At 45.7% G+C, this 438881-nt stretch overlaps 2 protein-coding genes and 1 long non-coding RNA gene across 6 annotated transcripts; 2 read left to right on the plus strand and 1 right to left on the minus strand.

Moving 5' to 3' along the window:
- Positions 1-20660: 20660 nt before the first annotated feature.
- On the minus strand, positions 20661-60610 carry vrk3 (VRK serine/threonine kinase 3). 4 transcript variants are annotated; one of them, XM_085991346.1, is made up of 14 exons: positions 60422-60610; positions 58033-58175; positions 56924-57067; positions 56050-56199; positions 54132-54181; positions 53936-54002; positions 51129-51213; positions 44844-44946; positions 44668-44760; positions 43404-43536; positions 41298-41418; positions 32549-32607; positions 24199-24368; positions 20661-20893 (listed from the first exon to the last, which is right to left on the minus strand). In XM_085991346.1, the coding sequence occupies exons 2-13, from the start codon at positions 58172-58174 to the stop codon at positions 24217-24219; spliced, it is 1299 nt and encodes a 432-aa protein (XP_085847472.1). In that variant the 5' UTR covers position 58175; positions 60422-60610; the 3' UTR covers positions 20661-20893; positions 24199-24216. The 4 variants fall into 4 exon arrangements, with proteins under 4 accessions (XP_085847472.1, XP_085847471.1, XP_085847469.1 ...); XM_085991345.1 differs by having other exon boundaries at positions 60426-60609; XM_085991343.1 differs by lacking the exon at positions 60422-60610 and adding an exon at positions 60163-60282.
- A 17933-nt stretch (positions 60611-78543) lies between these two features.
- Positions 78544-424403, plus strand: LOC147116426 (dynein axonemal heavy chain 5-like). The gene is made up of 70 exons (XM_085992043.1): positions 78544-78741; positions 80849-80983; positions 84992-85076; positions 96377-96537; positions 144266-144484; positions 146352-146483; positions 147569-147745; positions 148696-148809; positions 148930-149037; positions 150048-150170; positions 159816-160031; positions 160413-160520; positions 162241-162326; positions 162831-163169; positions 164183-164285; positions 182868-183074; positions 183717-183888; positions 185203-185348; positions 192268-192391; positions 193695-193925; positions 196173-196360; positions 197745-197847; positions 200629-200756; positions 202610-202784; positions 207048-207283; positions 208996-209214; positions 211604-211666; positions 212626-212864; positions 221535-221775; positions 225217-225264; positions 226751-226950; positions 234804-234957; positions 236230-236393; positions 237712-237868; positions 240498-240727; positions 253012-253190; positions 263028-263203; positions 277434-277541; positions 277806-277959; positions 280738-280884; positions 283797-284038; positions 284462-284638; positions 286296-286500; positions 289899-290041; positions 297634-297768; positions 300226-300348; positions 303631-303844; positions 304183-304406; positions 306092-306290; positions 307201-307373; positions 316486-316616; positions 317416-317569; positions 322645-322912; positions 323060-323236; positions 331108-331231; positions 332511-332625; positions 334179-334355; positions 335535-335735; positions 337349-337528; positions 338150-338287; positions 339759-339894; positions 347157-347473; positions 348836-348991; positions 349850-350032; positions 368256-369065; positions 387810-387962; positions 400214-400459; positions 400999-401218; positions 420851-421056; positions 424161-424403. Exons 1-70 carry the CDS (start codon positions 78544-78546, stop codon positions 424401-424403), a joined length of 12663 nt encoding a protein of 4220 aa, XP_085848169.1.
- LOC147116427 (uncharacterized) lies at positions 363148-365501 on the plus strand. The gene is made up of 3 exons (XR_015078809.1): positions 363148-363368; positions 364049-364514; positions 365426-365501. It is a non-coding gene; the product is annotated as an uncharacterized LOC147116427 (long non-coding RNA).
- Positions 424404-438881: the final 14478 nt, after the last annotated feature.

Consider the following 438881-nt stretch of genomic DNA (forward strand, 5'->3'; position numbering starts at 1 on the left):
ATATATACAAATTATGTAAAACAGTTCACAGGTTCAGTCTCTCTGGAGGTCTCCTGACTCTGTCCGGATAACGCCTCGGTGGTGTAGTAGTTTTTGGCGGGGTAGTAGGTTCTTCCGGCAAGGCCGATTCAGCTTGAAGGACAGTGTCAGGATCATCTGATTCCAGTATTACCAGATCGGAGGTAGGTGCTCTGGGTATCTCTGTTTCTACATTAGCCGTGTAAGGTTGTGGAGTAGGTTGGCTCTTTGTGGATGACCCTATGATCTGGTCAACATGGCGCCTTATTATGCTGTCACCAATGTCCACTGTATACAGCAGCGGCCCTAGCCTTTTTACAATAGTTCCCGGCTGCCATTTCTCGGTACGGTAGTCCCGGGCCAAAACTTGTTGACCTGTCTGAAAAGATCTAGTTGGCCTTTCATTCATGCCCTGGAATTGCCGGTTCTCTACGTCCCTTCTGACGTTTGGCTTAATCAAATCCAGCCGGCATCTTAGTCTTCTATTGAAAAACATCATGGCGGGAGTTTGATTTGTGACCGCATGTGTTGCATTCCTGTACGCCAACAAGAAGCTATCTACCTTATGTTGTAAGTTGATGTTCTCATCAAGAAGGCCATAAAGGCCATGGGTAAAGGTCTGGACAAACCTTTCAGCTAAGCCATTGGTGGCGGGATGGTATGGGGCTGACGTGTAGTGCTTGACCCCATTGCTTTTTAAAAACTTCCTGACTTCTTCGGACACAAATTGTGGTCCATTATCAGAACAGACCTGTTCCGGCAGCCCATTCCTGGCAAACATGGTCCTTAATACTGTGATGGTTTTTTCCGTGGTGGTGGAGGACATCTTTATTACCTCCGGCCACTTGGAGTGTGCATCCACCGCTATTAGAAACATTGAGTCCATAAATGGACCAACAAAGTCAATGTGTACCCTTTGCCAAGGAGATGAGGGCCACTCCCATGGATGCAGAGGAGCTTGTGGTGGCGCGTTTTGGACCTTCTGGCATCCTAGACAACTCTTGGTTATTTCCTCGATGTCTCCATCAATACCTGGCCACCACACAAACGCTCTTGCTAGGTTCTTCATTTTCACTCCACCCAGATGCCCCTCGTGAAGTTCCTTTAGCACCTTATGCTGAAGTTTGGGTGGGATCACCACTCTCGATCCACACATCAAGGTTCCTTGGCACACTGACAGCTGTTCTTTCCGTTGCGAAAATGCTGGCAGTGTTGGTTCGCCATGTGCTGGCCATCCCTCCACTGTTAGATCGTAGACCCGTGAGAGAGTCGGGTCATTTCTTGTTTCATTCTCGATCATCGAATTGGTTACTGGTAGACATTCTACTATGGATGAGTGGAACATTTCTACCGGGTCCATTGTAGCCGCCTCTTCTACTACCGGCAACGGTAGGCGCGATAACCCATCAGCATTTCCATGCTGTTTGGAGCTTTTGTATTCAATGTCATATTGGTGTGCCCCAAGTAACACGGACCACCTCTGTAACCTTTGCGCTGTCATAGTGGAAACGGCCTTGTTAGGGTTGAATATGGACACCAACGGCTGGTGGTCTGTCAGTAATGTGAACTTCTTGCCCTGCAGGTAATGATTGAATTTCTTTACTCCCCACACAAGGCTGAGGGCCTCCCTGTCTATTTGAGCGTAATTTCGCTCCGCGGAGGTCAACGATCGGGACGCAAATGCGACTGGCCTTTCCGAGCCATTTGGTAACTTGTGTGAAAGTACTGCTCCAATTCCATAAGGGGAAAGCATCACAAGCTAGACGAAGAGGTAACGTTGGGTTGAAATGAGCCAACACTTCCTCAGAGGTAATCAACGCCTTGCTTCTGCGAAAGGCCTTTTTACAGTCCTCGCTCCACTTCCATGGCACTTCTTTCCATAACAGAGCATTCAGCGGATGTAGCACCGTGGATAAATTTGGCAGAAACTTGTGATAATAATTAATCAACCCCAGAAACGATCTCAACTGTGAAACGTTTTCCGGAGCGGAGGCCTACACGACAGCTTCTATCTTGTCAGGCGACTTGTGCAGCCCCTCTTGGTCAATGACATGACCGCAGTACGAGATCCGTTTCTGGAAGAACTCACATTTCTGGCGATTAACTCGAAGGCCATATTCCTTCAACCTAGTGAGCACCAGTTTCAAATTTGTGAGGTGTTCCTCCTCGTCTTCTCCCGTAATCAGGATATCGTCCAAGTAACACTGCGTGCTTGGAACACCTTGTAAGACCTGCTCCATTGCCCTCTGCCAAATTGCTGGAGCCGAAGCTACTCCAAAAACCAGTCTATTATAATGATACAAGCCTCTGTGCGTGTTGATTGTGAGATACTGGCGCGACTCTTCCTCGACTTCCATTTGTAAGTATGCCTGTGCCAGGTCTATCTTGGTGAAGTGTTGCCCGCCAGACAATGAAGCAAAGATATCCTCAATCCGCGGAAGTGGGTATTGTACCGTGTGAAGCACCAGATTAACTGTGATCTTGAAATCTCCGCAGATGCGGACCTTCCCCAGTCCCCCTGGCTTGTTACTTGATGAAGACTTCATGACGGGAACAATGGGCGTGGCCCACTCACTCCAGTCCACCTTAGACAGTACCCCTGAACGTTCAAGCTCTTCCAGTTCTGCCTCCACAGCAGGTCGTATCGCGTAAGGTACCGATCTGACTTTGAAAAATTTTGGGCTTGCATGTTCTGCAATCTTGATTTTTGCTTTAATGCCTCTCAGCGTTCCCAGTCCTTGCTGGAATACCTCTTTAGCTTCGTCCAATATTCTGGACAACCGTTCAGGTTTGACCTCTTCCTTCCCGGAATCTACCGTCATTATGTTTAGTGAATGCCAGTCTATCTTTATTTTCCTGATCCACTCCCGTCCCAGAAGTGGTGGACCTCCCTCGGGCAGCACATACAAGTCCATCCTTTGGTGATCTTTGTCTTTGTATCTCACCTTGACTTCTATCTTTCCGATGGGGTATACTTTGTGCCCCGTGTATGTCTGCAATACTATCTCCGCATCCCGTAGGGGAATATGTTTGAATAACTTTTTGTAATCATGCTTATTCATGACCGTCACCGCCGATCCGGTGTCCACTTCCATCTTCACTTGGACTTTTGCAATCTGTAGTGTGATCCAGATAGTTTGTCGGTCAGCTTCTTTACTCACATTATGAATCCTCAGACTACCCAGTGCCTTGCTGTTGGAGTCTGAGTCCGAATTCTGTTCATCTGGACTCTTCCCAGTCACCTCATGTACCTTTCTGTACTTCTTCTGCGGTGACTTATTATTGTTTCTCTTCTTTCCTGACCGGCATACCTTAGCTATGTGGCCAAGCTTGCCACATTTCCTACAGTCTTGGTTTTTAACCCAGCATTGGTTCTGGTCATGTGTTGTCTTCCCACAACGAGAACATTTCGTTGTACCCGAAGTCATTTGATCCACACTGAGTACCGCTGTCTTCCGCTGCATTTCCGCCGTGCCTCTCGCTGCGGCTTCGTGCGATGCTGCAATAAGGACAGCCTTATCAAGTGTAAGATCGTTCTCTTCCTTTGACAATCCACACACGAACTTGTCTCGCAATGCCTCTGTCAGATTTCCTCTAAACTGGCAGTATTTCGCTAGTCTACGCAGCTCGACCAAGTACTCCGCGTTGCTTTCCTCTTTTCGTTGCGTTCTCCCGTAAAATTTAGATCGTTCCGCTAACATCAGCGGTGCGGGGTTCAAATGATCCTTCAGAACAGCAACAATATTAGCGAAGGTCTGATCCGCCGGTTTAGCTGGTGATAGAAGATGCTTCAATAACCCGTATGTCTTCGCGCCCATCGAGTTTAGCAAGGTTATAGCTTTATCATCATCTTCTATTTTATTGGCCTCACAATATATCTCGATACGTTCTACGTACGTGGCCCAATCTTCCACCTCGGCATCGAAGTTGTTGATGTTACCATGCGTAGGCATCTGCACTATCTCTCACTATCTTTCTGCGAAACAACAGGATTTCTCTTTAACTTTTTAACTTTTTCTTTTTTTTTCCAAAATGGCGGGTTCCCGCGCTTGTCTTCTTCCCCGCCTACTGGCAAAATGGCGGTTTCCCGTGCTTGTCTTCTTCCCCCCTACTGGCAAAATGGCAGTTTCCCGCTCCTGACTTCTTCCTCTGGTGGGAGGGGTAAGCTTTGCCCTCGGGCGACGACCGCTGGTTTACGGGGTTTGTAGCCTGTGCGCCGGCTTCAGTTTATTCTGAAGCGCGCGCTAGAAAAGCCGATCGCGTTCCTTGTCCCCCCCCCCTTCTTCTTTTCGGCAGGGGCAACCGGCGCTGGGGACAACCAGTTGGCGTCGGACAGATCCAGCTCCTGGTCCTTCACGGCAGCTGCTGCAAGCCGCTGGCCGGAACCTCGCTCGGTCTCTCTCTCGGGCTCTGTCTCTCCCGCTCGCGCGGCTCTCGCTCGCGCTCTCTCTCGGGCTCTGTCTCTCCCGCTCGCGCGGCTCTCCCTCAGCGGCTTTAAACGCCTCTCCCAGACCTCCCGCAGTCCGGTCCTTTCCTCCCCGGCTGCGGCTGATTCTTCGCGGGTTATTTAGTTATTTATTTATTTATTGCCTCCGCGCGTTATGATCCCGGTCGCAGCGCCTCGCGGCCTCGGTATTTGTCCGGCCTTTTTCGCCGTCGCGGTCTAGTCGTCTCACAACGCTCCCCAGCCCGCTTGTACCGCGGCTTCTGCTCCACGCTGCCCCAGTCTCAGCGCTTCTGGGCCCGACTTCTGTCCGGCTCCTTTCCCCCTCGACCGTGGTCGAGTGCACCGCCCTTATCCTCCGTTTATTTGTTTCTATTTTCCCTTTACTCACAGTCACCGTGGCCGACTTGCTTCTCGTGCTAATCGGCTCACTCCCCACCGTGGCAGAAGGGACAATCAGTGCCTGTTGCTGATGGAAGGCGTCTTGTTTGAAGTCTTCCTTCCTTCTTGCTCTGCAGCCTTGAGTTTTCTCTCAGCAAAACGACGAGGGTGGTTGCCTCTTCTCGACGCTTCGTTAACTGCTTCGGACGTATTGCTGCACGCAGGGTAAGATCGAACTCGTCGCCACTGTAAAGTCTGTGGGTTGTATAGCGAAGTAATACACAGACTACAAGAGTAACTTTAACAGGACTTTACTATTCGAAGGTCAGGGCGAATCTGCCCCATAAATTCTGACATAGCACTTATATACTGGTGTGGTCACTGTCGGTATTACAGTATACAGCAGCCAAGATAAAGTAGTGCCACACCTAAAATAGTTCTCTTAAAGGTGAACGGTTACATACGATAGTTCTCTTAAAGGTAGAACAGTTACATACACTACAACAGGAGTATGAAATCCATAGAGAATGTACAGGGTAGATTTACTAGGATGATACCAGACATGAGATTCTGTAGTTATCAGAAGAGTTTTCAGATACTGGGACTATTTCCACTGGAGCAGGGAAGGCTAATAAGAAATTTAATACAGGTTTTTAAAATTATGAATTGTTTTGGTAAAGTAAATAAGGAAAGATTATGGCCTAGATATTAACATGGTCCGGGAGTGTGGGCGCCGAGCTTCGGAGGGGAAAATGGGTATCCCACAGGAGTTTTAACTCTACAGCATGCGTCTTTTGTTCGACAGGTTCCTTGCCCGGAAGTCAGCCTGATTGACAGGCTTGGCTTCCAGTCGGACGCGGAGGACTCCAGAGCAGGCCCGACTGATCCACGACCCCAGGGGGTGTCTGATCCTGAGGGGAAGGGCCCGATCCCCGACGTCTTTGTATGGGGGGGTGGTGTCTGTTGTGGGGGGAGCTTGGGGGGCCGGACTTCTCCTGGCCCACAAGCAGTGCTGTAAAGGCGCTTACCTTCTCCCCGAAGCTATCCTCGTCTCCCTTCAGCAAAGCAGGTTAAATCAGAGGCTGGCAGCTTCATTAAAATATTGAAATTGCTAACCCGCCGGTTTGGCTGCCCGCCCCTTGTCCCACCTCCGTTAAACCTGGAAGTGGGCAGGGTGGAGCCGAATTAGGGTCGGGTTTGAGATTTTTAAAAATGTTGACATCTGACCTGACCCCAACCCACCCGTTTTTGGGTGTTAAAATTCACCCCTATGTCCATTGGCTGGGGAGTCAGTGACAAGGGGTGATCAATTTAACATTGTCACTTAGAGAGTGAGGAGAGGGGTTAGGAGAAATTTCTATACACAGGATTATTGGCTTTCTATACAGAGTTTTGTCACGTGATGTAGTTTAGGCAGAAATTATTGCACCTTTAAGGGAAGAGTAGATAAACATTTGTAGCAGATAAAGATACAGGGTTTCAGGGAGGCAGCAGGGCAGTGAGATTAGTTTTGGATTACTCTATCAAAGAGGCAACATAGATTCAAATGACCAAATGGCTTCCTTCTGTGCCGTAAACATCTAAGGGAGGGCTGTTGTTATTCTCATTTTCTAACATAAAAGATAACACACAGACGTGAGGTTGTTCATGTAGAATATCACACAGCATGGAGCAATTAACAAGGCAGTAGTGTATTTTGGGGTTCAGATTGGGGTGATAAACCATGAGATTAAAGCTTGAGTGTTTTATCAGTCTGATCTGAACTCTACGGGGGCGATTTTGCCAGCCCTGGGGAGGCGGGACTGCCGGGAAAATGGCAGAATCTGGGGACGGGTACCCATCCCGCCCCCAACCCACCTCCGTACCCTCTTCCCAGGAGGCGAGTACCCGACCCACGCCGTGTCCTATCTCCTCGAGGCGGGAAGGGGATTAGTGCCAATTAACTGCCTGCTAACAGGTAGTTAACAGGCAGTTTTTTTTGAGAATCCCTATTTTCAGCCCTGAAGTGTGGGCTTCCCGACGGCGCTGAACCTCACCAGGGTCAGCGAGGCGGGCCGTCTGTCTGCGGGGGTCAGAGGGGCCAAGATGTCCGGTGTGCAGGTAAGTGTGTGAGGTGTGTGTAAAGTGTTTTAATAAGTTTTTCTTGCCTGTACCTTTACTTCTTCCTGCAGGCTTCCTCCCTTCAGGTCTCAGAGTCCCTCAGCTCACCGGCACAGAAAGCAGAATGGCCGCTGAACTGTCAAAAGCTGCAACCTTCTGCTTTCTGCTCAGGAGAGCTCTCTAACTGAGTCTGAGTGGAAGGACTCAACTTAGAGGACAGATTGTCAGTGTTTGACAGCTTCACAAAGCCGTCAAATGCTGACATTTCATCTGTCAAAAGCTCTCACAGCGTCGGCGGGAATCTCGAGCGGCAGAGCGGGGCTATAAAAGGCCCCAGAGACCAGGTAAGGCCTCGCAGCGTCGGTGGGAAACTCGAGCGGCAGAGCGGGGCTATAAAAGGCCCCAGAGACCAGGTAAGGCCTCACAGCGTCGGCGGGAAACTCGAGCGGCAGAGCGGGGCTATAAAAGGCCCCAGAGACCAGGTAAGGCCTCACAGCGTCGGCGGGAATCTCGAGCGGCAGAGCGGGGCTATAAAAGGCCCCAGCGACCAGGTAAGGCCTCACAGCATCGGCGGGAATCTCGAGCGGCAGAGCGGGGCTATAAAAGGCCCCAGAGACCAGGTAAGGCCTCACAGCGTCGGCGGGAAACTCGAGCGGCAGAGCGGGGCTATAAAAAGGCTCCAGAGACCCAGGTAAGGCCTCAGAGCGTCGGCGGGAAACTCGAGCGGCAGAGCGGGGCTATAAAAAGGCTCCAGAGACCCAGGTAAGGCCTCAGAGCGTCGGCAGGAAACTCGAGCGGCAGAGCGGGGCTATAAAAGGCCCCAGAGACCAGGTAAGGCCGACCAGTCTCCGAACTCGGAACTCGGAGGGAAGGAGAGAGGTAAAAACGAATCCAAGTGTGACGTCACCAGAAAGCGGGTAAGTGATTGGTTGGTAAGTATCTCTTTTTTAAGCTTAAACTCTGTGGTTTATAGTTTCTAAGGTGCGATATTCATCATCTAGAATCGGGGCAGAGGGTATTTTAAAATAATAATAAATTTAATTAATTACATAGAATGGGAGATCAGGTGATGTGTTGCTGCTGCAGTATGTGGGAGCTGGTGGACACCATTGATGCTCACGGTGATCACATTTGCAGTAAGTGTTGGCTGCTCGAGGAATTCCGGCTCCGTGTTGAAGAGCTGGAGTCCGAACTTTAAACACTGAGACACATCAGGGAGGGGGAGAGTTACCTGGACTCTGTGTATCAGGAGGTAGTTACACCAATTAGATTAATTAATTCAGATGTAGTCCGTGGCCAGGGTCAGGATGGTGTGACTAGAAGTGAGGCAGGTACGGCGATCCAGGAGGTAGTGTTGGAGGAGCCGCAGCCCTTGCTCTTGTCCAACAGGTTTGAGGCTCTTACTCCCTGTGAGGATGGGAACAGGGACTGCGGGGAGGATGAGCAACCTGGCCACAGCACCGTGGAGCGGGGGGCCATTCAAGTGGGGGGAGTTAAAACAAATGTTGTAGTGGTAGGGGATAGTATCGTTAGGGGGATAGATAGAGTTCTTTGCAGCCGAGAGCGAGAGTCCCGAAGGCTGTGTTGCCTGCCCGGTGCCAGGGTTAAGGACATCTCCTCTGGGCTGGAGAGAAACTTGGAGTGGGAGGGGGAGGATCCAGTTGTCGTGGTCCATGTTGGTACCAACGACATAGATAGGACAAGGAAGGAGGTTCTGCCGAGGGAGTTTGAGCAGCTAGGGGCCAAATTAAAAAGCAGAACCACAAGGGTAATAATCTCTGGATTACTACCTGAGCCACATGCAAATTTGGCTAGGGTAAATAAAATTAGAGAGTTAAATGCATGGCTCAAAGACTGGTGTGGGAGAAATGGGTTTTGCTTCCTGGGACACTGGCATCAGTACTGGGACAGGAGAGAGCTGTTCCATTGGGACGGACTTCACTTGGCCAGTGCTGGGACTAGAATCCTGGCGAATCGAATAACTAGGGCTGTAGAGAGGGCTTTAAACTAATTAGTGGGGGGGAGGTTTTAAGAGACCGAAAAATAAAAATGACAGCGGAGAAGGCAATAGAGCAAGGTAGCAGTGGGGGAATTAAAAACCAGAGCGTGTCAGGAAGGGACAGAATGTATAATGATAAAGGTAAAGTAGTAAAAGGGGTAAAAGCAGGAATAAATTGTCAGAAAACATATTTGAAAGTTCTTTATCTGAATGCACGCAGCATTCGTAAAAAAATTGACGAGTTGACGGTGCAAATAACTACACATGGGTATGATCTGGTGGCCATTACGGAAACATGGCTGCAAGATAATCATGACTGGGAACTAAACATACAAGGGTATTTGACAATTAGGAAGGACAGACAGGAAGGAAAGGGAGGTGGGGTTGCTATGTTAATCAAGGATGGAATCACTGCAATAGTCAAATGATATTGGGTCAAAGGATCAGGATAGTGAAACAGTTTGGGTGGAGATAAGGAATAATAAGGGGAAAAAGTCACTAGTGGGCGGAGTCTATAGGCCTCCTAACAGTTGCAACTCTGTTGGTCGGAGTATAAATCAGGAAATAGTTGGGGCTTGTAATAAGGGAACAGCTATAATCATGGGGGATTTTAACTTTCATACTGACTGAACTAATCAAATTGGGCATGGCAGCATTGAGGAAGAGTTCATAGAGTGTATTAGGGATGGGTTCCTTGAGCAGTATGTAACTGAACCAACCAGGGGGCAGGCAATCTTCGATCTGGTCCTGTGTAATGAGACAGGATTAATAAAAAATGTCCTAGTAAAGGATCCCCTTGGAATGAGTGACCATAATATGGTTGAATTCCAAATTCAGTTTGAGGGTGAGAGAGTTGGATCTCAAACCAGCGTACTAAGCTTAAATAAAGGCGACTATGAAGGTATGAGAGTAGAATTGACTAAAGTGGACTGGGAAAACAGATTAAAGTGTAAGACGGTACAAGAGCAGTGGTCTACATTCAAGGAGATATTTCACAACTTTCAAGAAAAATATATTCCACTGAGGAAAAAGGGGCATAAAAGAAAAGACAGCCATCCGTCGCTAAGTAAAGTAATAAAGGATAGTATCCGACTGAAAACAAGGGCATATAAAGTAGCCAAATCTAGTGGGAGGATAGAAGATTGGGAAACATTTAAAAGCCAGCAAAATAAATATATTCCACTGAGGAAAAAGGGGAGTAAAAGAAAAGACAGCCATCCGTGGCTTAGTAAAGTAATAAAGGATAGTATTCGACTGAAAACAAGGGCATATAAATTAGCCAAATCTAGTGGGAGGATAGAAGATTGGGAAGCATTTAAAAGCCAGCAAACAACAACTAAAAGATTAATTAAGAAAGGGAAGATAGATTATGAAAGTAAACTAGCAAAAAATATAAAAACAGATAGCAAGAGTTTCTACAGCTATATAAAAAGAAAAAGGGTGGCTAAAGTGAACGTTGGTCCCTTAGAGGATGGGACCGGGAAACTAGTGGTGGGGAACATGGAGATGGCAAAGACGCTGAACAAATATTTTGTATCAGTCTTTACAGTAGAGGACACTAAAAATATCCCAACACTGGACAAACAGGGGGCAATGGGGGGGGGGGCGGAGGAGCTAAACACGATTAAAATCACTAAGGAGATGGTACTCAGTAAAATAATGGGACTTAAGGCGGATAAATCCCCCGGACCTGATGGCCTACATCCTAGGGTTTTGAGAGAAGTGGCGGTAGGGATTGTGGATGCATTGATGATCATTTTCCAGAACTCCCTGGACTCAGGAAAGGTCCCGGCAGATTGGAAAACTGCTAATGTAACACCCTTATTTAAGAAGGGAAGTAGACAAAAAGCTGGAAACTATAGACCAGTTAGCCTAACATCTGTGGTTAGCAAAATGTTGGAGTCCATTATTAAGGAAACAGTAACAGAGCATTTGGATAAACATAATTTAATAGGACAGAGTCAGCATGGTTTTACGAAGGGGAAGGCATGTTTGACAAATTTGCTCGAATTCTTTGAGGATGTAACATACAGGGTGGATAAAGGGGAACCAGTGGATGTAGTATATTTGGACTTCCAAAAGGCATTTGACAAGGTTCCACACAAAAGATTACTGATCAAGATAAAAAATCACGGGATTGGGGGTAATATACTGGCATGGGTGGAAGATTGGCTGTCTAACAGGAAACAAAGAGTTGGGATAAATGGTTCGTCCTCGGGCTGGCAATCAGTAACTAGTGGTGTTCCGCAGGGGTCAGTGCTGGGACCCCAACTCTTTACAATCTATATTAACGATTTGGTGGAAGGGACCGAGTGCAACATATCCAAGTTTGCCGACGATACAAAGATGGGAGGGAAAGCAGTGAGTGAGGAGGACATAAAAAACCTGCAAAAGGACATAGACAGGCTAAGTGAGTGGGCAGAGATTTGGCAGATGCAATATAATGTTGGAAAGTGTGAGGTTATGCACTTTGGCAGAAAAAATCAAAGAGCAAGTTATTATCTAAATGGAGCGAAACTGCAAAGTGCTACAGTACAAAGGGATCTGGGGGTCCTGGTGCATGAAACCCAAAAAGTTAGTATGCAGGTGCAGCAGGTGATCAGGAAGGCCAATGGAATCTTGGCTTTTATTGCAAGGGGGATGGAGTATAAAAACAGGGAGGTCTTGCTGCAGTTATACAGGGTATTGGTGAGGCCACACCTGGAATACTGCGTGCAGTTTTGGTTTCCATATTTAAGAAAAGATATACTTGCTCTCGAGGCGGTTCAGAGAAGGTTCACTCGGTTGATTCCAGAGATGAGGGGGTTGACGTATGAGGAAAGGTTGAGTAGGTTGGGACTCTACTCATTGGAGTTCAGAAGAATGAGAGGCGATCTTATCGAAACATATAAGATTGTGAGGGGGCTTGATCGGGTAGATGCGGGGAGGATGTTTCCACTGATGGGTGAGACTAGAACTAGGGGGCATAATCTTAGAATAAGGGGCCGCCCTTTCAAAACTGAGATGAGGAGAAACTTCTTCACTCAGAGGGTAGTAAGTCTATGGAATTTGCTACCCCAGAGAGCTGTGGAAGCTGCAACATTAAATAAATTTAAAATGGAGATAGACATTTTCCTAGCAGATAAGGGAATTAGGGGTTACGGGGAGAGGGCAGGGAAGTGGACGTGAGTCTAGATTCAGATCAGCCATGATCCTATTGAATGGTGGCGCAGGCCCGACGGGCCATATGGCCTACTCCTGCTCCTATTTCTTATGTTCTTATGAAACGTCACTCGCTGACGTCACCTGCAACCGGCTTTCCCTTAATTGGCCTGCTAAGCCCACTGGGCGGGCTTAACAAGATCAATCAAGGGAAAATAGTGTGGGTTGGCCACAAGTCAATGGAGGCAGGTCTAAAACCCAACAAGTGGGAGTCTCCAAAAGCTCCCCATTGAGAAAATCCAGTCCTACATGTTCATGCCTTGAAGCACATCTGTGCTATTCTTTATAAGTAGACAATTGGAGTTTATGAAGCTGGCTTTAATCAGTTTTTAGCAGGATTTTTGGGAACCTGTCATTCCTTGTTACGCCAGGCAAAGAGCAGCAAGCACCCATGATTGAATCACTGTGGCAGCCATCAGGAACGTTGAGTGTTACACAGATATTGTTGCAGGGAAATAGCATATTGCTGTACATAACCTAAATCAGTCATACACTAAGGGGTCCAGATAAAGAAATTCATGAACAGTATCCGAATCCCTTGATGTGCTAGTACATCGAGACAGATGCCTAAATGGTGGCTATTCTTTTCTTTCGTTCCCTCTCTCAAAATTCAGAGGTAATGGAGGCAAGGAGCAAGTTCACAAATGTCTCAAATAACTGAAGTGAAACACATTCAGAAGAATCAAGTGTTTCAGACAGAACTTAGGACACTGACTGACCCAAACTGCATTGGAATGCTTTTATTTCACTGTATGATACGAGTAAATAAAGTCCTTTGTACATATTGTGGATGTAATTGATTGAGAGATAAAAACAGAAAATGATGGAAAGACTCAGCACGTCAGGCAGCATCTGTGGAGAGAGAAACAGAGTTCATGTTTCAGGTCGATGACCTTTTGTCAGAACAGGTAATCAAGTTATCAGTTCTGACTATATAAATGCAAGTTGTTGTTGTAAAGATAGAAAAGTGACTTCTGGGAAAATAAACAACCCTGTGCAAATATAAGCATTAACGTAGTACATGCAGTACTTTGTTTTTCTAAAAATAAGCATTTCCTGCTAGTACTGATCTTTCATTGTAAATTAAGCCAGAAGTTGCAAACATTTGCTGCCATTGTGAGACAAAAGAAACAAATAAAAGTGCTCTCTGTATCTCAGAGTGCACATAGTGCCACGTAGCACCAAGATCAGTACAGTGGAAAGGGTTTTATCCTGAAAGACTACAGTGGGTTCTCAAGACGGTATTGTATTTAAGGGCAGTGTAGCGAACTGGAACCCATGGTTGGATAGAGATTTGTACTACAATCCTCCATCTGCTAAGTTCCTGGTCTTAGTAATGTTGTCATTTGAAGGCACAAAGCCAATGCCCAGGGTCTTCTTGACAGACAGGGAGGAGAGATTGAATGGTCACTCTAAGTCACTCTCACACATCTCCTGGTGGATAGTTTTCAGAGTGCTATTTGGCAGTGGCCTCCGAGAAGGTCAATTTATTGCTCTTTTAGCAAAACAGACCCAAGAAAGGGAAAGAGGAGAAAATACTTTTAAGAGGAAGACTCACTCTCAATGTCATTTTATTTTGTACGTACAGCTTATCAGTGGAGAATCTGCTTTTTAGAATTTAAATATCCCATTGGGCAATTACATTTAAAAAATATATTTTTCAATCTTGTGGTCATCAAAGTGAAGGATGATATTGCTGGGAAATTGGAACACTTCCCATTTTAGGCATCCAGTGTCACCATCAGGCACTCCCAGGTGCAGCACAGCCAGATCCACAGTAAAGCTCCCTCCACTCTGCTTATTGTTTGCAGTCTTGGGAAAAGAACTTCCATTGGCATATTAACCACTTTTCATCTAGATGCCCTCTAAAGTTTTGTTCAGATCTGGCAAAAGAATTGACAGTGAGACCACCACATTGCAACAGGTAGGGACAATTTATTAAGTATAAAAGCTTAATAGAGGCAGTAATTAACAGGTCTAGACAGGCTTTACTTCCCGTTTCGGTCTTGGACAATGGAGCACGCCAACTTGGCTTTGGTTACGTCTACGTCACTGCGTCCTCTCTTGCTTGTAGTTCTGTCTTCTCCGCTGTAACAATCAGTGTTCGGCTTGTCCTTGTTATACAGTCCTGAGTGCATAATCTGCTCGTGCACCAGCCCTTCTGGCCAAGTGATTGGCTCTTCGAGCGCATGATCTGTCCATGATTGGTCCCTGTCGGTTTAGTCCTGGCCCCCGCCTAGTGGCAGACGCAGAATCTCTCCATGTGATGTTTTTGCGTACACAAGTTAATTTCATTAATCACACACACGAGTTAATCACTTTAATTACACAAGCACATTTTAGCAGTTACAGACCAGGTCAAACCAAGGCACGCATAGGTGGTTCCAGGTATGTATACGGTTTGAGGTCAAGGGTTCGCTCAGAGCCTAAACTCCAGCATTAAAATCGCACATGTACATGATTTACCCACTGAAATTGAATACTAACATAATTTTCTTACAGCACCTTTTCCTAAACTTGTAGTGAATGCACTTTGCTCTAAAAACTCAACATCACAAATAACTTTTTTTCAAATCCTTTCTGTGGAAAAATGGTCAAAAAAATTCAAAATGTGCTCTTGTGAAAGTGAGAAGTAGTATTCAAGATATCATTCACAATTATCATATAAGTAACTTTACATAAACACAGATGGCATCTCATCTTAGTTGTTACCAGAGTAGTGCTAAAGAATGTGCTGGCGACTGTTCATGTGGTCAAAGACTTTTCTCCAGAGGGAGGTTTGCAATGTTGATCTTTCTGTGGCCCACTACAGATTCTAGGAAAGTCTTAAGATACAAAGGAAATGTATGTTTCCTCCTCTTATACTGTTGGCCAGTATTATGGAAAAAATACTCCACTCACTCAGGGTGATAGTGATACCAATTCCCAACAATAATGTGATATGATGGATTGGACACGTGCAACAAAACATTGCTAATGTGTTTGAAGTAAGGATACGTTGAAATACAAGGTTGTTGAGATAAGAACAAAATAAATTTGTGCTTCGGCTTTCTATTAAAGTCATTACTGGTCAACCAATATTGGAAAGGGCTATATTTGTTTTCTTTTTAAAAATCTTTTTCACTCCCAATTTCTCTGCTATTTTTCTCCCTCTCTCTTTTCCTCTTCTGGAATCACTGACTCCCTGATGGTTTACTGTTTAATTGATGTTAAGACAGTGAGTTTTGGTGAGTTATTCAGCAACTGGAGGCATCACAGCCAAGCCCAATATGTCTTTACCTGGGTACACAGACACACACTTCCAGCAGGGGACCACTGGGTAATAATCAAAGCCACAGGATGTTGAGGAGAATTGTAACACCACTAATTACTGCCCAGGCTAAGATCAGTGAATGTAGCATAGCTGGGGCGGGGCGGGGGGAGTGGGGTGATGTGGTGGGGAATAGGGGGTTCAAACTTTCTTGATCTGCATAGCTAATCTATTCAAAGTATAAACTTGATGAGCCATCAGGTGAGTGCAAAAGGGCTACTGACAAAGTATGAGTTAAATGATCCAGCCTAGATGTTGCATTATGGCAAACCAAACATAGTTTAAACCAGTTTGACTAATCCAGTAATGATTCAGCACACATTTTAAATAGCTTGGTCCATATTTCCTTTGAAGCATCTCTGGAAGGATGGAAACACTACAGCAATTGTTCTGGTTTGCAGTTTTTATCAAGCTTAATTCTTATGTTAATATAACATACAAACCAGTTGCCTTCGACTGACAGGGACAGGTCACTGATTTTGATGTATCACCAGGTCAGTGAATAGGGGAATTTACAACCCCATAAAGATAAATGGGCTTCAGCAGTGACTTCGTAATGACCTAACGTTTCAGCACCATAACTTGATATGACTTTCACTTAAACTTTGCTAAATGCGATCACTTTACCAATCAGATTGACAACCTTCTCTTAGTGACAGCATACAAAGATGAGGAATTAGCTGATTAACATACACGTCTAAATGACAGACAGATTGAATAACACAGGTTTTGTTTACTAAACTCTTACTAAAATAATTACATATCGACATATGGCAATCAGGAAACAGGTTTTGGCTATTTAATAGTTGGTCCATTAGATTGGCAAATCTTTTACTGGAATGCATTTTGCTCCTTTTAAATAGTCCCTGTGCCTAGATTGCCACCTCTAGGAATAATAATTGCTGCATCAGATATATGGTGTTGTGTTTCAATTTACCTGTCAGTGGATGGCAATACCAGGTGATGGAAGAATATAAAAACATGACAATTTTCAGCCTCACCATTGTTCCAAATTAATATTTTGCTCAAAATTTCTATCATCATCTGTCTCTTATAGATCTCTGTGCCAGACCGTGCAGGTAGCCCACCTGCTTCCAGCCACTGGCAATGTCAGTCAACCCAGCTGGAAAGAAGTGCATGAGGGCACCATAAGCTTAATTAATGGCCCCCCCTCCTACCTGTGGGAAGAACCTGGATGGTATTTGTTATGTCCCACAATGACATACCAAGTTTGTGAACTTTCCATGTAGAGAATCATGGCCATCAACATGAGTTGCCACCTCACGGAGGAGTGTATTGGTGCACTAATGTGTTGTGCCAGCACATCAACTGGAAGTACAAAGCTGATTTGCTTGTTTTTTTTTTCTTGCCAATTTTCTTCCCACTCCCTCCTGTACTGAAAACAGTGACTTCTTCTGGACTATGGTATATCCAAGTTAGTCAGCCTGTGCTACCTCACTCAAGTGACTATTCTTCATAAAACCATAGCATTTTGCAGCACAGGAGGAGACAATTTGGGCCATTGTGTCTGTGCTGATTCTTTGCTAGATCAATCCGACCTCCTTGATCTTTCTCTCCATGGCCCTGTAGTGAAGTATGTTTTCCAGTCCTGCACAGTCCTCTATGTTCCCAATGACATTGGACATGGGGTGGGGAGAGAGTGGTAGCCATTGAGTATGTCTGGTGATTGATCATGGGTAAAGTCTTTTTGAGCTGTTTGGTTGCCTTATTGAAATTGGCCAGTTTTTGTATCCCCATAGTTTTTAGTTGTGATTGTAGAGGGTGGGGCAGGAGAGTGGAGTGTCTAGTGAATGGTGTGACCATTCATGGTCCTACTGGTCTTTTTGTATGTCTGTATCTATCCAAATGAGAGAAATGAAAGAGGTAACTAAACACAAAATTAAAAATATGTCTTTGTACCAGTTCTATCAGCTCTTCTGTGTAGCATAATTATTTTATCCTTTTCTATGCTGAATATTTCTTCTTTAAAGATTTTGTTGATATAAAATATTTATTCACTGGTCACAGTTACTTTGGAAGAATTTTTCAGGTTTTTCTCTGGTTCTTTTGAGAGCTGATCAATCACATTGACTTGTGTGTGTGTGTGTGGGTCTGTGGGCTACCCAGACAGACAAACCTCGATTTTAATTGTCAGCAGAAGTGAGGGCTTACGTTCCAATAAAAATCATTCACATGAAATTGAACAAGATGTTGTTTTAAACCACCAAGATTAAAAACTTACTAGACGTCCCACAACCCCCCAAAAAATCTTTATGTAATCATATTTGAAAACTTCATATCTAATTTGAGAATCTTTTATAAAAAAAAAAAAAAAATCGGCTTACCAGAATGTTGTGATAAAAGGATTGATGGGGCTGCTCATTCACAACCTCAATACAATCAGTGGCACAATCTGCTTTAAATAGCAGAATATGGATTATCTTTCAATTTATATTATGGTGGGAAAGGATGTAGCTTAGCCCTATACACACGATAAAGATGGAGAGCTCAGTCCGAATAATGCAAACAGCATCCAAAGATAACATTCAAGGATATCAATCCCACGCAGCGTGCAAACCACAGAAACCCAGACAAGATCTAAGACAATTTGTTAAAGATGTAATACTATGTCAGCAAAATTTTCTCTGAAATGTTGGAAATTTACCTTATTTTTAGTCCTTTTATTCAATCGTACATGAAATATTATCACATAGTATTTCAGTGCAATACAATCAAGACTTAGCAACATAAGTCTCGACAATTAGATGAAATAATTTTATACCTAAAATGAACAGACCCAAGTTAAGGTTCCAAATGAAGAGCATGAGTGACATTGAAAAGATGTTATCAATGGACAGTTTTAATACATTATCAAGGTAGGCATTGAGGGAAGTCTTTTAGTTCTACAAATTTACTGGCAGTTTTGCATCCAGCCTTCATTATTTTTTTCTGTTGCAATAAATCTCTAGCTAGCTGGTTAGTGAGAGATAAGAGCGACTTCACCCAATGTCTATGGATGATTCATCTTCAAATGAATTTAATTGCATTCCATTGAACCATGAGCAGTGCTGCCTTCAAAATGATCATTGTATTTACATTTCTGTTTTAAATCATTTAAGGTCTAGTCCTTTAAAATGGCTTCACTGGATGTCGATAAATAATGAATGTGTTGCGTGTCTCAACAAGGAGCAATTAAATAGTTTGACGATTTAAAAAAAAACTCAACTTGCGCATTGTAATGCAAGTTCTTATTTGTAAAGCAACCAAGGTTGCATTGGGTTGGGAATTTGTGGTTGCTGGTTGTGCGAGGTCTGCTTGTGATGTTTTTTTTTACAGTGATACATGTAAGGATGTTAGCATCTGGCCTGGCGCATGAATCCATTCAGCACTTCAATAGCACGCGGAAGAGATAGCATGGGCTCTGCACCCCTCGAGTATTAGTGTTCTTGTGTCATCAGGAAGCATCTGTGTTGGGTGGCCTTGCATAGCTTGCACGGGTCTACAGACCTTTGCTACAAAGGCTTAATGTAAAAGTTTACTGAATTTTTAAAAAGTGTTATGATTCAACTTGTAAAATAACTTGCTATTCAGCTTGACTGTCATGTATTTATGAATTACAGCTTAAATGTATTGCATGCCTTGTAGTTTTCAACAAATCACCACACAGAACAAGCTAGTGGGCACTGCTTTTGTTGCGAGCTTCAGTGGGCGAAGAATTATAGAGTTTAAATAAGGAAAAGACACTTCCAAAGTCAGTAATATACCCATCTTCATCCATTGTTATCCTTCACCCTGCATTCTTACATCAGCTCTTGTAATGGGACTATCTTTTCAACATTGAAAACAGACTAAACTGCATTCAACGAGGCATCAAGCCCATCTTGTCAATAGGTTGCCCATGTCCCCCTCAGGATTTGTCTGGTGCAATCCATAGTATAGGATCCTTATATCCACTAAGTAGAACATCCATGTTACTTCACTTTTTTCTTCTGCTGCAGTATTGTCCCTTTATGCCTCCGTTGAAGATAATGACTCAAACTGGGGTACATCCAGCTAACTGGTACGTATCCCAAAGAGCAATTATTCACCTGCAAGACTGGCTCGCCTGTGGTAGGTGGCTATTTAAGCAGGGAAACCATCACAATTGAATTCCATTCTGTATACATGCACACAAACCTCCAGCAGTATGAGTCAGAGCCTGATTTTGTTTTCCTTTCCGTAATCCAGGCTGTACTCAGACATTTTGTGTAGGATTCTAAGTGGCAGTAGACAGAAGAAACCTCATCCCAGCAACGTGTGTTCGACTCAAACTCAGCTCCCAAAAGGTGAAGAGAGAGTACCGCCAGTGATGCTGAAGTCATTTGTAATTCCACTTGTAACCTACTGCTACCGCAACTGACACTCCCAACATAGAGGATTGAACGTCGAGCATCCTTCTCTACGCGAGTCACTACAGCACCCACAGCACAGTCAGTCACTGAGCTATCCCACAAGCCATCCTTCTACTTCAAGGAGATAGAGATGACCAAAAGGAAAGCATAATATCCCACAAAAAAGGCCCAGTCTTTAAAATGAACTATTAATGTGGCCCAACAATAGCTCTATCCTAATGCCAAATCAGAAGAGACTGCACAATTCATTAAACTGCTTTGTAGAGGTCTCCTGAACATTGATGAAATTCTGAAAACAATCTCAGGATACCAAACCCTCTTTCTATTCACAATATGTGAATTGTACTAGCCACATTTTTCATTTCTTATGGGAGGCTACTTTCAATGCTAAGGCTCAGTGTAATTATGGTCTCATCAATCCTTCCTCGCCTAGATAATGGTCTCCAGGAGCCGGTCTCTTCTGCTCCTCCAGGTTTCTTAAGTGTGGGCTGCACTGATGTGTATAAAGTCTGTATCAGATGCATTGAGAAGGTAGATAGAACATCTTCTGCAATCTGCTTTTGTACCAGGCCAGAAGTTAAAGATTGCTGTACATATCAGAAAACTGCTGCAGAAGCAAATTTAGTTCATACAAGAGACCAAACACTGCTATTTATATTGTTTATTTATGGACAAATGTATCACGCAGTTATGGGGTGGGGTGGGGCAGGGGAAAGATGATTAGTTGACCATTAGGGGACAATTAGTGCAATGGTCAAGATAGAACAATACACTGCAGATAAGAAACTGCATAAAAATCCCAGCTATAAAAAAATCTCTTCACCAAATTGACTCAATTTTATTTAAAAACACCAAATGTAAATCTTGAAACATGAACAACGCACACATGAATTTTCCTACAAAAAAATGCATTAGTGGAACTGTTGCTAAAGGGCTATAAAAAAGCATGATTTAAAAAAATAGTACAGTGCATCTTATAAGGCATATGCTCCAACATTGCCCTCAACAGGATATGCTGGCTTCACAGCTGGTTATTGATATTTTCAAATCTGTGGAGAAAAAAAATTAAAAATGATCATCGCTATTGCACACTACAATAGTCTGCTACTTTGAAAACCTCTCTAATGTAGCAGCCAGCTCATGGTTTTTGGTGACATGGGAGAAAGTAAGCCTGTGTTTCTGCTCCAGTTATCTCGTTGGGCCAAAGGCTGGATTTCTGTAAATATACTGGATTCAGTGGCAGTCCTGGCTTCGTCATGGTTGGCTATTGGCACCATTTTAGTATCAAAATACATTTTCTAAATACCAAGCAATGGACTCCCTCCGACAATAACTCAGCCAAGATCAGAGAGCTTGGAAGAGCCAGGATTTCCTAGTTTGGTCCAGCAATTACTGTACAGACCCGGAGCTATCCCAACATTGCCGATCCAGATCACTTCGAAAATCATAGAATTACAAAGAAATTATAACATGCAAACAGACAGTTTTGCCCAACCAATCCATGTTGGTGTTTATCCTCAACTGCAGTCCTAATCCCAGGTGCCTGTTCTGTTCCCTTTATCCCTCTTTCCTTCAACCACTTATCTAACCTATTCTTCAATGTTGACAGTCTCTGCTTCAATCACTAACTGTGGTAGTGCATTCCAAACCCTCGATAAAAACATTTCCCCTGCTCGGTGTTCTAAATCTCTTGCATTTAATCCCATCTCAATGTCTCTTGTTCTAGACCCCTCAATCACTGGAAATGGTCTGCTCCTACCTACTCTTGCTCACCTCTTCATAATTTTAAACACCTCTGTCTAATCACCTCTCAATCTCCTCTGTTCTAACAAAAGCAGCCCCAATTTTCCAAGTGTTTTTTTAATCCATATTTCTTCATAGCAGGCAGCATCCTGGTGAATCTACTGCCATAACATCCTTCCTATAGTGTGGAGCCCAGACTGCACACAATGCTCCAATTGTGGTCTTACTAAAGGTCTTGTATAACTTCACCATAACATCTTCACTTTTATATTTTAAAGCTCTTGCCATAAAATCCAGTATTCCATTATCTTATGGAGGCATCCACTTGAGGAGCTGCTTTGAATGTCTTGTGAACCTGAACCCCAAACTCTGCTGCTCTCCCACCTTACCCCAAATTATTGCATCTTGGTTAAAAAAATAAAAGTACCATCTCACATTTACTGGCAGTGAATTCCATCTAGCACTTTTTCACCCATTCCACCATCTTATCAATATCCCCATGTAGCTTCCTTTGGTCAATTATTTACATCATCTATTTTAGTATTATCTGCAAATTTGGACATGACTCCCTCTAGCCGGATATCCAAAACAAATCCCTGTAAGACACTGCTACCCGCATCCAATCACTGAGAAACTGCCTTTAACTCCAACTCTCTTCACCCTTCTAACCAATTTTAAATCCAATTTGGTACCCTGCTTTCCTATTCCATTAATCTTGTGTTCTACCTTTTCAAAGGCTCAAGCTTCTTCAAAAGTTGCTTTGATACTACAACTTGCATTTATATAGCGCCTTTAATATAGAAAAATTTCTCAAGGCATTTCAGGGAGGCACAAGAAAATAAAATGGATGCCAAATGAAAGATTAGGATGGGTGACTGAAAACTTGGTCGAAGAGGCAGGTTGTTTTAAGGAATCTTGAAGGAGAGGGAGGCGGGGGGAGGCAGATGCTGCAATGCTGCAGAGCTGGAGGTGTTAGAGAGGGAGGGTAGAGCGAGGCCATAATCAATCACAGGAGGAGAATTTTAATTTTGAAGTATTGGGGAAACTAGAAGCCAAATCCATAACAGTGAAGTCAGAGGTGATGGGCGAGCAGGACCTGATGTGGGATAGGTTATGGGCAGCAGAGTTTTGGATGAGCTAAAGTCTACGGACGATGGAGGGGCAGTCAAGAAAGCATTGGAATAAATGGAGTTGGAAGGTGACAAATGGATGAGGATTTCTGCAGCAGATAGGCCGAGGTGGAGATGGGCAATGTTAGAGGTGGAAGTAGGCAATATTTGTGTGGTTGGAAGCTCAGTTCCTGGTTGAATAGGTTGCTGGAGGCATGAAGGCATGAATAGTCTGGTTTAGCTTGAGTCACTGGCTAGGGAGTGGGATGGAGTTGCTGGAGAGGATGTGGAGTTTGCACTGGGGGCCTAAGACTTTGGTCTTAATTTTTAGCTGGATTAAATTGCAGCTCAAAGACTGAGAATGACAAGACACACACAGTGGGTAGCCATGGGCTTGTTCAAGTGAGGTGGGGGGGGGGGCACGGCATTCAAAGCTGGGATGACAGCAGGAGAGAAGGAAAGCTGAGGAATAGCTATGGGTTGGGGGGAAATAGCCGAGAGGTGAGGGATGAAAGATGGTGAGGGGAAGAGGAAGAAAAAAAGACAAAGGAAAGAAAGGAACAGGCCAACAAAAAAAAGGGCGACAGGCTTAGCAGTCAAAATGCACTTTGCCACTCCCAAGACTCTACATTTAAAAAATCCCCCATTGACCCTGGCTAAAACATATTTACTATCTGGTTTTGCAAGATTCAAACCAAAATAATACCTAGTAATCAGAATTCAGGTTTTTAGTAATGTCAGATGCACTTGTGAAATTGACTATGAACTAATCTTGTGGTACTGCATCTTAAGTCATGGAGATGTTGGATATTTGCTTAGTTTGTCTTTAAGTTGAAAAACAACATGGAAGTGTGTTTTTTTAAATAAATAAACTGACTACAAAAGTGGGGAAGAAAGACTCTAGGCAGGGCTAAAATAGGGGAAGAGAAATCCAATAAAAAATATCATCCCGGAGATAAACCGGTTGAGCAGAAAAGCAAACTAAATGTTTTTGGTAGTTTGTTTGGGGAGGGGGGGAAAGAGGAGAGAAAACAGACCAATCACCATTTAAATAACCAAATATCACCCAGCAGAATGTAAACCTTCATCTGCACATTTACCTCAGGTATGTTTAATCAGGTCAAGAAAATGAATGGACTGTAATGACAAGTTAGTTAGTGGGAAAGACAAAGCACGTTAAGATGCAGTTTTAAAAATGGCACATCAGGTGAAGTGCTCAGCAACTGTGTTCAATGCCAGAGCAGTTTCCTGTATGAAATTCAGATGCAGCAGGAAGATAAAAATTGAGGAGGGAAAGGATGGACTATGCAAAGAGAGACCAGAACAGAGGTTGACACCAGAAACAATTGAACCCCTGGCCACAACATTCTTCCTTTATCCCTCTTTTTGAGCAGGCAGAGACTCAAGTAGGGGTACAGTTCCAGAAGTGTCAGCAACCCTCTGGGTACCTCAGACAGTTTGAATCTGGGGAGCATCACCGTCAAGCTGGAAACTGTCCTTACCTAGACATCCGCACACATTTACTTAGTGGTTATTGTAAGATCCATAGGGCCATCGGCCGACGCTCCCAACCTTTGAATACCGTCTTTCAGTTGTTTTCGTAGTTCTTCATAATCTGGTTCCTCATCATATTGTAGTGACACTACTTGTTGCAGGTATTTCTTCAGTTCATCTACAAGTTAACAATATTGATCTTTCAAATAAATAAGAGGTGGAGGGAATACAACACTGCACAAAAATATTTTATTCCTTCAGAAACACACATTTCACATTTTAAGCTTCAAAAGTTTGGTCACATTTATACCACACAGCAACTTTTATTAAAAAATAGTATTAAAACGTATTGCTACCAATCTACACTGAACTGGATTTCCTGCCGACTACACAGATATGAGTACTATAGCAGAAATAGAGCTTGGTGCTTAAATAGGTTTCATTTAAAGCAAAGTACTAAAGTAGATTATGAAATGGAGGAATAAAATCTTGGCAGTGGTGCAAGTTTGGAGAGCATTGAAGGTTGGAAGAAGTCAAAGTATTGAGCTAAAAAGTAACATTGGAGGCAAAGTCATAGAGCAAAAGGGGAAAAAAACTTGAGAGTTCTGGAGAATTGGAACAACATAATCAGTAACAGATAGACACTCAGATTTGTTGGGGTAGGTGAAATACGTAAGTGGGCAGAACAATTGCAGATGAAATTTAACAAGTGTAAATTACTGCACATTGTAAGGAAGAAAAAAAAAATCAGCAATACAAATACTTTATAAATGGCACTGAAATAGTCACAAATGAAGTTGGAGAGATTCGGGAGTCTATTCGATGCTTAACATTCCAACCCAACCAATGCAGAGCAGTAATCAACAAAACCAATATAATGATGAACTTCACAGACAAAACAGTAGAACAGAAGTTAGAAGAAATCACGATCAAATTGTACACTGCTCTAGTCAGACCATCCCTTAGAACATAAACAGGAGCAGGAGTCGGCTCATCGGCCCCTCGAGCCTGCTCCGCCATTCAATAAGATCACGGCTGATCCAATCTTGGCCTCAACGCCACTTTCCCGCTCTCTCCCCATACCCCTCGACTCCCTTGTAGTTCAAGTGTGTGTCAATCTCTGCTTTGAATATATTCAATGACTCTCTGGAGTAGAGAATTCCAAAGATTTACGACCCTCAGAAAAAATTCCTCCTCATCTCCGTCTTAAATGGGTGACCCCTTATTCTGAAACTATGCCCCCTAGTTCTAGATACCCGCTCTAGGGGAAACATCCTCAGCATCCACCGTCAATCCCCTTCAGAATCTTATATGTTTCATTAAGATCACCTCTCATTCTTCTAAACTCCAGAGTATAGGCCCAACCTGCTCAACCTTCTGTCATACGTCAACCCCTTCATCTCAGGAATCAACCCAGTGAACCTTCTCTGCACTGCCTCCAATGCAAGTATATCCTTCCTTAAACATGGAGACCAAAACTGTACGCAGTACTCCAGGTGCGGTCTCACCAATGCCTTGTAAAGTTGCATCAAAATGTCCCTACTTTTATACTCCAGACTCCTTGCAATAAAGGTCAACATTCCATTAGCCTTTCTAATTGTTTGCTGTACCTGCATGCTAACTTTTTGTGTTTCATGTACTAGGACCCCCAGATCCCTTTGTACCACAGCATTTTGTAGTCTCACTCCATTTAAATAATAATTTACTTTTTCATTCTTTCTTCCAAAGTGGATAACCTCACATTTTCCCACATTATACTCCATCTGCCAAATTTTTGCCCACTCACTTAGCCTATCTATATCCCTTTGCAGACTGTGCCCTCCTCACAACTTGCTAACCTATCTTTGTATCATCAGCAAATTTGGCTACAGTACACTCAGTCCCTTCGTCCAAGTCATTAATATAGATTGTAAACAGTTGAGGCCCCAGCACTGATCCCTGTGGCATGGCTTTGTCAGGGGGAGATCATGTCTAACCAATTTGATTGAATTTTGAGGGGGGTGACTAGGTGTGTGGATGAAGGTAGTGCAGTTGATGTAATCTACATGGACTTCAGTAAGGCTTTTGACAAAGTCCCACATGGGAGACTGGTCAAGAAGGTAAGAGCCCATGGGATCCAGGGCAATTTGGCACATTGGATCCAAAATTGGCTTAGTGGCAGGAGGCAGAGGGTGGTGGTCAAAGGTTGTTTTTGTGACTGGAAGCCTGTGTCCAGTGGTGTACCGCAGGAATTGGTGCTGGGTCCTTTGCTGTTTGTAGTGTACATTAATGATTGAGATATGAATGTAGGAGGTATGATCAGCACGTTCGCAGATGACACAAAAATTGGTGGAGTGGTAAATAGCGAGGAGGGAAGCCTCAGGCTACAGGACGATATAGACGGTTTGGTCAGATGGGCAGAACAGTAGCAAATGGAATTTAACCTTGAAAAGTGAGAGGTGATGCATTTTGGGAGGACAAACAAGGCAAGGGAATATACAAAGAATGGTAGGACCCTAGGAAGGGCAGAGGTTCAGAAGCACCTTGGTGTGCATGTACATAGATCCCTGAAGGCAGCAGGACAGGTAGATAAGGTGGTTAAGGCGGCATATGGCATACTTATATTCTATGCCTCGGCTAATGAAGGCAAGAGCAGGGAGGTTATGATGGAGCTGTACAAAACGTTAGTTAGGCCACAGCTGGAATACTGTGTGCAGTTCTGGTCGCCACACTATAGGAAGGATGTGATTGCATTGGAGAGGGTGCAGAGGAAATTCACCAGGATGTTACCTGGGCTGGAGCGTTTCAGCTATGAAGAGAGACTGGACAGGCTGGGGTTGTTTTCCTTAGAGCAGAGAAGGCGGAGGGGGGACCTGATTGAGGTGTACAAAATTATGAGGGGCATAGATAGGGTAGACAGAAAGGAAATTTTCCCCTTAGTAGAGAAGTCAATAACCAGGGGGCATAGTTTCAAGGTAAGGGGCAGGAGGTTTAGAGGGGAATTGAGGAAAAACTTTTTCACCCAGAGGGTGGTTGGAATCTGGAACTCACTGCCTGAAAGGGTGGTAGAGGCAGGAACCCTCACAACATTCAAGAAGCATTTAGATGAGCACTTGAAACGCCATAGCATACAAGGCTATGGATCAAGTGCTGGAAAATGGGATTAGAATAGATAGGGCTTGATGGCCGGTGCAGACATGTTGGGCCAAAGGGCCTCTTTCTGTGCTGTATAACTTTATGACCCCACTAGTTACTGATTGCCAACTGGAAAATGACCCATTTATCCCGACTCTCTGTTTTCTGTTAGTTAGCCAATCCCCTATCCATGCCAATATATTACCCCCAACCCCATGCACTCTTATCTTGTGCAGTAACCTTATCGAATGCCTTCTGGAAATCCAAATACAGTACATCTACTGGTTCCCCTTTATCCACCCTGTTTGTTACATTCTCGAAGAACTCTATAGCAGATTTGTAAAACACTATTTCCCCTTTCATAAAACCATGTTGACTCTGCTTGATTGTCTTATGATTTTCTAAATGTGCTGCTATTACCTCCTTAATAATGGATTCCAGCATTTTCCCCAATGACAGATGTTAGGCTAACTGGCCTATAGTTTCCCGTTTTCTGTCTCCCTCCTTTCTTTAATAGTGGCGTTACATTTGCGGTTTTCCAATCTGCTGGGACCTCTCCAGAATCCAGGGAATTTTGGTAGATTACAACCAATGCATCTACTATCGCTGCAGCCACTTCTTTTAAGACCCTAGGATGCAGGCCATCAGGTCCAGGGGACTTGTTGGTCTTTAGCCCCTTGAGAACGGTCTCCAGTTCTTGTCACCAAGACATATGGGAGACATTCAAGCATAGGATGCAGTGCAAAGAAGAGTCACAAGACTGATTCCTAGTGTTAAAGGTCTGTGTTATAGTGATAGACTGGGTAGACTTTAGCTTTTCAGCCTTGATTTGGAGACTTCGGAGAGGTAATCTTATGGAGGTAGGCAAGATAGTGAATGATATGGAAAATTACTTTAAAATGAAATTACCTTTACTCGTTTGAACCTGTGACCCCTTGCTTTACTTTCACAAATTTAGGACCAATACCAGGAAGTCGTCTTCACACAGATAATCAATACATGGAACACAGAACTGGATAGAACAGGAGGTGAAAACCCTAGAATCATGTACAAACCAACTGGATGCCGCAAAGAAGTGAGTTTAAAGTCATTCAAGGTGGACAAACCAAAATGGGCCAAATGGCCTTCGTCGTCTGTAATCATCTTGTGATTGTGTGGGCAGGGAGGAAAATGTCCATATGGGAAAGCTCAGGAGGTACTGTTGATACTACCTTAAATCTGCATCCATCATAGTTACGCGACCCCCGAGCGGCAGGAATGACGTATGAGGAGAGATTGTGTCGATTGGGCTTATACTCACTGGAGTTTAGAAGATTGAGAGGGGATCTTATCGAAACCTATAAAATTCTGTCAGGCCTGGACAGACTAGATGCAGGAAGGATGTTTCTGATGGCCGGGGAGTCCAGAACCAGGGGTCATAGTCTAAGGATAAGGGGTAAGCCATTTAGGACTGAAATGAGGAGGAATTTCTTCACCCAGAGAGTGGTGAACCTGTGGAATTCTCTGCCACAGAGGGCGGTGGAGGCCAGTTCATTAAGTATATTCAAGAAAGAATTGGATATATTTCTTAAGGCTAAAGGGATCAAGGGATATGGGGAGAAGGCAGGGACCGGGTACTGAATTTGGATGATCAGCCATGATCTCATTGAATGGCGGAGCAGGCTCGAAGGGCCGAATGGCCTACTCCTGCTCCTATCTTCTATGTATCTATGTATCATCAGTCTGAATGGAAAGATGATGCTACAGCATCTATACAACTTAGTGTGAGGTTATGCACTTTGGCAGGAAAAATCATAGAGCAAGTTATTATCTTAATGGCAAGAAACTGGAAAGTACTGTAGTACAAAGGGATCTGGGGGTCCTGGTGCACGAAACTCAAAGTTAGTATGCAGGTGCAGCAAGTGATCAAGAAGGCCAATGGAATGTTGGCTTTTATTGCTAGGGGGATAGAATATAAAAACAGGGAGGTATTGCTGCAGTTGTACAAGGTATTGGTGAGACCGCACCTGGAATACTGCATACAGTTTTGGTGTCCATACTTAAGAAAAGACATACTTGCTCTCGAGTCAGTGCAAAGAAGGTTCACTCGGTTAATCCTGGGGATGAGGGGATGGACATATGAGGAGAGGTTGAGTAGATTGGGACTCTACTCATTGGAGTTCAGAAGAATGAGAGGCGATCTTATTGAAACGTATAAGATTGTGAAGGGGCTTGATCGGGTGGATGCGGTGAGGATGTTCCCAATGATGGGTGAAACTAGAACTAGGGGGCATAATCTTAGAATAAAGGGGCTGCTCTTTCAAAACTGAGATGAGGAGAAACTTCTTCACTCAGAGGGTGGTAGGTTTGTGGAATTTGCTGCCCCAGAAAGCTGTGGAAGCTACATCATTAAATAAATCTAAAACAGAAATAGATAGTTTCCTAGAAGTAAAGGGAATTAAGGGTTACGGGGAGCAGGCAGGAAATTGGACATGAGTCTAGGTTCGGAATGGTCATGGCCCTGTGGGTAGTGGAGTGGGCCCAGGGGCCGTGTAGCCTGGTTCTGCTCCTACTGTGTTCTAATTCTGTGTTAGATTTCAGGAGATGGTTTTATTCCTGTTCCTGGCTGGGGTGGAGATCGCCTTTACAGAAGGTAAGTACTGTAGAAAATATAGGGACAGAGTGATCTCCTGGACGAGTTTCGATCGCCTAGATGGGTCGGAGAGGAATTTCCCAGATTTTTTTCTCCCAAATTGGCCATTGGGTCTTTTATCTGGTTTTTCGCCTCTCCCAGGAGATCACATGGGTTGGAGAGTGATAGAAGATTTGAGGTTAGGATCAGATCAGCCATGATCTTATTGAATGGTGGAGCAGGCTCGAGGGGCCGATTGGCCTACTCCTGCTCCTATTTCTTATGTTCTTAAACAGTGCAATACAGTGCTGAACCATCCTTTCTAATGCAGACTGGCTGGAGTCACAAATTCACCACTTCTAGGGAGGAGAGCGTCTTTCACCGAGTGCACTTTGTTCAAACCTCAATACAATATAGGACAACCCATAATGAAGTGACGTTTATTGCAATTAGTGGAATTATTAATAGCAGCTCTAGTAAAATTCTATATATTTTGGTTACAGGATGCCTTTAGTTAATTATAGTTCCAGCGGGGAGATGTAAAATCCTCAGGTTACAATTATTGTATAATTCTTAATTCAAATTAACAAGAGTTATTTTCGTGGGGTGGGGTAACTGCATTTTAGACCTGGATATTATTTGTTGACTGCCTGAATCAATCCTGCAATGCTAGAATAGGTTTAAGATGGGGTGAAATGCAATCTACCTTCCTTAAGCAGGCAATTTGTAGTCAATATTTTGTTTTAAAAGAACTATTCTATTATTTAAGTGTAAAGCCCCACTGATTAATTTTGTAACAGAGTGTTTGAAAAACAAATCAGATACAAGAACTCCTTATGCACTTAGGATTCAAGCTCTTATTCCCTAACCGTCTCCTGAAAGAGGGAATAAACAATATGTCAGATGGGCACATATTTTTGGTTTTTCCATTTTATGAAGATCCAGATCTCAGCTGTGCTGCTGAGGGTGGAGTTAACAAAGCAAACAAACAATCAACAGCAGTGAATAGAGTGCTTTATTAAAATTAGATAAATCTCTGTATAGATGGCCTTAAGGGTTAGTACTACTTTGAAGATAAAGCCCTTAACTGAGCATTCATGATAAAGATTCTTTCCATATCCAATTAAATGAGATTTAATTTCAAGTTCCAATAAATATTCAAGGACATGGCTATTGTGGGGCCATCTTCTGGTCTGACCTACACAAGTTACTGCACTCCAAAAAGGTAATTCATTGTGTGAAGCACGGAAATGTTTTGGTATGGTAGTGTGGCACTATATAAACAGAAGTATTCTTTTTACCATGGGGCAAAGTAAATTCAGCTTTTTAAATGGTTAAATTATCTAGAGAAGGTAATACTTGTGTTTCCGTTGTATGAAGTATAAACCAGCCTATGTGGATAAAAGGCTTCCTCGACAGCTCAGTGAGTTTATTCAGTGAATCATTGAGCAATGCAGACCAGGAATGTCCTAGGTTTGATTCCCTGGTTTGTGCTGAGTTAGCTCTCAGTAGGACACTGTAATTGACCTCAGTACTCCTGGGCTGGAAGTACATATATGGGGAGACTGGATCAGGTCAGAATCCAGCTTAGCTATGATGCCTGGCAGAACACTCAGTCAAGGCTCAAACATGACTACAAACACTCAGCCATGGGCACCTGTGGGATTATACCCCAGGAGTAAACAACTTCAGGAAAGATGCAAGAAACTTGAGAAAAAACATAAATCCACAGATTACATTCTGTCTGTGCCACAACATTAACACCAATATTGCAGTGGATGGAAATGTAGACGGAGAGACAAGATTTTACAAATCCCGAATTCTGAACTAGGCAAGTAGATTGGGCAGGGGGTGTAAAAAGAGGGAAGATGAAAGAGAAACAAAGCTTTTCAGAGACCTCTCCTACTGTTGTGATTGAATCAATCACAAGATGATGAAAAAGGGTAGCGCACATAGATTTGTCCTCCATGTTTTCTCTGACAATTTACATGCCTCTTTGTAACTTCCACAGCAATATGACAAAGACTGGGAGAATGCCATCTGCAGGACTGTACATCTGAACAAGTCACAGCTCATTGGTAATATACCACATTACGGTATCAGCTTCACCAGGTCGTTTTATTAAATGTAACTGGATCATTTTACTCAATGAGGAAATGTACATGGACAAATAAAGCTTGCACTAGCGTTTCCTCAAACTGCACCATAATCCGCACAGCCAACATGCATGTACAAGGTGTCCAAATAACTGAAAATCAAGGTGATAATTTTTAAGTCTGAAATTTGACAGGCTTTTGCAACATTTTATTTAAACATTACTGATAATTAGTCATTTTCATGCTTTCAATTTTATTTACCCCTAGTTTTAAAAATAGTGACCAGTTTTCTGCTTGGCCACAATTTTCCCCCTATTAATTTTAGTGGGCAGGAAAATGGCAGGTTGAGGAGTATACAAGCAGAAAACACTGGCCAGAACCTGCATTGCACTTTGAACATTCCTACTCCATGAAGACTCTCCTTTAAGAAATGATGACAACTCATGACACCAGGTGGTTTCATTTGCTTGGATCAGACAACAGACGGAACTAAATAATAAACCGGACTCAAAAATTCCTTACTTAAACTGATCTTACCTGGGAATTTTCTTTTCCCAAAGCAATACTTGAGGAGACCTGGTAGGTCAGCCTTGTATCTAGTACAAAACATAGAAAACTAGCAAGTCAGTTAAAAAATGGCTTCATTTTTAGAGAAAAAAATGACATCCATATTATGAATCTTAATGTCTGCAAGTACCTCAGGTTTATCACGTCAAATGTCACACATATTTCCGACACAAGTATGGAGAGGCAAAGATCATTTGCAATGTGGAGGAACAAAACTCTCCAAGAACCTCTAATATCAAAGACACAGCATCTGCAGGTTTTTAATTGACCTTCCCACAATACCAGCGTTCTGATCGACAGCCTGATTTACAATTAACCTTTGAAAAAACTCACTCAATGTTTATCAGTTGCGCTTTGTAGCCTTAAAAGGGACACATTCCTACACTTAAACAGCAAAATAATAGATTGTTCTATTATAATGTTCCGGTCCTTCTCAAACAGCACTTCCTCTGACTTACTATGAGCATCACAAGAGATTTGTTGGTTTTGACAAAATATTTTTTTAAAGTCACATTAAAATGCAGTCACACAACCAGAAACCCTTTCAAAAGTACAAACTAACAAATTGTATGTTTGTAGTCATCGGTGGTATAGTGTAGCCTCAACTGATTCCCTTTAATAAAACAGATACTAGGGTGGGAGACGGGAAATCTTCCTTCATGCAAAGAACATGTCCTGTTCATCATTTATATAGCTCAAAAGATAAAAAGAGACAAGTCAAAGTCCTAGATTGCCTCTCCAGCTCTTTCCCTTGCAGATCCTCTATTATCCTTACCTGCTGCCAACTCTTGTATTCCTGAGCATTCTTGCCCATTGCTATTTCTTCTGCCTGGTCACAAACTGTGACCATCCCTTGCTGCTCACTCAGCGTGTGTGTGCCCCAGAGGTTTGTGTTATTGTTTGCGTCCCGCCCTGCCTCTGCCCCACACACCACCTCTCTGCAGCTTCTACTCCTCACAAAAGGTCATGTGCTAGTAGTTACAAATTGTTAACATCCTCTTTCCTTTACTTAAAAAAAAAACAGAACAAGGCAATCTGGATAATGTAAAAAGGTGTTGGTGATTAGCTCAAAAGGTTACAGCCAAAATGATAGCCCGGAGTTTGTGGTCAGCGGCGAAGCAAAGGCGTTCGCCGCTGGCCCCGAAGTTAGTCGCCCACAGAGATGGCGCGATCTCTGTGGTGAGAAGTTTGTCTTTTTCGACGTTCAAGTGATTTCAGTGCTCTGTAGTGGGAATTTCCTGGTGTGATGCTACGGTTACGTCAACCAGCTGTCCAAGCAGCCAATCAATCACACTGCAGAATTTTCAGACAGGGAACCAGGAAATGAGAAACTGATTTTATGCAGACTGTTTAAAAATGTTACAGACAGCAAAACAAAGATTGGGGGTCTCACATGGGAATAAGCTAGAACCTGAAATATCATTTAAAAAAAAATTATAAAAAAGTTTGTTTAAGTTTCTTATAAATTGTAATTTTATCATAATGGGGAAGTTTGACACTCCACAAAATTAAAATTAGTTTCCCATAACGTTCGTTTAGCAGTCAATACACTGTTAAAACCTCAGTTATGCTTAATCCAACAAGCCTTAACATTTAATCAGGTATTTAACAACGATATTACCATGGAAAAGCCCAACTTTGTCAGTTTCACTTACTGCCGGCTATGGGGTTGGGAGGACCACAGCGCAGCCAGTGTAGCAGCAGTGAATGAGTGACCACAACTTCAGGATTTGTGTGTTTAGAAGTGCTACATCCGGAGGTTGCAGTCAGTTTCAAAGGGGTAATAATAGCGAATTCCGGCCCAATATATCTGTTAAATTATCAAATGACTAAACATGAATTAAATCAAAAGCACTTTGATTCAGATGGTAACAACCAATAAGGAACAAGCTTCTGCTATCAAAATCATTTTTCCCCCCACTAATGTTAACAATCCTGAAATAGCAAGTAGCAGAAGCTGACCAAACTGCTTGAAGAACTGTGTGAACTTGGTTTGCGCGATCATGATTTTTCAGTTACTGGAAAATACACCCATGTAGGTAACATTTATAGAACACAGAAGAAAATCATTAAAATAAAAAATTCAGATTAAAACACTTACTAGTACTCAGATGTCTGTATAGTGTTGCAAATCCCTTGAAAACATTTTCGTGCAGAGGGCTACAACTGCATGAGGAGCCTGAGGCTCAACTTGGAGGACTTGCCTCAAGCTTCAATTAATGAGTTGGGCTTCGTTGACCATTGATAACGCAACTCCTACAGATTGTTAGTAGTCCAAATCAAAGAGAGAAAGCATTCTTTAACTTTGGCTGCAGAATTTTTTAAAATTCATTTGTGGGATGTGGGCGTTGCTGGCAAGGCGTCGAGCGGCGAACCTGCGGGAGACACGGTGGCGAGGCTATGAAGAGCGGCAGAGACCAGGTAGGCTTACTAATCTCCAATCTCCGAACTCAGAGGGAGGGAAGTAAAAAGTAATCGAAGTGTGACGTCACCATAAAGCAGGTAAGCGATTGGTTGGTGAGTATTTCTCTCTTTTTAAACTTTAACTCTGTGGTTTATAGTTTTTAAGGTCTCTGTGGTGTAACGGGGACTGTTGGAAAACCAGGGCCCTTAAATATACCATTTAACTGTAGTGTAATTGGTGGGATTGATTTGATTTAATTTAATTCCAATTAATTAAAGGGTAAGTCATGGCAGGAGAGCCCAGCCCCGTGGTATGCTCCTCCTGCACTATGTGGGAACTCAGGGACACTTCCTGTGTCCCTGACAACTGTGTGCAGGAAGTGTGTCCAGCTGCAGCTACTGGTAGACCGCATTGCGGCGCTGGAGCTTCGACTGGATACATACTGGACCATTCGCGATGCTGAGGACGTTGTGGATATCACGTTTAAGCAGTTGGTCACACCGCAGGCAAAGGTTGGACAGGCAGAAAGGGAAGGGGTGACCAACAGACAGAGTAGAAGGTGCAGGCAGGTAGTGCAGGGGTCCCCTGTGGACGTCCCCCTCTCAAACAGATATACCACTTTGAATACTGTTGGGGGGGATGGCTGATCAGAGGAAGGCAGCAGCAGCCAACTTCCTGGCACCAGGGGTGGCTCTGCTGCACAGGACGGGAGGAAAAAAAAGAGGGGTAGAGCTATAGTAATAGGGGATTCTATTGTAAGGGGACTAGATAGGCGTTTCTGCGGCCGCAAACGAGACTCCAGGATGGTGTGTTGCCTCCCTGGTGCAAGGGTCGAGGATGTCTCAGAGCGGCTGCAGAACATTTTGGAAGGGGAGGGTGAACAGCCAGTTGTCGTGGTGCATATAGGTACCAACGATATAGGTAAAAAACGGGATGAGGTCCTAAAAGCTGAATATAGGGAGTTAGGAGGTAAATTAAAAAATAGGACCTCAAAAAGGTAGTAATCTCAGGATTGCTACCAGTGCCACGTGCTAGTCAGATTAGAAATAGAAGGATATTTCAGATGAATATGTGGCTGAAGGAATGGTGCAAGGGGGAGGGATTCAAATTCCTGGGACATTGGAACCGGTTCTGGGGGAGGTGGGACCAGTTCAAACCGGATGGTTTGCAGCTGGGCAGGGCCGGGACCGATGTCATAGGGAGAGTGTTTGCTAGTGCTCTGGGGGAGGGTTTAAACTAAAATGGCAAGGGGTTGGGAACCTGAGCAGGGAGACAGAGGAAAGGGAAACAAGGATAAAAGCAAAAGATAGGAAGAAGAAAAACAAAAGCGGCAGTCAGAGAAATCAAGGGTTTAAATCAAACATGGCCACAGTAAATAATAATTCTAATAGGTCTAAGAGCATTAAAAAAACAAGCCTGAAGGCTTTGTGCCTTAATGCGAGGAGCATTCGTAATAAGGTGGATGAATTAGCTGCGCAAATAGAAGTAAATGAATATGATTTGATTGGGATTACGGAAGCATGGCTCCAGGGTGGCCAAGGCTGGGAACTCAACATCCAGGGGTATTCAATATTCAGGAAAGATAGGCAAAAAGGAAAGGGAGGTGGGGTAGCATTGCTGGTTAAAGAAGGGATTAACACAATTGTAAGGAAGGATATTAGCTCTGATGATGTGGAATCTGTATGGGTAGAACTGAGAAATACCAAGGGGCAGAAAATGTTAGTGGGAGTGGTATATAGACCTCCAAACAGTAATGCGGAGGTTGGGGATGGCATTAAAAGGGAAATTAGAGAAGCGTGCAATAAGGGCACAGCAGTCATCATGGGTGACTTTAGTCTACATATAGATTGGGCTAACCAAATTAGTAACAATACTGTGGAGGAGGAATTCCTGGAGTGTTTACGGGATGGTTTCCTGGACCAATATGTCGAGGAACCAACCAGGGATCAGGCCATCTTAGACTGGGTATTATGTAACGAGAAAGAATTAATTAGCAATCTTGTTGTGCGAGGCCCCTTGGGTCGGAGTGATCATAATATGATCGAATTCTTCATTAAGATGGAGAATGAAGTAGTTGACTCAGAGACTAGGGTCCTGAATTTAAATAAAGGAAACTATGATGGTCTGAAGTGTGAGTTGGGTAGGATTGATTGGGGAATGTCACTCAAAGGGTTGACGGTGGATAGGCAATGGCAAACATTCAAAGACCGAATGGATGAGCTACAGAATTTGTTCATCCCAGTTTGGCATAAAAATAAAACAAAAAAGGTGACTCAACCGTTGCTAACAAGGGAAATTAGGGATAGCATAAGATCCAAGGAGAGGACATATAAATTGGCCAAAAAAAGCAGTAAACCTGAGGATTGGGAGCAGTTTAGGATTCAACAAAGGGATTAATTAAGAAGGGGAAAATTGAATACGAGAGTAAGCTTGCAGGGAACATAAAAACTGACTGTAAAAGCTTTTATACATATGTGAAGAGAAAAAGATTGGTGAAGTCAAGCGTAGGTCCTTTGCAGTCAGAATCAGGGGAATTTATAATGGGGAACAAAGAAATGGCAGACCAATTAAAGACATATTTTGGTTCTGTCTTCACAAAGGAGGACACAAATAACCTCCCAGAGATGTCAGGGAACATAGGGTCTGATGAAAGGGAGGAACTGAAAGAAAATCAGTATTTGTAGGGAAATGGTGTTAGGGAAATTGATGGGATTGAAGGTCAATAAATCCCCAGGGCCTGATAATCTACATCCTAGGGTACTTAAGGAAGTGGCCCTAGAAATAGTAGATGCATTGCTGATCATCTTCCAACATTCGATGGAATCTGGAACAGTATCCATGGATTGGAGGGTAGCTAATGTTACCCCACTATTCAAAAAAGGTGGTAGAGAGAAAACGGGGAATTACAGACCGGTAAGCCTGACATCGTTAGTGGGGAAAATGCTAGAGTCCATTATAAAAGATGTAATAGCAGAGCACTTGGAAAACAGTGACAGGATCGGACAAAGTCAACATGGATTTACAAAAGGTAAATCGTGCTTGACTAATCCACTGGAATTTTTTGAGGATGTAACTGGTAAAATAGATAAGGGAGAACCAGTGGATGTGGTGTATTTGGACTTTCAGAAGGCTTTCGATAAGATCCCACATAAGAGATTAGCGTGTAAAGTTAAGGCACGTGGGATTGGGGGCAAGGTATTGACTTGGATAGAGAACTGGTTGGCAGACAGAAAACAAAGAGTTGGAATAAACGGGTCTTTTTCCGAGTGGCAGGCAGTGACTAGTGGGGTACCGCAGGGATCGGTCCTTGGACCCCAGCTATTCACAATATATATTAATGATCTAGACGAGGGAACTAGATGTAATAACTCCAAATTTGCAGACGACACAGAGCTGGGTGGGCGTGTGTGCTGTGAGGAGGATGCCGAGAAACTCCAGGATGATTTGGACAGGTTGGGTTATTGGGCAGAAGCATGGCAGATGCAATATAACGTGGATAAATGTGAGGTTATCCACTTTGGTGTCAAAAACAGGAAGGCAGATTATTATCTGAATGGCAATAGATTGGGAGAAGGGGAAGTGCAACGAGACCTGGGTGTCCTTGTGCACCAGTCGCTGAAGGTAAGCATGCAGGTGCAGCAGGCGGTTAAGAAGGCAAATGGTATGTTGGCCTTCGTAGCGAGAGGATGCGAGTACAGGAACAAGGATGTCTTGCTGCAGTTGTACAGGGCCTTGGTGAGACCACATCTTGAGTATTGTGTGCAGTTCTGGTCGCCTTATCTGAGGAAGGATGTTCTTGCCATGGAAGGAGTTCAGCGAAGATTCACCAGGCTGATACCTGGGATGGCAGGAATGACGTATCAGGAGAGATTGGGTCGATTGGGCTTATACTTGCTGGAGTTTAGAAGAATGAGAGGGGATCTCATTGAAACTTATAAAATTCTGACAGGACTGGACAGACTAATGCAGGAAGGATGTTCCTGATGGTCGGGGAGTCCAGAACCAGGGGTCACAGTCTAAGGATAAGGGGTAGGCAGTCGAGGCCAATTCATTAAATATATTCAAGAAGGAGTTGGATATATTTCCTAAGGCTAAAGGGATCAAGGGGTATGGGGAGAAAGCAGGGACCAAGTACTGAATTTGGATGATCAGCCATGATCGCATTGAATGGCAGAGCAGGCTCGAGGGGCCGAATGGCCTACTCCTATCTTCTATGTTTATTGTCCATCCCTAATTGCCCTTGAGAAGGTGGTGGTGAGCCACCTTCTTGAAACGCTGCAGTCTGTGGTGAAGGTACTCCCACAGTGCTGTTAGGGAGGGAGTTCCAGGATTTTGACCCAGCGACGATGAAAGGTCGGCGATATACTTCTAAGTCAGGATGGTGTGTGACTTAGGAGGTGGTGGTGCTCCCATGCACCTGCTGCCTTTGTCCTTCTAGGTGGAAGAGGTCACTGGTTTGGGAGGTGCTGCCGAAGAAGCCTTGGTGAGTTGCTGCAGTGCATCTTGTAGATGGTACACACTGCAGTCACGGTACGCCGCTGGTGGAGGGAGTTAATGTTTAAGGTGGTGGATGGCGTGCCAATCAAGCGGGCTGCTTTGTCCTGGATGGTGTTGAGCTCGAGTGTTGTTGGAGCTGCACTCAGCCAGGCAAGTGGAGAGTATTCCATCACATTCCTTACTTCTGTCTTGTAGATGGTGGAAAGGCTTTGGGGAGTCAGGAGGTGAGACACTTGCTGCAGAATACCCAGCCTCTGACCTGCTCTTGTTGCCACAGTATTTATTTGGCTGGTCCAGTTAAGTTTCTGGTCAATGGTGACCCCCAGGATGTTGATGGTGGGGGATTCGGCGATGGTAATGCCGTGGACTGTCAAAGGGAGGTGGTTAGACTCTCACTTGTTGGAGATAGTTATTGCCTGGCACTTCTGTGGCGGGAATGTTACCTGCCACTTATCAGCCTAAGCCTGAACGTCGTCCAGGTCTTGTTACATGTGGGCATTAAGAATATCATTAAGGCTGCCTCTCTGGAGTCTAATGCACAGAATATTTTGGCTCTGGGTAAGCACATCATAGCAGGATTTTTTTTTAATTTTTTTTTATAATTGAAATGATTGACAGCAGGACTAATTAGAGATTACTCTTTACAAGCCCTGCTACCATCCTCCTCCCTAATCAGCAATAGAGGACCACTGCCAGTTAGGAAAACTAATTTTAGGAGCAGTGACTGAATTCCCCCCCCCAACCACATAAAAACACCAAAAATAATGTTAAAACATTTTGAACTTTATCAGAGCTAACGAACAAGAAAACTATGTAACTAACTATATCCAGGGAGTTGCCTTATGTTACCTCTTGCAACAGTGCAATTCTCAAGTCACTTTAAGGAATGGCACAGAGAATCTGCTAGTATAACTTTAATCCATTTAAAAATGATTTTCTTCTTGCTGTTAGGTTCCTCACATGCTGCAGAGATAGTCAGGTGATCTGCTGCTCCAGCCTTAGCAACACTTGGCCCTTGAAATTAAATTGTGGACTAACCAGCACAAGCACTTCTCATGTTCATCTGGAATTCCAGTCTCTGCTATTTTAGTGGAGGCAGCCACCAGTTTGTTTTTTTAAACTGGTTAACACCCCTGCTAAAATAGCAGAGAGGAATTTCAGATCAACATATGTTAAGCTTTTGTATTTATTCCAGTGTAAGTTCAAGGCCTCTGTAACAAAATGTTGGGGGGGGGGGGGGGGGGGGGGGGGGGGAGGGAGGCGGCGCCGCGTGATGGAGCACAATAGAACGGACAGCAGCCAAAGTAACCTCTGCAGTCCCTCAGAACTAATTATTTTCAAATGTTAACTTTCCAACCCTAATTTCTCATCAAGTGTGGCATGTTATGCGCCATTTCACTTAACAGGATCCCGCTAAAACCATTCCAGGGCAATGTCTTTATATACAATAAAAATAAAACGGGAGAATCAATTTAGCCCTCCTGCACAAACCATGTCACACTGTCATTTATGATAGCAACATCAAATTAAAGTCACATGTTCAACTCCCTGCATCCTAAACACTACCAGAGAATCCAGCGAGTTTTGATTGACCTGAAAAGCCTAGATTCAAAAGATTTGAATACACTCCTACTGACCACTTAGATATTTCACCATGCAATCCAAATTTGTAAACCACCCACTGTGGTTCCTTCCCCAAATACTGCAATTTAAAATTTCTGTGGTACATTTTATGCTCAAGTACAACTGAGGACCAACTTTAAATTGTATGTATGCAACAGACATACTGTGTTTTATTATGTAAACAAAAAGACTTACTTCTGTTTTACTTCCATGACAGAATGGGGGAAGTCAACACTAGCAGACCACGGCAGGGTACCACACAATGCCTTCAACATACAGTAACCCAGCATTTCAAGATCACTGCGTCTGGAAGGCCCTATAATACATAGGTAATTTGTTCATTTCCTGTATCACTCCATGAACCATGAGCAAAGAGAATACATAGAATAACAGAATCTGGAGTGATTTGAGACCAACAAAGAAGGACTCAGTCGAGTAATAATCTCCAACTATCAAATTTGTACGACACATCACGCACCTGAACCCAAAGATGTGTTAATGCCTTGGTTTACACTGCACAGTGTCTGCATATACAGAAAAGGCCTTTTTCCATTTGTGATTTTTCCCCTCCCTGCATTACGCAAGACCAGGTTAGCTTATGAACTATAACAAACTAAGTTCTACCTATATTAAATCCATAATTAGCCCTTTATGTTAGGGCAACAGAACATAGAGTGCACAGGTTCAGAACTGACCAGTTATATACATAACACAAATGTTTGATGCAGGAACACTCTTCCCAAGCACCACTCCCCACTGCTACAGGCCAACTATTTACTTTGCATTGCGTATAGATCGGTTTTCCCATCAATAGAGAAAAAGATTTACAGAACATCGCATTAGTGATTTTAAGGCTGGTTTACTACAATCCACTGCTGTGAAGATATTATACAATAAAATAGTGGGAAAAAAAAGTTAGTTATTTTCTTTGGGCAAGACAAGAATATAAAATTTAGCAAAAACCATGTTCAAATTCTGACCTTTGCTTCAGAGTTTCCTCCTGCCCCCTCATTTCTCTGCTCCCGACAGGAACAACTCATGCTACAGGATGATTTCATGTGTCTGAATGGCTCTGACAACTTGCCGAACTGACTGTAATTCATGGCTGAACTGGACAGTAGGTGCTGGCAAACAATTCAATCATAGCGGCCAACACAATTAAATCTGATCCTGAACTTCACCTGGAAACCCACACACCTACTTTCCTGCAGGTGTATCTGGGACAGTGACTAGGAATAAGAACAGTGGGTACAATCGCCCCATCCCTAATCCCAGAAAACAATTGAGATGTTTTGCTATGTTATTATTTATCAAGATAACCAAATGGGTCCCTTTTGCACAGGAGGTTCTTGGGAATCGAGATTTAGGAGTCTTTTACAAAAAACATATTGGGCAACAACACCGAAGCTACTGTTTACTCTGTGGTTCATGCAATCTTCAATGGCCCAGAAATTTGGGTCGGGGGCTTCCCGCGGGTGCAAGCCCCCGACCTGCACTTACCTTGCGCGCCGGCAGTTGAGCTGTAGGGCCCCGTGGAATTCCGATCCGGGGCCTGGCCCAGCTGCCGGCGCGCAGTACTTGCGTATCCCAGGGGCGCAGTTAGTTTGATGCATCCCCTGGGATCACGTGGGCCATGGGTATCCAATCGGAGGAGGGAAAAGCCCATTCATAAGATTGACAGGAAGACCTGTCAAAACTTATAAATACTACGGCCCCAAAATAGCAGTAAACCTTCAAATAAATTTTTAAAAACACACTTTTAAAAAAAACTATAAATTACATTAAGTAACTATTTTAAACAATAATTTAAATTTTTGAAAAAAAATAATTTTAATAAACTTACCTTGCTTTAAAGTATTTAAAAATAATAAACCTGTGGAAAAAATGTTTTAATTTTAATTAATTGACCACTTACCTTGTAAAAAGCAGGCCTTACGCCTGCTTTTTACATTTCTAAATCCTGCAGGCTTACGATCCCGGGAAAACCTGCAAAAAAATCCTAAGTTCGATGCGCACGCGCAGCCTCTCCCGCGCACGCGTTCGACCTCTGAACCTCTTCGTTCAGGGGATCGGAAGTGCCGGTTTCCCGCGCATGCGCAGGGCATGCAGAAAACCGGCACTTCCATTCGGCCTACGGGTGAGTACCCCGTGCGTACTCACCCGTGGAGACCCGAATTTCTGGGCCAATATTTATTAGAGCAAGCAGGATCGCAGTTCTAGTTGAAAGACTGCCTGAACAACAGGCAATACAGAAATTAATACAGGACACACACAAATAGTTAACTACATACAAGGTCTTACCAGCTCCTTTGTGTACATCGACGCTGATCAACTCCACAGTACCCTCATGTGGGGTTCTGCTGCCTTCTTTGTATTCAACATGCTTACCATCAGGGCAGTACCTGAATGCAAAGTAGTAACCTACCAAGTATACCTGAAAAGAAAATTCATGATCATTTCTGCTGTAGTAGATCCAGATGTTACATAACTAAATGTTGTTTAAAATACTTGTCAAATAAAACATTAAGGGCAGATTCAAACTCAGATCACTGACTGCAGAAAAGCTACGTGTCACACAAGCGCAGTGAAATGCCTGGCTTCACCAAATTAAGAAATAACAATATACTTGTGACTGTACTAAAGCAGCTAGATGTTGTAATATCTCAAATCAATGAAAAAACTATTAAAAATATTTATTTAATTTGTGACATTTTATTAAAAAATGTGGGGACTATTCTGGTAATTGTATGATGGTGATTTTCACCCAACTTGGAATTTGTACAAAATTGCAGCCATTAGTTGGTTTCTTGCCAATTTTCTCTCCAACTCTCCTCTCCTGAAGGAATGGATTTCTCTGCTGGAGTACAGATCCACAAATCACCTTCCAATATTTGAGTACGTTCTGGAACTTAGCCCCATCAAGTGGGTGTTTATTTTGAGTCTTTATGTAGCTCATCCACAAGGTCAAACCCAGCAAATTGTCAGTCGAGGGAAGGGGGAGTGCAGTTGGAAGCGCCTCACATTAACACCAAGCATTGGCAGTCACATAGAGGATAGAATTGTTGAACCGATTCAGATGTTGCAGAGCTGGTTGGTATTAGTTACTCCTGATTACCGAAGTAATCATTTGACATGAGTTTGTTGGTTTATTCAGCATGTATTTAAAATATGGTACAGCATACAATAAACAACGTTAATGTAGCGTATAAAAGGGTTAGTGTTTACATATTGACTAATATTTAAGTTCCAAAAAAGTATTACAGTAGTTGTATTGCCAGTCTAGAGACACACACACACACACACACACACACACACACAATTAGCAAGTTTTCCCAGCTCTAACCCAGGCCTGCTGATACAATTTGCAGTGGCTGAGATCGGTTAGCTCAGCACAGCCTGAAGATCAAACCTGAGACTTTCCGGCTTTGTATTGCTCAGCTACTCATTGCTAAAGACCCATCGGAGAAGCCAGCCATTACTTTTCTATAGGATGACGCAAGAAAGCCAGGTGCTAAGCTTGCCTTTTCTTAAGGTCACTTGCTCTGTATGGAGAAATATTTCCTACCTGTTCTAGATCATTTGGATTCACATATATATTTTCTGCCTTGATGTCGGCGTGTACATATTCATTCTTATGAATGTACTCAAGCACATCAATCTGATGAAGACATGAAATTTGTATTAGTTAAAAAGTACAGCACTGAACCTAAACAAGGAGTATATATTTTTAGAAACACTCACCATTCTATAAGATAGCTGAAGTACTGCTTTCTCAGACAAGGGCTTCTTATTTTTCTCAAGAATTGAATGCAGACAGTTACCCAAGTTTGGGAATACTAGAAACCTATAAAAATCCATGCCAAACAGTTTAAATTAACATGCGGGTGACAAGTCCAATAAAACAAAAACAGTAAGATGTTTAAGATGTCTTACACAAATATTTTTGAAACTATCATACAAAGTTAGTGAAAGACAATGTAAATCAATCTACATTTGAGGAGAGTTGCCACAAAACTGGTTAACTATTTGTACAAACTAATTTTGAAGGAACAACTGCTGATCTCCAAACTTTTTGTATTTCCTCACCCTCCATGATATGGCAATGTGTTAGACTTCATATGCCTTGCAGAAGTTATTACTGTACACATTCATTCGTATGAATGTACTCAAGCACATCAATTGAGAGTGTTTCTAAAAATATATACTTCTCGTTTGGGTTCAGTGCTCTATTTTTTAACTAATATAAACTTCATGTCATCATCAGATTGATGTGTTTGAGTACATTCATACGAATGAATATGTACAGCAATATTCGGCCAAACCTCCTGGCCCAGCATATCCCTCACTCTACCATTACCATCAAGCCAGGGGACCAACCCTGCTTCAATAAGGAATGTAGAAGAGCATGCCAGGAGCAGCTCCAAGTGTATCTAAAAATGAGGTGCCAACCTAGGGAAGTTGCAACACAGGACTACATGCATACTAAAAAGCGGAAGCAGCATGCTATAGACAGGGCTAAGCGATCCCACAATTAACGGATCAGATCAAAGCTCTCCAGTCTTGCCACATCTAGTCGTGAATGGTGGTGGACCATTAAACAACTAACTGGAGGAGGAGGCTCCATGAATATCCCCACCCTCAATGATGGTGGCGCCCAGCATGTGAATGCAAAAGACAAGGCTGAAGCGTTTGCAACCATCTTCAGCCAGAAGTGCAGAGTGGATGATCCATATCGGCCTACTCCCGAGGTCCCCACCATCACAGAAGCCAGTCTTCAGCCAATTCGATTCACTCCACGTGCCATCAAGAAATGGCTGAGCACACTGGATACAGCAAAGACTGTGGGCCTCGACAATATCCAAGCTATTGTGCTGAAGACTTGTGCTCCAGAACTAGCCACATCTCTAGCCAAGCCATTCCAGTACAGCTATAACACTGGCATCTATCTGACAATGTGGAAAACTGCCCAGCTATGTCCTGTCCACAAGAAGCAGGACAAATCCAACCCATCCAATTACCGCCCCATCAGTCTATTCTCAATCATCAGCAAAGTGATGGAAGGTGCCATCAACAGTGCTATCAAGTGGCACTTACTCACCAATAACCTGCGCACTGATGCCCAGTTTGGGTTCCGCCAAGACCACTCGGCTCCCGACCTCATCACAGCTTTGGTCCAAACATGGACAAAGGAGCTGAATTCCAGAGGTGAGGTGAGAGTGACTGTCCTTGACATCAAGGCAGCATTTGACCGAGTGTGGCATCAAGGAGCCCTAGTAAAACTGAAGTCAATGGGAATCAGGGGGAGGGGGGGAAAACGCTCCACTGGCTGGAGTCATGCCTAGCACAAAGGATGATGATTGTGGTGGTTGAAGGTCAATCATCACAGCCTCAGGACATCGCTGCAGGAGTTCCTCAGGGCACTGTCCTGCGCCCAACCATCTTCAGCTGCTTCATCATAACACAAGGTCAGAAATGGGGATGTTCGCTGACGACTGCACAGTGTACAGCGCCATTCGCAATTCCTCAGATAATGAAGCAGTCCATGCCCGCATGCAACAAGACCTGGACGACATTCAGGCTTGGGTTGATAAGTGGTAGATAACATTCGCGCCAGGCAATGACTATCTCCAACAAGCAAGAGTCTAACCACCTCCCCATGACATTCAATGGCATTACCAATCGCTGAATTCCCCAACATCCTGGAGGTCACCATTGACTAGAAACTTAACTGGACCAGCCATATAAATACTGTGGCAACAAGAGCAGGTCAGAGGCTGGGTATTCTGCGGCGAGTGCCTCACCTCCTGACTCCCCAAAGCCTTTCCACCATCTACATGGCACAAGCAAGGAGTGTGATGGAATACTCTCCACTTGCCTGGATGAGTGCAGCTCCAACACTCAAAGCTCGACACCATACAGGACAAAGCAGCCCACTTGATTGGCACCCCATCCACCACCTTAAACATTCACTCCCTCCACCACCGGCGTACCGTGGCTGCAGTGTGTACCGTCTACAAGATGCACTGCAGCAACTCACCAAGGCTTCTTCGGCAGGACCTCCCAAACCCGCGACCTCTTCCACCTAGAAGGACAAGGGCAGCAGGCGCATGGGAACACCACCACCTCCAAGTTCCCCTTCAAGTCACACACCATCCTGACTTGGAAGTATATCGCCGATCCTTCATCGTCGCTGGGTCATAATCCTGGAACTCCCTCCCTAACAGCACTGTGGGAGTACCTTCACCACACGGACTGCAGCGGTTCAATAAGGCAGCTCACCATCACCTTCTCAAGGGCAATTAGGAATGGGCAATAAATGCTGGTCTTGCCAGCAACGCCCACATCCCATAAACGAATAAAAAAAAAGTTAACACATTGCCATATCTTGGAGATTTAAGAAAAAAGATCAAGTTTGGAAATTAGCAGTTGTTGTTCCTTCAAAATGAGTTTGTACAAATAGTTAAAAGGTTTTGTGGCAACTTTCCTCAAATGTAGATTTATTTACATTGTGATAGCCGCTTCATGTAAAACAGGGCATCTAATAAAACAGTATTCTCAAACTGGGGTCCGCGAAATATGAGAGTGGGACCCGTTGCTCCGACAGCACGGCTCGGGCGGGTGCTGTCGGCTGATATTTTCATTTCTTTCACCCGCTCGAGCGGCACAGCCGAGAGATCGCACACCAGGGAGTTCGATGTCAGGCCCGGGGGCCTGGTGCACTCGCACAGCAAGACACTGGTAAATGATTGCCAGGCAGGTACTGGGGCCAAGGCAGCTCTGGAAACTGACATGTAACTGGATTAGCAGGGCCTTTGACTGACTGAGAATCCCAAGAGAGGAGACGAGAAGCCCCAGAGACACCGGCAATGGATTCGCAGGGCTGGGTCTGGGGGAGGGTAGAAAGGAGCGGTCACATCTGCCTTGTCCAAGGGCCTGGAATGACGATCAAGTTGAATTTCGTTCACCGAGTACAGCAGCTGGGCCTGTGATTGGATTTGGACTAAAGCCGCACTCCCAGTTACCGGCAGTGTCTTGATGGCAGAAATATCGCACACCAGGCGGCGTGTCTGCAATATTCCAGTGCAGTCAGACAGGTAAACAGCAGAGGGGGACGAAAAAAACCCTGAAACACTCAGCAGCTGTGCAGTGAGTAGGTGGGTGGTGGAGGGTTACATCCAAAACAGTGCCAGGAGGCACCAAGCCTAATCCCACTCCAGGTGTCATGCAGTGAAGTATTCAACAGGCATGTTGCTGAACCTGTAGGGTTACTTTTCAGCTGAAGGGAAGATAAAAGTTTTCACATCAATGTGCAAAATTTCATGCAAGTCCCTTTAACAGGACATGGATGAACTTTACATTCAGAAATTTAATGTGCAAGGAGTTTATAGTATTATAATTTAGATGGGGGATGGTGTCCGTGATTACTAAAAAAGGGGTCCTTCAAACAAAAAGATTTGAGAACCACTGTAAAAAAACACCACAAATAAAGTTACTCCTGCTTTAGCACAACATACACAAGCATTCCTTTAACTATTTTCTCTCCTGCCCCAGACTCTCCCACTACACCTTGCAAGAGAACAGGCTAGAGAACTGCTTGTAAGTACCTGCCAACACAATGTTGTTTCGATAGCTACTGACTTTCCTTAAAACCCACCTCTTGGACCAAGGGACGATAGCAAAATACTGCAGATGTTGGAAATCCGAAATAACAGAAAATGCTGGAAAAACTCAGCAAGTCAGGCAACATCCGTGGAGAGAAATTTGAGTTGACCCTTCTTCAAAACTGGAGAGAAAAGGAACTAGATCGAAGGCAAGGTTTTGGTAACCTCTCCTAATATCTCCTTCTTTAGCTCAGCGTCCATTATTTGATCAACATCACGAAAACAGATTATCTGGTCATTATCACATTGCTGTTTGTGGGAGCTTGCTGTGTGCAAATTGGCTGCTGCGTCTCCCACATTACAACAGTTACTACACTTCAAAAATTACTTCATTGGCTGTAAAACGCGTTGGGACATCCGGTGGTCATGAAAGGCGTTATATAAATGCAAGTCTTTCTTCTTTTCTTCTGTGAAGCACTTTGGGATTTTTTTCTACATTAAAGGCCCTATGTAATTGCATGTTGTTGTTGAAAGGTACATTTCATAAAGACTGGTAAATGGAGATGAAGTACAGATCAGTCATGATCTAATGGAGTGACGGAACAGCCTCGAGGGGTCAAATGGCCTATTCCTGCTCCTATGTAACAGCACCCCAGGTGACTGGGTCTTTCTTCTTCCAGAAGTGGTGCCTAGCTTTTGTTCAGCAACACCCCACAGTAACCTGGTTAAAATATTGCACTGTGTGTGGGGAAGAAACGAAAATTGCAGGGGAGAACCTGCATCCCTTGTTCTCTTCATCTCAGGTGATAATATAAAACAAAAATTTGAATTTATACCGGTGTATGGATTCACAGGCAGCAGTAGGTATCCTCAGCATCTCACCCAAGTCACCATTCTTTATAATTAAGCCTAGAAAAGCTATGTCAGCTGGCTATTCAACTGGGGAAGGGGGAAAAATAGAAGGTAAACAGTTCAGTTGATCAGTCCTACCTCCAACTTTTGACATATGGGAATCACTGATTAGTTATCTGAATAGAAACCCTGGCAGCTTGCCTTCGCTCTCTTCCCCCTCTTAGCCCAGTACCCATACCACTGCCCTTGCCAAGATCAGATTACCCAGCATAGAGTATGGATTGAACCTTACTGGCCTGTACCTGTTGCATTCATCTCTATCGCTGAAATTATATGACCTATTAGTCTCAGACAGGTAGCTGTACAGTGCCAAGTACAGCGAGCAATAAGCACAGAGCTCATCTCCTGGCTAGTACATTTTTAAATGTCTTGAGAGCACAGGCAGGGAGCACCCACTTCATAACGTTAAAAAGACTCTGCAATAGGTGCCCAGGAGGTCCAACAGAGTGCTTTAAAATTTGGTTTAACATTACACTGAAGTTATACTCCACAGCATGCTAAGCACAAGCAGCGAGAGGTGGCCACATGTGACCTTTTAAATCTGTTTGAGTCAGACCAGGATCAGAAACTGCAGTTATACTGCCACATTTGTTACAATGTACACCCAATATTTTTTTCAATGCAAACAATAGCAATATAATTGCACCCTAAAATCCATTAAACCCAGCTTGCATAGGCACCAGCTTAACTAAGCTAACTGGCCACATTCTCTTCAGCCACAACCAACAAGTCCAATCCCCTTATGTGCCTCCCTTAATATTAAATCCACATGGCCCTATGATGGGAGTACTGTGAGAACAGACTCTGCTCTTTGCCTAGTTCAAGGTAAACTTCAAGACCTTTGACTTTGCTCCCTGTCCCTAAATGGTTGTAATCACTCAGTAAGTTTTTAAATTGTACTCCTGTATTGATTTAAACAAAAGCAAAATACTGCAGATGCTGGAAATCCTGTATTAATTTTGTTTGCTGTTACTGGGTTAAGCGCTATATTTTTCAAGTTTTACGGCAAGGTTATAAAATTAGCTAGTTTTCTGTAAATTAAGAGAGTCTCATCACCAGCAATCTAACAGTTGCAAAAGATTAAGATTCACATTCTGTCCCAACTGCATCAAAGTTGACTTCATTTTTGTTGAACAGGAAGTACTGAAGGCATCACCAGGGTATTGACCTGAACAGGGTGAAGCAGCTGAATTAACATACTGTGCACAGTTAATGAAGCATTCACGAGTTGATGACTGTGTCTCCAATAATTCAGCTCTCAAGTCAAGCTCAGTAATTCCTCTAAACCAATAGATCTGATGAGGCCATTACCACATTATTAAACTATAAAAACAAAATTAAAAAATGAACAGAAACAGAAGAAAATAAAGAGGATGCTAATCACAATTCTTTATAACTACCAGTTTCAGTTGAAAAAAGTTTTGTTAGTTAGACTGGTTCTTTGAGGTCATCAGTTAAAAGGAAAACAAGTTAGTCATGCTTTTCTTACTGCACCACACATTAGTGCACTAACCTGTAAGTATTTTCATGGGATCCAAAGCCAACACATGTTGGAATTCCTAGAAATGCCATCATACGAGACTTCATCCATTTCTCAACTGACAAAATAAAAAATCGAACACATCAGTAATACTAACTGGTTAAAAAAACACCACTGTGGAGAAAGCATACTCAGATCATTTACAACGTATTCCACTATATTGTGTCAGCTATCAACATGCCTCTAGAAATTATAGAAAATACAACAGAAGAAATTTCTTCAAAAGCAAAATACTGCAGATGCTGGAAATCTGAAATAAACACAGAAAATTCTGGAAATACTCAGCAGGTCAGGCAGCATCTGTGGAGAAACAGCACTGATGTTTCAGGTCAATGACCTTTCGGCAGAACTGGAAAAAGTTAGAGATGTAACAGATTTTAAGCAAGTACAGGGGCAGGGAAAGGGGGGAGGGGAGGAAAGAACAAAAGGAAACATCTGTGATAGGGTGGAAGGCAGGAGAGAGTAAATGAGAAAAGTATGATAGTACAAAGCAAAAGGAGATGGTAATGGGACAAGTAAAGAAACAGAAGATGAGTCTAGAAGAGGTGTAAATGGGAATGGCAGAATCATCAACAGCTGCCATGTGAAAAAATAGGGGCAGAGGTTATGGTCTGAAATTGTTGAACTCGATGTAGAGTCCAGAAGGCTGTAAAGTGACTAATCGAAAGATGAGGTGCTGTTCCTCGAGCTTTGTTGGAACAGTGAAGAGGCCAAAGACAGAGAGGTCAAATTGGGAGTGGAGCGGAGCGGAGAATTAAAGTGACAGGCGGCTGGAAGCTCGGGGTCATGCTTGCGGACTGAACGAGGTGTTCCGCAAAGCGGTCACCCAATCTGCGTTTGGTCTCCCCAATGTAGAGGAGACCACATCGTGAGCAGCGAATACAGTATACTAAATTGCAAAAAGTACAAGGAAATCGCTGTTTCACCTGGAAGGAGTGTTTGAGACCCTGGAAGGAAGGAGGTAAAAGAGGTGTTGCATCTCCTGTGCTTGCACGGGAAGGTGCCGTGAGAAGGGGCGGGGGTGATTGAGGAGTGGACTAGGGTGCCGCGGCCTTGGTTACTTTAAAAATGTGTAGGTTGCTTGAACTGCTGATGTTCTAAAGATGACATTAAGCATCTACCAGGCAGATGGTTTAAAAAGATTCACAAATTTTTAACAAAACATTACGCACAATTATTTTAAAGTCAACAACTGAACTGCACAACTGTGTAAAATACTGTGCTGTGTTTAGTTCACTTTCATAGTGTGAAAAATTCCCATGCAAGCTTTCCTGACTAATCCATTTCACCAAAAATGAACTCTGCACCAATTTTGAAGTTCTGGCAACTAGAACTGTAGACCAACATATGTCTTATACCAGGTAACGATGGGACAGCTCTGTTTGGCATAATTTATTACACTTCAACATTGGGAATTCCACGTGGGGGGAAAACTACACCCCATAACTGTAATAAACTGATCACGTATTCTGTACATTCCTGTCCAGTTGAAAACCTTTACAACTGCAACAGTTCTTGTTTTGTAATTAACAAACAGACTGCATGAAACTGATCCTGCTGGTTATTGACATTACAGAAAGACTATGGTCCAAAATTTGCAGTCGGAGGCTTCCCGCGGACGGATGCCGCCGACCTGCAAAAAATCTACGAATTCCCCTGGTGGTCCGGGATGTTCGTAGATTCGCGCTCCTGGGCCTCTCCAGGTACCCGTGGGTAGAGGCCCACGTATCCCAGGGGTACAGGCTGTTCGCAAGCATCCCTGGGAATCACGTGAGCCGGCCCAACCAATGAAAGAAGGGAAATCCCCATTCATACTTATGGGGATTTCGTATATACAGAACTCCCATAAGTATGAATGGGGATCACTTAAAAAATACACGAACACATGAAATAAATAAAATACCATTACATATTTAAAATTAATTAAAATGCTATGTAAAGATTTTAAACAAAAATGTAATTGTATGATTATTTTTTTTTTTTTTTTAATAAATGTTTTAACCGCAGTAAAAATAAACTTATCTTATTGGACAGGGTTTTTAATGTATATAAATGAGTGATAAAATTTTATTTTTCTATTAAAAAAAAACTCTTCCGCCTGGTAAAAGCAGGCCTTACATCTGCTTTTACCAGGTGTAAGAATTTCAAGGTCATTCACTGAACAGAAGCTCCACCCGCGGAGGCCCTTTTCCCAGGGATGCGGATGACCTGATTGCAAGTTCCAGGTTTTCACGCATGCACTTTGCATGCCTAAACCCAGAACTTGCGCGGCCCTTACAGGCGGGTACACACCCGTAGGGGCCGCAAATTACGGCCCATAGTTGCCGCAAATTACGGCCCATAGTTAACTTGGCCCATAAGTAAAGTACCCAAAGACTCAGGTTCAAAATGAACAAACATCTAGATTAGATGTTTTTTTTTTCTTCTCGTAAGTATTGGATACATAGAACAGACTCCTAACAAGCAGTTTGTTTAGTGTGAATGAGATTGAAAATTAAAAGATACAGACTGAGGTGATCAAATATCCTACAGAACTAAACAATGATTTTTGAGCTAGTGGAGCCAGGCAAGGGTATATAAATCTTTAGAGGGTCAGGAGATGGGAGGATGGATAAATAGTCTGGAGTTTTGCTCAATTACTGTTGGGGGTAGGTGAGATCTGGGACCAGTTAAGGGATTAATAGATCCATTCTTTTTGATCTTCATATAATTGATTACTAATTTTAGACTTTAGCAAACAGATTTTTCTTTACTTGACATTCACCTTAAATACTGTTTACCTTTATTTTGCTTTGCAGCCCGCTGGAGAAAATTTTGCTCATTGAAAATTCTACCATCCTTTGCATCCTGAAAACATATTTACATGCACAGTACCATCAGTATACAGGAATGTCAATCATATTACAAATGTTAGCGCTGGAAGCTCAAGCAGATTACAAATGTTAGCTCTGGAAGCTCAAGCAGATTACAACTTACCACTTTAACAATGTATTTGCATTGCTGTGAGGGACCAGCCGCTTGTTGTGCTGAAACAGTAAAACACTGTGATTAATCAAAACAATAATTACTTTTGGCTGTAGCAATAACTCGGTCCTTCAATCCAATCAGCAGAATAATGAAACTCCAACAACTTGCATTTCTATAGCCCCTTTAATGTAGTAAACCATCCCAAGGCACTGCACAGGAGCGTTAGCAGTCAAAATCTGACACCGAGCTAAAAGCGGCGAGATTAGGTCAGATGATCAAAAGCTTGGTCATAAGAGGTAGGTTTAAAGGAGCGTCTTAAAGGAGGACAGAGAGGTAGAGAGGGAATTCCAGAGCTTAGGGCTTACACGGCCGCCAATGGAGGGGTGAAGGAAATCGGGGATGCACAAGAGGCCAGAATTGGAGGAATGCAGAGTTTTCGGAGGGTTGTAAGCAATGTTCCCTCTAAGCTGCGCAGTAATGGGAAAGGTCCCGCGCAGGCTGCTCACCGGCTTTGCCATTGTAAATACCGTGCATGCGCAGAAATTTAAAGGGACCGTACACTAAAAGAAACAGGCTGCGCAGAACAAAGCACAGCTTACAGGGAACATTGGTTGTCAGGCCGAAGGAGATTAGAGAGATAGGGAGGGGTGAGGCCATGGAGGGATTTGAACAAAAAGTTGAGAAATTTAAATTTGAGGCACATCTGGAGTGGGAGCCAATGTAGGTCAGCGTGCACAGGGGTGATGGGCAATGTTCCCTCTAATTTTTGGGGGCACTGCGCAGCCCCTTGAAGGACTTGGTGCGAGTCAGGATACGGGCAGCAGAGCTTTGGATGAACTGAAGTTTATGGAGGGTGGAAGATGCAAGACTGGCCGAGAAAGCACTGGAATAGTTGAGGTTGGAGGTAAAAAAAAGCTTGTATGAGGGTTTCAGCACCAGATGGGCTAAGGCAGCGATGGGCAATATTACGGAGGTGGAAGTAGGCGGGCTTGGTGATGGAGAGATTATGGGATCAGAAGCTGAGCTCGGTCAAATGGGACACCTATATTGCGAACAGTCTGGTTCAGCCTTGGACAGTGGCCAGGGAGGGGGACGGAGATTGTGGCAGAGGCTGAAGACAATGGCTTTGGTCTGCCAAATATTTAATTGGAGGAAATTTCTGCTCATCCACCATGCAACAAGTGTGTTTGAGTGGTGGCTAAGTTGAAAGCTCACTTGCAATTTTAATTTGTGTGTTTTGGATAGATCAAAATTTCTACAACTGCAGAGTTTAAAAAAAGGCATAAGGTCTCCCACTGACTGGTAATTGGTCAGTGACATTTACAATACATATTTATTGAGTAAGCTCATCCAAGTCAAAAGGTCACTCTTGCCAAATGATGTTCAAATGTTACATGCTTGCTATTCTTCCTTTTGGGCATATTTAACATTTGCTGTTACTTCAGGCAGACTTATACAGCTTTAGAAAAAAAAATTAGTATAATACTAGATCATACCTGAATTTGAATTACAAATTAGATGCACTTTGTTCAGTTTCTGATTTATTTGATAGACCATGAAATGAACATTTACTCAGACACTGCAAAAAGACAACCTACAGTAATAGGTGTGCAAGTAACCATGATTTTAGTATTAAATGCCAGAAAAGCCCTGGAAATATCCTTGCACATTTGACAAGAACCTTAGAGAGATCTTTAACCGAGAAATAGAACACCTACATAAAAAAATATATTTTAATTAGGAGTTATATATTTTCCAAATTAAATCGATGAGTTTCAAAAATTGAAAGTACTTGACTTCGATGCCACAAGCATTTCAACATGCAATGAATTAAAACTGCAAAATGCTTACAGTGATTGCTATCTAGAATAAATGCCAATTATTCTAGCTAAATATATCTTAATCTACAAATATGTGGTGAAGGTACCTGAATAGAGCAATCCAGATTCAGTGTCATTCTGAGAGAGAAGCTCGACAAGTTTCCATTTTTTACTGTTCTGATCAGTCAGGATTTCATTCTCTGGAATTGGTTCCAATGGATTACTTTTCTGGCGTTTTCCTTTGGGATTTCTCAAACCTAAGAAAGGAACAAAACTCTAAGTCCAGTGCAGTTTATTTTAACTGATGTTTATGAACTCGAAATAGGTCAGTCCAATCTCAGAGCAGTATTTTCCTTTTGAAAAAAAAAAGTACTTAATGGCACCATGCAGATGCATTTCAGGAAATCTCAACTGTTTCCCAAATACAGGTGTAGAAAAAACCCCTCCAAAGTTGCTGTCCCACAATACAATTTGAAAAAAAAAAGTTTATTAAATGTTTGTTAAAAACTTCACAGCTCGACTTAAAAATCTAACAAAATGCATCAGACCCACCATAAATCAAGTCTTTGGAAATCATTTTGCGAAGTATTCCATGCATGCAATTTCTCTGTGATTTATTATAAATTAATTTCCCAATTATCCTACAGCCATGTTAAAAACCACAATGATATTCTTCTATGAAGGACATTCAACACAGCAGAAACCCAACCAGCCACACAAAATAAAATTAACTTTTAAAAAGCTGACTTATGTTAAACGGGTTGCGACACCAACATGCCTTGTTCTGTCATTGGTTCGAAGCCTTCCCTACTCGCGTAAGGCTGGTATGGAAAACAGCTTCAAGCAAATAAAGTTTGCAGTTTAACCAGAGTTAATCAAATAGTTTTTAAAACTCAAGTGTTCTATACTGAATCAGGCTGCAGTCAGCCACTTTATCTGATACCATGGAAGTGAGGAAATCAAATGGTTGTGAGAACTTACCGGGTGAAACTTTTGTGGGGGAACTTTGAAAGCTCGTTTCAGTTTCTCGTTTTCTCTTGGGGGAAGCTATCTCCCTTTTGGGGTAGATTATTTTCACAGGGGTATGTTTTGTTTTTGGTGCCTCTGCACTGGGCACAGTCTGAGCTGAAATGACAATGCAAGCAATAAAGACTGGACCACAGTGTAGCAAAGTAAGTGACCTTTAACACTGCTACTTTAGAACTTCTGCAGCCAAGCAGCTCAAGTAGTTGAGTGCTCAAACTTTCAATCACAACATAGTTTAACTTGTAGGACTGCTTGCCACTGAAACTTGATCACTCAAGATAAACAAGCTTGTTGTGGCTTAGCTGTGTCTCTAGACGATGTTTCAGGAGACAGTAAAAAAATATTTATTTTTGCAGGTGGCGGGGGGCGGCGGGAGAGGGGGGAAAAGTGGGGACATTGTCATCCAACTGTCCTTAATTGACCAACAACCAACCAGCGCAAGGTCACGGAAGGGGGTCAAATATGGAACCTTGGGACAATATGGAACAATTGAGGTGACCGTGAGGGGAATGGGAGGAGCCATTGCAGGTGCACTGGAGAGGTTGGAATGGAACCACAGAGGTGAAGCAGTTGTGAACCTTAAGCAAGAAAGGGTGTGTTACAGTTGGGTCTATAAATGGGGGGGGGGGGGGGGGGGGGGGGGGGGCGGGGGGATGGAGAAGGACGAAGTGGTCAATTATGCCAAAGGCTGCATTTAAGTCAAGAAGAGGTAGTTAGAGAGGATGGAGGATCTGAGGGTAGGCTTTTAAAAAACAATGCCAGAGAATAGTGCATTGGGGCTGTGTCAAGTCAAAATAAGCAGAATGGACAGCAATTGTAGAGAATTTCACACCTTAGCCCATTCCAGCTAAGACAAGTGGGAAATCTTAAAAAACTGCAGAGAAATGTACATTTAAAGTTATATTTGTTTTCCTTCAGATGGTAAACAGTGAAATCAACACTGGTGGAGAGGCAACTGAGCCACAGGTTAAAACTCAGAGTCCTATTGATCTCAATTAATTATCCTCTTTGACTTTAAATGGACCAGCAATGAGAGGCTGAGGAGAAATCAGTAAAACACAAACCTGGAGATGCTGTGGACTGGGCAGTAACAGGCTGCACTTCCTCCACAGTCTCTTCTTTAGGTATCTTGAAACCACAAGATGGGCAAAAGTTGAAAGCAGCTTCTATCTTCTGGCCACAGTCTGGGCAGAATTTAAAGATCATTCTGAAAAATTAAAAGGCACAGAAGATTAGACTCATTACCTAGACAGAATTATCTGAAACAGCAAGATACAATAGAAAGTACATGGCAATAAGCATCACTAAAAGAACAAGGGGAGGATGTTATCAGAATGTCTTTAAATTTAAAAAATGTGGCAAGGTGCTAAGACATGAAATGCATTACCAGAAACAGAATCCATAATAGCTTTTAAAAGGGAGGTAGATAAATATCCTTTTAAAATATATTTCACAAGGATATGGGAACAGGGCAGGGGAATGGAACAGAATAGCTTGATCTTTCAGAGAGCCAGCACAGGCACAATGGACCAAATGACCAACTGTTAGTAAAATTCTGCACTTCTAGGCCGAGGTTATAACGTTGTTTCTTTCCAAACTTCTGTGCATTGCCCTCATCTTCATTTTGATTTCACTCAATTTCTTAGTTATCAAAGTCTTAATCCTTCACCCCAACACATGGTTTCACTTTGATTCTGACATTAATACTGATACTTACTTCAAAATCATAATGCTGTTCAAGATCCTGGTTCATTATAATCAGACTCAACCCTTGCAAGTTATGCAATACTAATAAGCAGATAATGGCAACATCCTATTCTGCTAGTAAATTTTGAACAAAACTGAAAGTACTGGGACATTCTAAAAGTAGTACTAGTTAGGAATGTGAATTTTGCAATAATATAGACAATGGCCTCAGTCCTGTACCTATATGCTAAGGATGAATTCAACACAGTCAAACAATTCACGACCAACGCCAACATTACAAACGGTGCTCCGCCACAGAAGATACACACATCACACTCAGGTGAGTTCAACCCTTCAGACGTCTCCCTTCATCTCCCAACCTATGGCTCTGGTTTTACCCCATTTATACTGTTCCTAGCTGCACTGCTCCATAGACATCTGCATTCCATAACCCTTTACCCACTTTCGGTACCAGTCACTATCAAAATATTCCCAGGCCTGCTAAATATGTTTGCGTTAGCAAGGCGTAAAGTCTCCAGTTGTTGTGATAAAGCAAATCTAAAACGTAAACATGTGTCCGTTGGCCTAAGAGAATACTGTATTAACCTCTTGTACAGTTACACTGACAGTCCTATTTATAGTCTTTCAATTTTAGGATTTTTAAACTACAGAAATAATCTAAAAATGGAATATAGTATATACAGTAGAAGTATACAAGTAATTATTTTGTGCAAAATAGATTTAACTATTTCTCATCTTAATCTGTAACACTACAAATGCCTACAGGACTTAATATGAAGAGGAGCTAACAGTACAATTGGCCATCTATACCATCAATAACAAAATATTCCAAACCAGTTTGCAGAATGGAGCACAAAGGAGTTTGGAATTAACTGGAGGAGTTTTGATGACGCTTTTGAAGGTGGGAAAAGATGTACCAAATCAGAGAGCTTTAGGAAGAGAATTAAGGATTTTAGGGCTGAAGGTTCTGCTACTGATAGTGGAGCTTGTGAGGGAGCAATGGATGAAAAAACACACAATAGGCTAGAATTGGAAGAAGAGGGTGCAAGCTGAGATGTAGAATTTGTAAAGGTTGGAGAGGTAGGATTACATGAGACCTTGGAAGAATTTGTAAATAAAAATAAAGAATTGCTTTTATATAGTGCCTTTCACAACCTCAGGACATCCCAAAGTGCTTTGCTGCCAATGAAATACTTTTGAAGTGTAGTCATTGTTGTAATGCAGGACGTATGAGAATTTTGAATTCAATGTGTTGTCAGAAAATGAAAATGAGCTGAACATTTTTGGACAATTTCAACTCATTAAATATGTACAGTTATTACATTTTGGGGTTTCTTGCTTTTCTTTCTGTAAAATACTAGGACCCTGAACTTAAATCCACAATAAAACATGAATGAAACTTAGGCATAGGTTCAGTCAGTGCTTCTTCCCATAAACTAAAAAAAAGATTAGTCAAATTTATCTTCACAAAAAAACTTCATATTTACTTGTGGAGGAGGGTTTGCTGAACAAAGATAAACTGGATCATTTTAGTGACATTACTCCTGGATTCCTGTGGAGTTGTAAATTAGATGGCGTAATGTGTTAAACTGATGGGATGGAGTTCAGTGTAATCAATCCAGCTCTAGGCTGCGCCAGTGACTGGGCCGCAGCGACATGGCGCACCAGTTTATCGGCCAGCGGACCCGGTGCTTTCCGCCAACCGGGCCTGAGCCTGCAAGGGAAGGCAGTAACCGGGCCACGCACCTACCTGAACCCGCACTCTTCCTCGCTTGCGCTCAGCTCACAGACTTTCCAGGTGGGTGCCCGAAACCTGCAAGGAAGCGGTGGCTGGCGCCGAGTCCACCGCTGGGGGGAGGAGGTGCCGCCTGCGCGCGGCCGCAGCCGCTTCTCGCGCTCCAGGCTGACGGCGACGCGCGAACCAGGCACAGACCCCGCGCACTGCCGGAACATCCCAGCCGGATAGTGGGTGCGCGCGCCTCTATTTAATTAAAACTAGAAGGATGTCATCAAAAAAACCTAACAAATGTGCCTCTTTTTAGAAAAAGAAAGACTTGCCTTTGCATAGCGCCTTTCACGACCACCGGACGTCTCAAAGCGCTTTACAGTCAATGAAATACTTTTGAAGTGTAGTCACTGTTGTAATGTGGGAAACGGGGCAGCCAAATTGCACACAGGAAGGTCCCACAAACAGCAATGTGATAATGACCAGATAGTCTGTTTTTGTTATGTTGGTTGAGGGATAAATATTGGCCAGGACACTCGGGATAACTCCCGTGCTCTTCTTCAAAATAGTGCCGTGGGATCTTTTACGTCTCATCCAAAAGATGGCACCTCAGACAGTGCAGCGCTCCCTCAGCACTGTACTGTAGTGTCAGCCTAGCTTTATGTGCTCAAGTCCCTGGAGTGGCACTTGAACCCGCAACCTTCTGACTCAGAGGCAAGTGTGCTATCAACTGAGCCACAGCTGACACTAGAAGGGCACAACCTGTCGAGAAAAAAAAACTTTAAACAAAGGAAACTTATCAAATTAAATAATAAGATCGCCACCCGTGCCCTCCAGGCCCTGCGGTGCCCACCGGCCGCGGAAGACCACAAGCGGACACCGCAACTGCGACATGGGCAAGACTGCGGAAGAGAGGCAGGCAACCAGAGCGACCCCCTGGCAAGCGTGTGTGCGAGACCGTCTCTGGGGTGCTGCAAATTTACATACTTTAAATCACAGCAAGTTCAGCAAATAATTAAATCTGCAACATTTGATGGCAGGATAATATGGTGCCGTGTGTAGGCTTATGTATTGCACCCACACCCACATTTCCCTATCATTACCATCTCCTTTCCCACTAGGGTTGCCAATCCTTCAGCATTGTCTTGGAGTCTATCAAGACTTAAATATTAATATATACTGAACGCTGTTGTGAACAACTGAGGAGAAAAATTATTGGGGCATTAAAAACATTGTTTCTTTATTCATTTTCTTTGAACACTTTTGCTTATTAATTGTAAAAATATTGGAGATGGGGGAAAAAGCCTGTTCAACTGGCAGGGTGGTTGGAAGAGACAGGTCATGCGCCAAAACCTCCAGTAATAGGTCCAACCAGAGTTGGCAACCCTACTTTCTACATAGTCTCAATGTTTTCTTTTCAGTAGAATCCTATTATTTTGATTGCCATATATTAGGAAATTTTGAATGATTAGAAACTAGTTACATAAGAACATAAGAAATAGGAGCAGGAATAGGCCACTTGGCCCCTCGAGCCAGCTCCGCCATTCAATAAGATCATGGCCGATCTTGGACTCAAAGCCACTTCCCACCCGCTCCCCATAACCCTTCACTACCTTATCTTGCAAAAATTTGTCTATCTCCACCTTAAATGTATTTAATGACCCAGCCTCCACAGCTCTCTGGGGCAGAGAATTCCATAGATTTACGACCCTCTAAGAGAAGAAATTCCTCCTCATCTCAGTTCTAAAAGGGCGACCCTTTATTCTAAAACTGTGCCCCCGCGTTCTAGATTTCCCCATGAGGGGAAACATCCTCTCTGCATCTACCTTGTCGTACCCCCTCAGTATCATATGTTTCAATAAGATCACCTCTCATTCTTCTAAATTCCAATAAGTATAGGCCCAGCCTGCTCAACCTTTCCTCATAAGTCAACCCCCTCATCTCTGGAATTAACCTAGTGAATCGTCTCTGAACTGCCTCCAATGCAAGTATATCCTTCCTTAAATAAGGAGACCAAAACTGTATGCAGTACTCAAGGTGTGGTCTCACCAATAACCTGTACAGTTGTAGCAGGACTTCCCTGCTTTTATACTCCAACCCCTTTGAAATAAAGGCCAACATTCCATTTGCCTTTTTGATTACTTGCTGTACCTGCATGCTAACTTTTTGTGTTTCATGCACAAGGACCCCCAGGTCCCTCTGAACTGTAGCATTTTGTAATCTCTCTCCATTTAAATAATAATTTGCTTTTTTATTTTTCCTGCCAAAATGTATAACCTCGCACTTTCCCACATTATACTCCATCTGCCAAATGTTTGCCCACTCACTTAGCCTATCTATATCCCTTTGCAGGTTCTTTGAGTCCTCTACACAACTTGCTTTCCCACCCATCTTTGTATCATCTGCAAACTTGGCTACATTACACTCGGTCCCTTCATCCAAGTCATTAATGTAGATTGTAAATAGTTGAGGCCCCAGTACCAATCCTTGTGGCACCCACTAGTTACCGTTTGCCAGCTGGAAAATGACCCATTTATCCCGACTCTCTGCTTCTGTTAGTTAGCCAATTCCCTATCCATGCTAATATATTACCCCCAATTCTGTGAGCTCTTATCTTATGCAGTAACCTTTTATGTGGCACCTTATTGAATGCCTCCTGGAAATCCAGTTGATGCTGACAACCTGAATGCGGTGACTTGGGTTCCCTGCCAAGATGCCACTGGTTTTGAGCAGTGTTTTTTTTTGCTCAGGTAAAAGTTGTGTCATTTGTACAAGTCTTTGTTTGTACAGATTTCCTATCACAACAGTAGTCTGTGGTTGAGTAATTAGTAGTACAATTTTATTTTAATGTCATTAAAAGATTGAAAAATCGTTTAAAACTAAAGTTTTATCCACAATTGTTTAACGAGACACAGGTCACATCAATCACCTTCTGACTCGACTATTCCAATATTTCCCTGGTCGATATCCTATCCTCCACTTTTCATAAAATTTCAGCTCATCCAAAGCTCTGCTGCCTGTATCCTATCCTGCACCAAGTCCCACTCATCCATCATCCCTGTCGTTGCTGACCTACATTGGCTCCTGGTCTCCAATATATCAAATTTAAAATAGTAAAGGGGGAAGTTCCACTTTTAAGGACGTGGTGCAGGTTTAGTTGAGGAAAAGATTATATATTGCTTGATATGGAACCTAGCACTTTCCCACTACTGCTATCTCCAGGGGCCCTCTCTTCTTCTTCTCCTTCTTAGGCAGTCCCTCGGAACTGAGGATGACTTGCTTCCACATTAAAAATGAGTTCGCAGGTGACTGATGAGTCCAATGCGGGACCTACAGTCTCTGTCACAGGTGGGGCAGACGGTGGTTGAAGAGGTGGGTGGGTGGGGTGCTTGGGTTGACTTTCGTTCCTTCCGCTGTTTGCGCTTGGCTTCCACTTGCTCCCAGCGAAGAGACTCGAGGTGTTCGGTGCCTTCCCGGATGCTTCTCCTCCACTTTGTGCGGTCTTGGGCCAGGGATTCCCAGGTGTCGGTGGGAATGTTGCACTTTTTCAAGGAGGTTTTGAGGGTGTCCTTGAAGCATTTCCTCTGCCCACCTGGGGCTCTCTTGCCGTACCGGAGCTCCGAGTAGAGCGCTTGTTTTGGGAGTCTCGTATCGGGCATGCGGACAATGTGACCCGTCCATCGGAGCTGATCGAGCGTGGTCAAAGCTTCGATGCTGGGGATGTTGGCCTGAGCGAGAACACTGACGTTGGTGCACCTATCCTGCCAATGGATTTGCAGGATCTTGCGGAGGCAGCATTGGTGGTACCTCTTCAGTGCTTTGAGGTGCCTGCTGTACATGGTCCATGTCTCTGAGGCATACAGCAGGGCGGGTATCACTGCTGCTCTGTAGACCATGAGCTTAGTGCTGGGTTTGAGGTCCTGGTCTTCAAACACTCTCTTCCTCAGGTGACCGAAGGCTGCACTGGCACACTGAAGGCGGTGTTGGGACCCTCTGACCTAGTGCTAACAGACACCAGTACATCCCCCCCACATTGGTCGACCACAACATTCCCCACCTTTATTGTGCTGCCAAACCCTGAACCCCCTCGCACCACCACTGTCAGACCCTTGGAATTGCTCCTTAAACCAAATGCATATTTCATCCTCCAGACATACCAAAACCACATTTCACCTCTGCAAGAGTACCTTACCTCAGAACCAACCCTCAATGCTGCCAAAGCCCAACATCCCCCATAACTGCTTCTAAATCCTACAACTCTTCCATACCCCATCCCAATACTGCTAGAGCCCACACGTCTACCTCCAGTCTGCTACATCATGCATCCTGGGCTGTAAAAACAGTAAGAGATAAATAACATAGTAATCAAGGTTTCATGGAAAGGCATGGGATTCGAATCCTAAAATACTGGTAATAAAAATGGAATTTGTTTTATTCAGTCACTGCAAGTCATTTGCCCTGACAATAATATATTGTATATTTCATAGAATCTTAGAATGTTGCAATACAGAAACATTCGGCCCTTCAGATTTGCACTAGTGTTTTTCTCCGCACAAGTCAGCCGCTACAAATTTGCATCTGCCGTAGATAACTGCTCAAGTTCAGTGGCATTAAGCAGTCTCAGTTATGGGAATTGTCTCAGACTGCCCTATATCTACAGTAGTGCAACCCAGGGATGTAACAATAGCACCTCCTTGTGACCTGCAGTGAATATTCATGTCTTATGTATGTTTCATGAGTTCCAATCTCTATGCAGGAAGACCAAGCACACACAGTGATATGAAGCTCAATACAAATGATTAAGCTGTTTTATTTCACAATACAAGAACATATGGCGCAACAGTTATGATCGGATTCACTTATTTCAATCAATAAAATAGTACAATATAATGAACATGCTACACTTACCCACATCAGTAGGTCATCTTACTTGATTTAAACAGAAGAATTCCTCTGTATTCTGGCCTTCAGCCCAGGGCAGTACCTCCTCTCCCTGCAGTCTTCTATCTTTATTTCAGTCAACCTTACCCCAGTGACAGCTTTTTGTTAAAGCTCACTACTCACCCACCCAAGAGCAGGATATACCAGCCGAGCTTGATAATCTCCCCCGATGAGATCAAATGAATAGAGTTATCACAGCAGCAATTAGTGTGAACAAACCCGAGAATGTTAAATTATCTTTTATTGTCTCCAGCATGTCTCCAGAATTCCACATTCTAACCAGCATCTATGTTAAAGTTTACAGTTTATGTTATGAACGACAGGCGGCAGTAAGTACACTTAACAAAGTAGAAAATTATTACTCCAGTGCCTCTCCAGATCTAACTCTGGTGGTCTGCCTTTGACTGTGCAGGTTTGATTCACCCACCAGCGAATTTCATGGAAAGGAAAAACGAGTGTCACATGGATGGTATAGAAATAGCTAAAGATGAAATGGAAAAGTATTTGTGGATGATAGTAGATTTTAAATTAAATAGAGCAAGGCGCTGTAAGTTAAAACCAGTCAAAAGACAATTTAGGACAGATGTCAGGAGAAACTTCTTCACACACAGATTAATCAACATTTGGAATGATCTTCTAGGTAAGGTAGTGGAGGCAAAAACCTTAGATTCATTCAAGAGACAATTTGGTGATGCTCTACCTCTCCACCACCCCTCTTGACCCCTCCACTGCCTCTGTGTTGTTAGACTGCTTGTTTGATATGTAGTCTTGGATGGGCTGTAATTTCCTCCAGCTAAATGTTGGTAAGATTAAAGACATCGTGTTCAGCTCTGGCCACGAACTCTGTACCCTCTCTATTGATTCCATACCCTTCCCTGGACACTGTCTCGAGCAGAACCAGATGGTTGCAACCTTGGTATCCTATTTGACCCTGAGCTGAGTTTCCAATTCCATATCCTCTCCTTTACAAAGATTGTCTACTACCACCTCCGTAACATCACCCGTCTTCACCCCTACCTCAGCCCATTTGCTGCTGAAACCCTCATCCATGCGTTTGTCACTTCCAGACTCGACTATTCCAATACTCTCCTGGTCAGTCTCCCATTCTCCACCTTCTGTAAACTTCAGCTCATCCAAACTTTGCTGCCTATATCCTAACCAGCACCAAGTCCCCCTCACCCATCACCCCTGTCCTTGCTGTCCTACATTATCTCCCGGTCCACCAATGCCTCAGATTTAAAATTCTTACCCTTGTGTTTAAACCCCTTTATGGCCTCTCCACTCCCTACCTCCATGACATCCTCCAGCCCTGCATCCCCGCAGCCCCCGCTGAATTCTCTGTTCAAGTGATTCTAGTCCCTTGTGCATCCCCCTGTATTTGTCCCACTATTGATGCCCCATGCCCTGGAATTACCTCCCTAAACCTCTACACCTCCCTCTTCTCCTTTAAGATTCTCCTTAAAACTCATCTCACCCCTTTTTTATTTGGCATCTATTTTTTTACATAAGCCTCAGAAGCCCGTTGGGATTTTTGGTTCTACATTAAAGCCGCTATGTAAATGTTGTTGCGATGGGAGCGAATGTATGTTTTATACATCTGGATATCTGTAGCTATCCTGTGACGAAATAGTTTAAAAGGTTCTCAGGCAGCTGGCGTATTTTGAGACTTTGCATGAATTCCGTCCGGCCAATTTCACTCACAATTTGTACGATACAGTTTGCATTGAGACAAAGCAAAGCGCTTTACTTTGCATCAACACAAACCGTGCACAGCTATCTTGTAAATATATTCTGATTATTCTTGGCTCGTAAAATAGATGTAAAGTTTTATATAATAATGAAAATAATCAGCAGAATGTTTGACCAGCCAGACGGGAGTTGGTTAAAGCTGCTGCAATCCGTGGAATCGTAGAAACCTAGCTTTCTGCACCTCTGAGAAATCTGTTAATAAATGATGTAGTATCATGTGCTTTTCCTGCTGCTACTTTCACAGACCTATCAAGTCTCATTAATTTTGCATTCTATGAAAATGTACCCTATTTTGATGTAACTCACAGTTCTTTATGGGTTTGCAATTTATCGCACTCTTTTTGATCAGAGGTAGTAGTCCTAACAGACTTATAGAACAAGCTTATAGAAGATTTTTTAAAAACCCACAAACTGTAGCCGTTTGAGGGCTTACTGTCAGAATTCAGTGCCAGCTGCACAGATGACTGTGTTACCATGCACCACATGACTGGCTTTTATTTGCATTGAATGACTTTGAAAGGGTAGACTCGAGAGCCGATCTTCCAACCTCACAAAAATTTTATGAGGGCGAAGACTCAGCCAAGTGCTGAAGGTACAAGTAGCCAAAGTTACTGGGAATGCGGAGCCTGCCTTAGGCCAACATGTGCTGTTTGATACAAAATATACCGGTAACCTAAGTAATGAGATAATTGTGTATCTTATGTGTAATAAAAAAGGCAAATAGTTGTTCTGAAATGCGGATGAGTCGACAGAAAAGGCACCAGGACTGTGCTGATGTCAGCCACTGTGAACTTGTTCTGAGTTGTCCTCCAACTGCCCAGAATTGCAAGGACCTGTGATTCCGACCTGAAGCAGTGTGCTTTCCATTCCCTGCCCACCTGATGGAAACAAAGGAGAAGCAGGTAATAATTGGGAAAATAAAAACTGGAGGTAAAGATCGGCATATGGGAAGAATAGAGAGAAACTGGAGGAGTAGAGGAAATTGGGGTGCACCAGGGAAAATAGTTGGGAGGAACTAGGAGAAATTGGATAACTAGGAAAAGAACGGGGAAACGAGAAAAAAATTACAAGAGGAAAAAGAGCATAACAGGATGCAATGAAGGAAAAAAAACTGAAGAAACCAAGGAATACAAAAGAACAGGAACCAAGAAAAGGAGAATTATGCAAGAATTGCGCAAAAAATAAAATAGAAAACACCCCAAATGTACATGGACTGTGTATTATAATAGCTGCACATAAAATATATACTTAAGGTGTTTCAGAAACAAATTACTAACTTATCAGTATCTATGAAGAAAAAATGTGTGGCAGCCCAAGATGACAGGCATCCTGATTTTTAACATGCTGGTTTGGTAGTCAGAATGAGAATTAACAGCTGGATCCGTTTCCTGATTTTAGAAATTGAGAAACTTGTCATTTTGTGGCAAATGCCTTTCAGTGAGGGAACATGTCTATCATTATATAAAATTTGAAGCAACAGTGGGTTGGAAATGTATTTGGTCTGTTTACCTTAAAATCCAGTGTGCAAGTCATATCTTCGGGCAGGCTTTTTTTAATCATCTGCAAGTTAAGAAGGGAATAGGATGGTTCAATTTACATGGTAATTTGCACTTGGCGTCAAAGTCCCAGGTATCACTTTTACAATTGTGACCTAACGTAAAAGCAGCTGTGCCTTTCCAAAAAGTGGTAAAGTCTGAATTGAACTTTTAAGACATTTAGAAAGGATATATGGAATAATTCTGGATGTGTTAAAAGCATTTTTGGGTGCCACGGTTTTTAGAAATCATCAGGATTTCAGGTAAAAAGATTGAACTTTAACCTCCATTTAAGAAGTGTGAATGTTACAGTGTGGGGGTTTTACTGGTAGTCTCAGTGCCTGACACAGCTTGGTCTGAAAGCTCCCTTGCTGTGTTCACTGCAGAAGAAACTGTGCACTGCAGTCCATGCCGTATATGATGCAGTTCCAACTTTTGCTATGCAGTTTTACTTAAACCTAATGATATTTTAGCAGCAGCCAGGATTGGTGATATGAGTGTCTCATTGTTAAAAGAAAGAAAGAAAGACTTGCATTTATATAGCACCTTTCACAACCACCGGACGTCCCGAAGCGCTTTACAGCTAATGAAGTACTTTTTGAAGTGTAGTCACTGTTGTAATGTAGGAAACGCGGCAGCCAATTTGCGCACAGCAAGGTCCATCAAACAGCAATGTGATAATGACCAGATAATCTGCGTTAGTGATGTTGGTTGAGGGATAAATATTGGCCAGGACACAGGGAATAACTCCCCTGCTCTTCTTCGAAATACAGTAGTGCCATGGGATCTTTTATGTCCACCTGAGAGGGCAGACGGGGCCTCGGTTTAACGTCTCATCTGAAAGACGTAAATGACATTTAAAGTAGAGCTAGGGTGTTCAGGGGTGATGTCAGGAAGCACTTCTTCACAAAGGGTAGTGGAAATCAGGAACTCTCTCCCACGAAAAGCTGTTGAGGCTAGGTCAATGAAAATTTCAAAACTGAGATGGATAGATTTTTGTTAGGTAAGGGTATTAAGGGATATGGAACCAAGGTGGGTAAATGGAGTTAAGATACAGATCGGCCATGATCTAATTGAATGGCGGAACAGGCTCGAGGGGCTGAATGGCCTACTCCTGTTCCTATGTTTATGCCTATGTTTAACAAGCCCAGCAGTTGAGTGGTTGCAGCATATTATTACTAAGTTACATTGACACTTCATTTTCTAAAAAATTGACAATGATTAGTCCTCACAGCACCGCGGACAAATGATCTCACCCAGACATGACTGGGGTACCAGTGTCACAGACAGAGCAACTCATTTCTCAGCAGGTCCTTGTTGATTTATCGTGTAAAAGTGATCAATTTTTTGAATCCTGCCACATGATCAAATGAAAAGCCAGCTTTTGAAGCTAATGTTTCCAATGTGAGTTAATTAATGTCAGTAAAATTCCTGGTCTCCTGTAGGTGTTGACCCATGCTGGAGTCCTCCAGTACCTCGCCCAATTGGCCATTCTTCACAAGTCAGCCTATACTGTAGGTGTTGGCTAGTGATGCAGTTTGGTGTGGGGGGTGCAGCAATCAATGCCCAACCCAATCCTGACTTCACAAAATGCCTAATGTGACAAATATGAAAAATTTTGTATACAGTGGATTATTTATTGGATTCTTCATTGCTGGTCACAGTAAACACAAGGTGAACATTAAGTACTGTTAGTTGATTCAGCACGTTGCAGAGAATACACCAGATAGTCTGATAGACTGTAGGCCATTTTGTAGACAATATATGGAATATATGGAACAAAATATGGTTTAATACTAAGTCTGTTGAGTTCAGAGTTCGTGTTATCCTGTCCAGCAACGTCCCTGATAGCTGTATGGGTAAGTGTGGATGCCCTACAATTACAGATCTTGAGCTTCAAAGGGTGCTTGAGATTATTACCGTGACCAGCAAATATTCTTGATATTTGGAAGACTGAGAGTGGCTGGCCATCTAAATATAGTTTTGAGAAATACAGTTTTTAATGTCCTTTTGTTCTGGGAATTTGGAACTACATCTTAGTATGCATTGCAGCAAGATAGCAGTCAGTCTGAGACTGTTAGGGGTAAAAGGCTAATCAGAGACTATGGTAACAAGCCACATACGGAGTAATGGGTTAAGTTCCAAGGGTTAGTTTTATGTTGAAGGTATGTGAAGGAGAAGAGGCATAGTTGTTTCTGGCATTTTGAGGAGAAAAGCAAAGTTTGTAATGTAGAGATACTGTTTGTACAGGAAACTCTCGTTTAAACGACACCTAAATATCCGGAATTCTCTAATAACCGGCAAAATTTTCACTCCGAAAACAACACCTCAATAACCGGAAATGTTGCTGAGTCCGAGTCTCCCATGGTGGCCGAGTTAGTCAGTAGGGGTAGTTTTCCAAACTGCCACTACTCGGCTTCTTGGCACTGTCGGAAGTCCAAACACCTCAATACCCCTGTAACAGAAGTCTGACTCTCCCACGCTGTATACAGTCGTTTACTGTATAAGTTTTGTTTTACTGTTAAGTAATTAAAGAGTTATGGATTACCCTCAACTGGCAGTACTGTACTTAATCAAACATCTTCCACCATCCATTTAACACAACATTCTGTAGGTGAATACCCAATTACTGTATACTGCACATTTCTTGATTTTTTAATTTTTGTTTATTAAAAATAGCCTTGGTAGATAACCCTCCCCGTCATCCAGAATTTTTAATCAACCGGCACCATCCCAGTCCCGTTGGTGCCGGATACCAAAGAGTTTCCTGTACTTACTACTGTTCATTTACCTGCTTAACGTTCAATGCATTTTTCTAATGGTTTATAGCCTAAGCTACGATCTGATAGAATGTTCATTTTTCTACCTAATGAAGTTAGGAAGATCATGTAGTGTCTGATGTTATATTCAATAAGACAGAACACTGTGATAAGGGTCCTTTGTTTAATCCCTGGATCTTGCTACGTTTACCCATATATTGGGCAGATAAAGGCACAGTCTGGTCCCGAGGGTATGCAAGGTCTGCTTATTGGAGTGGCCAGTGATGTTGAACCCAAGGAAAATATTTAGGGTAAACCCCCAAGGTAAAACCACACATAAACAAATTCCAGCAAATGCCACTGGATAACAGGCAGAAGGAAAAACCTGGCTGATTTGTGTCCCCCTCCTTAAACTAGATTCCAAGTTAATTTGTATATTTTTAAAATATGGATGTAAAATGTGGTTGGTTGGGTTGCATTTTTACACAGAGAGGCAACACAATGCTGTACTGAGTCTCTATTCATCATCATTGTGTTCCAGTAATTACTATGCTACAGTAATTCTGATGATACAATTAGATTTGATGTTCGGTGCCATTGGTTTCATTAAGTGTATACACTCTGCAGAGGACCTCAAGGCAGCTTTCTAATTAAATGGTGATATAAAGATAAGATTCATTTCATGATCTCAAGAGGAGATGATTAAAATGATCTATTTTTTATGTTCCCCATCGCACATGGGTGTCCTTTGTGAAGTTTATATTGTTCAGATGAGGTATCAGTTCAGCAGTAGCTATTATTAAGTCTGGCGTAGCTTAGAAACAAGGATAATTGCCTTGATAATACTAAATGTCAAGTGAAATACTAAACCTGCAACACAATAAAGATGCTTCAATTGACACAGACCTTCAACAACCTTGAGTCTGTCTCCATGATCTGTGGCGGTGTCATTTTATTCATTGGCATGGGTGTGTGTATATGGGTGTGTGTATATGAGTGTGTATGTGTTTTGTAGTAACTCAGTAACCACACTACCTATTTTCTAGTTGTGTTGGGTCCCTGCTCTTTGACCATAATTTCTGCCAATGATTGGAGATTCACACTATTCATTAACTATGCACAAGTAACATCTTTATTCTGCTATAAAAAAAACTTGAAATCATTTCAAAAGAATTTGGGAAGGGAGATTATTTAATATTCTATTTGAAATACTTGTAGCTCTCCTGATGGCTCAATGAGTTTATTAATTGAGTATCTGAGCGATACCGAAATCTCAGGTTCAGTTCCCATTCTGTGCTGATTTCAGTAGTGCGACAGGTGCACGACAATAGGCCTTAGCACTCATAGATTAGTGAGAGGAAAATCAGTCATGATCGACCCGTGTGGAAGCACATGTGTGTGGATATATAGAAAGGGAACAATCAGGCTCAGAAATTATGCTTACTGTGGTTTAATAGTTTGATAACCCCCTCTGCCCTCTCCCGCCCCCTACAACTGTCATGGCTCACCAGTAAATAATAGTGACTAGAAAATGCTGGAACAACACAACGGGCTGGATTTTGATACTGGAGGCGTATAGGAGGCGGCACTACAACTTTTGGGGTTGTAGTCCCGCCTCCATCGAGTTGCGGGCAACCCACTCGATTTTCACTTGATCGACCTTGTTGAGCCCGTCCAGCGGGCTCAGCAGGCCAATTAAGGGCCACCTGGCAACAGGTGACATCACAGATTGACATTTCATCTGTCAAGAGCTTTTGACAGATGAAATATCAGCGTTTGACAGCTCTTTGAAGCTGTCAAACACTGACAATCTGTACTCCAAGTTAATTCCTTCCTCTCAGGCTGATTTAGAGATCTCTCCAGAACAGAAAGCAGAAGGCTGCAGATTTTGACAGCTTGCGGCCATTCTGCTTTCTGTGCCAGTGAGATGAGGGACTCCCGAGACCTGTAGGAAGGAAGGCTGTAAAGGTAAGTAAAGGTAAGTAAAACTTCTTTCAACACTTTACACACACCAAACACACTTACCTCTGCACTCATGCACTCATCACTCACCTGAACACCGGACATCTCGAACCCACCAAGCCCTTCAGCCCGACGGTCCACCTTGCTAACTTGGCGTGGTTTGGCGCCGTCGGGAATCCCACACTTCAGGGATAAAAATAGGTGTTGTGTCGGTACCTTTCTACCTAGACACAATTTAGGACTCAGAACTCAGAGATTCAAACATGAAGTGCTTTATTGGAAGGAAAGGAAGTTCTGGCAAGTTCCGAACAAAGAGAGCGAAACTTAACCGAGAGAATACCCAACCATTTATCTCCTGTGACAGCGCCACCACAGGTGAGAGGAGAACACACAATAGAACACACAATACATAACATTTCCTCCCCTCTTAAATGGAAGGTCCGCATTATTCCTCAGTAGGTAAGTTACTTTCAATACACTCAACTAACCTAGGGTAGAGGTAGACTGCCTCAAACCCTGACTTTACCCTGGGGTTTATTCTGCCCCAGTCTTGTGGGTAAGTCACTAAGCCTACAGATCCAAGCGTCTTGGAGGCCGCCGCTCTCTGACAGGATACCGGCGGTCATCGCTGGCTTCCACAGCAGTAGGCATTGACACAGGCCTGGATGGAGAGGGTGCCTGTGTCAGTTGAAAGTCAGGAGTTTGCACAGGTGGAACAGTCTCTTTGACTTCCTGTGTTGGAGAAGAACACTGTGGCAAAGGATGCTGGTTTGCGGTATCATTCGGAAACAGTTCAGGCCAACCAGCCGTTGGAGCCTCTGTGGCTGTCTCTGCTCCTAGCAACAGTTGATCTGTGTGTCTTCTCCAGACGATGTCCTCAGCAGTCTCAACCGTGTAAGACACAGGGCCCGTCTGCGCGATCACCGTAGCAGGAACCCATTTCGGTCCAGTGTTGTAGTTTCGAGCTCGGACGTGCTCTCCCGGATGAAACCGTCTCTCCTTGGCTCTTTTCTCTCTCTTTTCAACTTGAGCTTGTTGTTGACGATGGACAACCTGCTCTGCTCTTGGAGGTTTGAGTAAGTCAAAACTTGTCCGCAACTGCCTCTTCATCATGAGCGAAGCGGGGGAAGTTTTGGTTGTGGCATGCGGCTCGTTCCTGTAGGACAACAGGAAGCTGTTCAGACGTTGGTGGATTGAGCCCTGACCTTGTGATGCCTTCAAGGCGTGCTTCAAAGTTTGCACGAACCTTTCTGCCTGGCCGTTAGTAGAGGGATGATAGGGCGCAGACCTGATGTGTTGGACACCATTCACATGCAGGAAGGTTGCAAACTCCTGTGATACAAATTGTGGACCATTGTCACTTACGAGTTGTTCCGGTGAGCCATAACGGCTGAACATCTCACCAAGTTTCTCAATTGTTTTCTCTGCCGTGGTAGACCTCATCACAGCGACCTCTGGCCACTTGCTACGAGCGTCCACAACCACCATAAACATCTTCCCTTCGAAAGGACCGGCGAAGTCCACATGTACTCGCTGCCACACTTCTGCAGGCCAATCCCAGGGGTGTAGGGTTGCCAGCTGTGGAACATTCCGGACCCTTTGACATGGGGAACATGTTTTGGCTTTCTCCTCAATATTCCCATCGAGACCTGGCCACCACAAGTAGCTTCTTGCCATTTCCTTCATCCGAACCATCCCACTGTGGCCTGTATGAAGTTGTTGCAGTATAGGTTCCCTCAGAGGTGGCGGAATGATGACACGGCGTCCCCAAAGAAGACAACCTGCCTGGACGGAGAGCTCATTTCTTTTTGAAACGTAAGGTTTCAAACTAGGAGAATCTCCTATCGCTCTCCCTCGAATGACATCGTCCATTACCTCAGACAGGACTGGATCGTTGTGGGTGTACCTTCGCACCTGAACTGCAGTGACAGGTGCTCCCTCCACTTGTCTAAAGTAGAAGATGTCTATCTGACGAGGCTCTGGGGGAGTAACAGGCAAGGGTAGCCTCGAGAGACCGTCTGCGTTGCCGTGCAAGTCTGATTTGCGATATTTGATCTCGTATGTGTGTCCTGACAACAGTAAAGCCCACCTTTGCATCCTGCTTGCAGCGAGAGATGGAATTCCGGTGTGGGGCCCGAAGATTGAAGTCAATGGACGGTGGTCTGTCAGGAGTGTGAACCTTCTCCCAAACAGGTACTGATGAAATTTTCGAATTCCAAAAACGATTCCCAAGGCCTCGCGCTCAATCTGCGCATAGTTACTCTCGGCCTTGTTCAAGGTGCGTGATGCGAAGGCGATAGGTTTCTCTTCACCCGAAGGCATGATGTGGGATATGACTGCTCCCACACCATATGGTGATGCATCACATGCTAGCTGCACGGGTAGCTTTGGGTCGAAGTGTGTCAGGACCTCCGATTTCAGCAATGCTTTCTTTGCTTGGGCGAAAGCTTCGTTGCACAGTTCAGTCCATTTCCATGTTTTGCCTTGTCATAGCAACTGATGTAACGGCTTCAGCAATGTTGCTAAGTCTGGAATAAACTTCCCATAGTAGTTAAGTAGCCCCAGAAATGAACGTAACTGGCTCACATTCTGGGGTGCTGGGGCCTCCACGATCGCCTTGACCTTTGGCGGCGCCTTATGCAGGCCAGTAGCGTCAATCACATGCCCCAGGTACTCAACTGAAGACTGAAAGAATTCACATTTGTCTTTACGAACTCTGAGTCCGTACTCTTTCAGTTGTTGTAGTGTCGCATCCAAGTTCAGAAGATGATCCTCCTCATTTGTCCCAGTGACAAGGATGTCGTCCAGGTAGCACTGGACTCCTGGCAGTCCACTCAAAATCTGATCCATTGCCCTTTGGAATAGAGCAGGGGCTGACGTAATTCCAAACGGAAGGCGGCAGTACCTGTATAGCCCCTTGTGTGTCACAATTGTCAGCAGCTCCTTTGATTTGTCATCGACATGCATTTGTAGATAAGCCTGGCATAAGTCTATTTTGCTGAACTTTTGCCCTCCGGCCAGGCCCGTAAAAAGATCATCAATGAGGGGAAGAGGGTACTGTTCCACAGACAGCACCGGGTTAATAGTCACTTTAAAATCCCCGCAGATTCGAACAGATCCATCCTTTTTCAGGACAGGAACAATGGGTGTGGCCCATTTGCTCACGCTCACAGGCTCCAGGACTCCATTCTCGACTAAGGCCTCCAAGTTAGCCTCAACTTTTGGCCTAATTGCATAGGGTACAGGTCGGGCTTTGTGAAACTTCGGCTTGCTGTCAGGTTTAATGTCCAGTCTCACGCTGATCTTTTTCATGCTCCCAAGTTCCCCATTGAAGAGTTCTGCATGTTTGTTTAACACTGCAGTCAGACCTGACTCCCCTTATGACATCATGCGGACTGCAGGCCAGTCCAGCGTGATTTTCTCTAGCCACGCACGTCCCAGTAGCAATGGGTAATTTCCCTTTACCACATATAGTGGCAGTTTTGCAGTCTGTCCGTTCAATTTAACTGTCACCTCAATGACGCCTCTCATGGCCACAGGTTCGCCGGTATACGTCTTTAGCACAATGTTTGTTGGCTGAAGGGTAAGATGCTTTAGCATTTTGTTGCAGACAGTGTCTGAAACAAGGGACACAGCCGCGCCTGTGTCCACCTCCATCCGCACTGATTGTCCCTCCACCAGTGGTGACACCCAGTAGCCATTTGAACCACCTGCAACCGTCAGTATATGTACCTCTTCCTCCTCAGAGGTGTCGCTCCCCTCTGTTTTGCTTGTTCCATCATACTGCACTGAATGAACACTCTTTTTCCTCTCTTGTCCAAGTACAGACATTTTGCTTCCATGCTTCCCAGCTCTGTCTGTTCTTTTTTCACCTCTATAGGCGCGTTCAATGTGACCCTTTTTGCCACAATTTCGGCATTCCAGCTCTGTACACCAGCAGTCATTAGTGTGATGGCCCGTTTTCCCACAACGGTAACATGTGCCGTTCCGCGCACCTTTAGGCTCAGACGACACCTTGTGAACTCTCCCTGTTGAACTCAACTGGTGAGCCTCCTTTTCCGCCATCTCCATGGAGACACTAACTTCAATGGCCTTTTCAAGAGTAAGGTTGTCCTCAGTCAGAAGGCGCTTCAGTGTGGCTGCATTTTGCAGACCACACACAAGTCTGTCTCTAATGGTGTCATTCAGCACCTCCTTGAACTGGCAGTGTTCCGACAACCTTTTTAAAGCAGCAATAAGCATCGTCACTGATTCCCCCTCCCCTTGATTCCGTTTGTGAAATCTAAATCTCTCAGCAATAACCAGAGGTTTTGGTGAAAAATGTGCTCCAAGAATTTCCACTAGTTGCTTATATGTTTTAGTTCCTGGCTTATCTGGCTGCACGAGGCTGCGAAGTAAATTGAAAGTCTTCGGCCCGATTACACTCAAAAAGGTAGGCACGACCTTTTCATTTGCCACCGCATTCGCCAATACAAAATAATCAAAACGTTCCGTATATGCGCTCCATTGCTCCACATTTTCATCAAAATCACCGATGTTTCCTGATATAGTAGCCATCTCACGTTTCAAATTAAACTTTCTGTTTACTCACTGCACCCATAACGTACGCAGATTCATCCGCTCCTCGTTGCCACTTGTTGTGTCGGTACTTTTCTACCTAGACACAATTTCGGACTCAGAACTCAGAGATTCAAACATGAAGTGCTGTATTGGAAGGAAAGGAAGTTCTGGCAAGTTCTGAACAAAGAGAGTGAAACTTAACCGAGAGAATACCCAACCATTTATCTCCTGTGACAGCGCCACCACAGGTGGGAGGAGAACACACAATAGAACATACAATACATAACAATAGGGATTAGGCTAAAAACTGCCTGTTAAATACCTGTTAACAGGCAGTTAATTGGCACTAATCCCCTTCCCGCCTCGGGGAGGCGGCTCCCAGCACAGGTCGGGTGTCCGCCTCCTTTGAAACTGGCATGGAGGCGGGTTGGGGGTGGGATCGATTCGTGCCCCCCGATTTCGCGATTTAAAACCCCCACACGCCTCCAATCCCACCTCCACGGCCCAATGAAAATCCTGCCCAACGGGTCTGTCAGTGTCTGTAAAGAGAAAAGAAAGGTTCATGTTTTAGGTGTGACCCTATGTCAGAACTGAAAACTGAAAGCTAAGCAAACATTTTCGTTGGGTTGGAAAAAAATGCAGGATGAAAGAGATGTGAAAATCGCAATGAAGGGAGGAACGGATTGGTGCTTGATGGAAAATACTGCAACAATGAGCCAACACCTTCAGGGGAGGAGAGGAGGGAAGGGGACACAAATCAGTAGAGAAAAGAAAGATGCAGCTTTAAAAGGCACTCGGCTAATCTATGTAGGTCTCAATAATTCTTTGGCAAAGGTGAGAAGGTACTAGAACAGTATGTGATAGTATTTCAGCTTTCAAGCTGTTTTGTGGACTGATAAGAGCTTCCAATTTATTGGGCATTCTATTTACTGACACGTTTGAAAAATGTTCCCTTGGCTTTATGGCTGTAATTGGAAACCATTTTACAATGCTGTACGGTTATCACTCTTTATTTATTGGTGTATTATGTTCTAACATATTGGGGGTAATTTTGACTTTGGATGATAATGTATAACAGTCCCTATCGAATCAGCCGCCTGTTAAACATCTTTCCTAATTTTCAGTTTCATTGAAGTCAGTGAAAATCAGCAGAGATGCATAAAGAGCGAGTGAATCGAATCACCCTTTTTGTACTATTGCCCAAAGTCAAAATTACCCTTACTGTGACTTCTGTAAAGTTTCCCAATTCTAGTGTGGTTAGAAATTTTCCCTACTGGGAAATACATTGCTGTTGAATTAATAATGTATTTGGGCTAGAAGATTATTTGGCATTGATAGTAGCTGGAAAAAAGTGATATTTTTTTAACTCTTTCAGGACTGCTTTAACATTTAAGCATCAAAATTAAAAATATTCCCAGATTTATAAACTTAGAGATTATTATCAAGGTATCTACAGGGATTGAATGCAGGATAGATCAATGGGACGAACATCCTCTATTTGGGTGTAGTTGAAATGAACTTGGGCAGTCTCAACCCAGGACTGAGATACATATGCATGGCCCAGAAATTCCGTTCGCAGGCCTCCCGCGGGCAGAGGGCTGCGATTTGGAAAAATCTGCGCCTGGACCGGAGGGCTCCCGGGAGGCGCAGAGTTCCATTGCTGTGCCTCTTCAAACTGCCGGTGTGCAGGACACGCGTATCCCAGGGGCGCAGGTAGTTTGCAGCGTCCCTGGGATCACGTGGGCCATGGGGAGCCAATCGGAGCAGGGAATCTCCATTCATAGATTTGACAAGAAAGACCTGTCAAATCTATGAATAGAGATCAGCCCCAAAACATAAGTAAAACTTCAAATAAAAAAAAAATCACATTTTTTAAATGACTATAAATTACATAAATTAACTATTTTAAACAAAAATTTAAATTTTTGAAAAAAATAATTAAAGTTTTTAACGGGGCTAAAAATAAACTTACCTTTCTTTAAAGTATTTTAAAATGATAAATCAATGGGAATTTTTATTTTATTTTTTACTTTCTTCAACTCTTAGCCTGGTAAAAGCAGGCCTTGCACCTGCTTTTACAGGCGTAAGAATTGTAAGTGTTTTCTGTGGGCGCCCAAAAAACGGAACTATCCACCCGCAGAGGCCCTGCTCCAGGGCAGCCGGAGGATCTGTCAAGAGCTTTCTTGACAGATCGGAAATGCCGGTTTCCAGCGCATGCGCAGTGCATGCCTGAAACCAGCATTTCCAATGTCCCTACAGGGTGGGTACACAACGCGTACTCACCCGTAGGCATCGGAATTTCTGCCTCATGGAGTTAAATTAGGGAAAAAATTGTGCTGAATTTCAAGAGGTAGAAAAGCCATGGCGCCACTAAGTGGCCCTAAAATCAAGTAGGCTGCAGTAATGGTATTAACAACTGGAGGACTTGGCACAGTCACAGTTGCCATCAGCGACTTTATTTTTGACACTGCCACAGTTCATAGTAAGAGGAAAGTGAAATCAAAACTTGTGTCTGGTGACTAACATTTGGAAACCCACCAAAAATGTTGATTCTGTTTAAGTTGGCCTTTTTGCAGCTGTGACATTTACAGTGGCAATCAGGAGTTACAACATGTGGTAAACCAGCTCCTATTTGTTACTGTACATGGATTAAATGACACAAGCTTGGAAATCACTATCTGAGTGCACTACAAAATTTAGAGTGTGGCGAATAAAAAATTGGTATAGGTGGTACAGCAGCCGGCAGCCCTCTGAAGTTAGTGTTGTAATGTAGAAATCCTATAATTTGGACCAGCACCATCCCTGCTGTGCCTAGGGGGAAAATTTTCCATCACTCGCGCTGCCACATTTACCTTGATGAGAGTGGTTACAAAAGAAATGAAACTGCTCCATATTGTAAGAAAAATCTCTCTACCTTGCATTGTTTTACACTGTATTGCAGCACAAACTAAGAGAAGAACGTGAAGCTAAACGGACGCAGTTAGACAGCAGGCATGAATACGTTTTTAATATTGTGGCCACCTGTGTCCCTCTGGAAAGGTCCGACATTGAAGATGCCATACTGGAAGGGACTCAAGTAAGCAAACCCTTTTTTGTGCATAAATCCTATTTAGATGAATTTAGCAGTTAGATCACAAAATTATGTAACGCGAGGGATTGCAGGATAGATGGTATTTCCAGCATTTTCTGTCTTCTCAGAGGCCTTCCTTTACCATCCGAGGCCTTGCAAGCATCCAGCAGCACTCCCTGCACACTTAAAAAAACTTTTAACATGTATTGCACCAAGCCACTACTTCAATAACATTTTTAAAAATCCAGTCCAAAAGCTTAAATGTAAACTTATCTGAAAGATGTGTGTGTCCCTTTAAGAAGTGCTGACAGCATCTCTGTCAGTCTGCTGAAGGCTCGCTTTTCAGAGCGAGCTTAGGACCCAGCGCTGAACTCAGTGCAGAGGTCGAAGTTGGCAGAGGTGACGTTAAGTCGGCATTGCATGCCGACTGATGTCACCCTCTCTTCATTTACATCTCCAGGGCCAGCTCTGCTATCGGCAGCACTAAGGCCCTCACCAAAATGGCAGCTGCCGAGTCCTGCGCCAGAGAAGGGTGCCAGAGTGGCGGCCACCATTTTCCGCCAGGATACTGGTGCAAATGAGTGGTGGTAAGTAGCCCAGTTTCTAGGTCAATGTATTTTACAGCAAACAAACTTTATTTACTCAGCTAACAGAGTCTGTTTAAACAGCGCACTGCAGCAAACAGTCTACAGAGTCTATTTAAAAAGAGTCTCTGGGAACTACAGCAAATAGAGCATGACCGAAACTGCAGCAACATCTCCCGATAAAAGTAGAGTGATTTCTCCAGCAAAATGCAATGAGTGGAGGATAATTACATACAAATTATGTGCATAAAATCAATCGCATTCACTTAGAACAGTGTGGTCTCCAGGTATGATTGATGGGGGAATTACCCAATCATCTCCCTTCTGGCCAAGAATAGTGGTGTCACTATATGCAGCGTATTTTTATTATGTTTTCTATGCCTATTAGACTGTTAAATATCTTTGGGTTGCAATGTTCACACAAGACAATTAATAATTGTAAAGTTGTTATTGCAGATTTATTAAGATATTAAGGTATCTTTCAGAACTACCCTTTTAGTTGTGAGATATGGATTTAAATGCAGCTCAGACTAATGGATAGAAGACTTGGGCCAGGTAATGTGGTCCTAATGCAGCAGTAAGGTTAAGGTTAGGGTTAGCGTTGCACCTCACAGAATAATGGAATGGCCTTGCCTGCACTCCACCAAGCTGAACTCGCCCAATAATGTGAGTTTAGCTGATTTAAAATATTTGTGCGGTGCTCCTGCTGCCTAGTGCTTGGCAGGAATGTTGGGCATCAGCATCTATGGATGAGGTTCTTGCGCCCCTTTAAATGCTGCCATTTAAAAAAAAATCATGGGGTACAAAGGCCCCTTGGAAAAAGTGGCTGCAGAAGGCCAGGAAAATGAAGGGACATAAGCATTTTCAAGAAGAGGGCCTCTCAGGAGAATTTTCTGAATGATTACTTTCGGCCTCCCCTTCAGTTGCCATTGTTCACGGGCAGTGAGCGTCTGGAGTGCTGCTCAGGTGCATTATGGGGAGGACCCTTCATTCAATTACTTGTGGTTCTAAAGACCCTTGTACACATTAGGTGTGCAGGTTCTTAGTGCACAAAGTGCTTCCAGTCCACACCAGGCACAGATTAGGCCTCAGGCCTCCATGTCAGAGGATACGTGGCCTTGGCATCAGATGCCCCTATTCTCTCATCTGGCTGAAATGAGTCTGGATTAGTCTGACCATAGTTACTAGTGGGCATGAATCCACAATTAAGACTGGTTTAGCTCTAAAACTGTCAGCCTTATTCTGAGGGGCCAAAAGGATGGTTTAGGAAATGGAAATGTTAGACTAGTAATGGGGTGCTCTTCAAAAGGAGGATGTGCCAACTTTCACGAAGTTACCGCGAGAGACGTGATTTCTAAGTAAAATTAAGCCTCACTCATGGTCTTGCAATAGAATTCTCAAATTTCAGGATTTTTTTCTCCTGGCGTGATTTGCAAGAAGCATCCGGTCTGGCGCCCCTCACTCTCTCTGCCACCACAAATGAATGGGAGTGGGTAACTGGGAGTCTCTCTCCTCACCATGTCCCCCACCGCCTCTCACTCCACCGGGGAATTAAAACAAATGAATAAAATTAAGCCGCGGGAGGGAAGGCGCGCAGCTGAACGAAGAGCCGCTTATACTCCACAATCAAACATGGCGTCCATTTCTCCACCCACTTGCACGTCGTTGCCGTCCTGGTACCATAACGCCTCGACTGATGTCTGTGCCGACCAATCAGCGATGGTCGCCCAAAAGGAGGTGGGACCAGCTCCACTGAGCTTTGTTTCAATTCCTTCCCCCGCTCCAACTTTGCAATTTTTAAAGGGGCAATGCAATGCGCGTTATTGTAGCTGCAGGTTGCATAAGATCTTTTTTGTTGCTTTATCTAATAAACCAATAAGGAGACATTGGGGTCTTCCCATCGAACAAAAGTGTCCCCTTTTTTAGAGGGACACAACTAATAAAGAACTACACTAAAAAACAAAAGGAAACTTATAAAACCACTGTCATCGTAACCTTAAACTGAGATGTGGTGATAAGAGGTAGGATTTTTAAAAAGCTTTTTGTAAAGCATTTTCAGATGCAATAATATAGTTTTTGTAAAGATCTCTGACCTGTTAGAAATTAAATAAGCCACTAATGAGGCTCATAAGCCAACTGTTAATCTACATTGGTTTGAAAAAAATAGCAACTCATGATGTATATACCAAATCTCTTGATTTTTAAGAGTTTGTCTCTTGATCTATGAGACGGTGGGGTTGGCATTACTGAAGCTGTATGGTTGACGTGGCATAGAGGGAATTCTACTCTACATTTAACCCAAGTTATACATGACCGAGGAGCATTTGATGGTTACACTGGGTGAAAAAAGCATAAATGTTCCGTTTGTGCATATGTTCTAAAAATACTCTTTGTATGAGAATACTCAACTTAGGAATTTTAATGCTGATGATGTGAAGATGGTGACTGTTATCAGCAACAACTTTCACTATATAGTGCCTTTGACATAGGTAATGTCCCAAGATTCTTTAGAGGGGGGAGAAAAAAATAGATGAAAGGAATGGATGCTTAGCCAATGTGGGAGAGTTAGGAGAGGTGACAGAAAGCTTGGTTATAAAGGTGGGTTTTAAGACATTTTAAAGGTTGAAGTGGTGAGGCAGTGAGGTTTAAAATGTGAGTTCCAGAGAGCGGCTGAGGCAGTGGAAGAAACTGCTGTCAATGTGGGAGCGAAGAGAAGAGGGATGCACAGAAGGCCCGAGCTCTTTGTTCTTGGTACTGGAGGGGAGTGTGAAGAGGTTTGATGAGGCGATTTTTCATGGACAAAAGGCGCTTGGGGGAATGGCAGGGGTGGAAGGCCATGAGTGATTTGATGGGAATTAGGGCGTCAAAGATGAAGCAAGGTAGAATTGAACAGATCAACAGTCTGAGATGGCTTGATGGGTGGCGGGCCATAGGAAAGAGAGTTTGAAAGTGAATTGGTGAGGGAGTGACACTGACAAGACCTTCCTGTTTATTGTAGTATTTTGGTGACTTGGTATAAAGATCCTAATGTAAAAAAAGTTGCTGGTTTATAGTGAATGAAAATAAATTTGTGGATGTCGCAAGTGCATTGGAGCCCTTGTACTGTGGTAGTGAGCGTGTGTGTGGTGGTGGGGCGTGGGGGGGGTGGGTGTGGGCGCGGGGGTGTGTGGGCGGAGCACGCGGGGGTGTGTGGGCGGGGCGCGGGGGGGCAGAGGGTGGGGCGGGGCGCCGCGGGGTTCACTACATTCCAGTTGGTGTTTCTTCACAGAGATAGTAAGAAGCAACTAAGATGCACCCACATGTGACCAGGGGCAGATCATTTGATTCTTAGCTGGGGATGATGCGAGAGATCCAAGAGAGGAGAAGAGCAGAAAATGTGATTAATCACAAAAAAATTCTTGATTCTAAAATAAATATTTTTCTTTTTCAGCTGGAACAAATTGATAATTTTTTCATTGTAGATGGCAGACAAAGCCTCCTGTTCTTCTATCAGGAAGTAGAGCTTCCAGAAGCAGGTTATACTTTACATAATGTGCTATTGCTTGCAGTCTTTAATTCAAACTTATGTTCTACACATTACCAAAATAACTGATCAGTAATAGTATGCATTATAATAAATTGCTGCTTTATTTTAAAAGCAGATCAAACATTATTCCCAGTTCATAGTTTCTTATTATTAATATTGAGAAGAAATACATAGAAGTTACAATACGGAAACAGGCCTTGCGACCCAACCAGTCCGTTTCGGTATTTACCCTCCATGTGAGCATATAGTCCCAATCACATTTACCCAACCTGTTCCCATATCCCTTTATCCTCTTTGCCTTCATCTATCTGTGCAACTTCATCTTGAATCATTTATCCTGGAAGTGAATTCCAAAGCCTCACAGCACTCTATGTAAAGTTGTTTCTCTTGCTGTCTGTTCTAAATCTCTTACATTTAATCTGATTTAATTTATGGCCCCTCATTCTAGACCCCTCAACTACTCAAAACAAGCTGCTTCTATCTACCTTGTTTCATGCTTTCATAATTTTAAATATTTATATGATATTGCCCCATAACCTACATTATTCAAATGACAATAGCTTCAATTTTTCAAGTCCTTCCTCGTAATTGTCTTTCCTCATACCAGGCGGCATCTTAGTGAACCTGTGTTGTACCCTCTCCATTACCTCAGCATCCTTCCTGCAGTGTGCAGCCCAATACTGCACACAGAATAATCTATCTATCATATCCCATAGGGGGAATATGGACATGCCCATAATCTATATAAGCAGATGGTAGTGGGCCTTCTCCTTGAACTGCTGCAGTCTGTGTCTCAGTCTTTGTAGAGGTTTGATACAACTGAGTGACTTGCTAGGCCAGTTCAAACGGCAATTAAGAGTCATCTACATTGGTGTGGGACTGGAGTCACATGTAGGCCAGCCTTGGTATGTAAGGGGTTTTCCTTGAGAGATTTCCCTGAGGTTTCTCTCTCTAGAGGCCTCTCTCTCTTGCACAGTAGAACCTTGAGTGGTTCGACCTACTCGCCCCTTAGATGCTATACTCTGGACTTAGGTGCAGGACCTACAATGTAGAGAAAACTCTTGTAGACCAAGTTTGATGAAACAAAATGAAATTTTATTGCATAAGGAAAAATATCAAATCAAATGCAAGCAGATAAGGGAGTACATGGGAGGGAAAAAAAAACACACAAACAAATCATAACGACACAGTACTAACTAAAGCAAATACAGGCATCTTATACTCTACAAAGATCATCATGAAATAGGGAAACACACGGAACATCGAGGGACAACAACTCATGTTAATTGTACCCTTAAAATCCACCCCCTTATTAAACCTATCTAGATCTGATTGTGAAGGGCCAGAAACATGCTCACCAATCCCACTAGGAAGTGCACGGTGTTGTGTCTGTGTATAATAAGACACAGACTGCAGGAGAAACGGTACAACAGGTGTTTACTCAACGTGGCTCATAGTGGAACTGACTGTACAGATTACTACTCAGTGCTATATACAGGTGTGGTCACTGCCGGTACTACAGTACACATGAGCTGTAAAAAGTAGTTCCCCCCTTAAAGGTATATACATTACAATTCCTCCCCTTTTAGATTAACAGTACCATAACACTCATTTAACAATTAAATATCAAACTAATTACAATTAACACTTTTAACATGCAACATTAGCTGAAAATAGTCTATTTATATATTCAGTCTTTGGGGAGGCTTCCTGATCCTTTCTGGATAGCGCCTTTCCCGAGTGTCTTGCTCTTGGTGCGAAGGCAATTCTGGCCCCCTGTCGTCGGTTGGTTCATCAGCTTCCGATGCTACTGTTTCTGGGGTAGATGCGACCTGTACGTCGGGTTCATCACCAGGTACGTATGGGCGAGGCATGGGGTTGACTTGTTCCTGTGACTCTAGGATCTGGTCAGCATGGCGTCTCACGATGCTCTCCCCAATGTCCACTGTGTACATTAGTGGGCCCTGCCGTGTGCATATCGTTCCTGGCTGCCATTTTTCTGTTCGGTAGTCGCGGGCCAAGACTGGTTGCCCTACATTGAAGCTCCTTGTTGGCTTCTCATGGATGTGCTGGAATTGCTTACTCTCAACATCTCTTCGTACGTTTGGTCTGAGCAAATCCAGGCGAGATCTTAACCTTCGGTTAAAGAACATCATGGCTGGGGCCTGGTTGGTGACTGCATGTGTCGCATTCCGGTAGGCGAACAGGAAATTGTCCACCTTGTGCTGCAGCGGAATGTTGTCATTGTACATAGCCTTTATTGCCTTCTTAAAGGTTTGTACGAACCTCTCAGCCAATCCATTTGTGGCTGGATGATACGGGGCGGATGTGTAATGCCTTACCCCATTCTTTTTCAAGAACCTCCGGAACTCTTCGGACACAAACTGTGGTCCGTTGTCGGAGCAAATCTGTTCTGGCAAGCCATTCCTGGCAAAAATGGTCCGTAGGACTGCAATAGTTTTCTCTGTGGTGGTGCAGGACATTTTGATGACCTCAGGCCATTTCGAGTGCGCATCCATGGCTCTTAAAAACATTGAGTCCATGAATGGACCAGCAAAATCAATATGCACCCGTTGCCATGGAGATGAGGGCCGCTCCCATGGGTGTAGAGGGGCCTGTGGTGGTGCATTTTGGACTTTCTGGCATCCTGAGCAGCTCTTGGTCAGGTCCTCGATTTGTTTATCGATTCCCGGCCACCACACATAAGCCCTGGCTAGGCTTTTCATTTTTACCCCTCCCAGATGACCCTCATGAAGCTCATTGAGCACTCTATCCCTTAACTTGGGTGGAATTACCACTCGGGATCCACACATCAAGGTCCCCCGGCACACTGACAGCTGTTCTCTCCTTGTCGAGAATGCTGGCAACAGTGAGTCGCCATGTGCTGGCCATCCCTTCACCGTCAAATCATATACCCGAGACAGTGTCGGGTCATTTCGGGTTTCCTTTTTGATACAAGTGTTAGCTACCGGTAGGTATTCAACTATAGTCGAATGGAATATTTCGACAGGATCCACTGCTGGTGCTTCCTCTGCAGTAGGCAGTGGCAGGCGTGATAGCCCATCAGCATTTCCATGCTGTTTCGTGCCCTTATATTCAATCTCATAGTGGTGCGCCCCTAGAAAAAGTGACCATCTTTGTAGTCGTTGCGCAGTCATCACCGGAACGCCCTTCTTCGGATTAAAAATGGAGACAAGAGGCTGGTGATCAGTCAGCAAGGTGAATTTCTGCCCGTGCAGATAGTGATTGAACTTTTTCACTCCCCACACTAGGCTGAGGGCCTCCCTGTCAATCTGGGCGTAGTTACGCTCGGCTGAGGTTAGTGATCGTGACGCAAAGGCTATTGGCCTCTCTGAGCCGTCCGAGAATTTGTGCGACAGCACCGCTCCAATGCCATAAGGTGACGCATCACATGCCAACCGAATTGGTAATGCTGGGTCGTAATGGGCCAATACCTCTTTCGACGTGATTAGTGTTTTGCTCTTCTGGAAAGCACGTCTACATTCGTCACTCCACTTCCATGGCACCCCAGTTTGCAGTAGGGTGTTCAGTGGGTGTAGTATTGTAGACAAATTTGGCAAGAACTTATGGTAGCAGTTTACCAGCCTGAGGAACGACCTCAGTTGTGACACATTTTCCGGTGCTGGAGCCTTGACTACTGCCTCAATCTTCTCTGGGGACTTATGTAACCCCTCTTTATCGATAACGTGGCCACAATACGAGATCTGTTTTCTAGAAAACTCGCATTTGGGGCGGTTAGCTCGGAGCCCATATTCCTGCAATCTAGTGAGCACCTGCTCCAGGTTGGCAAGGTGATCACTGTCATTTTCGCCCGTGACCAGGATGTCGTCCAAATAACACTGGGTCCCTGGGATCCCTTGCAGGACTTGTTCCATTGCCCTCTGCCAAATAGCCGGAGCTGATGCTACCCCGAATACCAGCCGGTTGTATTGGTAGAGACCTTTATGGGTGTTGATTGTGAGGTATTTTTTTGATGCTTCTTCTACCTCCATTTGCAGATATGCCTGGGCCAGATCAATCTTAGTGAAGCGTTTCCCTCCAGATAGCGAGGCGAAAATATCTTCAATCCGTGGAAGTGGATATTGTACGGTGTGAAGGACCGGGTTCACTGTAACCTTAAAGTCCCCACAGATGCGAACCTTCCTTGGTTCCCCAGGCGTGCTGCTCAACGACTTTTTCATTGCAGGGACGATGGGTGTAGTCCACTCGCTCCAGTCTACCTTGGACAGTACACCTGAATGTTCCAGACTCTCCAGCTCTGCTTCGACAGCTGGGCGGATCACATAAGGTACTGGTCTGGCCTTAAAAAACGTTGGACTTGCGTTTTCTTCAATTTTAATCGTCGCTGTCATGCCTTTTAGTGTTCCGAGTCCTTGCTGGAACACTTCTTTCGCGTCAGTTAGGATCTTTGACAGTCGCCCAGGTGTGACGTCGTCATCCTTTTTGTCAGCCACAGTCAGTGCCTGTATGGAATGCCAATGCAGTTGTATTTTCCGGATCCATTCACGTCCCAGTAATGGTGGTCCTCCATCTTGCAATACATACAGGTCTAGTTTTGGTGTTTCCTTACCGTTATATATAACGGTTGTGATAAAAATGATAACTTCCGGGAAGTTATGTCATCACTTCCTGTGAACTATGAACTATGAACTATGAACTGTGTACATACCTCACTTCCTGTCATATGTCACTTCCTGTTGGACTGGTATAAATACTGGTCTGTTCAGTATTGTAAGAGGCTTCTACCAGAGGCATGGTAAAGACCTCTCTTGTGTATATAGTGTGTTTATAAGTTACTTAAAGCTTACTTTAAAGTTACTTGATGGTAAGTCTCCTTTTTCTTACATCAACGGTCACCCTTATTTTTCCTTTGGGGTAGACTTTTTGCCCCGTGTACGTCTTCAAAATAATTTTTGTGTCTCTCAAGGGTATGTGTGAGAATAGCCGCTCGTAGTCCCATCGGTTTATGACTGTTAGGGCTGATCCTGTGTCCAATTCCATCTTTACCTGGACTCCTGCTATCTTGAGAGTGACCCAAATGGTTCGGTGATCCTCCGTTGTGATCACATTATGTAGTTTCAGACAACTCAGTTCCCTGATTTCGGAGTCGTTATCACTCTTTTGTTCGTCTGAACTATTCTCCGTCATCTTATGTACCTTCTTATACTTTCCTTTGGTAGGTTTCTTATTGCTGGTTTTCTTTCCCGACCTGCAGACTCGTGCTATGTGTCCTACTTTTCCACACTGTCTGCGCACTTTGTCTTTGAACCAGCAATCATTCTGGTCGTGTGTTGTTCTGCCGCAGCGATAGCACTTCTCTGTTCCATATGACATTTCGTTTGTGCCATATTCTTGCGGTCTCTGTTGTATCTCTGCAGCGCCCCGTGCTGCTGCTTCATATGATACCGCAATGCTGAAAGCCTTTTTCAGCGTAAGGTCCTTTTCAGATAAAAGCCGTTTCTGGGTTCCTTCACTTTGAAGCCCACACACAAACTTGTCCCTTAAGGTATCTGCCAGTCCCGCTCCAAACTGGCAGTGTTTCGATAGTTTGCGCAGTTCTGTTAAATAATCAGCATTGCTTTCCTCCTTATGCTATCAGCAGCGGTGTGGGGTTTAAATGTCCCTGTAGCATCGTTACTATGTCTTCAAAACTCTTTTCCATTGGCTTCGTTGGGGTTACTAGATTTCGTAATAAACCATACGTCTTTGCACCCATTAAATTTAACAATACCGACGCTTTCTTGTCATCTGACACCTCATTTGCCTTGCAGTACACCTCTATTCGTTCGACATATGTAGTCCAATCTTCGACTTCATTGTCAAATGCGGTGATACTGCCACTCTTCGGCATTTTGGGTGTGGTTTAAAATGGCGTCTCCCAATGGCTTAAAATGGCGTCTCCCGCGCTTTCCTTCCTCCCCCGCTGCTGCCAACGCTGCTCCCGGCGGTCCTCGTGGCAATGGCGGCGCCTCGCGGGTTTCTGCGCGTCTCTCTCTCTCTCTCTTCGACGCTGCTCCGCCCCTGAACACCGGCTGCGCCCTGTGCGCTCTGCCCTCTCTCCCTCTCCCCCGTCGACGCTGCTCGGCCCTTTGCTGTGCCGCTCGGTCGGGCTCTAGCCCGCCGCTGTCTGGGAAGGGTCTGCACACTACCTGTTGCCAGCCTGTTTCGCTGGGCCACCTCGACTGGAAAGCCAAGCCTGGCTCTCGACAGCCTCCCCCGCAATTCTCGAGTCTCTGCTGGATGACTGGGCGGTTGCCCGTGGTCGACGCCCGAGTCTCTGGCCTTGACCTCCAATCCACTGATCTCCAGGAACGAATCCCCGGGAGGTGATGCAGAGTTGCAGGTAGGTTCGAACTTGCCTTGTCGCCAGTGTTGTGTCTGTGTATAATAAGACACAGACTGCAGGAGAAATGGTACAACAGGTGTTTACTCAACGTGGCTCACAGTGGAACTGACTGTACAGATTACTACTCAGTGCTTTATACAAGTGTGGTCACTGCCGGTACTACAGTATACATGAGCTGTAAAAAGTAGTTCCCCCCTTAAAGGTATATATATTACACACGGTTTTGAAATCGAGTCTGTGTTTGGTCCTTTCAGGCGTTTCGTCTCCACGTGGATCGTGAAGCCCCTGCGAGCTGCGCCAGACCTCTCTCCTGAGGTGGGGGTCGGGGGCGGCTGGACACTGGTGGGCCTGGATGTCGGCGGGGTCGAGGATCGTCGGCTCGACCCTGGTTAGAGGAGCCTTGGGCTGGCTCCCATCACTTCTTCAGTTTCCTTTTCTCTCTTCTCCCGAGCCGGGGTGGCTGGAAGGTTTCTTCTCTTGGGACCTTTATTTTTTGTCTCTTCTCCCAAGTTGGGTCGGTGGCCTCTCGTTCTGGCAACGGCCCGGGGATGGTCGATGATCTCCCGATGTGTTTCCCCAGGGCGGGATGCCGGCTTCGAGACGGCCTTCTCGATGTTGGCTTTCTTCTTCCTCCTGCGAGTGCCTGCTTCTTCTTCTGAGTGTGTCTTCTGTCTGAGCTCAAGCTGCAAGCTTGCCCACTCTAGCTTGCCCCAACTGCCGAAAAGTCTTCCAGATATACTTTTCTTCCAGAAGCTTCCATCTCCCGCCCAAAATCAGGGTAGTCTTTGTTTTAATTTTGGCGGGCTGGGAGCACAGCGGGGTAGTTATCAAATTTTAAAATGTCTTAAACAGCTGGTAAAGGCCCATCTCTGGTCTGGAATTACCTTCGTTGTTTTTAATGTCCTGCTGATCTCGTTATCTAGTCCTGGGTGCTGTTCTCATGAATATGAAATTGTCCCCTTTTGTCTGGGTCAAAATTTTGATGGCCTCTGTCTCCAGGCCGATCTTGACTGGATCTGCATCTAATCCATATGCATACGTGTGGGTCTGGTTTCGTTCTCTCAGAAACGGCTTCCAGAACTTGCTGTAGGTTGAATCCACAAAGCTGTCTGAGGTTGCGCAGGAACCATTTTAAAGTGTCCCAATAAGCTGGTCACATGGTATGGTGGCCATTTTGTATGCCCCTTTTTCTGGGCTTCTTTTAAAACAGTCTTTAAAATCATGGGCCTAGAAATTCAGTTGTTTGCGCCAGCCGCTAGCGCCTTAGGAGGAGGAGATGTTGGGCGCTAGGCGGCTAGCGGCCGGGCGCAGCGCGATCTGCGCCTCTCCCCAACTTCAGTAAAGATTTAGCGGCGACGCAAAGCCTTTGCGCGCGCTCAGCTGCACGCGCAGATCCTGACGTCATTTCATCGTGCAACGCCCTTTGTTCGCCCCAACCTGGAAATTCAGTGGCGCCGCCCTATTGTGCGCCTGGCGCCGCTAGCGACTGGTAGAGGGGAACGGTTCTCAGTCGATGCGGGGCGTGGGGGCGCAAATTAAAGGGCACTCCTCCTGCAGTAGAAAAGGCAGCCTTTTTGCAACACTCCTTCTTTGTGAGAGACGGATCTTTGCAGAGAGACAAAGGTAGAGAGCTTTCTGGTTTGGCTCAACACTTGCACAGGTACTTGTGGCTTCAGGCCACAGCTTTGCACTTGCCTTTAACTTCAGAGCCATAGCATTGATTGGAAACATATAATGGGGGCTGCAATGGGTGCAAACGTTGGCCTTCTCCATAGTCCTGGGCGTTGTACAGATGAAGCAGCAGTGGTCGGGCCTTGCTTCAGGGCTGCAGTGTGCAGGGCGTGGCAGGCAAACAAATCCACCCTCCCCCTTTAAGAGCTCACCGGCGCCAGAGTGTCTGCCATCAATCAGCAACTCGCCGCACCTGCGCTGCGCCCGCCCTCGGGGGTATCGCCCCAGGCCGCCGGCTTAGCGCCTAATGATAGTCGTGCATCGCCTGTTTTAGCGCAGCAGCAACCTCTTGGGGCGATGCGACTGAATATCGGCGAAGGTGGCGCGAACATGCGCCGAGCGCAAACTTTAGCGGCCGCCCGACTGTAGCGCCCCAAACGTGGCTATACTGAATTTCTAGGCCATGGCCTCTTCTGCCATTTGACCCTTATTAATACAAAGTCCAATTTTGCGAATCCTACAGGTAAGGCTTCAGCAGAAGCCCTCAGAACTTTCCATTTTTCTGTAGGTTTCCTTCCCTAAAGGACATTATTGAACCAGTTGGGCATTTACGACAATCTGCCAGCTTCAAGGTCATTTTTTACTGATGCCACTTTTTAATTTCTAGAGTTTTAAAAAACGGAATTAAAATTCTTTAACTGCCATAGCTTGAACTGACACTCTGGATTATTAGTCCTGGCCTCTGGTTACTAGCCCAATAACATTACCACCATAAGAACATAAGAAATAGGAGCAGGAGTAGGCCATTTGGCCCTTTGAGCCTGCTCCGCCATTCAGTAAGTTCATGGCTGATCTTCTACCTCAACTCCACTTTCCTGCATTCTCCCCTTATCCCTTGATTCCCTTAATATTCAAAAATCTATCGCTCTCTGTCTTGAATATACTCATGACTGAGCCTCCACAGTCCTCTGGGGTAGAGAATTCCAAAGATTCACCACCCTCTGAGTGAAGAAATTTCTCCTCATCTCAGTCCTAAATGGCCGACCACTTATTCTGAGACTGTGACCCTTGGTTCTAGATACCCCAGCCAGGGACAACATCCTTCCTGCATCTACCCTGTCAAGCCCTGTAAGAATTTTGTATGTTTCAATCAGATCACCTCTCATTCTTCTAAACTCTAGAGAATATAGGCCCAGTCTACTCAATCTGTCCTCATAGGACAATCCCCCCATCCCAGCAACCAGTCTGGTGAACCTTCGTTGCACTCCCTCTATGGCAAGTATATCCTTCCTTAGGTAAGGAGACCAAAACTGTACACATTACTCCAGGTGTGGTCTCACCAAAGCCCTATATAATTGCAGTAAGACGTCTTTACTCTTATACTCAAATCCTCTTGTAATAAAGGCCAACTTACCATTTGCTTTCCTAATTGCTTGCTGTACCTGCATGTTAACTTTCAGTGATTTGTGTACAAGGACATCCAGGTCCCTCTGAACACCAACATTTCCCAGTCTCTCACCAGTTAAAAAATACTCTGCTTTTCTATTTTTCCTACCAAAGTGGATAACTTCAAATTTCTCCACATTGTATTCCATTTGCCATGTTCTTGACCATTCACTTAGCCTGTCTATATCCCCTTGAAGCACCAGAAGGGAACTTGTGGGTGGTGGAAGTGAATGCTTGTTTTTCACTTATTGAAGATGGACAGCTTTGCCTTAGTAACTAATGACAACAGCTGAGTCTCTTACTATCCTTCTCACTGTTTACTACATTTCTGACTTTCATGTCATCTGCAAACTTTGAAATTATGCCCTGTATATCCAAGTTGTGGTCATTAATATATATCAAAAGGAGCAGTGGGCCTAATACCAACCCCTGGGGACACCACTGTATACTTCCCTCCTTTATGAAAAACAACCGCTCACCATTACTCTCTGCTTTCTGTCCCATAGCCAATTACGTATCCATGCAGCCACTGCCTTTTTAATCCCATGGGCTTCAATTTTGCTAAAAAGTCTATTATGTGGTACTTTATCAAACGTCTTTTGAAAGTTCATATACACAACATCAACTGCACTACCCTCTTCAACCCTCTCCGTTACCTCATCAAATAACTCAATCAAGTTAGTCAAACACCATTTGCCTTTAACAAACCTGTGCTGACTTTCATGAACTCATATTTTTCCAAGTGCCAATTAATTTTGTCCCAGATTATTGTCTCTGAAAATTTCCCCACCACTGACATTAGGCTAACTGACCTGTGGTTGCTGGGTTTATCCTCCCCTCTTTTTTGAGCCGGGTTATAATATTTGCAATCCTCCAGTGCTCTGGCACCACTCCCATATCTACGGAGGATTGGAAGATTGTGGCCAGAGCCTCCGTAATTTCCACCCTTACTTCCCTCAGCAACCTGGGATGCATCCCATCCGGACAGGGTGACGTTTCTGCTTTGAGGATTGCCAACCTTTTAAGTACCTCTATCTATTTTTATTCTATCTAACATCGCTGCTACCTCCTCCTTTACTGTGACATTGGCAGCATCCTCTTCTTAAGTGAAGAGAGATGTAAAGTACTCATTTAGTATTTCAGCCATGCCCTCTGCCTCCCCAAAAAGATCTCCTTTTATGGTCCCTAATTGGCCCCACCCTTTCTTTGACTACCTTTTTACTATTTATATGTTTATCTTTTATGTTACCTGGTAATCTATTCTCACACACTCTCATTGCCCCTCTTATTTCCTTATTCAGTTCTCCTCTGTACTTTTAGTATTCAGCTCTGATTCTCTACTGAACTATGAACCTAACATTTATCAAAAGCCTCCTTGCAGACATTTTCCAACTGTACAGCAGCCAAAATCAGAAGAATTACTCTACATTCCTTTTACACAGCTCCTAATGGCCAGTTAAAGTTACAGTGGTAGAGGCCTGGGAACTGGTGAATATTGCATGTTATAGTGAGAAAGCTAAAGAGATGGAGGAAAATAACCTTTGAGGGGTGGGAAGAACTAAACAAAACCTACTGGCTTCTGAATGATTAACTGATCCTTAAGTCAAATTATTGGTGTATCGAAGATCATTTGCAATTGCATTAAACTTTGTCTATGTTGAATGATTGCTATGTGTAACACAATATCTGTATAATATGGTCAAATAACAATGAAGTACTGGGCCTCTGTTATGAATAGCAAACTAATTTTAGGGAAGGTTTGTGGCACATAGTGTTTTCAACCATTATTTCCTTTTATGATCTAGTTGCTCTTGGGCCAAGTGGATTCATGCCAGAATCTTCGAGTGGTGGTAAAATGCTAAAGCTGTTTCTTACTGATGGGAAGCAAGCTGCTTTGACTGGAATTTGTATTGCCTTGCTTCGAGGTAACGCCCGCAGAGCCATCACGTACGAAAACATATACAGGGTAAATTTTTAAAAATTCCTTCTCGGGATGTGGTTGTTTCAGGATTTTGACCCAGCGATGGTGATATATCTTCAAGTCAGGATGGTGTGTGACTTGGAGGTGATGGCGTTCCCATGCACATGCTCCCTTGTCCTTTTATGTGGTGGAAGCTGCGGGTTTGGAAGGTGCTGCTGAAGAAGCCTTGGGAGGTTGCTACAGCGTATTCTGTAAATAGTACACTGCAGCTATGGTGCGCCAGTGGTGGAGTGGGTGGATGTTTAGGCTAATGGATGAAGTGCCGATCAAGAGGATTGCTTTGGCTTGGAAGGTGTCGAGCTTCATGAGTGTTGTTGGAGCTGCACTCATTCAGACCAGTGGAGAGTGTTCCAATGCACTCCTGATTTGTGCCTTGTAAGTAGTGGAGAGGCTTTGGGGAGTCAGGAGGTGAGCCACATGCTGCAGAATACCCAGCCTCTGACTTGCTCTGGTAACCACGGCATTTCTGTGGCTGGTCCAGTTGAATTTTTGGTCAATGGTGACCTTCAGGATATTGATGGTGGGGGACTTGGTAATGCCATTGAATGTCAAGAGGAGATAGTTAGGCTCTTTCTTGTTGGAGATGGTCATTGTCTGGCACTTGTTTGGCCCAAATGTCACTTGCCACCTATCAACTCAAGACAGATGTTGCCCAGGTCTTGCTGCATGTGGACACAGATTGCTTCATTATCTGAACACTGCAGTCAACAGTGAACAGCCCCACTTCTGACCTTATGATGGAGGGAAGGTTATTGATGAAGCAGCTGAAGATGGTTGGGCCTAGGACACTGCTCTGAGGAACCCCTGTAGCCATGTCCTGGGGCTGAGATGATTGGCCTCCAACAACCACAACCATCTTCCTTTGTGCCAGGTATGACTCCAACCACTGGAGAGTTTCTCCCCTGATCCCATTGAGTTCAGTTTTACTGGGGTGCCTTGGGGCCACACACAGCCGAACGCTGCCTTGATGTCCGCCCCACCTCTTAAAAATAAAAATCTAGTTGTACTACATATATACAATGACTAATTAATTCTTCAGAGTTCTGTTTGAAGCCGACTTGTGGAAACTCATGAATTAAAGTGGCGCCTCGTGAAAAGTCTAAACGCGCTATCTGCTGGGAGGCCAGTATATTGCTGAAATAAAATTTAATGAGAGTCAGGGAGTGCTGGAGGTGGGAATCCCACTGGACCAATCATTGTGCATTAATTTGGATTTTAGTGACACTCTGAAAATGAGTGTAGGTAATTAAAAAAAAACCTTAAGAAAGATAAGTACATAAGAGAATGCTCTCAAATATAATTTTTGTGATTCTTCCCTGGAGTATTGCTATATAGAGGTGAAATTGCTACCAGTACTATTTGTAGCAAACACATTCGCTCACTCATATAAAATTCCTCTCTCTGTATTTTAATGCATTCATTTATTTTAAATGGGCTAAAGAATACATTTAAATATTGCACAGAGGATTTTTGTTCAAATGTGCCAATGACCCGGAAATTCCTCAGAGCTGCTCCCACACTGCCGTTGTTTCTTCGCCGGAAGTGTGGTGGAAACTCTATCTGCTCGCGTAAACGAGGTTTCTCCTGCACTTCTGGCGAAGTAACGCCAGCGGAGCGGGAGCAGCTCTGAGGAATTTCCTGGTAGGTGCTGTTCCGATTCATACCGCTGAGAGTAGTTTTAACTCTGGTGTTACCTGTAGGGGGTGGCGCGTGGGCCCAGTCAGTTATGCCTCTTGTAGTGTATGTAACTGTTCTACCTTTAAGAGAATTATTGTATGTAACCGTCCACCTTTAAGAGAACTATTTTAGGTGTGGCACGACTTTATCCTGGCTGCTGTATACTGTAATACCGATGGTGACCACACCGGTATACAAGTGCTGTGGCAGAATTTATTGGGCAGATTCGCCCTGACCTTCGAATAGTAAAGTCCTGTTTAAGTTACTCTTGTAGTCTGTGTATTACTTCGCTATACAACCCACAGACTTTACAGTGGCGACGAGTTCGATCTTACCCTGCGGCAACAATACTTCTGAAGAAGTAAACGAGCGTCGAAAAGAGGCACCCGCCCTCGTCGTTTTGCTGAGAGAAAACTCGAGTCTGCAGACCAAGAAAGGAGGAAGATTCAAACACGAAGTCTTCCATCAGCAACAGGCACGGATTGTCCCTTCTGCCACGGTGGTGAGTGAGCCGATCAACACGAGAAGCAAGTCGGCCACGGTGACTGTGAGTAAAGGGAAAATAGAAACAAATAAACGGAGGATAAGGGCGGTGCACTCAACCACGGTCGAGGGGGAAAGGAGCCGGACAGAAGTCGGGCCCAGAGGCGCTGAGACTGGGGCAGCGTGGAGCAGAAGCCGCGGTACAAGTTGGCTGGGGAGCGTCGTGAGACGACTAGACCGCGACGGCGAAAAAGGCCGGACAAATACCGCGACCACGAGGCGCTGCAACCGGATCGTAAGGCGCGGGAAGAGATAAAAATAAATAAACCGCGGAGAACGCAGCCGCAGCCGGGGAGGAAGCACCGGACTGCGAGAGGCTGGGAGGAGCGATTGGGTGAAAAAGGTCGGACAGTGACCGAGGCCACGAAGTGCTGCGACCGGGATCGTAAGGCGCGGGAAGAGATAAAATAAATAAATCACGGAGAACTCAGCCGCAGCCGGGGAGGGAAGCACCGGACTGCGAGAGGGCTGGGAGGCGCGATTGAGAGCCGCGCGAGCGGGAGAGACAGAGCCCGAGCGAGAGCCGCGCAAACGGGAGAGACAGAGCCCGAGAGAGAGCGAGCGAGAGAGACAGAGCCCGAGGAAGACTGAGCGAGATCCAGCCCAGCGGCTGAAACTGTTCGCCGTCAACGGGTTGTACCCAGCACCGGAGAGACAGAGCCCGAGCAAGGGAGACTGAGCGAGATCCAGCCAGCGGCTGAGACTGTTCGCCGTCAACGGGTTGTGCCCAGAGCCGGTTGCCCAGCCGAGAGAAGGGAACGCGCTGAAGCCGAAGCGCAGGCTGCGAACCCCGAAAGCCAGCGGCCGTTGCCCGAGGGAAAAGCTTACCCCTCCTGCCAGGGGAAGAAAAGCGGGAACCGCCATTTTGAAAGGGGCGGGGAAAGAAGATAAGCGCGGGGAAACCGCCATCTTGGATAAAAAATTAAAAAAAAGTTAAAGAAATATTTCGTTGTTGTTTATCAGGGAGGTGAAGATGCCTAAGCGTGGTAACATCAACGATTTCGATTCCGAGGTAGAAGATTGGGCCACGTATGTAGAACGCATTGAGATATATTGTGAGACCAATAAAATAGAGGATGATGATAAAGCTATAACCTTGCTAAACTCGATGGGGGCGAAGACATACGGGCTATTGAAGCATCTTCTAGCACCAGTTAAACCGGCGGATCAAACCTTCGATAATATTGTTGCTGTTCTGAAGGATCACTTGAACCCCACGCCGCTGATGTTGGCGGAACGATTCAAATTTTATGTGAGAACGCAACGGAAAGAGGAAAGCAACGCGGAATACTTGGTCGAACTGCGTAGGCTAGCGAAATACTGCCAGTTTGGAGGAAATCTGACAGAGGCATTGCGAGACAAGTTCGTGTGCGGGTTGTCGAAGGAAGGAACGCAAAAGCGACTGCTCGAAGAGAACGACCTTACACTGGATAGGGCTGTCCTTATTGCAGCATCACACGAAGCCGCAGCGAAAGGAACTGCAGAAATGCAGCTGAAGGCAGCGGTCCTCAGTGTGGATCAAATTACTTCGGGTGCAACGAAATGTTATCGTTGTGGGAAGACAACACACGACCAGAACCAATGCTGGTTTAAAAACCAGGACTGTAGGAAATGTGGCAAACTGGGTCACATAGCCAAAGTATGCCGGTCAGGGAAGAAGACCAACAACCAAAAAAAAAAGCTATCACAGGAAAAGTACAACAAAGTACACAAGGTGGTTGAGAAGAGTTCAGATGAACAGAATTCGGATTCAGACCCAAGCGGCCAGGAACTGGGTAGTCTGAGAATTCATAATGTGAGTAAGGAAGCTGACCTACAAACTATCTGGGTCATGCTAAAAATAGCCGGAGTCCAAGTGAGAATGGAATTGGACACTGGATCAGCCCTATCAGTCATAAATCGAAGGGATTACAACCGGCTATTCTCACATATACCCTTGAGAGATACCAAGTTCGTATTGCAGACATACACGGGGCATAAAGTATACCCCATGGGAAAGATAAGAGTCAAGGTGAGAGACAGGGGCAAAGAACACCCCGGAATGGACTTATACGTACTACCTGAGGGAGGACCACCACTTCTAGGACGGGAGTGGATCAAGAAAATAGACATGGAATGGCACTACCTCAAAGCAATAACGAGTGAGGACTCGGGGCAGACAATCAGCTCAGACTCTGAAACGGATGACGATAAGACCAGCCCAAGCATGAAAGACAAGTCTAAAATGAACTTGCTGACTAAGGTTGGTAGAACGAATGTGGGCATAAAGGCTTATGCTCCAGAGGAGAACAAAGCTTCAGAACAGAATTCCTCTGAACAACAACAACATAGCTTGACAGAGAATTCTGAGTCTGTTCAAGTTACAGACATATATATTACTGAGGAACATCGAGCTCGAACGCAGACTTATTTCAGATTACGACAGCAATTAGAACAATTGAATTGCCGTCTCGAGCAAGAGATGAAAGCAATGAAAAAGTCCTATGATACCGAATGGGAGAATCTGGAAAGACAACAGAAGCAGCTGGGGAAGAAAAGGGAGCAGGAGCACACAAACCGTCTGCACGAGGAGGCCAAACGAATCAAAGCTGATTCGGCTTCTGAAGGGGCGTGCTCCAATCCGGTGGAACAAGATGTGCCGCAACTGAAGGCGCTGGTTAGCAGGTTGCAGGCAGAAAAAGCTGAGTTGGTCGACATGACTTCCGAGCTCCTACTGAAGTTGGGTGCAGCATCACCGGACGATTCATTTGTGGAAATTCGAATGATGGGGGCTGCGGATGATGGCGAAGTAGAAGCAGCAAAGGAGCCCCAGGACAAGGTTCTAAACAGCCCTGCAGCTAATGGAAAAGGGATGAGGACAGAAGAGTTAACAGTCAGCCAACTCCTCCAGGGCAAGGTTATAAACAGCCCTGTAGTTAATGGAAAAGGGATGATGGCAGAAGAGTTAACAGTCAGCCAACTCATTCATATGCTGAGGGATAAAACTCTAAAATGGGAAAAACTTAAATACGAGCCTCAATCTTCAAAGGGAAGGGAGCTCTCAAAAGTCATTGGAAGAGCTGAGGTGGCAACTCAGACTGAGAAGTCTGCAGCAGAACAGCCCTTGGATGCCAAAAGTACGCTGACGCACGGCAATGTAGAACAACAGAATACTGAAACAGCTACTTCAGTAGAGGGATTGAATAGTCCGATCAATCAATCTCCGAATGAAGTTGAAGTATTGAAATCACAAATGAGGTCATTAGTAAAAGACTTGCAGGAAGCCCAGAAAAAGCGGGATGAATCTGAACGCATGATGAAGTCTCTTCAGGACAGATGTCGGGATTTGGAACAAAAGTCGGCTAACGTCCAGCTGGGTAAGGAGGAAATAGAAGACCCTCTCGCTGGCCTAGCTCAGGACGACACTGAATATTACCATGATCTGTTGAGTGACACTGAATATTACGAGGACCTGGTCTGCCCAGCTTGTGCTGAGAACTCCCAAAGTGCCGAAATCAGGATGAATCACTTAAATTCTAAGGAACATAGGGAGATGGTGGCATTACAGCTGGCAGCTGACAATGGAGCCCCGAGAGTCTCCAAGAAGCAAAAAAGGAAAAGACGAAGCAGAAGATGATAACCATCTGAACCATTATTACCTCTACCCGATCACACACGTGGTCCCCTGAACGGGGCCAAATCAGTTGGAAAGTAGGAAAATTTCCCAAGGCAATCCAACTGTTTTTTGTTTGTTTTAAAAAAGTCAGCAATGCTGGTTCAGAAGTGATGGAAATAAAGCTGTTAAGTCTAGGGAAGGACTATGGGATGAGTCCCTCTAGCAAGGTGACCCGACTACACCACGGAGGCGTGGTCCGGACCGAGTCAAGAAGATCAGAGACTGAATCTGTGAACTGTTTCCCGCAGAGACTGAATCTGTGAACTGTTTCCGCAGAGACTACCTCTGTGAACTGTTGTAACATAAAGTTGGATATGTTATGATGTTATGTTAATGGGGAATAAGTATGTTGTAAGCTAAAAAGGGAGGATTGTAGTGTATGTAACTGTTCTACCTTTAAGAGAACTATTGTATGTAACCGTCCACCTTTAAGAGAACTATTTTAGGTGTGGCACTACTTTATCCTGGCTGCTGTATACTGTAATACCGACGGTGACCACACCGGTATATAAGTGCTGTGGCAGAATTTATTGGGCAGATTCGCCCTGACCTTCGAATAGTAAAGTCCTGTTTAAGTTACTCTTGTAGTCTGTGTATTACTTCGCTATACAACCCACAGACTTTACACCTCTGACTACCCGTGAGTGGTTCGAATCGCTCCCACGCCCCTGAGATTCTCGACACCGGACTTAGGTACAGGTAGCGATACAGAAAAGACTCGAGTAGACAGGTGGTTTGGATGTAAGCAAAGCTCAAGATTTTATTAAACAGAAAAATTAACACAGTCTTATGAGAAGTTACCAGTATATAAAATTACAGGCAAATACAAATAACTATATACTTATATACAGGGAATGGGGAACACATGGCACATCGAGGGAAAACAACTATCTTAACAATCCCCTTATCCTTATCCCACCCCCTATACCTAACTAGATTAAGCTATGAGGGGCCAGAATTTATACTCACCAATCAAAAGGGTTTGCTGAACTCAAAACAGCGGTGGGGTTCGGGGTTCGCTCTTGGTGCTTTCTGGAGCCTGCCGTCGTCACGTGGTCTCCGGGTGCTGCAAGGGCGTTCTCCAGGTTCGAGTACCCCAAAGTTAAAGTCTCTGTTTGGGTACTTTACCTTGCAGGGATGATTCCTCTTCTTCGGCCGACAGTTTGAGTTTGTATGAAGATAGTCGCAGGTTGGCTGAGGCTGAAGGCCCGATGATTCGAAGCCTACCCTGAGTTCGTCTCCTCAGTTGGTCTTCCTCAGTTGGTCTTCCTCAGTTGGTCTTCCTCAGTTGGTCTTCCTCCTCCCCTCATCGCGTCCCGCCTCACCTGGCCTGAATTGTCCATGTCCGCCCGATGCAGTGCCTGGGCGATTTCCAGATGGAGTGGGAAAAGGCACGGGCAAAGGCCAGGGGGTAAGCACGGGACGGGGAAAGAGTGACAGCCACGAGGGTGAGGGACAGAAGAGCCGAGCAGAGAGTGAGAGAGAGAGCGAGATTGCTACCCGGGGCCTTCAATTATACTCTTTTCGAAAACCCTTATCTGTGCGCCAAATCAGGTTAGTTCTTTGTCTTAATCTTGGCGGGCTATTTTAAATAACGGTAGCAATCTATACTAACTGTTTCTAGATGGCTGGTAATCGCATCTACCGGCCCGATAATTGACTTGTTTTGTTATGAATGTTCCTTGATGGGCCTGTCCAGCCTCGACGGCTTCCTTAATCTGTTGCCGATTATATATGTAAACTGCTTGATGGCCTTAACTATAGGCCTAACTGGGTTTAAATTTGTCTCCAATTCGATCTAATACATAATTCAAAGCCCTGTCTGGTTTCAAAATACAAAGGCCTAAAAATTCGGTATAGCCGCGTTTGGGGTGCTAGTCCTGGCGATGCACAAAGTTTAGCGCCAGGTGCAATTTAATGCCACCTAACACGATATTGGGTTGCAGCACCCCTAAAGGTGATTGCGGCGCAAAATCAGGTGCTGCATGCTATTCTTAAGGCGCTAACCCGGCGGCGCAACCCAATTTCGCGGCGGCGGGGCGCAGCGAAGGTGCTGTCAATAATCACTTTCCCTGAGACACACTGGCGCCGGCCAGCTCTTAAAGGGGAGGTCAATTGGCATCACCAGACACACTCACTGCCTTGTAGGCCTTCAAAGTGGTGGGAGCCTACCTGTGGCGCACCAGCCTAGCAAGACATGGAAAGGGTGAGGCAGAGGGCGGAACGTCTCACTGATGGGGCATTGGGTGCTTTGGTTGGCGCAGTGGAATCAAGGCCAAGGAAGATGGTCGGAATGTGATTTATGTTTTGGACAGTCTCCCGGGTGTGAGAGTCAGTTATGTGTCAGTGTATTAGTTTTGCTTTCTGTTGCCATAGCTTTCTCATATTTGAAGGAACCACATTTTGTGTAATGAAACACTTTCTTCATTTACAATGGCCATGCCTGCTATTTACATGCATCTTGCCCTTCACAGGCTTGGGGGTATCAGACCGGTTCCATTCCTGTTCTTGGAATGGCAGCAAGCATTCCGTGACAGGGGCCTAGAAGCTACTTCTGATCAGCCTCTGACGCGCAGCCTGAGAAGAGCCGCTCGCGTAGAAGTTCAGGCCAGCAGGCATCTTCTCAGCCACCGACAGAGATGTCCTGCACCTTATCTGAGGCTGCAGATCTGGCAGAAGCAACTGGCACAGCTCAGTCACCACCTCCTTTCTAAATCGCAGCCTTCTGACACACTGCTCCTCCGACATGTTCATGTAGGAAAACTGCTGTCGGAAAACCCTGCCAGCGTAAGGTCTGCTGTGGCGACGTCTGTTGGCCCTCCTCCGCCTGGCCATGCCCGCCCCCCTCTCCCAGCATCTCAGTGCCCTTTCCAGATGATTCAGCAGCAGGACGTTCCCCTCCAATGCAGCCCCCATAATAAGTGCCCACAGTAAGGTTCCCCGTTGTCAAGGCTCACCAACAGCAAGGTGATGGTCAGAAGGCTGAATATCGTCTGCCTGCGCTGGCTCAGTGGTCAAATGGCTCTCAGTGTGCAGCTCAGCAACTCTTTGTAGCTCTCGAGGAAGTTGTGCTCCAAAAATGGCTGCTGCTTTTAAGCCACACCAGTCCCCTTTAAATAACGCTCCTCCAGCCCGAGAGCGACTTGGTAAGGTTCCAGGTAAGCTGTCGCTATTAGCGCCAGGCGCTACGGAGGGGGGCGCCACCGAATTTCCGGTCCGGGGCGCCCAAAAGGCGTTGCACACTCAAATGATGTCATAATCAGCCTGCGCCCGTGAGCGGGCGCTAAGCGCCGGCGCTAAATGCATGCTCAATATGGGGCGAGGCACTAGGCGCCCTGCGCCCGCCCGGAAATTGGCTAGCGCCCCACTTCCCGGCCTCTTTAGGCGTTAATCGGTGGCGCAACCTGTAGTGTATGTGCCTTTAAGAGCCCCATGTGTACTGTAATGCCGGTAATGGCCACTCGGGCTATATAAGCCTGTATATTGTGTTGTATCAGTTAGTTCCCCTCCAGACTTTGTTTAGTAAACACCTATGAAACCAACTCCTGTCTTCAGTGTCTCTATCAACACACAGACACAACAGTGGCGACGAATTGGAAATGGACTTACCTGCAATTCGGCAGCACCTCAAGGACATCGATTCCTCTGGCGTCCAAAGTTGAAGAAAAATCAAGAAAAAGAAAAAGCTGTGGTTTCACCAGCTAGCCAAGCTGGTGGCAGGTACTGCAATAATCCTTCCTGGGCGTCGGGCTGGGGCTCCAGCGGCTGGCTCTACAGCTGGGCCAAGCAGCGAAAGCGGAGGCAAGCAGTAACAGACGGGGAGGGAGCACTCGGAGCCCTGCCGCTGCAAGCAGGTCGGCGTTCAGACCTAGAGAGAGAGTCCAGCGGGAACGAGTCTCCAACTGTAAATAAATAAATAAAAAGAACGGAAACCGCGGGAAACAGAGTTGTCATCGGCAGCAGCGGCGGGGAAGCGCGGGAAGTGCCATATCTTTTCTGCAGAAAAGAAAGAAAAGCGCGGGAAGCGCCATTTTATTTCTAGGATGCCTAAGTCTGGCAATATTGATGCTTTTGATAACGAGATAGAGGATTGGACCACATATGTGGAAAGAGTGGAGGTATATTGCACCGCAAATGGAATACAAGATGAAAAAAAAGCTTCAGTACTGCTAAATCTAATGGGTGCAAAGACATACGGGCTGTTACAAAATTGTTGATACCCTACAGGAGCACTTAAACCCAACACCGCTGCTGATAGCGGAACGATTCAAATTCTTCAAGAGAAATCAACACAAGAATGAAAGTAACGCTGATTACCTCACCGAATTAAGAAAGCTATCAAAACACTGCCAATTCGGGGCAGGTCTAGCAGATTATCTTCGAGACAAATTCGTCTGCGCTCTCTTAAGTGAAGGAACACAGAAAAGGCTACTTTCTGAAAAGATTTAACACTGGACAAGGCTTTCAGTATGGCTGTATCATACGATGCAGCCGCAAGAGGAGCTGCAGAGATACAACAAAAGACACAGGACTTCGGCACCCATGAAATGACACAGGGTTTCGAGAGATGTTATCGCTGCGGCAGATCCACCCATGACCAGAGGGACTGCTGGTTCAAGGACAAAGCATGCAGGCAATGCGGAAAGATTGGACACATTCCACGGGTATGCCGATCTGGACAAAAAAAATCCACAGACAGGAGAAAAAAAATCAATAAAGAAAAGTACAGAAAGGTACAAATGATGACAGACAGTAGCTCCAAAGATTAGAAGAGCGATAGCGACTCCGAAAACAAGAGACTAAGCTGTCTCAAATTACATAATGTAATTGCCAAAGATGATTACCAGACCATTTGGGTTACCCTCATGATAGCAGGGTCCCCAGTTAAAATGGAACGAGATACAGGATCAGCTCTGACCGTCATAAATCGACGGGATTACGAGCGGCTATTTCCGCATATACCTTTAAAAGACACATCCATTATCTTGAAAAGATATACGGGGCAGAAAGTATACCCCAAAGGAAAAATAAGGGGCAAGGAAATACAAAAGTTGTATTTATACATTCTACAAGATGGTGGTCCACCGCTGTTGGGCCGTGAATGGATCAGGAAAATACGTTTAGACTGGCACTCCATTCAGGCACTGATGGTGACCAGTAAGAAAAAAAACGATGATGACGTCATACCTGAATGATTAAAAGACATCTTGGCCAACGCCAAAGAAGTGTTTCAAGAGAAACTAGGAACCTTGAAAGGCATCACCGCCTCAATAAAAGTGGAAGATGCAGCAATTCCCAAGTTTTTTAAGGCAAGACCGGTGCCATACGCAATTCGTCCAGCAGTCGAGGCAGAGCTGAAGAATTTGGAAAAGGCAGGCGTATTATCCAAAATAGATTGGAGCGAGTGGGCAACACCCATCGTTCCAGTCATAAAGAAAGCATTGAATAATGATAAATCTGAAGAACAGAGAAAAATTCTCATCTGTGGAGACTTCAAGGTGACTGTAAACCCGGTCCTTCACACGGTACAGTATCCTCTTCCGAGGACAGAAGATATTTTCGCCTCACTATCCGGAGGGAAACGTTTCACCAAAATTGACTTGGCACAGGCATATCTACAGATGGAGGTTGAAGAGGCCTCTAAAAAATATCTCACGATAAATACACACAAAGGTCTGTACCAGTACAATCGACTGGTTTTCGGAGCAGCATTCGCTCCAGCTATCTGGCAAAGAGCTATGGAGCAAGTCCTCCAAGGGATTCCGGGGACTCAATGCTACCGAGACGACATCCTTGTAACAGGAGAAAATGACAACGAGCACCTTGCCAATTTGGAGCAGGTGCTCACTAGGCTGAGAGAACGGGGCCTACGAGCAAATCGCCCCAAGTGCGAATTTTTCCAAAATCAAATATCATATTGTGGCCACATAATTAATAAGGAAGGGTTGCATAAGTCACCTGAAAAAATTGAAGCGGTCATAAAAGCCCCAGCACCTGAAAATGTTTCACAATTAAGGTCGTTCCTGGGATTAATAAATTACTATCATAAATTTTTACTGAACTTATCAACTCTTCTACACCCTCTTAATGAACTGCTACAAACAGGAGTAATTTGGAAATGGAGCGAAGACTGTAAACGTGCCTTCCATAAATGCAAAGACTTAATCATGTCCAAAGAAGTTTTGGCTCATTACAACCCATCACTGCCAATCAGACTGGTGTGCGATGCATCCCCTTACGGCGTAGGAGCAGTATTATCGCATAAATTCCCTGATGGCTCGGAACGGCCGATAGCTTTTGCGTCACGCTCATTGAACTCAGCTGAGCGTAACTATGCCCAAATCGACAGGGAAGCACTCAGCCTGGTATGGGGAGTGAAGAAATTCAACCATTACCTACACGGACAAAAATTTACCTTGTTGACTTACCATCAACCCCTCATCTCCATATTCAACCCTAAAAAGGGTGTTCCCATTATGACAGCGCAAAGGCTACAGAGGTGGTCCCTTTTTCTAGGGGCACACCAATACAACATAGAATACAAAGGATCAAAACAGCATGGGAATGCTGACAGGTTATCGTGCCTACCGTTGCCAACGGTAGAAGAAGCACCTACCGTAGACCCAGTGGAGATTTTCCACTCTACCATAGTCGAATGTCTACCAGTAACAAATTCTGCCATTGAAAGGGAAACTAGAAATGACCCGACTCTCTCATGAGTCTACGATTTAACAGTGAAGGGATGGCCAGCACATGGCGAACCACTGTTGCCAGCATTCTCGCAAAGAAGAGAAATGCTGTCAGTGTGCCGAGGAACCTTGATGTGTGGATCCAGAGTGGTGATTCCACCCAAACTCCAGGATAAAGTTCTAAAGGAGCTTCACGAGGGGCATCTGGGTGGAGTGAAAATGAAGAACCTAGCCAGGGCGTTTGTATGGTGGCCAGGTATCGATGGAGACATCGAAGAAATGACCAAGAGCTGCCTAGGATGCCAGAAGGTCCAAAACGCTCCACTCCAAGCCCCTCTACATCCATGGGAGTGGCCCTCATCTCCCTGGCAAAGTGTACCCATCGACTTTGCTGGTCCATTTATGGACTCAATGTTCTTAATCGCGGTTGATGCACACTCCAAGTGGCCGGAGGTAATAAAGATGTCCTCCACCAGCACGGAAAAAACCATCACAGTATTAAGGACCATATTTGCCAGGAATGGGCTGCCGGAACAGATCTGTTCTGATAATGGACCGCAATTTGTGTCCGAAGAATTCAAGAAGTTCTTAAAAAACAATGGGGTTAAGCACTACACGTCCGCCCCATACCATCCCGCCACCAATGGATTGGCTGAAAGGTTTGTCCAGACCTTCAAGAAGGCCATAAAGGCCATGGGTAATGAAGACATAAAACTTCAGCACAAGGTGGATAACTTCTTGTTCGCATACAGGATTGCAACACATATGGTTACAAACCAAACTCCCGCCATGTTCTTCAATAGAAGCCTAAGATGCCGGCTGGATTTGATCAAGCCCAACATCAGAAGGGACGTGGAGAACCGGCAATTTCAAGGCATGAATGAAAGGCCAACTAGAACCTTCCAGATAGGTCAACAAGTTTTGGCCCGGGACTACCATACCGAGAAATGGCAGCCTGGAACTATCTGCACACGACTAGGACCGCTGATGTATACCGTGGACATCGGAGAAAGCATAACAAGGCACCATGCTGACCAAATCATAGTCATCCGAAAAGGGACAACCTACACCACAACTCTATACGCCTAACGATGAAGTAGAGATACCCATATCTACCTCCGATCCGTTGATACTGGAACCCGATGAACCCGACACTGGCATTCAAGCTGAATCAGCCTTGCCAAAAGAACCTACTACACCACCAGAAACTACTACACCACCGAGGCGTTATCCGGACCAAGTCAGGAAGCCTCCAGAGAGACTGACTTATAATTAATTAACTGCAGCAATGTGTAGATTATTTTTCTTGTAACATGTAATTAATAATTACTTAAAATATTATGTACTGGTTGGCTAAAAGGGGAGGAATTGTAGTGTATGTGCCTTTAAGAGCCCCATGTGTACTGTAATGCCGGTAATGGCCACTCGGGCTATATAAGCCTGTATATTGTGTTGTATCAGTTAGTTCCCCTCCAGGCTTTGTTTAGTAAACACCTATGAAACCAACTCCTGTCTTCGGTGTCTCTATCAACACACAGACACAACACAACCAACCAAATTTCTCCCCCAATGTCTCTCTTCACAGAAACTGCAGCTTTGGTTTCGATTTCTCCACAAGCTGCCTGCGTTGCAGAGTCCAAGTTTTAAAATCTCACAGGCTTTCTGCCATGAGGCACGGACGCCATCTTGGGTACCCCTTTTGATTTAAAATGTCCACGCAGGGTCCCGTTTATTAATAACAACCTTTGGGGAAATGTAGAAATTTTGCAAATCTTACACTCCCCCCTGTGATACTAAAACTTGCTTGAAGTATCATACTTTTAAGGTGAGCCAAATTTTTTTCTGACCCTCCATAGCGAACCTTACCCTGTAATTACCTATCTAATATACCCACGACACATGCATTTCCCATTCCGCGAAAATGTAGTGTACATAAGCATACATAGGATAAAATTACAGACTTTACACACATCCAAGCATGGAGGGGGTCCAACACCCCTGCACCACTTGGTACACATAGCTTTATTAAACCGCGTCGCAAAAAAAAAATAAAAACCTTTATAAAAAATAACAAACACAAAGAAACAACAATCCTTTAATCAAAATACAGGGAAAAAGACTTAAATCGGCGTATCTCCCTCCACCTTTACATAATGTTCCTTCCAGATCCTCTGGTTTCAGAATTCTGACCACCGACCTTTTCCCTTACCCTGAATACAAACTAAATACAACACTATCCCTAACTGACAAACCACGAGAATGTGGGAAGCCAGTCTGATCCACGAAGGGACCTCTATGTTATTGAAAATGTTCCACCAGGGTGGAGTCACTATATCCAATATCTTAGTCCCTATCTCTACTGTTTTCTGTTCGAGAGTGTAAAAGTGTTTCTGCGAAACTATAACGGCTTTGAGTATTTTGGTAAGGTGTTCAGGGAGAGGGGGAATTTCGTAACCAAAGTGCGCTACGTACTTTTGCAAATTCGTAAAATTCTCCTTCACAGTGAGGTGAACAATGGAGGGTTCAGGAATGGGGACAATTCGCTCCTGGGCCACTTGAACTTCTGCCTCGGGTTTAAAACAGAAACTGCTGTCACTAACCGGACACCAACTATGCTGTCCATGCTGGTAGTGGGACGCGCCGGTGGTGACACAATATGTCCCATCTCCTATATATGCTACCTACAGGGGAACATGGCCTTGTGCCATTGCCTCCATGGTACAATTTGTAGGCTTCGCGTCAGCAGCTCTGAACCCACACTGCGGTTTCAAATAGGCATTCAAGTGCTGGGGACACAGGATTATGTGTGCTCCCCGGCTCCGGCACCCTGAGAGGTCAGTACCTGTCATAGCGTGCTCCCACTTAATGATGTAAGGCGGAACCACTGTGAAACGAATGTGTGCACCCCCTTGAATGACTCCAATGTTCTCCACCCTGTATACCGGCGCGGGTCGGGCTGTCCTACCCATGACCGGCATCCTAACTACCACTCCCATGATTGTGCGGTTGGACCACCCACAATCCATGGGGACTGGATAGGCTTTGGAGGCTAGCCGGAGTTGGCATGGGCTCAATGCATTCCCCTTCCCCTTCCCCTCCCCCCTCGGCCTTCCCCACCCGCCTCCCCCCATGACCTTCCCCTCCCCCTCCCCCCACTGTCTTCCCCTCCCCCCTGCCCCCACGGCCTTCCCCAACCCCCTCCCCCCACTGCCTTCCCCTCCGCCCACGGCCTTCCCCTCCCCCTGCCCCCACGGCCTTCCACAAGCCCCTCCCCCCTCGGCATTCCCTCCCCCCCTCCCCCCACTGCCTTCCCCTCCCCCTCCCCCCACGGCCTTCCCCTCCCCCCTCCCCCCTCGGCCTTCCCCTTCCCCCTCTGCCTTCCCCTCCCCCCACTGCCTTCCCCTCCCCCCCCACGGCCTTCCCCTCCCCCCTCCCCCCACGGCCTTCCCCTCCCCCCTCGGCCTTCCCCTTCCCCCTCTGCCTTCCCCTCCCCCCACTGCCTTCCCCTCCCACCACCCCCCACTGCCTTCCCCTCCCCCTCCCCCCACTGCCTTCCCCTCCCCCACTGCCTTCCCCTCCCTCCTCCCCCTACAACATTCCCCTCCCCCTGCGAGGTTCTTGTTGCTAATCCAGGAGGGGACCAAACCCTGTTTTAAATCCTCCAGATTACTGCAGCCCTCGCCCAGTAACCACGCCCCGTGTAACACGCACACCTCATTCTGCGCAGCCTGGTCAGAAGCATTTCTGTCCTCCCTTATGAGAGCGTTTACCGTCTTTGCATGCTTTTCCAACTCGGCTATGATCTCCTTTAAATGGACCATCATGGCTTGGTCCTCATGCAACTCCGAGCCCACTACCTTGTTCTCATCCAGTAATATCCTTTTTAACTGTGTTTTTAAACCGTTTATCTCGGTCTGCAGCTCTATGTTATCCAAGCTGTTGATGACAGAGGACCCAGTATTAAACGCAATAAAAACATCATTCCATAATCCCCTTCTTTGTCTCCCTGCATTACCCAAAAATTCTCAGTGTGTGGTGTACAGCTCGGTCTTGTCCACGTGGGCAAAATCGAACTCGTAAAATTTCTTGAACATGTCCTTTAATAGGGCCTGGTATAGCTGCTCTGTTTCTTTGGGGCACCACTCTGGTAAGTGTACCTCGGTGAGATTTAAAATCACGGAGGCTACCGCGTAGTGTACCCCCTGGTACAGCATCTGATTGGTGGGGACTAGTACCAACCCGTTCCCTGGTCCCTTGGTGGCGGTGGGGCAACCGTCCCTGGATAACCTCGCCGCCTGCACCGTGGGCAGGGGCTTACGGGGGCAGGTTACCAGCTCAGTGGCGTTGACTGGGATCGGGGCGAATGGGACTGCGCACGCCTTCAGGCTGGTATCCCACCTCATCCCATCCCTGGCGTCTTGCCACTGCCAGTGGAAAATAATGGATATGCCTGCGGGGCAGACCTTCTCTGACCCCCACATACAGATATAAATCCCTTGATCCGGTTCCCACCACTTGTCCCAACACACGCTTAGTCCTCCATGAGTCCCGGTAATCGCCCGATGGGTGTTGTTTCCCAACCGTTCCCACTCGACTTCAGGGTTCCTCATGTCCTTGCTCAACTTTCTGAGCCACCACCACCTATCCAGTGGAATGTGTCCTTTACACGTCAAACATATTTGTTTTCCAACGGTGATGCTGACCCTTGTGGTAACGACTCGCACCCTGGGGCACAGGAGGGAGGCTTCCCCGTACGTGAATCCGGTTTGGCTGGAGTACTGAGATGAATTGGACCCCAGCCATCCTGGCCACCTTCCCTCGTGGAAGTAAATGGTGGTCTCCTCCGCATCCCGTTCACCGCTCCCATCGATTGCCATGAGCGCACTGTCTCCCGAACACCCGTAGATGTGGGAGTCTTGGACGTCACCCTGTCTTTCTATGCTCATCCCCATCAGGGCGAATAGGATCACGATCCCTTCCATCCTGAAAGTCTTTCTGCAAAAAGATGTAAAAACATGCAGCCAGGTCCCCAAGAGATTCTGTGGCTTGGTGAAGCATGGTCGGGTCCTGCGACCTCGACCCAAATTGTACTGGCCGCGCTAGACGTGCTCCTATCTAGTTATCCAGCAAGTTAAACATTCTATTCAAAATAATTCTTCTGAAGCCGTTTGCTGTTTTGAAGCTTTTACTTGAACATATTTGTGAAACTGTAAACAAAGACAAAGTATGTTTTGTACATAAACTGAGTACTACACATTCGATATTACACAAGATATAAACATATTTACAACAGTAGAATAGACTAATTGTATAACTAACTAACATTTGAACTAACTTCTGTAACTATTAAATATTAACCTTTTACAAACATAGTATTATCAAAATATTACTCGGACAACATTGCTATTATGCTAAGAACTAAAGATACTCACAGATATTGCGTTTGGCCTAACATATGAAGTCAGATTACACTGGATTGAAAATCCCTCATGGAATTCTCCATTACTTAAGTCAGGTTCTTCCTGGGAAAACTGCTTCCTGGGGTCAACAGGAAGAAAGGTAAGAAGGTCAAATGACCTCTCACAGGAAGAAAGGAACAAAGGTCAAATGACCTCACACAGGAAGAAAGGAACAGATGACCTTTCCAGCTTACAAACTGTTAACACAATAACCGCCACCAGAGGGTGCTATTGCATGTAAAAATATCCAGGATGTCACAATGTCCATCGGTCTAGAACACTCCCCTTCTGGGGTCATTAACGACTCCACATAGTCCGAACTCTACTTGTCACTGGAGTCCTCTGGCGACAAAGAAGAACCACCTCGGAGACGGTCCGTTGGTGTCGATGATAGGATGCAGCTTCATTAGACTGCTGTGAGGGGGTAGGTTGCATTCTGCTATGCACAGTTCCAACCTGGGTATGGTGAGGTCTGGCTGGGGCGCCAACTTGCCTCTATCAAAGACGAAGCCGATTTTGCTTTGTCCTTCTTGAGTGGTGACCTTCAGATAAGCCACACTTGCAATGGCCTTAGCGGATGCGTCTGCAAAGACACAAAGCTCTTTGAATTGGGCATTTAAGGGAGAGAAAGACGAATAGCAGCGAGGTATTCGGATCTCCTGTAAGTCTTGGAGTGAGTCTCTCCATCTGTCCCACTCTGCTTCCATCTCTTCAGGGAGAGGTGAATCCCACTCTTCAGCGCATATGGAGAGTTCCCTGAGGAGCAGCCTGCCTTGTATGGTGACAGGGGCTAAGAAGCCGAGAGGGTCGTATAGGCTGTTGACTGTAGAGAGCACTCCTCTACGTGTGAAGGGTTTCTTGGCGTCTAGGACTTGGAACGTGAACGTGTCTGTTGCTATGTTCCACGACACCCCTAGGCTACGCTGTAGGGGGAGGTCATCAGTGAAGAGGTCTAGGTCTTTGACGTCCTTAGCACGATCTTCAGGGGGGAATGCCTCCATCACTGCTGGTCTGTTAGAGGCTATCTTATGCAGCCTGAGGTTGGATAGTGCAAGTAGTTCCTGGGCTCGTCCGAGGGTACTGATGGCCTCTGCTTCGGTCGGGAATGACTTCAGTGCGTCGTCGACATAGAACTCTTGTTCGATGAACCCTCTCACATCACTGCCAAAGTCGTCGTCTTCTTCCTTGGCAGCTCTCCTTAGTCCGTATATGGCGACAGCAGGGGATGGGCTATTCCCAACATCCAAACTTAAGTTAAGTAATTACACTTTACTTAAACTAAAACTTAAACTCAAACTATATACATCCGCCTCCCGCCTCCGAGCAGCCAGGCTAATCCCTGGTCAGACTGCGGCTTGCCGCTACCCCCGGCGTGACCGCACCGTCCTTCACTGTTGGTCCCTCGCAGCCCATGGCTGCTGGCTGAGGACCTCTGTCCTTGGACCTCTCCCTGACTCGAGGGGCGGCCCTTGGTAACTGGAAGGCTGGTGACCATGGCTTTCTTGGCTGGGGCGTCCGTGGGGACCTTCTAGGGGCCTTGGCGGGTGGGGCTTTCTTGGCCGGTGGGCCTTTAACCCGAACCGCTGCTCCCTCAGGCTTGACCTCTCCCGAACCTGGGCTAGGGGCAGGTAACTTTTCGCAGCCTGCTGCTGCAAGCTGAGAGTCTCAGCCCCCAGGTCCCATGGCTGGGTCCGGGGCGGGGTTTTCGACCTCAGGTCCCTCCCTCTCTACACCTGGGTTAGGGGCGGGGTTTTCGCCCTCAGGTCCCTCCCCCTCGTCTGGATCCCAGAAGAGAGGGGGAGTGTCCTGTAGTGTATGTGCTTTAAGTCAGAGCTACTTTTTACAGCTCCTGTATATTGTAGTACCGGCAGTAACCACACCGGTATATAAGCTGTGCGCATGCCTCTGCACTCCAGTCTAGAGATGACCCTCCTCCAGTAAAGACCTGTTGTTTGTTTATGTACAGCATCTGTGTAATTCTTTATCCACTGAACCACGGATCTAACAGTGGCGACTGTAAAGTCTGTGGGTTGTATAGCGAAGTAATACACAGACTACAAGAGTAACTTTAACAGGACTTTACTATTCGAAGGTCAGGGCGAATCTGCCCAATAAATCCTGACACCGCACTTATATACCGGTGTGGTCACCGTTGGTATTACAGTATACAGCAGCCAAGGCAAAGTAGTGCCACACATAAAATAGTTCTCTTAAAGGTGGACGGTTACATACAGTAGTTCTCTTAAAGGTAGAATAGTTACATACACTACAATCCTCCCTTTTTAGCTTACAACATACTTATTCCCCATTAACATAACATCATAGCATACATACAACTTTATGCAAAACAGTTCACAGATTCAGTCTCTCTGGAGGTTTCCTGACTCTATCCGGATAACGCCTCAGTGGTGTAGTAGTTTTCGGCGGGGTAGTAGGTTCTTCTGGTAGGGTCGAGTCGGCTTGAAGGACAGTGTCAGGTTCATCTGATTCCAGTATCACCAGATCGGAGGTAGGTGTTCTGGGTATCTCTGCTTCAACATTAGCAGTGTAAGGTTGTGGAGTAGGTTGGCTCTTTGTGGATGACCCTATGATCTGGTCAACATGGCGCCTTATTATGCTGTCACCAATGTCCACAGTATACAGCAGCGGCCCTAGCCTTTTTACAATAGTTCCAGGCTGCCATTTCTCGGTACGGTAGTCCCGGGCCAAAACTTGTTGACCTATCTGAAAAGATCTAGTTGGCCTTTCATTCATGCCCTGGAATTGCCGGTTCTCTACGTCCCTTCTGACGTTTGGCTTAATCAAATCCAGCCGGCATCTCAGTCTTCTATTGAAAAACATCATGGCGGGAGTTTGATTTGTGACCGCATGTGTTGCATTCCTGTACGCCAACAAGAAGTTATCTACTTTATGTTGTAAGTTGATGTTTTCATTACCCATGGCCTTTATGGCCTTCTTGAAGGTCTGGACAAACCTTTCAGCTAAGCCATTGGTGGCGGGATGGTATGGGGCTGACGTGTAGTGCTTGACCCCATTGCTTTTTAAGAATTTCCTGAATTTTTCGGACACAAATTGCGGTCCATTATCAGAACAGACCTGTTCTGGCAGCCCATTCCTGGCAAACATGGTCCTTAATACTGTGATGGTTTTTTCCGTGGTGGTGGAGGACATCTTTATTACCTCCGGCCACTTGGAGTGTGCATCCACCGCTATTAGAAACATTGAGTCCATAAATGGACCAGCAAAGTCGATGTGTACCCTTTGCCAAGGAGATGAGGGCCACTCCCATGGATGCAGAGGAGCTTGTGGTGGCGCGTTTTGGACCTTCTGGCATCCTAGACAGCTCTTGGTTATTTCTTCAATGTCTCCATCAATACCTGGCCACCACACAAACGCTCTTGCTAGGTTCTTCATTTTCACTCCACCCAGATGCCCCTCGTGAAGCTCCTTTAGCACCTTATGCTGAAGTTTGGGTGGAATCACCACTCTCGATCCACACATCAAGGTTCCTCGGCACACTGACAGCTGTTCTTTTCTTTGCGAAAATGCTGGCAGCGTTGGTTCGCCATGTGCTGGCCATCCCTCCACTGTTAAATCGTAGACTCGTGAGAGAGTCGGGTCATTCCTTGTTTCATTCTCGATCATCGAATTTGTCACTGGTAGACATTCTACTATGGACGAGTGGAACATCTCTACCGGGTCCACTGCAGCCGCCTCTTCAACTACCGGCAACGGTAGGCGCGATAACCCATCAGCATTTCCATGCTGTTTGGAGCTTTTGTATTCGATGTCATATTGGTGTGCCCCAAGTAACACGGACCACCTCTGTAACCTTTGCGCTGTCATAGTGGAAACGGCCTTGTTCGGGTTGAATATGGACACCAACGGCTGGTGGTCTGTCAGTAATGTGAACTTCTTGCCCTGCAGGTAATGATTGAATTTCTTTACTCCCCACACAAGGCTGAGGGCCTCCCTATCTATCTGGGCGTAATTTCGCTCAGCGGAGGTCAATGATCGGGACGCAAATGCGACTGGCCTTTCCGAGCCATTTGGGAACCTGTGTGAAAGTACTGCTCCAATTCCATAAGGGGAAGCATCACAAGCTAGCCGAAGAGGTAACGTTGGGTTGAAATGAGCCAACACTTCCTCAGAGGTAATCAATGCCTTGCTTCTGCGAAAGGCCTTTTTACAGTCCTTGCTCCACTTCCATGGCACTTCTTTCCGCAACAGAGTATTCAGCGGATGCAACACCGTGGATAAATTTGGCAGAAACTTGTGATAATAATTAATCAACCCCAGAAACGATCTCAACTGTGATACGTTTTCCGGAGTGGGGGCCTTCACGACAGCTTCTATTTTGTCAGGCGACTTGTGTAGCCCCTCTTGGTCAATGACATGACCGCAGTACGAGATCTGTTTCTGGAAGAACTCACATTTCTGGCGATTAATTCAAAGGCCATATTCCTTCAACCTGCTGAGCACCCGTTTCAAATTTGTGAGGTGTTCCTCTTCATCTTCTCCCGTAATCAGGATATCGTCCAAGTAACACTGCGTGCTTGGAATACCTTGTAAGACCTGCTCCATTGCCCTCTGCCAAATTGCTGGAGCCGAAGCTACTCCAAAAACCAGTCTATTATAACGATACAAGCCTCTGTGCGTGTTGATTGTGAGATACTGGCGCGACTCTTCCTCGACTTCCATTTGTAAGTATGCTTGTGCCAGGTCTATCTTGGTGAAGTGTTGCCTGCCAGACAATGAAGCAAAGATATCCTCAATCCGCGGAAGCGGGTATTGTACCGCGTGAAGCACCGGATTAACTGTGATCTTGAAGTCTCCGCAGATGCGGACCTTTCCCAGTCCCCCTGGCTTGTTACGTGATGAAGACTTCATGACGGGAACAATGGGCGTGGCCCACTCACTCCTGTCCACCTTAGACAGTACCCCTGAACGTTCAAGCTCTTCCAGTTCTGCCTCCACAGCAGGTCGTATCGCGTAAGGTACTGATCTGGCTTTGAAAAAGTTTGGGCTTGCATGTTCTGTAATCTTGATTTTTGCTTTAATTCCTCTCAGTGTTCCCAGTCCTTGCTGGAATACCTCTTTAGCTTCGTCCAATATTCTGGACAACCGTTCAGGTTTGACCTCTTCCTTTCCGGAATCTACCGTCATTGTGTTTAGCGAATGCCAGTCTATCTTTATTTTCCTGATCCATTCCCGTCCCAGAAGTGGTGGACCTCCCTCGGGCAGCACATACATGTCCATCCTTTGGTGATCTTTGTCCTTGTATCTCACCTTGACTTCTATCTTTCCGATGGGGTATACTTTGTGCCCCGTGTATGTCTGCAATACCATCTCCGTATCCCGTAGGGGAATATGTTTGAATAACTTTTTGTAATCATGCTCATTCATGACCGTCAGCGCCGATCCGGTGTCCACTTCCATCTTCACTTGGACTTTTGCAATCTGTAGTGTGATCCAGATAGTTTGTCGGTCAGCTTCTTTACTCACATTGTGAATCCTCAGACTACCCAGTTCCTTGCTGTTGAAGTCTGCGTCTGAATTCTGTTTATCTGGACTCTTCCCAGTCACCTCATGTACCTTTCTGTACTTCTTCTGCGGTGACTTATTATTGCTGGTCATCTTTCCTGCCCGGCATACCTTAGCTATGTGGCCACGCTTGCCACATTTCCTACATTCCTGGTTTTTAACCCAGCATTGGTTCTGGTCGTGTGTTGTCTTCCCACAACGATAACATTTCGTTGTACTCGAAGTCATTTGATCCACTCTGAGTACCGCTGTCTTCCGCTGCATTTCCGCCGTGCCTCTCGTTGCGGCTTCGTGCGATGCTGCAATAAGGACAGCCTTATCAAGTGTAAGATCGTTCTCTTCGAGCAGTCGTTTTTGTGTTCCTTCCTTCGACATTCCGCACACGAACTTGTCTCTCAGTGCCTCTGGCAGATTTACCCCAAACTGGCAGTATCTTGCTAGCCTCCGCAGTTCAACCAGGTACTCCGCGTTGCTTTCCTCTTTTCGTTGCATTCTCACGTAAAATTTAGATCGTTCCGCTAACATCAGCGGTGCGGGGTTAAAATGATCCTTCAGGACAGCAACAATATTAGCGAAAGACTTATCTGCCGGTTTAGCTGGTGATAGAAGATGCTTCAATAACCCGTATGTTCTCGCACCCATTAAGTTTAGTAAGGTTAGAGCTTTTTCATAATTTGCTAACTTATTGGCCGTACAATATATCTCGATGCGCTCTACATACGTGGGCCAATCTTCCACCTCGGCATCGAACCCGTTGATGTTACTACGCTTAGGCATCTTCACCTCTTCCTGAGAAACAACAACAATATTCTTTAACTTTTTCTTTTTTCTTTTTCCAAGATGGCGGTTTCCCGCGCTTGTCTTCTTTCCCTGCCCAATTTCAAAATGGCGGTTCCCGCTTCTGTCTTCTTCCCCGCCTACTGGCGGCTTCCCGCGTTTCTTCCCCTGGCGGGAGGGGTAAGCTTTCCCTCGGGCGACGGCCGCTGGCTTTCGCGGTTCGCAGCCTGTGCGTCGGCTTCAGCACGTTCCCTTCTCTCGGCAGGGCAACCGGCGCTGGGTACAACCCGTTGGCGGCGAACAGTTTCAGCCGCTGGGCTGGTTCTCGCTCGGCCTTCCTTGATCGGGCTCTGTCTCTCCCGCTCGCTCGGGCTCCCAATCGCACCTCCCAGCCCTCTCACAGTCCGTTGCTTCCCTCCCCGGCTGCGGCTGAGTTCTCCGCAGTTTATTTATTTTATCTGTTCCCGCGCCCTACGATCCCGGTCGCCGCTTTTCGTGGCCCCGGTCGCTGCCGGCCTTTTTCGCCGGTCGCGGTCTAGCTGTCTCACGACGCCGTTGCGTCTCCCAGCCCGCTTGTACCGCGGCTTCCGTGCTCCACGCTGCCCCCGTCTCAGCGCCTCTGGGCCCGACTTCTGTCCGGCTCCTTTCCCCCCCGAACGTGGTCGAGCTCACCGCCCTTCTCCTTCGTTGATTTTATTTATTTTCCCTTTACTCACAGTCACCATGGCCGACTTGCTTCTCGTGCTGCTCGGCTCAAGCACCACCGTGGCAGAAGGGACAATCCGTGCAAAAAAATAGTCGAGTCCAGGAACACAGGCGTCGACCACGAGCAACCGCCCAGCAGCCAGGCAGAGATTCAACTTCACTGGGGAGGCTGTGGAGAGCCGGGCTTGGTTCCCCAGCCACAACGAGCAGTAAGAGACCGACGACAGGTCCTGAGCAGACCCTTCCCGAGCAGCGACGGCTGGAGCCGACCGACGGCAGAGAGAGAGATCCGGGCAGCGTCGACAGGGTAAGAAAGAGGGTGAAGAGAGCAGGGCGCAGCCGGGGATTGATCACCGAGCGGCGTCGAGGAAAAATACTGTAAACCGGAGAGAGAGAGGGTAAGAAACAGCCGGGTTCTAGACTGAGCGGCGTCGGCAAATATCAAGAGAAGAACGCGCAGAGCACAGCCAGGGATCACGGGCTGATCAGGGTCCACGGGGCGAAGCAAGGGGAGACGCCATTGAGCTGCGGAGAAGCAGGGAGAGCACGGGAGGCGCCATTGAGCCGCGGAGAAGAAGGAAGAGCGCGGGAGACGCCATTTTGTGAAGCCGCAGCGGAGAAGACGGGCGAGCGCGGGAAGGAAGGAAAGCACGGGAGATGCCATTTTGTGCCAGCGGAGAAGAAGGGGAAGCGCGGGAGGCACCATTGGGGATAGTTAACGCACAACCAAGGATGCCAAAGAGTGGCAGTATCTCAACGTTCGACAATGAAGTCGAAGATTGGGCGACATATGTGGAACGTATTGAGGTGTACTGCAGGGTGAATGAAGTGCCAGATGCTAATAAAGCACTGGTTCTGTTAAATTCCACGGGTGCAAAAACTTATGGGTTACTGCGAAATCTAATAACCCCAGAGAAGCCGGTAAACAAGGATTTTGGAAGCATAGTAGAAATCCTACAGGACCACTTAAGCCCCACACTGCTGCTGATAGCAGAACGATTTAAGTTCCATAAAAGGAACCAACACAAAGATGAAAGCAATGCTGAGTACCTAACGGAACTGCGCAAGCTATCGAAATACTGCCAGTTTGGAGCGGGACTAGCAGACATGTTAAGGGACAAGTCTGTGTGTGGGCTACAAAGTGAAGGAACCCAGAAACGGCTTCTATCAGAAAAGGACCTTACGCTGGACAAAGCTTTCAGTATGGCAGTATCACACGAAGCAGCCGCAAGGGGCGCTGCAGAGATACAACGGAGACCGCAAGAACACGGCACCAACGAAATGACCTATGGAACAGGGAAGTGCTATCGCTGCGGCAGAACAACACATGACCAGAAAGATTGTTGGTTCAAGGACCAAGTGTGCAGACAGTGTGGGAAAGCAGGACACATAGCAAGAGTCTGCAGGTCTGGGAAGAAAACCAACAGTAAGAAATCTCCACAGGAGAAGTACAAAAAGGTACACCAGGTGATGGACAGTGGTTCAGACGAACAGAAAAGTGACACAGACTCCGGAAGCAAGGAGCTGGGTTGTCTGAAACTACATAATGTAACCGAAATAGAGGATCACCAGACTATCTGGGTTACACTCAAGATAGACGGAGTCCAAGTGGAAATGGAATTGGACACAGGGTCAGCTCTAACAGTCATAAATCAAAGAGACTACAAGCGGCTATTTTCACACATACCCTTGAAAGCTACAGAGATTGTCTTGAAGACGTATACGGGGCAAAAAGTCTACCCCAAAGGAAAAATAAGGGTGAAAGTGACATATAAAGGTCAGGAAATACCTAAAATGGATATATATGTATTGCCAAATGGAGGACCACCACTGCTAGGACGTGAGTGGATCCGGAAGATACATTTAGATTGGCATTCCATACAGGCACTGAAGGTGGAGGCCAAAAAGGATGACGACGTCACACCTGGACGACTGTCAAAAATGCTAACTGATGCAAAAGAAGTGTTCCAGGAGGGACAAGGAACACTAAAAGGATTAACAGCAAGAATTAAAATAGAGGATAATGCAAGCCCAAAGTTTCTGAAGGCCAGACCAGTGCCTTATGCGATCAGACCAGCAGTTGAAGCAGAGCTGGAAGGGTTGGAATGTTCAGGAGTACTGTCCAAAGTGGACTGGAGCGAGTGGGCTACACCCATTGTCCCTGTAATGAAGAGGTCGTTGATTAATACGCCTGGGGAACCAAAGAAGATCCGCATCTGTGGGGATTTTAAGGTGACAGTGAACCCAGTCCTTCACACGGTGCAATATCCGCTTCCACGAATTGAGGATATTTTCGCCTCGCTATCTGGTGGTAAACGCTTCACCAAAATTGATCTAGCCCAGGCGTACTTGCAGATGGAGGTAGAAGAAGCTTCGAAACATTACCTTACGATCAACACCCATAAAGGTCTCTATCAATACAACCGGCTGGTGTTTGGAGTGGCCTCGGCACCGGCTATCTGGCAAAGGGCGATGGATCAGGTCCTGCAAGGGATTCCAGGGACCCAGTGTTATTTGGACGACATCTTGGTCATGGGCGAAAATGACGGTGATCACCTCGCTAACTTGGAGAAGGTGCTCGCCAGATTAAAGGAATATGGGCTACGAACTAATCACCACAAGTGCGAGTTTTTCCAGAAACAGATCTCGTATTGCGGCCACGTCATCGATGAAGAGGGGTTACATAAGTCCCCTGACAAGATTGAGGCAGTAGTCAAGGCTCCAGCACCGGAAAATGTGTCACAACTGAGGTCGTTCCTCGGGCTGGTAAACTATTACCACAAGTTCTTACCAAATTTGTCTACGGTACTACACCCGCTGAACACCCTACTGCAAACAGGGGTACCATGGAAGTGGGATGACGAACGTAGACGAGCTTTCCAGAAGTGTAAAGAATTGATCACATCAAAAGAGGTGTTGGCCCATTTCAACCCAGCACTACCAATTCGTTTGGCATGTGATGCATCACCCTACGGCATTGGAGCGGTGCTGTCGCACAAATTCCCAGACGGGTTAGAGAGGCCAGTGGCCTTTGCGTCTCGGTCACTAACCTCAGCCGAGCGCAACTACGTCCAGATTGACAGGGAGGCCCTCAGCCTAGTATGGGGAGTAAAAAAATTCAACCATTATCTGCATGGGCAGAAGTTCACCTTGCTGACTGACCACCAACCACTTGTCTCCATCTTTAATCCTAAGAAGGGCGTGCCAGTAATGACTGCACAGCGGTTACAAAGATGGTCCCTGTTTCTAGGGGCAAATCAATATGAAATAGAATATAAAGGCAGGAAGCAGCATGGGAACGCTGATGGGCTATCGCGCCTGCCACTGCCTACTGTGGAGGAAGCACCAGCAGTGGACCCTATCGAGATATTTTATTCGTCGATAATTGAACGATTGCCAGTAACAAACGCGGATATAGAGAAGGAGACCCGCAATGATCCGACGCTGTCACGGGTATATGAATTGACGGTGAGGGGATGGCCAACACATGGTGACTCACTGTTGCCAGCATTTTCATCCAGAAGAGAACAGCTGTCAGTATGCCAGGGGACAGTGATGTGTGGATCCAGAGTGGTGATTCCACCCAAGTTAAGGGAGAGAGTGCTAAAGGAGCTACATGAAGGTCATCTGGGGGGAGTGAAAATGAAAAGCCTTGCTAGGGCTTATGTGTGGTGGCTGGGAATCGATCAACAAATCGAAGACCTAACTAAGAGCTGCTTAGGATGCCAGAAGGTCCAAAATGCACCACCACATGCCCCTCTACACCCATGGGAGCGGCCCTCCTCTCCATGGCAACGGGTGCACATTGATTTCGCTGGTCCATTCATGGACTCAATGGCCTAGAAATTCAGTTGGGCGCGCCAGCCGTTAGCGCCTTAGGGGGAGTAGATCTCGAGCGCTAGGCGCTTATCGCCCGGGCGCAGCACGATCTGCGCCTCTCCCCAACTTCAGGAGACATTTAGCGCCGGCGCAAAGTCTTAGCGCACGCCCTGCTGCGCGCGCAGATCATGACGTCATTTAATAGTGCAACGCCCTTTGTGCGCCCCAAACCGGAACTTCACTCGCGCCGGCCCATTGTGCGCCGGGCGTCCCGAGCGACTGTGAAGTGGAACGGTACACAGGCCAGCCGGGCCGGGGGGAGCGCTAATTAAAGGGCACTTACCCAGCAGTATAAAGGCCAGCCATTTTGCAGCATTCACTCTTGTGCAACGGTTTTTTGGACAGAGACCAAGGAGGAGAGTTTACTGCTTTGGACCAACACTTGGACAGGTATTTTTGGCTCAGGCCAGAGCTTACCAATTATCTTTGCCTTCATTCAGAGCTCAGTGTTTGCCAGCATATAATGGGGGCTGCATTGGGTGGCAACGCTGAATTTCAGCCTTATGCCAGAAGGGCTTACAGACGCCGTGAGAGAGTGGCAGCCCTGGCTAGACGCAGAGGGGGCAACAGGCATCGCCAACTGAGGCCTTACCCACGCAGGGTATACCGCCCGCAGACCTCCTATCTGACCATGTCTGCCGCGATGTGTGTTAGGAGGCTGCGATTCCGAAGGGAGGTGGTTGCAGACATCTGCCGGCTGCTTCAGAGAGATCTGCAGCCACAGCTGATGCGCAGGACGTCTCTGTCGGTGGCAGTGAAGGTGACGGTGGCTCTCAACTTCTATGCCTCCGGCTCCTTCCAATCCGCTACTGGGGACATCGCTAACATCTCTCAGTTCGCCGTGCAGTGCTGCATCTGCCAGGTGACCGAAGCCCTTTTCAGAAGGAGACATCAATTCATCTCCTTCCCCATGACCCTGGACAAGCAGCAGCAGCGTGCAGTGGGGTTTGCAAGAATAGCGGGCTTCCCCATGGTGCAGGGCGCCATTGACTGCACGCATGTGGCTTTGCGGGCACCTCTTGAGCATGCCGAGGAGTACCGCAACCGGAAGGGCTACCATTCCCTCAATGTACAGCTGGTGTGTGACCACAGGCAGCGCATCCTAGCTGTCAATGCCCGCTTTCCAGGCAGCAGCCACGATGCCTTTATCTTGCGACAGACAACTGTGGCTGACATGTTCCAGGCACAGCCTCCCCCAAGAGGATGGCTTATCGGGGACAAAGGCTATCCTTTGTGTACCTGGCTCATGACCCCGCTCCGCGCGCCCACGACCCCTGCTGAAGAGGCATACAACGAGAGCCATCAAGCGACGAGGAACCTCATAGAACAAACAATCGGCGTGCTCAGGCAACGGTTCCGCTGTCTCGACCGCTCCGGGGGAGCCCTCCAGTATTCGCAGGATCGAGTCTCCCAATTCGTCATCGTTTGCTGCATGCTGCACAACCTGGCTATCCGCAGGACTCAGGCACTGCCACCTCACGTTGGACCACCACCTCAGGAGGAGGAGCAGGAGGAGCATGAGGACGACGAGGACGAGGAGTACCAGCCCAGGAGGGACGCACAAGGTCCAAGGGCTGCCCGTCGTCGGCTTATTGAACGTCACTTCTAGACCCCCTGTCAGGGAATGGCTTGTGCCAATGATAGAACATGATTGCAGCCGCTCCGCAAGCCCTCAGCCGGTTAAGGCAACAAACACTTCAAAGATCAAACATGGACAATGTGAATAAATAAAATGCTTTATTGTACAAACTCTGGGCCCTTCCCACATGAAAACCAGAAACAGATGAAACCCCCAAAAAACACTCAAACACATTACTCGCTCCCACAACCTGGGGAGGATTAACAAAATAGGGCAACTAAAATGGCCGTCATTCTCGGCCTTCGTCCAAAACAAACATCACATCATCGGCCTTCAAAAAACAAACATCCAATTCTCGGCCTCAAGAAACAAACACAAATGGCCACACATTCGACTATTTGGCCCGCTATGGCGATGCCTTGGCCATCTTTGGGTGGCCCCTGCCCGCCCTGCTGCTCCACCTCAAAGTAAGGCCATTGGCTGCTGCAAGGCTGGGGGCAGGCTCCTGAGGGGCACATGTCGTGACGGCAGATGCCCTTGGGGGTCGGCCTAGTCGAGGTCTGGCCGTCGAGCGGCCGGCTGTTGATTGCTGCAGCTGTGGCTGGCCAGCATCAGTCGCTGCAGCAGCTCCTGGCAGCTCCACTGGGGGAGTGGCAGTGGCGGCTGGAGGAATGGCGGCAAGCTGGCGGATGGCAGGCGCTCGCTGGTCGCCTGAGACACTGGCACTCGCCCGGGCCAGCACTGCAGCATTCGCACCAATCTGCCGAGGGATAGACCGATGTGCTACTGCAGCGCGCCGGGTGCCCTGGCGATGCCTGGCTGACACCGCGAGTGCGGCAGTAGTGAGTGCCCGTGTTGACCTGTTCATTGACCGCAGCAGAGCAGCCAGTGACTGGACGGCACCACTAATCACCTGGCCAGTCGCTGACAGATCTGCCCGGTATTCCGCCCGACTGGTGGCCTCTAAGGGCCCGAACTCGGCCACACTCCGAGAGAGCGAATCGATGGACTCAGGCAACCGTGCCACTGCCGCCATGAGCTCCGTGTGCCGGCGCTCCGATTCCGCGGACAAGTCTTCGAGGCGCTCCATCTCCTCGGCGAAGAGCATCTCCTGACTGGAGGCCGGACTCTCCCTCTGGGGAGAAGGCCGCCGAGCTGGCCGACCCTTCCTCCGTTGCTGGAGGCCGCTGGGCCCAGCAATTGGACTCCCCTCCGACGCATCCCCCCTCTGGGGAGAAGGCCGCCGAGCTTCCACCCCCCCTCCCGCCTTTCTGCAGCACGCAGGTCCCAGGAGCTCCCCTCCCCTTCGACACTTCCGCCACGCTGCCCTCCAGGGAAGACGTGTCCCCTACATTGGCCTGGGTGGCCGCGGCTGAGGGTTCCCCTGATGGGCCGCCTTCCTCTTGCTCCTCCTCCTGCTCCTCCTCGGAGGGTCTGTCACTGGCAAGTTGAGGGACCTCCTCTTGACCATCTGAAAGCAGGAAGGCACAAGAGTAGCTTTAGAGTGAGGAGAGGGCGTCAGTGCGGGATGCATGAGTGGTGGCATTCAGCGCATTGGTCGGACAGTGGCAAAGGATGTAGATCTGATGCGCAAGTGGGACGAGAGAGGTGCAAAAGGTGATGTCCTTACCATTGCTGCCCAGAACAGGGTCGGCATCTCCACATGCAACGGGCCCAATCACCCGGCCACCCATGAGGTGCTCCACGCGATGTTGCAGGTCGGTGAGTGGCTGGATATGGGGTCGTCCTCCCCCGGTCGCAGTCCGGCTCTTGCGATTATTCGCCAGCTTGGCCTGCAAGAGAAAGGACGGCCTCTAAGTACAGTGTGTCGCCGTGATCTTGTGTGCACTGCCTCCCATGGTGGAATAGCCTGGCCAGTGTGTCGCCATGATCTGGTGTGCAATGCCTCCCATGGTGGAATAGCCTGGCCAGTGTGTCGCCATGATCTGGTGTGCAATGCCTCCCATGGTGGAATAGCTTGGCCAGTGTGTTAAGTGCAGAATGTGCAATTGATGCTCATGCCTGTCCCATAGCTGCTGGATGAAGGCTGGCCATTAGAGCTTTCAGGTCCCTTTGCCCATAATGTGAGGTGCACATGCAAGGATGAGGAGGTCATTGGAAAGGCTACTCACCCTGACAATGCGTGTGAGGTCATTTAACTTTTTGCGGCATTGGGCACCGGTCCTGGGGACGTCGCTGTTGGCTGACAGCTTGCTGGCGACATGCCTCCAGGCTCTCCTGTAGACGCGGACCGTCGCCTTCTTGCCATTGTCCGGGTACAAAACATGGCGCCTCTTCTCCACAGCAGCAAGCAGCACACTCAGATCACGCTCTGAGAAGCACTGCGCATGTTCACGGGCCTTCTCCATGTCTTCAGGCGCTATTTGGGTCCAGCAGCAGTGTTCAGGCCTAGCTGGAGGGCTCCACTATCCAGGGCGTGGCAGCAGACACAGTCGACCCTTCCCCCTTAAGAGCTGGCCGGCGCCAGGGTGTCTGCTGTCAGTCACGAGATGGCCGCACCTGCGCTGCGCCCGGCCTCGGCGCTATCGATCACCACCTCCGGCTTAGTGCCCAAAGAGAGGCGTCCAGCAGCAGTTTTAGCGCTCGCCCGAACTAGTAGGGCGAAGCTAATGAATATCGGAGAAGTGGCCTAGATTTGGCGGCGGCCGCAAACTTTAGCGGACGCCCCACTTTAGCGCCCCAAAAGTGGCGTCAATGAATTTCTAGGCCAATGTTCTTAATAGCAGTGGATGCTCATTCAAAGTGGCCTGAGGTGATAAAGATGTCTTCAACCACTACAGAGAAAACGATTGCAGTCCTACGGACCATATTTGCCAGAAATGGTTTGCCAGAGCAGATCTGCTCTGATAATGGACCACAGTTCGTGTCCAACGAGTTCCAAAAATTCATGAAAAGGAATGGGGTAAGGCATTACACATCCGCCCCATATCATCCAGCCACCAATGGATTGGCTGAGAGGTTCGTACAAACCTTTAAGAAGGCGATAAAGGCCATGTGCGACGAGGAAATTCCACTACAGCATAAGATGGACAATTTCTTATTAGCCTACCGAAACGCGACACATGCAGTTACCAACCAGACCCCGGCCATGATGTTCTTTAACAGAAGGTTGAGATCTCGTTGGGATTTGCTCAGACCAAATGTGCGAAGAAATGTTGAGGACAAACAATTCCAGCACATCAACGAGAAGCCGACAAGGAGCTTCAATGTAGGGCAACCAGTCTTGGCCCATGACTATCGAACAGAGAAGTGGCAGCCCGGAACGATATGTACAAGGCAGGGGCCATTAATGTACACAGTGGATGTCAGGGAGAACATTGTGAGATGCCACATCGATCAGATCTTAGCGTCACAGGAAGGCGTCAACCCCATGTCTCGAGTACCTGGGGATGAACCCGACATACCGGTAGCATCTACTACAGAAATAGTAACAGTGGATCCCGATGAACTACCCGATGAAAAGGGGTCAGAATCGCCCCTGCACCAAGAACAAGAACCTCCGGAAAGGCGCTATCCCGAAAGGGTCAGGAAGCCGCCCCAAAGACTGAATCTATAAATGGACTTTTTGTTATTGAATGTACATGTAAAAATGTAATTGTTATTTGAATATTAAGGGGGTATTATTAATCTAAAAAGGGAGGAATTGTAGTGTATGTGCTTTAAGTCAGAACTACTTTTTACAGCTCCTGTATATTGTAGTACCGGCAGTAACCACACCGTTATATAAGCTGTGCGCATGCCTCTGTACTCCAGCCTAGAGATGACCCTCCTCCAGTAAAGACCTGTTGTTTGTTTATGTACAGCATCCGTGTAATGCTTTATCCACTGAACCACGGATCTAACATGTCCCAATCGATGGGCAGGATGGTCCCTCCCTTCAAGCAAGCCACAGCGCCTGCCTGTGCAGTCTGTGGACTCGCTCCTGCTGCAGGCTGAGGATCTTTATCCTCAGACCTTTCCCCAACTGGCTGCTTTCCCCTTTCAGGTGTAAACAGCTTACACTGGTTGATATGGAACCATTTTGTATGCCGGGGCATCTTCACGGCGTATAACATGGGGCTGGCTTTATCTACAATACTGTAGGGCCCTATGTACAATGGCTCCAAACTACCTATTCGGGCATAATTTCTGACCATAACCTGATCTCCTATCTTCCACTCATGGTGCTTTCTCGGTTCGAGCAGTAATCGATTACTCCGATGCTGCCTTCCCATGTTCCCAGCCGCCTGCTCATGGACCTGCTTCAGGTGCTCAAAGAGGTTTCGGGCAAACTTGTCCCGGTTTACCTCTCTGAGCTGACCCTCCGTGAGCACCGGCTCTAGTACATGGGTGGGGGTCTGCATAACCCTGCCAGTCATTAGCTCGTATGGGGAATACACCGTGCTTTTAGACCAGCTGGCCCGGACCCCCATCAAAACCAACGGTAGGACTTCGGCCCATTTACGGGGCGAGTCGACCATTTCCTTTCTTAACCTTTCTTTCAGTGTCCGATTCATACGTTCTACAATCCCGGATGACTGAGAGTTGTGGGCCACGTGCCATTTCTCCTCAATGCCTAGCAGCATCAGGGTGTGGCTCCCTTGGTCGGACTCCACAAACTGTGGTAGTCCCCACCTCGAGCAACTTCTACGCTCGCTTCGACAGGGACAACAAGGAGCCGGCTACCAAAGCCTTGCCACCCCCGGAAGACCAGGTGCTCACTCTGTCGACCTCCGACGTAAGGGGCGCTTTACGCAGAGTGAACACACGAAAGGCTACTGGACCGGATAGCATCCCTGGACGGGTACTCAAGGAATGTGCTGATCAGCTGGCTGATGTCTTCACCACCACCTTCAACCTGTCATTGGCCCAGGCAGTAGTCCCTACATGCTTCAAGACCGCCACCATCATTCCTGTGCCTAAACAAGCGGCTGTGACGTGTCTGAACGACTATCGACCTGTCGCACTCACACCCATCATAATGAAGTGTTTCGAGAGACTGGTCTTAGCCCACATCAAAGCCAGTGTTCCTGCCTCCCTTGACCAACACCAGTTTGCCTATCGGGCAAACAGATCAACGGAGGATGCAATCACTACTGCTCTACACTCGGCACTGAATCACCTAGATGGTAAGGAGACCTACATCAGAATGTTGTTTATAGACTACAGCTCAGCATTCAACACTATCGTCCCCAACAAGCTGGCCACCAAACTCCAAACTCTTGGCCTGAACACTTCCCTCTGCAACTGGACCCTGGACTTCCTAACAAACAGACCCCAGTCTGTCAAATTAGGCAACCACACCTCCCCCCCCGACCCTGAACACGGGGGCCCCACAAGGATGTGTGCTGAGCCCCCTCCTCTACTCCCTCTTCACCCACGACTGTGTGGCTGTTAATGGTTCCAACACCATCATCAAGTTTGCAGATGACACCACAGTAGTAGGCCAGATCACCAACAACGATGAGTCAGCCTACAGGGAGGAGGTCCAGCATCTTGTGAAGTGGTGCGCCGACAACAACCTGGCCCTTAACACCAAGAAAACAAAGGAAATAATCGTGGACTTCAGGAAGTCCAAAGGCGGAAGTCACACCCCCATTCACATCAATGGGGCGGAGGTGGAAAGGGTGGCCAGCTTTAAGTTCCTCGGAGTCCACATCACGGAAGACCTCTCCTGGTCCCTCAACACCTCCTCTCTGGTGAAGAAGGCCCAGCAGCGCCTATATTTCTTGAGGAGGCTGAAGGGATGTAATCTGTCACCCCTGATCCTCTCTAACTTCTACCGCTGCACTATAGAGAGCATCCTGACAAACTGTATCACGGTATGGTACGGCGGCTGTAGCTCCCATGACCGGAAAGCCCTGCAGCGGGTAGTCAAAACTGCCCAACGCATTACCGGCACCCGGCTACCGACCATAGAACATATATATCAGAAACGCTGCCTACGGAGGGCACGGACCATCATCAAAGACCCTACCCACCCCAGCCACAGTCTGTTCACCCTCCTACCATCTGGAAGACGCTACAGATGCATTCGCACCCGTACGACCAGATTTAGGAACAGCTTCTTTCCCAGGGCTGTCATCCTACTGAACTCCACAAATAAACACTAAAGCCTGCACATCTGCCGATGCACTTTATTATGGTCATATTTATGCTAATGTATATGTACAAATGTATGTTGAAATGTTTAAGTGTCCGAATCCAAATTGTACACTCTCGGGAGCCGCAAGCCTACATTTCGTTGTACTGCACTTGTGCACTAACAATGACAATAAAAGTTGATTTGATTTGACTTCCCAGACCAGGATCCTGGCAGTACCCAGAGCTGTGGCAGTTCTGCAGGGAAAGGCCTCTACCCACTTGGTAAACACGTCCACCAGGACTAGGCAGTACTTATTGCCTCCCTGGGCGGTGGGTAGGGGCCCGATGTAGCCGACTTTTATCGACTGCCATGGTCCCTCTACCCCCCTGACGTGTCCCATAGGGACCTTCCTTTTGTGGGGGTCAGGGTTGTTTGCAACGCACACAAGACAGCCTGCACAGAACTCGCGGACATTGTCCCTGAGTCCCGGCCACCATCCCGCCTGTTCCACCCGTTGCCAGGTGGTCTCAGGCCCGGGGTGTCCCGCTCCTGGACCCTCATGGGCCAGTTGAAGGAATTCCCTCCGGTGCTGCTGCGGCACAACCCACTGTTCCCCCCGGAACAGCATGCCCTCTTTAACGGAGAGGGTCGCTGTGCCGTATGGACCTTCTACTCCCTTTCCCTCAGCTACAGCGCTGAGGACTGCTTTGAGGATGGGGTCTTTGGCTTGGACCGTCTTAAGGTCCGGGGCTAACGCTACCCCTACACTCCCTTGGGTCCCGTCCCTGCCTCTGACCGCCGCCTTGGGTCTGGACCTAAATGGGTCCCAGAAAGTGCCTGTGGGGGCACCCTCCTTGGCGAGCAAGTCAGCCTGCTGGTTGCCTTGGCCGCGGGATTCTGTGGAGGAATAGGCCTTCACCTTGTGGATGAAAACCTCCCCTTTCTCCCCCACTGCTGCCAGGATCTTTTCCAGCAGGGGCTTTACTGTGAGGGGTCTCCCGTCAGCGGAGGTGTATCCGCGGCAGGACCAGATGGCCAGGTACTCCGTACACGAATTGCACGTAAACATGCTGTCCGAGCAAACCGTGTAGGGGGTGGGGAAGATTTCGGGGTGTATAACAACGTACACCACCGCGGACAGTTCAGCCTGCTGGGCGCTCATGGTGCTGGGGAGCTTAATCGCGGGCAATGTTTGCCGTTGGGTCATAAACTCCACACCCCGTGAGACGCTCGCCAGCAGATACCGTGCTGGAACCATCTACATAGATTTCATGGCCTGTGGGATGTATCCCGGCCCGTAAATCTATGTTTACTTCCCAAACCCATTCAATGGAACACCGATGGGCTGTTCCAGGATATACCATGTTGGCTGCGAGCTTTGGCTCACAGAGACCCTTCACCTTCAGATCCATCTGTGAGAGGAGCAAGGTCCAGCGGGTAATGCGGGCACTGCTCACTGTTCCAATCTTGATCCTCCTGTCCAGAAGCTTCTGGGTGGGTGTGTGATGGGTGAGGAGGGTGATGGGAGAGGTGCCTGTGACGATCAATGATCTTTTCACAGCCCAATGTGTGGCCAAAAGATGCCGCTCACAATTGGAATAGCTCCTTTCCACATCTGTGAGTATCCTGGAGGAGTAGACCACCGGCCGCAGCCGGCCGTGCCGCTCTTGGAGCAGCACAGCACTCAGGCTTTCCCCGCTGGCTGCTACCTCCAGGAAAAACTCTTTCCCCCCATCTATGGCCCCTAAAGCTGGCGCGGTCTGTAAGTCCTTCTTGAGCCTGACAAATGCTGCCTGGCAACCCTCATCCCAAAGCCACTCCACTCCTGATGTGCCAAATAACTGCCCGAATCCGTGAAGTTAAAGTTTAAGATTGAAGGCTTTTATTAAGTAAGAATCATGGCAGAGTTAACAGTTCATCATCGACCGAGCCCTTGGTAGAACATACCAGAAGAGGGGCGGGGCCAGGGAGGAGCATTAGTGGTTCCCCCCGGTGGAACATTCCAGACATTACAAGTACAAGTACAAATATCAGAACACAGAGTTATTTCATCACATTCACCCCCTGCTATAGATTCAGTCTGTCAGGAGGTCTGATAATCCTCTGGGAACGACGTAACTCTTGCTGAGGCTCCTCCCGGAGTACTAACTCCGGTTCTTTCGAATTCCCAGAACCATCAGTATTTTCCACACTGAGGGTTTGTGTCTCTGAAGGTCCAATACCACGATTGAAAACTCTACTCTCAGAGTCGAACTCTTTTCGAGCTCCAGCAGGTGCAAGATCTTTAACAGAGACCGTATCCTCTCGCCCATCCGGATATTGAATATACGCATACTGGGGATTAGCATGGAGGAGTTGTACTTCCTCCACCAGTGGATCAGTCTTGTGGCCTCTCACATGTCTGCGCCACAACACAGGGCCCGTGGTCGTCAACCATGTGGGTAACGATACTCCATTAGTAGCTTTTCTTGGAAAACTAAACATCCTTTCATGAGGGGTGGCATTCGTCGCTGTACACAAAAGAGACCTTATGGAATGCAGCACGTCTGGCAGGACATCCTGCCAGCGAGAGGTCGGCAGGCCTCGTGACTTCAGAGACAGTACAATAGCCTTCCAAACTGTCGCATTTTCTTTCTCGACCTGCCCAATACCACGAGGGTTATAGCTGGTAGTTCTACTTGTTGCAATCCCCTTCGATAGCAAAAACTGTCGTAATTCTTCGCTCATAAAGGAAGAACCCCTATCACTATGTATATAGTTAGGCATGCCGAACAAGGAAAACAGTTGGCAGAGGCATTTAATTACAACAGCACTAGTCACATCCGGACAGGGGATAACAAAAGGGAACCGAGAGTACTCGTCTATAATATTAAGAAAATAGACATTATGGTCGCTCGATGGAAGGGGACCTTTAAAATCGAGACTCAAACGCTCAAATGGTCGAGTTGCTTTAATAAGATGAGCTGGCTCGGACGGCTTATCGAAGCGGGGTTTGCATTCAGCACAAACATGACAGGTTCTGGTCATTGTCCAGACCTCCTCAATAGAGTAGGGTAGATTGTGGGACTTAATGAAGTGGTTCATTCTGGTAACCCCAGGGTGGCAGAGTGCGTCGTGGAGACTTTGAAGCTTATCTGTACCTAGACTAGCACGTACTCCTCGTGACAAAGCATCCGATGGCTCATTAAATACTCCAGGCCTGTACTGAATATCATAGTCATATGTTGACAGTTCTATTCGCCATCTTAAAATCTTATCATTTCTGATCTTGCCTCTCTGCTTAGTGTTGAACATAAAGGCCACGGATCGCTGGTCATTAATGAGCGTAAAACATTGGCCAGCGAGATAATTTCTCCAATACCTGACTGCTTCGATAATCGCCTGTGCCTCCTTTTCCACTGAAGAATGTCGAACTTCTGGTCCTTGCAATGTACGAGAGAAGAAAGCTACTGGTCTACCAGCTTGGTTAAGAGTTGCTGCCAACGCAAAATCAGAAGCATCACTTTCCACTTGAAAAGGGATCTTCTCATCCACGGCACATACCACTGCCTTCTCAATGTCCCGTTTGATATTAAGGAAAGCCTCCTGAGCTTCCGCCGATAGCGGAAAAGACGTCGACTTAATAAGAGGTCGGACTTTATCTGAGTAGCTAGCCACCCACTGGGCATAGTACAAGAAGAATCCCAGACACCTTCTTAAGGCTTTTACAGTGTGAGGTAAAGGTAATTCCTTAAGTGGGCGTAATCTTTCAGGGTCTGGCCCGATTACCCCATTCTCCACAACGCAACCAAGAATACACAAACGTGTAGTATTGAAGGTACACTTGTTTTCGTTGTAGGTCAGGTTTAACCTCTTTGCAGTCTCTAGGAACTTCGCGAGATTTTGATCATGCTCCCGTTGGTCACGCCCACAGATGGTAACATTGTCCAGGTACGGGAATGTTGCTTCCAACGCGTATTCATCCACCATACGATCCATCTCCCATTGGAAGACGGATACCCCATTCGTCACTCCAAAGGGCACCCGAAGGAATTGGTACAGGCGCCCATTAGCTTCGAAGGCTGTATAAGGTCGGTCTTCTATTTTGATGGGGAGTTGATGGTAGGCAGACTTTAAATCAATGGTGGAGAACACGCGGTACTGAGCTATCTGGTTCACCATCTCAGAAATACGAGGCAAAGGATAGGCGTCTAATTGGGTATACAAGTTTATAGTCTGGCTATAATCGACCACAAGTCTTTTCTTCTCATTAGTTTTAACCACCACCACCTGGGCACGCCACGGGCTACCACTGTGTTCGATGATTCCCTCCCGTTGAAGCCTTTCCACTTCCTCTTTTATAAATGTTTTATCTTCTGAACTATACCATCGACTCTTAGTCGCTATAGGTCTACAATTAGGAGCAAGGTTCGCAAACAAAGAAGGCGGACTTACGTTTAAAGTAGAAAGGCCGCAGACTGTGAGTGGAGGCTGAGATCCACCATACTTAAGGGTAACGTTCTCACGCTGACACTGGAAGTCCAAGCCTAATATTAAGTTCACACACAACTGAGGTATTATGAGGAGTTTAAAGTCCTTATACTCCGTATCCTTAACAGTCAATGTGACTTTACAATATCCAGTTACCTCCGAAGTAAGGGATTTGGACGCCATCACAATTTCACTTCGAGTAGGATACACCTTCAATGAACAGGAGTTAACAAGGTTGGGGTGTATAAAACTTTCAGTACTGCCACAGTCTATCAAACACCCAGTAGGACGACCATTAATCTTGATGTCCATCATAGATTTTGACAAGGAACACGGTATGGTCTGGTCAACCGTAGCCGAGGCTAGAGTAAAATGATAGGCGGCAGCAGAGAAGACCTCGGGTACAGGATTACCCTTACACACTTTACTAAAATGTCCCCGTTTCTTACATTTAAAACAGGTAGACTCTCTGGCTGGGCAACTTTGCCTGGGGTGTTTAGATTGGCCAGAAAAATAACACTTAGACCCATGGGGCACAGCCGCAACAATAGGATTAAGTGGGGGCTCCATTGGTGTTATGGATGCTTCCATACTCGGAACACACGAGGCTGAGAGAGATGCATGGGCTGATGCATACACTTCTGAATTCTTCTGGGCTACATCTAACGATCGAGCAGCAGCGACGACCGTTTTTAAAACTAACGAGTCGTTCTCGAGGAGTCTCTGTCTAATATAATTAGATCGGAGGCCAGATATGAAAGAATCGCGGATGGCTTCTTCCTGATACACTATGGCAGAGACAGCCTTGTAGTTGCAACCTTTAGCCAAAGCCTTAAGGTCCTGCAGGAAATCGTCCAGAGATTCCTCGGGTAATTGCCTGCGAGTAGACAGGAGATACCTGGCGTATACTTCGTTAACCGACTTAAGGTACTGGGCTTTAAGAGCTGCGAGGGCCTCTTCATATGTAGTAATATCTTCAATTATAGAGTAAGTCTGATGACTTACCAAGTTGGTTAGAAGACCCAACTTGTTAACCGTCGAATCGAACGATGCGATGAAGTGTTCAAAACATCGCAGCCAATGCGTAAATTTCTTCGACGCGTCTGCCAAATGCGGATCGATATCCAGACGCTCTGGTTTCAAAAATCGATCCATCTTCCAAAAGTTGTTACTGAATAAAATTGATGTGCCAAATAACTGCCCGAATCCGTGAAGTTAAAGTTTAAGACTGAAGGCTTTTATTAAGTAAGAATCATGGCAGAGTTAACAGAGTTCATCATCGACCGAGCCCTTGGTAGAACATACCAGAAGAGGGGCGGGGCCAGGGAGAAGCATTAGTGGTTCCCCCCCGGTGGAACATTCCAGACATTACAAGTACAAGTACAAATATCAGAACACAGAGTTATTTCATCACAACTCCCTTGTGTAGGAGTCGGAGCAGAGGGGCTGCGGTGGCTGCATAGTCCTCAATAAAGTCTCCACAGTACCCGGTTAGCCCTAGAAATGACCTCACACCCGTTACTGTGTTAGGGACTGGTAGTTCTTGTATCGCCTCCCTCCTAGCCTTTTCTATGGCCCTTTCTCGAGCGCGCACGGTCAGACCGAGGAATTTCACCTCCTGCTGGCCGATCTGCGCTTTCCTGGGATTTACTTTGAAACCCTTCTGCCCTAGCAGCTCCAGCAGTTCGGCCAATAGCGGGCCATGCTCCTCTTTCGAATCAGTGAAAAGGAGCAGGTCATCCACATATTGAACCAACTGTCTGGGCTGGCTAAAATCCTTCAAACTGTCGGCCATGCACTGATGGAAAATGCTGGGGCTGTTGTGGAAGCCCTGTGGCAAACAGTTCAACGTGTACTGTTGCCCTTTAAACGTAAAGGCAAACTTGTACTGATCCTCCCTCCTTACAGGGATGGACCAAAACCTATTTGAAATATCCAGCACCGTGAAAGTGGTCGCGGATGCTGGAATACTCCCGATGAGGTCGGCAACTGCTGCTACTGTAGGTGCGCAGGCTAGGATGTTACTGTTGAGCACCCGATAGTCCACCGTGGCCCTCCAGGAATTGTCCGGCTTTCTGACCGACCATAACGGAGAATTCACGTGGTAGCTATCGGTCTCAGAACTCCCTGCTACACTAACGAGGACATGGCTGCTTCCATGTCCGGCTCTGCTTCCCTGGGGAAGTTATACTGTTTCTGTGGTCGGGCCATGGGATCCCCATCTACGCTGACCTCAAACCCTGTGACCCTCCCGCAGTCGTGCTTGTGAGTGGCAAATGTGGCCAGGTGGGCCTGCACAAATGCCTGGAACTCTGGCGGGGTGTTGCTGACCATGAGCCCGAGGTTATAATCCTCTTTGGGCTTCATGGTGCAGAGAGTCCCCTTCCCTTCCTTTCCCGGGATTACTACGACTTCTCCGTTCTTTACTTGCCCCCCAAAGGCAGTGATTCCTCAAATCCACTAGGATCCCGTGACTCACGATAAAGTCGGCCCCCAGGACCCCTCTTCCACCCTCCACGTCCCATTTCATCAGGACACACATCCACTTGGAGCGGAGCAGTCCTATCTGAATGGCGAGCGGGATGGAAAACGAGCCGGCCTATTCCCTACCCGTGAACCCCGACAGACTGTATGGGACCCCGCTGGAGAGAGGTGAGGTGGTGGGGTTAGCTGAGTAGATCACGGTGCGCGATGCTCCCGTGTCCAACAGATAGGTCCTCGTCACCTTCTCCACCTCCATCTCCAAAAGGGGTCTTTTCTACTCATCATATCGGAGAGAACACAGATACACAGGCTGCGCTGGCTCTAGTCACGGCTGTGGGTTGGATGGGGCTGACGGGGTGAGAGCACCGGTGGTGGCTGCTACTCTCCCCTGGCCAGTCAGTAAGGACCTCATGGCGTCCAAAAGTGACTCGACCTCTGCGGAAGGGGTCCCTACCCCCGCCTTTTGGGCTGGGGCTGTGGGATGCTTTCCCTTGTTATCCTTCCAAGGGTTTTTGCACTCCTTCCGCCAGTGACCATCCTTCCCACACCCGTAACAATTGGTCTTAGTGTTGGGGGGGTTACTCCCTTCCTGGTGCCACTCTTTCCTACCCGGTCCGGGTTTTATCTCATGCACCTTCCCTTGGGTGGGTGTGCATCAGCTCCCCTACCGTTTTTGTAAGCCAGATTGAGCTGCCTAATTACCGTGAGTTCTGTGGTCTGGGGATCTTTGGAGTTGAACCAGGCTTCTGCCTTGGCCCGGACCTGTGGCAAGCTGTTCGCCACCAGACAGCGGAGCCAATGCGTCAGGGAATCCCCGTTCAGGAACGCCTGGCCCGGCGTCCCCGGGCAAGCCTTCTGTTACATCGGCCACAGCCGGTTCGCAAAAGCCTGCGGGGTTTCCCCAGGGAGCTGGATCGTCCGCTCCACGTGGGAGAAAGGACTTACTTCATCCATCCCCATGGCCTCCAGAACTGCATCTCTAAGCTCCTCGTACCTGCTGTGCCCCCTTTTACACTCGTCAGAGAGGGATTGGAGGAGACTACTCTCCAGGGAGAATAGCAGCATCTTGGCCTTCTCAGCGTCATCGCAGTCGTTGACGCTGGTGGTCTGCTCTATTTCCCTGAAGTGGATCGAGGGGTCTCCCTTTGTGGAAAGCTTCGGGATATGGTTGACCATAACCCTGAGCTGTTGGGTGTTAAAGGGTAACACGAACTGGTTTTGGAGGGGTCCCTCATTGTCGCCATTGGCGAGTGGGCCGAACCTCCGATGCCGCGCTGGGCACATCGGTCCCGGCTCCGACCTCTCAGGTGGGGTTTGCTCTACCTCCGCCTCCACCTCTGGCTCCACTTTGGGTTCCACCCCTGGTTCCACCCCCCCTTGCTGCCAAATCTCGCTGAAACTTGGCGCTACGGGTGGTGGCCGTGAGGTCTCCTCTCTCTCAACCGGGTCATCCCTAAGCACTACCGGTGACGTTGGAGCTGTCCTCCCCTCATTCCCCAGAAAATCTGCCTGGCCTGCCTTTGGGCTTATGAGGCATACCATGCCTTTTGCCTTCCGGAGGGCCCATCTCAGATTTTCTAACCTCTCTCTACAGGGGCTGTGGTCTGCCTCCTCAAACCCCTGTTCACTCGCTAGCTTGTAAGTGGCTTTTACCTCCTGCACTTTCTCTTCCTGTTCCCTAATCTGCCTTGCCAAGCGGGCGTTTTTCTCCCGCAACCTTAACTCATTCCCCTTGGCCTCGGTGACTTGGCACCGTAGGTATTCCAACTGGGCCTTGTGTTCTCCCACTAAATGCACTCTCTCTTGATTCAAAGCCTGTAAAGCTACTAATAATTTCTCCCCTGCAAGAGCCTTATCCTGGATCTCCAGGGCTGACTCCCTTAACTCGACTGCCTGTGCTGCAACGAGCCTGTCCAAAAGCTGGACCTGCTTTTTAAAGCACATCAGCCAAACTGCCTTCTCTAAGGACTTATTGTGTTCTTTTCCCTCTGTCCGCTTAGCTGCTGCATCTATCGGACGCCCAGCCTTTAACAGAGTGGTGATCCACTTCTTAGTGATATTCACCTTGCTAAACACATAATCAGAAATCCTTTCCTCCATCATGGTTTGCTCGTCCGAACCATTGTCTACTGTATTGCAACCCTGTTGCCGGTGTCCTGCCGCGGTCGCCATTATATAGCGGGTGGCGCATGGGCCCAGTCAATTATGTGTCTGACTACCTGTGAGCGGTTCGAATCGCTTCCACGCCCCTGAGATTCTCGACACGGACTTAGGTACAGGTAGCGATACGGAAAAGACTCGAGTAGACAGGTGGTTTGGATGTAAGCAAAACTCAAGATTTTATTGAACAGTAAAATTAACACAGTCTTATGAGAAGTTACCAGTATATAAAACTACAGGCAAATACAAATAACTATACTTATATAGGGAATGGGGAACACATGGCACATCGAGGGAAAACAACTATCTTAACAATCTCCTTATCCTTATCCCACCCCCTATACCTAACTAGATTAAGCTATGAGGGGCCAGAATTTATGCTCACCAATCAAAAGGGTTTGCTGAACTCAAAACAGTGGTGGGGTTCGGGTTTGCTCTTGGTGCTCTCTGGAGCCTGCCGTCATCACGTGGTCTCCGGGTGCTGCAAGGGTGTTGTCCAGGTTCGAGTACCCCAGAGTTAAAGTCTCTGTTTGGGTACTTTACCTTGCAGGGATGATTCCTCTTCTTCGGCCGACAGTTTGAGTTTGTATGAAGATAGTCGCAGGTTGGCTGAGGCTGAAGGCCCGATGATTCGAAGCCTACCCTCAGTTCGTCTCCTCAGTTGGTCTTCCTCAGTTGGTCTTCCTCAGTTGGTCTTCCTCAGTTGGTCTTCCTCCTCCCCTCGTCGTGTCCTGTGTACGCTCGATGCAGTGCCTGAGCGATTTCCAGATGGAGTGGGAAAAGGCACAGGCAAAGGCCAGGTGGTAAGAGCGGGACGGGGAAAGAGCAACAGTCACGAGGGCGAGGGGCAGAAGAGCCGAGCAGAGAGAGAGAGAGAGAGAGCGAGAGAGAGAGAGAGAGCGAGATTGCTACCTGGGGCCTTCAATTATACTCTTTTCGAAAACCCTTATCTGTGTGCCAAATCAGGTTAGTTCTTTGTCTTAATCTTGGCAGGCTATTTTAAATAATGGTAGCAATCTATACTAACTGTTTCTAGATGGCCGGTAATCGCATCTACCGGCCCGATAATTGACTTGTTTTGTTATGAATGTTCCTTGATGGGCCTGTCCAGCCTCGATGGCTTCCTTAATCTGTTGCTGATTATATATGTAAACTGCTTGATGGCTTTAACTATAGGCATAACTGGGTTTAGATTTGTCTCCAATTCGATCTAATACATAATTCAAAGCCCTGTCTGGTTTCAAAATACAAAGTCTCTCTTCACAGAAACTGCAGCTCTGGTTTTGATTTCTCCACAAGCTGCCTGCATTGCAGAGTCCAAGTTTTAAAATCTCACAGGCTTTCTGCCACGAGGCACGGACACCATCTTGGGTACCCTTTTTGATTTAAAATGTCCATGCAGGGTCCCGTTTATTAATCACAACCTTTGGGGAAATGTAGACATTTTGCAAATCTTACATACCTAATGCTGTTTGTGACTCAAAACACAAGGCTCCAATTCTCTGTAATACCGCTGTAAGTTGTTTTAGTTTTATCCTTTTACTTTGTAATTTTAAAGTTGATCACCTGTAGCCTTGTCCAGGGACAATGAAAAAAGTAAGACTTGTCGCTCTCTTTCTTTCTGTAGCTATCTTCCTGCTTTTCTCCCACTCTCTAATTCTGTCTCCTTCTTTGTCTTTCTGTTTGTATTCCACTCTATCTGTCTCTCTCCTTCTTTCCTCCGTATGGCTCGCACAGATGTTCACTGTCCTCCCTGTCTCCAGCTCTTTTAGTTGTTCTATCACTGTCTCTTCTTTCCCTGTCGCAAAGAACAACTTTGATTTATATAATGCCTTTAATGTAGTAATACATCCCAAGCCTCTCTTTCCTTCCATTCTCTCTTTATGCCTCATGGAAGGCTAACTGAACAGTGGTACATCTTTGCTTAAGAGGTACAAAATGCAGGTTTTTTTTGTATAAATTGCAGATTTGTTTTCTTTTAGGTACAATGTATTCTCTATTTTCTAGGAAGTAAGTTTCAGTGTTTTGGATGCTGGAAGGGTTGGGTTGTTAAAATCTATTGAACAACTGCTGGGTGATGCATTTATACCAGTGCTGAAGAATATGAACCAAGGATGGGGACTGCTGAACAAGCCTGAATCTATGACGGTTAGACAGGGATTTCTCAATTCTCTCGATGGGTTTGTCAGCGCCCTCTCTGCAGCACAACACAACCTGGCCAAAGAGGTGAGAACTCTAACCAGCACTAAAATTTCTGTCCACTGCTATGGCTTTAGAGCAGCAATTAATACTAGCAATGAAATGTGCCACTTTACAAGTTTGCATAAGCATTTGCCATTATAAATGGCCACAGAGGAAACGAGAGAGGAGGAGAGATGGGGTCAGGGGAGGGAGAGAGGGGAGATGGGAAGAGAAGAGAGGTTGAGGGAACAGGAAGGGAAGATGCGCATGCTGGGAGAGAGAAGGATGGTGGTCGGAGGTGGATACAGAGGGGAGAAGGAGGGGGGTGAGGTTAGGAGAAATTTCTTTACATACAGGGTTGATGGACCATGGAATACTTTGCCACAGGGAATGGTTGAGATAGAGATCATTGCCTATATAAAGAAAAAAGTGGATAAATATCTGAAGGAACTGAAGATACACAGCTGTGGGGAGAGAATGTGGCAGTGGGCTCTAGCAAAGAGTGGTACAGACATGATGGGCTGAATGGCCACCTTCTGTGTTGTAATTGCCTATGGTCTTCTCCACTCAGCTTTACTTGTCAGCTGTGGCTCAGTTGGTAGCACACTCGCCTCTGAGTTAGAAGGTTGTGGGTTCAAGTCCCACTCCAGGGACTTGAGCACATAAAGCTAGGCTGATACTCCAGTGTCAATGCTGAGGGAGCGTTGCACTGTCGGAGGTGCTGTCTTTCAGATGAGATGTTAAACCGAGGCCCCGTCTGCTCTCTCAGGTGGACGTAAAAGATCCCTTGGCACTATTTCGAAGAAGAGCAGGGGAGTTATCCCCAGTGTCCTGGCCAATATTTATCTCTCAACCAACATAACAAAAACAGATTATCTGGTCATTATCTCATTACTGTTTGTGGGACCTTGCTGTGCGCAATTTGGCTGCCGCGTTTCCCACATTACAACAGGGACTACACGTCAAAACGTACTTCATTGGCTGTAAAACGCTTTGCGACATCCAGTGGTCATGAAAGGTGCTATATAAATGCAAGTCTTTCTGGGGGAGAAATTGAGTTGCGCCCCCTTTGGGGAGCTAACTTAGCCGGGGCGCTACTTTTAGTGCCCCGAAAATTTTAGCGCTCCCGCGGCCGAAATTGAGTGGTAGCGTCCCAAGAGGGAAGTGGGGTGCTACTGGAAGTGCCCCGCCTCCCTCTTGGGGCGCTGCGAGGAAATATAGCGGAGCTGCGGCACGTCGCACTGCGGGATTGCAGGCCTTCCTCCCCTTCTTAAAGGGGAGGGGCCTTGTGAAGCACGACCCGGGGCCCAGCTGGGCCACCAGGGATTGGAGTGCCGGCAAAAGAGCACAGCACTCAAGGGAAGTGCCGGGCTCATGGAGCGCAGCCAGCACTCCGTGGGGGGGCGGGTCAGGGGGCCGGTGACGGCAGCGGAGGCAGGTGCTGGCAGGCAGCCTGGCACCTCGCCTTTAAATAGCACCGCCCCGGCCGTAGGTAGGCCCCCCTTTACCCCGTTGGACATAGCGTCCGGCGGTATGTCAGGGGGCGCTACCAAAGATTGCGGCCAGGGTGCGAGCGGGGCGCTGTGCAAGGTGATGACATCATCGCCGGCAGTGCAGCGCTGCAGGACGCTAATGGTTACCGCCGCCGCTAACCTCCCGCTGAAATTTGCGGGAGGCGTTGGCGGCGCCGTGCCCGGGCGCTAGTTGCTTTGTGCCCCATTAGCGCCCTCTTAGGGCACTAATGGGAGGCGCCAAGCAACCGAATTTTCCCCCTTTCTTTTACCTGGGTAATAAACAATTATGTCTCACTGGATTGTGCTGAGTGCCCTCTATTTAGTGATGGTTTTTCTGGAATTCCTGCTAATTTCATAGACAACTCAGAGGGACACTTACTTTGTTTTGCTGTTTTCAGGTTCGATTAGAGCAATGTGTTTCAGAAGAGTTGAGGAATTTGAAAGGCCCGTCAGATTTGGGTACGGCTTCTCCAGAAATGTTGAAACAAGCTGAAGAAAGCCTGAAAATTTGGATCAAGCAAATTGAGCAGGTTGGGAATGGCAATTTTTAACATTTGGGCAGATTTCAGCTCTTTATACACAGGCATAATTGAGGATAATTTGTACCAATTTGCAACCAGCAGACTTCGTATTACAGATATGTTCTCCATTAGAGCCACCTGGTGGTAACAAGAATGCACAACATTATTCAGTGCCAGTATATCTCTGGCAGTCCTGATACATTTTGATATTTAAGGGGGAATTTTAACTTTGGGCAGGAAGCCAGCGGGACATGTGGGCTGCCCGCCCGGGAACTACAGTGGGAGGCCCGATGCATTTTAATTGTCAAGGCTCAGTAACATCCTGCAAGCCAGCTGCCCACCTTTAATGGGCATTCAGGTGCAGCTCGCCGACTTTGGGCCTATGATGTTTGGGCAGCCTGGAGGCAGACACGCCGGCACTCAGGTAAGTCATGGTGGGGGCGGCGGTGCTGGAAGGTTTCACGGGTGGAAAAGTGAGGGAACCCGAGGTGGCAACGGCCTAAACTTTCTTTTTGGGGCCGCCAGACCCATACCTGAGTCAGGTTGAGTCTCAGCTGCCCAAGAAAACTGCGGCCTTAAAATAACTGTGGGGTGGAAAACAAGCGGTAAGTGTAGCGCTTGGATTTTAACTCTCATTCTGCGTGGTATCTGTCAGCCAGAGGGAATTACAATTCCCCCTTTAGTGTCTGCTCCTGGCAATTCAACGTTGCCTAATTTCAGTTATTGAATAATTTGATCTTAAATTGCACTGAACCCCTCCCCCCCTGGATTTATTCCAGTTGCTTAATTTAAATTGTTGCTTAATTCGATTTTTTTTGTAACATAAAAATAACTTTGAATTGACAGAAATAGACTGTATTTTAACTTGCTTTTTCCTCCCTTCTTTACAGTTTATTCATCTTCATCAGTAAAGATGGGTATGATCAACTGCAGTTTATATCTGATTAAAATATTAACCAGTTGATAGCAGTTTATACAATCTTGACCTGGTTCAGGGTGAAACCAAGTACAGGGCTTAAACCTTAAAACGCCTTTTTGTGTGGCTGGTTTGAAAGTGCCAACAGTCTCTGATGCTAATAATCTCTTCATCTCAGGTACTGACTGAAAGTGAACAGGTGCGGAAGGAGGCTGATGACATTGGACCACGAGCAGAGCTGGAACACTGGAAGCACCGCCTGACCAGATTCAATTACCTGACTCAGGAGATCCAGCGAGCAGATGTTAAAATCGTTCTTGGAATTGTCACAGCTGCTAAGTCAAAGCTGTTGAAGGTCTAAAGGAAAACATTTGCTCATAGAAGCTTTTAGCTCCTATACAATTATTACATTTTTTTTTAACATATTTAAATTCCATGTTGAATTCGCCTTTCAAATTACATAATCTTAAGACTCCCTTTGTGAACTTGAAATTGTGCTGTGCGTGTATTGGCCTGTGAAAGCCTAATGTGATTGTTTGAATTTCCTCGCCTGGAACTTCTGGGAAGGGATCTACTGATCACCACCTTAACTTCAGTGGAAGATTGGCGGATCCAGCCGTTTATGCCGTTTCTCCAGGGTTTCTGCTGATCTTCCGTCAAAGTTATGGTGGGAGATTGGGAGAAGTCCTTTGGAAATTTTACCTCCATTGCTTATTTCAATGGAGGCATTGCTTAAAAGAATTTTCACAGTAATTTGTCAAAATGGATACATCATTTGTTTTTTTTTGTTTTCTCATCATGAAATAGCTGTCCTTATGCTGGTCATTTGCAGCATTTTGTGTTTCTTTTGGAAGAAAGTAAGAGTTTGAGTTTTTTGTAGAATGATTGTAGTGCTTAAACCTCAAACAATTAACGCAATTATTGTCATTGTGTTTTCGTGACAAAACTGACAGATGCAACTAATGTTTTTACCGAAACAGTACACTCCGGGAAATTCCTTGGAAGCTGCTGCCACTCTGTCAGCGTTTCTTCACCGGGAGTGGGTCGTAATCCCGTTTACATGCGGAGTAACACCGGCTGAGCAGGCGCAGCTAGCTCCGAGGAATTTCCCGACCATAATCAGATGTCACTCGGTTGTAGAGTAAAAGACTTACAAAACTGCTGTTGTTCACTTTGACACATATTTGACTTTTAATATATGCAGTACATACAACAAAGATGAGACCATCCCTTGAATTAAATTGTGCTTTTTACACAACAATGTGGGTGAATTATTTTGGAAAGCATTCTAATTCCTTATTGCAGACCTGGAGGGAGTTGGATAAACGGATTACAGATGTATCTAATGAAGCCAAAGATAATGTGAAATACCTCTACACCCTAGAGCGATTTTGTGACCCTCTCTATAACAGTGATCCTGTGAGTCTCTATTTTTACTTTGCGAATGGTGTTCCGAAAGCATTATTAAGTAGCTGATCACACGTGAAATATTGAATGTCAATTCAGAGATTAATACGTGCCATTCCCCCTTCGCTCCAGATTGGAATGCTGGATGCTATCCCGGGACTGCTGAATGCTATCAGGATGATACATACAATTTCCACATATTACAACACATCTGAAAAGATGACTTCTCTGTTTACCAAGGTAAGGTTATTTCCTGCGAGTATTTGCTGGAGATTTCTACAATAATACCACTAGAATTGTCATGGTTACAAATAATACAGCCTCAATTCTTTTGTACCTGAGTTTACTCACTTTACAAGAGCACAGTGACGTGTACCCTGAAATAGGTTTTTAATCCAACACTGGGAACAATCCAGCAAAATGCAGCAGTTAGTATCTGAAAAAAGAAAAGAAAGGTTCATGTTTCGGGTGGCGATCCTTCGGCAGAACTGGAAACATGTTAAGGAAGGCTCGGCACCAGAAACGTTAACCTGTCTTTCGCCTGGCAGCAGGGTGAATGGCTATAATGCAACTGAAGAAACCGATCTAACAAAAAGCCTGCTTTCAATAAGAATTGCATGTGGAATTATAGAACCATACAGCACAGAAGGAGGCCGATCGGCCCATCGTGCTTGTGCCGGCTCTTTGAAAGAGCTATCCAATTAGTCCAACTCCCCTGCTTTTTCCCCATAGCCCTGCAAATGTTTCCTTTTTCAGGTATTTATCCAATTTTCCTTTGAAAGTTATTATTAAATCTGCTTCCACCACCCTTTCAGGCAGTACATTACAGATCATAACAACTTGCTGCCTAAAAAAAAAAATTCTCCTCATCACCCCTCTGGTTCTTTTGCCAATGATCTTAAGTCTGTGTCCTCTGGTTACCGACCCTCCTCCCAGTGGAAACAATTTCTCCTTATTTATTCTATCAAAACCCCTCATAATTTTGAACAGCTCGTTAAATCTCCCGTTAGCCTTCTGTGGAAAAGAGTTTTTGGCAGAAAATACACAATTTAATGATTTCAGCAGTGAAGACATTGATTTATATAATTTGTAAAAGAGCAAATATTGTCTTGTGCTGTATGGAGTTTTACTTGATTACATTTGGAGATGAAGGGACGTGCATGTCAGGAGATGGGCCTTTCTTTTGTAAATTTAAAGATTGATTCAAAATTAGATTTGGACTAATGACTATTAAAATATTACTTTTTCAGGTCACAAACCAGATGATAACTGCATGCAAGGCATACATTACCGATCATGGGACTGTTACTATCTGGGATTTGCCTCCAGGCACAGTAGTTAGCAAGCTGACAGCCTGTATTAGGCTTAATCAGGTAATTTATAGGTATGTAGGAAAAATGTATTTGTTGTTTTGTCTCAGTCACACAATGCTGGGTTCTTCTTCAGCCTCACTTGCTGCACCTGGGGAAAGTGTGTATTTCTCCTCTAATTGTTTAATTGTTGGTTGTCTATGTGAAAATGGAGAGCCTAAGTCAACAATGGGGAAAAGTCATTTGGTTTTATTTCACACACTGTGTGAATGTCCTTGTTCCCATGGACTGACTACTGCATTTAGCTCTTTTGCCCAATGAGGTAAGTTTGTGGAAATATTTTCTTGAGTCTGCACCCAGGTGTGTTGGATCACCCGAGGGCAGCAAGTGTTGGAAAATCAGGTGGATTGGAGCATGCGCCTGTAACAGGAAACTGCCCAGTTTCTCTTCCATCAATTTAAAATTTCTAATCACAATGTCATGACTTAAAAAAGATAAATTTTTAACATTTTGAGAAACAGGATGTTTTTAAATGGTGAACTTCTAATGTGGGCTTATTATCAAATCGATTTTCCAAAGCAGTTAAATAATACAAAGCTGATTATTTAGACAAAGGAGCCGTTTTACAGCCAGTTGTGGAGTCAAAGAAGGGAATTCAGATTTATTATTCTGGACACCAATATGTCTGAAGAGCTTTGACATCTCCTGGCCCCTGACTACTATGGGCAAAACCATCTTTTCCCATTGATTTTGATTTTCAGGGCTAGAAATTCGGTATCACCCCAGTTGGGGCGCTAAATTAAAAAAAGTTGGAGGATTAGCGCCAGCGCTAATATTTCTGACCTCCCGCTAAATTGGTTGTTAGTGCTCCAAGAGAGAACTGGAGTGCTAAATCAAGTGCAAATCACCTCATTTAGGGCTCTACACACAGAGAGCGGGGCACTACCCGCAGATCAATAACCAATTTCAGGTGCACTCCAATCGGGACTCATCATTCACACTGGCTCCTTCCAGTTCTTAAAGGGGAGGTTCAATCATTCTGCACAACCTCATTCTCAACATTGCTGGCTCTGAAGGCAACCTCCAAGCAACTCAACAGCTACACCTCTTATCCTCATGGCTGACCCCAGTCCCAGGGAGAGAGCTCGCCGTTTCAGCGACCAGGTTTTGGAGGCATTGGTCGTGGCAGTTGAAAGAAGGAGGGCAGTGCTCTTCCCAGCCACTGGCAGGAGGCCATTGCCCCAGGTCTTCAGGGCAATGTGGAGCGAAGTGGCCCAGGACGTCTCGGCCAGCAGTGTGGTCCTCAGGAGCCTCACACAGTGCCGTAAAAAATACAACAACCTCACTCAGGTGGTCAGGGTGAGTACATGCTTCAACAAGTCCTACATACCAGCATCTGAACCTCAGTCTGTGCACACTGCACAAACCACCACACCCCCACCACTCAACCACTAAGCATCTCCACCTACTCAAACTCACATCCACATCTCACGCCTTGCCTACAATCACAGCTATTCAATTATGGCAGGCACATCTCCCAAACACATAGCTGCACACTCACTCACACACTTTCCTTTCTCTTGCAGGCCAAGCTGGCCCACAATAGGAGGGAGGAGCAACGAACGGGCGTGGGTAATGCAGACAACCAACAGTTTACAGACCTGGAGGAACAAGTGTTGAGAGTCATTGGGTGCCAGGTGGTGGGCGTCGACCCCCTTGGAGGCAACAACGGTTCATCCCCTCTCCTTCTCTCATCCCACTTGCCCCTCAGACCACAAGCCTTTCCCACTTTCCAGCTCATTATACTGTCTGCATTCCTTGCTCCCTTCCTGCCCCCCTGTCCTCACCTTAATGCAACTCTTGTGCCTTTATGCTTTCAGGTAATCAACAACCAGATGAACAGCCTATCCCTGAGCCTCCTAGTAAGAGTGAGACGGGAGAAGAGGAGGAGGAAGAAAGCACCGTGTCACTGCATGTCTCACCCGCAGGCACCATCTCAGATACTGGCACTATGCGATCTTTAGAGGCAAGTTTAGTAGAGGGGTCTGCGCTGGGTGATGCAGCAAGGCCAGGGGGAAAGGGTAGCTCGGGAGCCAGTTCCCCGGAGGGCGAGTTCGCGTGCGAGTTCTGCTGCACAGGAATCAGACGAGGACCTCAATGGGGAGGCGTTCACAAGAAGGGTGATGGGCATGCACACGGAGATCATAGGTGCAATGGCGAGAGTGCCTGAGAGCCTGTCAGCAATGGTAAGGAGCGTGGAGGAGCCTGCTTCCAACATTGCACAGAGCTCTGCGCACACCGTGAAGCCCATCCTTGGCAGTCTGCAAGGATGGTGGACTCCTTGAGAGACCGTGGGGACCCAGACCTCATGCCATGTGTTATGGGTGATGTGGCAGCATCCATTGCAGCACAGGTGGAAGCCACGCAATGTTTTAGTGCTGTAATGCAGTCAATGGTTGCTGCCATCGAGTCTCCGACTGCTCTCATGCAGTCTCAGCTTGATGTCATGCAAGCTCTGACTGCTACCATCATCGTTGGGTCCACCACAGTCCACCGGGTATCTCATGGTGTCGCCGCAGGTCAGCAATCTGTGCTTCAACAGATTGGTAGGGATGCTGAGGTGCTGCCCTGGGGAAGTGGCAGTGGGTTGGTCGAGCAGGAACCCGCTGTCCTCTCTCAGGATGACAGCATTCCTGCTCCCACCACTGCCACTCCACCATTGCCCTTGTCGCTGCCTGTCATCCAGCCAGCCCAGACTGCCGCCGCCCAGCTTGAGGTGGTGCAGTGTACAACCGGGCCTTCCAGGCTCAGAGATGCTGAAGGGTGTGCTGCAAGGTCATCTGTAGTCTCTGGCACCGACACTCAGCAGCCTTCCACCAGCCCTGCTGCAGCCAATGGGGACAGACTACGTAGGAGCAGTAGATTAGGAAAAGGCACTGTAAAGAGGGGAAGTAAGGGTTTGCACAAGGATGATTAGTTAACGCTGTTATTGTATATATGTGTTGACTGAATGTTGATAAATTTATTAATGGAATTTTGCAGAATTTGTGCTGTCTCTCATTTCAGCTTTGCGCTGTGACATGGCAAGCGAAATGGATGGAATGATGGGGATGTGGTTAGCAACCGATATGTGGGGTAGAATTTATTGGAACCGCAGTCTGATGAGGCGGTCATTGACCGCCCTTCCAGAAGGCCAGTTGAGTGCCTGCCTCCTCCCTCGCTGCTGTTCCTCCTCCTCGTCCTCCTCTTCCTCTTCCTGAGGTGGTGTCACTATGCCTGGGCCCTCATGATGGCCAAGTTGTGCAGCATGCAGAACACCACGATGAAAAGGGACACCCACTCAGCCAAGTACAGGAGGGCTCCTCCTGAGCGGTCAAGCAGCGGAACCATTGCTTGAGCACCCCGATGGTCTGCTCGATGATGTTCCTGGTGGTAGCATGGCTCTCATTGTATGTGTGCTGAGCAGCAGTGTTGGGTTTGCAGAGGGGAGTCATGAGCCAGGTGGAGAGCCAGGTCTCCGATCAGCCAGCTGCGAGCTTGACGTGGTGGCTGGAAGAGTGCTGGCACACCGGTCTGGTGCAGGATGAAAGTATCGTGGCTGCTGCCAGGATAGCGGGCATTGACATTGAGGATTGCATACCAACTACACATTAAGCGAGTGGTATCCTTTGCGGTTACGGAATACCTCAGGATTGTTACGGAGTGCCTGCAAAGCCACATGGTTGCAGTCAATGGCGCCCTGCACCATGGGGAAGCCCGCTATCCTGGCAAAGCCACATGCATGCTCATCCTGCTTCTCTCTGGTCATGGGAAGGAAATTTAGTCCCTTCTCCTTCTGTAGAGAGCCTGTGTCCGATTGCATCACGCCTCCTCTTCCTGCTGTTATTCACGCCAGGCGCTAAGGCAGGGGGCACCAGTCAATTTTGCATCTGGGCCGTTAATAGGGCATTCCACACGCGTTGATGTCATGATCTGGCAGCCGCTAATGGCAGCGCTAAATCCCGGGTGAATGTCGTGTGCGGCATTGGATTCGCTGCGCCTCGCTGCAAACCCATTAGTGCCCTGTTAATGCCCCCCCAGGCGCTAACAGGAGGCGCTAACATGCCAATTTCTCCCCCCCAATTTTTAGGACAATTTTTCGAGAATGTTTGACATAATGTTGAATTTTGAATAGTGTTCTTTTTCTATATTTATAAACTTTGAGTTGCATTGTGCTCTGGTACACATATGAATGCCTCCCTCTTTAGCCATTCCCAAGACACAAGAGATACATTCCACGATGCTGATGTACCATCCTGGAGGCAAACTGAAACAGAGCTGTTTCAGCAGGCTCCACTTAGTCTGCAGTAAGGCAACTTGAAATAAATAAATAGAAAATAAGAAAGAACTTGAATTTATATAGCAACTTTCACAACCTCAGGATGTCCCAAAGTGCTTTGCAATTTTAATGTAGGGTAAGATGGCAGCCAATTTGCACACAGCAAGGTCCTACAAACAGCAATGAGATAAATGACCAAATTGATGTGCCATCAATAACTCAAAGACAAGAAGTTAAAGGATTCAACTGAAGGCTTTTAATCGCTAAGAACATTGCACGCCATTCCACATCGGATTCATCTGGCAGAATGACTCATACAGCTCTTGAGACCTTTATATGACAAAAGACAGGGGCGGAGCCAATACACACAATAGGGGAAAAGGGGGGCGGTACACACAATACAATGCAGGTAAAACACAGGGGCTGATGAAGACATATATTTAATCACTTTCACCCCTTCTACAGATTTAGTCTGTCCGGGGGTGTGATAGTCCTTCCTGAACGTCGCAACAGTACCTCGGGTTCCGACCGGGAGTCCGTGGTGCCCTCCTGGGCATACCCATGTGCTGGGGGTGTTGCAGGTACTTCTGGAGGTGGTGAGGATACCTCTGGGGATGGTGGAGGTTCTTCTGGGGGTGGTGAGGATGGGTCGTCGTCGCTTCCTGCCGAGGCGAGGTCCTTTATGGACATGGTGTCCTCACGCCCGTCGGCGTGCTTGACGTACACGTACTGTGGGTTTGCGTGGAGTAGGTGTACTGCCTCCACGAGGGGATCCGTTTTGTGGCCCCTCACATGCTTCCGTAATAGGACTGTCCCTGGGGTGGAGAGCCACGAGGGTAGGGATACTCCTGAGGTTGATTTGCGGGGAAAAACAAACATCTTCTCGTGAGGAGTGGCGTTAGTAGCAGTACACAGTAGCGACCTTATCGAGTGGAGTATGTCTGGGAGGACCTCTTGCCAGCGGGAGGTAGGGAGGCCTTTAGACCTTAGTGCTAAGGTGACCGCCTTCCACACCGTCGCGTTCTCCCTCTCCACTTGCCCATTACCCCGGGGGTTATAACTAGTGGTCCGACTCGTGGCTATCCCCCTCGACAGCAGGTATTGGCGCAGTTCGTCGCTCATGAACGACGCCCCCCTGTCAGTGTGGATGTAGTTCGGCATGCCGAACGTGCAAAACAGGCTGCCGAGGCACTTGATGACCATGGCACTGGTCATGTCTGGGCAGGGGTAGGCGAATGGGAAGCGGGAGTACTCGTCCACAATGTTGAGAAAGTACACATTGCGGTCGGTGGAGGGGCGTGGTCCCTTGAAATCTAAGCTCAGGCGCTCGAATGGCCGTGTAGCTTTGATCAGGTGGGCTCGGTCGGGCCTGTAAAAACGGGGCTTGCATTCCGCACAGGTGCGGCAGTCCCTGGTCATAGACCGGACCTCCTCGATGGAATAGGGCAGGTTACGGGATTTTATAAAGTGAAATAGCCGGGTGACCCCCGGGTGGCAGAGGCCATTGTGGAGGCCCTGTAGCCTGTCCCCCTGGATGCTGGCACACATCCCTCGTGATAGGGCGTCGGGGGATTCGTTGAGGGCCCCCGGCCTATATATTATGTCGTACTCAAACGTGGAGAGTTCGATCCGCCACCTGAGAATTTTGTCATTCTTGATCTTCCCCCTCTGTTTGTTGTTAAACATGAAGGCTACCGACCGCTGGTCGGTAAGCAGGGTGAAGCGTTTGCCGGCTAGGTAGTGCCTCCAGTGCCGCACTGCCTCCACTATGGCCTGGGCCTCCTTCTCTACCGAGGAGTGCCTGATCTCGGGCCCTTGGAGGGTTCTTGAGAAAAAGGCTACGGGCCACCCATCCTGGTTGAGGGTGGCTGCTAAAGCGAAGTCGGACGCATCGCTTTCGACCTGGAAAGGGATGTTTTCGTCCACTGCCCGCAGCGCGGCCTTCTCAATGTCATGTTTAATGCTGTTGAAGGCGGCGTGGGCCTCGGTCGTGAGCGGGAAGGACGTTGATTTCAGGAGGGGACGGGCCTTGTCGGAATAATTGGGGACCCATTGGGCGTAATAGGAGAAAAACCCCAGGCACCTTTTCAGGGCCTTGGGAGTGTTTGGTAGGGGTAGCTCCCGTAGGGGGCGCAATCAGTCGGGGTCCGGACCGATTTCCCCGTTTTCCACCACGCAGCCCAGGATACAGAGGCGCGTGGTGCTAAAGACACACTTATCCTCATTGTAGGTGAGATTGAGTCTGAGGGCGGTTTTCAGAAATCTCGCGAGGTTCGAGTCGTGGTCTTGCTGGTCGTGGCCGCAGATGGTGACGTTGTCTAGGTATGGATAGGTGGCTGTTAACTGGTTCTCATCGAACATGCGGTCCATCTCCCGCTGGAAGACCGAGACCCCATTCGTTACCCCAAAGGGGACTCTGAGGAAGTGGTAGAGGCGTCCGTTCGCCTCGAAGGCGGTGTTTGGACGGTCCTCCGGCCTAATGGGGAGCTGGTGGTATGCCGATTTTAGGTCGATGGTGGAAAACACCCGGTATTGCGCAATTTGGTTAACCATATCCGCTATGCGGGGCAGAGGGTAGGCATCTAGCTGGGTGTATAGATTAACCGTCTGGCTATAATCTATCACCATCCGCTTCTTTTCGCTACCCTTAACTACTACTACCTGGGCGCGCCACGGGCTGGTACTGCATTCGATGATACCCTCCCGCTTGAGTCTTTCTACTTCAGACGCAATGAACCGTCTGTCCTCCCAGCTGTACCGCCTACTCTTGGTCGCTATGGGTCGACAGTTGGGTGCGAGGTTGGTGAACAGAGAGGGCGGCTTGACCTTCAGGGTAGCCAGACCGCACACTGTGAGGGGCGGCTGGGACCCACCGTAGGTAAGCGTGGTGGCACTGGAAGTCCAGACCCAAGATCACGCTCACACAGAGATCTGGCATTATCAACAGTTTAAAATCTCTGTAATCAGTGCCTTTTACCGACAACATAACCGCGCAGAAATCTGTAATTTTTGAGGTATGAGTCTTATCAGCCATGGTGATTTTGCCTTGTGTAGGGACTATCGTTAGTGAAAGTCGTTTTACCAGGCTAGGATGAATAAAGCTTTCGGTGCTCCCGCAGTCAATCAAGCATTTAACCTTGTTCCCGTTTACCTCTATGTCCATCATCGATCTAGACAACGGATGCGGCCTGGATTGATCCACTGTGATTGAGGCCACCAGTGGGTCCTGGGGGTCCGTGTAGTCGGGACAAGATGGTGGACTCCATGAGGGTGGACAAGATGGCGTCCAAGATGGCCGCCCCCACGGTGCGCACGCGGCGGTGGCGGAGTTGGAGGCGGGGTTCCCTCTGCAGACTTTACTGAAATGTCCTTTCTTCCCGCATTTAAAACAGGTGGTGCCCTTCGCTGGGCACAAATGCCTGGAGTGTTTGTCCTGGCTGCAGAAGTAGCATTTCGGGCCCGATGCATCGCGGCAGTAGTGGGGCTCCTGGGTGGAGGCTGGGGCTCTGACGGTGCTGGGCTGGCCTGAGACCTGGGAGGTGAAGATGGCTTCCAAGATGGCGGCCCCCACGGCGTGCACGAGGCGGAGTGGGCCGCGTGGCCTGAGGAACAGGATTCAGAGTTCCTCTGGGCCATATCCAGCGATCGTGCTATGCCCATAGCCTGTTTTAAGTCCAGTCCCTCCTTTTCAAACAGTTTCTGCCGAATGTAATTTGAACTGAGGCCCGCAATAAAGGAGTCTCGGATCAGCTCCTCCGTGTACACGGTGGCAGACACGGCCTTACAGTTACAGTCTCTGCCCAGTACTTTTAGGCTTAGCATGAAGTCCTCTAGTGACTCACCATGCCGCTGCGTGCGAGTAGTCAGAAGATGCCTGGCGTACACCTCGTTTATTGGCCGCACGTAGTGGGCCTTCAGAATGGTGCAGGCATCCTCGTAGCTGGTGGCATCTCGGATGAGAGGGGAGACCCGATGACTCACCCGGTTTCGCAGGATTCCCAGTTTCACGTCTCCGGTGGCGGTCGCGGCTGCTATGGCGGTGGCTGAGGTTTCGATGAAAAATTCGAAGCATTGGAACCAGTGTCCGAACTGTGTGGCTGCGTCTGTGGCATGGGGGTCCAGATCCAAGCGCTCTGGTTTCAGGAGTCGATCCATCTTGGTGTTTTAGCGATTAAAATTGATGTGCCATCAATAACTCAAAGACAAGAAGTTAAAGGATTCAACTGAAGGCTTTTAATCGCTAAGAACATTGCACGCCATTCCACATCGGATTCATCTGGCAGAATGACTCATACAGCTCTTGAGACCTTTATATGACAAAAGACAGGGGCGGAGCCAATACACACAATAGGCGAAAAGGGGGCGGTACACACAATACAATGCAGGTAAAACACAAGGGCTGATGAAGACATATATTTCTTCACACAAATAATCTGTTTTAATGATGCTGGTTGAAGGATAAATGTTGGCCAAGACACTGGGAGAACTCGCTTGCTCTTCTTTGAATAGTGTCATGGGATTTTATTATGACCATCTAAGAGGACAGACGGGACATTGGTTTAATGTCTCACCAAAAGATGGCACCTCCGACAGTGCAGCTCGTCCTCAGTACTGCACTGATATGTCATCCTTGATTACGTGCTCAAATCTCTGCAGTGGACTTGGACCCATAACCTTCTGACTCAGAGGTGAGAGTGCTACCACTGAGCCACGGCTGAAATACTTTGGTTTCTCATACAGTACATTCTAAGTTACTGTCAGGCACACTATTTTGGTACAGAAACCACACATTGCTGAAACTGATAAGAATATGTGATGGTTTGAAGCCTAAGGTATAACTTATTTCTCCCTCTCTTCTATTCTGTGGCCAAGAAGTTGTTCGAGGACCTATACCTATGCTGTGCTTGAGCTGGTGGCTGGGAGCAGCATGGATGTCATTTTGAACAATTTTGTCATTGCTCTGAGGAATGTTTTTTCCTGTGTTTCAACCTTTCCTTAATGCCACGAACTTGCTGTGTGGATGAACATGCAGCCTATCAATGCATGGCGTATGCCTGGTTCATCAATACAGTCCACTGCACATAGTTCTCAACCTGCATTGTGGTGGAAGGGTGAAATCCAGGCCAGTTCTTGGGGCTAGAGCACAAATTTCAGTATTACTGGGAAATGGCTGCTTTTCCTGTTCTGGGAATCTTTGCATGTCATTGCTACTCTGACGCTCATCAGTGGCATTGCTTAATGTCAGCATGTCTCAATTAAAACAGGCTAGTTGAGAGGTGAAGCACCTGGGTATAGTCACTCTAGAGTTTCATTGAAAGTGGATTCCACTGTGTAACTATAAAGCTTGGGATGTTAATATAAACTGACTGTCCTTTTTCTTACAATATTAGGAATATCAGTCTTGTTACAGTGTTACCAAGCAAAAGATGAAGGAGAATCAGAAGGAAAAACCCTTTGAATTTAGTGAAATATACATCTTTGGGAAGTTTGATACATTTGAGAGACGACTTAAAAAGATTATTAAGATGCTTGAGAATATTAATATATATTCCAGCCTAGAGGATTCCACTATTGAAGGGTCTGAACAGATGGCAAGCAAATTCCAGGTCAGAAATATAATTCTTTGTGTCAAACACAAAGGAATTTTTATTTTACCTCAGTTACAATTCATCTGGGTTTATACATCAATGCCTAATTTATCACCGCATCGTGACATAATTACAATTCAAATATTTCTGAAGAGAAATGGGAAGTGGTGCTCACCATTATGTATATATTTGGAATTCCCACCAGTACATTGTGGGAACCTTTGATGTTGCTGTGTTTTCTGAATTAGATGAGGGGCAGCCTCTGTAACACTTGATACGTTTTGCACCTTATTGTAAGAAAATATGCTGGGAGTAAGTTGGAATCACTAGATTTATGTTCTACTTGAGGATAGATATTTTTGATAGTCCGGTTCACTTTTTGTCTTCCTTATGTTGCAGGTTATTGTATCTGGAATGAAAAAGCAAGATTACAATATCCTGGACCACAAAAAGACTGTTTTTGATGTGGATTATAAGAATTTTACTGCACAGATCAGTGACTTGCATGTTTGTATTCATTTAAAGATCTGAATTTGCATCATCCTGTTGTGAAAGTGTCCTTGCACGTTACAGAACATTGCAATTTAAAATTAAGCAGAAAGTGATTAGCATTGCAAACATTGAGCAATTTGTCAGTGGTCAAAACAGTTGGTGTCGCAGCATTTTCCTATTAAAAATAGTAATATGTAACATCGCTTAATATAGCTTTCAATTATATGTAGCAGTACTGGTGATCAAATCAAAACAATTATTTGGAGACCTGTTTGTCAATGTAAGAACTATGGGAATTGTTTAAACAGTTCCTGCATTTATTAACACAGATTAAGCAGTTAGAGCTTTTGATTTCCTCTGAAGCTATGGATTTCAATCCACCCTCAGAATTGGTAACTCATCAAGTTTCTGTTGGAAAATTTGACCTCAACCATAATTGTGGCATTGAGATGGCTGGGCTGAAAGCATGGAAATTGGGATTATACAAACAACAGATGGGAGAGATTACAAGGCAGTAATCTGATGAAGAGGTTTCAAAGATGTCATAAACTGTCATCTGAGATTATCACTTCAGAGTGATTTTTTTTTTGTACATTTGATTTCTTTTTGAGGTGGAGAAGAACACTTTCCATTCCAGCATTTGCACTTGAACAGTCAGCTGATGAATAAAGCTCCTTACACTCTTCCATAATGACCAGCCTTAACGCCAGCTTCTGAAGAGCAGGCCTTCCTGCATCTGTGTGACATTCCTATTTCCACATCTCCGAGTGAGATTTCCAAATGGCGGGCAGTTTTGGATAATTTTTCTGCTGTGGGTTTTCACCCAGTAGCAAGTGGGTTGAGGTGACCAAAACTTAGTTAACCACAGAGGAGAGACATTCCTGGGTCTGTGCCTGGGTGCACTGGATCACCTGGGCATAGCAACTACCAGAAAATTGGGTTGGTGAAATGCACTCCTGTAAAGGAACCCACCCAGTTTCCCTCCATTAATGTAAATGGAGAAGTGAGTGGATTCTTTTACAGGTGTGTGCTACGACAAGCCTGATTTTCCAGTATTAGCTGCACCCTTGTGATTCAGTGCACCTGGCCGCAGACCTAGGACCATCTCTCCTGGGGACTTTACAACCATCAGAGAGAGAAGACTTGGATCCCATCAATCGGCACCGATCTGAATCTGGTTCCCAGAAATGAAATGATGGTGTGATTACCTCATGCATCTTCGTATTGATTTACAAAACAAATTCTGTGACATTCATACAATGGTTTCAATCTCACAATACTGCTGACGCTAACTCTTTGTACAGACACCAAGTGGCCAGTTGATGCATATTGATGTGTGATCATTTACATGTTCCGTTTTGGGGTTTTTAATCGAGATAGTTTTCTTGGGTTCAACATCTCAGATCACTCCTCTAGATGGGCTCTCTCACCCTACAACCCGGAATGTGCTTTTAGTCGCTCAAAAATCTAGGTAATTTCAGCATGTCTAGGGATTGAACAGAAAACCCATGCGGTCAGTCCCCAGAATCAGCTACCATCAGGGAGAGCTGAGTAGGTGGTGAGATAAATGTAACAGAGTGGCATTGGTTGAAAGTTGGGATCAGGTTGTTTGTTGCCTCTTGCCTGGGAAAGTAAATGAGATGGGAAGATAGGTGCCTAAAAGAAATAAAACAAAAATACAAAGTAAAAAAAGTGAGTGTATATTACATCTACATTTTAAAATTTAATTTGGCAGGCTGAAATCAAACAGTTCATGGACACCACTTTTGACAGCATCTCAAGCACTCAGAAGGCCTTGTCACTTTTGGTGAAGTTTGAGAAGTAAGTCCGAATGTGTTGGTACACATGTACAGGTGGCTTTGAAGAATCTGCACCCTTCCATGTTTCTTTATAAGAGCTGTAGGCACCACTTTTGGCTCAATAAAGACTTTCTGAACTGAAAGTACTGCAGGAATTTGCTTTCAACACTTTCCAGCCTCAGGATCCATATCATCAAGAATTTCACAATCATTGATTTAGAAGTGGTGTTGCACTAAGTCCATGCTGGTACAGTCTGGTGTCTTGATTCCAAAATTGTAACCCTCTCACTCTGTGGCACTTTGCTCCAGTGGGCACTAGCATAGCCTCTCTTGCTTATAGCTTTTTTTCAGACAAAATTCTTTGCATGTTGTATCTAGCAAACATTAGAATCTGCAGTGACTATTACACTGGAATTTGAGCCATAACCAACTTATAGAAAAGGCTGTGCTTTAATTGAACCCATTCAGTTACAATATAGTGATACGTTTTATCCAAAAATGTAACTATCACTGATGTGTCTTTCAGGCTTGGAATACCAGATCTAAGAGTCGATAAACAATTTCAGAAAATTCTCCACAGCTACAGTAATGATATCGACCTGGTGTCCGAAATTTACATAAAACAAAAGACTGACCCTCCAATACCACGCGACTTTCCTCCAGTGGCTGGAAAAATCATTTGGGCTCGGCAGCTCTTCAGACGTATCCAGGAGCCCATGTTGCTGTTTGAGCAGAGGCCCGGTGTCCTTCAGAGCGAGGATGCAAAGAGGATCATCCGCAGCTACAACAAAGTAGCCAGAGTTTTGTTGGAGTACGAAGTGCTTTATCACAGAGCCTGGAATCAACAGGTAGACTCTTGTAACATGTACTGAATGCAGTCTCCTTGGCCATGCATATCCTCTTCAGACTTGCATATAAAGCATTTGCTTACAGTCTTACATATTGAATGATTACAAATCACACACATGAGAGCATTAAAACAACTTTGGGCTGCTTGGCAGTGTGTATACAACCATATTTGCTGCATTAACCATGCAATATTCCAGAAATATTTTCAGGTTTCTGGCTACTTTGAGATCATTTGTTAATTCTTCATAATATGGTCCACCTGGTTACACTAGATAATAATATTCAAGAGAGATATTATTACGTCTTAGCCATCAGATTGAGACTTATTTCGTAAGCCACTGCTCCGGGCAATTTAGATGCAGATTCATTACTCTTTGTGCAGAGCTTCGCGTAGTTGGAACATTTCGTGGCAATTTAGCCATGGAGGTCAGAGTTCACATTCATTTTAGTGGCCAGAAAACTGTGTGGGCCACACATTCAGCACGTTGGGATCTGTGCCAGAATTCCTGATATGCACTCCATTTGCGTGACGCTTTGGATCAGGAACACTAAATCGTAATATTCACCTCTTGGAGAACATCAGAGAATCTTACAACGCAGAAGGAGGCCATTCGGCCCATTGTGCCTGCCCATACCCCTTGATACCCTTACCTAACAAAAACCTATCGATCCCAGTCTTGATAGCTCCAATTGTCCCAGCATCCACAAGGTTTTTGGGGAGAGAGTTCCAGATTTCGACTACCCTTTGTGTGAAAAAGTGCTTCCTGATTTCCCTCCTAAATAGCCTGGCTCTAATTTTAACATCATATCCATTCATTTTTAATTACCCCACCAGAGGAAATAGTTTCTCTATATCTATCTGTTTAACATTTTAAACACCTCGATCAGATCACCTCTGAATCTTCTATACTCAAGGGTGAATCTTCGTAATCATTGTATTAGTATTGTGTGTAAACATTGCTGAAATGGTGGCCAGCCGCCCTTTGCCCACACTCCTAAAAGTGCTGTCCTTTTTATTTGCTTTGCTAGCATTGAGTTTTTGATCCTAAATGTGCCATTAGGGAAAATCATTGGGCAAGGCAACCTAGATTTATCTCCCCATCTTCTACAAGCAGCAATGCAAACTCCTGGGGTGAATTTTTCGGGGGGTCAGCGGGCACGTTCGGTGGCGGGTCAGGTGGAAAAAATAAATTTTTGACAGCGGGTTGGGACCTTGCTATTTACCTGCCACCATGCGTCTTTCCCAGATGTCGGGTCTGTCAGTGCTGAACAGAACCGACACACAGTGGCGAGGGAGGCAGTTCAGGTCATTATGACATTGTTAACAGCCCATTAAGAAGTATTTTGAGCTCACCTTTACATTTTACATTGCCCACGGAGTCCACACTGCTCGGGGACCATGTCAGGTAAGCAGGTCGGGAGTTGTATGATCATGGAATCATCTCATTACTTGACAGCTGCAAATGTGCTATAAAAGCTCCCATCTCACAGCTGTTCACTTTCCAAGCTCAGAAGCTGTTGCTTACTGCATTTGGAAGACAGACTGAGCTTTATGCAGGTTGCAAGTATTTGGAGCAAACTCTGTATCCAGTGTCACCTCATTGGAACAACCTCTCTCACCATTGACAGATTGCTTCTGTCATCTCAAATTCACCTGCTATCTATTACATCAGCATCGGTGCCCTTGAAACTATTTCACCTTGGTCCTCAGAATTCCACCATGATCAGCCCCAACACCAGCAGCACCAGGCACACCAGCAGCACCAACAACACCACCAACCTTCTCCGCAATCAACTGATGCTGCACAGGACAGAGGGCATCAGCACCCAACCACATTGTTGGCCGGGATGCCAGGGATGGCCTCACCATGACCAAATTTATTTCACTTGATGTTGTACACCCTGGCTGCCACATGATGCGACAAGTTGGCACCACCCCACATCAACACCATAAAACATCCCTACAATGCCCAAGCCATTCCTTTCACACTCATCACCATTGCGGGGGTACCGTTATGTCTCACCATTCACTGCAACTCACTTCCAAAGATGCACACAGATCTGTCCAAGAGCGCAAAGTGTTGAAAATAAAGGTTTCAATGTTTGACAGTACATTAACAGAAACTTTACATGAACATTGCATAAAACATCCAAGTGCCTACCCTTGTGTGTTGTTAGTTGGTATGATTGGACAAGGATGAGGGTGAGTGTGAGGGGTAGCTAGTGAGACGGGGAAGTGATAATGTAGATAGAGAGGGATGGGTGGAGGTGCAAGGTAGGTTGGTGTGAGTAAGGATGTGCAGGAGTAGGGTAGGGAAGGCAGAGTAATGGGGATGTGATGAGTGGCACAGCAGGATGAGGTTGAGTATGGTTTTGCAGTAACGTTTCGTGATCTACTGGGATTATTGAAAGGTTTGTGTCACAGCAGCCTGGCCCTGCTGATGACATCCCTGCTTGTGTCCTCCTGTGCAATGTGTAACAGGTTGCATTGGTCTCCTGGGGAGATCTCTTCTGCCCATTGGAAGGGAAAAGAACCCCCCTGCGTGCTTTATGGAGGGAGTCATGGGAGAGCCTGGGTGCAGCTGTACACCTCTGTGCAGTGCTCATCAGTGTTTGCAGCACCTCAATGCCATCAAACACTGACAGCACAACTGTCAAATTAAATTTGTGCATGGTGCGAGAGGCACAGAGCTCCGAGAGCGGGACAGGCTGATTTAAACAGAGCCGAGAGCGGGAGAGAGAAGTAAAAAGTAATCAAAGTGTGACGTCACCAGAAAGCAGGTAAGTGATTGGTTGGTGAGTATTTCTCTCTTTCTCGCTTTTTCCAAACTTAAATTTTGTGGTTTATAGTTTCTAGGGTCTCTGTTGTGTAGCGGGGACTGCTGGTAAACAAGGGCCCTTGAGTATATCATTTAATTGTAGTGTAATTGGTGGGATTGATTTGATTTAATTTTATTTGAATTAATTAAAGGGTAAGTCATGGCAGCACAGCTCAGTGCATGGTATGCTCCTCCTGCACTATGTGGGAAATCAGGGACACTTCCTGTGTCCCTGACGACCATGTGTGTGGGAAGTGTATCCAGCTGCAGCTACTGGCAGACTGCATTGTGGCGCTGGAGCTGTGAATGGATACATACTGGAGCATTCACGATGCTGAGGACGTCGTGGATATCATGTTTAATGAGTTGGTCACACCGCAGGTAAAGGCTGCACAGGCAGAAAGGGAATGGGTGACCACCAGGCAGAGTAGTAGGCGCAGGCAGGTAGGCGCAGGCAGGTAGTGCAGGGGTCCCCTGTGGCCATCCCCCTCTCAAACAGATATACCGCTTTGGATATTGTTGGGGGAGATGGTTTATCGGGGGAAGACAGCAGCAGCCAACTTCCTGGCAATGTGGGTGGTTCTGCTGCACAGGATGGGAGGAAAAAGAGTGGGAGAGCTATAGTAATAGGGGATTCTATTGTAAGGGGAATAGATAGGCATTTCTGCGGCCACAAATGAGACTCCAGGATGGTATGTTGCCTCCCTGGTGCAAGGGTCAAGGATGTCTCGGAGTGGCTGCAGAGCATTTTGGAAGGGGAGGGTGAACAGCCAGTTGTCGTGGTGCATATAGGTACCAACGATATAGGTAAAAACCGGGATGAGGTCCTAAAAGCTGAATATAGGGAGTTAGGAGGTAAATTAAAAAATAGGACATCAAAGGCAGGATTACTACCAGTGCCATGTGCTAGTCAGAGTAGAAATAGAAGGATATTTCAGATGAATACGTGGCTAGATGAATGGTGTAAGAGGGAGGGATTCAAATTCCTGGGACATTGGAACCGGTTCTGGGGGAGGTGGGACCAATACAAACTGGACGGTCTGCAACTGGGCAGGACCGGGACTGATGTCCTAAGGGGAGTGTTTGCTACGGCTGTGGGGGAGGGTTTAAACTAAAATGGCAGGGGGTTGGGAACCTGTGCAGAGAGACAGAGGAAAGGGAAACAAGGATAGAAGCAAAAAACAGGAAGTAGAAAAGCAAAAGTGGCAGTCAGAGAAATCAAGGGTTTAAATCAAACATGGCCACAGTAAATAATAATTCTAAAAGGTCTAAGAGCGTTAAAAAAACAAGCCTGAAGGCTTTGTGTCTTAATGCGAGGAGCATTCGTAATAAGGTGGATGAATTAGCTGCACAAATACAGGTAAACGGATATGATATGATTGGGATTACGGAAACATGGCTCCAGGGTGACCAAGGCTGGGAACTCAACATCCAGGGGTATTCAATATTCAGGAAAGACAGGCAAAAAGGAAAAGGAGGTGGGGTAGCATTGCTGGTTAAAGAGGTGATTAACACAATTGTAAGGAAGGATATTAGCTCTGATGATGTGGAATCTGTATGGGTGGAGCTGAGAAATACCAAGGGGCAGAAAACGTTAGTGGGAGTTGTATACAGACCCCCAAACAGTAATGCGGAGGTTGGGGAAGGCATTAAACAGGAAATTAGAAACGCGTGCAATAAGGGCACAGCAGTTATCATGGGTGACTTTAATCTACATATAGATTGGGCTAACCAAATTAGTAACAATACTGTGGAGGAGGAATTCCTGGAGTGTATACGGGATGGTTTCCTGGACCAATATGTCGAGGAACTAACTAGAGATCAGGCCATCTTAGACTGGGTATTATGTAATGAGAAAGGAATAATGAGCAATCTTGTTGTGCGAGGCCCCTTGGGGCGGAGCGATCATAATATGATCGAATTCTTCATTAAGATGGAGAGTGAAGTATTTGACTCAGAGACTAGGGTCCTGAATTTAAATAAAGGAAACTACGATGGTATGAGGCGCGAGTTGGGTAGGATTGATTGGAGAATGTTACTCAACGGGTTGACGGTGGATAGGCAATGGCAAACATTTAAAGATCGCATGGATGAACTACAGAATTTGCTCATCCCCGTTTGGCATAAAAATAAAACAAATAAGGTGACTCAACCGTGGCTAACAAGGGAAATTAGGGATAGCATAAGATCCAAGGAGAGGACATATAAATTGGCCAGAAAAAGCAATAATCCTGAGGATTGGGAGCAGTTTAGGATTCAGCAAAGGAGGACAAAGGGTTTAATTAAGAGGGGGAAAATAGAGTATGAGAGTAAGCTTGCAGGGAACATAAAAACTGACTGTAAAAGCTTTTATAGATATGTGAAGAGAAAAAGATTGGTGAAGTCAAGCTTAGGTCCCTTGGAGTCAGAATCAGGGGAATTTATAATGGGGAACAAAGAAATGGCAGACCAATTAAATACATACTTTGGTTCTGTCTTCACAAAGGAGGACACAAATAACCTCCCAGAGATGTCAGGGAACATAGGGTCTAATGAGAGGGAGGAACTGAATGAAATCAGTATTTGTAGGGAAATGGTGTTAGGGAAATTGACGGGATTGAAGGCTGATAAATCCCCAGGGCCTGATAATCTACATCCTAGGGTACTTAAGGAAGTGGCCCTAGAAATACTAGATGCATTGCTGATCATCTTCCAAAATTCTATAGACTCTGGAACAGTTCCCATGGATTGGAGGGTAGCTAATGTTACCCCACTATTCAGAAAAGGTGGTAGAGAGAAAACAGGGAATTATAGACCGGCAAGCCTGACATCGGTAGTGGGGAAAATGCTAGAGTCCATTATAAAAGATGTAATAGCAGAGCACTTGGAAAACGGTGACAGGATCAGATAAAATCAACATGGATTTACAGAAGGTAAATCGTGCTTGACTAATCTACTGGAATTCTTTGAGGATGTAACTGGTAGAATAGATAAGGGAGAACCAGTGGATGTGGTGTATTTGGACTTTCAGAAGGCTTTCGATAAGGTCCCGCATAAGAAATTAGCGTGTAAAGTTAAGGCACATGGGATTGGGGGCAAGATACTGACTTGGATAGAGAACTGGTTGGCAGACAGGAAGCAAAGAGTTGGAATAAACGGGTCTTTTTCCGAGTGGCAGGCAGTGACTAGTGGGGTACCGCAGGGATCGGTCCTAGGACCCCAGCTATTCACAATATATATTAATAATCTAGACGAGGGAACTAGATGTAATATCTCCAAGTTTGCAGATGACACAAAGCTGGGTGGGCGTGTGTGCTGTGAGGAGGATGCCGAGAAACTCCAGTATGATTTGGACAGGTTGGGTGATTGGGCAGATGCATGGCAGATGCACTATAATGTGGATAAATGCAAGGTTATCCACTTTGGTGGCAAAAACAGGAAGGCAGATTATTATCTGAACAGCAATAGATTGGGAGAAGGGGAAGTGCATCGAGACCTGGGTGTCCTTGTGCACCAGTCGCTGAAGGTAAGTATGCAGGTGCAGCAGGCGGTTAAGAAGGCAAATGTTTTTTTTGGCCTTCGTAGCAAGAGGGTTCGGGTACAGGAACAAAGATGTCTTGCTGCAGTTGTACAGGGCCTTAGTGAGACCACACCTTGAGTATTGTGTGCAGTTTTGGTCGCCCTATTTGAGGAAGGATGTTCTTGCCATGGAGGAAGTGCAGCGAAGATTCACCAGACTGATACCTGGGATGGCAGGAATGACGCATGAGGAAAGATTGGGTCGATTGGGCTTATACTCGCTGGAGTTTAGAAGAATGAGAGGGGATCTCATTGAAACTTATAGAATTCTAACAGGACTAGAGAGACTAGATGCAGGAAGGATGTTCCCGATGGCGGGGGACTCCAGAACCAGGGGTCACAGTCTAAGGATAAGGGGTAAGCCATTTAGGACTGAGATGAGGAAGAATTTCTTCACCCAGAGAGTGGTGAACCTGTGGAATTCTCTACCACAGAAGGCAGTTGAGGCCAATTCATTAAATATATTCAAGAAGGAGTTAGATATATTTCTTAAGGCTAAAGGGATCAAGGGATATGGGGAGAAGGCAGGGACAGGGTACTGAGTTTGGATGATCAGCCATGATCTCATTCAATGGCGGAGCAGGCTCGAGGGGCCGAATGGCCTACTCCTGCTCCTATCTTCTATATGTTTCTATATGCTTCTATATGGTCCCTTTAAGGACACCAGCTGATGATGACATCATCAAAATTGCTTCCTTCAATTGGCCGGCAAACGTTCTGGGCAGGCTTAACAAGCCCAATCAGGGGAAAATCATTTTGGACAGCGGGCTGGAGCCAGCAGCGAGGCTGGGTCCCGCCACCGACATCACCCACAATTGACCCGCTGAGGTAGGGGAAATCGTGGCCCTGGAGTATGGAAACAGGTCTTTTGCTGGAATGGTGCAGGTTGTGTGCATGTGGGAAGAGGGATTTTAGAAGATCATTTTAGTTTTGAAATGCCAGTCAAATGTCTTACAATGTTTATCACATGAAGTAATTTTCCAACTTTATGCTGTCAATGGATGAGGCTCTTTCCTGGCAGAGCAAAGTGTGTAAATTACTCCAATACTCAGTCCAATGGTACCCGGACTCGAAGGGGGAAAAATTTGGTTGCTTTGCGCCTCCCGTTAACGCCCTAAGAGGGCGCTAATGGGTCGCAAAGCAACTAGCGCCCGGGCGTGGCTGCCGCTCGCGAAATTGACTAGACATTTTGTAGCGTCGCTAAACATTACCTCCATGATCTGCTGCACCCGCAGATTGTGACATCAGTTGAGCATGTAACGCCCCGGTAGCGCGACGGACCGGATATTGAGTGGCGCCCCCCATCTTTCCGCCTGCCGCTAACAACGACAGGTTGAGGGGAACGTTTTGCAGTCGGGAAAGGACTGGGGGAGCACTATTTAAAGGCGGCCGCTTCTTGTCTTTTTTTGTCGGTGACATTTTTACACCATGCATTCTGAGAAAGAGAGAGAGACATCTAGAGAGATTCAACGCTGTGTGAAGGAGTTTTGGTTAGAGAGCAGCACTTTGCAGGTTGTGGTAAACCACGTTCACTATTGTATCACTGTTAGTAGTTAGCACTGTTCACCACTGTTCGTTATAACTGTATCACTGACCACTATTGTATCACGGTACGAGGTCGCCTCTTGCCACACTGCTATACCTGGGATGACCACTGCCGACTCCGCCTTGGCTCCACCCACCAGGCCAGGTATAAAGGTGAGCGACTGGCTGGTATTCCTCCTGCTTGGATCGGATCACCCACGAGAGTGGGCTCTGTTATTTAGTCAATAAAAACCTTTAGTCACCTTCGTAACTCTTCGCCTTTTATTGGAGGAATTGATAGGTATATCAATTTTATTGACTAAATTTAATGATGTCCAACAACGAGTCACAACCGGCGGAGGAGCCACCAGCGCAGCTCCCAGGAGCACAGCCACACCAGCCAGCTTGGCTGTGAGCCCTCAGACCGCCGTACCTGGACCTGAACCCACGAGCAGCAAACTCAGCCGCAGACTTTAAACACTGGCTGGTCTGCTTCGAATCATACCTGAGAGAATCCAGCGTCCCTCAGGCATCCAAACTAAGTGTCCTGCAGGCACAACTGAGCCCGAGAGTATACACTCTCATCGAGGACATGACTACCTACGAGACCGCCATCAACCTGCTGAAACAGAAGTACCGGACCCCGGTAAACTACATGTACGCTAGGCACCTCCTAAGATCACGGCCGCAACAGCCAGGAGAATCAGTAGCCGAATTCTCACAGGCGCTATATGCACTCGCCAGGAACTGTGAGTTTAAATCGGTGTCGGCAGCCGAAAATACTGAAGATAATATCCGCGACGCATTCCTGAAAGGCCTACGGTCCGAGTACTCACGGCAAAGACTGCTGGAAGCTAAAGACCTCAGCATGGAAAAAGCTGAAGCCCTCGCTATCTCCCTGGAAGTGGCCCACCAAGATCAGGAAGCATTCACCAGGTACTGCTCGCGACCCTGGGACTCGGGCCCGACCCCTACCACAGCACCCTTCCCAGCGCCGCCCCCGGGACCTACCTCTGCGTCGGCGTCCCGGACCCGACCGGCCCCGCCACCCCCGGCACCGGCCCCGACATCGGGCATCCGCGATCGGGCCGCCGGCTGTTTTTTTTGTGGCCAGGAGAAGCACCCGAGGTCGCGCTGCCCAGCCAAGAACTCCATATGTAAAACCTGCCTGAAGAAAGGCCACTTCTCCAAGGCCTGCAGGAGCGGATCCTCAGAGGCCAGCAGTGCCGCATGCGAACTATGGGGGCGGCCATCTTCGTTTAGGGCAACTGAGGCCAGCATCCCCACACATGAGTCATGGGGGCGGCCATCTTTGTTTAGGGCAACTGAGGCCAGCATCCCCACACATGAGTCATGGGGGCGGCCATCTTTGATTAAGGCAACCGACCCCAATAGTGCCTCATGGGGCCCTACCTCGTGGGAGACGCCATTTTACTCACCACGCCCGACCGCCTCGCCCGCAGATGACAACGACTCGCTCGGCTACACACTAGCTTCCGTCACCCTGGACCAAGCCCGCCCGCACCATCTGTCCAAGTCAATGATGGACATCAAAGTGAACGGCCACGCCACGACCTGCCTGTTCGACAGCGGAAGCACGGAGAGCTTCATCCACCCAGACACGGTGAGCCACTACTCCCTCTCTGTCCTACCAACGCGCAGCCGAATCTCGATGGCATCGAGGTCCCACGCCACGGACATCAGCGGCTACTGTGTCGTGACCCTGTCGGTTAAGGGCACGGAGTATAAAAACTTTAAACTCCTCGTCCTCCCCCATCTCTGCGCTGCCGTCCTACTAGGGCTGGACTTCCAATCCCACCTCCAAAGCGTAACCCTAGCATACGGTGGACCCCTCCCCCCACTCACAGTCAACAACCAGCAAACGTTAAACCGCCCACCGCGTAACACCTGCAGCCTCTCCACCCTCAAGGTCCCGCCACCCTCTCTGTTTGCTAACCTTACCCCTGACTGCAAACCCGTCGCTACCAAAAGCAGGCGGTATAGCGCCGGGGACAGAGCCTTCATTAGCTCTGAGGTGCGGCGCCTCCTGAAAGAGGGCATTATCGAGGGGAGCAGCAGCCCCTGGCGTGCCCAGGTCGTAGTCGTAAAGACCGGCGATAAAAACCGCCTGGTCATCGACTACAGCCAGACCATAAACAGATATACCCAGCTGGACGCATACCCCCTCCCCCGCATATCTGACATGGTCAATCAGATTGCACAGTATAAAGTATTCTCGACCATCGACCTGAAGTCGGCCTACCACCAACTCCCTATCCACCCTGAGGACCGCCAGTATACCGCCTTCGAGGCGAATGGGCGCCTATACCACTTCCTTAGGGTCCCCTTCGGTGTCACTAATGGGGTCTCGGTCTTCCAAAGGGAGATGGACCAGATGGTTGACCAGAACGAACTGCAGGCTACATTCCCCTACCTAGATAACGTCACTATCTGCGGCCGCGACCGGCAGGAACATGACGCGAATCTGGAGAAATTCCTCCGTACGGCCCAACGGCTGAACCTCACCTACAATAAGGAGAAATGCGTGTTTAACACCACGCGCCTTGCCATCCTCGGCTGCGTAGTGGAGAACGGAATAATCGGCCCCGACCCAGAAAGAATGCGCCCCCTCATGGAGCTACCCCTCCCCCACTGCCCTAAAGCACTTAGGAGAACCCTGGGGCTTTTCGCCTACTATGCCCAATGGGTACCCAATTACGCGGACAAAGCCAGACCCCTCCTGAAAGCCACTTCCTTCCCCCTCACGGAGGAGGCGTGCGCGGCCTTCTCCCTCATTAAGGGAGACATAGCCAAGGCCACGATGCACGCAGTGGACGAGTCCATCCCCTTTCAGGTGGAGAGCGACGCATCCGACTTCGCCTTAGCCGCCACCCTAAACCAGGAGGGGAGGCCAGTGGCCTTCTTCTCAAGGACCCTACAGGGCCCCGAGATCCGACATTCGTCGGTCGAGAAAGAGGCCCAGGCGATCGTGGAGGCAGTACGGCGCTGGAGGCACTACCTGGCAGGCAAACGATTTACCCTCCTCACCGACCAGCGTTCGGTGGCTTTCATGTTTAATAACAAGCTGAAGGGCAAAATCAAGAATGACAAGATTTTGAGATGGAGAATCGAGCTCTCCACCTACGATTATGAGATCTTGTACCGGCCAGGCAAGCTGAACGAATCCCCTGATGCCCTTTCACGAATGACATGCGCCAGCGCGCATATCGATAGGCTTCAGACCCTCCACGACCAGCTCTGCCACCCCGGAGTCACCAGACTCTACCATTTCATTAAGGCCCGCAACCTGACCTACTCCATCGAGGAGGTCAGGACCATGACCAGGAACTGCCAGACCTGTGCGGAGTGCAAACCGCACTTCTATAGGCCGGACCGAGCAAGCCTGATCAAGGCCACCCGCCCCTTCGAGCGCCTGAGCATCGACTTTAAGGGGCCCCTCCCGTCCTCTGACCGTAATGTGTACTTCCTCAACATCGTTGATGAGTACTCCCGTTTCCCCTTTGCCTTCCCCTGCCCCGACATGACCAGTAGCACGGTCATTAAGTGCCTGAATGCCCTCTTCGCCTTGTTCGGGTTCCCGAACTATATACACAGCGACCGGGGCTCCTCCTTCATGAGCGAGGAACTCCGGCAATTCCTCCTAGAGAGAGGTATTGCAGCAAGCAGGACCACCAGCTACAACCCCAGAGGTAACGGTCAGGTGGAAAGAGAGAACGCGACGGTATGGAAGGCCGTCCTCTTAGCCTTAAAGTCTAAGGGCCTCCCAACCTCCCGCTGGCAAGAAGTCCTCCCGACAGCGCTGCACTCCATCCGGTCATTACTTTGCACGGCCACTAACACCACCCCCCATGAACGAATGTTCGTTTTCCCCAGGAAGTCGACTACGGGAACCACTCTACCAACCTGGCTGACCGCCCCGGGGCCGGTCTGGCTGCGGAAACACGTGAGGACCCATAAAACGGACCCCCTGGTCGAGAGGGTGAACCTCCTGCACGCCAACCCCCAGTACGCCTACGTGGCGTACCCAGACGGGCGGGAGGACACTGTCTCCCTACGAGACCTCGCACCCTCAGCCGATCCGGAAACACCGCCACCACCCCCCCCAACCTCAGTCCAGGTAGACGGCATGCCGGAACCCCACGAGCCCTCGCCGACCACGCAAACACCAGCATCAACACCGGATAAGGCACCAGCACCGGATAAGGCAACACCACCGCTGCGGCGATCGGAGAGGCTTACGAAGCCTCCGGACAGACTGACCTACCAGAATTGGTAGTACACTTCACCCCGCCGGACTTAATTCTAAACAAGGGGTGAATGTGGTAAACCACGTTCACTATTGTATCACTGTTAGTAGTTAGCACTGTTCACCACTGTTCGTTATAACTGTATCACTGACCACTATTGTATCACGGTACGAGGTCGCCTCTTGCCACACTGCTATACCTGGGATGACCACTGCCGACTCCGCCTTGGCTCCACCCACCAGGCCAGGTATAAAGGTGAGCGACTGGCTGGTATTCCTCCTGCTTGGATCGGATCACCCACGAGAGTGGGCTCTGTTATTTAGTCAATAAAAACCTTTAGTCACCTTCGTAACTCTTCGCCTTTTATTGGAGGAATTGATAGGTATATCACAGGTTCATTTTGATTTGACCTTCCTTGCATCGATTTAGAAGAGACTATGGGGGCTGCACTCTGAGCTCTTTCCCATGGTCTCTCCATTGTTCTTTCCAGCAGAATTGGTGTACAGGTCTGTCCAGGCCGAGATTCAAGGCTGCAATGAGCAGGGTGTGCATGGAGAGCAAGATCAACCCATCCCTTTAAGAACTGGCCGGCGCCAGTGTGTCTGTGTTCCATTGCTGACTGACATCGTATGAGCTCTGAGGTAGCGCCTCACTCCTCGGTGTTAGCGCCTTAAGAACATAAGAAATAGGAGCAGGAACAGGCCACTTGGCCCCTCGAGCCTGCTCCGCCATTCAATAAGATCATGGCCGATCTTGGGCTCAAAGCCACTTCCCTGCCTGCTCCCCATAACCCTTCACTCCCTTATCTTGCAAAAATCTATCTATCTCCACCTTAAATGTATTTAATGACCCAGCCTCCACAGCTCTCTGGGGCACAGAATTCCACAGATTTACGACCCTCTGAGAGAAGAAATTCCTCTTCATCTCAGTTCTAAAAGGGCGACCCTTTATTCTGAAACTGTGCCCCTGAGTTCTAGATTTCCCCACGAGGGGAAAAATCCTCTCTGCATCTACCCTGTCGAGCCCCCTCAGTATCTTATATGTTTCGATAAGATCGCCTCTCATTCTTCTAAATTCCAATGAGTATAGGCCCAGCCTGCTCAACCTTTCCTCATAAGTCAACCCCCTCATCTCTGGATTGAACCTAGTGAATTGTTTCTGAACTGCCTCCAATGCAAATATATCCTTCCTTAAATAAGGAGACCAAAACTGTACGCAGTACTCAAGGTGTGGTCTCACCAATAACCTGTACAGTTGTAGCAGGACTTCCCTGCTTTTATACTCCAACCCCCTTGAAATAAAGGCCAACATTTCATTTGCCTTTTTGATTACTTGCTGTACCTGCATGCTAACTTTTTGTGTTTCATGCACAAGGACCCCCAGGTCCCTCTGAACTGTAGCATTTTGTAATCTCTCTCCATTTAAATAATAGTTTGCTTTTTTATTTTTCCTGCCAAAGTGGTTAACCTCGCACTTTCCCACATTATACTCCATCTGCCAAATGTTTGCCCACTCACTTAGCCTGTCTATATCGCTTTGTAGATTCTTTGAGTCCTCTGCACAACTTGCTTTCCCACCCATCTTTGTATCATCTGCAAACTTGGCTACATTACACTCGGCCCCTTCATCCAAGTCATTAATGTAGATTGTAAATAGTTGAGACCCCAGCACCGATCCCTGTTGCACCCCACTAGTTACCATTTGCCAACCGGAAAATGACCCATTTATCCCGACTCTCTGCTTTCTGTTAGTTAGCCAATTCTCTATCCATGCTGATATATTACCCCCAATTTCGTGAGCTCTTATCTTATGTGTAGTGTATGTGCTTTAAGTCAGAACTACTTTTTACAGCTCCTGTATACTGTAGTACCGGCAGTAACCACACCGGTATATAAGCTGTGCGCATGCCTCTGTACTCCAGTCTAGAGATGACCCTCCTCCAGTAAAGACCTGTTGTTTGTATATGTACAGCATCCGTGTAATTCTTTATCCACTGAACCACGGATCTAACAGTGGCGACGAGTGTTGATGCGAATCTACCTGCAACATTAAACAAAAAAAAAGCAAAAAAATAGTCGAGTCCAGGAACACAGGCGTCGACCACGAGCAACCGCCCAGCAGCCAGGCAGAGATCCAACTTCACTGGGGAGGCTGTGGAGAGCCGGGCTTGGTTCCCCAGCCACAACGAGCAGTAAGAGACCGACGACAGGTCCTGAGCAGACCCTTCCCGAGCAGCGACGGCTGGAGCTGACCGACGGCAGAGAGAGAGAGCCGGGCAGCGTCGACAGGGTAAGAAAGAGGGTGAAGAGAGCAGGGCGCAGCCGGGGATTGATCACCGAGCGGCGTCGAGGAAAAATACTGTAAACCGGAGAGAGAGAGGGTAAGAAACAGCCGGGTTCTAGACTGAGCGGCGTCGGCAAATATCAAGAGAAGAACGCGCAGAGCACAGCCAGGGATCACGGGCTGATCAGGGTCCACGGGGTGAAGCAAGGGGAGACGCCATTGAGCCGCGGAGAAGCAGGGAGAGCACGGGAGGCGCCATTGAGCCGCGGAGAAGAAGGAAGAGCGCGGGAGACGCCATTTTGCGAAGCCGCAGCGGAGAAGACGGGCGAGCGCGGGACGGAAGGAAAGCACGGGAGATGCCATTTTGTGCCAGCGGAGAAGAAGGGGAAGCACGGGAGGCACCATTGGGGATAGTTAACGCACAACCAAGGATGCCAAAGAGTGGCAGTATCTCAACGTTCGACAATGAAGTCGAAGATTGGGTGACATATGTGGAACGTATTGAGGTGTACTGCAGGGTGAATGAAGTGCCAGATGCTAATAAAGCACTGGTTCTGTTAAATTCCACGGGTGCAAAAACTTATGGGTTACTGCGAAATCTAATAACCCCAGAGAAGCCGGTAAACAAGGATTTTGGAAGCATAGTAGAAATCCTACAGGACCACTTAAGCCCCACACTGCTGCTGATAGCAGAACGATTTAAGTTCCATAAAAGGAACCAACACAAAGATGAAAGCAATGCTGAGTACCTAACGGAACTGCGCAAGCTATCGAAATACTGCCAGTTTGGAGCGGGACTAGCAGACATGTTAAGGGACAAGTCTGTGTGTGGGCTACAAAGTGAAGGAACCCAGAAACGGCTTCTATCAGAAAAGGACCTTACGCTGGACAAAGCTTTCAGTATGGCAGTATCACACGAAGCAGCCGCAAGGGGCACTGCAGAGATACAACGGAGACCGCAAGAACACGGCACCAACAAAATGACCTATGGAACAGGGAAGTGCTATCGCTGCGGCAGAACAACACATGACCAGAAAGATTGTTGGTTCAAGGACCAAGTGTGCAGACAGTGTGGGAAAGCAGGACACATAGCAAGAGTCTGCAGGTCTGGGAAGAAAACCAACAGTAAGAAATCTCCACAGGAGAAGTACAAAAAGGTACACCAGGTGAAGGACAGTGGTTCAGACGAACAGAAAAGTGACACAGACTCCGGAAGCAAGGAGCTGGGTTGTCTGAAACTACATAATGTAACCGAAATAGAGGATCACCAGACTATCTGGGTTACACTCAAGATAGACGGAGTCCAAGTGGAAATGGAATTGGACACAGGGTCAGCTCTAACAGTCATAAATCAAAGAGACTACAAGCGGCTATTTTCACACATACCCTTGAAAGCTACATGAAGGTCATCTGGGGGGAGTGAAAATGAAAAGCCTTGCTAGGGCTTATGTGTGGTGGCCGGGAATCGATCAACAAATCGAAGACCTAACTAAGAGCTGCTTAGGATGCCAGAAGGTCCAAAATGCACCACCACATGCCCCTCTACACCCATGGGAGTGGCCCTCCTCTCCATGGCAACAGGTGCACATTGATTTCGCTGGTCCATTCATGGACTCAATGTTCTTAATAGCAGTGGATGCTCATTCAAAATGGCCTGAGGTGATAAAGATGTCTTCAACCACTACAGAGAAAACGATTGCAGTCCTACGGACCATATTTGCCAGAAACGGTTTGCCAGAGCAGATCTGCTCTGATAATGGACCACAGTTTGTGTCCGACGAGTTCCAAAAATTCATGAAAAGGAATGGGGTAAGGCATTACACATCCGCCCCGTATCATCCAGCCACCAATGGATTGGCTGAGAGGTTCATACAAACCTTTAAGAAGGCGATAAAGGCCATGTGCGACGAGGAAATTCCACTACAGCATAAGATGGACAATTTCTTATCAGCCTACCGAAATGCGACACATGCAGTTACCAACCAGACCCCGGCCATGATGTTCTTTAACAGAAGGTTGAGATCTCGTCTGGACTTGCTCAGACCAAATGTGCGAAGAAATGTTGAGGACAAACAATTCCAGCACATCAACGAGAAGCCGACAAGGAGCTTCAATGTAGGGCAACCAGTCTTGGACCGTGACTATCGAACAGAGAAGTGACAACCCGGAACGATATGTACAAGGCAGGGGCCATTAATGTACACAGTGGATGTCGGGGAGAACATTGTGAGACACCACGTCGATCAGATCTTAGCGTCACAGGAAGGCGTCAACCCCATGTCTCGAGTACCTGGGGATGAACCCGACATACCGGTAGCATCTACTTCAGACCCAGTAGCAGTGGAACCCGATGAACTACCCGATGAAAAGGGGTCAGAATCGCCTCTGCCTCAAGAACAAGAACCTCCGGAAAGGCGCTATCCCGAAAGGGTCAGGAAGCCGCCCCAAAGACTGAATCTATAAATGGACTTTTTGTTATTGAATGTACATGTGAAAATGTAATTGTTATTTGAATATTAAGGGGGTATTATTAATCTAAAAAGGGAGGAATTGTAGTGTATGTGCTTTAAGTCAGAACTACTTTTTACAGCTCCTGTATAGAAACATAGAAGATAGGAGCAGGAGTAGGCCATTCGGCCCTTCGAGCCTGCTCCACCATTCAACGAGATCATGACTGATCATCCAAACCCTAGCACCCGGTCCCTACACCGACAGCCACCCCACCCAAGCCCTATCCCCGTAACCCCACGTATTTAATCCCCCCTAACACTAAGGATCAATTTTTATCATGTACTATGCTGTATATATTATGCTGTAGTACCGGCAGTAACCACACCGGTATATAAGCTGTGCGCATGCCTCTGTACTCCAGTCTAGAGATGACCCTCCTCCCGTAAAGACCTGTTGTTTGTTTATGTACAGCATCCGTGTAATTCTTTATCCACTGAACCACGGATCTAACATTATGCAGTAACCTTTTATGCAGCACTTTATCGAATGCCTTCTGGAAATCCAAATGCACCACATCCACTGGTTCACCTTTGTCCACCCTGCTCATCACACCCTCAAAGAACTGTAGCAAATTTGTTAAACATGATTTTCCTTTCATAAAACCATGCTGACTTTGCTTGACTTCATTATGATTTTCCAAATGCCCTGCTACTGCTTCCTTAATGAAGGACTCCAGCATCTTCCCAACGATAGATGATAGGCTAACTGGTCTATAGTTTCCTGCTTTCTGTCTCCCTCCTTTCTTAAATAGGGGTGTTACATTTGCGGTTTTCCAATCCTCTGGGATGCAGGCCATTTGGTCCAGGGGACTTGTCATCTTTTAGTCCCATTATTTTACCAAGTACTATTTCCTTAGTGATAGTGATTGTCTTTAGTTCCCCCCTCCCTGTGGCCCCTTGATTATACATTATTGGGATGTTGTTAGTGTCTTCTACTGTGAAGACAGATACAAAATATTTGTTCAGAGTCTCTGTCATTTCCCCTTTCCCCATTATTAATTTCCCAGTCTCATCCTCTAAGGGACCAACGTTTGCTTTAGCTACTCTCTTCCTTTTTATATACCTGTAGAAGCTCTTGCTACCTGCTTTAATATTTCTTGCCAGTTTACTTTCATAATTCATCTCTCTCTTTATTGTTTTTTTAGTCATCCTTTGCTGGTTTAAAAAAATTTCCCAATCCTCTGGTCTCCCACCAATCTTGGCAACATTGTATGCCTTCGTTTTCAATTTGATACCATCCTTTACTTCCTTAGTTAGCCACGAATGGTGCTCCCTTCTCTTAAAATCTTTCTTTCTCACTGGAATATATTTTTGTTGAAAGTTATGAAATATCTCCTTAAAAGTCCGCCATTGCATTTCAACTGTCTTACCCTTTAATTTATTTTTCCAGTCCACTTTAGCCAGTTCTGCCCTCATGCCATTGTAATTGCCTTTGTTTAAGATCAGGACACTGGTTTGAGATACTACTTTCTCAGCCTCCAACTGAATTTGAAATTCAACCATGCTATGATCACTCTTTCCTAGAGGATCCTTTACTAAGAGATCATTTATTGATTCTGTCTCATTACACAGTACCAGATCCAAGATAGCCTGCTCCGTGGTTTGTTCCATTACATACTGTTCTAGGAAACCATCCTGGGTGCCCTCTATGAACTCCTCCTCAAGGCTACCATGGCCAATTTGATTTGTCCAATCAATATGGAGATTAAAATCACCCATAATTATTACCGTACCTTTTTTACAGGCCTCCATTATTTGTTGATTTATACTCTGTCCAGCAGTATTGCTACTGTTCGGGGGTCTGTAGACTATACCCATCAGAGACTTTTTCCTTTATTATTTTTTATCTCCACCCAAACCGATTCGACATCTTGATCTTCTGAGCCAATATCACTTCTCACCACTGCACTGATCCCATCCTTTACCAACAAAGCCACCCCACCTCCCTTTCCTTTCTGTCTATCCTTCCGAATTGTCAAATACCCTGGAATATTCAGTTTCCAGCCCTGGTCACCTTGCAACCACGTCTCTGTAATGGCGATCAGATCATACCCATTTGTATCTATTTGTGCCATCAACTCATCTATCTTGTTACGAATGCTGCGTGCATTCAGATATAGAGGTTTTAACTTTGTCTTTATACAATTTCTCCTTGTTTTGGCCCCATTTTCTGTTGCACTCTTATTTTTAAACATTCTGTCCCTTCCTGTCACACTCTGGTTATTATTTCCCCCATCTCTATCCTGCTCTATTGCTTTCTCATTTCTCATTGATTTTTTAAATTCCCGCTCACCTGGATCCTCCCCCCCCCCACCACAGAGAGGTGTGTAGCGCCTAATTTAGTGCTTCAATCACCTCCAGGGGCGATAGAAGCCAAGTTTGCAGTCGGAGGAGATAATTAGTGCCAGGCGCTAAACTTTGCGCCTGGCTAATAATTGTGCCCCAAACGGGGCGATACTCAATTTCTCCTAAATGTTATGTATTATCCACTTGCCATTAATCAGTGCTATTAGGCAGGCAGATTTCTTGGTATTTAAGTGCAACATTTTTGTGATAAAATACTTCAACTATCATTGAAATATTTTTTAGCATTGCCTCTACAGATCTGGAATGCAAAGGTGAGCTGTAGTTGCAATATTTTGATTTATTTCTGAGCCACAGAAGATCTACCTGGTGAGTTGAATCAGAATTAAATATGCGCATACGTGTGCACATATATTTATACATTTTGTTATTTACAATTCTGTTTCAGATGGAAACTGCGCAGTTTGGTCTCCAGGCATCTTTACTGGTGAAGCATCCAGACACTGGAGAGATGTTTGTGAACTTTGACCCTTATCTTACAGTCCTGATAAGAGAGGCTGAGTGCATGGCTCGAATGCGTTTGGAGATCTCTCAGACTGCAAAAGCACTTCTACAAAAACGGGATATTTTGAAAAAGATGTACAATAAGCTGCAGGTATTAATGGCTAACTCTGAGGCGGCACAGTGATGACATGTAGAGGATTGTGCTTCTCTTTGCACTCTGAGATGCAGCAATGTATATAGATGAACATTGTTGTGCAAACCTATTGTCCAATTGTTCCAGCAGACATGCATCATCAGTTTTATGATTCTTAAAGAAAATTTCATACATGTCTAGTGTGGAAAGGTTCTCCTCTGAATTTATGTTGTTCAAATGAATCCAGGTGCTGCTTTAATTCACCTTCATGTTGTTAAAATATGTCAGTTGTAGTTCAAAGAAAATCTCAAATTACACGACAAAACTGCACAATGTGAAGGAAACCAAGTACAAAGTTTGAATTTCGAGGCCCAGAGCCAGTTGATGGCACCCACTTTGATCTATTGCTGCTTCGGAATGGCTCTTGCAAATCTGAAATAAAAATTGGAAATCTCCAGAAAGGTAGATTAACGAGTCATGTATAATTCAGCCACTTCTGACGAAAGGTTACACCTGGAATTTTATCTTTCTCTTCAGATGCTGATTGATCTGCTATGCATTTCCAGCTTTCTAAGGAATTCTACCCCCCAGTGATTGTATCCTTCCATTAAAGTTAAATATTGAGTTGAGGATCCTAATATTCTTTGTGGTTATTTCCAGCTGTTACTAGAGGACAACTCCAGAGTACGTGCAAGAATTAAGCCGATTTATGAGACCCTTATTGCACCTCATGTGCACAAGATTGATGAAGCCTTTCAGCCAGGTCTTGTAACACTAAACTGGACATCATTAAACAATGACCTGTTTGTGGACAAGGTCTATACAAAATTAGGTAATGAATTCTATTCCACCCAATATGAATTGTATCACATTGGACACTAGAGGGGGTCATTTTGCCATTGGACGATACTGTAAAATGTGCGCTATTGGTTTGGCCACCTGTTAAACACCTTGAAGTTGATGGAAATGAAATACGGGAGAGGTGTTCAACAGGTGGTTGAACTGTTCAAAGCCAAAATTATCCCCAAGTTGTTTGATAAATGATGGAGTTCAGATACCCAGCAGAGTTTTTCTATTGAGTGTCTCACTGTATTTAATATTATACAATGGGCCGGATATTCCAATGCCTACGGGTGTGTACGTGCTGTACCCACCCGTAAGGAAATCGGGAGTGCCGGTTTCAGGCATGCACAGTGCATGCGCTGAAAACCGACATTTCTGATCTGTCAAGAATGCTCTTGACAGATCGGACGCCTGCCCTGGAGAAGGGCCTTTGCGGGCGGATAGTTCCGCTTTCTGGAGCACCTCCGCCCGCAGAAAAGCCTTAGAAATCTTACACCTGGTAAAAGCAGGCGTAAGGCCTGCTTTTACCAGCATAAGATTTGAAAAAAGTGTAAAAAAAATTTCACTCATTTAACATTTAAAAATACTTAAAAAAAGTAAGTTTATTTTTAGGCCCATAAAAAACTTTAATTATTTTTTTCAAAAAATTTAATTTTTGTTTAAAATATTTAATTTATTGTAATTTCAACTAATTTTAAAAATGTGATAAAAAAAAAAACTATTTATGTTTTAAAGTGTTTTTGGGGTGATCTTCATTCATTCAGGTCTATCTGTCAAGTGTATGAAGGGAGATTCCCTTCTTTGATTGGCTCCCCATGGCTCACGTGATCCCAGGGATGCTTGCGAACTGCATGCACCCCTGGGATACGTGGGCCCTGCGCACTTGGAGTTGGAGAGGCCCAGGAGCGGAACTATACGCACCTCGGGAGCCCTCAGGTAAGTGCATAGATTTTTTTTCGAGATCGGAGGCCTCTGCACGCAGGAAGCCTCCGATTGGAAAATACGGCCCAATGTATTTATAAAGGCAAAGTATCATTGTGTGCAACCAGGTAACTAGTATTTTCGAACACCAATTGGTTTTGATATGTTAGAACAACATAAAAGGATAAATAGCAGTAATTATGAAGATAGATATATTCAAAAGGAACTTTTATATGTTCCAGTGATAAAACGAGAGGAATATTTCATAAACTCCACTTTATCTGGGAATGGTTCTTTTTATCTTCCTCTTTTTCTTATGAAGTTTGTGATTATAGATTTATCTCCCCTTTATTTAAGTTGTTGCAATGTTTCTGCCCAAAAGGAGAAATTGATTTGCTGGTTCAGAGAATAAATGACCTTGTTGAATATCGTATAGACCGGATCCTGCAAGATATGAGTACCACATCAGTTTGTGAATTTCCAGAGGAAACACCATGGATATGTGAGGAGTTTTTAAGCCACACACAGGTACAGCAGTGTGTTGTATATCCAGGGCCTTTTTAAACAGAACCCAGAAGTGAAACCGGATCATTGTATATTCCATAATGATATCTAGCCCGGTTTAAATCAATCTACTGGACCCCAATTTATTTTTTATCCATGATTCTGATAGAACTAGATTGTTCAAATTGTCAAAAATACACACTAGATTTGCTGCCCATTCATAGTCAATGAGCAGAAAATCTAGCCCATAGAAAAAAGCCTCCAGTACTCAAAGGGATAATGTCAGACTGAATGAAAATTTTTTTTTTTATTGAGCTTTGATATATTAAAGGGAACTCTGAACTGGATGTGCTCGTGACCTAGGAGAGCCGAATACGAATACTCAGTATGAAGGGCAACAGTAATTTATTCCTCAGTACTGGCACCAAGAGATGACATGGTTTACTTGCATGGCACTGTACAGAACCATAGAATCACAGAAATTTACTACACAGAAGGAGGTCATTCAACCCATAGGGGGTGATTTTCACTCAGAAGTCGGGAAGGAGGCGGGACTACAACTCAGCAGGCCAATTAAGGGCCACCCGGCAACAGGTGACGTCACAGACTGAAATTTCATCTGTCAAGACGTTTTGACAGATGAAATATCAGTGTTTCACAGCTATTTGAAGCTATCAAACACTGACAGTCTTACTTCTAACCTGAGTCCTTCTACACAGACTCAGCTAGAAATCTCTCCGGCACAGAAAGCTGCAGGCTGTTACTTTTGACAGTTCGCAGCCGTTCTGCTTTCTGTGCCGGTTAGATGATGGGCTCCCAAAACCGAGAGGAAGGAAGGCTAAAAAGGTAAGTACAGGTAATTTAAACTTCTTTACACACTTTAGACACACCAAACACACTTACCTTTGCACTCATGCACCCATCACTCACCTGAACACCGACATCTCGACCCCTCCAAGTCCTTCAACCCGACGGCCCGACTCCTCCAACTTGGCGTGGTTTGGAGCCGTCGGGAATCCCACACTTCAAGCTTTAAAATAGGGATTAGGCTAAAAACTGCCTGTTAACTACCTGTTAACAGGCAGTTAATTGTCACTAATCCCTTCCCGCCTCGGGTAGGCGGGTCCCAGTGCGGGGCAGGTACCTGCCTCCTTTGAAACTTACATGGAGGCGGGTTGGGGGCGGGATGGTGTCGGGACCCTCGAATTCGGGACTTTAACCCCCCGCACGCCTCCAATCCCGACTCCATGGGTCAGTTAAAATCGAGGCCATCGTGTCTGTGCTGGCTGAAAAAGAGCTATCCAGCCTTATTCCACTTTCCAGCTCTTGGTCCTTAGCCTTGTAGGTTACAGCACTTCAAGTGCATATCCGAGTAATTTTTAAATGTGATGAGCGTTTCTGCCTCTACCACCCTTTCAGGCAGTGAGCTCCAGACCCCCACCACCCTCTGGGTGAAAAAGTTCCTGCTCAACTCCCCTCTATTTCTTCTACCAATTACTTTAAATCTATGCCCCCTGGTTATTGACCTCTCTGCTAGGGGAAATAGGTCCTGCCTATCCCCTCTAGGCCCCTCATAATTTTATACACCTCAATCAAGTCTCCTCTCAACCTCCTCTGGTCCAAAGAAAACAACCCCAGCCTATCCAATCTTTCCTCATAGCTAAAATTCTCCAGTCTTGGCAACATCCTTGTAAATCTCCTCTGTACGCTCGTTAGTGCAATCACATCTTCCCTGTGGTGACCAGAGCTGTACACAGTACTCTAACTGCGGCCTAACTAGTGTTTTATACAGTTCAAGCATAACCTCCCTGCTCTTATATTCTATGCCTCTGCTAATAAAGGAAAGTATCCCGTATGCTTTCTTAACCACGTTATCTACCTATCCTGCTACCTTCAGGGATCTGTGGACATGCACTCCAAGGTTCCCCTGTTCCTCTATACTTCTCAGTACCCTTACGTTTATTGTGTATTCCCTTGCCATGTTAGCCCTCCCCAAATGCATTACCTCACACTTCTCTGGATTGAATTCCATTTGCCACTTTTCTGCCCACCTGACCAGTCCTTTGATATTTTCCTGCAGTCTACAGCTTTCTTCTTCACTATCAACCACATGGCCAATTTTTGTATCATCTGCAAACTTCTTAATCATGCCCACTACATTGAAGTCTAAATTATTGATGTATACCACAAAGGGCTAGGGTCCTAGTACTGAGCCCTGCGAAACTCCACTGGAAACAGCTTTCCAGTCACAAAAACATCTATCGACCATTACCCTTTGCTTCTCGCTACTGAGCCAATTTTGGATCCAACTTGCCACTTTCCCTTGGCTCACATAGGCTTTTACTTTTCTGACCAGTCTTCCATGCCGGACCTTGTCAAAAGCCTTATAAAATCCATGTAGACTACATCAAACGCACTACCCTCATCAACCTTCCTTGTTACCTCCTCAAAAAATTCAATCAAGTTAGTCAGACACGACCTTCCCTTAACAAATCCATGCTAACTGTCCTTGATTAATCCGTGCTTTTCTAAATGACGATTAATACCGTCCCTCAGAATTTTTTCCAACAATTTGCCCACCACCGAGGTTAGGCTGTCTGGCTTGTAATTACGCGGTCTATCCCTTTCTGTCCTATTAAAACAACGCTACAACATTATCAATCCTCCTCTCCTCCGGCACCACACCTGTAGCCAGAGAGGATTGAAAAATAATGGTCAGAGCCACCGCTATTTGCTCCCTTGCTTCTCTTAACAGCCTGGGATACATTTCATCCGGGCCTGACGATGTATCTACTGTCAAAGCTGCTAAACCCCTTAATACTTCCTCTCTTACTATGTTTATCTCATCTAATATTTCACACTCCTCCTTTTTTACAATGTCTGCATCGTCCCTCTCTTTTGTGAAGACAGACACAAAGTATTCATTAAGAACCATACCCATGACTTCCGTCTCCACACATAAGCTTCCCTTTTAGTCTCTAATAGGCCCTGCTCTTACTTTAGTTATCCTCTTGCTCTTTATGTATTTATAAAGCATCTTTGGGTTTGCCTTGATTTTACTTGTCAATAATTTTTCATGCCCTCTCTTTGCTTTCCTAATTTCCATTTTAATTTCACCCCTGCACTTTCGATACTCCTCTAGGCTTTTCTGCAGTATTTAGTTCTCGGTATTTGATGTAAGCTTCCCTTTTTTGCCTTATTCTACCCTGTATGCCCCATGACATCCAGGGGGCTCTAGATTTGGGAGTCCCACCCTTTTTCTTTGTGGGAACATATTTGCTCTGAACCCTCACTATCTCCTCCTTGAATGCCCCGACTGCTCTACAGTGGCATCAAATACATCTGAATTTCATGCTATTTTTCAAAAACAAATCTGATTGGAGTGAGCACAGAAATAAAATTAGTTGAAGTGAGAAAAACAATGGGGCTCCCAGTTAACACTACTTCTATCCCTTTACAAGGGTTGGATCCAGGGTTTGTGGTTTTGTAGCCCTGTAGTAGCTATTGACATAGAGTAGCAGAGCTTTGCTCATGTGGATTGTGATATTGGTATTGGGGTCCTAAAGTTCTTGTACTTCATTTTTAACTTTGGCTTTGACTCACTCAAACATTGAATCGTTTCTTCCTGCCCTCCCAAGCTGATTTTCTGGGTGCTTTTCTAAGTGGATATCTTGCCAATGTCCTGGTTAATGCTCCTCCTTTAACCAACATCACAAAAAATAGGTTAATCTTTTGTTCGTACTGTTTACTGGAACTTACTGTTCGTAAAATAGCTCCTTTGCCTACTTACATAGCAACAGGCGCTTCTAAGTAATTTATGATATGTGAAACATTTCAGACATTTCTGAGAGTTGCAATCAGGTGGTATATAAATACAATTAATTTGTCAACAACAACTTGCATTTAGATAGCGCCTTTAACATTAAAAAAACCTCCCAAGCCATTTCACGTAAGCGGAATCAAACAAAAATGGATGCTGAGCCAAAGAAGGAGCTATTAGGAGGGGTAACCATAGAAACATAGAAGATAGGAGCAGGAGTAGGCCATTCGGCCCCTCTAGCCTGCTCCGCCATTCAATGCGATCATGGCTGATCATCAAAATTCAGTACCCGGTCCCTGCTTTCTCCCCATACCCCTTGATCCCTTTAGCCTTAAGAAATATATCCAACTCCTTCTTGAATATATTTAATGAACTGGCCTCCACCGCTTTCTGTGGTAGAGAGTTCCACAGGTTCACCACTCTCTGGGTGAAGAAATTCCTCCTCATTTCTGTCCTAAATGGCCTACCCTTTATCCTTAGACTGTGTCCCCTGGTTCTGGACTCCCCGACCATCAGGAACATCCTTCCTGCATCTAGTCTGTCCAGTCCTGTCAGAATTTTGTAAGTTTCAATGAGATCACCTTTCATTCTTCTAAACTCCAGCGAGTACAAGCCCAATCGACCTAATCTCTCCTCATACGTTATTCCTGCCATCCCAGGTATCAGCCTGGTGAATCTTCGCTGAACTCCTTCCATGGCAAGAACATCCTTCCTCAGATAAGGTGCCCAAACTGCACACAATACTCAAGATATGGTCTCACCAAGGCCCTGTACAACTGCAGCAAGACATCCTTGTTCCTGTACTCAAACCCTCTCGCTACGAAGGCCAACATACCATTTGCCTTCTTAACCGCCTGCTACACCTGCATGCTTACCTTCAGCGACTGGTGCACAAAAACACCCAGATCTCATTGCACTTCCCCTTCTCCCAATCTATTTCCATTTAGGTAATAATCTGCCTTCCTGTTTTTGCCACCAAAGTGGATAACCTCACATTTATCCACGTTATATTGCATCTGCCATGTTTCTGCCCAATCACCCAACATGTCCAAATCATCCTGGAGTTTCTCGACATCTTCCTCACAGCACACACACCCACCCAGCTTTGTGTCATCTGCAAATTTGGAGGTATTATATCTAGTTCCCTTGTCTAGATCATTAATATATATTGTGAATAGCTGGGGTCCAAGGACCGATCCCTGCGGTACCCCACTAGTCACTGCCTGCCACTCGGAAAAAGACCCGTTTATTCCAACTCTTTGCTTTCTGTCTGCCAACCGGTTCTCTATCCAAGTCAATACCTTGCCCCCAATCCCATGTGCCTTAACTTTACATGCTAATCTCTTATGCGGGACCTTATCGAAGGTCTTCTGAAAGTCCAGATACACCACATCCACTGTTTCTCCCTTATCTATTTTACCAGTTACATCCTCAAAAAATTCCAGTAGATTAGTCAAGCACGATTTACCTTTTGTGAATCCATGTTGACTTTGTCCGATCCTGTCACTGTTTTCCAAGTGCTCTGCTATTACATCTTTTATAATGGACTCTAGCATTTTCCCCACTACCGATGTCAGGCTTACCGGTCTGTAATTCCCCGTTTTCTCTCTACCACCTTTTTTGAATAGTAGGGTAACATTAGCTACCCTCCAATCCATGGGTACTGTTCCAGATTCCATCGAATGTTGGAAGATGATCAGCAATGCATCTACTATTTCTAGGGCCACTTCCTCAAGTACCCTAGGATGTAGATTATCAGGCCCTGGGGATTTATCGGCCTTCAATCACATCAATTTCCCTAACACCATTTCCCCACAAATACTGATTTCTTTCAGTTCCTCCCTTTCATCAGACCCTATGTTCCCCGGCATCTCTGGGAGGTTATTTGTGTCCTCCTTTGTGAAGACAGAACCAAAATATGTATTTAGTTGGTCTGCCATTTCTTTGTTCCCCATTATAAATTCCCCTGATTCTGACTGCAAGGGACCTACACTTGACTTCACCAATCTTTTTCTCTTCACATATCTATAAAAGCTTTTACAGTCAGTTTTTATGTTCCCTGCAAGCTTACTCTCATATTCTATTTTCCCCTTCTTAATTAATCCCTTTGTCCTCCTTTGCTGAATCCTAAACTGCTCCCAATCCTCAGGATTATTGCTTTTTCTGGCCAATTTATATGTCCTCTCCTTGGATCTTATGCTATCCCTAATTTCCCTTGTTAGCCACGGTTGAGTCACCTTTTTTGTTTTATTTTTATGCCAAACTGGGATGAACACATTCTGTAGTTCATCCATGCGGTCTTTGAATGTTTGCCATTGCCTATCCACCATCAACCCTTTGAGTGACATTCCCCAATCAATCCTCCCCAACTCGCACCTCAGACCATTGTAGTTTCCTTTATTTAAATTTAGGACCCTAGTCTCTGAGTCAACTACTTCATTCTCCATCTTAATGAAGAATTCGATCATATTATGATCGCTCCGACCCAAGGGGCCTCATACAACAAGATTGCTAATTAATCTTTTCTCATTACATAATACCCAGTCTAAGATGGCCTGGTCTCTGGTTGGTTCCTCGACATATTGGTCCAGGAAACCATCCCGTAAACACTCCAGGAATTCCTCCTCCACAGTATTGTTACTAATTTGGTTGGCCCAATCTATATGTAGATTAAAGTCACCCATGATGACTGCTGTGCCCTTATTGCACGCTTCTTTAATTTCCAAAACCAAAAGCTTTATCGAAGAGGTGGATTTTAAGGAGGAGAGGGAGGTGGAGAGACAGAGAGGATTAAAGAGGGAATTCCACATTGTGAGCCCAGATGGATGAACGCTCATCTGCGAATGGTGTGTGAAGGGAGGTGGGTGCACAAGAAGCCAAAGTCATAGAAACGGAGAGTTCAGGTCTTTGTTGGAAAGATTAGCGTGATCAATTAAGTATGTAGGAATAGTATTTTGTTGATTCAGAGGTGTGGAAATTAGCTTATTCTTTTATTTTCTTTGTTTTCTTTCAGTTTATATTGACATATTTGTCTTCATTATACGCACATATATTGTAAAACAAACATATTTTAGAAAAAATTGGAACAACCCTAATTTTCAAGTAACATCCATTTTCCAATAGGATATGTGCAGTAAAGAAGCTCAGTCACTGCAATGTAAGAGTATGCTGGTGGAAGTAGCAACCAACGAACTCATTAACATGCTGCTCGATGTGGATTCAGATGATGAAAATGATGTCATAGAAGGTACAAGAGAACTGGAAAGGGCCTCATATATGTTGTCTTAATAAGGATTAATCCTCCTGTGTCACTGAGATATATTGTTAATTAAATCAGATTATTAATATACAAACCAAAGTTACAGTGTTAGCTATACCTTGTAAAGATCACATGACAATACTTTCCCCTTCTCACTATTGAAGGATGTACAGCAGGACATAGTGAAATATCACTACAGGAGATTGGACCTAAAGTAAAGTGTTTGGATACACCGGACACAAAACATGCTTTCATGGAAGTGACATCATTGCTTTGTATGCTTTGGGAGTTGAGCAGATTTGAAATGCTTCCACATTTCTCAAATGGTTACTCACATAGAATGTTATCAACTCCCTAAAGCTTAGCTTTAATTGTATGACTTTGGCATAATTGCCAAACACTGAATAAAACTCCTCTTGACACTTTTGATTTTGCTGGGAACTTACAACAATGCGCAAAATAATTATATTGGCATGCAAAGATTCAAAACGAAAAGAAAACATATTGGGCAGTAATTTGCAGCTCCTACAGGTGTATATGAGGTGCGCATGTACCCGTAGGGGCCGAATAAGTTCCGGATTTAGGCATGCGAAGTGCATGCGCTAATTCCCGGAACTTGTAATCTGTCAAGAATGCAGGAAGCCTCCGACTGCAAATTCAGGGCCAATTTATTACCGCTCTTAACCCCAATTAGTAAAAAGGTCAATGATGTTATTTGATATTTTAAAACCATTGAATGGATGTTGAGGACAGCTTTATATCTCTTGCTTCAAAGGACCATGTGCGTCATAATTATATTGTAAGGACATATGGGCCTAGAAATCCAATCCCAACCGGAATCAGGAGCTGGGTGGCTGAATTTCTAGGTCATGAACTCTTCAGAAATTTTCTGCAATATTTTTAATGAGAAAATTGCATTTTGATGGTAAGTATTTCTTCTGTTTGGGTTACATTGTACACCCAAAGTCAGATGGCCTACTCCTAACCAATGACCTAAGTGCTTGGAGGATGATAAGGTAGGCTTTAGTTAACTGTCCCCTTTGTGTTAAAGTGTACTGCTATGATTTTAATTTTCCCTCTGACAGCGTATATGAGATTTGGAACTCATCATACATGGAATCATGTGTATAAACCTGCATACTATAAGTACCGTGAATTAGTATGTTGTGGGCATCATTGACATACAGAGGTGACACCAAAATGATGTACATTTTGAATGGGGGTGTTGGAAAATAGAAGATTTGTATCAAGTTGGCTAGAGGCATTTACAACATTTTACTTTTCATGACAGAAAATAAGGAACCAAAAGTATCTGTGCAGTCCCCAATGGGCCTTTCTCCAGATGCTCATTCAACCCCAGCAGCAAAGAGGTTAAAAGACCCCAAGTTTCTGAAGCAAGAGGCAAAGGAACTGCTCAATCACTTCAGCCACCGAAACACAGAAGCGCTCATTAAGGTCATACGCAATGCCCTTGAAATGCTGAGAAAACGTATGCAGACGTCACCCACGGTCCATTATCAGGGTACGATTCTGAGATTCATAGATTTTGTTTGTTAATGTCTAAAAACATTTTCTTCTCAGCTTATGATGTACAATTAAATACTTTTACATGAATGATTTGGTCACTTAAGCACTCTTTAATTCAAGCAGTAGAACATTGAACCTTGAATTGGTAAATTGGAAAGTGTGGCATTAAAGGTAGCTTGTTCAAAACTATTGGAAATTATAGATGGGACTGAATATTGAAAGTAGTTTGAGGAAGTATTAAATCTGAATGCCAGTAAAACACAAGTCGGTTGGTTTGAGTCCATCCTTGATGGTCTATCACTCGTCTATCTTCATTGTGTGAGTTTTTCTGGCTTGCCTACCGGATGGTGGTTGTGCACTCTAATTTGATGGGCGAGGGAGGTGCTGAAGATTTGCCAAGTTCCTTTTCACTTGCAGCCTCTCAGAAATGCACTTATTAACAGAAGTCATGGCAAAGTCTGCAGCCCCAGCCATGGCTTTCTAGCTAGGAAAGTCGCACTGAGTGATTCTGTTTGTTACTTTTAAAGGAATTATGTGATTGTTGGAGATTTTAGCAGTAATCACAAATAACAGTATATCTTTGTTAGCTTGTACCTGTAGTGTTCAACCTTACTCCCTCACCTGTGAAAGATCCAGGCAGGATCTAGTAGGCTGAATTCTGTGAACACAATAACTAAAATGGGATTAGTTTTAGCAGTATAAAGTCAGCACTTGGATTTATTGGAGGTATGCAATTAATTGAGCAATACTTACTCCAATTACTTCAAATTAAACAATTTGCATTGGTATTGTAAGAGTTTGCTATTCTACACTAGCCCATAGAACAGAACCATATTTGCTTTGATGAGGCTGAACTATCATAAATGCATAAATATTGAATGAGATCACCAAATTGCCATTATGCAGTCAGCTAGAAAACTTGATTTCTAGTTAGAATGAGTACAGAAAGGTAATATTCTGGAGAAGGCTTATAAATGTGAACAAACAGTATTAATGTTACACATTTTGATCTATCTTAGTTTCCAAGGCATGAACACAAATAGCAGAACCATTTGACACTTATTAACTATGAACTAGTATTCTAGCCAATTTATTTCAGTGCAGCTATGACAATGACATCTACACAACAATTGTCCAGGTGAGTCCTATCCACAAAAAACAGAACAGACCTAACCCAGCCAATTACCACACTATCCGCCTTCTCCCAATCATCAGCAAAATAATGGGAGAAGCCATCAACAGTACCATCAAGTGACACCTACTCACCAATAACCTGCTTGTCAAAGCTCAGTTCAGGTCCCGCCAGAACCACTTGGATTCTGATCTCATCATAGCCTTGATTCAGGCATGAAAGCAAGAGCTGCAGCAACTCATCAAGCCGACTTGGACATCACCTCCTAGCTCCATGATCTCCACCAGCAGCAAGAAGAACAAGAGCAACAAGGTCATGGGATCAGCATCACCTCCAAATTCCACTCCAAGTCACACACCATCCCGTGTATATCACTGTTCCTTCATCGTTGCTGGGTCAGTATTCTGGAGTTCCCTATCTAGCGCCATTGTGGAAACACCATCTTCACTGATGTGATGGAAGTAGATTGAATAATAACTTGCAAAAGGGAATTGAATATATGCTTGAAAAGGAAACAATTTGGAGGGTTATGATGAAAGAGCAGGGGAGTGAGACCAATTGGATAGCTGTTTCAAAGAGCCAGCACAGGCACGATGGGCTGAATGGCCTCCTGCTGTGCTGTATGGTCCTATAATCACAAGGACTGAAGCAGTTCGAGGCGATGACTCATCACCACCTTCTCGGGTCAACTGGGAGTGGGCAATAAATGTGGCTTTACCAGTGTCACCCACATCCCATGAACTAATTTAAAAGAAATTGACCTTTATACTTGAGAATTGATCATTATTATCATCTCTGTGTTCTCTCATAAAGGAAAACACATTCCAACACATTTTTAATAATCAATTTATGAAAGAAATGTAATCATGTAAGACATATTCAAGTATTCAACATGGTAATGTTTGAAGCATTGAATAATGGGGCAGTTGAGATAATAATGTGGACATTAACTATTGGCGGGTAGAGATGCAGTGAAGATTTTATCAGATTTATTAGACTGAGTTTTCTGGCCTTGCTCTGATTCTTGCAGGAAATAAGCTTGAACAAATCTAGGGGAGCAATCATAGGCAAGTATGCAGGGCTGTGATTTGACAGATTTTCTTATCTTAGGTGCTGATGCTGACTATCATAAGCAAGTCTTCAGATCAGTTCTCCATGCTGACATTTCCCTTGCCATACCAAATATTGTGCTGCGTCCTACCCTGGAAGAAATCCAATGCATTTTGAATAGAGTCTCTGACTGCATTATCAATGTTTCCAAAGGAGTATCTGTGTGGAGCAAGAAAAGGATGACAACAGTATGTATCACGGACATTTTAACCCTTGACTAATATGTAGTGATGGTGTGGAGATGCCGGTGTTGGACTGGGGTGGACAAATGTAAGAAGTCACACAACACCAGGTTATAGTCCAACAGTTTTATTTGAAATCACAAGCTTTCGGAGCACTGCTCCTTCGTCAGGTGAAGTGGAGAGATGCATAAAGACACAGCTCATATAGTCAGAGAATAATGCCAGATGATTACAGGTAATCTTTCTAACTGCCATTTATCACACCTCAGCAGAGAGATAATCACAGCAATGAAAGGTGTGAATGGTGTCCAAACAGGTCAGTCAGGAAAACATTACATCAAAGAACAATGAGGTGGGGTCACAAGGGGTCAAATGTTGCAGATGCTGGGGTCTGTATGAAAAACAAAAAACAGACAAAAAAACATTTTTTTTGCTGGAAATCACAGCAGGTCCGTCCGCATCTGTGTAGAGAGAACAAGCCAACGACGACTCGAGTCTGGATGACCCTACATCAGGTGGGGTTACATGTAGCGTGACATGAACCCAAGATCCCGGTTGAGGCCGTCCTCATGAGTGCGGAACTTGGCTATCAGTTTCTGCTCTACGATTTTGCATTGTCGTGTGTCTCGAAGGCCGCCTTGGAGAATGCTTACCCGAAGATTGGAGGCTGAATGTCCTTGACTGCTGAAGTGTTCCCCGACTGGGAGGGAACACTCCTGCCTGACGATTGTTGACCCCACCTCATTGTTCTTTGATGTAATGTTTTCCTGACTGACCTGTTTGGACACCATTCACACCTTTCATTGCTGTGATTATCTCTCTGCTGAGGTGTGATAAATGGCAGTTAGAAAGATTACCTGTAATCATCTGGCATTATTCTCTGACTATATAAGCTGTGTCTTTATGCATCTCTCCACTTCACCTGACGAAGGAGCAGTGCTCCGAAAGCTTGTGATTTCAAATAAAACTGTTGGACTATAACCTGGTGTTGTGTGACTTCTTTAATATGTAGTGAAGTTTGGCAATGCAAAGTAAAACTGGGTTTCTTTTTAAGCTGAGGCATTTTCTCTTTGAGCTGCTTGCATTGCATCGTTTCTCCATACTCTTTCGCAAATGTCGCTGAAACAAATTTGAAGTGGAAATTTATAGAAAACTTCAAATTGAACTTTGAGTAGTTCAGTGATGTAAATACCAGCACGTAGGAAATACTCATTCAATTATAAAGCGAGGTAACATATAACATTAAGGAAGCCTCAATTTCTTAACTTGCAGTAAGGGTGAAATATCAGACATAAACTACCAGAAAAAATATGGTGATAAACATCGATGAACCGAAACAGCTGATAATCATTTATAGAGACCGAAACAAATATTGTAATTTCATTAACAGAAAAAAATGAGGGACCATAGAATGGCTGAATTACGAAGAAATGACACACAGAGTGACCCCTCCATTGATGCATTTGTGGATACAGGTGACGGCAGTGTATCAGGTAATTCCCAACACCAATGGATGCAGGTATATGCATTGTACCCAGACATGTACAAACAGCAGCAAATAATTTGCTGACCCAGAGACCAGGCTGGGTGATCTCCCCCGCTTTGTTTCCTGATGCTCTTTCTCACTCCAAGTCCTGGCTCCAACTTGTATCTGATGCTATAGCTTCATTTTGGGAGCGGACTCTATGCTGAATGCTGTGAGTAGGAATTCCTGATTTTGAAATAGTTTTCATCAGATTATAAATTGGCACCGAGAGTGTAGGACACTGATGGGTGGATTTTCCTTTCCAGTACCTGGGCGGAAGCCCTTATTGCAAAATTGGGCATAAGCTACTCAGAATTTTCGCCCTTTAAAATTAATGGACTGAAATCATAAGCAGCTTGTGCCTAGCTTTGCGATATCCACCCTATCAAGCTCTTACGTCCCGAGGCTGACGAGGAAAATCTACCTCAGAGTCTGCTCAAAGTGTGAAGCAACAATGTCAGCTGGAAGCTGAAACCAGGGCTGTCGGTAAGAAAAGCACCAGGAATGGAGAGTGTATCTCTGAGAACAGGGTGGGGGAGGTTATAGAGGAAGTGTATATGTAAACATGAGCAGAGATACAGTTAGGGCGGAAGAGTACCATTTGAACTGGAAATGGATTAGATGTTGGAGAGTATCTCTAATATGGGGATGTTGCGGGGAGACTGCCTATGTGAAGTAAAGAAAGGAGATAATGGGGGGCGCTAACGGCTTTGCTAACATCGACTCCCGTCATATTCGGTGGGAGTTTTGTGGTGGTGCTATGGCATTGTGCCCCGATCTCATCGCCGTGCACATCGCCCCTGTACGGCCCCGGACCCAAAATTGACTTCCGCCCCTTGCAGCAGTGCCGGTCGGAAACACTGACATCTGCAGGAGGTGTGCATCGGGCGGCCGGCCGCTTTGGGGCCGATGATTAAAGGTGAGGTGGCTGAGATAAGTAAAACAAATTTTGCCTTTCTTGTTGCAGTTTTTTTCAGGGGTTTCTGCTTGAGTGCCGGGCTGATCACACGGGATCACGGCTGCCTTGGTGGTCCAAGTAGGTACTTTTTAAATTGCAGCGCCTTCAGTGATGGCCCTTCCCTTTAAGGGAGGGAAGGAGCCTTTGAATGCAGCAGTGCTGCATGGCCCAGTGTGCAGTGCTGCTGAAGTCTCTACCCTGCCTGCTGCTGATTGCGCTCCAAGAAGGAAGTGGAGTGCTTGATTTAGCTCCACTTCCTTCCTGGAGCGCAAAACCGAATTTTTAAAACGTTTTGAAACATTAGCGCCTGGCGCTAATTTTCTCAACTTTTAAAAGTTACTACCCCAAACGGGGCTATAATGAATTTCTCCCCCATTGCCTTTTTGAAGCAATTATGTCTTTGTAAATAGAAATAAATTGGATATTTAAAGGAGAGAGAGGAAGTGCCTACGTGAGTAGAAGAGGGGTGAATGACTGTATGAAGGGGGAAAGAGTGGATCGATAAAGGGAGATAGTGCATTGTAAAAATAAGAGGTAAAAGGTACCTTTGTGAAAGAGGGGTGAGTGGATCTGTAATATCTCTGAAAGAGAAGGTGCATTTTTGATGGGCGGGAGAGTGCCAATGTGAAGGGGAGGGAGAGAATGGCACTGCATATCAGGGGAAAGTGTCTCTGTAAAGGAACAAGAAGAGGGCGTTCTTCTTTATCTTTGGAGGAAGTCACACAACACCAGGTTATAGTCCAACAGCTTTATTTGAAATCACAAGCTTTCGGAGCGCTGCTCCTTCGTCAGGTGAAGTGAAGAGAAGCATACAAGCACAGCATATATAGTCAGAGAAAACTGCCAGATGATTACAGGTAATCTTTCTAACTGCCCTTTATCACACCTCGGCAGAGAGATAATCACAGCAATCAAAGGTGTGAATGGTGTCCAAACAGGTCAGTCAGGAAAACATTACATCAAAGAACAATGAGGTGGGGTCACAAGGGATCACATGTTGCAGATGCTGGGGTCTGTATGAAAAACAGAAAAAACCCAAAAAAGCTGCTGGAAATCACAGCAGGTCCGGCCGCATCTGTGCAGAGGAGAGTACCGCCATCAAAGGGGGTGAGTGTTCACATAGCTTTTGGGGATACTGTATAATGGTCTCATTGGTCTGTTGAATATAGTTAAAAAACAACTTATCACGAATTTTCTTTTTGTTTAGATAAATCAATCAATTCTAATTGTTTATACTCACAGTAAGGCCCCATTTGAAATATGCCAAATTGCTGTTTATTGGGCTTTAATTCTTAAAAAATAGTATTGAAGTAGAGAGATGTTTTTTACTTGTTATGAGCTTCTCTCAGTGGTAGCGCTCTCACTTCTGAGTCAGATGATTGTGGGTTAAAGTTTTACTCTAGGACTTGAGCACATGAATCGAAGCTGATACTCCATTGTACTATTACATTCCGAGGTGCCGTCACATGGATGAGGTCTTTGTTAAAATCAAGGCCCCTTCTGCCTATTCCTATGATTCAGATGGATGTTCCTTGGCACTATTTGAAGGAGAGAAAGATTTCCCAGTGTCCAGGCCAACATATTTCCTTCAACCAACACCACTAAAACAGATTTCTGGTCATTCATCTCACTGCTGTTTGTGGGACATTGCTGTGTGTATATAGCAGTAGTTACTGCACCTCAAAGTAGGGTGCTTTATGTGGTATTTTTGGATGTCCTGAGTGATGTGATAAGACGCTATATTGCTCTTCTATGATAGAATACAAACAAAATGTACTGTCTTAATTTCAGATAATACTGTGCCAGATACGATTGCTGCCTACACCCAGGCTAACAATTACTACAAGATAATTTCAGAAAATAAAGAGATAATTAAGCTGGTTTCTCTTATTTCATCAACTGTCAATTCATTTAGAAAGGTAAAAGAATTAGCCTGGAAATTACTGTGAGTGATGTTTAAGTACAAATGCTTAAATGTGCGCATATCTAATTGTGCTCTCTGTTATTTTAGTGAAACATTGTTTATTTTGAATGGTTAAAAGCTTGTTAAAATAGTGGGAGGGGAACATGATATGAATATATGTAAGCTCATAGTAATTTTTAATTAGCTTGATACATGTGTTTCAAAGGCCATTTCTAAGATGTTTTATGGCAGAAGCAGAGCACTGGGCTCTCATCTGCAGGACTTGTCTTTGAATCCCAGCCTTGTCTGAATCTCATACTGAATTACTGGAGGTGGCAGCTTTCACCAGATCTTGGCTGAGCCTGGGGCATGTGGTTCTGAGTAGGAAGGGCCAGACAGGCTCTCAGAATATTTTCAATGCCACACAGTAACGAAACTTGGCATATCTGGGAGAGAAAAAGTGGTCAGGGAGACACTCCTTATCCAAAAGGAACTCCGCCTGACTACCAATTATGGATTAGCATTCACAGTCCCATCTCTCGGCCAAGGAAAAACAGTGTGGAGCAAAGAAGCAAGGATCAGAGGATGAAAATGCAGGTGCATAAGAAAGCTTAGAACAGGAAAAAGCTATTTGGCTAATCAAGGTCACTTCCTGCACAGGTCATATTCTGAACAAATTTAAAAATTGTTGCATAATGACAGCTTTCATCTTTTTAAGCCAAGTTTGCAAGTTGTTTTTTTCCATGTAATACTGGTAAAATATTTTGTAACATTTACAAAATTTGCTCTTTTTCATATATATTAATGACCTGGACTTAGGTATATAATTTCAAAGTTTGCAGATGAAATGAAACTCGGGAATATAGCAAACAGTGAGGAGGATAGTAACAGACTCCAAGAGGGCAGAGACAGACTGGTGAAATGGGTAAACACATGGCAGATTATACTTAACGCAGAGAAGTGCAAAGTGGGCGGCGCAGACACGATGGGCCGAAGGGCCTCTTTCTGTGCTGTAAAACTCTATGACTCTATGATTCGTTTTGGTAGGAAGAATGAGGAAAGGCAATGTAAACTAAATGGTGCAATTTTAAAGGGGGTGCAGGAACAGAGAGACCTGGGGGTGTATGTACACAAGTCTTTGAGGGCAAGTTGAGAAAGGTTGTTAAAAAGGCATACGGGATCCTTGGCTTTATAAATAGAGGCACAGAGAACAAAAGCAAGGAAGTTATGTTAAACCTTTATAAAACACTGGTTAGGCAACAGCTGGAGTATTGTGTTCAATTCTGGGCACCACACTTTAGGGTAAATGTCAAGGCATTAGTGAGGGTGCAGAGGAGATTTACTAGGATGAAAGACTTCAGTTATGTGGAGAGACGAGAGAAACTGGAGTTCTCCTTAGAGCAGAGAAGATTAAGGGGAGATTGGATAGAGGTGTTCAAAATCATGAAGGATTTTGATTAGTAAATAAGGAGAAACTGTTTCCAGTGGTAGAAGGGTCGGTAACCAGAGGACACAGATTTAAGGTAATTGGCAAAAGAACCAGAGGCGACATGAGGAAAAGAAATGCACATCAAGTTGTTATGATCTGGAATGCACTGCCTGAAAGGTGGTGGAAGCAGATTCAATAATAACTTTCAAAAGGGAATTGGATAAATACTTGAAGGGGAAAAATTTGCAGGGCTATGGGGAAAGAGCAGGGGAGTGGGACTAATTGTATAGCTCTTTCAAAGAGGCATGATGGGCCGAATGGTCTCCTTCTGTGCTGTATCATTCTATGATTCCATGAAAATAGTAAAGCCATTATAATTCTCTCAACCTTTCAATGTACTTAGAATTCTAAAGTTTTTGGTTTGACTGTTCTTGTCCTAGGGCCTACAAGAAATTCTAGAAAAATTCAGCAGCTACAATCATATCTGGAAGAAAGATCGTGAAAAGACCCTTGCAGAGTTTATAAAAGATTATCCTTCACTGTCTGATTTTGAATTCCAAATCAAGTTTTATCGCAACCTGCAGGTCCAAATTCAAGCTGAACCCAGGGTCATATGTATGGGCGCTCTTGCACTCTGTTCAGGTACTTGTTCCAGAGCTTGATTTATGAGATTATGTGCTGTGGTTTTTGGAAAAGTAAAATAAATTAAAAGAGGAAGTAAAAACAATTGGACAAAATTGCTATTATTTTAAGAACCTATAAAACTATACGATGTTTTGCTCAAAACATAATTTTCATTTACAGTACTTGAAACATGAGCATTAAATTCAATTCTGACTTAGCATTAATTTGGTCCCAGCAAAAAAAAATCCCTCAGATGCCAATAGAACAATAGTGCCTACATTTAAAAAAAAATATCTAACTTTGAATGTTCTACATGTTCTACCAACATGAAGACCAGAATAACAAGGTTGTGATGCTTCATTGGAGACGATATTTTGATCGCTCACCTTATTTTGTTCTGCTCAACCTAAGCGAAGGACCAGTTTGTGGGTTGTCCTGATGCCATGTAAGGCTGACATCTTCCAGTTGAAGACAGAACACCACGTTGTCTAAAAGCCTTTCAAAATGTTAAAATTGAAAGAACTACACAAGAAGGATTTAAATCCGAGTGAGACAAAAAATATAAAAATATTCTAGATTACAAAACTAGCATTATAACACATCGGCCTAGAAATTGGTTCGCACCCGACTTCGCGTGCAGTGGCTGGCAGTGGCCCGCAGTTTTAATGTGGAGTCAGAATTAGAACTCCTGCACATTCAGATGAGTACTTACCTTTTTGGTAGCAGTCTCCAGCGGTCTCTTTAAAGCGCTGGTTTGACTGCTCAGGCGCCAACCAATTTCGGGAAATGTTCTGAAATGGGCGTTAGGTTCCCAATCTGCATAGGCGATGGGTCTGGCGCCTTAACCAATATAGCGTGTGGCGCATACTTGCTGCTGAATGAGCCGAGCACGCTGCATGCCATATTAAGCCCTTTAGCGCTCGTTTTACGCCCGATAAATGGGTGCTGCATGATCCAATTTCTAGGCCATCTTCTCACTGTTTATATCTATCTATATCTTACTAAAAATCTTCAGTCTATACACAATTAAAAATCTTACATCTGCATGTAGCACCTGTCAATTTTTTCTATTATAAATTCCGATGTCTACATTTAGAATGGAAACTGCCTTAGTAAACTTGTTGTGCTGTAATTATATTCTCCTTCCTGTCGAAGTGCTGCATTGCCACCATTGGTGGGAGGAGTTTACATCAGCAGTTTCCATTATAAATGTGGATATAGGAGCTAATAATGTAAATATAAAAATAAAGACGGGGCCTAGAAATTGGAACCTTTAGTGCCGGCTGTAAAGATCGGTTTTGAAGAAAAAATGGTGACCGCCATATTGGGTAGGTCGGCAGCACTGCCTCAAATATTTTAATGATCAGGAGCATGACGTCAATCGACGTGCAACGCCAAATTGACGCATGCTGAGCTACTTTGGACGTCGCCACTCCTTTTACTGCCCTCTCCAAAGCATGCCCTGCGTACAGCCGTTGCCAGCGCGTAGACCCGAGAGAAAGCGGTGGAGATCTATAGATCTCTGAGAAGTCTTCAATAACTCTGCAGAGTATACCCTGTCCAGTGAGATGGCTCATGGTCATTGCTGCAGAAACACATCAGCAGATTGAATGCCTGTTCTATACACGTTACATGCCAGCACGCAACCAGAGCAGGTCAGTGAGTTCTGGTACGTAATGTGTACAGAACAGCATGTGGTTACAAATAGTCTGGACTTGCACTGCATCTAAAGGCCTGATCCATTACTATTGGTCAGTTGTGTAACACAAGACATACACTTGCACATCAGATTTTCAAATCTTACTAATAAGTGCTTACAGTTGTGTCAGTAAACTGGAAATGAAATGATATTTGGGCTTTGTAAATATTTACTGTTTTTGTTGAGGATGTAACTAGTAAAATAGATAAGGGAGAACCAGTGGATGTGGTGTATTTGGACTTTCAGAAGGCCTTCGATAAGGTCCCGCATAAGAGATTAGCGTGTAAAGTTAAGGCACATGTGATTGGGGGCAAGGTATTGACTTGGATAGAGAACTGGTTGGCAGACAGAAAGCAAAGAGTTGGAATAAACGGGTCCTTTTCCGAGTGGCAGGCAGTGACTAGTGGGGTACCGCAGGGATCGGTCCTAGGACCCCAGCTATTCACAATATATATTAATGATCTAGACAAGGGAACTAGATGTAATATCTCCAAATTTGCAGACGACACAAAGCTGGGTGGGCATGTGTGCTGTGAGGAGGATGCCGTGAAACTCCAGGATGATTTGGACAGGTTGGGTGATTGGGCAGATGCATGGCAGATGCAATATAACATGGATAAATGTGAGGTTATCCACTTTGGTGGCAAAAACAGGAAGGCAGATTATTATCTGAATGGCAATAGATTGGGAGAAGGGGAAGTGCAACGAGACCTGGGTGTCCTTGTGCACCAGTCGCTGAAGGTAAGCATGCAGGTGCAGCAGGCGGTTAAGAAGGCAAATGGCATGTTGGCCTTCGTAGCGAGAGGGTTTGAGTACAGGAACAAGGATGTTTTGCTGCAGTTATACAGGGCTTTGGTGAGACCACATCTTGAGTATTGTGTGCAGTTTTGGTCACCTTATCTGAGGAAGGATGTTCTTGCCATGGAAGGAGTTCAGCGAAGATTCACCAGGCTGGTACCTGGGATGGCAGGAATGACGTATGAGGAGAGATTGGGTCGATTGGGCTTGTACTCGCTGGAGTTTAGAAGAATGAGAGGGGATCTCATTGAAACTTATAAAATTCTGACAGGACTGGACAGACTAGATGCAGGAAGGATGTTCCCGATGCTCATGGAGTCCAGAACCAGGGGTCACAGTCTAATGATAAGGGGTAGGCCATTTAGGACAGAAATGAGGAGGAATTTCTTCACCCAGAGAGTGGTGAACCTGTGGAATTCTCTACCACAGAAGGCAGTAGAGGCCAATACATTAAATATATTCAAGAAGGAGTTGGATATATTTCTTAAGGCTAAAGGGATCAAGGGGTATGGGGAGAAAGCAGGGACTGGGTACTGAATTTGGATGATCAGCCATGATCGCATTGAATGGCGAAGCAGGCTCGAGGGCCGAATGGCCTACTCCTGCTCCTATTTTCTATGTTTCTATGTTACAAACGCCTGCATTGAAAATGCTTCCTGTTCCTCTGAAGTAACAGGTGTGCGCTTATTACATTTTCAATTAAAGGCGATGTAACGATATTTTGCTGTTTCTGAAGGAATTTGTACATCAGCATTTACTTGTATCGATATTCAGGTGTTCAGGGTGTCCAGTAAACTTTTCACATCTCTTGGTCTATTCAGGGAGGTAATATGGATCACCTATGCCGGCTCTGACATCCAGTATTGAAAACAAATCTCCCAATTCCAGTACACCATTGCCCTTTCAAAATGCTTATCCGGATACTTTCTAGAGAGATGTACTCCTAAAAAGACTCAGTGAAAAGCCTCTGTGATAACAAAGCTTATTCACTAATTACATGTATTAAAAGAATAGGTTTCTTTTATTTGTATTCTAGGGAATAGAATCGGAAATATTGGTTGCATTCTTTAAAATCTGAAAGATTAGTGTATTTTTAGGCTTTGATTTATCTTGCATACCCTCTCTGTCAACCTACAAAAACACGAGAAACAAAACCGGAATATTGCACTTCAGTTTCATAAATCGCGATCTCCTGATAACGCCGCACAGATACTTTAGTCCCGACCTTCGGCCTCCTGCTGATCTTACCGCCTGAAAGAGCGCGTTGCACGGGAGGCTCTGAGTTACGCTCATTTGAATCAGCAGGCAGCACCAAAATAATGGTTCTGCCTGTGCTCTTTTTACAGGCGGCCGTTAAACTTGGCCCACGGTGGCCCCGCCCGTTTTCGGGCTGTATCGAATTTCTAGGCCAGAATGTATGACTTTTAAGTGAGAACTGGATTATGTCTGCGTGACCAAGTCTAATTATCCCCTTGGCACCTCACTGCTTAACCCGAAGACTACATGCGGTCTTGACTCCCCATATGCAACACCATGGAAAATCGACTAAAAGATCACGGAGACGTTAATAGGATATACCGTGATTTGATCTAAATTTTTACTGTGTTGTTCAACCCCTCCTGTGTTTTTGAAAATATCAACAGTATCCTCTGTTTGTGGCAATGGACATATCACATGGGGACTTTCTGCCATGGGTATTCAGAGACTCCACAATAGTTACTTTAATGGTTTGTTTAAATTGTAATTTTTTTAAACAGATGATTTGAAGGTAGCCTTGATTGAAGAAAGCAGAGCCTGGATGATTGGGTATTCTCGCCACTGCAATGAAAAATATAGAATAAATCTGGAAAATATCTTGATCTTTGTAGAAGAGACTACTAAGAAATTAAATCATCCAGTCGTCGATATGGATGATATTAGAATAATCATGGGTTCTTTGAAAGAGATCCGGGAAAAACAGATTGACATTGATTTACAGATTGGGCCTATTGAGGTAGGAGCACTTTCAACCTTTATTAAAACAACTTATCACAATGGTTATTCCTTCACAATAGTTCTAGGTAATAATACAAATAAAATGCTGAACTTCTCAATGTCATCTGCTCTTTTCACCTCTGGGGCAAATGATCCAGCCCAACTCGCTAGGTGAAAATCTCTGTCTGATGGTATTAAAAGGAATTGATCTGAGAGTGTCATTTGAAAGAATTTGGGCAGTTTGAACCAGTTTCTAGTGAGTGCAGTATCCACAGCATTAAGCTGCCCATAATTCAGGAATAATTTGCCGCCTACTAGTGTAGCTAGTGTGGGGTGAGGATAGAACCCTCACAGTAGGGGTTGTTGTTCCAAGGCTGGTTAAGGCATTGCAGAAAGTTTAGCTTACAATTAGCCCACGTTTAACTCCAGGGACTTGACCTGAGGATGCTTTATGTTGATACTGGTGACAAAACCTCAGAAAAGTGTTCTGCCCTCCAGCAGTGACTTACCTCATTTGATGAGGACAAAATTAATCTATCTTTTCATACTCTGATATAACATCATTTAATTCTCTTGTAGCAAACAGTACCATAGTTTATATTAAATCCCCTTCTATTGCATCCTAAATCTTAAATGCATCCTCATAGATGTATTTATAGGGACATAGATACAGTTAAGGGGAAGCTAGATAAGTACATGAGGGAGAAAGGAATAGAAAGATGTGTTGATAGGGTGAGATGTAGTAAGGTGGGAGGAGGCTCATGTGGAGCATAAACACTGGCATAGACCTGTTGGGCCAAATGGCCTGTTTCTGTGCTGGAACTTCTATGTTATATGTAATTCTATGTATTGAAACCTCAGTAGGCTGGTGGAATAGCAATATTGTCCAAACACCCCAAAATCTTCAAAGTTGTGACTACACTCTCTTAATTCAAAGTTGCTTCATTCAAATGATCTGATAATTCAATTTTTTTTGGCAGTAAATTGCCACTTTACTGTGTCAGTTGTGGCTCAGTGGGTATCACACGCACCTCAGAAGGTTGTGGGTTCAAGTCCCACTCCAGGGACTTGAGCATATAAAGCTAGGCTGACACTCCAGTGCAGTGCTGAGGGAGTGCTGCAATGTCGGATGTGCTGTCTTTCGGATGAGCTGTTAAACCGAAGTCCCATCTGCTCTCTCAGGTGGACGTAAAAGATCCCATGGCACTATTTCGAAGAAGTGCAGGGGAGTTATCCCCGGTGTCCTGGCCGATATTTATCCCTCAATCAACATAACAAAAAACAGATTATCTGGTCATTATCACATTGCTGTTTGTGGGAGCTTGCTGTGTGCAAATTGGCTGCCGTGTTTCTCACATCATGACAGTGACTATACTTCAAAAGTACATCATTGGCTGTAAAGCGCTTTGAGACGTCCGGTGGTCATGAAAGGCGCTATATAAATGTAACTCTTTCTTTCTTATGTTGCTTAATTCAAATTGTTGGATAATTCAATTTTTTCAATTTGACTTTGAATTATCAGTAGGCTGTGTTTGTTTGAGCAAGTTTAGTACTGGTATTACACAGTAAAATGTGGGGACAGCTTTGAAAGAGCTCTACGTGTAAATGAGAACACTGTAAGGCTATACTGGAAGAAAATACAGAAATCAAGGAAAAAATAAGACAAAAGGATACACATTTTGAAAGCAGAAATCTGTTCCTTTATTGGCTTCTATTTTAAAATCATTGCAGGAATTTTATGCCATGCTGAATATATATGAGATGCAGGTAGTTAAAGAAGACTCTGACAGAGTGGATACATTGCGTTACACATGGGAAAAGCTCCTTATACATGGAACAGAAGTACAGAACCATCTCATTTCTTTGCAACCTGCATTCCGCGCTGAGCTGATCATCAATGTTAAAACATTCTTAGAAGATTCTAATACATTTTGTCGGGACTATGAAAAGGTAATATTAACACTGTATTAAAAAGTTCCACAAGTTATATTTCTGATACTTGTTTGGACTGGCCTCTTCTAATTTGTAAATCCTTAAAGAGAAATAATTAGTCAAACAAGTGACCTAGCCAGCTTTCCTGGCTCGTGCATAAGTAAAAGTGAACTGATTAAAATGTGGTGTTGATTTCATTTTCAAGCAAGAGGCTCAGTATTTGCACAATACTCCTAGGGGGAGAAATTGGGTGGAGCCGCAAACGGGGCGCCAAGCTCGCCTGGGCGGCAGATTTTGCGCTGCGATCGGAGCAGCAGCGATCGCCAGAAATTCAGCTTGAGCGCCCCAAGAGGGACACGGGGTGAGGCTCGAGGCGCTCCGCGTCCCTCTTAGGGCGCTGAAACTGAATATTGCAGCGCAACATGCCGCAGCGCCACACGCTGCGGCACGGCGCGCTGCGGTACTGCAGGCCTTCCTCCCATTCTTAAGGGGGAGGGGCCTGCACCAGCGTGATGAGCAATCTCGAGTGCCGGCAAAAAAGCCCGGCACCGAGGAGAAGTGCCGGGCTCTCGGAAAGCAGCTGGCAATGCCGCGGGGGGAGAACAGGAGGCCGGGGATGGAGGTGCTGGCAGGCGGCCGCCGAAAAAAATGGCTGCCCCGCACCTCCACCTTAATTTGTGCCACTGCCGCCACAGGTAGGCCCCGTGAACCAGACGCGATTAGCGAGCGGCGCTACAGAGGCGGTCGCTGCCAAATATCGCGATCGGGGCAGTAGCGGGAAGCTGTGCGCACCGATGACTTCATCGGTGGCGGCGCAGAGCAACAGGCTAACGCTGCCATTAGCGCCCCAGCTAAATATCGCGGGAGGCGTGGCCAGTGGCGCTAAAGCCACTGAGTGCCCTCTTTAGGCGCTAACTGGTGGCGCAGCCCACCGAATTTCTCCCCCCTACAGTTTTACTCCTGAAAGCAAAATAACTAGAAATGATTTTATAACTATGCTTGTCCCTAGTTTCAATGCTGTAAAGTGAAGATAGAATAAAGACTGACTAATTTACTATCAAGGATTCTATTTGATGTGGTGGTTTTAGCTCACTTGTAGTCCCTGTCATTCCCAGTGGTCTCATTTATTATAACCATGCAGGGTGGATTCAGGATGTATTAAATGACATACTGATGCCGGTGTGAAGTGAATCAATTAAAGGAACACTCCAGGGAAGGCTCACAGAAATGGCAGAAAATGGATTGTAAAATTTCTCAAAATTTTTTCAAGTACTACCCTCAGGAGGGATAGTATACTTGCAAAATGTAATTGGAATGAGAAGTGACACTGGCACCAGCACATCATTACATGTCATATTGAAGTGTTAAAATCAGTACACAAACTCCTGCTGCTATCCCAATGCACAGGACGCTATTGGATTATTAAAGCAGAGGTCAAGGAAAAACTTTCAACAAAAAGAATACAAAACTGAAAGGCACAAATGATTTAAACTCCTCCCCCAGTAGCTCAGTGGATAAATGCACCTCATGGTACAAACCAGGAAGGTCTCGACTCTCAGTTTTGGTTTGTGCTGAGTTGGCTGACCTTGGGTGGGATGGTAGTAGGGGTGCCACATTTTTCCTGGGCTAAAAGGTGTGTGAGTGCTATCTGGTAATTCCTGTTGAAAATTGCAGGTGTGCAGACATGGGCCAGGACAGGATGGGACTCAGATGTGATGTGATGACCCCATAGTCAGATAGCTTAGACACTCAATAGCAGCAGTTTTATTCTTCTACATCTAATATTGTTAAATTATGATTTTATCCAATATAACCACAAAACCAAAATGCATTGCACTTTTTGAGAACATTAGCCCAGAAATTATGCTGTGTGATATTAATGTGTGAAGGTTACCCTGTTGGCTTAATGCTTCTATTAAAATAGTGGACGTAGCCATTTTATATGAACACGTTAAGCAGTACGGTAGTATGGTAATATTACACATTGTAATTTACAGGTTCTTATGTTGAGTTTAATGGAACCAAGCCCTCAAAAATCAGTAGGGTGCTTTCCAGCACTGACTCCATCGGAATTTGCAGGATAAGTGGGAGGGTGTCTTATTTACATGAAACAGGCAGGTGCTTACGACAATGTGGGCAAATCTCATGCAGCTTGAAAATTGCAGAAAAAGTGGAGACCTGGTACATCCAGATCCTTGGCATTCTGCGTTGGGTTCACTGGTTTCCCATTGGAGTTACAGTGGGAGTTCAATGGAACTCCTGAAGCAATTTGGGGCCAAGGCTTTTTCCAAAGCAGAATTGGTTTGTTTTTCAATTTTTATGTCTGCCAGGATTATATCTCTGTTTTGTTCATTTGTTTTTTTTTGCTATTTTACAACCAGATCCTTTCTTGTATCCTTTTCAATAGGGAGGTCCTATGCAGCCCGGACTGTCTCCACAAGAAGCAAATGATCAATTGGTTATTTATCAGGTATTGTGACGACGGAACTTGTTTGTGCTTAACTACCTCCTTGGGGGCCATGTTTTCTGTTTTTTTTGTTGAAAAATTGTATAAATACCCATGTTATTTTAAACATAAACAGTATTTTGGGAAGGTGTGGATTTGAAATTTTATTTGTGAAACAAAATAAAGCACACAGCCCACTCTAATAATGAATCCTGCAACATTTCTCAACGGTTAATGAATCACTTAATTGGTATAATGTTGAAAATGTTTGCTAATACTATTGTGGAATGCCCAATATTTGTGCAAAGTGTCTCACTGTCAAATTGAGAAAAACCCATGAGAGTCGACCTGTGCATATTCACTTCTGTCACTTCTCCAAGCCCATGTGAAAGAGATGCAGAGTGAGTTAATTAGATAAACTACTAAGTAGATTCTAGCCATGTCAGTGTATTCGGGTAATTGGATGTTTGTCAAAGGCTTAAATTAATCTGAATTTGAGTGAGGTGCTGGACTTGTCTGTTTATGAAGAGGGTGGGAGTGGTGCTGTTTCTCTTGTAAATACAGTAAGCAAAACTGCACAGAACCTGTCTCACTAGAGACCATTCTGATGAACCCTTCAACATCTATAAAAGCGGCAAAAGTATATTTTTTTAGAAATGGGATCAGCCAAAGTTAAGTGACATATCAACTGAAAATATTAAATGATTTTTAATTTATATATATATATTTTTCCTCAGCTATGATTTTTTGATGACATTTTCAAATGTAAGGACAAATGCCTTTACATTGTAAGGACTGTAAGGATTGATGTGTGCTATCAGTGGTGTTTGTTAAAGTGCTCCAGATTTATGCTCTGAGGGAAATTGAAATTATTTGCAAGGCTAGATTTCTGAACACAATCTAATGGTGGGAGATTTGTTGCAGTGACCTAAGCTATACAAATTGCATGTTTCATTAGAATGTGTCCTGTCAAATCGTTGCAGAATCATTTTGACAACCTCTATCGCAAATTCATCACCTACACGGGTGGAGAGGAGCTCTTTGGACTGTCAGTTACACAGTGCCCCCAGCTGCTGGAGATAAAGAAAGAGCTGAACCTTTTACAGAAACTTTATAGCCTCTACAATAATGTGATCAACACAGTGAACAGCTACTTTGACATTCTTTGGTCTGAGGTGAACATAGAGAAGATAAATAATGAGCTTCTGGATTTTCAAAACAGGTTTGTTAGCTGCGTACATTCTACTGACTTTCGACTATCGTACACAAATATATGATCCCATTTGTAGCGATAAAGTACATGCAGAAAGATGTTGACATACATTTTTAATTGTCCCAATTGCTTAAGAAGGTTTTGTATCAGAATTTACATATTTATTTTTCAGCTTATTTGCTGGGCTTAAACTTATTGAAATATGTTAGGGGTGAGACAAATCTGAGCTTTGAAACTACAAAACAGAAGGAGCAGCTTGTGCAATGTTCTCCACGACTGACGTTGGTGTAACAAAACTACACAGCCCACTGTTTGATTGTTTTGACAATCTCTATCGCAAATTCATCACCGACACTGGTGTTTGATTAGGAAAGTTTCATAATTCATAATTTGTAGTAATCTCATAATTTTTGAAATCTTTAAAGTCAAGAGACCAAGGAAGAGGGAGCAGATCAGTTAGGGAGTGAGGGGAGTAAGAAGAAGAGAGGAGTTTGTGCTGATTTTTTAAAATACAGATTCACTTTCAGTGGGTCGGGCAGGGTTGATTGATGTGCCTGCTAACGCTTGACGGTTGAGTTGATCTGAACTGTAGGACAGGGTTTAATAGGAGATGGGTTGGTATGGAAGACAGTACATTTTGATTTGACAAGAATTTGCTATTTATCTTCCTTAAATAATAAAATATTTTCTTCTGTTCTGAGCAGACTATAGAATGCATCGTAATATCAATGGGCAGCAGCATCTCTCTCTATGCTATTACTTGCTGACATCCCTAACTGAAGTTCATTGTCTGCTGATATTGATTAGCTGCTGGTGGTGAAACTTATAATGACTCTTCAGACAATTGTGTTCAGTATTTTGCTCAACAGCATTTTATAATAAATTAGCTTTTATTTTGTTATTTGTTCTTGAGATGTGGGTAACATATACCAAGGCAGCGCTTACTGCCCATTCCTGGTTACTCTGATGGCATTAAGGGGATGAATTTTCATGGGGGGTACTTTAGAAAGGGTTTTTTTTTGGTGTGGGGTTTGTGTCTGGCCAGTCAGGCGTATCTAAGCTGCTCCAGGCCCCGTGCTCCCCTTTCTGGTTCTGACCGCCGGACTTATTTCAGTAGCGATGTAGACCAAATGAGACTCGTGGTTGGGTGCAAAGAAGACCAGTATTTTATTGAAATAAAGAATAAATTGCTATACAGTGAAAATAATAATGAATACAGCACACTTTTACTTAATACAGCACACCTTTACTTAATACAGCACACTTTTACCTAACGGGGAGGAGAGAAGACGGACACATCGAGGGAAAATTGACTAAAAATGACAATTTTAACAAAATTCCCCTTTAATTCCCACCCCTTATACGTATCTAGGTTGCCTTGTAATGGGCCAGAAAGTTTATGCTCACCAGTAAACACCTGCTCCGTGCCCGTGCGGTCTGCCTTTTTATTCTTCACCGCCCCGAAGTAGAGATACCCCAGTAATTTAAAAGTAACTGCTGGTATTCCACTTCTTTGGGCAGGCTGCTAAGCTGTTCCTCTTGTAGGCAGGGCACCGGAGGTGAGGCAGTAGAGAGAGAGAGAATGGCTTCCTGAGGGGCTATCTTTATACCCCATTAGGAGCCCTTATCTTCGCGCCCAAATCTGGATGTATCTGGGCTCACACAAAAGGGACCAATCTGTCCCCATTGACTGTAATGGGTTTGAATGCGTTTCCCATTTGTTTAACTGGTCTGTGTTCCAGTTTAAAATGTCCCACTGATTTCTCGAGTGCTGGACAAACAAATCCTTAAGTGTTCAGTCAACAGTGCTTGAGAACAAGTGTAAACACTCCTTTGTCTTGTGGTTGCAGTCCCACCGCAATTGATTGACAGCTTTAAGTACTTAAGCCCTTGAGTCAACACTGTAGCGAGCTCATGTAAACAAAGTCCTTTGTTCCGTATTGAAAACTTCCTAAACCGCAGTTGATTGACAGTTTCAAGTACTTCAACACATTCACACAGGCTGGTATTTTTTCAAATCCTATGTCAGCCAGTGATGGGAGATATTCAGACAGGCTGTCTTTCTCCTTTGCCACGAGGCCTGATAGCCATCTTTGATGCTCTGGGTTTTTAAGATACATTCCAACCAGGTTTTCTTTAATCAAATAATCTTCGGGGGCTGCCGAAATTTTCCAAAATTTTGCAAACCTTACAGTCCTCCCCTTGGATACTAAAACTTGCTTGCAGTATCCTGTTTAAAGGTGAGCAAGAATTTCTGACCCCCCACAAACAACCTTCCCTTATACTTATCTATATCTATCTCTGATCTCTCGACACCTCCATCCCCCTTACCCAGAGAGTATCGCAGTACACGGTGGGCATCTATTGATAGAAAAACATGATTAGTTACAATAATTCAAGCGCGGAGGGGGTCCAATGCCCCTGCACCACTGATTATTGACAATAATTCAAGCATGGAGGGGTCCAATGCCCCTGCACCACTTGTGACATAGTTTTAACATGATACAACATCTTTAATGAGATTAACACCAAGCCAAAACATATCTGTAAAAATTACAAACGGAAAAAAATGAGCTTCCTCCCTTTTTTTTTATAATGCAATTGCCTGACACTTTAATAAATGGCACCATTCTTCAGCCATAAATGTGTTTCAAACTTCCACAATCTGCAAACACAACAATTCACAGGCATATGCAATTTTTTCAATTGACTCCAAACAAATAGTACAATCTCACAGTTAGGAACCAAATTCACACATTATTTCCTTTGGAGTTGGGATCAGTACATAATACAAAATATACAATTAACAAGCCTTTTGTGAACACTTAAGCTTAATCTGGATTTCCAATAACAGTTTAATTGCTGTGAACAATAATGTACCAAGTATTGTTACACATTCTAAACGTCAATCAATGTGTTCTAGTGTGTGAAACGGAATAGAAAATTTAAATTACTTCTCACGGATAGCGTAATTATTTTCTATGCTAAAGTAAACTGTTATTAAAATATTTTCCAATGCTGTCTTTTCCTTGGGGTGACGATTCGTATCCTCGGGCACTGGAGGGAGGCCTCCCCATACGTGAAGCCGGTCCCACTAGAATACTGGGTTGAATTGGATCCCAGTCATCCTGGCCAGCTCCCCTCGTGGGCATCTGCCTCCAGCAGACCCCTCCCTTCATGGGCTAGGGGTTGCTCCCTTCCCCGAGCATCCAAAGACACGATGGTCCTCTGCACCTTTCGAAACTCTGAAAAAGACTTAAAAAAACATCTAGCCAGGTCCCCTGGCTCGGAGGAATGTGATCGGGTCCCGCAACCTCGGCTCACATAGACAACACTCTGGAACGGTTCCATACTTAAAACTTACACTCTAATACTTAAAACTACCAAATTGCAATACAAAATTAAAATGAACACACTCTAATTTACTTATACACCTTACTTAAAATTGAACAAAGCTACATACAAGCGCTGCCAATCTCCGGGCGGCCAGCCTAATCCCTGTTTGGACTGTTGCAGGCTACTGCCTGCAGTGAAGCTGGACTGATCCCAACTTCTGGTGCCTCGCAGCTTATGGCTGCTGGCTGGGGACCTCTGTCTTTTGGCTTCTCCCTGACTCGGGAGACCACCCTTTTCCACTGGAAAGTTGGTGACCATACTTTCTTGGGCTGGGGTACCCGAAGAGACCTCCTAGGGAGTGTCGCTGGTGGGGCTACCCTGGCGAGCGGACCCTTAGCTTGGGTCACAGCCCTTGCTGGCTGGGGACCTTCTCCCTCGGGTCCCTCCCTTCCCAAGCCTGGGCTGGGGATGGGCAATCCCTCGCCACTGGCTGCCGGTGGCTGAGAGTCTTCCTCTTCAGGTTTAAAACCTGGTTCAGGCTCCTTCCCGGAGTCCCATAAGAGAGGGGGAATCGCTCGGGCCAAGTGCTGGGGAACTTCTCCCTTTATGCACGCGACTGCACCTGTGTGTGCAGTCTGTGTGAGTGTACGCGCTGCAGGCTGAGGATTTCTAACGTCAGGATCAATCCCAGCTGCCTGTTTCCCTGCCTTCGGCTTAAACAATTTACATTATTTAATATATCAAGCAGCCTGCCAGTAACCCTGTTCTAAATTCTTTTCCCTTACCAGGGCGGCCTTAAAGGCAGAATCTTGGGCGTGGACCTGCTTTTGGTCCGGGGCCAAAGCTATCCCCTGTGTGCCTCCCTTGTCTCGGATTGCTGCTACCGGGCCTGCTCTACAGGGGTCCCAGAACTCTCCTTCCCTGTCCCCCTGATTGACCACCTTGTCAGTCTTTTGGTTACCCTCCCATGTGGTATGGAGGGATCCTAAACCTATGACCAAAGGTTTTGACCTTTCCCCAGCCAGCTCATTCCCTGTGGGTCCCATTAAGCTAAATGGGACCTTGTTAGACCGGGGTGAATTGGTCAGGTCTTCCGAATGGACCACCGTGCTGGAAGCTCCAGTGTCCACCGAATATCTCCCCTGCACTGTCTTCACCCCCATCTTAACATAGGGCCTGCTCCCCTCAGCATTCTCGCGGGGACACAGGTCGACAGGCTGCGCTGGCTCTAGTCATTGCTGGGAGTGGGATGGGGCAGACAGGGTCAAAGCACCGGTGGTGGCTGCTACTCTCCCCTGGCCAGCCAGAAGAGACCGTAGGGACGTAAAAGTGACTCGATCGCAGCCCTGTCTTCTGGGCTGGGGCTGTGGGATTTTTCCCTTATTATCTTTCCAGGGATTCTTAGTCTTTTCTCCAGTGACCGTCTTTCCCGCACCCATAACAATTTAACTTAGCCTGGGAGGGACGGTTCCCCTCCTGGTGCCACTCTTTCTTACTCTGGCTCCCAGGTTTAACCTCATGGACTTTTCCCTTGGGTTGGGGCGTCTCGATACACCTCATGAAATGCTACTGTGAGCTGGTGGATCACCGCTTCTTCGGTGGTCTGGGGGTTTCAGGGGTCAAACCAAGCCACGACCTGGGCTTGGATCTGGGGTAGGCTGTTTGTCATAAGACAATGGAGCCAGTGAGTCAATTGGACTGGGTTCAGTGCTGCCCGCCCTGGCATTCCCGGGCATGCGCTCCGGTAGACTGGCCACAGCCTGTCTGCGAACGCCTGCGGGGATTCCCCTGGGAGCTGCACCGTTCTTTCTACCCGGGTGAACAGACTACTATCATTGAGTCCCATGGCCTCCAATATCTCATTCCTCAGATCCTCATAATCCTTCTGCCTGCTTTTGCACTCACCAGATAGGGCCTGGAGGAGATCACCTCCCAGGGAAAACAGCAGCATTTTAGCTTGCTCTGCGTCATCGCAGTCATTAACACAAGCTGCTTGTTCTATCTCCCTGAAGTGCAGAGAGGGGTCTCCCTTTTTAGTGAGCTTGGGGATGTGGCTAACCATGTCCCTGAGCTGGTGGGTGCCATATGGCACCACAAACTGATTCTGGATGGCCCCTGGGTCATCGTCATCAACGGGCGGACCGTACCTCCATTGTCGGAGGGGGTACACTGGTCCTGGTCCTGGCCTATCTAGCGGGGCCTGCTGTGCTTCCTCTACCACCTCATCCTCCACCCCCCCCCTCGCTGCCAGAGCTCCTGAAAGCTCGGAGCTGTGGGTGGCGGTTGTGGGACCTCTGATTTCCTAACCAACTTTATTCTGGGTGTTGCCTGTGGGACGGTTCTGTTTGGGTTGCTGGTAAAATCTGACTGGCCTATCTTCGGGCTGATAAGACATATCATCCCCTTTGCCCTCTTTAAAGCCATACTCAAGCTTTCTATCTCTTCCCTCAAACCCTTGGTCGCAGGCCAGCTTATACGCTGCCTTTACCTCCCTAACCTTTTCCTCCTGCTCTCTTACTTCTTGTATGAGGCGGGCATTCTCCTCCCGCACCCTCATCTCATTACTCTTGGCCTCTGCAACTAGGCACTTCAGGTACTCTAACTCGTGCCTCGTGTGGCTTTTGCTCTCACTAAACTGGTCCACCAGGCGCTCTATCTTGGCCTGGTATTCTTCAATCTCCATTTCCTTATCCCAACTCTCTGCTTTAACTTCCCTAAGCTTGCGGGAACCTAACCACAAACAGATCAGTGGGATAAAAAGAAAACCAATAACTGCTGCTCTCTCCAGACCCAGACCACCGTCTGCTACATCGCATACTGTCGCCGATGGTCCTGCCGCGGTCACCATTTTGTAGAAAGGATTTTTTTTTTGGTGTGGGGTTTGCGTCTGGCCAGTCAGGCGTATTTGAGCTGCTCCAGGCCCCGTGTGGTTTTGAATTGCTCCCCTTTCTGGTTCTGACCGCCGGACTTATTTCAGTAGCGATGTAGACAAAATGAGACTCATGGTTGGGTGCAAAGAAGACCAGTATTTTATTGAAATAAAGAATAAATTGCTATCCAGTGAAAATAATAATGAATACAGCACACTTTTACTTAATACAGCACACCTTTACTTAATACAGCACACTTTTACCAAACAGGGAGGAGAGAAGATGGACACATTGAGGGAAAATTGACTAAAAATGACAATTTTAACAAAATTCCCCTTTAATTCCCACCCCTTATAGCTATCTAGGTTGCCTTGTAATGGGCCAGAAAGTTTATGCTCACCAGTAAACGCCTGCTCCATGCCCCTGCGGTCTGCTTTTTTATTCTTCACTGCCCCAAAGTAGAGATACCCCAGTAATTCAAAAGTAACTGCTGGTATTCCACTTCTTTGGGCGGGCTGCTGAGCTGTTCCTCTTGTAGGCAGGGCACCGGAGGTGAGGCGGTAGAGAAAGAGAGAATGGCTTCCTGAGGGGCTATCTTTATACCCCATTAGGAGCCCTTATCTTCGCGCCCAAATCTGGATGTATCTGGGCTCACACAAAAGGGACCAATCTGTCCCCATTGACTGTAATGGGTTTGAATGTGTTTCCCATTCGTTTAACTGGTCTGTGTTCCAGTTTAAAATGTTCCACTGATTTCTCGAGTGCTGGACAAACAAATCCTCAAGTGTTCAGTCAACAGTGCTTGAGAACAAGTGTAAACACTCCTTTGTCTTGTGGTTGCAATCCCACCGCAATTGATTGACAGCTTTAAGTACTTAAGCCCTTGAGTCAACACTGTAGAGAGCTCGTGTAAACAAAGTCCTTTGTTCCGTATTGAAAACTTCCTAAACCGCAGTTGATTGACAGTTTCAAGTACTTCAACACATTCACACAGGCTGGTATTTTTTTTCAAATCCTATGTCAGCCAGTGATGGGAGATATTCAGACAGGCTGTCTTTCTCCTTTGCCATGAGGCCTGACAGCCATCTTTGATGCTCTGGGTTTTTAAGGTACATTCCAACCAGGTTTTCTTTAATCAAATAATCTTCGGGGGCTGCCGAAATTTTCTGAAATTTTGCAAACCTTACAGTACTCACACAGTAACTTCAGGAGAAGAGCTGTAGAAACCCTGGAAAAATGGATGTTTCCACCGTGGCTCATCAGTCGAAGTTAGGGTGGACAAGCGGGAGCAATCCCTGTGGATAATCACCCTCTTAAAGCCAATCGTGTAATGTGGGGCTGGGAACACATGGAGACTTGGCTGGGAGTGCCTGGTTCCTTCCCTTAAAGGACAGAAATAATTTTTTTACTGACTTTTGGTGTGTTTAATAAAAGCATTGACCTAGAAAGTGGGGAGCGATCCCGGTGCTGTGCATGCTGCACATGCCTAATGAGGCCAGTGGCAGGACCATGGAAAATGTGGTCCGCCGACCTCATTTGTTTATTATCAGCGAGCTGCGGGCGTCAGTCACGGCTCGGACAGCAGGGACAGCTCGGATGCCAGCCGATGTTCTCAGCAGTATCGGGGTGGGTGGGCGAGCAGTGGTCAGCAGCGGCCGGTGGATTTAATTTCATGCCAGGAGGAGCAGGATTGCTTCTCCTGGCTCCGCAATGAGTTAAGTAAAAAAGTTAAAACTTACCTTTTAGGTGGCAGCCTCCAGCAGTCCACTTAAGGAACCTCTGGTTTGGATGCTGAGTGCCTATAGAAACTGCGGTTATTTGCAATCAAATTTTGCAAAGTGGGCCTGAGACAGGCGTTCGGCCCTCGATTTGCATGTGAATTGGGTCCAACGCCAGTTTCAGGCATGCACTCTGGATGCCTACTGAGGAGCCCTAACCAATATGGCAGGCAGCACGTTTCTGCTGCAGAATGAGCGCCCCCTGGAGACCGTCATATTGGATCCTCAGGAGCTCATTTCATGTTTGTAAAATTGGCATCACACGATTCAGTTCCTAGGCCATTATTGTTCACTGGGCTGAACTTTCTTTGCCAGGTGGGGGGTGGGGGGCATAAAACAGACAGTAGTGGATTGGTCGCCTGCTTACAGCCCACCCGATTTTCCTTTAGATTGACTTCAATGGAAAGGAAAATCGGACATGGTGTATAATAACAGCCAACGGATCCGCTACTGCCCATTTTAGGCCCCTGCCTAAAGTTCCACCCATTATTTTCAAAAATCTCATCTGTAATTTAAGGTAGTGTCAGTCTGTTTTCAGAAAGTGAAAACTGAAAAGAAATCCATTTTTTTTCATACCAACAACTTACTAATGAATAAATTTGAAAGCCAAGTTTCTAATTGCACTGTGTCAGAAGCGCAGCTTATGTTTGAGCAGATTAGTAATCTGTATCTGAACAACCGCTAATGCATTTCAGATGCCGTAAATTGCCTCGAGGTTTGAAGGAGTGGCCAGCCTACCTTGATTTAAAACAGACCATTGATGACTTCAGCGAAAGCTGTCCCCTGTTAGAGATGATGTCCAGTAAGGCCATGATGCCTCGTCATTGGCAGCGCATTGCCCAAGTCACAGATCATGACTTTGACGTTGTCAGTGAAACATTTAAACTGTCCAATATCATGGAAGCCCCACTTTTAAAGTACAAAGAGGAGATCGAGGTGAGTTCTGATTTGTAGAGATATAATAATTTACAGTGTTAAATATATATTTATTTGTGTTGAAAGGGGAAAGAAATTCTAGGAACTTACTTTTATACCCATCTATTTTATTTCATTCTAAAAATTAATTCAAAGAATAATTGCATTTGAAAGGGTTCTCCGTGTTGTTAGTTCTCCATTTATTCCATGAAGTGGACTCTCTTCCAGTGAAATTAGCCAAAGAGAAATCCTTACAGTACATCAGCTACCTAGTTCTAGTGTTCATGTGCTTGTGAGCAGTTTCTAATCAACAAACAATCAGGTCGCTGGCAATGTCTTCAAAGACTGAAATCAAAAAAGAACCAGTACTTGTGTAGTGGAAAGAAGTTGAAAATCAAAGCCATTTTCTGACAAACACTTTTGTATTAATCATGTTAATTCAGTAATTTAGCTGATGACTCTTGAATATTTTTTCTCTGAGATTACTTGTACTATGCCATTTTAGCAGACATACAAACTACTGTCCCATTTCCCACCTCCCTTTCCTCCCCAAAGTCCTTGAGTGTGCTGTCGCCTCCCAAACCCATGCCCATCTTTCCCGCAACTCCATGTTTGAATCTCTCCAATCAAGTTTTCATCCCTGACACAGCACTGAAACAGCCCTAATCAAGTTATAAATGATATCCTCTGTGACTGTGACCATGGTGCACTATCTCTTCTTGTCCTTCTCGACCTGTCTGCCGTCTTTGACAGGGGCGACCACACCATCCTCCTCCAATGCCTCTCTGTTGTCCAGCTCAGTGGGATTGTCCTCGCTTGGTTCCACTCTTACCTATCCAATTATAGCCAGAGTATCTCCAGCAAAGGCTTCTCTTCATACCCCCCACATCATTACCTCTGGAGTCTCCCAAGGATCTATCCTTGGCCCCCTTCTCTTCCTCATCTACATCCTGCCCTATGGCAACATCAAAAACAGGAAGGCAGATTATTATCTGAATGGCAATAGATTGGGAGAAGGGGAAGTGCAACGAGACCTGGGCGTCCTTGTGCACCAGTCGCTGAAGGTAAGCATGCAGGTGCAGCAGGCGGTTAAGAAGGCAAATGGTATGTTGGCCTTCGTAGCGAGAGGGTTCGAGTACAGGAACAAGGATGTCTTGCTGCAGTTGTACAGGGCCTTGGTGAGACCACATCTTGAGTATTGTGTGCAGTTTTGGTCACCTTATCTGAGGAAGGATGTTCTTGCCATGGAGGGAATGCAGCGAAGATTCACCAGGCTGATACCTGGGATGGCAGGAATGACGTATGAGGAGAGATTGGGTCGATTGGGCTTATACTCGCTGGAGTTTAGAAGAATGAGAGGGGATCTCATTGAAACTTATAAAATTCTAACAGGACCAGACAGACTAGATGCAGGAAGGATGTTCCCGATGGCCGGGGAGTCCAGAACCAGGGGTCACAGTCTAAGGATAAGGGGTAAGCCATTTAGGACTGAGATGAGGAGGAATTTCTTCACCCAGAGAGTGGTGAACCTGTGAAATTCTCTACCACAGAAGGCAGTAGAGGCCAATCCATTAAATATATTCAAGAAAGAGTTAGACATATTTCTTAAGGCTAAAGGGATCAAGGGATATGGGGAGAAAGCAGCGACAGAGTACTGAATTTGGATGATCAGCCATGATCTCATTGAATGGCGGAGCAGGCTCGAGGGGCCGAATGGCCTACTCCTGCTCCTATCTTCTATGTTTCTATGTAACATCGTTCGAAGACATGAGGTCAGGTTCCACATGCACACTGACGACACCCAGACTACCTCTCCACTGCCTTTATGTTGTCAGCTTGTTGGTCCGACATCCAGTTTTGAATGGGTCGCAATTTCCTCCAGTAAACATTGTGAAGACTGAAGCCACCATCTATGGCCCCGTCACAAACTCTGTAACCTTACCACCAATTCTGTTCCTCTCCGCCCACACCAGTTCCATTCTTATCTATCCAGTTGTAGCCAGAGAATCACCTCCTCCAGCCCTACAACCCTCTGAGATCTCTGTGCTCCTCCAATTCTGGCCTCTTGCGCATCCTTGATTTTCTTCGCTCCACCATTGGTGGCCATGCCTTCAGCTGCCTAGGCCCTAAACTGTGGAATTCCTTCCCTAAACCTCTCCACCTCTCTCTCCTCCTTTAAGATGCTAATTAAAACCCACCAAGTGTTCTAATATCTCCTAATGTGTTTTGGTGTCAAATTTTGCTTGATAATGTTCCTGTGAAGCACCTTGGGATGTTTTACTACCTTAAAGGTGCTATATAAATTCTAGTTGTTGTTTCAGGTTTGGACCAGACGGTTTGCAACCTTGGAATCCTACTTGACCCCAAGTTGAGCTTCCAACCCCATATCCTCTCCATTACAAAGACTGCCTACTTCCACCTTTGTAACATCGCCTGCCTCTGCATCTGCCTTAGCCCATCTGTTCCTGAAACTCTCACCCATGCCTTTGTCACCTCCGGACTCAACTATTCCAATGCTCACCTGGCTGGACTCCCATTTGCTACCCTCCTAAAGCTTTAGCTCATCAGAAACACTGTTGCCTATATCCTATTCCACAATAAATCCCACTCACCCATTACCCCACTGTTTGCTGACCTACATTGGCTCCGGATCCCCTTATGGCATGAATTTAAATTTATCATCATTGTTCAACCTTCTCCAGCCCTACAACCCTCCGAGAGCTTTGCATCATGTGCCTCCCTCCCTCTCTTCACCCCACTATTGTTGGGTGGGTCTTCAAGCATCTAGGCCTGACCCAATAATTCGCTACCTAAACCTCTCTACCTCGCCACCTCCCTCTCTTCCTTTAAGACCATCCCTAAAATCCATGTGTCTGACCAAGCTTTTAGTCACCCCTCCTAATATCTCCTTTTTGACTCAGCATCCATTTTTGTCTGATTACGCCTCTGGGATATTTGACTAAGTTAAAAACCTTAATCTTCCATTACCATTAAAAATACACATTCGTTTGACTGAAGTGCGTCCATTTGATATGTTATTTTCCACAAACTTTAATTTGGTTAGCAGGAAATAAGTGTATTACAATAGTATGATGTAGAAGTTATCCAGATGTGCAGCAAAACAAGTTGAATTTGAAAAGCTTTTCACAAAATAATAAGATCCATTTCCAGAGGGAAAGATCATCTGACAGCTAGCAGGAGTACATTCCCCTAAGGGGAAGTGTCTAATTATTCCACGTCTGCTCGAATGATTATTATGGCATTGATCTAATTTATTTATACTGTATGTCACTTTAATGAGGTCACTATTAGCTTTGTAAGGTGTTATAGGGGATTATCTTGGCTGTTGAATGTTATGGTTTATAGTTATTAACTGGTGACATATATGGAACTTTATGATTTGAATGTCATCCTTGAGCTCTAATAAGCTGTGCTGATTTTGATACGTTGTATTATTTTTAGAAATATATTGCAGCCCTCCAGAGCATCGAGGAATTGCATGTGAACAAAGTAATTGTTCTTTGGATTTTATTAGAAGGAACATGATGTGAATTGATTGATATTTATATTGTTTCAATAGCATTAGGTCCACAGTGTGCAGCAAAGTTTTACCAGTTTCAGCTCTGCCTTAGACCTCCCTCAGGTTCCGTGCTGCTGGTCACTGTTATAAGTGGCCCTTGTGTCTTACGTTCAGGAGTGTGCTCATAGTGCCCAATTTCTCAACATATGATAGTGTAACCTGAGAGGTGTAATAATACTACCCCATTTAAATCTGAACTAGATATCATGGGCCAAGAGTTTCTGCTTTGTGCGCAATCGGTGATCCGGGTGCAAATTGCACCCAAAATTGCACTCATTTTGAGAAGTGTTTTTTTTCTCTTGGGTTTCTGCTCAAACTCATGTGCATATCGCCAAACGCAAAATCTACCATCAACCAGCGCAATCTGGTAGCGTTTTAAAACGTAATTTTAAAAAAATTAAAATTTTGCCTTAAACATTCCGTGATATATTTAAGAGTGTTAACTTGGTGCAGTTTGATTAATACAGCTGAAAATGGGTTTATCACAAAAAATAAGCATTTTTAATCACGGTGTCAATCCACCACCTGTGAGTAACCCAATTTTAAATTACTGAAGAAGACTTAAAAAAATACAGAACCATTTGCTAGTTATATTGGGGTACAGTAATCAGTTTACTAGTAAATTTAAAAAGAAATTACATTCAAAGTTTTTAAAACATTCCTATTTGTGTCCTTGCACCAAAAAGAACCAGCTTCATTTTTAGCGCCTCCTCGAAGGCCTGCAAACGAGCGCAATTAGCGGAAACTCGCCATGGTGATTAATTTGCCCTGGGGCGTGGCCAGTTTTGTGGGCGGGGCCGGCTTCTAATGCAAAGTTTTTTAAACCAGCGTAAAAGATTGTGGAAACTCGATTTGCGTAAAGTTAATTTGCACTTAAAATTCCATGATCATTTGCGGCAGTTACGCTGATTTCGGACAAATTACGGCAAAATACCAGTGCAACCAAACGGAAACTCTACGCCCTGACTTTCGCATGTGCCCTTGCCCACATTTCTCCAATGTTTCAGTAGGCGGACTGACAACACTGTTGTGACGCGAGACCAGATGTGAATTGCTAAGCTGCTTCATTCTACAGACACCTGGTGAATGTACAAAGGAACAGTTATAATCGAAACTCACTTACTTCACGCAACCTCAAATCCAAAAATGTGACACAAAGTCTGTACTTTAATATACTGGGCCTTTATTTTCCACTTTCTGATTCCCATCAGTTCTTTTTTTTTTATGCTGGGTATTGTTTATTATAGTTATTTGGTTCCTTCGAGCAAAACTTCATCTGATGGAACAGCCTGTTTATATGAAGCAAAATATTGAGTCCTTGGTACACTCGCTAATGACTGACTTGTTTTACCACTGATCTGAGATGTGTGAGAAAGTTTTGCGAACTGATTTCTGATTACCATCTTTGGGCATTAGGATATTTGCATTAGTGCCATAAAGGAAAAAGATATTGAACAGAAGCTGAAACAGGTCTTAGTGGAGTGGAATAATCGATACTTCACATTTGCCAACTTCAAAACACGCGGTGAGCTGCTTCTCCGTGGTGACAACACATCCGAGATCATCACTTTTGCTGAAGATAGCTTAATGGTTCTTGGTTCTCTGCTGAGCAATAGGTAAGATCTCAGTGTGTGCACCATTTATTGGTTTAATGATTTAGTTCACTTCCAAGATGTAAAAGGAAACCAAATCATGCAGCCCTTAGCAAAGAAAATGGATAGAATAAAGGGTTTTGTTTTTGGTATATTATTGACTGGTCCGAGGCTGGTTAATCTTCTGGAAGTTCTAAACTTGTGTTCCATTTGATTTCTATCAAATAAGAACATAAGAAATAGGAGCAGGTGTAGGCCATTCGGCCCTTCGAGCCTGCTCCGCCATTCAATGAGATCATGGCTGATCTTCTGCCTCAACTCCATTCACCATTCTCCAATGTAATTATTGTTGTGACTTACAGTAGTTATAGTATCTATTCAGGGAGTTATACATGTTGGGAATCAAATATAAATATTCAACATTGCGACTTTATGGAGGATATCATTAAGTTTAAAGAATTATGCCATCAGGATATTCTCTCCTAAGACAATAGCTGGTGGATTTGTGGGAATCAAAGAACTAGTTGATGCAAGAACTAGTTGAATGGTTTGGTTTGATCTGAAAGCTGTTTTTAATATTTAATTTTACCTTAATAATTCTGCATTTAAGAAACCTAGGTTATGGGCCAGGGTTCAGAGTACAGGAAACTGCCAAAGTTGAAAAGAGTAGAAGGGGAGATGAGATAAATCAAGATTTAGTGTTCAGGTGAAGCAAAGCTTGTTATCTTAACCTGTAGATTGCACGAGGTAAGGAAGATTGGGGGAGCTGAGGAGCTCCACAGTTCTGAGAAAGACTGAGCTGGAATATAAGGATGGCACAATAAGTTTCAAATTCAACGCAGTGAGGTTGTAGAGAGTTTAATTAAATTGTAAGAATAAAATGGAATGGATCAACAGCTGTCCATAGAGACTGCAAAATATTGCACAGGATCTGAAAAGTGCTAAAATCCTGTTTGAAACATTCTGGCCGGAATTTTCCGTACCTGGGCGGGTCGGGTGCAGGCAGTCAGCGTGGCAGGTCGTGACCCTGTTCCTCATTTCATTCCGCTCCTGAGATCGACTTTCCGCTAATGGCGCCTATTAAGGCAGCCATGCGCGTTACCCGGCCCTATTAAATGGTGCGGGTCTGATGACGTCATTGATGAGGTGTTTTCAGCCGGAATATGTAAAGGAGCCTTGGCCACATTGCATTTGAAGGTTCATCTAGGATTGTGCAAGCACTGCACTGGACCATTGGAGTGTTACTAACATGACTGCACAGAGGCAGAGGGCTGCACCCAGGTTCTCAGATGACTCCCTCCATATGCTTGTGGAGGGAGTGAGCGCACACAGGGAGGTCCTCTTCCCTTCCAATGGACGGAAGAAATCTCCCCAACAGACCAAACGAGCCTGGCTCGAGATAGCGGAGGAGGTCAACAGCAAGAGGACCTGGGTGTAATGCCGGAAACGCTTCAATTATCTCATTAGATCAGGAAAGGTGAATGCAAAACCACACTCAACTTCATCCTGCTGTACCTCTCATCACATCCCCATCACTCTGCCTTCCCAAACCTACTCCTGCACATCATTACTCACACCAACATACCTTGCACGTCCACCTATCCCTCTCTCTATCTACATTATCACATCCCATCTGACTAACCACCCCTCACACTCACCCTCATCCTAATGCAATCATACCAACTAACAACCCACAAGGAGGCCATTTGGCATTGGCACCCCCCTACATCATAGTCACCCTCTAAAGCTGTAACCCATCCATTCCTTACACTTATTCCATCACTCTCACTCAACCTTCTCTTTCCCTCCTTGCAGGAGAAGAGAGCCCACAATAAGAGGGAGACGGAGAGAACTGAAGGTGGCCTTCCATCATTGGCCACCTTAACAGCAGCAGAGGAGGTTGCCTTGGAATTATCAGGAGTCGCAGAGCAGCTGGAGGTGGGAGACGGAGAGAGAGGGGAACATCTCAGCAACCTGGAGACAGAGTTACATCTCATACAGCCACATGGCATACATCAGTCACTCATATGGGGACTGATGCCAGCAGCCAGTGAATGTTCATCATGTGCATAATGGTATTATTACCCATTCTTGATATGACATATATAACTCATCTCTTTACTGTCCAACAGGTCCATCAAGAGCGCCCTCAACTGTCCAGGAGGAAGAGGAAGATGACTCCTCAGAGGAGCCTCTAGCCTCTGAGGGCGCAGCATCACCAGACATGAGCGCACCCAGCACCAGCGCAGAGATGCACACCTCGGTGGGTCCCACGCGACATAGAGTAGTGTTGTCACCTGGTGTGTCACAAGTCACAAGTGAGCAACAGGAGATGGTGAAGGCAGGGACAGCAGTGGAGACTCCTCACTGGAGGGCGCAGGACGGTCCCAGCTCTGATCAGCTGCATGCAGACGCTGAGCCTCGGGGGCCATCCAGAAAGAGGGCAATCCTGGAGGTGCAGCAAGAAGTGCAGGAGGCTTTGACAGGTTTTGTGAGCGCGATGTCTGCAAATGTGCAGAGAATGGAAGACTCCATCTCCAACATGAACACCACCGTGTCGCAGGCGATGGCGACTGTATGCTCTTCCATGGAAAGGATTGCCACCTGCATAGAGCAGCTAATGTGCCACTCACATGGTCTCTACAGAGAATAGATGACTATCTATGGAGAATAGATGGCAGACTCTCATAGACCTCCTCTCTAGGATGGATGTCAATGTAGGCATGGATCCTCATGGCCCCATTGATATGAAGCAAGGTGCTCTCCAGCTCCTTGCTAGCGGCGATGTGCGGGTGGCCCATGAGAGGGATGACGGTGAGAGGGGACATGGAAGTGGGGCCTCCTCTTAAAGTGCTCATACTTCTCCCCTATTGCATCCCCTTCAGTCAGAGCCCCACATGCCTCCTCGGATTCTGATGGCCGAGTCTGCCTCTGCACAGTCGCAGGAGGAGCAGACTTTGGCGGGGCCATCACAGGTTCCAAAATCCAGAGGTCATCTGTCAAATGGGTCTGTGCAGTCGCAACAGGGAAGTGAGCTGGCTGCCTCTTCCTCAGCTTAAGCCACAGGGGTAGAACTTCTAGAAGCATAAGAGAAAGATGAAACACAAGTAGATGCACAAGGGTAAGCACTTGGGTGTTTTAATAAGTGTTTGTGTAAAGTTTCTGTTACTATGATGTCACAGATAAAAATATTTATTTTCACCACTTTCAAATTTTGTCTGCAACTTTGGAAGTAGCTTAGTGAGTTGGAGTGAATGGTGAGACATAACGTTACCTCCAGCAATGGTGGTCAGTGTGAAAGGAATGGCTTGGTCACTGTAGGGATGCCTTATGGTGTTGCTGTAGGGTATTAGAAGCCTGGCGCAGCATGTGGCAGCCATATGGGTGTACTGCCTGAAGTTAAGTAAATCTAGCCATGATGAGGTCAACCCTGGCCTCCCGGGCAGCAGGCAGCAATGTGCTTGGCTACTGGTGGGATCTGGATCACAGGTTCCTCCTGCTCCTCCAGCTGATGCTCCTCCTTCTCCTGTGAAGAGGCTGTGTGATCAGAGCCTTGCTCCTCATGCAGCGCTAATCCTCGCTGCTGCGCTATGTTGTGCAGGGCGCAGCAGGCCGCAACGACTTTGGAGTACCCTGGCTGGTGTGTACTGAAGGGCTCTCCAGATCTGTCAAGGCATCTGAAGCGCATTTTCAGCATGCCCATTGTCTGCTCTATGACACATCTGGTGAAAATGTGGCTTTCATTGTATCTCTCCTGGGCCTCAGTACTTGGCCTCCTCAGGGGCATGATGAGCCACGTCTTCAGTGGATAGGCCTTGTCTCCAAGCAGTTAGCCAGAAAGTATGTTTGGAGGTGCGAAGAGCTGAGGGAAGGTGGACTGGCGCAGGACGGATGAGTCATGGTGCACACATGCATGATGATCTTCTTATGGTTGCAGATGAGCTGCACATTGAGGGAGTGGAAGCCCTTGCGGTTGACAAAGACGCCTGATGGCCACATGTATGTAGTTGATGATGTCCTATACCCGTGGGAAGCAAGCCAGAGTGGCAAAGCCTAGCGCCCACTTAGTAACACTGGTTTCATCAGTGGCAAAGTTGGCTGACTTGTCAAACAGGCCATCGGTGACCTGTGTGATACATCTGTGGGCAGCTGAATGCGAGATGCCGCAAATGTCTGCTGCAGATCCCTGGAAGAAGCCTGAGGCGAAGAAATGGAGGGCGCTGGTGACTTTGACGGCCACTGGTAAGGCATGTCTACCTGCTCCTCTGGGCTGCAGGTCTTGCTCCAGCAATCCGCAAATATCTACAATGACTTGGCGCGATAGCCTGAGCCTCCTTTGGCACTGCTGCTCAGCCATAGAATCATAGAAAGTTACAGCACGGAAGGAGGCCATTTCGGCCCATTGTGTCCGCGCCAGCCAACGAAAAGCTATCCAGCCTAATCCCACTTCCCAGCTCTTGGTCCTGCAGGTTAGAGCATCTCAAGTGCACATCCAAGTACCAAGGTGGTTAGGGTTCCTGCATCTACCATCCTTTCAGGCAGTGAGTTCCAGACCCCCACAAGTCTCTGGGTGAAGAAATTTCCCTTCAAATCCCCTCTAAACCTTCCGCCAATTACTTTAAATCTGTGCCCCCTGGTTTTTGACCCTTCTGCTAAGGGAAATCGGTCCTTTCTATCCACTTTGTCTATGCCCCTCATAATTTTATACACCTCTCCCCTCAGCCTTCTCTTTTCCAAGGAAAACAGACCCAGCCTATCCAGTCTTTCCTCATAGCTAAGATTCTCTACTCCTGGCAACATCCTTGTAAATCTCCTCTGTACCCTCTCTAGTGCAATCACATATTTCCTATAATGTGGTGACCAGAACTGCACGCAGTACTTTAGCTGAGGCCTAACTAGTGTTTTATACAATTGAAGCATAACCCCCCTGCTCTTATATTCTATGCCACAGCTAATAAAAGCAAGCATTCCGTATGCCTTCTTAACCACCTTATCTACTTGGCCTGCTACCTTCAGGGATCTGTGGACATGCACTCCCTTTGTTCCTCTACACTACTCAGTGTCCTACCATTTAATGTGTATTCCCTTTCCTTGTTAGCCCTCCCCAAATGCATTACCTCACACTTCTCCGGATTGAATTCCATTTGCCACTGTTCTGCCCACCTGACCAATTTATTGATATCTTCCTGCAGTCTACAGCTTCCTTCTTCAGTATCAACCACACAGCTGATTTTAGTATCATCTGCAAACTTCTTAATCATACCCCCTATATTCAAGTCAAGATCGTTGATATATACCACAAAAAGCAAGGGACCTAGTACTGAGCCCTGCGGAACCCCACTGGAAACAGCCATCCAGTCACAAAAACACCCATCAACCATTACCCTCTGCTTCCTGTCCCCGAGCCAGTTTTGAATCCAACTTGACACTTTGCCCTTGATCCCATGGGCTTTTAACTTCATGACCAGTCTGCCATGTGGAACCTTATCAAAAGCCTTGCTGAAGTCCATATACACTACATCAAATGCATTACCTTCATCTACCCTCCTTGTTACCTCCTCAAAAAATTCAATCAAGTTTGTCAGACACGACCTTCCCTTAACAAATCCGTGATGACTATCCTTGATTAATCCGTGTCTTTCTAAATGAAGATTTATCCTGTCCTTCAGAATTCTTTCCAATAATTTTTCCACCACCGAGGTTAGGCTGATTGGCCTGTAATTACTCGGTCTATCCTTTTATCCCTTTTTAAACAAGGGTATCACATTAGCAGTCCTCCAGTCCTCTGGCACCACACCTGAAGCCAGAGAGAATTGAAAAATGATGGGCAGGGCCTCTGCTATTTCCTCTTTTGCTTCGCTTAAAAGCCTGGGATACATTTCATCCGGGCCTGGGGATTTATCCACTTTTAAAGCTGCTAAACCCCTAATACTTCCTCTCTCACTATGTTTATTTCACCTAATATTTCACACTCCTCCCCCCTGATAACAATGTCTGCTTCACCCCTTTCCTTTGTGAAAACAGACGCAAAGTATTCATTAAAAACCCTACCGACGTCTCCCGCCTCCACACACATTACCCTCATGATCTCTAATAGGCCCTACCCTTTCTTTAGTTATCCTCTTACTCTTAATATATTTATAAAACATCTTTGGGTTTTCCTTGATTTTACTTGCCAAGAACTTTTCATGCTCTCTCTTTGCTTTCCTAATATCATTTTTAATTGCACCCTGCACTTTCTATACTCCTCTAAAGATTCTGGAGTATTTAGCCCTCAGTATCTGTCATACGCCTCCCTTTTTTTCTTTATCCTACCCTATATGTTTCTAGACATCCAGGGGACTCTAGATTTGTTAGTCCCACCTTTTTTCTTTAAGGGCACATATTAATGTCTGAACCCTCCGGATCTCCTCCTTGAATGCTCTGACACTGATTTACCTTCAACTAGCTGTTGAGGAAGCTCATCCTCTGCCTGTATACTCTGTGTTGGGGATATCGCCTCCGGCACAGTGCAGCCCTGTGCTCATGCCCTCTGTTCTGTGGAGAATGTGGTCACTGCGGAGAAGGTTGGTGGTGGTGGTGGTGGTGGTGGTGGTGTTGCTGCTGGTGTGCCTGGTGCTGATGGTGTTGGGGCTCATCATGGTCCGATTCTGAGGACCAAGGTGAGATAGCATAAATGACACCCATGCTGATGTAATAGATGGCAGGTCAAGTAGAAATGAAAGAGGCAATCTGTCAATGGTGTGATAAGTTCTACCATTGAGACGACTTGGCTGAAAACACTTGCAACCTCGAGAAACCAGATCTGCCCTGACAATGCACTCAGCAACAGCATCTGCCTTAGGAAAGCAATAGGTGTCAGGTGGGAGTATTTATTGTGCTTTCCATGCTGTGCACTAATGAGTTCCATCAATGGCCACTGAGCTTCCGCCACAGGTTCACAGACATGCTTCCCAAGCTGCCTGATTCCCTTGGTCATCCAGTGAAATTTGAAAGGTAGGATTAAAAAGAAGCTTAAGGGTCTGACAAGTACCTAATAATGATGTAAATTAGATCGGCTGTCTCTGCCGTTCGGGTTACGGTTGTGCTGGCAAACGCGCCCGAGGGAAAGGCGCATGAAGGCAGGATGATGGCGGGTTCCCGACCCACTCCAAGTTATTTCAACTTTCACTCCCGACCTGCCTCCAATCCCGCCCACACGGACACCAGAAAATTCCGGCCTCTATCTACGCAAGGACTTATTTTTTTAAATAGCTTATTGAAGTTCAGATCTGTGCAATTTATTCTCTTATAAAGTGAGCATCATCAGTGTCTTGTTCAAAAGATCAGATTACTGCAACATAATGCAGTCCTGATAATTGTGTGCAATAAAAATGTTGAATGATCGGATAAGTTGAATTAAGCAACATTGAATTAAGAGGAGTAGACTGTAATTCATGGTGTGAAGTGCAATGAGAGGTTTCGCCATGGTGAGGTGCTATATGAACACAAAAATTATTATATCAGGAGCATTGCTATTCTTTAGTTTTTAAGTGGTGTATTTTAAATTAGTTCCGTAACACTGATGAATTCAGCAATTCTAAAACCTAGATCAAGCTTCCTGAGTGTCATCAGCATTTGCTTAAATAAATATATTCAGAGATAAAAAAATACAAAACTTACATCATCTGACAGTGATGTGTAAATGTCAAGCTTATGTATCTGTCATTGACGACGTTATTCATACTACAATGCACTGGATTTACATTAGCCATTCCAGTGAAAGATTCTGCTCTGCATCCAAAACCGTGAAAAATAGTAGAAAACAGTAAATTACTCCACAGATGCTATCGTCCATCAAAATAAGCTTATTTGACCTGCCTATTTTACTCCCTCAGGTACAATGTTCCATTTAAAGCACATATTCAAAAGTGGGTACACAACCTGTCCTCCACCACAGATATCATTGAGAGCTGGTTGACTGTACAAAACCTATGGATATATCTGGAAGCAGTGTTTGTAGGTGGAGACATTGCCAAGCAGCTTCCAAAGGTCAGCTATAATTTACTTGAAATAAAATTCCCATATGGAAATACATGATTAGCCAAAGCAACCGAGTCTTGGATTGACGGGCAAATACATGATATTTGGTTTTTCTGACATCGAATGGCCTCAAGCGCGCTTGTGGTGATGATCAGTGCTGGCATGTTAATGCTCAGTTCCACCAAGCATGGACAGGCACGTGTTCCAGCCCCTGCTCCTCTCACCGCCTACACTGAGCTGCTTTGAGCAGGGAAGTGGCAAGTGGCAGGTGCAGAATCTTTGAACGGGGGAGGGAAGATCTGGTATCTCCTAGCTTACAATTAAGAGGGGCATTAGCAGCAGAACGGGAGAAAGGTGCATGCTTGCCTTCTTAGCTACATTGTGTCAGCTGATGCATGTTAAACAATGGTACCTCACTCATGCTAGCTTTATGCAAAGAGCTTCATACTCTAGGGAAACTAGCTTGTAATTATGCTGAATCTACTTCGCACCAGTATGAGACACTCACCCTGGCGAGGGACAGACTCACACTGAAAAGTCTGAATATTAAGAATCTGTTTACAATTTCACTATAAATGGCAAACAGGAAATCTAAACCATAGCCACCAAGTGTTCTGTAACGGCACATTAAACAGTGGAAAATTATACTCCGATATACGAACATGCGAAATTGACGGGCAGTAAAAGACCAGCTGGTCCATCAAGCCTGTCCCACACCATGATGGCCAGAGAATCATGACTAAACTCTTCTTCCCTCCCTCCGCAGCCATGTAATCTCCTGGGAGAAGTACAAAACCAGATAAAAAACTCACGGCCAATAAGGGAAAAATATTCTGGAAAATTTCTCTCCAAGCCCCTCAGTTGATCAAAACCTGTCCAGGAGAACACATGGACCAAGTGTTATCAGTAAAACACTGTATATTGAGAATTTAATTCAATTTAGTTATACATCAAGGGAATTTGGGGATATTAGAATTTTTCATCAGAAACACGAGTTCCACTGTCTCCAGGTTTATACAAGCTGCTCAAACCATGTGACATTTTCTATATTCTGTGGCATCTGTAATAAACTTTCTGCCCATCCCCCAACAAACACAGTGACAGAGCCAGCAACTCCTAAAACAAAGTAAAAATATATAAGGCAGGAGTTTTAAAAGATTGCAAAATTAAAAGTGGTATAAGGAACAACAGACAAAATCGTACATGATGGTTTTCAATCTTAAAAAGTCAACCTGTATAAATTGCAAAGATAAATCTACTAAGTCTACTGTGTCACAACAGGAAGCAAAGAGGTTTTCCAACATAGACAAGTCCTGGATGAAGATAATGAGCCGTGCCCATGAAATTCCTAATGTGGTTCAGTGCTGCATGGGAGATGAAGCTATGGTCCAGCTGTTACCCCACCTTCTGGAGCAACTTGAAATATGTCAGAAATCATTAACTGGGTAAATGCTGTCACTGTGAAAGCAGTGCTAATTTTGAGTATACATATTTATTATTGTGATGAAATACTATTGAGACATTTGGGTTAAAATGAATGGGCAGGCTAGTGAGTGCACAGGCGGGAAACCCTGTCCCTGTTGTTTAAGAGAGTGAGAATTTATTCAGCCCTCTGCCCCTTTCACTCTCCCTTCCATTACCGGTCTTTGGATAGCTCTTTCAAAGAGTTGGAAGAGGCATGATGGACCAAATGGCTTTATGATTCTGTGCTATATGATCCTATGATTCCAGGTCCTTGCCCATATGATCTCATCCCTGGCCTCTGCCAAACAATGCTGCTTTGTAACTGGATGTAAAAAGGTGTATTGATAGTGGCCCCTGGAGACTTGTCCTCTTATTTCCCTTATTCTCTATGGGTGCATGCCTAAGCTCAGTGACCACTGCCTTTTCCCTGACATGCCACAATGTGGTGGATGTACCAATGTATCATCCCCAATTTATATACAAGTTACTCTACTAAACAGCAAGTCAACTAAAAGTAATTGCGATCTACAAATCGATACTGAATTGATTCTGCAACACTTCTTGAGGCTTCTGATGCTGTGATTTTGCCCTGCCGATATATTGCAGGCAGATTCCATAGCACCAGAACAACAGAGAAAGAACTGCAGTTGTTTTTAAGCTGTGACTAATAATTTTGTTTCTGCTCATCAGTCCTTCCACAATGAGTGGGGAGCTTACATAAAGGCCACTGAGTGAATCAAAATGTCTTTATGGATGGGCTGCCTTGTTTACTCTATTGCTGTGCCACGGAAGTTGGGATCGCCATTCATGGCATTGTTGTAAAGTAAATGGGCATTGATGGCCTACCATCTTGGGTAGTGATCTTGCAGCCCACATTGCTAACATTGGGGAATGTCCCAATCATCAAAGTAACAAGTGCGATTTTGCACTAACTGTTCATATGACTGTGCTGTATGGAACAATTGTGGGCTTGTGAACATTGCATCTGTGCAGTCCGTTGTTGAGTCTGCAGTATAAATGGAATAGGTTGTGCAGTAAGGGACCAGCATTACATTACAGAACCATTTCTGTAACATAATTGGGTATTAGGAGATCACAGTAGTACAGGCACAGGACTATATGGAACTTCTTAAGAAGGTACAGTCTTGTCTGATTAGGATTGCTGTTCTTGTTACTCTAATGCAAATTATTTACTTGTTATTTCCGAGTGATGTGTGGGAGGTGTTGAGCATGCTGAAATTAAGATTTACTTTTGACGATAAATTTGTCACTTTCTCTCCTGTTGCTATTAAATATCAGCTATCTGGAAAAGAAGCGGCTGATGTTTCCAAGGTTCTTCTTTGTATCAGACCCTACTCTGCTGGAGATCCTGGGCCAAGCCTCTGATTCTCATACTATACAAGCTCATTTGCTTAATGTATTTGACAATATTAAATCGGTCCAGTTCCACGAGAAGGTGAGTTTGAATTGCTCACGTACCCAATATAAGGATATAACATGGATTCCTGTTGGAAAGGTTTTAGTATAATATTAACCCCAACTACTAAAGTAACACAATTACAAAGCATGCAGAGAGTGCGGGGAAATTGGATTAAAGTAGATAGCCATGATATAGAGCTAGCAGTGGAACAGACATAATGGGCAAATGCTTTCTTCTGTGCTGATATTTCTATGATTCTGACATTAACTTTAACTACAAAACATTTAAACCTTTTAATTCGGTTCACCTTGCTATTTCTAATCATTTATTTGTCCTATTCTTGGTTAATTAATTTTTTTTTTGCATTTTTTTCCCACCAAGTTGAACTATATCTTCCCAATCGTTTTATCTCTAAGAAATTAAGATTTATACCATTAATCATACTTTCAGCCCAGAATTCAAAGATTGATATTTGCAATCACAGCCCAATATATTTATTATAGCCCAATGTCTGTCATGTTCTCCCACTTCAAAGCTCAGCAGGACTGTTGACCTTGAGTATAATAGCTGGTGGCCTCTGCAGCCGGGCAACATCCAGAGAAGTAAACTTGTGGACGTTACAAAAAACATTGGACCAAAAGTCCTTGGCCCTTCCGGCACACTCAATCCCACCGTAACTCCAGACTTTGTAAGGGGCGGACCCTGTGCCTGTCCCTTATAAAGCAAGCAGCATAAAGTGGGGGTGGGGGCAGGACTGGGGTCAGAGACACACAACGTAAAAAGAAAGAAAGAAAGACTTGTATTTATATAGCGCCTTTCACGGCCACCGGACGTCTCAAAGCGCTTTACAGTCAATGAAGTACTTTTGAAATGGAGTCACTGTTGTAATGTGGGAAACGGGGCAGCCAATTTGCGCACAGCAAGTTCCCACAAACAGCAATGTGATAATGACCAGATAATCTGTTTTTGTTATGTTGGTGGGGAGTAACCCTCTCTCTAGTTCTCAGTGGAGCTGTCATAGGGTCAGAGTGTAATGCCACAAGGGAGAAGTGGGCCCCAGCTGGGGATCTAAGCCACGATTGTGGCTTTGGCTCCTGAAGCAATATATGGATTTCTTAAAAAAAATATTTTAAAGTTGGGGCCCTTACAAAACCGCCAAGTTGCACTGGACTTTCTGGTCTATTAAGACAGGCAGGCATCAGGGACATGAGTACCTGCCATTCACATGGAAAAGAAGGACTCCCCCTGAGCACATGAACTTTGGGGTCATTTCTCCCCCTTGTAAAATGCACGGAGACATTCTTTTACACAAGCAGAGTTATCTAAATGTAACAAAAACAGAAAATGCTGGAAAATCTCAGCAGGTCAGGCAGCATCTGTGAAGCGAGAAACAGAGTTAACGTTTCAGTCGATGACCTTTCGTCTAAATGTAAGTTGTTTTGGTTGCTGCCAATGAACTGGTGCCAGTTTTCATGTTCTTTGCTGTGCTGTTACTAACTGTATGTGCTGCAGCAAATTTGAATTCAAAGTTCTGTAATTTATTATATGTGCAATACATTTCTTTATCTGCACGTCATCACTGTTCATTTGGTTTTCAAAGAGTTAAATAAGCTACTACTTTTCTTGTATTTTAGCTCCACAATCCTGTAACATTCTCCTTTAGTGATTTGACAAAATATAAGGCGATTTGAAGTAGTTAACTATGTTCACCAGAAAACTTTAGTGCTTAAAAATCATAAGGATTGTTTAGTGTCAAATCTCCTGATTTTTACGAAGTGCACTAACAGCCTCTGGTGGTTGAAAGTTAGTAGTGCTGGGATTATGTTAATGAATAGTGAGAAAGACCCGCATCTATGTAATGCCTTATCACGTCTCACAAAAATAGCACAAAGCACTTCATGTGCAATGAATTAAGTGCAGTGACTATTGTTATGTAGGCAAAGCCAGAAGACATTTTGTAAACAGCGAAGTCTCACAAACAGCAATGAGATAAGATAACCAGCAAATCTCGGTTTTTTGCTCGTGGTGTTTGAGGAAAGAATGCTGACCGGGTCTCTGGGAGAACTTCCTGCTCTTCTTTGAATAGTGCCATGGGATCTTTAATATTTACAAGCACAGGTAGACAGAGCCTCAGCGTAAAATCTCATCCAAAGGACAGTAACTCCAACAATGCACTGGAGTGTCAGTCTAGATTATATGCTCAAGCCCTGGAATGGAGCATGAAGCCACAACCATCTGACTCAGTGTCGAGAGTGCTACCAACTTAGTCAAGCTGACACAATGCAGGGGCAAGAATTCCGCTGGTTTCCATTTGTAGCAACATTGTAAATGTGTTTGTGAAGACGTCCTCTGGTATTTTTAGCCAAGTTGTAAATAGGTTCTTTTCGAATGTATCTGTGAATTCACTACAGGTCTCGGCAGTGGAAATCTTCACAATACATTAACAATGTCACACACGTAGTGACCAGAGGAATTCTTACCAATCAAGGTACTTACCCTATAGTCTGTAAAGTTTCATATAAAATTGAGAGATTAACGCAAATTATGTTTTTAGTGATCATGAGCTGAGCTGTACATCTTGTACAGAAATGTGTTAAGCGTTAGAAGCATGGTTCCGAGCACAATGCAATGTTTTGGGTCACAATTCCACATCTTTGCTGTACAGATCTATGATCGCATATTGGCTGTATGCTCCAGAGAGGGAGACACTATTGAACTTGATAAGCCAGTTGCCACAGAAGGGAATGTTGAAGTTTGGTTGAATTCTCTGCTTAAGGAGTCTCAAAGTTCACTGCATGGCATTATTCGGAACGCTGCCTATGTAATACAGGAAGAACACTTTAATCTTATTGAGTTCCTGAATAATTTCTGTGCCCAGGTAGGTGGGGAATTCAGGTAATTAGAATGTGCTTTTGTTCTTAATTTCAATATAAAAATGTTTGTTTTGAAAGTTGACTGTGATCCAAATTTATAATTTAACAAATTCCTTTATAAATTTGATTTTACTGGAATAATCCCTTTAAAGGCTAGATTGCCAAGGTTTCTTTGCTCCCAAAGGAGATTGTTTTAAAAAAAAAAATGCTTTAACGAACATGACTTTCACATACCTTAGTATGTTAGTGTTGGCTTTGTAGAGGAGCTGAGTTCCTGGTGCTTCAAGTTCAGATGGTGGAGTCCGACGCCTATCAGGTTTCTGACCTTCTGAGCATTGGTTTTGGTGAATCGGTTAATTGAAAAAAATGTGACGTTCATATTAGAATTCAGTTCTTGTACCATGCAACCTGCAGTGGCAGCCACAACTGAACTCTGGGAGCTCATTGTTCTAAACAGTTTGGGCTCCAAAGCACAATCAATTAGTCCATGTGGTGGTGAAAAAGACCCAAAGTAATAATGCAAACTTTAATAAACTTGTTATTGATGCTCATCACAGGTTGGCCTTCTTGGAATTCAGTTGACTTGGACTAGAGATGCACAAGATGCCTTGAGACTTGCAAAAGCTGACCGTAAAATCATGCAGACAACAAACCACTACTTTCTGGAAATCCTTACTATGCTGATCGATATGACAACTAAAGATTTAGATCTTAATGAGCGTGTGAAGTATGAGACTCTAATCACCATCCACGTCCATCAGAGAGACATCTTCGATGAGCTGGTAATTGGTTTTACTGTCTCTTGACAACAGTGGACGTGATATTTGTTCCTTTTGTTAATTTGAACAAATATTGGCTTATTTTTGGTGGGTGTCATATTTGTGTCATATCTTCAACACACAGAATACCATTATCATAAATATTTCAAACCAGTCTTTAAAATCTGAAATGAAATCCTAACAGAACATTTCATTTCTCAATCAATTAATCTGGAAGAAATGGTGGTATAAATTTTGATCGTCTTCCCACTTTATAATAAGGTGTCACCCTAGAAAAAAGGTTTCAGCGTACTGAAACTATAAGGTTTTACTGCCAAGGAATTGGTGTTGTTTTCCCCTCCTTCTTCCTCTTCTCTTGTTATCCATCTTTTGTAACTGTTTACATTTCCACTGCACATGAAATGTGTGTCTCTCCAATGCTTTTGGTGGATTAGTTTGCACGAGGTGAATTTCCTTGGCTTGTTATAGACGGAAGGTTCACATTTCACAGATGGGAATGATGTAGAGCGCCGTCTAAAAAGGGTCGAAAAATATTCAACATCTAGTTAGTGGGCTTCAGTGGTTAGCTTTGCTGAGAATCAGACCATCGACTATCGTTACATCGAGCCCACACTATATTCAGCTCTCAACAAATGAAAACAAGCTTGCTGCATAATTTTGTTTTAACACGAATGGACAAGTTCTTTGTTGGGATCAAAATTACAAAGCGAGGTCTGTTTTTTTAATTTTAATTTTTTACAGTGCCGGATGCAGCTAAAATCACCGACTGAATTTGAATGGTTGAAGCAATGCAGGTTCTACTTCAATGAAGATGCTGACAAAATGCAAATATCAATTACTGATGTGGATTTTACCTATCAAAATGAGTTTTTGGGATGCACTGACAGACTAGTTATCACTCCACTCACTGACAGGTACAAATTTTGCAACTCTGCACTTGAACTGCTGAAGTCTGATTGACTGATAGCAGTGTATTACTGGAATGTATGGGCAAAATGCTTTATTGCTGCAGATCATTCTGCGGGGGGAGGGTGAACAGCCAAAGGTCGTGGCCCATATCGATATCAGTGACACAGGTAGAAAGAGGGATGAGGTCCTGCAGGCAGATTTTAGGGAGCTAGGAAAGAGATTAAAAAGCAGGACCTCAAAGGTAGATTACGCCTGGTGCCACGAGCTAGTGAGTATAGAAATAGGAGGGCAGAGTAGATGAATGCGTGGCTGGAGAGATGGTGCAGGAGGGAGGGCTTTCGATTCCTGGGACATTGGGACCGGTTCTGGGGGAGGTGGGACCTGTACAGGCTGGACGGATTGCACCTCAACAGAGCCGGAACCAATGTCCTTGCGGGATGGCGGGGGGTGGGTTTGCTAGTGCTGTTGGGGAGGGTTTAAACTAATTTGGCAGGGGGATGGGCACCGGGATGCACCATTTAGAAGGGAGAAACAAAGTGCACAAAGGATTGGGAGAGACAGATAACACTAGAGTAAGAAATAGTAAGGTATTAGGTGGGGTCAGACTAAGAGAGAATACAAGAAGGTCTAAGAGAGGTTTACAGTGCATGTGTGTAAACGCACAAAGTGTGGTAAGTAAGGTTGATGAGCTGCAGGTGCAAATAGCCACAAAGGAATATGATGTTGTGGTGATAACTGTTGTGTATGTACCTTTAAGAGAAGAACTGATTCTATACTGCAGTACCGGCAGTGACCACCCCTGTATATAAAGCCATAGCAGGCTTCTGTATTTCAGTCTTGAGTTCCCCTCTGTTCAGTAAATACCTGTTTTATTGTTCTCCTGCAGTCCGAGTATTATTGATACCCTGACACTACACTGGCGACGGGCAGGTTTGAACTCACCTGCAGTACTGCATCACCTCACGGGGATCTTTTCCCTGAAGAAAAGCGCGGAAGGCGCCATTTTATTCCATTGGGGAAGAAGGAAAAGCGCGGGAGGCGCCATTTTATTCCATTGGGGAAGAAGAAAAAGCGCGGGAGGCACCATTTTAAATCACTCAAGATGCCGAAGAGTGGCAGTATCACTGCTTTCGACAATGAGGTAGAGGACTGGACCACGTATGTGGAAAGAATTGAAGTGTACTGTGAGGCAAATGAGGTGGCCGATGGAAAGAAGGCGTCGGTAATATTAAATTTGATGGGCGCGAGAACGTACGGCCTATTGCGGAATTTAATTACCCCAGCTAAACCAATGGAGAAAAGTTTTGAAGAGATTGTTAATATCTTACAGGAACACCTAAACCCTACACCGCTGCTGATAGCAGAAAGATTCAAGTTCCATAAAAGAAACCAGCACAAAGATGAGAGCAATGCTGACTATCTTACGGAACTACGCAAGTTATCGAAGCACTGCCAGTTCGGAGCAGGATTGGCAGACACCTTACGGGATAAGTTTGTCTGCGGGCTCCAGAGTGAAGGAACCCAGAAACGACTACTTTCGGAAAAGGACCTGACGCTAGAACAGGCTTTCAGCGTGGCAGTATCCTACGAAGCAGCAGCACGGGGAGCTGCGGAAATACAACAGAAACCACAGGAATACAGCGCTAACGAAATGGCGTATGGAGCAGAAAAGTGCTATCGCTGCGGCACAACAACCCATGATCAGAAGGACTGCTGGTTTAAGGACAAAGTATGCAGGCAATGTGGGAAAATGGGATACATAGCAAGAGTCTGCAGGTCGGGAAAGAAAACCAACACTACAAGAACTACTAAGGAAAAGTACAAGAAAGTAAAGAAATTGACAGACAGTAGTTCGGAAGATCAGGAGAGTGATTAGGACTCCGGGAGCAGGAGACTAAGTTGTCTAAAGTTACACAACGTGATCGCAAAGGAGGATCACCGAACCATTTGGGTCACCCTCATGATAGCAGGGTCCCCAGTAAAGATGGAATTGGACACAGGATCAGCCCTAACTGTCATGAATCGACGAGACTATGAGCGGCTATTCTCACACATACCCTTGAAGGACACGTCCATTGTATTGAAGACATACACGGAGCAAAGAGTCTACCCCAGAGGAAAAATAAGGGTGCCAGTTGAATACAACGGCAAGAAAACACAGAAACTGTATCTATATATAATACCAGATGGAGGACCACCATTATTGGGACGTGAATGGATCCGAAAAATACAATTGGATTGGCATTCCATTCAGGCGCTAACTGTGACTGATAAAAAGGATGATGACGTCACACCTGTACGACTGTCAAAAATTCTAACTGACGCGAAAGAGGTGTTCCAACAAGGACTTGGGACTCTAAAAGGAGTAACGGCAACGATAAAAATCAAAGATAACGCAAACCCAAAATTTTTCAAGGCCAGCCGTTGAAACAGAGCTGGAGAGTCTGGAGCGTTCAGGTGTGCTGTCCAAGGTGGACTGGAGCGAGTGGGCCACACCCATCGTTCCTGTAATGAAGAAATCATTGAGCAGCACGCCTGGGGAACCGAAGAAGGTTCGCATCTGTGGGGACTTCAAGGTAACTGTGGACCCAGTCCTGCACACAGTACAATATCCACTTCCACGGATAGAAGATATTTTCGCCTCACTATCTGGAGGGAAACGCTTTACAAAGATTGATCTGGCCCAAGCGTATCTACAAATGGAGGTGGAAGAAGCATCTAGGAAATACCTCACGATAAACACTCACAAAGGCCTTTACCAGTACAATCGACTGGTATTCGGGGTAGCATCAGCCCCGGCTATTTGGCAGAGGGCGATGGAACAAGTCCTGCAAGGGATCCTGGGGACCCAGTGTTATTTGGACGACATCCTGGTTACGGGCGAAAATGACAATGAACACCTTGCCAACCTGGAGTAGGTGCTCACGAGATTGCAGGAATATGGGCTATGAGCCAACCGCCCCAAATGCGAGTTCTCCAGGAGACAAATCTCGTATTGTGGCCACATGATTGATGAGGAAGGGTTGCATAAGTCGCCGGACAAGATTGAGGCTGTAGTCAAGGCTCCAGCACCGGAAAATGTGTCGCAACTGAGGTCGTTCCTCGGGTTGGTGAACTACTACCATAAGTTCTTGCTGAATTTATCTACAATTCTGCACCCACTGAACGCCCTGCTGCAAACTGGAGTAACATGGAAATGGAGTGATGAGTGTGAGCGTGCCTTTCAGAAATGTAAATGCCTAATCACTTCAAAAGAAGTATTGGCCCACTACAATCCAACACTACCGATTCGGTTAGCATGTGATGCGTCTCCCTACGGCATCGGAGCGGTGCTGTCACACAAATTCCTTGACGGTTCAGAGAGGCCAATAGCCTTTGCGTCGTGCTCGTTAACCTCAGCCGAGCGTAACTATGCCCAGACTGACAGGGAGGCCCTCAGCCTGGTGTGGGGGGTGAAGAAGTTCAATCACTATCTGCACGGGCAGAAATTCACCCTACTGACTGATCATCAGCCCCTGGTCTCCATTTTTAACCCAAAGAAGGGCGTTCCGGTGATGACGGCGCAACGGCTGCAAAGATGGTCACTTTTTCTAGTGGCACATCAGTACGACATAGAGTACAAAGGTACGAAACAGCATGGAAACACTGATGGGCTGTCGCGCCTACCGTTGCCTACGGTAGAGGAAGCACCTGCAGTGGACCCTGTTGAGATATTCCATGCGACCATAGTCGAATGTCTACCTGGTACAAACTCAAGTATAGAGAAGGAAACCCAAAATGACCCGACACTCTCTTGGGTCTATGATTTGACGGTGAAGGGATGGCCAGCACATGGCGACTCACTGTTGCCAGCATTCTCGCCAAGGAGAGAACAGCTGTCAGTGTGCCGGGGGACCTTGATGTGTGGATCCCGAGTGGTAATTCCACCCAAGTTGAGCTATCTTTTGCCCTGCCAGTACACTTTACACCTAATCCCAGCCTATTACCATCTCGTCTAGCTTCTAATCTCTTTTACTTCTTTTGGTTCTTTTGTTCTTTTGTCCGATCGCAGCCCTGCCTTCGATCTAGTTCCTTTTCTCTCCAGTTTTGAAGAAGGGTCAAACCCGAAACGTCAACTCAAATTTCTCTCCACGGATGTTGCCTGACCTGCTGAGTTTTTCCAGCATTTTCTGTTGTTATTATGAGAGATAGAGTGCTCAATGAGCTTCATGAGGGTCATCTGGGAGGGATAAAAATGAAGAGCCTAGCCAGGGCGTTTGTGTGGTGGCCGGGAATCGATAAAGAAATCGAGGATATGACCAAGAGATGCACAGGATGCCAGAAGGTCCAAAACGCTCCACCACAGGCCCCGCTACATCCATGGGAGTGGCCCTCATCTCCATGGCAATGGGTACACATTGATTTTGCTGGTCCAGTTATGGACTCAATGTTCCTAATCGCTGTGGACGCCCATTCGAAATGGCCAGAGGTCATCAAAATGTCCTCCACCACCACGGAGAAAACTATTGCAGTCCTACGAACCATCTTCGCCAGGAATGGCTTGCCAGAACAGATTTGCTCCGACAATGGGCCACAGTTTGTGTCCGAGGATTTCCAGAGGTTTCTGAGGAATAATGGGGTGAAACGTTACACATCTGCCCCATATCATCCAGCCACAAATGGATTGGCTGAGAGGTTTGTTCAGACCTTTAAATAGGCCATAAAGGCAATGTATAATGACGACATACCACTACAACACAAGGTGGATAATTTCTTGTTTGCTTACCGGAATGCGACACATGCAGTCACCAACCAAGCTCCAGCCATAATGTTCTTCAACCGAAGGCTAAGATGTCGCCTGGATTTGCTCGAACCAAACATAAGACAAGATGTTGAGGATAAGCAATTCCAGCACATAAATGAGAAGCCAACCAGGAGCTTCAAGATAGGGCAACCAGTCTTGGCCCGCGACTACCGAACAGAAAAATGGCAGCCAGGAACGATATGCACACAGCAGGGACCACTAATTTGAACAGTGGACGTTGGAGAGAGCATCGTGAGTCGCCATGCTGACCAGATTCTAGAGTCACAGGAACAAGCCAAACCCATACCATGAGCAGGTGCACCTGGTAATCAACCCGAAGTACAGATTGCGTCTACCTCAGAAGCAGTGGTATTGGAAGCTGACGAACCAACCAATGACAATGAGCCAGAATCAACTCCGCCGCAAGAACAGGATACTCGAGAAGGGCGCTATCCAGTCAGGATCAGGAAGCCTCCTCAAAGACTGGACTTATAAATGATTATTTCAGTTGATGTATATAGTACAGAGAAAATTGTAATTGTAATTAGTTATTATTTACTTGTTAAATGAATGTTATGTACTGTTTATCTAAAAGGGGAGGAATTGTTGTGTATGTACCTTTAAGAGAAGAACTGACTTTATACTGTAGTACCGGCAGTGACCACCCCTGTATATAAAGCCATAGCAGACTTCTGTATTTCAGTCTTGAGTTCCCCTCTGTTCAGTAAATACCTGTTTTATTGTTCTCCTGCAGTCCGAGTATTATTGATACCCGGACACTGCAATAACGGAGACCTGGCTCAAAAAAGGGCAGGATTGGGTATTAAATATTCCTGGATATAGGGTGTTCAGGAAAGATAGGGAAGGAAAGAAAGGAGGTGGGGTGGCAGTATTGGTTAAGGAGAATGTTACAGTGCTGGAAAGAGAGGATGTCCTGGAGGGGTCAAAAACAGAATCTATTTGGTTAGAGCTAAGAAATAATAGAGGTGCCATTACACTACTAGGTGATTTCTATAGGCCACCAACTGGGGAAGGACTTAGAGGAGCAAATTTGCAGGGAAATTACAGAGAGGTGCAAGAACTATAAAGTAGTGATAATGGGGGACTTCAACTATCCTAATATAGACTGGGATAGTAATAGTGTAAAGAGCAGAGAGAGGGAAGAATTTCTGAAGTGTGTTCAGGAGAACTTTCTTGATCAGTACGTTTCCGGCCCAATGAGGAAGGAGGTATTGCTGGATCTAGTTCTGGGGAATGATGTGGGGCAAGTGGAGCAAGTTTCAGGTGGAGAACATTTAGGGAACAGTGATCACAGTATCATAATATTTAGATTAGCCATGGAAAAGGATAGGGAGAAATCTAGAGTAAAAATACTTAATTGGAGGAAGGCCAATTTCAGTGGGTCAAGAACAGATCTGGCCAGGGTAAATTAAAATCAAAGATTGGCAGGTAAAACTGTAATAGAACAATGGACTGCCGTTAAAGAGGAGATGGTTCAGGTACAGTCGAGGTACATTCCCACGAGGGGGAAAGGTAGGGCAACCAAAGTCAGATCTCCCTGGATGACGAAAGAGATAGAGTATATGATGAAGCCGAAAAAGAGCACGTATGACAGATGTCAGGTTGAGAATACAAGTGAGAACCAGGCTGAATATAAAGTTCAGAGGAGAAGTGAAAAAGAATATAAGAGGGCAAAGAGAGGGTATGAGAATAGATTGGCAGCTAACATAAAAAAGAATTCAAAAGTCTTCTATAGGCATATAAATAGTAAATGGGTAGTAAGAGTAGGGGTGGGGCTGATTAGGGACCAAAAAGGAGACCTACGCATGGAGGCAGAGGGCATGGCTGAGGTACTAAATGAGTGCTTTGCATCTGTCTTCACCAAGGAAGATGATGCTGCTAAAGTCATGCTGAAAGAGGAGGTCGTGGAGATACTAGATGGAATAAAAATTGATAAAGAGGAGGTACTAAAAAGGCTGGCTGTACTTAAAGTAGATAAGTCCCCAGGACCGGATGGGGTGCATCCTAGGATGCTGAGGGAAGTTAAGGTGGAAATCGCAGAGGTACTGGCCATAATCTTCCAATCCTCCTTAGATACAGGAGTGATGCCAGAGGACTGGAGAATTGCAAATGTTACACCCTTGTTCAAAAAAAGGTGTAAGGATAAACTCAGCAACTGTAGGCCAGTCCGTTTAACCTCGGTAGTGGGGTAGCTTTTAGAAATGATAATCAGGGACAAAATGTGGGGTAGCTTTTAGAAATGATAATCAGGGACAAAATTAACAATCACTTGGACAAGTGTGGATTAATTAAGGAAGGCCAGCACGGATTTGTTAAAGGCAAATCGTGTTTAACTAACTTGATCAAGTTTTTTGATGAGGTAACAGAGAGGGTTGATGTGGTGTACATGGACTTCCAAAAGGTGTTTGATAAAGTGCCACATAATAGGCTCGCCAACAAAGTTGAAGCCCATGGAATAAAAGGGACAGTGGCAGCATGGATACGAAATTGGCTAAGTGACAGGAAACAGAGAGTAGTGGTGAACAGTTGTTTATCGGACTGGAGGAAGGTATACAGTGGTGTTCCCCAGGGGTTGGTACCAGGACCTCTGCTTTTCTTGATATATATTAATGACTTGGACTTGGGAGTACTGGGCATAACTTCAAAATTTGCAGATGACACAAAACTTGGAAGTATAGTGAACAGTGAGGAGGATAATGATAGACTTCAAGAAGACATAGACAGGCTGCTGAAACTCAGGTAGATATAAAAGATCCCTTAGCACTACTTCAAAGAAGCAGGGGTGTTTTCCCCAGTGTCCTGGCCAATATTTATCCCTTAATCAACATCACTGAAACAGACTACCTGGTCATTATCACATTGCTGTTTGTGGGACCTTGCTGTGTGCAATTGGCTGCCGCGTTTCCTGCATTACAACAGTGACTACACTTCAAAAGTACTTCATTAGCTGTAAAGCACTTTGGGATGTCCTGAGGATGTGCAAGTTGCTATATAAATGCAAGTCTTTCTTTTTTATGGCACTATTCAAGCTCAGATTCTAAAGATGAAAGGATAATGCGCTATTTCACTGTAGTATCCAGTCTCTAGTAATTGCCCGGAGTTTAATTTTGGATGCCTATCAGTTTTTATTATAAAAATATGTTAGAATTTAAGATCTTTTTATTGTTTTCGTTACATTTCCCAATTTTCCATTAGTATATAGTTTGTCATAAGCATGATGTTTTCTATCCATGCAGCTGTTTTCAGCACTTGGCATATAACTGTGTAAAGTAACAATTACTAGGAGCAGTGAGATGGAAATCATTTTTACTCTCAATATTGGTTCCCTGTGACCCTGAGCAGAATCAATTTGTTCCTTAAATTATGTACATTTCAAAACCTTCCACAAAAAACAAAAATGCTATAATTAATATCCAAAATCCGAGAGATAGAATTGTAACACAGTGGCACAGAATTTCCTGGAGCCATTGCAATGGCGCATCTACGACGTAGTTACGGTGCAAAAGTCACAGGAAGTTATGGAGTAAGTGACTTACACTATTACACATGACACGCCATAATTTCCTGGGGCTCTTGCGCCGCTCGACTGTTTCCTCTCGCCGAAACAGTGAACGACTAAATATAATAGCTCACCCCCCATTAAAGTCAACGGCGATTGCGAGTTTGCTGAATGAACACTACTTTGATCGTCGCTGCCACTTAGTCCGTTACAGAATGGCACTGGAGGACCATTAGTGACTAGGTAGCGGCGTAACTTAATGAACCTACCATGCCTTGTATTAACAATCAAATCAAATCCACTGCACCAGTTGTAAGTCAGATTTAAATGTATAGTGTGTTTCACAATATGCTTCAAGAGCATATAATAAATTAAAGCTGACAACCCATATTTGTGGGCAATAATCTCAAACACCAAATGTAGACAGGGCTCCAAAAAAAAATCATGGTCAATATTTACTGCATTTGTTATTTTATTCTAAAGGCAATTCCAGTAATACTTAACAGAAAAAAAGTATCACTTTTTTCAAAAACCAAATCCCTGTAATTTATATTCTCACAAGCACTGAGTTCACATAACAAGATACGTTCAAAGAAAGATCCACATCACACAAATAAGTTTTGCCCCACCAACAATTATTGATCACTGCATTATGGAAAGCAAATCTGGAAAGCCCTTGGTAGTAAAATTACTTAACATCAATAAGTGGGATTTATTTGGTTAATGCTAAGATTGCTGTGAAGCAATTTAAAGTTTAAGTTATAGTGTCCAAAGCATCTTAATTTATTGTTAGGCCTAAGCAATGTGAAGTAGATAGGTACAATTATTTGCAATAGTGGTTCCTCTTTGGATAATCCGATAATTGCTTCTCATTTTAATTGTCTACCCTTTGTGATCAATAAACTGTTACAAAGTTGATTTAGACTTTGCTTTAGGCAGGTACAGCACGGTTCATTGCCTGCAGACTTCTGCGGTGTTAACTCGCACATCAATAAGACAAATTGTAATTCAAATAACCTTATAACATCATAACAGTGATGGCTACATTACAAGGCAGTACAAACACAGCTGTAATGAGCTCTTTGTCCCTGAAAGCTGCCTGCAGTCCATTAAAGCAACAAAAATACCTAAAATATATTAACTAAATTACTCAGCCTAACCTTTAGACTGAGTGATCTTCACAACACCCAGAATTGTCCAAATTCATGCTGTTTTCCACAGAGTGTTAGAAGTGCATTTCATCTCCGATATTGCGAGGAGAAATATACTGATTTTAAAGAAATGAATAGGATTCTCCGATAGATCATAAATCAGATGAAACAAGCATGTATTTATTTTTGGAGTAGATAGAATTGTAGAATTATACAGCACAGAAGGAGGCCTTTCAGCCCACTGTGTCTGTGCCAGACAGATGTACAGACAAGTGTCTGGTTGGTGAGAATTAGTATCTGAGGATTGTATAACCAGGACAACTGAACATAAATCGAAATATATATGGGTGGGAGAGCAAGAGATTAGGTAAGAAATATAAAAAATATGAAAAAATTAAAATTGGGATTGGATCAGACCAAAACTAAAAATATTTAAATGTATATGTAAACCAATTATTTATTTGGCTGAATTAGTCATGTGTGTAGCTTTTCAACAGGTGCAGTTAGCTTGCACTGAGTGGTGCAATTCAAACTCTACTTATGGATGGACCTCCGAGGCCTTGGCCAAATCTTCAAAGGCAATGGATGTAAGGAACAGTATCAGTGAAACCTCGGGAACGTATGAAATAAATTCTGGTGTGAGGAGTCGGGGCATTTTCCAATTTGGGAAGTTATAATTGTTCAAATAGCATGGAATGACAACGTTGACAGAGAATGAGTGTCCAACTTACAACTAAAAAATACCAACCAGTGTTATTGACAACTTGAACAACGAGCCATACTTGTAGATAATATTTCTTTTGGTGCAGAGATGTCCATTGCCTACCCCACTTCTGATTTGCTGCTATCCTCACTGTGAAGTATTCAAATCAGCTTTCCAGTAAACTTTGTTATAAATTCGCCACTGGAGTACCAAGGTGCACTAATGGTCTAACTAATGCCATTCGTCACCAATATCGCCATTGCAGGAAATTCCGGGCCACTATTTTAATCAGGTAAAAAAAAAACTGGCCAATTGGCTGGTGCTTGTGGTTTTCTCAATCTTCCATGGAATAAATTTTTTGGATTCTGTCACCAATCATTGGCTTATCCTCTCCAATAAATTGCATTCCCTTGAGAGCTGTCAGCTTTCAATTCAATTTATACTGTGAATGTTTTTTTCAGATGCTATATCACTTTAGCCCAGGCAATGGGGATGAATATGGGCGGTGCTCCCACGGGCCCAGCTGGCACAGGAAAAACTGAAACTGTTAAAGACATGGGCAAATGCTTGGGCAAGTATGTGGTGGTGTTCAACTGCTCGGATCAGATGGACTTCCGAGGCCTTGGCCGAATCTTCAAAGGTAATGGATGTCAGGAAATGACCAGTCCGATCAGCTGCGGCTACCTGTTGCACAATGAGGTTGAATTAATCTATGCTATTTTTACTTATTATGATGTTAGGACTGTCGCAGTCAGGTTCTTGGGGATGCTTTGATGAATTCAATCGCATAGACTTGCCAGTACTTTCAGTAGCTGCTCAGCAAATAGCTATCGTCCTGACCTGCAAGAAGGAACGCAGAAAATGTTTTGTTTTTACAGACAGTGACACAGTAGAAATGAACCCAGAGTTTGGTATCTTCCTTACAATGGTGAGAATCAGTCACTTTTGTTAGCTGCTGGCTTCATTTTATAGATAAATTCAAAGAGAATATTTGATGGGATGCAAATTCTCCACCTTTGCATTATCGACATGACATTCCCTCTTGGTCGGGTCCCCTGTTTATATCTAGGTAATCCAACGTGGAGATTCAACATACAGATCCTCCACTGATTCAAACATCCAGCAGCACTATGATTTGTTTTAGAACAATATTCTCTTCAAGCTCAATATTGGAAGCTGTATTTTGTGCAAATTTTAGGAATTAGTAGAAGGCGGAATATAGGAAGGAGGATGACAAAGTCAAACACTGAAGCTTTAAAAAAGTTTGTCAAACACACTGATGCCAGTTATTGGAGTGTGGACAAAGCAAACCAGATACTCTTGCCCTGCCCTGCAAATGGATGTAATTGTTGTAGTGCTGCCTGGGAAATTTTAGAGTGTATTTAAACTGCAGGTTTAGCGTGGATCCAAAGTGATTTACACTCCACAGTGATGCTAAACTGCTAAGGGTAGATTTTCCACGTCCTTGCCTATGGCGAGGTACCTCGACCATTGCCGGTGTGTATCAGAAAATCTGTTCAGGGTGATGGTGTAAAACCAACCTGACTGGAGTGAAGAGGATTGTGACTCCCTGGAGAAGGTAGTTTTACACAACTTCTGTTTGATACTCCGTGAAGTGTAAATCCAGTGCAGCGTCGAATCTGGTTTACAAAGTGTTTAGCTGCACTTCCTCAGCACCTTTCAAACCTTTCTTTAGTTGAAATACTTAGAGAGCGGGATTCTGGCCTGCCCACTCTCTAAACATTTAATTTTTTAACTGTTGGATTGAGAGCTCTGTGTATGTGTGTACCTGGACATGTGCTTGTGTGTATCAGGACATGTGCTTGTGTGTTGTGTGTATCTGGACATGTGCATGTGTGTATCTGGACATGTGTATGTGTGTATCAGGACGTGTGCATCTGAACACGTGTATAAGTATCTGGACACGTGTATAAGTATCTGGACACATGCAATGCTCCCTTTTAAATAGGATGGTTAAAGTTGTAGCCAGGCAGGAGCCAAGCAAAGTAAACAGGGTTTCTGTCTGGCTGGAACCCGAACTCTGCAATGTAACTGCGACTTATCAAAAGTTTTTTTAACCATTGAATGTAGTGTAATATATTTAACTGAAAATGTAGTTTCCTCTTTAACTAACTAAGATTTGAAGTTTTTCTTTCACTAAATAGAATCCAGGTTATGCTGGGAGGCAGGAACTTCCTGAAAACCTCAAGATTAATTTCCGGTCAGTGGCAATGATGGTACCTGATCGACAGATCATCATCCGTGTCAAGCTGGCAAGCTGTGGATTCATAGACAACATTACCTTGGCTTGCAAGTTCTTTGTGCTTTACAAATTGTGCGAGGAGCAGCTTTCCAAACAGGTGCGGTGCCAGCCTGAACCCCTGAAAACTCCATATATTTCTCAGAAGAAGATAGTGTGCAGAAAAAGTTGGTGGTCCTCAGATGAGTAGAGAAATTAAAACGAGATTCAACAAAAAAGGCATATGACAAATCTTGGGGTAATAACGCAAACGAATATCAAGTGGGAAACAAACAATATAGAGGGAAAGCAAAAAAGTCTGAGAGAGAGTATAGAATAAGACTGGCAGGGAACGTAAAGGGAAATAGTAAAGGAGTTTATCAACACAAATTTAAAAATATAGTTAAAGAAAAGTTAGGGTCGATTAAAGATGAAAAAGGCTGAAGGAATGACAGAGATACCAAATGAGTATCCTGCCTCGGTTTTCACAGGATACTGTGGTAATGTGAATGAAGGAGCACAAGAGGAAGAGGTGGAGCAATTAGACAGGATAACTATAGATTAAGTAGTAGTACTGAAACAATTGTTGAAAAAGGCACTGGGCTCTGATGGCATGCATCCCAGCCTATCGAGGGAACTCGGAGAGGATACGGCAGAGGCACTGACCATAATCTTTCAAACATTCTTGGCTATGGAAGTTGTGCCACAGGACTGGAAAGTTGCCAGTGTAACGCCGCTATTCAAGAATGGAGAAAGAGATTAACTATGGACCAGTCAGCCTAACATCGGCAGTGGGCAAGCAGAATCTAGAGGCCGTAATAATACATGCAAAATTAATACTCATCCAGCAAGACATGGGTAAATTAAGGACAGCCAACATAGATTTGTGAGAGGCAAGTAATGTTTGACCAAGTTAATAGTGAGGCATTAACAGAGTGTTGATAAAGGAAATGCAGTAGATTTTATGTATAAATGATCTAGGCTAACTGAGAGCCTGTGTAAAGTCCCCTTGCTGCCACCACTATTGGTAACACTTCTTAGAGAGATCCCAAGGAGATTTATGAAAAGGATCTATTGTATTTCGATTTTTTTTTTAGCTGCGCTACCAACAAAATCTTGTAGAGTTAAAAAAAATAAATAGGTAATCCTCAAAACTGAAGCCATTTAGTCACCAGCAGATGTGGTCATCGTAATTAGTATCATAATGATCAGATTTTAGACAATGTATTTCAATGCCTTGTCACTTTTTACAGTGCTTCTTATTACAAAGTATGTGGTATTTTGATTGTAGTACCATACATTTAAAAGGGAACTGTGAACTTTACTATCTGAATGGTGTTCATAGAAAACACACAAAATCTGTTTATAAACTCTTTCTTTTTTTAATTAAAAATAAAGCATTATGGAGATCATAGGTGGTCCTGGGTGATGTGATCAGGCACTCTATAAATGGAAATTCTTTCCTTCAATAACTTGTCCCTATAGAAAAAACGAATAAACCAAAAATATTGCACATACAGGTGAAGTAAACCCAGTAATATAGTGCTGTCAGCGCACTGCTCTGTTATGTTCATGTTATGCTGCACTGTATGTCTATGCTTGATAACATAAGTCGTAGGTTTTTTCAGGATCTGTTGCGATAATGGGTTTTCTTGGTCTTGTGGTGTCACTGTGTGCAGTGAGGCTCAGCTTTCTGGGTGAGCTGGATGAAGTATCTAATTAATGGTCGCTGTTATATCCGTGTATCCTTCAATAATCAGATAACAGACTGCAGGGAACGATCAACAGGTGTTTACTGAATGAGGGTTCAAACTGCAACTGACTGTACAGATCACTACTCAGGGTTTATATACAGGTGTGGTCACTGCCGGTACGACAGGATACAGAAGCTGTAAAAAGTAGTTCTCCCCCTTAAAGGTACATACATTACAATTCCTCCCCTTTTAGATTAACAGTACCATAACACTCATTTAACAATTAAATATCAAACTAATTACAATTAACACTTTTAACATGCAACATTAACTGAAAATAGTCTATTTATAAATTCAGTCTTTGGGGAGGCTTCCTGATTCTTTCTGGATAACGCCTTTCCCGAGTGTCTCGCTCTTGGTGCGGAGGCGATTCTAACACCCTGTCGTCAGTTGATTCATCAGCTTCCAATGCTATTGTTTCTGAGGTAGATGCGACCTGTACGTCGGGTTCCTCACCAGGTACGTATGGCCGTGACATGGGGTTGACTCGTTCCTGTGACTCTAGGATCTGGTCAGCATGGCATCTCACAATGTTCTCCCCAACATCCACTGTGTACATTAGTGGCCCCTGCCGTGTGCATATCGTTCCTGGTTGCCATTTCTCTGTTCGGTAGTCGCGGGCCAAGACTGGTTGCCCTACATTGAAGCTTCTTGTCGGCTTCTCATTGATGTGCTGGAATTGCTTACTCTCAACATCTCTTCGTACATTTGGTCTGAGCAAATCCAGACGAGATCTCAACCTTCGGTTAAAGAACATCATGGCCGGGGCCTGGTTGGTGACTGCATGTGTCGCATTTCTGTAGGCTAACAGGAAATTGTCCACCTTATGCTGCAGTGGAATGTCGTCATCGCACATGGCCTTTACTGCTTTTTTAAAGGTTTGTACGAACCTCTCAGCCAATCCATTTGTGGCTGGATGATACGGGGCGGATGTGTAATGCCTTACCCCATTCCTTTTCATAAATCTTCGAAACTCTTCGGACACAAACTGTGGTCCGTTATCAGAGCAAATCTGCTCTGGCAAGCCGTTCCTGGCAAAAATGGTCCGTAGGACTGCAATAGTTTTCTCCGTGGTGGTGGAGGACATTTTGATCACCTCAGGCCATTTCGAGTGCGCATCCACGGCTATTAAAAACATTGAGTCCATGAATGGACCAGCAAAATCAATATGCACCCGTTGCCATGGAGATGAGGGCCACTCCCATGGGTGTAGAGGGGCATGTGGTGGTGCATTTTGGACCTTCTGCCATCCTGAGCAGCTCTTTGTCAGGTCCTCGATTTGCTGATCGATCCCCGGCCACCACACATAAGCCCTAGCAAGGCTTTTCATTTTCACCCCTCCCAGATGACCTTCGTGAAGCTCATTGAGCACTCTCTCCCTTAACTTGGGTGGAATTACCACTCGGGATCCACACATCAAGGTCCCCTGGCATACTGACAGCTGTTCTCTTCTGGATGAGAATGCTGGCAACAGTGAGTCGCCATGTGCTGGCCATCCCTTCACCGTCAAATCATATACCCGAGACAGTGTCGGGTCATTTCGGGTCTCCTTCTCTATACCAGCGTTAGTTACTGGCAAGCATTCAATTATAGTCGAATGAAATATTTCGACAGGATCCACTGCTGGTGCTTCCTCTGCAGTAGGCAGTGGCAGGCGTGATAGCCCATCAGCGTTTCCATGCTGTTTCGTGCCCTTATACTCGATTTCATATTGGTGCACCCCTAGAAAAAGGGACCATCTTTGTAGCCGTTGCGCAGTCATCACCGGAACGCCCTTCTTTGGATTAAAGATGGAAACAAGTGGTTGGTGGTCAGTCAGAAAGGTGAACTTCTGCCCGTGCAGATAGTGATTGAACTTTTTCACTCCCCACACTAGGCTGAGGGCCTCCCTGTCAATCTGGGCGTAGTTATGCTCGGCTGAGGTTAGTGACCGAGACGCAAAGGCTACTGGCCTCTCCGAGCCGTCCGGGAATTTGTGCGACAGCACTGCTCCAATGCCATAGGGTGATGTATCACATGCCAACCGAATTGGTAGTGCTGGGTTGAAATGAGCCAACACCTCTTTTGATGTGATCAATGCTTTGCTCTTCTGGAAAGCTTGTTTACATTCGTCACTCCACTTCCATGGTACCCCTGTTTGCAGTAGGGTGTTCAGTGGGTGTAGTACGGTAGACAAATTCGGCAAGAACTTATGGTAGTAGTTCACCAGCCCGAGGAACGACCTCAGTTGTGACACATTTTCCAGTGCTGGAGCCTTGACTACTGCCTCAATCTTTTCAGGGGACTTATGTAACCCCTCTTTATCAATAACGTGGCCACAATACGAGATCTGCTTCTGGAAAAACTCGCATTTGTGGCGATTAGCTCGGAGCCCATATTCTTTCAATCTAGTGAGCACCTGCTCCAGGTTGGCGAGGTGATCACTGTCATTTTCGCCCGTGACCAGGATGTCGTCCAAATAACACTGGGTCCCTGGAATCCCTTGCAGGACTTGTTCCATTGCCCTTTGCCAAATAGCCGGAGCTGATGCTACCCCAAACACCAGCCGGTTGTATTGGTAGAGACCTTTATGAGTGTTGATCGTGAGGTACTGTTTCGAGGCTTCTTCTACCTCCATTTGCACGTACGCCTGGGCCAGATCAATCTTAGTGAAGCGTTTCCCTCCAGATAGCGAGGCAAAAATATCTTCAATATCGGAAGCGGATATTGTACAGTGTGAAGGACTGGGTTCACTGTCACCTTAAAGTCCCTACAGATGCGAACCTTCTTTGGTTCCCCAGGCGTATTACTCAACGACCTCTTCATTACAGGAACGATGGGTGTAGCCCACTCGCTCCAGTCCACTTTGGACAGTACTCCTGAACGTTCCAAACCTTCCAGCTCTGCTTCGACGGCTGGGCGGATCGCATAAGGTACCGGTCTGGCCTTAAAAAACGTTGGGCTTGCATTTTCCTCTATTTTGATCGTCGCTGTTATGCCTTTTAGTGTTCCGAGTCCCTGCTGGAACACTTCTTATGCGTCAGTTAGCATTTTTGACAGTCGTCCAGGTGTGACGTCGTCATCCTTTTTGGCATCTACAGTCAGTGCTTGTATAGAATGCCAATCTAGCTGTATCTTCCGGATCCATTCACGTCCTAGTAGTGGTGGTGCTCCATCTGGCAATACATATAGGTCCATTTTTGGTGTTTCCTTGCCATTATATATAACGTTCACCCTTATTTTTCCTTTGGGGTAGACTTTTTGCCCCATGTACGTCTTCAAGAGAATCTTTGTATCTCTCAAGGGTATATGTGAGAATAGCCGCTTGTAGTGCCTTCGGTTTATGACTGTTAGGGCTGATCCTGTGTCCAATTCCAATTTCACTTGGACTCCTGCTATCTTGAGCGTGACCCAGATAGTTTGGTGATCCTCCGTTTTGATCACATTATGTAGTTTCAGACAACCCAGCTCCTTGCTTCCGGAGTCTGTATCACTCTTCTGTTCGTCTGAACTACCCTCCGTCACCTTATGTACCTTCTTGTACTTCTCCTGTGGAGATTTCTTGCTGCTGGTTTTCTTTCCTGACCTGCAGACTCTTGCTATGTGTCCTACTTTTCCACACTGTCTGCACACTTTGTCCTTGAACCAGCAATCATTATGGTCATGTGTTGTTCTGCCGCAGCGATAGCACTTCACTGTTCCGTATGACATTTCATTTGTGCCATATTCTTGCGGTCTCCGTTGTATCTCTGCAGCGCCCCGTGCTGCTGCTTTGTGTGATACTGCAATGCTGAAAGCCTTGTCCAGCGTAAGATCCTTTTCTGATAGAAGCCGTTTCTGGGTTCCTTCACTTTGAAGCCCACACACAAACTTGTCCCTTAAAGTATCTGCTAGTCCCGTTCCAAACTGGCAGTGTTTCGATAGCTTGCGCAGTTCCGTTAAATACTCAGCATTACTTTCATCTTTATGCTGGTTCCTTTTGTGAAACTTAAATCTTTCTGCTATCAGCAGCGGTGTGGGGTTTAAGTGGTCCTGTAGGATTGACACTATGTTTTCAAAATCCTTTTCTACTGGCTTCTCTGGGGTTACTAGGTTTCGTAGTAAGCCATACGTTTTTGCACCCATTGAATTCAACAATACCAGCACTTTCTTGTCATCTGGCACTTCATTCGCCTTGCAGTATACTTCTATGCGTTCGACATATGTCGTCCAATCTTCGACTTCATTGTCGAACGCTGTGATACTGCCACTCTTCGGCATTTTTGGGTGTGGTTAGACTGGCTTAAAATGGCGTCTCCCGCGCTTTCCTTTCTTCCCCGCTGCGGCTTAAAATGGCCTCTCCCGCGCTTTCCTTTCTTCCCCGCTGCGGCTTAAAATGGCGTCTCCCGCGCTGCTGCCAACGCCGCTCTCGGCGGTCCTCGTGGCAAATGGCGACACCCTGTGGGTTTCATGCGCTGCTGCCAATGCCGCTCTCTGCGCTCCTCGTGGCAATGGCAGCGCCTCGTGTTTTCCTGCGCGCCTCTCTCCCCCGTTGACGCTGCTCGGCCCTTGAACACCGGCTGCGCTCTGCTCTCGTCTCTCTCCCCGTTGACGCCGCTCGGTCCTGAACACCGGCTGCGCCCTGTGCGCTCTGCCCTCTCTCTCTCCCCCGTCGACGCTGCTCGGCCTTTTTCTGTGCCGCTCAGTCGGCTCTAGCCGCCGCTGCCTGGGAAGGGCCTGCGCAGTACCTGTTGCCAGCCCGTTTTGCTGGACCACCGTGACTGGAAAGCCAAGCCTGGCTCTCGACAGCCTCCCCTGCGATGCTCAAATCTCCGCTGGATGACTGGGCGGTTGCCTGTCGTCGACGCCTGTGCTTCTGGACTCAACCTCCTTCCACTGTTCTCCAGGAGCGAATCCCTGGGAGGTGATGCAGAGTTGCAGGTAGGTTCGAATCTGCGTCGCCGCCAATGTTATATCCGTGTATCTTAATGTTGTGTCCTTCAATAATCAGACAACAGACTGCAGGGAACGATCAACAGGTGTTTACTGAATGAGGGTTCAAACTGCAACTGACTGTACAGATCACTACTCAGGGTTTATATACAGGTGCGGTCACTGCTGGTACTACAGGATACAGGAGCTGTAAAAAGTAGTTCTCCCCCTTAAAGGTACATACATTACAGTCGCAAATTTACATTTTGTTGTGGATTTAGAAATTTGAAATGTGAGTTTCTTTCTGTGCCTGCACCACTGCCTGCTCCATTGGTTTGTCCGGTTTCAACTACATGGGGCTGGAGCTTTGGAAAGTGTTATTCTCAGTGATGCTTCATCAACCATCTAAAGCCACAAATAAAGAAGCAGCACTAAGAACAAGTCCCGGCGAAGCATCAGGCTCACAAAATTCAAATGGAATAAACCAGCGGGGCAAGAACATTCATCGCTGGCAATGCACAGAAGGCAGTGAGCTGAGAGCAGCTATTAACAGAGTGGATCTGTCTGCAGCTGGCCTTTGCGCACTTACGAGTAATCTGTGTTCTGTTGCATATAAAACAGGGAGTTCATTCAGGAGCTGAGCTGTACCTAGTCCGGGCTCGCTGTGCACTGGGATTAAACAGTCTGGTCAATTCTGTAAGCAAGTTCTCAATATGGAGACAGAATTAAACTGCATCAGTATGAGACTGGGCTCAAGAACTGTAGTCATTGATGTTTTCCCACTTGTCTTCATGTTGAAGGGACAAGTTATTGAAGGAAAGAATTTCCATTTATAGAGTGCCTGATCACATCACCCAGGACCACCTGAAATACACCACAGAACACAAACTGCTTTGAAATGCAGTCACAATTTATTTGTACACAAATATGGCACTTTGTGCAATATGTTCCAATAACAACAGTGAGATAAATGACCAGATAATCTGTTTTAGCATTGACCTGGACACCAGGAGCACTTCCCTGCTCTTCTTTCAATAGTGGCATGGGATCTTTTATGCAAAATGCAGTATAGTTTTACTCAATTTATGTGTTTTGTTGGTAATTGCAAACTGTTGCTGTAAGGGTCCGATGCAAAATGAGATTGGACAGTTTCAGTTCAGTTCCTAGGTGACATGGGCTGATATCTCAACTGTTCCGAATTCAGAACTAATTGATAATTGCACTCAGAAAGGCCACAGTCTGCCTGGTTTGGGAAATTGCAAAAAGTGTCACACTGACGCAGTAGGGGATGCTCTTCTGGGGTTGGGACTGAGGCATGTTGTTGGGTAGAGTACAGGAAGCTTTACTCTACAACTGATTATATCTGAAATGGGAGTGCGTAATGCCGACTCTGGGTGCCTGCTATGGGTAGAGTTCAATTTCCCAGCAATAACATCCCTGACATTAATGATAATGTAAATTAAAAGAAAAAAGAAAGAATAAAGTAGAATTCAGTGTAGTTTAAAGCTTTGTATTCCACGCCTGATCGTGTAAACTGAAGAGTATTGATTGAATATCCTAAAATATGGTCAGGCAAGCAGGTTATTAATTGCAGGCTTTCTCTACGCCACCAAGATTGCTATCTGTGTGTTTCAGGTTCATTATGATTTTGGACTCCGTAATATTTTGTCTGTTTTACGAACGCTTGGAGCTGTCAAACGAGCCAGCCCTGAAGACACCGAATCTACAATCGTCATGGGTGTCCTTCGAGACATGAACCTTTCCAAACTGGTAATTCAATTTTCTACTTATTTGTTTCAATTGCATTTAAAGGAACGTGCTACATCTTATCCTATACGATAGCTTTTGTGTTTAAAATGCGAAAATATTATGGCCGTTGTAATATATGTGGGTAGAACAAATGAAGGACAGACAGTATGAGTTGCTAGTTCATGTGCTTGCTTTACTAGGCCAGAGTGAACTGAGCATGCTCATACTAAACCATGTGAATGTTGTGTCTCCTTGTGTTCTTTTACTATAAATAATACAGACACTTTTAGCTCATTTTAGTTACTGCTTTTACTTAGCTGTATTTTTGCTTTGTTTCTGTGCTGCCGCATGGTGCGGAGTGATACAAGATGTCCGACGCTGCACTGTGCACTGCCCGTGCACAGTGTGCCACATAGCAATATAACTACACCATACCAAAGTAGTTCCATTTAACGATGTGATACTATATAACAATGTAACATCCCTCTTTCTCAAAAAACTAAAACATGAAATTTAACAATTTAAATTAACAAATATTATATCTAAACTATTATTATCAACTATAAAGAATCGTGAGTTTTTTTTTATTCGCGATATCGCTCAGGTGGTTGGATGTTGTCCCTCCATCTTGTGGATTTGGTGGTGACCATTCCTCTCTGCGGTGTTTTGGTGTGTTCCGCTCTCGTTGTTGTTGTTGCTGTCGCCTTTGGAGTTGGAGTGTGCATGCTCGTGGTTGTTTGATTTGTAGCGCTTGTTTCTGGTGTTGTACTGCTTGTGGTAGCTGGTGTTGTCAATGTTGCTGATGTTGTCTGCTGCTTATCCAGTTCAGGTGAAGGTCTGATGTGGAGTCTGTTCTGTCTGTATTGGTTACCAGGTTCAGTCTCTACGAAGTAGGATCTTGGAGTATCAGCTTTTCCAATGACCTTGGCTGGATTCCAGGTTTTCAACACCGGGTCTTGCACATGCACTGATTGTCCATTCAGCAATTCTGGTAGCGTCTTTGCATGTTTATCGTAATGTTTGCTTCCTACGATTTGTGCTTCTGTCAGCTTTTGTCTGAAGTCCTCCTGGTCCTGGGGAGGATGTATTTTTGCTGGTAGTGTAGTCTTAAACTTCCTCCCATTCAGCAATTCCGCAGGTGATTTCATGTCTGCTTTCAGTGGTGTTGATCTGAGTGATAGGAGGGCAAGGTCTTGGTCTTCCCCCATTTCACTACTTTTGATGAGAGTTCTCTTGACAGTCTGGATCTGTCTTTCGATGAACCTGTGTCCCCTTGGGAAATGTGGGGATGAGGTTACTGTTTTGAACCCATACTTTTCAGCCAGAGCTCTGAATTCGCTCGATGTGAACTGGGTTCCATTGTCACAGATTACCTTTTCCGGGATTCCTTGTTCGGCAAACAAGCTCTTTGCAATTCTGGTGGTAGTTGTGGCTCTCAAGTCTTTCATCCTTCTCACAAAAGGAAACTTGGAATAGTAATCTGCCACTATGAGATACCATTCTTGATTGCACATGAAGAGATCTGCCCCAACAATGTGCCATGGTCTTGACGGTATTTCACTAGGTATCATCTCCTCTTTCTGTTGTGCATTTCTGTATTTCTGGCATATACCACATGCAGAGACCATCTGTTCAATATTTTTGTACATGCCTATCCAGTATACAGCTGATCTGGCTCTCAGCTTGCATTTCTCCATTCCCATGTGGCCTTCATGTATGAGATGGAGAAGTTGTGTCTGCATCGTCTTTGGTACGATGATCCTCGATCCAGCAAGGAGAATACCGTCTTCTACTGCAATATCGTCTTTAATCGTCCACTATTGACGAATTGTCGCCTGTACCTGCTGGATTCTCTCCGGCCACCCCTGTATTACTTGTTATGTGAGTAGTTGCAACTCCTCATCTTTGCTAGTCTCATCTCTGATTTGACTGAGCTTTGTAGGGGTAACATTCACTAGGTGGTGGATTTTTACTGTTAGGCCCTCCACCTCGTGTTTCTCATATGCTGACAATCGAGACAACGCATCTGCGAGCACCATTTCCTTTCCTGGCTTATATTTAAGCGTGAAGTAGTCTTTGCAGTCTTGCAGGCGCTTTGCACAGATTCTTCTTATAGATCTGTTCTAGTGGATGATGGTCACTATTGTAAATCGCCTGCCATATAGGTATGTATGGAATTTCTCGCATCCGTACACTACTGCTAATAGTTCTCTTTCTATGTTGGCGTATCTCGTCTCAGCTGACGTCAAGGCCTTTGATGCGAAAGCTATCGGCTTTCCTTCCTGCACCAGAGCTGCCCCTAGTCCTCTGGTAGAAGCATCTACTTGCAGAGTGACGGTTTTCTTCTGTCATAATATGACAGACTTGTTTCTTTGCACAACAGTTCTTTAAGTTGTTTGAAATTCCTTTCGTGTGATTCAGACCACTGGTATTCGGCATCTTCTTTCAATAGCTCTCTGAGATTTGTTGTATGTTCCGACATGTGTGGGATGAAAGAACTCATGTATTGGACCAAGCCGAGGTAACTCCTCAGCTCTTTCTTGTCTTTGGGTGGTTTCATTTCAGCAATCGCCGCAGTCTTCTCTGGATTTGGCTTGACTCCCTCTGGTGTATAAGTCATACTGAAGAATTGGCATTCCTTGACTTTAACTATGCACTTATCTGCATTTAACTTGATGCCAGCCTTCCTGGTACTCTCCATGGCCTCATGTAGGTGCATGTCATGGTCTCTTTCATCTGCTCCATAGATCTGAATATCATCAGCTATTCCTATAGCTCCTTCACAGCCTCTGTATGTCTCGTCTATTTTCTGTTGAAAGATATCTTGACTGACCTTTAGCCCGAATGGTAGCCGCAGGAATTTGTAACGCCCAAATGGTGTGTTGAATGTTGTCAGTGTTGTTGATTCCTCATCCAACTTCACGTTCCAATATCCATTTCTGGCATCTAGTTTTGAGAAAACCTTGGCTCCTGCCAGTGATGGCGTAATCTCCTCTAGTGTTGGGGTGGGATAGTAGTCCCTCTTTATCGCCTGGTTTAGATCTTTGGGGTCCAAACATATTCTGAGACGCCCGTTTGGCTTTTCTTGTACCACAATTGAGTTTACCCAGTCTGTGGGTTCAGTGACCTTTACGATCACTCCCTTTTCTTCCACCTCCTTTAGCTCTCTTTCAAGCTTTGTCTTCAGCTCAATGGGTACTTTTCGTGGAGCATGGATAACGGGCTTTACCTCTGGATCGATGGTGATGTGGTATTGGAAATCTCCGAAACATCCCACTGTATCATCGAAACATTCCGGATACATGTCTATCAAGTCTTTTTTACTCTTGATTTGTGGGCAGTTCTCCAGTGGGGTGTTGCTATCTATCTTCAGTGGCGTTTCCGTCAGCTCGTGATGCACTGAGATCAACCTCAACTTCTCGCAGCTGTTTAATCCCAGGATCGCTGGCCCCTCAGTGTAGTGACATAGAACATGCAGTTGATGTTCTTTCTTTTATGTGTCCCTTTGATAAAGGTTATTCCGAGTTGTTTAATCTCACTCTCCCCGTATGCTGTCAGCATGACATTACTTGCCTTTAAACAACCATTTTTCGGGTAGCCATCTTCTCTCAGGTTTTCGGGAAAGATCTGCTGGTACAGTCTCAATGGGAGAATGTTGCTCTGAGCCCCTGTGTCCAGCTTCAACTTTAAGTTGATGGTTGTGGGCCGACCTTTGACCTTTTTTATTTATTTGGATGATGGTGTGCAATTCTCTCCTCAGAGTATTTTCTGCTCTGGACATCTCGTGAAGCTGTATCTTTATGGTTTCAATGTTTAGTGCATTGTCGTGATCATCATCATCATCCTGCTCATCCATGGCATGGATATTGTGTTTCTTTCTCTGGTTCTGCTGTCCGCCTTTGTTTTTGATGTATGTTCCTTCTTTCTTCGTTCTACACCTCTTTTCCCAGTGGTTTAGTTTGCCGCATGCATTGCAGCTTGTTCCATATGCTGGACATTTCCTCTTGTCTGTGTAATTGTGAGGTCTTCCGCAATTTCTGCACATGTTTCCCCCGTTGTCATGTGCATGTCTTTGTGTGTTGTACTTTTCTCTCACTGCATCCACTCTGTTGTCCGTCTCAGAAGCCGTCCGCATGTCAGCCGTTTGAGAAATCAGCATTTTCATTTGCTGCTTCATGGCTTCATGAGCTCTCGCAGTATCTATAGCCTCTGTTATTCTGAGCTTTTCTTTTCCTATCAGGGCTTTTTGTACCTCTACATGCGCTGACCCCCGTATTAGCTGATCCACAAGCCTTTCTTCCATTTCCTTAAATTTACACTTGCTGGCTTCATTTCTCAGCCTTGTCAGGAAATTGTCAGCTGTTTCACCGGGTTCCTGTCTTAAACTGTGGAATTTGTATCTGTGTATATGGTGATTGGATTTAGGCTCTAGATGGTTGCTGAATTTATCAAAAATTGTCTCAGGGTTTTCCTTTTCCTCTTCAGTCAAACTCCAGCTATTATTACAAACCTAGAACTTTTTCTCCTGTCCACAACAGAATGTAACTAACCTTTTCCTCGTTGGTAGTACCCTTCAGGAAGCTTTTGAATGTAAGCTCACATTTCTGTTTGAACTTGCGGAATGCTTCTACTATATCGTCGGCTTCCCAGTTCATGAGGGGTTGCATTTGCACAGCTGTTATTTTATTTTCCTATACGATTCACTCTCAATCACCGCATAAAATCACTTTTCGTCTTATTCGTAGTTCGCTTAGCACAATTTTGTACTCACATATACCGCTGCCACCATGTGTCGCCTTGTGTTCTTTTAATATAAATAATACAGACACTTTTAGCTCATTTTAGTTACTGCTTTTACTTAGCTGTATTTTTGCTTTGTTTCTGTGCTGCCGCATGGTGCGGAGTGATACAAGATGTCCGACGCTGCACTGTGCACTGCCCGTGCACAGTGTGCCACATAGCAATATAACTACACCATACCAAAGTAGTTCCATACCAAAGTAGTTCCATTTAACGATGTGATACTTATAACAATGTAACCGTGACAAACCATGTGATAATACATTACACTGTTTTCCCCTTCAAAAAAATGTACATATTTCCCTCTCAAATACAACAGAACTATGGTCCCACCTTTCCCAGCATTACATGTATCACATGACAAAAACTCCTGGCTCTTTTTCTTTTAAATCAAATACAAATGAACTACAAATCCAGTTTAATAACAGGATTGCGGAGTCTTCCTGATCTCCTTACAAAAGGTTTTGGTGTTGAACCAATTTTTGGGCTGTTTTGTTTTGGTTCCGAACTCAAAGATGATCCTGTTTCTATCTCAGATTTGTTTGAACCTGGTACTTCAGTTTCTGAAGTCTGAACAGAGTGAAACTCATGTTCATGATCAAGTGGTTGAAGATCACATCTTGTTTCATCTCTAGCAGAGATCATTTGATCTACATGAACACTTCGGATGTTGTCACCAATTTCAACCAAATATCTCTTGGTTCCACCAACCTCTATTATGGTTCCTACATCCCACTTGTGTGAACTCGACCTGCCAGGGGGACTGAGAACACGAACACACTCATTTTGTTTGAAACAACGTTCTTTCTGATTACTGTCATAATAACGTTTCTGACTCAACTGTTTCTGTTCAACTCTTGAGGCCAAATTTGGTTGAACAAGACTCAATCATGTTCTCAATCTCCTCTTCATCAAGAGTTCTGCTGGGGTATATCCAGTTGTAGTGTCGTCTTCTTCTTCTTCTTAGGCAGTCCCTCAGAACCGAGGATGACTTGCTTCCACATTAAAAATGAGTTCACAGGTGACTGATTAGTCCAATGCGGGACCTACAGTCTCTGTCACAGGTGGGGCAGACGGTGGTTGAAGGAGTGGGTGGGTGGGGTGCTTGGGTTGATGTGCACTCCTTGCGCTGCCTGCGCTTGGCTTCCGCTTGCTCCCGGCGAAGAGACTCGAGGTATTCGGCGCCTTCCCGGATGCTTCTCCTCCACTTTGTGCGGTCTTGGGCCAGCGATTCCCAGGTGTCGGTGGGGATGTTACACTTTTTCAAGGAGGCTTTGAGGGTGTCCTTGAAGCATTTCCTCTGCCCACCTGGGGCTCTCTTGCCATGCCGGAGCTCCGAGTAGAGCGCTTGTTTTGGGAGTCTTGTATCAGGCATGCGGACATCGGAGCTGATCGAGCGTGGTCAAAGCTTCAATGCTGGGGATGTTGGCCTGAGCAAGAACACTGACGTTGGTGCACCTATCCTGCCAATGGATTTGCAGGATCTTGCGGAGGCAGCATTGGTGGTACCTCTCCAGTGCTTTGAGGTGCCTGCTGTACATGGTCCATATCTCTGAGGCATGCAGCAGGGCGGGTATCACTGCTTCTCTGTAGACCATGTAGTGTGCGGAGTAGTTCTGTACTTCAGCAAGAAATTTGCCAAATGTTGCTTCATGCTGAGTCCCGAACAACCCTGCAACACTTACTTTTTGAGAGCTTCTTTTACTATTCTGACTGACCTTTTGGCTGCTCCGATTGAAGCTGGATGATATGGTGAAACGAGAGTGTGTTTGATACCGTTCCATTTCATGAACTCTTGGAATAGCGCAGAACGGAACTGAGGGCCATTGTCAGTAACAAGCTCTTCAGGTAAGCCATGACATACAAAGATAGACCTCAACTCATCTATGGTACGTTCAGTTGTAGTATTTGAACCCATGTGTTTCACTTCAATCCACTTTGATTGACTATCTACAAGTACCAGGAAATAATCATTTGCTTTCTCACAGAAGTCTACATGTACTCTCTGAAAAGATCTACTTGGCCATGACCAAGATTGTAGTGGAGTTTTGGGTGGTTTGTTTCTGCAATTTTGGCAAATGCCATATTTGCTGACAAGTGATTCAAGATCACTGTCCAACCCAAGCCGGTAAACAAAGCTTCTTACAATTGATTTCATACTGACGATCCCTGGATGTTCAATATGAAGTTTGGCCAGAATTCTATCTCTCAAAGAAGTAGGTACCACCACTCTGTTTTCCCACTTGATACAAACTTGCTCACAATTCAGTACGATGGTTATGGAATGGTTTCATTTCTGTGTCCATACACTGATCAGTCCTTCTATTCAATGTGTTTTTATACACTCTTTTCAGTACTGAGTCCTTTTAAGTCTCATCTGCAATCTCAGTTGCATTCATGGGAAAGTCTTTGTCAACTGCACTTAGTGTGAAAATCTCACCTTCACTTCCAACACGTGAGTCTTCATGTGGCAACCTGGACAAAGCATCTGTGATTGCGTTTTGCTTTGAAGTGCGATATTCAATCGTGTAGTCATATTGTGACAACAACACTGCCCAACGCTGCATTCTTGATGCGGCCATTGCAGGGATGGCAGATTTGGGCCTCAATATTGCTAGGAGCGGTTTGTCATCAGTTATCAGGGTAAACTTTCTGCCAATCACGAACTGTTGGAATTTACGTGGCTTATGACAGCTCCCACATCATAGCTAGAAGCATCACACGCTAACTTAAGCTCACGCTCTGTGTCGTAGTGCACAAGTAGAGCATCATTAGAGAAACTTCTCTTACAAGCATCGTAAGCTTCCTGTTGCGCTTTTGTCCACTTCCACTGGACATCCTTCTTGAGGAGCTTGTGCAATGGCGCTAACATGGTCACTAACTCAGGTAAGAAACATGCGAAGTACTGGACCATTCCAAGGAAAGATCTTAACTCAGGCATGTTCTGTGGCTTTGGAGCATTGATGACAGCATCAACCTTTTCCTTCACTGGTTGCAAGCCATTTGCATCAACCTTCAGATCAAGGTACACAACCTCAAGTTTCACAAAAGCACATTTGCTCCTTTTCAATTTGACATTGTGGGCATTCAACCTTTGAAGCACTATATCTAACACTTCTAGATTTTCTTCCTCGCTGCTTGTTGCGATCAGCACATCGTCTTGATTGCATAATCAATTTTGAATTCCTTGCAAAATCTTATCCATCAAAGCCTGGAAGATTTTGGGGGAGGACTTTACACCATACGGCAGCTTGGTGTATGAGTACAGTCCCTTGTGTGTGTTGATGGTGAGATACTGTTGACTCTCTTTGTCAACATTCAGCTGAACGTAAGCGTGCGGCAGGTCAAGCTTGGAGAAAACTTTTGACCCAGAGAATGCTGCATACAAATCTTGCAATGTAGGTAACGGATACTGCTCATCGTCAACTGTTTGGTTGATAGTAACTTTGTAGTCACCGCACAAGCGTACAGTTTTGTCTGCTTTGGGGACTACCGCAATCAGGGTAGCCCATTCACTTTTGTCAGTTTTTACTCGCACTCTGGTCTCTCTCAGTTTTTCTAGCTCTTCCTCCACCTGACTTTTCAACGCATAGGGAACCGGCCTTGCCTTACAATAGAGGCTTCGCGTTGGACTTGATGCGGTTATGCGCGTCATACCCGGTGATGCCCTCATAACTGTCTGAAAACATGCTTTTATACTTGTTCAGCATTGTGTTGAGTCGCTTCTTTGAAGCATCGACACTGAAAATGTTTTTCCAGTCTAGTTTTAACTTTCTCAACCAGTCTTTGCCCATGGGGGTTGGCCTGTTGTTGTAGCTCGCTACAATAATAGACAGCTTTGTGTTGAACTGTACATTCCATTTGTCCACATGTCTCTAGGATTTCTCCAGACTAGATTTTTAACTCTTTGTAAGTGGTATTTGATTAAACTTATCCTCATATGTGTCCTTACTCATGATAGAGCAGTTCGCCGCCATGTCGATACACAATATCCCGATATTGCTTGTTGATCAAAAGTTTGGTACGGAAGTCTTTCTCACGACTGCTGGTGTTGCCGCTAGTGGCATAGATACTGTAGATGCCTAGTTCTTCAACATCAGGTGTGTTCACTTCAATATTATAAAATCCTCTCTTTTGTTGTTGCTGCTTTGCATTGCCACTAGAATAGGTTCTTACTTCCTGCTTTAGATCTAGCTCTGCAAGCTGTTGAAATATGGCCCTGCTTCTGGCAGTGAAAACACTTCGCATTTCTATATTGGCAGGACTGTGGTGAGTGATTTCCAGTGCAGCGATAGCAATTCACTGAACTGCTCTCACCGACATGCTTTAGACTTGGTCTCACAACTTTAGGTTTGGCGGTGGCTTTGTGACTGTGACTGCACTAGTCACTTGAGTTGGATGGAGCTCCCTAGCATTCTTAGATGCCATCTCCATAGATAGGGCAATTTTGCATGCTATGTCAAATGTTAGGTTCGGAGTGTTCAATAACTTCGACAGTGTGCGCTCATCTACCAGTCCACACACAAACTTATCTTGCAACGCACGATCCAAAAATGTGATGAAGTTACAATGCAAAGACAGGTTTTTAAGAGCTACAAAGTACTCACTGATGGTTTCACTTTGTTTTTGGTTTCTGGTACCAAACTTATAGCTCTCTGCTATTTCTAATGGCTTTGGGTCGACATGGTCCTCGAGTTTCTCGACAATGTCATCAAACGACACGTCCTTTGCTTTCCCTGGCGCGAGTAGGTTTGTCAACATTCCGTAGACATCTGGCCTGATTTCTGTGAAGTCCGTGCCTCAGTAATACACGGACTTCGGGAGAACAGTTTAACAGGTACTTTACTGAACAAGAGGCAGCTTGAAACTGAAACTACAGAAGCCTGCTAGGGCCTTTTATACAGGGGTGGTCACTGCTGGTACTGCAGTCTAAGACCAGTTATTCCCTTAAAGGTACATACACAACAATTCCTCCCCTTTTAGATAAACAGTACATAACATTCATTTAACAACTAAATAATAACTAATTACAATTACAATTTCCTCAGTAATATATACATCAACTGGAATAGTCATTTATAAGTTCAGTCTTTGAGGAGGCTTCCTGATCCGGACTGGATAGCGCCTTTCTCGAGTATCCTGTTCTGGCGGTGGAGTCAATTCTGGCTCATTGTCATTGGTTGGTTCGTCAGCTTCCAATATCCCTGCTTCTGAGGTAGATGCAATCGGTACTTCGGGCTCATTACCAGGTGCACATGCTTGTGGTACAGGTTTGGCTTGTTCCTGTGACTCTAGAATCTGGTCAGCATGGCGTCTCACGATGCTCTCTCCAACGTCCACTGTGTACATTAGTGGTCCCTGCTGTGTGCAGATCGTGCCTGGCTGCCATTTTTCTGTTCGGTAGTCGCGGGCCAAGACTGGTTGCCCTATCTTGAAGCTCCTGGTTGGCTTCTCATTTATGTGCTGGAACTGCTTATCCTCAACATCTCATCTTATGTGTGGTTTGAGCAAATCCAAGCGACATCTTAGTCTCCGGTTGAAAAACAGTACGGCTGGAGTTTGGTTGGTTACTGCATGTGTCGCATTCCGGTAAGCAAACAGGAAGTTATCCACCTTGTGTTGCAGTGGTATGTCGTCATTATACATTGCCTTTATGGCCTTTTTAAAGGTCTGAACAAACCTCTCAGCCAATCCATTTGTGGCTGGATGATATGGGGCAGATATGTAATGTTTCACCCCATTATTCTTCAGGAACCTCCGGAAATCCTCAGACACAAACTGTGGGCCATTGTCGGAACATATCTGTTCTGGCAACCCATTCCTGGCGAAGATGGTCCTTAGGACTGCAATAGTTTTCTCCGTGGTGGTGGAGGACATTTTAATGACCCCTGGCCATTTCGAATGGGCGTCCACAGCGATTAGAAACATTGAGTCCATAAATGGACCAGCGAAATCAATGTGTACCCATTGCCATGGAGATGAGGGCCACTCCCATGGATGTAGCGGGGCCTGTGGTGGAGCGTTTTGGACCTTCTGGCATCCTGTGCATCTCTTGGTCATATCCTCGATTTCTTTATCGATTCCCGGCCACCACACAAACGCCCTGGATAGACTCTTCATTTTTACCCCTCCCAGATGACCATCGTGAAGCTCATTGAGTACTCTATCTCTCAACTTGGGTGGAATTACCACTTGGGATCCACACATCAAGGTTCCCCGGCACACTGACAGCTGTTCCCTCCTTGGCGAGAATGCTGGCAACAGTGAGTCGCCATATGCTGGCCATCCCTTCACCGTCAAATCATAGACCCGAGAGAGTGTCGGGTCATTTCGGGTTTCCTTCTCAATACTTGCGTTTGTAACAGGCAAACATTCGACTATGGTCGCATGGAATATCTCCACCGGGTCCACTGCAGGTGCTTCTTCCGCCATAGGCAACGGTAGGCGCGACAGCTCATCAGCGTTTCCATGTTGTTTCATACCTTTGTACTCTATGTCATACTGATGTGCCCCTAGAAAAAGTGACCATCTTTGCAGCCGTTGCGCCGTCATCACCGGAACGCCCTTCTTTGGGTTAAAAATTGAGACCAGCGGTTGATGATCAGTCAGTAGGGTGAATTTCTGCCCGTGCAGATAGTGATTGAACTTCTTCACCCCCCACACCAGGCTGAGGGCCTCCCTGTCAATCTGGGCGTAGTTACGCTAGGCTGAGGTTAGCGAGCGCGATGCAAAGGCTATTGGCCTCTCTGAACCATTACGGAATTTGTGTGACAGCACCGCTCCAATGCCGTAAGGTGACGCATCACATGCCAACCGAATCGGTAGTGTTGGGTTGTAGTGGGCCAATACTTCTTTTGAAGTGATTTGGCATTTACATTCCTGAAAGGTACGCTTACACTCATCACTCCATTTCCATGTTACACCAGTTTGAAGGAGGGCGTTCAGTGGGTGCAGAATTGTAGATAAATTCGGCAAGAACTTATGGTAGTAGTTCACCAACCCGAGGAACGACCTCAGTTGCGACACATTTTCTGGTGCTGGAGCCTTGACTACAGCCTCAATCTTGTCCGGCAACTTATGCAACCCTTCCTCATCAATCATGTGGCCACAATACGAGATTTGTCTCCTGAAGAACTCGCATTTGGGACGGTTGGCTCGTAGCCCATATTCCTGCAATCTCGTGAGCACCTGTTCCAGGTTGGCAAGGTGTTCATTGTCATTTTCGCCCGTAACCAGGATGTCGTCCAAATAACACTGGGTCCCCGGGATCCCTTACAGGACTTGTTCCATTGCCCTCTGCCACATAGCCGGGGCCGATGCTACCCCAAATACCAGTCGATTGTACTGGTAAAGGCCTTTGTGAGTGTTTATCGTGAGGTATTTCCTAGATGCTTCTTCCACCTCCATTTGTAGATACGCTTGAGCCAGGTCAATCTTTGTAAAACGTTTCCCTCCAGATAGTGAGGCGAAAATATCTTCTATCCGCGGAAGCAGGATTGGCTCAATAATACACGGACTTCGGGAGAACAGTTTAACAGGTACTTTACTGAACAAGAGGCAGCTTGAAACTGAAACTACAGAAGCCTGCTAGGGCCTTTTATCCAGGGGTGGTCACTGCCGGTACTGCAGTCTAAGACCAGTTATTCCCTTAAAGGTACATACACAACAATTTCCATTAGAAAAATTGCTTTTTTACATTCACGAATTACTTTATTTTGAGCTTGAACATTCTCATCTGCACCTTCAGTCTCAATAATGTTATTGGTCTTAAAAAAAAAACCATTTCCATCCGCTCAATGTAAGAGCTGACTGGTTCGCGAGCTCGGTCATACATGCCGAGGCTTCCGATGAATCCTGTAGGCACGGCCATGATTGTCCCGATCCCGTCGAAAAATGACTCAGCACGCTACCTGTGTACCTTAAACTTTTCAACTCGAAGGTTGAACACTGTGTCCTTCCATGACCCCTAAAAATGGTTTTAGGATCCCATCCTCGTCGCCAAAAATGTAATATATGTGGGTAGAACAAATGAAGGACAGACGGGATGAGTTGTAGTTCATGTGCTTGCTTTACTAGGCCAGAGCGAACTGAGCAGGCTCATACTAAATCATGTGATAAACCATGTGACAAGTCATGTGATAATACATTGCAGCCTTGAATTTACATTGCGCAACATTCACGTATGAGCAATTGTGTATGCGCACCATGGAGTTGGCCCTCAGGAGCGATGGTGAAGGAGATGGAGCGGTTGATGGAGTTGAGCGGAGAGGCCAGGGAGTACAAAGAGGGACAGTGCACCACAGTTACAGAGGACACCATTGGTGGTTCTGACCTTTCTGTTTTAAGGAGGGTCGTAAAGGAGCAGAGAGGTTTAGTGAGGGAATTCCAGAGTGTGGGGCCCAGGCGGCTGAAGGCACAGCCAGCAATGGTGGGGCAAAAGGGGATGGGTGGTGTGGTGAAATAAGTCTTATAAGTATATACCTTATTCTACCTGTGTATAGTTTCCTATTGTAATCTATTGTAACCCTGCTGTTTTCTTGGTTGGCCAGGAATGCTGATGTACTGTATACCACCCTGCTGTGCCATTGATTGTCCTGATTCTGTTACTTCGCCCCTGGCTCCGCCTCCTGGCAGTTCTGAGAAGCTGGTCAGTAGGCTAACATGTGTGTTCTGTTCTGTCCAGTTCTAAGCTAATAAAAGCCAACTGTTTGAGTTATAACTACCAGTCTCTGTAGTTATTTAAGGTACATCAGGTGGATACACCAAAGACCAGCATCAGAGGATACATTATTACATACATCCTAAAATCCACAAAAAAAATGTAAAACTCTTTTCCTGATGCGTGGCACAAAACTGCTGTATTTAATGTCAGGAAGAAAAGACTGGCAGGAGTAGACTGCTGAACTGGAACAAGAAAACTTGGAAAAAGGAAATTGGAGGATAATTTTATTATATAACTCGCTCAGTCCATGGACTGAGGTAACAGCAAAGCACCCAGACTTCTTGTTCTCTCCCTGAAGCACAGCCAATAGTGCGCTCAGTGTGTTCTTGTTTTATTTTCATGAGGCCTGACTGGAAATTTGGGCGCTGCTATTCCAGTGCCCAGCATCCACATTGCTGCCGGGCAGCACTGGGAGAGGAAGATCGGCCCTAGATAGAGGAGCAATGGTCTTAGCACTGATCCTTGGGGGCAACTACTCTTTATATCTCTCTGGTCCGGAAAACATCCTTTAACAACTACTCTCTCTTTTCTATCCGACCAAATTTTTACCTATTCATCTCAAGGACTGAACAGAATGAGCCCATAATGACAAGCAGCCCCTAGTTTTATTGCTGTTTAAAGGTGAAGCATTGGATCTGAGGAATAGTGTTCTTCACAGACACAGCACTTGTATGTGTGGTATCAGTACAAGTACTTCACCGTTTAACACTCTCTGAATTCTGGTCCTAGATTGATGAGGATGAACCATTGTTCCTCAGCCTGATAGAGGATTTGTTTCCTGGCACTCAGTTGGACAAGGCTGATTATCCACAGTTTGAAGCTGCTATTGACAAACAGGTACTGGTCATTCACGATGTGAACTATTTGAGTTTCAAATTCACTGCGTTACCAGTGCAGTTTTTAACAACATTCTGTAACAGAGAACATTAACTAGATGGACTGCACTGCAGTAGCCAAAATTGGCATTTCAAAATGGTAAACAGGATTGACTGAATAAATATTTAAAAGGCTTGAACTATTTAAGTAGTGAAAATAAATGTTATCACACATCAATTTTAGGCACAGGAATTATTCAAGAACTATATAAAACTTTGTTTTCAGATTGAGGATGGAGGTTTAGTAAAACATGCACCATGGAAACTGAAGGTTATCCAGTTGTTTGAAACTCAGCATGTACGACATGGTATGATGACTTTGGGCCCAAGTGGTGCTGGAAAGACAACTTGTATTCACACCCTCATGAAGGCTATGACAGGTAAAGATTTTCCTGGTTGATACAAACAGCCATTTAAAAAATTGCTATGGCAGTTATTAACAATGGATAGTACGAACATATCTAATTTTATTAAATTAGAAAAATAACCAATGTATAGTAAAATGTTGATATATAATATGGGTGGTAAACTGAATAAAATAAGAACTTGGTGTTAGTTTCTACCGGTTGTGTGATTGGTGATGTACACTTGCTTGAGCCACAGCATGTCTCAGGATTTGCAACTTATACTTGTTTTCCTCATAATAACCTTGAGCCAACATTAATTGGACATGGATTAATGTCTTTGTTAAAGTGGCTGACAGAGGAATTTAATGCAAACTTGTTTTCACTTTTGTCACCTAATCTTGCACAATTTCAACCCCTGTGCAATTCATTAGGGCAGGCAATCCATAACCAGAAAAGGACACGAGCAGTGCTCAGGAAGGGTGTGAAAGATCACATCACCCTCAACAGGGTCATAGAGTCATAATGGCACAGAAGGAGGCCATTCGGCCCATCGAGTCCATGCCAGCTCTCTGTAGAGCAATCAAGTCTGTCCCATTCACCCGCTCTATCTCCGTAGCCCTGCAAGTTTATTTCCCTCAAGTGCCTATCCAGTCTCCCCTTGAAAACATTGAGCGTGTCCGCTTCCACCACTTCCGTTGGCAGCGAATTCAAGGTCATCACCACTCGCTGTGTAAAAAAGCTTTTCCTCACATCCCCCCCCGTATGTATCTCTTGCCCAAAACCTTAAATCTGTGTCCCCTAGTCCTTGTATCATCAACTAGTGGGAACAGCCTTTCCCCGTCTAGCCTATCCAAACCTGTCCTACAGAACCCTATAATCACCATTAATCCCTGCCGTAAGAATCTTAAAAATGGAGACCAAATTTGGAGAAACTATCTGATCAGGCTGGAGAGCACACATGATTCTTTCAGATATTTTCCATACCACCCATGTGTGGTAGACGTAGGCAAAAATACCTAGTGTCACATGACGAGGATGCAAATTCATGCAGCGTATAAAAGGAAATGAGTTTAACAGCTCATACTAGGTTGGGAGGATCTTCACATAATGGGCCAAAAATTCGGGTCGGGGGCTTCCCGCGGGTGCAAGCCCCCGATCTGCACTCACCCTGCGCGCTGACATCTGAAGCCCGGGCCTGCTTGCATTTCCTGTCACAGGCCCGGTTCAGATGTCAGCGCGCAGTGCTTACCTGATCCAGCGGCGTAGTTAGTGCGATGTGCCGGCTGGGATCAGGTGAGCACTGTACAACCAATCAGGGGAGGGGAAGGTTCATTCATGAGTTTGAGAGTAAGAACTGTCAAACTCATGAAAACTACGGGGGCCCAAAACACTATTTAAACTTTAAATAAAAATTTAAAAAACATCCCAATCATTAAATTTAGTATAAATAAGTTTTAAAAAATAATTTAAACAATAATTTTTTTTTTGGATTAAAAATACATTTTTAATAAAAAGGGTCTAAAACTAAACTTACCTTATTGTAGATTCTTTAAAATAATAAACCTGTGGGGAAAAAAAATTCTAAATTACACTAAAACACCACTTACCTGTAAAAATAAATACTTACGTGTGCTTTTTACAAGCGTAAAGACCGGAGGCCTTTACACATGCGCAAATCCCCCAAAACAGAGGAAATCCAAGACGCACGCGCTGCCCCCTACAGTGCACGCACTAGCCTCTTCAACTCTTGGGTTGGAGGAGAGGAAATGCCGGTTTTCAGCGCATGTGCTGTGCATGCTGTAAACCGGCATTTCTTCCGGCCAGACGCGTGAGTATCCCTTCCGTACTCACGCGTTTGGGGAGGAATTTCTGCCCCAATAGGTTTGTTAGCAAAATTAAAGCCCACGGGATTAAAGGGACAGTGGATACGAAATGGGACAGAAAGCAGAGAGCAGTGGAGAACAGTTGTTTTTCAGACTGGATAAATATTGGCCAGGCTCATCTGAAAGACGACACCTCCGACAGTGCAGTACTTCAGATGAGACATTAAACCGAGGCCCCGTCTGCTCTCTCAGGTGGACGTAAAAGATCCCATGGCACAATTTCGAAGAAATGCAGGGGAGTTATTCCCGGTGTCCTGGCCAATATTTATCCCTCAACCAACATAACAAAAACGGATTATCTGGTCATTATCACATTGCCGTTTGTGGGACCTTGCTGTGCGCAAATTGGCTGCTGCGTTTCCCACATTACAACAGGGACTCCACTTCAAAAAGTACTTAATTGGCTGTAAAGTGCTTTGAGACGTCCGGTGGTCATGAAAGGCGCCCTATAAATGCAAGTCTTTCTTTTTCTTTCGGTGTCAGCATCGAGGATTTCAGGCCAGGTACAGTGCAGTTAGATATAAAACATAGTTCCCTCTATGATACCTAATGACAAGCCTCAGAAGAGGAACCACTACTGCACCAATGTGAATTTTCCAGCTCTAGATTGATCATTCTAGTGAGACTATTAATTTGTATCAAATTATGGGCAGTTTAATTTATTGCTACAAGAAACTGAGTTGAGATTGTCCAAACTGATTTCACTCAGAATCCTTAGAGCTGGCAAAGAGAAGAGATTTTAATCACATCGGTCTGGGTTGGAACTTGACCCAGGTCCCAGAGGTACAAAGACTACTCCAACTTACTGCAATCAGTTGCCTGACAGTCCATTTTTAAATGTTATTTGTATTGCAATCGTTGACACTGCTGAAAGGCAGTAACTGTTTCTTGAGTATTTCAGGTTAACATGTTGCCCTTTGCTGCCCAGAGTGTGGTAGGCCTCACAGGGAGATGCGGATGAATCCCAAAGCAATTACAGCCCCTCAGATGTTTGGTCGCCTGGATGTAGCGACCAATGACTGGACTGATGGAATATTTTCTACACTGTGGAGAAAGACTCTGAGGGCCAAGAAAGGTATAAGAATGTGTCTGGGAAACGGAATAAAGAGTCACCATCACTCACCAAAATAAAATGTGAAAAATTTGAGTACTTGATAAATAAAATGAATACTGGTCTAAATGTTGTGTTCACTGTGTAGACAGTTAGCAATGTTACCTAATTTTTGGTAAGTTTGATTTTTTTTTGGTGAGGACTCCCTGAAATTCTGCTGAAGTTTTGGCAGTAGATTGGAAGAAGCCACATGGAAATTGTAGGCAATTGAGTTTTATTTCACCACATGTCACAATGGCATAGGATATCCCAAATATATTACAAGGCAACAGTATTACAAAAGCATTCAAAAGGGAGCTCAGCTGGTTTCTGAAGGTCATTTAAACTGTTATACAAGATTATAGTCTTGAGTATGAGATAATACTCCCATGTATCCATTTTCAATAATCTATACTGTAGAATGTGTGCAGTGGTGAGTTTCATTACATTTGGATCCCTTTTTGGTTTGCTTTTGCCAGTAGCTTGCACAGCACATACTGGGCTCCCTGTGCAGTCCATGTAGTTGATCTGCAATGGTATTAACACTGAAGGATTAACAATTGTGAACTAATCATGTCAAGTTTATTGAATCATAATCTACAGTGATTCGCAGGAGATAAATCCGTACATATTGCCACTAATCAGTTGCATGTGTTTCTAAATTGAACTATCTCATTTTATGGACTATAATAAAAAATTAATTCTTCTCTGGGTTGTAATAATTTGTTTTAAATGAAGGCCTGTACTGGGGTGGTGTACGGCAAGAAGGTCCCTTGTAGCATGGCTATGACAGTGATGAACATGGAAATGGTCTCTTCACAGATCCATCAGAGCTGGTCTGTTTTTTATGTGTGATGATCTTCCTCAACCTTCCTTCCTCCATCCCCCCCCCGCCGCCCCCCCCCCCCATCTCTGCTAAATACTTAGGCCCCAAATATCCGTGATCCTATTGTGCCACCATAGAATCAAAGAATGGTTACAGCATAGAAGGAGGCCATTCAGCCCGTCAAGCCTGTGCCGGCTCTCTGCAAGAACACTTCAGCTAGTCCTACTCCCCCGCCCTTTCTCCATAGCCCTGCAAATTTTTTTCCTTCAAGTACTTATCCAATTCCCTTTTGAAAGCCATGATTGAGTCTGCCTCCACCAGCCTTTCAGGCTGTGCATTCCAGATCCTAACCACTCGCTGTGTAAAAAAAGCTTTTCCTCAAGTCGCCTTTTTGCCAATCACCTTAAATCTGTGTCCTCTGGATCTCGACCCTTCCGCCAATGGGAACAGTTTCTCTCTATCTACTGTCTAGACCCCTCATGATTTTGAACACCTCTATTAAATCTCCTCTCAACCTTCTCTGCTTTAAAGAGAACAACCTCAGCTTCTCTAATCTATCCACGTAACTGAAGTCCCTCATCCCTGGAACCATTCATGTAAATCTTTTCTGCACCCTCTCTAAGGCCTTCACATCCTCCCTAAAGTGCGGTGCCCAGAATTGGACACAATACTCCAGTTGAGGCCGAACCAGTGTTTTATAAAGGTTCATCATAACTTCCTTGCTTTTGTACTCTATGCCTCTTTTTATGGAGCCCAGGATCCCGTAAGCTTTTTTAACCGCTTTCTCAACCTGCCCTGCCACCTTCAACGATTTGTGCACATATACCCCCAGGTGTCTCTGTTCGTGCACCCCCTTTAGGATTGTGCAAAGTACTCATTTAGTACCTCAGCCATGCCCTCTGCCTCCATGCGTAGGTCTCCTTTTTGGTTCCTAATCGGCCCCATCCCTCCTCTTACTACCCATTTACTATTTATATGTCTATAGAAGACTTTTGAATTCCCTTTTATGTTGGCTGCCAATTTATTCTCATACTCTCTCTTTGCCCCTCTTATTTTCTTTTGCACTTCACCTCTGAACTTTCTATAACTCCACCATTACTGTGGTGGAGCTTGAATCGTGATCTGCCTCCTGCCTGAAAGGCTGATCCCGGGAGTATCTGGGGTCAGGGAGTGGGGTCAGATAAATTAAATAAATCTGGCACCAGTATGGCTCATCTTGGGCGCCTGCTTTGGGAGGGAAGGAAGCGAAAAATGCAGCACTGGAAAGTCGCCCGAAGTGGAACCCGGCAAGCATGGCTACAAAGTATTTGGCCATTGAACTCGGTCCCCTTTATGAAACTGCCGATTTAAAGTGTTCAGTCAGTAACCTAGGCCATGACACCATCCTGGAAATCTCTGTGGGCCTCACTTCTGCAGGCTGCTTTGTAATGGACACTGGTATCTTGCTGGCATCCAGTACAATCAGGGCAGAGAATGACCGAGCAACAAGATGTCCGGTGGGTAACGGCATCCTGCCAGCCCTGCCTCCTTTTATTAGGTCGGGTTTCCAAAGAGTGGATGGAACTTCTGCCCAACCCCATTCTCCATGGGAAACTTGCGATGGATTAGCTTTGGGGTCGAAACCCAATGTTACTGGGTCCTGCCCCATTTTCTGCCTCCACCATGTCAGAACTGCTCGACTTCCATCTTTGGTACTCCACTGGCCGAGAGGGGCTGTCGTATTTTCGGAAATACAGTCAGAGAGAGAGAAGGGAAAAAGCCCACTGCCAACCTAGAGAGACCAATGAGACCAATGTTATGGAATGACGTAATGCAGAGGTTTCCTGCGCTACGGTTTTGCTTAAGGAGATGGACAGCATGCATTCCTATAAATATGAACATTTTAACATTTTATACTTAAACTACACACATGGACATTATCTGCATGCAAGTGTTTGCTATTAACTAGCAGTATCCATATAATAAGTATTTCAGAGAAATGTAATGATTCCAACAGTTACCAGTCTTACTGTTACATCGCGGTAATTGTTCTAAGTTTTCTTTTCATTTAAATATACTGAATGTGCTGCAGGTGAACACATTTGGCTGGTACTAGATGGCCCTGTTGATGCTATTTGGATAGAAAATCTTAATTCTGTCCTCGATGACAACAAGACTCTCACTCTGGCAAATGGAGATCGTATCCCAATGGCCTCAAACTGCAAAATAGTTTTTGAGCCTCACAACATTGACAATGCTTCTCCTGCCACTGTCTCTAGGAACGGGATGGTGTACATGAGTTCCTCTGTGCTTGACTGGAGGCCTATTTTAGAGGTCAGTGACTGTAGCTTGAGCAGTAATCAAAAAGTTTCATTGAGGCATGCAAATAGAATCATGAAAAGCATATCTTGCTTCTTATTATGATACAAATGTGCAAATCCAAAAATAGCTATGCAAGTGTTTGATTTGTTAGGATTGGTACAAAGTTGGGCACGTGTATGGTATTAATAGGATGACTGTGCTGATAAGTTTTTTTTGCAAGGTATTGAACATTGTACAAAGCTCTGTGAGATTGGATGAAGTGTTTAGAGTATTGATAGGACTAGTGTGAGTGTGCAACTCTAAGTGGATGTTCTCAGGATATTTAATTTTCTGACTTGTAGGAAAAATGGGAGTCCATGACCTAAAACTCTTCTTTGTTGTTGAGTGGTTCAAGCAGCAGACTGTACATAAAAATTAATTATTTTCTTTTAACAGAGTTGGTTAAAGTTACGTTCACGTTCTGAGGCTGAAATTCTCAAGGAGTTATATGCAGCTGTGTTCCCAGAGCTTTACCGTTTCAGCATACAGTCCTTAGATCAAAAGATGGAGATGCTTGAAGCTTTTGTCATTATGCAAAGTATTAACATGCTGCAAGGACTCCTACCTCCCAAGGTATACCATTTAATCCTGAATCCTCAAAGGCTAGTTGTTAGGATTAAATATATGCTTTCACACTGTTTGTTTGGGAAAAGGATTATGCAAATAATCAACTGATCCAGCAATAATCTATAGTGAGGTCTGTTTTAGCAAGACCCATTTACCCTGTCACTGTTGCTGTCTCTCAGTAATTCCATATGACTGCACTCTGTGCTTGCGACTGTGAATTCAAATCACAGCCCTTATTATTGTGCTCCATGTTGATGAAGGGCCCATTATTCCCATTTTTTTTGGTGCAGAAAGGGTGCAGTTCTGATATAGAGGACCTCAAATTGGGGCATAAACCAGAGTTACACCCATTCTAAAATATGTGCTAAGTTCTAGTAGACTTGGCTACAGGCAGAAGAAGCACAGACCCCCAAAGTGGTACATATAGGAAAATGACAGGATAATGACGGGAAGATAGCTGTCCAAGAAATTCTGCCATTTTCACCAGAATTACACCTGACTTAAGTTAAACCAGTAAAGAAAAAAATACCTGTATAACTTGCCAAACTAGGAAGTGGCTGTGGGTAATTTTGACTTTGGGTGATGATGTAAACCAGGTGATATCGGTTCAGTCACCCGTTATATATCTCTCCACATTTTAATTTTCCTTTCACCTCCAATGGACTTTGAAGGCTATGAAAGAACTAAAGAGCTAATTCTAATGAGACCAGGCTGTAGTATCTGTCAAAGCATCCCATTGTGTGGAAATAGATCAGCAACTTCCCAAGTGTTCCTGATAATCTTTCTGAAATTGGCACACCCAAGGATCTGGCAGAGTATCCATTTTATTGAGCTGGTGGTCTAAATTTATGCATAAAATCTTTGAGAACTACTCTCTGATCTTCCTCAAAATCTGTGTGTCAGAGTATGACTGTAATTGATATGTACATGGCATTTTAGTACTCATCATTCAGAAGTATAAAATAGCAATAAAACACCAGAATCATAATGAAAATAAATAACATATATCTTTTAAGGGGAATTACCCTTATTGGTAATAGCTGCTAAGATCTCCAAGCAATCTTCTCTTGTTCACTTTTGTTCATATATGTCTAACAAATAAACCTTTGTTTACTGTTCTCATCTTCATACCATGACTAAAGGGATTTTATTCTCACTTGTACAGATCGAGGTTTAGACTTGTATGTTCCGAAAACAGCCCGCTGTTTCTACTCTTCATAGGGAGTACTGTTGACTGTGATTGGAAACTGTACTACGAGTAGGGCTGCCAACCCTCCAGGATTGTCCTGGAGTCTCCAGGAATTAAAAATTAATTTCCTGGACACTGCCCCGAGCAATCAGGGAGAAAAATCATAAGGGCATAAAAGATTGTGTTTTATTCATTTTCTTTAAAACTTTCATTTATTTGTTATAAAAATATTGAGGAGAAAAAAAGGTTATTTGAACGAGTGGAGAGGGGAAGTCATGTGATGAATGTGTCCAACCAGAGTTGGCGACCCTAACTACCAGAGATGTCTGGAGTGGTAACCCTAGAGTTTTATAATTGATGTCAACATTATTGGTGGTCCAGAGGTATCGAGGTGTACAGTAGAAAATGTTATTGGGCTCTTTTAAACTGAACCTAATCTCCATAGTATCATTGCTGCTCTACCTGACACTCTAGGAGCAGACTGGCGAGTTAGACCGACAGAACCTGGAGCGGTTGTTTATATTTGGCCTTATGTGGAGCATTGGTGCCACTCTTGAGCTGGATGATAGAAGAAAGATGGAGTATTGGCTGAGAAATCATACTTGCGTCAAATTGGATATGCCAGAAATTTCTTTAGATGGTAAAGAAACAATGTTTGACTACCTTGTGGGACCTAACGGTGAGTCACTTCTAATATTCAAGCACACCAGGAGAACTTAAAAACTGTAGATTATGGTAGAAAATTGTGGCCCGGAAATCCCAAGAGCCAAATACTGCAGAACGCCTAGAAGAGTATAGAAAGTGCAGGGGTTAAATTAAAAAGGAAATTAGGAAAGCATACAGAGCGCATGAAAAATATTGGCAGGTAACATCAAGGAAAACCCAAAGATGTTTTATAAATACATAAAGAGCAAAAGGATAACTAAGGAAAGAGTAGGGCCTTTTTGAGACCGAGAAGGTAAACTGTGTGTGGAGATGGAAGACATGGGTATGGTTCTTAATGAATACTGTGGGCTCGATTTTCCAAGCCCCGAGGAGGCGGGCATGGAGGCGGGACAGCACGTAAAATCGGAGAAATTGGGGGAGGGTGGCAAACCCGCCCCCATCCTGCCTCCGTGCCCTTTTGCCAGGAGGCGGGAGGATGTGCAGCTTCGGGTCCTGTCTCCTGGAGGCAGGAATGGCTTTTAATCCTTTTAACTGCCTGTTAACAGGTAGTTAACAGGCAAAAAAAGGGATTAGTGCCATTTTACCTTCACAGGTGAAGGCTTCCCGACCTCGGAGAACCCCGCCAGGTTGGAGGAGACGTGGAGGAGGTCTGCGGCGGTCGGAGGTACCTGGAAGTAAGGTGTAGAGGTGAGTGATGGGTGCAAGTGTGGAGTGGTAAGTATGCAAGGTGAGTGATAAGTTTAAAAAAAGTGTTCACTTACCTTTTTTTACTTCTGTAGCCTTTAGCCGTGCTGGATCGGGAGAGTGGACATCCACCTTGTCAATTTCAGGTAATGGCTGATGGACCCTCCGATCCATCAGACATCTGAAATTTACTTTTTTACAATTTCAGTCCTCACCACAAAAACGAATCAAACTCAAGAGAATGTCAGTGTTTGACAGCTTCACAGAGCTGTCAAACGCTGTCATTTCTTCTTTCAAGAAGTCTTGACAAATAGCACGTCTGACGTTGACGTGATCTGTCAGTGACTTCTTCCCTAATTGGCTTGCTGAGCCCTCTGAATGGTCAGGCGAGGATGGAGGCGGGACATTGACACGACAAGCAGCAGTCCCACCTCCAAGTCGCCTCCATTGACAAAATCCAGTCTGTCTTCATAAAAGAGAGGGACGATGCAGACATTGTTGTTAAGGAGGAGTGTGAAATAACAGTGAGATAAACATAGTGGGAGCGGAAGTATTAAGGGATTTAGCATCTTTGAAAGTAGATAAATCACCAGGCCCAGATGAAATGTAGGATGAAACAGGCCAGGCTGTTAAGAGAAGCAACGGTGGAAATAACGGAGGCTCTAACCATCATTTTTCAATCCTCTCTGGCTACAGGTGTGGTGCTGGAGGACTGGAAGACTGCTAAGGTGGTTACTGTTGTTTAAAAAAGAACGGGATAGACCGAGTAATTACAAGCCAGTCAGCTTAACCTCGGTGGTGGGAAAATTGCTGGAAAAAATTCTGAGTGACAGGATAAATCTTCATTTAGAAATACACGAATTAATCAAGGACAGTCAGCATGGATTTGTTATGGGAAGGTCGTGTCTGACTAACTTGATTGAATTTTTTTAGGAGGTAACAAGTGGGGTTGATGAGGGTAGCGCATTTGATGTAGTCTACATGGATTTTAGCAAGGCTTTTGACAAGGTCCCACATGGCAGACTGGTCAGAAAAGTAAAAGCCCATTGGATCCAAGGGAAAGTGGCAAGTTGGATCCAAAATTGGCTCAGTGGCAGGAAGCAAAGGGTAATGGTCGACGGGTGTTTTTGACTGGAAAGCTGTTTCCCGTGGGGTTCTGCAGTATTAGGTTCCTTGCTTTTTGTGGTATATATCAATGATTTAGACTTCAATGTCGGGGGCATGATTAAAAATTTTGCAGATGATACAAAAATTGGCCGTGTGGCAAATGGAATTCAATTCGGAGAAGTGTGAGGTAATGCATTTGGGGAGGGCTAACAAGGAAAGGGAATACACTATAAATGGTAGGATATGGAGAAGTGTAGAGGAACAGAGAGACCTTGGAGTGCATGTCCACATATCCCTGAAGGTAGCAGAACAGGTAAATAAGGTGGTTAAGAAGGCATACGGGATACTTTCCTTTATTAGCCAAGGCATAGAATATAAGAGTGGGGAGGTTATGCTTGAACTGTATAAAATACTAGTTAGACCACAGCTAGAGTACTGCATACAGTTCTGGTCACCACATTACAGGAAAGATGTGATTGCACTAGAGAGGGTACAGAGAAGATTTATGAGGATGTTGCCAAGACTGGGGAATTTTAGCTATGAGAAAAGATTGGATAGGCTGGGGTTGTTTTCTTTGAATCAGAGGAGGCTGAGGAGAAACTTAATTGAGGTGTATAAAATTATGAGGTTTCTAGATAGAGTAGCTAGGAAGGACATATTTCCCTTAACAGAGAGTTCAATAACCGGGGGCAGAGATTGGTAGAAGGGTTAGAGGGGAGTTGAGGAGAACTTTTTTCACCCAGAGGGTGGTGGGGGTCTGGAACTCACTGCCTGAAAGGGTGGTAGAGGCAGAAACCCTCATCACATTTAAAGAGTACTTGGATATGCACTTGAAGTGCCGTAACCTACAAGTCTACGGACCAATAGCTGGAAAGTGGGATTAGGCTGGATAGCTCTTTTTGCGGCCGGCACAGACACGATGGGCTGAATGGCCTCCTTCTGTGCCGTAAATTGCTATGATTCTATGAAAATCATGAAGGGTTTAGATAGAATAAATAAAGAGAAACTCTTTCCAATAGCTGAAGGTTCGATAACCATGGGGCACAGATTTAAGATGATTGGCAAACGAACCAGAGGCGACATGAGGAAAAACTTTTTTACGCAACAAGTGATTAGAATTTGGAATACACTGCCTGATGGGGCAGTGGATACAGATTCAATAGTAGCTTTCAAAAGGGAATTGGATAAATACTTGAAGGAGAAAACATTGTAGGGATATGAGAAAGGTCTGGGGAGCAGGACTAACTGGATTGCTCTTCGAAAGAGCTGGCGTAGCCTCGATGGGCTGAATGGCTTTCTTTTGCTATTCTTTAATTCTACGATAAACGTGTTTCCCGAATAGAAATAAATTGAATGTTTAAAAGTTGACATATAAATGATTAAGAAATGTCAATGTTTATGTAACTGCCTCAATACTGCTTGTTCAGTTTCACGGTAAAACACCATCATGGATTTAGTCATTGCTTTTGTTCTGCAAATTGATCGGCAGAGTTGATACAACACAATTGAAATGAGCTACTTTCCATTCAAACTATTGCAGTTGAGTGTTTATTTGTTTATCAACAGTTTTGCGCTTAATTGGATAAAGCAATTCTCAAAGATTTTTTCACTGTACAACAGGAAACTGGTTACACTGGAGCACACAGGTGGAGGAGTACGTTTATTCCATAGATACCATTCCAGAGTATGGATCTATCCTAGTTCCAAATGTGGACAACGTCAGGACAGATTTTCTCATTCATAATATTACCAAACAGTGCAAGGTATTTCAAACCTACTGCATACGCTGATTGTTGTGCTAGTTTGCAATAACTAAACAGAACGTAGGAAATTACGTACAATGGGACACAGAAGATTAACTCATAGGTTAAAAATCTCAAGATTGCAAAATAAATACAAATGAGATAGGTTCTTCATTCCATCGATCCAGAAAGAAAATGCTTACCATCCCCTCCCCCATCCTCTAACTGCACTTTGAATTAATTAAAGTTTTTCACCTACGCCATGATGTCTGGAAGAACATTTCAAGTGCTGATCACTCTGTGTGAAAGAATTTGTCAAGAGAAACAATCAACCCATTTGTACGGGGTACGAATTGCTGATTGTGCTGCCCATTTTTTTGCTTATGTGAATCATTTTTAACTGTAAATAAAGCTGGATGGTACTTTAGCTGGTCTAAATGAAGTGATATTTTCCATTGTTTGAATTGACAGTTACACTATTGAACCTCTGTGTTTTCAGTGAACAATTTACCGCGGTTGGGGTTAATTGTTAGACCTGGTATAAGCTAACTCAACGTGGCAGAGAATAAAAAGGGTGATTCAGTTCATAGGCTAACTGGTCTGGTTACGAAAACTGTGGTCATGCTATTTACATAAGAAAAGTCTATTGGGTAAAGAACTTGATGTGTAACAGTAACACCTGGTGACTTATATGTTTCTGATCCAGTAGTGTAATTCAGTATTCAAATTGCTTTGTTTATTATTGCTCCTTTTGACATATTAAGTGTTGAATCTAATATCCTGAGGTCCACTGCACCTTCACCTTTAACTATTGCTACACTGTGCATACTGTAAGCATTTTCTTTCCAATGTGCCTTCCACTTCATGAATCACTGTTCTGCCCAATTATGAATTTTATCAAGATCCTTTTGTAGGTCCCCAGCTGCTTCTTGCATTTCAACTCTCTTTCCCTGCCACCAGTTTATTATCATCGACTAATTTGACTGCAAGAGCTTCTGAATATAAGGTGTTAATATGGACGAGAAATGTGGGAACTCTGGCACCCATTCCTGGGGCACTACACTCAGTACTTCTTTTCCCTCCCACTCAATCTGCCATTACTCCCCTAACGAGTTTTAAAAGTGGTGCAAACAGACCAGGGGGTTCACATACCCAAATTTTGAAGATGGCAGGACAAGTTGATCAGGCTGTTAAAAAAGCAAACTGGGTCCTTGGCTTTATTAATAAAGGCATAGAGTACAAAAGTAAGGAAGTCATGGTAAACTTTTATAAATCACTGGTTAGGCCTCGGCTAGAGTATTGTGTCCAATTCTGGATGTCATACTTTAGGAAGGATGTCAAGCTCTTAGAGAGGGTGCAGAGGAGATTTACCAGAATGGCACCAGGGATGAAAGACTTCAGTTATGTGGAGAGACTAGAGAAGCTGGAATAAGTCATTTGCTGCTGTGATAGGGGACTGTAAGGTTCTTTCTGAATGGATGAGCTAAAATGGGTCAATTATCTGTGCATATCTCATGAGACTGTGGTGGGAAACAAATTGGGATTTAGGAACTGGATGAAAATTTGATAAAATGACACTTTGTGGTTTTCAAGTAGGTACCTCTTGTACAACCTAATATCAAAATTACCATCAACCCTACATGGTTGATGGTAATTTTGATATTAGGTTATACATTATGTAAAATCGGTATGAGTCATCCCTTTCCGAGAATGCTGTACAAGATGGAATGTGTTTGTACAATCATAGCATCGTACAGCACAGAAGGAGGCCATTCAGCCCATCGTGTCTGTGCCAGCCCTTTGAAAGAGCTGTTCAATTAGTCCCACTTCCCTGCTCCTTCCCCATGGCCTTGTAAATTTTTTGGAGTATTTATCCGATTCCCTTTTGAATGTTACTATTGAATCTGCTTCCACCACCCTTTCAAACAGTAAAAACTCGCTGTGTAAAAAAATGTTTCCTCATGTCGTCTCTGGTTTTTTTGACAATCACCTTAAGTCTGTGCCCTCTGGTTACTGACCATGTCTGTGCCAGCTCTTTGAAAGAACTAACCAATTAGTTTCACTCTCCTGCTCTTTCCCCATAGCCCTGCAAATTTCTCCTTTCAAGTATTTATCCAGTTCCCTTTTGAAAGTTATTATTGAATCTGCTTCCACCACCTTTTCAGGTAGTGCATTCCAGATCATAACAACCCGCTGCATATAAAAAATTGATTTTTTTTGCCAATTATCTTAAATCTGTGTCTCCTGGTTACCGACCCTCCTGCCAGTGGAAACACTTTCTCTCTATCTACTCTATCAAAACCCCTCAGAATTTTGAACACCTCTATTAAATCTCCCCTAAACCTTCTCTGCTCTAAGGAGAACAATCCCAGATTCTCCACATAACTGAAATCCCTCATCCCTGGTACCATTCCAGTAGATCTCCTCTTAACCCTCTCCAAGGCCTTGACACCTTTGTATTGTAAAGGAGTTGTTTGTTCCTGAAAATTAAGATCTAAATCAAATCCTTCTAGACTACGTTCTTTAGCTAAATTATTTTAACACTTTAATTGTTATTTAAAATACACTCGATCGTTTATGTTTTATGATGAGCATGAGTGGTAATGTTATGAACACTAATATGTTTTTAGGAAGACTTTGTTCAATCTTATTCACAAAAACAGAACTTGTGTATCCAGCTGATAGTTCCCCCGCGGCAGCAAGCTGTGCAGCAGTTCCCAGTCCATCACAAACTGCAAACCAGGGTGTGAGGGTTAAATTCCCTGAGCCTGATCAATGTGCAGAGAAAGAAGCCTTCAAGACAAGTTACCTTCTCTGACTAGCTTCTCATACCAAAACTGCACCAGTGGAATGTTTTCAAGAAACTTACATAATGTCCCTCATGCAACATGACCTGTACATTCAAAAAAAAATCTCTTCAACAGCCTAATGGACTCAACATTTCCAGATTGCAGTTTCTGTCACAGCTTCATAAGGTGGAAGCTGAAAGAAAAACACATCCATTGAGTTGTTCTGTTTACGAGTTGCTGTTATATTGGGCCTGAATTTGCGGCCGGAGGCTTCCAGTGGGCAAATGCCTCCGAACCGCAATATAAGTATGAACCTACCTGATGGTCCCGGACCTACGAGTACTTGCGTTCCTGGGTCTGCAGGCGTATGCCTGCGTAAAGGCCCACGCACCCCAGGGGCGCAGGCGGTTCGCATGCATCTCTGGGATCATGTGGGCCAGCCCAACCAAACAGAAAGGGGGATCCCCATTCTGCTTATTGAGATTCCATTTATATATGGAATCCCCACAAACTTAATAGGAATCCCCTAAAAAACACAAATTTCACACAACTTAAATAAAAATAAATCATTACATGGTCAAAATTAATTAAAATACAATGTAATTAAACATTTAAAACAATAATTTAATTTTTTGAAAAATAAAAATATTTTTAAAGGGTCCAGAATAACCTGAACTAATTTTAAAGGTTGTTTTAAGTTTAAATGATTTAAAATTTTTTTTAAAAATGTTTCTTTAAACCCTTACGCTGGTAAAAGAAGGCCCTATGTCTGCTGTTACCAGGCGTAAGAGTTTTGTGGGCATTCGCTGGGCAGTAGTTGGGCAAATACTCTCCGCCAGCAAATGCCCATTTCCCGGGGATTCGTACGAGCTGTCAAACTGAAACTTGACAGATCGCAAGTTCCGGGTTTTCCCGCCTGCGCATCGCATGTGGAAACCTGGAATTGCGGGGCACTTACGGCGTACGCGGTCACAGGCCCCGGAAAATCCGTGCCTTTATAGATTTTCGCATATGCAGCAGGAAGGAATCATAGACATTTACGGCACAGAAGGAGGCCATTTGGCTCATCGTGTCTGTGCCGGCCGAAAAAGAGCTATCCAGCCTAATCCCACTTTCCAGCTCTTGGTCCTCAGCCCTTTAGGTTACGGCACTTCAAGTGCATTTCAAGTGCAAGGGGGCTGTAAATTCTTGGACCCACTCCACCGCTGACCTGTGCTCCTGGTTCTGCTGAAGTATATGGGGTCAGGTCAGGGTCATCTATTTTAAATATTTATAGTGGGGGCCTGCATCAGTATGGGTGCCTCATGAGTGGCAGCTGGGGAGGGGGAATGCAGCTAGAGTTCCCTCCAAAAGTTTAGGCCATGTAGTTAATTGGGCCTTTTGTAAGAGAGTCAATGTAAAAACAAAATGATACAGACTCAATTTTGGGGTCTTCAACCCATGATGTAGTCTAGAGACTACTTTTAGCCCACTCGCGCCCTTCCAAGAACCTGAATGCTGGTTTCATCCCTGTATCCAGATCGCTGGGGGTTAAGGAGGTGGGAGCTGTGGGAATTCTGACAGTGGAGGCCATCTAACCAGCCCCATCTCCTTCTGACGCTAAGTATTTTCTATGAGGAACTTCGGCCCATTCTTGGCCCCCGCGAGAAATCTCTGCGGCTTCTCTTCTGGGTAAAAGCCTGGCATTTCTGGATCCTGCTTCATTTTCTATCTCTCTTCCGCTGCTCTCCTGGCCATTTTCCTCTGGCAATGCATCCCAGGCCTAAAGCAAAAAGAAGACATGAAAAAATATTAGCAAGTAAAATCAAGGAAAATCCAAAGATGTTTTATAAATACATAAAGAGCAAAAGGATAATTAAAGAAAGAGTAGGGCCGATTAGAGACCAAAAAGGTAACCTTTGTGTGGAGGCGGAAGACATGGGTATGGTTCTCAATTAATACTTTGCATCTGTCTTCACAAAAGAGAGGGACAATGCAGACATTGTAGTTAAGGATGATTGTGAAATATTAGATGAGATAAACATAGTGAGAGAGAAAATATTAAGGGGTTTAGCATATTTGAAAGTAAATAAATCGCCAGGCCCAGATGAAATGTATCCCAGGCTGTTAAGAGAAGCAATGGAGGAAATAGCAGAGGCTCTGACCATTTTCCAATCCTCTCTGACTACAGATGTGGTGCCGAAGGACTGGAGGACTGCTAACGTTATAAAGGGAGAAAGGGATAGACCGAGTAATTACAGGCCAGTCAGCCTAATCTCGGTGGTGGGAAAATTATTGGAAAAATTTCTGAGGGACAGTATAAATCGTCATTCAGAAAGGCATGGAGTAATCAAGAACAGTCAGCATGGATTTGTTAAGGGAAGGTCATGTCTGACTAACTTGATTGATTGAATTTTTTGAGGTGGTAACAAGGAGGGCCGATGAGGGTAGCGCATTTGACGGAGTCACATGGACTTTAGCAAGGCTTTTGACAAGATCCCACATGGCAGACTGGTCAGAAAAGTAAAAGCTCATGGGATTCAAGGGAAAGTAGCAAGTTGGATCCAAAATTGGCTAAGTGGCAAGAAGCAAAGGGTAATGGTTGATGGGTGTTTTTGTGACTGGAAGGCTGTTTCCAGTGGGGTTTCGCAAGGCACAGTAGTCCCTTGCTTTTTGTGGTATACATCAATGAATTAGACTTCAACGTAGCAGGCATGAATAGGAAGTTTGCAGATGATACAAAAATTGGCCATGTGGTTGATAGGGAGGAAGAAAGCTGTAGACTGCAGGAAGATATCAATGGACTGGTCAGATGGGCAGAAAAGTGGCAAATAGAATTCAATCCTGAGAAGTGTGAAGTATTGCATTTGGGGAGGACGAACAAGGCAAGAGAATACACAATAAATGGTAGGATACTGAGAAGTGTAGAGGAACAGAGGGACCTTGGAGTGCATCTCCACACTTCCCTGAAGGTAGCATGACAGGTAAATAAGGTGGTTAAGAAGGCATACGGGATACTTTCCTTTATTAGCCGAGGCATAGAGTATAACAGCAGGGAGGTTATGCTTGAACTGTATGAAACACTAGTTGGGCCACAGCTAGAGTACTGCATACAGTTCTGGTCACCACATTACAGGAAAGATGTGATTGCACTAGAGAGGGTACAGAGGAGATTTATAGAATCATAGAATGGTTACTGCACAGAAGGAGGCTATTCGGTCCGTTGAGTCTGTGCTGACTCTCTGCAAGAGTACTTCAGCTAGTCCCACACCCCTGCCCTTTCCTCGTAACCCTGCAAATTATTTTCCTTCAGGTACTTCAATACAGGAAACTTTGTGATATCCGGCACTGACGGGACCGGCGTGTTGCCGATCTATCAAAACTGCCGGACATACAAAGTTAATGTTGAAGCATACGGAGGTTTTCATCTCCGTATCTGACAACAAACACTGTTGCTTAGAACGAGATCTAAAAAAACTTACAGAAAACGGCTCCTGATTTTTGCCGTTAGATCGAGTATTCCGGACATACAACCTCCGGATAAACCAAAGTTTCCTGTATTCCCTTTTGAAAGCCATGACTGAGTCTGCTTCCACCACCCTTTCAGGCAGTGCATTCCAGATTCTAACCACTCGCTGCGTAAAAAAGATTTTCCTCATGTTGCCTTTGGTTCTTTTGTCAATCAGCTTAAATCTGTGTCCTCTGCTTCTCGACCCTTCCACCAATGGGAACAGTTTCTCTCTATCTACTCTGTCTAGACCCCTCATAATTTTGAACACCTCTCAACCTTCTCTGCTCTAAGGAGAACAACCCCAGCTTCTCTAATCTATCCATGTAACTGAAGTCCCTCACCCTGGAATCATTCTCATAAATCTTTTCTGCACCATCTCGAAGGCCTTCACATTCTTCCTAAAGTGCGGTGCCCAGAATTGGACACAATACTCCAGTTGAGGCCGAACCAGTGTTTTATAAGGTTCATCATAACTTCCTTGCTTTTGTAATCTATACCTCTATTTATGAAGCCCAGGATCCCATAAGCTTTATTAACCGCTTTCTCAACCTGCCCTGCCACCTTCGACGATTTGTGCACAATTACCCCCAGGTCTCGCTGTTCATGCACCCCCTTTACGAGGATGTTGCCAGGGTTGGAGAATTTTAGCTATGAGGAAACATTCGATAGGTTGGGGTTGTTTTCTTTGGAACAGAGGAGGCTGAGGGGAGACTTAAAGAAAGAAAGAAGAAAGAAAGACTTGCATTTATATAGCACCACTCACGACCACCGGATGTCTCAAAGCGCTTTACAGCCAATGATGTACTTTTTTGAAGTGTAGTCACTGTTGTAATGTGGGAAACACAACAGCCAATTTGCGCACAGCAAGGTCCCACAAACAGCAATGTGATAATGACCAGATAATCTGTTTTAATTGAGGTGTGTAAAATTATAAGGGGCTTAGATAGAGTGGATAGGAAGAAACTATTTCCCTTAGCAGAGAGGTCACTAACCAGGGGGCATAGATTTAAAGTAATTGGTAAAAGGATTAGAGGGGAGTTGAGGAGAACTTTTTCTCCCAGAGGGTGTTGGGGGTCTGGAACTCACTGCCCGATAGGGTGGTAGAGGCAGAAACCCTCATCACATTTAAAAAGCGCTAGGATATGCAGTTGAAGTGCTGTAACCTATAGGGCTACGGACCAAGAGCTGGAAAGTGGAATTAGGCTAGAAAGCTCTTTTTCGGCCGGCACAGACACAATGGGCCGAATGGCCTCTTTCTGTGCTGTAAATTTCTATGATTCTATGATTCAAGGAAATTCTGAGCCAAGATGATTTAAGTTGGTTTCTTTTCACAGGGCGTGCTTTTGACTGGTGAACAAGGAACTGCTAAGACGGTCATCATAAAAAACTACCTGTCTAAGTATAACACTGAGATTCATCTGCCGAAAAGCCTTAACTTCTCCTCAGCCACTACACCTTTAATGTTTCAGGTAAAGAGTGAATGAATAACTTTATTATGGCATAAAAATACGGTGGCACCTAACTCAGAAAGAATGCAAAGGTTTTTTGTAACATGGAATTTTTTTTTCTGTTTTTCTCCACCCTGCCCCCACCAATGAGGCAGTTTGACATATCCCCGACCCCCTCACCCCCAATCAGCCATTGTGCACTGTTCATTGTTCAGGAATTTGCCACTCTTTCCCCCACCCATGAAGCACTGTGCCTCTGTCCTTCACTGTGACACCTCTCCCCACTGAGACACTTTGACACCCCCCCCCGAGTGGGGCACACTATTACCCCTTCCTCATGGTGACACATTTCCAAACCCCCAGATGTTTCCAAACTCCTTCTCCAGTGCACTCTAACTACCACCCCAGTCATGCACTTTAGATCTTACCCTCTAGTGAGACCCCGTACCAACCCCTTCCACCTGAGACCCACCCCCACTGGGGCACCCTCTCCCCATTGGAATACACTTTCCTCCCCAGCAATGAGCCATAGTCCACGCGCCCACTCCCAACTGTGGCATCCACCTTGTCAACACCCCCTGACCCCACCTCTCCCCACCACTGAGGCATATTCCCAAGCCTGTCCTTCTTGAGTTGCTATGTTGCCAATAATCTCTCCCAAATGAGGCACTTATCTACAAACACACTTTCTCAACCACTGAGCCACTTTTCCAACCTCCTCCCCTGCCATTGAAGTATTTTTCTATCCCGCTCAGATCTACTTTTCCACAACCTTCACACTGAGGGACCTCTCCAATTGCACCTCCCTGCTGAGATACTTTTCCTTCCCAACAATCCCTGTGAGGCACTTATCCTATTCCACCTCTCACTGCAATACTGTGGTAGTTTCCCTCTCCCCACTCTTTCCCCACAGGGAAGAAAGAGTGATCCAGTGGGGAGGAAGTGCCTCTTTTCCTGGACCCTCTTTCCCTCTCCCCTTCCCCTCCACCCATCCCCTCTCCCCTCACCTACCCTGTCCCCTCCTTACCTCCTATCTCCATCCTTCCTCCCTCTCACACTTTCTCCCCATTCCCTCTTTTCCCCCTCACATCCTTTCCTTCCTCTCTCCCCTCTACCCCTTCCTCCACCTACATCAATGTGCCCCCCACCCTCTAACCTTGACCTAAAGGAAACACTTGGGGGGAGAAATTTGGCTCCAGGCGTTAATGTTTTTCAACTTTAAAAAAATTTGGGGTTTGCGCTCCAGGAAGGAAGTAGAACGCTAAATCAAGACCAATCAATGGAGTGCTGCCGCGTTGGAAGGCTCCTTCCCTCCCTTAAAGGGAAGGGCCATCGCTGCAGGCTCTGCAAGGGGAAAACTTACCTGGTCCCAACGGCAGACGCGGTCTGGCCTGATCAGCCCGACGCACTGCAGCAGACTGCAGGGCTGATCACGGGTGAAGAGAAGGAATTTTTTTTACTTACATCGGCCACCTCGCCTTTAAGTATTGTCCCTGAAGCGCTCGGCCTCCCGATGAACGTCTCCTGCAGCTGCCGGTGTTTTCGCCCAGCGATGCTACAGGGGGCGGAACTGAAGTTCGGGACTGGGGTAATGCGCACGGTGATGATGTCACGATTTCCTGGCGAAGGAGATTGGGGCGCAACGCCATACCGCTGCCGCAAACCTCCCGCCGAATATAGCAGGAGTCGATCTCCTCATTGCGCCCGGTCAGTAAGTGCTTAGCCCCCCGTTAGCACCCACCGGAGGCACTAACGGGAGGCACTAAGCTGCCCAATTTCTCCCCCTTGGTCTTAACCACCTGTCTGCTCACAGATGCTGAACTAATATTACAAATAAATACCGGATGGACATCTGAGAATTACAGACTATAATTCAATCTTGGGGTTCAGGTGACCAGCAAATTGTTTGAGTGTCTCAAACATCTTACAATTCAAGATGTCACTTGAACCCCTCCATTAGATTACTGCACCATAATCCGGTCCCACCCATTCATAACTGAACATTGAATTAATTGGTGATCTATTGTACATTTTTTTCTGTAGAGCTACAGTAATGTTCATCCTCTTGTATAAGCGTCCTCTTGTGTCAATGATATGGTGGTCAGCTGTAGTCCTTGCTGACAGCACAGAAACTTATGGAAGACAAATCTCCTCCCCTATTATAACGAGAAGATATCAGGAATGATTTAGAGGCTCTAATCTAATGTTGAAATTCAAGTGACTGTTGAACCCATTGACTGCCATGTAATCCCTCTCATAATTTAACCCCTATTTCAAACAGCAACTTTTTTTTGAAGTTACTAGTGATTGCTTCAAGAGAAGTTGCTCCAAATAGGATCAAAAACTCGTTCACTTTCCAAGTCAAATGTTGAGAATGGTATTGCACATATTTGATGGTTGATAATATACAGTAGCTTAAAAGATTATTAGAATTTTCACCTTTCAAATTAAGTGTACATATTTTGACTTTTTAACTAGAGAACTATAGAAAGCTATGTAGACAAAAGAATGGGGAATGTTCATGGACCTCAAGCTGGAAAGAAAATGACCGTGTTTATAGATGACATAAACATGCCTATTATTAATGAGTGGGGCGATCAGGTAAGTAAAACTGTTCAGGCATTTCACTTCTCTGTTGTCTTTCTTTGTATCAGATTGCCATTATCTTGTTGACTGTACCTAACAAGACTACATTCGTTAAAGTGAAGCAGTTGTTTTCCAACATGTAGCTCCAGGTGGCCAGAAAGATTAGAATTGGCAGTGGTCTGTAATCATCGCATGTTTTTGGCATGAGCTAAGCCGTTCGCTGAAAGAAAACATCAGCTGATTACATTTTCTGAGTGTTGATTTCTAAAACAAAACTCTCTGGAGAAGTTGACAATGCTCTATAAATATCACTCCATACGAGGGTTGCCATCCCTCCAGGATTTTCCTGGGGTCTCCTTAGTCATAAAAGTATTGGCAATGGAAAAAAATGGCTGTTTGATAGTCAAGATTTATCCAATCGAGTAATGAAGAGTTTGCTCACTTTCCAATTGGTGTGGGAAGGCGGGGCACTGGGAGGATGGACAGGTCGGGTGGCCAATGACAGGAGTGTGGGGGCGGGGCGGTTAGAGGCAGGAGATCATGTGACGAAACCTCCAGGAATCTATCCAACCAGAGTTGGGAACCCTGCTCCATACGCAAGGTTAATCTTGACACCATATAAGTGCTTCAGTGTTTCACTGTACTACGGTGATGTAAGCAGTACTTTTGTTAAAGAGTCATGTACTACAAATGGTTTCCATTGAGTTGCTCATTTTATATTTTTAGCATTCCAATGCTTTTAAAGCTGTCACGTCCTTTTGGAACTTATTAATGTAAACGGTAGCATTAGGACACAAATGTCATAAATGTCATAAATGGCATAAAAATAAAACAAAAAAGGTGACTCAACCGTGGGTAACAAGGGAAATTAGGGATAGCATAAGATCCAAGGAGAGGACATACAAATTGGCCAGAAAAAGCAATAATCCTGAGGATTGGGAGCAGTTCAGGATTCAACAAAGGAGGACAAAGGGATTAATTAAGAAAGGGAAAATAGAATATGAGAGTAAGCTTTCAGGGAACATAAAAACTGACTGTAAAAGCTTTTATAGATATGTGAAGAGAAAAAGATTGGTGAAGCCAAGTGTAGGTCCCTTGCAGTCAGAATCGGGGGAATTTATAATTGGCAGACCAACTAAATACATATTTTGGTTCTGTCTTCACAAAGGAGGACACAAATAACCTCCCAGAAATACCGGGGAACATAGGGTCTGATGAAAGGGTGGAACTGAAAGAAATCAGTATTTGTAGGGAAATGGTGTTAGGAAACTTGATGGGACTGAAGGCCGATAAATCCCCAGGGCCTGATAATCTACATCCCAGGGTACTTAAGGAAGTGGCCCTAGAAATAGTAGATGCATTGCTGGTCATCTTCCAGAACTCGATAGACTCTGGAACAGTACCCATGGATTGAAGGGTAGCTAATGTTACCCCACTATTCAAAAAAGGTGGCAGAGAAAAAGCGGGGAATTATAGACCGGTAAGCCTGACATCGGTAGTGGGGAAAATGCTAGAGTCTATTATAAAAGATGTAATAGCAAAGCACTTGGAAAGCAGTGACAGGATCGGACAAAGTCAACATGGATTTACAAAAGGTAAATCATGCTTGACTAATCTACTGGAATTTTTTGAGGATGTAACTGGTAAAATAGATAAGGGAGAACCAGTGGATGTGGTGTATTTGGACTTTCAGAAGGCTTTCGATAAGGTCCCGCATAAGAGATTAGCGTGCAAAATTAAGGCACATGGGATTGGGGGCAAGGTATTGACTTGGATAGAGAACTGGTTGGCGGACAGAAAGCAAAGAGTTGGAATAAACGGGTCATTTTCCAAGTGGCAGGCAGTGCCTAGTGGGGTACCGCAAGGATCGGTCCTAGGACCCCAGCTGTTCACAATATATATTAATGATCTGGACGAAGGAATTGGATGTAATATCTCCAAATTTGCAGACGACACAAAGCTGGGTGGGAGGGCATGCTGCGAGGAGGATGTCATGAAACTCCAGTACGATTTGGACAGGTTAGGTGATTGGGCAGAAACATGGCAAATGCACTATAATGTGGATAAATGTGAGGTTATCCACTTTGGTGGCAAAAACAGGAAGGCACATTATTATTTGAATGGCAATAGATTGGGAGAAGGGGAAGTGCAAAGAGACCTGGGTGTTCTTGTGCACCAGTCGCTGAAGGTAAGCATGCAGGTGCAGCAGGCGGTTAAGAAGGCAAATGGTATGTTGGCCTTCGTAGCAAGAGGGTTCGAGTACAGGAACAAGGATGTCTTGCTACAGTTGTACAGGGCCTTGGTGAGACCGCACCTTGAATATTGTGTGCAGTTTTGGTCGCCTTATCTGAGGAAGGACGTTCTTGCCATGGAAGAAGGAGTGCAGCGAAGATTCACCAGGCTGATACCTGGGATGGCAGGAATGACGTATGAGGAGAGATTGTGTCGATTGGGCTTATACTCACTGGAGTTTAGAAGATTGAGAGGGGATCTCATCGAAACCTATAAAATTCTGTCAGGCCTAGACAGACTAGATTCTGGAAGGATGTTCCCGATGGTCAGGGAGTCCAGAACCAGGGGTCATAGTCTAAGGATAAGGGGTAGGACATTTAGGACTGAAATGAGGAGGAATTTCTTCACCCAGAGAGTGGTGAACCTGTGGAATTCTCTGCCACAGAGGGCGGTGGAGGCCAGTTCATTAAATATATTCAAGAAAGAGTTGGATATATTTCTTAAGGCTGAAGGGATCAAGGGATATGGGGAGAAGGCAGGGACAGGGTACTGAATTTGAATGATCAGCCATGATCTCATTGAATGGCGGAGCAGGCTCGAAGGGCCGAATGGCCTACTCCTGCTCCAATCTTCTATGTTTCTATGTTTATGTTACACCCATAATCAATAAACCTGGCAAGATGCAGAAGCCACAGCTTTCTCTCTTGGAAAACTCGATTAAAAAATATTGGGACAAAAAAAATGCCAGGGTATATCCCTGAGGACTATATCTGTCAGCCTCGTAAAGGCCCACTGTCTAACAAGTGGCCAACTTGTTTTTTTTCATAATGGTGAATTGGGTAAAATAAATTTTCCATTTTGACTTTTTTATGTTATTTGTTACACTGGTGCCTGATTGTATGAAACAGTTGACTATTTATATTTAACTGAAATCAATTTCCAACAATATATTGAGATGAGACTGTATCTTCCAGCAGTGCTGGATTGGGACCTTCTACCAAGGGAGTGGGATGGGATAAAGTGACAGGAAAACAATGGTAACACATCATTTTGTCATACTCTAAGGTAACCAATGAGATTTTGAGACAGCTGATGGAACAGAGCGGGTTCTATAACCTGGAGAAGCCAGGAGAGTTCACGCATATTGTGGACATCCAGTTTGTTGCTGCGATGATCCACCCCGGCGGAGGACGGAATGACATTCCTCAAAGGCTGAAGCGGCATTTCTCTATTTTTAACTGTACCTTGTCTTCCAACATCTCCATTGACAAAGTCTTTGGTAAGTCAGGGCTCTATGGATTTGTAGTATTTGGAAAAAAAATTTTTTTTTTTTGCAAAATGTAGCCATTATAATTTGCAGTTTGCATTTGCCATCTTTTTATATAAAATTCACAATAAATTATATTGAATTCACAGCAGGGATTAGAAACGTAATAAGGGTCAGAGGATTTTGGTTATGGTCAGTATTCTGAATGTTTATATTTTTAGGCAATGCAATATTTAGGATTAGGTTGGGAGTAAATAGGTTTTTGGGCTAAGAAAGGTTGCTTAAAAAAGTATATTTTAGTAATTAAGTGAACTTTTCACTGATGTAACATTATTTCCTAATGGCTGCAGGTGTGATTGGAGTGGGCCATTTCTGCAAGCAGCGGGGATTTACTGAGGAGGTTACAGGCTTGGCAGCTCAGCTTGTTCCCATCACACGCAGACTTTGGCAAGTTGTCAAAGTTAAGATGCTTCCAACGCCAGCCAAGTTTCACTATGTGTTTAATTTACGAGATCTCTCCAGAATTTGGCAGGGCATGCTCAATGCTACTGCAGAGGTCATTTGTTACAAAGAGGTAAAGGTTTCTATAATAACAACGGTGACTGTTGTAATTACTTGGCTGTGAAGCACAATCAGACACCTTGAGGACATGACATTCTATGAATGCAAGTTCTTTCCTTTATCTTCCTTCTTTTCAAATAACAGTGCCATGCTTCATAACAAGAACATTTCCTTCTGTTCACACATCATCTAAACTTCCTAATTTTTATTTCCCACCTTTGGATTTCTTCATAATTGCCTTCTATATATTATGTGTGGGCTTGTGTGGGTGTGGAGAACTGGGGCACCAGGGTCCATTTTCTCTCTGGTCCAAGTTAAATGACTTATGATTGAAAGCATTATTTAGAACTGAGGAACTCTTCTCACCAGTGGGATTCAGGTGCTGACTTTACTGCCAACCATCTGCTTAGAATACAAGCTCTGTAAATGAAAGTTTACTCGTCAGCTTGAAAAGGCCTAGTTTTTAGGTTCGCATGATACTATAAGTGATACTGAAAGGCAAATCTAGAACTGATGTCAGGAAGTTGTTCTTCACACAGAGAGATCAACTCTTGCCACTGTGTCAGCAGGTTGCAGGTTCAAGTCCCTCTCCAGGATTTGAGCACGTAGTCTTGGGTGACACTGCAATGCAATACTGAGGGAGTACTGCATTCTCAGAGCTACTGTCTCTCAGTTGAGATGTTAAACCAAAGCCTGTTCAGCTTGATGTAAAAAGCTCCCATGGCCCTATTCAAAATAGAACAGTGTCCTGGCCAATATTCCTCCCTCAACCAACACCCCCCAAAAGCAAATGGTCATTTATTGCAATGCCGTTTGTGGAATCTTACTGTGTACAAATTGGATGTTGTGTTTGCCAACATAACAACAGTGACTGCACTTCAGAGAGAATTCATTGGTCAGGAAGCGGTTTGGGACATTGTGAGGCTGTGAAAGCTAATATGTAAATGCAAGCTCTTCTTTCTTTTAACTCATGGAATGGACCTTGAGATAGGTTATTGGAGACAAAAACCTGGGATCATTTAAAAATTAGTTGAATGTTGTATTGGTGGAACTAAACATTATTTCTGAATGGACGAGCTAAGATAGTTTGAATAACTTTCCTTAAACATATCTAACTTGTGGTCTTAGGAATGCATCCAGAGCAGCTAGTTCAAATCTCCTGTTGCATTTACACTACATAAATCTCTAGTATTTCTCTAAAACTGTGGTTAACAAGGTACTTTTGAAGAAAAGCTGTATTTATTTGCTTAAGTAAATAGAGTTTTTGTGATATTTCTTGATAGCCCTAAAAGAAAATTAGTGAATGCTGCTCCCTTAATACAATGGTCGGGACTCTTTGCTTGCATATTTGCTGTCCATTAAAATGAATGGAGGGAAATCGTGGACTAGCGAGCGCACAAGTGGAAAGCTTCAGCCAGTATATACTACAGCTGATTGGGATTTGACTAGATGGAAAGTTAAGCATTGTGGGCCGGTGATTTCTCGACCAGTGCTCGCTGCTTCTCTCCGCTCTGGGAGCACCTGATTAAGGAATCAGCCTAACTGTGTCGACATGTTCTTAATCTAAGGACTGCTCATACATATTGACCTGTAATTGTTTCTGTGGTTGTTTGTTGAAACAATTACTGAAACCAAATTTGGTTATAATTGGCACTCCTATATTAAACCTGACTTTATTGCAAACACTGTTTTAAATAGATTCTTCTTAAGCTCTGGAGACATGAATGTACACGAGTGGTGGCCGATCGTTTTACAAACTCTGAAGACTGTGAATGGTTCAATAAAACATTGATCCATGTTGCCACTGAAGAACTTGGGGAAGAAATCAAAGGTGTCATCAATGTAGAGAGTGAAGACTTCTTTGTAGATTTCTTGCGTGATCCACCTGAGGCCACAGGTCAGGAAATTATTTGCATATTGACTCTTACACAGGATGTCCCACACATCCAGATCATTGAATATGGATATTTGAATTTTGAGCTCATGTGATTCATGTGACTGACCACAGTTGTCAACCCAATTATGGCCCTTGATTTTAAGTGTATAGATTTTTTTCTTTATTTTTGAGATACTTTACTTTGCAATGAAGACCATGCGTCTCTTTTTCCCATTTTCTCCTCAGTTAGCTCCTCCTTTGGACCTTACACTTTTATGGAGAAGACAGTAGGGGGGCAGCCAACTCTCGAAAGCACCGTCAATGCTGTTGCAAGCTGGTCGGCAGGAGCTGTGCGACAGCAGCCTGATGTACACGTGCCATTTGATTTTCCCTTTCTCTTGTATATATGCTTGGCTTTCACCCAGATCATTTGAGCAGATTTACTGCTGTGGTGGTAATGTTTGGTTCAGCATCACGCTATGGGAGCTCAAAATTTACAAACCTGGTCCAGAGAGACTGGAATTTTTCTGGACCTGTTGACAATCCAAAAGCTAAAATTGCAGTTCTGAGATTAACCATCTGCTAGGTTTTTTTTTAACTACCTTCTATTTTCTTTCAATATGAAGTAAACCCAGTACAGATGTGTATGTATTCCCTTTTGTTTCGCATTGCACTTTTTCATCTCTGGAATTCACCTTAGACTAGCAGTCTGTGGGATTTCCATCAGAGAAACTTGTAATTATAGAACATGTATTTCTACTGCTAACATTTTCTACACTCAGCTAATCTATTTGTTTTTTTAATTATAGTATTCACATATTAGGGGGAAAATATCTAACCTTTGTCTTTCTTTGAATATGCCCAATATACAACTGCTATATAGCTTGTTAAAAGGTACAGGATAGTTTGTTCTTTTTCTTGCCATTTCCAGGAGATGAACCAGAGGATACAGAATATGAGATGCCGAAAGTGTATGAGGCCATAGAGTCTTTAGATATGCTGAAAGAGAGGCTGAACCTGTTCATGTTTCTTTACAATGAGACTGTACGAGGGGGGCACCTGGACTTAGTCTTCTTTGAAGATGCTATGATTCACCTAGTCAAGGTGGGGTAGGCGTAACTTACTTTCTTAACATAATTCAGTCCTAATTTTAAAGTTGTGCATTCCGTGCTTGTGTTTTAAATGTGAGTTTGGTTTGATATTATTTGTTTATAGTGAAGTACCCAAAACCGATGACAATTTCCGAAGTGGGGAAGTAGAGTTGGTTGGAATATAGTTTTTAGGTGGCAGCCTTGGCTCAGTGGTAGCACTCTCACCTCTGAGTCAGAAGGTTGTGGGCTTAAGCCCCACTCCAGAGACTTGAGCACATAATCTAGGCTGCCACTGAGGGAGTGCTGCACTGTCGGAAGTGCCATCTTTCAGATGAGGTTAAACCGAGGCCCTGTTTACCCTCTCAGGTAGACATAAAAGATCCCACGACACTATTCAGAGAAGAGCATGGGAGATCTCCAAGTATCCTGGCCAACATGTATCCCCAACCAACACCAGTAAAAACCAGATTATCTTATCATTTATCTCGTGGTTTAAACCTGTGTGGTTTTTTTTTGTTTCTGATTTTGAGCAGTTTTTATTTGCTGTTGATGGTTGATAGCATCATTATGGCTACAGGAATTCACTGGGTGCAATCCCAGCAGTTTCCCACTTACTGATCTCCAGGGCTGACTTCACCAAAGTTTGCTGGGTCACTGGGAGGGCGCCTCATTTGCATGAGGTTCGCAGATGCTCACTGGCCTTATTGCTGCCAGAATCAGGAGATGGTGGCAGGCCTTCGCTGAGACCAATGCAGTTCTCTTTGCCACCCTCTGTGTAAGGGGACCAATCTTAGCATTAAAAAAATAACGTGACCTCATCTTTGGCGGAGTCCAGGCCGCAACCCTGACCTGGAACCCTCCACCATCCCCCCCACCCCCCACATCTGCAATGGGCCCATTTACACCCTCCTGGAGGCCAATATACCTCATCTCACTTGGCGTGCTGGCCTCTTGTCTTACGCCAAGCCCATTGTGGGCCAGGGAAATTCAGCTTCGGGAGTCCCTGCACCTGGCCCCATCTTCCCTCTGACATGGCTGATGCTATCAGGAGTGGATAGAGGCTCTGTCCCTTATAAGGCAACCAGGATTCCCCAATTATGGTTTCGTTCCAACGTACTTTATCAGATCTCCTCTTAACCTTCTCCGTTCTAATGGAAAGAGTCCAGTTTCTCCGGTCTCATAACTATAGCCTGGCATTATCTTCATGTATTGTTTCAAAGCACAATTTTGAATACAACAACTTACATTTATACAGTGCCTTTAACGTAGAAAAACATCACAAGACGCATCACAGAGGTGTAATTTTATTTTTAAATGGACGCTGAGCTAAAGAAAGAGATATCAGGAGGGGTGACCAAATGCTTGGTCAAAGAGGTGGGTTTTAAGTAAGGTCTTAAAGGAGTAGAGAGAAAAGGAGAGACAGAGTGGTTTATGAAGGGAATTCCAGAGCGTGGGGCCTAGACGGCTGAAGGCACTGTTGTGTATGTACCTTTAAGAGAGAACTGACTTTATACTGTAGTACCGGCAGTGACCACACCTGTATATAAAGCCATAGCAGGCATCTGTACTTTCAGTTTAAGCTTACCCTCTGTTCAGTAAATACCTGTTATTATTGTTCTCCTGCAGTCCGTGTATTATTGATACGCGGACACTACACTGGCGACGAGCAGGTTCGAACTCACCTGCAGTACTGCATCACCTCACGGGGATCTTTACCTGAAAAGAAGCTTCTTGGAGGTCGAAGTCAGAGCAACGGGCGTCGATCACGGGCAACCGCCCAGGGATCCATCGGAGTTCGGAGAATTGCAGGGGAGGCTGTGGAGAGCTGGGCTTGGCTCCCCAGTCAAGGTGTTCCAGCAAATCGTGCTGGTAGCGCTCGAGCTCGATCGAGCGGCTCTGCAAAGGGGCCGTGCAGCGTCGTCGGGAGGAAAAGAGAGAGAGAGAGGGCGGAGCGCACAGGGCGCGGTCGGTGCTCAAGAACCGGGCAGCGTAGAGAAAATAAAACGAGGGGAAGGAAAAGTGAGACGCGCCGAAGCCGCGGGTCGCCGCCATTACCCTGTAGAACACTAGGAGCAGCATGGCAGCAAGGGGAAGAAGGAAAAGCGCGGGAGGCGCCATTTTATTCCATTGGGGAAGAAGGAAAAGCGCGGGAGGCGCCATTTTAATCCATTGGGGAAGAAGAAAAAGCGCGGGAGGCGCCATTTTAAATCACCCAAGATGCCGAAGAATGGCAGTATCACTGCTTTCGACAACGAGGTAGAAGACTGGACCACGTATGTGGAAAGAATTGAAGTGTACTGCAAGGCAAATGAGGTGGCCGATGGAAAGAAGGCATCGGTATTATTAAATTTGATGGGCGCGAGAACGTACGGCCTATTGCGGAATTTAATTACCCCAGCTAAACCAATGGAGAAAAGTTTTGAAGAGATTGTTAATATCTTACAGGAACACCTAAACCCTACACCGCTGCTGATAGCAGAAAGATTCAAGTTCCATAAAAGAAACCAGCACAAAGATGAGAGCAATGCTGACTATCTTACAGAACTACGCAAGTTATCGAAGCACTGCCAGTTCGGAGCAGGACTGGCAGACACCTTACGGGATAAGTTTGTCTGCGGGCTCCAGAGTGAAGGAACCAAGAAACGACTACTTTCGGAAAAGGACCTGACGCTAGAACAGGCTTTCAGCGTGGCAGTATCCTACGAAGCAGCAGCACGGGGAGCTGCGGAAATACAACAGAAACCACAGGAATACAGCGCTAACGAAATGGCGTATGGAGCAGAAAAGTGCTATCGCTGCGGCAGAACAACCCATGATCAGAAGGACTGCTGGTTTAAGGACAAAGCATGCAGACAATGTGGGAAAATGGGACACATAGCAAGAGTCTGCAGGTCGGGAAAGAAAACCAACACTAAAAGAACTACTAAGGAAAAGTACAAGAAAGAAAAAAAAATGACAGACAGTAGTTCAGTAGGTCAGGAGAGTGATAATGACTCTGGGAGCAGGAGACTAAGTTGTCTAAAGTTACACAACGTGATCGCAAAGGAGGATCACCGAACCATTTGGGTCACCCTCATCAAATCAAATCAAATCAAATCAACTTTTATTGTCATTGTTAGTGCACAAGTGCAGTACAACGAAATGCAGGCTTGCGGCTCCCGAGAGTGTACATTTGGATTAAGACATTTAAACATTCAACATACATTTGGCTTGTAGTATATTAACATAAATATAACCATAATAAAGTGCATTGGCAGATGTGCAGGCTTTAGAGTTTATTTGTGGAGTTCAGTAGGATGACAGCCCTGGGAAAGAAGCTGTTCCTAAATCTGGTCGTACGGGTGCGAATGCATCTGTAGCGTCTCCCAGATGGCAGGAGGGCGAACAGACTGTGGCTGGGGTGGGTAGGGCCTTTGATGATGGACCGTGACCTCCGTAGACAGCGTTTCTGGTATATGTGCTCTATGGTCGGTAGCCGGGTGCCGGTAATGCGTTGGGCAGTTTTGACTACCCGCTGCAGGGCTTTCCGGTCATAGTAGCTACAGCTGCCATACCATACTGTGATACAGTTTGTCAGGATGCTCTCTATAGTGCAGCGGTAAAAGTTAGAGAGGATCAGGGATGACAGATTACATCCCTTCAGCCTCCTTAGGAAATATAGGCGCTGCTGGGCCTTCTTCACCAGAGAGGAGGTGTTGAGGGACCAGGAGAGGCCTTCCGTGATGTGGACTCCGAGAAACTTAAAGCTGTCCACCCTTTCCACCACAGCCCCATTGATGTGGATGGGGGTGTGACTTCCGCCTTTGGACTTCCTGAAGTCCACAATGATTTCTTTTGTTTTCTTGGTGTTAAGGGCCAGGTTGTTATCGGCGCACCACTTCACGAGATGCTGGACCTCCTCCCTGAAGGCTGACTCATCGTTGTTGGTGATCTGGCCTACTACCGTGTGGTGTCATCCGCAAACTTGATGATGGTGTTAGAACCATTAACAGCCACACAGTCGTGGGTGAAGAGGGAGTAGAGGAGGGGGCTCAGCACACATCCTTGTGGGGCCCCCGTGTTCAGGGTCGGGGGGGGGAGGTGTGGTTACCTAATTTGACAGACTGGGGTCTGTTTGTTAGGAAGTCCAGGGTCCAGTTGCAGAGGGAAGTGTTCAGGCCAAGAGTTTGGAGTTTGGTGGCCAGCTTGTTGGGGACGATAGTGTTGAATGCTGAGCTGCAGTCTATGAACAGCATTCTGATGTAGGTCTCCTTACCATCTAGGTGATTCAGTGCCGAGTGTAGAGCAGTTGTGATTGCATCCTCCGTTGATCTGTTTGCACGATAGGCAAACTGGTGTTGGTCAAGGGAGGCAGGAACACTGGCTTTGATGTGGGCTAAGACCAGTCTCTCGAAACACTTCATTATGATGGGTGTGAGTGCGACAGGTCGATAATCGTTCAGGCACGTCACAGCCGTTTGTTTTGGCACAGGAATAATGGTAGCGGTCTTGAAGCATGTAGGGACTACTGCCTGGGCCAATGACAGATTGAAGATGGCGGTGAAGACATCAGCCAGCTGATCAGCACATTCCTTGAGTACCCGTCCAGGGATGCTATCCGGTCCGGCCCATGATAGCAGGGTCCCAAGTAAAGATGGAATTGGACACAGGATCAGCCCTAACTGTCATGAATCGATGAGACTATGAGCGGCTATTCTCACACATACCCTTGAAGGACACGTCCATTGTATTGAAGACATACACGGGGCAAAAAGTCTACCCCAGAGGAAAAAATAAGGGTGCCAGTTAAATACAACGGCAAGGAAACACAGAAACTGTATCTATATATACTACAAGATGGAGGACCACCATTATTGGGACGTGAATGGATCCGAAAAATACAATTGGATTGGCATTCCATTCAGGCGCTAACTGTGACTGACAAAAAGGATGATGATGTCACACCTGGATGACTGTCAAAAAATTCTAACTGACGCGAAAGAGGTGTTCCAACAAGGACTTGGGACTCTAAAAGGAGTAACGGCATCGATAAAAATCGAAGATAACGCAAACCCAAAATTTTTTAAGGCCAGACCGGTACCGTACGCGATCCGCCCAGCCGTTGAAGCAGAGCTGGAGAGTCTGGAGCGTTCGGGTGTGCTGCTCAAGGTGGACTGGAGCGAGTGGGCCACACCCATCGTTATTGTAATGAAGAAATCATTGAGCAGCACGCCTGGGGAGCCGAAGAAGGTTCGCATCTGTGGGGACTTCAAGGTAACTGTGAACCTAGTCCTGCTCCCAGTACAATATCCACTTCCACGGATAGAAGATATTTTCGCCTCACTATCTGGAGGGAAACGCTTTACGAAGATTGATCTGGCCCAAGCGTATCTACAAATGGAGGTGGAAGAAGCATCTAGGAAATACCTTACGATAAACACTCACAAAGGTCTTTACCAGTACAACCGACTGGTATTCGGGGTAGCATCAACCCCGGCTATTTGGCAGAGGGTGATGGAACAAGTCCTGCAAGGGATCCCGGGGACCCGGTGTTATTTGGACGACATCCTGGTTACGGGCGAAAATGACAGTGAACACCTTGCCAACTTGGAGCAGGTGCTCACTAGATTACAAGAATATGGGCTACGAGCCAACCACCCCAAATGCGAGTTCTTCAGGAGACAAATCTCGTATTGTGGCCACATGATTGATGAGGAAGGGTTGCATAAGTCCCCAGACAAGATTGAGGCAGAAGTCAAGGCTCCAGCACCGGAAAATGTGTCGCAACTGAGGTCGTTCCTCGGGTTGGTGAACTACTACCATAAGTTCTTGCCGAATTTATCTACAATTCTGCACCCACTGAACGCCCTGCTGCAAACTGGAGTAACATGGAAATGGAGTGCTGAGTGTAAGCGTGCCTTTCAGAAATGTAAATGCCTAATCACTTCAAAAGAAGTATTGGCCCACTACAATCCAACACTACCGATTCGGTTGGCATGTGATGCTGCTCCCTACGGCATTGGAGCGGTGCTGTCACACAAATTCCTTGACGGTTCAGAGAGGCCAATAGCCTTTGCGTCGCGCTCGTTAACCTCAGCCGAGCGTAACTACACCCAGATTGACAGGGATGCCCTCAGCCTGGTGTGGGGGGTGAAGAAGTTCAATCACTATCTGCACGGGCAGAAATTCACCCTACTGACTGATCATCAGCCTCTGGTCTCCATTTTTAACCCAAAGAAGCGCGTTCCGGTGATGACAGCGCAACGGCTGCAAAGATGGTCACTTTTTCTAGGGGCACATCAGTACGACATAGAGTACAAGGGTATGAAACAGCATGGAAACGCTGATGGGCTGTCGCGCCTACCGTTGCCTACGGTGGAGGAAGCACCTGCAGTGGACCCTGTTGAGATATTCCATTCGACCACAGTCGAATGTCTACCTGTTACAAACTCAAGTATAGAGAAGGAAACCCGAAATGACCCGACACTCTCTCAGGTCTATGATTTGACGGTGAAGGGATGGCCAGCACATGGTGACTCACTGTTGCCAGCATTCTCGCCAAGGAGAGAACAGCTGTCAGTGTGCCGGGGGACCTTGATGTGTGGATCCCGAGTGGTAATTCCACCCAAGTTGAGAGATAGAGTGCTCAATGAGCTTCATGAGGGTCATCTGGGAGGGGTAAAAATGAAGAGCCTAGCCAGGGCGTTTGTGTGGTGGCCGGGAATCGATAAAGAAATCGAGGATATGATCAAGAGATGCACAGGATGCCAGAAGGTCCAAAACGCTCCACCACAGGCCCCGCTACACCCATGGGAGTGGCCCTCATCTCCATGGCAATGGGTACACATTGATTTTGCTGGTCCATTTATGGACTCAATGGCCTAGAAATTCACTTTGGGCCCGCCAGCTGGCGTGCGCCCAAAAGTTAGCGCTGAGCGCGGAGCCAGTTGCGCCCGTCAGATATTCAGTTTTTGCGCCCCAAGTCAGAACCGGGCGCTATTCCAGGGTGTGCCCGCCCCCGCTTGGGGCGCTGAAACTGAATTTCAGCGCTCTAGGCGCCACTGCGCCATCCGCTGCGGAGCGGCAGGCTGCGGTACTGCAGGCCTCCTCCTTCTCTGAAGGGGGAGGTGCCTGCAACGGGGAGATCGCCGCTGGATAGTGCCGGCAAATGAGCCCGGCACCACGGAGAAGTGCCGGGTTCGCGGAAAGCAGCCGGCAATGCCGCGGGGGGGGGTGGGTGGAGGAGGCCGGGGAAGGAGGAGCGGGCAGGCGGCCGCTGAAAAAGCAGCCGGCCACACCTCCACCTTAAAGCGCCCCACTAAGGCTACAGGATGGCCCCGTTTTCTGATCGCTGTTTGCGGCCGCTGCGGAAGAGGCGGCCGCAACTAAATATGGCGGTCGGGCTGGTAGAGGGGTGGTAGCGGGGCACTGCGCACACCGATGACGTCATTGGTGGCGGCGCAGCGCTACTGGCTAACGCCGCCATTACCGCAGCGCTGAATATCGGCGAAAGCTCAGCAAGTGGCGCAAAAGCCCTCTTTGGGCGAAAACTGGGCGCAAAGCCTACTGAATTTCTAGCCCAATGTTTCTAATCGCCGTGGATGCCCATTCGAAATGGCCAGAGGTCATCAAAATGTCCTCCACCACCACGGAGAAAACTATTGCAGTCCTACGGACCATCTTCGCCAGGAATGGCTTGCCAGAACAGATTTGCTCCGACAATGGGCCACAGTTTGTGTCCGAGGATTTCCGGAGGTTTCTGAGGAATAATGGGGTGAAACATTACACATCTGCCCCATATCACCCAGCCACAAATGGATTGGCTGAGAGGTTTGTTCAGACCTTTAAAAAGGCAATAAAGGCGATGTATAACGACGACATACCACTACAACACAAGGTGGATAATTCTTGTTTGCTTACCGGAATGCGACACATGCAGTCACCAACCAAGCTCCAGCCATAATGTTCTTCAACCGAAGGCTAAGATGTCGCCTGGATTTGCTCAAACCAAGCATAAGACGAGATGTTGAGGATAAGCAATTCCAGCACATCAATGAGAAGCCAACCAGGAGCTTCAAGATAGGGCAACCAGTCTTGGCCCGCGACTACCGAACAGAAAAATGGCAGCCAGGAACGATATGCACACAGCAGGGACCACTAATGTACACAGTGGACGTTGGAGAGAGCATCGTGAGACGCCATGCTGACCAGATTCTAGAGTCACAGGAACAAGCCAAACCCATACCATGAGCATGTGCACCTGGTAATGAACCTGAAGTACAGATTGCGTCTACCTCAGAATCAGTGGTATTGGAAGCTGACGAACCAACCAATGACAATGAGCCAGAATCGACTCCGCCGCAAGAACAGGATACTCGAGAAAGGCGCTATCCAGTCAGGATCAGGAAGCCTCCTCAAAGACTGAACTTATAAATGATTATTTCAGTTGATGTATATAGTACAGAGAAAATTGTAATTGTAATTAGTTATTATTTAATTGTTAAATGAATGTTATGTACTGTTTATCTAAAAGGGGAGGAATTGTTGTGTATGTACCTTTAAGAGAGAACTGACTTTATACTGTAGTACCGGCAGTGACCACACCTGTATATAAAGCCATAGCAGGCTTCTGTACTTTCAGTTTAAGCTTACCCTGTGTTCAGAAATTTTAATATGATTTGTTAAGTTTTAGTTGAACTTTTGTTTACAGTCAATTTGTTTGTTTTTTGGTACGAACAAAAAAAAGAGTACCCTCTGTTCAGTAAATACCTGTTATTGTTCCCCTGCAGTCCGTGTATTATTGATACGTGGACACTACAGGCACGACCACCAACGTTGGGACGGAGGGAGGGGGGATGCACCCCCAATCATTTTCCTAAAAGTATCTGGGGGAAAGGGTGTACAGTAAAAGACAGAATTCTGCTATCACTGTTGGAATTGACACTAAGGACAATCCACGTAGTGAAAATCTAAATGAATTTTATGGTGTGACTTGATAATTATGTGTTGCTGTTTGTACATGTTAATCATATTTGAATATTTTGCACATATTCATCCCTCATTCAAACATCCTTACCTGCCCTTCTTTCAACTTTTCTTGGTGATAAGATTATAATTTTAACCTTAATGTTGGGATTCACTTATAGATATCTCGTATCATCAGAACTCCTCGGGGCAATGCTCTGCTTGTTGGTGTGGGTGGGTCAGGTAAACAGAGCCTTACAAGACTCACTTCATTTATTGCTGGATACCAGACATTCCAAGTCACTCTCACAAGGTAAATCCACAACTGAAATATTAAAGTTTCTTAGGATGAGCAGCATGCCAAGACATAATAGCAAAGTACATAGCTGATCAGTATATATTGTGTGGGTGTGTGTGCGTGCGCGCAGACCATATAAAATGTATCTCTACCTTTAGACTAAAATGATAATTACAATTGGTTGAAAAGCCACCACATGTGAGAAAAATGCTTTTTACTGCTTCTGGCTAAATACCATTAATTGGTAATAATAATCTCCAGCAATTATAAGCATGGGGGAGTATCGCATAGCTTGTATCCCTGGGGCCATTGCCCACACAAAAAGGTGGTTAAAAGGTGTATTTCACTGTGCTGTAGGGCCATGCATTCATGTTGCCGTGAAAATGACTCTGCTGTAATGTTGAAGTACAATTCCCACCACTGGGGAGTTAAGGGGTGCAGAATGGGTTTTCTTTTTTTTCAGTCCTCACTCTGCGTTGTATTTGTATCTCTCAAGTTAATCTAAGTTCAAGAATATAATAAAGCAGAGTGCCTCTTGTTTCAGAAATGGCTTTGGGTGTGCAATAACTTTGTCACCTCTGAAATCCTTGGAGCAATATTCTCAGCTACAGTCCGTATTCAGAGATCTGTCCTCACTATAATGCAAACTGAACAATTAACATTTTACTGGAAGGGAATAGAGACGAGAGGGGTAGACTGTATTGTAATAGATTTATTTTTTATGTTAATTTTTATATATTAAACAATAGAAAGCACTGAAGCACAGGAGAATAGGTACTGGAACTATCTGTGTAACTTCATTTATATACACTAGGTCATACAGTGCCTCAAACCTGCTGGAGGATCTGAAGATTCTGTACAGAACAGCTGGACAGGAGGGAAATGGAGTGACCTTTATTTTTACAGACAATGAAATCAAGGATGAGGCTTTTCTGGAGTATCTGAACAATGTTCTCTCCTCTGGAGAGGTATGGTGCAGTCCTTAACATTGCTCAGTGTATTTTCAAAATAGATACCTGCCTTATTATTTTCTGCCCTGTTGAAATAGTTTGCAATTTCATTCCTGTCCTTACTGGTGAATGTTCGAAAGCATGTGCACAATCAGCAGTTCATATTTATTATATGTGAAAATTATATACACTTTGTTTCAGATAATAGCAGAGCACTGATGGAATGCCGACTTGTAGTGTGGTGGATAGATCGGCCAATGGTTTTGTTCCTTCATCCTTCAAACTGACAAGTTGCTGATCTCCTTCACATAAGAACATACATAGTCAGGCATTTCTGTATGGCGAGGGGAAGGGGGAAGATGAGGGTTGAAAAGGTCATCACCAGACCAGCCTTGTGTATTGTGCTAGCTACTAATTGTCAAGCACTTTGACTGAGGCTTGGAAGTGGGCTGTCTGCCCACTCAGTTGGACTTGGTGCTTGGGCTATGGAGAAATGGACGAGAAGATAATTTGAAAAAAGTGGTACCCCTTCTCAGAAACAGAGCATGTTTTAAATGGAATTGTAGCCCTACAAATATCTGAATTTGATTTCACTCAGAAACTGAGATTGGCCCGAAATTGACAGTCGGGATGATGGCGAACTGGCAGCATTCACCGTCATTCCGCCTTTGAAACTGACCGCAACTTCGGGATCAGGCACATGCGCAGGCACATGCGGAAATGCTGAAGTTGCGGCCTGTCATTGAGCTCCGACACAGGCTGTGCTGTGCCCCCCGCTGCCCCCCCCCCCCCACCCCCCCGCCGAGCTGGCAACCTGTGTAATCTCTCAAATCAAGAAAACTGACAAAAACTTTGGCTCTTCCACAGTAATTACGCTGTTAAGTTCCCCACTAAAAGTTAGACTCAAAGGGATTAGGTGTAACTGGGATTTTAACAGCGTATTGACTGCTAAAAAAATGTTAAGGGCCTGGAAAACTAATTTTAATTTTGTGCTGTGTGAAATTTGTCCTTTTAATAAAAATAAAAATTTGTAACAGACTTTAAAAAAAAGTTTCAGGTTTGCCTTTTCCCAATGTGAGAGCCCCAGTCTTTGTTTTTCTCTCTCTAACATTTAAAAAAAATTACAATTTTAAGAGCATTACTCACTTCCTTGTTCGCCGTCTGTGCGAATTCTGCATTTTGATTGGCTGCTCAGGCAGCTTGTTGACGTCACGGCAGTTCATACAAGGGGATCCCCACTATAGTACGTTGATTTGCGTTGAACGTCAGAAAACCCAAACTTCTCGACACAGGAATTACGAGATCCCTATGCGGAGTGTACTTCGGGCCCAGCAGCGAACGCCTTCACTTCGTTGCTGACCACAAATTCCAGGCCATTGTGTTCTTAAATACAATGGGGGAGAAATTCGGTATCGTCCCGTTTGGGGCGCAATTGTCGGCCGGGCGCACAGTTTAACGCCTGGCGCTAATTATCGCCTCCGACTGCAAACTTGGCTTCTATTGCCCCTAGAGGTGATTGGAGCCCTAAATCAGGCGCTACGCACCTCTCTTAAGGCGCTAACGCCGAGGAGCGAGGCGCTACCTCAGAGCGCTGGCGAAGCTCATGTGATGTCAGTTAGCAATGGAACACAGACATACTGGCGCCGGCCAGTTCTTAAAGGGGAGGGTCAATCTTGCTCTCCATCCACACCCTGCTCATTGCAGCCTTGAATCTCTGCCTGGAGAGACCTGTACATCAATTCTGCTGGAAAGAACAATGGAGAGACCCAGGGAAAGAGCTCAGAGTGCAGCCCCCACAGTCTCTTCTAAATCGATACAAGGAAGGTCAAATCAAAATGAACCTGCAAAGTGCTGCTCAGTACCCAAAACTCCTTCACACAGCGTTGAATCTCTCCAGAAGTGTGTCTCTCTCTCTCTCTCTCTCTCTCTCAGAATGCGTGGTGCAAAAATGTCGCCGACAAAAAAAGGCAGGAAGTGGCCGCCTTTAAATAGCGCTCCCCCGGTCCCTTCCCGACTGCAAAACATTCCCCTCAATCTGTCGTTGCTAGCGGCAGGTGGAAAGGCGGTGGGCGCCACTCAATATCCGGTCCGGGGCGCAACCAGGGCGTTGCACGCTCAACTGACGTCACGATCTGCTGCCGCAAAATGTCTGATCACTTTCGCAAGCGCCGCAAACATCACCGCACCCGGGCACTAGTTGCTTTGCGCCCCGTTAGCAAACCTCTTAGGGTGCTAACAGGAGGCGCTAATCAACCGAATTTTCCCCCATATCTTAATTTTTGCTATAACAATAATTATAACTTGAATTTATATAGTGCCTTCAAAGTACAGGAAACTCCTTTGGTATCCGGCACCGATGGGACTGGCGTGTTGCCGGTTGATCAAAAATTCTGGATGATGGAGAGGGTTATCTACCGAGGCTATTTTTAACAAAGAAAAATAAAAAAATCAAGAAATGTGCAGTATACAGTAATTGGGTACTCACCTACAGAATGTTGTGTTAAATGGATGGCGGAAGATGCTTGATTAAGTACAGTACTGCCAGTTAATGCAATGCAATGACTACCAGCAGTGTGGGAGACACACAGTACGCCTGTAAAATGGCGGATCAGAAGAGACTAGCGGGAGAGTCAGACTCTGTTACAGGGATATTGAGGTGTTCTGACTTCCGACAGCACCAAGAAGCCAAGTAGTGGCAGTTTGGAGAACTACCCCCACTGACTAACTCGGCCACCGCGAGAGACTGGGACTCGGACTCGGACTCGGACTCGGACTCGGCAACATTGCCGGTTATTGAGGTGTTGTTTTCGGAGTGAGAATTTTGCCGGTTAATAGAGAATTCCGGATATTTAGGTGCCGTTTAAACGAGAGTTTCCTGTAGAAAATTGCCCCAAGGCACTTCACAAAGGTGAAATCAGACAAAAATGAACCAAAGAAGGAGATATTATTAGGGGTGACCCAAAGCTTGGTCGAAGAGGTGTGTTTTAGGAGGGTCTTAAAGGAGGAGAGGGAAGTGGAGAGATGGAGAAGTTTAGGGAGGAGATTCTGGAACGTGGAGCTTAGACAGCTGAAGGCACAGCTGCCAATGGTAGGGCGAAGGGTGGGGGAATGCACAAGAGGCCAGAATCAGAGGAACAGAGAATTCTGGGGTGGGGAGGGGGGTGGGTTCTATGGCTCAAGGAGGTTACAGAGATAGGGAGCATCAAGGCCATGAAGAGATTTAAATAACTTTACAAAAGACCTGTTGCATGCTTCAAATCTACATCATGGAACATAATCGCCCTAATGATGGTTATGAGCAATAACAGGAGATAGAAACTCGGTAGGAAATCTTCCTCATACAACAGAAGACGGTATGTGTTGAATAAGGTATCAAATGGCTGGGACCATATTACAGGACGTAACAGAATCTTTAGTTCTGACATGTTGTTAACTGCTCCAAGTTACACTAACACTGCCAATTATGCAAATTCTTTGAGTGATGTACAGCCTTGCGACAATCTCACCTCTATATGCAGAAGGTAAACATGTTAAAATATCACTGCACAAGACTTGAATATAGCAATACTAACTATGTAAGGAGAAAAATTGGGACTTGAACTTTTGTACACTGCCAGAACTGAGAAATATTCCATGGAACCTCCTGTTTCTTGAAAAAAAATTGACATCGGTAAATTTAAGAAATGAGTTTTACACATACAATACAAATCGCTTTATTGGCATGATAAGGTACATCTTATGTTGCCAAAGCATCAAAATACATTTATGGTTGAACACATAAACGCGGTTCCATTCATACAGTGTATAAACAGGTATATCCCTGAGTTGCAGTAAAGAACTTTTCTAAATCTATAAACAATTCAAAGGTCTGAAAGGGAACCTCTAATGATTATGCTGGCATATGTGAGAGTAGATTCCACAACTTTGGAACAGCTTAGAATTAGGAAAGAAATGTTAACAAATCAAATAGAGGGTTGTTCTCTTCCCTAGTTCTGTAGCTGACTTTGTAAATAATGAGACATTACGTTCACTGTTTTAATAGTGTTACGGTTATTAGCCTGGATTTCAGCCAGGGCCGCTTTGCTGGTGAATGACCGTCTGAGTAGAATCCCCACCCGCCTTGTGAGGATAGGGTCAGTTGCATGGTCAAGGTGGGCCACCAATGCCTACAAGGGTGCATCAGCGGTGCCTCCCCTCATCTTACTTGTAAGACAGAGTGGCCCACAGCTGTTCCCCCTGAGGTTCCCTAAGGGATCGATTATCTTTCCCTTCTACAGATTTGTGGCTTTTCAAAAGGCCTCAGTAGAATTCACACCAGCTCTCAGCAGAAGATCCACCCATTAGTTTTAAGGCCTGTGGCAACCTAGTCAGGGAGGTAGGCTATACTGAGTTTACAGTAAGGTCTATGTTTCGAGAGAAAGCTTATGCCATCTTTATTATTTTTATATATTCAAGGAGAATAGAGAAATGCATATGCGTTATACTGGTTACTGTTCATTCATCTGCCTTACGGTTCAAAGCTTGCATCTCGATTTGGTAAGAGTGTATATCCAGTCCACTTTCAAAGAGAGGAGAGTTCATGTGGTATATTCCATGTACAGAGTAAGGGTTCTCTGCTACGATTCTTTGCTCTCGCTATTACTTACCTAGATATTGAGCATTCTGGGTCATAGGGAACATAAGCTGCACATACAGGAGTGGCCAGTAACTCTGAACCCAAGAAAATATCTTGTTTAAAAACCCCAAAACCTGACAGTGGCATAGTATAATAGGAAATAGTCTTCACTCGCACTGTGCTTTTTAAAAAAAAAGCACATTATAATTGTTACAACTTGTTTGTGGATGAGACTCCTGCCAGTTGTGGCAGCATGCAAGATACGCCGTCTTCTTCACGGCTGACAGAATGTGGACCAACATAATTGATCTCAAAACAATACCAAAATTGGCACAGTTAATTTGTAGATAATTGGATGGCAGTCAATGGAAAAGTTTTGTATTGGGTGGGGTGTGAAATGTATTATTGCTATTGGACTTTTGGCAAGCCAAGTTCAGGTAGGTTGAATGTAATTTTTAATTTATAATTTTTTTTGTAGGTTTCAAACCTGTTTACTCGAGATGAAATGGACGAAGTTAGCAGTGACCTCACTCTTGTAATGAAGCAGGAGTTTCCAAGGCGACCACCGACCAATGAGAACCTGTACGATTACTTTATGAGCCGGGTCCGGCAGAACTTGCATGTAGTGCTTTGCTTCTCACCAGTTGGAGAAAAGTTCCGCAACCGAGCTCTGAAATTCCCAGCACTGATTTCTGGGTGTACCATGGACTGGTTTAGCCGTTGGCCAAAGGACGCGCTAATTGCAGGTAGGATCATATGCGGAGCACACAGGACATTATGTAACTGTAGTCAAAATCCAAAATTAAAAACATTAGCTACCCTGGTTTCCACCATTTCTCTAATTTTAACTATTTTTAATTGCCATTTTATGACCTTTTCTTCTTTTGCTGCAGCCATTGACTCATTTTGGGATTTGACTGATACCAACAGCCCTCTGATACCTTGCCTAAGTGAACATTCTTCATGTATGAGCCACAGGCTAATTGACTGTGAGAGGCTTCCTGTTTTCACTCAATGTCTGTCAATGTCCACTTTCCAGCAAGAGGTACTGGATAGTGATCAGGAGCAAGGTTCTTGGCTGACTTTCCTTATCCTTCCACTGAGTCTAGGGTGCTGAGGCCAATTGATGCCTTTACCCACTGAGTCATCAGGGAAGCTCCTAATTTTAACCTTCAGATAGTTGGTCATCACATTCGCTTTCCCAACGAAGTGAAATTTATTTGGAAGAGTAAGGGTTAGAGTGGTGAACTGACTCATTTTTATCTCGGGCTGGGAAGCAATAATCTAATAATGACCTTTTAACATCCTCACAGTATTACAGTAGTATTCTTGTTATAGTAAAATTGTTTTGTGGTACATGTACTTTCTTTTGTTCTACACAACTAACAATCATGTCAAGAGAACAAAATGTTATTTGAAAATGCTGCAAATTGCTGATATTTTAAATAATGATGTTGCACCGAAAAGTCAAATAGATCAGCAAAATTGGATTTAAGTAACTTGCTAAATGGACCCGGCAGACTCCAATTCGACTTATTTCTTGTAAGCACTGAACAATTGGATTTTAAGACAGGCCGATTTTAAATTAACTTTATTCCTATATATTTGGGACATTCTTCTTTCTGTTTTGCTCCAGGAAAGAAGCATTGTTTCATACAACTTATGTAGTAACCTGGTGTTGAAATATGAAATTACCACATTCGTTCAACTGCATGATAGTCTTGACAATTTCTGCACATATTGCTCTCAATATTCACATCAGAAGCCATTATGACAATCTTTTTGAAAATCCAATTAATGGAGAAATGGAGACATTTCCAAGGCAATTTATACCTGAAATAGAGCAGTGAGTCATAGAGCTAGGTTACAAAATATACTTTGTAAAATTAGAATTTGGCCATCAAGGTTTCTAATTGAACCAATGATTTTGTGTCAAGTCTGAGATGAAAAATTCATCTTAGCTATTTGGGCAAAAGAGAAAAACATGTGTCTGAATTTTGTACTCATCAATGTGAAGCATGTTAGTGTTGGGAATGGAACATTTTTCATTTCAGGCATCCGCTGTCAATACTCCCATGCCAGGTGTAGACCAGTGAAATGCTCCACATTGTCCCATTAATTCACCTATGTCTCGACCACAGAAGCGAACCCCTTTCTGCATCAGTGTGACTTTTTTCCATTTCAGTTATCCTGTAGTCTATTTGATTGAGATTGGTTAGGATAAATTTTCCGATTGTGTGATCCTACAGATACTGTAAGACAAAAAATGTAGTAAATTTTGTTTCCAAACCACATATTATCATAAATATAAAAACAGTTAATTCTGTTCATTGACAGCTGCCAACATTTAACCCAAATAGCACCAAGTCCTGTATGTGCATCGTTCAGGAGTCTTGCCCAATGGGAGCACATATGACAAAATGAGCACACATGGGTGACCCATGATTTTCCATGGATCGAAGATCACAGGCTGTGTATCCACAATTTCACAATATACACTCCCTATGTGGCGAGAGCCTGCCCCAGGAATGTGCAACCAGGAGGCGGGTTGGCTATTTAAATATTGCATGCCTCACATTTAACCTGTCTTCCAGGTGTAATCCTGGCCGGCCGGGTTTCCCAGGCCTCGGGAAACCTGGCAGCTAAAGGGAGGTGAGGACGGCCGCGTGGAAAAGGTAAGTGCCTTTCCAGCACTGCTTGTGGGCCAGGAAGAGCAGGGGTGTTTCTCCTCGGCCCCCCAAGCTTACCTTCTTCCCTGCCATCAGACCACACACCCCATCCAAAGAACACCCACTCAGGGATCGACATCCCCCCTCCAGAATCGGGGATCTGACACGCCTCCCAACCCCCCCCCACAAAGATCAGGACACCCCCCCCCCCCCGGCCTTACGCTCCCACTAATGCAGCAGCAGGCTCATTACCTGCACCTGGGACTGTGGCCTCCTCCAGAGTGTTCTCCGCCCGACAGGGAGCCAAGCCTGTCAATCAGGCCGGCTTCCGGGTGGGGATCCTGTTTTTTTTTTAAAAAGATGCATGCTGTAGAGTCAAAACTCCACAGCATGTGGGGAAACCCGGACTTCCACTTCGACTTCTGGGTTTCCTGAACAAAACTCCCCCCGACGCCGCTTACGGAACCCGCCCCTGTCAATATCTAGCTAAGGGGATCCTTCTGCAACAACAAAAATGGCAACTATTTTTAAATGTTTTGTTTTTAAGACTTTAGGGGGAAGAAATTCATTATCGCCCCGTTTGGGGGTGGTAACTTTTGAAAGCTGGGAAACTTAGCGCCAGGCGCTAATGATTCCCAGCTTTCACGAAAAATTGGGTTTAGTGCTCCAAGAAGGAAGTGTAGCACTAAATCAAGCACTGTCCCGTGCAGCGCTGCTGAGATCTGAGGCTCCTTCACTCCCTTAAAGGGAAGGACCATCACTGCAGGTTTTGCATTGGGACCAGTGAGCTGGTCCCCGACAGTGGCCGCAATCCGGCCCGATCAGCCCTTTGCAATCCAGCAGAGATCTGAGCTGATCGATCGCAGCCCAGGAGAAGTAAAAAAAAACTGAACAAATACATTTCAGAAATGTAGGTGTAGTGTGTGTACCTTTAAGGGGAGAACTACTTTTTACAGCTCCTGTATACTGTAGTACCGGCAGTGACCACACCTGTATATAACCCTGAGTAGGGATCTGTACTGTTTAGTTTTAGAGCAACCCTCATCCAGTAAACACCTGTTGATTGTTATCTGCAGCCTCTGTCGATTATTTGAAGGACACACTACCTAAAGATATCCAGATTTAACATTGGCGATGAGTCGTTTCGAACCTACCTGCAACTCTGAAGAAGAAGGCCGATTCCACCAGTGCGGGCGTCGACCATCCAGGGAGAACTTGAGCATCGCAGAGGAGGCTGTAGAGAGCTGGGCTTGGTTCTCCAGCCACGACGATCCAGCACAGCGGGCTGGCAGCAGGTACGGCGCAGACCCTTCCCGGACAGCGGCGGCGGGAGCTGACCGACGGCACAGAAAAAGGCCGAGCAGCGTCGACGGGGAAGAGAGAGGGTAAAGCGCACAGGGCGCAGCTGGGGTTGAAGACCGAGCGGCGTCAACGAGAGAGGGGAAAACAAGCAGAGCGCGGCCGGTGTTCAAGGGCTGAGCAGCGTCCGCGGGGGAAGAAAAGAAGGGAGAGTGCGGGAAGACGCCATTTTTTTGAGCCGCAGTGGAGAAGAAGGGAGAGCGCGGGAGATGCCATATTGAGCCAGTGGAGAAGAAGGGAGAGCGCGGGAAGAAAGGAAAGCGCGGGAGATGCCATTTTTAGCCAGTCTAACCACACCCAGGGATGCCGAAGAGTGGCAGTGTCACAGCGTTCGACAATGAAGTCGAAGATTGGGTGACACATATAGAACGCATAGAAGTGTACTGCAAGGCGAATGAAGTGCCAGATGCCAGGAAAGCACTGGTATTGTTAAATTCCATGGGTGCAAAAACGTACGGCTTACTGCGAAACCTAGTAACCCCAGAGAAGCCAGTGGAAAAGGATTTTGAAAGCATAGTGGCAATCCTACAGGACCACTTAAACCCCACACCACTGCTGATAACAGAAAGATTTAAGTTCCACAAAAGGAACCAGCATAAAGACGAAAGTAATGCTGAGTATTTAACGGAACTGCACAAGCTATCGAAACACTGCCAGTTTGGAACGGGACCAGCAGATACTTTAAGGGACAAGTTTGTGTGTGGGCTTCAAAGTGAAGGAACCCAGAAACGGCTTCTATCAGAAAAGGATCTTACGCTGGACAAGGCTTTCAGCATGGCAGTATCACACGAAGCAGCCACACGGGGCGCTGCAGAGATACAACGGAGACCGCAAGAATATGGCACAAATGAAATGTCATATGGAACAGGGAAGTGTTATCGCTGCGGCAGAACAACACACGACCATAAGGATTGTTGGTTTAAGGACCAAGTGTGCAGACAGTGTGGAGAAGTAGGACACATAGCAAGAGTCTGCAGGTCGGGAAAGAAAACCAGCAGCAAGAAATCTCCACAGGAGAAGTACAAAAAGGTACATAAGGTGACGGAGAGTAGTTCAGACGAACAGAAAAGTGATACAGACTCCGGAAGCAAGGAGCTGGGTTGTCTGAAACTACATAATGTGATCAAAAAGGAGGATCACCAAACTATCTGGGTCACGCTCAAGATAGACGGAGTCCAAGTGAAAATGGAATTGGACACAGGATCAGCCCTAACAGTCATAAACCGAAGGGACTACAAGCGGCTATTCTCACATATACCCTTGAGAGATACAGAGATTGTCTTGACGACGTACATGGGGCAAAAAGTCTACCCCAAAGGAAAAATAAGGGTGAACGTGATATACAACGGCAAGGAAACACCAAAAATGGACCTATATGTATTGCCAGATGGAGGACCACCACTACTAGGACGTGAATAGATCCGGAAGATACAGTTAGATTGGCATGCCATACAAGCACTGACGGTAGATGCCAAAAAGGATGAAGACGTCACACCTGGACGACTGTCAAAAATGCTAACTGACGCACAAGAAGTGTTCCAGGAGGGACTCGGAACACTAAAAGGCATAACAGCGATGATCAAAATAGAGGAAAATGCAAGCCCAAAGTTTTTTAAGGCCAGACCGGTGCCTTATGCGATCCGCCCAGCCATCAAAGCAGAGCTGGAAGGTTTGGAACATTCTGGAATACTGTCCAAAGTGGACTGGAGCGAGTGGGCTACACCCATCGTTCCTGTAATGAAGAGGTCGTTGAGTAATACGCCTGGGGAACCAAAGAAGATTCGCATCTGTGGGGACTTTAAGGTGACAGTGAACCCAGTCCTTCACACGGTACAATATCCGCTTCCGCAGATTGAAGATATTTTCGCCTCGCTATCTGGAGGAAAACGCTTCACTAAGATTGATCTGGCCCAGGCGTACCTGCAAATGGAGGTAGAAGAAGCCTCGAAACAGTACCTCACGATCAACACTCATAAAGGTCTCTACCAATACAACCGGCTGGTGTTCGGGGTAGCATCAGCTCCGGCTATTTGGCAAAGGGCAATGGATCAAGTCCTGCAAGGGTTTCCAGGGACCCAGTGTTATTTGGACGACATCCTGGTCACAGGCGAAAATGACAGTGATCACCTCGCCAACCTGGAGCAGGTGCTCACTAGATTGAAGGAATATGGGCTCCGAGCTAATCGCCACAAATGCGAGTTTTTCCAGAAGCAGATCTCGTATTGTGGCCACGTTATTGATGAAGGGGGGTTACATAAGTCCCCTGAAAAGATTGAGGCAGTAGTCAAGGCTCCAGCACTGGAAAATGTGTCACAACTGAGGTCGTTCCTCGGGCTGGTGAACTGCTACCATAAGTTCTTGCATAATTTGTCTACAGTACTGCACCCAGTGAACACCGTACTGCAAACGGGGGTACCATGGAAGTGGAATGACGAATGTAAACGAGCTTTCCAGAAGTGCAAAGAATTGATCACATCAAAAGAGGTGTTGGCTCATTTCAACTCAGCACTACCAATTCGGTTGGCGTGTGATGCATCACCCTATGGTATTGGAGCAGTGCTGTCGCAGAAATTTCCGGACGGCTTGGAGAGGCCAGTAGCCTTTGCATCTCGGTCACTAACCTCAGCCGAGCGTAAGTACGCCCAGATTGACAGGGAGGCCCTCAGCCTAGTGTGGGGAGTGAAAAAGTTCAGCCACTATCTGCACAGGCAGAAGTTCACCTTGCTGACTGACCACCAACCACTTGTCTCCATCTTTAATCCAAAGAAGGGCGTTCCGGTGATGACTGCGCAACGGCTACAAAGATGGTCCCTTTTTCTAGGGGCGAACCAATATGAAATCGAGTATAAGGGCACGAAACAGCATGGAAACGCTGATGGGCTATCACGCCTGCCACTGCCTACTGCGGAGGAAGCACCAGCAGTGGACCCTGTCGAAATATTTTATTCGTCTATAATTGAACGCTTGCCAGTAACTAACGCGGATATAGAGAAGGAGACCCGAAATGACCCGACACTGTCTCAGGTATATGATTTGACGGTGAAGGGATGGCCAACACATGGCGACTCACTGTTGCCAGCATTCTCATCCAGAAGAGAACAGCTGTCAGTATGCCAGGGGACCTTGATGTGTGGATCCCGAGTGGTAATTCCACCCAAGTTAAGGGAGAGAGTGCTCAATGAACTTCACGAAGGCCATCTGGGAGGGGTGAAAATGAAAAGCCTTGCTAGGGCCTATGTGTGGTGGCCGGGGATCGATCAGCAAATCGAGGGCCTGACAAGGAGCTGCTCAGGATGCCAGAAGGTCCAAAATGCACCACCACATGTCCCTCTGCACCCATGGGAGTGGCCCTCCTCTCCATGGCAACGGGTGCATCTTGATTTTGCTGGTCCATTCATGGACTCAATGTTTTTAATAGCCGTGGATGCTCACTCGAAATGGCCTGAGGTGATCAAAATGTCCTCCTCCACCACGGAGAAAACGATTGCAGTCCTACGGACCATATTTGCCAGGAACGGCTTGCCAGAGCAGATTTGCTCTGATAACAGACCACAGTTTGTGTCCGAAGAGTTTCAAAGATTTATGCAAAGGAATGAGGTAAGGCATTACACATCCGCCCCGTATCATCCAGCCACAAATGGATTGGCTGAGAGGTTCGTACAAACCTTTAAAAAGGCAGTAAGGGCCATGTGCGATGACGACATTCCACTGCAGCATAAGGTGGACAATTTCCTGTTAGCCTACAGAAATGCGACACATGCAGTTACCAACCAGACCCCGGCCATGATGTTCTTTAACCGAAGGTTGAGATCTCGTCTGGATTTGCTCAGACCAAATGTACGAAGAAATGTTGAGAATAAGCAATTCCAGCACATCAATGAGAAGCTGACAAGGAGCTTCAATGTAGGGCAACCAGTCTTGGCCCGCGACTACCGAACAGAGAAATGGCAACCAGGAACGAGATGCACACGGCAGGAGCCACTAATGTACACAGTGGATGTTGGGGAGACGCCATGTCGACCAGATCCTAGCGTCACAGGAACAAGTCAACCCCATGTCTCACGTACCTGGTAATGAACCCGACATACAGGTAGCATCTACCCCAGAAACAGTAGTATCGGAAGCTGATGAACCAACCGACGACAGGAGGCCAGAATCATCTCCGCACCAAGAGCAAGACACTCAGGAAAGGCGCTATCCAGAAAGGATCAGGAAGCCGCCCCAAAGACTGAATTTATAAATGGACTATTTTCAGTTAATGTTGCATGTTAAAAGTGTTAATTGTTAAATGAATGTTATGGTACTGTTAATCTAAAAGGGGAGGAATTGTAGTGTATGTACCTTTAAGGGGAGAACTACTTTTTACAGCTCCTGTATACTGTAGTACCGGCAGTGACCACACCTGTATATAACCCTGAGTAGGGATCTGTACTGTTTAGTTTTAGAGCAACCCTCATCCAGTAAACACCTGTTGATTGTTATCTGCAGCCTCTGTCGATTATTTGAAGGACACACTACCTAAAGATATCCAGATTTAACAGTAGGTACTTACCTCAGCAACCTCTCCTTTAACTTGCGCCCCCGAAGCGCCCGGCCTCCCAATCAATGCCTCCTGCAGCTGTCAGTGTCATTGCCCGACGATGCTGCAGAGGGCGGAACCGAAGTTCGGGTCTGGGGCACTACCAGGGCGATGGGCACAGCAATGACGTCACAATCTCCAGGCGAAGGAGATCGTAGCGCGAAGTCTTACCGCCGCCGCAAACCTCTCATCAAAGTTCGCGGGAGTCATTCATCTCGCCGTGCCCAGGCGGTAAGTCGTTAGTGCCCCATTATCGCCCCCTGGAGGTAATTATGGGAGGCGCTAAGGAGGCTCATTTCTAGCCTGTTAACAATTTTTACTTATTTTTCTTTAGTGTCCGAACACTTCTTGTCCTCATTTGAGATTGATTGCACTATGAAGGTGAAACAGCAAGTGGTGGAGTGTATGGGTACCTTCCAAGATGGTGTAGCAGAGAAATGTGTGTTGTACTTCGAAAGGTGAGTCAACCAACTGACAATGGCTAATGAATTCAGAGAAATTAAAAATGGCAAATATTGGAATCTTTTAATGTAAGGGTGCTTACACTGAATGGTATTTTGGTAAATGCGTTAAGTGTATACCAGTTACCCAGAAATAAGAAACATGACTTTAAGATGTGAAGGTCACACCTGCAATTCTGTGGAAACAATAGAGTTGGCCTCTGTAGCACAATCACTTGACACAACATGATTGGCATGAACTTGAAATTATCTGTACAGTTTCAGTTAAATGTACGTGTTGGTGTTAAATGTATATGTTAACATTGTCGTAAAATGTTTTCCACAGCAGCTGTGTCAAGCAGGTAGTAAATTACGTTGCTGCAAATTTTGTCACAAATACTAAACTGTTAAATGTACTTGGATAACCAGCTTTGATTTTCCATTGACAGATACCGGCGTTCAACCCACGTTACACCCAAATCCTATCTGTCCTTCATTCAGGGCTATAAAGCTGTGTACAAGGAGAAACAGTCAGAGCTGCAGACTGTGGCTGAAAGGTGGCGTATGCTGTCTCGTCCTGCAATATGCGTTCTCTGTTCTTTTAAAAAATATATCACGTGTATTATTGCAAAAAAAGAAAGAACTTGCATTTATATATCTCCTTTCATGACCTCAAGAAATCCCAAAAAGCTTTACAGCCAATGAAGTACTTTTGAAGTGTAGCCACTGTTGTAATGTAGGAAACACGGCAGCCAATTTATTCGCAGTAAACTCCCACAAACAGCAATGTGACAATGACCAGATAATCTGTTTCTTCATGATGTTGATTCAGGAATAAATTTTGGCCAGGACATTATGAGAACTCCCCTGCGCTTCTTCAAATAGTGCCATGGGATCTTTTACATCCACCAGAGAGAGCAGACAGAGCCTCGGTTTAATAGCTCTTCCAAAAGACAACACCTCTGACAGTGCAGCACTCCCTCAGTACTGCACTGTCTTTTGGAAGAGCTATTATGTGGTAGCATTATCACCTTTGAATGAGAAGGTTGTGGGTTCAAGTCCCACTCCAGAAGCTTAAGCACAAAATCTAGGCTGACGCTCCAGTGCAGTGCTGAAGGAGTGCGGCACTGGACCACTCAATGGTGAAAATGCTACTACTGAACCATGGCTAACACCTCAGAGGATGAGGGCTAGATTTAGCATTCAGAATGGCCGTTATATTGGATTGTTTTCTTTTTGTTGATTAAAGGTATATGTGGAACTGGGAATAATGTTTTTGTCTTTTTCCCTCCTAAAGAATGAAGACTGGTTTGCAGAAGTTGAAGGAAGCCTCGGAATCTGTCGTGGCCCTTAGCAAAGAACTGGAAATAAAAGAAAAGGAACTTAAAATAGCCAATGACAAGGCTGATATGGTAATGAGATGTGAAACTCACTTAACAATGAAGGGAGGTTAAAATGCATCAATTTCATTTTTTTGTGTTTATTCAAAATATTATTCTTCAAAGGTTTTTTATTCCATGATAAATTTGAAAATTATTATGCTAACTGTATATTCTGATACTGATTTTGAATCAGTACTAATTGTGTGATATTTGCAGGATGTCGCTAATATGTGGTTCATATTCTATTAAATGATGGATTTAGTGAATGTATATAAATACCATAATCAATGTATATTGTTGCTTCTATCCCACTTTTACACCGAGGCTGCAATATCCTATAGTAGTGCCTGGAAGGAATGGTTAACGTAGCTCTAGTAAGATAAAGGGACATTCTCTTACTGTTCCCCCTACCCCCAGTTATTCTCTTTCTATAAAGTTAAATATTTATGTTAAGAATGATCACATTGCATTGAAAATCGTTGTCAAGAGTTCTTTCACAACAAATATTGGAATAAGTTTTAGAAGTTGAGCTTGGTGTCCTGTGCATCAACATGGGTGTTGCAATCTAAATCTGCCAAAACATTTGGAATGGTTCCAACACACATGCCATAGATTGGTAAGATGCAAGCCTAAGTCATTCTCTGACTTATTAAACTACTGCAATGCTTTCCTGGCCGGCCTCCCATCTTCCACCCTCTGTAAACTTCAGCTCATCCAAAACTCTGCTGCCTGTATCCTAACTCGCACCAAGCCCCATTCACCCATCACGCCTGTGCTCACTGACCTCCCTTGGCTCCCAGTACACCAGCGCCTCCGTTTAAAAATTCTCATCCTCATGTTCAAAAATCTGCATGGCCTCACTCCTCTCTACCTCTGTAACCTCCTCCAGCCCTCCGGGAACTCTGCATTCCTTCAATTCTGGTCTTGTGCATCGCCAACTTCCTTCACCCCACCATTGGCGGCCGTGCCTTCAGCCATCTAGGCCCCAAGCTCTAGAATTCCCTCCCTAAACCTCTCCACCTCTCTCTCCTCCTTTAAGACCCTCCTTAAAATCTACCTCTTTGATCAAGCTTTCGGTCACCTGTTCTTATGTCTCCTTCTTTGGCTCAGTGTCAAATTTTGCCTGATTACGCTCCTGTGAAGCGCCGTGGGATGTTTTACTATGTTAAAGGCACTATATAAATGCAAGTTGTTGTTGTTGACTGTCCTTCAGAAAAGGTATGAAGAGTGGGTGTAGGGCAGAAGGCTTAAAGAGAGGAGAAAATAAAGATTTTAAAAGGAGAGGAATAAAATTGTTTGTCGGCTGCAAATAGCACCACAAATAGACAAACGTAGCCATGGTGTCTCCGTTACTACACATCCATGCAGCTTTGGAAGTGCCAGCACAACTTGAATTAAAACATGTAATATTTTGGATGCGTTAGAATGTATTCCTGCCACTGTATACAGGGCAAAAGCCAGTTTAACGTTGCAGAAGGATGAGGTATATTGGTGCATTATGAAGTTGGAAGGAAATCTAGTTACAGATTCTTTAGACTAATACAAGTAATTAATAATTACAGTTATTAACTGTTGTTTCATAGGTGCTGAAAGAAGTGACTGTGAAGGCTCAGGCTTCAGAGAGAGTGAAAATGGAAGTACAAAAGGTTAAAGACCGAGCCCAGGTGATTGTAGACAGTATATCTGCAGATAAGGCAGTGGCTGAGCAAAAACTTGAAGCTGCCAGACCAGCGTTGGAGGAAGCTGAGGCTGCACTGCAGGTGAATAAGGGCTATACGTCGTGTCATTTCTGTGACAAAAATCACATACAAAATATTATAAAAGAATGACAGTTCAAAAAAATACTTGCAGCCGATGCATTTAAAATGTTTATGTGCAATTCTGTCTTGTTGCGTACGATCCCCAGTGTTAATACTTTCTGATGTTATTTTGAAGCATGTACAATGATGCCATATCCATTTAGATTGAGGGGACTTTTTATTCTCAGAAATACAAGCCAGTCTAGTCAATATCAAATATTGCAGTGTTCAGATCTGCATTTCAGAGACGCATTGCCAGAATGGGTTTACTTCCATCCATGCTGCATCCAAGTACATAGGAAAGTATGTTTGAATGCTTATGTGAAGCATTTTCTATTGGGATCAATGTAAGTTGCGTGAGCGGCCTTGTTCCTTTACACTGACTGTGGTAAAAATATACTTTAGTGGGGTGAAACCCTCATTAGTTAGAAGCAACTTGGGAGCAGACACTGCAGGGCACAATTGGCCCTTCTACATTGCCCTCCTAGGAGATATTTGTACATAGGAAGCAAGAGTTGATCAATGGAAACTGATGGCCGCGATTGCCATTCATGGCATCATAGGAGCAGAACTTCCTGAAAAATGACTGGAACTGCTGGCGAGAAGCAGCCTCGAAGTAAAGTATAAGACTGAGAGATGGTGATGTGTACATATACCATATCTTGCTTTATAAGGGTATGTTTGACAGTTTGATGGAAAGCACTTTCATTAAAGTGTTCTGATTCTGTTTAAGGTAAATGTTCCTTACTAAAGGATTTGCTTGCTTTCAATTTTTTAAAATTACTTTTTTCTGCAAATGTGCTGTGCCACAAAGAGGTAGTAAATGAGTCTGACCCACATAATGAGTTCCCAAACTTGATAAGGTTGTTGGGGAAGGTTTGATGCTTTCATTTAGAAAGACAATACTGAGATAGTGGTTCAAATCCAGCCTCTCTCAGAAACCTCTAAATGTTTGGTACAGATGCCATTGGTGATCCCCGAAAAGCTTCTCGGGTGCCTGCTTCCTTGGATAGGGAGAGAGATAGATGCTGCCGGGAGCCGTGAAATAGGGAGAGTGAGAATGTACTTTACCCTATGGTCATTTATTGATGCCAAGCTCTTACACTCAACAAATTATTCTGTTCCCTCTAAACATTGCAGACAATTAAACCAGCAGACATAACCTTAGTACGAACACTTGGTCACCCCCCTCATCTGATCATGAGGATAATGGACTGTGTGCTGCTGCTTTTCCAAAGGAAGCTGAACCCAGTGAAACTTGATGTAGAAAGGAACTGTGTTACACCATCATGGCAGGAATCACTGAAACTCATGGCGGGAAGCCCCCTACAAGCATTACAGGTAAATGCAACTGAGCTGGGGATTTCAGTATTACTAATATAGTTAAATAATGTATTAGATAACAGTACGCTGGCATCTATAGTCAGGAAATGTGCAATGTGTTTGTAAGATTTGGATCACAGGTCACACACAGATTACCTAAAGAGTCTTAGGAGTTGTAAGGCTTTTTATTAGAGAGCTACAGTTTAAGTATAATCAGATACTACTACATGCAATTGAAATACATACAGTAGACTTACAACCCGTGACAGGTGAGGGCGATCTACGGCCCTGGAATGGAACGAAATGACCGGATAGATGGTGAAACAGTACGGTGGTCCCAGATTAGGTAGATTCTTGCAGTCTGTGGCAGTAGTCACTTCCATTGGGTCGTCCCTCAAGCTGTTGGAGGTTTTAGGCCATCAGCCAGCATTGATCCACCTCAGAGGCTAAACTTGACCAAGGTGTTAGGCCGTAGCCACCTTCGGGAAGCCTTCGCTCCTAACTGCCTGTTTTCCTCTCTCGGTCGCCTGTTTTTATACCTTATTTTGATGGGTTGGTGGATACCTGGTGTCAATCATTTTTACCCATCCCATTGTCCAATTACAAGGGAGAGGGTACCTCTGACAACCCCCTCCCAGTCTCATGAGGTAATTTTCCTCCTTATGTCTGTTCTAAAGGCCTTGTTGCCCTCTCGTAGACAGCTTGTTTATCCTACAGCTCCTTGCTGCATCCATTATCAGGCCTGGCTATGCCCACTCGAAGGCCTGTTTTTGTGTTCTGACCTTGTAATTCAGCTCTCTGTACAACTCCTTTTCTGACATGACTGGAATCCATCTGTGTCATCAACTTAGGCACACTGCTGATCTAGGGAACCCATAACAGACTACTATTTCTTTCAATCCATGACTTCTTAGTGTCCTACAAGGATTCTTGTTAAAATTACTGTAGATGCTTTCACCCTGCTCAAAAACAGAAAGGTCCATTCAAATAGATACTTTTAGAAATTGCCGCTGAGATTGTTTTTCCTAAAAAGACTTTTAATGGGTGCAATGACTTTTTTAGTAAGGAAAACCAAAGAATCCTATTGTTCTATACATGAAGGCATCTTAAAGAATTAATAAGCCCTTTTACTCCCAAGGCTTTTCCCTCCCTCCCTGTTGCACTACATTGAACTTCTGGATAGAGTGGAACTGGTAGCTTGCCAACCAACTGGATAGAAACTTATAATTGAAGAGACAATTGCAGACTCAGTTTGGTCCTGTCCACTTCAATCAGAAGCTAATCCAGAGCTTGCTGCTTATTGTAATTCTGGGCACTTGTTGTTTTCTGTAGCCTGGTGGTTATTTGGTTTAAATACCTTTAATTACTTGTACATAAAGTGAAACCTAGATGTTTATAATGTCATAGGATAGTAAAGAGCTCATAAGCATGGCACATGGTACTGAATGTCTGGTGTCTCAAACTGTTTTTGTTTTATCCAACATTGTTCATCACTTCATTCGAACCTGGTAACAAAAATAAGGTTAGGGCCTGTCCTGGACTAGAGAGATGTGCTAGTTCCTGAGAACCCATCTTCTAATTGAACATTTCTGTATTTATCTGTCATCAAAATGATTCCTTTGTTTTCATAGCAATTTCCCAAGGACACCATCAATGAGGAGACTGTAGAACTGCTCTGTCCCTATTTTGAAATGCCAGATTATAACATTGATGTTGCCAGACGGGTTTGTGGTAATGTTGCTGGTCTTTGCTCCTGGACTCAAGCCATGGCCTACTTTCATGGAATAAATAAAGAAGTGTTGCCGCTTAAGGTTTGTTACACTTCAATACAACAACAATAGGATCACCATAGAATATGTTTAAAGTTTCATTAAATTGCCAATTTATACCTAAATTGATGGGTCATAATTTGCTGTAACAGGGCATCAACCGGCATCTGCCTTTAGTTAGTCTTGCCTTTGCACCTTTAGGTTTTTACATTTTTTGAGTGGCAACTTGCTGAAAGTGCGAGCTGATAATGACGCAGTGAGGGAAACCGGGCAAGTAACTGTGTATCTCCTTAACCAATCAAATTCAAGGATTGTGAAATTAACAGTGCAAGGACTGAGAAGGAAGTTTAAATTAGAATGGGTGAATTCAATGTCAAATCAGGTACAGAAAGAGAAATAAAGAGAGGGAAAGAAAGATTGGACAGCAACTTTTGGATATTCACGTTTAACTGCACATCTGCCCCTCGCCTGAAGTTGCCGTAGCATTTGCACATGAATAACAGCAAGCGCTATTAGCTCATGGTTATTTTGATAGCAAATTTTGGCCGAATGTGATTTCTGATAGTTAATTCTAATTTGTATTAGAAGCTTAAGCAGATGTTTAATATCACGCTATACTATGATGGCTGCCATTTTATAATTGCTTTATTCAATATCTTTAAGGCAAATCTTACCGTACAGGAAAGTCGCTTGGCCACTGCCATGGAGGATCTGAAGAAGGCTCAGTGTGAGCTTGATGCCAAGCAAGCCGAGCTTGATACTGTGCAGGCGGAATATGAGCAAGCAATGAGAGAGAAGCAGGTAAATGGGAGACTGCTAGTTATTTGACTGAGTATTTTGTGCTATTGGCAGTATTTTGTTCTAGTATGTAAGAAAGAAAGAGCTTGCATCTATATATCACTTTTCACTACCTTAGGACATGCAGGGTAATACAGCAGCCAATTTGCGCACAGCAAAGACCCACAAACAACAATGAGTCAGATAATCTGTTTTTTAGTGATGTTGAGGGATAAATACGTATCTATAATTAGACCTTCCTGTGGCAGTAAGGTTGAACTCGTGCTAGTCACACTGCCGCTAGTCAGACAGGCTTTGGATGTTGCTATCCAGCTAGAGTAGCAAACCTCCATGCTAAATTGTTGGAAACGGGATTCATAGAATCATAGAATGATAGCACTGAAGGAGGCCATTCGGCCCATTGTGCCGGCTCTTTGAAAGAGATATCCAATTAGTCCCACTCCCATGCTCTTTCCACATAGACCTGAACATTTTTTCCCTTCAAGCATTTATCCAATTCTCTTTTGAAAAGTTACTATTGAATCTGCTTCTACCATCTATTGAGGCAGTGCATTTCAGATCATAACAACTCGCTGTGTAAAAAAAAATTCTCATCTCCCCTCAGATTCTTTTGCCAATTACCTTAAATCTCTTTCAATATATTTAACAAAGAGGGAGAGGACCTTGTGTTTCAAGTGAATTATGGGCCACTAATTATTCATCTGTAATTTTCAACTACAGAAACCAACAAAGATACACTCGAAAATGCCGACTATTGCAACATTGCAACAATATCAGAGCTCATTACAAGAGCCAAATACAGGGGTCAAAGCAACTTCAGTCATATCCTGATGGGCCTGTCTTAATATCGACTGCTTTTATGGATTAAAATTCTGTATTAGAATTAGGGGAAGCCAAGATTACTTTAGGTCTCTCAATTTTTCCTTTACCCAACTTGTCTCTCATCTCTGAATTTCTTCCTTAATTGGGCCATAATACTGTAGTATGAGAGATTGTTTGTATTTTTTAATTGGCTTGTGTTCTCTCCATCCATGCCATTGCCATACATTCTGTTAGATTGGCTGGACACAGAATCTGCTACCAGATTTCTCCTGGTACCACACTGTACTAACACTGGAATGATCATGAGAGCAGCCAGAGATAATTTGTCCTCCAACTTCTACTTGGCAAATTTCCCTGATGATTCGGCAGAGGCACAGCAATTTACTCTTTGTGAACTTAGCAAAGACAAAATATGTTGTTAAACCAAGCTTGCTGCCTAAGTAAAAGAAATTTTGAGTGCGCCAAAAGAGGGAACTGATGTGAGGCTCAACATAATAAATTGAATTATCCCACAATGCAGGTAATCTCTGGCCTTGGCTCATTCAATAGATGGTGTTCATTTGGATCGCAGGAACAAATTAATGGCATGATTTAGAAAGGGAGGTTAATGCTCAATTTGAATAGTGAAATAATTTCATGGCTTGATTCTCAGACATTACTAGAGGATGCTGAGCGCTGCCGGCAGAAGATGCAAATGGCTTCGAGTTTAATAGATGGGTTGTCAGATGAGAAAGAACGTTGGACCGAACAAAGCAAAGAATTTGCTGCTGAGAAGAAAAGACTCGTGGGTAAGCAGCAACAAAGTCATTGGGCAGGATTTTCAATGGGCCGTGGAGGTGGGATTGGAGGCGTGTAGGGTTAAAATCATGAAATCGGGGGGCACGAACCCATCCCGCCCCCAACCCGCCAGTTTCAAAGGAGGCGGATACCCGACCTGTGCTGGGAGCCGCCTCCCCGAGGTGGGAAGGGGATTAGTGCCAATTAACTGCCTGTTAACAGGTAGTTAACAGGCAGTTTTTAGCCTAATCCCTATTTTTATCCCTGAAGTGTGGGATTCCCGACGGCTCCAAACCACGGCAAGTTAGCGAGGCGGACCGTCGAGCTGAAGGGCTTGGAGGGTCCGAGATGTCCGGTATTCAGGTGAGTGATGGGTGCATGAGTGCAGAGGTAAGTGTGTTTGGTGTGTGTAAAGTGTTTAAAGAAGTTTTACTTACCTTTACTTACCTTTACAGCCTTCCTTCCTGTAGTGTCCGTGTGTTGATAAAGACACTGAAGACAGGAGTTGGTTCATAGGTGTTTACTAAGCAAAGTCTGGGGGGGGGTTCTAACGGATATACAGAATATACAGGCTTATATAGCCCGAGTGGCAATTACCGGCATTACAGCACACCTGGGGCTCTTAAAGGCACATACACTACAATTCCTCCCCTTTTAGCTAACCAGTACATCATATTTTAAGTAATTATTAATTACATGTTATAAGAAAAATAATATACACATTGCTGTAGTTAATTAATTATAAGTCAGTCTCTCAGGAGGCTTCCTGACTCGGTCCGGATAACGCCTCGGGGGTGTAGTAGTTTCTGGTGGTGTAGTAGGTTCTTTTGGCAAGGCTGATTCGGCTTGAATGCCAGTGTCGGGTTCATCGGGTTCCAGTATCACCGGATCGGAGGTAGATATGGGTATCTCTACTTCATCGTTAGACGTATAGAGTTGTGGTGTAGGTTGTCCCTTTTCGGATGACTTTATGATTTGGTCAGCATGGCGCCTTATTATGCTTTCTCCGATGTCCACGGTATACATCAGTGGTCCTAGTCGTGTGCAGATAGTTCCAGGCTGCCATTTCTCGGTACGGTAGTCCCGGGCCAAAACTTCATGACCTATCTGGAAGGTTTTAGTTGGCCTTTCATTCATGCCTTGAAACTGCCGGTTCTCCACGTCCCTTCTGATGTTGGGCTTGACCAAATCCAGCTGGCATCTTAGGTTTCTATTGAAGAACATCATGGCGGGAGTTTGGTTGGTAACCATATGTGTTGCATTCCTGTATGCGAATAAGAAGTTATCCACCTTGTGCTGAAGTTTTATGTCTTCATTACCCATGGCCTTTATGGCCTTCTTGAAGGTCTGGACAAACCTTTCAGCCAATCCATTGGTGGCGGGATGGTATGGGGCGGACGTGTAGTGCTTAACCCCATTGTTTTTTAAGAACTTTCTGAATTCTTCGGACACAAATTGCGGTCCATTATCAGAACATATCTGTTCCGGCAGCCCATTCCTGGCAAATATGGTCCTTAATACTGTGATGGTTTTTTCCGTGGTGGTGGAGGACATCTTTATTACCTCCGGCCACTTGGAGTGTGCATCAACCGCGATTAAGAACATTGAGTCCATAAATGGACCAGCAAAGTCGATGTGCACCCTTTGCTAGGGAGATGAGGGCCACTCCCATGGATGTAGAGGGGCTTGTGGTGGAGCGTTTTGGACCTTCTGGCATCCTAGGCAGCTCTTGGTCATTTCTTCGATGTCTCCATCGATACCTGGCCACCATACAAACGCCCTAGCTAGGTTCTTCATTTTCACTCCACCCAGATGCCCCTCGTGAAGCTCCTTTAGCACTTTATCCTGGAGTTTGGGTGGAATCACCACTCTGGATCCACACATCAAGGTTCCTCGGCACACTGACAGCTGTTCTCTTCTTTGCGAGAATGCTGGCAACAGTGGTTCGCAATGTGCTGGCCATCCCTTCACTGTTAAATCGTAGACCCGTGAGAGAGTCGGGTCATTTCTCGTCTCCCTTTCAATGGCAGAATTTGTTACTGGTAGACATTCCACTATGGTAGAGTGGAACATCTCTACTGGGTCTACTGTAGGTGCCTCTTCTACCTTTGGCAACGGTAGGCGCGATAAACCGTCAGCATTCCCATGCTGTTTTGATCCTTTGTATTCTATGTTATATTGGTGTGCCCCTAGAAAAAGGGACCACCTCTGTAGCCTTTGCGCTGTCATAATGGGAACACCCTTTTTAGGGTTGAATATGGAGATGAGGGGTTGATGGTCAGTCAACAAGGTAAATTTTTGTCCGTGTAGGTAATGGTTGAATTTCTTCACTCCCCATACCAGGCTGAGTGCTTCCCTGTCGATTTGGGCATAGTTACGCTCAGCTGAGTTTAATGAGCGTGACGCAAAAGCTATCGGCCGTTCTGAGCCATCAGGGAATTTATGGGATAATACTGCTCCTATGCCGTAAGGGGATGCATCGCACGCCAGTCTGATTGGCAGCCAAAACTTCTTCGGATGTGATTAAGTCTTTGCATTTATGGAAGGCACGTTTACAGTCTTCGTTCCATTTCCAAATCATTCCTGTTTGTAGAAGTTCATTAAGAGGGTGTAGAAGAGTTGATAAGTTCGGTAAAAATTTATGATAGTAATTTATTAATCCCAGGAACGACCTTAATTGTGAAACATTTTCAGGTGCTGGGGCTTTTATGACTGCTTCAATTTTTTCAGGTGACTTATGCAACCCTTCATTATTAATTATGTGGCCACAATATGATATCTGATTTTGGAAAAATTCGCACTTGGGGCGATTTGCTCGTAGGCCCCGCTCTTTCAGCCTAGTGAGCACCTGCTCCAAATTGGCAAGGTGCTCGTTGTCGTTTTCTCCTGTTACAAGGATGTCGTCTAGGTAGCATTGAGTCCCCGGAATCCCTTGCAGGACTTGCTCCATAGCTCTTTGCCAGATAGCTGGAGCTGATGCTACTCCAAAAACCAGTCGATTGTACTGGTACAGGCCTTTGTGTGTGTTTATCGTGAGATACTTTTTAGAGGCCTCCTCAACCTCCATCTGTAGATATGCCTGTGCCAAGTCAATTTTGGTGAAACGTTTCCCTCCGGATAGTGAGGCGAAAATATCTTCTATCCTCGGAAGAGGATACTGTACTGTGTGAAGGACCGGGTTTACAGTCACCTTGAAGTCTCCACAGATGCGAATTTTTCTCTGTTCTTCAGATTTATCATTATTTAATGCTTTTTTCATGACTGGAACGATGGGTGTTGCCCACTCGCTCCAATCTATTTTGGATAATACGCCTGCCTTTTCCAAATTCTCCCGCTCTGCCTCGACTGCTGGACGTATTGCGTATGGCACCGGTCTTGCCTTAAAAAATTTGGGAATTGCTGCATCTTCCACTTTTATTGAGGCGGTGATGCCTTTCAAGGTTCCTAGTTTCTATTGAAACACTTCTTTGGCGTTGGCCAAGATGTCTTATAATCGTTCAGGTATGATGTCATCATTATTTTTTTTTCTTACTGGTCACCGTCAGTGCCTGAATGGAGTGCCAGTCTTACGTATCTTTCTGATCCATTCACGTCCCAACAACGGTGGAATGTATAAATACAACTTTTGTATTTCTTTGCCGTTGTATACAACAGGCACCCTTATTTTTCCTTTGGGGTATACTTTCTGCCCCGTATATGTTTTTAAGATAATGGATGTGTCTTTTAGAGGTATATGCGAAAATAGCCTCTCGTAATCCCGTCGATTTATTACGGTTAGAGCTGATCCTGTATCTAGCTCCATTTTAACTGGGGACCCTGCTATCATGAGGGTAACCCAAATGGTTTGGTAATCATCTTTGGCAAGTACATTATGTAATTTGAGACAGCTTAGTCTCTTGTTTTCGGAGTCGCTATCGCTCTTCTGGTCTTCGGAGCTACTGTCCGTCATCATTTGTACCTTCCTGTACTTTCCTTTATTGATTTTTTTCTTTCTGTCTGTGGATTTATTTTGTCCAGATTGGCATACCCGTGCAATGTGTCCAATCTTTCCGCATTGCCTGCATGCTTTGTCCTTGAACCAGCAGTCCCTCTGGTTATGGGTGGATCTGCCGCAGCGATAACATCTTTCGAAACCCTGTGTCATTTCATTGGTGCCAAAGTCCTGTGTCTTTTGTTGTATCTCTGCAGCTCCTCTTGCTGCTGCTTCGTATGATACAGCCATACTGAAAGCTTTGTCCAATGTTAAATCTTTTTCAGAAAGCAGCCTTTTTTGTGTTCCTTCACTTAAGAGACCGCAAACAAATTTGTCTCGAAGATAATCTGATAGCCCTGCCCCGAATTGGCAGTACTTTGATAGCTTTCTTAATTCGGTTAGGTAATCAGCGTTACTTTCATTCTTGTGTTGATTTCTCTTGAAGAATTTGAATCGTTCCGCTATCAGCAGCGGTGTTGGGTTTAAGTGCTCCTGCAGGGTATCAACAATTTCTTTAAAATTCTTGTCCTTTGGTTTGGCTGGAGTGATTAAATTTCGTAACAGCCCGTATGCCTTTGCGCCCTTTAGGTTCAGCAGTACTGAAGCTTTTTTTTCATCTTCTATTCCATTTGCAGTGCAATATACCTCTACTCTTTCCACGTATGTGGTCCAATCCTCTATTTTGCTATCAAAAGCATCAATATTGCCAGACTTAGGCATTTCAGAAAAGATATGGCGCTTCCCGCGCTTTTCTTTCTTTTCTGCAGCAAAGACATGGCGCTTCCCGCGGTTTCCCGCCGCTGCTGCCGATGACAATGCTGTTTCCCGCGGTTTCTGTTCTTTTTTTTTCTATTTATTTACAGTTGGAGACTCGTTCCTGCCGGACTTTCTCTCCAGGTCTGAACGCTGGCCTGCTTGCCACGCCAGCCGTCTCCCGAGTGCTCCCTCCCAGCCCTTTATTGCTTGCCTCTGATTTCGCTGCCTGTCTCAGCTGTAGAGCCAGCCGCTGGAGCCCCAGCCTGACGCCCAGGAAGGATTAGCACAGTACCTGCCACCAGCTTGGCCAGCTGGTGAAACCACAGCTTCTCTCACTTTCTTGAGTCTTCTGGACGCCCGAGGAATTGATGTCCTTGAGGTGCTGCCGAATTGCAGGTAAGTCCGTTTCCACTTCATCGCCACTGTAGTGTCCGTGTGTTGATAAAGACACTGAAGACAGGAGTTGGTTCATAGGTGTTTACTAAGCAAAGTCTGGGGGGAGGGGGTTCTAACGGATATACACAATATACAGGCTTATATAGCCCGAGTGGCAATTACCGGCATTACAGCACACCTGGGGCTCTTAAAGGCACATACACTACACTTCCTTCCTTCAGGTCTCGGGAGTCCCTCATCTCACCGGCACAGAAAGCAGAATGGCCGCAAGCTGTCAAAATCTGCAGCCTTCTGCTTTCTGTTCTGGAGAGATCTCTAAATCAGCCTGAGAGGAAGGAATTAACTTGGAGTACAGATTGTCAGTGTTTGACAGCTTCAAAGAGCTGTCAAACGCTGATATTTCATCTGTCAAAAGCTCTTGACAGATGAAATGTCAATCTGTGATGTCACCTGTTGCCGGGTGGCCCTTAATTGGCCTGCTTAGCCCGCTGGGCGGGCTCAACAAGGTCAATCAAGTGAAAATCGAGTGGGTTGGCCACAACTCGATGGAGGTGGGACTACAACCCCAAAAGTTGTAGTCCCGCCTCCTACAGGCCTCAGTATCAAAATCCAGCCCATTGTCTCATGCTATGAAAACATCCTTCTTCCTTGTTTTTTAAGAATTGCAACCTGCCTAATCATAAATTATTTATGAACAAATAAAGCAAAATTGAAATCAAATTTCATTGTTACAATCTGAATTTCTTCAGAATCACATTGGCCCAGAAATTCGGGTCTCCATGGGTGAGTACGCACGGGGTACTCACCTGTAGGCCCAATGGAAGTGCCGGTTTCCTGCATGCACTGCGCATGCGCAGGAAACCGGCACTTCCATTCCTCTGAACGAAGAGGTTCAGAGGTCGAACACGTGCGCGGGGGAGGCTGCGCGTGCGCTTCGAACTTCATTTTCTTTTTACAGGTTTTCCCGGGAAGGTAAGCCTGCAGAATTTAGAAATATAAAAAGCAGGCGTAAGGCCTGATTTTTACAAGGTAAGTGGTGAATTAATTAAAATTAAAACATTTATTCCACAGGTTAATTATTTTTAAATACTTTAAAGCAAGGTAAGTTTAATTTTAGCCCCGTTAGAATATAAAATTATTTTTTTCAAAAATTTAAATTATTGTTTAAAATAGTTATTTCATGTAATTTATAGTTTATTTAAAAAATGTGATTAAAAAAAAAAATTATTTGAAGATTTAGTGCTATTTTGGGGCCGTAGTATTTATAAGTCTTGACAGCACTTCCTGTCAGACTTATGAATGGAGCATTCCCTGCTCCGATTGGCTGCCCATGGCCCACGTGATCCCAGGGGCTGCATCGAACTAACTGCGCCCCTGGGATACGCAAGCACTGCGCGCCAGCAGCTGGACCAGGCCCCGGATCGGAATTCCATGGGAGCCCAGAGCTCAATGGCCGGCGCGCAAGGTAAGTGCAGATCGGGGGCTTGCACCCGCGGGAAGCCCCCGACCTGAATTTCTGGGCCATTGTGTCTTGTAACTCGCATCAAGTCCCGTTCACCCACCACCCCTGCACTCACTGATCTACATTGCCCCCTGGTCCGGCAACGACTCGAATTTAAAATTCTCATCCTTTTTACAAATCCCTCCATGGCCTTGCCCCTCCCTATCTCTGTAACCTCCTTCAGCCTTACAATCCTCCAAGTCTTTAGGAAAAGATGTTTGTAAATGTTTAGTTAGAAGAACTGCGCATTATTTTCACCACAATGATAATGATGTCACACAGGTATTGCAATGCTCCATGCCAATACAAATTACATTATGTGAAGAAATGGAAAAGGTTTGCAAAACACTTATTCCTGCAGATGGTATTCCTTTAAGTTCTCCATAAGGATGGTGTCATTCTTTTCTTCTGATATTCTTTTACTTAGTAAAATAGTCCAGTTGAAATTTAAGCAGGTTTATTCTGTCTTTTTAACACTTGCAACAGACAAGTTAAAGGAGATGAGTGTTTTTTTCCCCCTTATGTTTAATAGACTTTAATAGGGCAGAGTCCATGATTGAGTAGATTGGTCTGTGGAAGGAGTGAGCTTTAAGGGCTGAATGGCCTTTTCTCATTCTATGCTTTTTATGTCCTTCTGTTTGTTACAGGTAATGTTCTGCTGGCTACAGCTTTTCTGTCCTACTCGGGTCCGTTCAACCAGGAATTTAGAAACCTACTGTTGAACAAATGGCAGCAAGAAATAATATTGCATAAAATTCCATTCACTACAAATCTAAATGTCTCAGAGATGCTTATTGATGGGCCCACTGTTGGAGAGTGGAACTTGCAAGGCCTTCCTAACGATGACCTCTCAATACAAAATGGAATCATTGTTGCAAAAGCAGCTCGCTACCCACTGTTGATTGATCCTCAGGCTCAGGGGAAGACCTGGATAAAGAACAAAGAAGCTAAGAATGAACTTCAGGTAGTGGACATGATCTCTGGTGATAAATATACGTTTCCAGTACTTGTGGGTCATCTTACACCATGTTACAGCATGACAAGCAAGTCATGGTATGATACCCTGATAATGCTATGAAATCCAACTGAAGTAGACATGAATGTTTTGCAAATTAATTATTATGAGTAATTAAAATGAACCACTTCACCAGGCAGCCCAACTGCAACAACACGGACTTTTAGGCAGAAGGTTATAAATGCAAATACAAAGCAGCCTGACACTTAAGTTGCCTGGTAATATTTGCCATTTCATCAGCACGTTGGCAGTACAACAACAACAACTTGTATTTATATAGCGCCTTTAATATGGTAAAATGACCCTAGGTGCTTCACAGGAGTATTATAAGACAAAAAAAATTGACACCAAGCCACATAAGGAGAAATTAGGGCAGGTGACCAAAAGCTTAGTCAAACAGGTAGGTTTTAAGGAGCATCTTAAAGGAGGAAAGAGAGGTAGAGAGGCGGAGAGGTTTAGGCAGGGAATTCCAGAAATTAGGGCCTAGGCAGCAGAAGGAATAGCCACCAATGGTTGAGCGATTATAATCAGGGATGATGAAGAGGGCAGAATTAGAGGAGCGCAGAATTAGAGGGGGGAGGTTGTGGGGCTGAAGGAGATTGCAGAGGTAGGTTTTAAGAGTGTCTTAAAGGAGGAAAGAGAGGTGGAGAGGTTTAGTCAGGGAATTCCAGAGCTTAAGGCCTAGGCAACAGAAGGCACAGCCACCAATGTTTGGAAGTCTAGTCTAGAGGTAACAAAGGCATGGATGAGGGTTTCAGCAGTGGATGAGCTGAGGCAGGGGCGGAGACGGGCGATGTTACAGAGGTGGAAATAGGCAGTCGTAGTTATGCTGCGGATATGTGATCGGGAGCTCACTTCAGGGTCAAATGTGACACCAAGGTTGCAAACAGTGTGGTTCAGCCTCAGACAGATATTAGTGGAAGAACTCATTGTTCCACTTTGTAGTGATCCTGTCAGCCGGTCAGTCATAGAGCATCATGGACTATTCAGTTCCGAGACCTCATCTGAAGAGGAGTACAGAATAGAATAGGAGAGGGGAGGAAAGCTATAAATCTACAGCAATGTCGGATAGAGACAGAAGAGTAGAAAAGATCATTTAGCCAATCAAAGCTCCTGACTGCAGGAGGGACAGAAAAGAGAAAGCAGAATTGCAAGCCCTGGTTAGAGTGCAACTAAAAATGGTAAAGGTTTTAGAATTGTTCCACTCGTTTTATCTTGCATAATTGAGAAAGTTTCTCGAATATAAAACCTATAAATAGGAAAAAGTAATGCGCTATATAATGCAATATAAGTTTTCCCCCTTTTGTACAGGTAACATCACTAAATCATAAGTACTTTAGAAATCACTTGGAGGACTGCCTTTCACTGGGAAGACCACTATTAATTGAGGATGTAGGGGAAGAACTGGATCCAGCATTGGACAATGTGCTGGAGAAAAACTTCATCAAAACTGGGTCCACATATAAGGTAATTTTTAAATCTTTAAATAGTATTCTTTGTGTAAATAAATGACACACATTAAATTAGATGTTTGCAATGTCTCTCTGGTAATATTTATATTGCAGACTTGCCAAAATGGTATTTTTTTTAAATATTCATTCTTGGGATATGGGCATCGCTAACATTTATTGCCCAAAATTCCTGGGGGGAAAAATTCAGTTGGTTTGTGCCTCCCGTTAGCGCCTTTAGAGGGCGGTAATGGGGCGCAAAGCAACTAGCGCCCATACGCGGCGATGTTTGCGCCACTCGCGAAATTAACTAGACATTTTGCGGCGGCGCTAAACACTACCGCCACGATCTCCTGCGCTGGCAGATTGTGACGTCAGTCGAGTGTGTAGCGCCCTGGACCGGATATTGAGTGGCGCCCCCTGCCTTACCGCCTGTCGCTAGCAACGACAGGTTGAGGGGAGCGTTATGCAGTCAGAAAGGGACTAGGGGAGCGCTATTTAAAGGCGACCGCTTCCTACCTTTTTTTGTTGGTGACATTTTTGCACCACGCAGTCAGAGAGAGAGAGAGACTTCTGGAGAGATTCAACGCCGTGTGAAGGAGTTTTGAGTACTGAGCAGCACTTTGCAGGTTTATTTTGATTTGCCCTTCCTTGCTTCGCCAGTGCTCTGAGGTAGCGCCTCACTCCTCGGCGTTTGTGCCTTAAGACAGGTGTGAAGCGCCTGATTTAGCACTCCAATCACCTCCAGGGGCGATAAAAGCCAAGTTTGCTGTTGGAGGTGATAATTAGCGCCAGACACTAAACTTTGCGCATGGCCGATAATCGCGTCCCAAACGGGGCGATACTGAATCCCTCCTCCCTGATGTCTTTTCTGCAGGTAAAAATAGGAGATAAGGAGATGGATGTCATGAGTGGTTTCAGACTGTATATTACCACAAAACTAGCAAATCCAGCTTATACTCCAGAAATAAGTGCTTGTACTTCAATTATTGACTTCACCGTCACCATTAAAGGTCTGGAGGATCAATTGTTGGGACGAGCCATTCTCACTGAGAAGCAGGTGATGTAAATCCTTCAATTAATGACTTATGGAAAGTGTGAGTACAGCCTAGGACATTTACAAAGTAATTGCAGAGTTGTTTTCAAACCAAAGGTGTAGGACTTCTCACCTCGTTATTAAGAATAGACCGTGACTGTACAATGCATTGAGGGATTATTAATAAAAAATGTATTTTACTGAAATGCCAGGGGAAGAATGGTCATACTCACACCAAGCTGCAGCAGTTGGAGGCCATTCCTTCCCTGGATCACAAACTATTAGGGAAAGAATAAATAGGAAATGACATGAATGCCATTCGACCCAGGTATGAGGTTCTTATTATTACATAGAAACATAGAAGATAGGAGCAGGAGTAGGCCATTCGGCCCCTCGAGCCTGGTCCGCCATTCAATGAGATCATGGCTGATCATCCAAACTCAGTACCCTGTTCCTGCCTTCTCTCCATATCCCTTGATCCCTTTAGCCTTAAGAAATATATCCAACTCCTTCTTGAATACATTTAATGAGTTGGCCTCCACTGCCTTCTTTGGTAGAGAATTCCACAGGTTCACCACTCTCTGGGTGAAGAAATTCCTCCTCATCCCTGTCCTAAATGGCTTACCCCTTATCCTTAGACTGTGACCCCTGGTTCTGGACTCCCCAACCATCGGGAACATCCTTCCAGCATCTAGTCTGTCTAGTCCTGTTAGAATTTTATAAGTTTCGATGAGATCCCCTCTCATTCTTCTAAACTCCAGCGAGTACAAGCCCAATCGACCCAATCTCTCCTCATGCGTCATTCTTGCCATCCCAGGTATCAGCCTGGTGAATCTTTGCTGCACTCCTTCCATGGCAAGAACATCCTTCCTCAGATAAGGTGACCAAAACTGCACAGAATACTCAAGATGTGGTCTCGCCAAGGCCCTGTACAGCTGCAGCAAGACATCCTTGTTCCTGTACTCAAACCCTCTCGCTACGAAGGCCATCATACCATTTGCCTTCTTAACCGCCTGCTGCACCTGCATGCTTACCTTCAGCAACTGGTGCACAAGGACGCCCAGGTCTCGTTGCACTTCCCCTTCTCCCAATCTATTGCCATTCAGATAATAATCTGCCTTCCTGTTTTTGCCACCAAAGTGGATAACCTCACATTTATCCACATTATATTGCATCTGCCATGCTTCTGCCGAATCACCCAACCTGTCCAAATCATCCTGGAGTTTCTCGGCATCCTCCTCACAGCACACACGCCCACCCAGCTTTGTGTCGTCTGCAAATTTGGAGATATTACATCTAGTTACCTCGTCCAGATCATTAATATATATTGTGAATAACTGGGGTCCCAGGACCGATCCCTGCGGTACCCCACTAGTCACTGCCTGCCACTCGGAAAAAGAGCCATTTATTCCAACTCTTTGTTTTCTGTCTGCCAACCAGTTCTCTATCCAAGTCAATACCTTGCCCCCAATCCCATGTGCCTTAACTTTACACGCTAATCTCTTATGCGGGACCTTATCGAAAGCCTTTTGAAAGTCCAAGTACACCACATCCACTGGTTCTCCCTTATCTATTTTACCAGTTACATCCTCAAAAAATTCCAGTAGATTAGTCAAGCACGATTTACCTTTTGTAAATCCATGTTGACTTTGTTCGATCCTGTCACTGTTTTCCAAGTGCTCTGCTATTACATCCTTTATAATGGACTCTAGCATTTTCCCCACTATCGATGTTAGGCTTACCGGTCTGTAATTCCCCGTTTTCTCTCTACCACCTTTTTTGAACAGTGGGGTAACATTATCTACCCGCCAATCCATGGGTACTGTTCCAGAGTCTATCGACTTTTGGAAGATGACCAGCAATGCATCGACTATTTCTAGGGCCACTTCCTTAAGTACCCTAGGATGTAGATTATCAGGCCCTGGGGATTTATCGGCCTTCAATCCCATCAATTTCCCTAACACCATTTCCCTACAAATACTGATTTCTATCAGTTCCTCCCTTTCATTAGACCCTATGTTCCCCGACATCTTTGGGAGGATATTTGTGTCCTCCTTTGTGAAGACAGAACCAAAGTATGTATTTAATTGGTGTGCCATTTCTTTGTTCCCCATTATAAATTCCCCTGATTCTGACTGCAAGGGACCTATGCTTGACTTCACCAATCTTTTTCTCTTCACATATCTATAAAAGCTTTTACAGTCAGTTTTTCTGTTCCCTGCAAGCTTATTCTCATATTCTATTTTCCCCCTCTTAATTAATCCCTTTGTCCTCATTTGTTGAATCCTAAACTGCTCCCAATCCTTGGGTTTACTGCTTTATGCTATCCCTAATTTCCCTTGTTAGCTACGGTTGAGTCACCTTTTTTGTTTTATTTTTATGCCAAACTGGGATGAACAAATTCTGTAGTTCATCCATGCGATCTTTGAATGTTTGCCATTGCCTATCCACCGTCAACCCTTTGAGTGACATTCCCCAATCAATCCTACCCAACTCACGCTTCATACCATCGTAGTCTCCTTTATTTAAATTCAGGACCCTAGTCTCTGAGTCAACTGCTTCACTCTCTATCTTAATGAAGAATTCTATCATATTATGATCGCTCCGACCCAAGGGGCCTCGCACAATAAGATTGCTAATTACTCCTTTCTCATTACATAATACCCAGTCTAAGATGGCCTGATCTCCAGTTGGTTCCTCGACATATTGGTCCAGGAAACCAACCCGTATACACTCCAGGAATTCCTCCTCCACGGTATTGTTACTAATTTGGTTAGCCCAATCTATATGTTGATTAAAGTCACCCATGATAACTGCGGTGCCCTTATTGCACGCTTCTCTAATTTCCCATTTAATGCCATCCCCGACCTCCGCATTACTGTTTGGAGGTCTATATACCCCTCCCACTAACATTTTCTGCCCCTTGGTATTTCTCAGTTCTACCCATACAGATTCTACATCATCAGAGCTAATATCCTTCCTTACAGTTGTGTTAATTCCCTCTTTAACCAGCAATGCTACCCCACCTCCTTTTCCTCTTTGCCTATCTTTCCTGAATGTTGAATACCCCTGGATGTTGAGTTCCCAGCGTTGGCCACCCTGGAGCCATGTTTCCGTAATCCCAATCATATCATATTTGTTTACCTCTATTTGTGCAGCTAATTCATCCACCTTATTACGAATGCTCCTCGCATTAAGACACAAAGCCTTCAGGCTTGTTTTTTTAATGCTCTTAGATCTTTTAGAATTATTATTTACTGTGGCCATGTTTGATTTAAACCCTTGATTTCTCTGCCTGCCACTATTGTTTTTTTCCTTCCTGTCTTTTGCTTTTATCCTTGTTTCCCTTTCCTCTGTCTCCCTGCTCAAGTTCCCAACCCCCTGACATTTTAGTTTAAACCCTCCCCCAGAGCACTAGCAAACAGTCCCCCTAGGACATCGGTCCCGGCCCTGCCCAGGTGCAAACTGTTCGTTTTGTACTGGTCCCACCTCCCCCAGAACCGGTTCCAATGTCCCAGGAATTTGAATCCCTCCCCCTTGCACCATTCCTCTAGCCACGTATTCATCTGAAATATCCTTCTATTTCTACTCTGACTAGCACGTGGCACTGGTAGCAGTCCTGCGATTACTACCTTTGAGGTCCTATTTTTTAATTTACCTCCTAACTCCCTATATTCAGCTTTTAGGACCTCATCCCGGTGTTTACCTATATCGTTGGTACCTATATGCACCACGACAACTGGCTGTTCACACTCCCCTTCCAAAATGTTCTGCAGCCGCTCTGAGACATCCTTGACCCTTGCACCAGGGAGGCAACACATCATCCTGGAGTCTCGTTTACGGCCACAGAAACACCTATCTATTCTCCTTACAATAGAATCCCCTATTACTGTAGCTTTACCCCTCTTTTTCCTCCCGTCCTATGCAGCAGAACCACCCCTGGTGCCAGGAAGTTGGCTGCTGCTGCCTTCCCCTGGTAAGTCATCCCTCCCACCAGTATCCAAAGTGGTATATCTGTTTGAGAGGGGGATGGCCACAGGCGACCCCTGCACTACCTGCCTGCGCCTACTACTCTGCCTGTTGGTCACCCGTTCCCTTTCTGCCTGTGCCACCTTTACCTGCGGTGTGACCAACTGATTAAATGTGCTATTCACGATGTTCTCAGCATTGCAGATGGTCCAGTATGTATCCAATCGCAGCTGCAGCGCCGCAATGCGGTCTGTCAGTAGCTGCAGCTGGATACACTTCCTGCACACATGGTTGTCAGGAACACAGGAAGTGTCCCTGAGTTCCCACATAGCGTAGGAGGAACATACCATGGGGCCAGGCTGACCTGCCATGACTTACCCTTTAATTAATTCAAATTAAATTCAATCAAATCGATCCCACCAATTACACTACAGTTAAATGATATACTCAATGGCCCTTGTTTAACAGCAGTCCCCGCTACACAACAGAGACCCTAGAAACTATAAACCACAAAATTTAAGTTTGGAAAAAATGAGAAAGAGAAATACTCACCAACCAATCACTTACCTGCTTTCTGGTGACGTCACACTTCGATTACTTTTTGCTTCTCTCTCCGAGTTCTGAGATTGGTACGCCTACCTGTGCCTCGGGCTCGCCTTTTATCGCCGCCGCCTCGCTGCTCCTCCCAGGTCCGCACTGCCGCCGCCGCTGCTGCTGCTGTGGGGCCTACCTGTGCATCGGGCTCGCCTTTTATCGCCGGCGCCTCGCTGCTCCTCCCAGGTCCACACTGCTGCCGCCGCCGCTGCTGCTGTGGGGCCTACCTGCACCTCGGGCTCGCCTTTTATTGCCGCCGCCTCGCCGCTCCTCCCAGGTCCGCACTGCCACCGCCGCCGCTGCTGCTGTGGGGCCTACCTGCGCCTCGGGCTCGCCGTTTATTGCCGGCGCCTCGCCGCTCCTCCCAGGTCCGCACTGCCACCGCCGCCGCTGCTGCTGTGGGGCCTACCTGCGCCTCGGGCTCGCCGTTTATTGCCGGCGCCTCGCCGCTCCTCCCGGGTCCGCACTGCCGCCGCTGCTGCTGTGGGGCCTACCTGCACCTCGGGCTCGCCTTTTATCACCGCCGCCTCGCCGCTCCTCCCAGAACCGCACTGCCACTGCCGCTGCTGCTGCTGTGGGGCCTAATTGCGCCTCGGGCTCGCCTTTTATCACCGCCGCCTCGCCGCTCCTCCCAGGTCCGCACTGCCGCCGCCGCTGCTGCTGTGGGGCCTACCTGCGCCTTGGGCTCGCCTTTTATCGCCGTCGCCTCGCCGCTCCTCCCAGAACCGCAATGCCACTGCCGCCGCTGCTGCTGTGGGGCCTACTTGCGCCTCGGGCTCGCCTTTTATCACTGCCGCCTCGCCGCTCCTCCCAGGTCCGCACTGCCGCCGCCGCTGCTTATATTATTAACACTTATATTTACATAGCATCTTTTCATGTCAGGACGTCTCTACGTACTGCACACAATGAATTATGTCGGCCGATGCATTCTAATCCCATTCTTTTCTACCAAACATAAGAAATAGGAGCAGGAGGAGGCCATTCTGCCCCTCGAGCCTGCTCTGTCATTCAATAAGATCATGGCTGATCTGATCTTGGCCTCAACTCCACTTTTCTGCCTGCTCTGCATAACCCTCGACTCCCCTGTTTTTCAAAAATCTGCCTTGAATATATTCAATGACTCAGCCTCCACAGCTCTCTGGGGTAGAGAATTCTAAAGATTCATGACCCCCTGAGAGAAGAAATTCCTCCTCACCTCCGTTTTAAATGGGCAACACCTTATTCTGAAATTATGCTCCTAGTTCTAGATTCCCCCACGAGGGAAAATTCCTCTCAGCATCTACCCTGTCAAGCCCCTTCAGAATCGTATATGTTTCAATGAGATCACCTCTCATTCTTCTAAATTCCAATGAGTATAGGCCCAACCTGCTCAACCTTTCCAAATAAGGCAACCCCTTCAACTCAGGAATCAACCTCGTGAACCTTCTCTGAACTGCCTCCAATGCAAGTATATCCTTCCTTAAATAAGGAGACCAAAACTGTACGCAGTACCCCAGGTGTGGTGTCACCAACACCCTGTACAATTGTAGCAAGACTTCCCTGCTTTTATACTCCATCCCCCTTGCAATAAAGACCAATATTCCATTTGTCTTCCTAATTACTTGCTGTGCCTGCATGCTAACTTTTGTGTTTCATGTATGAGGACACCCAGAAACCACTGCAGCGCAGAATTCTGTAGTCTCTCTCCATTGAAATAATGTTTTGCTTTTTTATTCTTCCTACCAAAGTGAATAACCTCACATTTTCTCACATTATACTCTTGTCTGCCAATTTTTTGCCCACTCACTTAACCTATCTATATCCCTTTGCAGATTGTGTCTGAAATGAATCTTGCCATTCATGTAGAAATGACTTATGAAATAATACTGGGCGGCCTGCTGGTGGCGCTGTCCAGGGAGAGTATAAATACTCGGGCATGGGCCCAGCTTGCTCTGGATATTTTGTAAACAGGAACTAGTGAAGGACAACTAGACCTCCATGTTGTGAAACAGTTGATTAAAGCCTTGTTTAATACTCAGACCAAGTGCTGTAGGGGGTTTTTCCTGCTCTCTTGCCCGTTCTGGCCCCCTGCCAGGCTTCGTGCAAGAATTACCCTTGAGTGGTTCGACCCACCCCCCCTACGGTTCTAGACCTTGGACTTAGATGCAGAGAACAGTAGTGCAGAGAAGAGGACTCAATAGACCAGGCTGAATAGCACGAAATGGATGCTTTTATTTTTGAACAGTTTGAAGCATTACAAAATACATGTCATAGGCACAGATTAAAGTAACTACAATCATGCACAAATTTATGAACTTGACTCTATGGAAATGGGGAACACACGGCACATCGTAAAAGGGGAAACACATTACGATTTCCCTTAACTCCCTCCCCTATACCTAAACCAAGTTTCGACCTGGGGAACTTGGGATCATGCTCACCACTCTCGAAATCGCGAAAAGGGGTTCGCAGACTTTTGACACCGCTTCCCGTCGTCATGTGGATTGGAAGCTTCTGGCGCAGTCGATATTCTCTCCTCCCTCGAGGCGGTGGGGTAGACCCAGCCTTGATGAGCGCTCGTCAAGGTTGAGATCCACTAAGTCGATTTGGGTTCATGGAGCAGACCCAGATGCAGGCTATGCACATGGGAGAATCTTGTGGCCTAGATCGCCGGTTCTCCAGAGGGTTTCTTCTCCGTCGGCCTGGGTCGTCGATGATCTCCCGGCCCCAGTACCCGGGCCACCCTCGTCGCCTTCTCGTCGTGGCCGAGCCTTGTTTGGCTGAACACCGGCCACGTTGTCCTTTTTCCGAAACCGTCCGTCTTTAAAAAGACGAAAACGTTTTCATCGATCTGCCGAAGTGGAAGAGGCGCCGATCCGGGCACCGTCCGCCCTTCGTCCGTTCCTCGTAGAAGAAAGTTCTTGAAGAAATGGAAGCCTGAAGTCGCCCAACAAGAAGCCGTGGCAGTGAAGAAGAAGTTTAACTTAGATGGACTTTCAATCCATAGTTATACTCTTTTGGGACAGTCTTATCTCCCGCCAAATCATAGTCCTGTCTTTGTATTAATTTTGGCGGGCAGAAAATCTCTGCAGGGGCGCTTTGTCTTGTAACGGAGCCGGTGATAACTTAAACTGGCCTTCCTGGCCGACAATGTCTTTTAATGTCCTTTGCATTGTCACCGCGGCTCGGTTCGCATATTGATCGGTCCGGACATTTTCCTTGATGGCTGCTAAACGGTTTTTCCTTTGTACGATAAATGGGTATAAGTGTTTTTACATTGTCCGCCCATATCTTGATGGGCCCCATCCTGTACTTATAATCCATTGAATATGTATGCTGTTGCTCTGAGTTTCGGTTCCCAGATACTGGCTTTCGTGGGCTCACTGTCTTCAATCCACAAGCCTGTCTGGCTTGCAGTAATAGAAATAAAATGGTTCATAAACTGATCACGGGGCCTGGCGGCCATTTTGTATGCCCTTTTTATCAAAGGTTTCTCTGTGCAAGCTTACTTTGGTCAATAAACAGTCTTATTTTATCCAGTTTTCTTGCGTGATTTTTGCTGAAAATTGCGAATCTTACAGTGCTTAGTAGTTTTCTTACGTCAATTTAATCAACTGAACCTGCTCCATGCTCTGAGTGATTTTGGGAACAGACGGCTACGACTTAAACGGTAGAAGGGAACCAGAGGTAGTAATCAATCCATCATGGAGAAACCAATCCGACCCGCCCGTCTTGACCTGGACCCAAATTCACCTACAACTGCTAAGGTATGGAAACACGGGTACCGTACCTTCAGCAACTTCCTCAGGGTGTGTGGTGAGAATGTTCCTGATAAGTTAGAGATACTTGCCAATTATGTATCCCCTCATGTGTTTGACTATATCGAAGACTGTGTAGACTATGACTCCGCTATCCAAATACTACAGCAACTATATGTTAAGGCCCCAAACGAAATTTTTGCTCGGTATCTACTGGCCACAAATCGACAACAACCCGGGGTATCACTTGGCGAATTCCTTCAAAAGCTTCGCAGGCTCAGCAAGGATTGTAATCTCAAAGCTGTCTCAGCTGAGCAGTACCAGGAGGTGTTAATTCGTGATTCTTTTATTAATGGAATTGCATCTCCCTTCATATGCCAGCATCTGTTGGAGAATAAAACCCTCAAGTTACAAGCTGCCTATGACCAGGCATGTTCTCTGGACTTAGCAAAAAAAAATGCAGATGCCTATCTTTTACCACGTGCCCGGACTGCTGCTATCACTTTTTGTGACTCCTCCAATGGGCCTCGGGCAGAAGCCCTCGCTGATGACAACTCTATCCTAGCTGATGACAACCCTACCCTAGAAGCCCTCACTGATGACAATCCTGCCCTAGCAGCATCTTGGCAATCTGGAAGGAAGTGTTTCTTCTGTGGAGGTGCATTCCACTATCGGAAATTTTGTCCTGCTCATAATGCAATCTGCAATCATTGCAGTAAGAAAGGTCACTTTTCTAAGGTATGCCAGTCAAGAGCCTCTGTTAGTAAGAAAGGTCACTTTTCTAAGGTATGCCGGTCAAGAGCCCCTGTTAGTTTTGCAGCTGCTATCTATAAAACTACTCCTCCCCCAAGAGCCACTACTAAGGTTACAGCTGCTATCTATAAAACTGCTCCTCCCCCAAGAGCCACTAGTAAGGTTACAGCTGTCAAGGGTAAAACTGCTCCTCCTCCCATCACAGCTGTTTTTCCCCAAAGCCTGTCCCATGCAGCCACGAAGGTTTCAGTAAATGGACACATTTTGAGTGCACTAATCGACTCATGCAGCTCTGACGGCTTCATCAGTGAGCAGGCTGTCAGTAAGTTAAAACTGCGTATTTACCCCTCGGACAGGGAAATTGCAATGGCTCTGACGACACTGACCACCAACTCTTCCGGCTTTTGTCTTGTCGACGTTATTCTCAATGGCCGCACTTATTTCTCCACCCGGCTCGGGGTGCTCAAAAACCTATGCAATGATGTGCTCCTGGGACAGGATTTCCAGAAACAACACAAAAGACTCACTTTCAAGTTTGGAGGGTCAAAGCCGGAGCTTACTATTTCCAAAGTACCGTTTTGTACGCTTTCGGCGGCTTCGCTCGATGAGCCCTCCTTGTTTGCCAATCTTTCCCCCCAATGTAAGCCCATAGTCACTAAATCACGACGTTTCAGCCAAGATGATCTATCCTGTATCGAGGCAGAGATCTCTTGCCTTCTAGCTGACGGTATCATTGAGCCATGTTTATCTTCCTGGCGGGCTCAAGTCATCGTTGTTAAAAATCCTCTGAAGCAACACAAGAAACGTCTTTGCATCGATTACTCGCAAACTATTAACCAGTATACCAACCTGGATGCCTACCCACTACCACGCATCGATGACATGGTCAATAACCTTGCCAACTACAAGGTATTTTCAACTTTTGACTTAAAGAGCGCATACCATCAAGTACCTTTAAAGGACTCTGACAAAAAGTATACGGCCTTTGAGGCCAATGGTCGGCTTTACCAGTTTTGTCGCCTTCCATTTGGGGTCACCAATGGGGTGGCTGTCTTCCAACGGGCAATGGATAGCCTAGTCAAACAGGAGAACTTAACGGACACTTTTCCATATCTGGATAATATCACCATTGCTGGTCATGACCAGAAGGAGCATGATGCCAACCTCCAGAAATTTCTTGACGTTCTCCATCGTCGGAACTTGAATATAAATGAGTCCAAATCTGTGAAATCAGTACCATCAGTCAACATCCTTCGCTACTGGGTGGGCAATGGTGTCATCAAACCGGATCCGGAGCGACTTCGTCCGCTTGAGGAGCTCCCTCCTCCTACAAATCTCGGCTCCCTTCGTCGGGCCCTCGGCATGTTCGCCTATTATGCGAAGTGGATACCCCACTTTTCCGACAAGATCCAGCCCCTGCTTCATGCAAAGTCATATCCGTTGGTGGCAACGGTTATTTCAGCTTTCGACCTCCTCAAGCAACAACTGGAAAAAGCCAAGCTTCGTTCCGTCGATGAAAATCTCCTTTTCGTGGTTGAGTGCGATGCACCGGAGGTGGCAATCTCGGCTACCTTGTATCAAGGTGGTCGACCCGTTGCATTTCTGTCCAGAACTTTGCACGGTAGTGAGCTCCATTATCCTCCTGTCGAGAAGGAGGCTACGGCTATCATCGAAGCAGTACGTAAATGGAGTCATTTTCTCGCTCGTTGCCATTTCATGCTTATAACCGATCAGCGCTCTGTGGGCTTTATGCTGGATAACCGGAAACGCACTAAGATCAAGAATAACAAAATACAGCTCTGGAGGATGGAATTGGCCGCCTTTGGCTACACCATACATTATCGACCTGGCAAAGAGAATGTGGCCCCAGATACCCTCACGCGTGCATTCTGCTCTTCCATGTCAAGTTCGACTCTTGCGGATCTTCATACTGACTTATGCCATCCTGGCGTTACCCGTATGTTACACTTTGTGCGATCTAAAAATCTCCCATTTTCTACGGAAGACGTGAAAAGAATATGCTCCACTTGTAGAATTTGCACGGAATTAAAACCGCAATTCTTCCTTCCGTCAGGTGGCTCGCTCATACACGCTACACAACTTATGCAGCAACTCAGCATTGAATTTAAAGGGCCACTGCCTTCCTCAATGCGAAACACCTACTTGCTTACTATGGTGGATGAATATTCACGCTTTCCCTTTGCTTTCCCCTGTCCCAATATGCTTACTTCCACAGTGATCAAATGCCTTGATCAGGTCTTTTCCCTTTGCGGTACAGCCAATTTCATCCACTCTGATCGGGGTCCCTCCTTCATGCCAAGCGAACTCAAAAGTTATGTTTCCCAACGGGGATTCGCCACAAGTAGAACGACACCGTATCATCCTATTGGAAACGGACAGGTTGAGAGCTACAACGCTATCATTTGGAACGCTGTTTGTCTTGCACTGAGGTCACACAACCTATCAGACCAGGAGTGGGAAACTATGCTCCCTGACGCATTGCATTCCATCAGGTCTCTTCTTTCTACATCCACCAACGCTACTCCTCACGAACGATTCTTCGGGTTCCAGCTTCGCACCACTCATGGGACGTCCCTACTATCATGGTTAGCGGCACCTGGCCCTGTGCTGCTCTGAAGATTCGTCCGATCCTCTAAGAGTGATCCCCTCATCGACGAAGTGGAACTGACGGATGTCAATCCCACGTACGCATACGTACGGTACCCTGATGGCCGGGAATCCGCAGTGTCACTTTGGGATCTGGCTCCCTGCCCAACCGGTCCCACAGACTCAATCGATGGTGGGATCTGTATTAATGACGCCGATACCCTGCGCTTCTCTGAGGATGACGCCCTACCCGGGACGTCAAGGGATCTGCCAGCTATTCCGTCGGATCAACCCGGGGAACAGAACACTCCCCGCAGGATGGCCACCCGAAGCCAGGACGCCGGTCAGTCACCGACTACTGGGCAGGGTGAAGCCAGCTCTGTGCCTGTGGGGGCCCGCACCCGGAGCCACGATCTCCCCAGTCACCCTCAGGTCAATCAAGATAACACAGACTCTGCCAGCCCGCTGGTACGAACTAAGTGACCCAGGGACCAAAACACGGTCTGAGGAGACTTCCCTTCCGGCCACCGATGGAGATTCAAACGACTGCGTCTATTCTTGGTCTGATTAATTCGGTAGAAAGAAGCCGCTGGACTTCCAATTTTTCAGGCGGGAAGAATGACATTTAGAAATGACTTATGAAATAATACTGGGCGGCCTGCTGGTGGCGCTGTCCAGGGAGAGTATAAACACTCGGGCACGGGCCCAGCTTGCTCAGGACATTTTGTAAACAGGAACTAGTGAAGGACAACTAGACCTCCATGTTGTGAAACAGTTGATTAAAGCCTTGTTTAATACTTAGACCAAGTGCCTAGTAATTTTCTTACGTCAGTGTCCTCCTCACAACTTGCTTTCCCACCTAACTTTGTATCATCAGCAAATTTGCAACAGTACACTCGGTCCCTTCATCCAAGTCATTAATATAGATTGTAAATAGTTGAGGCCCTAGCACCGATCCCTGTGGCAACCCACTAGTTACCGTTTGCCAACCTGAAAATGATCCATTTATCCCAACTCTCTGTTTTCTGTCAGTTAGCCAATCCTCTGTCCATGCTAATATATTACCCCCAACCCCGTGTGCTCTTATCTTGTGCAGTAACCTTTTATGTGGCACCTTGTCGAATGCCTTCTGGAAATCCAAATACACTACCAAAACCTACCTGCCTATTCTCAGAAATGTCTATCTCTGTTCTTATTGTTTGAGATCATTTGGAGCCTGTAGTAAGAATGAATTTTTGAAAACATTTAAAAGTATTGAGACGAAAAGAATGGGAGAAAAGGTTGAGTTTGTACAGTTTAGAATATCAAATGCAGTGGTAAAAATATACAGATGAATAAAATAATGTACATTGAGTTTTTTAGGACCTAAATTTTCAAGTAGGAAAGGTATTTCCTTTAAAACCAGAGCTTACTCCATGATTACACTATAAATAATTCAGTCTGTAATTTTTTTAAGGAACTGGAGAGAGAGCGAACAAACCTGATGGAGGACGTGACTGCAAATAAAAGGAAGATGAAGGAGTTAGAAGATAACCTACTTTACCGTTTAACAACTACCCAGGGTTCGCTGGTGGATGACGAGAGCCTGATTATCGTGCTGCGAAACACCAAACAGACAGCTGAAGAAGTAACACAGAAGCTAAAGACAGCAGCTGAGACAGAAATGCAAATAAATTCTGCCAGGGAGGAGTACCGGCCAGGTGGGTCGGAGCACCGGCCAGGTGGGCCGGAGCTTTCTATGGAAGCTGATGCATCAAATCCATCAATGTTTAAATTTAGGTTTCTTGTTCATGTGTTAAGCATTTGGGGCTTCACTTTTGATGGTTGAATTTGAATTTATTCAGATTCTAATGGTCTTAACTTTGGCTTTGGAGAGCTGACTGAAGCAATTGAAAAAGTTCAAAGTTTTAAACTAACAGAGGGAAATTCTTTGAGTGCTCATCACTGCCTATTTTACTTCCACATTTATTTTTAATTATTTGAAAATAATTAAATCACTAGCCTACCAATATATAAGGTATTGCATCCTTCTAAAATGTTCAGTACAGTTTCCTGAAGTGCATGTTTGAAGCTAAAAAGTTAAATGTGTCAATCCACCATAAAGTTGACTTAATGCTAAAGTTTGAATGTCATTTCCTAACCCAGTTCTTTGGAACACTATTGAACTTCAGGCAGGACTGATGTTATATAATATTTCAGGCATCATTGTTTTTTTACAAAAGAGGAATTCTATTGATTCTTTCGTGATTTTACCTGGTGTTTCTGGGCAATATTTGGGACACAGATGCTGGAAAACGTTCAGACTTGACATTACCTTTGTGTTGCTAGAAGTTACCACTGTATTAAATGAATTAACAGACATCTCTTTATTTTGATACAGTTGCTACAAGAGGCAGCATCCTTTATTTCTTGATTGTCGAGATGAGTATGGTGAATGTGATGTATCAGACTTCTCTGAGGCAATTCCTTGGGATCTTCGACCTGTCACTAGTCAGGTCTGGTACCACAGTTTTACTTGGATTCACCAATCACACTTATTTTCTTTCTGCCCTCCCCACCCCAATTTCCAATGTGATTTTTGCTTTAAATCTATGCATGCTGTATTTATTATAGTTCTTTTTACATTTCACATTTTTTCAAAACCAATTTCACCAGGTCCATTAAAAGTCCATTCACCAGCAAGCGTATAGTGTGCATTATTGATTATATGACATATGAAGTCTACACATACACAGCTCGTGGACTGTATGAACAACACAAGTTCCTTTTCACACTTTTGCTCACTTTGAAAATTGACATGCAATGCCACAAGGTTAAACACGATGAGTTTCTCACACTCATTAAAGGTATGTTGGTTCATATATAGGTGAAGTGGAACCACAATTTTTAAAAACTGTTAAAATGCTTTTTGTGATGGCTAAATTGGAGTATAGGAACAAGAACATGTTTTTAATTGTAGTCTAAGTTGGATAATTAAGTTTTGCTGTGAGAAGAGTCTACCACATTGCTTCTTATTAACAACCACAACTTGCATTTATATAGTGCCTTTAACGTAGTAATAATACCAATAAGCAATGAAATGGAAATCATTATCTTTAACGCTGAAATTCTATAATTACAATTGGGTTAGTTTTGTTAAATGCACTTGTCCTCACCCTCCACTTTTAACATTTTTGTATGATTCTTATAACTTCTGAAATTTTACCGAATGAAAGGATTCAATTGAGGCAAGAGGCAAAGTGTATGTGAAAGAAATTAAGGACAGTCCCCCTCAGAAACATTTATTTAAATCAGATGCTGTACAGACCAATACTGCATCCACTAAAATATCCAAAGACCATAACTGCATTATAGAATCATAGAATTTTACAGCACAGAAAGAGGCCATTCAGTCCACCACACCTGAGGTAATTCCCAGAGAATATATTTTGTTATCAATTAAAATCCATAAACTCCAAAGCTTAGTTTTTCTATTTATTTATATATATATGGGGAAATACATTTTGTGGGGGGAGGAATGATTTTTATTTTACCTCATAACTCTGTCTTTAGATCTCTTTGAGCTGCTAGGCATTAGACCCTGGGCAAGGAGAACAAACAACCTACTCTGCGGCTGTTGCTCTGTACGCAACTGCCAGGAGGTCTGAGACAATGATCTCCGTAACCCATGTAATCAATACATTAACGTGTGACACTCTGCTGACTTTATCATGTCTTTGAGTGTGGTCTACATATTATCCTTCCATGTGAATTGCAGGTGGTGCCTCTCTGGACCTCAAAACTTGTCCTCATAAACCTGCCAAATGGATTCTTGATATGACTTGGCTGAATCTAGTTGAACTTAGTAAACTTCATCAGTTCTTAGACATCCTTCTCCAGGTAAGGTCGAAGGCAACTGGTTGAACATCATCGCATGTGTTATTGTGGTGTTTAATGATCATTTTCTTTTATCAAGTTAGGGATTCAAATTTAGGGAAATGTTGATGCATGATATTTATGTAAAAATATGTGATGTGGTTGACCCAGCAAAGCTAATAGTAGACTTGAACTTCCAATCAAGACGGCAGATTCAAATCCCAGCTTTGACACTTGAACTCACCAGTCCTCAGTTTTACCAATTGGCCAGGTCATAAATAGGGGCATTGCTTAACAAGCTACCCATCTCATGAAGAATAGAGGTAGGGAGAAGGGAATTCCACCTTCCACTACAGGATGTTTGGCCTTCCACCTGGATACCTTGCATTGTGTCTCTGCAGTTGTTTTTTTAAGTACACAGACATGCCTCTCTCATAATTAGGCACTGAGGTTAGCTGGGTATGATTAAAACAGTAACTTTTATTTAACTACGCAGGTAGATTTGTTGAGACCAGGTGAACACTTCTTAGAAAATCAAATGACAGACTTGTTAGAAAGTAGGCACTTTCTCGGGAAACCAAAAGGGTAATTTTCACCTTCACCAGTTAGATAGTAAACTGGCGGAGTGGATCGTTCACCCGTTATGGAACCTGCTCGATTTTCCTTTCCATTGACGATCCACAAGCGATGAAGGTCACAGACATATTGGGCCAGATTTTGCCGAAAAAATAACTGCGCCTGAATGATGCACACCATTATTAATGCGCAAATCGGCCAGCAACTTGTGGCGAGGAAGAGATACCCCGTGAATTCTCGCGCTTAACTCCACCCCCCCCCATGAATTTCATGAAGTTGCTGCATTTGCACATTAATTGCCCATTAAACTCACCACAGAAAGTTAAGTCTAATAAGTAACAGCGTAAGTACCCTTTTAACGACGTGATAATTGTTAATGACTGCCAATCAACCTCTCTGGCCCAGAAAGTGAACAATTATAAGTGTGGAGTTCCTTCAGGTTGTGAATTGTCTTAGGAGATTTAAAAATGTCAAATTTTAGATTTAACTTTTTTTTCTTATTTTTCCTTTCTGTCTTTTTTCTGTCTCTCTTAATCCATCTTTCTTTGCCTCTCTTTATTTCTCTTTCTGTACCTGATTTGACATTGAATTCATGTACTCTAATTCATCCTCCTTCCCATTCCTTCCTCTGTTTATTTCTCAATCCATTAATCTCATTGGTTACGGAGATACACTGTTTGTGCCTTTGTTCAGCAAGGTCCCAGATGCCCTGTTATGCTCGCTGCGCCGTTAACCACTCGCACTTCCAGCAACTTTGTGTGCAAAATGTTTTAAAACCTAAACATGCACAAACAAGTCTAACTAACGAGACACGCCACGAGATGTCCCATTCCAACAACATCAGGCCTAATATAAAAATCTACATTCACCTGACCCATATTACATAAACTGCAACACAAAAAACAGGTTGTGGCTCCCTGTTTTAACCAAAACCATTTTCTTCCAATTTTGACCACAGCTGTTCCGCCTTATGGTTCCTTTGATGTTTCCTCCTTGGTTGGAGATATTTCATTTGCACAGCAATTCATTCAGGGTGTGTGTTTTCATAGCAAGCTCCAAGAAATATAAAACTTAACAAAAGATTAAAATAAGTTGTTGCTTTCTTTCATTCTCAAGTAACTCTGCAGCAGCACTTAATGTTACTGAAAGCTTTAACTTAAACAAACATGTTTAAATTTGGACCTCTTATTCATAAGCTTTCTTCAAGCTTGAACCTTCTTCTTGTATTAACTGATTTCTGGTGGCTGCCTTTGAGATCTGTTGCAGATGCACATAAATAAAAGATGTGCAGCTGCTTTAACCATTTAAATACAGGTTACAAGTTATAGTTAAACAATAGAAAAACTGCAAAGTGCAGAGATTCACTTGTCACAGGGACAGTATGGTATATGAGCAGCAATGGGAACCTAGTGGTCAGGGAGTGGGCTGCAGGGCTGGCAGAGGCTGGTGAATAAAAAATGGGAAGAATAAAAATGGCTGATTTAAAAAAAATGTAATTAAATAGCAAGTCCCCTTTATGATCGAGGCATACATGAAACATTGTAAAAGAACTAGGACAGATGCTGAGGGAGCTAGAAAGAGAGCCGCAGGACTGATGGGATACTGTGCGTGATCAGAGCAGAGTAGTAGGGCTAGTAGGTTTTGTGGAAATTGGGAGCAGACCAGCTGGACTGGTACAATGCTGGGGAGCTGAGTGCGGAGTATGGGGACCGGTACAATGCTGGGAGCTGAGTGCGGAGTATCGGGACCGGTACAATGCTGGGGAGCTGAGTGCGGAGTATCGGGACCGGTACAATGCTGGGGAGCTGAGTGCGGAGTATCGGGACTGGTACAATGCCGGGGAGCTGAGTGCGGAGTATCGGGACCGGTACAATGCTGGGGAGCTGAGTGCGGAGTATCGGGACCGGTACAATGCTGGGGAGCTGAGTGCGGAGTATGGGGACTGGTACAATGTTGGGGAGCAGAGTGCGGAGTATGGGGACCAGTACAATGCCGGGGAGCTGAGTGCGGAGTATGGGGACCGGTATAATGCTGGGGAGCGGAGTGCGGAGTATCGGGACCGGTACAATGCTGGGGAGCTGAGTGCGGAGTATCAGGACCGGTACAATGCTGGGGAGCGGAGTGCGGAGTATCGGGACCGGTACAATGCTGGGTAGCTGAGTGCGGAGTATCGCGACCGGTACAATGCTGGGGAGCTGAGTGCGGAGTATCGGGACCGGTACAATGCTGGGGAGCTGAGTGTGGAGTATCGGGACCGGTACAATGCTGGGGAGCTGAGTGCGGACTATCGGGACCGGTACAATGCTGGGGAGCTGAGTGCGGAGTATGGCGACCGGTACAATGCTGGGGAGCTGAGGGCGGAGTATCGGGACCGGTACAATGCTGGGGAGCTGAGTGCGGTGTATCGGGACTGGTACAATGCTGGGGAGCTGAGTGCGGAGTATCGGGACTGGTACAATGCTGGGGAGCTGAGTGCGGAGTATCGGGACCGGTACAATGCCGGGGAGCTGAGTGCGGAGTATGGCGACCGGTACAATGCTGGGGAGCTGAGGGCGGAGTATCGGGACCGGTACAATGCTGGGGAGCTGAGTGCGGAGTATCGGGACTGGTACAATGCTGGGGAGCTGAGTGCGGATTATCGGGACCGGTACAATGCTGGGGAGCTGAGTGCAGAGTATGGGGACCGGTACAATGCTGGGGAGCTGAGTGCGGAGTATCGGGACCGGTACAATGCTGGGGAGCTGAGTGCGGAGTATCCGGACCGGTACAATGCTGGGGAGCTGAGTGCGGAGTATTGGGACCGGTACAATGCTGGGGAGCTGAGTGCGGAGTATCGGGACCGGTACAATGCTGGGGAGCGGAGTGCGGAGTATCGGGACCGGTACAATGCTGGGGAGCTGAGCGCGGAGTATCAGGACTGGTATAATGCTGGGGAGCTGATTGCGGAGTACCGGGACCAGTACAATGTGGGGAGCTGAGTGCGGAGTATCGGGACCGGTACAATGCTGGGGAGCTGAGTGCGGAGTATGGGGCCCGGTACGATGCTGGGGAGCTGAGTGCAGAGTATTGGGACTGGTACAATGCTGGGGAGCTGAGTGCGGAGTAGCGGGACCGGTACAATGCTGTGGAGCTGAATGTGGAGTATCGGGACCGGTACAATGCTGGGGAGCTGAGTGCGGAGTATGGGGACCGGTACGATGCTGGGGAGCTGAGTGCGGAGTATCGCGACCGGTACAATGCTGGGGAGCTGAGTGCGGAGTATCGGGACTGGTACAATGCTGGGTAGCTGAGTGCGGAGTGTCGGGACCGGTACAATGCTGGGGAGTTGAGTGCGGAGTATCGGGACCGGTACAATGCTGGGGAGCTGAGTGCAAAGTATGGGGACTGGTACAATGCTGGGGAGCTGAGTGCGGAGTATGGGGACTGGTACAATGCTGGGGAGCTGAGTGTTGTGTCTCCTTGTGTTCTTATATACTATATATATATTACAGACACTTTTTAGTTCATTTTAGTTAGTGCTTTTACTTAGCTGTATTCTTGCTTTTGTTACAGTGCTGCCGCATGGTGCAGAGTGATACAAGATGTCCGACGCTGCACTGTGCACTGCCCATGCACAGTGTGCCATATAGCAATATAACTACACCATACCAAAGTAGTTCCATACCAAAGTAGTTCCATTTAACGATGTGATACTATAACAATGTAACATCCCTCTTTCTCAAAAAAACGAAAACATGAAATTTAACAATTTAAATTAACAAACATTATATCTAAACTATTATTATCAACTACAAAGAATCGTGAGGTTTTTTTTATTCGCGATATCGCTCAGGTGGTTGGATGTTGTCCTTCCATCTTGTGGATTTGGTGGTGACCATTCCTCTCTGCGGTGTTTTGGTGTGTTCCGCTCTTCTTGTTGTTGCTGCTGTCGCCTTTGGAGTTGGAGTGTGCATGCTCGTGGTTGTTTGATTTGTAGCGCTTGTTTCTGGTGTTGTACTGCTTGTGGTAGCTGGTGTTGTCAATGTTGCTGATGTTGTCTGCTGCTTATCCAGTTCAGGTGAAGGTCTGATGTGGAGTCTGTTCCGTCTGTATTGGTTACCAGGTTTAGTCGCTACGAAGTAGGATCTTGGAGTATCAGCTTTTCCAACGGCCTTGGCTGGATTCCAGGTTTTCAACACCGGGTCTTGCACATGCACTGATTGTCCATTTAGCAATTCTGGTAGCGCCTTTGCATGTTTATCGTAATGTTTGCTTCCTACGATTTGTGCTTCTGTCAGCTTTTGTCTGAAGTCCTCCTGGTCCTGGGGAGGATGTATTTTTGCTGGTAGTGTCGTCTTAAACTTCCTCCCATTCAGCAATTCCGCAGGTGATTTCATGTCTGCTTTCAGTGGTGTTGATCTGAGTGATAGGAGGGCAAGGTCTTGGTCTTCCCCCATCTCACTACTTTTGATGCGAGTTCTCTTGACGGTCTGGATCTGTCTTTCGATGAACCCGTGTCCCCTTGGGAAATGTGGGGATGAGGTTACTATTTTGAACCCATAGTTTTCTGCCAGAGCTCTGAATTCACTCGATGTGAACTGGGTTCCATTGTCACAGATTACCTTTTCCGGGATTCCTTGTTCAGCAAACAAGCCCTTTGCAATCCTGGTGGTAGTTGTAGCTCTCAAGTCTTTCATCCTTCTCACAAAAGGAAACTTGGAATAGTAATCTGCCACTATGAGATACCATTCTTGATTGCACATGAAGAGATCTGCCCCAACAGTGTGCCATGGTCTTGACGATATTTCACTAGGTATCATCTCCTCTTTCTGTTGTGCATTTCTGTATTTCTGGCATATATCACATGCAGAGACCATCTGTTCGATATTTTTGTACATGCCTATCCAGTATACAGCTGATCTGGCTCTCAGCTTGCATTTCTCCATTCCCATGTGGCCTTCATGTATGAGATGGAGAAGTTGTGTCTGCATCGTCTTTGGCACGATGATCCTCGATCCAGCAAGGAGAACTCACAGCACCAGGGACCCGGGTTCGAATCCGGCCTCGGGTGACTGTCTGTGTGGAGTTTGCACATTCTCCCTGTGTTTGCGTGGGTTTTCTCCGGGTGCTCCGGTTTCCTCCCACAGTCCAAAGATGTGCGGGTTAGGTTGATTGGCTATGATAAATTGACCCTTAGTGTTAGGGGGGATTAAATACGGGGATAGAGTGGGATATGTGTAGGGGTTACGGGGATCGGGTGGGATATGTGTCGGTGCAGGCTCGATGGGCCGAAATGGCCTCTATCTGCACTGTGGGGTTTCTGTGATTCTGTGATTCTGTGAATACCATCTTCTACTGCAGTATCGTCTTTAATCGTCCAGTATTGACGAATTGTCGCCTGTACCTGCTGGATTCTCTCCGGCCACCCCTGTAATAGTTGCTGTGTGAGTAGTTGCAACTCCTCATCTTTGCTAGTCTCATCTCTGATTTGACTGAGGGGAAACATTCACTAGGTGGTGGATTTTTACTGTTAGGCCCTCCACCTCGTGTTTCTCATATGGTGACAATAGAGACAACGCATCTGCTAGCACCATTTCCTTTCCTGGCTTATATTTAAGCGTGAAGTCATAGCTTTGGATCCTTAGAAGTAGTCTTGCAGGCGCTTTGCACAGATTCTTCTTATAGATCTGTTCTAGTGGACGATGGTCACTCTCTATTGTAAATCGCCTGCCATATAGGTATGTATGGAATTTCTCGCATCCATACACTACTGCTAATAGTTCTCTTTCTATGTTGGCGTATCTCGTCTCAGCTGACGTCAAGGCCTTTGATGCGAAAGCTATCGGCTTTCCTTCCTGCACCAGAGCTGCCCCTAGTCCTCTGGTAGAAGCATCTACTTGCAGAGTGACTGGTTTTCTTCTGTCATAATATGACAGACTTGTTTCTTTGCACAACAGTTCTTTAAGTTGATTGAAATTCCTTTCGTGTGATTCAGACCACTGGTATTCGGCGTCTTCTTTCAATAGCTCGCTGAGATTTGTTGTATGTTCCGACATGTGTGGGATGAAAGAACTCATGTATTGGACCAAGCTGAGGTAACTCCTCAGCTCTTTCTTGTCTTTGGGTGGTTTCATTTCAGCAATTGCCGCACTCTTCTCTGGATTTGGCTTGACTCCCTCTGGTGTATAAATCATACCGAAGAATTGGCATTCCTTGACTTTAACTATGCACTTATCTGCATTTAACTTGATGCCCGCCTTCCTGATACTCTCCATGGCCTCATGTAGGTGCATGTCATGGTCTCTTTCATCTGCTCCATAGATCTGAATATCATCAGCTATTCCTATAGCTCCTTCACAGCCTCTGTATGTCTCGTCTACTTTCTGTTGAAAGATATCTTGACTGACCTTTAGCCCGAATGGTAGCCGCAGGAATTTGTAACACCCAAATGGTGTGTTGAATGTTGTCAGCGTTGTTGATTCCTCATCCAACTTCACGTTCCAATATCCATTTCTGGCATCTAGTTTTGAGAAAACCGTGGCTCCTGCCAGTGATGGCGTAATCTCCTCTAGCGTTGGGGTGGGATAGTGGTCCTTCTTTATCGCCTGGTTTAGATCTTTGGGGTCCAAACATATTCTGAGACGCCCGTTTGGCTTTTCTCGTACCACAATTGAGTTTACCCAGTCTGTGGGTTCAGTGACCTTTACGATCATTCCCTTTTCTTCCATCTCCTTTAGCTCTCTTTCAAGCTTTGTCTTCAACTTGATGGGTACTTTTCGTGGAGCATGGATAACGGGCTTTACCTTTGGATCGATGGTGATGTGGTATTGGAAATCTCCGAAACATCCCACTGTATCATCGAAACATTCCGGATACATGTTTATCAAGTCTTTTTTTACTCTTGATTTGTGGGCGGTTCTCCAGTGGGGTGTTGCTGTCTATCTTCAGTGGCGTTTCCGTCAGCTCGTGATGCACTGAGATCAATCTCAACTTCTCGCAGCTGTTTAATCCCAGGATCGCTGGCCCCTCAGTGTCGGTGACATAGAACATGCAGTTGATGTTCTTTCTTTTATGTGTCCCTTTAATAAAGGTTATTCCGAGTTGTTTAATCTCACTCCCCCCGTATGCTGACAGCATGACATTACTTGCCTTTAAACAACCGCTTTTCGGGTAGCCGTCTTCTCTCAGGTTTTCGGGAAAGATCTGCTGGTACAGTCTCAATGGGAGAATGTTGCTCTGAGCCCGTGTCCAGCTTCAACTTTAAGTTGATGGTTGTGGGCCGACCTTTGACCTTTTTTTTGATTTGGATGATGGTGTGCAATTCTCTCCTCGGAGTATTTTCCGCTCTGGACATCTCGTGAACCTGTATCTTTATGGTTTCGATGTTTAGTGCATTGTCGTGATCACCATCATCATCCTGCTTATCCATGGCATGGATATTGTGTTTCTTTCTCTGGTTCTGCTGTCCGCCTTTGTTTTTGATGTATGTTCCTTCTTTCTTCGTTCTACACCTCTTTTCCCCAGTGGTTTAGTTTGCCACATGCATTGCAGCTTGTTCCATATGCTGGACATTTCCTCTTGTCTGTGTAATCGTGCGGTCTTCCGCAATTTCTGCACATGTTTCCCCCGTTGTCATGTGCATGTCTTTGTGTGTTGTACTTTTCTCTCACTGCATCCACTCTGTTGTCCGTCTCAGAAGCCGTCCGCATGTCAGCCGTTTGAGAAATCAACGTTTTCATTTGCTGCTTCATGGCTTCATGAGCTCTCGCAGTACCTATAGCCTCTGTTATTCCAAGCTTTTCTTTTCCTATCAGGGCTTTTTGTACCTCTACATGCACTGACCCCCGTATTAGCTGGTCCACAAGCCTTTCCTCCATTTCCTTAAATTTACACTTGCTGGCTTCATTTCTCAGCCTTGTCAGGAAATTGTCAGCTGTTTCACCGGGTTCTTGTCTTAGACTCTGGAATTTGTATCTGTGTATACGGTGATTGGATTTAGGCTCTAGATGGTTGCTGAATTTATCAAAAATTTTCGCAGGGTTTTCCTTTTCCTCTTCAGTCAAACTCCAGCTATTATACAAATCTAGACCTTTTTCTCCTGTCCACAACAGAATGTAACTAACCTTTTCCTCGTTGGTAGTACCCTTCAGGAAGCTTTTGAATGTAAGCTCACATTTCTGTTTGAACTTGCGGACTGCTTCTACTATGTCGTCGACTTCCCAGTTCATGAGGGGTTGCATTTGCACAGTCAGTGCAGCGGCAGCCGTCATTTTAGTTTCCCGTACGATTCACTCAATCGCCGCAGACACCGGCACTCACAATCAGCTCATAAAATCACTTTTCGTCTTATTCGTAGTTCGTATAGCACAATTTTGTACTCACTTATACCGCTGCCACCATGTTGTGTCTCCTTGTGATCTTATACTATACTTGCTGGGGGTGCCCGGTGTTGCCAGGGCAATTTTGGGCTGCGCGGTCTCCCTGCCCCTGTCTGTTCCCCCTCTCTCTCCCTCTCCCCCTCTCCCTGTGCTGTCCTCTCCCTCCCTCTCCCTCCCCTGCCTCCCCCCCTCCCCTCCCCCTCCCTCCCTCCCCTCTCCCTGCCTAGCGGAGGCCTGGTGCCGTTGTGATAGTAGCCGTGTGGGGCCTAGCGCTTGAGGCACGGCCGGGTTGTTGGGCCGAGACGGACCCGAGCTGAGCTCCCCCACGGATCGCGCGGGTGACGGCCGGCCGCTGCCGCTCCCCCGACCGCTGTGTGTGTCAGGCCGAGCGGTTGTGAGGCACGGCCCGAGTGAGGCCAACTTACCTGCTGCTCCAGCGGGGCGGGATCGGGAGCCGCAATGTGGGGGTTTCTTTGGCTGGTGGTGTCCCTGTGAGGATGAAAAAAATGGCGGCGAAGTTTAGGGAGACTGGAGCATTAGGTCCGGCCTGTGACGCAGCGATTGGTCAACCATCAGGTGAGTGAACTGTAGGATTGGTCAAGCAGCACGTCATTCAACGCTAATGAGAGGTAGGATTGGTCAAGCGCGAATGAGTGGATTTTTGAGTATTTTTGAATGTTTTTTGTACACTGTCCAAACAATTTTTGTGTGATGAAAAAGTAAATATGCCTACAAGAGTCCCCTAACGATAAGCTTTCTTTTGATACAACATATGTGTAGGTACGCTCTATAACTTTTGATTGTATAGCCGGACAGAAAGACAGAAAGACAGACAGAGAGACATACTGTTTTATATATATATACTAGCTGGAGTGCTCGGCGGTGCCGAGGCTTTTTCGAGGGCATGTTGTTGTTGGAAGAGAGAGAGAGTGACTGGGGGGAAGAGAGAGAGCGACTGGGGGGAAGAGAGAGAGCGACTGGGGGGAAGAGAGAGAGCGACTGGGGGTAGGAGAGAGAGCGACTGGGGGAAGAGAGAGAGCGACTGGGGGGAAGAGAGAGAGCGACTGGGGGGGAAGAGAGAGCGACTGGGGGGGAAGAGAGAGCGACTGGGGGGAAGAGAGAGAGCGACTGGGGGGAAGAGAGCGAGCGACTGGGGGGAAGAGAGAGAGCGACTGGGGGGGAAGAGAGAGAGCGACTGGGGGGAAGAGAGAGAGCGACTGGGGGGAAGAGAGAGAGCGACTGGGGGGAAGAGAGAGAGCGACTGGGGGGAAGAGAGAGAGCGACTGGGGGGAAGAGAGAGAGCGACTGGGGGGAAGAGAGAGAGCGACTGGGTGGGAAGAGAGAGAGCGACTGGGGGGGAAGGTGGCCCGATGGACCCCTGCGAAGGAAGGAAGAAGGTAAGCTCTCCCTCCCTGTCCCACCCCCTCATTCTTTCCCTCCCTGTCCCACCCCCTCACTCTTTCCCTCCCTCACCCTCTCCCTCCCTCCCCCGTCTCTCCCTGCTTTACTCTCCCCTCCCCCTCTCCTCACGCTCTCCCTCCCTCACCCTCTCTCTCTCTCCTCCTGTCTCTCCCTGCTTTACTCTCTCTCCCTCCCTCCCCCCCTCCCCCTCTCCCTCCCCTCCCCCCACCGTCTCTCTCTCTCCCCTCCCCCACCCTCTCTCTCTCCCCTCCCCAGCCCTCTCTCCCCTCCCCCCCACCCTCTCTCTCCCCTCCCCCCACCCTCTCTCTCTCCCCTCCCCAACCCTCTCTCCCCTCCCCCCACCCTCTCTCTCCACTCCCCCCACCCTCTCTCTCTCCCTCCCCCACCCTCTCTCTCTCCCCTCCCCCCACCCTCTCTCTCTCCCCTCCCCCCACCCTCTCTCTCTCCCCTCCCCCCACACCTCTCTCTCTCCCCTCCCCCCACCCCCTCTCTCTCTCCCCTCCCCCCACCCCCTCTCTCTCTCCCCTCCCCCCACCCCCTCTCTCCCCTCCCCCACCCTCTCTCTCTCCCCTCCCCCCACCCTCTCTCTCTACCCCCTCCCCCCACCCTCTCTCTCCCCCTCCCCCCCACCCTCTCTCTCCCCTCCCCCCACCCTCTCTCTCTCTCCCCTCCCCCCACCCTCTCTCTCTCCCCCCTCCCCCAACCCTCTCTCTCTCCCCTCCCCCCACCCTCTCTCTCTCCCCTCCCCCCACCCTCTCTCTCTCCCCTCCCCCATCCCCTCTCTCCCCCCCTCCCCCACCCTCTCTCTCTCCCCTCCCCCCCACCCTCTCTCTCCCCTCCCCCCACCCTCTCTCTCTCCCCCCTCCCCCAACCCTCTCTCTCTCTCCCCTCCCCCCACCCTCTCTCTCTCCCCTCCCCCCACCCTCTCTCTCTCCCTCCTCCCCCAGCCCCTCACTCCCCCCCTCCCCCCACCCTCTCTCTCTCTCCTCCCCCCACCCTCTCTCCCTCCCCTCCCCCCACCCTCTCTCTCTCCCCTCCCCCACCCTCTCTCTCTCCCCTCCCCCCACCCTCTCTCTCTCCCCTCCCCCACCCTCTCTCTCTCCCCCCTCTCTCTCCCCTCCCCCCACCCTCTCTCTCTCCCCCTCCCCCACCCTCCCTCCCCCCCACCCTCTCTCTCCCCCCTCCCCCACCCTCTCTCCCCCCCCCACCCTCTCTCTCTCCCCCCTCCCCCCACCCTCTCTCTCTCCTCCGCCCCACCCTCTCTCTCTCTCCCCTCCCCCCACCCTCTCTCTCTCTCTCCCCTCCCCCCACCCTCTCTCTCTCCCCTCCCCCCACCCTCTCTCTCCCCCCTCACCCCCACCCTCTCTCCCCCCCTCCCCCACCCTCTCTCTCTCCCCCCTCCCCCCACCCTCTCTCTCTCCCCCTCCCCCCACCCTCTCTCCCGCCACCCTCTCTCTCTCCCCTCCCCCCACCCTCTCTCTCTCCCCTCCCCCACCCTCTCTCTCTCCCCTCCCCCCACCCTCTCTCTCTCCCCTCCCCCCACCCTCTCTCCCCTCCCCCACCCTCTCTCTCCTCCCCCACCCTCTCTCCCTCCCCCCACCCTCTCTCTCTCTCCCCCACCCTTCTCTCTCTCTCTCCCCCCACCTCTCTCTCTCCCCCTGCCCCCACACTCTCTTTCCCCCCTCCCCCCACCCTCTCGCTCCCCCCTCCCCCCACCCTCTCTCTCCCCCTCCCCCCATCCTCTCTCTCCCCCCTCCCCCACCCTCTCTCTCTCCCTCCCCCACCCTCTCTCTCTCCCCTCCCCCACCCTCTCTCTCTCCCCTCCCCCCACCTCTCTCTCTCTCCTCCCTCCCCCACGCCTCTCTCTCTCCCCTCCCCCACCCTCTCTCTCTCCCCTCCCCCCACCCTATCTCTCTCCACTCCCCCCACTCTCTCCCTCCTTGCCCCTCTCCCTCCTTGCCCCTCTCCCTCCCTGCCCCTCTCCCTCCCTGCCCCTCTGCCTCCCTGCCCCTCTCCCTCTCCTCCCTCCCTATTTCTCTGTCTCTCTGACGTCTGTTCCCCTCTGTCGCTCTCAGTTTTTTCTTCTGCTGTGGTGCCCGATTTGCTACTCCAGGCCCCGCCGTCCACCCGCTCTCCGGGGCAAGGTAAGAGCCTGGGTCTCCGGCCCCACAACCTGCCAGGGATCAGCACCCGAGGAACCCGCCCGCCGTCCAACGTGAACAAAGACCCTGCTCACCTGTCACGGAGTTGAAGTCTCCGAAAGCGGCCACGGTGCGCCGGGCCTCTTCCCCCGCGCATTCAGGAGGCACGAGGAAGAGAGAGAGAGAGAGACAGACTGGGGGGGTGGGGCGAGTTAGACGCTGCCACGCAGCTGCTCCGTCGGAGCTCCGTGCCTCGCCGCCACCGCCGCACCAGCCTTTACTAAGATGGCGGGCGGGTAGCGGCGCTCGGCTGAGGCCCACCCCTCCAGTCTTCACAAAGATGGCGGCGATCGGGGGCCGCTTGTTGACTGGGGCCGGGAGGTGCCTAGCTCAGGCGTGGGTGCGGAGGAGAGGGCCGAGGCTTCGAGGGCCTACCTGGAAAATCGGGGAAAGGTAGGAAAATTAATGAGATTAGATAAAAGATTTAGAAATTAATTAACTTTTTTAAAAAACAATATGGCCTAGAAATTCAGTTGGTTGCGCCAGCCGGTAGCGCCTTAGGAGGAGTAGATGTTGGGCGCTAGGCGGCTAGCGGCCGGGCGCAGCGCGATCTGCGCCTCTCCCCAACTTCACTCGCGATTTAGCGCCGGCGCAAAGTCTTTGCGCGCGCTCAAGCTGCGCGCGCAGATCCTGACGTCATTTCCTCGTGCAACGCCCTTTGTGCGCCCCAAACCGGAAATTCAGTCACGACGCCCTCTTGTGTGCCTGGCGCCCCTAGCGACGGGTAGAGTGGAACGGTGCTCAGTCGATGCGGGGCGCGGGGGGCGCAAATTAAAGGGTACTCCTCCTGCACTAGAAAAGGCTGCCATTTCGCAGCACTCCTTCTTGAGAGACGGATCTTTGCAGAGAGACCAAGGTAGAGAGCTTTCTGCTTTGGCTCAACACTCGGACAGGTACTTGTGGCTTCAGGCCACAGCTTTCCACTTGTCTTTGCCTTCATTGACATATCATTGTTTGCTAACATATAATGGGGGCTGCAATGGGTGCAAACGCTGGCTTTCTCCATTGCATCCAAAGGGCTCACAGACGCCGTGAGAGAGTGGCAGTCCTGGCTAGACGGAGAGGGGGCAACAGGCGTCGGGAACGGAGGCCTTACCCACCCAGGGTATACCGCCAGCAGTTCTCCTTTCTGAACATGTCTGACGAGCAGTGTGTTCGGAGGCTGCGATTCCGAAGGGAGGTGGTCACAGAGATCTGCCATCTGCTTGGCGGTGATCTGCAGCCACATCTGAGGAGCAGGACGTCTCTGTCGGTGGCAGTGAAGGTGACGGTGGCTCTCAACTTCTATGCCACCGGCTCCTTCCAATCCGCTACTGGCGACATTTCCAACATCTCCCAGTTCGCCGTGCATTGCTGCATCCGCCAGGTGACCAATGCCCTTTTCAAAAGGAGACATCAGTTCATCTCCTTCTCCATGGCCCTTGCCAAGCAGCAACAGCGTGCAATGGGCTTTGCAGCATTCGCGGGCTTCCCCACGGTGCAGGGCGCCATTGACTGCACGCATGTGGCTTTGCGGGCACCTCTGGAGAATTCCGAGGATTACCGTAACCGGAAGGGCTACCATTCGCTCAACGTCCAGCTGGTGTGTGACCACAGGCAGCTCATCCTAGCTGTCAGTGCCCGCTTTCCAGGCAGCAGCCACGATGCCTTCATCCTGCGCCAGACTTCTGTGGCAGACATGTTCCAGGCCCAGCCTCACCCACGAGGATGGCTTCTCGGGGACAAAGGCTATCCTTTGTGTACCTGGCTGATGACCCCGCTCCGTGCGCCCAGCACCCCTGCTGAAGAGGGATACAACAACAGCCATCAAGCGACCAGGAACATCATTGAGCAAACAATCGGCGTCCTGAAGCAACGGTTCCGCTGTCTGGATCGTTCCGGTGGAGCCCTACAATATTCGCCGGAGCGAGTCTCCCATTTCATGGTCGTGTGCTGCATGCTGCACAACCTGGCTATCCGCAGGACTCAGCCACTGCCACCAGAGATTGGAGGACCACCTGAGGAGGAGGAGGAGGGGGAGGAGGAGGAGGACCAGCACAGGAGGGAGGCAGAAAGTGCAAGGGCCGCCCGTCACCGGCTTATTGAACGTCGGTTCTCGGCCCCCTCTCAGGGAATGGCTTGTGCCAATGTCAGCAGATGAATGTAGCCGCTCCACAAGCCCTCAGCCGAGCAGGGCAACCAGGACTTGCCAAAAAAAACATGCACAGTGCGATTTAAGAACATTAATTTATTGCAAACCTCTGCCCTTCCCACATTACAACCTCATGTTGAGAAGCCCCCTCCAAAAACACAAAACTAACAGTCTCGGCCTTACAAAAACAAAGGAAGACACCAGTCTCGGCCTTACAAAAACACAACTACACCAGTCTCGGCCTTTCAACAACCACAAAGCATTTGTGCAGACCTTCTACTTTTTGCCTTGCGAGGGTGATGCCTTTCGCATCCTTGCCTGGCCCCTGCCCGCCCTGCAGCTCCTCCTCAATGGGAGCCCAGTGGCTGCAGCGAGGCTGGGGGAAGGCTGCTGAGGGTCAGATGGCGAGACGGCAGATGCCCTTGGGGGTCGGCCTGCACCAGCTCTGGCCCTGGAGGGGCCGGCTGCTGACTGCTCCAACTCTGCTTGGGCGGCAGCAGTCTGTCCAGCGGCTCGTGGCAGCTGCAATGGCGGAGTGGCAGTGTCGGCTGCAGGAATGGTGCCAACCTGACAGATCACAGGTGCTCCCTGGTCGCCTGATACATTGGCACTCGCACGGGCCAGCACTGCAGCATGCGCAGCAAACAGCTGAAGAACAGACTGCTGGGCTGCTGCTGCGCGGTGAGTGCCCTGGCGATGCCTGGCTGATCCAGCGAGGGTGGCAGCAGTTAGTGCCCGTGTGGCCCTGGTCTGTGTCCGCATGACAACAGCCAGTGAATGGACGGCACGACTGAGCACTTGGCTCGAAGCCGCCTGTGCTGCCGCGAAGTCCTGTAGACTCCTGGCCTGTGCTGCTCCAAATTGCTACACACTCCTTGACAAAGACTCAATGGAGTCAGGCATCCTTGCCACTGCAGCCATGAGCTCATTGTGCCTGCGCTCAGCCTGGACGGCCATTTCCTCCAGGAGCTGCACCTCCTCTGCGCTCACCGTCGCAGGACTGGAGGCCGCACTCATCCTCTGGGGAGAAGTCCGCCGAGCTTCCCCACCCCTACCGCGTTGCTGCAGCCCGCTGGGCCCCGGAGCTTCACTCTCCTCCGACCCTTCCCCCCGGCTCCCCTCCAGGGAAGATGTGTCCCCTTCATCGCCATGGGCTGGCGCGGCTGAGGGTGGCACTGATGGGCCGGCTTCCTCTTCCTCCTCCTCGAATTCGGAATCGCTGACAGTGGCAGCTTGAGGGCCCGCCTCCTCACCTGGCGATTCACCATCTGAAAGCAGGAAGGCACAAGAGTAGCTTTAGAGTGAGGACAGGGCGGCAGCGAGGGAGGCATGAGTGCTGCCATGCACTGCATTGGTTGGACAGTGGCAAAGGATGCTGATCTGAGGCGCAAGTGGAAAGAGAGAGGTCAAAAAGGTGATGCCCTTACCATTGGTGCCCAGAACAGGGTCGGCATCTCCACTGGCGACAGGGCCAATCAGCCGGCCTGCCATAATGCGCTCCACATGCTGGTCGAGGTCGGAGAGCTCTTTGACGTCAGGACGGCCTCCCCCGGTCTCACTTAGTTTCTGCCGGTTGTGCGCCACCTTGGCCTGCAAGAGAAAGGACGGCCTCTAAGTACAGTGTGAAGCCCTGATCTTGTCTGCAATGCCTCCCATGGTGGAATAGCTTGTACAGTGTGTAAAGTGCTGAATGTGCAAGTGATTTTCATGACAGTCCCATAGCTGCTGGATGAGGGCAGGCCATTAGGGCTTTCAGGTCCCTTTGCCCATAAACTGAGGTGCACATGCAGGGATGAGGAGGACACTGGAAAGGCTACTCACCCTGACAACCCGAGTGAGGTCGTTGAACTTTTTCCGGCATTGCACAGGAGTCCTGGCAACCACGCTGTTGGAAGACACCCTGTTTGAGACTTCCCTCCAGGCTTTCCGGTAGGCGCTGGGCAGCGGCCTCCTGCCACCTTCTGGGAACAGAACATGGCGCCTGCGCTCCACTCCGCCAACCAGCACCCTCAGGTCACCGTCGCTGAAGCGCTGCGCTCTCTCCCTGACCTTCTCCATAGCCCTGGGCGTTGTGCAGATGAAGCAGAAGTGGTCAGGCCTAGGTTGAGGGCTGCAGTGTGCAGGGCGTGGCAGGCAAACAAATCCACCCTCCCCCTTTAAGAGCTGACCGGCGCCAGAGTGTCTGCCGTCAATCAACAACTCGCCGCACCTGCGCTGCGCCCGGCCTCAGGGGTATCGCTCAGCACCGCCGGCTTAGTGCCTAAAGATAGTCGTGCATCGCCTGTTTTAGCGCAGCAGCAACCTCTTGGGGCGATGCGACTGAATATCGGTGAAGGTGGCGCGACTTTGCGCCAGGCGCAAACTTTAGCGGTCGACCGACTTTAGCGCCCCAAACGTGGCTATACTGAATTTCTAGGCCTATGTGTTTTAAAAGCAACTTTTTTTTAAAAGACGCAGAAAGCGGGAAAAAGAAATGAAAAGTTTGGAATCAAGTTGACGGCGACTCACCTCGGTTCAGAACGATAAGGCCCGCCCACACACGCACCGATTGGTCGACCGTCAGGTCACCTAAGCGTAGGATTGGTCAATCGTCCTGTCACTCGACCGTAGGAGGGCCCGGCCGCACGCGCCAGGAACCCGGCGTACGATTGGTCGACCTCGAGGTCACTCTGTCGCTAATGAGCGGATAATGAGATGCTAATGAGCGGAATTTTGAACGTTTTTCGGATACCGCGTGCACAATTTTTGTCCGGCCGAAACGTAAATACGCTTACGACCATTTTGGAACAGTAAGCTTTCTTTCAACGTAACGCACGCGTAGGTACGCTCTGTAACTTTTGAGCGCATAGCCGGACAGACGCACACCGGAGGAGAGACAGACAGACAGATAGACAGACAGACAGAACGATCCGTTTATATATATAGATATAGGTATAGATAGATAGATATATTACAGACACTTTTTAGTTCATTTTAGTTAGTGCTTTTACTCAGCTGTATTCTTTGCTTTGTTACAGTGCTGCCGCATGGTGCGGAGTGATACAAGATGTCCGACGCTGCACTGTGCACTGCCCGTGCACAGTGTGCCACATAGCAATATAACTACACCATACCAAAGTAGTTCCATACCAAAGTAGTTCCATTTAACGATGTGATACTATAACAATGTAACACTGAGTGCAGAGTATCGGGACTGGTACAATGCTGGGGAGCTGAGTGCAGAGTATCGGGACTGGTACAATGCTGGGGAGCTGAGTGCAGAGTATCGGGACTGGTGGAATGCTGGGGAGCTGAGTGCTGAAGACTGGTGACATACTGCAGAAGATGGGAGCAGAACACCAGCACTAGGAGTGACTGGATATCATTGAGCAGCAATGTGCAACACTATGACTAATGCAAAGCAACAGAGTGATAACTGAAGCAGTGACCTAAGATGTGCAGTACAACGTGCTGCAATCTGATTGACTAGAATCAGCTGAAAGAGCCAAAAACAGATGCGATTAAAGAGATCCAATTAGAGTACAAGAATGTGAAGTGAACCGAGCTGTAAGCAAGTAAATGTGAAATAAGGATTGATGATAGATGATATAAAGTACTAATATATCTGGAAGCAATACAACTGGGAGGTGTACAGTATTATGATAGACTGCAAAGGTGCAAAGATGATGTGGTGACCCACAGTGCAGTAACTTCAGACTGACTGGTAGTGATTGTAGTTGTGGTGATAGTCATCATAAGACACTCTGAACAAATAGAAAAATGGAATCAATTCATAGGCAGGCAAGCTATGCAGGTGCGGGAAATCTTCCTGAGGCATCCATTTAAAAAAAACTTAATTAAAAAATGTATTCAGCACAGGTAGCAAGAACAGATGTGAGTGAGGAACATTGTAGTAGTGTATATACACACAGTATATATATGTTATCAGCAGCGTTGTGTTTATATTACCACCTTTGTGACATTCCGCTAGTCCTCACCCTCTTCTGCCGATCTATGGTATATCATACTCCAGTTTTCCAAATAAAAAAAAGTAATGTGGTATTTTTAATGCTTTGGTTCCCAAAACACACTTTGGCCGTGATTTTACGAACCTCAGCGGGTCCATGGCAGGCGATGTCGGTGGCGGGTCCCGACCCCACTGCTGTCTCCATCCCGGCCTCTGAAATGAATTTCCCTTGATGGGGCTTGTTAAGCCCGCCCAGCGCATTTCCCAGCCAATTAGAGGAAGAGGGTCTGGTGACGTCATTTGATGTCAGCCGGTTTCCTTAAAGGGACCATGGCCAACTTTATATTGACATTTGTGCTGTCAATGTTCTACAGCATTGACGTATTGTAAACACTGACAATGACTGCACAGAGATGCAGGGCTGCACCCAGGCTCTCCCATGACTCCCTCCATAAGCTTATGGAGTGAGCCACAGCACACAGGGAGGTCCTCCTCTTCCCTTCCCATGGGCAGAAGAGACCTCCCAAGTGATCAACATAGCCTGGTTGCACATTGCAGAAGAGGGCACAAGCAGGGATGTGGTTAGGAGGACCTGGGTGCAGTGCTGCAAACGTTTCAATGATCTCAGTAGATCTCGAAACATTAGTACAAAACCACACTCAAACTCATCCTGCTGTGCCTCTCATCACATCCCCATCACTTTGCCTTCCACCCATCCCTCTCTATCTACATTATCACATCCCCATCTCACTAGTCACCCCTCTCACTCACCATCATCCTAGTGCAATCATACCAACTAACAACACTCAAGGGTAGGCACTTGGGTGTTTTATGCAATGTTCATGTAAAGTTTCTGTTAATGTGGTGTCAAACATTGAAACCTTTATTTTCAACACTTTGCGTTCTTGGACTGATTTGTGTGCACCTTTGGAAGTGCTTTAGTGAGTTGCAGTGAATGGTGAGAAATAACGGTACCCCCGCAATGCTGACGAGTGTGAAAGGAATGGCTTGAGCATTGTAGAGATGCTTTATGGTGTTGGTGTGGGGTGGTGCCAACCTGGCGCATCATGTGGCAACCAGGGTGCACAGCATCAAGTGAAGTAAATCTGGCCATGGTGAGGCCATTCCTGGTCTCCCGGGCAGCAATGTGGTTGGGTGCTGATGCCCTGTGTCCTGTGCAGCATCAGTTGATTGCGGAGAAGGTTGGTGGTGTTGGTGCTGCTGGTGTGCCTGGTGATGCTGGTGTTGGGGCTGATCGTGGTGGGAATCTGAGGACCAAGGTGAGAGAGTTTCAAGGGCACCCCTGCTGATGGAATAGATGGCAGGTGAAGTAGAGATGACAGAAGTGATCTGTTAATGGTGGGAGAGGTAATGAGGTCAGACTTGATGGCAACTTGTGTAAAGACTTGCAGCATCCTGAATCTGTAGTGGAAATGCAGTTTAGAGAAGCTGGTGGTTAAGGGAACATGTCTCAATCAGCTGGGAGCTTTGACTTGACATTTGAAGCTGTCAATTCATCAGCTGAAACAGTGGCAAGTGACCTCCTGTCGCAGCTTCACAGACGAGGTCTAGGCACAGAAGGAAACCGGTGAGCAACCTGTCAAATCCAAAAAGCTGGGGGGAAAAACATTGATAAGTGGCTGTAAACAAGCCAGTAATGATTTTAATTGCCTCCCCCGCCGCTGCGTCTCGGGTCTGCTCAGCACTGACAGATCCGATATTTGGTAAAGGCGCGTGGCTGCGGGTTTACAGTGGGTTCCCGACCCGCTGAGGAAAAGAAACACTTTCCCTCCCGACCCGCCACCGATCGCGCCTGCTGACCCTCCCCTCCACCCCCCCCCCCCGCAAAAAATCCAGCCCTTAGATTCTTCTGTGAGTGAAATGAGAGACCAAGGGTGCAGCTGCCAGCCTAAGTTCAGAACCATGTGTACACTACTGCTCCTGCCTGGACAGAACTCTAACTGTTCTCATACAATAGCAAAATACTGCGGATGCTGGAAATCTGAAATAACAACAGAAAATGCTGGAAATACTCAGCAGGCCAGGCAGCATCGTGGGGAGAGAAACACACACTTAATTCTGTACCAGATCACAAATACATCAGGGTTCATGTGTAAGCCATTTGTAAAATGGCATTCAATGGGACTTTGTGATATATTTATGATTTACCCTTGAAGGAATCCAGTTCAGCACTGCTGGGAGGCTAAGTATTTATTGAAAGTTAATGGTGGCTTACACTCAGTGTTAAACTGGTGAAGCTGTAATAGTAGTTTCATAACAATATAATATAAATGTAAGATACCAGAAGAAGTATAGTACATTTAATGGGACATCAAAGTGATGGTTGAACATGGCATTTGTGGATTAAAAGCAGGGATAACTGAAGCTCTATTAAAAAGGGACAGGGTGGGAAATGTGACTGGATCAAAGATGTCTGGCTCTATAATGTAAAAATTAAAACCAGTTGTTAAATTATTTTAGATCATAAGCTCACAAGATACCATCAACAATCGTGTTTTCTTCAATCCAATATTGCATTTCTTTTTCAGATTTTTTTATGGTTTAAAAAAAAACTGCAGAATTTTACTGAAGATGATCTCCCGATGGTTTAACAAGTGTATCCAGTGGCCACCATGCAGACCAGTAGTGAACTGGGTTCAATCCTCAGTGTTGAATTAGCTGATCTCGGGTGGGGTGGTAGTAGGGGTGCTACAATTGGCCTCAGGGTTACTTCAGGGTTAGGGGAAAGAAAAAGTAGCAACGGTTCCTACTCCTGATCACTATCTAGCAACCCTTGCTGAAAGAGTGTGTTTGGTCAAGATTGGGCTTGGCTGTAACATGACCATGCTCCCCCCTCTCCATTGTTAAATAACCTGCCAACACTCACTACCTGGACTACCACATGACGAATGGTTGTGGGGGCGAGGTACCAGGGGGTAACTGATGCCCATGGAATTGTACCCTACAAGGAACCAACAGCTTCGAGAGAGGAGATGAAGAACATTGACATGAATTTTTTTTTTGAGTGGAGCAGTAACTTTAAAATGATGAATTAAACATTAAATTAGAGCAGATTTGATTTTGGCAGATTGTAGTTTACGTGGAACAAGATAGAATCTGTCAAACCACCTCCCCTCCTTACTGACACTGTTGAAGAGTTTTACTCATTGATCTTTATCCATATTTATTTGTTTTACTGTTAAATGACATTTAGATCAACCTTATAAAAAATGTAAACTGTGTAGAGATAAATATTCACTTGGGAATTATAAGGGTAGATTTTATAAATTAGCTCTCCCGGTGCAGAGACCCATGTATTAGTAGCACAAATCAGAGTGTCAGGCGCAGAGGCTCGTACACTCTTATTGCAGCCTGGCCGATTTTTCCAGCCATTCATTTTAATGAATGGAAAATCAGGTGGGCTGCAAAATGGGCATGCTAAACTGTGATATTCTGATTGGTGCTCCCAGTACAGGAACCTCGGCACTGGGAGAGAAGGCTAATCCGTAAAATCTATCCCCTTGACTGTTGTTTTGATTTTGAGCTTTTGTTGCATTGAGAACTGTCGTGAATGGAAATTTACAGAAGAATTCCATTTCCTAAGGGTACTTATGCTACTGTAATTGGCAGCTGTTTATCTATTACATTTGTAGATTTCTCGAAATGAGAAGCAATGGAAAAACTGGTTTGATAAAGATGCTCCAGAAGAGGAGGAGCTTATGCCTGATGGTTACCATCAATCTCTGGATTGTTTTCGTAAGCTTTTACTAGTCCGATCCTGGTGTCCTGACAGAACAATTGCACAGGTAGAGCTTTTGGAAATAAAAACGGGTCTAATAACTTCCTTCAATAATAACCATCACTTTGAAGTAGAATTACATAGAAATTATATCACGGAAGCAGGCTATTCCACCCAATTAATGTTGGTGTTTACCCTCCACACAAGCAGTAGTCCTAATCATAGAGTAATAACGGCACAGAAGGAGGCCATTCAGCCCATTGAGTTCGTGCCAGCTCTCCATAGAGCAATCCAGTCAGTCCCAGTCCCATTCCCCCGCTCTATCCCCGTAGCCCTGTAAGTTTATTTCACTCAAGTGCCTATCCAGTCTCCCCTTGAAAACATTGAGTGACTCCGCTTCCATCACTTCCATCAGCAGCGAGTTCCAGGTCCTCACCACTTGCTGCGTAAAAATGTTTTTCCTCACATCCCCCCTGTATCTTTTGCCCAAAAACTTAAATCTGTGTCCCCTAGTCCTTGTACCATCAACTAGTGGGAACTAGCCTTTCCCCGTCTAGCCTATCCAAACCCGTCATAATCTTGTACACCTCTATCAAATCACCCCTCAACCTCCTTTGCTCTAATGAAAAGGAATCCAGCTTCTCCAACCTGTCCTTGTAGCCAAGATCCCCCATCCCCGGAACCATTCTGGTAAATCTCCTCTGCACCCTCTCAAGAGCCTTCACATCCTTTCTAAAGTGTGGTGATCAGAACCGGACCCAATACTCCAGTTGTGGCCTAACCAGCGCTTTATAAAGGTTCAGCATAACTTCTCTACTTTTATACTCAATACCTCTATTTATAAAGCCCAAGATCCCCATATGCTTTGCTAACCACTCTCTCAATATGTCCTGCTACCTTCAGGGACCTCTGCACATTAACTTCCAGGTCCCTCTGTCCCTGCACACTCTTTAAAACTGTGCCATTAAGTGTATATTGCCTCTCCCCATTCCTTCTGCCAAAATGCATCACCTCACACGTCTCTGTATTAAATTCTATCTGCCACTTGTCTGCCCATTCTGCTAGCCTTTCTATGTCCTGTTGCAGTCGATTGGTTGAAGGGATAATTACGAGCCCTAGCCCCTTTAGGGCTAACCCAGATCAGGCGTATTCCTCAGACGTTCACTTTCAACTAAAGTTTGAGGTAGCCGAATCCTAAAGACGCTTAATTGGGTCTAAAGGTCCGGACTATCTCTCCCTAAAGGAAAGGAACAACCTGAAAAGGTTACCGTCCTCCAGATAGCACTTTTAATAAGTTTAGCTAGACTGTAACATTCCGGATATTATGAGGGTCTGGAAAACTCCCCCAGAATTCTGCAACTCCTCACCAAAGAGCGTACAGAGATTGAGTTCGCGAGTTTGATACAGAAGTATTATGTGAGACAATTCTAAAAATAGATTTATTAAAGAACCGACATATAATTTACAATTGGTGAGTCAATCGCAACATTAACAGTTCCAAAAAAAGAAAGCTTTACAATTCTATTATCAGAGAACCTACTCTCAAATCTTAACTTCGTTACAGTTTTACCGTTCTTAATTTTATTCAGGATATCCACCAAAATCAAATACAGTACCTTTGATCCCCGTGGTACAAAGAGTTAGAGACTTACAGAGCTGGCTCCAAAGCCGAGAATTGCTTTGCCCCCTTAAGCGAGTCTATTATCCTATTTGAGAGTTCAATATTTATACCCTTTTCCAGTGGTAGTTCCTTTAAGGTTTTCTGCTGATGTAAGCTAATTATCTCTAGTCATTTTTCTGCTGACCCCTGCAGTTCTTACAGTGACCTCAGCTGGTAGCACTACAGAACCATGTCTCTCCTCTAGGTGTTCTAAATTTATCATAAAAAACAGTGTAACAGCAGATGCGCTTTACTTGGTATCATTTTTATGAAGGCAGATGTTTGTTACTTTTATGTGCTCCTTTATGAGGTGTAAATTAGAACACCTTATACAGGGTGAACTATTGTCTTGTTCCCAAAGGTTCAGACTTCAGGAGCCTTTAACCTTTTGTTTCAATAAGGTTATTGATTCACTGTCAACAACTTATCTTATCTCAATAGCCAGAATGCTATCACAGCTTTTTCATAGTTCGGTTTCTAGATTTCCAGACCCAGTTTGTCATGTTTTAATAAGGCCAGAATTCTTTCATAGAATGGTGTATTTTTCTGAATAGGTTATATGGCTTATTCCTTCACATGGTATCATTCTCAGTGTTTGCCACACCCCCTAAGTCAAATTTAGAAATTCTACTCTGTATTCCAATATCCAGGTCATTTATATATATCAAAAAAAGCAGTGGCCCCTTGGGGAACACCACTGTCTACCATCCTCCAATCTGAAAAACAGACATTTACCACAACTGTCTGTTTTCTGTCCTTAAGCCAATTCATTATCCAAGCTGCCACTGACCCATCTTTCCCATGATCCTCAATTTTGTTAACCAGCCTTCTATGTGGTTCTTTGTCAAACGCCTTCCAAAAATCCATGTAGACAACATCCATTGCATTCCCTTCATCAATCCTCCCTGTTACTTCATCAAAAAATTCCATTAGATTAGTCAACTACGATCTGCCTTTTACAAATCTGTGTTGGCTCTCCTTAATTAGCTTAAACCTCTCCAAGTGCCCGTTAATTTTTTTCCTTGATTATTGTTTCAAAAACTTTACCCACCACTGATGTTAAACTGTAGTTACTAGGATTGTCTTTACAGCCTTTCTTGAACAATGGTGCCACATTTGCCACTTTCCAATCCTCAGGCACCTCCCCCGCATCTAGGGAAGATTGGAAAATTATGGCAAGCCCTTCTGCTATCTCCTCCCCCAATTCCCTTAGCAACCTGGGATGCAAGCCATCTGGACCAGGCGACTTATCCACTCTAAGCATACCCAGTCTTTCTAGTACATCCTGTCTATCAATTTTCACCCCTTCCATTGCTTCTACCTTTTCTACTTCTACCGATATTTTGTCAGCATCCACCTCCTTAATAAACACCAATGCAAACTACTCATTGAATATTCTAGCCTTGCCCTGCGCCTCTAAGCATATATCACATTCTTTGTCTCTAATAGGCCCCACCCCGCCTCTTACTACCCGCTTACTGTTTACATGCCGGTAGAAGAATTTTGGGTTCCCTTTTATATTAACTGCCATTCTACTCTCATATTCTCTCTTTGCCAATCTTATTAGAATTATTTACTATGCCTCCTATTTTGGTATCATCTCCAAATTTGGACGCCACTCCTTCTAGCCCTACTCCCCAAAGCCTTTCCACCATCTACAAAGCACAAGTAAGGAGTGTGATGGAATGCTCTCCACTTGCCTGGATGAGTGCAGCTCCAACAACACTCAAGAAGCTCGACACTGTCCAGGACAATGCTTGATGGCACCCCATCCACCACCTTAAACATTCACTCCCTCCACCACTGGTGTACCGTGGCTGCAGTGTGTACCATCTACAAGATGCACTGCAGCAACTCGCCAAGGCTTCTTCAACAGCACCTCCCAAACCCACGACCTTTTCCACCTAGAAGGACAAGGACAGCAGACGCATGGGAACACCACTACCTCCAAGTTCCCCTCCAAGTCACACACCATCCTGACTTAGAAGTATATCGCCAATCCTTCATCGTCGCTGGGTCAAAATCCTGGAACTCCCTCCCTAACAGCACTGTGGGATTACCATCACCACATGGACTGCAGTGGTTCAAGAAGGCAGCTCACCACCACCTTCTCAAGGGCAACTAGGGATGGGCAATAAATGCCCACATCCCATAACCGAATAAAAAAAAATACAAATCAGTGAACAGATGAGGTCCCAGAACAGAAGCCCTGTGAGAAACCGCAACCCACTTCCAAACACTCTGAGAAACTCCCACTTGCTGTTTCCTCCCTTCTAATCACTTTTTAATCCAATTTGCTACCCTCTCCCTAACTCCACACCTTTTAATCTTTTCCAACAGTCGCCAGTGTAATACCTTGTCAAAAGCTTTCTGAAAGTCCATGCACTCATTTCCCATATCTGTCAAGTTCTCAAAGCACTTATCCCTACCAATGTCTGCTTATACCTTTACTACCTCACTATCCTCTCCTCTCAGAGCTCCCACCTCACATTTAATAATCCTCATTTTACTAATATGCAAGTAAAATACCTTACTGTTTTTAATTTTTTTTGAGATTCTCTCCTCATACTCCTTCCTTGCTTTTATGGTTCCTTTCTTAACCTTTTATTTTCTCATATTCTGTAATTTTATTATACCTATAGGCCTCATCTTCGGTTTTAGATTGTTTCCGACCTCTTTATTTATCCACAGCATTCTGAAGCTTGAAGTATCCTATTTCACTGGTATATATTTATTGTACAACTTTGCATTTCTTTAAAAAAAATAACCCATTGTTAATTTGCAGTTCTGTGTGCCAATTTGTCTTTCTACCTTACCTCAGTAAGCTCACTCCTCACCGTTCTAAAACACTCTCATGTTTTTGTGCTAACCTTTTCCCTTTCTATTTGAACCTTAAACCATATCATATTATGGTTACAACTCTCGAGGTGCTCATCCACATTTAACACATCTACTGGATCAATTTTATTGCTCATAACTAGATCTAGCAATGCTTCTCCCCTTGTAGGCATACTGCGTGAGGAGGGAGTCCTGCACACATTTTCGGAATTCCATTCCCATTGCCTTGGAGGCGGTGCAACCAAGGTTCACTTGATTGATTCCTGGGATGAGAGGGCTGTCCTATGATGAGAGATTGTGTAGAATGGGCCTATACTCTCGGGAGTTTAGAAGAATGAGAGGTGATCTCATTGAAACATACAAGATTCTGAAGGGGATTGACAGGGTAGATGCTGAGAGGTTGTTTCCCCTGGCTGAAGTGTCCAGAACTAGGGGGCATAGTCTCAGGATAAGGGGTCAGCCATTTGACTGAGATGAGGATGAATTTCTTCACTCAGAGGGTTGTGAATCTTTGGAATTCTCTGCCCGAGAGGGCTGTGAATGCTCAGTCTTTGAGTATATTCAAGGCTGAGATAGATAGATTTTTGGGCTCTAGGGGAATCAAGGGATATGGAGATTGGGCAGGAAAGCGGGGTTGAAGTCAATGATCAACCATGATCTTATTGAATGGTGGAGCAGGCTCAAGGGGCCGTATGGCCTACTCCTGCTCTTACTTCTTATGTTCTTTTCTCCATTTACTCCCTCCCTATCCCAATCAATGAGTGGGTAATTTAAATCGCCTGGAACGATAATTTTGTTATTCCTACTCATCTCCCTGATCTGTTGACAGATTCCATCTTCTATTTCCCTCTCACAATTAGAGAGTCTGCAGTGCAGCCCCACTAATATAACAATCCCTTTATTTTCTTCAATCTCTAACCATACTGACTCTGTCTAAACCTCTTTTTTGTGTACATCAGTCCTCTCTACACTATGCATTTGCTCCTTCACCAATATTGCCACTTCTTTTCCTTTCTTACCTATTCTGTCTCTCCTAAAAGCATTCTAACACAATTATGTTTATTTATCACTCCTGCCTAGTTTGCAACCAAGTTTCTGTTTGTGCTATTAAATCTATTTTTTCTGTGACATAATCACTTCTAACTCACCCAGTTTATTTCCCAAACTCTGAGCATTGCAATATTTGCACTTTATCGGGGTGGGGGGCACTTCCAATCTCCTATTACTACTACATACCTAACTGAATTGCCAGTATGCCCCCGCCTGATCCCGTTGAAACCCATTTGATAGTCCTGCTTTCATCCTCCCCACAGGAAGCCAGTGCTTCACACTGGTTGGAGAGGGCAATCTGGATGTTCATGCTCTAGCCTATCCCTCCTTGCTTTCCTGACATGTGGGGAGTCACCACTTCTTCCTCTACCACTGCCAGCTCCCTGTCTCTTAGTGTGGTGACTGCCTCTGAAACGCTTGTTCTAGAAACTTTTCTCCTTCTCTGATATGTTGAATTGTCTCCAATTCCACCTCAGGTTCTGAGATCATAAACTGAAATAATCTCAGTTGGATGTTCAATTCCCGCAGATGTGTTTGTCTGTGTTAACATCTGCGGCTTGAAACTCCCACATTTTGCAGGAATTGCACATCACTGCCCCTCCTGTGATGCCATTCTTAAAACTTCATATATTCTGTAAATAACAGAACTGTTGATGGCCCAATTCTCCAATTTGAAAGAAGGAGTCACGCCTAATGAATCGCTTTTGAAATTCACTCGTTGTTAGGTAGGCAAACGGAGAAGCCTAGATTATGTGGAATGGGGCTTGAACCCACATCCTTCTGGTTCAGAGGCAAGGGTGAAAATGCTACCAACTGAGCCAAGCTGACAGCAATTATAGGTGTAACTGTTTCTTAAAGTTGGTGACCTCACTGCCTCCTTGACTGAGCTCAGGTAACTACATAGGATGACCTTGTTTCTCTGTGTGGCTCAGTGCCCATTTACCCAATGGACTATCAGAGAGCCAACAGTTTAACAGGGTGATCTTCACACAATTCCATTGCTTTTGTATTCAGATACAGTAAGAACTGCAGAAATGTTTTCACTCAGCTACAGGGTATTGGTGAGGCCACACCTGGAATACTGCGTGCAGTTTTGGTTTCCAGGAGATGAGGGGGTTGACTTATGAGGAAAGGTTGAGTAGGTTGGGCCTCTACTCATTGGAATTCAGAAGAATGAGAGGCGATCTTGTAGTGTCCGTGTGTTGATAAAGACACTGAAGACAGGAGTTGGTTCATAGGTATTTACTAAGCAAAGTCTGGGGGGGGGTTCTAACGGATATACACAATATACAGGCTTATATAGCCTGAGTGGCAATTACCGGCATTACAGCACACCTGGGGCTCTTAAAGGCACATACACTACAATTCCTCCCCTTTTAGCTAACCAGTACATCATATTTTAAGTAATTATTAATTACATGTTAGAAGAAAAATAATATACACATTGCTGTTGACTGTATAAGTCAGTCTCTCAGGAGGCTTCCTGACTCGGTCCGGATAACGCCTCGGGGGTGTAGTAGTTTCTGGTGGTGTAGTAGGTTCTTTTGGCAAGGCTGATTCGGCTTGAATGCCAGTGTCGGGTTCATCGGGTTCCAGTATCACCGGATCGGAGGTAGATATGGGTATCCCTACTTCATCGTTAGACGTATAGAGTTGTGGTGTAGGTTGTCCCTTTTCGGATGACTTTATGATTTGGTCAGCATGGCGCCTTATTATGCTTTCTCCGATGTCCACGGTATACATCAGTGGTCCTAGTCATGTGCAGATAGTTCCAGGCTGCCATTTCTCGGTACGGTAGTCCCGGGCCAAAACTTGTTGACCTATCTGGAAGGTTCTAGTTGGCCTTTCATTCATGCCTTGAAACTGCCAGTTCTCCACGTCCCTTCTGATGTTGGGCTTGACCAAATCCAGCCGGCATCTTAGGTTTCTATTGAAGAACATCATGGCGGGAGTTTGGTTGGTAACCATATGTGTTGCATTCCTGTATGCGAATAAGAAGTTATCCACCTTTTGCTGAAGTTTTATGTCTTCATTACCCATGGCCTTTATGGCCTTCTTGAAGGTCTGGACAAACCTTTCAGCCAATCCATTGGTGGCGGGATGGTATGGGGCGGACGTGTAGTGCTTAACCCCATTGTTTTTTAAGAACTTTCTGAATTCTTCGGACACAAATTGCGGTCCATTATCAGAACATATCTGTTCCGGCAGCCCATTCCTGGCAAATATGGTCCTTAATACTGTGATGTTTTTTTCCGTGGTGGTGGAGGACATCTTTATTACCTCCGGCCACTTGGAGTGTGTATCAACCGCGATTAAGAACATTGAGTCCATAAATGGACCAGCAAAGTCGATGTGCACCCTTTGCCAGGGAGATGAGGGCCACTCCCATGGATGTAGAGGGGCTTGTGGTAGAGCGTTTTGGACCTTCTGGCATCCGAGACAGCTCTTGGTCATTTCTTCGATGTCTCCATCGATACCTGGCCACCATACAAACGCCCTAGCTAGGTTCTTCATTTTCACTCCACCCAGATGCCCCTCGTGAAGCTCCTTTAGCACTTTATCCTGGAGTTTGGGTGGAATCACCACTCTGGATCCACACATCAAGGTTCCTCGGCACACTGACAGCTGTTCTCTTCTTTGCGAGAATGCTGGCAACAGTGGTTCGCCATGTGCTGGCTATCCCTTCACTGTTAAATCGTAGACCCGTGAGAGAGTCGGGTCATTTCTCGTCTCCCTTTCAATGGCAGAATTTGTTACTGGTAGACATTCCACTATGGTAGAGTGGAACATCTCTACTGGGTCTACTGTAGGTGCCTCTTCTACCGTTGGCAACGGTAGGCGCGATAAACCGTCAGCATTCCCATGCTGTTTTGATCCTTTGTATTCTATGTTGTATTGGTGTGCCCCTAGAAAAAGGGACCACCTCTGTAGCCTTTGCGCTGTCATAATGGGAACACCCTTTTTAGGGTTGAATATGGAGATGAGGGGTTGATGGTCAGCCAACAAGGTAAATTTTTGTCCGTGTAGGTAATGGTTGAATTTCTTCACTCCCCATACCAGGCTGAGTGCTTCCCTGTCGATTTGGGCATAGTTACGCTCAGCTGAGTTTAATGAGCGTGACGCAAAAGCTATCGGCCGTTCTGAGCCATCAGGGAATTTATGGGATAATACTGCTCCTATGCCGTAAGGGGATGCATCGCACGCCAGTCTGATTGGCAGTGATGGGTTGTAATGAGCCAAAACTTCTTCGGATGTGATTAAGTCTTTGCATTTATGGAAGGCACATTTACAGTCTTCGTTCCATTTCCAAATCACTCCTGTTTGTAGAAGTTCATTAAGAGGGTGTAGAAGAGTTGATAAGTTCGGTAAAAATTTATGATAGTAATTTATTAATCCCAGGAACGACCTTAATTGTGAAACATTTTCAGGTGCTGGGGCTTTTACGACCGCTTCAATTTTTTCAGGTGACTTATGCAACCCTTCATTATTAATTATGTGGCCACAATATGATATCTGATTTTGGAAAAATTCGCACTTGGGGCGATTTGCTCGTAGGCCCCGTTCTTTCAGCCTAGTGAGCAACTGCTCCAAATTGGCAAGGAGCTCGTTGTCGTTTTCTCCTGTTACAAGGATGTCGTCTAGGTAGCATTGAGTCCCCGGAATCCCTTGCAGGACTTGCTCCAAAGCTCTTTGCCAGATAGCTGGAGCTGATGCTACTCCAAAAACCAGTCGATTGTACTGGTACAGGCCTTTGTGTGTGTTTATCGTGAGATACTTTTTAGAGGCCTCCTCAACTTCCATCTGTAGATATGCCTGTGCCAAGTCAATTTTGGTGAAACGTTTCCCTCCGGATAGTGAGGCGAAAATATCTTCTATCCTCGGAAGAGGATACTGTACTGTGTGAAGGACTGGGTTTACAGTCACCTTGAAGTTTCCACAGATGCGAATTTTTCTCTGTTCTTCAGATTTATCATTATTCAATGCTTTTTTCATGACTGGAACGATGGGTGTTGCCCACTCGCTCCAATCTATTTTGGATAATACGCCTGCTTTTTCCAAATTCTCCAGCTCTGCCTCGACTGCTGGACGTATTGCGTATGGCACCGGTCTTGCCTTAAAAAATTTGGGAATTGCTGCATCTTCCACTTTTATTGAGGCGGTGATGCCTTTCAAGGTTCCTAGTTTCTCTTGAAACACTTCTTTGGCATTGGCCAAGATGTCTTTTAATCGTTCAGGTATGATGTCATCATTGTTTTTTTTCTTACTGGTCACCGTCAGTGCCTGAATGGAGTGCCAGTCTAAACGTATCTTTCTGATCCATTCACGTCCCAACAACGGTGGACCACCATCTTGTAGAATGTATAAATACAACTTTTGTATTTCTTTGCCGTTGTATACAACAGGCACCCTTATTTTTCCATTGGGGTATACTTTCTGCCCCGTATATGTTTTTAAGATAATGGATGTGTCTTTTAGAGGTATATGCGAAAATAGCCTCTCGTAATCCCGTCGATTTATTACGGTTAGAGCTGATCCTGTATCTAGCTCCATTTTAACTGGGGACCCTGCTATCGTGAGGGTAACCCAAATGGTTTGGTAATCATCTTTGGCAAGTACATTATGTAATTTGAGACAGCTTAGTCTCTTGTTTTCGGAGTCGCTATCGCTTTTCTGGTCTTCGGAGCTACTGTTCATCATCATTTGTACCTTCCTGTACTTTCCTTTATTGATTTTTTTTTTTCTGCCTGTGGATTTATTTTGTCCAGATCGGCATACCCGTGCAATGTGTCCAATCTTTCCGCATTGCCTGCATGCTTTGTCCTTGAACCAGCAGTCCTTCTGGTTATGGGTGGATCTGCCGCAGCGATAACACCTTTCGAAACCCTGTGTCATTTCATGGGTGTCAAAGTCCTGTGTCTTTTGTTGTATCTCTGCAGCTCCTCTTGCTGCTGCTTTGTATGATACAGCCATACTGAAAGCTTTGTCCAATGTTAAATCTTTTTCAGAAAGCAGCCTTTTTTGTGTTCCTTCACTTAAGAGACCGCAAACAAATTTGTCTCGAAGATAATCTGATAGCCCTGCCCCGAATTGGCAGTACTTTGATAGCTTTCTTAATTCGGTTAGGTAATCAGCGTTACTTTCATTCTTGTGTTGATTTCTCTTGAAGAATTTGAATCGTTCCGCTATCAGCAGCGGTGTTGGGTTTAAGTGCTCCTGCAGGGTATCAACAATTTCTTTAAAATTCTTGTCCTTTGGTTTGGCTGGAGTGATTAAATTTCGTAACAGCCCGTATGCCTTTGCGCCCTTTAGGTTCAGCAGTACTGAAGCTTTTTTTTCATCTTCTATTCCATTTGCAGTGCAATATACCTCTACTCTTTCCACGTATGTGGTCCAATCCTCTATTTCGCTATCAAAAGCATCAATATTGCCAGACTTAGGCATTTCAGAAAAGATATGGCGCTTCCCGCGCTTTTCTGTCTTTTCTGCAGCAAAGACATGGCGCTTCCCGCGGTTTCCCGCCGCTGCTGCCGATGACAATGCTGTTTCCCGCGGTTTCTGTTCTTTTTTTTCCTATTTATTTACAGTTGGAGACTCGTTCCTGCCGGACTTTCTCTCCAGGTCTGAACGCTGGCCTGCTTGCCGCGCCAGCCGTCTCCCGAGTGTTCCCTCCCAGTCCGTTATTGCTTGCCTCCGATTTCGCTGCCTGTCTCAGCTGTAGAGCCAGCCGCTGGAGCCCCAGCCTGACGCCCAGGAAGGATTAGCGCAGTACCTGCCACCAGCTTGGCCAGCTGGTGAAACCACAGCTTCTCTCACTTTTTTGAGTCTTCTGGACGCCCGAGGAATCGATGTCCTTGAGGTGCTGCCGAATTGCAGGTAAGTCCGTTTCCACTTCGTCGCCACTGTAGTGTCCGTGTGTTGATAAAGACACTGAAGACAGGAGTTGGTTCATAGGTGTTTACTAAGCAAAGTCTGGGGGTGGTCCTAACGGATATACACATTATACAGGCTTATATAGCCCGAGTGGCAATTACCGGCATTACAGCACACCTGGCTCTTAAAGGCACATACACTACAGATCTTATCGAAACATATAAGATTGTGAGGGGGCTTGATCGGGTGGATGCGGGGAGGATGTTTCCACTGATGGGTGAGACTAGAACTAGGGGGCATAATCTAAGAATAAGGGGCTGCACTTTCAAAACTGAGATGAGGAGAAACTTCTTCACTCAGAGGGTAGTAAATCTATGGAATTTGCTACCCCAGAGAGCTGTGGAAGTTGCAACATTAAATAAATTTAAAATGGAGATAGACAGTTTCCTAGCAGATAAGGGAATTAGGGGTTACGGGTGTTGTGTCGGTACCTTTCTACCTAGACACAATTTAGGACTCAGAACTCAGAGATTCAAACATGAAGTGCTTTATTGGAAGGAAGTTCTGGCAAGTTCCGAACAAAGAGAGCTAAACTTAACAGAGAACACCCAACCATTTATCTCCTGTGACAGCGCCACCAAAGGTGGGAGGCGAACACAAAATACATAACAACAGGGAGAGGGCAGGGAAGTGGACGTGAGTCTCGATTCGGCTCAGCCATGATCCTATTGAATGGCGGAGCAGGCCCGAGGGGCCGTATGGCCTACTCCTGCTCCTGCTTCTTATGTTCTTATTTTGAATTTTTTATGAATATTTAATGCCAGATATATTCACAAAATAGATACAAAATATTTGCCTTTTAAAATCAAAAGCTCCAATAATTATTTTTGTACATCTAGGCCCGTAAATATATCATCGATTCTATGGGCGAAAAGTATGCGGAAGGCGTTATCCTGGATCTTGAAAAAAGCTGGGCGGAATCTGACCCCAGGACCCCTCTCATCTGTTTCCTCTCCATGGGTTCCGATCCGACAGACCGCATCATTGCCCTCGGAAAGAGACTGAAAATTGAGACGCGCTACGTTTCCATGGGTCAGGGCCAAGAGACACATGCACGCAGATTGCTGCAGCAGACCATGTCAAGTGTAAGAGGATTATCAGTCACCAATTTATGTAAAAATCTGTTCCATACAGAAGCTGAGATTTGAGTGGTCAAAGACAGTACATTTATCTATGTTCCCTTTAAATTGGGGATTCAGTTCAGTTAACATGTTTCTTTGAGACCTTGCAGTTTTATAGTACAAGGGTCTTTAGAAGAATCTATCAGTTGTGGAAGTCTGAACCCCATTCTGTGTCAGTGTAGTGCCATAGCACATTGAAACATCAACATGAGATGCTCCTGAGAATTGGATATACTCTCAATCTCTTTTACTGGATAAGCTCTTGGTCTCAGCAACTTAATGAATAGAGTTGCCAAATAGAGGCCAGGGACTAATCAATAAAGAGAGATGGAAAAATCAGAATGAGAGTCAACTTGGGGACATTAGTGTAAAAATCCCAAATTCTCATATAAAGTGAAGAGTAAATTACTACATATTCCCACCTTTAAATAATAACTGTGCTCTTTGTTGGTATTTAAATTCATATGCAATGAATTTAATTGACTTTGGGGATTCATTTTTAGGGAGGTTGGGCATTACTGCAGAACTGCCACCTAGGACTGGATTTCATGGATGAATTGATGGACACAATTACAGAAACTGAAACTATTCAGGACTCATTCCGACTGTGGATAACAACTGAGGTCCACAGGCTCTTCCCTATTACTCTGCTGCAAATGTCGATAAAGTTTACCAATGAACCACCACAGGGATTAAAAGCTGGTCTGAAACGTACTTACACAGGTAGAAAAGTCATTTTCTAGATAAGTATGTGCAGTAATTTTATGTGTTAATGGCTTCCCATGTGAGCATGCAGACACAGACTGGGTTCAAACCTGAAGAAAGTTTTAAAATTACTTTCCCCCCCCCTTTAATTTTCTCCCCTCCTCTCTTCTGAAGGCGCTGACTCTGCTGGTAGATAGTTCCAACAGCTCTGGCTGCCCTCCTGGCACCTCACCTAAGTCACCATTCTTCCTTTGCGAGCCTTGACAGTGAGTGTCAGCAGGATATTCAAACATGGGGAGAGAAGGGTTATTGTATCCCAATCGTGTCCTCACCCAATGTCCACACACACATCTCTCCATCAGGAGTCACTAGATCGATAGTGATCAGGAGCAGTAACCCTGTCTCATTTTAAAATTTAAATAGTCTTTGTTAATCCAGGAATTGTACAAAAATTGCATTGAGAGTTCTTTTTTTAATTAAGTCTGTCCAAATTAATTATTTGTGTAGAATGAAGTACAAATTATTGGAATTTGAACTGGAAGTGCGCAATCTGGTATCCATTTTTCATATTTGAACAAACCTTTATAATGGAGTGAGACAGGAGACTATCTGCAGTGTTTCCAGCATAGGATAATTTAACACAGTAAGGCAGTTCAGACTAGAATGTAACAGAATACTGCCCTAATTTCATATGAAGATGGTGAAGAGAGTCCACGTTAACTAATAAACTCAACAATGCCTATGTGGAAAATAAAAAGTAACCTTCATGCTCAATTGATAAATGTATACCAACCCAATACATGTTTCTCATACCTACTTATTCTGAACAGATTCTCCTTTTCCTTTCACTACAATCTCCTTACCTTTTACTAGTCTTTGTTGCAAACGTTTTCATTGACTGCTAGAAAATCTACTTGCATCCTCACCAAATATAAGATTAAATTTTTAAGCCTAAGTAGTTTTAACGTATTTGTACCTTGATATCCCATGTAGAAGTAATACCTTGACTTTTGTACCTCACACACTGTTCTATTTCTTGTTGACCCCTGAGCTGGAGTTGCTGAGCTGCTTTGAGAATTGCTTTGGTACGTTGATTAAATGTCACTCGCAGACCAACCCTCCATGCATTCCCATGCTGTGAGAACTATGGTTTTCCAGCATAGTTTCATTTGCTGTAGGGTCAAATTATGATGTAGGAATTCAGTAGAGTGTTAAATGCAGTTCAGGACCACTAGATATAAATTGAGGGACTTTCACACTAGGGACTTAATTTCCAAGCCTCACCTGATATTTATACTACATTAACCCTCAGCATGCTTTGTGTTGGCTCAGATCACCGCATTTACAGCAGCCATGGAGAATTTTCAAACCTTCCTACCTACCCAGCTGGAGGACAGCAGATGGAGATATAAAAGGAGCAGAAATTGCCAGATCTTAGAAGTATGGTTAATCAATTGAAAATCGGTTTATATTTGTAGACTTATGGCATTTTCAGTAGACCTGAAGGGCTGGATTTTCATTCAGAAGTCAGGAAGGAGGCGGGACTACAACTTTCGGGTTGTAGTCCCGCCTCCATCGAGATGCGGCCAATCCACGCGATTTTCACTTGATTGACCTTGTTGAGCCCGCCCAGCGGGCTCAGCAGGCCAATTAAGGGCCACCCGGCAACAGGTGATGTCACAGTCTGAAATTTCACCTGTCAAGACGTGTTGACAGATGAAATATCAGTGTTTCACAGCTGTTTGAAGCTGTCAAACACTGACAGTCTTACTTCTAACCTGAGTCCTTCTACGCAGACTCAGTTAGAAATCTCGCTGGCACTGAAAACTGAAGGCTGTCACTTTTGACAGATCGCAGCCATTCTGCTTTCTGTGCCGGCTGAATGATGGACTCCCGAAGCCTAGAGGAAGGAAGGCTGTAAAGGTAAGTACAGGTAATTTAATCTTCTTTACACACTTTAGACACACCAAACACACTTACCTTTGCACTCATGCACCCATCACTCACCTGAACACCGACATCTCGACCCCTCCAAGCCCTTCAACCCGACGACCCGACTCATGTAACCTGGCGTGGTTTGGAGCCGTGGGGAATCCCACACGAGACCCTTCAAAATAGGGATTAGGCTAAAAACTGCCTTGTAACTACCTGTTAGCAGGCAGTTAATTGGCACTAATCCCTTCCCGCCTCAGGTCGGCAGGTCCCAGTGCGGGGCGGGTACCCGCCTCCTTTGAAACTTACATGGAGGTGGGTTTTGGGCGGGATGGTGTCGGGACCCCCGAATTCGGGATTTTAGCCCCCTGCACGCCTAAAAGCCCGCCTCATGGCACACTGAAAATTGACCCCGAAGTCTCTAATGATATTGTATAGGTCTGATAATGTTGACAAAGAACACAGCTCCTTCTTTAAAAAAAAAAATCATTCTTGAGATGTGGATGTCGCTGGCAAGGCCAGCATTTATTGACTGTCCCCAGTTGCCCTGAGAAAATTTGATACTGTAGGAGTCTCTGCACTCCTAGCAAAGAATCTATAAACTCACTAGTAGTTAACAAACTGAGTTTAATGTACTAAAACATTACAAAACAAGAAAATGCAGGAGAAGCTCTAAACAGGTCTATTCACTATCACTCCACACAAGGACTAACTGGAAACGCCCTCTACCTCTGACGTCATGACGTCATCACGTTTCCCGCCGTTGGAACATCACATGACCCACGTGATGACGTCATCGCGTCAGATCGCGATTTTGTCGATCTAGCTCTGTTTAACCAGAGCCAACATTAAAAGGTAATAAACATGATTAAAGGCAATTGTACCAGTCACTGTGAGAGTCTCTTAGTGGCTTTGCCATATACGCCCCCCCAGAATTGTCTTTAACGAGAAGAGTCAATCGCTGAGGAGGTCGGACAAGCCTGTTGGACCGACTCCTAAATTCCCGGAGGGGAAAACACTGAGCAGGCGGTGAGCTGGCAGGTAACATGGCACTGTCAGGTGTGGCGGCAGCTGGCCGCCGGCCGCAGCACGGAGGCTGCACCAGCTCGATCGGTCGTTCGAGGTCTAGGTGCACAGGCTTAAGGCGATCGACAGAGATGTGATCAGGCTTGCCCCCGACGTCGATCACGAAACTCTTGTCCCCTGCCTGCAAAACCTGGAAGGGCCCTGCATAAGGAGGTGCGAGCGGGGTGCGATGGCCGTCTTGGCGCACAAAAACGAACTTGGCCTTCGACAACTCCCCCGGGACGTTGGACGAAGGCAAACCGTGCTGTGAAGTCGGAACTGGGCGGAAACAGCGGGCTGCATCCCGGTGGGTCTCTCTTTGCCTGGCCGCGGACCATGGCCACGTAGGGGATGGCAGGAATTCACCCGGAACTCGAAGTGGTTGCCCGTAAACCATCTCCGCCGCCGATGACTGGAGATCTTCCTTCGGCACCATGCGGAGTCCTAACATCACCCACGGCAGTTTGTCGACCCAGGATGCATCCAGAAGGCTGGCCCTGAGCGACGCCTTCAAGGAACGGTGGAACCGCTCGCACAAGCCGTTCGCTTGCGGGTGATAGGCCGTAGTGCGGTGGAGTTTAACGCCCAACACGGAAACCACCTCATTCCACAGTTCGGACGAAAATTGCGGCCCACGATCCGACGAAATATCCGCAGGAACACCAAACCGGGCTACCCATGATGAAACGAAAGCTCGAGCAACATCCGCAGAGGTGGTGGACGTCATGGGGACTGCCTCCGGCCGCCTCATGGTGCGATCCACCATTGTCAAAAGGTACGTAAAGCCCCGGGACGGTGGAAGCGGGCCCACTAAGTCAATGTGAATGTGATCGAATCGCCGCTCCGGGACCTCGAAGATGGCGAGTGGGGCCCTGACATGTCGCTGCACCTTGGCCCGTTGGCAAACAACACAAGTGTTCGCCCAGTCTCTGATGTCTTTGCGTATTCCCCTCCATACGAATTTGGAGACCAGCAGCTTTTGCGACGCCCGCACTCCAGGATGCGATAGGCCGTGTATGGCATCGAAAACAGCCCGGCGCCATTTAGACGGGTCAATTGGACGGGGTGCACCCAACGAAACATCGCAGAGCAGAGTAGAACCTGCAGAATGGAACGGCACATCCCTCGGCTGGAGGCTGGCTGGAACCGAACGAAAAACCTGGGTCTCCTGGTCGACCGCTTGGTCAGCCACCATCTGTGTGTAGTCTGGACGGTGGCGCGGGATAGGAAATCGGCGACGACGTTGTCCTTACCGGCCACATGCCGGACGTCGGTGGTGAACTGCGATATGTACGTCAGCTGCCTTTGCTGCCGAGCCGACCATGGTTCCGCAGACTTGGCCATTGCGAACGTCAATGGCTTGTGGTCAACAAATGCGATGAAGCGGCGCCCTTCGAGGAGGAAGCGAAAATGGCGGATGGCTAAAAACAAAGCCAACAGCTCTCGGTCGAAGGTACTGTACCGGCGCTCATGCCATTGTAGCTGGCGGCTAAAAAAGGCCAGAGGTTGCCACGCACCGTCGACCCACTGCTCCTGGACGGCCCCCACCGCGTAGTCTGACGCGTCCATTGTGAGGGCGATGGTGGCTCCCGGCAGGGGGTGTGCCAACATGGTCGCGTTGGCGAGCGCAGTTTTCGTCTCCTCGAAGGCACGATCCATGTCTTGCGACCATACCACAGGCTCTTTTCCTGTCGTGCCCCTGAGGGCCTCGTAGAGCGGACGCATGAGCTGCGCCGCCCTGGGGATGAAACGATGATAGAAGTTCACCATCCCCAGGAACTCCTGTAAGGCTTTCACGGATTTCGGTTTTGGGAACTCCGCGATCGCCTCCACCTTGACTCGAAGTGGCACTGCCCCAGCGGGGGTTATGCGGTGGCCCAGGAAATCAAGTTGCGCTAGGCTGAAACGGCATTTGTCCGGGTTAACGATGAGGCTGTGCTGCTGAAGCCGTCGAAAAAGGGCCCGAAGGTGCTCGAGGTGTTCCTCCTTGGAGGTGCTGGCAATCAGAATATCATCTAAATAAACAAATAAAAAATCAAGGTCCCACAGGACTGAATCCATGAGGCGCTGAAACGCCTGCGCCGCGTTCTTAAGTCCAAAGGGCATTCGTAGGAATTCAAAAAGTCCAAAGGGGGTAATGACCGCCGTCTTTTCGACATCTTGAGGGTGCACTGGCACCTGGTGGTAACCACGGACGAGGTCGACTTTCGAGAAGATGGACGTCCCCGCCAAATGTGCTGAGAAGTCCTGTATATGGGGAATGGGGTAACGGTCGGGCGTTGATGCGCCAATAATCACCACAGGGCCGCCATCCCCTGCCGGGCTTGGGGACGATGTGGAGCGGGGAGGACCAGGGACTACTGGACCGACGGATGATCCCCATTTTCTCCATCACGGCGAACTCCGCCTTCGCCACCGCTAGCTTGCTGGGCTCTAAATGTCGCGCCCTGGCGTAAACAGGAGAGCCGGTAGTCGAAATATGATGCTCCACCCTATGCTTGACGGTCGAAGCCGAAAAGGTGGGCTTCGTCAGCTCGGGGAACTCCTCGAGGAGACAGGCGAAATCGTCGGGCGGTGGCCGCGCACATGAAATCGTGTGTGGTGCAGCCGTGCTGCGCGCCCCTGAAATATCGTCGAGCGTGGCGGCGTGAACGAGGCGTCGATTTTTCACGTCCACCAACAAGCCGTTGGCGCCCAAAAAGTCGGCACCCAACAGGGCCTGCGAGATTTGAGCGGTGATGAAATTCCAGGTGAAAAGCTGTCCACCGAAACAGACTTGGACGAGCCGCTTTCCGCAAGTGCGGATCAAACCCCCGTTGGCCGCTTGCAGAGGGGGACCCCGTCTGCCGGACCGAAGGTCGATGACCGAGGCAGGAAGTATGCTGCATTGCACCCTCGTGTCGCATAGAAAACGACGGCCCAAGATGGAGTCGGTTAAGTAGGTGAGATTCCCGGAAGCGCCGATTGCCATCGTGGCTGCGGGGGAAGTACCAGGACTGGCGTGCTTGACTTGCGGCGGCCTATTCGACGGTCTGGTATCGAAACTGCACGGTGGGCGGCAGCAGCGGGCTTTTGGGCCGAAATGAGCCTGGTAGTAACAGTAACCGGTCGTCGGAGGCGCCATGGTCGGAGCCAGGGCCGGGCTCCTCGTGGCGGGGCGTTGCGCGATGGCGCAGTATTGTTGCCGGACTGCGTAAATCTTATCTGCCTCTTCGAGCGCAACGCAGTCTGCGGTTTCTGCTCGGGCGAGGGTTGCCTGGACTTGCTCGGGGTGCTGAGTAAGGAACAGCTCGCGAAACAGAAAGCACTGGGGCTCGGACCCCAGGAGAGTCAGCATGTGGCTCATAAGCTCCAAGGGTTTGGAGTCACCTAACCCTGGTAGCGTCAGTAAACGGCGAGCGTGCTCCGCTTTGGTAAGACCAAATACCTGCAGCAACCATGTCTTGATGGCTACATACTTGTCAGCATTCGGGGGACTCTCCAGAAGGCTGATGATTCTCGACACCGTCGAGCTATTGAGGGTGGAGACCACGTGGAGATATCTGGTCTGGTCCTGTACGACGTTGCGGAGTTCAAATTGCGCCTCGGCTTGCACAAACCAAGAGGCCGCCTGTTGTTCCCAGAATTGGGGGAGCTTCAAGGCCACTGCGTTGGCCTCCATTCCTGGCCCGTGTTCTGCGTTCACCGCGAAAAACGATCGCGAGGATTCGGGGTCACCAATGTAGGAGTCTCTGCACTCCTAGCAAAGAATCTATAAACTCACTAGTAGTTAACAAACTGAGTTTAATGTACTAAAACATTACAAAACAAGAAAATGCAGGAGAAGCTCTAAACAGGTCTATTCACTATCACTCCACATGAGGACTAACTGGAAACGCCCTCTACCTCTGACGTCATGACGTCATCACGTTTCCCGCCGTTGGAACATCACATGACCCACGTGATGACGTCATCGCGTCAGATCGCGATTTTGTCGATCTAGCTCTGTTTAACCAGAGCCAACATTAAAAGGTAATAAACATGATTAAAGGCAATTGTACCAGTCACTGTGAGAGTCTCTTAGTGGCTTTGCCACAATACCACTGTATGGCTTGCTAGACCACTTTAGAGGGCAGCTAAGAGTCAACCACATTGGTGTGGGACTGGAGTGACATATAGGCCAGAACTAGTAAGGACGGCAGGCTTTTTTCCCAAGAGGACATGTTTTATTTCCTGGTAAACCTGGGGGACTGATCAACCTTTGTGGGTAGATATTTGTACAGAATGCCGATGTTACACTGTCAACTCAATGTATCTATTTACAGTGTGTTGAGATACCGCGGCAAACGTGGGAGTCGAGACCAGAGCTATTGAAAACACAACTGCTTTATTCCAACCACATGACAAACAGGAACTAGAAAAGCCCGCGCATCCACTTAAATACTTCCCAGACAGGAAGTGCTCCCGGCAGCCTGTCCCTGTGGGAAACAAGTTGCTGGAGGAAAGGGGCCCCGGCTGGGGGCTTCTGCTTAGACTGTCTGTGCCGCCGTGAGCGGATTATGTCCAGTGATGGCGTGTTGCCACAGAGCTCCCCCCAGAATCCGCTTAGGAGGAGTGGACGAGTCGTGACGGTGGTCTAATGGTTCTGCCGCAGCGGCTCTGAGTGGTCGCCGGTCTGGTTGGTTGGGTCGGGCGGTTCGCCGCCGGCTCTGCTGGCTTGCCGGGGGGACGGCCTCTAGTTGGAGGCTGGGCCACGGGGACCTGTTCCCCTGGTTCTGTGTGTGCTGGTTTGAGCCGGTCGATGGAGACTGTCTCGACCCTGTCGCCGAGTCGCAGCTTGAAGACCTTGTCCCCGGTTTGTAGTACCTCATACGGACCGTCGTACGGGGGTCGCAGGGGCCCGCGGTGCGCGTCGTGTCGCACGAAGACGAAGCGCGCCTGCTGTAAATTTGGCGGGACGTGAGGTGCGAGTTCGCCGTGTCGGTTGACCGGAAGTGGGGTGAACTGCTGAACGGAAGAGAAAGAGTCGAGCCGCTGCTGTTCGGCCGACCAAGGCTTGGTAGGCTCCGGAAGGAATTCGCCTGGGACACGCAGCGGTTGTCCGTAGACTAACTCCGCTGCCGAGGACTGGAGGTCTTCCTTGACCGCGGTGCGTAGGCCGAGTAGCACCCACGGTAGGCGGTCAGTCCAGGTACTGTCCTGCAGGCCGGCGCGGAGTGAGGCCTTGAGTGACCTGTGGAAGCGTTCACAAAGACCGTTGGCCTGCGGGTGGTACGCCATGGTGCGGTGGAGCGTCACCCCGAGGTTGCGTGCTGTGGCCGTCCAGAGTTCGGAGGTGAACTGGGCGCCTCTGTCGGAGGTTATGTCGGCCGGTACGCTGAACCTCGCAACCCAGGTGTTAACGAACGCCCTGGCGATGTCGGCTGTGGTGGTGGAGGTCAGCGGCACTGCCTCAGGCCAGCGTGTGTAGCGGTCGACCATCGTGAGGAGATAAGTTTGGCCTTGCGATGGCGGCAGGGGACCGACGATGTCGACGTGTACGTGGTCGAAGTGGCGGCTGGGTACCTCGAAGTCTCCCAGGGGTGCTTTGGTGTGCAGCTGTACCTTAGCCCGTTGGCAGGCGAGGCAGGAGGTGGCCCAAGTCCGAACATCTCTGCTGAGGCCGCGCCAGACGAAGCGCTTGGAGAGGAGTTTGACGGATGCGCGGGAACCCGGGTGAGAGAGCCCGTGGAGCGCGTCGAAGACACGGCGGCGCCAGGTCTCAGGGATGACCGGCCTGGGTTGGCCGAGTGAGACGTCGCACGTGACTGCCGTGGCTTCGGGCCCGTGCGCGACCTTGGCTAGGCGTAGCCCTGGCAGGCTGGTAGCCGCCGAGAGGAGGTCTGGGTCCGTGAGCTGGGCCGCTGCTAGTTGTGCGTAGTCGACCGCGAGGTGATTCGCACAGACGGCGGGACGGGAAAGGCAGTCGGCGACCAGGTTGTCTCTACCGGAGACGTGCTGAATGTCCGTAGTAAACTCGGAGACGGCCGCGAGCTGGCGTTGCTGCCTAGCGGACCAGGGTTCGGTGTGCTTGGCCATCGCGTATGTGAGTGGCTTGTGGTCCACATACGCGGTGAAGGGGCGGCCTTCCAGGAGGAACCTGAAATGGCGGACCGACAGGTGGAGTGCGAGAAGCTCGCGGTCGAAAGTGGAGTATTTGACCTCCGGGGGGCGCAGTTGGCGGCTGTAGAAGGCAAGTGGCTGCCACGCGCCATTGACCCACTGCTCGAACACGGCCCCGACCGCGTGGTCGGAGGCGTCGGTGCTGAGCGCGACCCGGGCATCGGCCCTCGGGTGCGCGAGCAGAGTGGCGTCGGCGAGCGCGTTTTTGGTGGCGTCGAAGGCGGCTGCCGTGTCAGTGGTCCAGGCTACGTCCATCTTGCTGGATTTTCCTCGGAGGGAGTCGTATAGGGGCTTCATGAGGGCTGCGGCTCTGGGAATGAACCTGTTGTCGAAGTTCACCATCCCGAGGAACTCCTGGAGGCCCTTGATGGTTGTGGGGCGGGGAAATTGCTGGACGGCCTGCACCTTGTTGGGCAGGGGGACGGCCCCAGCAGGGGTGATGTGGTGACCGAGAAAATCGATCTCGGTTAGGCCGAATTGGCACTTCGCCGGGCTGAGGATGAGCCCGTGTTGGGCTAGGCGCCCGAACAGGATGCGAAGGTGTTCGAGGTGTTCCTGTTTGGAGGAGCTGGCCACGAGAATGTCGTCTAGATAGACGAATAGGAAGTTCAGGTCCCGGAGGACTGAGTCCATAAGGCGCTGGAAAGCCTGTGCTGCATTCTTGAGGCCGAAGGGCATCCTCAGGAACTCGAACAGGCCGAATGGGGTGATGACGGCCGTTTTGGGGATGTCCGCGGGGTGTACGGGGACTTGGTGGTAACTGCGCACCAGGTCGACTTTGGAAAAGACGGTTCGTCCGGACAGTCGGGCCGAGAAGTCCTGGATGTGTAGCACCGGGTATCGATCGGGGGTGGTGGCGTCGTTGAGGCGGCGGTAGTCCCCGCAAGGGCGCCAGCCTCCGCCGGGCTTGGGGGCGATGTGGAGGGCCGAGGCCCAAGGGCTGCTGGAGCGGCGGATGATGCCGAGTTGTTCCATGTTGGTGAACTCGGCCCGCGCGATTTCCAGCTTGGCCGGGTTGAGTCTGCGGGCGTGGGCAGAAACTGGGGGGCCGGTGGTGGGGATATAGTGTTCCACACCGTGCTTGGCGGCTTTGGCCGAAAAGGTCGGGTTAGTGAGGGCGGGAAACTCAGCTAGGAGTGCCGAGTAGTCGTCCGTGGCTCTGGCGAGGCAGTAGGTCGTCAGGCCGGCCGAACGGGCCGGGGTAAAGGCGCCGGGGATGGGGGCCATAGTGTTGATGTCGACGAGGCGGTGCCTCGGAATGTCGACAAGGAGGCCGTGGGCGCGTAGGAAGTCGGCGCCGATGAGTGGGCAGAGGACCTTGGCTGTGAGGAACTCCCAGCGGTAGCGGCGGCCCGCGAGGTCGAGCGTGACCATGCGGGTGCCATATGTGCGGATTTCAGAGCCGTTGGCTGCAGCCAGTGTGATACCCCGTGTGCCGCGTTGGATCTCGAGGGCGGAGGCGGGGGTGATGCTGTGCTGGGCCCCTGTGTCGCACAGAAATCGCCGGTTGGTTCTGTCGTCAGTGACGTACAGTAGGGGCTCCTTCTGCCCCGCGGCCATCGCGGGGGCCGGTGCGGGGGGGGGGTTTGAAGGAACACGGTGGCGTGCAGCGTTGAGCCCTAGCGCCAAAACGGGTGTGGTAGTAGCAGTGACCCGGAGTGGTAGGGCGGTCGGGCCTAGCGGCCCGGGAAGACCGCGTGGTCGTTGCCGTGAGGTCGGGCGCGACGTCGCGAGCGGCCTGTGCAGAGAGCAGCCGGTCGGCCTTTTCGGCTATATCATTCAGGTCCGTGGAGTCAGACTCCACAATGAGCGGGCGGATGCTGGCGGGGAGCTGCCGAATGAAAAGCGTGCGAAAAAGGCCGCCGGGATTTTTGTCGTCTGAGAGGGACAGCATGTGGGAAAGCAGGTCTGATGGTGAAGCGTCACCAAGGCCGGGGAGGTCCAGGAGTTGGCAGTGGCGCTGGTAAGAGGACGTTTGAAATTTTTGAAGTAGCGCAGCCTTCAGATGTTCGTACTTGCCCTCCGTTGGTGGATTCTGCAGCGCTGCCCAAACCTTGGGGACTGTAGCGTAGGTGAGCGAGGCGACGAGGTAGTCGTACTTCGTGGCGTCGGCTGTAATGCCTTTCAGCCGGAATCTGGACTCAGCTTGAACGAACCAGGCTTCGGCGAGGTTCTCCCAAAAGTCTGGTAATTTAACCGTGACTGCGTTTGTATCCGCCATGCTAGCTTAGGATTCGTCCTGAGCGTCGGGGTCACCAGTGTTGAGATACCGCGGCAAACGTGGGAGTCGAGACCAGAGCTATTGAAAACACAACTGTCACCTACGCTACAGTCCCCAAGGTTTGGGCAGCGCTGCAGAATCCACCAACGGAGGGCAAGTACGAGCATCTGAAGGCTGCGCTACTTAAAAAATTTCAAACGTCCTCTTACCAGCGCCACTGCCAACTCCTGGACCTCCCCGGCCTTGGTGACGCTTTACCATCAGACCTGCTTTCCCACATGCTGTCCCTCTCAGACGACAAAAATCCCGGCGCCCTTTTTCGCACGCTTTTCATTCGGCAGCTCCCCGCCAGCATCCGCCCGCTCCTTGTGGAGTCTGACTCCACAGACCTGAATGAGATAGCCGAAAAGGCCGACCGGCTGCTCTCTGCACAGGCCGTTCGCGACGTCGCGCCCGACCTCACGGCAACGACCACGCGGTCTTCCCGGGCCGCTAGGCCCGACCGCCCTACCACTCCGGGTCACTGCTACTACCACACCCGTTTTGGCGCTAGGGCTCAACGCTGCACGCCACCGTGTTCCTTCAAACCCCCCCCCGCACCGGCCCCCGCGATGGCCGCGGGGCAGAAGGAGCCCCTACTGTACGTCACTGACGACAGAACCAACCGCCGATTTCTGTGCGACACAGGGGCCCAGCACAGCATCACCCCCGCCTCCGCCCTCGAGATCCAACGCGGCACACGGGGTATCACACTGGCTGCAGCCAACGGCTCTGAAATCCGTACATATGGCACCCGCATGGTCACGCTCGACCTCGCGGGCCGCCGCTACCGCTGGGAGTTCCTGACAGCCAAGGTCCTCTGCCCACTCATCGGCGCCGACTTCCTACGCGCCCACGGCCTCCTTGTCGACATTCCGAGGCACCGCCACGTCGACATCAACACTATGGCCCCCATCCCCGGCGCCTTTACCCCGGCCCGTTCGGCCGGCCCGACGACCTACTGCCTCGCCAGAGCCACGGACGACTACTCGGCACTCCTAGCTGAGTTTCCCGCCCTCACTAACCCGACCTTTTCGGCCAAAGCCGCCAAGCACGGTGTGGAACACTATATCCCCACCACCGGCCCCCCAGTTTCTGCCCACGCCCGCAGACTCAACCCGGCCAAGCTGGAAATCGCGCGGGCCGAGTTCACCAACATGGAACAACTCGGCATCATCCGCCGCTCCAGCAGCCCTTGGGCCTCGCCCCTCCACATCGCCCCCAAGCCCGGCGGAGGCTGGCGCCCTTGCGGGGACTACCGCCGCCTCAACGACGCCACCACCCCCGATCGGTACCTGGTGCCACACATCCAGGACTTCTCGGCCCGACTGGCCGGACGAACCGTCTTTTCCAAAGTCGACCTGGTGCGCGGTTACCACCAAGTCCCCGTACACCCCGCGGACATCCCCAAAACGGCCGTCATCACCCCATTCGGCCTGTTCGAGTTCCTGAGGATGCCCTTCGGCCTCAAGAATGCAGCACAGGCTTTCCAGCGCCTTATGGACTCAGTCCTCCGGGACCTGAACTTCCTATTCGTCTATCTAGACGACATTCTCGTGGCCAGCTCCTCCAAACAGGAACACCTCGAACACCTTCGCATCCTGTTCGGGCGCCTAGCCCAACACGGGCTCATCCTCAGCCCGGCGAAGTGCCAATTCGGCCTAACCGAGATCGATTTTCTCGGTCACCACATCACCCCTGCTGGGGCCGTCCCCCTGCCCAACAAGGTGCAGGCCGTCCAGCAATTCCCCCGCCCCACAACCATCAAGGGCCTCCAGGAGTTCCTCGGGATGGTGAACTTCTACAACAGGTTCATCCCCAGAGCCGCAGCCCTTATGAAGCCCCTATACGACTCCCTCCGAGGGAAATCCGGCAAGATGGGCGTAGCCTGGACCACTGACACGGCAGCCGCCTTCGACGCCACCAAAAACGCGCTCGCCGACGCCACTCTGCTCGCGCACCCGAGGGCCGATGCCCGGGTCGCGCTCAGCACCGACGCCTCCGACCACGCGGTCGGGGCCGTGTTCGAGCAGTGGGTCAATGGCGCGTGGCAGCCACTTGCCTTCTACAGCCGCCAACTGCGCCCCCCGGAGGTCAAATACTCCACTTTCGACCGCGAGCTTCTCGCACTCCACCTGTCGGTCCACCATTTCAGGTTCCTCCTGGAAGGCCGCCCCTTCACCGCGTATGTGGACCACAAGCCACTCACATACGCGATGGCCAAGCACACCGAACCCTGGTCCGCTAGGCAGCAACGCCAGCTCATGGCCGTCTCCGAGTTTACTACGGACATTCAGCACGTCTCCGGTAGAGACAACCTGGTCGCCGACTGCCTTTCCCGTCCCGCCGTCTGTGCGAATCACCTCGCGGTCGACTACGCACAACTAGCAGCGGCCCAGCTCACGGACCCAGACCTCCTCTCGGCGGCTACCAGCCTGCCAGGGCTACGCCTAGCCAAGGTCGCGCACGGGCCCGAAGCCACGGCAGTCACGTGCGACGTCTCACTCGGCCAACCCAGGCCGGTCGTCCCTGAGACCTGGCGCCGCCGCGTCTTCGACGCGCTCCACGGGCTCTCTCACCCGGGTTCCCGCGCATCCGTCAAACTCCTCTCCAAGCGCTTCGTCTGGCGCGGCCTTAGCAGAGATATTCGGACTTGGGCCACCTCCTGCCTCGCCTGCCAACGGGCTAAGGTACAGCTGCACACCAAAGCACCCCTGGGAGACTTCGAGGTACCCAGCCGCCGCTTCGACCACGTACACGTCGACATCGTCGGTCCCCTGCCGCCATCGCAAGGCCAAACTTATCTCCTCACGATGGTCGACCGCTACACACGCTGGCCTGAGGCAGTGCCGCTGACCTCCACCACCACAGCCGACATCGCCAGGGTGTTTGTTAACACCTGGGTTGCGAGGTTCGGCGTACCGGCCGACATAACCTCCGACAGAGGCGCCCAGTTCACCTCCGAACTCTGGACGGCCACAGCACGCAACCTTGGGGTGACGCTCCACCGCACCACGGCGTACCACCCGCAGGCCAACGGACTTTGTGAACGCTTCCACAGGTCACTCAAGGCCTCACTCCGCGCCGGCCTGCAGGACAGTACCTGGACTGACCGCCTACCGTGGGTGCTACTCGGCCTACGCACCGCGGTCAAGGAAGACCTCCAGTCCTCGGCAGCGGAATTAGTCTACGGACAACCGCTGCGCGTCCCAGGCGAATTCCTTCCGGAGCCTACCAAGCCTTGGTCGGCCGAACAGCAGTGGCTCGACTCTTTCTCTTCCGCTCAGCAGTTCGCCCCACTTCCGGTCAACCGACACGGCGAACTCGCACCTCACATCCCGCCAAATTTACAGCAGGCGCGCTTCGTCTTCGTGCGACACGACGCGCACCGCGGGCCCCTGCGACCCCCGTACGACGGTCCGTACGAGGTACTACAAACCGGGGACAAGGTTTTCAAGCTGCGACTCGGCGACAGGGTCGAGACAGTCTCCATCGACCAGCTCAAACCAGCACACACAGAACCAGGGGAACAGGTCCCCGTGGCCCAGCCTCCAGCCAGAGGCCGTCCCCCCGGCAAGCCAGCACAGCCGGCGGCGAACCGCCCGACCCAACCAACCAGACCGGCGACCACTCAGAGCCGCTGCGGCAGAACCATTAGACCACCGTCACGACTCGTCCACTCCTCCTAAGCGGATTCTGGGGGGAGCTCTGTGGCGACACGCCACCACTGGACATAATCCGCTCACGGCGGCACAGACAGTCTAAGCAGAAGCCCCCAGCCGGGGGCCCTTTCCTCCAGCAACTTGTTTCCCGCAGGGACAGGCTGCCGGGAGCACTTCCTGTCTGGGAAGTATTTAAGTGGATGTGCGGGCTTTTCTAGTTCCTGTTTGCCATGTGGTCAGAATAAAGCAGTTGTGTTTTCAATAGCTCTGTCTCGACTCCCACGTTTGCCGCGGTATCTCAACACCCTTTTGCATTTCCAGCTCCTCAGCCCATACTGCAGCGAAATTCCTATGCTCCACTGAATTCGACTTCCCTGCTTCTCAAATTGCCCGAAGTTTTGCTATTTAACTAGAAGTAATATAAAATCAAAGTATGATATCAAAATCAGGACAGAATGCATGACTTTAAAATGGAGACTGAATCACGCCTGCGTGCCTGGGACTAATTATCCCATTGAATAATTAGGGAAAATAAACTGGAAAAATTTACAGACGATCAAAGAAATAGAACAGCAGTGGGAAACATTTAAAATTGTGAGCAATAGAGTCCAGGAGACATATATCCCACTAAAAACCAAGAACAAGCTAGCCAGTAATGGCACAACATGGATGAATAAGGGCAAAATCAAAACTAAAGAAAAAGGCATACACTAAGTACATAGACAACAAAGGAGAGGATGACAAAATGGAATATGAAAAGGTTAGGAAAGAAGACAAAAAAAACATTTAGGAAGGCAAAGAGAAACTACAAAATTAAATTCTCATGGAACATAAAAAGAGATAGTAAAGTATTCTACAGACACATGAATGACAAAAGAAAAATCCCCCGTAAGCTGCACTGCCTCCTGCACGGCCTGTCTCTCCCAATGCACGGCCCATTCAAATTTTTGCGCATGTGCGGTATCTACAACATAAAAGCCGGTGAGCGGCTTGCGTGGGACCTTCCAGATGACTGTGCAGTTTAACGGGAACATTGGGGATAGGGCCACCAACAACACACAATAAACTCACAGGCAATGACAGCAAAATGGCAGAAATATGAAATAATTACTTTGCCTCGGTATTTACCAGAGAGACTAACATGGTGGACATGACATTAGAAGAAGAAATTTTTAAAAGAAATAAAGACATTTAAGGTAGAAAGGGGGGAGATAATTGATAAACTAATCGAACTTAGAGAAGATAAAACCCTGGTCTGGGTGGATTGCATCTGCACATATTAAAAGAAGTTAGAGGCACTGTTACAGATATTAGAAAAGGGAATAGTGCCAGAGAACTGATGGACAGATAATGTGATTCCTATATTTAAAAATGGAGATAGAACAAGTCCAGGGAACTATAGACCAATTAGCATAATGTCAGTGGTAGGAAAGATAGCTGAATGCTTACTCAAAGATGTGATAGAAAAACATCTAGAAACTTAAAATATACAGTAATAAAGTGTAGTCAGCACGGATTCTAAAAGGGAAGGTCATGTTTGACAAACCTTATTCAATTCTTTGAAGAAGTAACAGAAAGGGTAGATAAGGGTAATGTAGTAAATGTAATATATTTGAATATTCAAAAGTCTTTTGATAGGGCACCACATAGTAGACTCATGACTGAGGTCAGAACATGTATAGTCAGGGGACAAGTAGCAGAATGGATAGAAAGCTGGCTACAAAACAGAGAGGAGGGGTTAAAGATAGTTACTCAGACTGGCAAAAGGTGGGAAGTGATGTTCCACAAGGATTGGTGCTGGGACTACTTGTTGTTCACCAGTTACATAAATGATTTGGACTCGGAAATTGGAAGTACAATTTCAAAATTTGCGGATGACACCAAATTGGGAGGTATAGTTAATACAGAGGAGGACTGCGACAAAATACAGAAAGATATTAATAAACTTACAGAATGGGCGTGTAATTGGCAAATAAACTTGAATATAGATAAGTGTGAGGTAGTACGTTTTGGTAGGAAGAATAAGGAGGCCACATACTCCTTGGAAAATAAGTCTCTAAATGGGGTAGAGGAACATAGGGATCAGTGGGTACAGATACACAGATCACTAAAAGTAGTGATGCAGGTTAATTGGGTCATAAGAAAAGCTAACAAAGCACTGGGGTTCATTTCTAAAGGGATAGAATTGAAAACCAGAGAAGTGATGTTAAACTTATATAGAACCTTGGTTGACCACACTTGGAGTACTGTGAACAGTTCTGGTCTCTATTATAAAAAGGATATAGAGGCACTGGGGAAGGTGCAAAAAAGATTTACTAGAACTGAGAGGTTATACCTAGCAGGAAGGAATGAACAGGCTTGGGGCTCTTTTCTCTAGAAAAGAGAATACTGAGGGGTGACCTGATAGAGGTCTTTAAGATTATGAAAGGGTTTGATAGGGTAGATGTAGAGAGGATGTTTCCACTTGCTGGTGAAACCAGAACTAGGGGCCACAAATATAAGATAGTAATAAATCCAGTGAGGAAATTCAGGAGAAACTTCTTTACCCAGAAGTTAGAATGTGGAACTCTGAGTAGCTGAGGTGACTAGCATAGATGCATTTAAGAGGAAGCTAGATGAACATATGAGGGAGAAAGGAATAGAAGGATATGTTAATGGGGTTAGATGAAGAATGGTAGGGGAGGCTCGTGTGGAGCATAAACACCGGCATGGACCTGTTGGGCCGAATGGCCTGTTTCTGTGCTGTTAATACTATGTAACTTTGAATTGTTTTTAATGTCTTTTAATGCCTTCCTTAAAGTTTTTCCTTCAAACCCGCACCCTTTCTCAAAACCCTTGCTTCAACTTGACACCTTTTATCCCAAAGTAGTCGGAGAGTACTCCAAGTGTGGTCAACCAAGGTTCTAATGATGCTTGTGCATTCTCGGCATGTGCAGTTTTCAGATTTTACCAGCATGCAGGCTTCTAACTTGAAGTCAGGGTTTGTGATTTTCTTTGCTTTTTCCAAAATATTTATTAACAAACTGGAGGTTGAATTCTCAAATCTAGGCAAGTCTCTCATTTAACATATTAACAAGTGCTCCTTTTCTATTATGAACTGTTCACTTATATCTGTGATTAACACATCTGTAATTAGCAGCATCTGTGGTATCTTCGTTGACAGATAACAAAACAAACATTGTTTATCGAGACTGTATTTTTCTCAGTCGATAGATTGAGGGGGATCTCGGCTTGTTTTTCAGAGTAATTTAAATGCAGCTGGAAGATCATTTTGAATTACTGGATTCTTCCTGATTGATTTCTGTCCATCTCAATCATGGCAACCCATCCCCCTCTTTATCTTAGTTGAACATTCAGTTAAAAAGTCTTTCTCTTCTGAATTATATTTAGGAGTTAAGGGTAATTTTTTAAGATTAAAAGCTTGGAAATGGTGTGAATAATGAACTCTAGAGTATTTTGTGAGGTCATTTTTATTTCCATATAGAAAGTTATGCTCATTAAAAACTATAAATCAGCAAACTCATGAATAAACTGCAAAGTGCTTTACAGAAACTGACTGCTGACAGGGAAAGTGGTGGGTGGGGATTGCCTGACAGATCACAAAGAATGATTAGGGAAGAGGCTGATGAGCAGGAATGCGATGGACTGGTGAAGCCTGATGGTTCAAACGTAGCCAAGGACAATTTGGGTCCCATTCTTTTTGGGATCTCTTCCCAGAAAGCTGTTAGACTCTTCTCCTCCCAGTACTGCCAGACTCTGGTCCCTCTACTATTCCCAATACCCCCTAACCAGTCCTGCTGGTCTCCAGGAGTATCCTCCCTCCAACTCCCAGAAACTAGAACATCCTTTCAATGCTCAGAAACCCCTAGATTCACATTCTGTGTACCTGATCGCAGGATCTTCAGATCACCCAGATCCCAGGACCTCTTCCCTACTGATTCCAGTTCCCAGGATTTGCTTCTGTGTTCCCAGAATCCCTCCCCCCACCTTTCAGTGTCCCTGGGACTCCCATCCAAGTGTTCCCAGAACATGAAACCTCACTGAAAGTACCCTAAAACCCCTCCCAGTACTGACAGAACATGGTTCCCCTTCCCAGTGCCTTTAGATCGCATTGATGAACCCAATGCTGATAAATCAATGTCCCCAATAATACAAATTGGCACAACACCTCTGTTTTTATTAAATCTGCAACTTGCTGTGAGCAATGCTGCAGGAGAGGGGCTAGTACATACAAAAAAGTTTTGAGTTTCAAGATTTTTTTTACAGATGTACGGCAATCATAAAAAAATATTAAGAGTGACAGCCAGTCATTTTCTGCTGTTGCCAATCTCTAGAAAAATAGTCACTCTCTAAATGACCTCAGGATGAGCCTAAGAGGAATTGGCCACTAATTGACCACAGAATGTGCCTATTTATAGCAGTTAAGCCTCGTAACCTTAAAGGGACAGGCCAATGTTACACATAGCCAAAATTTTGCAGCAGAATAATACACGGTGCTTTTCATGGTATGATACACTATCCTGCTCTGACATACTATGAGGATCATCATGGGAACTCCACCAATGTACTTTTAATTTTATTGTCTTTAAGGTATCAGCCAAGACCAACTAGATGTCAGTAACACGCCTCATTGGAAACCCATGCTATATGCAGTAGCTTTTCTGCATTCCACTGTGCAAGAAAGACGCAAGTTTGGACCTCTTGGCTGGAACATTCCTTACGAGTTCAATCAAGCCGATTTAAATGCCACAATCCAGTTTGTGCAAAACCACCTTGATGATATAGACAGCAAAAAGGTACAATAATTTTTTTCGCAAAGCTGAACAGTTAGCATTTTTAACCATTCCCATTCTGATTTGTCCCAATAAATATACTTGTAGTTCTAAATAGTTAGAATTTCCTCCTAATGCTGGTGAATTCATGCTCGCCCTCCTGCAGCTAATACAGACAAATCAGTTGGTCCTCATTTCTGATTTTCCCAAACCCTTCTCTGTTCTTGCTGCATATTGGTCACAGATTAGTCATATTAGAAATTTGGGTGCAGTTGAATTTTGTTAGTATAAAAGGGGTAGGGCAGATTTATAAAAACAAAGCCTAAAATTAATGTGTACTATGGAATTACATAGAGTGGAGATATTACTATATGAAAGCACCAGTATTTATAATGTAGTTCATTGAAAACATGTTAAGTACTGTATAGCCTTTTAAATATTTTGCTGACAAGTTGCATTTATATAGCACCTTTAATGCAGTATATCATCCTAAGGTGCTTCACAGTAGTGTTATCAGACAAAATTTGACACCAAGCCACATAAGGAGATATTAAGAAAGAGAGGAAGACTTGCATTTATATAGCGCTTTTCATGACCACCGGACGCCCCAAAGCACTTCACAGCCAATGAAGTACTTTTTGAAGTGGTGTCACTGTTATAATGTAGGAAACGTGGCAGCCAATTTGCACACAGCAAGCTCCCACAAACAGCAAAGTGATAATAACCAGATAATCTGTTTTGTTATGTTGATTGAGGGATAAATATTGGCCAGGACACCGGGGAGAACTCCCCTGCTCTTCTTTGAAATAGTGCACGGGATCGTTTATGTCCACCTGAGAGGACAGACCGGGCCTCGGTTTAATGTCTCATCTGAAAGATGGCACCTCCGACAGTGCAGCACTCCCTCAGTATTGCACAGTAGTGTCAGCCCAGATTTTTGTGCTGAAGTCCCTGGAGTGGTACTTGAACCCACAACCTTCAGAGTCAGGTGAGAGTGCTACCCACTGAGCCACAGCTGACACAAATGCTTCTTCCCCATCAGGGAATTGAACCCCGGTCTCCCGTGTGGCAGGCGGGGACAGGTGACCAAAAGCTTGGTCAAAGAGGTAGGTTCTAAGGAGCATCTTAAATTTGGAGAGAGAGACCCTGTTCCTGGGACTAGGGACAGGGTCACTGGAAAGGCTTGGAAGCTAAGCAGAGTCCAGGCCTGGTTAGTACCTTGGAGGGGTGACCATCAGGGAAGACCAGGTGCAGAAGGTCACGGAAGGAGCCCCGAGGAGGGGCGGTTGGTGAGAAGGTCACGGAAGGAGCCCCGAGGAGGGGCGGTAATGTTAATGTTATTTGTACTAGACTCATGGGAGCTTGCAAGATCACATTTCGTTGTGCATTGTACAATGACAATAAACTTGAATTATTATTATTAGATGCAGAGGTTTAGGGAGGGAATTCCAGAGCTTAGGGCCTATACAGCTGAAGGTACGGCTTCCAATGATGGGGCGAAGAAATTCGGGGCTGCACAAGAGGCCAGAATTGGAGGAACGCAGAGTTCTTAGGGGGTTGCAGGGCTGAAGGTGGTTACAGAGATAGAGAGGGGCAAGGCCGTAGATGGATTTGAACACAAGGGTGATAATTTTCAATTTGAGGAATTGCTGGACCGGGAGCCAATGTAGGTCGGTGAACAGAGGTATGAAGGGTGAACGGGGCTTGGTGAGAGTTAGGATACGGGCAGCAGAGTTTTAGATGAACTGAAGTTTACGGAGGGTGGAAGATGGGAGGCCGGCCAGGAGAACATTGCAATATTCGAGTCTGGAGGTAACAAAAGGATGGAGGAGGGTTTCAGCAGCAGATAGGCTGAGGCAGGGGCGGAGAAGGGTGATATTACGGAGGTGGAAGTATGCGATCTTGGTGATGGAGAGGATATGGGCTTGGATGCTCATTTCAGAGTCAAATAGAATGCCTTTCCCCATTCCCAGTTTCCCCACATTAAAACTATCTGAAAAGGCAGGCAGGCAAGCTGCTCTCAGGCCTTAGGCCTGAATGACCAGATGCTAGGAGTTGGATGAGAGCGGTCCAATATGACTCTCCTCTCAGATCTTTTCCTTCCTCGTGAAGAAATACCATTCTTTTCTCCATGCCTCCCCATGACAATATGACCGAGATTGCTAATTCACAATGTGGGGAATCATGGACACAAGCCAAATCCTAATACTCCGGGCACAGCACATGGCAATGCCAATGCACTTTGGTACCGATCATAGCTACCTTATGTCACATGATAGATGATGTCAATTATTTAATAAACACTGTAAAATAATGGAAGTAAAAGTTCTGTATTCAGTTCATTCCATTAAATTGTCATTTCCTTTCCGTCTTCTTTGGTCCCCCACAACATGCACCATTCCCCAGGCTGGACTGTGCCAGTGCCACTGTCACTGGGAGGGAAGATTTCCCCTTACTCTCTGATATTGACAGCTACTCTTAGAATATTCTTTTTAATTTTCCTGGAAATAGCTAATACAGAAAATCTTCATGACATGTTTACAATGTCACTGACACATAGCAATCAGGGGAAATCCTTCCCCCCAGCAGGGGCTCACAAGAGTTGCCTTTGGTGATTCGTCTTTTTTTTTCCTGTTAGATCCGTGATTCTGAGAGTATGATGTTTTTCAATAACCACACGGATGCTGTAACTTAACAATCAACAGGCATTTACTGGAGTAGGGTAGTCTCAAGACTGGGGTACAGAGGCATGCTCAAGGCTTATTTACAGGTGTGGTCACTGCCGGTACTACAGTATACAGGAGCTGTAAAAGTAGTTCTCTCTTAAAGGTACATACACTACATTTCCCACCTATCTTCATGTGAGGGAAATGTCTGCCATTAGTTTGGTACCTTCCCCTCATGTCCTAACCAAGATTGGAAGCTCGCCATGTGAAGGATCTGCTCTATGACACAGCATGTTGTACCACTGCATCTTATCATTTGATTTATTTTTAAACTGCATATTTCCAAAAGCATTGTTATGAACTGTAAATTATATTTCCAGTTGTAATCTCTAGTTTCAGTCTGGTTACGGACGAATCAGAAGAATGCATGCATACTTCAGAAAGTTTTGTCTTGCTTAATAGGGCGTGTCATGGAATACAGTTCACTACATGATTGGGGAGATCCAGTATGGCGGACGTGTCACAGATGATTACGATAAGCGACTGTTAAACACTTTTGCTAAAGTGTGGTTCAGTGAGAATATGTTTGGACCAAACTTCTGCTTTTATAAGGATTACACCGTCCCAAACTGTACTACAGCGGAACAATACATACAACAAATACAGGTTTGCTTTACATATAATAAAGCAAAATTTATTGGATAATACGTGATTTCATACCTTTCATTCCTTCAAGAAAGAATTAATGATATACTTTATAAAAATAAAATTTCAAATAGCCCAAAAGTGGGTTTGAGGCCAAAGCATTTTGCTTATTGAGGTAACCATCTATATCTGTCTATGTAATGAAAACATCTGTGCCCACATTTCCTGTAAATCTTCTTTTATCATCTTTTGTCATGAATCATAGTCAAATTTATTCTAGGCAAATTTCTTACAGTTGAATGACTGGCTAAACTTTGCATACTAATCAGCTTTTCAAAAAAGAAAGAAAACAAGACATTTCATCTCAAGTTCTGACTTGCAACCTGAAGAGCAATTAAAGACTGATTGACCTCACGCTGCATAGTTCCCTTACCAAACAACAATTAAACACTCATTGATTTTGAGGCCTTGTTAACTTAACAAAAATGAAACTTTGCAGTCTTAAAGGCACCTTAACAGTATAATAATACATCATGCTTTGCATGATATAGCACTCCTATTCTTATAGAACTGCGTGTCATCCAATTTAACATGTCCAATGCCACAGAGTATCTGCTAGTTTAAATATAAACTTACATTAATATAGCTCTTTATCATGTCCATGGGAGTCCCAAAGCATTTCACAGCCAATTAATTTCTTTGGAAGTGCAGTTTCTATTATGATGTAGGGAAATGCAGCAGTCAATTTGCCAAAAGCAAGCTCCCAGAAACAGCACATCTGGTGTTATGAATGACCAGTTTGTGAGTAGTGTTTTGAGAGAAGACGCTGCTTTTCTTCAAATAGTGCCATGGAATCTTTTACATCTGCTGAATCACTGGAATGGGTTGATGAGCCTTGGTCTAAAGTCTCTGGAATAATCCTTGGCTATCCTAACAGATGAGGATGAACTACTCTGATAACGAAAATACAGCTTCTAAACTTTTTTTAAGATTGATTTTATTATTAGCTGGAGTTAAAAATGTTTCTGGGGATGAAGAGGAAAGGAAAATAATCTACTGTATATCAAGTAGATTTTTACCCTCTGTAATCTCATCTATAGATACAATGGATTAATTATGAAACCGTAACCTGATAAATGACCAGATGTCTGTTGGGATTGATTGGTTAACATAGGAACATGAGTAGGTCATTCAGCCCCTTATGCCTGTTCCACCAATCAAATAGATCATGGCTGATCTGTACTTCAGTTTCATTTATACGCTGTTTCTCCACAACCCTTGATACCCATACAGAAATCAATCGATCTCAGTCTTGAAAATTTCAATTGACCCATCATCCGCTGCTACCTTGGTTTCTCCAGTAGGAGTTCGAAGAAATGCCAGAAATGGCTAAAAATGGCCATTAATGATGCTTTTCCAGTGCTTCCAATGAAGTTACAATAGGAGATTGGAAGAACCAGCAGAAATTCTCCCTCCAACCCGTAACCCAAAATCTACAAGCGCATTGCTTTTTTTATAACTCAAATATATCAGTTGGAAATTATGCCTGTAGGCTTAACTACTTAAATACTAAGGGGAAAAAAACATTAGTGGGAGTGGTATATAGACCTCCAAACAGTAAGGCGGAGGTTGGGGATGACATTAAAAGGGAAATTAAAGAAGCGTGCAATAAGGGCACAGCAGTCCTCATGGGTGACTTTAATCTACATATAGATTGGGCTAACTAAATTAGTAACAATACTGTGGAAGAGGAATTCCTGGAGTGTTTACGGGATGGTTTCCTGGACCAATATGTCGAGGAACTGTGGTAAACCACTTTTATCGTTCACTATCGTTACACTATAGTTATCACTGTTATATCGTTACTCTATGGTTATCACTGTTCACACTGTTGTATCACTATACGAGGTCGCCTCTTGTCACGCTGTTATACCTGGGCTGACCACTGCTGACTCCGCCCATGGCTCCACCTACCTGCCCAGGTATAAAGGTGGTCGACTGGCTGGCATTCCTCCTTGTTGGATCCGATCACCCACGAGGGTGGGCTCTGTTATTTAGCCAATAAAAACCTATAGTTACTTTCTTAACTCGTCGCTTTTCATTGGATGAATTGATAGGTATATCAGGAACCAACCAGAGATCAGGCCATCTTAGACTGGGTATTATGTAACGAGAAAGGATTAATTAGCAATCTTGTTGTACGAGGCCCCTTGGGGCGGAGCGATCATAATATGATCGAATTCTTCATTAAGATGGAGAATGAAGTAGTTGACTCAGAAACAAGGGTCCTCAATTTAAATAAAGGAAACTACGATGGTCTGAGGAGTGAGTTGGGTAGGATTGATTGGGGAATGACACTCAAAGGGTTGACGGTGGATAGGCAATGGCAAACATTCAAAGACTGAATGGATGAACTACAGAAGTTGTTCATCCCAGTTTGGCACAAAAATAAAACAAAAAAGGTGACTCAACCGTGGCTAACAAGGGAAATTAGGGATAGCGTAAGATCCAAGGAGAGGACATACAAATTGGCCAGAAAAAGCAATAATCCTGAGGATTGGGAGCAGTTCAGGATTCAACAAAGGAGGACAAAGGGATTAATTAAGAAAGGGAAAATAGAATATGAGAGTAAGCTTTCAGGGAACATAAAAACTGACTGTAAAAGCTTTTATAGATATGTGAAGAGAAAAAGATTGGTGAAGTCAAGCGTAGGTCCCTTGCAGTCAGAATCGGGGGAATTTATAGTGGGGAACAAAGAAATGGCAGACCAATTAAATACATATTTTGGTTCTGTCTTCACAAAGGAGGACACAAATAACCTCCCAGAAATACCGGGGAACATAGGGTCTGATGAAAGGGTGGAACTGAAAGAAATCAGTATTTGTAGGGAAATGGTGTTAGGAAAATTGATGGGACTGAAGGCCGATAAATCCCCAGGGCCTGATAATCTACATCCTAGGGTACTTAAGGAAGTGGCCCTAGAAATAGTAGATGCATTGCTGGTCATCTTCCAGAACTCGATAGACTCTGGAACAGTACCCATGGATTGGAGGGTCGCTAATGTTACCCCACTATTCAAAAGAGGTGGCAGAGAAAAAGCGGGGAATTATAGACCGGTAAGCCTGATATCGGTAGTGGGGAAAATGCTGGAGTCCATTATAAAAGATGTAATAGCAGAGCACTTGGAAAGCAGTGACAGGATCAGACAAAGTCAACATGGATTTACAAAAGGTAAATCATGCTTGACTAATCTACTGGAATTTTTTGAGTATGTAACTGGTAAAATAGATAAGGGACAACCAGTGGATGTGGTTTATTTGGACTTTCAGAAGGCTTTCGATAAGGTCCCGCATAAGAGATTAGCGTGCAAAATTAAGGCACATGGGATTGGGGGCAAGGTATTGACTTGGATAGAGAACTGGTTGGCGGACAGAAAGCAAAGAGTTGGAATAAACGGGTCATTTTCCGAGTGGCAGGCAGTGACTAGTGGGGTACTGCAAGGATCGGTCCTAGGACCCCAGCTGTTCACAATATATATTAATGATCTGGACGAGGGAATTGGATGTAATACCTCCAAATTTGCAGACGACACAAAGCTGGGTGGGAGGGTATGCTGCGAGGAGCATGTCATGAAACTCCAGTACGATTTGGACAGGTTAGGTGATTGGGCAGAAACATGGCAAATGCACTATAATGTGGATAAATGTGAGGTTATCCACTTTGGTGGCAAAAACAGGAAGGCACATTATTATTTGAATGGCCATAGATTGGGAGAAGGGGAAGTGCAAAGAGACCTGGGTGTTCTTGTGCACCAGTCGCTGAAGGTAAGCATGCAGGTGCAGCAGGCGGTTAAGAAGGCAAATGGTATGTTGGCCTTCGTAGCAAGAGGGTTCGAGTACAGGAACAAGGATGTCTTGCTACAGTTGTACAGGACCTTGGTGAGACCGCACCTTGAGTATTGTGTGCAGTTTTGGTCGTCTTATCTGAGGAAGGACGTTCTTGCCATGGAAGGAGTGCAGCGAAGATTCACCAGGCTGATACCTGGGATGGCAGGAATGACGTATGAGGAGAGATTGTGTCGATTGGGCTTATACTCACTGGAGTTTAGAAGATTGAGAGGGGATCTCATCGAAACCTATAAAATTCTGTCAGGCCTGGACAGACTAGATGCTGGAAGGATGTTCCCGATGGTCGGGGAGTCCAGAACCAGGGGTCATAGTCTAAGGATAAGGGGTAGGACATTTAGGACTGAAATGAGGAGGAATTTCTTCACCCAGAGAGTGGTGAACCTGTGGAATTCTCTGCCACAGAGGGCAGTGGAGGCCAGTTCATTAAATATATTCAAGAAAGAGTTGGATATATTTCTTAAGGCAAAAGGGATCAAGGGATATGGGGAGAAGGCAGGGACAGGGTACTGAATTTGAATGATCAGCCATGATCTCATTGAATGGCGGAGCAGGCTCGAGGGGCCGAATGGCCTACTCCTGCTTCTATCTTCTATGTTTCTATGTTTCTATACTTTTGTGTCTTAATAGAGCCTGCCAGCATATGACACACCAGAGGTCTTTGGTCTCCATCCTAATGCTGATATCACTTATCAAAGCAAACTAGCTCAAGATGTGCTTGATACAATTCTCAGCATCCAGCCAAAGGACAGCTCAACAGGGGACGGAGAAACACGGGAGGCTGGCGTTGCCCATCTAGCTGATGACATGTTGACAAAATTACCTGGAGATTACATAGCTTATGAAGTAAGTTATGTGGGAAATTCTAATTCTCTATTTAAAATAGTAATCCTGGATGTTTAAAGTGATTGAAAACACAGAGGGCTGAATTTTGCCGGCGCTCAGAGTGTGGGTTCGGAGGCGGGTCTGCTGTCAAAATTAAAAAGATTGACAGTGGGGCGGTATCCCGCTCTGAACCTGCCTCCTTGTGAGTTTCCCTAGTGCCGGCTCTGCCTGCGCTTTAAAGTCTCGGCACTAAGCGGGTCAGGCAATTCAGATAGCTAAGAGTGTGTTTAAAGCAATTTAATCAGCATTTTACCAAGTTTTCCATGAGGTTCACATCGCTCGAGGATCACGCCAGGTAAGTGTGTTGGGTTTTAAACAACTCTCCATTTCTGTGAATAGGTGACAGCTGCAAAAGTGGTATAAGAACATAAGAACATAAGAAGTAGGAGCAGGAGCAGGCCATACGGCCCCTCGGGCCTGCTCTGCCATTCAATAGGATCATGGCTGATCCGAACCTAGACTCACGTCCACTTCCCTGCCCGCTCCCCGTAACCCCTAATTTCCTTATCAGCTAGGAAACTGTCTATTTCCGTTTTAAATTTATTTAATGTCGCAGCTTCCACAGCTCTGAGGTAACAAATTCCATAGATTTACTACCCTCTGAGTGAAGTTTCTCCTCATCTCAGTTTTGAAAGGGCAGCCCCTTATTCTAAGATTATGCCCCCTAGTTCTAGTCTCACCCATCAGTGGAAACATCCTCCCCGCATCCACCCGACCAAGCCCCCTCACAATCTTATATGTTTCGATAAGATCGCCTCTTCACAGCTGGTCACTTTCCAATCTTAGAGGCTGGAGCCTTCAAGATTTGAAATACACTTTTCAGCTTTATGGAAGTTTGAAGTGTTTGGAGCAAACTCTCTATCCAGTGTCACCTGCTTGGAGCAACCTCTCTCACCATTGACAGATCGCTTTTGTCATCTCAATTTCCGCTGCCAGCTATTCCATCAGCATCGGTGCCCTTGAAAAAATCTCACCTTGGTCCTCAGAATCCCACTACAATCAGCCCCAACACCAACATCACCAGGCACACCAGCAGCACCAACAGCACCAACCTTCTCTGCAATCACCTGATGCTGCACAGGACAGAGGGCATCAGCACCCGACCACATTGCTGCCCGGGAGGCCAGGGATGGCCTCACCATGGCCAGATTTACTTCACTTGACGCTGTACACCCTGGCTGCCACATGATGCACCAGGTTGGCACCACCCCACACCAACACCATAAAGCATCCCTGCAATGCTCTAGCCATTCCTTTTACACTCATCACCATGGGGGTGAGGGGGGGGGGTGCGGGGTGGCGGGTACTGTTATGTCTCACCATTCATTGCAACTCACTAAACATCTTCCAAAGGTGCACACAGATCTATCCAAGAAGGCAAAGTGTTAAAAATAAAGATTTCATTGTTTGACAACACATTAACGGAAACTTTATGTGAACATTGGCGATAACACCCAACTGCCTACCCTTGTGTGTTGTTTGATTGGACAAGGATGATGGTGAGTGTGAGGGGTGGCTACTACATAGAAACATAGAAGATAGGAGCAGGAGTAGGCCATTCGGCCCCTCGAGCCTGCTCCGCCATTCAGTGAGATCATGGCTGATCATCCAAATTCAGTACCCGGTCCCTGCTTTCTCCCCATACCCCTTGATCCTTAAGAAATATATCCAACTCCTTCTTGAATATATTTAATGAATTGGCCTCTACTGCCTTCTTTGGCAGAAAATTCCACAAGTTCACCACTCTCTGGGTGAAGAAATTCCTCCTCATCTCTGTCCTAAATGGCTTACCCCTTATCCTTAGACTGTGACCCCTGGTTCTGGACTGCCCGACCATTGGGAACATCCTTCCAGCATCTTGTCTGTCTAGTCCTGTTAGAATTTTATAAGTTTTGATGAGATCCCCTCTCATTCTTCTAAACTCCAGCGAGTACAAGCCCAATCGACCCAATTTCTCCTCATACGTCATTCCTGCAATCCCAGGTATCAGTCTGGTGAATCTTCGCTGCACTCCTTCCATGGCAATAACATCCTTCCTCAGATAAGGCGACCAAAACTGCACACAATACTCAAGATGTGGCCTCACCAAGGCCCTGTACAACTGCAGCAAGACATCCTTGTTCCTGTACTCAAACCCTCTCGCTACGAAGGCCAACATACCATTTGCCTTCTTAACCGTCTGCTGCACCTGCATGCTTACCTTCAGCGACTGGTGCACAAGGATGCCCAGGTCTCGTTGCACGTCCCCTTCTCCCAATCTAATGCCATTTAGATAATAATCTGCCTTCCTGTTTTTGACACCAAAGTGGATAACCTCGCATTTATCCACATTATATTGCATCTGCCATGCTTCTGCCCAATCACCCAACCTATCCAAATCATACTGGAGTTTCTCGGCATCCTCCTCACAGCACACACGCCCACCCAGCTTTGTGTCGTCTGCAAACTTGGAGATATTACATCTAGTTCCCTTGTCCAGATCATTAATATATATTGTGAATAGCTGGGGTCCAAGGACCGATCCCTGCGGTACCCCACTAGTCACTGCCTGCCACTCGGGAAAAGAGCCATTTATTCCAACTCTTTGCTTTCTGTCTGCCAACCAGTTCTCTATCCAAGTCAATACCTTGCCCCCAATCCCATGTGCCTTAATTTTACATGCTAATCTCTTATGCGGGACCTTATCGAAAGCCTTTTGAAAATCCAAATACACCACATCCACTGGTTCTCCCATATCTATTTTACCAGTTACATCCTCAAAAAATTCCAGTAGATTAGTCAAGCACGATTTACCTTTTGTAAATCCATGTTGACTTTGTCCGATCCGGTCACTTTTTTCCAAGTGCTCTGCTATTACATCCATTATAATGGACTCTAGCATTTTCCCCACTACCGATGTCAGGCTTACTGGTCTGTAATTCCCCATTTTCTTTCTACCACCCTATTTGAACAGTGGGGTAACATTAGCTCCCCGCCAATCCATGGGTACTGTTCCAGAGTCTATCGAATTTTGGAAGATGACCAGCAATGCATCTACTATTTCTAGGGCCACTTCTGTAAGTACCCTAGGATGTAGATTATCAGGCCCTGGGGATTTATCGGCCCTCAATCCCATCAATTTCCCTAACACCATTTCCCTACAGATACTGATTTCTATCAGTTCCTCCCTTTCATTAGACCCTATGTTCCCCGATATCTTTGGGAGGTTATTTGTGTCCTCCCTTGTGAAGTCAGAACCCAAGTATGTATTTAATTGGTCTGCCATTTCTTTGTTCCCCATTATAAATTCCCCTGATTCTGACTGCAAGGGACCTACGCTTGACTTCACCGATCTTTTTCTCTTCACATATCTATAAAAGCTTTTACAGTCAGTTTTTATGTTCCCTGCAAGCTTATTCTTGTGGTGTATGTGCCTTTAAGAGCCCCAGGTGTGCTGTAATGCCGGTAATTGCCACTCGGGCTATATAAGCCTGTATATTGTGTATATCCATTAGAACCCCCCCCCAGACTTTGCTTAGTAAATACCTATGAACCAACTCCTGTCTTCAGTGTCTTTATCAACACACGGACACTACAGTGGCGATGAAGTGGAAACGGACTTACCTGCAATTCAGCAACACCTCAAGGACATCGATTCCTCGGGCGTCCAGAAGACGCAAGGGAGTGAGAGAAGCTGTGGTTTCACCAGCTGGCCAAGCTGGTGGCAGGTACTGCGCTAATCCTTCCTGGGCATCAGGCTGGGGCTCCAGCGGCTGGCTCTACAGCTGAGACAGGCAGCGAAATCGGAGGCAAGCAATAACGGACTGGGAGGGAGCACTCGGGAGACGGCCGGCGCGGCAAGCAGGTCAGCATTCAGACCTGGAGAGAAACTCCGGCGGGAACGAGTCTCCAACAGTAAATAAAAAATAAAAAAAAGAACGTTAACCGCAGTAAACAGCGTTGTTATCGGCAGCAGTGGCTGGAAACCGCGGGAAGCGCCATATCTTTGCTACAGAAAAGAAAAAAAAGCATGGGAAGCACCATATCTTTTCTGAAATGCCTAAGTCTGGCAATATTGATGCTTTTGATAGCGAAATAGAGGATTGGACCACATACGTGGAAAGAGTAGAGGTATATTGCACTGCAAATGGAATAGAAGATGAAAAAAAAGCTTCAGTACTTCTGAACTTAATGGGCGCAAAGGCATACGGGCTGTTACGACATTTAATCACTCCAGCCAAACCAAAGGACAAGAATTTTAAAGAAATTGTTGATACCCTGCAGGAGCACTTAAACCCAATACCGCTGCTGATAGCGGAACGATTCAAGTTCTTCAAGAGAAATCAACACAAGAATGAAAGTAACGCTGATTACCTAACCGAATTAAAAAAGCTATCAAAGTACTGCCAATTCGGGGCAGGACTATCAGATTATCTTCGAGACAAATTTGTTTGCGGTCTCTTAAGTGTGAAGGAACACAAAAAAGGCTGCTTTCTGAAAAAGATTTAACATTGGACAAAGCTTTCAGTATGGCTGTATCATACGAAACAGCAGCAAAAGGAGCTGCAGAGATACAACAAAATACACAGGACTTCGGCACCCATGAAATAACACAGGGTTTCGAAAGATGTTATCGCTGCGGCAGATCCACCCATAACCAGAGGGACTGCTGGTTCAAGGACAAAGCATGCAGACAATGCAGAAAGATTGGACACATTGCACGGGTATGCCGATCTGGACAAAATAAATCCACAGACAGAAAAAAAAAAATCAATAAAGAAAAGTACAGGAAGGTACAAATGATGACGGACAGTAGCTCCGAAGACCAGAAGAGCGATAGCGACTTCGAAAACAAGAGACTAAGCTGTCTCAAATTACATAATGTACTTGCCAAAGATGATTACCAAACCATTTGGGTTACCCTCACAATAGCAGGGTCCCCAGTTAAAATGGAGCTGGATACAGGATCAGCTCTAACCGTAATAAATCGACGGGATTACAAGAGGCTATTTTCGCATATACCTCTAAAAGACAGATCCATTATCTTAAACATATACGGGGCAGAAAGTATACCCCAAAGGAAAAATAAGGGTGCCTGTTGTATACAACGGCAAAGAAATACAAAAGTTGTATTTATACATTCTACAAGATGGTGGTCCACCGTTGTTGGGACGTGAATGGATCAGAAAGATACGTTTAGACTGGCACTCCATTCAGGCACTGACGGTGACCAGTAAGAAAAAAAACAATGATGACATCATACCTGAACGATTAAAAGACATCTTGGCCAACGCCAAAGAAGTGTTTCAAGAGAAACTAGGAACCTTGAAAGGCATCACCGCCTCAATAAAAGTGGAAGATGCAGCAATTCCCAAATTTTTTAAGGCAAGACCGGTGCCATACGCAATACGTCCAGCAGTCAAGGCAGAGCGGGAGAATTTGGAAAAAGCAGGCGTATTATCCAAAATAGATTGGAGCGAATGGGCAACACCCATCGTTCCAGTCATGGAAAAAGCATTGAATAAAGATAAATCTGAAGAAAAGAGAAAAATTCGCATCTGTGGTGACGTCAAGGTGACTGTAAACCCGTTCCTTCACACAGTACAGTATCCTCTTCCGAGGATAGAAGATATTTTCGCCTCACTATCCGGAGGGAAACGTTTCACCAAAATTGACTTGGCACAGGCATATCTACAGATGGAGGTTGAGGAGGCCTCTAAAAAGTATCTCACGATAAACACACACAAAGGCCTGTACCAGTACAATCGACTGGTTTTTGGAGTAGCATCAGCTCCAGCTATCTGGCAAAGAGCTATGGAGCAAGTCCTGCAAGGGATTCCAGGGACTCAATGCTACCTAGACGACATCCTTGTAACAGGAGAAAACGACAACGAGCACCTTGCCAATTTGGAGCAGGTGCTCACTAGGCTGAAAGAACGGGGCCTACGAGCGAATCGCCCCAAGTGCAAATTTTTCCAAAATCAGATATCATATTGTGGCCACATAATTAATAATGAAGGGTTGCATAAGTCACCTGAAAAAATTGAAGCGGTCATAAAAGCCCCAGCACCTGAAAATGTTTCACAATTAAGGTCGTTCCTGGGATTAATAAATTACTATCATAAATTTTTACCGAACTTATCAACTCTTCCACACCCTCTTAATGAACTTCTACAAACAGGAGTGACTTGGAAATGGAACGAAGAATGTAAAAGTGCCTTCCATAAATGCAAAGACTTAATCACATCCGAAGAAGTTTTGGCTCATTACAACCCATCACTGCCAATCAGACTGGCGTGTGATGCATCCCCTTACGGCATAGGAGCAGTATTATCCCATAAATTCCCTGATGGCTCAGAACGGCCGATAGCTTTTGCGTCACGCTCATTAAACTCAGCTGAGCGTACCTATGCCCAAATCGACAGGGAAGCACTCAGCCTGGTATGGGGAGTGAAGAAATTCAACCATTACCTACACGGACAAAAATTTACCTTGTTGAATGACCATCAACCCCTCTTCTCCATATTCAACCCTAAAAAAGGTGTTCCCATTATGACAGCGCAAAGGCGACAGAGGTGGTCCCTTTTTCTAGGGGCACACCAATACAACATAGAATACAAAGGATCAAAACAGCATGGGAATGCTGACGGTTTATCGTGCCTACCGTTGCCAACGGTAGAAGAGGCACCTACAGTAGACCCAGTAGAGATGTTCCACTCTACCATAGTGGAATGTCTACCAATGACAAATTCTGCCATTGAAAGGGAGACGAGAAATGACCCAACTCTCTCACGGGTCTACGATTTAACAGTGAAGGGATGGCCAGCACATGGCGAACCACTGTTGCCAGCATTCTCGCAAAGAAGAGAACAGCTGTCAGTGTGCCGAGGAACCTTGATGTGTGGATCCAGAGTGGTGATTCCACCTAAACTCCAGGATAAAGTGCTAAAGGAGCTTCACGAGGGGCATCTGGGTGGAGTGAAAATGAAGAACCTAGCTAGGGCATTTGTATGGTGGCCAGGTATCGATGGAGACATCGAAGAAATTACCAAGAACTGCCTAGGATGACAGAAGGTCCAAAACGCTCCACCACAAGCCCCTCTACATCCATGGGAGTGGCCCTCATCTCCCTGGCAAAGGGTGCACATCGACTTTGCTGGTCCATTTATGGACTCAATGTTCTTAATCGCGGTTGATGCACACTCCAAGTGGCCGGAGGTAATAAAGACGTCCTCCACCACCACGGAAAAAATCATCACAGTATTAAGGACCATATTTGCCAGGAATGGGCTGCCGGAACAGATATGTTCTGATAATGGACCACAATTTGTGTCCGAAGAATTCAGAAAGTTCTTAAAAAACAATGGGGTTAAGCACTACACGTCCGCCCCATACCATCCCGCCACCAATGGATTGGCTGAAAGGTTTGTCCAGACCTTCAAGAAGGCCATAAAGGCCATGGGTAATGAAGCCATAAAACTTCAGCACAGGTGGATAACTTCTTATTTGCATACAGGAATGCAACATATATGGTTACCAACCAAACTCCCGCCATGATGTTCTTCAATAGAAACCTAAGATGCCGGCTGGATTTGGTCAAGCCCAACATCAGAAGGGACGTGGAGAACCGGCAGTTTCAAGGCATGAATGAAAGGCCAACTAGAACCTTCCAGATAGGTCAACAAGTTTTGGCCCGGGACTACCGTACCGAGAAATGGCAGCCTGGAACTATCTGCACACGACTAGGACCACTGATGTATACCGTGGACATCGGAGAAAGCATAATAAGGCATCATGCTGACCAAATCATAATGTCATCCAAAAAGGGACAACCTACACCACAACTCTATGCATCTAACGATGAAGTAGAGATACCCATATCTACCTCCGATCCGGTGATACTGGAACCCGATGAACCCGACACTGGCATTCAAGCCGAATCAGCCTTGCCAGAAGAACCTACTACACCACCAGAAACTACTACACCCCCGAGGCGTTATCCGGACCGAGTCAGGAAGCCTCCTGAGAGACTGACTTATAATTAATTAACTACAGCAATGTATATTATTTTGCTTATAACATGCAATTAATAATTACTTAAAATATGATGTACTGGTTAGCTAAAAGGGGAGGAATTGTGGTGTATGTGCCTTTAAGAGCCCCAGGTGTGCTGTAATGCCGGTAATTGCCACTCGGGCTATATAAGCCTGTATATTGTGTATATCCGTTAGAACCCCCCCCAGACTTTGCTTAGTAAATACCTATGAACCAACTCCTGTCTTCAGTGTCTTTATCAACACACGGACACTACAATTCTCATACTCTATTTTCCCCCTCTTAATTAATCCCTTTGTCCTCCTTTGTTGAATCCTAAACTGCTCCCAATCCTTGGGTTTACTGCTTTATGCTATCCCTAATTTCCCTTGTTAGCTACGGTTGAGTCACCTTTTTTGTTTTATTTTTATGCCAAACTGGGATGAACAAATTCTGTTGTTCATCCATGCGATCTTTGAATGTTTGCCATTGCCTATCCACCGTCAACCCTTTGAGTGACATTCCCCAATCAATCCTACCCAACTCGCGCCTCATACCATCGTAGTCTCCTTTATTTAAATTCAGGACCCTAGTCTCTGAGTCAACTGCTTCACTCTCTATCTTAATGAGCACTAGCAAACACTCCCCCTAGGACATTGGTCCCAGCCCTGCCCAGATGCAAACCATCCGGTTTGAACTGGTCCCACCTCCCCCAGAACTGGTTCCAATGTCCCAGGAATTTGAATCCCTCCCGCTGGCACCATTCCTCTAGCCACGTATTCATCTGAAATATCCTTCTATTTCTACTCTGACTAGCACGTGGCACTGGTAGCAATCCTGAGATTACTACCTTTGAGGTCCTGTTTTTTAATTTACCTCCTAACTCCCTATATTCAGCTTTTAGGACCTCATCCTGTTTTTTACCTATATCGTTGGTACCTATATGCACCACGACAACTGGCTGTTCACCCTCCCCCTCCAGAATGCCCTGCAGCCGCTCTGAGACATCCTTGACCCTTGCACCAGGGAGGCAACACACCATCCTGGAGTCTCGTTTGCGGCCGCAGAAACGCCTATCTATCCCCCTTACAATAGAATGCCCTATTACTATAGCTCTCCCCCTCTTTTTCCTCCCGTCCTGTGCAGCAGAGCCACCCCTGGTGCCAGGAAGTTGGCTGCTGCTGCCTTCCCCTGGTAAGCCATCCCCCCCATCAGTATCCAAAGCGGTATATCTGTTTGAGAGGGGGATGGCCACAGGGGACCCCTGCACTACCTGCCTGTGCCTAGTACTCTGCCTGTTGGCCTACTGAGATGGGGAAGTGATAATGTAGCTAGAGAGGGATGGGTGGAGGTTCAAGGTAAGTTGGTGTGAGTAAGGATTTGCAGGAGTAGGGTAGGGAAGGCAGAGTGATGGGGATGTGATAAGTGGCACAGCAGGATGAGGTTTAGTTGCTTTGCAGTAACGTTTTGTAATCTACTGAGATCATTGAAAGGTTTGTGCCACTGCAGCCAGGTCCTCCTGATGACAACCCTGCTTGTGCCCTCCTGTGCAATGTGCAACCAGACTGCATTGATGTCCTGGGGAGGTCTCTTCCACCCATTGGAAGGGAAGGGAACCTCCCTGCATGCTGTAACTCCCTCCATAAGCATATGGAGGGACTAATGGGAGAGCCTGGGTGCAGCCGGGCACCTCAATGCTGCAGAACACTGACAGCACAAATGTCAAAATGATTGT

The sequence above is a fragment of the Somniosus microcephalus genome, chromosome 6 (genome assembly GCF_052327205.1).
Source record: "Somniosus microcephalus isolate GS21.2 chromosome 6, FLI_Smic_1.0, whole genome shotgun sequence".
NCBI classification, from domain to species: domain Eukaryota; kingdom Metazoa; phylum Chordata; class Chondrichthyes; order Squaliformes; family Somniosidae; genus Somniosus; species Somniosus microcephalus.

What these genes read in the sequence shown, in the direction of transcription:
- vrk3 (XM_085991343.1), bottom strand. Translation starts at nt 60,203, where the DNA reads ATGATCCAGTTTATCTTTGTTCAGCAAACCCTCCTCCACAA. An exon ending in GCAAATACATTGTTAAAGTG is followed by an intron (nt 54,003 to 54,131) that starts GTAAGTTGTAAT and finishes ATATGTTTTCAG; the next exon opens with GATGCAAAGGATGGTAGAAT. An exon ending in TGGGAAAAGAAAATTCCCAG is followed by an intron (nt 24,369 to 32,548) that starts GTAAGATCAGTT and finishes GTTAACTTGTAG; the next exon opens with ATGAACTGAAGAAATACCTG.
- LOC147116426 (XM_085992043.1), top strand. Translation starts at nt 78,544, where the DNA reads ATGCAGGATGAAAGAGATGTGAAAATCGCAATGAAGGGAGGAACGGAT. An exon ending in TTTGTCGGGACTATGAAAAG is followed by an intron (nt 209,215 to 211,603) that starts GTAATATTAACA and finishes CCTTTTCAATAG; the next exon opens with GGAGGTCCTATGCAGCCCGG. An exon ending in GCCCCCTACAAGCATTACAG is followed by an intron (nt 335,736 to 337,348) that starts GTAAATGCAACT and finishes TTGTTTTCATAG; the next exon opens with CAATTTCCCAAGGACACCAT.